Source organism: Sorex araneus, chromosome 8 (genome assembly GCF_027595985.1).
Source record: "Sorex araneus isolate mSorAra2 chromosome 8, mSorAra2.pri, whole genome shotgun sequence".
NCBI lineage: Eukaryota > Metazoa > Chordata > Mammalia > Eulipotyphla > Soricidae > Sorex > Sorex araneus.
The window spans coordinates 1,339,450-1,840,754 of record NC_073309.1 but is presented as its reverse complement, the minus strand read 5'-3'; the positions used below and the strand labels follow the sequence as shown (position 1 = coordinate 1,840,754).

General features: G+C 66.1%; 23 protein-coding genes, 1 long non-coding RNA gene and 1 other non-coding gene across 32 annotated transcripts in view; 15 read left to right on the top strand and 10 right to left on the bottom strand.

Moving 5' to 3' along the window:
• CDH13 (cadherin 13) overlaps window positions 1–101,882 on the top strand; it is a 700,004-nt gene extending 598,122 nt beyond the window's left edge. Inside the window, exons 7-14 of the mRNA XM_055146163.1 lie at window positions 13,528–13,706; window positions 51,869–52,009; window positions 69,493–69,675; window positions 71,348–71,601; window positions 87,845–87,987; window positions 95,585–95,818; window positions 97,025–97,249; window positions 101,308–101,882. Of these exons, the coding sequence (XP_055002138.1) occupies window positions 13,528–13,706; window positions 51,869–52,009; window positions 69,493–69,675; window positions 71,348–71,601; window positions 87,845–87,987; window positions 95,585–95,818; window positions 97,025–97,249; window positions 101,308–101,315 (1,367 nt within the window). The 3' untranslated portion in view covers window positions 101,316–101,882. The remainder of the gene's footprint in view (window positions 1–13,527; window positions 13,707–51,868; window positions 52,010–69,492; window positions 69,676–71,347; window positions 71,602–87,844; window positions 87,988–95,584; window positions 95,819–97,024; window positions 97,250–101,307) is intronic.
• Window positions 101,883–107,632: 5,750 nt separating this feature from the next.
• HSBP1 (heat shock factor binding protein 1) lies at window positions 107,633–110,831 on the top strand. Of its 2 annotated transcripts, none has more exons than XM_055145567.1 (4): window positions 107,633–107,788; window positions 108,498–108,564; window positions 108,894–109,014; window positions 109,668–110,831. In XM_055145567.1, the coding sequence occupies exons 1-3, from the start codon at window positions 107,744–107,746 to the stop codon at window positions 109,010–109,012; spliced, it is 231 nt and encodes a 76-aa protein (XP_055001542.1). In that variant the 5' UTR covers window positions 107,633–107,743; the 3' UTR covers window positions 109,013–109,014; window positions 109,668–110,831. The 2 variants fall into 2 exon arrangements, with proteins under 2 accessions (XP_055001542.1, XP_055001541.1); XM_055145566.1 differs by having other exon boundaries at window positions 109,665–110,831.
• A 3,283-nt stretch (window positions 110,832–114,114) lies between these two features.
• Window positions 114,115–118,208, top strand: LOC101552236 (charged multivesicular body protein 1a-like). Its single transcript, XM_004600846.2, has 4 exons — window positions 114,115–114,174; window positions 116,695–116,802; window positions 117,833–117,961; window positions 118,050–118,208. Exons 3-4 carry the CDS (start codon window positions 117,845–117,847, stop codon window positions 118,206–118,208), a joined length of 276 nt encoding a protein of 91 aa, XP_004600903.2. The 5' UTR covers window positions 114,115–114,174; window positions 116,695–116,802; window positions 117,833–117,844.
• Window positions 118,209–120,438: 2,230 nt separating this feature from the next.
• On the bottom strand, window positions 120,439–120,548 carry LOC129406959 (U6 spliceosomal RNA). The gene has a single exon (XR_008631366.1). It is a non-coding gene; the product is annotated as a U6 spliceosomal RNA (small nuclear RNA).
• Window positions 120,549–146,520: 25,972 nt separating this feature from the next.
• MLYCD (malonyl-CoA decarboxylase) lies at window positions 146,521–150,234 on the top strand. The gene is made up of 5 exons (XM_055145596.1): window positions 146,521–147,033; window positions 148,771–148,883; window positions 149,084–149,240; window positions 149,321–149,467; window positions 149,563–150,234. Exons 1-5 carry the CDS (start codon window positions 146,521–146,523, stop codon window positions 150,088–150,090), a joined length of 1,458 nt encoding a protein of 485 aa, XP_055001571.1. The 3' UTR covers window positions 150,091–150,234.
• Window positions 150,235–157,357: 7,123 nt separating this feature from the next.
• OSGIN1 (oxidative stress induced growth inhibitor 1) lies at window positions 157,358–160,576 on the top strand. The gene is made up of 5 exons (XM_004600844.2): window positions 157,358–157,632; window positions 157,973–158,109; window positions 158,566–158,757; window positions 158,835–158,926; window positions 159,346–160,576. Exons 1-5 carry the CDS (start codon window positions 157,566–157,568, stop codon window positions 160,283–160,285), a joined length of 1,428 nt encoding a protein of 475 aa, XP_004600901.2. The 5' UTR covers window positions 157,358–157,565; the 3' UTR covers window positions 160,286–160,576.
• A 686-nt stretch (window positions 160,577–161,262) lies between these two features.
• NECAB2 (N-terminal EF-hand calcium binding protein 2) lies at window positions 161,263–171,456 on the top strand. Its single transcript, XM_055145168.1, has 13 exons — window positions 161,263–161,506; window positions 161,746–161,770; window positions 163,463–163,571; window positions 163,969–163,994; window positions 164,067–164,164; window positions 168,250–168,386; window positions 169,145–169,263; window positions 169,389–169,468; window positions 170,116–170,169; window positions 170,252–170,364; window positions 170,613–170,690; window positions 171,014–171,105; window positions 171,176–171,456. The coding sequence occupies exons 1-13, from the start codon at window positions 161,300–161,302 to the stop codon at window positions 171,202–171,204; spliced, it is 1,167 nt and encodes a 388-aa protein (XP_055001143.1). The 5' UTR covers window positions 161,263–161,299; the 3' UTR covers window positions 171,205–171,456.
• Window positions 171,457–171,599: 143 nt separating this feature from the next.
• Window positions 171,600–177,857, bottom strand: SLC38A8 (solute carrier family 38 member 8). The gene is made up of 10 exons (XM_004600842.2): window positions 177,657–177,857; window positions 177,006–177,204; window positions 176,583–176,712; window positions 176,354–176,455; window positions 176,143–176,194; window positions 174,803–174,917; window positions 174,264–174,411; window positions 174,003–174,196; window positions 172,971–173,022; window positions 171,600–172,593 (listed from the first exon to the last, which is right to left on the bottom strand). The coding sequence occupies exons 1-10, from the start codon at window positions 177,855–177,857 to the stop codon at window positions 172,500–172,502; spliced, it is 1,287 nt and encodes a 428-aa protein (XP_004600899.2). The 3' UTR covers window positions 171,600–172,499.
• Window positions 177,858–178,762: 905 nt separating this feature from the next.
• On the bottom strand, window positions 178,763–199,447 carry MBTPS1 (membrane bound transcription factor peptidase, site 1). Its single transcript, XM_055145167.1, has 23 exons — window positions 199,292–199,447; window positions 195,117–195,591; window positions 193,462–193,719; window positions 191,506–191,709; window positions 191,180–191,290; window positions 190,982–191,091; window positions 189,893–190,009; window positions 189,556–189,623; window positions 188,006–188,108; window positions 187,189–187,340; window positions 186,955–187,116; window positions 186,692–186,836; window positions 184,814–185,002; window positions 184,150–184,322; window positions 183,791–183,906; window positions 183,422–183,578; window positions 182,364–182,488; window positions 181,780–181,857; window positions 181,073–181,213; window positions 180,769–180,900; window positions 180,397–180,523; window positions 179,791–179,921; window positions 178,763–179,347 (listed from the first exon to the last, which is right to left on the bottom strand). Exons 2-23 carry the CDS (start codon window positions 195,295–195,297, stop codon window positions 179,151–179,153), a joined length of 3,177 nt encoding a protein of 1,058 aa, XP_055001142.1. The 5' UTR covers window positions 195,298–195,591; window positions 199,292–199,447; the 3' UTR covers window positions 178,763–179,150.
• A 2,226-nt stretch (window positions 199,448–201,673) lies between these two features.
• HSDL1 (hydroxysteroid dehydrogenase like 1) lies at window positions 201,674–209,551 on the bottom strand. The gene is made up of 5 exons (XM_055145480.1): window positions 209,454–209,551; window positions 205,608–205,832; window positions 204,127–204,572; window positions 203,822–204,043; window positions 201,674–202,619 (listed from the first exon to the last, which is right to left on the bottom strand). Exons 2-5 carry the CDS (start codon window positions 205,825–205,827, stop codon window positions 202,521–202,523), a joined length of 987 nt encoding a protein of 328 aa, XP_055001455.1. The 5' UTR covers window positions 205,828–205,832; window positions 209,454–209,551; the 3' UTR covers window positions 201,674–202,520.
• A 90-nt stretch (window positions 209,552–209,641) lies between these two features.
• DNAAF1 (dynein axonemal assembly factor 1) lies at window positions 209,642–229,224 on the top strand. Of its 2 annotated transcripts, XM_055145671.1 has the most exons (12): window positions 209,642–209,858; window positions 212,155–212,278; window positions 212,581–212,672; window positions 214,028–214,249; window positions 214,335–214,501; window positions 215,075–215,196; window positions 225,879–226,051; window positions 226,352–226,693; window positions 227,179–227,285; window positions 228,018–228,074; window positions 228,381–228,738; window positions 229,008–229,224. In XM_055145671.1, exons 1-12 carry the CDS (start codon window positions 209,753–209,755, stop codon window positions 229,085–229,087), a joined length of 1,950 nt encoding a protein of 649 aa, XP_055001646.1. In that variant the 5' UTR covers window positions 209,642–209,752; the 3' UTR covers window positions 229,088–229,224. The 2 variants fall into 2 exon arrangements, with proteins under 2 accessions (XP_055001646.1, XP_055001647.1); XM_055145672.1 differs by lacking the exon at window positions 212,155–212,278 and having other exon boundaries at window positions 209,726–209,858.
• Window positions 229,225–229,359: 135 nt separating this feature from the next.
• TAF1C (TATA-box binding protein associated factor, RNA polymerase I subunit C) lies at window positions 229,360–234,373 on the bottom strand. Of its 3 annotated transcripts, XM_055146363.1 has the most exons (15): window positions 234,241–234,373; window positions 233,754–233,892; window positions 233,446–233,527; window positions 233,081–233,178; window positions 232,920–233,009; window positions 232,691–232,764; window positions 232,198–232,436; window positions 231,968–232,084; window positions 231,759–231,876; window positions 231,604–231,675; window positions 231,298–231,433; window positions 231,092–231,223; window positions 230,806–230,980; window positions 230,457–230,594; window positions 229,360–230,378 (listed from the first exon to the last, which is right to left on the bottom strand). In XM_055146363.1, exons 2-15 carry the CDS (start codon window positions 233,889–233,891, stop codon window positions 229,465–229,467), a joined length of 2,523 nt encoding a protein of 840 aa, XP_055002338.1. In that variant the 5' UTR covers window position 233,892; window positions 234,241–234,373; the 3' UTR covers window positions 229,360–229,464. The 3 variants fall into 3 exon arrangements, with proteins under 3 accessions (XP_055002338.1, XP_055002340.1, XP_055002339.1); XM_055146364.1 differs by lacking the exon at window positions 231,298–231,433 and having other exon boundaries at window positions 229,511–230,378; window positions 231,092–231,186; XM_055146365.1 differs by lacking the exons at window positions 231,298–231,433; window positions 231,968–232,084; window positions 232,198–232,436; ... (4 more) ...; window positions 233,754–233,892; window positions 234,241–234,373 and having other exon boundaries at window positions 231,092–231,186; window positions 231,759–231,812.
• A 111-nt stretch (window positions 234,374–234,484) lies between these two features.
• ADAD2 (adenosine deaminase domain containing 2) lies at window positions 234,485–240,054 on the top strand. The gene is made up of 10 exons (XM_055146366.1): window positions 234,485–236,785; window positions 237,064–237,204; window positions 237,305–237,352; window positions 237,446–237,571; window positions 237,664–237,814; window positions 238,033–238,200; window positions 238,277–238,482; window positions 238,576–238,819; window positions 238,966–239,086; window positions 239,432–240,054. The coding sequence occupies exons 1-10, from the start codon at window positions 236,365–236,367 to the stop codon at window positions 239,534–239,536; spliced, it is 1,731 nt and encodes a 576-aa protein (XP_055002341.1). The 5' UTR covers window positions 234,485–236,364; the 3' UTR covers window positions 239,537–240,054.
• Window positions 240,055–241,718: 1,664 nt separating this feature from the next.
• KCNG4 (potassium voltage-gated channel modifier subfamily G member 4) lies at window positions 241,719–253,442 on the bottom strand. The gene is given in 7 exon segments (XM_055146391.1): window positions 241,719–243,711; window positions 243,714–243,843; window positions 243,845–244,093; window positions 244,095–244,304; window positions 250,583–251,458; window positions 252,712–252,792; window positions 252,967–253,442. Coding segments are annotated over 5 exon segments (1,503 nt in total). The 5' UTR covers window positions 251,324–251,458; window positions 252,712–252,792; window positions 252,967–253,442; the 3' UTR covers window positions 241,719–243,538.
• On the top strand, window positions 253,191–259,283 carry LOC129406839 (uncharacterized). The gene is made up of 3 exons (XR_008631293.1): window positions 253,191–253,317; window positions 254,047–254,199; window positions 258,826–259,283. It is a non-coding gene; the product is annotated as an uncharacterized LOC129406839 (long non-coding RNA).
• Window positions 259,284–271,675: 12,392 nt separating this feature from the next.
• On the top strand, window positions 271,676–280,721 carry WFDC1 (WAP four-disulfide core domain 1). Of its 2 annotated transcripts, XM_055145811.1 has the most exons (7): window positions 272,116–272,446; window positions 276,312–276,474; window positions 277,577–277,660; window positions 278,141–278,278; window positions 278,585–278,614; window positions 279,846–279,919; window positions 280,464–280,721. In XM_055145811.1, exons 1-6 carry the CDS (start codon window positions 272,309–272,311, stop codon window positions 279,899–279,901), a joined length of 609 nt encoding a protein of 202 aa, XP_055001786.1. In that variant the 5' UTR covers window positions 272,116–272,308; the 3' UTR covers window positions 279,902–279,919; window positions 280,464–280,721. The 2 variants fall into 2 exon arrangements, with proteins under 2 accessions (XP_055001787.1, XP_055001786.1); XM_055145812.1 differs by lacking the exon at window positions 277,577–277,660 and having other exon boundaries at window positions 271,676–272,446.
• A 14,395-nt stretch (window positions 280,722–295,116) lies between these two features.
• ATP2C2 (ATPase secretory pathway Ca2+ transporting 2) lies at window positions 295,117–319,848 on the top strand. Its single transcript, XM_055145579.1, has 27 exons — window positions 295,117–295,173; window positions 295,303–295,413; window positions 297,226–297,342; window positions 299,452–299,541; window positions 300,158–300,193; window positions 300,278–300,339; window positions 300,666–300,774; window positions 304,242–304,382; window positions 304,454–304,522; window positions 305,206–305,281; window positions 307,099–307,165; window positions 310,500–310,624; window positions 310,708–310,805; window positions 311,200–311,301; window positions 311,808–311,897; window positions 312,360–312,461; window positions 314,034–314,190; window positions 314,510–314,680; window positions 315,084–315,181; window positions 315,293–315,343; window positions 315,982–316,148; window positions 317,771–317,839; window positions 317,914–318,030; window positions 318,540–318,687; window positions 319,259–319,357; window positions 319,429–319,570; window positions 319,684–319,848. The coding sequence occupies exons 1-27, from the start codon at window positions 295,117–295,119 to the stop codon at window positions 319,839–319,841; spliced, it is 2,829 nt and encodes a 942-aa protein (XP_055001554.1). The 3' UTR covers window positions 319,842–319,848.
• A 1,656-nt stretch (window positions 319,849–321,504) lies between these two features.
• Window positions 321,505–327,543, bottom strand: MEAK7 (MTOR associated protein, eak-7 homolog). The gene is made up of 8 exons (XM_055146126.1): window positions 327,434–327,543; window positions 325,463–325,638; window positions 325,140–325,355; window positions 324,801–324,945; window positions 323,273–323,668; window positions 322,486–322,604; window positions 321,884–322,063; window positions 321,505–321,732 (listed from the first exon to the last, which is right to left on the bottom strand). The coding sequence occupies exons 2-8, from the start codon at window positions 325,610–325,612 to the stop codon at window positions 321,616–321,618; spliced, it is 1,323 nt and encodes a 440-aa protein (XP_055002101.1). The 5' UTR covers window positions 325,613–325,638; window positions 327,434–327,543; the 3' UTR covers window positions 321,505–321,615.
• A 7,782-nt stretch (window positions 327,544–335,325) lies between these two features.
• COTL1 (coactosin like F-actin binding protein 1) lies at window positions 335,326–354,699 on the bottom strand. The gene is made up of 4 exons (XM_004600500.2): window positions 354,375–354,699; window positions 354,182–354,264; window positions 343,325–343,482; window positions 335,326–335,987 (listed from the first exon to the last, which is right to left on the bottom strand). Exons 1-4 carry the CDS (start codon window positions 354,449–354,451, stop codon window positions 335,877–335,879), a joined length of 429 nt encoding a protein of 142 aa, XP_004600557.1. The 5' UTR covers window positions 354,452–354,699; the 3' UTR covers window positions 335,326–335,876.
• Window positions 354,700–365,447: 10,748 nt separating this feature from the next.
• On the top strand, window positions 365,448–370,832 carry KLHL36 (kelch like family member 36). Its single transcript, XM_055145460.1, has 5 exons — window positions 365,448–365,568; window positions 366,258–366,335; window positions 366,701–367,774; window positions 368,930–369,087; window positions 370,228–370,832. Exons 2-5 carry the CDS (start codon window positions 366,276–366,278, stop codon window positions 370,775–370,777), a joined length of 1,842 nt encoding a protein of 613 aa, XP_055001435.1. The 5' UTR covers window positions 365,448–365,568; window positions 366,258–366,275; the 3' UTR covers window positions 370,778–370,832.
• A 5,338-nt stretch (window positions 370,833–376,170) lies between these two features.
• On the top strand, window positions 376,171–397,673 carry USP10 (ubiquitin specific peptidase 10). Its single transcript, XM_055146151.1, has 14 exons — window positions 376,171–376,320; window positions 387,501–387,569; window positions 389,610–389,670; window positions 391,010–391,951; window positions 392,816–392,907; window positions 393,011–393,120; window positions 393,226–393,281; window positions 393,393–393,496; window positions 393,812–393,911; window positions 394,331–394,496; window positions 395,452–395,617; window positions 395,686–395,830; window positions 396,535–396,600; window positions 397,040–397,673. Exons 1-14 carry the CDS (start codon window positions 376,300–376,302, stop codon window positions 397,225–397,227), a joined length of 2,286 nt encoding a protein of 761 aa, XP_055002126.1. The 5' UTR covers window positions 376,171–376,299; the 3' UTR covers window positions 397,228–397,673.
• Window positions 397,674–407,399: 9,726 nt separating this feature from the next.
• On the top strand, window positions 407,400–433,210 carry CRISPLD2 (cysteine rich secretory protein LCCL domain containing 2). Of its 2 annotated transcripts, none has more exons than XM_055145929.1 (15): window positions 407,400–407,514; window positions 414,829–415,115; window positions 416,461–416,579; window positions 418,281–418,413; window positions 418,898–419,013; window positions 420,471–420,571; window positions 423,198–423,335; window positions 424,525–424,585; window positions 424,954–425,020; window positions 425,267–425,397; window positions 425,863–425,906; window positions 426,806–426,878; window positions 427,696–427,771; window positions 431,395–431,528; window positions 432,308–433,210. In XM_055145929.1, exons 2-15 carry the CDS (start codon window positions 414,876–414,878, stop codon window positions 432,360–432,362), a joined length of 1,488 nt encoding a protein of 495 aa, XP_055001904.1. In that variant the 5' UTR covers window positions 407,400–407,514; window positions 414,829–414,875; the 3' UTR covers window positions 432,363–433,210. The 2 variants fall into 2 exon arrangements, with proteins under 2 accessions (XP_055001904.1, XP_055001903.1); XM_055145928.1 differs by lacking the exon at window positions 407,400–407,514 and adding an exon at window positions 407,671–407,794.
• A 13,899-nt stretch (window positions 433,211–447,109) lies between these two features.
• ZDHHC7 (zinc finger DHHC-type palmitoyltransferase 7) lies at window positions 447,110–452,410 on the bottom strand. Its single transcript, XM_055145470.1, has 7 exons — window positions 452,228–452,410; window positions 449,019–449,495; window positions 448,815–448,939; window positions 448,624–448,720; window positions 448,441–448,522; window positions 448,196–448,326; window positions 447,110–448,095 (listed from the first exon to the last, which is right to left on the bottom strand). Exons 2-7 carry the CDS (start codon window positions 449,337–449,339, stop codon window positions 447,919–447,921), a joined length of 933 nt encoding a protein of 310 aa, XP_055001445.1. The 5' UTR covers window positions 449,340–449,495; window positions 452,228–452,410; the 3' UTR covers window positions 447,110–447,918.
• A 3,103-nt stretch (window positions 452,411–455,513) lies between these two features.
• KIAA0513 (KIAA0513 ortholog) lies at window positions 455,514–472,617 on the top strand. Of its 2 annotated transcripts, XM_055146068.1 has the most exons (13): window positions 455,514–455,637; window positions 462,393–462,869; window positions 464,941–465,040; window positions 465,548–465,621; window positions 467,037–467,107; window positions 467,261–467,465; window positions 467,852–467,889; window positions 468,081–468,159; window positions 468,770–468,847; window positions 469,279–469,305; window positions 470,510–470,590; window positions 471,425–471,519; window positions 471,768–472,616. In XM_055146068.1, the coding sequence occupies exons 2-13, from the start codon at window positions 462,541–462,543 to the stop codon at window positions 471,815–471,817; spliced, it is 1,227 nt and encodes a 408-aa protein (XP_055002043.1). In that variant the 5' UTR covers window positions 455,514–455,637; window positions 462,393–462,540; the 3' UTR covers window positions 471,818–472,616. The 2 variants fall into 2 exon arrangements, with proteins under 2 accessions (XP_055002043.1, XP_055002044.1); XM_055146069.1 differs by lacking the exon at window positions 469,279–469,305 and having other exon boundaries at window positions 471,768–472,617.
• An 890-nt stretch (window positions 472,618–473,507) lies between these two features.
• CIBAR2 (CBY1 interacting BAR domain containing 2) lies at window positions 473,508–477,653 on the bottom strand. Its single transcript, XM_055146162.1, has 9 exons — window positions 477,559–477,653; window positions 476,975–477,209; window positions 476,830–476,898; window positions 476,626–476,727; window positions 476,527–476,532; window positions 475,918–476,022; window positions 474,415–474,528; window positions 473,847–473,972; window positions 473,508–473,692 (listed from the first exon to the last, which is right to left on the bottom strand). The coding sequence occupies exons 1-9, from the start codon at window positions 477,576–477,578 to the stop codon at window positions 473,576–473,578; spliced, it is 894 nt and encodes a 297-aa protein (XP_055002137.1). The 5' UTR covers window positions 477,579–477,653; the 3' UTR covers window positions 473,508–473,575.
• Between the last annotated feature and the right edge of the window lie 23,652 nt (window positions 477,654–501,305).

Here is a 501,305-nt window from a genome sequence, read left to right as displayed (position 1 = left end):
TGTGGGTGCGGGGTGTGGGTGTGGGTGTGGGTGTGGGTGTGGGTGCGGGTGTGGGTGCGGGTGTGGGTGCGGGTGTGGGTGCGGGGTGCGGGTGTGGGTGCGGGTGTGGGTGTGGGTGTGGGTGCGGGTGTGGGGTGCGGGTGCGGGTGCGGGTGCAGGTGTGGGTGCGGGTGTGGGTGAGGGGTGCGGGTGCGGGTGCAGGTGCGGGTGTGGGTGCGGGTGCGGGTGTGGGTGAGGTTGTGGGTGCAGGTGCGGGTGTGGGTGCAGGTGCGGGTGCGAGTGTGGGTGCAGGTGTGGGTGTGGGCGCTCAGGAAACACGGCTCTGTCGGCCACACGCGTGTCTCCCCCAAGCCACGGGTTGGTCTGCGCTAGTGGCGCGTGACTGCCACCTGGTGGCGGTGTACCTGCACTGCAGGGGCTCGGACGTCAGAATGATTCTTTCTCTCTAAAATTAAAATGTTATTAAAGCACCATGATTTGCAAAGTTCTTCACAGGAAATAAGTTTTAATCAGATCACCTCCTGGAACTGTCATTGTCTGTCACTGACATACCCCCCGAAAGATATATGAAACTGGCAGTGATTTGCGTCACAGGCTCCGTGGGAGAAGCAGGGAGTCCGGTTAGAGGCAGAACGTAGAAACGATGAGCACGGAGAGTCCTCGGGACGGGGAGGGCACCGTGAGGGCAGAGCCGTGGACAGCGGGGCCCCTTGAACCCAGGGAGCGGAGGGCGTGGGGGTGAGGGGGGCGCAGGTCAGAAGGAGGAGCCGGTGCTTCAAGCCCGTCATCCCCACTGTGCACCGGCTCCAGGGTCAGACCGGGCCAGCTGTGACGCTGAGTGCTCCCGCCCCAGTGCTCGCCCCGCATCCCTGCAGTGGCTGCCCTCTCCACCCCCGTCTGTCGGGGCCAGGAAGATACAGCCCTCGGCTCTGCTCTACTGAGCTGGTCCTGGGCAGGGGTCCCAGGCAGGGGGCTCCGACTGCGTGTCCGAGGGCAGTCACGGGCGCTCAAGTTAGGGGGGCCGGACCGTGGGGGAGTGGGGGCGGCCGTGCCCAGGAGACCGTGCCCAGCAGCGTCCTGGCCCCGGGAGCTGTGCCCTGCACCTGCCTCGGTGTCCCCACGCTCTGCTCCGTCCCGCTCCCTCCGAGAGAGCCCGCGGCGGCCCAGCTCAGTCAGGGGCGGTCAGGGCCAAGGCCCCCCGGGGAGGAACGAACTGGGGGGAGGAGCGAGGCCTTGAGGGAGGCCGGGGGCCCTGGGGACCCTCTGCGGGCTGCACCCCCGCCCCCGCGGCCCTCTGGCTGCCAGCCCAGCTGCCACTCGTCTCGGCAGGGCCGGCTGTCCTGGGCGCCGCGAGGCCGTCGGGCCCCCCTGACCCTCGGGACCTGAGGCGACAGGGTGGTCCGCAAGTGTAAAGCGGGGCTGGCGGGGGGCCTGGGGCCCACGGAGTGCCCGTCCCAGGCAGAGACGGGGCCGTGCCAGGCTGCAGCCGGCTGGACTCAGGCCTCGGGGGCCGTGGACTGGGCCGGGCCTGGCCCTCCGGGGACCGAGTGTCAGCACTCTCAGAGCCCCGGGAACCAGAGGAGTTTCCTGCTTTGTGGACTCTGTGTGTGTGTGTGTGTGTGTGTGTGTGTGTGTGTGTGTGTGTGTTTCGCTTTAGATAACTTTTACCTCCCACCTTGCCGAGGTGAGAAATAAGAAGTAATAAACAGATTTCTTGGTTTCCTGCAAAGACGAACAAGCTTGCAATTAAGTGTGATGTTTGGACGTCTAAAAATAGTCACAAGGCAGAGTAATGACACCGTGGAAAGTGCACGGTGGGGGGGCATGGGGGGGGCGCTGGGCCGGGCGCCTCACCCCACCCCCCCCACCCCCGCCCGCTGGCTCCCGGCCGCCGGCTCCCGCGGGGACGCTGGGGAAGCGCAGGCCGCGTGCCAGGCGCCCTCTCGGCTTCCAGCCCACCCAGGTCCCCCCTTCCTCCTCCCCCTGCACCCTCACCCCGGGGGCCTGGGTCTGCACAGCCCCCTCTGTCACCGCACGCCACACTGACCCTCCGTGGCCTCTGCGGAGCCTGAGCGAGTGGCCAGGAGCCGGCAGGGGAAGCACCTCGGCTCTCAGTCTGGCGCTCGGCACGGTCCGGGTTCCCACAGAGCCGGCCCCGGGTGCGGGTTCCGGGTGCAGGTTCCGGGTGCAGGTGGGTGCACGGTTCGTGTTCCCGCAGAGCCAGCCCCGGGTGCGGGTTCCGTGTGCAGGTGGGTGCACAGTCCATGTTCCCGCAGAGCCGGCCCCGGGTGCGAGTTCCATGCACAGGTGCAGGTGCCTGCGGGGTCCCTGGAGATCCAGCCGCGGCTGTCGGCTGTCCGTCCACTCACCCATCTTAGCTCCAAGGAAGCCTGTGCCGCTGGACCCCCGAGGCCCTGACCGCCTCCCTGCGGCTCTGTCCGTGCGTCTCACTTCTCCCCCGTCCACCTGTGCCCGAGATGACATTCTGGAACGTTCCTTTCTACTTAGCACACCCCCAGCACGTCCCACAGGCTACCCGGTCATCATAATTATCAGCTTTAATGACCCCGTAATGGCCCGTCAAGATGCTGCATCTAATTCATTTGGCCGTTTTCCAAAGATTGAACATCTAGGCCATTGATTTTCAGGCGGTTCTGGCGGCAGAAACTGTCTTCAGAACCCACGTGCAGACCCCGGTGTGTCCTATTGATTCCTGTGTGTGTGTGACTACCCAAAGTGGAGCATAATCACCTTCATAAAAACATCCCCGGCCCACAGCCACAAACGCCAGATCCCTCGAGCACGGTTGCGTCCACTTCCTGGCCCTGGACTGGAGGCCGTCTCTCTGTCGGCAGGTCTGTCCGTCTGTCTGTGTTTACCAAACAGACGTGTCTTCTGGAATCCGAGCGAGCGTGTCGTCTTGGAAGTCTCTGTCCTCTGGGCAGTTCCCGACGGTGCTCCCCGATGGTGCTCCCCTCCCTGCCTTTCCATCTGTCTTTCTCTTGACCACCGCGTACTATTCCACACAGCACATGTCCTTCCGGGGGCCAAGGAAGTTCATGGCTGTGCCGTGACACAGTGACCGTCGTGTCCTGGCCAGGACTCTCTGGCCGTAGCCCCCAGAGCCATTTGGAAACCCCCCATTCGGACTTTTCAGTTTTTACCTGGGAGGCTGGTTCCAGGGGCAGCTGAAGCACGTCATCATTTCCCCTCTGTATCGCTGGGGGGGCTGGGGGGGCTGGGGGTCTGGCTGGGCGTGGCTGGGGGCGTCTGGGGGGGTGGGGGTCTGCGGCACTTTGTGGCGCGGGAGCCGGTTTCCGAGCTCGCTCCCTCCCGGCTGACTCAGACCCGGGCTCTAGGCCCCAGCCCACCCTCTGCTTCCCCGCGTGCCTCTGGCTGTACTAGTTGGTCTCGGCTTCTCCTGCCACCACCCAGCGCACCTGGCACGGAAGCCGACGGTGGCGGAGCAGCGGCTCGTGCCGGCCGGACAGAGGCGCCTGCCAGCCCGGCCCCGGCTGACCTCCGCAAGGCCCCTCTGGGACAGGGTCCGACCCGGCCCCCAGCGGGAACAACACACTCAGGGAAGCCCCGGGCTGTCCAGGCCGCCAGCCAGGGGCAGGGGCAGCGCCACCAGCCGGCTGGCTCTTAGCGAGAGCATCACCGAGCGGGGTGGGACCAAGACCCCTGGGTCCCCCAGCCCTGCCCCTCTCCAGGGCAGCTGGACGTTCCATCCAGGCCGCTCTCCGAGTCCCGGAGCCAACACTGGTGCTGCGGGGTGGGGGCACATTCACAGCCGTCTCTTTGGCTTCCAGAAGAGTCTGCCTCCGGGTGGGAGTGAGTGCGTCTGCCCTTGGCATCTGTGCATTCCCGCGTGGGCGCGACAGCACTGCTCAGGGGACCCTCGGGGGTGCCACTCGGGGCGCCCACGGGCTCCCGCCCTGCGCGGCCTCGCGTGTGGGCCCAGCGAGTGTCCTTTCAGGCCTGGAGGTGGCCTGACCCGTGTGCAGGGAACAAGCCAACCAGACGAACCCCCACCCCACCCCGCGCGTTGGCGCACAAGTGGGCTTCGGCCGGCTGTGATCTGGTTTCCTGGAGAGAGGGGCGCAGGACGCCGGCCCCCACGCGCACGCCAGCGTGTTGCCATAGCAATGCCACCCCCTCCCGCCCCCTCCCTGACACTATCATTTATTGTTTCCTACTCCAGATTGCTTCCTATTGTTTTCCAAACCTGAAACACCCACTGCCGTGAGCGCCCCCGCCCCCTCGCCCACCTCTCCTCACGCTCCACTCAGCCCTTCCTGGGGGGAACCTCCTAAAAGGGGGGTCCTGACTCTCCCGCCCCTGCCTGGACCCCACACCTGCAGCCCCTCCGACCCAACTCCGCCCCCACCCTCCCTGCAGCCCAAGGCCAGCTAACGGCCAGAAGAGCATCCCAGGATGCAGCCGCCCCCCTGCAGGTGTGCCAGGCGCTCAGGGGCCGGGCCTCGCGCCTTGGCTGCCCATTGGCCGCCGCACCTGTCAGTCTGACGCATGAGCCTCGCGCCTTGGCTGCCCATTGGCCGCCGCACCTGTCAGTCTGACACATGAGCCTCGCGCCTTGGCTGCCCATTGGCCGCCGCACCTGTCAGTCCTGGCACACACGCTTGGCTCCTGCTCTAGGGTTGCCCTGGTCCCATCTCCATCCCGCAGCGCCGACGCAGCACCAACCTGTGTGCGTGGGGCAGGGCCGAGTTGGGGTCGCCCGTGGGGCAGGGCCGGGTTGGGGCCGCGCGTGGCCCGCGTCTCCACCCACGGGGCAGGGCGGGAGCATCTTCGTGCCTAACAGGACTCGCAGGATCTCCTGGCACGTGCCCCGTTGCGCCGTCGGACCCCCGGGGAGCGGGCAGGTGCGGGACGCCCACCTGCTCCGTCCGGTCCATCCCTTTGGGCCCACCTGCCCTTTCTTCTAGAAGCTTCCAGAGGGAGCGAGGGCGGACGGGGGTGGCGCGACCACATTATCAGGCGCCAACACACACAACTACACTTAATTGACTCCCTCTCGTGTTTCCTGAGCTTTAACCTCGCTCTTCAGAATATTTATTTCCTTTACTTCAAAATGTTTATTTACTTTTCTCCATTGACTTTAATTAATTTTTGCCTTTGGCTCATAAACAGGTGAAACTGGAAACTTTTTTATTTGCATTTTTATCTCGAAGCAAGCTAGCTAATTAAACTTTGCAATTTGGTTTCAGTGTGCTGGGCCGGTGCCAGGGAGAGGCTGGCGGGTCCCTGGGTCTGGGCCGTTTCTTCCAGCAGAAGGTGGGAAACGAGGATGATCAAGTAACGGAAACGCCAGAACCCTAAGGCCAAGTGCTCCGGGGAGATGTTTCCTGGCCCACCCAGCAGAGCCCGCCCTGACTCAGGGGTCTGAGTCTCTGGGGTGAGGGCGCTTCCCGGGGGTCAGCACCCTGAGGTCCAGGACCCGCACCTCCCGGGTGTCTGCGAACTGCGCCTGGGAAACGCTCCAGGCACCGCTGACCCGAGAGCAGAATTGAGGGGCCCCGGCAGTGGCCCCCAAAGGCTCTGGGGGGCTCTGTGTGTCCGTCCGGCTGGCCCCGCCGTCCTGCTCCTTCCGGGCTGGCCAGCTTGTGTCCAGCACAGACTGGGCTGTTCAGTGCTGGCCTCTCTCCGGGGGTGGGGTCCCCCAGCTCTGCCCTGTGGACACGGGGACTGGAATGGAGGCTGCGGGCTGGGGTCACTGGGCACCAGGCTGGTCCCTGGTCACCCTCAGAAGCCACTGGGTGCCCGGCTACCCGGCTAACGCGCCTTGCTGGTGTGCCCAGGGATTCTGGGGGAGGCCCCCAGCTCTGCGCCGGCCACAGCCCCTTAGGAACGAGGGGGAGAGGGCGCAGGGCCGAGCCCGGGATGCCCCTGTCACCCTCCCTCCTGCCTCCCCCCTCCCTGCCCTCCCCACCCGCTGATGTGGCCTGAGAAGTGACCGGGAGCAAGGGGCTGCCACAGGCCCTGCCCGGCCAGCTGTGCCTCCCCCCAAGCCCCCGCACCCCTGAGGCTCACAGGGCCCCTGCCCCAGCCCCCCCGCTTCATTCCGCTCTCTGCAGCCACACGGTTCCCGCGGAGAACCGTCTGCAAACTCGGAAGCATCGAGGCCCGCCCACGGCCGCCTCCACGCGCGCGCCTGTGCACGTCTGTCTGTCTGTCTGTGTGTCTGGGCGCTTCTGCCTGCGTCTGTCTGTGCGTCTGTGCGCGTCTGTCTGCCCATCTGTGTCTGTCTGCGTGTCTGTCTCTGCATCTGTGCATGTCTGGCTGCACGTCTGTGTGTCCGTGCGTGTCTGTCTGTGGGTGTCTGCGTGTCCGTCTGCGCCCCTTCTTTCCATCTCGATCCCGCGGGACCCCCGCCCTGTACCCCTCCCTGCACCCCCCCATGAGTCCTGGCACTCCAGCTGCATGTCTGAGGCCCCTACGGTCTGCCCTGCGCGGGGGCAGCTGTCCCCAGGGCCCCTACGGGGTCTCCGCTGGCCTGACAGGTTCTGGCGGGCCCAGGTAAGGGCTCTCCACCCACATGGAGAGTTCTGGAAAGGAACCCTTCCGCCGGGCAAGAATGAGACTGGTGATGTCTGTGTGGCCGAGGGCCGCTGGGGGGTGGAAGATGACCCTGCCGCCCCCCAACCCTCCCCACAGAGCGTGTCTGTCTGTGGGTGTCTGCGTGTCCGTCTGGGGGCTGAGACCCCCAGAATGTAAAACCACAGTCAGGGCTGTGGACGCTAAGCATATAAATACATATACAAGTACTATATGGCTAAATATATATTTATCCTACACGTGTAATTACACGTTCAGACAAGCCTCACGCATGAAGGAGCCGGCAGAGGAACCCAGGTGTGCGGGACCCGGGGCCAAGACCTCCAAGGCTGCTCAGATCGGGACTGGAACTCTTCCGCCCAGATCCCCCATTTTCCAGTAGCTGGGCAGTCACACCCAGAAACTGCCCTGGCGCCGTGTAATCCCATCAACGGCCAACATCCAGAGACTATAAAACCAAGCTCCCGGAAGCGTGCAGCCACGTTCTCCCTATTGGAGAACCTGGCAAGCCACCAAGAGGTTACTGCCCACACGGGAGAGCCTGGCAAGCCCTCCGTGGTGTATTCATATGCCAAATACAGTAACATGATGGGTCTCATTCCCCTGACCCTGAAGAGCCTCTTATGCGGCACTGTTGGGAAGGACGAGTAAAAAAGAGATTGCTAAAATCTCAGGGCTAGGATGAATGGAGACATTACTGGTGCCCGCACGAGCAAATCATTAACTAACAGAGTGACAGTGACACATATAATTACAGCATAATATAATATAACTATTATAATACAAATCATATAAACATATACTATTTATATATGGGCTGGAGTGATAGCACAGCAGGTAGGGCATTTGCCTTGCACACAGCTGACCTGGGTTCAGTTGCTCCTCTCAGAGAGCCCTGCAAGCTACCGAGAGTATCTCGCCTGCATGGCAGAGCCTGGCAAGCTCCCCATGGCGTATTCGATATGCCAAAAACAGTAACAACTTAACAACTAGTCTCACAATGGAGATATTACTAATGCCGCTCGAGGAAATTGATGAGCAATGGGATGACGGTGACAGTGACAGTGATTTATATACATCATGATAAATATATAATATACTGTACTATATAAATACACTGTTATAATAGACAGTTTAAATATATACATACATTATGATCACTGTATCACTGTATCACCTGTCATCCCATTGTTCATTGATTTGCTTGAGTGGGCGCCAGTAACATCTTCATTTGTCCCTGTCACGTGCTAGTGTAGCCCAGTGGCATCTGCTTGCTCCAGGAACACAAAAGAGCATGTTGCTGTTACTGTTTTTGGCGTATCAAATACGTCACAGGTAGCTTGCTCTCCATGTGGGGAAATAAATAAATATAAAACAAAAGGCCGTGTGCTCCAGGAAAAATTGTGTCACTCTCTTCCAGGAGCTTTGTTTTATAGTCTCTGGATGTTGGCCTTTGTTGGGATTACACGGAGCCGGGTGCAGTTTCTGGGTGTGGCTGCCAAGCTACTAGAAAACTGGGGATCTGGGTGGAGGAGGCCCAGTCCTGACCTGAGCCAGCTTGGAGGTCTCAGCCACGGGTCCCGCACACCTGGGTTCCTCTGCCGGTTCCTTCATGCGTGAGGCTCGTCCACGTGTGTGGCGAGGGGCCTTGAGCATGGGCTGTGGCTGGGTTCCGGAGGTTTTCGGCTGCAGGGGTCCTGCTTGGGGTGGGGAGGGAAACTCAACCCGCCCCCCTCCGAGGGGCCCCGCTGGAGACAGCCCGGCGCGGGGTCAGGAGGTTCTGTGTACATACACTGGTAAACTACAATAACTGAGCTTTTGTCATATGGCATACACATGTGCACACGCCACATGCTAAAATGATGGGGCAATGAGCCTGCGGTCCAGAATTCACCTGGGAGTGGAGAGTCTGTTCCCGCCAGCCGCGTGACCCCCATCTCCGCCCCCCCCCTGCCGCCCATCCTCACGTCAGTGCGAGAGCGGGAGCGAGAGGCACACCTGCTCCCTCCCTCGCCTTCCGCCCCTGCCCGCAGAGTGGAGAGTGGCCGCAACTCGCCCTGCTAGTGCATCGTCCTGCTCCGGGGAGGCGTGAGGGAGGCTCGCCCGCCCAGCAGGAAGCGGGAGCTGAGTGTCTGCCTGGCCCGGCCCAGGTGACAGACTGAAGCTGTCTCGGGCTGGAGAGAGTCCGGCAGGTAGGGCAGCTGCCTTGCCGGCTGGCCCAGGTTTGGTCCCCAGCACCCAGAGGGTCCCTGGAGCCTGCCAGGGGTGACCCCTGAGCACAACTGGGTGTGGCCCCCAAACAGAGCTGAGATACAGCGCAGACATGGGGAGCTCAGGGGAGCACTGGGATTACAGCCCTTTGGAAAGTGAGCTCTTCAGTTGGTTAAAGAAAACAGACGCCCGCAACTTCCAGTGGTTGTGGTGATGTTTTGTGGGGAACTGTGTTTGTGTTGAGGGTTCAGCTCCCGGTTCTTATTCAATGCGGAGATTTCCCTGTCACTGGGAAGGGCCCTTAAACTTGCTTTTTAGACATGTTTGAGGGAAGATCCTGCCTCCCATGGGCATGACCCTGTGCCCTTTTCCAAAGAGCTGCAGAGAAAAGAAGGTGGATCAAAATAATTAAGTGGCATTTCAATAGTCGGTGGAAAACACCGCCTTCAAATGCTGGATGAAATGAAGGAATCAGGGCAATAAAGTGAGTTAGGACAGGAGGAAACCCCGGTTCCAGCCATATGTTACCTCACATCCCAAAATGTTGTTTTCTTTCCTAAAAGCTGCTGCAATTTAATTAAACTGTAGCCTACCAGGAAAGTGGACAAAGATGCCGTGGAAACCCGACTGAGGAGGGGGCTCTGGGGGCTGAGATAGTCTGAAGGTGCATCTTTTGTCTCCATCCTCAACTTGGTATAAAAATAAACAGCCTTTGAAAGCAGATGGGGAAAAACATTGCTCCACTTGTCATAACTTATTACATTTGACTGTCAATTTGTACTTAAGAAACCAGCTAGCTCCAGGGAGGGAGGCAAAATTTGAGACAAGTCTAGTGCGCTTCAAATCAAGCCTGTGTAATTGCGGGCTTCACGAGGCACGAGTTAGCATCGTGCTAACGAGGAAGCAGTTAGCAGCGGCTGGTCTCAGAGAACGGCCGTCTCCCTGTCTGAAGGCACTGACTCGGGCAAACCCACCCTCGGAGCGAACGCTTGGGGCCATTTTCATTCAGAATCGTCCGCCCCTAAAAAAGTTTATTTTAGTTTGCATTCTTGAAAGACTCGGTGGCTGACACATGGCAACGGTCATTCGTAGCCCTCGTCCCACCATTTGGAAATAAATTGCATTTTACTCTCACCAACGTTCTGACTGCATCTGTTCCCTTTTTCCCCTGCCCCTCCTCCTCCTCCCCCTCCTCCTCCTCCTCCTCCTCCTCCCCCTCCTCCTCCCCCTCCTCCCCCTCCTCCTCCCCCTCCTCCCGCTCCTCCTCCCCCTCCTCCCCCTCCTCCCCCTCCTCCTTCTCCTCCCCCTCCTCCCCCTCCCCCTCCTCCCCCTCCCCCTCCTCCCCCTCCTCCCCCTCCTCCCCCTCGTCCTTCTCCTCCCCCTCCTCCCCCTCCTCCTCCCCCTCCTCCTCCTCCTCCTCCCCCTCCTCCTTCTCCTCCCCCTCCTCCCGCTCCTCCTCCCACTCCTCCTCCCCCTCCTCCTCCCCCTCCTCCTCTCCCTCCTCCTCCCCCTCCTCCTTCTCCCCCCCCTCCTCCTCCTCCTCCTCCTCCTCCTCCTCCTCCTCCTCCTCCTTTTTCTTTGCTTTTGGGTTCACTCCTTGAACATGTTTTGTCTTGTTCTGTGTCCCCGCAAGTTCCATCTGAAACATAAACTCGATTTCTCTCAACTGTGCCTACTTTCTAGCTTGTCAGTGAAGGTCACCCTCATTCCTTCGCTGGCATCTGTGCTGGACGATGGACCACGCCAAGGCCTAAAGCTTGTGCATGAGCAACCCCCTCCCCGGCCCCTGGTTCTGCAGGTCAGGGCACTTCTGCGGGTGACGGCTGCAGCGTCTCGCCTGAGCTCACTCAGTGCTCAGCCCCTCCTGGTCTCTGGTGCCCCCGTCTGCGTGTCCTGCGGCCAGAGGGGCCGGCCGGGGACTCAGCGCAGACAAGGCCGCGGCAGCAGGAGAGCGCAGGTCTCCGGCAGGGCGCCCGAGCTCTGAGGACGCGTGTCCTGGGGCCACAGGCGCCCACAGCCACGTGCATCAGCCGACCCTCTGGGCTGGCCCCTCTCCACGGAGGCCGCCGGGCGCCCACGGGGCTGTTGCTCAGGCTCCTTCCCCAGGGGCCGGCAGCGGTGCAGGAAGGCGCAGGCGTCTCCACCGTTCCGGCCCTCGGGGAGCCGGCCAGAGCAGAGGAGGCGTTTCCTGCCGGCGTCCCGAGGTCTGGGCCTGCCGGAGCCCGGGCGGGGAGGGGTCTGCGTGGTCACCCACCCCCCACCCCCAGGCCTTGGGCCCACATCTCCGACACACACAGGGCATCCCGCCCACAACTGGGCCCCGCGTGGGGGCAGCCAGTCGAAGAGAACGGAGCCTGGGGGCCACACTCTGCACGGGGACCGCGTGCCCCGCCCTGACGGGGGCAGGGGGGTGTTAAGGCCTCAGCGTCACCCGCCCTCAGCCCCCCGGGCCCGTCCCAGGAGGACATGGGGAGTCGGTGCTGGAAGGTGGTGCGCACCGTCAGGCGTGCGGGAGGCTGCGGGGGCGGGGGAGGGGGATGCTGACTGTCCCGCTCACACCCGGGCAGCCCGGGCAGGACGAGACGCCGTATGGACGGACGGAGGAAGCCGGCCTCCCGCCCGGTAGGGGCTCTCTCAAGGCTGCTCAGTGGCCAGCCTGCCCGCCCCCCCAGACGGCTCCTGTCCTGGCCTGGCCCGGCCGGTCCTGCTGGGGTCTGGGCGCTGGGCCTCCTCCCTGGCAGCGGGGACGGGCTGGGCGGCCGTGTGGCAGGAGGCAGCAGGTGGCCGGCAGGAGGCGGCGGACGGGCCCTGCCTGCGTCCCGGGACAGCGCCGCGGCAGCCGCGCCCACTCACCCGTCTGAGGGCATGGCCGCCCGGGTCCGTCTCTGAGAGCAGAGCGTCCACTCACTCACTCACTCACTGCCCGGCCGGCCCGTGCCCCACCGCGGGACTTGCCGGACAGTGCCCTGACTTTGTCCCCCGCAGGGCTGGTCAGGAGAAGCTGAATCCCAAACCGCGCCAGCCCGGCAGGTCCTGGGGGAGAGCGCACCGCGCAGGCTCGGCCGTGTCGGTCCTGGGAAGGGGAGTCTGGGGCGGGGGCAGGGGGCCGCACAGCCCTGGCCGCAGAGCTGGTTCTGACTGACCAGGAGAGCGGCAGTGACCGTGTGCCGCGTCCCTGCCCGCCTCTGTGCGTGACGGCCGGAGCAGGACGGACTGTGCCTCGTGGAGAGGCGGGTGGTCGCGGGGAGAGACTAAGCAAATCCATCCACCCTGGGTGCCCTCCCCCCTCCTCAGTCACGGCTGGTGACTGAGCGTCTGACTCCCACGGTGGGAGTGACCTGCCCCCGGCCCGGGGATGCTCGGACCAGGGACAGAGCCCCGCGGGGGGGGCACCCTCAGTCCCCCGCCCGAGCTGCCCTGCAGCTGGGCTGACCGACACGTCCACACGCGTGTGCAAGGGGCTTCCAGGTCTGTGCAGACGTCAGCCGCAGTGAGCACCCCAAGCCCTCCCCGCGCGCGCACTCACCCCTGCACAGTGAGCACCCCCAGCCCGCCCCGCACCCTCACCCCTGCACAGTGAGCACCCCCAGCCCGCCCCACACACTCACCCCTGCACAGTGAGCACCCCCAGCCCGCCCCACACACTCACCCCTGCACAGTGAGCACCCCCAGCCCGCCCCACACACTCACCCCTGCTCAGTGAGCACCCCCAGCCCGCCCCACGCACTCACCCCTGCACAGTGAGCACCCCCAGCCCGCCCCACACACTCACCCCTGCTCAGTGAGCACCCCCAGCCCGCCCCACGCACTCACCCCTGCACAGTGAGCACCCCCAGCCCGCCCCGCGCACTCACCCCTGCTCAGTGAGCACCCCCAGCCCGCCCCACACACTCGCCCCTGCTCAGTGAGCACCCCCAGCCCGCCCCACGCACTCACCCCTGCTCAGTGAGCACCCCCAGCCCGCCCCGCGCACTCACCCCTGCTCAGTGAGCACCCCCAGCCCGCCCCACACACTCACCCCTGCACAGTGAGCACCCCCAGCCCGCCCCACACACTCACCCCTGCTCAGTGAGCACCCCCAGCCCGCCCCACGTACTCACCCCTGCACAGTGAGCACCCCCAGCCCGCCCCGCGCACTCACCCCTGCACAGCCAGCCTCGCCGTGTAAACGCCGTGTAAATGCCGTCATCTCTGCTCACAAACGTCCCCCAAGCGTTGCAGGCTGGGGTGACGCTGACCCTCGCCCCAGCCCTCTCCGCCCCTGTGTGAGCTGTCCGGGTCCCCTGAGCCCTAGGCCTGCTGCTGCCTTCACACACCTGCAGGGGGGCTGGGCCTGCGACACACGCGGTTCAGTGTTCTGGAGTTTTCTATGCGCAAGGGCAAAGCTAGGCCACAGCTCCCTGGGGCCGCTCGCTCCTTCCCGGCCTCAGACCTCTCGTGGCCTATAGCCATGTTAGACCACACTGTGGGGGGGAAGACGGAGGGAGGGAGGGAGGAAGGGGGGAGGGAGGGAGGGACGGAGGGAGGGAGGGGGATGGGAGGGAGGAGGGAGGGACGGAGGGATAGAGGGAGGGAGGGGGAGGGAGGGGGAGGGGAGGGAGGGAAGGGGAGGGAGGGAGGGAGCAGAGGGACCGTCAGAGCTGGGAAAGTTGCTCTTTGGTTCCTTGCGGGGTGACCGGCCTGTGCTGGGGTCCCCACTGGCCACACTGACCCGTTCCCCCCTCTCCTGCCCCCTAGGGACCACGGTGATGCGGGTGACGGCCTTCGACGCGGACGACCCCGCGACCGACAACGCGCTCCTGCGGTACAACATCCGCCAGCAGAGCCCCGACCGGCCGTCCCCGAACATGTTCTACATCGACCCCGAGAAAGGGGACATCGTCACCGTGGTGTCACCGGCGCTGCTGGACCGAGAGGTGAGCGGAGGGCGGGTAGCGGAGCCGGGCAGACCCAGGGGGGCGGGGCAGTCTGCCCTGGTGGGCCCCGCAGCCGGGCTGGCCGGGCTGGTCACTGCGCTCAGCCAGGTGGCCGGGTGGGCTGAGTCTCGGGACCTCCGCGTGTGTCCCTCGTCCAGCCGAGGGGCCGGCTGTGCCTCGGCCTCGTCTCTCCCCGCCCCACGACCCGCCCGGCTCTCCCCACACCACCTCGCTGGCGGCCCCGGGGCCTTGGCACGCCTCGGCCACTCTGGTCTCCAGCTTCCCCTGGGACACTTGCCTCCCAGCTGGCCCCACCTGTGTGGGGGACAGGGCCCCGCCCAAGGCCTGTGTCCTCTGCGTGTTGTGTGGTTCGGCGTGTGTGCTGTGGGCATCCGGCCTCTCCCTCCACTCGACGGGGGATGGGTGAGGACAGACATGTCACACACGTGAACGGCGGCATGGACTGTGGCAGCATCGTGATTGGACGACATGGGAAAGGGGAGGGGGTCTCGGGCACCTGCTGGGCAGAGTGTCGAGGGCAGGGGCGGGCAGGGATGGACAGGGATGGACAGAGATGGACGGGGTGGGCAGGAGCGGGCAGGGATGGACAGGAGCGGGCAGGGATGGGCAGGGATGGACAGGGATGGACAAGGATGGACAGGGGCGGGCAGGGGCGGGCAGGGACGGGCAGGAGCAGGAAGGGGCGGGCAGGGGCGGGCAGGGGCGGGCAGGGGCCGGCAGGTGGGCAGGAGCCTGCGTCCGCCCCCGGGAGCCAGCCCTAAGCCTCGTCCTCATCGTCTGCTCCTCCCTCGGGCCCGCGCGGGCACAGGGCACCCCTGAGCAGCTCTCCCTGCCGAGTGCCCCGGGGCTGTCCTGGGAGTGTCCGTCTCCCTCCTGGGCAGCTGCGGGTCCTGGGAGAGTCCCTGACCCTTGGGGCCCATCCCCCGGCGATGCCTCTGACTGCTCCTCGCACGGCCACGCGCTGTCACCTTGCCGGGACACAAGCCCGTCCCCGCCCCGGCAGCACCGTCCATGGCCGGCCCCCAGCTCACGCCCGGGAGTGCCCGAGTCCCTCCTGGCCGGGCAGGCCTCGCCCCTGCCTCGCCACGCCCCTCCCTGCACCGAGCACTTGGCTTTCCTTGGGTGGCTGCTGGGCTGGGCTTGGCCACAATCCTCCAGTCCCCACGAGTGCTGGGAGTGGTGGCCCCAGGCCCCTGCCCGAGGGGAGCCCAGTGCCGGCAGAGGTCACGCGGCCCCTTGTCCAGCACGAGCCCGTCTGCTCATGGCTTCTCTGAGTCTGACCCAGTGGCCTTTGCCTCCGTCTTTGCCCGCGTTTGCGTGTCCGCCCCGTAGCTCCAGGTGGTGTCCAGGAGGGTCTGTTGAGCCTGGATGGGCTCTCGATGGACAAAGGTGGCCGGACGAGTGCACCGTGGCCAGTGGGTGGGCGGGAGACCCGTCTCCTGCGTGTGTGCCTGGGGCTGCGCCCACGGACGTCTCGGAAGCTCCTGCCAGTGGATCCAGAAACAGCGGAAATGGTTTTATTTTAACTGCGAGTTTGCTCTTGCCCTTGGGTAATCCCTCAGTCCCTTCATTTCTTCCCCTTCCCCCACCCTTGTCTTCGAACCGTGCTGGGCTCCAGAAAATAGCCCGGTGAGCAGGAGGCCGTGAGTGCGTCTGACCCCGGCTCAGATGCTTAGGGAAACATTTGGGAAAATACGAGCCATAGATTCTACTGAACAAAATTGGGTGCGTTTGGGGCACGGTTTTATTCTTCTCCATCACCGAGCTCGGCCCTCGCTCCGCAGCCCTGTCTGTGGGGGCGACGTGTGTCTGGCTGCAGAATAAAGCCAGATAAAGGTCGCTAGCGTTTGATAAATGGGTTATTTGCTTGATCATCTTGGCCACTAGACTGGAATTCATCTGCTGAATTCTGCCAATTTTTCTGAGCACAAACACAATTTCCAGCTACTCAGAGCAGCTAATGGTCAGTCTGGGGGATAATTTATTTATTTTGAAAATAGGAGCAGTTTCCAGGAGAAGTCCTTAAAAAAGCCATCTTAATATTTGCATCCGGCACATCGTCTTCTGGGGTGTGTGAGCTGAGCGTTTTCTGTTCTTACTTGAATTGGCCTTTAGCTTATTACGTATTATCTCGCAGATAATCTAAGCAAAGTGATAGCCCATAAAAAAAAAAGGTACATACAGTAAAAAGCATCGCGAGTGTGAACGCCATTTATTTTCTATTTTCAGCTGGTAAAAGGTTTTCCTGAAACTTTCTAAAGCCCCCAATTTTTAAGCCGATGTGAAAATAGAGAAATTTCCTCTCTTTCTCCCATGGCAAGCGACACAGAGGGGCTTATTTCGAGATTTATGTGCATTTTTCTGTTGTGGAACACTCAGGAGTCCTTGGATATGTCAGAGAAAACACCCGAAGGTTGGTGCCGAGGTCCCGTGCACGGGCCCCTGCGAGCGCGTGGTAGCTGCAAGCCGGGAGAGAACCCTGCTGACCGGGACGGGCCGGGACGGCACCGTCTTGTCTCACTGCTGCAGACGCACGGGGGCGGGGGGGGGGAGCGTGGAGGGACGATGAGCTCGGGACCAGCCGGCCGGGGAATCTCGCAGTCCCAGAGGCCGGCCTGGCCCGCGCTGCCGCGGAGCTCCGAGCGTCAGTCCTCGGGGCGTGAGTGTTCCCCGGCCGCTCGGACCTTGTCCCCGCAGCCCACTGAACACGCTGGCAGTGACCGCGCACGACTAGACTGTGCGTCAGGATCACCCTCCTTGGCTGCGGGGTGGGGCCACAGGTAGTTAGGCAGTTGCTTCGGGGTCATTTCCTCCTTTTCATTTTTTTTTCTTTTTGGGTCACACCCGGCGATGCACAGGGGTTACTCCTGGCTCTGCACTCAGGAATCACCCCTGGCAGTGCTCAGGGGACCCTATGGGATGCTGGGATTTGAACCCGGGTCGGCCGCGTGCAAGGCAAACGCCCTACCCGCTGTGCTATTGCTCCAGCCCCACCTCCTTTTCGTTTCTACTCCCCGGCTGCCGGGGAATCCAGGGCGGGATGTGAATAGACCGGGGAGACCCAGGGGTGCTACCTCCCCTCGTGCCCGACGGAGTCGCAGGACCAAGGGGCGCCAGGCGGGCTCTGAGACTCCGGGTCCCGCTCACGGTGCCGGGCGGAGGAGCGGGCGGGCGTCCCTTGGGGTCCTTCTCACTTCCCCGCTTGGGGTCCCTTCTAGCAGGGAACGCCCGGGGGTCTCTCTCGGACCCTCACCCTCCAGGCCTCCAAGGCTGGCCCAGCCGCGAGGGGGAGTCCGGGCTGGCCTTGTGTCCAGCCAAGGGCAGGGCCTGGCACAGACTCGCAGGCCCCTCGCTGGCCACCACCACGGCACCGTGAGGGCTGGGGCAGCTCCTTCACCACCTCTGCCTCAGTTTCCCTGTCTAGCACAAAGCGGCCGTGCAGAGCGCCTCTCTCCCTCTCCCTCTCTCCCCCCTCCTTCTCTCTCTCTCCCTCCCTCCCTCTCTCCCTCTCTTTCTCTCTCCCTCCATCCCTCTCCCTCTCTCTCTCCCTCCCTCTCTCCCTCTCTCTCTCCTCTCTCTCTCCTCTCCCTCCCCCTCTCCCCTCTCCTTCTCTCCCTCCCTCTCTCTCTCTCCCTCTCCTCCCTTCCCTTCTCTCTCCCTCTCTCTGTCCCTCTCTCTGTGTCCCTCTCTCTCTCCCTCTCTCTCCCCCTCTCTCTCCCTCTCTTTCTCCTTCTCTCTCCCTCTCTCTGTCCCTCTCTCTGTGTCCCTCTCTCTCTCCCTCTCTCTCTCCCTCTCCCTCCCTCTCTCTCTCTCTCCCTCTCTCTCTCCCTCTCTCTCTCCTGTCTTCCTGTGGTGAAAATAACCTCAGGTGCCGGGCGGTGACAAGTCCCAGCCCCCGCTGCTCCGTCATGTCAGAGCACTCGGCCTCCCATGCGTGAGGACCCTGAGTGGGGGGTCCCCCAGGGAGAGGGGGAGTGCTCGCTTCCTCCCAAGCCACCAGCTCTGAGTTGCAGACGGGGATTCGTGGTACCCCCCACCCGAGACCGTTTCCAGTTACACCGATGGGTGCTACTCTAAGTCCAGTGCTCTCGGTGGCCGTGCTCCCAGAGCTGTCCTCCTTGGGGGAGATTGTCCCGGTCAGGGGGTGGGGGAACCGTGCTCGGCCGTGCTGAGACCGACCAGGTGGGCGGAGGGCTTCCCGGCAGTGCCCACTGCAGGGGAGGGGGGAGGGGCCAGGTACACGCTGGACTCAGCTCCGGTGACGCGCCTGTGCCCTGGCTCCGACGCCCCTCGCGCCCGTGTGTGCGGGCCAGCCGGGGCCTTCCCGCCGTCGCGGGAGGGAGCCAGACCCGACCCTGGGGGGCTCGGGGCGTCTCACTGCCCTGCCAACCGACTCCCTGCAGCCCCAGGCACGGCCTCGCCCAGGGCCGCAGGGCCGGGCCGCCGGGTGCTGGGGCCCAGGCCCCGGGCCGTGTGGACGCCACTGCTGTGGCGATGCTTCAGGATGGGGCTTGCTCCTGGGGGACCCTGGGGCCGGCCTGTCGCCTGCGAGCTCAGAGCCTGGCTGTAAGGGGACACACAGAACCCACACGGCGACAGCCCAGAGAGACGAGGGCGGGGCAGGCAAGGGAGAGGCAGTGTGTGTGTGTGTGTGTGTGTGTGTGTGTGTGTGTGTGCGCGTGTGTGTGTGTCTGAGAGTGTGTGTGTGCATGTGTGCGTGTGTGTGTGTGTCTGAGAGTGTGTGTGTGCGTGTGTGTCTGAGAGTGTGTGCGCGTGTCCGTGTGCCTGTGTGTGTCTGGGGGCAGGGGGAGGAGGAGGGGTGTGTACTCTTTCTATGTTTTTTATTTTACCTTTCTTGCGGGGTCGGTTCCTGGCCCTCTCCTGGCGGTGCTCAGGCTGCCCGGGGGTCTCTCCCGACGGGGCTTCGCGGAACACCGTGCTTGTGCGTGCTGGGGGTCACCCAGCTCAGCCACGGGCAGCACAGCGCCCCCACAGCCATCCCCCCGCCCTGCCCTGGCGGCTGTTTCCCGGGGCAGGTTCAGGTGAATCTGGCCAAGCGCCCGCGTCGGACCCGCCTGAGTGTCGCGCGCTCGTCTCCGGGCGCTTCCCACCCTCACGCGGTGCCGCCGGGAGGCTGAACAGACGCGTCTGGCCTGCGTGTGCGCAGGAGACAACCAGGGGAGATGCAGTTCTCTGACCTTTGCAAAGAACAACTGCAGAGATGCCGCCCGAGAGCCGCGTCTCTGTTCCTGGGCGACGCCGACGCCGGCCCAGGTCCAGCTCCTCCCTGCCTGCTCCCCCTGCCCTCAGAACTGTTCCTCGCGGACGCGTTTCTCTCTGCAGAGCCCCCCGGGTCCCCGTGCTCGTGTTCTTGTGCTGTTGTTCTTTTGTTTGCCTCTCTGGTTTTGTCTGGGGGCCACACCCGGGGCTGCTCAGGACTGACCCGGCCCTGCACCAGGCGTCTCTCCTGGTGGGGCTCCGGGACCCCTGTGTGGCCCCAGGCTCGTGGCAGGCGCCGCCCACTGTGCCACCCTACCCCCCTTCCTCGCTGCCCGCCTCCGGGCCTTCGGGCGAGGGAAGAATGGATCAGAGAGCAGGTGTGAGGTCGTCCCCACAGCCCCGTTCCTCAGCCGGGCGTCAGACAGGCCTAGAGTCGTGCCCGTTTCTCTGAGGGGCCCCTGGCGCCCCCTTCTGGGAGCCGGGGAAGCGGCTCTGACCCAGAGCTGTGCCGCCGAGGGAAACGCCCTCCCGCCGGCGAAGGGGCCTTCTTGTTTATGAAGCTCCTGTCAAGGATTCCAGTGTCCTCAGCTCTGAGTCTTTTCGCCCCTTTGGGAAGTGTGACTCAGTTTCCCCCGGCTATCCCCTCAGACTCGGAGCAGGCGCTGACTACCGGGGTCTGCAGATGGGCCCCCGAGGGGCTCCCCCTGATCGCCTGGCGGCCCCGTGCACCATAAGGGACGTGGCAGGTGGTTTCCTCGGCTGGGGACTGAAAGGAGGAGCTGGCCCAGGGGTCCTCAGCCGTCGTCAGGGACGGGCCCCCGCCGTCCTGAGTGCAGGTCCTCCCGCAAAGAGCCCAAGGGCAGAAAGGGAGAGCAGGGGTGGGGGGAGGGGGCTGCTCCGGGCTGGGGCCCACTCCCTGGGGCCCTCGCGCAGGGCAGGCGGGCCCTGGAGCTCTCTCAGCCTCACCCCTGCTACGGCCCCACCAGGCGGGAGGAGACTCCCTCGCCAAGAGAGAAAAGATTGGCAGCAGGTATGATCCCCGTGCCCGATGGCATGGTGACCCGGCCCGCACGGTCACCGGAGGGCAGACAGCGCTGGCGAGGCCTGGTGGGGCGCCCCGAGGGGCAAGGGTGGAGAGGAGAAGGCTGGCGCTGAGAGGGGACGAGCCCGGGGAGGCAGGGAAGGCGCCTCTGTGCGGGCGGCAGGAACTGGAGTGTCCCCAAGCTCCCGCCCCCGGAGTAAAACCGTCCATGACAGGAGCCGACTGTTACCAAAGACCCAGAAGGAACCGGCTCTGGGCTAGGCCGACCCTCACCGGGAGTTACCACCTGGTTCTCGGCCGCAGCTGGGGGGCCTTGTTCTCTCTAGGGCTCACAGAGCAGACGGAGGTCAGAGGGGGAAGGTCGTCCGGGCCTCAGGCAGGGACACCAGGCCTGCACCACTCACTGCCCACCCCCGATGCCTCCCTAAGACTGTCTCTGCTCTGCTCCCCAGCTGGGGTTTGGTGTCCCGGCCGGCCCAGCAGCCTGTGTGGGACAGAGAGGAGTCGGGCGCTTCTCCCGGGGCTGTTTTGTAAGGAAGAGAAGGAGTGAGATATTTAAATTCTTCGGGGATATTGGTTTTGAAGAGATAAAGCAAGGAACATTTTTATTCATAGTAGAAGCCGTGGCTGGATGTGTACGAGCACTGTCCTCCGAGACGGAGCGGGAGCACAGCACCAGTCCTGGGACGCGGAGTATGAATTTAGATGACACTTTGAAGAAGCTGATAAACACCCCGCCCCCACCCCGCCGGACTCGGCTTGCGTGTGAAAATCCTCTGGCTGACCATACACGATTGAGTGGGGTTTGAAATTATAGAGATAAGTTGGCTGAGCCTCACGGACTATTAAAGATCCACAGCGCAGAGTGAGAGGGGCATTCTCTTTGGCAAGAGTTTCCATTTCTCAAATTTTATCAGGAAATTGGGGTATCTTGACAGCTGGCTGCAGCCCCTGGAATAAGGAAATGCTAATGAGGAGAGGCGGAGGGGTCCGGAACGCCCCCCCACCCGGGAGGGGAGCAGGCGGTATCTCCAAGGTTTGCTGGCGCAGAGAGCAAACGCTCTCCCTCGGGCCTGACGCCTTCCTCACTGTGGAGATGGAGATTTGGAAAGGGGTGTGCATGTGTGCGTGTGTGTGTGTGTCTGTGTGCATGTGCCTGTGTGTCTGTGTGTCTGTATGTCTGTGTCTGTGTGAACACGCGCACACACATATGTATGTGCTCTTGTAAAAGCCACACGGCAAGAACAGAGAGAACAGTGATATCCACGGGAGATCTTCCAGCCCTTCAATTCTCTGGGCCCACAGTCCCCAGAGTTTGAATTTCACAAACTTTTCCCCCTTGAAAACTTTGAGAATGACCAAAGGCCACCAACACCTGATTTCCCAAGGAAGGGGATTGCAGACCTTCTCAGGACAAAAGACGGCTGTTAATACACTCACGATCTCACACGCGCCTTATCTGAACTCCTATGTTCCACATCAGATGGGGCAGGTCAGGCTCTCGGAGGGAATAAAATAGAGTTTCTTTACCATGTGACAAATTTGTCATACTTATCTGGTCTTCGTGGAAAAGAATCCCGATAAGAGAAGTCACATGACAACGTAAGATACAAGGAAGAAGGAGAAAAGCAAAATTATCCTGGGAGACAGAGTCAAGTCCCAGACTAAAAGGGGGAGGTAGAATATTCTAGAATGTGGACACAGGACTGGCTGTTCAGCAGCCAATGAGCCCAGGCCAGCATCTACTGAGGCTCGGGGTCCATGCTCAGGCTCAGGGTCCCGCTGCCCCCTGCTCTGGCACTCGGCCGATCACCCTCCCAGGCCCCCCTGAAGCTCCCCAGTCCCTTCTCTGTGCCCGTCGACAGCGTGAGGCCCGGAACCACTTAGAAAAGGCTGATGCTCCGGGGGCCCAGGTTCCCCGGAACACTCTGAGTTTGCTCCGGACTGTTCCTTGGGGACATTTGGAGAAGCCGGTGCTCAGCCCCTCCGGCTGCCCCTGGAGCCGAGCCCTGGGCACCCCGCGCCTGCAGGCAACCCTGCACGCACAGTGGGCACTGCCCGGGCCGTCACCGCCACCCCCACCCCCAGCCAGGAAGGTGGCGGTCACCCACATCGGGAATACTCTGCTGTCCCCTGGGACGCTCGGGTCCCCTGCATGTGGAGGTGCTGAGGTCATCTGGTGCAGCCCTAGGGGTCTGCTAGGGGTCTGCTGGGGGCTGCGGGTCAGAAACGCTTCTGGGCTTCCTCAGAGAATAAGGGCCTGGCGCCCGGGGCCGTGTCTCAGCTGAGGGGCTGGACTGCTTGTCTGGGGTCGACGAGGCGTCCCCAAGCAAGGAGGGAGTCCAGGGGCTACTCTAAGCTTCTCGACCTGGCGAGACCATGGCGGGCTCAGGCCCCAACCAGGCTGGGGACACCAGGGCCGCCTAGCAGGACTCCAGACCCTCTGGGACTCCTCCCGCAGTGCTCAGGAGGTGACAGGGTTGTGGTCAGGTGACAGGGACCAGGACTGACCCCTGGGGCTGCACCAGATGACTTCTTATTTCTTTTTTTTCTTTTTGGTCACACCCAGCGATACGCCTAACTCTGCACTCAGGAATCACTCCTGGCAGTGCTCGGGGGACCATATAGGATGCCGACGGTCGAACCCGGGTCGGCTGCGTGCCAGGCAAACAGCTTCCCCGCTGTGCTGTCCCCAGCACCAGATGGCTTCCAAGGGTTCCCCGCCCCACCGCACAGCCTCCGGGGGCGGAACTCCGAGAGAGCAGAGGAGAGACTGTCGGTGTCTGTGTCCCAGGAACCCCAAAGGCGTTCGCCGCGTGACGTCAGGGCTGGGTCCCGCTCGAGGCCCAGCGGGTCCCGTCACCGAGGGATCCTGCGATCCAGGGAGGCTGGACTGTAGTTCCCCGGGGGCGAGCGAGGGAAAGGCACCAGTTTAGATTCCGCTGGGCTGAATGACGAGGAAATTGGCCCAACTGTCAAAGTTTCCTGAGCTGGAAAGAAGGTAGAATTTATCAAATGCTCTGAGTTTCCACGTGTCACAACAGAGATATTACCAAAATATGAGACGAGGGCTTTCAGCATGCCAGGGAAAATCACGCTCTTTCCTCTGGAAGCCACAATATTTGGGGGAGTGAGTGAGCGAATGAAAGGCAAGTAGCATTTTGTTTCAAAATAAATTAGGAAGTTGCTATCAATCAATTACCCAGCGATCTCCCATACCATGTATCTGGCGGACTGTGTTTGTACCAATAGCCAGAAATTCATTTTATCCCTTTCCGTATGTGAAAAGCAGGGAATAAACCGCGTGCATGTCTAAGTATATGGCAAACAGAAGAAATGGGAAGTTGCCGTGTGGGTGTCGCATACTCTGGTTATCCCTGGCTTGAAACCGGAGGCGTCGCTTCCATTTCTGCTCAGATCTAGAAAATCAATTCCAAAGTCGCTCTGAGCGGGTTATTAAGAAGCTCTGTCTCCCCAGACACATTCCAGGAACACGTGACTTGCCCCAGAAATGTGTCCTCTATCCCCCAAAGGATTCTCTGGGCCGGCTCCCAAGGGGCTGACCCAGCGGGCAGTCTGCACACACACACACTCACAGACTCACACACTCACACACTCACACACACATATACACACACTCATGCATGCACACACACATACACACTCACACACTCACACACTCACACACTCACACACAGACACACAAACACACATACACACACTCACATACACATACAGACACTCATGCATGCACACACATACACACTCATGCATGCACACATACATACACACTCACACACACTCACACACATACACACTCACACACACTCACACACACTCACACACATATACACACACTCATGCATGCACACACACATACACACTCACACACACTCATACTCAGACACACATACACACTCACATACACACACTCACACACACATACACACACTCATGCATGCACACATACATACACACTCATGCATGCGTACACACATACACACACACTCATACACAGACACACATACACACACTCACATACACACTCACACATACTCACACACAACTCACATACACACACTCACACATGCACACACACACTCATACACAGACACACATACACACACTCACATACACACTCACACATACTCACACACAACTCACATACACACACTCACACATGCACACACACACTCACACACACTCACACACACATACACACACTCATGCATGCACACACGCATGCCTGATAGCTGTTTTCATTCTCCAGCCCTCAGTGGCTATAAAAATCCTTCAGAATAGATTACTCTGACCAGGCTTGAACCCGTGAAGTGCTGACCCCCTGACCAAACACGGCCATCTCTCGATTCTTCTTGTGTTATCGTCAAATAAACCTGGCGTGGGGCGGGACATCCGCGTCTCCACACGCCCTGCGCCGAGACCGTTGTTATTTCTAGGTTACAGAGGAGGGGACTGGACCTAGGGGGAGTGACTGACCCGGCCCAGAGCTGTGGCCTGAGTTTGAATCCGTTGGTCTGGGGTCCCCGTGCCGCTACACTTTGCCCCCGTTGTGTACCAGGGGCTGGGCGGGGCGGGGCGGGTGACAGCGCCTGGCCTTACGGGACCCGTGACTGGAAGCCCAAGTCCCCACTTAGTCTCACGGCCTGGATTGCTCCCCGCCCGAGAGCCCAGCACAGCCAAGGGCCTCTCCAAGGCAATTTGCAACCTGTGGACACACGCCAGCCGCCAGCTCTGAGTCCCTGGAGAGGCGTTCCGCAGCCTCCGGAATGTTCCGGACACCCGGGAGAGCTAATGCTTCCAGAAAACAAACACGGGGAAATGAATTTCCTATCGCATTTGTCCGTCCCTCCACTGAAGGAGTGTCGGCGGGCAACCGAGAGAGGAGATCAGCCCCTTCCCCGTCAGACCTGAAAATTAGGCTCACCCAGTCGCGGGTTTCCAGCCCCTTTGATCAGGAGCCCAGAGACGTTGCCTAGGAAATGAATCCAACTGTTCCTGAAATGTCTGGAAAGACATTTACAGGAGCTTCGTGTGTGAAGCTTCAAAGTGTGCGGGCAAGAGAGTGGCCACGGAGCCGGTGCAGGGGTGCGGGCAGCGGAGACCCGGGCAGGCGGCGGAGTAGAGAAAAAGGCACCCAAGGAGTTGGGCTTTGTGGGGTCCGCAGAGCTCAAGGCAGAGGAGGTGGCGAAAATGGGTCAACGGGGGACATGGGGGAGGACAGACAGCGACGGGAGCAAGAGTCTGAGGTGCAGAGAGAGCCGCGGGACCTGGGCTCAGTGTCCACCCGGGCAAAGGACTGTCTCTACCCGGGGCCTCTGCGAGTGCCGCAGGCCACTATGGGGGGAAGTAGCCACGTGACCAAAATTCAAACAACCGTCAACACTGGGACCAGCAGTCCAGCCTCTGGCCGTGTCCCCAGAGAGAATCAAAGGCTCCTGTTGACCCTGCAGAAACAATGTCACTGGAATGGGTGACAAGTGACAGCAGACAGATGATGCATGGAGGGTGCATGGATCAATGTGTGTATGGATGGATGGGTGAGTGGGTGGATGGGTAGATGGTTGGATGGGTGGACGGATGGACGGATGGATGGGTGGATGGATAGGTGGGTCCATGGATCAATGGGTGGATGGATGGATGGATGGATGGATGGATGGATGGATGGATGGATGGATGGATGGATGGATGGATGAGTGGTTTGGTGAGTAGGTGGGTACATGAATGGATGGACAGGTATGTGGGTGCGTGGATCAATGAGAGGATGGATGGATGGGTGGGTGGGTAGATGCCTGGATCAATGAGTGGATGGATGGGTGGGTGGGTGCGTGTGTGGATAGATAAGTAACAGCTAGCTGATGGTGGCTGGGTAGACAGATGCTAGATAGTGGATGGGAGGACGGGCAGGCGATGGGTGGACAGGAAGGTGGCTAACAGATGAGAGTGACAGAGGAGAGAGCTACTGGGGTCAGCATCATGGGGAGGGTGGTCAGTGACCACTCGCTGCCCAGGCCGCCCGCTACGACTCAGACCCAGAGCCAGATCAGAGTCAGACTCGCTCTTGCGGCTGAAAGAACAGTCGAGAAACCGCCTACCCTCCAGTCCCCAGGGAAGCCCGTTGGCCTGCGGGGCCCAGCCTCAGTCTTGACCCCACCCCACCCCCAACGGCCTCCCGCCCGGGAGGACACCAGCACCGAGGGGAAGGGCAGAGCCAGGCCGGTGGTGCCCAGACAGAGCCCAGGTGCAGGCCCCTCCCGGGCAGCCCGTGTGTCCAGCGTCCCTCCCCACTGCCCCCTGCCCAGCGCCCTCGCCCAGGGGCTGCCCCTGACAGGCGCCACTTGTCCACCTCCGTGTCAGAGTTCGTGGCTTCCCCAAGTGTGCAGGACCCCCTGGAGGGCGGGTCCCCTCCAAACACACCCCGGCCCTGTGCCCAGCACGGCCATGCAGGGCAGTGGACAGACACCACCTTGGCGCTCCTCTCCACTCTGCTACGGAGCTGCCCGCTTGGCCGACCCGGGCCCCAGGCCTCTGCACTTTCCCCGACAGCTCCCCCCGAAGTGCTCCCCATGCAGGCCCACTGGCCGTCACAGCCCTACCTCGCCAACCCTGAGTCCCCTCCAGCGACAGCATTGCTTTGGTGCCAGTGGCTGAGGGCGCCCTGGTCAGCTGTCTGTGGCCAGCACTGGCTCGCAGAGTGGCCTCTGAGTCAAGTCCTTCATTGTGGGTCTCTGTCCACTCACTGGGAATCTGCTCTGGGCTGGAAACGAAAGAGCTTCCTGGTGACTTAGCCCAGGGGGTCCGACTGTGAGATCTGTCCTCACCAGCCCCCAACGGGACTCTTAATTACCAGCCTTCCCACACACCCAACACACGTGCACACGGCACAGACATACACATCTACACACACAAACACACATGTGCACACAGGCACAGACATACACACCTACACACAAACACACATGTGCACATATGCATGCACATACATACACAACTACACACACAAACACACATGCACACATGCACATATTTATGCCCATAAACACATACACATGTGCACACAGGCACATACATATACACACAAACACACATGCACATGTTTATGCACACAAACACACATACACACATGCACATAGGCACATACATACATATTTACACACACAAACACACATGCACACATCCGCAAATACACACATGTGCACACAGGCACATACATACACATTTACACACATGCACACATACACACATGTGCACACAGGCACTACATACAAATTCATGCACACACACATGTGCCTATGCACGCAGGCACATGCATACACATTCACTCACACACACATGCGCCACACCAAGCTCCGGCGATGTGCCCCAGGTACACTGACCCCTTAGTAACCCTGATAGCTGTGGTGACCAAACACGTTTCACTTGATCGCAGCTTCGTGGGGCCTGGTCCCCCGACTCTGCTGCTAGAGCGGCCGGAGGCCCCGCGGCAGCTTTTTGCCATCCCGAGGACGGGGAGAGTCTTGGCGAGTCACGTCTAGGGGCACAGTGTGTCCAGAAATTCTAAACTGCAAAACTTAAACTGCAGACGGGACTTTCCCATTAGCATCTTTTCCCGACTCATTTTCTTCTCCGGCATCTGCGCCAGGGAGGCTGGGGGGTCCCCGTGTGCGTGGCTGCCTCAGTCCCCGCGGCCAGGGGTCCCGTGCTGCTGACTCAGAACCGCTCAAAGACAGACTGGGCCGGCGACAGAGCAGGGAGGCGCTGCCTTGCACACAGCCGCCAGGGCCCCACCGGCGTCCCACCTGGTCCCCGAGCACGGCCAGGAGTGACCGCTGAGCCAGAGGCAGGAGGAAGCCCTGAGCATCGCCGGGTCGGCCCCCAAACAAAAAATAAAATAAAAGACTGCGCCCCTCTGGGGGACACACCTGCCCCCATGTGGTGCCACAGAGTCGCCCCAAGGGCTGTGGGCCGCCCCCTCAGGCCAGCTGTCCTGGGCACGGGAAGGTGACCGAGGCATTGCCGAGCCACCTCACGGTGCAGTGCTCCGAGCCGGGCCACGGGGCTGTCTGCGTCCCAGGAGCTCACCCCCCCCCCAGGACAGACTCGGGAACGCGAGTTCCAGGCGGCTCATGGCTCCTCCATGGTTGGGAACTGGACGCCGTCCTGTTATCCCATGAGACCCCCTGCCGGCTGTCCCGGAGCCGAGCCCTGAGCTGACCGCAGGAGGGGCAGCAGCTTCGTCTGGGTGGGGGGCCGTAATGCCCAAAGCCCCCCAGCCCTCCCCCTCGGCCCCAACACCCCCCCCCAGCCTCTCTTGAAAGTTCCGGTCCCTCCCGGGGCTCTGGGCAGACCCACGCAGCCCCGTCCTGTGCTTCTCTGGGCCGGGCTGTCCCGAGGGCAGTTCCCACCCTGCCGCCCAGGGAGTGAGACTCGCGCCCTGCCTGCCCTTTGCAAGCTGGTCCTGGGGCCGCTGGTATTAAACGACCCCCAGGCGCGGCCCGCAACCTGCCTTCCTGGACCGCTGCCCCTGATCAAGCAAACGCCACCGTGGGCGCAGATGGAGACGGATTGGCGGTTGGCGGGCGCCCCGTCAGACCACGGGGGCAGAAGAGGGAAGGGAAGGGAAGGTGGTCTCTCTCCAGAGCCTGCTGCGTCCCGTCTCTCCCACGGATAGTGTGGCTCTTAAAAGTAACCGGTCAGACCTCTGACTACTGGCCCAGAGCAGGCCTTCAGCGGGCGGAGAAACGGGGAGCTGCTTTTCTGCAGCGTGGAAACATCAGGCCCTCCCGCCAGGCTGGGGGTCACCTGGGGCGGGGAGGGGGCCCGGGGCCTCAGCACAGCTGCGGAGGGACCCCAAAACTAAGTAAGAAAAACAAACAGGTAAAAGGGGGCAATCCTGCTGGAATGCCGCCAGTGAAAATTCTGTCGATAGAGAAACCCAGGGAGGGGGAAGTGGGTATGCGTTTCCTTGGCCTCAAAGGGTGCAAAGCAATGCCGGCAAAGCAAACGTCATCTGATTAGGGTCGTGTCATGTAGGGAGCCATATTTCAATCCTGGCTCTTATCTTCAAGTAAGGCAGAGCCTGGCACTTCTCAAACAGGGGCCTAATTAAAATTCCTGTAACAAGGTTGCCGTTACTGACCTGACTGACCTTACCATTCCACTAGCCGATACCCGTGCCTGACTACTGCTTGTACGGGGTCCGGGCATACATACCATACCACTGCCCCCCAGCAGGCAAGTAAAAATGCTGTAGCTGCCAGTGAATAAAGCTCTCTCTCTCTCTCTCTTTCTCGCTCTCTCTCTCTCCTCTTTCTTGTTGCTTTCTGTCTCTGCGTCTGTTTATTCGGCCCTCCTCAGCCCCACAAAGGGTCCTACCTGCTGGCCAGGACGGACCCTCACAGTGTCACCCTCGTTTCTGTTCTCTTTCTATTATTTAAATATTTTATGTGTATTCAGGGAGGGCTGCAGCGATAGCACAGCAGGTAGGGTGTTCATCTTTCACACGGCCGACCTGTGTTCAGTTCCTCCGCCCCTCTCGGAGAGCCCGGCAAGCTACCGAGAATATCGCGCCCACACGGCAGAGCCTGGCAAGCTCCCCGTGGTGTATTGGATATGCCAAAAGCAGTAACAAATAAGTCTCACAATGAGAGACGTTACTGGTGCCCGCTCGAGCAAATCGATGAGCAACGGGATGACAGTGACAGAGACAGGGAAGGTCGCTAAAATCACCGGCGCCCTCGGGCACTGGCCCTGCCTGGCAGGCAGATGGTTCTGTTGAGCTGGTGACCAAGACAGACAAGGGGGCGTCTCTGTGGGTGGCTGAGGCGCCGGTCGGCAGCTCTAGGGCTGAGCGGGATCAGAGGGTGAATGGGGCAGGAGGCAAGGGCGGCGGTGGGTGCCCAGACAGGGCCTGAGCCGGGGGGGCAGGGCAGGGGGGACCCCGGGCATCGGTCCTGGCCCAGTGCCATGGTACATCCAGTTCACACGTCTCCTGAGCCCAAAGGGAAGGATGCGTTTCCTTATGAGCACTTTTGGCTTTTGTCTTTTGTTTTTGTTTGGGGCCCTGCCCTGCTCGGTGCTACCCCTGGCTCCACACTCCGGAACTCCTCCTGGCAGTGCTCAGGGAACCGCATGGGATGCCCAGGTCAAAGCCAGGCCAGGCCAGGCAAACGTGCAAGGCAGACGCCCCATCTGCCGTGCTACTGCTCCACTCCCTGTGATAGAACTCTTAGGACTTAGTCTCAACCACTCTCTTAGATGCCGTGCAGCAGATTAACTAAAGTCATCAGCTCCTTTTCAGAAAAAAAAAATATATATATATATATAATTCCTTTACAAAAAAAATTTAAAAAATAAAATTTAATATGTATATGTTTAATCACTGAGCCCCAAGAATCCAGCACCCAGGGCAGTCTGGCACACCTTGAGAAGCACTGAGCTAAAGCACAGGCTGTGTCCTCAGAAGGATGCGAGGCAGGGGCTCGTGCGGGAGTGCTCGGGGAGGACGGAGCACCCCTTGTGGAAACACCACACGCTGCCTCCCCGCCTGCACAGACACCGGGCCACGCCAGCACAGCTCCCCCGCCCCCCCAGAGCTGCCTCCACCAACACGCTTGTCCGACCCTCTGATGACGAAGGTGAGTCCTACACGTCAGTGGAAGCCTCAAGCCTGGACCTCGAGGGTCTTCAAACTCGGCCGGGGGAAGGGAGTCAGACGCGAGTACATCTTCCCTCCCGGTTCCGGGGCCGAAGTGTGGGCCCGCATGTCCTTGGGCCGTGTCCTTGCTGGTGGCTCCAGGGAGAGCCCTCCCCACCGCACCGGGGTCAGACGGCTGCCCTCCCTCCCCCTCGAGGCCCCGTCCCTGCCTCCTCCCGCCTCTGCCCCCCCACACGCCGTCTCTCTCTCTGTCTCTCTCTCTCTCTCTGTCTCTCTCTCTCTGTCTCTCTCTCTCTGTCTCTCCTCCTCGGGATTCATTCAGGGCAGACCCGGCCCCTCTGACTGCGACGTTCCCCTGGCTTCCCCCAAGAGAGACCCAAGTCCCCCAAGGTGACTGTCAGGCTCCAACAGGAGTTGGTCCCCAAGGAGAACCATCGCTTTGCCGGAAGCTTCTGGAAGCTTCCATCACCTTCCTCCGGGGGTCCAGGGGGAGGTGGGCCCCCAGTAGGTTTTCACCGCGGTAGCCTGATTCACCAACCCTTCAGCAGACACCTTGGCGTGCGTGAGACTCAGCCCTTCCCAGTGCTCCTGGCGACATACAGGGCACAGTCCCCAGAGCAGTGGATGGCGGGTGGGCGCACAGCACCGTCACTCCTCATTGAAAATGTCAAAGGATGGGGCTGGAGCGATAGCACAGAGGGTAGGGCGTTTGTCTTGCACGCGACCGACCCGGGTTCGAATCCCAGCATCCCATATGGTCCCCTGAGCATGGCCAGGGGTGGTTCCTGAGTGCAGAGCCAGGAGTAACCCCTGAGCATCACCAGGTGTGACCCAAAAAAGAAAAAAATAATGTCAAAGGAAACTTCCGGAGCCTCGCCCCCCTGACGGAGCCTCGGACAGGACGCGTGTGAAATGGCACGGCTCCCTGGTGGGGGTGGGCAGGCGGGGGCGCTGCCACGCTGATGGCCCGCCGTGGCCCCCGGGGAGTTGGTCTCCGTCCAGCGAGGCCGGGAGCCTTCAGGACGCAGGGGCTGTCGCGTCTTCGCAGCCCGGAGCCCCTCTAGCGCGGCCTGGGCGTCACGCGTCTCGGCTGTGGCGCTCACCCGGAGGGCCGCCCCGGGGGCAGCTGAGGGGCTGTTGGTCGTGGAGGTTAGGAGCTGGACGGCAGCACCTGGTGGCCGGGGCCGGGAGCTGCTGCCCGGCTGGAGCGTGACCCAGCAGCACTGCGCCCCTGAGTGGGGCGGAGGCGTGGCAGGCGGTGGGGAGTCGGGGCTGTCCCGGGGATAGGCTGGGCCAGTCGGCATTCCCACCAGCAGTGAAAGAGCGTCTTTCCCCCACATCCACACCAGTACTAGTTGTTCTTGTTCCTTTGGATGTGTGCCAGTCTCTGTGGTGTGAGATGGTATCTCATTGTTGTTTTGATTTGCATCTCCCTGATGACTAGTGATGTGGAGCATTTTTTCATGTGCCTCTTGGCCATTTGTATTTCTTTTTTGAGGAAGCTTCTGTTCTTTTCTTCTCCCATTTTTTTGATGGGGTTGAAGGGTTTTTTCTTGTAAAGTTCTACCAGTGTCTTGTACATCCTGGATATTAATCCCTTGTCAGATGGGTATTGGGTGAATATTCTCTCCCATTCTGTGGCTCTCTCTGTATTTTGGTCACTGTCTGAGTTTGATGCAGTCCCATTTGCTTATGTTTGTTCCACGTGCACGGTCAGTGCTGTTTCGTCCCTAAAGATGCTGTTATCGTCAATGTCACGGGAAGTTCCGCCTGCATCTTCCTCTACGCCCCTGATGGACTCAGGTCTGAGGCTGAGGTCTCTAATCCACTTTGACCGGCTCCTTGTCCTGACTGGACTCGCCTCCGGCCTCCGCTGCCTGCTCGCTGCTCGGGCCGGGTGGCATACGGGGGGGCCTTGGCAGTGCCAGCTCAGCCCCTCGGGCCGGCTCCCCCCGACCAGCCCCCGCGCTTGGGGCAGTGAAGAAAGCGGGACTTGCAGGGTTCCGTGTGCCTCTCCCCAGCCGGGACTCCCCAGACCAGCCAGGAGGCTCCACTTACTGAAAACACACTTAATGATGAAGCTTTTATTCTGCCCGCCTCCCTCGGGGAGTACTTAAAACCTAGCACGGACTCCTGTTAAGAGCCCATGTTCTTTGCCCAATTGGGACTTAATTAGTCCTGCAGCCTCTTAGCCGTCCTTCCGCTCGCCCAGTGCTCGGTCCCCGGTGCCCCCCCCACTCTCGGCACCACCCAGGACTCGGCAGTGAAGCGGGGGGGGGGGAGGGTTAAGGATTTTTGATGTCAAAGAAGAGGGTAGAAATTATTTTGAAGACGGCTGCATCAGATGCTTACAAATCAACCTGCTCTCCCCGGGGAAGCACTCGTTAATTTCCCCGGGACCCCTGTGGCAAGACTTGCAAGGTGGAGAACTGGCCCGTCTTTCCCCAGCTCGGTGGAGGCCCCAGGAAGGTGCAGCCGCACGTTCATCCCCAGCTGTGTCTCCTCTGCCACCCTCACGCCCCCCCCCGGCCCCCTCCTCACCCACCCACCCCTCGTCTGCCACGGGGCAGAATAAACAGAAGCTAGTAAGTTCCGAGGGTGATCGGGCGTGAGAGAGTGAGAGAGAGAGAGGCAGGCGGGCAGGTGGGCAGGGGTGTGGCTGGAGAGCAGAGAGCATGTCCATGAGTGAGGCCCAGGAGCTGTGGGGGGACGGGAGAGCCGCTGGCGCCCTGGGCCTCCTGCCGCCCCCCCACCCCCCGCTCCCACCTGCACTGACGCCCTGGCACCCGGCACCCAGCACCTGCCGGAGGACGGCTGCTCGGTCTCTGGCCCCCGCAGAGAGCGTCCCGGCCTCTCGCGCCCGTGACCCCCCTGCTGACCTGGCCACTGTGACCCCCCTGCTGACCTGGCCACTGTGACCCCCCTGCTGACCTGGCCACTGTGACCCCCCTGCTGACCCGGCCACCGGTTCTTTTCTCAATCAAGTGAGGAAACTGTGCTTCTGCCTTTGGCTCAGGACACTGTGGGATCACGCAGCAGGGGGATACAGAGCTCTTTGGGGGGGGCTGGAGCGATAGCACAGCGGGGAGGGCGTTTGCCTTGCACGCGGCCGACCCGGGTTCGAATCCCAGCATCCCATATGGTCCCCTGAGCACCGCCAGGAGTAATTCCTGAGTGAAGAGCCAGGAGTAACCCCTGAGCATCGCCGGGTGTGACCCAAAAACAAAAACAAAAAAACAAACAAACAAAAAAAAAACAGAGCTCTTTGGGGTCTCTTGGGGGATGTGGGATAATTTCCAGATAAACCACGGGGCCTGCTGCTTCTCTGCAGCAACATGGCCCGGGGTGACTGCATGTCCTTCTCCACCCCGGCCCCACCCCCGGGTCCCGCCAGGGAGACCAGCTCTGGCTTCCAGGGCAGGGGGCCAAGCCACGGAGGCGGGCCTGGGGCTTCTCTCCTGGGGGGTCACCTGCCCGGGGTCACTGCTCTGCCCCTCGCAAGGTCCTGAGAGCACGCGAGCGCGAGTGCGTGCGTGCGTGTGCGTGTGTGTGTGTGTGTGTGTGTGTGTGTGTGTGTGTGTGTGTGTGTGTGTGTGTGTGTGTGTGTGTGTGTGTGTGTGTGTGTGTGAAGCCGGCTGTGCTGGGGACACGGCGTCCTGGAGCTCTGGCCCTGGCAGAGACGGCGCTGAGCGGGGCCTCCTGCCCGGTGGGGATCAGAGGGTCTCCTGTGCCAGGAAGGCAGCCCCCTCCCCCTCGAATGCCCTTGACCCAGAAGAGCACCGCTAGGCCCCTGCTCCACCCTGCCCGCCGGAGCCACACCTGCGTTCCCGGACCCTGCCCGCCCACTTCACTTCCTCTCCCGTCCGCCTGCTGCCCCCGGCACCCTTGTCCACGTGTCCCAGCCACGCCCCCAAGGCGCAGAGGGCAGCGGAGGGGCCCAGCCTGCGTCTCCCGCCACTCCGCTCCTCCGGCTCTGCCCAGCACCGGTGCAGGTGGGCAAGAGGCCGGCAGCTCTGGCCTGGATTAGCCAGTCACGAAAGGGACCCCCACATAGGGGGGGAGCAAAGCTGGACGCTCTGAGCCCCCAGGCAGACCCCCCCGGCCCGTGGCCAAGATTCCCGCCCCTCCCCACCATGCTGGGACCCGGACGCCACTTCTCACAGCGTGTTCGTCCACACGCCAGAACCACGCACAAAAATTCCACACGGCCCGAGAATGCGATTTAATGAAATTGCCACCACATGGGCTTCCCTGTGAGGGAAAAGCGAGACCCGTCAGCTGGGGCTGGAGGCGGGAGGAGGGCGCCGGGCGACAGGAGAGCGTGCAGCTGTGAGGGGAGCGTCGGGACCCCGAGGGGCCCGGGGACGGGGCAGCATGAGGCTGGCGCAGTGGAGGGTCGGCACGGAGACGGGCAGGCGGGTGGGTGGTGCGTTTACGGGGGAAGGTGGGACCCGCCGTGATGAAATGGTGCATCAATTACGAGATTAACTGCGGTCGATCCCCGGCGCTCCTATGGCCCCCCACCCTCCCCCAGGAGAGCAGAGCCAGGGTGAGCCCTGAGCACTGCCAGGTGTGCCCGCCCCCGGGAGGCAGCTGGAGAATAATTCCAGAAACGCGGTGGCGAGAGGAGAGAGCCAGCAGGCAGCTCCCTCTCCGCCCTGCCGCCGGGAAGGCTGGGTCCCCTCTGGCACGGCGTGGCTCGGAGTTCTGGGGTCCTGGGTCCGGAGTTCAGCCAAAAGGGACTCACGGGGGCTGGAGCGATAGCACAGCGGGGAGGGCGTTTGCCTTGCACGTGGCCGACCCGGGTTCGATCCCCAGCATCCCATAGGGTCCCCTGAGCACTGCCAGGAGTGATTCCTGAGTGCAGAGCCAGGAGTCAGCCCTGTGACCCAAAAAGAAAAAAAAAAAAGGGACTCACGGAACCCAGTGGGGCCCGTTTCCATGGTCCCGAGGACTCCCTGGACCGTGGAGAAGGGTGGTTGGGAGGAGGAAGAGCAGAGCCCACAGAGGCCTCTCTGGGGGTCCCAGACGACGGGAAGTGAGTGGCCAGCCAAGTACCTCACGCGGCCACCGCAGGGGCTGCCATGCCGCGACGTCCAGTGGAGACGCACCAGCTACTCGGCTGCGATAAGCCCGTCCTCGGGGCCTCCCCCAGCGTCAGGCCGGCCGGGAGGGGGAGGTGCAAAGTGTTGGGCCTGCTGCAGAGACGGGAGAATCAGACTCAGAGAGCAAATTACTTCTGCACAGCAAAGGGAAAGTCACCTTACTCTCAGAGGCTGCCTAATTACCTGCAATTATGCCGAAAATAGCCAAGCTAGTTTGCTCGCCAATGGAGAAATCGCACCGTGAATGAATTTGTCACCAGCCGAAGACTGTTGGAACGTGGCAGGAGAGATTACCGCACACGCAGGGAAGGTGGGGACGGAGCACACGCCGGCTCCTTCCCGACAGCCCTGTGCTGTGTCCACACACCTGCCGAGGGAGCGTTTGTCACCGGTCCTCCACTTAGCATCGCCCCCCACGCCCGTCAGAGCACTCGCCACGCTCCGAGCCGCCCCCCTCCCGCAGTTCCAGCTTCCTGCCTGCGACGCTCTCGCCTGACTGGACCGGGAACGGTCCCTGCAGCCAAGGTTTCTTTTCTTCCTCTGAAATCAAGCGTCACCGTCGAGGTGGACTGTAAAACAGGCACAGCAGATGCAAAAGTTATGAAACTAATTGACCCGCAGTCGATTATCCAAAGAAAACTCTTATGAGATTGGGGGCTGGAGCAATAGCACAGCAGGGAGGGCATTTGCCTTGCACGTAGTCGACCCGGGTTCAATCCCCAGCATCCCATAAGGTCCCCTGAGCACCGCCAGGGGTAATTTCTGAGTGCAGAGCCAGGAGTAACCCCTGTGCATCGCCGGGTGTGACCCAAAGAGCAAAAAAAAAGAAAAAAGAAAAAAAAGAAAACTCTCATGAGATCTAGGCTGGGCCACGCCCACGGGGCTGGGGCCAGGGGATGGGATGGAGCAGGGACCAAACCCGGGGCCTGGCACCTGCTGGGCATGCCCCCCCCCCCGTAGGGCTGCCTCACTGCTGCTCCAGCACATTTTAGTTTTTAGTGGGGGTGTCACACCGGGTGATGCTGGGGTTACTCCTGGCTCTGCACTCAGGAATCACCCCTGGCGGTGCCCAGGGGACCAGGCGGGATGCCGGGGATCACACCCAGTCGGTCACGTGCCGGGCAGACGTCCTCCCGCTGTGCTACCCCCCGGCCCGTCCAGCACACGCTAGTGCCTGCAGCACCGTCCGTGTCCCTCGGGGTCCCTGTGTCCAACACTTCCCCTCCTTCTCCTCACCATTAGCCTCGTCCGTGGCCACAGAGACACTCAGGCGTGGCTGTGGGCCTGTCCACAAGGCACTGTGAGAGGGCTTGGGGCGGGCGGCCGAGACCCCACCACCCCGCTCGCGAGCACTGCTCCTGCCCAGTGCTCTCAATGCTGTAGCCCCGAGACACCGCACAGCCTCTGCCCGCGTCCCCCCGGCTTGCCCTGCACGACCGGCCTTGTGGGTCTTCTCCTAGGCAGGCCAGCCGAGGGCGGAGTGGCCAGGACAGCCCGATTCTTCCTTCTCCGGGGCGCTTGGCGCTGTTAGTCCGGAACGGGCGAAGCTCCTGGTGCTCCCCACCCACACCCGGACACACGCCAAATGCAGACTAGAAACAGCACCAACTTTTAAATTTTTTTTTTATTTTATAAGGTAGCACAGCAGTAGGGCGTTTGCCTTGCATGCAGCTGACCCGGGTTCGATTCCTCCGCCCCTCTCAGAGAGCCGGGCAAGCTACCGAGAGTATCCCGCCCGCACTGCAGAGCCTGGCAAGCTCCCCGTGGAGTATTCGATATGCCAGACACAGTAACAAGTCTCACAATGGAGACGTTACTGGTGCCCGCTCGAGCAAATCGATGGATGACAGTGCTACAGCGCTAAGGTAGTTCACCATGTATGATTACATTTAACATTCAAACACCAATCACACCACCATTACACCTTCCCACCACCATATTTGGGATGTTTCCATCCCAAGCCCCAAGCCCTGTCCCAAGGCAGAACTGAAATCATATAGTTTGTATTGTTTGTTATGAAAAACTTCTGAAACTGCTACAAAAAAGTATCCATAGAGGGGCCGGAGCGATAGCACAGCGGGTAGGGCGTTTGCCTTGCACGCGGCCGACCCGAGTTCGATCCCCGGCATCCCATATGGTCCCCCAAGCACTGCCAAGAGTAATTCCTGAGTGCAAAGCCAGGAGTAACCCCTGAGCATCGCTGGGTGTGACCCAAAAAGCAAAAAAAAAAAAAAGTATCCATAGAGGAAAGAGTGTGAAAATTGTTCTATTTTGACAGGGGCCATTAAGACCTTCTATAAGAGATCACTAACATGTTGTTAAAGGTTGAGCCTTGTGAATTTAAATATATATATTTAAGAGAGTCTCTTGCCCGAACGCCTGGCTGTCTTTCCCTGGACCCCTCAGAGGGGATGGGCTCCAGCTTCCCTCCCCACCCCAAGCAGAGCTCCCGGCGGCCAAAGACCACCTGAACCTAGCTACAGCCATGCTCAAGGCCCCTCTCCACACGTTCGGACAGGCCTCACGCATGAAGGTACCGGCAGAGGAACCCAGGTGTGTGTAATCCCATCAACAGCCAACATCCAGAGACTTAAAAGCAAACTCCCAGAAGTGATATCTTTAGCCTGCTTCTCCCTCTGGGAGAAACTGGCAAGCTTCTGAGAGTTTCCTGCCCCCATGGGACAGCCTTGCAAGCTTCCCATGGTGTATTCATATGCTAAATCCAGTAACAAGCTGGATCCCATTCCCCTGACCCTGAAGAGCCCCCAGTGCAACATCATTGGGAGGGCCAAGTTGAGAGAGACTTCTAAGATCTCAGGGAAGGGACGAATGAGAGGTTACTGAGCCCGCCCGAGAAATCGACAATTAACGAGATTTCGTTATTCGTGATTTTTCGTGAGATATATATATTTATTTATTTCCCTCTGTGATTGTTGCCCACTATTTGAACCCCATCAAGTGTGGTGCGGTTCTCTTGAAGTACGTGCAGGTGTGTCTTAGGAACGGCACCCGCTTCCCACCCCGCGTGGGTACCTGGCAGGGTCCTCCCCGGGCCCTGACACAGCAGCGGCCGAGGGCTGGGTCCCCGCAGCATGAGCTGTCGGCTCCTGTCTGCCTCGACCTCGACCGTGTGGCGCCACGTGGAAAACCGCATGAGCAGCAGCTCAGGGCGGGCAGCCGCCCGCGGCCGTGAGCCGGGCCCAGACGCCTCTGGGTGACGCGAATCGTCCTTTTGTCTTGGTGAAACTTGGTGGCGTTCCTGACGCCCGCGTGCTGACGCCCGCCGAGAGCCCTGCAGCTCGCAGTGACGAGAACAAAAGCGACACTGAGGGGACCAGATGTTAAAAGACGAACCATGTTTGCGCCCCACGAAGACGCCGCCGTGTGTCTGAGAGGCTGCGTTGGGAGAGTCGTGTGTGCGTGGAGGCTTGACTAGACTAAGTTTTCTGTTGTTGTTTTTTGTTTCTGGGTCACACCCGGCGATGCTCAGGGGTTACTCCTGGCTCTCCACTCAGGAATCACCCCTGGCAGTGCTCGGGGGACCCTATGGGATGCTGGGAATCGAACCCGGGTCGGTCGCGTGCAAGGCAAACGCCCTCCCCGCTGTGCTATCGCTCCAGCCCCGTGACTCGACTGTGAAATGCCAGAAGAAAGGACCCGAATTCTGCACTGGGCCTGTGGCTGCCAGGGGGAGCCCCCGGAGACGGGGCGGGTCTCGGGCTCTGCCCATTGCTCGGGTCTCCCCGTGCCCGACGTGCCGGAGAGCGGAGAGCGTGTGAGTGACCGTGGAGGGAGAGTGGACTGACTCCTGGGGGAGCTGAGGGTCTGGGAGGCGCAGGGCGCCCTGTGACGGCCAAGGGGTCTGAGCTCTCCGCCCCTCCTCCCGCTCCTCTGGGACCCTCCTTCACCGCGGGGCACTGAGGACTCGGGCGTTGCCGGGCTCAGCTGGGGGCTGGGCAGGGCAGGGCACCCGGGGGCAGGCCGTGTCGGGAGTGGGCTGGGCCTGGCCTGTGCCAGCGGGAGGGCGGTGGGTAAACGAGGAAGCGGAAGTCAGGGCTTGGCGTTGGCAGACGCCCACCGAGGAGTCTGAGGGGGCGAAGGAGGGCGCCCAGGGGCCACTCGGGGTCCTTTCGCTTGTTTGGGGGCCACACCCGGCGATACTCAGGGCTCACTCCTGGCGGTGCTTGGGGGACCATCCAGGGCTCCAGGAATCGAACCCGGGTCAGCCATGTGCCAGGCCCACTCCCTTCCTGCTGAATCATCCCTCTGCCCCCCCCCTCCGCCCGGGCGAGTCTTGACTGAGGAGGGGGGGAGGAGCCGTCTGAGGCGGCTGGGCCTGGTGGGGAACACGCGTGGGGAACACGCAGCAGGCCAGGAGGGGCCGGGGAGAGACGGGCCTGACGCACCAGCAGGGGCTCCCCTGCCCGGGGCTCAGACAGCTCAGCCACGGGGCCGCGGGGGCCCCGTCTGCCCGTCACCCGCCACTCCCGGGCCCCAAGCCAGCCTGCACCAGCCCGGCCCCCACCCGCCTGGGCTCTGCGACTGTCCCCAGCCCCCCCCCCCGGCCTGGGCCTCGGCTGCTTCTCAGGCCCCGGCAGTGCCTGGCTGAGGCTCCTGCTGGACTCGACGTCGTGACTCTCTCCAGCCCGGAACACGGGTGGGGGGGGCAGGGGGGAGAACAACCCCTCCCGGGGCACCATCTGCAGCCTAGACGCTGTCAGGATGAGAAATGAAGCCCGGAGTTTGGCCTTTCAAAATATTAATTTCTTGGAAAGGTGAAGGAGCGGGAGCGAGGGAGAGAGAATCCGCGTCCCCGGGGACGGGCAGCCCAGCGCCACCCTCCGCCCGGGGAGGGCGGCCCCCCGTCCGGGGACGCTGAGGAGGCAGGGGGCACATTCGCACCTGGCGAGAGCCCCCTGACCGCGAGTCCTGCCCCTCGTGTTGCCCATCAGGGGGCTCCGTGGGCTCTGCTCACACTGTGGGGCTCCGTGGGCTCTGCCCTCACTGTGGGGGCTGAGCAAACCGCCGGAAGCTAATCGGGCCAAGTTCTGACGGGGCGGGGGCGCAGGGGGCTGGGCGTGTCCTTACACAGGGTCTGGGCTGGAGGACCCTGGAGGGGGCTGCCTGCCCTCTGCTCAGGGAGGCTCCTCCCAACCTCCCGGCTGTGCTGGGCCGGGCCCTTGGCCACCAGGACCCCCTGCCTGCCACCCCCGACGCTGACGCAGCTCCCGGGTTCTGCCGGTCACCGGCCAGGGCGGGCCGGGGCCAGCGGAGAGGGCAGGGCCACCTCCCCGGCAGGAGGCAGTGGCTGTGGCCCCTGGTGGTGGCTGTCCTGCCAATGCCCGTCGGGAGTTGTTTGAAGGAACCAGCCTGGGGGGCAAACCTCCTTCTCTCGCTCTAGAAGCTTCCTGATCTCTCCAGTCCCGGGGAGACCCCCCACTCCCGCTCGGCTCCCAGCGACAGCAGGCTCAGTTCTCGGCTCAGAGCCCGGGGGTCTGCCTGTGCCCCACTCGCGGGGGCCGGGGGTGGGACCGAGAAGCTGCGTCTCTGAGCTGCGCGGCTGGAGTTTTCATGAAACGCGCCGTGATGCGTGGTGAGAGGCCGCGTGTGGCCAACATGCGTGTGAGGGTGGCGGGACAGGGGCACCGGGGCAGGCAGAGGTCTTGCCACGGGCTCTGAGTTCAGGCCCTCGCACTGAGAGGGTCCCTGAGCTCCCCAGGGGGGACCCCTGGGCACAGCCCGGCGTGGCCCAAACACCAACGGTAATAACAGGAAAGCAAGCAGTACCCGAGGCTGCGTGTGTCCACCGCGCCCGGCTGGCCTCCCGACCCAGGCCCCCGCGCCAGAGGCCGAGCTCCCACCGCAGCCCACTCGGGCCTGTCTCCTGCCGCCCGCCCTGCCCCACCCCTGCACGCCCCAGGGCCCCCTCCTCTCTGCCCTCGGTCCCGCCGGGGAGCAGCAAGCCCAGGAGGCCAAGTCCTGCCGGCCCCCCCCCCCCGCCCGGGGACACTGTGCGGGAGGGGCTGCCTGGCCTTTGTGAGGACGCAGACGGGGCGGCCAGACGCAGCCCTCTTGTGCTGCCCGGGCCGGGCCCCACACACGGGGGCTTGGGTGCAGAGAGGCCAACCCGCGCCTGGCAGTGCCACGGACGCCCGGACAGCTCGGAAGCTGGAGCTTCTGCCCCTGCAATGGGCACGCGGTGACTATCCAGGTCACAGGTGGCAGGGAGGGCCCCGGGGTCAGTGTCCAGAGCATCGGCCGCACCCGCCCAGCAGAGCGTCAGCGCCGTCAGCCTTCTCAGCCGTCAGCGCCGACTGCCCTGAGCCCACCTCCTCCACGGTCTCCGCTGAGCCAAGGTGTCACCCACGGCGTGGACACAGTCCCCACAGCTGACTGGCCTCGGAAGCACCAGGCCTGCCGCTCAGAGGGGCTCGGGACGATGTGGCTGATCTTGGTCGGCCTGGGGGCCACACCCAGGGTATCCTGGGGCCACTCCTGCTCTGTGCCCCTGGGTTACTCCCGGTGGTAATCAGGGGACCCTGCGGTACTGGGGAGTGACCCCGCTGGGAAGCCTCTGAGCCCCCTCCCCGGCCAGCCCTCAGGCAGCAGGTGTAGCCAGCCCTGCCCCGTCCGTCTCTGTGGGTTCTGACTTCCGGGCACGGGCGGGGGAAGGCCGTGGCAGCACCTCACAGCCACACACGCAGTCCTGGCCGGGGGGGTTTGCAACAGACCCAGAGCGGTGACGGAAACTCAATTCCTGCATTGCTTCTGCCGTAAATCCCGGTAATCATTTCTGTTTAGTTTGTTTTACGGATCTGATGCCTTTGAAGTTTAAATGTGGGCAAGTCGTGCCTTTTGCCTTGTTTTATTTCCTAGCGCCATGACCAATGAGGCAAAGAATCCAAACTCATTAAGTTTCCCACGGCAAGGATTGAAATGTATGCAGTGCTCAGCGGAAGCGCGGTCTGAGTGATGGCCCCGCTCCCCAGCCTCGAACATGTTGACACACGTGATATTCTTCATCCACGGGACGTACTCTGAGCGCCGTCTCGCACCACGTAGCATTAATATTATTTTTATGGCTGCAGAATGCAGCGACACACTGGGCTGCTGAGAAATTCACAGAACAGAACAGAACCCGCAAGACTGGGGTGCGGGGGAGCCTTGCGTCCGGGATTCGGAGAGGCAGAGAAGAGGGCGGGGCCGGGTCTCGCCGCTGCGTCCCAGGAGTCGGAGCAGAGGGGCTTGTTTCCGGGGCTCAGCTCGGCTGCTCGGGGCTGGGGGCTTGCACTAGCTCCGCCTCGGGCCAGGTCGGCCTCCCACTCAGCCACGGCCCAAGGACCCGCCCGGAGGAGGGGGAGGGAAGCGGTGGGGGAAGCGGCTCTCAGTCCCCGGGCAGGCGTCCCTGACCAGGGTGGGCCGTGCCCGAGCCCGGGGCGGCCGCCCAGCTGGTGTGACCCAGCTCCGTGCCTGACTCTGCCTAAGTAGGAAGCGCCCCGGGAGCCCTGAGGCCGGCCAGCCGCACCTTCCTCACCGGGACAGGTCAAGGCACCGCAGCTGAGCGGGAAGACGCGAGGCCAGGCGAGGCCCCCAGCGCCTCCTCCGTGGGCTCTGCTCACTCCCGCATTGTGAGGACCCACCGTGAACGGGTCACAGCCGGGTCACAGCCGTGCTGCTGGGGCGGGAGCCTGGCTCTGCAGGCGGAATTCTCCCTCCCGGTGACTTGCGCCCTTTGCTGTCCCCTTACTGCAGTTTCGCTTTCACCCTACGTATTAGGGAGAGTGTGTGTGTGTGTGTGTGTGTGTGTGTGTGTGTGAGTGTGTGCATGTGTGTGTGCATGTGTATGTGTGTGCGTGTGTGTGCATGTGTATGTGTGTGTGCGTGCGTGTGTGTGTGCATGTGTATGTGTGTGTATGTGTGTGTGCGTGTGTGTGTGTATGTGTGTGTGAGTGGGGGTGTGAGTGTAGGTCCTGACATCTACACACTTATAAATGAACAGCTGTCCTGAAATTTCACAGAACTACAAATCAATGATAGGTCGTGAGAGTAAAATATTTTCAAAAACTGTATTTTTTAGAAGTATATAAATTTTTTTCAAAATCGGTATCATGGATACTTCTGTGTGACACGTTTTAAACTTTACATGAAATAGGCAAATCCTATAAATGCAAATTTAGGAATAGTGAAGAGAATTCAGCAAAATAAGGGGAATATCTGACATAAAAGTATAAAAGTGTGTTTGATCTTTAAAAAAAGGGAATATTGGGTTTGTATTAGAAAATACTGTATTATAGTTACTTCTTAGGAGTCTGCATTAATAGGGGAAGGATTGTGATAAAAGTCTCTATGGATATGGGGAAAAGCCGCCGGATCAGACACAGGACATCCACTATACATGAGGTGCTAACTTGTATCGAAAATGCATGAAATCCCTTCTCGAGCTCGAAGTGAACAGGCCTCTCTGAGCTAACCCGCGGGAGTGACCCCGGGGCCTGCCTCGCGCGGGAAGCCTGGCCCGTCCTTTACAGCCGCTCCGTGGCCGATCCTGTCCCAGGCTGTGGCTTCCCCAGGCCGTTGCTGTCCATGACGCTCTGTGTGGATCCTCCGTCTCTGAGCAATGCTCTGGGGCTCCCTGGGCAGTGCTCCTCTCACTGGCCTTTGGTGCCACATCGCCCCATTGCTCCTGGAGCCCGTCCGGCAGCTGCGACTCTTCCCCAGGCTCCCCTGTGCAGCTCCTCTCCCGGCCTCGCCGCCTTGACCTTCTGGCTCTGGCTCTCGCGCCCCGAGCACCGTCCCAGATGTCCCGGGCTGAGTCTATTTTCGCAGGCACCCTCCGGCCTCGTGTGTTGGTCGTCTGCACCGTCAGCTCTGGGGGATTCCTACTGATGACTCCTTGAGTTACCGGTTCTTCGCCCTCTGCCTTCCTGCCCCCGGGCTGTGGGTGTGCCGTGACTCCCGGGCGGCCTCGGGAGCTCATCCCAGATTCTCCTGTGCTCTCCGTTTCTTTTCCGACTTTTCCCGTCTTCTGTTCTAGAGCTTTCCTCCGTCTCGTCTGGGGCTCCAGTTACTGGGCTGCCCAGACCTCCTCTGGGCTTCTCTGCCGTGCTCTTCACTCCCGACTGTCGTGCTCTCGCCTGGGGCTTGGCTGACCCCCCGCACCGCGGCGTCTTCGGGCTCACGAAACAGCCTCACTGCGGCGTCCCTAACGCCACCCTCTGAGGGGCTGGAGTTTGTTGGTGACGGGGGACACCTCGGTGCCGTTGTTCTTGCTCGCTGTACCTGGTGGGCTTCTGCCGGAAGTGCTGCCTTCCCGCCGGCGGCAGGTGGGCCGGAGACCGTCGGGACTGAGCTGGGGGTTTCTCCTCCTCCCTGCCCACTCTCACCCAGTGACATGCGACCACATGTGCGGCCACAGGTGCTCCAGGAGGATGGGGGCTCACCCTAAACACTGGCGGGGGGGTGGGCGTGGACCCAGACGGAAGGGAGGCCTGAGAAGGAAGGTCCGGGGGTCAGCCAGGAGTCAGCCTCACCGGGAGGGGCAGGGACGCCGGCCCCGGGCCCATTCGTCGGGCAGACCGGGCTTGCGGGCTGCCGGGACCTCGTCGCCCTTCTCTCTGATTGTGCTGAGAATCCCCCCATTTGCTGATCGCCAAATAAATTGTGTCTACTGCGAAATAGACAGAGAAACTGGGGAAAGAACACAATAGATCAAATAAAAATCACTTAAGCCCACCATTCAGAGATAATTGCCGTTAATATCTGGCTGCATATAATTCTCCCGCTCTATTTAAAATGAGCGTACATATAAATACATTTTTCACAAAAATGGGATCTCAGTGTTCATACAATTCTGTAACCTGCTTTTCCTCTCAACAGTGTAATAGAAACATTTTCCATGTCATTAAATATTCCCCGACTAAGCATTTATTCTTAATGTCGCCCCCGCTGCAGCCCTCGTCTCCGCGCCGCAGAAGCCGGGCCTGACGCATCCCGAAAGTTCATTTTTTTTTCTCTTAAGTCTCAGGAGGGGGGTTAAGTGGCATGTCTGTGGGACCCCGGGGCTGGGGGAGGCGCCTCCAGCCATCCTGGACTGGCTCGCACCCTTTCACCACCCACGGGCACTTTCCTGGGTGGTGGAATGTGCTGGAACTCTGGGTCTGGGGGCTGAGAGCAGCAGTGCGGGGCGGTTGATGGAGAACTCTGTTGAGGCTGGGAACATGGGCCCAGGCTCCCTCCGTCCCGGGGCCGGGCCGACCCTCCAGAGCCCGTGGCGGAGGGCTCTGAGCTGAGCTGTGTCTCGGGGGCCAGCGTCTGTCTGAGGCGGGTGTGTGTTGGGGACGGGTGGCTGGTCAGGGTCGTAGGGGGGAAGGACGTCGGGAGACCGGGAGACGCGCCGTGTGCAGAGGCCGGGGAGACGCCAGCTCCTGTCACACCCGCCCTTCCAGCGTGGTGAGGGGCTGCCCCGCCCGGCCCGCCCACCCGGCTCGCAGGGGCGCATCTCCCTGCGAGCCAGGCCAGCAAGCGGGATCAGGGCACTGGGCGTCTGCAGACACACACGCCAAAGCCGGTGGGAAACCGCCAGAGCCTTCCGGAAGAGTCCGCGGCCGGGTCGCCCGGCCCCTGCTCCGCCTTGGAACAGCGGCAGCCGGAAGCTGCCCTACACGGTTTCTCCCGGAATTATCTAGATTTTTTTATTATTTTTATTTTCAAAGACGCGCAGAGGCAGCGTCCGTGGAGTCTGGGTCCAGCCGGTGGACGCCCGGGGCAGCTCTGCTGGTGGGAGACGCTCGCGCCTCTCTGGAGGCCGGGCAGAGCCGCCTGCCTCCACGCCGTGCCGGGCACTGCCGAGTGCCCTGAGCACACAGGCGCCCCTGCCCCTCCCCCGGGGAAGACCAAAGCCTCCTGCAGCAGCCCAGGGACGGGACGCCAGGCCCACGTCCGCTCGCACAGACGCGCTGACTGGCGGGAAAGCGTCACACTTCCTCCTGATGAAGACCCTCCCCGGGGCGGGTGTGGTGACGGTCACTTCACCCGCACACAGCCCGGGCTCGGGGCGCCCCCGCAGGCCCTTTTCTGGGTGAACTGGGTCACTCTGGTCAAGCCGCTCAGATGGACGGCGGGGCCGTGAGCACACGTCGGGCCAGTACCCGGGTCTGGGGTGCAAGCGTTGGGAGTCTAATTTTAGAAGCATCTTCCGGCCCTCGCCGGGTCACGTGCTTTTGTCACTCAGAGTCTGTAGTTGAATTTTCTGGACGTTTTGGTCAATGTGGAACTTGGAGAAGCCGATCATGTAGCCGAGCGCGACTTTCCGTCTGACCTGGGAACGCTTCCCTCCCGCCATGTGACTGCCCACGTGCCGCGTGCGCCCCGCTCCAGGTGCACTGGGGGGCCGGGGGGGGGATGCTCACAGCCCACCTTGCTATTTATTCCACGTACCCTAGGAAGGTTCATTTAGATTCTGTGCAGACCATTTAATAACGGGTTTTGTAAAACCTTAACAGAAGGAGCCCGATGAGCCGCATTATCTTTTATGGCCCCGGCAGAGGACACGCTTCAGAAGGCGATAAATCGAAGCCAAGGAAAGCGACGTTTGCTCCCTGAGTGAGCCGGGCCCACGCGGGGCCACAGATGCAGGTCCCCGGGGGCATCTCGACTCAGCCCTCAGTCGGGCTTCTGGGAAACCCCTCGGCCGCTCTGCGGTGTGGAGGGTCGCTGCCCGGAGCCTCGCGGCTGTAGCCCTTCCAGTCCCCTTCCCAGTCCCGTTCCCCCTCCCGCCAGCAAAGCTCTGCCCCTCAGGAGTCGGGTGCTGATGTCTGGGTGCCGGGGTGGGGCGGGCCGCGGAGACGCCCACCCACCCATGGGGAAGGCCACCCAGGCCTAGGCGAGTGCCAGGTGCCCCCACTGTCTCAGGCCCCTGCCCATCCCCACGGGCATAGTGCTGACGAAGGTGCTCAGTGACCGCTTCTCTCCAACACCCAACTCTCACCCTGCCCCAGGCCATGGGTGGTCCCATCCCTTCGGGCCCCCTGTGGCCAGCTCTGTGGAGCATACTGGCTCCGTCTGCCTCAGTCTCCCCAGCCCTGAGCGGCTCCCTTGGAAACTCCGTGGCTGGGCTCCCAGTGCCCGTACAGAGGCCAAGGCTTCCACATGCTGGGAATGTTCCGGAAGCACCCGTCACCGCACTGTACACCAGTTGACAGTGTCGTCCCTCCACCCACTCTCCCCTTCGGCGGCCAGTCCAGTGCCCCTCCCCGCCCTGCTCCCTGGGGTTAGCAGCAGCCAGCAAACAGGGGCGGGGGGTCCTCCCGCCCCTCCCCGCCTCTGCCAGCTCCTGGGAGAGACAGGGCAGCGGCGGCGGCGTGCAGGACAGTGCGGGCTGAGCACCGACTCGGGGACCCAGTGACCGCTCTGTGGGACCCTCCTGGGTGTGGGCGCCTGGCCCCGGCTCGGGGGCTCCTGGTGAGCGTGGCCGTCACCCAGGAACAGGAACCGGGGGCGGGGGCAGGTGGACAGGCGTGAAGGAGGGATGCGGTCACGGGGGCGGGGGGGAGCCCAGCCCGCACTGACCGAGGAGGAGAGCAGGTGCAGGTGGACGGGGCTGGGGCAGAGCCTTCCCCCGAGTCACGCCATCCCTCTCCCCCTGCCCCACCTCCCTGCTCGCTCTCCCCCTGCCCCACCTCCCTGCTCGCTCGTTACTGGTGACAAATGTCCCGTCAAGTGCCAGCTCGCACGGCCGTGGTCGCCGGCGGGTTCCGTGTCTGTCAGGACGCGGCCTGATTCTTTCGGTTCCGCCATGAAGCATTTGGTTTTAAATCAGGTCCGTGAACCCGCCCCAGTCTGCAGGGCTGGCCCGAGCCTTCTCCTTGCCACACACTCTCCGCCCGTTTCCAGGAGCCGTATGACCCCCGGGAGAGCACGCGTGGTGGGTGTGTGGCTGCCGTCGGACCCAAGCAAGGGCGTGGCCTGGTGGCCTCTTACACGTCGGACAGCGGGAATAAAATCAGAGCTGACTCCCTTGTCCCCGCGCGACACGCGCATCTCTCAGTCGAGAGCGAAGCGTCGCTCCCCGGGCCAGAGCCCCCAGAGTGCATGCTGTTCCCGAGACAGTGACTCCGGCCTGGCAGTGCCACGGGGACGGGCAGACCCGAGCCGCAGAGACAGAAGTTAGCTCAGGGAAACGGTAAAACATCACCGTCATCAGTGACGAAAGGAAGTCACCCTTGGCGCTGAGTCCTGGTGGGCGGGCGGGGGCCGGCGAGGCGTCCTTGCCCTTGAGAACTCTGCCGGGGGGCTGGAGCGATAGCACAGCGGGCGGGCGTTTGCCTTGCACGCGGCTAACCAGGGTTCAACCCTCGGCATGCCATATGGTCCCCCAGGAAAAGAGAAGAAAAGGGAAGGGAAGGGGAGGGGAGGGGAGGGGAGGGGAGGGAAGGGAAGGGAAGGGAAGGGAACCTCTGCAGCGGCTCGAGACAGGGAGTGTGTGGCGGGGTGCGGCGGGGAGGGCAGGTGCCCCCCGGGCGCTGCAGGGTCCTCTGAGCCACCGTCATGCCCTCACGGCAGGCGGCGGGGGCGCGGGGGCCCTGAGGGTCCTTTGGGGGAGACAGGTGTGGACGCCGCGTGGCTGCCCAGGGCCCGGCCCGTCGCCTTGGCCAACCTCGCCCCGGGACACAGACACAGCAACGGGCGCCCCGTCTGCCCCGTGGCTGTCGCCCGCCTTCCCCGACGTCCCCAGACCAGCACGAAGCTGCCGCGGGGGGCGGGGCGTCCCAGGGTCGCGGGGAGAGTTGGAGTCGGGACTCGGCCTCCTTCCCGGGCAGCTCTGATGCTGGTCGCCCCCCCCCCGCACCCCGAGGGGCCCCTCCCCAGAGTCTGGGGGCTGGGGGGCAGAGGGCAGCACACAGACGCCCGGTGGCCTGTCCCCCGAGGAGGGCTCGGATGGCCAGAGGGTCGGGTCAATTCCTCTCGAACCCTGGTGACGGCAAAGGTCCCTCTCAGGCCCGGGGCAACGTGGTGTGGGGCTGGGGCTCCGTGTCACCTGGCCTGCACCTCCGCTCCCGGGGCCCGCCTGCACCTGGGGTTCCCGGGAATCAGGAGGCCAAGAAACACGACGTCCGGGGTCACTCCCCGAGGAAGGGGGCTGTGGGGAGCCCCTGTCCTGGGCAGCGCGGAAGGCCTGGAGAGCGGCCTGCCGTGCATGTGTGTGTGAGTGTGAGTGTGTGTGTGTGAGTGTGAGTGAGTGTGTGTGAGTGTGAGTGTGAGTGTGTCTGTGAGTGTGAAAGTGTGAGTGTGTGTGAGTATGAGAGTGTGAGAGTGTGAGTGTGAGTGTGTGTGTATCTGTGTGTGAGTGTGTGTGTGAGTATGAGAGTGTGAGTGTGAGTGTGTGTATCTGTGTGTGAGTGTGTGTGAGTGTGTGTGTGAGTATGAGAGTGAGTGTGTGTGAGTATGAGAGTGTGAGAGTGTGAGTGTGAGTGTGTGTGTATCTGTGTGTGAGTGTGTGAGTGTGTGTGTGAGTGTGAGAGTGTGTGTGAGTGTGAGTGTGTGTGAGTGTGTGTGTGAGTGTGAGAGTGTGTGAGTATGTGTGAGTGTGTGTGTAAGTGTGAGTGTGTGTGAGTGTGAGAGTGTGTGTGAGTGTGTGTGTGTATGTGTGAGTGTGTGTGAGTGTGAGAGTGTGTGAGTATGTGTGAGTGTGTGTGAGTGTAAATGTGAGTGTGTGTGAGTGTGAGAGTGTGAGTGTGTGTATCTGTGTGTGAGTGTGAGTGTGTGTGAGTGTGTGTGAGAGTGTGTGAGAGTGTGTGAGTGTATGTGAATTGTATGTATCTGTGTGTGAGTGTGTGTCTGTGAGTTTGTGTATGAGTGTGTGTGTGAGTGAGTGTGTGTCTGTGTGTGTGAGTATCTGTGTGTGAGTGTATGTGTGTCTGTGTGTGTGTCTGTGTGTGTGTCTGTGTGTGTCTGTGAGTGAGTGTGTGTGTCTGTGTGTGTGTGTGAGTATCTGTGTGTGAGTGTGTGTGTCTGTGTGTGTGCGCGCGGGAACAGGGGAGACTCGGTGTGAAGGGTGAGCCCTGAGTCGTGGGGTGCTGGACGGGGTCCCAGCTGGGCCCTGGCACGGGGCTCGGGACCGTTTCTCGGGGTCTCCCACGTCTCGGCGGTGATTCCATGGAGACCCCTAGGGAGCTACTGACGGCCAGTGGCTGTTTAGGGCTGCGTCACTGGGCAGCCGGGTCTCGCCCAGCAGTGCTCAGGGCTGGCTCCCGGCTCGGAGCCCAGGGTCCCTCCTGGTGGGCTGAGGGTCCGTGTGTGGTGTCTGGTGAGAGGCGCCTGGTGCCAGGATCCCGCCCTTCAGGCTCGAACTCCGGGGCGCCCTGGGAGAGGGGACCCCTCGCCCCGGCTACCCAGCAACAAACCACCCAGCGCCGCCAGGCTGCCCGGGGGTCAGCGCCTCCCTCAGCGGCCCCGTCATGGACGTCCCTCTGGTGCCGGCCCAGCTCTGGACGAGCTCCGCGGGTGGCGGGGAAGAGGCCTCTGTGGGTAAACATCAAACCTGCACGCGTGCCCGAGCTCGGGGTTCGAGCCAAAGTCCATCCCGAGACCAGTCCAGGTCCTTCCCGGGGAGAGTCCAGAAGCACCTCCATACTCCAGGGGCAAACCCAGCGTCTCGGGGCTGGAGCGAGAGCACAGCGGGAGGGCGTCTGCCTTGCACGCGGCCAACCCGGGTTCGATTCCAGCATCCCATAGGGCCCCCCCGAGCACCACCAGGGGTGATTCCTGAGTGCAGAGCCAGGAGCAACCCCTGTGCATCGCCGGGTGTGACCCCCCCCCAAAAAAATCCCAGCAGCCTCAGGGATAGAGCAGGGGACGGCGGGGGGGGGACCTGCCTTCCATGCAGCCGACCAGGTCCAAGCCCCAGAGCCCCTGGTGGCCCCCCAGCGCTGCCGGCAGCAGTTCCTGAGCCCAGAGTCAGGAGTGAGCCCTGAGACCCAAGGGGGAAGAAGAACAGCAGCAGGGGGCTGGTCGCAGGTGCCCGCCCTGGGGGTGGGGGCGCCGCGCGTGTCCGACCGCGGTGGCCGAGCACAGACCCCATGTCTCTGTTTCCGCTTCGCAGACGCTGGAGAACCCGAAGTACGAGCTGATCATCGAGGCCCAGGACATGGCGGGCATGGACGTGGGGCTGACGGGCACTGCCACCGCCACCATCCTCATCGATGACAAGAACGACCACTCACCGAAGTTCACCAAGAAAGAGGTAAGCCCGGCCGCCCGCCGCCTGGCGTCCCGCCCGCTCCGCTCCCTCCCTCTGTGGGGGAGGGGCGCCTGTCAGAGCTTCACACTCTCATCTCATTGGTTTTTTTTTAAGCTAAAAATATCAGCACAATGTGAGAACAAAAGCATGGGACCTAGTGGAGGTTCCTAAGAAAACAGTCTGTTGTGCCGTTCCCTCGTTCCCTCGTTCCCTCGTCTTACCCGGCGCCATTCCTGCGTCCTACAAACGGAGAATGGCGAGATTTTTCAGCCTCGCGGTGACTGTCCTTTCCAGCGAGTGTGGACGGAGAGGCCGGCAGGGACAGGCAGGGGGGAGCAGGGCCCTCGCCAAGACCCGCCCAGGAGCTCAGGGATCCACAGCCGTCTGGGCGTGGGGGGGCGGACGGCGGCTACTCCTGCTCCCCCCCCCCGTGCTCCTCCAATGATGGCCCGTGAGCGTGGGGCTCCCTGATTCTCAGGAGCACTGTTCAGGGGGGACTGTGTACACGAGATGATGCTCAGATGCTGAGTTCGCTGGGAAACCGGGAAAGGTCCTTTGCATTGAGCCTTGGGGGCAGCAGGCTCGGGCCGTGCCCGGGCTCAGGGGGGTCAGGGCGTGGCAAGGGCTGAAGACCCCACCCGAGCAGAGCCAGAGCCAGGAGGGAGGCCCAGTCTGGGCCCCGGCTTGACTCTGCTCACCCCACCTGTTCCCCCCACGCCCTCCCCCCACTCTTTAGCAGTGCGAGTGTTTTCCAAGCCTGAGAAGGCCGGTCACCGCCCCGGCTGGGGCCCTACAGGTTCCGGCGAGCTGTGGGCTCTGCCCTCTCGCCAGCTTTGGGGTTTGCCACCTGCTCGGGCATCCGAGGAGAGAGCCCGGGTGACCCCAGAGGGCGCAGAACAGCTGAGGCCCCGGAGACGCTCTAGGTCTCTGTCACGCTACATGGCTCTTGGGACGGGGTGAACATCTCACCCACCGTGTCCCCCGAAGGCCAGAGCTCAGGGTCCTTCCTTCCCCGGGCATCTTGCAGTCCCAGCAGAGGCGGGGCTAGGGGACACAGCTCAGTACCCCCAGGGGTCCCGGTGGGCCGGGAATGTCCTGGCACTCCAGGAAATTGCTTCCAGCGGATCCCATGTTGCCAGGCTGGAGGTGGAAGAGAAACACTGGGATCACACATATGTGATGGGTGCTGTGTTGAGTGCTTCTACGATAAGATTTCTCAGCCCCTGACAATGCCCCGGGTCTCCTGAGAGGTTTGACGATGGTCCAGTGGGTTTTCTTGGCCTTGTTTGGCCTGGGGATAATTTTCTCTGGCCTTCGTGTCTCCTAGAGTGGGTGGACATGGGATGTTTATTAGGGAGATGGGTTTGTCTGAGGGACTTCTTTGTTTGTTTGTTTTTGTTTGGGGGGTACCACATGGCTGTGCACAGGGCTTACTCTGGCCCTGAGCTCAGGGATCACTCAGGAAACCACACGGGGTACTGGGGACCAAGCCCTGTCGGCCACATGCCAGGCGAGCTCCCTGCCTGCTGTGCTGGGGCTCCAGCCCAGGGTGGTTTTGTTTTGTTTTGTTGCTTTTGGGGTCACACCCGGCGATGCACAGGGGCTCCTCCTGGCTCTGCACTCAGGATTACTCCTGGCGGTGCTCAGGGGACCCTATAGGATGCTGGGAATCAAACCTGGGTCGGCCTCCGGCAAGGCAAATGCCCTCCCCGCTGTGCTATCACCCCAGCCCCTCCCCCCATAGTGTTTTTTTAATTTATGTCAAAAGAACATTCAAGGCACATTCCAATATTCAGTATAGACATGATCATAAAAATAAAAATGAGATGACCCCAAGCTAAAATAAGATCTTTCTGTGTTACCAGGCGTGTGAGAGCAGCTATTGGCTGCAATGTAGCTCTAAGCTTAGTTCTGGGACTCAGGCACAGATAAAACGTGTGCCTCGTTCTGAACTAGATATTGTGAGTCAGAGACTTGTCGCTGCCAGTGGCACCAAATTCAAAGAAAAATTGCGTCTTGACCTTTCTCTCAAGTCCCATAGAACCTTCCGTGAGTTTCCCTGACAGCCCTCACACAGGGCGCCAGCTAGCCATGGCTTCCACGTTTCCTTTGTTGGGTATTTTGAAATGATCTTGGACAGAGCGATTCACCCCTCCCTCCTCCTGGTGTGGATTTTAAAGGTTTGTGCCTCAGACTTAGTTGACGCCGACTCAGATCGAGGAATCCCATTTGTCCGGAAAGCGGGTTGGGAAGAGTCATAAAACCTCTCTGAAACACTTAGAAGAATGTGCTGACAATTAATGACAGGATTTAAAAAAAAAAGTTCTCCCTTCTCGTAGCCAATCAATTAATTCCCTTTCCAAATTGTGCTTTAAAATAGTAGTTGGTAGTTTATAACGTGCACTTTGGGTCCAGTTTGATGCGTTGGCACTTGAGTTGCCCTGTCCCCACGCAGGAGCCAGGACGGCCTGCGTGGTGGGTGCATCCCGGCCGTGCGTCGGACCCTTGTCAAACACGCATTTGGCAAATGCCTCCCCTCAGACAGGTTCCCTCTTGGTTTCCGTGATGGTTTCTCCCAGTGTGCAGAAACTCCAGTTTGGCGTAGTCTCAGTTACTTATTTTATGTCTGTTTCTCTTGCCGTTCGTGCCAAATCCACAAGAGCTCACTGAGGCAGAGCACGAGTCGCTCATGGCCCGCGTCACTTTCTCCCTGGTTTGTGGCTTCTTGGTTTGTGGCTTCTTGGTTTGTGGTTTCGTGGTTTGTGGTTTTGTGGCTTGTGGCTTCGTGGTTTGTGGTTTCGCGGTTCGTGGCTCGGTGCCTCTCGGTGAGTCCGTCGCCGGGAGCGCCCCTGAGTGTGGCCGGGCAGCTGCTGGCCTCCAGCCGCTGCGAGTGAAGTTTCTCACACTGACTTTCCATAGCTGGACTCTGAGGTAATATTCCAGTTGTTTTTATCATCGTGCTGGGCGGCTCTGGGTGAGGTTTAGAAATGTGCTTTGGTGGGGGTGTCTTTCACGGAAAGTGAATCTATTCGCCCCTCCAGAATCTTGTGCCATAAATGCATGTATTAAATAAAGCTCCCCTCCTCCTGCAAGGGTCTGCCCCTGAGGAAAGCCCCCTGAGGTGCCCGTGTCTAAGCCTCCACGTGATCCATCAAGCCTGCCTGTCGCCAAAGGGCCGGGCCAGACAGCCAGCCGCGCGTCTCTCGGGGGCCCGGATCCTCCCGGCTCACTCTAGAGGGTGGGGCGCAGGACGCGTTGACAAGGGTGGTCACAGTCACCCCAAATAGCCCGTCATGCCCCAGGAAGCTCCCACAGCCACCAGCGGGAGACTCGAGACTGTTTCCTGCGATGCTGTGAAATTCCAAACCCGGCACTTGTCTCTGCTCCTGTCTGTTAACTGACACCAAACACGCCACCCGGATGCTCGCCTCACGCTCTGCGGAGACGGGGAACCCCCCGACATGCCAGAACGGAGCACTCAGAGGAGAAGGGGCTCAGAGCCAGGGACACAGACGGCAGCGTGACTGCCCACACGTCAGTCCTGGGTCACCACTGTGCACCACGCAGGCCACACACACACACATACACACACACACGTGCACACACACGCACACACATGTACACACTCACATACACACATAGATGCATGCGCTCACACATGCACACACAAATATACACACTTATACATACATGTGCACACACTCACATGCACACATACGCACACACATGCGCACACACACTCACATACACACTCACACACACGCATGCACACACACGTGCACACACACGCACACACATGCACACACTCACATACACACATAGATGCATGCACTCACACATGCACACACAAATATACACACTTATACATACATGTGCACACACTCACATGCACACATACGCACACACATGCGCACACACACTCACATACACACACTCACACACACGCATGCACACACGCGCACACATGCATACACATACACACATACACACACTCACACAAACACACACACACACCTGGCCCCATTCACAGACTCTCTGGATCTGTCTGTCACAAGCTGCGTGTCCAGCTTCCCGCCCTCTCATGAAGAGGGTTCAGAGCCACACGCCCCGTCACCTCCACTGGGAAGGGGTGAGTCATTGCTCGCGTCCCCAGAGCAAAACCAGAGGGAAGCCATTCGGAGGTGTGCAGCCTTGGTGCTGCGGTGCTCAGAGGAGGGAGGGAGGGAGGGGGGAGGGAGGGCTGGGGGGAGGGAGGGGGGAGCTCTGAGGTGTGGGGCGCAGCGGGCACCTGCCAGGCCAGGCACAGGGAAACCTAAGGGGGCGAGCCACGAGCCACCGAGGGGTTTGCAGGCGTCAGGAACAATGGGGGTGGGTGCGGGGGGCTGCTCTCTATGTTCCTCCTGAATTCTAAAGGGCTCCTGCTCTCAGCTTCCTCCACTGACTCCAAGCTGCCCGGCCTCTGTCTCTCTGTCTCTCTCCGTCTCTCTCCGTCTCTCTCTGTCTCTGTCTGTGGGGTCCCCCCTGCGGGCATCATCCTGTCCCGCAGGGAGGACCTTTCGTGGGGCTAAGGAGGGGACGTAACCGAATGAACAGACGCAGAGCCAGAAGGAGGAGGAGAGAGAGAGGAGGAGTTTATTCACAGCAGTTACAATACTTATACCTCTTGGTGGGAGGGGGTGGTATGCATGCTTAGACCCCCACAGGAACAATAGTAAAATGTTGATCAGGCATGGCCGTTGGCTAGTGAGACAAGTGGTGAAATGATAAGATCACAGGAATCCCAAGCAGCCTCCGCTTGACTAGACGACAAGAGCCAAGCTCTGTAAGATGGCTCCCTACATCTGTCTCTCTCTATCTCTGTCTCTCTCTGTCTGCTCTCCCTCTCTCTTTCCCTCTCTCTCTCCCTTTGTCCCTCCCTCTTCTCTCTCCCTCCTTCCTCTCTCTCTTTCTCTCTCTGTGTCTATCTCTCTGTCTGTGTGTATATATCTCTCTCTCTGTCTCTCTCTTTCTCACCAGATGGTCCCGCCCCTACCCCGTCCCCGGGTGGACCCCACGGAGTGGCCCCAGGGCAGACTCTGGTCCTTGCAGAGCCCTGGGCTCCTAACCCCAGGCCCAGGAAGGGGCCAGAGAGCACTGGCCTTGCAGGCGGCTGCCCAGGGTCCACCCCGGCACCACACAGGGACCCCCGTCGTGGGGGATCTCTCAGGACCCTCAGTGCAGAGCCAGGAGGAAGCCCTGAGCTCGGCCCCAAACCCCAAACCAGAACGGGCTTCGCAGGGAGCCTCGGGCACGCCCCCACTCGGCAGTGACCCCCGAGAATCTCACCTGAAACCCCCCCCAGGCCTCAGCATCCGGGGGGGTCCGCGCCTGGTCCCGCCTCCCACCTGTCCTTGGCCACGTGACCCGGAGACCACCGCGAGCTCCAGGAGCCACGGGCTGGCCCGGCCAGTCACCCGCCCCCCTCTGTGACTGGTGCGACCTTCCACAGTGCAGCGTTTCGCCTGCAGGCTCCCGGGGGCCAGAGCATGGCCCCTGCCCACTCGGCACCTCACCACAGGCTCCCGGGGGCGGCGAGACACCAGAGCAGCCCCCGGCTTACTGGGCCCTTACTCCCACCCAGAGAACCTGAGTGTGTGTTTGGTCTGTGAAATAGAACTGGAGTCACTTGCTTGGTCCGAAAGCTTCCCCCGGGCTCAGTACCTGCTTTTGAAGAAATTTTAATAATGTTTCTGGGTGTAAAAGCCGGCAGGAAACCTGTGATCAGCTGAGGCGGCTCCTTCCCGGCATCTAGCTTGGGGCCTCGTGTAATAAGAAACTCGATACTGTTTGTTGAACGAGTAAATTCTCATGGCAACGGGTAATTGTTGGTCTATAAAAGTTTTCTTCCTTATGTTTCTGCTGCGGAGCAAAAATGATTTTTGTATTTAGAACAACTTAGCCTCATTTCAAATGGAAATATTAATCTATAATTGTCCTTGCGCAGAAGTGCCAAGTTCAAGGCAGAAATAATAAAGCCAGTTAACCATCTGGCCCTACCTGCGCGATTTGCTGAAGCCGAGATTGCCCACAGAAGTTCTCTCAGCGCTCGGAAAACTTTATCTGAAGACGTAAAAACTTGATTTTTATGGTCAAGATGCCACAGAACTCTCTTAAGAAGAATTCCTGTCTGGCCGAGTTGGGGGAGGGGGAGAACACCTCTTCCCATTTATATTCCAAAGTCTGAACTACTTTATAAATGAATTTTCCCTCCAATTGAGAAACCATTGGCTACATTACAAATTTTAATGCTACTATTATAGGCCCATAATTTTAAAAACCCAGGGTTCTCGAGGGCTGCTCAGCCCGCCGTCTCCCCCACTTTATTAAAATGAATGAACAGATGTACAATTTATTTCTGCCGAGCTATCATCTAAATTCATAAGCCATTTCTCATGTGTCTGAAACCCACGTTGGTTTCCCATTTTCTTCGCCTTAGAAAAAAAAAAATTACACTCCCTCGTTTATCACTCCGGGGACACAGGCGGGAAGTCGACTCCACTTCATTCACTCTAGACGAATGTCCCTGCCGCAGTTTCGGTCCCGTCCCTCCAAGGCTACTCGGCCAGTGCGGGCAGAGGCAGACGCTGGCGCCCGGGCCCAGAGCCCGTGTCCAAGCCGTGTCGCTCGCGTGGGCACCTCGGCGGCGGGGAGGGGGCGGGGAAGGCCTGGACCATCCGAGCAAAGCCACAGGACCAGGGCGGGCTTCCGTCGCCAGGGACCGCCCCGGGCTGCCCACGGCATCCTGTGCTCTGGCTGCCAGTGCGGCCCCGAGCAAGCCCCGATCCCCCATGTGCGGCCCCGGGTCCCTGTGCCCCTTCTCTGGCGGTGGGACCTTGGCTCGGCCTCTGAGCACCCACTGATTCCTCAGGGAAAGAGACCGGGCGGACCCACCCGGGGATAGGGAGCGGGTGATGCCAGGCGCGCCCGCGGGGACCAACAGAAGGGCCTCAGTCCCATCCCCACGCCCTGCCCGATGACATCAGGCTGAGGTTTCAGGGCTCCCCCCTGCCAGGGTGCCGCTGGGTTCCGGGATGCTGGAGACAGGGGGGGTGTTGGCAGCCGGCGGGTACCGTGGGTGTGTGTGAGCCCCAGAGACGGCGGGGGGTCTCTCACGCCCCTCCCAAACAGACTCCAACCCCCCCAGCTGCTGGGGGTCTCTCACGCCCCCCTCCCAGACAGACTCTGCCCCCCAGGCTGCTGGGGGTCTCTCACGGCCCTCCCAGACAGACTCCAACCCCCCCAGCTGCTGGGGGGGTCTCTCACGCCCCCCTCCCAGACAGACTCTGCCCCCCCAGACTGCTGGGGCGTCTCTCACGCCCCTCCCAGACAGACTCTGCCCCCCATACTGCTGGGGGGTCCGAGTGGAGTTCTCCTGCCCTAGACAGGCAGCTCCGTTCCGGCCCCCCGAGGGCGAGCTTGTGGGTGGGCTCTGGTTTGCTTCTCTGCCCCCTCGGGGAAGCGCGGCCCGGACCCCCCCCCCCCCCGGGGCTGCCCTGCCACCGCTCTCCTTGGCTTTTCCTTCCTTCCCGTGGCCCTTGGAGGCGGGGGCGCCGAGCCGAGCGCGTGGATGGATGGAGCCCAGGCGGGCCCGGCCCCTCCCGCCGTCCGGGGGCGAAAGATGCCGACCGGCCTCCTTGTCGCTGCCCTGCCTCAGTGGGCCCTGGCACGGCAGGCCTGTCCCGGCCCTCAGCCACTCGCCCCTGCGGGCGGTGCCCCCAGCCGATAGCCTGACTCCCCGCTGAGTCCGCCCGCTCCCGGGCACCCAGTGTGGCAGCCCCGCTCGGGGCCGGGCGGGGTCCCTGGCTGCCCCCTCATCACCCCCAGCACAAAAACAACCCAGCAGCTTCCTCTCGGGCTCAGGACGGGATTCTGCAGGGCGAGCTGCTAGCCCACGGGGGAGCTTTCGGCATTTTAATTTCGTTTCATTTTTATGAAGTGGTTCATGATCATTTATTGCATTTGATATTCCAACACCAGACCCACCACCACCTTCCCACCCGACCCCCAAAGCAGAACCTAGGTAATTCATCCTGTGTGGCTTATCATGATATTCTACAAAAATGATCCTGAAAGCTCCCTGTGGAGGGACGTGTGGAGCTGGTCACCCCTCACCCTGCGGCCACCCGCCCCGTCCCGCACGTCCGTGTAGAGCATGGGATGCCACAACTCTGAAACCTCAAATACGGTGATGCAGCTGCTTAATTTAATTTTTTTTTAACTGGACGGTGACCTTGGGGCCCGGAGGCATCTCTGCGGCGTGTTCTCTCCCTTGCTCTCTCCCGAGAGACTTATTTGTGAGTCTCTGGATCTGGCCGCTAATGAGCTTAGATGGCGCCAGAGGCAGTTTCTGGGCGTGACTGCCAGGCTCCGGGCAGCCCAGGGAGATGGGGGGATGTAGAGGGGAGCTTTCAGCTGGTGCTTCCAAGCCATTTCTCTCAGGTGAGCAGAGACCTTCCCTTCTGTGCTCCTGAGCACTTTAAGATGAGCAAAGACCTTCCCATCTGCGTCTGTGAGCACTTTAAGATGAGCAAAGACCTTCCCATCTGTGTCTGTGAGCACTTTAAGATGAGCAAAGCTTTGTCATTAGTGTCCCTGAGCACAGCCCGTGTCTGAGCCTGTGCCCCCCTACTGGCAGCTCAGGGGCAGGTGGGGGGCTGAGCACTGCCCCTGAGAGCTTAGGGGGACCCCCAGGATGAGGCAGCAGTGGACCAGCTGGGATGGGGTGTAAGCGCGGGGAGGGTCTGATTTGCTCCCACTCTGGGGCCATGAGACCCCACCCAGGGCAGCGGCCCTGCCGACCCGGGGGCTGGGGCAGGGGCGGGGCTTCGGCTCCTCCCCACGCTGACCCCAGGCCTACAGGCCCCCCTTCCGGTTTGATTCCCCTCTGCCTGCCCGGCCCGGCCCCCCCAGCTCCCTCCGCTCCCAGGTGGGTCTGACGTCCTCTCTGGAGACCCCTTTCCTTTGTCACCAGAGACTGTGACTCACTGACCCCGGACAGCACAGGCTTGTCCCACCTGCGGGGGCCTGGGGGCAGGGCACCCCCGGGGGGCTCCCTTTCCTGGGCCCAGGGCGTGTCTGGCAGGCAGGAGCCCATCACTCTGGGGCAGAGGCTCCGTGTTCCCCCAGCCACCCGCGGGGCCCACCCGGGAGGGGGACACGCGCAGAGGACGGGCCGTGAGCCCGGAGTGTGGGAACGGCCCGGCCCGCCTGCCCGCGCCCAGGGGGTCCCGCCCCTCCTGCTGCTGCTGCTCAGGGTCTCGGCTCTTCGCCCCCCTCAGGCCTCAGCGGGCCTGGCACGGGCTGCCCTGCCCTCTCCTGCCCGAGAGAAGAGGCAGCGGGCCCTGCCCCTTCACCCGGCTGCCCCCGGCTCCCTTCTGCCCTGCTCTTCCCGGCCTGGACGGGCCCCTGGCCTCAGCGTCCCTCCCCGCGGGCTTCCCCCGCACTAACCTGCCTCCCACGCCAGCCTGCACACACTTACCTGCTGTCCGTGAACTTTGCTTCCTCTTCTACTCCTGCTACCATGGCAACGCTCCATGGCAACACTCCATGGCAACGCTCCTTAGTAACGCTCCCATAGCAATGGTGCGAGATGTTGGCTAGCCTTGGGAACGCCCTTTCCTGCAAAGGAAGTGTGTGTGCCTACGCGCCTGTGTGCATGTGTGTGTCTGTATGTGCATATGTGTGCCTGTGTGTACCTATGTGTACCTGTGTGTACCTGTGTGTACCTGTGTGCCTGTGTGTACTTGTATGTACCTGTGTGCCTGTGTGCCTGTGTGTGCCTGTACATGCAGTGTGTGTATGTGTGTGCATGTGCATGTGTGTGGCACCAGGTGACCCTGAGCTTCCTGGAAACCCAAACACCCAATTTTTCACTAAAAGTGTCACTAGCCTGAGAAGACAAACGTCTTCCCGGGGTCCTGATCCCCCCCTGGACAGCCCAGTGTGCCCCCTGCACCGCAACCAAAGCTGCCCCTCCGCGGGCACTCAGGCCTGCCTGTGGGCACCCTCCCGCCCCCTGAGGGGCTCCCCCGTCTGGTGGCCCCCCAGACCCTGTGACCCCGCGTCCACCCTGCTCCGGACCGGCCCTGAGCAGCCGCCTCCCGGGGCTGCCCGGAAGCTGGTTGGTTCCCAGACTCTCGGCTGCTCGCGGGACCCCCACGGGTGCTTCCCCTCAGGGCAGAAGGTGGGCTGGGGGGGGGCCCTGTCCCCTCAGAGGACAGCCCAGGCCGCAGAGGGACAGGCACCATCCGGGGCATCAGGCCCGTCCAGGCTCCTGCCGCGACACCGCCTGAGGCCGGACTCAGCCTCGGCCCGGGACCCGCCTCCTGGGGTGAGGGTCTCGGACCTCCTGTGCCCGGGCCAATGGCAAGGACTCCGTGTCCCCGGACACAGGTGCCCGAGGGACCAGCCGCTGTGACCCCTGGCTTTGCGGCTTCCCCCTGTTCGCTGGGGACCCTCTGGGACGCCCAAGGTGCAGCGGCCAGGCCTGCCCTGCCCAAGTCAGGGCCAGCCCGAGCCCCGCCCCCCTGCTCCCTGCCCCGCCCTCTCAGCTTTGCATCTTTTTCCCCTTTTCTTTATTTTGTTTTGGCTTTGAAACCACACCCAGCAGAGCTCAGGGCTGACTCCTGGCTCTGTGCTCAGGGCTGACTCCCGGCTCTGTGCTCTGGGCTGACTCCCGGCTCTGTGCTCAGGTCACTCCCGGTGGGGCTCAGGGGCCGTAGGTAGTCCCAGGACCTGGGTGAGCCCGTCCAAGTGCCCTTCGGCTGTTCTGTGCCTTGGCCCAGTCCTTTCCCTCTGTCCCATCTGGAACATTCCCTCCTTGTCTCTCCTGTGCCTGTGCCTCTCCGCCTCTCCCCGCACGGCCCCACCCAAGCTCTGTCCCTTCCACACGCCCTCCCTGCCCCCGGGAGGACTCCCACTGGCACGGAGGAATCTTCCGGAAGACTCACCTGCTTACAGTCGGGGTCCTGTTCTCCCCATCTTCCTTCTCATCTTCCTGCCCTCAACCAGTGACGCCCCCAGGGTCCCCCTCTTCCTGGGGTCTCATGCAAGACCCCCGTGATGCCCCCAGCCCCCCCCCGCCCTACCCCTCCTCCTCCCCCTGGGCCTCATGTGGGACCCCAGCACCTGCCCCATTTCAAGGCTCCTGACAGCGCCTTCGAGTAATTACGGTGATTCCTCCGCCAGTGCCCGACGTTGTCCCTTGATTGCTGGCGTGTTTACAGCCTCCAGCAGCTTTTGGAATATTTAATCGAGTTTAATCACTCGGTGGGGGCGCGGAAATGCAGGCCCTTCCTGTGGGGGCGGCCTTTGGGGCCTTTGAGCCGGGGTGTCTGGTGCCTGGGGGAGGGAGGGGGCTGGCCAGGGGGTGCAGGGGCAGGGGGGCGCGGATCCACCCCCACCCCCACCCCTCCCCCCTCAGAGCAGGGCAGCTGGGGGCCCCGCAGGCCTGGGCCCTGCCCGAGCCCGGCCCCAAGCAAGGGCAGAGGAGGGCGTGTGTGGGTCGGGGGGCCTGGCCGCTGCTGATGGACGGGGCAGTGCCGTGTCCAGGCTTCTGCAGCCGCCCCTGACCTGGCCCGCTTAGGCCCGGGATTCCCACTCGTGCACAGTCACACGCGGGTGAGCATGCATGTGTGCACACAGACACACGTGCACACATGCGCACACACACGCAATAGGCCTGCATGGCTGCACGCACAGACACGCAGGCAGGCATGCAGGCAGACCCACAGGCACACGGGTGCACACACTGGAGACACAGACACACGGGGATGCCCTGGGCACTGGGTGTCCCCGGGGACTCCCGACCAGCTGTGGGCGGAGGTGGGGGTGCGGGCAGAGACAATGGGTCTAGGGCGGCTCCTTCTGCCGGACGTTTGGGTTTTTTTTTTTTTTCTTTTTGGGCCACACTCCTGGCTCTGCACTCAGGAATCACTCCTGGCCGTGCTCAGGGAACCATATGGGATGCCGGGATTGAACCCGGGTCGGCCGCGTGCTAGGCAAACGCCCTCCCCGCTGTGCTATCGCTCCAGCCCCATGTTTGGGGTTTAAGTAGGAACCAGACGCAGTAAGACCGCGCGTGTGAGTCGGAGCAACACCGGGTAATGGAAGCAGCCCCGCGCGTCCTGACTGCACCGGGAGCGGGCGGCGGGCGGGGCCGACTCTGGCGCGTCCCCGGGAGGTAGGAGGTGAGACGTGGGGGGTCTGGTTGGAGGGGTGGCCGCTGGCCGGACTCCCGGGCCCGCGTGGCCGGGCTGCCCCAGGACCCTGCACACGGGGCAAAGGCCCTTCCGGAGGCTTCGCCGCCTCCTCCCCAGCCCTCCAGCCACACCGCGGGGACTCGGCCTCCACCCGCCACACGGCTCTCCCGTTGGGTGGACCAGCGGCTCCAGCTCGCCTGGACACCCTCGGTGTCACCCCGGGGTGGAGGCGGAGTCTGCCGGAAGTGCGGGCCTGGGGCTCCCAGGGGGCATCAGGAGTCCCACGTGGGGAGACCCAGGGCGGGTCCCTCCGCGGCGTCCGCGACCATCTTCCGTCCCTACACGTGCCTGACCCCCTTCCCAGAGCTGAGATGGCCCTGCTCAGGGCCCAGTGGCCGCCGGGTCGTGGGGGTCTCACACCGTCCCCCCGTCCCCGCCCCACATCCCCGGCCAGGCCCCACCCAGCTGCTCCCGCCTCACACTCTTCACTTCAGTGCTCTGTATGTCCCGTGTTCGCCTCTGAGTGCCAGTGCCCAGGCCAGACGGAGCCGGGGCCCCTGTTCCCTGAAGATGGGGAGGACTGACAGGCTGTCCTCCCCGTCGAGCCCCGGGCGCGGGGTGAGGCGGGGCCAGTGCTCAGTGTCCCTCCGAAAGTCTCTCCCGGGCCCTGCATGGACGTGAGGCTTCTCTGAAGCCACAAGGGGTCCCGGCAGACACGGGGGCCGCCTGAGCTGGGACTGTACAGCTGAGCTGTCCGGGCGGGTCCCAGACAGGCCTCTGCCCACCCAGCCCAGCAGGGGCCGAAGAGCCCCCCTGTAGCCTCCTGCGGGCCCCTGGGCAGCTGACCCGGCAGGCTGCGGGCAGGGAGCACTGGACAAGGGCCACTCTGCCGTCACACGCCTCGTCACCAGGAGAACCGAACAGAGAGCTCGGGCCGCTGGGGGCCGGGCGGGGCCTGGCAGCACTCGCCCCTGGATGGCCCCGGGGCCAGCTGTGGTCAGGCCAGAGCCCATCCCAGGGCCAGGAATCACCCCCCCACCACCACCACCACCAATTTCCTGCTAAGAGTTTCAGCGGTACCGAATTCAGTCCAGTTCTCCCCGCCGCTGAGTTCCGATCTCACACTCAGCGCCCGGAAGGCCCTTAAACACCCTGCCGGCTCCGCTGCCCCCCGCCCGACCCTCGGGCAGGCGCGACGCCTGTGGCCTAGAGCCGGGAGGAGACCCCCGAGTCTTGGCAGGCTCAGCTTCCCACGGTCCTTCTCCCTCGAGCTTCCGTCCTCACACAGGGAAATTCAGGTTTGGAGAAACTGGGCACCTCTCAGGGGGGCCGAGCCAGGGCCCAGGGAACTAAGGCCAGTGTTTCGGGCCCAGCGTCCACACTGCAGGGTTGGATCCCAGGAAGCTGGACCACCCCGGCTGCCCGGCGTGCTGCTGGCACCACCCTGGCCCCGCACCGTCTCGCGGCCCTCTCTCGCACGCTCCCGTGAGGCGCAGCCTTCCTGGGCACTGCGGGGCGGCCCTCCCAGCTGGCCAGGGGCAAGTCTTCGTGCAGACCTGCCAGGCTGTACCCGAGGGCCTGCCTTGCCAAGGAGCACAGCTCAGGTCTGGATTTGGAGGAGCGGATGGGCCTGGCCAACCTCCCCCCGGTCGTGTCCAAATACATCGTGTGCTTGATTTGCCACACGGTTTAACAGAAAAGTAACTTTATCTGGTTTTTTCCTAATTAAAGGAAGTAATGTTGCAATCAATAATCCGTCCTGCTCTCCCATGGAAAATGAATGTCTGTCTATTGTTTTTAAATCACCCAGTGAGCATTGCCACAGAAATGTAAAATGGTGCTATTTCATTTTAATCTATTTAATTTTCCATTCTTGGATTACATAATGGGGTTAAAACATTGAATAGAATTAATAGGATGAGTATTTAATTAAGCAATAATGAGTTTCTAAATGGATGCTCAAGGAAAGTGGCTTTATAGTTTATGCAAGAATCAGATAATGGCCTTAACAATGAATACAATAATTGTGTTGAATGTTTTCTTATATTTAAAGTTTTTTTCCTCCGAACTCCTTCAGGAGTAGACTTAGACATAATCTGGCCCCTTGATTAGACTCACTGTTGCTTCCAGGGTAAATCCAGAAACCTTCCCGCAGGTGAGGGCCACGGACCCGCCCTGGGTGGTGACGGGGAACAAGCCCCCCCCTGCACCCCAGCCACGAATCCACCAGTTCACAGTGTCTGGGGCATCCGTGTCAGCGCGACTTAGTGCCCATCTGACGCCTCTCTTCCCCACACCCCCCTGGCCACGGCCTCTGCGCCCGCCCTGCCGGATGTCAGGGGTGCTCTCTTCTCTTCGCCGGCTGAGTGCTCCTCTCAAGAGGAGCACCTTGCACTGTTCAAAGGGCCCGAGACCACCCACGAGCCTGACTCGTCCCTGGGAATCCGTCCCTGAGGCCTCGCCCCTCCCTGGGCAGGCACCGGCCCCTCCCATCCCTTCCCAGGCTGAAAGATCGTCAGTCGTTGTGCTGCTTCTCACCCAGCACCTGGTGTGTTTCTGTAACTGTACGTGTGTGTGTCTGTTTCATTTGTCAGTGTCTCCCTGGGACCTAGTACTGTGGAATGTCTGGCACAAGCACTCCCTGCGGAGGGCTGCGGAGGGCTGGCGGGGTCTGCGTGGAGGGGTGGGTGGATGGATGGAGTGAGGAAATTTTTCGTAGGTGAATGGATGATGCATGGATGGATGGGTGTGTGTGTGTGTGGGTGGGTGGGTGGGTGCATGAGTGGGTAGATGGGTATATGGATGGGTGGGTGGGTGCTGGGGAGAGGAGGAAGCTGGGTGGGTGAGCGGATGGAGTTAGAGGGAGGATGGTGGATGGATTGCGGGTAGAAGGGCGAGAGGGAGGGAGGAGTCGGAGTTGCGTGGGTGATAAACAAAAGCAACTGTGGGCACGTTACTGTCCCGAGGAACATTTCAGCCTCACAGGGCCCACTCGGGAGTTCCTAGAGCAAGGCCACTGCCTCATCCCCCTGGGATCAAACTGCTCGCGCGGATGGGCCGTCCCCCCAGCTGTGCCCCGTGTGTCCCCCAGCTGTGCCCCGTGTGTCCCCCAGCTGCACCCATGTGTCCCCTTCAGTCCAGGCATGAGAAAGTCTCGTGGGACGCTGCACAGGGGAGTTTGTCTCCCTAGACTCAGAGCATAGATGGACAGAGACATTCACTCAGCCCGACAGACAGACTTCTCTCTACCCATCCACCCAGCCGGCCACTCAGCCAGCCAGGCTCCATCCATCTCTCCAGCCAGCCACTGACCGAGCTGCCAGTCTTGTCTCTCTCTATCCATCTCTCCGTCCATCCGTCCACCCACCTCTCCAGCCCATCAGCTTCCTTCCACTCACTCATCCATCCAGCCAGTAACTCTCTACCCACTTCTCTACCCATCTCTCCGTCTCTCCAGCCGGCCCACCATCTATCATTCATCCCTCCCTCCCTCCCTCCCTCCCTCCCTCCAGAAACCGGCTTTTGAAGAAGAAGGAAATTTTAGGGTCAAGGAAAAGGCTCACATTTATCTCCACACCAAAATAAAATGGAAATTCTAGTGTCCGTGAAAATCTTCAGCAACACGAAGGGCCAGCAGGCTCAGACGGTCGCCCCTGGGAGCTGCAGCATTTGCCTCTGGAATGTCCCTGAAACCCAGTGGCATGGGGGTCAGTCCTGCCCACCTTGTCGGAACGTTCAAGAGAGCCAGCGTGACCGATGCCCACCTAGCCACACCCCTGTCTGTACTTCAGGTTCCTCATCTACTCACAAACATCTCCGCGTCTCTCTGCACGCATGGCCCTGCCTGGGGGCAGCGGACCCCCGCCTCCCCAGCCCAGCCTCTGTCCTTGGACACGGACGGTGCCACACTGCCCGCCTTGGTGGGGCTCCCGCCGGGCAGTGCTCAGCCAGGCTGGCCCGCCCCCCGCCCCGCCCAGCCTCACCCCAGCCTGAGGCCCACGCAGGACCCAGGAGCGCGTGCACCGGCCGTGAGCCAAGGCGTGTGGTCAGCAGGGACCGAAATCCAGCCGTCCAGTCCTGGGCCATCCCCAGGGGTGTGGCACGGGACAGAGGGCTGGGGAACTGCGATGCCCGAACCCAGGCGTCCAGGTCTGCCCCTCTCTCCCGGCTGTGGCCACTGCAGAGGAGGGGGCCAGGGGGCAGAGGGCTGGGAACGGGAGTGGCTGCGGTGCCGGAACCCAGGTGTCCAGGCTGTGGCCACTGCAGAGGAGGGGGCGGGGGGCTGGAAGCACAGCCATGGGGGCCTTTCCTGGAGCCGTGCAGGGCGACCCCGGCCCCCCTCACCCCTGCTCCTGCGGGAGGGAAGCAGGTGTGGGGTGCGAGGTTGTGAGACGAGCAAGCCTGGTGCCAGCCCACCCCCCGCCGTCAGGAGGGGGGCTGATGATTAATGATGTACAAGCCAATTAATCAGCCCCTGCTCCTGAAGACTCATTTGTCCGAGACTCCTCGGAGCAGAGGGACCATCCCGCCACCCGCTGTCTCCAGCCTCTCCGGCTCATCGGGATTCCAGGCGCTTCTTCTTCCTGTCAGCTTGCCGGGATTACTTGTTTGTAAACTGTTTGCAGACAGATTACTGCTCACCTGCAGGGTGTCCGCGGTAAACGCCGAACAAAGCTTCCTGCGCCCCGCCCAGAGTGAGAACAGCCCCGTCTCTCCCGGAAAGCCGATTTTTCACTTATTGATTTATTTTCACCACGCCCACCGGCAACAGGCGTTTGAGATGTTTCACAATTAGCACCCGTGGGTCCGACAAGCCTCCCAACAGTGATTTATCCGCTTCCTTGGAGGGGATTTTTCACACCGCGCCCGTGCGGCCAGGGCTGGGGAGGATGGGGCCTTGGTAAAGGTGGCACCCCCGGGCCTGGGCTCGGACCCCGCTGCTCCCGAGCACGTGCCTGGGGTCGGGGAGGCCGAGCGGGCACGCGTGCCAGCAGGAAGGCGGAAGGGCTGCTCGTGTGCACAGCTCCCTCCAGCAACCCGACGGGGCACAGGCTCGGGCAACCAGCCCCCGCGGGGGCACCTGGGACCTGGGTTCCATCCGCCCCCCTGCGCCCCACCCTGTCACGCGGGCTCGGTTCTGCGCAAACCCCGGAGCACGGGGAGGGGCGTCGGTTCCTGGGCACTCGGGTGCCGGCCCCGGGCAGGGTCCGGGCAGTTCCTGCACTGCTGAGGCCCGTCTCTTGGCAGTTCCAGGCCACCGTGGAGGAAGGGGCCGTGGGCGTGATCGTCAACCTGACGGTGGAGGACAAGGACGACCCCAGCACGGGCGCCTGGAGGGCCGCCTACACCATCATCAACGGGAACCCGGGCCAGAGCTTCGAGGTGCACACGAACCCACACACCAACGAGGGCATGCTCTCCGTGGTGAAGGTAGGCCGAGAGCCCCACGCCGGGGCCAGGCGCCCACTGCCCACGCCGGGCCCGAGGCCGCCTCCTCGCAGAGCGGGAACCGCCCCTCAGCCCTGCCCCTGTGCCCCCCACCCCGCCCCAATAACCCCGAGCTGGGGTGGGCTCACGGCCGGCCTCTCTCGGGCGAGGCCCTGGTTCCCGTCCCCCCCACCCCCCGCGCGGCCGGGTGAGGACCCTGTTTTCTAACAAACTATGTCAGAGATTCTGGATGCATCTGGCAGTGAATTTTGGAAGCGAGCTGGAGAAGTCAAAGGCTCCTCCCACCCGGGGCCAGCCAGGGCCACCGAGACTGACAGGCAGTGCGAGGCGACAGAGAGCCAGCAGGGGGCGCCTGGTGCCTTTCTCCTCGTGGACACAAGGGCTGCCAGAGTTCCGGGCATCACATCTCCCTACCACTCAGAGGAAGGCAGTCAGGGGAGGGGGAGCCTGATCTGGTGCCCCCCCCAGCCAGTCCCCCATGACGCTTGTTAGCCAGTTGGCAGATGGCCCCCTCCTCAGCCTTAGAGAGTGGACGGCCCTAGTCGGGCAGTGAGGGTGGGTGAGGGGGCACGGCAGGATTTCTGTCCTGCTCCCAAACAGGCACCGTGGGGTGGGGCCCGAACTGGTCTCGCAGAGGGGCGTCTGCGTCCCAGCAGGGCCACACAGCGGCTTGGGACATCCAGAGTGAACCTGTCTGCTCTGGCCCCCTGCCTCTCCTTCCTGCCCAGGCCTCTCCCTCCTCCCTCTGCAGGGACCCTGCCCAGGCGTCTCTCTCCTCCCCCTACAGGGACCATGCCCAGGCCTCTCCCTCCTCCCTCTGCAGGGACCAAGCCCAGGCCTCTCCCTCCTCCCCCTGCAGAGACCATGCCCAGGCCTCTCCCTCCTCCCCCTGCAGAGACCATGCCCAGGCCTCTCCCTCCTCCCCCTGCAGGGACTATGCCCAGGCCTCTCCCTCCTCCCCCTGCAGAGACCAAGCCCAGGCCTCTCCCTCCCTCCCCCTGCAGGGACCAAGCCCAGGCCTCTCCCTCCTCCCCCTGCAGGGACTATGCCCAGGCCTCTCCCTCCTCCCCCTGCAGAGACCATGCCCAGGCCTCTCACTCCTCCCCCTGCAGGCAGCCCAGGCCTCTCCCTCCTCCCCCTGCAGGCAGCCCAGGCCTCTCCCTCCTCCCCCTGCAGGGACTATGCCCAGGCCTCTCCCTCCTCCCCCTGCATGGACCATGCCCAGGCCTCTCCCTCCTCCCCCTGCAGGGACCATGCCCAGGCCTCTCCCTCCTCCCCCTGCGGCAGCTTTCCCAGCCAGAGGCCGTAGGGCCGAGGCCGTGCCCTCCCTCCCTGACACTCGATAAAGTATTAATGGAAATGCCGCCTGCCTCAGAAGCGTTTCCAATTTCCTGCCGCAGCCGGACACATCAGTAAGGGCCGCGCCCCGGACAGCAGGGCCAGGGCCCGGGCGGGCAGTGTGCAGAGACCGCGTCCCCAGCCGGGGGCAGGGGCGGGCAGGAGCCCCGCAGCCGGGACCATCAGGGCAGGGGTGCGGGGGGCTGAGCGCCGAGTCCGCCGTGACCCTCACCCCCGCGCCGAGGTGGTCCCGGCCAGGGCGCCTGTGTCCAGCGTCCCGCGGCCGGGCGCGCTGACCGCCGCGTCTCTGCCGCAGCCGCTGGACTACGAGATCTCGGCCTTCCACACGCTGCTCATCAAGGTGGAGAACGAGGACCCGCTGGTGCCCGACGTGGCCTACGGGCCCAGCTCCACGGCCACCGTGCACATCACCGTGCTGGACGTCAACGAGGGCCCCGTCTTCTACCCGGACCCCATGACGGTCACGCGGCGCGAGGACGTCTCGGTGGGCAGCGTCCTGCTCACGGTCAACGCCACGGACCCCGACTCCCTGCAGCACCAGACCATCAGGTGGGCGGCCTGCGGGAGGGGGCCGCGGGGGCGGGGCGGGGCGGGGCGGGGCGAGAGGGGGCGGGGCTCCGCTGGATGGGATGGGGCGGGGCGAGGGACGGGGCTCCACGGGGGCGGGGCTCTGCTGGCCGGGATGGGGCAGGGCGAGGGACGGGGCTCCGCTGAACTGGATGGGGCGGGGCTGGGGGCGGGGCTATAGGGGCGGGGCTATAGGGGGCGGGGCTCCGCTGGCCGGGGAGGGGCGGGGCGAGGGGCGGGGCTCCGCTGAACTGGATGGGGCGTGGCTGGGGCGGGGCTCCGCGGGGCGGGGCTCCGCGGGGCGGGGCTCCGCCCAGGGCCCAGGGGCTGTGATGACAGTGGCAGAGGGTCGCGCAGGGAGGACCCTGGACTAGCCCGGGCTGGGCAGGCGGAGGGTCCACGCAGACGGCCGGTGCGGAGGGGACACTAGCAGCCCCGGCCTGGCTTTCAGTGCCCACTCGCGGTCCATCGCGGCGCAGTGCCCGCGGCCGGTGGCACCGGGCTGGCTGTGCGAGCGCCCCAGCGGCCCCCGCACCATCGTCCCGCAGCAGGCCGACCCCAAGGAGTATTTGGGGGCTGCATGGTTTGGGGAGGCCAGGGAGGAAGGGAAGGGAAAGACCCCCCTACCCGGGGTGCCCGGCCACGGCCGCGCGGCCAGCTGCTCTGTCGCCGCGGAGGGGGGACAGTGGCTCCCCAGGAAGGTGGGGGTGCTGGGGGTCTGCAGAGCCGCGCCCACCAGGCGTGGGCCCAGGCTTCATCCCTGGGTCTGTCTGTGCTGGAGAGAAGGGTCCCCGCGGGCGCCCTGTCCCCACGTCCAGCTGGCCCGCATGCCCCGGCCCGTGCTCAGTCCCCAGGGCACGGCAGCAAACGTCCGTGGGCACGGGCACATCTGCCCACATTGTGCCTTTCTCTTGCAAAAGCAAGAGAAGCCCACGGCAGCTGGCCACAGGCTGACCCGGGTCCCTCCCGGGTCACGCTGTCCTGATCTGGCTCGCGGGGTCATCTCCGCCCCGCCCCCTCCCAGCGAGAACCTGCGTGGGCAGCTTCGTCTGCAGACTGGCCTGGGGGTGCCCAGTCCGGGGCGGGTGAGCCTTGGCGAGACATGAGAGGCCGTTAAGGCTGACGCGGGACCCTCCGCCCACCCCGCCCGGGCCTGGCTTCGAACCCTCCCGTCCAGCACCCCGAGACCAAGGTCAAGTGTGCAGGCACCTGTGCCGTCTCGGGCCCCAGCAGGGAGGTCCCGGGTTAGAGGCCCCCTCACTGGCAGGCCGGGTCCTCCCACTGGGTCACAGCCCCCTGCGTCACCGCTTCTGCCCACATGAAACGCCTCAGCTGGTGACTTGTGGTTTCTCCGTGTTAATAATTCAGAGAGACCGTGGAGGGAGCCTTCGATGAGGCGGGTAAAGAGGAAGGTTGCAGCGATAGTGCTGGGGGGGGGGGGCACGTGGGAGAGAAGGAAAGGAAAATAGGGGAGAGGGGAAGGAAGCGCCCCATAAGGCCCCCAGAACCCCGCCAGGGGTGACACTGAGCAGGAAGCCGCCGGGAACCCTGAATGCTGCGGATACAGGCAAGATATAACTAAACAGAAGATGATTCTTAAAACTCCACGACCCTCCCGCTGAGGAGTCCCCTTGCCCCCGCCCTGCCCCCCTCCCCCCGTGGGGGCGGCCGAGAGCCCAGCCCGAAGCCGGAGGCTCTTCTCTCCTCACCCCTGCCGGGCGTGTGTGCGGGACGCCCTCGTCCTTGTTGTGAATATTTAGATCGCTTCCAATCTCTGGCAGTTATTTTTGCCAAGGTCGGTGGCCGTGCTTGCGGCTGAGTTGTTTAACGCATCATTAGTCTTCCGCAGTGCTGGGAAGGCACTTGGCCCGGGCCCGCCGTGGCCGATGCCTGTTGCCGCGGAAAGAGCGGGTTGGTTTGCTCAGACTCCACCTGCCCCGTGACCCAGAGCTGACGCTCACGGGCACTGAACCCTCGTCTCAGGAACGCCGGAAGCACGTGAGCTCCCAGCCCCTCAGCCTGGGCTTGTAGCGACTTAGCACAGAGAGACTCAGCACTGAGGGGGCCAGCACCTCGGGATCCGGTGACCGTGGGTGGCGTGGGCAGCAAGGTGGCCTGGCAGAAATCCTTCCTTTGTGCGGTCAGGGCCCCCCTCCCCAGCAGGGTCGGCCCAGGCCCCGTTCCCGTGTGGAACCTTTTACAGACACAGCAGATAGACCAGCTGGGAAGAGGGGACGAGGGGACCCTGCAAGTGGCCGGTGCTCCGTAGCTGGGAGGCTAGGGCAGGGCAGGCTGGATGCGAGAGGGAGTCGGGGTGGCTCCGGGCAGCGGGGCGTGGCGCTCTGGGTGGGAGAGAGAGGAGGCTCCCGGCCACGCCCTCCCCATCACGCCCCAGGCAGCCTGGTCTGGGGTATGTAAGTCACGGCAGGTCCCGCCTCTTCTCTCTGCAAGTGGCCCCCGGTCTGCCCCGCTTTGGGGACCTACTTCAAGGCCCCCTTCCCTTGCCTTGGGACTCTTCCCGGGCTGGTTTTTAAGGCCCCTGGAGGCCCAGGCCTGTTGGGCCAGAACGCAGCACACAGCGACTGTCCCAGCCCCCAAAGATTTGTTTGTGACTGTTTCCAGGTGTCACTGGGGTTCGTCGGGCCCCTTCGCCTTCGCCTTGTCTGCCTGACACTCCAGGGCGTTGGCTCGAAGGAAGTCGCAACAGCAGGGTGGGGACGGAGGGCCACGGCCCCGGCTTCCCTAGCTCACGGTCCTGCATCTCCTAAGTTCTCCGAGGCCAAACCTGTTCCCCTGGTCGGGTGGGCGCTGTGTCGGCGTCAGCGCGGGCCCACGGGGGCTCAGAACACAGCTGGCTTAACGGTTACGGGAACTGGAGAGGGGAGGAGGGTCTCAGGTGCCTTTTAGAAACAAAAAATAATAATTTCCAGACCAGATTTAAGAATTTAATATGGGCCGACTCCCGCCTCTTAAATGTTAATCAGACGATAAAGGCCAAATAATAACATTTCTACCTGGGGAAATTACGAGAAGAGCTTCCATCTACTAAAATATATTATTAGCAGTTCATCTTAATTAAATGTGGTTCCTGACCTGAGTAATAGGATTTGGGGTGAGGTCAATTCTGGGTGTTTTTTTTTTCTTTTAATGAGATTTTTTTTTTCCTTGAGTCAACAAACCCGAGCTTCAGATGTAAATGAGTGGTTCACTGGGGCGCCTTTGTAATTTTTAATTAAAGCAATGTCCTTCCATTGGAGGGTTATGGCGGCGCTAGGATTTATCGCCAACTCTGCTATCCGCTGTTTAATTATTTATGCAAATATATTAGCGGAGCCGGCTCCGTTTCCGCGGTCAGAGTTTTCTGTTATGAAGATGCCAGTGGAGAAACGCAGCCTAATAAATTAAACAACAGAATTTTGAAAGATTGAACATCTTCCGTGGCCAAAATTAGGCTCCTGGCTCAGCCGCGCTCGGGCCCGAGAGGTTGTCAATATTAACCTCAATTAGAGGTGCCGGCTGCCCGCGGCTGGCCGGTGGGAAGCGGCTGGACGGTTGTTTCAGGAGCCAGCCCCCTCTCCCACATCCGTCCGCATGCGTTGCTGTGAATTAGCCACGGGCCAGACTTTCCTTAGGGAAAACGCGGTTTCAGCTGGGTTCTGGGAACGTGGAGAGGAGAATCGTCCTCGTCAGCCCAAGGACTGGATCCCCAGGCCCGTACAGGACACACGGACAGGTGTGGAGAGGAATCTCGGCCCGCTGTTTCCTAAGCTGTTGAATCTGGTTAGATTGTGGCTTTTCTTTTTTCCCTGTTTCGCCTTGGTAAAAGCATCTGGGATAGACACGTGTCTCCCAAGTGGCGGGGTGGGGGGAGGGGGGCATTGATTGGGAAAACCTGACGTTTGGGGCCGCGAGTCTCGAGCTCACACGTGTTCCCAGCGGGGCTTGGAGCACGGGTCTGACCACCCTCACCTGCCCCTGCCCTGTGGCCCGCCGCCGCGTGAACCGCCGAGCATAGGAACCTCGCAGGAAAGTGGGTCTCCGCAGAGCCGCCTGAGCGCCTGGGGGGTCGGCCACGCTCCGCCTCACAGACATTCCACAAGCTCCGACAGCCCCGGCCCTTCAGGACGCAGCCGCTCAACAGGGGGCCGGAGAGATAGCACAGTGGGTAGTGCACTCGCCTGCATACGGCCACCGCAGTTTCACCCCTGAGTTCCCATAGCACTGCCAGGAGTGGGCCTGAGAACCGCAGGTTGTAGCCCCCAAATAAAATAAAACGAGCTATCAGGGGGCTGGGACTGGGGCTCAGAGGCTGAGGCCGACACCCCAACATGCATATACACATGTATACGCGAATCACGGAGCTGCAACCCCCGTCTGGGTGTGGAGGGAGTGGGTGGAGGAAAAAACAAACAAACAAATTGGCACATAAGCCCGGGTGCTCAGGGGGGTGCAAAGGGAGAGGAGGTGGGGAGAAGGCAGAGCAGGCTGCGGGCTGAGTCCCGGGGCAGCACTTTCGTGCCTCCGTGCAAAGCCGGGGGGAGGGGGGTGTTGCCAGGGCCTGACCAGCATGTGGCGGGGGAGGGAGAGGGAAATCACTGCTCCTCCTGACCCGGGACACTCCCCCTTGGTCACCCGCGGCCACGTGAAGGGATGAAAGAAGAGGCCCCTCCCCCGCTCCCCAGAGCCCAGGCAGTCGCCCCAGGGTGCCCCGTGCTGGGCTGTGACTCCCCTGGAAAGTGGGGCCGTCAGTGCCGGAGACCCCAGTGGGACTCCGAATGTGAGGGGGCCGCAGGCTGAGCTCAGCGCTGATGGACACACGGACAGGACAGACCTGTCAAGGCTTCATTCACACGCCGAGAAACAGACGAGGACTCAGCTCGCGGGCCTGAGACCAGAACCTCCACAGCCCTGGGAGAGGTCTCCAGGCCTCTGCCCCCTGCCCGCGTGCCCGGGGCCGCCAGGGCACTCTCACGCCCTGAGCAGGACACCGGGGCAGAGACGCGAAACAGGGTCAACACCGTGTTACACTGAGTCGAACCATCCTGTTGCCTGTGCCAGGGGTCTGGGCGCTTGCACCCGAGCCGTGGGGTCCGGCACGTCTCCTCACCAGGCTGTAGGCTCCCGACCCTGAGCGTCCTGGCCACGGGCCTCTCAGGGCAGGTGGCCCCGAGCTTTGTCTTTCTCCCATGGGTGCTCCTTCCTCTGCCCCGTTCCTGTGGGAGCAGGAGTCAGCAAAGTGTATTCGTGACACCACACGTGAAACACAGGGTCGCAGTGTCATGGCTCACGTCTGCCTTTGTAATGCTGAGGCCCCCGTCCACCCACCGGCCTGCCATGTGCCAATAAAACTTTACTCGCATGCGCAGGCGGAGGGCCGAGTTTGCCCTGGGGCAGCATCTGCTGACTGCTGTGGCAGGGTCAAGTGCGTGTGTGTGTGTGTGTGTGTGTGTGCGTGCGTGTGCGCAGGGCAGTTTCACCTTTCTGAGGTGCTGCCCCGGGGACTGTCGGCTGTCCCTGGAGCACCAGCCCCCCTGCCGTTGTCCCCCGCAGCCCCAGGCGCCCCCATCTGCTGCTGTCGGAGGATGTGCGCGTTGACTTGGGTTTGGGTCCCAGCCAGCGATGCTCGGGGTCACTCCTGGCTCTGCACTCAGGAATCACTCCTGGTGGTGCTCGAGGGACCACGGTAGGTGCCGGCCGGGGGTCGAACCCAGGTGAGCTACATGCAGGGCGAGTGCCCTCCCGACCCTGTGGGAGGCCTGGACACGGACTCCTGAGCCCATGCTCCCCTGTCCCACCGTCAGCACGGTCTGAGGGTCTGTCCGCGTTCCTGCCCCCGAGAGCACACCCAGGGGCTTTGTCACAGCCACTCAGCGCCGCTGAGACAGAACCGTGGCCCAGCCCCGAGGGTCCCCTCTCTGCCCTTTGGGCCTGGGGGTCTGGCTCCGCCCGGCGACACCCACGTCGCTGTGTCTTTAAGAGCCACTGCCCTTGGTTGGCTCAGCAGCGAGTGGGCAAACGCCAGCCTCCGAGCTCCAGAGCTGCGCTGGGGACCCTCCTTGGGGCCCAGAGAGGAGCCAGGGGGGCGGGACCAGCCTCCTGGGGGCAGAAAGGGCCTGCGGGAGTGACCAGGAGGACGGCGGCGATCCCAGAGAGAACAGCCGGGGGACGAATGTCCAACTCACTGCCGGGGTGGTTCCGGAGCGGAGCCAGGCGTGGGGGAGGGACCCAGCCCCTTTCCTGTTTCGGACCTGAGCGGGCGTCCCGCCTCTCCTCTCAGTGATGAAAATGCTTCTCAGTGAGCAATATTTGCTCACGGTAGAGAAAAATTAATGAACACTGAAGAGAATAGAGAAGCAAATTAAAAATCGCCTTTAATCCCACCGCCCAGCTCTGGCCACCGTTATAGCCCACTCTGCTAATCCCGCAGGCGAGGGGCAGGGGGACGCATCTGCTTCATTCCGTGTAATTAAACGGCCGCGGGACGCACTCTCGGCTGCCGGGGGAGCTGAGCTGTGTTTATTTAAGAGCTACTAATTTTTGATTAACAAGGATGAGTGTAACACTAAAGAGGAATCTAATCACACCTCCTCCCCTCTCGACAAAACACCCCCTCCCCCCGGCCCCCCAAGGAAACGTGGAGCCGGGCCAGGAAGGGCGCCCTGAGCTGGGGAGGGCGCCCTGAGCTGGGGAGCTCTCGGGGCATTCTTCACGTCACTGTCCAGACGGCCAGTGAGGGACCGGCAGAGACGCGTCCCCAGCGGCAGCTGGGCTGGGCCGTGGCTCACTTTGGCCTCACACAGACCGGGCGGTCACCGCCGGGCGGGTGCGGCTGTGCCAAGGACCGGGGGCGCGGGGAGGGCACGGGCCGACCCCGTTAGCTCCTGAATGACATCTGTGTGTCTCGCGTGTCCCCCGTCTTGGGCGGATCCTGTGGGGGGTCCCAGGAGCAGGGCTGGACCTAGGCCAGCAGGACCCCCAGCCAGAGGCTTGGGCAGAACCGAGAGTCTCCAGGGCCCTGCCGGGGGCCCCTGCCCGGCATGACCTGTGCACTGCCCTGTGCTGGGCCCTGGCTGGAACCCCCCTTCCGCCTGCCCGCCCGCGGGCTGGCTCCACAGATGGCGATGGCCGCTGGCCAGCCCGGTGCGGGGTGGACGCTCCCTTGTGCCCGGCTGCTGGGGCTCAGCCCTCCTCCTCCTGCCGGCCCAGCCCGGCCCTGCCCTGCCCTGCCCCGGGAGAGGGGACGTCCGACCTATGCTGGCCTCGCTGGCCACAGGAAGGAGATACAGCTGAGAGTCCCTGGCAGACGGTCAGGGTTCGAGCTTCACACACTGACCCGGCAGCTCTCGGCACGGCGCTTGTTGGTTTGGGGGGTGGGGGTGGGGGTTGGGATTTTTGTCTGTTTGTGTTTGGCCGCACCCAGCAGTGCTTAGGGCTCACTGAGGCGGGCTCGGGGACCCTATGGGGTGCCGGCCACGGAACACGGGTCAGCCGGGTACGAGGCAAACGCCTCCCCGCCCTCCCCACCCCCGCACTGTCCCCAGCCCTCAGGGACAGCCCAGCACACACTGGCCGGTGCTGTTGGCCCTGGAAGCTTCCAGGCTTGCACCCCCCCCCCCCCGAGCCCTGGGGGCCGCGCTCAGCACAGCCTCTGACGTGCGGGTCCGGGGTCTTCACTGGGCTTTCCTGGCCCACCCGAGCACCCGTGGTCCCAGCACAGCCTGCGAGGAGCAGCAGTGCCCACCAGGCTGCCCTGCCCTCCCTGGGAAACGGGGCCTGGCGTCTCCTGCCCGTGCTCTCAGGGTTCGCGCAGCAGAGCCGCAGCAGGCTGCTGGTGCGATGGTTTGGGGCCAGGCCCGGTGGGGCTCAGGGGGTCCCGTGGGTGCTGGGAGTCGAGCCCCAGCCGGCCGCCCGGCCCGAGGAGGCGTCTCTGTGCGGCTCTGCGTGACTGGCCAGGGCAAGGCTGCCCCCCGCTGGCCACTCGCCTCTGCCCGGGCAGTGCCTCCTCCCACAGGCAGCCGGGGCTCTGTGCCACGGCTTCTCCCTCCCGAGAACCGCCCCTGCCTGGGCCCGGGCCCAGCCGTCTGCGGGCAGCGGCATGTGGTCACATGTCCCGGCACTTCCAGAGTCCCCTGGAGTGGGGGGGCTGTCATCCCAGGCTCAGAAGCGGGACCCCCCAAGATGAAGATGCGCCGGGGGGGGGGGGTGCAGCAGCCACGAGAGCCCCGAGCACGTGGCGGAGGGGGGCGGCCCCCACAGCGGCCTGCAGGAGTGTCCGGGATGGGGCAGGGCAGCCACAGTCGGGGGCTCTGGGGAGGGGCTGGCCAGGGCGCTGTGTCAGTTCCTTGGCAACCCCCCCCCTTGTCTGTCCCCACCCGCCCCCCCCCCGGAAGTCAGGACAGCTTCGTGCGGGACTCGGGTGCCGAGCAGAGCCCGGTGACCTTGTCAGAGCCGCGCCCGCCCACTGGCCACCATTGTCCCTCCGAGGTTGACAAATGTTCTGCGGCTCCCGGAAAGCTCTCGCCTGCCCAGAAAAGGGGCCTGCTGGCGGCCGCGATACCGTCTCCCATGTGGCCGGCTTCATCATCGCTCTAGGGAAAGGGCGGAGCTGGGCTGCCGCTCTTTCTCCTTCTTTGCTCTCAGCCTTTCTCTTTAGAGCAGTTTTACCGCCACGGCAGAACCAGGGAAGGTCCAGAAAGTCCCCCCAGTGCACCCCCACCCCCAGCGTCCCCTGCTCTGAGACCCCCCTAGGCGCCTCCCTGCCACATTATCTTACGGCGAAGGGGCCTCTCACCTTTTGTTTCTTATTCCCGGGGGCCACGGGGCTGGTAGGCACCTGGTTCCCTGCAGGGAGAAGGGAAAGCCCCCCGAGAGGGGCCCACTGGGTGCCCGTGTGGGGTCAGCCACCCCAGGGGCGGGTTCAGGAGCTGATCAGGCCACTGCCTGCAGGGGGGACCCCGGGCACCACTGGGCGGGCCACGAAGGGAGGGAGGGAGGAAGAGGGGAGGAAGGAAGGAAGGAAGGAAGGAAGGAAGGAAGGAAGGAAGGAAGGAAGGAAGGAAGGAAGGAAGGAAGGAAGGAAGGAAGGAAGGAAGGAAGGGAGGAAGGGAGGGAGGGAGGGAGGGAGGGAGGGAGGGAGGGAGGGAGGGAGGGAGGGAGGGAGGGAGGGGGTGTCCCTAGGGTGTTCCCAGGACAGTGCTCAGGCAGAGACGAGATTCCTGTCCAGACTCTGCTGGTCAGGGCTGGCCTCGTCCTCGTGGTCACTGCCCACGGCAGGCCCTGGCGAGCCCGCAGCTGCCCCCGCCAGCTTCCGCTCAGCGCCCTCCCGACGCTGCGGCCCCTAAGTCCCGAGCCTGACGGGCCCATGTTTCCGGCCCGTGCTGAGTGGTGACCGCCCGTCACCGAGGGCGCGTGAAGCGTCTTTAAAGGTGGAAGGGAAGAGACCAGACGGTGTGGCCGCCCAGACTGGCCCCGACCCACACTCGCCCACTCCGCCCGGCCCGGCTCTCCGGCTTTTCCTGGGCGGAGGGTTTTGAACAGCTGGACTCGGGAGCCCCTGCCCTGTGCCCAGGCCCAGCCACGCCCGGGGGGCTTTGGGGGCCCGTGTCCCTCCCGGGGGGCTTTGGGGGCCGTGTCCACGCGGGAGCAGAGGCCGGCAGAGAGCGCCTGGCTGGACACTGCCCACGCGGCCCGTGCGTGGCTGCAGCTCTGCACCGTTTCCCCCTGCCGTCTCCTTCCCACCACACGCTGCCCCCGACAGGCCCCACGTCCCCCCTCCACCCTGCCTGAGGGGGACTCTCGGGACACCCCAGACCCACACTCGCTTTCCCGCTGGGGTTTGTGTCCGCTCACGGCACCTCCCCTCCTGCTGTTCCGGGTGTGACACTCGGAAATGCGTCCGCACAGAGCAGCCATACAAAAGGGTGGGTGGTTGGATGGACAGATGGACGATGGATGGTGGACGGTAGGAGATGGAGGCGTGGACAGGGCGGGTAGGAGGTGGATGGATGATGGAGGGCAGCAGATGGAGGCGGGAATGGACCGTGAGACGGGCGGGCAGTAGATGGGCAGGTGGGTGACGGGTGGACGATGGATGGACAGATGGATGGACGATGGATGGGTGGGCAGGTAGATAGGTGGATAGACGGATGGATACTTGAGTGAATGGTTGGACAGGTGGGCGACAGATGGGCAAATGAAAGGATGGACAGACCAGCAACTGGATGGACGGACGGACAGAAGAGCGGGTGGGTGGGTGCATGGCTGGTGGGTGCATGGATGGGTGCAGCTGTGGAGGCACAGAGGGAGGACGGCCGGATGCTGGGCAGGCAGATGGACGGACACACAGACAAAACTGAGCAAACTCAGACTGACAGCGGGAGGCTCGCTCCAGCCCAAGCCCCCCGTGACGGGATGAGCCCAGCCCCGAAGGCCCCCGGAAGCCCCAGACCTGGGCGGGTCCTGAAGGAGCAAGAGGAGCAGAGAGGCAGGAAGCAGCTGCTGCGGAATGAGGCGCCCGGTGACCGGGGGCGCTGGCCGAGTCCCCTCTCTGCATCTTTCCGGCCAGCTTCCAGAATTCCCAAAGGTGACTCACCCGCCTCCGGACCCTGGGGACACGCGGGCCTGACTCCGCGACCTCGCGTCCGGAGGAAGAGCGAGAAGCAGTGACCGACGCTGCCAGCCCAGAGCTGTCATGAAAGAGACGTCCAGGGGCCGGAGCAGAAGCAGCCGGGGGCTGGGACTGGTGGTTCCCAGTAAAGGACAGCCAGGCCCGGCCACCGCGCCCTCCTGCGCCAGTGGGCAGGACCGGGAGGGGCCACTCCGGGCAGCAGCCCCGGGGGCACCCGGAGGACCAAGCCCTGAGGGCATCTGAGCAGAGCTCGGCCCCGAAACAACGAAAGCTCGCGTGGACGAGGGGAACAGAGAGAGGAGGCGGAGAGCGGGGCGGCCACCACGAGGACACAGACCAGAGCTGGACCAGAGGACGGGCAGTGCCGCGGCCAGCTGGGGGGGACGTCCCTGCTCCCGCCCCCTCCCCTAGAACTGCAGGCCTGGGGCTGGAGCAATAGCACAGCGGGGAGGGCGTTTGCTTGCACATGGCCGACCCGGGTTCGATTCCCAGCATCCCATAGGGTCCCCCGAGCACCACCAGGGGTAATCCCTGAGTGCAGAGCCAGGAGTGACCCCTGAGCATAGCTGGGTGTGACCCAAAAAGAAAAAGAACTGCAGATCTGCAGGCCTGCCTCCACCATCTCCCCATCCCCCTCTGGCGCAGGGGCCGGCAGGGGCGGGCGGGGGTGCGGGGAGTGCCAGGGCCTCCGTGACCCGCTGCTCCAGGGTCGCGCCTGGGGCCTGCCCTTGAACCCAGTGATTCCGCGGTGGCACGCTGGTCTCCACACCCCAAGGCCCCGACACAGTCCCGGGAGAGATGGGGCAGGGGTGCGGGGGGACGGGCAGCAGCGTCCGGCCTGCTCCGTCCCACGGGGCAGGCCATGGCTGCAGGGGGCGGGCCACCCAGACTGATGCTCCCCGGAGAAGCCCACCTGGAGGGCTCGGGCTGGCCGCTGCCTCCGCCCCCCTCCCCCCTCGAGGCCAGGGGGTGACCTCGGCCACCGCAGAGCCACGGGCTGGCCGGGTTCTGGAGAGGGGAGATGCTCGCTCTAACGAGGGTTTCCAAACACAAATTTTCCAGGGCCGGAATATCAGGTTGTGCTCGTTTATAAGCCGTCACCCGCGATGAGGCGGGGGTGGGTCTGCTCCCGCTGTCAGGCGCTCCTGCCCCTCAGAGAGCAGACGGGGGCGGGGGGTGGGGAGGGGGGGAGGGGGGAGGGGGCATCATCACGCCCCGGGCTGACAGCGCTCAGACAGAGCCGCGTTGCACTCGATCTGGGCCATAAATCTCCTCCTCATGATCTTGCCGTGAAAATCACCCCCTGCAGCCAGAGCGGCCATCGACCCGGGCTTCCTCCGCCTGTTTCTTTTCCCCGCCGCTAATGACTGCCTTTTCACTGCCCGCACTTACGCGGGATTGCGAAATGCCACACGTCCCGTGTTAAAAATGACCGCGACTCCAGGTCGAAAATGCCCACCGGGAGTAATTGTGTGACTTTCTGCTGGTCTGTGTGTCATGGTCACCTGGCAGAGACTGTCACCACTCACCCGAGCTACATTGCCTCCCGTGCCCTTGGGGGAGACTGAGGCACATCTGCGCAGTCCCTGAGGCCCAGGAAAGGGCAGGAGCAAAGACCAGGCCCTTGATGAGATGGGACACAGTGCCATGGCCCTCGTGAAAACCCAGGGACACTCCACCCATGGCTACGGGTAGTGTGACGGGGAAGGCAGGCACAGAGAACACGCCTGCTCAGTCATTAACCATTCATTCATCATTCATTCATTCTTCGTCTATTCGTCACTTACCGGGCGCTCAATCTCCATTCTCTCTCCATTCTTCATTCACTTATTTTTCATGCATCATTCACTCATCCTCCACCTAGTCATCATTCACTCAACATTCACTCATTCTTCATCATTCACTTATTCTTCACTTGTCATTCACTCATTCCTCACTCACTCGTTCTTCATTCTTGCTTCTTCCGTCTCTCGTTCTCCACGCGGCCGGCCATCACGGCTAGCGACCAGGACCCAGGGCTGAAGCACCGAGTCCCTGCTGGGTCGGCCCATGTCGGGCGGGCGGGCAGGAAGCGGGCGGGTGCCTGTGGCTGTCGTGGCCGTGGGTCAGAAGCAGAAGGCTCGGCCTGGCCTCGGCCCCTTCACCGCCTTGGTCCATCGCCTTGGAAACGGCGGAGAACTCGCCTCTGAGGAGGTTTTCCTCTTCTCGACCAATCCTGTTGAGACTGAGCTCACACACTCCACCCATGAGAACAGGCAGTTCCGAGGGTCTCAGGGCCCCCACGGGGTTGTGCCTCTGTCACCCCAAATGTCTTCACCCCCAAACTCTCACCCCCGTCACCATCACCTCCCCTCGGGCCCGCTGTCATCTCCCTCCTGTCTGGCCTTGCTCTCAGGACATGCCATGACCTGAGCCGAACTCGGGTGGCGTTTCCTGGTGTGGGTGACGTGTCCTGGTGTGGGTGACGTTTCCTGTGTTGGTGACATTTCCTGGCGTGGGTGACATTTCCTGGTGTGGGTGACATTTCCTGTGTCAGTGATGTTTCCTGTGTTGGTGACGTTTCCTGTGTGGGTGACATTTCCTGTGTCAGTGACGTTTCCTGGTGTGGGTGACGTTTCCTGTGTTGGTGACATTTCCTGGTGTGGGTGACGTTTCCTGTGTTGGTGACATTTCCTGGTGTGGGTGATGTTTCCTGGTGTGGGTGACGTTTCCTGTGTCAGTGATGTTTCCTGTGTCGGTGACATTTCCTGTGTCGATGGCATTTCCTGGAGTGGGTGACGTTTCCTGTGTTGGTGACGTTTCCTGGAGTGGGTGATGTTTCCTGTGTCGGTGGCGTTTCCTGGAGTGGGTGATGTTTCCTGTGTCGGTGACATTTCCTGGTGTGGGTGATGTTTCCTGTGTCAGTGGCGTTTCCTGGTGTGGGTGACGTTTCCTGTGTGGGTGACATTTCCTGTGTCAGTGACGTTTCCTGGTGTGGGTGACGTTTCCTGTGTTGGTGACATTTCCTGGTGTGGGTGATGTTTCCTGGTGTGGGTGACGTTTCCTGTGTCAGTGATGTTTCCTGTGTCGGTGACATTTCCTGTGTCGGTGGCATTTCCTGGAGTGGGTGACGTTTCCTGTGTTGGTGACGTTTCCTGGAGTGGGTGATGTTTCCTGTGTCGGTGGTGTTTCCTGGAGTGGGTGATGTTTCCTGTGTCGGTGACATTTCCTGGTGTGGGTGATGTTTCCTGTGTCAGTGGCGTTTCCTGGTGTGGGTGACGTTTCCTGTGTTGGTGACATTTCCTGTGTCGGTGGCGTTTCCTGGAGTGGGTGACGTTTCCTGGGTTGGTGACATTTCCTGTGTCGGTGACATTTCCTGTGTCGGTGGCGTTTCCTGGAGTGGGTGATGTTTCCTGCTCTGGGGTCCGCCCGGGGACTCCTGGTCCCTTAGTAAAGAGACACGTGTGGGAGCTAGTGCCGCAGTGTCTCAATAAGACAGACGTGTTTGTCTTTCTTTCTTTCCCTCGAGTCCATGCGTGTCCAGCCTGTGGCAGTGCCCAGAGACCCCACAGAGGCACCTCCCTACCCCCGACTCTGCCGGCGGCATGTCACCCCCTGCTGCCCCGTTACCCCCGTCACCCCCACGCTGACCCCTCGCCTGACCCACGCCCACCGTGTGTCACGCTCAAGTCTCATACGGAAGAGGGTCTGGGTGTCGCTGAGCCTTAGCTGGCACGTGGGAGTGACCCAGGACGTGGGCTGAGGGGACTGACCGGGACCAGCACTGCACAGCTCAGAGGTCCCGCAGGCAGTGAGCTGCCCCCACCTGCCCTGGCAGGGCCCACGTCTCAGGGGGCTGCAGCGTGGTTAGGAGCCCCCGGCCCCAGCTGCTGGACTGTCCCTGTTCTTCCCACCTGACCCCGCTGGCGGCACAGAGCCCGGGTGAGCCCACCCTCGTGTCACATCCCTTCCCTGGTAAGCAGCAAAGTGCACGTCACGGATAAGCTGCCTGGACCCCTTTTAATAAGGCCTGTGCGGGGCTGGAGCAATAGCACAGCGGGGAGGGCGTTTGCCTTGCACGCGGCTGACCCGGGCTCGATTCCCAACATCCCATATGGTCCCCTGAGCACCGCCAGGAGTGATTCCTGAGTGCAGAGCCAGGAGTAACCCCTGAGCATCGCCAGGTGTGACCCAAAAAGCAAAATAATAATAATAATAATAATAAGGCCCGTGCGCCTCGCAGTTCCTAGGCCGAGGGGCTGACCCGGAAGGCAGCTCTGGGAAGGTCGGGGCGGGCTGGCCACTGGGCGAGAGGGTGACCCTGGGCCGGGAGGGCAAGGGGGGCAGCGGGGTCCACAGCTCTGTCTGAGGAGCCTCCCCAGAGGTCGGGCGCCCGGGGTGAACAGCCCCAAGCCCTGCCCCCGCTGGCCTGACTGTGACCCCATAAAAGCTCGTGCCGCATCAGGGGCGTCCAGAGACACACACCCGGTCCCGAGCCAGAGGCAGCAGACAGAGCAAGGAAGGGGACCAGGAGGGACCGAGCACAGGGAAACCGCCCGGCTTGGTGGGCGGAGGGGCCACCGCCTGGCTGAGCGCACAGGGACCCCGCACGGACGCAGCTTTGAGCTGCCAGCTTGGCCCCGGAAGCGACTCCCCTGGGGCAGGAGCAGAGCCCACCCGCGGGGTTGGGGGAGGGCAGGTAAGGGGCTGGTCATCCCGGGCTAGGCCGAGCCGTCGGGGACAAAGCCCGGTCACTTCGCCTTTCCGCTGTTTCCAATCCCGGGTCCATTCCAGAATGTTCTCTCCCTACTGGGGTTCACACAAAATGTGGGTGTGTTAGGCAGGACCCCAGGGGCGGTGGCTGGAATGCAGTGAGCAAAGTGGACTGAGCCAGTGGGCAGAGTGAACTGGACACCGAGGGTGAATGGACAGAACCCTGTGGAGGAGTGGACGGGGCCCTGTGGAGGGCGGACAGGGCCCCACGTGAGTGGACGGGATCCCGGGCGAGTGAACAGAGCCCTGCAGACAGTGGACAGGACCCACGCGAGTGGACGGGGTCTCATGGTCAGCAGAGCGGACAGGAATCTGTGCTGAGTGGACCCGACCAGTGCGTGGGGTGAACTGGACCCCATGAGCGAGTGGACGGGCTGGTGGCCTGCAGGGGTGATGACCACGTCCAAGCTCTGGCCCCGACCGAAGCCACTCAGGGCCTCTGCCCAGCCCTCCACGTGCCCTGGCCCCGCCTGGCCCCAGTGCCCTCCCTCCGAGGGGCCCCATCCCGGAGGAGGGTGGACACTGTCCTGACTCGGTCTCCCCGTGTCTGCGTGGGAAGTTCCTCGGGGCTGATTTCCTGTCCCCGGGGCTGGACGCTCCTTCCTCCGGGGTCCCAGAGCAGGAAGGGCCATCAGGGGTCCGCGGTGGCCAGGGAGAGCCTGGGGGCCGCTCGGCCTGGCCTGGTCCTGTCTCTGCCTGGGGCCGGGTGGCCTGCTGAGGCCGACCCCGCAGAGCGGCCGGCACTGGCGGGCAGCAAGGCCGCGGTGGTCACGGGGCCTGGGCTGTCCTCATGGGCTCGGCGCCCAGCCGCGTTCCCAGAACCTTCTGGAACTCGTCCTCTTGCAGGTATGCCATGTACAAGGACCCGGCGGGCTGGCTGAACATCAACCCCATCAACGGGACAGTGGACACCACGGCCCTGCTGGACCGCGAGTCCCCGTTCGTGCGTGACAGCGTGTACAAGGCCCTGTTCCTGGCCATCGACAGCGGTGAGCACCCCCGGGGCAGGGACGGGGACGTCCCCGGGCGGGCAGCCGCACCCCGACCACACCTGGCCGAGGCTCTGAGACCCCCGTGTCCACCCCCGGAACGGCAGGCCACCCCGAGACCAGCCAGCTGGGCGTCCACCACGGGACTGACCCCTGCGTCCTGCTGCCCAGCTGACCCCTCAGACAGGCGGGAGGGCAGGAGGGCTCCTGGGTGGGCCTGGAGGGGCACTGACCCGTCCACGAGGCCCGCCCCCGGGAGCTCTCCCCCCTCCGGGGACATCCCTCCAGTGCAGTGGGGAGGGGTCACGAAGACACTCGGCGCTCAGTGCTCGGCCCCCCGCCCCCCTGGCCTGGCCGTGTCCTGTGTAGCTGCAGGGTAGTGGGTACCCCAGAGCTGCCCGGGCCAGGGAGGGCACTGTGTCTGCTGGCTGGCCGCGGCCAGGGCGGTGGGGCTGCGGCCTTCCCTCCTCCTCCCACACCTGCCCCCCCATCAGAAAATGCCCCCAGAGAGAAGAATGGCTCAGGGTCCTCGTGCTCTGGAACATTCTAGAATACCCTCCTCCCTCGGGCCTGTTTGCTGTTGGGGACCTCTGGACAGGGACGGCGCAGAGGGTCAGGGCAGGCTCGAACCCGGTCAGACACGGGGACAGGTCTAGGCTCTTTAGCGAGGGGGACACTGGGTCGTGCCAGGGCCACTCCCTTCTGACCCTGATGTGGTGGCCGCATTGGGGTGGCCGGGGGGAGAGGCGCCCGCCCCGGGGGAGGGCGAGAACCAGCACCCATCTACGCCAGCACCCATCCCCCACTCTGCTGTCAGACACTTAGGGCCTGTGGGTCCTGTCTGTTTGGAGGGAGCGACACCCAGCAGTGCTCGGGGGTTACTCCTGGCTCTGTGCTCAGGGATCACCCCTGGCGGTATTTGAGGGACCCTAGGGAGTGGCGGGGATTGAACCCAGGTGGTCTGTGGGGGGTCGAGCGCCCTCCCCGCTGTCCCGTTGCTCCGCTTCAGTGCTCGGCTCCAGCCGAGGTGCTCTGGTCTGGCCGCGCAGGTGCGGGAAGCCTTCGCCCATGCAGCTGCTTACGTGGCCGGGCGTCCTCTGCAGGGACGGGCGTCGCTGCCCGTCCTGGAACCCGGGGTCTCGGGAGGGCTGCGATGGCGTCTCCGGAGCCCAGGGAGCCTTGTCAGAGACGCCCACAGACTCCGGGTGCTGCTATCTCGGGAAAAAGGACCATTAAGGAAAATACCTCGGCGGAAAGGGAACATTCCAGAATGCGATAAGGCAGCCCCTTATCTCGGGGATTTGCCGGCAGCCCACACGGCTCGGGCAGTTGGCACCTCTCGTCCCGCCTGCCCAGGGGCTCGCCTGGGCCAGAAACGGCCTCTCACCACCTCGCCAGCGAGTCTGGAGTCCCCAGAGATGGTCAGGCCCAGGGTCAGGCTCCGGGCACCCCCCTCCTCCCGTGCTGACAGCGGGGGGTTATCGGGGGCTCCCTCCCTCCCCGGGGGAAGCTTGGGGGTCCCCAGAGGCTCCAGGCTTCCACCATTTGTTTCCGGAAGCCTGAAAGACTCTTGCTCCCCAGGCCGGAGCGATAGCGCAGCGGGGAGGGCGTTTGCCCTGCACGTGGCTGACCCGGGTTCGATTCCCAGCATCCCATAGGGTCCCTTGAGCACCGCCAGGGGTGATTCCTGAGTGCAGAGCCAGGAGTAACCCCTCTGCATTGCCGGGTGTGACCCAAAAACTTTTTTTAAATTAAAAAAGAAAAAGACTGGGGCCGGAGCGATAGCACAGCGGGTAGGGCGTTTGCCTTGCACGCGGCCGACCCGGGTTCGATCCCCGGCATCCCATATGGTCCCCCAAGCACTGCCAGGAGTAATTCCTGAGTGCAGAGCCAGGAGTAACCCCTGAGCATCGCTGGGTGTGACCCAAAAAGAAAAAAAAAAAAAAAAAGACTCTTGCTCCCCACACCCAGCCCTGCTGCAAGCTCGACCTGTCCCTGGTCCGAGCTCTTGGTGTCTGCTGCTCACGCGGCCCCTGTAAGGCGGCGGAGGGTCAGGAGACTGAGGCGCAGCACTGGCCTCGGGCTGGACACAGCAGAACGTCTCCATGGGCACAGCTTGCGTGAGGCGTGTGTGTGTGCATGTGTGTGCACATGTGGGCGCGTGTGTGCATGTATGTGCGTATGTGTGCATGGTGTATGCATGTTATGCACGTGTGTGCGTGTGTCTGTGTGTGGCAAATGCCCTGTGAGTCCCCAAGAAGCACCCACAGACCCAGAACCACGCCTGGCCCCTGCGAGACCCCAGTGGCAGCGACACCGGGGAGGGGCCCAGAACGGTGCTTCCGGCACCTTCTCCCCACCGGGAGCTCGGCTCATCCCAGGTTGAAATATTGCACAGACTGATGCACGGGACAGGGCTACCGTCCAGCCTCTGGTGCCGTGACGGCTGACCATCTGAATGACCACCCCGTCCAGACTGGGCCGTGGAGGCCCCGTCCTGACTGACCCAGGAGTGACCCCTGTGCATCGCCGGGTGTGACCCAAAAAGAAAAAAAAAATAGATTAAATCTCCCGAGGAGACGCTAGTTCGGATAAAATCCAGCCATCGGTTGTGGTGGCGACCGATCGAGCCAGTTTCAGGCCCTCATGTCTGCGGCGAGCACGGCCGTCACTCGCAGTCAGGCTCCGCGAAGCAGCCGCCACGTGAACACGTGATGGAGGCAGAGACGCCCGGAAGGCCCCGCGCTGTGGCTCACCCCACCCACGGGGCTCGGCCACGCCTCAGTCTCCCCCCCCTGCCTCGGGGGCTCCAAGACCAGAGTCCAGGAAGACAAAACCCCAGGGCCGAGGCGGGAGCGTCTGGGCTGGGGCCTAGCCTCAGTCCGGGTCGGGACGCGCCACTCCCCCCACCCCCCCCGCCCCGCCTCAGCTGGCGCCCAGCACTCGCTGTCTGCAGGGGGTCTCTCCACGGTCAGGCCCGGGCGCTCCCCTGTGTCTCCGGAGGGTCCTTCGTGCCCCCAAGTGCCCAGCTGGGGGACAGGCTCCCGGCCCCCGAGCCCAAGCCAGACCTGGCTCCCTGGCCCTCCCGGTGCCCCCGAGGCTGAGACCCCAGGGAGCCCCCAGCCCCTCTGAGCCAGCTCAGACCTTCTCCTCCCCTCTCCCCCCACAAGCCCCTGCTGGCCCCAGCCAGGCCACTCCAGACCGTCTGTTCCCAGCTCCCTGGAGCACCCACATGCGCGTTCCCCCGGAGATCTCTCCTGCCCGAGGAGAGACAACAGTGGAAAGCGCTCCTAATTAGGTGGATTCTGTGAGGGTCCCGACCTGAAATAAGACTAGTGAGGTTAGTAAACAGGGGGCCCAAGACGACACATGCCGATCAAGGGCAACTTTATTAACTGCCACGCTGGTTTTATACCCTTCTTAGCAGGGGGTTGGTACATGAGTTGTCAATCATCAGGGAAGTGTCTTCTCAGACCAAATAAGGAAAGGTTCGGGGCGTACTTTGGTGGTCTTACAACATTCCCCAAGAGTAGGTTGAGAAATAGTGGGGAGGGGAAGGCAAGGGTTTATCTGGCAGGAGCACCTGTCAGGAGGAATGCACAAGGCTTTTAGTGTAGAGGAAGGCACTCTACTCTACGGGCTTTTTGGGGTCTCGTGGTTACCTGCCCTGGGCTACTTTTACTTCTTGAGTTTAGCTATTTCCTTTGTCACAAGGGCACCTGTGCCTCAGGTTATGCAAAGCTGGTAATGGAATTTTCTGGTTTGTCCAGGGTAAAGGTTTCGGGGTCCTCTTTTGTTCAGGGTCCTGAGCAGTCCACAACACCCACGAGTCGCCCCAGGCGGTGAATTCGCAGGGTCACAAGCCCCCACGCCGTCTCCTCCTGTTCCCCTCAGTCCCGAGTGTTTCCAGGGCGACCCCCAGGACCCCAGGAGCCCACCCCCCTCAGACGTAGCCGTGACCCAGGAAGGGACCGTGGCGGACGCGGGATGTTGGTGCCTAAACACGGCCCAGCCCGGCCCCTCCCCAGTTTCCTTTGCTAGAGCCTGGAAAAACAAACACCAGGAAGACGGGGAAGAAAGCCAAAGCCGCGAGTCTGGACCTTGTTCAGAGACTCCCGCGTGTCAGATCTTTAAAGGCTCGAGCCCCGCTTCTGAGAGGACGGCCCGTCTCCGCATCCAGCTCCCAGCCGTCTGGCAGATCTGTTTCCCGCCAGGCCTTTGTCGGCTCCTTATTAGTTTCCCACCTAGAAGATGAGGCTGGCAAGATCCCAGCAGCCAGCGGGGAAGGAAAGCTCATGGACCAAAACGCAGCGAGTCTCGGCCCGGCGCCAGCGGAGGGCGGTCGGTGAGCGTGGAAGCTGTTTGCGCCCCACAGCCGCCCGGCCTCACCGGAGAACACGGGGGTCAGGGCAGCCGAGAGCTTCCCACGGAAATCCAGGCTCTGGCCTCAGAGTTCACGGCACTGGCTGGAGGTTTAAGATACCCAGAACCGGGGCCAGAGTGATAGCACAGCGGGGAGGGCGTTTGCCTTGCACGCGGCCGACCCGGGTTCGATTCCCGGCACCCCATATGGTTCCCCGAGCACTGCCGGGAGTAATTCCTGAGTGCAGAGTTAGGAGTAACCCCTGAGCATTGCTGGGTGTGACCCAAAAAGAAAAACAAACCAAGATATCCAGAACCCCGAGGGACCCCGAGGGGCCTGGGGCAACTGTGGGGAGGGACGCCCCCACCGGGCAGCTCACCCAGCAGACAAGCTTCCGGAGATGTCACTCAGCCTGCTGGGGTACCTGCCCCGAGCCCCCCTCCCCGGGCCCAGTGCCACGCCCAGAGGGGCTGAGAAGGGGCCAGGGTCGTCCAGGGTCCCGGCCGGGGCAGCCCAGATGCCCGCTGAGAACGGGCAGAAATGGCCCCTTTGCCGCCCCTCGGGAAACTAGCTCCTGACAGTAAGAATGGCAGCCGTGAGCCCGGCTGACAGGAGCCACGGGAGTGGGCACAAGGAGTGGACACTGACAGCGGGCAGGGTGTTGCCTTGCACGTGGCCCACTCGGGTTCGAGCCCCAGCACCCCACGTGGTCCCCCGAGCACCGCCAGGAGTGAGCCCTGAGCACTGCCGGGTGCTGAAAGTGAAAGAGCAACAGGGGCTGAGATGTCCGGCCCGACTGCGCCCCCGGCCCCTCTGGGGGACACAGCCCAGCCGCCCTGGCCTGCCCAAGCCCACAGCTGCCCACGGGGTCCCCTCGTGTCTCCCGGCGGGCAGGGGTGGCTCCCCATGGCTCCGCCCCTCGGACACACACGGATGCCAGCCTGGAGGAGGTGCTGTGTGGGTCCCCCGGCCCCGTGCCCTCCCCTCCGGGCGGTTCCCTTGGAACAGAATCCCAGGGAGCAGGGGGTGGGGGGCGCAGGCTGGGGCTTGATCCCTGACCTGCGTCTGAGACCAACAGCCCGAGCACCCCAGAAACTCCCCAAAAACGAAAAGAGGGAAGCGTAACACTCTCCCAGCTGGAAGGAGGCACCGCGGCGCTGAGGGCGGGGGCTGGCGGGAGGGGACGGGTGCAGGGCGGGCCAGGCGTGGGCCACTTCTGTCTGCATCCGGAGCGGGGGCTGGAGACACCCCCCAGCCTGCTCCAAGCCTAGAGGACCCTCACCCTGAGCACTGTGGGGGTCCCCTCTTGACCAGCCTTTGACCTGCCTTCAGAGAAAGACTTGGGGGTGGGGATGATAGCAGCGTGAGGAGGGCGTTTGCCTTGCAATCAAATGACCCGGGTTCGATCCCCGGCGTCCCATAGGGTCCCCCAAGCACTGCCAGGATAGTGCCTGAGGCAGAGCCAGGAGTAACCACTGAGCACCGCCGGGTGTGACCAAGAGACGCCAAAAAAGAAAAGAAAAAGGCATGGCCAAAGAATAACGCCCAGAGAATTGGGCAGTCGGACAATCAAGCTCACGAAAGGCCGCGTCCCGGCCCGTGTTTCAGAGCCCACACGCCTCCCCCTCCGTCTGGCCGAGTGACTCGGTTTCATAATACGTTCAGTTTCATAATGGATTCCTCCGAGATGTCCAATTAGTCCAATAAGAGAGAAAAATAATTTTTCAATAAAGAAATCCAACCGAACGACCCCAGCTGACGATGGGAAACCAACTCCAAAGCGATGACGCTCTTCCGAGTCCTGCGGGAACCAAGTCCCCCCAGCACCCCCCTGCTCCCCGCCCCCCCCCGAACGGCCGCCCCCTGGAGGCTGAGCCCCTCTTAGCAGAGACTTATTGGGGTGTCTGTCCTGCAGCGGTAGTCAGACTGGCACCCCGAGTGTCTGCCCTGGGCCCCCTCCGTCCCCGGGGCAGAGCCTCTCCAGAGACGCCCAGCGCCCGTCCTGCCCCGCCCTGGCTGGGCTCCTGTGGGGCTCGGGGCACGCGGCCTGCACAGGCGCGGTCCTGGTGTCCGCGTGGCACCAAGGAATAAACACGGCCCCAGGGACTCCAACCCCCAGCTAGCCCTCCCCGCCCGCTCGCTGCTCGTAGCCTCCACCCCTGCTAGCTTCCCCCCCCCCACCGCCCGCTCCCTGCTCGTGGCCTCCACCCCTGCTAGCTTCCCCCCCCCCGCCCACCCCCCGCTCGTGGCCTCCACCCCTGCGCTCTTCTTCCCAGTTTGCTGCCCCGTCCTCAGCCGCCTCTGGTCCAGCCCCGGGAGAGCTCAGCCCCGCCCCTCTCTAAGGGCTGCTGGACCCAGTGGCCCTGAGCGCTTTGTCCTCGATCAGGCGGCCAGGAGGGGGCACTGCTTCCCTGTGCGTGGACGCGGCCAGCCCCTGGCGCCGGGGCCCCAAGCTGCCCGCCACCGGGCACTTCTAGAAGAAGCCAGCAGAGGGCGCTGCAGACGGCACCGTGGCGTTTGGGGAGAACCGGGCAGAAGCTGGTGTGGTGGAGTCGGCTGGAGGAGGGTCCGAGCCCTGCCAGACCTCGTCTCCTCCCCCTCTACCCTGCACACACGCGCACACACACACACACACACACACACACGCGCGCGCGCGCACGCACACAGACTCAAGCAGGCACACGTGCACACATACCCACGTGTGTACAGACACGCACACGTGTGCTGGGGCCTGTCTTTGTCGCACCGTCCAGGAGGGTGGTGTCCCCCTGAGTGCTGTGACCCCCTCCCCAAAACTGGGCCGCAGGAGGCCGGGGCCGGCTTCCCTCTGGTCTCCCTGGGCCCCGGAGGCAGTCAGAGGACACTGTCACCCCCGCGGGGGCCGGGTGCGGGCCAGGCCTCCCCCTGCAGCTGGACACTGCCCCCTCGGCCCCCCCCAGGGCGCTCTGTCCTGGCCCACTGGCCTTCCTGACCCTGCCCAGAAGGCGGCGTGCCCCCGCGGGGAGCTCCTGCAGCCCCCTCGCCCCCCCCCCCAGGGCGCTCTGCCCCGGCCCGCTGGCCTTCCTGCCCTGACCAGAAGGCGGCATGCCCCCGCGGGCCTCCGGCCAGGGTCCCCGAGCACAGAGCTAGGAGCAAGCCCTGAGCCCCGTCTTGTGTGACCAAGACGTGCCCCCCAGAGTCCCCGAGGGTCGCGCGTGGGAGCCGGGATGCCCGCCTTACCCGTCCCGCCCACAGGCAACCCGCCCGCCACGGGCACGGGCACGCTGCTGGTCACCCTGGAGGACGTGAACGACAACGCCCCCGTCATCCACCCCACGGTGGCCGAGGTCTGCGACGACGCCAAGAACCTCAGCGTCGTGGTCCTGGGGGCCTCGGACAGGGACCTGCACCCCAACACGGAGCCCTTCCGGTTCGAGATCCACAAGCAGGCCGCGGCCGACAGGGTCTGGAAGGTCTCCAGGATCAACAGTGAGTGACCGCGGGAGCCTTGGGCCTCCCCCCACCCCCCAGACCCCGTCCTGCCCCCCACTGACCCCCCAGACCCCGTCCTGCCCCCCGCTGACCCCCAGGGCCAGGCCCTGCCACCCGCTGACCCCTCAGGCCCCGTCCTGCCCCCCACTGACCCCCAGGGCCAGGCCCTGCCCCCGCTGACCCCTCAGACCCCGTCCTGCCCCCCGCTGACCCCCAGGGCCAGGCCCTGCCCCCGCTGACCCCTCAGACCCCGTCCTGCCCCCCGCTGACCCCTCAGGACCAAGCCCTGCCCTGTGCCCCAGCTGACCCCGAGGGCCAGGTCCTGTCCTGTCCCCCGCTGACCCCCAGGGCCAGGCCCTGCCCCCGCTGACCCCTCAGGACCAAGCCCTGCCCTGTGCCCCAGCTGACCCCGAGGGCCAGGTCCTGTCCTGTCCCCCGCTGACCTCTCCGGGCTGCTTCCTTCCTCCCCCGACTCTCTTGTGGTCCATCAGCTCACAGGGTCCACGTGCAAACGCGGTCAGAAAGCTGAGCCCTGGTTTCCTCTCCCCCTCCCCACCCGCCACAGACCACACGCCCCGAGGAGACCCCACTGCCCCCAAGGGGGCGTGCACACGCCAGGGGCACAGCCCCGCCCACACTGCCCCAGGCTGAGCAGCTGCAGACACATGCCCTGAGGCGCCCCCCCCTTCCCGCCCCGTGACCCCGTGACTGTGCAGCCTCTGTGACCACCCCCCTCCTGCAGCCTCTGCTCGCTACGCCCCCGTGGCGCACAGTGAATGCACAGACGCCCGCACCGGCCTGTCCACGCCTCTCCTCTGTGCCCGGGCGGGGGCCTCCATCCCTCCACCCCGCGCCCCTCTGGCTGTCCCAGCTCTAACCACCTGCCGCCCCGGGGTGCACGTCACCGTCCCTCTGCCGACCGCAGTGACGCGCAGGGCTCTCGGGACGGCTGGTGCTCAGCCGTCCCCACCGGGGCCCGTGGAGCGGTGGTCGCCCCTCCCTGCCCGCGGGTGGGGACGCTTCTCCCAGCCCTGCCGGGACGAGCCGCTCTCCCCCAGACGCGGCCTGTGGCCCTTGCTCCTGCGTGGCATGGCCGGTGACCCAGCATGGTGGCCGCCCACGGGCCTGTGCTCAAGGCCTGGCCAGGCCGTCCTGCCCAGAGAGGCCTGTCCACTGTCCCAAGGCCTCCCTCTGTGCCCGCAGATACGCACGCGCTGGTCAGCCTCCTCCAGAACCTGAACAAAGCCAACTACCACCTGCCCATCATGGTGACCGATTCAGGGAAGCCGCCCATGACGAACGTCACGGACCTCAGGGTGCACGTGTGCTCCTGCAAGAATTCCAAAGTGGACTGCAACGCCGCGGGGTCCCTGCGCCCAGGCGCCTCCGCGCTCCTGCTCCTCGGCCTCTCGCTGACCAGCCGCCTGTGTGAGTCACCGAGCCCCTCCAGTCTGCCCACCGGGGGGTCCTGGGCCCCAGCGTCTACCCCACAGTGCCCACCCGGTGCTTCCGGCCCTGTCCCCTGCTGACCCCTCAGGGCAGGAGCTGTGCCAAGCCTCGTCCTCCCCCCACCTCCCCAGGACAGGAAAATTCCCTGTAGACGCGCTGAACTGTGGGAGCGGGGGATGGGGGGCTGGTGGGAGCCTCGAGTCCCACCCCCAGCCCCAGGGAAGGGCCTGGCCCCCAGCCCAGAAATGGCCCCGGAATTTTTAAAATCATTGTCCCCAGGGGTCAGAGCCATAATACAGCAGATAAGGTACTGGCCTTGCACGAAGCCCACCTGGGTTCGGTCCCCGACACCCCACAGTGTCCCCTGAACCCCACTGGGAGTGACCCCTGGGTGCCGAGCCAGGAGCCAGCTCTCAGTACTGCGGGTATAGCCCAAACAAACCAAAAAATACTCAGATGCGGACCGAGAGATAATGTGGACCAAGAGATCGTCCAGGAGGTGGGTGCTGGCCTGGCGTGCAGCCAACCCGGGTCCAAGTTCCCCGAGCACCACGGTCCTCTCCTGAGCACAGAGCCAGGAGCACCCCCTAAGCACCACCGGGCGGGGCCCAAAAGGCCTGATTCAATTTCGTGCTTTTTAATGTGCCCAGGCCAGTTACGGGTCCTCCGGCGGGCCGTGTCCCCGGGCGCTGAGCCCAGGCTAGAGCTGGTGCCGTCTCCTGAGAACCGTTGCTAGGACCCCCGGCCGGTGGGTACTCGGGGCAGAAAGAGCAAAACGCCTGCGCCTGGTCCGTCCCCTCACAGCAATGATTCTGACATGACTAAACAGCATCTAAGCAGACTGTCCTGCCAAGGGATGGCCACTGGGCGCGAAAGGGGCAGGCCGCGAGCACTGCGTGGGGAGGGCTCGCCCCTGCTCCCCAGGGCCAGGCCCCGCCCCCAGGGCCAGGCCCCGCCCCCAGGGCCAGGCCCCGCCCCCAGGGCCAGGCCCCGCCCCGGCCGGCCGGCCGGCACAGGGCCTGCAGGAAGGGGGACTCTGGGTGTCCAGGCCTGGCGCACGGATGCCCCGGGGCCAGCGGGGGCTGAGCCGTTGCCAGCCAGTCCCACGCAGGGAGGAGCCGAGTCACCGTCCCCGTTTGACCCCAGGACGCGCCTCAGCGCGGCCCAGCGTAAGCGTCTCTGGACAGTTGGTCTGGACGGTGGCGATGCCGTCGATGGGCTCGGGCTCGGGCGCCTGGCCCAAGGTCTCCCTCCTCCCGGCCCCCAGGGGCGCCCAGCAGGCCCGGAGAAGCTGGGGTAGAGCCGGGAGGAGGGACGAGCTCGGGCCTGCCCGGGACGGGCTGAAGCAGGCACCTGAGCCCTGTGACTCGGACTCCGGCAAGAGGCTGCGAGGAAACGGTCTGTCGCACTGAGGCGGGACGACGGCACGCCAGGCCGGAGACGCCCCCAACCCAGCCGCTGTCCGGAGGAGAACTGGGGAGGGAGGCTCCGAGTGGTACTGGACGTCGCCGTGTTACCTGCGGGGCCGCAGAGGCAGGGACGGTCGGAAGCTGGAACGGCGGAGAGCTGACCCCTCCTGGGAATCAGCAGCCGACTCCGCTGACCTCGTCCTCCGGAGACCCCCACGCTGTCCCTGCGCCACGCAGAACGGGAGACGTGGCCTTATGCTCAGGAACTATCCAGAACTTTCCAGAACCGGCGGCCAGCCCCCCCCCCCCCACCCGCCCCCTGCCCTGTCGTGCTGGGTTCTGAGGCTCCCCTCTGCGCCTCCCCCACTTCATGGAAGAGGAAGCGGGGCTCCAGGGGTGCTGGGGCGAGCCCCCGAAGCCGGCAGCCCGCCAGGTGGACGGCAGGGACGGTCCCCTCGGGCCAGCTCCCGGGGCTGCTCTGCGGCCGGGCCGGGGTCCTGGGCGGACAGAGCTGTGCCCCCCCCAACAGCCCCCATAAAGGAAATGAAACAAACGGCAAAGCAGGAAGAGGAAGGTGAGTGAAACTATGTTTCACTGCCTCCTTGGACAGGAGGCCTGACTCACCCCAGCCTCCCCGATGCAGGGGGCGTCGCCCTGGGCAGCATCCCTGCGCCCTTCGAGCCCGCGGGGAGTAACTCAGGAGCAAACACCGTCCTAGGCCGTCGGACGCTGCTTTCGGGTCAGCGGCAAAGCGCCACCAAAGGCCAGAGCGCGGGCTGGAGCCACAGCACAGCGGGAGGGCGTGGGCCTTCACGCGGCAAGGGGTCTGATCCCGGCATCCCACAGGGGCCCCGAGCACCGCCAGGAGCGAGCAGCTACAAAGGCCAGGGCCCGGCGGCACCCACGGGGCAGCGCCGGGGGGCCGGGCGGGCACCGGCACCGCACGGCTCTCGCGGCCAGGCCTCGTGTGTGGGAGGCCTGGGGCAGGGTCCCAGCTCCGCAGGGGGCCCCGAGCGCCCGGGCGTAACCCGCTGGCGCCAGCACTGCCGCCCCCCCCCCCCCAGCATGGCCCTGTGAAATGAAATTCTCACCTGAGGGGACCAGAGCTAGAACAGACGTGGCTTTGAGCCCGGAACCACACGGACCCTCGCGTGTGGCCGCGCAGCCCTGGGGACCCCCGAGCACTGCAGGGCCTGACCCACAGCGCACCCTCGGGCCTGGCACTGACCTGCGGGGGCTCCCTGCAGTGCTCAGGGGGTGTCTGGGCCACTCCTGACAGTACCCGGCCAGCCAGGCCGAGAGCTCAGTGCTCAGCGTACAGTGCTCCCTGGGCCCGGGGCATTCAGGGTCCCCCTGGTGCTGAGGTTTGAACTTAGATCCTGCCGTGTGCCAGGCATGCGCATGCACCCCTGACCACTGAGCTGTCTCCCAGGAGCACGGGGTACTGGGGGGCTCCCCCCGGCCCTGGCTCAGGGGCCACTCCCGGAGGTGCACGGGAACCAGGAACAGGAGGGAATGAGGCCAGTGGTGCCTCTGAAATGTCTTTTCGTGTCCTTCAAACACGGGTGGATGGTCCGGCTCTCCTGGTGCCCAGGGGTTCAAGGTCCCGAGGCAAGAGCGACGAGAAGTCGCGTGAATGTCAAACTGAAGCCCAGAGACCGCCAGCAGCAAAGGATCCACCTGCTCAGCAAACAACAGAACCCAAAATGCTGGTGTAGAAAATAACCAAAATCTCATCCGGGCCCGAAGTCCTGAGGCGCCTCCTCGCCCCCGGGCCCCCCTGGTTCCACCCAAATGGCGCATTGCAAAGACTCTTTAGTCCAGAATTCTGAGACGCTCTTCTGCCTATTTTGAACAACTAGCCCCTGAGCGCAGTGGGGCGGGACCCTCGCCCTCAGCTCTGCAGGCCAGGGAGGGACCCCCAAGTGGACGTGTAGCAAGAGGAACTGTCCAGAGCCAGCACGCAGCTAGCCTGTCCACGTCTTTTTTATTTTCTTTTTGGTCAGCGATGCTCAGGGGTCACTCCTGACTCTGCACTCAGGAATCACCCCTGGTGGTGCTCAGGGGACCATATGGGATGCTGGGAATCGAACCCGGGTTGGCCACGTGCAAGGCAAACGCCCTCCCCGCTGTGCTACTGCTCCAGCCCCCGTCCAGGTCTCTCTGTCACCATCACCTGGCGTGCGAGTCCCAGGAAGGTAGAAGTCGGGACTGAGCTGGCCTGAGGCGGGAGCCACGCCACGGCCGGGAGGGTGCGCGCCTCGCCGGCGGCAGGCCCAGCTCGGGTCCCAGCACCCGTGGGGTCCCAGCACCTCGCAGGAGAGACCTTGGGCCGGGAGGACGCCCGTGCACTGCTAGGGGTGGCCCCAAAGAAAGGTCGGGGGGGGGGGACGGGAGTGCTCCCCCTCTGCCCGGCCACGCCCACGCTGGCCACAGATCCGAGCTGCTGCTCGGAGCCCCCGGCCCCTGGCCGCTTCCCACAGTGGCCGCAGGACGCTGGCCTGAGCCCCAGCTCTCCTGAGACTCGAACCCAGAGAACCGCTGGCCCCACCGTCCACCGTCAGCACCAGCAAAACTGCCCGGGCGGAGGGGACACGCCCTGACCTAACGCTGTCTGTGTCCCCCCAGGTCTGTGAGGACTCGGACAGCCGGAAGCTCCAGGGCCGCGGGACCCCCCGCTGGAGGACGGCAGCTGAGAGCCCCCCCGCAGAGCCGCACGGCACCTCCCTTTCTTGCTCTGAGGGGAGCCCGGAACCCCTCGCCCCGCCCCCACCCCAGTGTTTAATGACCACGGCATAAAGCTCGACTCTCCGGGAGCAGGGACCCTTGCCAGCCCCACCCCCGCTCGGTGGCAGGTTCCCGTGTCTGTGTGAGTGTCTGCGTGTGTGTGGCGGCTGTGGCCGGGGGTCCCTGCCGCAGGGACAACAGGAAGGGGCCTGTGGCCTTCTCCAGCTCTCGCCCTGCCGGCGCCACGGACACGGGCCGCGGCCGCCGTTCTTTCCCCTTGGCGTCGGGGCCGCGGGCTCTCCCGGGCGCGAGCGGGAGGACCCGCCCCACGCGCCCCTGTACAGACACAGCCCTGCGCGCCGTTTCCTGTACCCACGCATACACTAGAGTAAATGCAGGTAGTTTTCAAGGTTCCCTTTTGTGTGACTCGACTACCGTTGTTTGCAAACCTGAAAATAAAGGAGGTTCACTACGTACGGCAGACGCCAGCTTCTTTCCCGGCACGCGCCCGCGCCCCGCGTCTCTCCTCCCCGAAATGTCACGGGCCGTCACAGTCACGGCTCACTTTTCCCGCAGGTAAAGGTCGTGGTGGCCAGTGCCCTCGTCACAGGGCCGGCCAGTGTTTCAGTGTATCGGGAGACAAGGCACGCTGACACGCGCTTAGCCCCCGCCCGGCTCCCTCCCCGCACCACCCGCTGGAGGAGGAGGAGGAGGAGGAGGAGGAGGAGGAGGAGGAGGGAAGAGGAGGAGGAGGAGGAGGGAACAGGAGGAGGAGGAGGAGGAGGAGGGAAGAGGAGGAGGAGGAGGGAAGAGGAAGAGGAGGAGGAGGAGGAGAAAGAGGAGGAGGAGGAGGAGGAGGAAAAGGAGGAGGGGAAGAGGGGGGCAGCTTCTCTCTGGGCCCCTGAGGCCGGGCCTGGCCTGCGGCAGCCCTGTGCTTTCGATGGCCCTTGGGGTGCCCTGCTGGTCTCCGACTCACAGTGGGGTCAGCCTCGTCTGGCCCCCAGCACACGCGGTTTTGGGCCCGGGGGCCTCAGCGACGCTGTGCTACCCTGGGCTGGTGACAGCCGTCCCCCGTGACCCCCTCCTCTGACTTGGGGCTTTCTCTGGAACAAGCGCCCGGCGGGACATGCTGCCCCAAAGGGCCTGAGCGTTGTCCAGGGACACGAGAGCAGACCCCGGGGCGGGCCTGAGCGTTGTCCAGGGACACGGTGCAGGCGCTCTCACCCCCTTAGGGAGCACGCTCGCTCCTTCCTGCCCCCAGCCTGTCCCTCCAGGCCAGGGGACCACCAGGAGGAGCACGAGGGGCCTGGCCCCGAGTCTCCAGGAAGCCCAGCCTGCCTGCAGGCACCGTGTCGGGGCCCTTCGCCAAGGCAAGGAGAACCAGGCCCTCCGTCCGGCGGGGGCGAGGGAACCGGCTGCCCAGAGCAGCGCAGGACATGAATTCGGGGTGAAGGCCCCCGTGACCAGCCAGCTGCTCCTGTCCCTTACTGGGGCCCGTGGCCTCTCTCCAGGCAGGACACGCTCTGCCCACCTGCCGGTCTCTCTAGTCCTGCAAACAGACCAATGTTTTGGGATTTTTTTTTTTTTTTTTTTTTTGCTTTTCAGGTCACACCCGGCGATGCACAGGGGGGTCACTCCTGGCTCTGCACTCAGGAATCACCCCTGGCGGTGCTCAGGGGACCATATGGGATGCTGGGAATCGAACCCAGGTCGGCCGCGTGCAAGGCAAACGCCCTCCCTGCTGTGCTATTGCTCCAGCCCCCAGACCGATGTTTTAATGCATTTCCTGAAGCACAGTATATTTTTTTTTTTTTTGCTTTTTTTGGGTCACACCCAGCATTGCACAGGGGTTACTCCTGGCTCTGCACTCAGGATTTACCCCTGGCAGTGCTCAGTGGATCATATGGGATGCTGGGTATCGAACCTGGGTCAGTCGCATGCAAGGCCCTACCTCTGTGCTATTGCTCCGGCCCCCCAGTATGTTTTTTGACTACTAAACTACACTTACTTTTATTTACTGAAAGCAAAAAGTGGAATCAAAATACCTGTTCATTATTACCAATGCATTTTCTTGTAGCCCAGATTGCAAACAGGGGGAGGTCAAATGGGCCCCAGAAACCGTCTTTCCAAGCAGAAGACCCAGCAGAAGACCCCGGGAGGGACAGATGTATCGCCCCCTTCACACCAGCACCTCACTTGGTTAAAAATAACACTGGGGGCCGAGAGATAGGACAGCAAGCAGGGCGCTTGCCTTGCATGCAAATGACCCGGGTTCAATTCCCAGCACTGCACTCATGGTCCTCTGAGTCCTGCAGGAGTGACCCCCTGAACACCGCCAGGTGTGACCCAAAAAACAGATCCAAAAATAACATGTTCTCCATTTTCTATACACTAAATTAACGACTTTGGCCATTTAAGAAAGCATGCACGCCTTTGCTAATCGATCGAAACTTCCCTTTGATTCCTTCCGTTTTCCCCGACAGACGCTGTGGTCAGGGCTGAGATGCTCACCCTGCAGAGGCAGGAGCCAGGTAGCGCAGCTCCCCTTCCTGGCAGGTATCAAACAAGACTTGGATTCTTAGAGAGGGTTAGAATTTTAGTAACTTGACACGGGTTTTCAAAGTGCCGTTTCAAACAGTCATACTCAGAAGAACCATCTGCCACTCGGCTCTTGAAGATCAGATTGTATTTTACACAGAATAAATGAATTGGGTCTTGAGCCTAAGGTGCCAGAACTGAAGAGTCGCTGGCAAGGCTGAGTGATATTCTGAGTCACCAACGCACATTCTGTGGTTTTTTTCTTTTTTTGGGGGGGGGTCACACCTGTCAATGCACAGGGGTCACTCCTGGCTCTGCACTCAGGAATTACCCCTGACGGTGCTCAGGGGACCATATGGGATGCTGGGAATCGAACCCGGGTCGGCGCGTGCAAGGCAAACACCCTCCCCGCTGTGCTATCGCTCCAGCCCCACATTCTGTGTTTTTAAGGGCTTTTTTTTTTTTGCAGGGGCGGGGAAAGGGGGCCATTGGTTTGGGGGGACACACCCATAGTCTGCAAGCAGATTCCAACTTCCTAAATGTCACACAAAGGTGAGGTAAGCACAAATTAACGACTAAATCACACCCAGGAAGGGAAAGGTCACCCCAAGAACAGGTGAGGACTGACAATGGGCTGCCCAGGGCCGGAGCGATAGTACAGCATAGAGGACATTTGCCTTGCACACAGCTGACCCGGGTTCGGTCCCCGGTATCCCATACAGTCCCCTGAGCGCTGCCAGGAGTGATTCCTGAGTGCAGAGCCAGGAGTAACCCCTGAGCATCGCTGGATATGATCCAACCCCAAAATTGACTAATTAATTAAAATACAAATTTTTTTTTAAAAAAAGAAGAAGGGGGGCTGGAGTGATAGCACAGTGGGTAAGGCATTTGCCTTGCACGCAGCCGACCCGGGTTCAATTCCCAGCATCCCATATGGTCCCCTGAGCACCGCCAGGGGTGATTCCTGAGTGCAGAGCCAGAAGTAACCCCTGTGCATCGCCAGGTGTGACCCAAAAAGAAAATAAATTAAATAAATAAATAAATAAATAAATAAATAAATAAATAAGAAGAGGAAGAGTAATGAGGAGGAGGAGCTGGCCACCTTTTCTCTCTCGTTACTCAAGACCCATCACACCCAGTGTCCTGGCTGTGTGCTCCCCACTTCATTGGCTTTTGAGATGTGGGGCTTCCGCTGGTCTGACTGGGCGATGTCTCATTATTGCCCATCGCGTGTGATTAACCACCCTCCCTCCATGCCGGGTCCCCCCTTTCTCTCTCTTTCCACTCTGCCGGGGCTCAGCCTGCTCCTGAGCAAACACCGTTTCCTCCACTCACATCAGAGCACAGGCAAGGTGTGTGGAGACGGGAGGGGCCACTCGGGGGAGGAGGCGGGTGCGAACAAGGTGTCGGATCAGAACCTGAACAAGGTGTCGGATCAGAACCTCCATGAAGGACGCGTCAGTCTCTACCTTCCACAGCAATCACTCAGAGCGGGACCCCCCCCACGGGCAGAAAGGCCTTGCCTGCTGCTCCGGCTACCGATTCACCATCATCCCGGCGGGCCATGGGCTTTCACAGCCCTTGAACCCGGTGTCTGGCCCCGAGTGTTAGCTGGGCGGAGGGAGAAGACCACCGGGGGCGATAGGATGCCCCCTGAGAAAGCCACTCAGGGCCACCCGCAGGCACGCCCGACTTTGTTAGTGAAAGAAGCCTCTTTAGGAAGGAAGGGGCTTTTTTTTTTTTGCTTTTTGGGTCACACCCGACGATGCTCAGGGGTTACTCCTGGCAGTGCTCGGGGACCATATGGGATGCTGGGAATCCAACCCGGGTTGGCCATGTGCAAGGCAAACACCCTCCCCGATGTGCTATCGCTCCAGCACATTTGACAGTAAACTCGGGTCTGCTGATTAAAGAGTTGAGAACAATTGGCGACTTGAGAATTAAACCTGGGGAGTCATATCAAGGCCTGACATCAAATATTAACTTCCCCCAAGATAGAGCTTGTCAGAAACTTCCAGTGGCCTCTCCTCGTCAACGCCCTAAGAGGGTAAAGGTTTGCTCCTGTGTTGCTCACTTTTGTCCTGTTGTGAGGCTGCACTCAGGGCCGCCTCCCGGGGTCACCCCTAACGCGCTCGGGGGGCCCTCTGTGGTGCAGGGGGACCCAGCGTGGCCGACACCCTCCCCACTGCACTCTAGTATGGCGGCAGAGGCCTGGCGACAGGCCGAGGTTTCTCGCTCTCCAGCTCCCACTCGCTCACACGCGGGCTCCCTCCAGGGCAGGAGGCTGTGGACCTCGCGCGGGTCCCAGGCTGTGAGGCTGGGAGAAGGGTGTGACTTCTTGGTCTCACTGGAGTGAAGAGTGGGGTTTGCTGTGCGCTGGCTCAGCCCCCCAGTGCCGGCCGGGAGCAGCCAGTGGACTCGCCGTGGGGGTTAAAGGCCGGGATCTGCTCATTCACCCCTTCCTTCGCCTTTGGCTAAAAAAAAAAAAAAAAAAACTCTGCTTGGAAAAACAGATATTGTCTTTTATTTTTATTTTTTTATTAATTTATTTTTTAATTAGTGAATCACCGTGAGGGTACAGTTACAGATTTATACATTTTCATGCTCATGTTTCCCCCATACAAAGTTCGAGAACCCATCCCTCCACCAGTGCCCATTTTCCACCACCAGTAAACCCAGCGTCCCTCCCCCCCTCCCCAGCCCCATCCCCCCACCCCACCCTGCCACTGGGGCAGGGTCTTCCCTTCTGTTCTCTCTCTGATTAGGTGTTGTGGTTTGCAGTGGGGGTGTTGAGTGGCCACTGTGTTCAGTCTCTACATTCGGCCCGAGTCACCCCTCCCCAGCGAGGCCTCCGACCAGTTTACTTGGTGTCCCCTTCTCTATCTGAGCTGCCCTCTCCCCAGACTGTGAGGCTTGTTTGGAAAACAGGTAAATGATAAACAGGTCTCAGAGATGGCCGAGGGGAGCGGGAGCAGGTCAGCTCTGTGAGACCCCAAGGGAACAGGGGCGGGAAGTCACACTCGCTCCGGGCCCCGACAGCAGAGCTACAGCCTGTGCGTCCGTGCACACGGCTGGGCGCCAACAGATGGCAGGTCCACAGGCATGTCGCGGCAGCCGGGCTCCCCCCGCCCACGTGTGACCGGGACAGATCCACAGTAAGGGGTGGGCAAGGCCGGGGCCTGCAGGCTCACAAGTCAGAGTGCAGGGGCCCACTTCCTCCCTGCCTGCGGCCGCTCGGGAGTTGCTGGCTCTGGGCCATAAGGAGGCTGCTGGTTCCTCGGCAGCCCCGGGAACGTGCCCACCGCCCCGCAGCCCACCCAGGCCTGCAGCCTCGTACTGAGTCCTCAGTTTCCCTCCAGGAACCAGGGCCCTCCCGGGAAGCGTGTGTCTGGCAGGGTCTGGCTTGGGGGGGTCACATCCAGCGGTGCTCAGGGGTCACTCCTGGCTCTGCACTCAGCAGTGACTCCACATTGGGTGCGGGGATCGAACCCGCTGCACCGCGGCAGAGAACGCGCCGCCCGGCTGGCGGGGGGCGGGGCCGCGAGGGGCGTGGTCTCCACGAGCCGGGCGGGGCGGGCGCGGAGGGGCGGGGCGAGCGCGGAGGGGCGGGGCCGCGCCCGTAGCCGGAAGTCCTGGACCTCGCGAAGGCGCTTCCGGCTCGCGCCGCCGACTACAACTCCCACAAGGCGCTGCGGTCCGTGGCCGCGCTCCGGTCTCGCGAGAAGCAGCCGCTGGGGGCGTCAGCGCGGAAGTGTAGGTGACGGTCTGAGACATCACCGCCAAGCTGGGCACCGGGGAGATGGCCGAGACGGACCCCAAGACCGTGCAGGACCTGAGCTCGGTGGTGAGGGCCGGCGGGGCGGGCGGGGCCGCGACCCCGTGTGTCCCCGCGTCCGGCGACCCCCGCGCGCCCCGCCCGGGCCTTCCGGGGGCTCCGGGGGCCGGGGGGCTCCTGGGCCGGGGCCTGGGGGCTCTGGGGGTCCTGGTTCGGGGAGTCCGGGGATCCCAGGGGCGCAGAGGGTCCTGGGTCTGGGGTTCCGGGGGCCCGGATGCTCCGGGGGCCCTGGGTTGGGCGCTCCGCGGCCTGGGTCGGGGGCTCCGGGGTCCTGGGTCTCGGGTCTCGGAGGTGCCGGGGTCCTGGGTCGGGGGCTCCGGGGCTCCCGGGGGTCCCGGGGGTCCTGGGTCGGGGGTCTCGGGGGTCCCGGGGTCCTGGGCCGGGGGCTGGGGGGGTCTCGGGGGTCCTGAGCCGGGGGCTGCGGGTGTCCCGGGGTCCTGGGTCGGGGGCTGCGGGGGTCCCGGGGTCCTGGGTCGGGGGTCTCGGGGGTCCCGGGGTCCTGGGTCGGGGGTCTCGGGGGTCCCGGGGTCCTGGGTCGGGGGTCTCGGAGGTCCTGGGTCGGGGGTCCCGGGGTCCTGGGCCGGGGGCTGCGGGGGTCTCGGGGGTCCTGGGCCGGGGGCTCCGCGGCCCGGCGGCCGGGCCAAGCCCCAGGACCCCCGCGGCGCCGCCCGGCCCCTCCCCTCCCCGCGGGGCCCAGCGGCGTCCGTTGCGTTCCCAGGTGCAGACGCTCCTGCAGCAGATGCAGGACAAGTTCCAGACCATGTCGGACCAGATCATCGGGAGGAATATCCTTGCGGCCGCCTCGGCCCTCGCGGGCCTGCTCCTCCCCCGCCCCGCCTCAGTCTCTCGAAATGGGTGGGTGCGGCGGGGGACCCCCGAGCTGGCCGGGCTGGGCCAGTGCGGTGGGCTGCCGCGGGACCCCCGCCGTTGCCGGGTCTCTCCCCTCTGGCGCCCCCAGACCCCTGTACCGCCCGTTCCCGGGTGGGGACCCCCGTGTTGCAGGGCGGTCTACTGGGGGGGTGGGGGCCCTCGGTGCCCGTCGGCTGGGCAGGTGGCCAGTGACCGTGGGGGCCCCGGGCGCCCGGCCTGGCGAGGTGGCCCTTGACCAGCCCACTTGACGAGATGAGCAACCGCATCGACGACCTGGAGAAGAACATCGCGGACCTCATGACGCAGGCGGGCGTGGAGGAGCTGGAGGCGGAGAACAAGCTGCCCGCCGCGCAGAAGAGCTGAAGGTGAGGGAGGGGCCGCGCCCCCTCGGCGGCTGCTCTGAGCAGGAGTGAGCCCTGAGCACCGCCAGACTCTCCGGGAGTGAAATCCATTCTTGCAGCGTTTCCTCTCTAGCGTCGTGAGTCCTGGGGAAACTCAGTCTGCAGAGTTTCTCGGTAACCCGAGTATCGAGCACTAGACAGGGAGGTAGCCAGAACCCCGGAGTGGGTGGACAGGCCCGCCCGGGCCAGTGATGAGCCCCCGGAAGCTCGGGCCGCTTGGAAGACAGGACGATCGGAGCATTTGGGGCGAGCGAGCCCAGTGTGCCACTGTCTTCACCCGGACTGGGCTCCTGCCCTGCGGGGCAGCCCTGGTGTGGCCTCGAGCTGGGCTCCCAGAGGGAACTCGGGCACCAGCCGCCGCCCCCCCAGCCCACCTCGGGGGAGGCAGACTCCGGGGAGAATTCCCGCGTTGCCGTGTAAGTCAGGGCAAGGGAAACGGGCTCAGGCCTTTCATAAGACTTTCCAGCTAAACCACTCGCTGCCTTGCTGGATTGTTGGGCACAGAAATTAAGTTTGTCCAGTAGAAGCTTCTGAACTTCTTTGATAATTTCATCTCTCTTTCTCTCTTCGTCTTCATCAGATACAGAACACGTTGATGGCGTTTTCTTTCCCAGCAGGTTGCTGAGTGACGTGGAGACCGGGAGCGCCGTTTTCTCGAGCCCAGAGAACACCTGGCCCTAGTGGCTCGCCGCTGCCGGCCGGCCGGGCTGCTGTTCCGAGGCCCTTCCACGTGCTGTCTAGTTCGTTTATAGAATGAATTGTCCCCTCCATTCCCCGTGGTGACGTCACATCTTGGACCTTGGTCGGTTGTGCTATTAAATATTAAACACTAAAATGTTGGTTGGTTCCTGCATAGTTGTCAAAATTCTTAGTGTGTTTTTGTGAAGCCGTTGTTTCCTGCCATTCTTTTTGTAGTGGTTGCTATTTGAGAAAGTAACTGATTTTTTTTTTTTTTTTTTTTTTTTACTTAGACGCCTAGTGAAGCCTTTGGTGATACTGAGCTTTGTGGAGTGAGACCTTCCTCACGTGCCCTTGCTCTTTGATTGAATTCACATCAGTTAGCATGTTGGTGATGCTTTTCAAATGGTTGAAATGGTTGAGACATTGAGTAGTTACTCAACCGTGATTTTGTCTTAGGCCCTGAAGTTGGCTTTAGAGAGTAATCACTGCCATTTCGTGTCGTGGAATTTTTAAATACGGGCATGGCCTGATCAAATGGGGCATTAATCAGTGTTGCATGCCGCGGTGTGCGTCTGCAGACTCCGCACTGTTTGTGTACAGTAGTTAGCGTAGAACATAGGGCAAGATTCACAACTGAATTCCCCTGCCTCGAGCTTCCAGTGGGGAAGGGAAGCCAGAAGGGCCGTGGCGTGAGCGCGGGAAGGCTGGGCCAGCTCCGGCAGGGCACGAGCCCAGCACATGACTTTACTGGTGGCGAGTTCCCTCCCTGCAGAAGGCGGTAGTCAGCGTGTCGTTCCAAAAGGCCCTGCTGAGGAGGAAGAGACGAACGACACGAACGACAAGGATGAATCGTCGAGGCTGACCTCCTGCATACGAAGACGGGGCCGGACTCTATTCCTTATTTTTAATCGTGAAAGGATGTGATACTCCGTTTGCATCATGGAGACCACAGTGTGTTTTCCCTTTACTAGAACATTTATTTATCTGTATGTTGAACCCCCCCCCTCCTTGCATTCTGGAAATGAATTCCCTTGGTCGTGGAGGGAAAAAGAAAATAACGAGCAAATGACCTGTAGTAAACTCAAGTTTCTGAGACAGTATTTGAACTCTTTCTAGCTGAATGCTTGCCGAGTAACGGGTGGGTGAGGGGTCGATGACACGGGGTGGGTGGGTGCCGACTCGTGTGCTTCTGTCTGGGTGTAGCCCCGGCTGCCCGCAGGGTCTTGGGGGCCCCTCCAGGACAGGCTGACCACACACTGCTGCAGACTTGAGAGATTCTTTATTGTGGGTCCACAGTGTGCCCCTGGGGAGCAGTGAGGGAAGCCCTGCACATCACAGCAGAGACAGGCCGAGCAGGAGGGACACGAGAGAGGCCAGCAGGGCCCCTGCCGGGCGGTGGAAACAAGGCGCAGCTGAGTAGCCGTAGTTGGTCCTGCAGGAAGCCTCCAGCTGTCCCAGGGCGATGGGCTCCTCCTCGGGGGGCTGCGAGTGGTTGCTTGCCTGTGGGCCAGGAGAGGGTGGGGTAGCTGCCTGTGGGGGCGGGTGGGGGCGGTGGGTGCTGCTGTTCTCACCTTCTCTACAGCAGCGAAGACCCTGAGAAAGTTCTCTGCCAGGGCACCCTGGACCTCTGCTTCCGTCCACTGTCTCCGGAGCAGCTCAGCGATCAGGTCTGGGTACTTGGACACGTCCTCAAGGCCCAAGGGCAGCCTGAGATGGGGCAGGGGGCTGAGGGCCCACCCAAGGGCCCAGAACCCTCACCCAAGGCACCAGACAGGGGGGCCCCGACCCTGCCAGCCCTGCCCCTTACCTGGAAACCCCGTCAAAGTCCCCACCGAAGCCCCCAGCCCAGGCTCCAGCCACGTTCTTGATGTGGCCCGGGGGGTCTGTGGGAGCAGCCGCGTGGGCGGCCCCTTGGAGTCCCTGCACGGCGTCAGAGCCGTGGTTCTTGGCTCTCTATAGAGTGACCAGTTGGGGGCACAGAGATGAGCCAGGCGTGTGGAGTGCTGGGAAGCAGAGGGCTGAAGCGCACTCGGCCAGTTAGGGCTGACTGGCTTTCGCAGCCCCTTTTTATTGGGTTAACGATGAAAACATCCTGCAACATCAGAGTACAGGAGATCAAAACACACAAGACCACAACACCTCAGTACATGATGACAATTTGTAGCACGATGACACACACAGTTCCTGGTGAAGCCCGTGAGACACCTCGTACATCTCTACATCCCACATACTCCACGTCAACATGATGCACGCCCGCAGGATAACCCCACAGGCACCTGTTGCTCTTTCACCCAACCAGAGCACAGTTCATCTAACAGAGCGGCTGCACCGGGACATGCCGACCCCAGCCCAGCTCACTCAGGGGTCCTAGCTAGCTGCTTGCAGCTACGACACGGCCTTGTTTGCAGGGAGCACGTTCCGGAACTTCCTCATGACTCCAGTCAGGCTCTGACACAGGCTGATGTCTTTCTCGATGAAGATACCCCGGGCAGGGCGGGCGAGGCTTGTGCAAGATCACACACGGGGATTGGCCAAGCTCCCCTGGCCCAGGCACACGTGCGGCCCCCACGGGTCGCGGCCGTCAGGTGGCAATCAATGCAAGACTCAACAAGGCCTCGGCAAACTGTCACGAGATACTTGACCCAAGGCAGTTGACTGCGGGGCTGACGCAAGAATCCACGGGGTGGGGTTCTTGCCTTGCAGCAGCTCCACGACGGCCCCCCAAGCCCAGCCAGGCGAGAGCCAGAGAGGGGTCCCTGAGAGAGCCAGAAGTAAGCCCTGAGCACCGCTGCAGGTGGCCCCCAAACCAAAGCAAACATACAGGACCGTGGGCTGCAGCGGTGCGGGTTAATACTTAAACGGCGATTGCCAGTGAGGAGCACAGGGCGCCCTCGGCCGCCGGGAGCTGAGGAAACGGTGCCCACCGCCAGCCACGCAGGACTGAAGGGTCCGACCCCGAGTGTGCCGGGCACTGCTCAGCCCCACTTCCTTTACCCCGGCGGGCAGCTCGGAGCCTGTGTCCTGAGGGTCTGGGCTGCCCCTCCCCCTCCCCCCAACAGGGCCTCACACCTCTGCCGGGGCAACAGCCCGTGGGGACTCAGCCCTCCCAGCCTCGGCCCCTGCACGGGGTCCAGTCTCCAACTGGGTCCAGGACGCCAATTCCCTGTTGCTCCTGAGCCATGGCCGGCTGCGCTGACGGTGGACAGGACCCCGGCCTCCACGAGCCAGCTCGCTCTTGGCCCCTCCGGCCCCGTGTGCTGACGGACAGTCCCCAGGGCACCCCGCTGGGCACGGCCTCGCTCCCCTGTGGGGAGCCCACGGCCGCTGCGGTGCTGGGGCCCCTGGGTCGGGAGTAGGGGCCCCAGCCTAGACACTCGACGGGCCTCTGCTCTGGGGTCAGTACTGGGGCTGGCCCGCGCCGGCCTGGCCTCGGGCTTGCTCCGGCCTAGCCCCGGGCTTGCTCCGGCCTAGCCCCGTCGGCCCGGCGGAGACTCAGACGCGTCTCCATGGCGACACACCCCGCCCTCCAGTCTCAGAGCAGCCAAGCCCGACACCGGCCCACCCGCCGCCCGCAGACCCCCAGCCATGGAGGATAAAAGGCCACGACCTGACCCTCGTCCCAGGCCTTCCCACCGCCCGCCGCCCTGGACTGTCCACTGCCCGCCGCCCACTGACCATGGACGGTAAGAGCAACGGCCCGACCCCACCCCGGGCCTCGCCTGGACTGTCTGGCGCTCAAGAGCACCCAGGCTCTGGGCACCGGTGCTGGCCGGCCCGGCTGCCCCGACTCTGCCCTGCCCTGCCCTGCCCTGCCCGCTGCCCACTGCCCTGCCCTGCCTCGGAGCTTCTGTTGGCCGTCCTGGCCTCCATCCCTGCGGTCATCCTGGGCAGCGGGGCAGCCCTGGGGGATGTGCCCAACCCACAGGCAGATCAGCTGAGGACTCTGGGGCGAGCAGCGAGCCCGGCCTGGCCACTGGCCACGCCTGCGGGGACAGAGCCGGCTGCTCCTGTCCGTTGGGTTCTCTGTGGGCCACACCCGGCGGGTCATGGCCCGCCCGGACCAGTGGTGCTCTGGGCCCCCCTTGCAATGCCGGGGTCGAACTCTGCGCTCTGCCCCGGGTCGGCCAGCGGGAGGGAGTCTAGGGGTGGCCCGACCATAGCTCTCCTGGACAGGGCAGTGCTCACTGGGACCACGGTGGCCCGAATACTGGCCCCTTACGGTCAGCGGTCATCCCCTGGCCTGTGAGAAGTGGGCTTCAGAGGACGCGGCGGTTCCTGGGGGCCAGAGTGCGTCTCCCGGGCCCAGCAGGGGTGAAGGGCTCCGCGCAGGGCCAGAGCTACAGCTCTGAGAGCCTCTCCTCAGGTGTTCTGGGCAGGCACCAGCTGCAGTCACGCTTCTGACTCTCACCATCTCTCTTTGCAGACACCCTGTTCCAGCTGAAGGTATGTCCCCAAAGTGGCCCTCCCGGCCCTGCCGCTGCCCTGGGGAACAGTGCTGTCAGGCCTCGATGCCTGCCAGGCTCTCCTCGTCTGCTGAGCCCGAGTGGTCACTCAGCTCCGGGGGGAACACACGTGTCACTGGAAGGGACAGCCTGGCACTAGCCTCGCCCCCTCTGGACCAGGGGCCTCTGTCAGGCCTGCAGTGCTGGCCCGGGGTTCCTGAGTGAGCTGGCCTCGAGCACTGCCAGAGAGGCCCCTAAAAAATAAGATTAGAGGGGGCCGGAGCGATAGCACAGCGGGTAGGGCGTTTGCCTTGCACGCGGCCGACCCGGGTTCGATCCCCGGCATCCCATATGGTCCCCCAAGCACCGCCAGGAGTGATTCCTGAGTGCAAAGCCAGGAGTAACCCCTGAGCATCGCCGGGTGTGACCCAAAAAGCAAAAAAAAAAAATAAAATAAGATTAGAGGGGCTGACGAGATAACACAGCGGGTATGAAGCTTGCCTTGCACACAGCCAACCCGGGTTCGATTCCCAGTATCTCATATGGAGGCACCACCAGGAGTAATTCCTGAGTGCCCAGCCAGGAGTGACCCCTGTGCATTGCAGGGTGTGACCCAAAAAGCAAAATAATGCACTGGAGCACTGTCTTCCTGTTGTTCATCAATTTGCTTGAGTGGGCACCAGTGACGTCTCCACTGTGAGACTTGTTGTTACTGTTTTTGGCATATCGAATATGCCACGGGGAGCTTGCCAGGCTCGGCCATGCAGGTGGGATACTCTCGGTAGCTTGCCGGGCTCTCCGAGAGGGACGGAGGAATCGAACCCTGGTCGGCGGCCCACTGTGCTATTGCTATTTGAAATGAAACAAATTAATATATACAAAAATGTACTTCAGTAACCACAGTTCATTATTAATCTGAATTTTTTTCTAAAAGTGGTTCTCAGGAAAGCTTGCTATGTTAACACCTGGGGATGTCAGTGAGAGACAATGAATACAGAAACTTTCAAAGACAGGTGATAAGACTTGAAGATTTTTCCCAAAATGGGTGCGACTGTCTCCCACCGCCAGGGGCTGGTACCCGTCCAGAGGGAGGTGGAGAGACTGGGATGGTAGCCGCCTGAGGCGCAGCTGCTCGTTTCCTGAAAGACAGTAGATTTCTAGAAGGGTTTTTTTTTTTTTTGGTTCTGAAAAGGTGGCAATAGGCCAAAATACTTGGAAGCTTCTATCTGAGATACCGAACTTCACTGCACCTTTTATTGGAATCTCTCCCTGCCATGCCACCTCAAGTTAATTTTAACTAGAAATTCAAAGGAAATGATTTGGAATAAAAGAGTCAGGTATAGACATTGCCTTTTTAATTCCCTACATCTCACTGCAAGCTCAAGCAGTCAATTCTTACTCAGAGCATAAATCTGTGCATGAGTTTTACGGCGATATGGTAGCCCACATTATTTTTAGAATTTCATCTTCGAATGCTTCATTTTCAGAAAATTGCATCTACTTTTGGCTTTTCAAAGAGAATATATCTCTTTCTATATTATATATATATATGTATATATATATATGCACTATAGCACTGTCGTCCCATTGTTCATCAGTTTGCTCGAGCGGGCACCAGTAACGTCTCCATTGTGAGACTTGTTATTGTTTTTGGCATATCGAATATGCCACAAGTAGCTTGCCAGGCTCTGCCGTGCTGGTGAGATACTCTCGGTAGCTTGCCGGGTTCTCCAAGAGGGACGGAGGAATCAAACCTGGGTCAGCCGCGTGCAAGGTAAATGCCCTAGCCATACATACATACATATACATGTATATATATATATATATAAAGGTTGGTTCTTAAACATGGTATGAGCCAAACCTGACTGACTCATATGTATTGAAATTCTAACTTCTGCTGCTGCTAAAATATTTTTTGTCTCATCAAATTCAATGCTAATGTTTCTTTCCTCCCCTTAAACTGTTCACTTCTAGTCTGGTTTCCAGTTGACACCTCTGAGATCAATAATAATAATAATAATAATAATAATAAGATTAGAGTGATAGTCCGAACTAAGTTTGATCCCCCCACCCATCTGGCCCCCCGAGCCTGCCGGGAGGGATCCCTGAGGGCAGAGTGAGAAGTAAACCCTGAGCACGGCCGGGAGTGACCCCAAAACCAAAACGAAATGATTAAAATCACAGAACAACTTGCTGGCAGCTCAGCCCCCTCCCTGGTGTGTGTGTGTGTGGGGGGGGGTTGCCCTGGAGTGCTCGTCCCCCCTGTGGGGGCAGCTGGTGGGGAGGGACCAGGTGTCCAGCACCCCGGGACCCCGTTCCCAGTGCAGACCCCCTCCTAGTGTCTCAGCAGCCGCCCAGGGGTCACTAGGTGGCCTTTCCCGAGGGAGGGTTCTGAGCAGGGGTCTGGGAAAGGACAGACGCGAGAGAAAACCCGTCCTGGCCACCGCCTGGCCTGACAGCGCCACCGCGTCTGCTTGGGCGGGGGCCAGGCTCTGCTCGCCTCACCTGTGCCTCTCCCCAGTGCATAGCGGAGCAGCTGAGGGCGCTGGCCGACAGGGCGGGGCAGCTGGAGAGGCTGGCCGAGAAGGCGCAGGAGGACTTCAAGGCTAAGAAGGCCAAAGCGGAGCAGGTGAGCTGCTGCGGGGTCAAGGCCGCTGGGGACACGCCCTGGTTGGTGTCCAGCCCACCCTGGGGGCGTGGCTGCTGTTAGGACAGGCCTGCCTGGCCGTCCCACACTCCCTGGGACACTGACCCTGCCCATGCAGGACCAACTCCCGTCCTGTGTTTCCTTGTTCTTTGTGGGCGGGATGCCCACTGAGCCTTCCAGCCCTTCCTCACTTCACCATGGTGCCTGAGGGCCACCTCTGGGTGGAGACCGGAGATGGATGCTCAAGGCTGTGGTCACCCGGCTGATGGCGCAGCTCCAAGAGGGGATGGGACGGACCAGGGGTGCCAGGCGGACCCTGGGCAATCTTCAAACGCAAAGGGTAGGGCTCGTCCGCTGGGTCCCTGGTGTGGCTCCGTGGAGTGACGGGACGGGGTATCGGGCGGCTGACCTAGGTTCCGCCTGGGGCTGAGGGGGTCTCCAAGCCCCACGAGGGGTCCTCCCTGAGCACGGCCGGGTATGTCTCAGAAAACAAAACAGACAAAATCCAGACGCTGAGGCCCGGGGCCTCAGGTGAGCCCCCCACCAACCCCCCTTGGATTTCCTGTCGGACCCCTCGTGGTCTGGGCCCTGGGTGCAGGCTCGGGGCTGGGCGTGTCTGTAACACTGGAGTTGGTGGGGGGCAGCTGCCCCTCACGCGCAGACAGCCCCAGGAAGGGCCAGGTCCCACTCGGCAGGACCTCGGCCGCCCTCCCCGCCCCACCCCGCCCCGGCCCTGGAGGAGTAGAAGGTGAGTTTGCACGCGTGTGTGCCGGAGGACGAGCGGTGGAACTGGCTCCACATGGCATCCCCGGCGCGTGCTGCGGTCTCCAGGGCGCAAACAGGCGAAGTCATGCAGGGCTGGGTGCCCACCGCGGGGTCCGCGGGACCCTTCGCCTGAGGCGTTGTGTTCCTGCCAGCTCCTGACCCAGACCTTGGCGGGGACGCTTCCCCGTCCGTGAAGCCTCTGCCTGGGGGACGCCTGGCCCCGGGGCGTCACTGAGGTGTTTTGCAGGAGTCCGAGAATATGCGAGAGTTGGCCCTGCACCTGGACACGGCCGGGAGTGCCCGGGACCTGCAGAGTATCTCTGCGGAGATGGAGAGTTTGGAACAGCTGCTGCGGAACCTGGATGTGGACCCTTCGGTATGTCCACTGCAGAGCCAGGACGGGGGGAGGGGAGGGGCCGGGCCCCCACGGCCGGGCACGGCTGCTCAGCCCGGGTCTTGCACAGGCGATGGAAGACTTCATGAGCCTGGCCAGCACGCTGACCGCACACCAGGAGCGCGTGGCCAGGTTCCTCCGGGAGCTCACTGAGGAGACGGGACTCGAGGGGGGTCGAGACCAGCTGCCCGAGGCTCCGTCCACCGGCGTCGGGCAGGACGAGCTGTGAGGAGGCCCGCGCGGAGGGCCGGCTGCGGGGCCGAGGGGGGCCTTGCAGGCTGCTCGCGTGCTGTCCGTCCACACTGCGCCTCTGCCCAGGGGGGAGGGGAGAGGGGCTGTCTCGGGCTGGCCAGCACGTGACTCGGGGGCCTCGGTCCAGCCCTTCCCTGACGGGCTCTGTGGCACCCTGCAGGCTGGTCGCCGTCCACCGGGAGGGAGGGGGGCCGCCCTGCCTTTCTGCTGACGTGGCCTCGCTGCTCCCCGCCCCCTGCCCGCCCGGAGCCCTGCCTGTGCCCGCCGTGGGCGCCGTCTCTGCCGCTACACAGACTCCTGACGTCTCTGGGCGGTTCCCAGGGCAGGAGCAATAAACGATTATCCCTGAGGACTTGCGTCTGTGCTGTGCTGCTTTGGGGACGGGTGTGAGGGGAGAGACACCCCCAAGCCGGACTCGAGTCCCAGGGGCATTCAAATGGGTTCCAAGTTCAGAGGCACAGCGCCTGTCCCCGGGACTCTGACCCTCTGGGCAGTGCTCCCTGCCCGCGTGCCGAGGCCCGGGGTCTGGTGGTGCAGTGCCGCTGTGTCTGCGCCGTGTGCTCACCGGGCCTGTTGCCGGCCACACACCTGTGACCCTCCGTACCCTGCAGTGGGCACCGCTGCTGGGTCACCGACACACCTGCTTCCGCACTCACAGCCTGGGCCCTTACCAGGACCCGCACCCGCACGACTGTGTGTGTGTGAGTGTCTGTGTGTGTGTGTCTGTGTGTGTACATACCAGGACCCGCACCCGTAGGACTGTGTGTGTGTGTGTGTTCCCACGCTGGGACCCACACCTGTATGATCTGTGTGTGTACATACCAGGACCTGCACCCATACGACTGTGTCTGTGTGTCTGTGTGTCTGTGTGTCTGTGTGTGCCTGTGTGTGTGTCTGTGTGTGTGTGTTCCCACGCCGGGAACACACCTGTATGATCTGTGTGTGTCCACGCCAGGACCCCGCTGTACGACCTGTGTGTGAATCCGTTCAGCCCCGTGTCGTCTCAAGGAAACCCTGTAACAAAGCCAGAGGCGCCACCAGCACCGCACACGGGGCCCTGCCAGCCGCCAAGGGGCTGTGAGAAGAGGCACAGTTCGTCTAACAGAGCGGCTGCACCGGGACATGCCGACCCCAGCCCAGCTCACTCAGGGGTCCTAGCTAGCTGCTTGCAGCTACGACACCGCCTTGTTTGCAAGGCAGCACATTCCAGAAACTCCACGTGACTCTGGTCAGGTTCCACACGCGCTGATGTCTTTTTCGATGAAGATACTCAGGGCAGGGCGGGCGAGGCTTGTGCAAGATCACACACGGGGATTGGCCAAGCTCCCATGGCCAGGGCACGCGTGCAGCCCCCACGGGTCGCGGCCGTCAGGATGCATTTACATAATATTCAACAAGGCCTCAGCAAACTGTCTGTCAACTGACACCACTTGACCGAAGCAGTTGATCACAGGGCCGATGCAGTGACCCCCTGGGTAGGGTCCTTGCTCTGCAGCGGCTCCGCGGATGGACGCAAGCCCCGCCATGTAGGTTCCCCGAGCAGGGGCAGAAGGGAGCCCTGAGCACCCTACAGGTAGCCCCCAGACCAAAGCAACAACAAAAAGTAGTTCATTGCAGTCCGTTGTGTGGTCTTGTACTTAAACGGCGATCGCCATGAAGAGCACAGGGTGCCCCTGGACCGCCAGGAGCTGAGGAAACGGTGTCCATCGCCAGCCACGCAGGAATCAGGGGTCCGACCCTGAGTGCGCTGTGCCCTGCTCAGCACCGGGCAGCTCGGAGCCTGTGTCCTGAGGGTCTGGGCTGCCCCAAACACCAGTTCATTCGAGGCTGTTCATATATATCTCCCGAACCCTGTTCTAGCGGCAGCCAAGCAACATGTTGCCCGTATGATGAAGGAATATGGCAGACGTCAATATTTCTCTTCGTCTTTCTAAAGGCTAGTTTACAAAATATTGACACGTTGTACGGCTATGCATCACTCCTTGAAGCTGTATCGTCCAATGGTGTCTTTTACTGGACTTCCAGTACTTAGGGAGGGAACGGTAAAAGCAAATTCTGGCATATCATCAGGTCGTAAGGGATGGTGTAAAAACAATCCTTAAGATCAATAATTATTATCCTCCACTGCCGAGGAGTTAGAGGCAAATTAGGGAGGCTGGGTTGTAACGGGCCCATTAGTTCCATACATTCATTAACTTTTTTTTTTTTTTAATGTGCAATGCTTCACAAATTTGCGTGTCATCCTTGCGCGGGGCCATGCTAATCTTCTCTGTATCGTTCCGGTTTTAGTATATATATGTGCTGCCGAAGTGAGCACCATCATTAACTTTCGGGTGTTAGTTGTCTTTAAGTAATTCACGCAAGGCGACCAGTTTTCCTCTTTAAGAGCCGCTGCTCAGCCCAGACAGGGCCTCCTTTTGTCCATGTAATGGGGAGAGCGGCTCAGGGTGAAGTTTTGTTTTGTATTTTTGTTGTCTTTTATCTTTTTGAGTCACAACCAGCAATGCTCAGTGGTTTCTCCTGGCTCACGCACTCAGGAATTACTCCTAGCAGTGCTCAGGGGACCCTATGGGATGCTGGGAATCGAACCCGAGTTGGCCACGTGCAAGACAAATGCCCTCCCCGCTGTGCTCTCGCTCCAGTCCCCTGGGGTGAAGATTTTTTACAAGCAGTGGCCCCTATCCAAGAGAGATTTCTCTGGGTATTTTAATTCCCCATTGTTGTAGTAAATCCCCACGCCACCGGGTGGTAGCAATGTCTGCAATACATGGCTGTAAATTAGCCATGGCGTCATCCAGGCCAGTACAGGTTAAAACATTAACACTTCGTTGTACATCAGTTAACACACCTAAGCCTGTAAAGGTGGCATTTACAGAGCGTTTTTCCATTCCTGGGGCCAATGAAGGGAGGCAGTAATTGATACATACACTTACCTTCCACCATGTCCACTTCTTCCCTTCCAGTGGACTGCATTTTGTATTTATTTATTTAATTTTCTTTAAATGACTCACACGAATCACGAATCAAGAAATCCCGTTGATCGTCGAATTTCCCAAGTGGTCTCAGTAATGTCTCCATTCATGCTATCCCTGAGATTTTAGAAGCCCCTCTCCACTCGGCCTTCCCAACGATGCCGCATTGGAGGCTCTTTCAGGGTCAGGGGAATGAGATCCAGCTGGTGACTGGCTTTGGCATATGGATACACCATGGGAAGCTTGCGAGGCTGTCCCATGTGGGCAGGAAACTCTCAGTACTTTGCTAGTTTCTCCCAGAGGGAGAAGTAGGTTATAAAATATTGGACTATAAGATATTATAAGGTTATAAGGTTATAAGATATCGCTTCTGGGAGCTTGCTTTTAAGTCTCTGGATGTTGGATGGGATTACACACACCTGGGTTCCTCTGCCAGTACCTTCATACGTGAAGCTTGTCCGAACGTGTGGAGAGGGGCCTTGAGCATGGCTGTGGCTAGGTTCCGGAGGTCTTCAGCCACCAGGAGCTCTGTTCGGGGCGGGGAGGGAAGCTGGAGCCCATCCCCTCCGAGGGGCCCTGGGGAAGACAGCCAGGCGTGTGGGCAAGAGACTCTCAAATGACTCTAACCTCAATTTTTATTTTCTCTCCAATATACAACTCAAATAGTCATAAATGCAATTTAGGCTTATATTTTAAACAATCCTTGAAAATCACATGATATAGGAAAAGGGAATAAAATTTCAGATTGTCCTACACCTCAAAAGAAACAGTGACCAAAATACAAAGACAATCTACAGAATGGGAAAGGATATTTACGCAGTACCCATCCAATAAAGGGTTGATATCAAGGATATACAATGCACTGGTTGAACTCCACAAGAAGAAAACTGCCAACCCGATCAAAAAATGGGGTATGAAATGAACAGAAACTTTCCCAAAGAAGAAATCCGAATGGCTGAGAGGCACATGAGAAAATGTTCGACATCACTAATCATCAGGGAGATGCAGATCAAAACAACAATGAGATATCATCTCACACCACAGAGACTGGCCCACATCCCAAAAAACAAAGCAACCAGTGTTGGCATGGATGTAGGGAGAAAGGGACTCTCCTTCACTGCTGGTGGGAATGCCGACTGGTTCAGCCCTTTTGGAAAACAATATGGACGATTCTCAAAAAACTAGAGGTTGAGCTCCCATTTGACCCAGCAATACCACTGCTGGGAATATATCCCAGAAAAGCCAAAAAGTATAGTCGAAGTGACATCTGCACTTATATGTTCACCGCAGCACTGTTTACAATAGCCAGAATCTGGAAAAAACCCGAGTGCCCTAGAACAGATGACTGGTTGAAGAAACTCTGGTACATCTACACAGTGGAATACTATGCAGCTGTCAGAAAAGATGAAATCATGAAATTTGCATATAAGTGGATCAACATGGAAAGTATCATGTTGAGTGAAATGAGTCAGAAAGAAAGAAACAGACATAGAAAGATTGCACTCATATGTGGAATATAACGTAGCAGAGAGGTACGAGCTTGCAATGATGCAATTTCTGGCAGAAATTTCTCTGGACTTAGTTACTAAAATACTAAAATACAGAAATCCAAAACCATTGCGGCTGCTATTGTGGCCACTCATCCTCATATATCTTCATTCTCAGCAATGGAAAACAAATTATCAAATGCTTCCTTTCCAGCAGGTCCGACTTTTCGGGGAGAAACTCCAAACAATACTAGCGAGTTTTTTGTTGAAATCACTTGTATCACTTGTCGTCCCATGGATCCTCGATTTGCTCGAGCGGGCGCCAGTCATGTCTCCATTTGTCCCTGTTGCAAGCTAGTGCAGCCCAGTGATATCTGATTGCTCCAGGAACAAGAAGAGCCTCAAATCGTTCATTCAGGGATTTGACGAAGAAATCTGACCATCTAGTTGGTGGGCGGCCACGAGGCCTTCTGACGTCCCGTGGAATCCAGTCGGTAACAGCTCTAGTCCAGCGGTCGTCTCTGAATCACATTTCATGACCAGCCCATCTGCCCCGGGAGCCCCCCTGCTCTCTAGACATTCCTGGACAAGATGCTCAGTTGGATGAGCTCAACGTTGGGGGTCTCTCCGCACCACAGGCCCGCCAGGAGACTGAGTCTGGCGCCTCAGGGAGCAGCCTCGGCCCCGCCCGCTGCTCCGCCCGCCTGTGGCTCTGGGCTCTGAGACCCGGTGGCGTCTGGCCGACCCAGTGACACTCGTCTCCCTCCTCCTGCTCTTCCTGTCTTGGTCTGGGAATAGATGCGTCTGCCACGGGCCTCACACTCGGTGCCAGCGCGTCCCACGGCGGCTCGGGCCGGGTTGCGGCTGACGGGGCGGAAGGCGCGGTTCTGGTGCCCGCGTGCCGGACAGAGGCAGCCGGACACCGCGCCCGCCCCGGACAGATTTCCAGGCCACGTGGCCCAGCCTCGGTGGAGACGGGCCTGAGGCGTCCGGTCACTCGGGAGGGACAGGCGAGCAGGAAGCAGCTTCCCGCCAGCCCCCCAGGCCGTCCCCTCCACCTGCCCCTCCCTCCCCGGGACAGCTCGGCCCCCCACTGCGGCCATGCTTGGGCGGGTGAAGGTAATTGACAAGGGATCGATGCCTCGTTAATTACACAGAACACCTGGTGCAGGCCGGGCCCTCCCAGGACCCCGTGAGCTGAGGCGCTAAGCCGGAGAGCCCCTCCCCAGGACGCCAGCCCCTTTCCATCAATTTGCCACTTATTAAAACACACTCTGTTTTTTTAATAAACCGTTTCCAGCCGGGCGCCCCGCGAGCCTCCAGACCGCCGGGGGTCCCGCAGTGTTTCGGCTGATTAAAACGGTTTCTGAAGAGCACGGTAGAGGTTTCTCCAGAAGGACGAGTCACTCAACGAGGAGATTATCTATTAAAAAGGACTGTTTATTAGTTCCTTTATCTTTATTTTCACGGAAGTGCGCCCTTAAATCTGGAAACGCTTCCACCCCGCCCGCTCCACAGCCGGGGAAGCAGCGACCCCGTCACGCGTGTTGGGATGGAATCTAACCCGTGACAGGGACAAGCCTTCACTAATAACAAGCCGGACATCTGTAAAGTCACATTTTGAAAGAATTTCCGGAGAGTTTTGATCCTCCTCGCGTGCCCGTGACAGACAAGGGGACCTTTGTCCCTCTCTCCCCGTCTCTGTCCTGCAGGTCGGCGTCAGACTCCGCCTGGCTCTCCTGCCTCCTAGTTGGTGGGAAGGAGAGTGTCCGTGCTGAGGCCCCCAGCCCAGGCTCCAGTGCTCAGGCCAAGAGGCAGGACAGGCCCGGGGCGGGGGGAGCACAGAGCCTGACCGTCTTGTCTCTCCTGGGGGCCACCCGCGTGTGCTCAGGGACCTCTCCTGGCGGGGCTTGGGGCCACAGGTGATGCCGGGGATTGAACAGGGACCCCCTGAAAGGCAGGACGAAGACTCGGAGCGGGCAGATGCACGTGCGTCAGCCTGAGTCCAGACGGCCCCTCGCCCTCTCCTGCCCGTCCCCTCAGCACCAGCCGGAGGGCCCCCGGCCGGCCGCCCCGCAGGTCTGCCCAGAGCGTGTCGTGCACATGTGTGCCGGGGCCCAGCCTACGCCCCCTGGCCTGTACCGGCCACACGTGCAGAGCCCCCACTTCCCAAGCCAGGGGGGCTGGATGCAGGGACTCGGTCCAGCCAGAGCACTGTGCCTCAGTGTCCCCCGGCTGTGAGATGTCGGGTGTGGAGGGCCCGGCCCTGGCCCTGGTGCTGGGCTCGGGCAATTATTGGGGTGGGGGCTGACGAGGGGCCTTCTGCGAGCGTCGGGCATCTCTGAAGGCTTCCCGAGGCCCCCGGGCCCGTGGACACGTGCCCACCTCCTGCCGGCCTACAGCGTCCACTCCGTGCTGGCCTCTCCCGGCTGCCCACAGCGTGGCCCCACCGTGACCGGGAGCCCCGGCTCGCTTGTGGGGGCGGGGCCTCGCCCCTTCACCAGACACGCCCGCCCCGGTGTGGCCGGTGTGGCCGCAGCTCTGTGTTGGGGCCGGACCCCCTTTCTTCCCGCCGGCCCCTCCCCGGGCCCCCTGGGGCTGCCCCAGGTCCTCGAAGCTTCATAACAAGAAATCAACAGGGTTTCCTGGGTTGATTTGGTTTGGAGAAATTAAGATTATTTTTTAACATGCAAGTAAATTGGGAATTAATTAGGCCTGGAATTCCTCGGCGCCCCCGACAGCGTGTTTGGGGGAAGCGATCGCTCGGGCTGGCGACGCTGGCAGCCAGAGAGAAGCAGAGAGGCTTCGCGGGAGAGGCCGAGTTCCGCCTCCCCTGCGTCCTGCCGGGAATGTCTTCCCGCTGTGCAGCCAACTGAAGGCGCTTCCCCGGAGCGCACCCGCACGCTAACTACCGCCCCACACTGCCCGCGTGGGCCTTGCGCATGGCCCGTGCTCGCCTGACAGACCCCAGGGGGCGTGGTGCGCGGGAAGCCACTGGGCTGCAGGCCCAGCTCTGGACGCTGCTTCCAGGGCCACCAGGAGGCGGGGGGGGGGGGGGGGCCAGGGACAGGACGTCCGGCCCCCGAGCACCGCTGGGGGCGGCCAAAGCCTGCTCAGTCTCCCGGCGGTGACAGCGTCGGAAGGCGGCGGTGGGGCTGCGGGGGCCCACGCCGGGGGCACCGGGGTCCACTCTGAGCCTGGGGGACACCTGCAAAGTACCGCAGGCAGACCCCAGCCAGGGCCACAGCCCGCCCAGAGTGAGGGGCGACCCCTCCTCCGGCTCAGGAGAGGGAGCTGCGGCCGTCGGGGCTGCCCCGGCTGCTGTTGGCCGGGGCTCGGGCGGGCAGGGCGGGGCCAGTGGGTCCACGCCTGACTCTCGGGACAGCAGCCAGCGGTGCCCGCCACAGCAGAGGGGCTGGAGGGGCCCCTCCCCCCGGCCCAGCGCCTGCCGAGCCCGGGAGGAGGACGTGTGTGACCGGGGCCCGCTGGCCGAGCAGAGCCAGAGGCGTTTTTTTTTTTTTTTGATATTTTTTTTTTTTTTAATTTTTAATTAGAGAATCACCGTGAGGGTACAGTTACAGATTTATACACTTTTGTGCTTATACTTCCCTCATACAAAGTTCGGGAACCCGTGCCTTCACCAGTGCCCATTCTCCACCACCCGTAAACCCAGCCTCCCTCCCATCCTCCCCAATCCCATCTCCCCCCCACCCCACCCTGCCACTGTGGCAAGGCATTCCCTTCTGTTTTCTCTCTCTAATTAGCTGTTGTGGTTTGCAATAAAGGTGTTGAGTGGCCGCTGTGCTCAGTCTCTAGCCCTCATTCAGCCCCAACTCCCTTCCCCCACATGGCCTTCAACTACAATGTAGTTGGTGATCGCTTCTCTGAGTTGCCCTTTCCCCGGAACGTGAGGCCAGCCTCGAAGCCATGGAGTCAACCTCCTGGTACTTATTTCTACAGTTCTTGGGTGTTAGTCTCCCACTCTGTTATTCTATATACCATAGATGAGTGCAATCTTTCTATGTCTGTCTCTCTCTTTCTGACTCATTTCGCTCAGCATGAAACTTTTCATGCCCATCCACTTAACTACAAAATTCTTGACCTCCTTTTTTCTAACAGCTGCATAGTATTCCATTGTATAGATGTACCAAAGTTTCCTCAACCAGTCATCCGTTCTGGGGCATTCGGGTTTTTTCCAGATTCTGAGCCAGAGGCGTTTTTAAATGCGTTTGTGAGGGCTGGAGAGAGAGCACGGTGGGGAGGATTCACCTTGCACGGGTTAACCCCGTGCGACCCCCAGCACCCCACACGGTCCCCGATGCCTGAGCCAGAGCCAGGAGTTAGCCCTGAGCACTGCGGGTATAGCCGAAACCCGACAGTGAAACACACCTTTGTTGCTGAACAGGAGTCGACTGCTCCTCCCTTGCTGGTCCAGGGTGTCCCTGTGGTGTTCTGGCTCTCAGGCCAGGAGCAACCGAAGATGCGTGAAATCATCCCAGCCCGTGCCCTTAGCAGGAGACTAGGGTGACGCGGGGAAGAGACAGAGGAGGCAAGTCCTCCCACCCCAGGGCCTTTGCACATACCGTTTCTTCCTTCAGAAAGGCTGAACTTCACACACACACCCGCCTCCGCCCCCTGCCTTGGCTGGCCCCTACCCACGCTTCCACCTCAGCCAAACATCGCCTCCTCAGGTGACCTGCAGCCCTGCCAGGGCTCCTGGTCGTCACTGTCATCACCCCGTCCGCCTGGCCAGAGCCTCTGCCTGGGGTGGACACGGGGCGGCCGGGCCTCTGGCCAGGCTCGGTCTCTGGCCCTCAGCTCCAGGACGCAGGGCCTGTCTGCGCTGTTCACCGCCCTCTGAGGGGCCTGGCCGGGGTGGGGAGCGGGTCTGGCTCGCTCCCCGGGGGCCTTGCTGGGGGCCCTGGGCCCTGTCCCGGCACCCGAGGGTGCTTCCTCCCTCCCTGGACCCGGGTCCCTCCAGACAGGCGTTTCCAGGCCGGCGCAGGCGTCTCTGCAGTCGGGAAAGGCGGGGGCTCAGGGGTCTGGGTGGGTCCTGCTGTGGGATGGCGCCGTGGGGGGGGTCAGACGGGGAGGCCCCTTCTGGCCCCCAGCTCGAGGAGGGGGCCGGAGTCCAGAGCACGGAGAGGAGCAGCCTGAGGGGTGACCCCTGATTCCTGGGCCCCGGCCCCTCACCGCGTGGGGAAGGAAGCCGGGCCCCAGGACCCTCTGTCCGGGCGCCTCTCCCCTGCAGCACAGCTGCCCCACCCCTGCCACGGACATGGGGACAGGGAGAGGGATCTCACCCCACTTCCATTCTGAGGGACAGGCCCACCCCCGCCCCTGCGTGTGTGCGGAACCAAGAGTTAGCACGGGGGCAGCAGGAGGGGCAGACTCTGGGCCCGGCGGTCTGTGGCGGCCCGTGGGGGTCCCTGGTGGTCCGTGGTGCTCTGTGGGAAGACGCAGGCCAGAGCCTGGACCACCCTCATGGCCTGAGCTTGTCCCCTCCTTCCCTTGGGGCTCCGCCCCCAGTCCAGGCTTCCCCTCCTTCTGGCTCATTCCTGGCCCTCCTGTACCCGGTTCCACCCACCCCCAAGTGACCCGGCAGGCTCTGACCCTGGGCTGACGCTGCCCTCCTGGACCCGAGCCTGGAGGGGGCAGTGGCCGGACAGGACCGTCTAATCTCGAGCAATGTTCCACATCCTTTCTGCTAAGGAACGTCCAAATTTTAGATCCAGGTCCCCTGGATCTGACGACTGAATCACCCCCATTTCCTTTGTCTTTGGGGTCACACCCGGAGATGCTCAGGGGTCACTCCTGGCTCTGCACTCAGGAATCACCCCTGGCGCTGCTCAGGGGACCCTATGGGATGCTGGGAATCGAACCCCAGTTGGCCGTGTGCAAGGCAAACGCCCTCCCCGCTGTGCTCTCGCTCCAGCCCCTCGGATGACCCCTGAGCCCAGTCCTGGGGAAGCCCCTCAGACTGGACTGTCACCAGAGAGCTCGAGGTTTGTTCCCTCCCCGCGGCAACCGGACCCTCTTGTCAGGGTAACAGAAACCTCCATTTTCCGCCTGTCTCCAGACTCCTGGGGCCAAACCAGGCCAGACTCCTCAGCCCGGCAGACAGGCCCCGGAAGCCGGTCAGTCCACGGGAGGCTCGGCCCACCCAGCCGGGCTCAGGGCTCACTCCCGGCTCTGTGCTCGGGTCGCCCTGATAGTGTGCAGGGACCGCGAGTGGAGTGGACCTGAGGCCAGCGCCTCTCCGCTGTCCCGTCAGGCTGGCCCCGATTCAGCCCAGCTGAGCGTGAGGACAGACGGGCGACAGGGCCCGCCGGAAACCTGGTGTCCTCATTTAGAGAGTCTCTGGGGCTGGTGCGACTAGGAAGGAAAAGCAGAAAAGCCAACAGGCCCTCGGGAGAGTTGGGGTGTCGGGTCACAGCCCACAGGGCCCTCGGGAGAGTTGGGGTGTCGGGTCACAGCCCACAGGGCCCTCGGGAGAGTTGGGGTGTCGGGTCACAGCACACTGGCCCTCTCTGAGCCCTAGAAGAGCTGAGTCCTTTGTCTACACTGTGTAGGTGGGTGCGGGGTCGTGGGCCCCCAGGAGCGAGTGCTCAGAGCGTGGGGCATGCGGCGTGCACTGTCGGACTTATGACGTCTGAGGGGCTCGAGGCACAGGCCTGGCCGTGGGGACTGACCGCACAGCGGGAGGGCGAGTGGGCGGAGGCCACTCTCCTGGGGACTAACTCAGGGAGACTCGTCTCCCAGGGCCAGCTGCAGTGCTCTCCTCTTTCCCTTAAGCTGTGCATATTAAACAGCTAAGTTCACTTCTTGTTATTTGGGTAAACTCGGTGAGAGACAGAGATTCCAGCACTTAGTTCCCTGGGCTCTGACAGCCAGCAGGGCCCTACCGTAAATCCCAGACTAAGTCCTCAGGCCAGTTCAGCCTGTCCTTCCCCGGGGGGCCTGTCTCTTAAGTCATAGCAGCTTGCATCAAGAACATGCATTTACGGGGCTGGAGCGAGAGCACAGCGGGGAGGGCGTTTGCCTTACATGCGGCCGACCCGGGTTCAAATCCCAGCATCCCATATGGTCCCCTGAGCACCGCCAGGGGTGATTCCTGAGTGAAGAGCCAGGAGTGACCCCTGAGCATCGCCAGGTGTGACCCAAAAAGCAAAAAAAAACAAAAAACAAAAAAAAAAAACCATGCATTGATGCTTTCTAGACTGTCCCATTTTGAGGGCCGGGGTAGCTTGGCCACTCGCCCTGGGTCCATCCCAGTCCCACGGGGGGCCTCCCTTTTGGGGCGCTAGGAACTACAGCAACCACAGCCTGAGCCAGGTAAGGGTGACGGTGCCCCAGGAGCAGCTGTATTCAGAGCCAGTCTACTCCCAAATACTAGGAGCATTAATGGTCTTTCTGTGTTCAAGCAAAGAACTCGCCCTAGAGAAATACACTGAAAGGCTGTAGGGGAACTGGGAAAGCAAGAAACGCAGTATAAATGTAAAGTCCAGAGTTGCTGCAAGTTTGGGCTAATGAGTAAAAGACTGACTCGGGGAACTGTGACAGGGAGGGGGGAACACAGAGGAACGTCAAGGGCAAACTCAGGGGGCTGGGGTGCTCGCAGAGCACTGTCAGCTCTCCGTGGGGAGGAAAAGGGGCAATTCGCCTGAAGCACTGAGGGTCAGTAGCCGCCCCAGGCCCTCTTCACGCTCCCGTCCTCAGACCTGTCTTCAGCTTTCTCAGACGCGTTCCCACTGCGAGGGCGCAGAAGGGCTCGGCCAACGAGAGGAGCAGGAGGGGGACAGAGGCGGCCCCTGGCCCAGGACCCCTCCCGGCTCTCGCCAGCCAGCCGCTGAGCCCGGGCAGCTGCCCGAGTCCAGAAAGGCTTCTAGGAAACTTCCCGGGAGCAGACAGAGAGCATCACGGGCACAGAACTGGGGGGCCAAGATGGGTGGGGAGGGGGGAGGGGTGGGGAGGCTGGGGAGGGTGGGAGGGGCCGGGAGGGGTGTGGAGGGCGGGAGGGGCGGGCCTCTCTCCCCTCCCCTCGTTCCCAAGAGAGCGGGTAGATGCTGTTTGAACTGAGACCTCCAGGAAATGGAGACGCCAGCCTCAGAGCACAGGGACCCCCAGGGCGGGTGGCCCGCTGGCATCCCTGCAGGGCATGGCACGGCCCGTGAATACAGACACACACACACACACACACACACACACACACACACACACAGAATCTGCTGGATTTCCTACTTCAGGCAGAGTCCTTGTCGGAGGCAGAAACCGTCGGCCCTGGATTTCCAGCGCTGGGAAGACGCCGGCTCCTTCCTGACGGTTTCTCCGTCCCTCACCACTGCCCTGCCCAGCCGTACGCCTCTCTGGTCGGGCGACTTTCCCTGGCGGCTTATGCCGGTCGGCAAAGTGTCACCAGAGTCTCCTGCGTCCACCATTGCGATGCCATTGAGCTGCACTATGCTTCAGAGGGCTTGTTTAGACCGTTCTAGAGCATTCCATTCCAAGGGGGGCCCTAATTCCATTCCAAGGGGGCCCCTAATTCCATTCCAAGGGGCCCCTAATTCCATTCCAAGGGGGCCCCTAATTCCATTCCAAGGGGGCCCTAATTCCATTCCAAGGGGGCCCCTAATTCCATTCCAAGGGGGCCCCTAATTCCATTCCAAGGGGGCCCTAATTCCATTCCAAGGGGCCCCTAATTCCATTCCAAGGGGGCCCCTAATCTAAATTTCTGAGATTGAATATTAGAGAAGCTTCTGGCTTGAGAGTTTCCGTCCCTCCCAGCTCTGCGCCTCCCAGTCCCCATCCCTCAGTCTCCTGTGCACTTCAACATACAATGTGCACACACAGCACACACCTAGTACCACAACAATGATGTCACACGCATCTCACAGGTATACAGACGTGATACCCGTGCCCCACGTGCATATGCACATACATCCACACACCTCACCAATGTGTAGCCCACGTCACACGTATCCCACAGGTCCTGTGTCACACACGCCTCTCACGCCACCCGGGCCCACAGGCCCCCACAGGCTTTGCCCGAGGCCCAGCACCAACTTCAGAGTCACTTAGAGGAAGTTTCACACCGCGGCCACCAGCCGTTTCCAGGCCTGGGACGGCGGCGATGAAGCGCCGGACCCGTTAGTGACGGCCTCGCTGGCAGGCCCGGGCCCAGGGAGGCTCGGGGTGGGCGCCGGGCCGGGAAGCGGCTCTAGCCGGACCCTCAGCCTCAGCAGCGCGCGCTGACTCCAAAAGGTCAAGGGCCTCCCCGTGCCCACACGGGCCTCACGTCCTGCGCCCGCGGGGTGGGCTCTTCCTCTCCCTTTTGGTAATCAGGAGAAAAACTGGTTACTGAAATTATAATTAAGGGGCTGGGGCGACAGCACAGTGAGGAGGGCGTTTGCCTTGCACACGGCAGACCCGGGTTCAATTCCCGGCATCCCGTATGGTCCCCCAAGCACGGCCAGGAGTGATTCCTGAGTGCAGAGCCAGGAGCAACCCCTGAGCCTCGCCGGGTGTGACCCAAAAAGAAAGAAAAAAGGGGGAGACTCAAGAAATATAACGCTGTAGCCTGGCAAGCTACCGAGAGTATCCCGCCCGCCCGCACGGCAGAGCCTGGCAAGCTCCCCCTGGCGCATCTCCGTCACTGTCCTCCTGTTGCTCATGGATTTGCTCGAGCGGGCACCAGTAACGTCTCCATTGTGAGACTCGTTGTTACTATTTTGGGCATATCGAATACACCACGGGGGGCTTGCCAGGCTCTGCCGTGCGGGCGGGATACTCTCGGTAGCTTGCCGGGCTCTCCGAGAGGGATGGAGGAATCGAACCCGGGTCAGCAAAAGAAAATGAAAGTTGGGCCGAGAGGGGGCAACAGGGAAGGTCTGGCCTGGCCCAGGTACTGGTCCATCCGGCACCACAGAGGCCCCTGAGCGCTCCCAGGAGGGGCCCCTGGCACAGAGGCCCCCGAGCGCTCCCAGGAGTGGCCCCTGGCACAGAGGCCCCCGAGCGCTCCCAGGAGGGGCCCCTGGCACAGAGGCCCCCGAGCGCTCCCAGGAGGGGCCCCTGGCACAGAGGCAGGACTCAGCCTGGGCCCCGCCGGGTGCAGCAGACAGAAGCCCACGTGCTCGAGGCCAGCTGGAGAAACTGTCGCGGTCGGGCCGGGCTCACACACAGCTTCTCCAGGTGGGACCCGGCCCCCTCGGGTCCCCAGCACCCCCAGGGCTCCGCCCGGGTGCCAGAAACCCGGGGGCAGAGGCGCAGTGTCAGGACACAGCCCGCGAGCGTCTTCCTGTTCTCCGGACAGAGGAGACTGGGCCCTCCGACTCCCAAAGGACGAAGGGACAGGAGGGCGCAGGAAAATGCTTGGTGACGCCCCAGAGCGAGAGGGGGAGGGGGAGAGGGAGGGAGAGGGGGCGGGGGAGGGAGAGAGACAGAGAGAGAGAGAGGGAGAGAGACGGAGGGAGGGAAGGAGGGAGGCGGAGGGAGGGCGGGCCTCCAGCGACCAGGTGGCAGAGCCGGTCTCCTAAGGGCTCCCTAACGGCTCCCCAGGCCAGCGGCTCCTGGGCCGTGTGCAAAGTTGCTATTAAGTTGCTCGGCCCGTCTCAGGTTTCCGCCGGAGACTTTATTTAGAAAGGCGGCTGCAGGCCAGAGCGGCAAATGTCGGTGTGTGTTGGGGGCAGGTGCGGTGACAGCTGTCACGTGCCTCCTGGGTCCGGGCCGGGCCTCAGAGGAAGCCAGCGCGTCTGCTGGCCCTGTGAGAACCCGCGTCACCTGGGACACCCACGACAACGTGTTTTTACGGACCCCGGAAGCTGCCTCTCCGCCCTGCCAGGGGCCTGTGTCTCGGCTGAGTCGCTGGCCTTCGGGGTCCTCCTGGCCACTGCGCCCTGGGCCAGCAGGGGAGCCTGGGGGGTCCCTGGAGGAGCTGGTGAGGAGGCGGCCCCCGGCTCCATGGTCCGGCTGGGAAAGCATCGGCTGTTTCTGCGGGAGAGTGGCCGAAGGTGTGTCCAGCTCTGTCCAGGGACCGGTCCCCCAGGGCTGCGCAGAGAGCCCCTGGCCACAAGCCGGCAGGCTGGGTGATGGGCCGGGTCACGCCTCCGAATCAGCATCCTGTCTGCAAGGGCACGGGAAGGGCGTTTGCGAGAGGTGGCCCGGGATGAGCCCTCCTGCGCGGGGTGGGCCCACAGCGCGGCCAACCTAGCAGAGAGGGACACGCCGGAAGCCACGGGGGCCGCTGTCCCGTGGCCAGGCGCTGCAGAGGGACAGTGGTCCGGGACTAGAGTGTGCAGGAATTTGCTCTTTTTTGTTTTTTCCTTTTTGGGTCACACCCGGCGATGCACAGGGGTTGCTCCTGGCTCTGCACTCAGGAATCACCCCTGGCGGTGCTCAGGGGACCATATGGGATGCTGGGAATCGAACCCGGGTCGGCCACGTGCAAGGCAAACGCCCTCCCCGCTGTGCTATTGCTCCAGCCCCCCAGGAATTTGCTCTTTCTGGTCCCTCGGGCTGTTCCGAGAACACCCAGCACCCGGGGCTGATGGTGGGATGGAGCCAGGGGGTCGTTTCTCCCCGTAGAAGGAGCAGCTTCAGGGCCAGAGAGACGAGATGGGGGGGCACTAGCCTTGCACACGGCCGACCCCTCTTCAACCCCATTTGGTCCCCCGAGCACCATCGGGAATGATCCCTGAGCACAGAGCCAGGAGTAATCGCTGAGCACTGCCAGGTGCAGCCCAAAAAGCCAAAATGAGAAAAAAAAAAGTCCTGAATATGCAAAAGTCTCTGAAGATTTCTTAACAAAAGGCAAAAAAAAAAAGAGCCAGTGCCACTGGAGGAAAAGCTGCTTCTGCTGCAGCAAAATGGGTAAAGTACTAGAAGGGAAAATGGGGACAGGAAGAGCCGGCTCTCGGCAGCCTCGCCGCGGGGAAAGGCGGGGAGGGCGCGGGACGAGCCAGGAGTAGAACGAGCACGTTGAGTGGGTGGTTTCTGTGTGATTGGAGCAGAGGACGATTTTCATTATTTTTTTCAAAGCACTTCATGGCTAATGGTATTTGCTCAGATTTTGTTTCAATAAATACACAAAAGGCCACTTTTTCATGAGCCATTAAATGGAAGCTGTACTCGAGAATATGTATTCTCAGAAGTACATCCTTCTATCCTTCTTCAATAGAATGACGGCAGAGGGGAAAGTTGTGTAGGTTTAGCAATGAAACAGCGAATTCAGGCCCGGTGAGTGTGTGTGCGTGTGTTTGAACTGTAAGAATTTAATATAAAACAAAAGTAGCACCACAAATTAACAGATAAAAGGTAAATTGCTTAGCAGATGATGAAAAAAAGACTCAGACAATATCCCCCTGTAACCCTTTCCGCGAAAGAGGCCTCCTAGGAATTAGAGTTAAAAGCTGCAGCTATAAAGCCAATCGAAGAAATTTAGGAGAATGTCTTTCTGAGCCAAAGGGTAAAATTCCCAAAAGACATTTTAAAGCATAAACCATCAGGCAAAATCAATAAATTTGATTTTGTCAAAAGGAAAGTTTCTCAAAACCGAAGGCCACCGGGAGTAGGATGCCGCCTCTCCCTAGGAGACGAGGTGTTTAAAGCGGACGAGAACTTCACAGGTGGGCCGGAGCTTTTTCACTTAGAAGTATAATGGGAAGCACATAACAATTTTAATTTTCTGGTGACCACAAGAAACGCCGGTGCGGGCTGGAGCGATAGCACAGCGGGGAGGGCGTTTGCCTTGCACGCGGCCGACCTGGGTTCGATTCCCAGCATCCCATAGGGTCCCCCAAGCACCGCCAGGAGTGATTCCTGAGTGCAGAGCCAGGAGTGACCCAAAAAGCAAAAAAAAAAAGAAAAGAAAAGAAACGCCGGTGCACAGTCGCCCAGGGGAGGTGACGCCGAGGCTGGTGCGGCCAGGACGGAGCGTCTGTGCGGCAGCTGAGGAGACAGCGGGGGCCCCTCACGGCGGGTCCTGATCTGAGCACATCCGACACAACACTCACTGTGGGCCAGACACTTCTCTTTGTTGGGGGGGCGTGGGGGGTCCCGAGCAGGGGCCTGAGAGCGGCACCGGCAGCCCTTGTCCAGCTAGGCCGGCTACTTGGAGGGAAGAAGGAGGGAGGGAGAGAAGGAGAGGGAGAGAGGGGGGGAGAGAGAGGGAAAGAGAAAGGGAGAGAGAGAGGAAGAGAGAGGAGGAGAGGAGAGAGACAGGGAGAAAGAGAAGGAAAGGGAGAGAGAGGGAGAGAAGGAGGGAGAGGGAGGGAGAGAGGGAGAGAGGGAGAGAGAGAGGGAGAGGGGGGGAGAGAGAGAGAGGGAGAGAGAAGGAAGGAGGGAGAGAGGGGGAGAGAGAGGGAGGGAGGGAGAGCTGGGGGGGGGCATATGCAGCAGTGACCCCTGGGGCCAGAGGGACGGGCCGCCCCAGACACTCGCCCTGCAGCGTCAGCCCCAGTTCCCGCACCACAAAGGGCCCCTGAGCACTGAGTCAGGAGCAGTCACTGAGCACTCCGGTGTGACCCAGAAAACTGAACCCAGACAGCTGGCAGGGACCCGGCGTGAGCCCCTGTTCCCGGAGACAGAGCCAGTGAGTAAGGAGGCGGGAGGGCTGCGGGGACCGCCGGGACCCCCCAAGGTCTCGGGCTCGGCGGCACTCGGGCGGGAGCCCCTTGGGGGGCCACTGCGTGCACACGTGGCGTCCAGCAGGCGTGGGAGGCCCCCAGCCGCCCCCTCCCTGCCTGCGGGGGACCCCCCCTGCTCCTCCCTGCTCCTCGCCCGCGCCCGCCGGCTTTCCTGCGGCAACACCCCCCTCTGCTGGCCTGGCCGCGCTGCTGCTGCCTCACTCACCCCTGCCTCACTCCCGCCCCGCGCTAGCACCCTTGCGGAGGGTGAGCGCCTCCGGGGCTGCTTGGTGGAGGGGCCTTGAGAGGTGGCCGGCCCGGCCTTCCCCACCCCGGCCGAGCACAGGGCCAGGAGTGAGCCCCGAGCACCCCCCACACCCACACGACCAAGGCTTTTTTTTTTTTTAATTTTTGGGGCCGCTCAGGGATGGCTCCCGGCTCTGTGCTCAGGGATGGCTCCTGGGCGGGGCAGGGCTCAGGGATGGCTCCCGGCTCTGTGCTCAGGGACCACACAGCGTGCCCGGGACCAGCCCACCGCGCCCTCTGCGGCCACTTCAAAAAAATAGAAATAAAACACTTCTAATTGTTGTCTCCTTTCTGAGTTTCTCCCTCTCCGCCACCCGCCCTCTTCCTTGGTGGCTTCCCCCCTGCGAGGCCCACAGCCGCTCGGCAGGACCCAGGGTGCCCGGGAGCTGACCCCCCTCCAGTCCTGCCATTGTCCCTCTCTGTCTCTCTCGCTCTCTCTGTCTCTGTTTCTGTTTCTCCCTCTATCTCTCTGTCACTCTCTATTTCTGTCTCTCTGTCTCTGTCTGCCTTCTGCCTATGTCTCTGTCTCTCTTAGTCTCTGTCTCTGTCTGTCTGTCTGTCTGTCTGTCTCTCTGCCAGTGACAGGGAATCCAGCAGTGAGACACGGCTCCTGCCTGCGGGCAGCTCGGGGGTGGGCGGGGGGCGCTGACCTGAGAACAGTCCCGTGGTCACTCTGCCCAGGCGTCTGCCCCCACACCCCGCCCCCCCCCCCGGCAATGCCCCCACCGAGACTCTGCTCTCACAGTCCCTGGGCCCCGGGCGGGGAGGGGCTCGAGGGACCGAGCACTGGCAGGCGTGTCCCAGCACCCCAGGCTCTGCGGGGGCGGCCCCTATACAACCCTCCCCCCGCCATGGCCCCAGGCTGGCCCCGCGGGGACGCTGCTGGCCACTGACAGCCCAGCACTGCCCCGTGGCTCCCGGGAAGCCACTCGGCGCCCGGCTGCTGGGACCGGCCGGTGGACTGAGGAGACTGGGAGAAGCAGAGCCGCGTCCCGGTCACACCCTGACTGACAGCCTGGGGAGGGGGGACACGGCCACAGACGCCCGCTCGCTGTGCTGCCTGCCCGTGCCGTGTGCCGGGGCCTCCCGGGGCCGCCTCTGGGAGGCAGCAGAGGCGACAGCAGCACGGCCCCTGTGAGGCGGCTCCCCAGGGAGCCAAGGGCCCGTGGCCCCTCCGCCCGCCTCCCTCCTCGGCCAGCCCCACCTGCCCTGCGAGGAGGAACCGTGCGTGCGTGTCTGCAAGCGCGAGAGTCTGCATGTCTGTGTGCCTGCCTGCACGTATGTCTGCATGCGTGCATATCTACATGTGTGTCTGCGTGCATGTCTGCATGAGTACGTGTGTGTCTGCATATCTGTGTGCTTGTATGTCTGCACGTGTGTCTGTGTGCATGTGTGTCTGCGTGCATGTCTGCATGCATGTCTGCATGAGTGTGTGTCTGTATGTATATGTGTGTGCATGCCCGTAGGGTGTCTGTGTGCCTGTATGTCTATGGGTGTGTCTGTGCATGCATGCATGCATGTGTATGCATGTGTGTGCGTGTATGCATGTGTGCCTGCATGTCTGTGTTTTTGTGTCTGCATGTGTGTGCATGTATGCATGTGTGCCTGCATGTCTGTGTTTGCGTGTCTGCATGTGTGCATGCATGCGTGTGCCTACATGTATCCATGCCTGTATGTGTGCATGTATGTGCCTGCCTGCATGTGTGCCTCTGTGTGCATGAGTCTGTGTGCCCATGCATGCATGTCCTTGTGCATGTGTGCCTGCATGTCTGTGCATGCATGCCTGCATGTGTGTGTGCACGTGTCCTCACTCCAGGAGTGGGACGCACATGTGTGCATGCTCCAGGAGCGGGGCTGTGTCTCAGTCCCAGAGCGCCATAGCCACAGACGCGCCCGAACACGACCAGAGCTGAGAAGGTCTTGGTCCGTCTCAGGCTGGGGGACGAGGCCGGCCTGGGAGTCTGCCAGGGCTCTGGGTGAATTTGGCATTTCATAAGATTTTTTTTTTTAGTTCATTTGGTCTTTTGAAGTAACTCGGCCAACTCCAGCAGAGAAAAACAAATCAATATGCATGAAAGTGTTTCCCGCTGTACGACACACACATGAGGAAAAAATAGAAATTATGTAAATATCCAGAAATGGAAAAGTGATTAAGAGATTACGGTAGATCAACTCAATTGAATGTTATGCAGCCATTAAAAAGGATGATTACGAAGGTGATTCAGAGGCCTGGGAAATATTTGTGATGTGCCGGGAAGTGAAAAGAAGAGGAAATAAACAGCACAAACACAGTGATTGCAACGCGGGAAAAATCCTGTCGGCCTGTGGACGGCTCCTGGGAGATTCACAGAAATAAAATCTTGTAATTAAGACGTTCGCATTATGGTGGTTTCTATTCCCCCGAGCTTCCCTGTAATGAAATTTCTTATATTTGAACATCTTGAGGCCATCCCAGCCCCCGAGCCCGACCCTCGTGCCCGAGCCCGGACACCGAGGCCTGACTCCCCTGGTGAGACACTGCAGTGCGGGTCCCTGGGGACCGTCACCGTCCGTGCTGGGGTTTTTGGTTGTTTTTCTGTTTTTGTTTTTGTCTTTGAGATCAACTCAACAGTACACGAAGATTCACCACTTGGTTTACTCTCGCGCGTGTGACTCGAGGCCTTGGGCGTAGCCACTCGCGCCCCTTGCTGGCTGGGGCCGAGGGCTCCATCCCCAGCAGAGAGTAGCCCAGGCTGGACTGTCCTCCCTGCCCCGCCACACCCAGCGGCCGTGACTCTACTTGCTGCCCCTTCCTGGACGGGCAAAGGGAACCCTGGAGCCTGGTGTGACCTTGTCCCTTTCAGATGCCACCGGGAGCGTGGACGAGCTCCGGGCTCTAGGCCCAGGGACAGGACAGTGGGGAGGGCACTTGCCTTGCGTGCGGCTGACCTGGGCTCGATCCCCGGAACCACATGCCGTCCCCAGGCCCCTCCAGGAGAGATCCCTGAGTGCAGAGTCACCCCTGCGCATCACCAGGTGTGACCCAAAAAGCAAAAAAAAAAAAAAAAGGTGCAGTGTCTCAGCCTCCCCGCTACAGACGACTTTGTCTGCTCGGAAGGGGCTTGGGGGAGGCAGCTGTCAGGCAGGGCGTGCGTCCAGCCCCGGCCTCTGACAAAGGGCCGCGACTGTCAGCGGCCCCCTGGCTCAGCAGGCTGAACTGATGGCCAGCGGCCAGTGATTTGGTCGACCCCACCTGTGTATGAAACCTCCACAGAAGCCCGACACGGGGGGGGGGGGGCATCCAGCTTAGTGACCGCCCAGGGTGGCCAGCTCCCGCCTCGCCCCAGACCTGCCCACGCTCGGCTCTGCCCAGCGCAGCAAGGGAGACGCTTCCTGGGTCCTGCGAGCGTCCGAGCAAACCCACCCGGCCCGGGGGGCCAGGAACAGCCGGGGCTTCTGCCTGACTTTTGACCCCTGGGGGTGGGAGGAACCTGCCCCCGCGCCCCGGCCCGGTTGGGTGGCCTCGTGAGGCTGACGCGTAGGCACCACCAGCTGGCGCTCGGAGCATCACGCGTGGCTACATGTGCTGGGGCTGCCCTGAGCAGCCGCGGCCGTGGGCTGAGATGGACGGGAGGGAAGGTGCCGAGGGGGGACCTCCTCTGGGCCCCCCGCCCCGCCCCGTCTCTCCTCAGCACTGAGCACTGTGGGTATGGCCCAAACCACCTCCCAAACTAATACCCCTCTGGGGCTGGAGCCATAGCACAGCAGGGAGGGCGTTTGCCTTGCACGCGGCCGGCCCGGGTTCAATTTCCAGCATCCCACAGGGTCCCCTGAGCACCGCCAGGGGTCATTCCTGAGTGCAGAAGGGTCCTTAGCAGATTATCTGATTTGCAAATATTTCTCCACTCCTGTGCAGATGGGATTTTTCTTGACAGTGTCCTGAAACGCATAAATGTTTCATTCAGGGTGCGGGGGGGGGGGGGCACACCCAGCCATGCTCAGTGCTCAGGGACCACTCCTGGCCATGCACTGGGGCACGACGGGGGGTTCCAGAAGTTGAGCCCCGCTTGGCCACATGCAGAGCTAGCACCTACCAGCTTGGTCACATGAGAGCTGCTGTACGCGCTCTCCGGCTAAGCTCTGACTTTGAGAAAGTTCAGTTCATTGAGTTTTCTTCTGTTGTTATTGTTTAGTGTCATCGTTGAGAAATCAATGTCCAGGGGCTGGAGCGACAGCACAGCGGGGAGGGCGTTTGCCTTGCACACGGCTGACCCGGGTTCGATTCTCAGCATCCCATAAGGTTCCCTGAGCACCGCCAGGGGTAATTCCTGAGTGCAGAGCCAGGAGTGACCCCTGTGCATCGCCGGGGTTGACCCCCCCCAAAAAAAAAAAGAAACCAATGTCCAATCCCTAGTTTTGCACTTACTGTTTTAGCTTTGATTGACCTTAGCCTGTCCCGGTCTGTCACCCTCCGAGTGGGGTCTTTGACATGGCATGAGTGCCGGGGGTGGGGGGTGGTCCAGACTCCTGCCCTGCCTCTTCGTTCTTCAGTTGCTCCAGCGCCAGGTGCCGAAAGGTCTGTCCTTGGCTGCATTGACGGGTCTGAGGCCTTGTTGAAAATCACAGGTCAGGGCTGGGGCCATGGCACAGCGGGGAGGGCGTTTGCCTCGCACGTGGCCAACCCGGGTTCGATTCCCAACATCCCATAGGGTCCCCCGAGCACCGCCAGGAGTAACCCCTGTCCATCGCCGGGTATGACCCAAAAGGCAAAAACAAAAAAAATAAAAATAGTTGCTGTATATTCACTGTATCACTGTCATCCCGTTGCTCACCGATTTGCTCGAGTGGGCACCAATAAGTCCCCATTGTGAATTTTGTTGTTACTGTTTTTGGCATGTCAAATACGCCACGGGGAGCTTGCCAGGCTCTGCCGTGCAGGGCTGTACATTAATTAAGGAAAAAAGCACGGGTCCAACGCTGTCATAGCATACCAAGCAGGGCGTTTGCCCGGCATGAAGCTGGCCAGGGTTCGATCCCCGGCACCCCACAAGGCTGCCCGAGCACCGCCAGGGGTGAGTCCTGAGCCAGGAGTCAGCTGATGCAGCCCTAAAGCAAAATCACAATTATGGGTCCCGGCCTGGAGCGATAGCATAGCCGAGACTTGCCCGCGCTGACCCAGGCTCAATCCCCAGCACCCCACGTGGCCCCCCAGACCACCGGAAGTGATCCCTGAGCACAGAGCCAGGAGTCTGCCTGAGCACAGCCAGTGGAGCCCAAAAACAAACAAAACAAATCACGGGCTTGCCTCGCCCTTGCCTGACCCAGGCTCAGCCCAGCAGGGTGACCCTAGAGCACAGAGCGGGGAGGAGCCCTGAGCACACCCGGAAACAAAAGTGGCAGCGGGGGCGGGGGGAGAGATTTCTCGGCCTTTGCGTCTTTCCGTTGCCGCGTCTCTCTGCCGCCCACAGAGCTGGGGTGACTGTTGCTTCAGGCACGTTGTGAAACCCAGAGCCTGGCCCGCCCACGCCCTCTGGCCCGCCCGCGCCCTCTGGCCCGCTTACGGAGCGTCTTACTCCCCGTCCTGGCCCCGGAGCTCGTGCCCCTTTCTCCACGTCTGCCAGTGACGTTTCTGCAGGAGGGGCCAGCGATAGCACAGCGGGGAGGGCGTTTGCCTGGCACGCAGACGCCCCGGGTTCGATCCCCGCATCCCACATGGTCCCCAAAGCACCGCCAGGAGTGATTCCTGAGTGCGGAGCCAGGAGCAACCCCTGGGCGTTTCCTGTGTGACCCAAAGACCAAATAAATAAAGGAATGAACTTCTGCAGGAACTGCGCTGACGCTGCGGCCCACGGGGGGGGGGTCTGCCGCCCACTCCACAGCCATCTCGGTGCTCCCCTCCTGGGCACCCCCAGACAGCGTGCAGTTCCCGCTGTGCACGTCCCGAGGCTTGTGGGTGGGCTTGTTCCTGACCGACACCGCTCCGTGTCTGCAGTTCACTGTTGCGTCAGGGTGGTCTTCGGGCCCCGGCCAGGGGCAGAGAGAAGCGGGGACGGGCTGTTGGCACCTGGGGGAAAGACCAGTCCCCCCAAAGCAGGGGCGAGCCAGGGTGAGAAAGGAGGGGCGGGAGGGCCTGGGGCGTCCTGGCGGCAGAGCAGGTGGACGCGGCCCTGTGGGCCAGCGGGAGGGCCCCCACCATCCCCGCCACGGCCCATCCCGGGAGGCCCCTGCGGCCCTGCCTTGGCCACAGGAGCCAGTTCCTCCTGCCCGTGCAGGCCAGAGGGCCCGGCCCGGCCGCCCAGAGCGTCACACTGCCAGGCTCAGGCCGGAGATGGGGGCCCTGCGGTGAGCCCGGGAATGCCCCGCCTCTCTGCCCATCCCCCCGTGGGCATCGGGCTGTGGGGAGCACAGCAGTGCCCTTCCACCAAGCCGGCTGCCGAGCGGAGAGGGTGGGCGGGCTTGGCCGGAGCCGCGGCAGCGTCACAGACACCCTGGGGGACTCGGAGGGACGCCAGTGCCCACCCGTCACCACTCTGAGGGGCTCGACCCACTGACCCGCCCCCTGGGCACCCCCACACAAGGCAGTTCCTGCCCTCAGCGCCTCTCAACTGCCCGTCCTGCCCCCTGGGCTCTCAGCCGCCTCGCGCCCTCCCTGCCCCCTCCCTGGAGCCTGGGCGAGGTTTATCCTGGGGCTGAGTCACCCTGCAGTGCTCAGGCTCACTCCTGGCTCTGTGCTCAGGGCTCACTCCTGGCTCTGTGCTCAGGACTGACTCCTGGCTCTGTGCTCAGAGATGATTCCTGGCCCTGTGCTCAGGGCTCACACTCCTGGCTCTGTGCTCAGGGCTGACTCCTGGCTCTGTGCTCAAGGCTCACTCTTGACTCTGTGCTCAGGGCTCACTCCTGGCTTTGTGCTCAGGACTCATTCCTGACTCTGTGCTCAGGGCTCACTCCTGGCTTTGTGCTCAGGACTCATTCCTGACTCTGTGCTCAGGGCTCACTCCTGCCTCTGTGCTCAGGGCTCACCCCCGGCTCTGTGTCAGGGTCACTCCCGGTTCTATGCTCAGAGCTGACTCCCAGCTCTGTGCTCAAGGCTCACTCTTTTTTTATTTTTTTATTTTATAAGTTACTTCATAATATTTGATTACATTTACTACTCAAACACCAATCCCACCACCATTACACCTTCCCACCACCAAATGCTGGATGTTTCCATCCCAAGCCCCAATCCCTGACCCAAAACACAAATGAAAGTATATATTTTGTATTGTCTGTTATGAAGAACTACTGAACATGCTTACAAAAAACTGTTCATATAGGAAACAGCATGAAGACTTTCTATTTTGGCAGGAGCCATTAAGACATTATTCTATAGGATAATAGTTTAAGTTTGGGTGATGTGAGCTTTGGTATCTGTGTCTGAAAATGTGTATATATGCATATATATATATTTCCCCCTATGATCTGTTGCCTACTGCCTGAACCCCATCAGAGGTGGTGTGGTACTTACGGAGAATGGGGGAGTGTCTTACAATGTTTCACGGCCGTGAGAGCCGTCCAGTTATATGTTCACTCGTATGTGAAGCTCGGCCTGAGCATGTGGGAAGGCCTGGCGCGTGGCGGTGGTTGGGTTGTGGGCGCCGGCTGCTGGGCCTGGTCCCCTGGTGTGGGAGGGCTCTCACCCGCCCCCCTCTGGGGCGCCCCAAGTGAAAATAGTCAAGGCTCACTCTTGACTCTGTGCTCAGGGCTCACTCCCGGCTCTGTGCTCAGGGCTCGCTTCTGTCAGTGCTTAGGAGATTATACATGGTGCTAAGGATAAGAACAGGGGCCTGCTGCATGCAAGGCAGGCGCTTCCCCACTGCACTATCTATTCACACACACGCGCGCGCGCACACACGCGCACATACACACACACACACACACACACACACACACACACACACGCCTGTTTTTCTTTTCTTTTGGGGGTCACATGCAGCAGTGCTCAGGGCTTACTCCTGGCCTGAGCTCAGACGTTATTCCCGGCAGAGCTCGGGGGGACCATACAGACACGGGACTCAGACCCAGGTCGGCCGTGTGCAAGGCCAGCGCCCTTCCCGCCGTGCTGTCACTCGGGCCGACGCCCTCTCCTCTGAAGGACACCCGAGGCTCCCAGCTGGGCGTTCTCTGGGATGCCACTGAAAGTGTCTCAGGCCCTGCCAGCCCCCCCCCCCCAGCCTCTCACAGGACCCTCCCTGCGGGGGCAAGCTTCCAGGAGCCTGTGAACAGCTTTCCTGCCACCCTCAGCGGCACGACCCCCAGCCTCCGCTCCCGGCCCATCCGGAGCACACACCCCAAGCCCGAGTTCTCGGGAAGGACCCCGAAACCTGTGAGCCTGGTGGGGCCTGCTGGTCGTAGAGCATGGGAAGGGCTGCGGGGGGCTGGGAGGCGCCCGCCCGGGGTCCTGGCTGAGCGGGTGAGTCCAGAAATACTTCAGAGTCCACAGACCGCTGAGGCGGAGACGGGCTGGGTGTGAGGCAGCCTGAGACCGGCCGGGCGGAGGGGTCGGACCAAAGGCAGGGCTCGGAAAGGGGCTTCTGGATCTGACATCACCCCAGGCCCTTAACAAGCTTCGAGTCTCAGCTTACATGTCCCTCCTCGGCTGAAGGGCTACTGGTCAGCGGGCCAGTGGGGCGTCCACTCCAGCCTGCCCTAGTCCACACTGACCTCACAAACACGTCATCACACTCTGGTTCTCGCTGGGTGGGCAGGTGGGCACTGTCTGGGCCACCGTTTCACTCTGTTCCTAGCAGGGACCTGCACCCGGGAGGGGGCTGCTGGGATTAAAGAGCACGGAAGGGCCAGGGAGGGGGGCGGGTTGGCAAGAAGGCCCCAGGGAGCCCCGTGTGGACTGTGAAAGTCCTGGGCATGCTGGGACGGGCACGGCTGCAGTGCCTGGAGTCTCCTAACACACTTTATGCCTTTCACTCCCTCAGGAAAAAAGGAGGGTGGTGGGTGAAGAGATACGACGGCAGGTAAGGCAGAGCCAGGGTCAGTCCGCGAGGGCCCCCCACCCCACATCCCTCAAACCCCCAGGAGTGATCCCTGAGCACAGAGTCAGGAGTAAGCCCTGAGCACCGGCTGGATGTGACCTAAAAGCAAAAGCAAGAAAGAGGGTACAGGCATTAATTATGTGAAGCCTTGTGGGGGCGGAAATTGGCTCCCCCCTAAAGATGAAATCATTGACAAAACCATTTTGGTGCGAGTGTCAGATGCACAGAATAATGTGAATGCGCTTAGGCTGCGGCTGAAACAGGTGGTGAGGACACTCTGCAGACAGACGGATGGATGGACAGAGAGACGGACAGACAAACAGACGGACAGATGGACGAACAAACTGACGGACAGACAGATGGACAGACGAACGGATAGACAAACGGACAGACAGATGGATGGGCAGACAGACGGACAAATGGACGGACAAAGACGAACAGACAGACAGACAAACGAACGAATGGACAAACGGACAGACGAACGGATGGACAGACAGATGGACAGACGGACAAACGGACGGACGGAGAGACAGACGGACAAACAGACGGACGGACGGACAGACCGACAAGACGGACAGACGAGCAGAAAGACGGAGGGACAGACGAACAGACAGACGGCCGGACGAACAGACAAACAAACGGACGGGCAGGGCGCCCGCCGCAGGCCCCTCGGGGCGCGCTCTCCGGGCTCCGAGCCCGGCGCGGTGACTTTGGCCGCGCCGGAGTCCCCGCGCCGACCTTTGCCGGCACTTGGCCGCGGGCCACGCCCCGCCGCGCCCCGCCCCCGCCGCTCGGGCGCCGGATTGGCCGCCGGCCGCGGGGCTGGGCCAATGGGCGCGGCGCGCGCCGGCCGCCGGAAGCCGGAAGGCGGAAGCGCGGCGGGGCCGGCGGCCGAGCGGGATGCGCGGCCTCGGGCGCTGGCGGCGCGTCCTCCCGCCGCGGCTCGCGCCGCCGCCGCCGCCGCCCCGGGCCCGCAGCGCGCGGGCGGCCCCCGAGCGCGCCATGGACGAGCTGCTGCGCCGCGCCGTGCCCGCCGCGCCCGCCTACGAGCTGCGCGAGCGCACGGCCGCGCCCGCCGAGGGCCAGTGCGCCGACTTCGTGAGCTTCTACGGCGGCCTGGCGCGCGCGGCCGAGCGGGCGCAGCTGCTGGGCCGCCTGGCGCGCGGCTTCGGCGTGGACCACGGGCAGGTGGCCGAGCACTGCGCCGGGCTGCTGCAGCTGCGCGCGCGCCCGCGGGAGGACGCCGCGCTGCTGCTGGCCGAGGACCGGCTGCGCCACGCGCTCGTGCCGCGCTACCGCGGCCTCTTCCAGCACATCGGCAAGCTGGACGGCGGCGTGCGCTTCCTGGTGCGGCTGCGCGCGGACCTGCTCGAGGCGCAGGCCCGCAAGCTGCTGGACGGGCCGCACGTGCGGGTAAGGCCCCGGCCGGGCGCCGACAGGTGGCACACGCACACGCACGCACACGCGCATCGCAAGTGGGCAGAGCTCCACTCTTGCAGGAAGGGGGCGGGGAGACCACCCCCGTCTTCTGGTCCTTCTCAGCGCTTCGGGGCTAAACCACGGCCCTGAGGTTCCCGGGGGGCGGGCGGGGAGACCGGGCGCGGGAGCTCACGGTAGCCCCCGACTCGGGACCGCGACCTTAACAGTGCTCTGGGAGTCTCGGACACCCCAGACTTTGCAGGGTGCAGCGTTTTAAGACAGCACCTGCTGAGCGGCCCTGCCAGAGTCATCTAAGGCCTCGACAGCGGGACCCTTGCTGGTCCCCGCCCTGCCTGGGGAAGAGACCCGGGTCCTCCCCACCGCGGTGCTCAGCCGCTTCCCCGCTCCCGCCCGCGCGCACCTGCTCCTCAGGCTGTGGGTCAGGTTTGCCGGCCAAGCAGGTGGTGGCTTTGCCCTGAGCCCGGCGGGCGATTGTGTCCTGTGTGCTGGCGCTGGCGGTCACCCCAGAGGTGCCGGCCAGCGGGGGTGTCCCTGCAGTGGGGGGACAGGGCTGGATGGGTGAAGCCACGGCACCTGGCGGGAGGCTGAGATAGTCGGGCGTGCTGGCCCGCCAGAGCAGGGAGTCACTACACACACACGCACACACACACACACACACACGTCCACCCGAGCAGGGAGTCACTACACACACACACGCACACAAACACACACGTTCACCCAAGCAGGGAGCCACTACATACACACACACACACGTCCACCTGAGCAGGGAGTCACCACACACACAGACACACACACACAAAAGTCCACGAGAGCAGGGAGTCACTACATACACACACACACACACACACACACACACACACACACCTCTGGGTGATGGACTCGGAAGCGGTGCCCAGTGGCGCCTGTGGGACACTTTCGGGGGCGGGGCAGGGGCATCCTTAGACCCAGAGCAGTGGGGCATGGCTTGTGCACGTATGACCACGTGTGCGCCCGGTACTGTGTGGCGTGTGGGATGTGAGACCTTCCCCTGCACAGCCCAGAGGAACCCGGGAGTGCGGGTCGGGGGCTGTGGTGCTGGCGTCCGGCACGCAGGGACCGTGTGGACCCACGTGGCCGCCCCCCCGGGCATTTGCCCCTCGTCAGTCCGTGTGCTGGCCTGCTGTGGGGGTCGGGCCTGAGTGTGGGGGCGGGGGCGGTTGGCCAGGAGTCCCCGGGACCCCGCCCCAGCCACCCGCCTGCAGTGGGAGGGATGAGGGAAGGGACAGGAAGGTCGCCCGTGTCGCACCCCTGCGCCGCAGTGTGGCTGGAGCCCAGCGCCTGGACAGGCCCGCTGGGTCTCGCGTGTGGCTGAGACCTGGGGGGAAGGTGGCCGGCCCCCTGGGGGGCCTCCCGCGCCCGTGCCTCCCCCACTCCCCACCCCCACCCGTCTCTGTTCTTGCCTCGGGGCGGGCTTGAGCCACACCCGGCACTGCTCAGGGCTCACCCCTGCCGGCTGGGGGACCCCCGGGTCAGCCGCAAGCAGGGCAGGCGCCGAACGGCCCCCGCAGGCCACCCTGGCCCCGGGAATCCCTCACCCTCATCGGCGCGTCCTGGGGAGGCAGAGCACGGGGCGCTGACCCCCGGGGGGTCTGTCGCACCCAGGGCCGTGCAGGGGCCCCTTGGGGGCGGGGTGGGGCCGGGGCGGTCCTGGACGCGGCTGCCCCTCCCCAGGAGATGAACGGGGTGCTGCGGGCGCTGCTGTCCGAGTGGTTCTCCCAGGGCTTCCTCTGCCTCGAGCGCCTCACCTGGCACTCGCCCTGCGAGGTCCTGCAGAAGATCAGCGAGTGAGTAGGCGCCCGCCCGGCCCGCCCCCTGCCCTGCGCCCTCCTCCCCGCCCCCTGCCCGCCTCGCCGTGCCTCCTCCCTGACCCTCCTCCCCGCCCCTCCCGCCCTCCCCTCCCCCCTCTCCCCCTGTTTGCCTGGCAGTCGCGGGGCGGCCTGCAGGGGGCGCTGCGTGTGCCGGGGTGCTGACGCCCGTGCCGCAGGTCGGAGGCCGTGCACCCGGTCAAGGACTGGATGGACATGAAGCAGCGCGTGGGCCCCTACCGGAGGTGCTACTTCTTCTCCCACTGCACCAGCCCCGAGGACCCGCTGGTGGTGCTGTACGTGGCTCTGACCCGGGACATCTCCAGCGCCATCCAGGTACCGGCCCCCCTGGGCGCCCTGGCCACGGGGGTGGGGGGAGACGGGGACCCTCACCCCCCCACCCCGCGGCCTTGCAGGAGATCGTGGAGGCGCCGCCCGCGGAGGCGGAGCAGCCGGGCCGCGTGCAGGCCGCCGTGTTCTACTCCATCAGCCTCACGCAGCCGGGCCTGAAGGGCGTGGAGCTGGGCTCCTTCCTCATCAAGCGCGTGGTGAAGGAGCTGCAGGTGGGGCCCGGCCTCCCGGGGCGGGCGGCGGGGGCGGGGGGGGTGGGTGCGGGGCCGCCCGTGACGCCCGCTGTGCCCGCTGTGCCCCTGTGCAGAGGGAGTTCCCGCAGCTGGGCGCCTTCTCCAGCCTGTCGCCCATCCCCGGCTTCACCAAGTGGCTGCTGGGCCGGCTGGGCACGCGGGACCCGGGCGCCGGCGAGCTCTTCTCGGACTCGGAGCGGCAGGAGCTGCAGGCGCTGGCCGGGGGCCCGCTGCCCGACGCGCTGCGGCGCCTGCTGGCCGGCGGCGACTGGGTGCAGTCGGCGGAGCTGGCGCGGGCGCTGCGCGGGCCCCTGCTGCGGCTCTGCGCCTGGTACCTGTACGGCGAGAAGCACCGCGGCTACGCCCTCGACCCCGTGGCCAACTTCCACCTGCAGAACGGCGCGGTGCTCTGGCGCCTCAACTGGCTGGCGGACACCAGCGCGCGGGGGCTGGCGGGCTCCTGCGGGCTCATGGCCAACTACCGCTACTTCCTGGAGGAGACGGCCGCCAACAGCACGGCCTACCTGGGCGCCAAGAGCATCCCGGCGTCGGAGCAGGTGCTGGGGCTGGTGGCCCAGTTCCAGAAGCACAGCAAGCTGTAGGGCCGCCACCGCCGGGACCCCGCCCCCGGCACGGCCCCCGCCCTCGGGACTTTGGCGCGCACCGGGGGTGCCGCCGCTCAGGGCTCCTCGCGGTGACTCGGACCCGGCTCGGAGGACGGGGCAGTAAAAGACGGGCGTGTCGCAGAGCGTGCAGTGTCTCTGGGGGCGCGTCCGCCTCCGTCCAGCCCCGGGGGAGAGCGGGTGTGCCCACGGTGGACGGGGGCGTGTGTTGTGTGTGGGTGTGTCAGGTCACACGCGGGGATGCGCCCGGGTGGGTGTGTTTGCACACGTGTGGGTGTGTGTCCTGCGCCTGTAGGCGCCTCTGCGGGTGTGTGTGTGTGGGGTGTGGGGTGTGAGTGCGGGGTGTGGATGTGCAGGGGTGAGTTTGCGTGTGCCCATGCAGGCGTGTCTGTGCCCACCGTGCCCAGTGGACGGTGCGTCCCTTCTGGCCCTCCCATGTCCGCTGTTCTCGGTGGCTCTGCCTGTGCCGGGCCCCTCGCCCCCTCGGCCCCCTCGGCTGTGGGTGCAGCGCCCTGACGGACACCATCTCCCCGCGGCCCCGTGAGGGGACTCCCAGACACGGTGCTCAAACCACGCACAGCCCCCGGTGCCCGTCCCCCCGAGCCACACTGAGGGGCTGCTGGGCCCAGGCAGACCCTCCTGGCCTGCGGGCGGGTGTTTCCTTGCAGGGCAAGGGGCTGGCTAGGGGTGGGAGGACAGGTCACCCCTGGGGTCCTGGGGCCAGACCCCCCCCCCCCCCGCGAGGCCCTGGTCTGTGAGCTGCTTCCTTCAGCCCCTGGCGGGAGGCGGCTGATAGCTGGGCCCCCCCCAGCAGCCCGTGATCCCGCCCAACTGGGTCAGGGCAGCACCAGCAGTGAGAGGCACAGGTGTGGGCTGGGCTTGACGCCCACCCACCGGCTTCCAGCGGCTTCTCTCAGGGCGATGCACGTGGGCAGCCGCACGCCCTGTGCCCACCTCTGCCGGTGGCAGTGGCGAGGTTAGCTGTGGTGGGCCTGGTGCGTGCCGTAGTTTTCCGTGGGGGGGGTCACATCTACAAATGTACACACGTGCACACAGGTGGGGCTGCACTCGTGCACACAGGTGGGCTCTGCCCCCCTGGGGCCCTGCCCAGACACCACCCCTGGCTCTGAGGGTGGCCAGCCTCCGCCCCTCTGCCACCGTCCGGCTGAGGCCCCTTCCCAGAGCTGGCCTCGGTCCTGGGTGCAGAGCGGCTGAGGCCCGGCAGACACGGCTGCCTTCCTCACAGGCGCCACCGAGCCGGGACCCGCTGCACAGAGGCCTTATGACCTCATCGGCTTGCGTGGACAGAGCACTGTTGGTGGACTCCAGGCTCCGGTCACCGTTCCTCTACGTTCCTCCCCCGTCACCCCCCGGGAGGCCCCTGCCACACCTCGGCCCCTCCTCCCGCCTCTGCATGTGCCTCTGGTCTGCGGGTCTCCTGGACGCCCCCCACCCCCTCACCCACACACGAGCCTTCCCGGGCCCGCTAGTCAGGGACCCGCCCTGTGGGCACACGCGTGAGTGCATGTGTGTGTGTGTACACGTGTGCATCACAAGTGGGAGACTGGGTGTGTGCATGCATGTGTGTGATCACACATGTATCAGGAGTGTGTGGGTTCGTGTGCGTGTGTGCACGTGTGTGTACAGATCTCAATGCCAAGGCACTCCCACGGGCCCTGGCCTGGACCTCGCTCGTCCCCAGGCAGGGTTTTTTTCCCCGCCCCCAGGAGTGGGGGTCCCAGGAGTCTTGGAGGCCGCTTGTTGGGGGCCAGCCTGGCCCTGAGGCCCGGGACTCGCAGGCGCTCCCGCTGGCCACCAGAGGGCGCCCTTCCCCTGCCTTTCCGCGCACCTGCCCGGCGCTGCTCCCCCCCCACCCCCCACCCCGGGCTGCCTTCTGGGGATTCCTCCGGGCCTTGGGGGAGGGTGAGCCCAGGCCGGGTGACTCAGTCGTCCCTGCGGGGGGCGGGGGGGAGACCTCAGGTCCCGGGAATCAGGGCGCTGCCCTCCCCCCCCCCCCGCCTCAGTGTGGGGCTCAAGACTGCACGCATGTCCTGCTCGGCCCAGGAGAAGCCGTGGGCAGAAGCCCCGCCGGGACCAGACTCAGGCCCTGGACCCTGGACCTAGGGCCCCTGGGGCAGCCGGGGAGGGGGCGCCAGGGTGACCCTCCGTGTATAGGCCCAGACTCTGGTCCCACCCCCGGGCAGCCTGGGGAAGGGACTGACGGGCAGGATGCCGCCCTGGCGTGACTCAGCAATCTCAGCGGGGCTGGAGCCCGCACACCCGCGCCCCCCCCAGACCCAGACCCCAGACCCAGACCCAAAACCAGAACCCAGAACCCAGACCCCAGACCCCAGACCCAGACCCAGACCCCACACCTCACACCCCACACCCCACACCCCAGACCCAGACCCAGACCCCAGACCCTGCCCACGGCAGGGCCTCTTCCTCTCGGCCGGCTGAAGGTCAGGAACGAAACCTCAGCACTTGGACCCTGAGCTGCAGCTGCCAGCAAAACCGGGGCCTCAGGACCTGGGGGGTCACACATGCTTACACACCACACGTGTGCACACATGCCACATGTGTGTCAATAGCGTGTGTGCGTGTATACATCCATGGCACACGATACACTCAGCTGCCTGATTGTCCCAGAGCCCCCCCAGCCTCTGCGTGTCCCGGCACCCCACTGCAGAGCAGAGGCTGCCCGGGGGGGGGGCTCGGGTTCCAGGGGACGGACAGGCCGGGGCTTCCCCGGTGCAGCGAGTGGCTGGGGTGAGGCGTGACTGCCAGGGTCTCGCAGCCCTTTCGCACCCGAGGCTGGGAGAGGAGCAGTCCTGGCCCGAGACTGGGGACGCGCGGACCCCCGGGCGCTGCCTCCCCGGGGGACAGGCCACAGTCCCACTTCTCCTTTCCGCTGCTTCCAGAACGTTCCAGCAAGCAGGACACCGCCCCTTCCTGTCAAGGGGTTGGCGCCCTGCCCGCAGCCTGGACTCCCGCTGAGTCCTGCCCGGGCTCACCTGCCAACCCCCTCACCCCTCACTCCTCCACGGCCCTGCCCGGGCTCCCGGACGCTGTGCCCCCGGGGGCGGCCGGGTGGGTCCCTGGGTCCTCACGGACTGTGATGCCACAAACAGTCCAGCCTGGCCCTTGTCCCCGACCCCTGTGGCCACACCTGGGGGGTCCCCAGGGGGAGGACCGGCTCCCGCCCTTCCTGGCCAGGAGGTAGGAGGGGAGGGCAGCCAGGAGGCGGCGGGCAGCCTGCAGCCCGGGCCCCGCTGGCCTCAGCCCCGCTCCCCGCCCGCCGCAGCCTCCCAGGCCCTGCTGGCCTGGGGGCCGCAGACAGCTGACCCCTGTCGACCACTGTCCCCGTCTCCGCCCAGCTGGCGGGGTCAGCCCAGGGCCGCGGGGCCACCCTGCCCGGGCCGGGCGCCCTCTGGGCTTCTCGGGCCCTTGGTCCCTGCACAGGGCGGTCAGCGGGTGGCCAGGGGAGCCCCCGGAGGCCGTGGGGGGGCCTGACGCTGGGAGGGCCCCGTGGGGAGGGGAGGGCGGGGGGAGCCCAGTGGCCAGCCGGGCCAGAGGCAGGCAGTGTGGGCGGGGCCTGCGGCAGTCAGTGGGGGGTGCTGACCCGGTGCCCGCCAGGAGCCGCCCTGGTCCCTCCCTCCCCGCCCTGCGCCCAGGGCCCCAGGGCAGCCCGAGGGAATCTCAGGAGCCCCGAGTCAGGGACACAGGATGGGGGGGGCTCCTCCAACTGCAGGCGCTGGGGGGAGCCGGGTCCCGGCCAGCAATGCCCCTTGGCGGGATGAGGGCGGGGAGCAGGGTCACCCGCCACCCCCTTCTCCCCAGGGCCCCCTCTGGGGAGTCACCCACAGCCCTCCCCACAGGGCTCCTCCCATGGCTCTCCACCCGGGTTCCAGCTGCAGGGTGGGGGCTCCTTCCAGCACCCATGGGGCCGTCCCGACTGTCCCCTGCACTGGGCGGCTCCGAGGGCCAGGCTGGCCCAAGCACCTGGCCTGCGGGCCCACCCAGCCCTGCACAGGCCCCCCGGGAGCCGGGCCCGCTGCGGGGTCCCGTGCTCCAGCCTGTGCCCTCGCCCGAGTGGACAGTCCCTCTGGGACGTCCCAGCGGCACCTGGCCACGTCTGGGACCTCAAGTGCAGAGAAGACAGGTCTCCCAGCCCCCTCCCCTCTTCTTCCCTCTACTCTCCCCCTGCCCTCTCCCCCCCACCCCCCCCCCGTCACCGTCATGCTCTCGGGGCTGGCCTGGCTTCGGCCCTTCTCTCCGGGCAGTGACCTGGCGCTGACCCAGGAGCCCAGGGCCAGGCCAGGGCGTCGCTGAGCTGCTCCTGGGGTCACCCCAGGAGGCCCGCGGCGGGGGGGGGGGGAGCCGGGAAGGGCCACCGGGCTGCGGGCTGGGAGGGGTCACTGGCGCAGGGAGGGGAGGGACAGGGGACACTGCTCCCAGAGCAGTCACACTGCTGGGTGCCGGGGACGGCTGGGGGCCGGGGGTGTGCGGCCAGCCTGCCCGAGAGTGGGTGCACAGGACACCCTGTGGGCCCGGCGTGGTCTGACCCCGCCTCTGCCCGGGGGCACCAGGCCAAGGCTGGCTGGTTCCCACCTGCGCGTGTTTGCTCGCCGGCTCGTCAATATTAGCCCTGCCGGCCCGCCCGCCCCTGCCCCTGCCCCTGCCCCGCGGGCTGAGCCAGGAACCGCACGGCCCACTGGGGGCACGGCCCAGGGCTCCTGCTATGGGCCAAGCGGTGACCCTTTGGGGTGGACCGGCGGGACCCCCCCCAGGGCACCCCAACCCCTGGGCCATTCCCTTGAGAGCTGGGGGGCGCTGAGCCCCAGCCTGCCCGCGCCTCACTGGCTCCCGGCACCAGGCGGGCACCTGCTGGCATTAGCACAGGCATAACAGGGGGCCTCAGCCTTGCATCTGACCCGGGTTCGATCCCCGCATCCCGTATGGTCCCCTGGGCCCTGAGCACCGCCAGGAATCACTCCTGAGTGCAAAGCCAGGAGTAATCCCTGAGCATTGCCAGGTGTGACCCCCAAAAAAAACCCAAGGGCATAATGGGGAAACTGAGGCTGAGCAGGGCAGTGCCCAGCAGTGTGATGTCCAGGGCTGCCCCCCGAAGGGGCCTGAGACACACAGAGCAGCTGTCTGGGCCTGCAGCCTCCTGGGGACGGGAGTGAGGGCGGGGGCGGGGAGCAGGGGAGGGGGAGGGGCACTGTGGGAGGCGCCCCCCCCTTGCTCCAGGCTCCTGCTGCAGCCGCCCCCTCCCACCATCCCAGCCCACCATCCCCCCAACACGTGGAAACTGGTCCAGGCCACACGCTGATGTCTTGGTGTTTTGAAGGAGCGTGTGTGTGTGTGTGTGTGTGTGTGTGTGTGAGAGAGAGAGAGAGAGAGAGAGACAGAGAGAGAGAGAGAGAGGGGGGAGGACAGGGAGAGGAAGAGAAAGAGGGAGGGAGAAAGGGAGAGGGAGAAAGGGGGGAGAGAGGGAGGGAGGGCGGGAGGGCGGGGAGACTCTTGCTCGGGCTGGGGATGACACAGGCCGCCCCGTTTCGAATCCGCCGAGCCTGTGCTTTGGCCCCCCAGGCCCGCGAGGCTCCGTCCACGCTGGAAATTTCTCCGCTCCTCTGAGACCGTTCCTGGGGGGCGGGGGGGCGCTGCTTCCCTTTGGGGCCACACCCAGCAGCGCTGAGGCCGGGCGGGAGTCACGCCTCTCCCCTGCAGCCTGACTCAGGGGCCTGGACGCGGGGTCCCGGGTCCGCTGGGGGGCCGGCCAGCCTGCCCGGACTGCTGCCCCTCCTCCCCTGACCAGGCACACGTTCGCCTGACTCGCAGGAGTGGAGCTTCCTGCAGCCCCCGGCCACGCGCCGTGGGGTCTGCTCGGCCGCAGGGTGGGGGCAGCGCGGGCCAGCGGGGAGGGGGACAGGCCCTGTGTGGTGCAGGGGGGACGCCCGGGCCCTGCACAACACGCTCATGCTCTGCACGCCGCACACGTGTGTCCCAGCGTGTCTGTGCTCTGCACGGGGCGTGCGCCATGCTCCCGCACATGTGTGTGCATGTTGCGTGGTCACCGAGTGTTGGGCTCGGTCCCGCCCAGGCCCAGCCCGGCGGCCGGCCCAGGTGCGCCGAGGCCCCGCCCGCGCCGCGTGTCCAGGTGACTCACGCCGCGCGCGCGCGCATTACCAGGCCTCCCGCGCCGGCCCCGGGCGAGTGACCAGGCCCGGGCGAGTGACCGCCCAGGTGAGTGACCCGGCGGGAGGGTCGCGCGCCCGCCCCGCCCCGAGGGAGGCGCCGGCGGGTGGCCGCGGCGGGGCGGGCCGGGGGCGGGGCCAGCGGGACCCTCCCCTCCCCGCGGCTGTGATGAAACCGGGAGGGGGCGGCGGGTCCAGGGAGCAGAGGCCAGCGAGGCGCGGGGCAGTGACTGGCGCCCTGCCAGCAGGCCGGGCCTGGCTGCGCCCTGGCACTTGCCGTGGGTCACCGGGCAGCCTGAGCTCGGGCAGCGACACCGGGACACTGTGCGCTGGCGCTGGCCCGTGTCCTCCCATCAGGAAGTGACCCCTGGGCCCCAGGCAGTGAACTCTTGTGGCCCGTGCACAGACTTCCGGAACGGAGCACTGGACGCTGAGTTCAGTCGGGCAGCGAGGTTCCAGGAGCCCCCACTTGCCTGAGCCCCCCCGACCGCCGGCAAGTACCCCGTCCGGGCACGCTCTGGGCGCTCTCTGGGGGTCAGGTGCCTGCCCCGCTGGGATCACGCCCGGGGGGCCGTCGGGGTCCGCAGGTGCTGGTGTCGGAGGCCGTGTCACTCCGGCTGGACTTTGGCCCGAAGGCGGGCTGGCCGCTCAGGCCTGTGGCCCTGGGCGGGGGTGCCTGCGTCTCCGGGCTCAGACCCGGGGCCAAGTGTGACCCCGGGCAGAGGGGAGCAGGGGCTTCATGTGTCCCGGGGGCAGGAGAGGCCCGAGAGGGACCCGGGACCCTCAGCCAGCTGGGTGGGGGGCTCTGCAGGCCGCAGGGACCCAGGTGGCTGCAGCCAAGGGCAACCTGTGGCCACTGGGCTCTGCCTGGAGACCCCCATGTGGATGCTCCAGAGAAATCCAGGCGCCTGCCTGGAGGAGGCTGAGGCCGGGGCCTCCCTGGGGCTCTCACCTGTGTGTGTGTGTGTTGGGGGGGGGGTCTGTGGGGAGCTCTGGGCCCCCGGGGCGGGTGGGGCTGTGGACAGGCCGGGTCAGGCCCGCGGAGCCGCGGGGCACCTGGAGCGTGACTCGGCCTGGCCAGCAGGGGGCCCGCGAGAGCTACGGAGGCCGGGTCTTCCCGGCCCCTGGGGCGGGGGCAGTGGACCCCAGAGAACAGGGGCCGGGAGGGGCCGCGGGCAGAGGGGCGAGACCCACCCGGCCCTGCTCAGCTGCCCGGCCCCGTCCCCGCAGGCCGCCTGCTCCCGCCGCCCAGCCATGAGTCTCCGCGGGAACGGCCCCCTCCGTGCGGGCAGCGCCGAGCCCCTGGCCGCGGTGGTCATCGGTGAGAGCCGCGGGGCTCCCGTGGGTGTCGCGGGGCCCCAGGGCCGCGGGGGCGGGCGGCCTCCCCCACCCCGAGGCCCCGGGATGCTGTCTCTGCCCGAGCAGCGGAACCCCAGGGCTCGGCGCCTCCTGGCATTTGGCAGATCCAGCGAGACGGAGGGGAGAGGCGGGAGGGAAATGCCACACGCTCCGCTGCCCACGGCGCGCGGGCGGGCGGGCGGCCCCTGGGGAGCCAGGACAACCCCCCCCCAGCTCTCCCTGCCCCTCCCGCGCCCACCCCTGCCCGAGGCGCACAGCCTGGCGCAGCCCCCAGGGTGGTCGCTGAGCCGCCTCTCCCCCAGGCAACGGCCCCTCGGGCATCTGCCTGTCCTACCTGCTCTCGGGCTACGCCCCCTACGTGGAGCCGGACGCCGCCCACCCGCACCCCCTTCTGCAGAGGAAGCTGGCCGAGGCCCCGGGGGTCTCCATCCTGGACCAGGTCAGCGGCCCGGGCCTGACCCGGCTTTCCCCCGGGGGAGACGCGTGTGTGGGCGGGGCACAGTGGGCGGCACCTTCACCCGGCACGCAGCCCACCCGGGTTCCATCCCCAGCGTGCCATGTGGCCCCCCCGAGCACTGGCAGGAGTAACTCCTGAGTGCAGAGCCAGGAGGAGCCCAGAAAAACAAAAACAAACAAGTCAGTGGGCGGCCAGAGGTGGGGGCTGCCCTGTGCACCCTCCCCCTCCTCCCCACCCGGGGACACCTGGCAAGCCCACCCTGCCCCCCACATGTGCATCCCTCCACAGTGCCCCTCTGCAGGGGTGAGGCTCCATCCCAGTCCCCCTCCCCCCAGCCTCTGCAGGACTTGTCAGAGCCTTGACCCCTGCAGTCCACCTTCCCCGGTTCCCTGGGCCCGTGGGGGCCGGGGGCAGCTCTGACCTGCACCCCTCCCCCAGGACCTGGCCTACCTGTCCGAGGGCCTGGAGGGCCGCTGCCAGAGCCCCGTGGCCCTGCTCTTCGACGCCCTCCTGTGGCCCGACACGGACGCTGGGGGGGACCTGGACTCCGTGCTCACCTGGAGGCGGCAGCCGGAGCGGGCCGTGCCCCACGTGGTCCTGGGCCGGGGCCTGCCGGGGGGCGCCTGGCACGTGAGTGGCCCCGGGGCTGCGGGGGCTCGGGGAGCGGGAGAGGCCGGCGGGGTCTGAGCCAGGCGTCCCTCCCGCAGTCCATCGAGGGCTCCATGGTGACCCTGAGCCAGGGGCAGTGGATGGGGCTCCCGGACCTGCACGTCAGGGACTGGCTGGGCCGCAGACGCAGGTGAGCCACCCGGGCCGGACCCCGCGGGGGGACAGTGGCCGGCCTCTCGGACCCCGGCGGGGGCACAGTGGGCCGGCCTCTCGGACAAGTGGGACAGGCGCCTGCAGGGGGCCGGGCATCCCCCTGGGGAAGCCACCCACCGGCCCCTGGAGCCAGAGCACAGCCCGCGGGGACGCCGCTGTCGGAGGCCCACCCCGGTGGTCTCCGAGCCCCCCAGCACCGCGCAGGCGGGCGAGGGCAGGCGGGGGAGCCAGCTGGCCCGTCGTGAAAGAGCCGCGTCACTGTCGGCCTTGGCCCCGGGGAAACCGGCGCCGAGCCCGGGGTCCGCCTCTGCCCGCTCCCCCGCAGGGCCGGTGGAGGGGCCAGCGACCCCGAGCCCCGCGCTGTGCCGCCCCCTCACCCTCCGCAACCCTCCCCAGGGGGCTGCGGAACAGCCGCGCCACGGCGGGCGACATCGCGCGCTACTACACGGACTACGTGGCCAAGAAGGGCCTGGGCCCCAACTTCGTGTCGGGCGCCGTGGTCACGGCCGTGGAGTGGGGCCCGCCTGAGCCCGGGGCGCGCGAGGACGCCGGGACCCCCTTCCGGGTGCGCGGCTTCCTGACGGCCGCCGGCCGCCGCGAGCCCTTCTCCCTGCGCGCCCGGAACGTGGTGCTGGCCACGGGCACGGCGGACAGCCCGGCCCGCCTGGGCATCCCCGGGGAGGCGCTGCCCTTCGTGCACCACCGGCTGGGCGCGCTGGAGGCCGCGTGGCGCGCGGGCGCCGTGGGCCCCGGCTCGGACCCGGTGCTGGTGGTGGGCGCGGGGCTGTCGGCCGCCGACGCGGTGCTCTTCGCGCGCCACGCCGACATCCCGGTGCTGCACGCCTTCCGCCGGCGCGTGGACGACCCCGGCCTGGTCTTCAACCAGCTGCCCCCGGGGCTGTACCCCGAGTACCACAAGGTGCACCAGATGATGCGGGAGCAGCCCGCGGGCTCCCCCGGGCCCTACCCCGGCTACCGCAGCCTCCCCGAGCACCGGCTCGTGTGCTGCCGCGACGACCGCCAGGTGCTGTTCCAGGGCCCGCGCGGGCCGCGCAAGGGCTTTGCGGTGTCGCTGGTGCTGGTGCTCATCGGCTCGCGCCCCGACCTGTCCTTCCTGCCGGGCGCGGGCGCCGACCTGGCCGCGGACCCCCGGCAGCCCCTGAGCGCCAAGAGGAACCCCATCGACGTGGACCCCTTCACCTACCAGAGCACGCGCCGCGAGGGCCTGTACGCGCTGGGGCCGCTGGCCGGGGACAACTTCGTGCGCTTCGTGCAGGGCGGCGCGCTGGCCGCGGCCAGCTCCCTGCTGAGGAAGGAGGCCCCGCGGCCGCCCTAGCCGGGCGGGGGGCGCCGACCGCGGCCGGGGGGCGCAGACCGGGCCGGGGGGCGCAGACCACGGCCGGAGGGCACTGACCGCGGCCGGAGGGCGCAGACCGGGCCGGGGGGCGCCGACCGCAGCCGGAGGGCACCGACCGCGGCCGGAGGGCGCCGACCACGGCCGGAGGGCGCGGACCACGGCGGGAGCGCGCAGACCACGACCCGAGGGCGCAGACCACGACCCGAGGCGCCCACCCTGGCCGGGGGCGCAGACGGGGCCGGCACAGCAGCGGGAGCGCGGGGACGCGGGGTCCTCCCGGGCGGCGGGCGCGAGCGGGGGGCGGGGCCAGCAGGTGCTGCGGACTCGGTCCTTCCAGAACCAGGTCCGGAATAAAGCCACGCCTGCCCGACCCAGTCCAGTCTGCCGGTTCTGTGGGGGCCGTCGGGGCCTGGGGGGTGCGCGGAGGGGCTCGGCCTGGGCAGACCCCTCTGGCCGGCCCGCACCGTCTCCGGGGCCCTCCCCGCGCCGCTCCGCAGCCCCCTCCGCGGCCCTGGACAGTCCAGCCCCGCCGGCCGCCGCCTCCCAGAGCCCGCGCGTGGGCGCGAGCCGCAGCGGCCAGCGGAGGGCGCAGCGCGGACACCCTGCGGCGGCGCGGGGGCGGGAGCGCGGGGGGCGTCAGGGGGGCCCAAGGGGGCGCCGGGGGGGGGCCCGGGGCGGGGCGCCCGGAGGGGGTGGGGCCGCGGGGGGGTGCCTGGCGGGGCTGGGGGGACGGGCCCCGGGGGAGGGGTGGGAGCGCCGGGGGGCGCGCCTGGGGGAGGCCGGGGGACCCGGGAGCGGGAGCGCCTGCGGGGACCCCGGGGGCGGCGGCCCGGCTCGGCCACGTGCGCGGGCCCGCGCGGGGTGGGCGCGACGGGGGCGGGGCCGGCGCGGGGCGGGCCGGCGCGGGCGGGCGGGCGGGCGGGCGGGGGTCGGCGGGCTTCCGGGCGGCGGCGGCGGGCGGGGCCCGGCGGGCTTCCGGGCGGCGGCGGCGCGATGTGCGAGCGGGCGGCGCGCCTGTGCAGGGCCGGCGCGCACAGGCTGCTCCGGGAGCCGCCGCCGCAGGGCCGCGCGCTGGGCGGGCTGCTGCGCTGGGTGGGCGCCAGGATGGGCGAGCCCCGCGCCCCCGCCGCCGCGCCCGCCGGGCCCCGGCCCGGACCCCCGCCCGCCGCGCCCCCGGGCGGCACCGCCGTCATCCTGGACGTGAGTACGCGACCCCCGCCCGCTCGGGTCGCGACCCCGCCGTGCTGCCGCGGGGGGCGGGGGCGGGGGGCCGGAGGGGCGCTGTCGGGGTCCCCCGGACGCGGGGGAGGGCCCGGCGGGGCTGCCCCATTGACCCCCGGGGCCCCGCGCGCCGCGGGGGGCGCAGAGGGGGCGTCCACGCCGCGGGGAGGGCCGGGGCGGGTGTCGGGGACCCGGGCCGACGCCGCTCCCCTTTGCAGATCTTCCGCCGGGCGGACAAAAACGGTGAGTTTCCCGGACCCTGCGCCCGGCAGCTCAGAGTTTGTCTCCCGGGCCTCAGTCTCCCCTCTGTGTGGCTGGAGGACGCGGAGACCCTCCCCGGGAGTGCGGGATGCTGGGGGCCAGGGCGAACCTCGGGGCCCCCACCCCTCGCGTCCGTCCTGCGACAGCCCCGTCCAGCCCCGTGTGACCCGCCCCTCCCGGCTGGGCACAGCTGCCCGCACCCGGCCACGTGTGGGGGAGCAGAGGGCCCGCAGGAGGAAGGCCTGCCACACACGACACACGCCTGCCACACGCTGCCACACACCTGTCACGCCTGCCACACGCTGCCACACGCCTGTCGTGCCTGCCACACGTGCCACACGCCTGTCACACCTGCCACACCTACACAGACCTGTCATGTGCCTGCCACACACCTAACATGGCTGCTACATGCTTGTCTCATGCCTGCCACATGCCTATCACATGTCCTGCCTGACACGCCCCCAGCCAGCACCGGGCACTGCCCAGCTGGGATGCGCCCCTGGGGGGCAGGTGGGGGCTGGTGGTCACTGAGCGCAGGGTCTGAAACACCAGCCTGTGGGGTCTCTGAAGCTCCTGTGTGTGTACACGTGTGCCTGTGTGTGCACCTGCATGCGTACATGCGTGTGATGCGCCTGTTCGCGTCCTGGCTGTGCGTGCCTGTGCCTGGAGGCTGCCCCGTCCTCCTCTCCCTGCCAGGCGCCCGCAGATACGGCTGCAGGGGACCCGGTGGGGCCCCTCCTCCGGGGCCTTCCCGAGGGTCCCCACCAGCGGGCCCCGGGGGCACGTCTGGTCCCGCCTACCCCAGCTCTGCCACCTGGAAGTCAGAGCGGTGCGGTGGGCGTGCGGTGTAGACGGGGACGCCCAGAGCAGCCCAGGCCGGGGGGAGCCGGGCTCAGCGGGGCGGGGGCGGGGGCGCTTTGAAGGCCGAGCATCAGGGGCGCCGCCGCGGGGGGCCATTAGGACTGGCCGCGCTTTGAAGGTAAATGTCAGCCGCGGCTCTGGCCGTTTCCCCGCAGCGCGGCCGCCCGCGGGAGGGGCAGTGCCCGGCCGGCGGTCACCCCTGCTGCCCACGCAGGGATCCGGCCGGCGGTCACCCCTGCTGCCCACGCAGGGACCCGGCCGGCGGTCACCCCTGCTGCCCACGCAGGGACCCGGCCAGCTGCTCGCCCGGAGCCGGCCGGGCACTCGGCCTGCCCCTCTGCCGGGCCCCTCCCGCACTGACCCTGCTGGGCTTTGCCAGCTCGCGCGTGTGCGTGTGTGCATGCCTGTGTGTGCACACGCGTGTGTGCATGTGTGTGCGCGCGCACGCGTGCGGGGGGCGCGGCTGGCTGGCTTTCTGGGCAGAGTAGCACGTCTGAACTTGGTAAATACCTTCGCTGACAGCAGATGCTGGCGGCAGCCTCCGCCCGCACCCCCACGCGCGCGCACACACACGCACACACACACACGCGCACACACACACGCACACGCACACATGCACGTGTTCAGGCCTCCCTCCCACGCCGGAGCAGGCAGGGAGAAGCCCGGGTAGGTGGGTGCCCGCGCCTGCCTCCCGCCCCTGTCCGAGGACACACCGGGGGGCCCCCCCCCCCCCGCCCCGGGCCGCCCCCTCCGGGAAGCGGGGGCCTGCAGGGAGGGGGCTCCGGCGCCCTGCCCAGCGGCCTCCCCCCGCAGACGACGGCAAGCTGTCCCTGGAGGAGTTCCAGCTGTTCTTCTCGGACGGCGTGCTCAGCGAGCAGGAGCTCGAGGGCCTGTTCCACGCCATCGACGCCGACAACACCAAGTGAGGCCCGCGCCCGCCCACGCCCGCCCACACCCGCCACACCCTCCCGCGGGGGCGGGGCTGGGGGCCGCGAGGCTGGGCTGTTCCTGTTCGGGGCATGCGGAGTTTCGTCCTGCAGCCCGGGCCCCTCCCCGCCCGTCCCGGGCGCCCCTGCGCAGGCTCTTGGCCCCGGGACACGCCTGTGCCCCCCACCTTCCTGGGGGCCGGGGCGGGGGGCTTCTTCCAGAGGGGCCGTGGCCTGCCCCCCACGCGCTGCCCAGCCCCTGGACACAGGCCCCAGGGTCAGGCCCTGTCACCCACTGGGGCATCAGCTGGGCTGCAGGGGTCTGGGGGGGGGCTCCCGCCTGGGGGGGGTCTGCCCGGACAGTGTCCCTGAGGCGCCCCCCCCTCCCTGCAGCCATGTGGACACCCAGGAGCTGTGTGGTAAGAACCCACCGAGCTGGGGGCGTGGGGGGTCAGCTCTGGCCCCTGACCCCTGACCCCAAGCCCTCTCAGATTACTTTGTGGACCACATGGGGGACTACGAGGACGTCCTGGCCTCCCTGGAGGCCCTGAACCACTCGGTGCTGAAGGCCATGGGCTACACCAAGAAGGTGAGGGCCGGGGCGGCCGTGAGGCCTGGGGGAGCTGTTTCCGGGCAGCAGGGACTCCCCCGGGGTCACCCCAGGCCTGTGTCCGGCGGGCCTCAGCTTCCTGTATGCGGGCGGCAGCCGGGACCCCGAGGACACCCTGGCGGCCCTTGGTCCTTGGCGCTGGGCCAGCTCCAGGGAATAGACCCAGGGGGCAACAGGCGCAGGGTGCAGGGTGTGGGGAGCTGCAGGGGTGCGGGGTGTGGGGGGGTGCAGGGTATGGGGAGCTGCAGGGGTTCAGGGGGTGGGGGGCGCAGGGTGCAGTGTGGGGAGCTGCGGGGGTGGGGGGCGCGGGGGCTCGGGGTGCAGGGTGGGGAGCTGCAGGGGTGCGGGGGGTGGGGGGCCGCGGGGGCACGCCCCTTTTCTCTCGTGTCTTTCCTGGCGGGCGGGGCGGGTGGAGGCCGCCCCGTGTTCGGTTTATCCGTGTTTTGTTCCGGGGCCACCTTGGTGGTGCCCGGGGGGCTGTTGGCTCGAGCAGGGGTGGAGTGGGGCCGGCCTCACCCCTGCCCGGTCTCTGGGCCCTGTGGGCTTCTCTTGCTCTGCAGACCCGAGGACAGTGCTCGCCTGTGCCCCCCGGCCTGGCCGGAGTGTCCCCGTGGAGCCGTCCTTCCCCGCCCCTCCCTCGGGGGCTGCGTGTCTCCAGATGCTTTTGGTGTTTCACAGCCGTGTCGGGTGGTTCTATTCTTAGTGTCTCCCCGGAACAGCCCCCCGGGCCGGGCCCTGAGGGACGGCGGCTCCCCGCTGGGGGCCAGGCAGGGGGCCTCGTCTGTGTCTGGGCCCCGTGCTACTCCGGGCCAGAGGCTGCAGGGTGGCGAGAAGGCTTGGGGGGTCCCGGGTCACGGCCCGCCACTGCACGGTCCCCATCACCACTCAAAAAAAAGAGGCAGAACGTCATCAAAAACGTTATTTTTTTCCCTTTAGTTTCGGGCCACACGATGATGCTCCGAGCCAGTCTGGCTCTGCACTGGGGAATCACCTCCGGGGGGATGCCGGGGATCGAACCCGGGTCAGACTCAGGCAAGGCAGAGCCTTCCTCACTAGACCATCTCTTTGGTCCTGTTGGGTCACACCTGGCAGTGCTCAGGGCTGACTCCCAGCTCAGTGCTCAGGGATCTAACCCAGGTCTTCCTCATCAAGGCTTTCACCATGGTGCTAACTCTCTGGCTCCCAGAATTTCTTTTGTTTTGTTTTTTTGCTTTTTGGGTCACACCCGGCGATGCTCAGGGGTTACTCCTGGCTCTGAACACTCAGGAATTACTCCTGGCAGTGCTCGGGGGACCCTATGGGATGCTGGGAATTGAACCCAGGTCGGCCGCGTGCAAGGCAAACGCCCTCCCCGCTGTGCTATTCCTCCAGCCCCCTCGTTATGTTTCTCAAATGTAGAACAAAGATGTTTTAAATTCCTGATTTGTTTTTCCATTTTGGGGCCACATGCAGAGGTGCTCAGGACTTGCTCCTGGCTCTGCATTCAGATCTCTCCCGGCAGTGCTCAGGGATCGAACCCGGTGGCCCGTGTACAAGGCCAGCGCCCTCCCCCATGCTGTGGCTCCGGCCCCAGATACATATTTTAAATAACGTAGAACAAACAGACGGAAGATTAGATTTCTGCTCCCGTGTCAGAGGTTGGCGACGGGAACAGGCTCTGCCTCCCGGTAGGAAGCCGAGTGCGGCCGCTCTGGAGTAGCTCAGGCCGCGGGCACAGCAGTGGGATTCGGGAGACGACGGCGGCCCCAGCGGGTCACCCCGACGGGCGTGGTCACTGCCCAGAGCCCCCCCCACACACCCCCGCCGCCAGCACTGACCGCGGCTGCAGGCCAAGTCCTGTTGGCCAGAGACCCTCGCGCAGCTCCGGCCCGCTCAGCCTGTTCAGCAGTGGCCCCGGGCCCTTGGCTGTCGCTGCAGCTGGGCGTCGTGACCCCGAGCCGCCGCAGTGCTCGGGGCCTTGGAGCCGCCCCCAGTGCTCCAGTCTTGGAGCCGCCCCCGGTGCTCGGGCCCGCGACGCCGGGTGGAGGACGTGCCGTCCCCTCGTCAGTCGCTGGCCTGTAATTATTTCTGTTTTTGTGTCTTTATCTGCAGCCAGCGTGGTGCTGGCCTCGTGGATGCGCCAGGCGCTGCCTGCCGGTGCCCGGCGGCGAGGAGGGGCCTGTGCGCGCTGGGCGCTGGGGCCCCGGGACACCTCGGGGCGTGCGGGGCGGGGGCGGGGGTCTCGGGTCCGTCTCCGTCTCTGGGCTTTGCTGAACCCGCTTGTCAAGGTGGAAATTCATTCGTCCGCTGTGCCCGGGGCGCCCAGGGCAGGGCGGGGGGTGCAGCCCCTTCTCGGGGGCCCGGGGGACCCCGTGCCGTCGTGCCGAGGCAGCCTGGGACTTGACTTCCGCTTTGTTTGGGGGCCACCCCTGGTGGTCGCAGGTCACTCCTGGGGGCCGGGCTGGCCTCACTCGAGGCAGGTGCCCTTGCGCGGTGCCGCCCGCTGGCCCGGGGGCACCTCTGTCCACCTGTGTCCTGCCAGCGGGTCACCGCCCGGGGTCGCCGTGTCCATGGAAACCCCAGCCCGGCGCCACCGTCTCCCCGTGTCCTCGGGACGCAGGCGCCCCTGACTCCACACTGTCCCGGGGGCCTGTGCCCAGGCGGGTCAGCCGGCGCCCGGACATGGCAGCACCCCCCCCCCCTCGGGTCCCGGGCAAGGCTGCCGTCTGCCAGCCGGGCGTGCGCTCCGTCTCATGTCCTGTTCTCTCTCTCGTACCCGTGACTCTCGGTTCCCTGTGAAGAAGCTGCCGCCGGGCTCCCGAGACCCCCGCAGGCCCGACGCTCGGGCTCAGCGTGAGGGAGCCGGGTCGTTTCTCCGTCCTGTGTCGTTTCCTGCACGTGGGGCCGTGGGTTTCTCTGTGCCGGTTTTGGTGCCTGACGTTACTGTGCATGTTACTCCCAGGAGCTTTTCTCTGGGGTTTCCGGGCTCGTGTCCCGTGGCCTGCGGGTGGCGAAGGTCTGGACTGCCTGGCTAGTCCCCGTTCCCCGAGTCTCTCGTTCTTTCCCCGCTGCTGCGGCGAGTACGGAGGGGTGCGAGGGGCAGCCCGGCCCCTGCCCGGCCTTCGGGAAGCCGGTTAGCTTCTCCCTCTGTCTGTCTGAGGGAATGTGACTGTCTGTCGGGGACGCTCCCCCTGCCCCGTGTATCGAGTTTCTCACGCCGGGCTTGGTCTTGCCCACGGCTTTCTCTGCATTCGGTGGGCAGATTCTCTGGCAGATTCTGACGGCGGCTCTTCAGGGCTGTGGGTGTGAGTTTCCCGGGGGGTCAGGGGGGCCCCTCTGCCTCCCAGCCAGGGTCACGCCGCTCCTGGGGCTCGGGCCCCTCCTGCCTGCGTTGCTGACCACTGGACCGCACGTGGGTTCCCCTCGCTGCCCCGGGACAGTGGCAGACGATGCGTGAAGCTCTCTGGGGCCGCCTGAGCTGGGGGGACTCTGCCCCTCCCTCCCCCGCCCCCCGTCTGTGGCTTCCCTCACTCCGGCTCGGGGATGGATGGTCTGACCCGTCCCTGGCCAGGCCTGGGCTTGTTTCATGGGAGGGTTCGGTGGCCCCAACCCCGGTGCTGTCCAGCTGGCCCTGAGTGAGCACTGTGCCTCGGGAACGCCCGGAGCCTCTGAACCTTCCCACGGCTGGGAGCCCCCAAAGCCCTGCAGGGGAGAGGAGGGCGGGAGCGTGAGGGCTTCCTCCCTACACGCCATCCCTGAAACCCCATCAGCAGCGCCACCACCGCCACCGTCATTATCAGTGTTCACCGTCACCGCCCTGGGCTCTGTTGCCGCCAGCCTTGGTTGCCGTGTCACAGCTGCGCCCCCCCCCCCCCTCGCTGCCCCGGGCACAGCCGCCCTCGTTCCCGCCACGGCCAGTGTCGCCCTCCTGCCCGCCATGGCGGCTCCCGCTTTCCCGGGCCGGGCGCTGCGTGTCTGTCACTCTCGCACTCGGACCCTGGGCGGCGCGGAGCCCGGGGCGGGAGCGGGCCTGGTGGGTGGGGGAGTCCCACAGCCCCCCAGCGGACGCCCGCCGCTCCCCGCAGGTGTACGAGGGCGGGAGCAGCGTGGACCAGTTCGTGACGCGCTTCCTGCTGCGGGAGACGGCCAGCCAGGTGCGCTCGCTGCTGAGCTCCGTGGAGAGCGCCGTGGAGGCCATCGAGGAGCAGACCAGCCGCATCCGGTGCGTGGGCCGCGCTGGGGGGCCCGTGGGCGCGTCCGTGGGGGCCAGGCGAGCTGCGGGGCCGGCCCAGGCCTCCGTCTGTGTCTGACCCTCGTGCAGTCCTGGGGCTCCCGAGCCTTGGCTCGCGGGGTCTGTGCCGCGCCTGCACCCGCACGGGGCCCCCCAGCGGCCAGTCCCCCTGCAGCCTGGTCCCCCACGCAGCCGGACCCCGGCCTCCCCCGTCCCTGGGGGCGCGTGTCCCCCACCACCCCGACGGTGGCTGGCTGGGGTCCAGGACATGCCCCGGGCGGGGAGAGCACCTGGCCGCTGAGTCCCAGCCTCCGGGCACGCAGGGGGTGCCATGGAGTCCCGACGTGTCCCGAAGCAGGTGCACAGGACAGGGGTGTGGACACGGGCCCTGGCCGACGTCCCCTTGCGAGCATGCAGCCTCGTCCCACGGGTGGCGCCCCACGCAGCGTGGCTCCGGGAGGGCTTCCGTGCTCTCCAGCACGGTTGACCCTAAGGAGCATGAGGACTGCTTCCACGCACGGGCCAGAGCAGTAGCACAGCGGGAGGGCGTCTGCCTTGCAGGCACTTGACCCGGGTTCGATCCCCGGCATCCCGTATGGTCCCCCCGAGCACTGCCAGGACTGATTCCTGAGCACTGAGCCAGGAGTCACCCTGAGCATCACCTGGTGTGAGCAAAAAAAAAAACCCTGGCTAAAGCCCGAGGTGGGGCTCGAGGCCCCCTCCCACCTAGCGTGCGCCCCCACCCGCAGGCAGAATCACAACCTCCCCAGCTGCGGCGTGGTGGAGACCTGGCCCGCGGGCGCCCCCCACCCCTACACCCCCAACCACAAACTCGTGACCGCAGAACCCGGAAAGAGCCTTCTGCCCGGTGAGCACACACGCGGGGCGGGGGCGGGGGGGGGCACTGACCGGCCCTTGACCCTTGACGGCGCGGGTCACTGACCCTGGGGTGCCCGGGAGTCGCCGCTGCCCGTCAGGTGTCCTCTCTCCCAGGCACGCGGGACCCCACGGAGGGCGGCCTGGAGGCCCAAGTCAGCCGCCTGGCGGAGCTCATCGGGCGGCTGGAGAACAAGGTGAGCCCCGCGCAGGCCCCGCGTGGCCGTGGCCAGCACTGTGGCCAGCACTGTGGCCAGCTGTCCCGGCACTGCCCGGTGGGCTGCGGGGAGGGCAGCCACCTTGGACCCCCCAAGTGGCACATGTTTCCTTTCGGATTTTCTTTTTTTCCTGTTTGGGGCACAGCTGGCAGTGCCCGGGCACCCACACGGGCAGCGGGGGGTCAGCCCGGTGGGCTGCAGGGCGGCGCCCCCCCTGCCCCGGCGCCCCCAGACGGCTTTTCTCTTCAGCTCATATTTTCCACCTGGTTTGCAAAAGGGCAAACAGATGGGCACTTGGGTGGCAAACGGCGAGCGTGGGTGGGGCCTCCCCGCGGGAGGCTGAGCTGCAGGGGGCGGGGGGCCCGGGCCGGACCCCCACCCCTCGCAAGGACTCGGCCCCGGACCCTGGGACCGACCGTTGTCATAGCAACTCGAGGGCGCCGGCCGCAGCGCTTTGAGTTTATTTTTAGCGTCACAGTCACCCTGACAACCGAGCGCCGGGCGGGGCTTCCCCCGGGCCTCTGCTTGGCTCCGGCTGGGGGTCTGGGCCACGCCCCCCGCCCCGGGCGGTGGTCCCGGAGGCCTGCGGGGAGGAGCTGCAGCATCTCCGTGGCGTGTCGTTGCAGGCCCTCTGGTTCGACCTGCAGCAGCGCCTCTCGGACGAGGAGGGCAGCGACATGGTGAGGCCGGGGCCGGCGGCGCCCGGGGGCGGGCAGGGGCGGGCGGCGGGCCCGCAGCCCTGCTCACCGCGCGGGGGTCCAGCACCTGCAGCTGGTCCGGCAGGAGATGGCCGTGTGCCCCGAGCAGCTGAGCGACTTCCTGGAGTCCCTGCGCCAGTACCTGCGCGCCACGGCGGGCGCGGGCGCCTGCTTCCAGTGAGGGCGGGGCCGGGGCGGGGCCTGCTGCCGGGAGGGCGGGGTCTGCGGGCGCCTGCTTCCAGTGAGGGCGGGGCCTGCTGTCTGGAGGGCGGAGCCGGGGCGGGGCCTAATGCCGGGAGGGTGGGGTCTGTGGGGCCTGCTTCCAGGGAGGGCGGGTCGGGGGCGGGGCCCGGGCTGTGGGGCGGGGCCTGCGGGAGAATCCCTGGGCTCCGAGGCCCCCCACTTTCCCAGCCTGTCCCCTGCAGCGTCGCCGCCGTGAGACTGTCCGATGGTTTCACCTTCGTCGTCTATGAGTTCTGGGAGACCGAGGCCGAGTGGAAGAGGTGGGTGACGCCCCCAGAGTGCGGCCTGTGCACCCCGCGCCTCACCCATCAGGTCTGCCCGGGCCCCCTCCTCCAGGGAGCCCTCTTGATTTCCTCTCTGGGCCTGCCACCGCGTGGCCCAGTTAACACGAAGGGCTGCTCAGGCCTGGCCCGGGCATCCTCATGGCCAGCCGGTCTTCCCGAGAAGGCCACCCCCAGGAAGACTTCCAGAAGGGGGACAGGACACAGGCTCAGGGAGCAGTGCTCCCCCCAGCCCAGGGCCCCACCTCCGGCCTTTGCACCCTGACCCCGGGTGGCCGCGCCTGACTGCCCGCGCCCCTCAGGCACCTGCAGAGCCCCGTGTGCAAGGCCTTCCGGCACACGAAGGTGGACACGCTGAGCCAGCCCGAGGCGCTGTCCCGGATCTCCGTGCCAGGTGTGCAGGAGGGCCCGGCCGGGGCGGGGCGGGCGGCCCCCCCACGCCTCCTCACACTCGCCCCCCACAGCCGTCTGGTGCACGGTGGGCCGCGAGTGACCGGCTGCCGCGGCCGCCCAGCAGCTGCCCCGAGGACCCGCTTTTTCTAGAACTTTGGTATCGAGCATCTTGGTGGACGCAGCCCCTCCTGGCCGCCCTGCGCGGGGAGCGGCCGGCGGTGATGGGGCCCTGGAGCCGGCCCCCCGCCCACCGTGCATGCCCCCCACCCCCGGTAGGAGCCCGACTCCCCGCGTGCTGGCCGTGCCGAGCCGCCTGGACGGCCACACGGGCCAATAAACTCAGCTGGCCACAGCCGTGTCCTGCCTCTGTCCACGGCAGCCGAGGGGGCGGGGGCCGGGCCGCGTGCCCCCCGCAGGGCGGAGTCCCCAAAGCGTGGGCTCGGGGTCCTGTTGACGCTGGCGCAGGGAGTGGACAGGGTCCCCCGACGGAGGGTCAGCAGCTGGTGTCCGGGGGCTTGGCTGTGGGCGGTCAGGCTGGAGCAGGTGGCTGGGACCCCGGTGAAGGCGTCGGGTGAGCAGTGGGCCGACTCCTGTGACTCCTGCCAGGTGTGCCCTTGTGCCCCCGGCCTCAGTTTCCCTTCTGGGAGGTGGATAAGCTCCTCTCTGGAGGCCGAGCGCCCCCTGGTGGCAGTAGGAGGAGCTGCCCGGAGGGCCGAGGCAGTGACGCCAGGAACCCTCCTGACCCCAACAGCGGGCGGCGCCCCCAGGTCTGCTCCCTCCGGTCCAGAGCAGGCACAGAGAGGGCAGCAAGGTGCCAGAGGTCACACAGCAAGCGGGCATCCCTGCCGCCTCCTGAACCCAGAGCCCGGAGAGGGTGCAGGGGACCCAGTGCCACCCCCAGTGATGTGAAGACTCGGGGCCACCCCGTTGGGCGCCCCCAGTGCCCCTTGCTGGGGGGAAGGACAGCAGCAAGGCCTCGGGTGAGCAGGGAGGCCCTCGGGGCCGGCCTGGTGCCCAGCCTGAGCTGTCCGCCACGCCCGCACCTGCCAGCTCAGCGGGGCGGGGGTTCCAGGAGCGGGTGAAAGCAGCTGTGTCGGGGCACACGGGCACGGCCCGGCCCGGGACGGGAGAGGGAGCCGAGGGCGGTCAGCTCAGGCACCCCTGCTGTGGGGCCCGGCGGGCAGCGGCCTGACAGTGTGGGTGCTCCCAGCCCTGGCCAATTCCCTGCGTCCTCGCGCTGCCCTGGCCACTGCTGGGCACGGGCCCCGACGCGGGTCCTGCCGCCTTCCTGCCTCCTTGCCTGCTGGCATGTGCTCAGGCTCCCGGGAGGGTCTTGGGCGCGGGGGGGTCCCAGGGAGGGTCTGCTGTCCCCCGTGGCTGGGGCGTCCGTCCCCCTCAGACGAGCTCCAGCACCGCCGCGGCCGTGCTCTGCCCGAAGATGAAGGCCCCGGCCAGCACCGACACGGCCCCCCAGGCCTCCAGGCCGCGCCTGCAACCAGCGGCCGAGTCCGCCAGGGGCTCAGTGCCCACCCGCCTGCCCGTTCCCGGGGACGGGGCCCCGAGCTGCCGACCCCTTTCTGCCCCTTTCCCATATTGGGGGTGTGGGCAGCCCCCCAGGGAGAAGATACTGGAGACCCCCAAAGGCAACAGCGGGGCAGGACCTGGCCGAGTCCCGCCTCCCCAGCCCACACGCCCTGCGGCCCCCGGGACCCTCAACCAGAGGGACCGACCCCTGGGGGTTGGCCACGCCCGGGCAGGAAGGACAGGGGCCCCCGGGGACCCCTGCACAGAAGGGAGGGAGGAGGGAGGAGGGCGGGTGGGCCCCGCCCGGCTCCCGCACCCCTGCAGAGGCCCGCAGAGACTCACCGGGCTCCTGGTCCAATGGGCTCGTGGCCCACGGCACAGATGAGGCACAGACCTGTGGGGGGGGGAGGTCACCCCGCAGCCCCAGGGCCACGCGCCCGCCACTGCCCCTGGGTGGGTGGGGGCCGGCCGCACCCGCCATGCCCCGGAGCCCCGCCACCTGCGCCTGCTCTCGGGAACGCTGCTGGGAGCGGGCCGGGGCGCCCCGGGCCTGGAGCACTGTTTCTGCCCCGCCCGGGGGGCGCCGTGAGGCCTCTCGGCCCACAGCCCGCCAGCGGGCAGCTGCTTCCCTCGTGGGGGTGAGGACGGGCCCCCAAGCTCAGTGTGTGCTCACACTGCCCTCAAGACGGCTCGCGGAGAGCTCATACAGCACTGGCAGAGCACCTACTACGTGCACAGCACCTGCTGCGTAGACACCTACTGTGTGGCCAGCACAGCACCTCCTGTATACACATCTACTACTGCACACACCTACTGTGTGCACGGCACCTGCTACATACACATCTACTGCTGCACACACCTACTGTGCGCACGGCACCTGCTACATACACATCTACCATTGCACACACCTACTGTGCACAGCACCCACTATGAGCACGGCACCTACTGTATACACATCTATTGCACACATCTGTGCACAGCACCTACTGTGTGCACGGCACCTACTGTATGCGGGACCCCAGTGGGGGCAAAGCAGTACGCAATGCAGCTGCTGTGTATATAGCACTAGGTGTGCTTGCTGTGTACAGACCCTACTGTGCGCTTGTCACCCTCTGCACACACCGTGCTTCTGTGTGCACAGGGGTCTACTGTGTGCAGGCACCCCACCACAGATCTGAGCTCCCACCCACGCTGCTCTGAGCGCCCGTCTCTGCCTCCCGCTGGCCGACATCCCGGGCTCACCCCTGCCCTGCAGTGAGGCCGGGCGGGCCGGCGGCACCCAGAGGCTCAGTGCTCCCCCCTGGAGCCTGGAGGCGGCACCCAGAGGCTCAGTGCTCCCCCCCGGAGCCGGGAGAGGCGGCCAGGCCCGCTCACCTGGGAAGATGAAAATGAAGAAGGCACTGAGGCCCCCGATGACGCCGATGATGTCGCCGAGGTCGGGCAGGAGCAGGGCCGCGGCCAGCGTCACGGCCACCCACAGGGCGGTCAGGAGCACCCGGCCGGCGGTGCTCAGGGGGTCAGCCAGGGCCCGGCAGCGGCTCCTCCCCCACAAGTCCTGCAGCACCGACCTGGGGCCGCGGTGGGCTGGCGGGGGCCCCCCCCTCCCCGCAGGCAGCACCCCACAGCCGCACTCACCTCCCCAGGAAGAGCACGATGGGGTACACGGTGACCACGGAGGCCGCAAAGAGGACGCGGGCCGCGAGCACGGCCGGGTCACTGGCCGGGTAGCTCAGCAGGATGTCGGCCGAGGCCTCGGCCCCGAACGTCAGGAAGCCGAACACCCCTGTGGGCGAGAAGGTCCAGGCCCTCTCGCACCCTGCTGCCCGACCAAAGCTTCTGGAAGCTTCTGCCCCAGTGGTCCTGAGTTGCCTCCTGTCGAAGGGCAGGAGCTGTGGGAGCCTCAGAACCGGGAGGTCCCGGCTCCCCTCGCCCTGTACCGGCAGGCATCACGGAGCAAACGGCCCCTGCCCCAGCGCCAGACAGCCTTCCACGCCCACCCCTCCCTGGCCACCCAGGATAAGCCCATTGTCCAGGCGGGGAAAACTGAGGCCCACAGCACCAATGACTGGCCCCAACTGCCGGGCGAGCTGGGAGCCCGGGAACCCAGAGCCCAGTGTCCTCCTCTTTCTGGGGGGCTTTCCCGGCCTCTGTGCAGCTCCCGGGGACCCCCACACCTGTCAGGGAGTAGATGAGGCAGCAAGCCAGCAGGGACAGCCCCGAGACCAGGGCCCAGTGGCGCAGGTCACGGCGGCGCATGCTGCTGTACACGGACACGGCGGCCTCGTGGCACTGGAAGACACGGACCGGGGGTCAGCCTGGGAGGTGGCGGCGGTCCTGGGCGAGGCTGTGCGGGAGGCCCCGGGCTCGGGTCAGAGGCCGCGCAGGCAGGGCGGGCGGTGGCGAGGCGAGACCCCTGCCCGGGGAGCCCGCACGGAGAGGAGGGGAGGCGTGTCGTCACGCAGCTGTGCTCCTGCGCGGGGCTGCTGAGGCTGTGGGGGGCTCGGCGAGGGCCTCGCCCCCGCTCTCTGCGGGGCCCTGGGGTACCGCCGCCCCTCGGCCCGCCCCCGGCCCGCCCCTCGGACCGCCCCGCCCCAGACACGCCCCCTCGATCCGCCCCCGGCCCGCCCCTTAGCCCGCCCTCGGCACGCCCCGCCCCCAGGCACGCCCCTCGATCCGCCCCTCGGACCGCCCCCGGCAGCCCCGGCCCGCCCATAGCCCCGCCCCTGCCCGCCTCGCCCCGCCCCCAGGCACGCCCCGCTCCCAGCCCGGCCCAGATCGCCCCGCCCCCGCCCCGCCCCCGCCCCGCCCCCGCCCCGCCCCCCGTCCCGTCCCCGCCCCTGGCCCGCCCAGGCCCGTCCCTCGGCCCTGGCCGCCGGGTCGCGCCGCAGCCTTGTGTGGGCACCGGGCCCGGGCCGGGCAGGGCAGAGGCGCCAGCTGCGGCGGCAGAAGGGCGCGGGGAGGGCTCCAGGCGCCCCGTCCAGGACCCCCGGCCGGGCAGGGCGGGCTGGGGCCCCACGCAGCCAGTTAGGAGCCCGCAGCTGCAGCCCCGCACGCACACGTGACCCCCGCGGGGCGGGGTGGGGTCTCGCCAGCCAAGCCTGGGGGCGGGCAGTGGGCAATGAGGGGGGCACCTCCCCGCCTCCCCCTGCGACCCCCACGCCCGCCAGCGCCCCGGAAAGAGGCCGCAGCGCCAGATGGGGGCGGGGCGGGTCCAGAGCCGCTGCCCCTCCAGGTGCGGGCGGAGGCGGGGCCGAGGGCGGGCGCGTGCCAAAGGCTGGCCCGGCAGGGGGGCAGCGGGCGGCTCCCGATACCCCCGATACAGGCCAGGCCCCGCGTTCCGCCTCAGGGACCCTCCGCTGGGGGCCCGGCCGGGCCCAGCGCGCAGAAGCTCCGCCCGGGCTGCAGCGGGGCCGGCACGCAGGGCTCGGTGCCCCCACCCCTACCCGGCACGGGCGCTCCCCTCCGGGGCGGGGGCGGGGGCGGGGGCGGGGCCCACCCCGCCAGCCCACCTCACCTGGAAGCCGAAACAGATGGTGGGGAAGACGGCGAGGGCCGAGACGCCGGGGCTGCAGGGAGGAGCCGGGTCAGGCTCGCGCCCCCCACCCCACCCCCGGCCCGGGCTCCGAGCCCCCAACCTCCCCGGGAACCCGCATCCTGCGGGCCGCCTGCTGCCCCCGGGTGTGTCAGGACAGACCACAGGGCACCCCCGCCACCCCGAAACTCACCTGGGCGGGGGGCGGGGCTGCGGGAGGGCCCGCGGGGGCCCCAGGTAGTACTGGGCCACGGTGAGCAGCGCCAGGTAGCAGGCGGCCAGGGTGCCTAGGAGGCTGAGCAGGGGACCAGAGGCTGCCCAGGGCTGGACAGGGCTGGACAGGACCCCCAATACCCGGTGTCAGGGAGCCCAGTCGCGCCCGGACCGGGTCCCGTGGGTGGCCGGGCCCCGCGTGGCCGCACCTGCTGAGCGTGTGTCCCCGGATGTGGCGCGGGGCGGACAGTGGCAGGAGCAGCAGGGCCACGAGGCCCAGGGAGAAGCGCTGGTCCAGGTACCAGGGCCGCGGGGCGCCGGGCAGCAGGGCGCCGTACACTGCGGGGACAGGGACAGGGACCCCGGGGCCTTGGCTGCAGCTGTGGGCCCGGCAGGTGGGGAAAGGGCCCTGCGGGTGCCGAGGAGCTGGCGACCCCAGACAGCCGCTGTGTGCGCAGGGCGGGGCTGAGGTGGGCACAGCCGGAGGGACTGACCCGTCCCCCCGGGAAGGAGCCCCCACAGGGAAGGTCCCTGCAGCCCCGATGTCCAGTGATGGAGACGGACGCGGCGAGGCGCCCGGGGGGCGGGACACGGCCCCGGCGCGGCTGAACGGGGTGGGGGGCGGGACTCACGCTTCTCCAGCTGGTCGCCCACGACCCTGAGGAGGGCGGCGGCGATGAGGAGCAGGTTGCCCGTGAAGCAGCCCTCGCACAGCCGGCCCGCGGCCCGGCCACACAGCGCGGCCACCACGCCCTGGTAGGTGGTCTGGCCGCTGACGGCCGCCGCGTAGCCCAGGGTGAGCAGCCCGCTGGCCAGGAAGACCAGGGACACCTGCGGGCGGGGCGGGGCGGTGGGCAGGGCCTGACCGCAGAGCGGAGGACGGCGGGGCACCCTCGGGCCGGCGCAGCCGCCCTCCCGCAGCCCGGCCCGGCCTCTCCCCTGCCTCTCGGGCGCCCGAGGCCGTGCGGGCTGGGTGGGGCCGGCCCCAGGGCTGCTGCTCTGCCCTCACGCGGCGCCAGTGAGCAGACGGCGCGTCCCGAGCACAGAGCGGGGGTGAAGCCCCAGCCCCCGGGTGTGGCCCCCAAACCCAAACCAGCGACGACCCGAGGGGACGCCCCGCCAGGGCCGGGCTCGCAGCAGCCACCGCACCTGAGCCCGGAGGGGACGCCCCGGGGTCAGCGCAGGCGCCTGCCCGAGTGACCGGCTTCCCCCCGCCCCCAGCAGCGACGAGGGGGGGCCCAGCGGGCGGGGCCCGAGTCCTGCCCGAGCCCGCGGGCGCTCACCAGCTCCAGCAGGAGTGCGGGCAGCAGCCCGCCGGCCCTCTGGAAGGCCCAGGGGAAGGCCAGCAGGCCGGCGCCCAGCGCGGACTTGAGCAGGATGAAGGCGGCGCCCGCCGAGGACAGGCGGGCAGCGGGGGGCGGCTCCCCGACCAGGCCGCCGCTGCCCGGGGTCCGCGCCCCCGTGGCCGCCAGGGCAGGGGTCATCGCCCGCCCTCCCGGCTCACTCCCAGCTGGGCCCATGGGCCCGCCCCCCTCTCCCCGTCCTCCCCACCGACGGGCCGGGCCGGCCGGCGACTCAGACTCGCTCCGGGCCCGGGAGGGGACAGTGCAGCGCTGCAGAGGGGTCACTCCCGACCCTGCGCCCGGGGCGGAGGAGTCCTGACTGCCCCTGGCCGGGGGAGTGGGGACAGGCCACTGCTGTGGGCGGGGCCCGGGGAGGCGTGGAGAGAGGCCGGGCCTCAGCTCCACAGATTCCTCTCAGGCCCCGTGGGAAAAGCTTAGAGCCAAAGGGGCCCCGCCTCCCCAGGGGCCACCCAGGACCCCAGCCCCCACCCGCCTTCTCTCCGCCCGGGCAGGACACCTGCACCTGTCACTGGTGACTCAGCTGCCCGAGGGCGGCCAGTCCCGCAGGCCGGCTGCGGGGCCCCTCTGGACTCGGGGAGGGGTCTAGCGGGTGCTTTCAGATGGCCGGGGACCCCCTGCAGCCCACCTCCCCGGGGAGATCACATGGCCCCACAGCCCCCGGGCAGGGGTCCCCCCCGCCCCCGAACCAACCTCCTCCTGACCCTCCAAATCTGCCTGAGCCGGGCGGGAGGTCAGGAGTCCCACTGGGCTCGGGGCGGCTTTGTGCCACTAATCTGGTGGCGGTGCCGGCTGCCCTCGGACCCTCGTTAGCCGCATCAGCACGCATGAGCGGAGTCCAGCCGCTGACCTTTCAGCGCCAGGCACCCCGTGGGGCTGCCTGCTGGCGGGAAGGGGGGCCGCGGGGGCGATGCCGTGCAAGACAGCCCCTGGCAGGGAGGCTGTGGGCACCCGGGCACACGCCGAGACGCTGGGCTGCGCGTCCGAGAGGCAAGGGGAGGGAGCACGGGGCACCGGCCTTTGCTTCAGACGGGTAATGCACGTTTATTGAGAATTCTCTTCACCGACAACGGTGAAACCCGACCCCAATTACAAAACAGGATGGCAGGTGATGCTTAGAAAAATAAAGCCGAGGTCTCTGTCACGGACGCGCGGTGGCCGGGCCCGCGCCAGCCCTCAGGAGTGAGTAAAAAACCGCATTCCACTGACGAAAAAATAGCTTCGCTTCCTTCAAGTCTTTAAAGTGACTTTCCACAATAAATAGAGAAAACGGCCCCAAGGGGCAGGGCACCCCCAGGCCCCGTCCCGGGGGCAGCAGGTGGCGGAGGGTCGCCCGGCAGCCCGCTCAGAGGGGGCGACCCCCGCCCGCCCACGACCCCCAGGCTCTTTGGCTCTCCCGGTCAGGCCCTCTGAGGGTCACACCGAGGGGGTCCTAGGGGGGTGGCCCTGCTGGGCCAGCTGTGGGCGCTTCACCCGGGGCTTCCTCCGCTTGGGCCGGCTCTTGGCCTTGTTGATCTGCACCACGAAGAAGGCCAGGACCACCATGGCCCCCAGGAAGGCGAAGACAGGGATGGTCTGGCCCACCTCCTGGTTGTAGCGGCCGGGCATGATCCCTGCGGGACGGTTGGGGGTGGTCAGGAGGCGGGGGGCGCAGGGGACGCAAACCGAGCAGGCTCAGACTGACCACTGCCTTGCGCGCATGCGTGTGTGTGCGTGCGTGCGTGCGCGCGCGCGCGCAAACATGGCAGGGCTCACACTGACCACTGCCTCCTATGTCTGTGTGAGAGGACACTGCGGGGTCTCAGACTGACCTCACTTCCTCATGCGTGTGCACACGTGTGGGGCCCAGACGGCCCCGTGTCCGCGTGCCCTGCCCTGCAGAGCCCCAGCCTGGCTTGTGTGTGGCCCCGGTGCCCCTCGGGCACAGGCGTGGAGCAGACCGGTCGGGCCGCGGACGCCCGCCTGCTGCGGAGGGCTCTCGGGCTCCTCTGGCCTGGGCGGGGTGCAGGAGGCGCCGGGAGGGTCTGGCGCTTGAGCCACGCGTCCGGGGACTGACCTCCAGGCATGTCCCAGGCGCTGCTCTCCCCGGGAGACAGGGGCCGCACTTGCGGGCGACTGGACCGGAAGTTGGGCAGCGCCACTTTGTCCAGGTCGATGGACAGCAGCTTCTGGTGCTTCCACAGGTTGCTGCGGGGCAGAGGCAGCGCCAGCCCGGACTGAGCCCCAGGACTCGGGCAGCGGCGGACGCCCGGCCCGCAGGCAGAGCCTCGCCTCCCTCCGGTCCTGCCCGGCGGACCCCAAGGGCAGGCCCCCTCTCAGAGCGGCAGGGGCGCGCCAGGCCCCGCCTCAGGACACAGACCCGCCACACGGCGCCCTCCGCGGACAGAGCCCCCCTGCTGGGCGCTGTGGGGACTGGAGCCCATGCCGAGTGGCCCCGCTGCAGCCGTGGCGGGTCACGACAGAGGTCGAGACCCCCTCACAGGGTCAGACCCCCTTCACAGGACAGGCCTCTCTCTCAGGGCAGGAGGCAGGAGGGCGGACAAGTGGGGAGAGGGGAGTGAGGCGAGGGGGGTGGAGTGCAGGAAGAGCCGACACCCCTCGCGGGCCTCGGTGGGCCCAGGGGAGCGGGGGCCGGGCCCGGAGACTGGGCGCGGTCACTCACCTGGGCGCCGTCTCGTTTAAAGGCTGTGGCTTGGCCCAGGACAGGTGTGGACAGGCGGGCAGGGCGCGCGGCCCGGGGCCTCCCAGGCGGGCCTCGAGGACTTTGGAGTAGCGGTGCAGGTGGTTCCCTGGGGGGAGACGGCGCCCGCGGGCGTCTCACCGTGCGACTCTCGGGCAGAGACTCGCCGGAAACTCGTGCTTCTCCCCAGCTCTCCCGCTGGCGCACACCGGAGTGCCGGGACCTGACCAGCAGCACTCGGGCGCGACAGCCGGTGACTCAGACCAGCACCCCGGGGCTCCCGGGGGAAGCTGCTCCCGCGCGGGCATGGACAGGACCCCAGGGTGGCTGGGCGGGGCAGGAGGCGGGGCTCACCCTCCATCCGCTCTGGAGCCGCCACGCCGGCGCCGCTGGGGGGCTGCTGGCGGCTGCCCGAGTGGCTCAGGCTGGGCGGCGTCACACCGTAGGCCGTGAACTGCAGCAGCGCGTCCAGGAGCCAGAAGCAGTCTGGGGGGACAGCGGGGTGTCAGGGGCTGAGGCCACGACGGGCCTGCCCCCCTCAACAGGCAGGCCCACTCGGGAGCCAGAGAGGCAGGAGGACGGGGCGCTGGGAAGCTGCCCCGAGCCGTGCCGGGAGCCTGCGCCTGGGGGCAGGAACTGTGCTCCGCCGGGCGCTCACCCTTCTGCCGGTGACTGTCGTCCAGGCAATTGGAGTCTCCGTACAGCACGATGCGGCCGCCACCCTCCGCCGGCGTCTGGTACAGTCCCAGAATGGGGACATTCTCCACCACTGCCGTTTCCTGCTTCAGCACCTCCAGCCCTGGAAGGCAGCGAGAGGGGCGGGGAGGAACGCGCCTCCCCCCGGCCACCCTGCCCACACCTCGCCAGGGCAGCCAGCCCAGCCCCAGGACCCCCTGTGGGCCTGTAAGCAACGGGGGCCGGGGTGGCGGGGGCGGTGGTGTGCGGCTGGCAAGGCTGGGGACCACGAGGGCCACACCCTGCAGTGCATGGACACGCCGAGCTCGGAACCCCACCCCGGAGCTGTCCCCGGAGACCCAGAATTCATGTCACGTCCCCACAGTTATAGTCAGGACACGGAGCCGGAGCGATGACCAGCAGGGCGGGTGCCGGCCTGCACACAGCGGTCCCGGCTCCATCCCCGTGTTCCATGACTCTCTGAGCATCCCCAGGAGTGATGCCGAGTGCAGAGCCGAAGTAAGCCCTGAGCACCAGCAGGTGAAACCACCAAAGGGGCCCAGAGCCACAGCACAGAGAGCCCTGCCCACGAGACCCAGGACTGAGCCCTGAGTACCCCGAGTGTGACCCAGAAACCAAAACTGAAAACAAACCACAACGCCCCCTAGCGGGCGTGAGCATATCCCTCACCTTGGTCCTTGAAGGTCTGCGTTATCACGACGCCCTCTTCTGGAAACTTGGCGATGCTGCACCCGGACGCGTAGTACACTGCAACAGGGCAGCAGGTTAGCCAGGCCGGGCACAGCAGCACTCCCCAGGTGTTTCTGAAAGCAGCCTTTCGTCTTCAGAGACAGCCGCTACCACGGCCTGCCCACACGGTGCAGTTACCTCCACACCCCGGTTTAAAGAAGGTTCCTGCACAGATCTCAGGAGCCCGTGCTGCCGGACTTGAGCTAGTGGTAACGCTAAGATGCTCCAGAAACTCGGCCCGACCGGAATCCCGGGGCCGTGGCAGGACGGGGCGTGCAACGTGGCGACACACACGAGCATGTCGCCAGCAGAAACCGTAGCGGGGGCCCAGAGGGAAGAGCACGCCGAGTGACGCCTCGGACACGGGTGCAGAGGCGCCCAGAGGCGGTCGGGGCTCTGAGACCTAGCTGGCCGGGAACAACGCCATTCCCACCGCCTCGGTGCTCACGCAGGAGCCGGCCCTAACAGCCAGGCCGGGCTGAGAGCACAGCGGGGAGAGGCCCCAAGCCCCCGCCCCAGCTTACTCTCGTGGTTGGCCAGGGTGAAGTCCCCCTCATACAGGCCGTCGCCGAATCCCATGTTCCACACGGACAGGAGCTCGTTGAGAGCTGGGATGTTGGCGCCCCCCGTGTCCGGCATCCACCACTGCCTGCAGAGACGGGGCGTCACCACACGCGCCTGCATCTGGGGGACCCGCCACCAGCGTGTGGAGCGGACAGTTGTCTTGTGACGCGCTTGGCACGCAGCCGCTGGGCACAGACCTGGAGAAGGCCGGCAAGGAGCAGGGCGGGAGGAGCCCAGGGCAGGGGTGTGACAGGCCCCACTGGAGCGTAACAGCAGCAGAAACAGAGGCCCTGAAGCCTGGCGTTTCGTTCTATTCTGGGGCCACACTTGGGGATGTTGAGGGCTCCTCCTGGCTCAGTGCTCGGGAAACCGTCTGGGGTGCTGGGCATTGAACCCAAGTCAGCCACATGCAAGGCAAACACCCTCCCTGCAGTACTACCGCTCCGCCCCCAGCCTTTCGTTTCTTTTTTTTTTGTCTTTTGGGTCACATCCGGCGATGCTCAGGGGTGACTCCTGGCTCTGCACTCAGGAATCACGCCCTGGCAGTGCTCAGGGGACCATATGGGGTGCTGGGAATCGAACCTGGGTCGGCTGCGTGCAAGGCAAACGCCCTCCCTGCTGTGCTATGCTCCAGCCCCCCAGCCTTTCATTTCTAAGAAACCCCCAATCTGGGGCTGGAACGATAGCACAGTGGGGAGGCACCTGCCTTGCACACGCCTAACCCGGGTTCAATCCCTGGCCCCCCCACAGTGCCCTGAGCCCCGCCTGGACTGATTCCTGAGTGCAAGCCAGGAGTTAGGCCTGAGCACGGCCAGTGCCGCCAAGAAACCCAACGAGCCCCAAGTGCAGCAGAACGCGGGCTCCCCGGGCCGGCAGCGGGCAGGATCCGAGGAAGGCGTCTGGACGCTCCTCTCAGGCGCGGGGGAGATGCAGACACGGAGCCGGGGTCCAGCAGCTGGGCACAGGGCCAGCCCCCCGCCCACCTGGCCACGCGGCCCTGGCCCCGGTGCCACAGTACCTTGTGTTCTCGTCGTAGAACTTCACCTTCCTCATGACGGACGTGTTGTACCAGTCGCTGAACACGATGAGCGAGAGGCCGTTGGCCACATCCCGCCGCAGCTTGGCCACCTCCTCGGGGAAGTACTCCTCCTCGCTGTCCACCAGGAGCAGCGTGCCTGCGGGCGCCCGCGGGTCAGGCTCCGAGAGGGGCGGGAGGCCCCCCACGGAAGGGGAGTGTGAGGCCCACAGTGGACTCAGGCCGGGAGTGCTCCCCCCGGGGGAGCCCGAGCGCATCCTCAGTCCCCCGTACCACTCAGGAGACCCCCAGTGAGACCGAGACCAACAGGCCCCAGCCCACACGCCTGCGACCCCTCAGCCCGCTCCTCACCGTACTGACTGGCGTCAAAGCAGGTGAACGGGGACCCCAGCACCTCGACGAAGTACCCCATGCTCCGGAGGTGCTGGTACATGTCCCTGAAGTTGGTGTGGACGTGGTCGCCGTTCCTGAAAGACAGGCCGGCACAGCAAAGCTCCCACGGGCCCGCCAGGGTCACGGCACAGGTGGCCCTGCCCCGAGCAACCCCGTCGGCCCCACGGGGTTGGAGGGAAGGGGTGGGGAGAGCAGGGCGGCCCACCCGACTCTCCCACCTCCCCAGCACAACTGGGCCCAGGCACTGCTCCAGTCGGGCCCTCCGCTGCCGGCCCCCGGCTGCTCTCCAGCCCCGCCCCGCCGAGCTCGCGGCTCACCAGTCGAGCGGGTCGTTCTTCATGCGCAGGTTGTCCCGCGGGAAGTAGCCGGGCGGGTAGCGCAGGTTGTGGTACTGGTCCCACAGCACGCGCTTGCTCCGTGGCGGGGCCGGGATGATCTTCACCTTCACCGGCAGCTTCACGGTCGACGTCTGCTCTGCGCCGTGCTCTGACTGAAAGCACCAGTTCCCTCTGCCCAGCACGCCCGGGCAGAAGAGGCGCCTCTCGCCCGCAGCCCGGAAGTGCCAGCACGAGCGTTTGGAGCACCCCCCAGCAGCAGGAAGGCTCTTTCGCCGTTCACACTCTCTCCTGCTCAGAGCCCGAGTCTCGGACAACACCCGAGGCGGCAGAGGGCGCCTGAACCCAGCCCGGGCCTCGCACGAACCTCCCAGTCAGAAAACATGGCGCAGGGGCCAGGCTTCACCCCCCACATCCTGTACCGTCCCTGAGCACCACCAGGAGTGATCCGAGTGCAAAGCCAGAGTGACCTCTGAGCATGGCCGAGTGTGACCCCAAGCCAAACTAAAGTGGCCAGATAGGCCTGCCGGGGCCGCTCAGCACGGCACGGGAGGCTCGCCAGGGCAGGCAGGCTCAAGGCTGCAGCACCCGCACCCGGGCCTCCGGGCTCTGAGCCTGCTGGCCGTAGCCCACCCAGGGACCGTACCTCCATCTCGGCAGGGGACGCCACGGTGACCATGACGTGGCCCTGGGCAATGCCCTCCCAGGAGGCCGCCTTCTTGGTGACGGAGATGGAGATGGCCAGGTAGCCTGACCACGGCCAGAGCACGGGGGAGTAGGAGAAGGCCACTTCAATGTTGTCCCCATTCTGGGGCAGGTAGGGCTGCCAGTCGGGCTGCAGGAGAGGGGACACAGACGGAGGACCTGAAACAACCTCCAGAGCGAGGACTCTGCACTGACCCCCCGGCCCCAGCGAGCCCAAGCGGCTCCACACAGCTGAGGGGGGAGGGGACCTCGGTCCTCTGACGTCTTCTGCAGTCATGAGGCCGCACCTGGCAGAGCCCAGGGCCACCAGGGCCACCTGCAGATGCACTGGGGAGCGGCAGGGTCACAGATGTGGGACGGGACTCCCTGTCCCTGCCACACAGCTGCCCGCCCTGGTCCTGGAAGGGGGTTTTTACTTTCAGATTTACTTCCTACAGTGATGACATAGGTTTATGTTTACTGGATAGAAACATCTAAGTTATATCTGAATACCAAATGAGAAATATTTGATTTTCATCCGATTCATCAAATATTTCTCATTTACTATTTGCTGTACAGTTACAGCAAATTAACATGAAAATGTAAAGGCTTGGGGCTGGAGCAATAGCACAGCGGGTAGGGCGTTTGCTTGCATGAGGCCAACCCAAGTTCGATTCCCAGCATCCCATAGGGTCCCCTGAGCACCGCCAGGAGTGATTCCTGAGTGCAGAGCCAGAAGTAACCCCTGTGCATCGCCGGGTGTGACCCAAAAAACAAAATACAAAAAACAAAAAACAAAAATGTAAACATTTAACAAGCATAAGAGGAACAAAAGAAATAAACCAGTTTTTAAATAAACCAGTAAAAGTGACTGAAATTTTTTTGTATTTAGGGAAGCAATTTTTTCCTAAAATTTTAAATAAAAATTTTTTAAAAAATCAACTACATAGAAACAAAACTTACAAAGCTTAAACCACGATTCCCATGACAGGTCTTAAGTGAACGGGGACCCTGTGCAGCCGGCAGAGGCCCCAGTCCAAACGGACGCGCCTTGTCCACCCGGCACGGCCCTGCTGCCCTTCACTGAGGCCACACGAGAAGCTCCTGGTGCTCGGCCTGACGCCCCCTGCTGCCGGGAGGGGGGAGAGGGGCAGGCGGCCCAGGCCACACAGAGCCCCGGCAGGAGCGAGGCTGGCACGGGCAAGGCACGGGCAAGGGAGCAAGGTCTGTCAGGAGCCGGCAGGGCCCGCTGCAGGGGCCAAGGCCCGGGCGGCTCCACTCCAGGCCTCACGGGACCACACAGAAGAGGCTGGGCCCCACGGCGGGCAGCACCGCGAGAGTGCGCTGGCCTGACACTGACCACAGCCTCTGAGCCCGGGTCCGAGGGGGAGTCGCCGTGACCCAGAATCCCGAGAAAGGAAAGCCATACGTGCCAAGACTTCAGCACGTGGTCTAGAGCTGAGAAAGCGCCAGGTCACTCGAGCAAGCCAGGAGGGCAACAGTCCCACGGAGCAGGGGCCCGTCACCAAGAGCAGGGCACCAGGAGGCCCCAGCAGAGAAGACTGGACGCCCGCCGCTCCACAGCAGGGCTGGGGAACCATGGCGAGACCAGGGTGCCGGGCAGCTTCTCCCCATGGTGCTGTTTACACGGCATCAAAATTTAAGACAAAACTCAGGCACGGGCCGGGCTGCTGTCCGTAAATCCAGAGGCCCATCTGCGCGTGTCAGTAACACAGGCGCGGGCGTGGCCCGCAGCACGGGCCGGAGAGGGGAGGCAGAATCCAATGTGGCCAGTCGGGAGGGGCCCCAAGAGGAGGCCCTCGGGGGGCGGGGGCTTCACCTTGTCCACGACTCTGCCTGTGACGCCCATGCCGTTAAGGATGGTGACGTTGACGATGGTCGGCATGCCCCCGTAGTAGAGGGGCTGCGAGCAGTAGGGCCACATGTAGGGACACTCGGTCAGGTCGATGTAGCTGGGGCTCAGGCTGGAAGAGAGGCGCGTCAGGCGGCGGGAGGGCCAGCAGCCGCCCCCCACCCCGCCTCCTGCCGTGGGGCCGCACTGCGCCCTCCCACCCGGGGAGCAGGAGGGGCTGCGGCGAACACCTGGCCTGGGGCTTGTAGCTGCTGAGGACCTGGTAGGCGCGCAGCAGGTCCAGCTTGCCGTGGCCCTGCTCGAACATGTTGGCGCCGGGAAGCCTGCGGGCCGACGCGGTCAGGGCCTGCTTCATGCTGGCCGGGTTCACCAGCTCCCGCTTCCGCACCGTGCTGGGGGGAGCACGCGTGTTCTCAGCATGTCCTTCGCTGCCCGCCCCCACCCCGCCGCCGAGCGACACTCACCTCACGAGCAAGGTGACGGCACCGGCGACAACTGGCGAGGCCACGCTGGTCCCCGAGAGGGCGCGGCAGCCCCCCTTCACGCCGGAGCCCCTCACCCCCGCGCCGTAGGTGACGATGTCCGGTTTCACACGGCCATAGCCTCCCGGGAGCTCCTGGGGACAGAAGCGCCCGGCTCTACCTGCAGCTCCTGCGGCCGTGCAGGGCACAGGGGTGAGACGCAGGGTGGACACCGGGCACCCAGACGCCACACTCGCCCGGGAAGGGGCACGATGGCCTCGGGTGTGCCTGATACCAAAGGCAATGGTGCCACCCCGTCTGCCTACAGCGAGAACAGCCGGGCACACTCCAAGGGCAGGCGTGCAGCTCTGCACGAGGGCCACAGGCTCAGCTGGGACTGGCTGTAGGACCGATCCCCTGACCACTGCCCTTGGGGCTGGCAAACCAAACAGAAGTCAGGACAGCTCAGAAACGAGATTAAAATGGGGAACAGGACTCGCGCCGCCAGGCCCCGGCTCCCGGGACACAGCGGGGCCCAGAGTCGGGCGGGTCTCCAGCACCGCACCGCGAGCGCGGCTCTCGGAGGCCTCTGCAGGGCAGCCGGCCCTCGGAGGGAGGGTCTGCGCCCGCCTCGGGAGGCCCCGGCCCCGAGGGCAATGGGGTGAAGCAGCTGCAGGGCGAGCCCGCGGCGGGGCTGACGGACCCCGGGCAGGACTCGGCTTTGCCTGCCCCCCGGGCCTTGCAGGGCTGACGGAGCCCCACCCCCAGGGCCAGCCCGCGGGGAGCATGCCCAGAAACAGGCGAGGAAGGGGGCGCCTACCCAGGTGGTCATTCCCCTCGAGGAGAAGCGCGCGATGTTGTCCTCAAAGTCGATGCCGCCGACGCCGATCACGTCCATCTGGTCAGCGGGGTTGTTCAGCGTGCTGGGCGGCACAGGGGGGCTCTGAGCAGCGCCGTCAGAGTGGGGCCCGGCCACCCGACCCACTGCCACCAGCAGCGACCTGCCCGCAGCGCCGCGAGTGGCTGAGAAGCTCGGACCCGTCTCCCCAAGATGCGGGCAGCATCTTCCCTCCAGGGGCCGGGCGCTGAGAAGGGCAGTGTCGGGCGCGGCCCCGGGACAGCTGAGCAGGGAGGAGCCCGCGGGGAGGGCCTGTCCTCAGCACGGCCCACACCTGCCCACGAGGGCGGGAGTGGAGGGACAGGACGGGGGCGGCACCCCCCCACAGACCCACAGCTGCCCCGGCCTGAGGCCGCTGGGCAGGGCCCAAGACACACGAGGCCCAGAGCTGGTCTGAGTCGTCTCTAGGCCAGCCACGTCTGGCGGGAAAATGGAGCCTTCAAGAAAACTCCGGTGTCTGGAGATGAAAACTGCGAGCACACGAAAGTGAGCATCAGCGAGAAAGGAGCGGGGCAAAAGCTGAGCTCAGAGGCCGAGGGGCTGCAGGCCCACTGGCCGCCTCGGCCGTCCTCCTGCAGTGCTCGGAGCCAGGGAGACACGAGGTGGGGAGGGAGCAGGCAGGCCCTGGTGGGTCGCCCACTTTCACCCCACGGGCACCAGGGACTCCTGACACCCGGCAGACAGACACCCGCCGAGCAAGCACACGGGGCCCAGAACCGCCGGGCCGGGCCGGGCCGGGCCAGGGGCACCGTCTCCTACAGGTCAAGACCGCTGCTCACCTGCTCCCACATGGACACATCAGGGGGCCCCCACACCCACAGGCACCCAGGGACCCCACACACAAGCGAGAGCACGCAGGCTCCGCTCCGGTACGACTGAGGCACGCCGAGGACAGACGCCACCTTCTCCATCCTTGGTGGGGGCCGCAGAGCTCCTGTCAGAGGGCCACAGTGCCCCCAGCCCCCCGGAAGGCCTGCAAAGGCGCTTCCACACCGGGAATGGCACCCTGCAGTCTCGAGAGGAGGGAGAGGCGGGAGCTCCGGGCAGGCACCCCCAGAATCTGTCGGGGCGGGGGCGCGCACCTGATGATGCTCAGGGGCTACTCCCAGCTCTGCACTCAATGGTCACGGTACGGGGTTCCAGGGATTGACCCCGGCTGCTGCGTTCAAGGCCGACGCCCTCCCCACGGCTCTGGCTCCGTGCCGTCGGGCTGGGGGCCAGCACCAGTCTGCACACCCGCCCCACAGTGCCCCGCGCTGACTCCCGCACTCGCCCCCCGCCCGCCCGCCCGAGGGCCCTCAGTCAGAACTGCTGCACCCTGCGTTCCTCGTGCTGACTCCGGGACCCGGGGCACATGAGGCGAGGGACATGCCTGGGACGGGCGGCACAACACCTGCGCCCAGCAGAGGGCCACGCCAGGCCCAGACAGACAGCCTGACAGAGAGTGCCCTGCGGGCATGCCCCACACTCACCCGTACAGGGGCCCGTCGTTGCCGATCGCAGACACCATGATCACGTTGTTGGCCGTCAGCTCCCACACCTGCACGACAAGCACACGGCTCCTTGCGAGGCCGTCCCGCTCACGAGCCCCAGGGACAGCACCGGCAGACGCTATGCAGCGTCGGGCCGGCCTGGCGTGCGTGCTGCAGCGGGCACGGCTCCCCCCTCGGGCGCCTACTCGAGTCACAGGAGCACACGGCAGCGCCATCTGCTGTCAGGAACTCTCAGCACGCTGGCGTCGAGCGCCCGAGTCCCTCCCTCCGGGGGTGGGGGGCCAGGGTGACCGCCCCCACGTACAAGGCGACAGACCTTGTCGACAAAGGGGTGGTCCATGAAGTCGGGGCCGCCGATGCTGAGGTTGAGCACATCGATCTTCTTCAGGATGGCGTAGTTGAAGGCGTCCAGGAACCAGGACGTGTAGGATACCTGGGGACACACACCGGCCGGGAGGGGCTCGGTGACCATCGCAGGGACAATCGCAAGGCTGCGTCTGTATGAAACACAGCTGCCTGGCAGCAAAGCGTTGCCTGACACTCCAGAAGGAGTGGCCGGAGAGACGGTACAGCAGTGCCGCTTGCCGTGCGAGGGGCTGACCCGGCTTGAGCCCCGGCATCCCAGATGGACCCCCAGCACCGCCGGGTATGGTCCAAGACAAAAATCCAAACCCTTCAGAAATCAAACCCAGGGACAACCAGTTCTCTGAAGAGAATACTCCGCGAGGCCATGGACGCCCGGGAGCTAGACGGGGGAGGGCTGTGTCCCCTGGCCCCAGGGGCCCTCACCATTACTGGCTTCCATCACTCATCTCCGCCACTGATCTGCGTACTATTAACAACAGAAAGCCCAGCCAACAAGGAGATGCTAGGAGAAATGAAGAAAAGGTCCCCAAGGATGCGCAGCAAAGTAGGTGATCAGCAGCCGGCAGAGACAGGGCGGAGGCTGGGGGGCCCCCATCTCCAGGGGCCCCTGGGCAGGGCGGGAGCTGGGGGACCCCCATCTCCAGGGGCCCCTGGGCAGGGGCAGGGGCTGGGGAGCCCCCATCTCCGGGGGCCCCTGGGCAGGGAGTGGGCTGGGGGACCCCCATCTCCGGGGGCCCCTGGGCAGGGCGGGGGCTGGGGGACCCCCATCCCCGGGGGCCCCTGGGCAGGGGCAGCTCCTGCACAAAAACCCCATGTGCAGAGAAGGTGCTGGGTGCTGGGAGAGGGGCCTGCAGGGGCCCCGCCAGGCCGACAAGCACACAGAGAAGCAGAGATCAGGAGCCCGAGCTGTCCAGAGCGCAGCCTGGCAGCGACCCGGTTTCCGAGAGAAGGGCAGCGCCACTGAGCAGGGACAGTGCCCGAGCGGCAGCCACAGCCTGGCCGAGGACCCAGGCAGAGCTCAGCGCCCGGCGCGGCCCACCTGGCTGTTGGTGAAGACCCTGAAGATGTGGAGTTCTGCATCTGGAGCGAATCCCTGGCACTCCCTCATGCTGGCGATCACGCCCGCCACGAACGTGCCATGGCCCAGCCCTGCTGACACCAGAAAAGAGGAGTCAGGACACATCTGCTGACCCCGAGGCGCACCGCCACCCCCCACCGCCCGCCCGGCCCCGCCCACCGTCGTCCAGCGTGCGCTCGTTGGTCCAGTTGGTTCTCTCCTTGACGTTCTTGAAGTGCGGGTGCTTCTCGCTCAGCCCAGTGTCAAAGACGGCGACCTTGACGTTAGCGCCTGCGTCCAGAGCACACAGCCAGGTCCCATGTCTGGCCTGTCTCTCCTGGGACCCCAGAGGGCAGCACGACCCACGGTGCAGGGCACGGGCGGTGCCCAGAGCCAACAGAACAGTCTCTGAGCCCCCGAGACAGCCCACCAGAAGGCGAGACCCAGAAGGCAAACGGCCGAGGCCACAACAGCCCAGGGGAGGGGAGCAGGGTCCGGGCACACACCTGTGTACCCCATCTGCCACAGCACGTCTGCCTGCAGCGTCTGGGCCACCTGGCGCGGGATGGCTCTGAGCAGCCGCCGGCTGGAGTGCCTCCCGGTGGCGTGCCAGAACCCGGAGCCCAGGGAGAGGCTGGCCCGGCGCAGGGGGCGAGACGACGGCCACTTCTGGCTCCAGCGGGTCTCATTACAGGGTGCTCCCGAGTCAGCTAGAGCACAGACGAGAAGGTTAGAGGGACCCGAGCCTGCCGGAGTGAAGGCAGCTATACTCACAGGATGCATTTGTCTGGAACTTTCTAGCCCACGTCAGGCAGAGGAGAAAGGATCAAACCAGTCTGTGACGCTAACACAGAACATTCACTCTTTCTCATCAACAACCTGTGCTCACTGAGCAGGCAGAGGAAAGGCGGTGCGAGGTACATGCACGCACGCGTGGCTGGGGACAGTGGCAGCCGCACTGCTGTCTGGCCCTTCTGCAGCTGTGCGCTCAGCGCCCACAGCCCATCTGCGAGGGCTTGGCCTTGGCCCAGCGGAACTGCACACATCTGTGACACTGAGCAAGGTCATGTTCTGATCTTGCTGGCAGAAACCCAACCGTGCTGCATAAAATCTGTCACACTGAGCACTGAAAAACATCAATTTTACTATCCGTAAATACCCCCCTTTTTTTTTTTGCTTTTTGGGTCACACCCAGCGAGGCACAGGGGTTACTCCTGGCTTTGCACTCAGGAATCACTCCTGGCAGTGCTCGGGGGGACCATATGGGATGCTGGGAATCGAACTCGGGGCGGCCGAGTGCAAGGCAAACGCCCTCCCCACTGTGCTATCGCTCCAGCCCCTACCCCTTCTTTTAAGGAAGGAGAAAAAGAAATAACAAAGCTTTTCCTTTCCACCGGTCCAAGACTAAATTATACTAAGAAAAACCGATTCCAGTCAGTGTTGAGGGGCGAGCTGGAGCGGAGGCCTGCAGGAGCCCCACCCAGCCCTGCAGAGCCCCCAAGCACTGCTGGGGGTAGCCCCCAACAAGATAAACAGTAAAAGTAAAAAAAAAAAAAAAGCAAACCTGCAGTAACAAGGAAGATTTGCTGGGGAAACTGAGCCACAGCAGAGGTGCTCAGGGATCACGCCTGGCGGTACTCAGGAGGCCAGACCTGGTGCTGGGGACCGCGCCCGGGTCGGCGGCGGGCACAGCCACACCCACGCAAAGTAACGAGACACGGAAAACAGAGTGGGTGGACTCCGCCGGGCAGTGTCTGCAGGGGCCACGCGAGTTCCCGTGTTGCTCCTGCTCTTTAAGTGACCGTCCACGGCAGCTCTGGGAGCTCTTAGGAGAAACAGTATTTAGAAGCAGGGTGGGGGCGGTGCGCTGTTCCACCCGGCCCGAGCAGCCCAGGACATCCGAAGCAGGGGTCCAACCGGGCTTCCCCAGGAAACGCCACCCCGAGAGAGACGCGTACCCAGAGGAAAGCCAGGCCCCCGTGAGGAGAAGCAGACGTGAAGTCCGTCAGGACAGGTTCAAAGCCAGCGGGAATGCCCCAGGCACTCCGAGTGAGGCGGAAGGAATCAGCGGCTGGCAGGAATCTGCCCGAAGGCTCCGTGCATTTCCATCTGAACAGCTGGAAACCTCTTTCCAGAACCATTCCTACAGGGTCTGAGCAACAGCACAGGGGCGGGGCACGTTCCCTGCACTCAGCCCGGGCGCAAGGCCTGAGCCCCGCCAGAGTCATTCCCGAGCACAGAGAGAGGAGGAAGCCCTGAGCACTTCCAGGTGTGGCCCAAATAACAAAAAAAGGAAAAAAAAGAAAAAACCACACAGGTTTCTGCCAAGAAAACATTCCCAGCCGATGAGACAGAGGACAGGCACGGTCTCACCGCAGCGCCCAGCTGCCGCCTGCAGGGACTCCAGGACGCCCCCGGGACCCGAGCCGGGGAGCGGGGCGGGAACCGCCAGGCCTACTCACGCTCAGCAAACTTGAGGGAGCGCAGGACCTTCCGCTGGGGCGTCACCCGCTTGATGTTCGGGTGGCCCTCGAGCGTCAGCAGCCCCACCTTCTGCTTCTCTTTGATCTGAATCACCTCAAAGTCGCTCGGGTAGTCACTGGACGGGTTGTTCCGAGGTAGGATTCTCCAATTGTCTATCTCACTGCTCTTCAGGGCACTTGAAATAAAGGAATTTCTAGCTTTGGCTGTAAAGTATCCATTGAAAGCCACGATATATTCTGAAATCAACAACCACAAAGAAGTCAGGACTGACGCACGTGTACGGAAGATTCCATCTTCTCTAGAATTTTTCTAGTGAAAAAACAATGCTGTGATCTTGAACCTCCTGTAGCGCTCAGGAAGCAGGAAGCGCGCCGAGACGCCGGCCTCCCTCTCGGCAGCGACAGCGACAGCTCCAAACCGGGCCCTGGGCCGCTCTCCAAATGCTAATGTCAACACGAGTTCCACTGTCCGGCAAAGAAACCAATCTTTCAAGTGGGGAAACTCTTCAGATACACAAAGGGTCCATCGGTCACGGCCACACAGTGCCAGAGCGGCCTCTCGGGGCAGGAGGGCGGCAGGAAGGCAGCAGGGTGGTGGCACGAGACCCGCCAGGAGCACTACCAGAGAGTGCCGGGCACAGAGGCAGGAGGGGCAGGAGGGGCACTGGGCGCCGGGTGGAGGAAGTGCCACTGAGGCAGGGACCGGTATCGGAACACTGTATGCCTGAAACCCAGTCACGGATAACTTTGTAAATCACAGTGCGTTGAAAAAGAAACACAGAAAAAAAGACTCCGCGGGCCCGTGAGTGGCAAGGCTACGCCCTCCCGAGTCCTGGCCCAGGCGCAGGGCGCTCACGGAGAACGTGGCACCCTGCTCCTCACAGGCAAGCCTCCAGGCGCCACGAGACCGGCATCACAGCAGGACGAGATGCCTCTGCAGAAGCTACTGGAAATCCGTGGCCCCTGAGGCCAGAGAGTCCGGCCCTGTATGCAGCCAACCCAGGTACACTCCCCAGCACCACACGGGCCCCCAGACACAGCCAGGTGACGGGGAAGCCCAGTACCACCAGGCCCTTCTACTGAATCAACAGCCTACTTGGCCAAGGATCACCTGGAGGAACCTCCAGGTCCCCTGAGCTTGGGGGGGCTCTGCAAATACACAAAATTAAATTTGGGGTCCTAGACACGGAAAATATCATAGCCCAGAGGACTAGCACCAGAGCACAGAGCTCCTGCTGTGCAAGCATCTGGTCCTGAGTTCAAACCCTGGTCCCCCACATACGGCTGCCACCTCTGACCCCCCAGCACTGCAAGCAACTGCCAGCAGCACCCCAGGGAAGTGTGGGAATGCAGCACAAGAAAGGGGGTGACCACGAGCAAGCCCTGCCCTGGCAGGCCTGACCAGTGCAACTTCCCTGCCCAGCAGAGGGCAGCCTTGGAGAGAGGGACACAAGGCACCACAGCTAGGGGGCATCACACTCCCCGAGGCCATGGCCAGACAAATGGGGGTCAGCGGCACACGCTCCGCCAACAGATGCGATCACGGGGCCTGTGCGCAGCCTCCAGCCGTGGCCCTGGCGCCTCCGACAACGACGAAGGGGCGGGAGAGAGAACGGCAAGCAGCAGGTCATTACCGTATTCCACGACCGTTGAGGAGAAGCCCACCTTCAAGGTGAGGTGGGAGCAGCCGGGACACGAGGCCTTCTCGAAAGCGGTCTTCCCCAGCCTGTCACCCAGGTGCTCCTTCCCCCAGAGCAAAACCACTAGCAAAAGCAGCCAGATGTTGACGAGCTTCATGGCGGTGACTGTGGTCATGAAACTGCATAAATCCAAATCACACTGTTTCCTCCCTTGATTAGTTCATTGTCGCTTCAGCTGGAAGCTGAGGCATCACTGACAAGCCGCTGACAGTCCGTCCGACCCCAGTGAGAGCGAGACGTCGCGGCCTCCCGTGGCCGGGCCCGAGAAGAGGCTTTCATTTCTTTCTTCGTTTCCTCTCCATCTTGGACGTCCGGCATGCCTCACTCCGGGCCACACCAAGGAGTCCTTCGAGCCATCGGCGCCACAGAATGTCGTCCCCGGGGCGGAGCAGCCACACTGCGAGCCGACCTGCGAGACAAATCAGGGCGTGGACAGGGCGTCAGCGCGCCCAGGCTGGGCCGAGGCACCCAGCCTCTGACAGCGCGCACGGGCGGGACGGCCGGGGGCGTCCAGTGCTCCATGTCCACCTGGTCACTCCTCACCTCTTGCAGGGACAAAGACCAGTAAGGCAAATGAGGAGAGCGGAGAAGGGGCAGGGAACAGCAGCCCCCGCGTCCTGGCAGCAAACAGCAGGAGAAGCCGGGACCCCTCCCTTCGTCTCGGCTCCGTTATCCGAAACTCCTGCTCCCCTGGACCTTTCCCCAGACACGGCTCATAAGCTTCACCGCTCCTCAGGCAAGGGCATGGTGGCACCCAACGCTTTTTACTATAAAATACTTAACTTAAATCAAATTCCACACACATAGGTAACACTCCACAGGAAACACGGCATTAACATCCCTCCAGCAGGGGCCGGAGCAATGGTACAGTGAGGGGAGCACTCGCCGGCCTGGGTTTCTCCCCGGCATCCCGCGTGGTCCCCAAGTGAGCCAGGAGTCCCTCCTGAGCACCGCCGGGTGTGGCCCCAACACCAAAAATAAAGTCAAATCCCAGCCGTCCCACGAGGCTGGGGAGGCAGCTTACAGGGCCGGACAGGGAGTCCAGCGAGTCCAGACCCAGCACCACGCCAGGCCTCGTCCCTGGCACCATCAGCCCAGAGCCACAGCAACGAGAGCCTCCAACGACACCTTCCCAGATTCTGAAATACAGTCCGGCAAGTCCATGGAAAGTTTAAATACTTGCCATTAATTTTTTTTTTTTTGGTTTTTAGGTCACACCCGGCGATGCACAGGGGTTACTCCTGGTTCTTAACTCAGGAATTACCCCTGGCGGTGCTCAGGGGACCATATGGGATGCTGGGATTAGAACCCAGGTCGGCCACGTGCAAGGCAAACCCCCTACCTGCTGTGCTATCGATCCAGCCCCATTGCCATTAATTTTTATCAGAAGCCTCAAACAAGAAATCTGAGCTCTGCACGTTGTGGAATCAGACCGTCTGGAAGGGCTAGGCCACGCGGCGTGAGGAAGCGGGCTGGTGCGTGTCCACTGCGCAGGCAGGCGAGGAACTTCGCGCCCCCACAGTCACGCCGGAACCCAGCGGGGCAGCACGACGCGGAGGCCTGGCACTGACTCCTCAGCCACCTGGTGACTCCGGGCACCACGAGCTGCTCAGACTCCTCCGTGCTCGCCTGCCTCCCGGAGCAGGAAAACACTGATAAAACAGCGCCCGCGGGCAGAATGTCTAACAGATTCGAAACTGTTTACGACCAGGGCTTGTGTTTCACAAGGAATACCAAAAAGCCCCAGAATTATTTAAAACTCTGTAGTGACCGTGGACCTCCATCCTCCCCGTCCCTTCTCTGTCACAGCGTCCACACTCAGGGTTTTGGCGTGTCCCCAGTACCTGCGCACTCCCGCGCCCTCGGTACATGCTGTCCACCTCGCTCTCGAGGTCAGCGCCCTGCCACCGTTCCTACTGCCTGGCTCCTGGCTTTGCTCAAGACATCTCAGATGCGTGGGATCCTGGTGTTTGTCATTTTCCCTCTGGTTATTTCACTGTTCCACCCCTCCAGCTTCACCCACGTGGCAGCAAGATGCATCTCACCTTTTCCTACAGCTGCGTGGGATCCCACTGTGTTCCTACCTCAGTCCCTTGACCCATTCACCTGTCACTGGACGTCTGGGTTGTTCCGTGTCCTGTCCACTGCGCAAAGCTCGGCAACACCCAGGGATGGGCATGGATCTTGTCGGACTAGTGACCTGAGAGTTGACGCCAAGCGGACTCACTCGGTCACATAAATGCCCGACCCTCACTTTCCCACTGTACCCCACCCACACGGGCCGTGCCCATGTTCTTGAAACAGGCCTTTTCCCGCTGCACGTCATCTCACGGTTGCCCTGCGCTTCTGGTAAGAACAGCACCTCTTCTTGCCTCACACCTGACCTTAGGTCCTCTGTGGGGGAGAGTTCGTTCATGCTCTTCCCCATTTTCTGACGGGGCCGTTTCTGCCTTCACGCGAGGCTTCATGAATATGCTACGTATTCTGGGCATTAGCCCCCCTTTTTTTTTTTTTTTTGGCTTTTTGGGTCACACCCGGCAGTGCTCAGGGGATACTCCTGGCTCTGCACTCAGGAATCACTCCTAGCAGTGCTCAGGGGACCATATGGGATGCTGGGAATCGAACCCGGGTCAGCCTCCCCACTGTGCTAAGACCCTCGGTGGAGTCTCATTTATTTATGTTTTTGTTCTCTTGCCTAGGGCTGGAGTGGGGAGGGCACAGTGGGGAGGGCGTTTGCCTTGCAGGTGTTCAATTCCTCCGTCCCTCTCGGAGAGCCCGACAAGCTACCGAGAGTATCCCGCCCCCATGGCAGAGCCTGGCAAGCTACCTGTGGTGTACCGATATGCCAAAAACAGTAACAAGTCTCACAATGGAGACGGAACTGGTGCCCGCTGGAGCAAATCGATGAGCAACGGGAAGACAGTGAGGCAGGGCCTACGGAATCCAAACCATTGAGGACACCTTTGAGGTCCGTACCCCGAAACGTTTTACTGCACTTTTTCTCACGTAGTAGGAGCTCTTTAAATCCCCAGGTCTTCCCTTCACGGAGCTCCTTTTGTGAACAGCTGGGGCTGTGCCTGCAGGTGCGCCCTGGCACTGTGCTGCACGGGGTCCCGGGGCCCCACCTGCAGTGCACGCAGCCAACCCGGGTTCGATTCCCAGCACCCCATGGGGTCCCCTGAGCACCGCCGGGAGGAATTCCTGAGTGTACGGCCAGGAGTGACCCCTGGGCATCGGCAAATGTGACCCAAAAGCAAAAAAAAAAAAAAAAAAAACAGTGACCTTAGTGAGTTGTGTGAGACGAACGAGCTGCGGTTCGGGGCAGGCCCGTCCCTGCGTCACGGCCCCGGCTCTGCACACGCCGCCGGGACCGGGGGCTCCGCCGCTGGACACGGCCGCGGCCGCAGCACACGCCCACCTCCCGGGGCGCGCCCACGAGGGCGAGGGTCGCCCTGCCCCCGAGCGAGGGGCCCCGTCGGAGGGGCAGCTCAGCGCCGGGCCCTGCACGGACGGAGCCTGCACCCCGCCGCCAGGGCACTGGGGCCGGCGGAGCGCGGCCGCGCAGGGGCACGGCGCGTCCCTGGCACAGAGCGCCCGTGACGCCGCGCCCACGCGTGCCCGGCCCCGGAGCCGAGGGCTGCCACCCCGCGCGCGCGGCGGGCCGGGTTCGAGCCCGGCCTCCCATATGGCCCGCGGGGCCGGCGCGAGCCCCGGCCTGGGGCCGGCGGGCACGGCCCAGGGGCCCCGCGCGGAGGGGGGCGGGTGGGCGCGCGGCGGGCGGGGCGCGGGGCCCGGGTGGGCCGCCCGCAGGGGGCGCCGCGGGCCGGGGCCGCGTCCACGCCGGGCGCGGGGCAGCGCGGGGCCGCCGGGCACGACGCGGAGACGCAGGTCGGGCTCCCGCGGCCTCTCCGGGCGGGGAGTCGGGCCCGGGGTCGCGCGCGGGGTCGGGGGTCGGGGGTCGGGGGTCGTGGGGCCGCCCCGCCCGCCCGCCCGCCGCCCGCGCGGCCTCCGAACGCCGAGCCCCGCGCGCCCGCCCGGCCCGGGGGTCGCCCCGCGGGGGCCCGGCCCCGCCCCCGGGTGGGCGCGCGGCGCGGCGGGGCCTGACGTACCGGCAGCGGCCTCAGGCCCGGGGCCGGCGCGCCCGGAGCGACGGCGCCTCGGCGGCGAACACGCCTCGCGTCTCCATTCGGGGCTGTTTACTCCCAAGTCTCGCGAGACCCGGCGGGCGGGCGGGCGCGACCCGGGAGCGCCGGCGCCGCCGGCCCTGCGTGCCCTGCGCGCGCGCCCCCGACGCGGCCGGGGCCGGGGCCGGGGCCCGGAGGAGGTCTCGCGACACCTGCCGGCGCCCGGGCAAGTCTCGCGACAGCTGCAGCCGGGCCCGGAGAAGTCTCGCGATACCTGCGGCTCGGGGCGCGGTTTCGCCGCCTGGTTCCGAGCCGGCCGGTGCGAGCCTCGGCCGCCGCCCCCCGGTCCCCTCCGGAGCCTTCGGGGCCGGGGCGGGGCCGTCACCGGGCGCGGGGAGGCAGTCGCAGGCCCAGCCGCGCCCACGGCCCTCGCGCCCTGCCGACCCTCGCGCCCTGCCGACCCGGGGTGGGGCGCTGGGCCGTGGGCTCGGCGGGCTCCGACCCGGGGCGCGTGGGCGTGTCCGCTCAGCCCGCGGTCAGGTCAGGCCCGCAGACGCGCGTCACGCGGGGCCGGGGCTAGGGGGGCGCAGGCCTCGCAGGGTCAGGCCCCCGCACCCACGCGGTCCTCCGAGCGCGCCAGGAGCGATGCCTAAGCGCAGGTGGGGGTCCCCGGACACGGACGCACGCGCCGGGCGCCCCGGGCTTCCGGGAAGGGGCGGCAGGGCAGCCCGCAGGAGAGGATGAGGGTCTGAGCGCGCTGGTTTCCCACCACGGTGGGGTCGTGCTTAGTGTCCGAGGAAGCGCAGGCAAGGGACTCGAGGGTAAGACAGCAGCCTGGCCCGGCCACACCCAGCCCACACCCAGGCCACACCCAGGCCACCCTTTGGTCCCCGTAGGGTTAAGAAATTAAAGCTAAAGAACATTCTCAAGGTTTCCCTCCCCTGACTCAGTCTCCCTTTTCCTTCCTACTTCCCTGACCCCTGTTACGGCGCGCCCTGTGTCCTCGCCGCTGGGGGGTGCAGCCAGCCCAGGGCTGGGGTTAGACCCCCTCCAACAAGGCACAGGAAGAACAAGGCCAGGTACTCAAATAGCTGTTCCCAGGCCTGCTACACGTGGCCGTGTACGATCAGTCTTCTTGCTGACTTAGTTTTCAGTCAATTACTACCACGCCCCACAGATTAATTTTGTTATGAATTTCCAAATAATTATTTCTAGGGGGGAGGGGGAATAATGTACCTCTCATTACAAACCACCAATTCACAAACAGAAACAGCAGCTTCTCTCGGTTGGCTTGGGGTTCAGACTGTTTCAAAGGCTTGTTCCCACATTCTTGAGAAGGAATTGCATTTGTCCTGAGACCCAGTCATGACTCTTGAATGAGCACTAGGAGAAAGGATTTTGTGCGAGGGAAAAAATAAGGAAAGCTGGGGCTGGAGTGATAGCACAGCGGATAGGGTATTTGCCTTGCACGCGGCCGACCCAGGTTCGATTCCCAGCATCCCACATGGTCCCCTGAGCATGGCCAGGAGTAATTCCTGAGTGCAGAGCCAAGAGTAACCCCTGGCATTGCCGGATGTGACCCAAACCCCAACCCCCCAAAAAAAGGAAAGTTGTGAGTTCTGAGCTTTCCCGACCTCAGCAGCTTTGCACTGCCTGGCGTCCTGCCAGCAGGGGATCTTACACCACGACACTGTCTCATTCCACTGCAGAGCGATGACTCGGCCTCTATAACAGCAGCAAACAGCGCTACCACATAACAGAGTCACCGCCGGCTGCTGCTGACGTGCCAAGGTCCGAGCCAATGTGGCATGTCAAACATTTTGGTCTTAGCAGCCATTACAAATTGCTGGGAGATGAAAACCACCAACAAAGGCTTCTGCGCCCTCAGAACTAGGCGAGGGTCCCTGCGCCTGCCTTCCTCGTCCAAGGCCTCCCCAGGGAGCAGGGAGACCCCTGCAGACCTCAGTCCCAGTCGGTCCCCTGTCCGCCACTGAGGCAGAGCAGCGCGCTCTTGCCTGCCCAGAGGGGAGCGGCAGAAGAAACCGCCGGGCAGAGGCTGACATGAGCCTGCCCACAAGTGCCTGCAGCTCACACCCGAGGCCTCCGGTGTCACCAACTGTGGAAGGATCCCGAGCTGGCTGTCTAGGGCCGGAGCCCCATGTGCCACAGCCGCATTTCTGATGCCCATCCGTGGGGGGGGGGGGGTTGCACAAAACTATCTTCATACTGCTGAAAGGCGTCGCGAGAACGCAGCATCACCACACGAACCAAAGCCGGGCTGCACTTACTCAACAGACACATAAAATCACACACATGATTTGTACATATTTAACTATTCTATAAATACTTGATGTTTTACACCAATAATACCATCAGAATTGGATTTATTACATAGAATATTATGTGAGACCTAAATACCACAGGTTCTAGTGGGTTAAATTTCAGTAGTACAAATGGGTTGCAGCTTGAGAGATCAATACTTACCACAAAAACTATAAATCAAGAGATGACAAGTCTCAATTTAGGAATGAATTCCGTGGCAGATTTTTTTTCTTTTAAATGAGGGCATAGTAATCTTATAGATAGCAAATCAATAGCCCCAAACTCACTAGGTCGATTAGCAGGAAAAGGACTAATGTAGAATTTTAATGCCTCATAAGGTTCCACGTTAAGCCACGTTGACAAGAAATCTATGTTAAAGTCACTTACCCATAAAGAAAGTTGTCCAGAATACACACAACACTGTCTAGATTCGGTCCCTAACCGTGTCACATGAGGAGCAGCATTTTCATAGGGTGAGAGACCCAGAGCTACAGAGTCAGGATCTTCCTGTGAACAGCAGCAGCAACCTTACTCAGAAAGTCCCTTCTGGACAGTTTCCTGACGAGCACTTGAAACCAACACTGTGCGGTGCAGGTGCCGAGACAGGTCACTCGCCACAAGAGCGACAGATATTACACTTGGGACCAGCTTGCTGAGCTCCGAGACACCAATCACACGATTTCCGAACACTTGGGGAGAAAGATCACCGTGTAGGTTGCCCCCTGGGTTCTGCCAAGCCCAGCGTGGCCCCCGCAAGCCCCGAGGGTCAGCCAGGGCATTCGCCGAAAGCGCCGTTTGCTTCGCAAGTGGTGGGGCAGCCGCACGCCCCCTCCCCCGTCATCCGGGAGGGCACAGGAGGTCAACCTCCGCGTCCCTCGGGGTCCGCCCGGCTTCAGGCTGCGCAGGACAGGGCCTCCGGACGCAACGAGCGATGCAGAAAGTTGGCTCCCCACACCCAGAGCCACTCGGGCATGTACTGTGCGAAAAGGAACTGAAAGCGAGAGAGGCCGAGTGGTTAGAGCCCCGCTCGGCAGCCCGGGCATCCCACCCGCCTGGGAGCCAAGCCCCCCTCAGCACCAAAGCCCTTCGCGGGACCCTGCTGGACGCGGCCACGGGCATCCCCGCAGCGATGCCAGTCCCTGTCCCTGAACCAGGCCCGCGTGCTGCAGAAGGGACAGTGCCCTGGCGCAGACACGGGGCAGCGTGCTGGGAGGGCAGGGGACGGAGGGGCTGCCCTGCTCGGGACGACCACCCAAGAACGGTGTCACCACTGGGGGGGGCGCGGGCGGCTGTGCCACATCCTGTACCTCACGGGCCCCACAGGCCCTGGGCTGTCCTGTCACCCCATCCTGTGCCCCATCCCCTCACCCTCCCCATGGCCTTGGCTGCCCCCTCCCTTACATCCCAGAGCCGCTGCTTCGTGGAGCACCAGACGAGACGCCCTGCTCGCCCCCGGCCCGCGCCCCCGGCCTCTCCGCCAGCAGCCTGGGCGGTGTGCTCATTGCTCTCAGGGACCCCCCTGCAGCCCACCCGCCCTACAGGCGCCCGACCTCAGCAGAGGCCCCCACTCTCTCTCCCAGGCCCCTCCTCACGGGCCCAGCTGTGGGCACAGTTACCGGCACTGGCCCCCGAGGACACCAGACTCTCCAACCTCTAGACCCAAGAGCCAGGCCAGGCGGCCGTCCCGCACCTCCGGCCCTGCACCATCTCCCCCACCCCTGGACACCTGAGCACGGGGACTTTCCCTCCCTACCCCCGGAGTGCCGGCCCCGGGAAGCCTTCCCTCTGGCCAGGCCTGTCCCCGACCCTTCCCGGGAGCCCCGTCGGCCTGAGCAAACCTTGTCATTTCTCCCAGACCCGCCCCCTCCTCGCACCACCCCGGCACTGGCCTCACTGAGCTCCTGAGCCTGCACTGGGGCACAGTTGGCTACTTCCTGCCCTGCCGGCGCCCTTTCCCTTCTCCTGCCAAGAATCAAATAGGTGCCATCATGCTTACTTCATGCCTCATGTGCCTCGCATGCAGCCGGGCTTGACACCCAGCACTGCAGCCCGTGCCCCCCCCTCCCCCGGGAGCAACTCCGAGCACAGAGCCGGGAGTCAGCCCTGGGCACCGCCAGTGTGGCCTGGCGCCCCCCACCCGTGGCCCGAGGGAAAACCCCACCAGGCAGTCCTGCTCTGAGGGCGCCGCGTTACCTGGATGGAGTGGGACCAGTAGCCTGTGGTCCGCTTCGAGATGCCCAGGGTGGAGACCGCGTGGTGGGCGTAGACCTTGGGCGAAGGCGCCAGCCACGGGCACTTGTGCAGGAAGCTGCTGGTGGGGCCGGTGGCCACGCAGAAGGGGATCAGGCTCTGCACGAAGATGCCTTTGGAGGCGTATTCGTACTGCAGCGCCCGGCTGAAGTGGTCCAGGTACGCCTGCCGGACAGAGCGGGGGACACGCGTCACAGGGGGCGGGGATGCCGGCGGCCACCCGCAGGTGGACGAGGCAACGGCGGTACCTTGGACGCCGAGTACGCGGCCAGCTGGGGCGTGGGCTTGCAGCAGCAGCCGGAGGAGACGGTGACCACCGCGCCCCTGCGCCGGGCCACCATGCCGGGCAGCACCATGTGCACCAGCAGGCTGGCCGCCGCCACGTTCACGTTGATGATGTCCCAGAGCGTGACCTCGGGCAGCTGCGTGAACGGCTGCGGGTAGGGGTAGAACACGCCGACGTTGTTCACCAGGATGCCCACGTCCCTGTCCTTCAGGGCCTCCCGGATCGGGTGGTAGATCTCGCGGCCCCCGCTGAAGTCGGCGACGATGACGTCGGTCTCCACGCGGTAGGTGTCGGCTATGTCCCGGGCCACCGCCTGCAGCTTCTCTCTGTCCCGGCTGACGAGCACGACGCTGAGCCCGCGGCTGGCCAGCTCCTCCGCGTAGGCCCTTCCGATGCCGTCGGTGGCACCTGCGGACCCAGCCCGGACAGTGAGCACACGGGCCCCGAGGGTGACCCCCGCGCGGGCCCCGGAGACGCCTCCGCAGACGCGCGCAGACCCCTCGCGCCGGTCAGCCAGGCGAAGGTCAGAACCCCGCAGGCAGGCCAGGCGGGTCTCACTGCGGGAGGGGCGGGAGGCCTCCCAGGGACACGGGGACGTTGACGCGACAAAAACAAGGGCCGTGTTGGGGCCAGTGAGATGGCTCAGTGGGCAGGGCTCCAGCCGGGCACGTGGCCATCCAGGTTTGATTCCTGGCACCCCACAGGCTTCCCTGAGCCCCGCCAGCCAGAAGTGACCCCTGAGTGCAGAGCCAGGGGGTAAGCCCGGGCCCCCAGAAATAAAAATAAGGGAAACGTTTCTGAAAGCGGTGGCACCTCCTAAAGGCAATTTTTTTTTTTTTTTTTTTTTTGCTTTTCAGGTCACACCCGGCGATGCTCAGGGGTTACTCCTGGCTCTGCACTGAGGAATGACTCCTGGCGGTTCTGGGGGACCCTATGGGATGCTGGGAATCGAACTCGGGTCGACCGCGTGCCAGGCAAACGCCCCACCCGCTGTGCTGTCGCTCCAGCCCCTCCTAAAGACAATTTTTAAAGGACGATAAGGAAAAGGAGGTCGTGGCGCGGTAGACTGGGGGGGCCTGGGATCGGGAAAGAGCGGGACACGGCGGGCGACAGCCGGGGAAAACGCTTCCTGACACAGAGGCAGACAGCACAGTTCCCAAGAGAGCACCAAGGCGCTGGTCTTCCTCGCGGCAGGCCCAGCCTCAGGCCCTGGCCCAGGAGTGTTCCCCGAGCACAGACCCAGGATCAGCCCTGAGCAGCCGGGCACGGCCCTAGAGCAAGACGAGCTTGTTTCTAAACTCGTTTAGGAAGGAGCCAACGCGAGCATCCTTCTGACGGCGCCCTGAGCCTGGGGACGGTCCCCGCCCCGTCCTCCTTTCCTCGCAGCCTGCTCCGAGGACATCTCCACAAACGTGTCCGCTCCCGCAGTGGCCTCTCGCTCACCACTCACGACGGCCCAGCGCCCGTACTGCTTGGCCAGGTCAGCCCTGCTGACCAGCCGGGGGATGAAGTGCAGCCTGACCAGGCTGTAGAAGTCGCAGACGACAGCGATGCTTTTCCTGGCCGTGTACCAGGCCCCGACCAAGGCCAGGGCTTCCATGTAGCAGCTGCACGACCTGGCGATCTCCCTGTACAAGAGACAGAAGCTGTCCACAGCGGCCATGGCACCTGTGGGAAAGGGGGAGACAGGGTGTCCCCCGCTTAGTACGGGCAAAGGAGCAGCCTGGGGGAGGAGCCGAGGGTGGGCGGCAGCCCCGGACCGGCTGGGCAGAACGCGGGGTGGGGGTGAGTGCCGGGACCCCACCCGGGGCTGCCGCTGCCACTCGAGCTCTCTCCCAGCCCAGGGAGAAGTTTGCAGTGAAATATCAAACACCGCTTCAGGCCGCTCCCGCAGAGACCGACGGCCCCACGCGCTTGGGACACCTTCAGCCCAGGGTCCCCCCGACACCCGACTCCTGTTTCTCCCTGAGTGTGCGCGTCTGTGACAGAGACTCAGAGAACTGCGCCTTCTCTCGGGGGCAGACCCCGACAGGACGCAGCCTTGCCAGGGACGCGCATCACGGCCCTGCCAGCCCTGAGAGGACCTGGGCGGGCCGGGCACAGGAGGTGGCTGACAACATCCCTCGAAGCACAGTGACGCCAAGGAAGGACCAACAGCCTCCGGGGACAGGTCCTGTGTGTGCAGAGCCCAGGCCCGGTGTGACAGGACCCCGGGCGGGGCGAGGAGGACCATCCTGGGGGGTCACGGGGTCACCGTGTTCCCGAGGGGAGGACAGGCCCAGCGACAGGGAAACGCAGAGCGCAGCAGGGATGGGGGGGGCATTTGCTGGGCGCAGCTGGGCGCAGTGACTGTAGCCGGAGACAGCCCGTCTGGGGAGCACAGTCCCCCGGAAGCCGCAGCCACGCCAGGACGACGCCCGCTCCCCACTCTGACGCGACAGGGGGCGGGGCACTGCAGAGTGAGGCTGCAGCCGGGCACGAGCAGGGCTGCACTCAGGGAAGCCCCGGGGGAGGGAAGCACAGCCCGCCAGCCGCTGGCCGCGCCAGGATGTCGCCTCTGCCCTAAACACGGCTACAGGGAGCTTCTGCCCCTCCTGCGCTCAGCCTTCCCCTGCAGGCCTGAACCGACTGCCCCGCACACACGTCTGTAGTCGAGGCTGACAAACACAGGAGCACGCAGAGCGCATGGCGCACAGTCCGAGCGAGAGAGAAGTGCGGGCCGCGGCCTAAGGAAGGGGCCGGGTGGCCGCCCCACTGCCCCCAGACACTGCCCAGGCTCTCGTGGTCAGGCTGGGGGATGGGCGGGTCCCTCCCATGCCGCGGAGCCCCGCGCCTGTGCTGTGGCTATGGCGCCTTCACCCGGAAGCTTCCTTTATTTCTTGACTTGGGACCACACCTGGCAGTGCTCATGGCTCCTCCTGAGGTCATCAGGGGGGTGATCGCCCCAGCCGACTCCTGGGGGACCGTACTACGTGCTGGGGACGGCGCCTGGGTCGTTGTGTGCGAGGCAGGCGCCCCCCACCCCGCCCCCGGCCGTGGTGTCTGGCCCAGACTCTGCATTTCAGTGCAGCCTCATGGGACCTCCCCTGGCCGCCGTGTGTCGTGCCTTGCGTCAGGAAGTGTGAGCTCTGCCTGTTTCATCCAGAGTCCTGGCCGCTGCGTTGCCCACGCCTGCCCAGGCGGGGCACACAGGATTCGTCCAGGAAACAGGACACAACGCTGCTCTGTCATCAAACACGACGTCCACTCCCGAGGGAAGAAGGAATGACGTGACGTCCCCAAGTACGCTGGAGCACTGTGGGCAGGTCACGATGGGCACCACCGTCGCAGCCGAGCGAGAGCTCGCACAATGCCCTGCCCAAGGCTGGAGGAGCAGCACCCCGCCAACCCCGTTTCGCCATGGGAGGGAAACGGGCCAACAGAATCAGGTCTGTCCACAGACGGCCGCCAGCCCACGCGAGCTGCCCGCTTCACGGCAGAGCCGGACACGAGGTGCAGAATGGCCCCCCGAAAGGTCCACATGGGCAGTGCTGGCAGTAGGGGGGCGGGGACGGCAGAGTGGCACTGCCCACAAGGGACGGATTCCTCTACCCATGGCGGGAATGTTCTGGAATGGAACAGCTCATCACCTAATTTTACTGTATTCTGGGCGAGCACAGCACCAGGGCCCACGCTGGGCACCCACGGACAGTGCTCTCCCCCGAGGCCCCCTGGCCGGCCCTCACAGCTTCAGGCAGCCTCGCACTAAAGCCACACCCCGAACAGCCCAGGGTACCCCAGCGCCAGGGGTCAAACCTGGCCCCCCACATACCCAGCCTGGGCTCCAGCCCTCTGCACCGTCTCCCACGCCCCGTCAGTGAGTTGCAGACCCCTGTGCCCAGGGCTGGGACTGCCATGACCGAAACCCACACCCGGAGCCTGAGAGCACATGGGCTCACCAGGGTCTGCGCCCTTAAGCACTGTCGGTGTGGCCCAAAAACCAAAACTAAAAATTAAAGGGGCCGGCACGACAGTACATCAGGAAGGGTGCCCGCCTCGCACGCAGCCATCGGATTCTCTCTCCGGCATCCCACGGGATCCCCCAGCATCACCAGGAGTGATCCCTGAGCACAGAGCCAGGAGTAACCCCTGAGCATCGCCGGGGGCGGGGGGGCCTCAAAACCAAAAACAAAATTTAAAAATCAGAAAGAAACAAAAATGAAGCGCACAGACTCTGGGGCTCAAACGGAAGCACAAGGCCAGCCAACCTGAAGTCCCGGCAGACACAGGAGCCCCAGAGCTACTCGGGGTGGGACTCCCACAAACTACAGGAAACCCCAAACTCCCTGAATTCTACACACCTCCACTCAGAGGCGGCCTTAGAAGCGGGTCAGGCGCCTCCACCGCTAATTTCCCCGGAGCCACCTGGAAACGCGGGATAAAAGCTCCTGCTGATCCCTGGGGCTGGAGAGGGGGCGGCGGGGAGGGGGCTTGCGCACGTGGCTGACCTGAGCTCCTTTCGCTACCCCGTAGGGTCCCCTGAGCATCACCTCCAGGAGTGATCCCCGAGCACCGCGGTGTAACCCTCCCCCCCACAAGAAGAGGGAAGAAACAGTCTCGGTACTTATGTCTACCCTCCTGCCAGTCACAGGACCTCATCTGATGCCCCCACCCCGGCTGGCAGTTTCCGGCCAGGACTAAGGGACAGAAGTGTCAGCAGGAATAAGGGTCAAGGTCAAGGTGCCGAGGCCAGGCCGGTGCTCCCACCCAGACCCTCGCCCAGCTTAGCATGCCATGGGGGAGACCCATGCGGGGGCCCGGGGGGTCCTGGCCGGCTGCACGCACGCCCCTCGCCCGGGCGCAGGGACACTCGCGTCCATCCCGCCATCCCTTGGCCGCTGGCCGGGCCGGTCATCAGCGGCGGCCAGCGCCCCGGGGACCGCGGCCCGGCGGCGCCGCACTCGGGCACAGGGCACGGAGGGCGCGTCCCGCCTGCAGCGGGGCCCGGGACGTGCCCCCGGGAGGTGCCCGGCGGGGACCCGGGACGTGCCCCGGGAGGTGCCCGGCGGGGACCCGGGACGTGCCCCGGGAGGTGCCCGGCGGGGCCCGCGAGGTGCCCGGGGAGGTGCCCGGCGGGGCCCGCGAGGTGCCCGGGGAGGTGCCCGGGGAGGTGCCCGGCGGGGCCCGCGAGGTGCCCGGGGAGGTGCCCGCGCGGGGGGCCGGGTGGGAGGGGCAGGGGCGGGGCGCGGGCCGGAGGGGCGGGGCGGGCGGGGGGCGGGGGTGGCCCGGGCGCGCCGGGGGCCGCGGTACCTGCAGACGCCGCGCAGTCCCCGGAGCTGCTCCCGCCGGACCCGCGTGGCCGCCGCCCCCGCCGCCGCCGCCGCCGCCGCCGCCGCCGCCGCCGCCGAGCCGCGCCCCCACGTGACCCGCGCGCGCGCCGGGGGCGGAGCCGTTGCAGGCCCCGCCCCGCGCCGCCGAGTGCGCGTGCGCCGCCGTTGCCGCGGCGACCGGGAGGCGTTGGGCGGCCAACGACGCGGCGGGCTGTGGCTGGGCGACTCGGCGGACGCGGTGCCCGCCCGGCGGCCGGCGCTGGCGCTCCGGGACGAGACATGCACCCCGACGGGCCGGAGCCCGAGCGGGAGCGCGAGCAGGACCCGGGCCTGGAGGAGTCGGCGGGCGACCACCCGAAGGCAGGCCCCGGGGGCCGCAAGGAAGGTGCGCACCCGCGGGACCCCCGGGACCCCGCCGCGCCGTCAGCTCTGCGCACGCCTGCGCCCACCCCCACCCGCCCGCCGGTCCCGCCGAGCCCGGGCGGCCACTGGCCCCCTGCAGCGTCGCCGCCGCCCGCTCGCCCGGCCCGGCCCGGCCCGGCCCGCCCAGGTTCGCTCCGCCTCGGGCAGGGCAGCGCGGGCCGGCGGCGGAGCTGCTGGTTCTCACCGAATCTTCCCAAATGGGCCTAGGAAAGTAGTGGCGGGCCCCGAGGACGTACGGCGTAGGGGGCTGCCCTGCACGCGCCCGCCGACCCGGGCTCAACGCCGGCACCCCACAGGGTCCCCAGCACCGCCAGGAGTGACCCCTGAGCACCGCGGGTGTGACCCAAAAAGCAAAAAAAAAAAGAAGAAGAAGAAAAAAGAGAAAAGAAAAATAGTGTCCAGGACCGGGAAGTCGGGGACTAGGGACAGCTGGAGCCCCAGGTTTGACCCCTGGCCCCTGTCCCTGCACACTGACCATTGCTGGGTCCCAGCGCTGCCAGCTCTCCCCAGAGAAAGGAAAAAGCAGGACCCAGCCCCTGCTCTCAGCTTGAAGGCCTCAGGGGGCCTTTGAAGGCCAGAGGGGAGCAGGCCAGGCCGCTGGGTGGGCAGTGCAGCCGACCCCTGCGGGCCAGACCAGACCATCGCTAGAGGGAAGCTCTGGTTGGTATAAAAGCAGCTACACAGGGTACGAGCACCTGCTATTCATTCCACAGGCACCTGGTGCCTCCTGTGAGCTCACCGTCCGGGGTGGGCGGGAGAGGCTGTGCCCACAGTGTTTAGTCCGGTCGGAAGGCTGGGGTGCAGGCGTGGATCTCAGAAGGGCCTTTGCCTCTTGTATAAAGCCCTGGGTTCGGTCCCAGCACTTAGCCAAAGTAAAGGGGGAAAACAGAAATAGAAACATCAGAAAACCACCGCCAACGGGGACTGGAGGGACAGTGTAGTGGGGAGGACATTTGCATGGGGCCACCTGGGCCCAACCCAGCATCCGTCTGGGTTCCCGAGCCTGCCAGGAGGAACCTGAATATCACTGGGTATAGCACAAAAAGCAAAAAGAAAACCAGAAAAATAGATAAGAAAGAAGAAGAAAGGAAGGAAGGAAGAAAGGAAGGAACCACAGAAGGAACTACCAGAAGCCCTTAGATATGCTGCATTTGAATCCTTGGTTTTGATCTATCTTTAAAAAATAAGTGTTGGGGCTGGAGCAATAGCACAGTGGGTAGGGCGTTTGCCTTGCACACGGCCGACCTGGGTTCAATTCCAGCATCCCATATGGTCCCCTGAGCACCGCCAGGGGTAATTCCTGAGTGCAGAGCCAGGAGTAACCCCTGTGCATTGCCAGGTGTGACCCAAAAAGCAAAATAATAATAATAAGAATAATAATTGCATCTGTGTGTCTCACTTGATTTTCACCAAGTATGTTTCCATCCTCTTCCTTCTCCCTGTCCCCACTGGGAAGCTTTAAACAGAACAGAGAACATTGTAGCTAATACCCACTTCTTGAGGCCAAAATTTTTTTCCCAAACTTGGAAATGACCCACACTTTTACCAGGCTGAAAGCTCTTTTGATTAAATATATTTTTAGATAAAGTGGATGTTCCGTTTGCTGCCCACACCCCAGAATTTTGTTCAGCTGCTCAAATGCTTCTCTCAATAGAAAATAAATGGGTTTGCCTGCTAGTTGACTGCTCCCAACTCAGTGCTCAGGGGTCATTCCCAGAGCTCTCGGGGTCCATGCAGTGCCAGGAAAGGAATGCAGGGCTCCTGCACACGAAGCACAGACCCCGGCCTCGGGGCTCCCGGCCCAGTGCCCCGGGGCAGCCCTGGCCTCTCAAGCCTGCCCTCGGCCAGCCAGCCACCTCCACACCGCTGTGTCTTCCTTTCTTAAACCGATGCCCTGTGCTTGTAAAGAGGCCACACACACACACACACACACACACACACACACGTCCGTTGGGGCATCGGCTACTGATGACGGGAGCTCCGGTACATCCTGTCCGAGGCAGAGGAACAACCCCCTGTTTGATGGAACCAACCTCTCTGGTGGCTGAGGGTGGCGAACGCGTCGGGCTCTCAGGAACGACAGAAACGGGACATCTCTGCCCGAGTGAGCCTGCCGCGGCGCCTGCTCAGAGGATCAGAGGTGGCGCTGGCAGTGCCTCTGGGGTCCGCGTGCAGCAGCGGACACCTGGGAACGGGGCAGAGACGGGAGGGGCCCTCTTCTCGCTCAGCTTCGCAGAAGCTGCCCCTCTGCCCGACAGGAATGAGCGACTGTGCCAGTCCTGGGGACACGCCAGGCCAGAGCGGGCACAGGCAGGGAGGGGACAGCAAGCCGGACGCTCCCGCATCCTCCCAGTGGGATGACAAGGAGGACCGGGTCCCCAGGTAGGAGGGCAGGCGGTCGCCCCTGGGTGCAGAGGGACGCGGGGCGCCCGCAGAGCCGGGCCGGCGCTGAGCGGGGCGTAGGACCGCGAGTGACCCTGCCCGAGCCGGAGAGGAGGGCCCGCCAGGGCTCCTCGCCAGCCGGGAAGGATGAACTCAAGATAGTCTGAGGCCTGGGGGACCGTCCTGGGACTTGGGGGAGGGAGGGAGGGAGGGAGGGGAGAGGGAGGGTGGGGCAGGGCGGGACGTATCTTACGCCGACACACGGAAATGAGTTTCTTGGCCGTACTTTCTCATCTGAACAGAATGACTAAAAGTTTCTTGAAGAAATTCTGCAAACAACACAAGCTGTACCTCACACCTTCGCTGAACGATACTCTGTACCTGCACTTTAAGGGTAAGACGGCTCAGGCCAGACCCGGGGATGCAGAGACCCTCCCAGGCCTCGCCCCGAGCCTCCAAATCATCCTGAAGCGGAGACTTCAGAGTGTAGCGGAGACGGATGGAAACACAGCGCCATCGTCTCTGAAGGAAAGCCCTCCTGTTTACTCGGGGCGACACCCAGCGGGTGCTCAGAATCACTCCTGCTCTGCTCCAGGCCGAGGGGCAGCTGGGGACGACCCCGGGGCCCCGCATGCGAGGCGGGCGCCTGCCCTGCGCCTCTCTGGCCCCCGCGGCTCAGTAAAGGGGCTGCAGGAAGCTCTTTGCTTCCTATCTTTGCCGCCCGAGAGCGGGTGTGTGGCTCCGAGCAGGAAGCCCTGGCGGCTGCTCGGCCGGGCCTGTGGGTCCTTAGTTACCTGCGTCCGCCCGTGACCCGGCAACCATCGCGGATACTTGCAAGCTGCAATGGAGAGGAAGGAAAGAGGAAAAGTTAGATCATTTGGGGGGGCGTAGTCGTGGGGACTGTCGTTGGACTTGGGGGCCACACCCTACAGTACCACGGCCCGAACCCAGTCTCCCACACGCGAGCCACGTCCTCAGCCTTTCGCGCCGTTACTCCAGCCCGGGACGGGTAAACTTTGATTCTGCACAACAGTGAACAGGCTCTTACATGCGAACTCCAGAGCACTGGGGCGGGCGCAGGGCTGGACCGGCTTTGCACACAGGAGACACACACGCAAGCCCACCAGCAGCCTCCCTCCCTCCCCCCCACAGATGGGGGCTGCAGCTCCTCGGCTCTACTGGTGTGGCCCCCAGCATGCACACACAAACACACGCATGCACACACGCACACACACGTGCACATGCACACGTACACATAGGCACTTGAACACAGACACATGCACACGCACACGTACACATAGGCACTTGACACAGACACATGCACACACGCGCACACACACACACACGGATGCACACACTTTTCCAAACAAAATGACGTTCTGTAAGTGTTGGTTCTAGACGATTCTTAAACTACAGGCTGCTGGGAGACGAGGGAGAAGGCAGACGTTTGCCTTCCCGACTCAGTGGCTCAGGTTCATCACACCGAGTCAAAAGCTGAAGCCAGCCCGCCGTGTGCCTAGCTACACACGGGGGCGGGGGCAGGCTTCCCCGTGCCTGTCGCTGACCGGGTCACGCTGATGCCAGGCGGAGAGCACTGCCCGCCTTGTGGCCCGGACCGGCAGCCCCCTGGGTGATCCGGGCTGGGTCCTCCTGGGTCGAGCCCCCGAGGGACGCAGGGTCCGAGCGCGGGTGGGGTGTCCCCCCAGGGAAAGGGGCGGCGGGAGCCCAGGAAGCCGTGTGGCCCCGCAGGCTTCGACCGCATCGAGAACCTGGAGGAGTACACGGGGCTGCGCTGCCTGTGGCTGGAGTGCAACCGCATCCGCAGCATCGAGAACCTGGGCGCGCAGACGGAGCTGCGCTGCCTCTTCCTGCAGACCAACCTGCTGCACAGGATCGAGAACCTGGAGCCGCTGCAGAAGCTGGACACGCTCAACCTCAGCAACAACTACATCAAGACCATCGAGAACCTGGGTCAGCGCGGCCCCGGGCTGGCCTCTCCCGGGGGCGGGGCGCCCCCCCACTCCTGGTCACAGTCCCGTGCCCACTCCCCCGGCAGCCTGCCTGCCCGTCCTGGACACGCTCCAGATGGCCCACAACCACCTGGAGACGGTGGAGGACATCCAGCACCTGCAGCACTGCGCGAAGCTCTGCGTGCTGGACCTGTCGCACAACCGGCTCAGCGACCCCGGCATCCTGAGCGTGCTCGAGCTCGTGCCCGGCCTGGTAACGGGGCCGGGGCCGGGGCCGGGGCGGGCGTGCCGCACAGAGCGCGGGCACGCTGGCTGGCGCTCGGCAGGGAGGGGCTCCGTCCCCAACCGTCCCCGCTGTCCGACCGGCGTCCCCCAAGCCCACCGGCACGCAGCGCGGTGTGGGAGGGCCACGTCCCCCACTGTCCCCGCGTTCCCCCCACCCCCGAACCCGGAGCCTGCCTCTGGGGGGCGCCCTCGCCCACACCCGGGACAGCTGCCCCCGGGACAGCTGCCCCCGGGACTGCTGCCTGACTGGGTCTGTCCCCGACACCCTCACGGGCGCAGGAGGCTGGGCCGCCGGTTCCTGGGGAGCTGACGGGCAGGAGGCACCAGGGGCTGGTCCCCTCTGTCCCCTCCTGAGGCTGTCCCGGGGGACAGAGACCTGGGAGCCGGGGGGGTCAGGCCCTGGCCCCTCTTCGCTGCAGGCCACCTCCTCCCCGTGGGCCCTGGTCTGGGTGGGGGCTCGTGGGCCCTGGCCCCTGGTGTCCGGGCGGTGTGGAGGGGCGCGAGGGCTGGTCCTGGGGTCAGCTCGGCCGCTTGCCTCCAGCGGGTGCTGAACCTGATGGGGAACCCCGTGACCCGCCACATCCCCTCCTACCGCAAGACGGTGACGGTGCGTCTGCGACAGCTCACCTACCTGGACGACAGGCCCGTCTTCCCCAAGGACAGGTGAGGAGGCCTCGGGCTCCCCAGCCTCCCTCCGGGGCCTGTCGCGCCTCCCGGCTGCCCTTCGTAGTGGCCTCGCTGTGCCCTGGTGTCCGGGGCACCAAGGTCTCTGCACCGCAGCGTGGACCCAGGGCAAACGCGCCCCGAGGCCCCTCACGCACCCCGCCCCACCCCGCCCCTGCCCCGGGCGCCCCGTAGGACCTGCCTGTTGCCTGAAGACGGAGCTTACGCGCGGGCACACCATGTTTCTGACCTGTGTCCGGAACGTTCCTGCCCACTGAGAACTCTGGGGGTCGTGATCCTGTAGGGGAAACCGTGCAGCTCGCCGACACGCGTGCATCTGGCTGCGGGCAGGGCCAGACCCTGGTCTGCCAATGGGACAGTTTTCCTCCCTCAAGAGTGTCCAGCTGGGGCCGGAGCAATAGTACAGCAGGGAGCACCCAGCCGACCTGGGTTCGATTCCCAACGTCCCATACGGTCCTCTGAGCGCCACCAGGAGTAACCTCTGAGCATCGCCGGGTGTGGCCCAAAAAGGAGAAAAAAGGAAGAGTGCCCAGCTGTGCTTGTGGCCCGTCTGCCTTTCGGAGGGCCGGGGGTGGGTGCTCCTGTGTGCTCACGGCTTAGTCCTGGCTCTGCACTCAGGAATTTCTCCTAACGCCCTCGGGGGCCCTTATGGGATGCCGGGGATCAAACCCCAGTCGGCCGTGTGCAAGGCAGCGCCCTCCCTGCTGTGCTGCCGCCCCGGCCCCATCTGCCTTAGCAGGACCGCCCCCCCCCCCCCGGGTTTGGCGTTGCTGTCCCTAGAGGGCCCGGCCCAGGAGGCCTGCAGCCGCACCCTGGTCTCTGTCGGGAGGCCGAGGGGCTTTCCAGGGGCTGCTCGGGCAGATTCCAGCCATTAGCGAGGTCCCGGGACCCGGGGCTGCTTGGACCTGCAGTGCCAGCTGACCCGGGCACAGCTTTGATCTGGATTTTTTTTTTTTTTTTGGTTTTTGGGTCACACCCGGCGATGCACACCTGGCTCTGCACTCAGGAGTCACCCCTGGCGGTGCTCAGGGGACCATATGGAATGCTGGGAATTGAACCCAGGTCGGCCGCGTGCGAGGCAAACGCCCTACCCGCTGTGCTATCGCTCCAGCCCCTGATCTGGATTTTTAATTTGCCTCTTAATGAGGTCGTGTCTGTTCAGTCTAGTCTGGTGAAAGCCCCAGCGAAGCGGATTGAATGGTTGAAGTGTGCGCATGCGTGCATGCGCGTGTGTCTGTGTGTCTGTGTGTGTTTCCTATGTGGCACCAAGAATTGCACTGTGGGGCAATTCTTGGTACATCCCATATTGTGTAAAAACACAAAAGATAAGAGGGGGCCCAGCGGGGCTCTATCTCTCCCGCTGCCCGCGTTCGGTAGTCTCACGCCGCTTCCCCACCCTGGGGGAGGTTGATGGCGATGATGAGGCAGGCAAAGGAAGGAAGAAGGCCAAACTGGTTGCTCGATCAGTTTATTTCGTTCTCTCTCTTTGCTTCTCTCCTGGTTCTTGATCTCTCTCTGGATCTTCATCTGTGCCTGTCCCTCTGCGCCTGTCCCTCTGCGCCTGTCCCTCTGCGCCTGTCTCTCTGCACCTGTCCCTCTGCGCCTGTCCCTCTGCGCCTGTCTCTCTGCGCCTGTCCCTCTGCGCCTGTCCCTCTGCTCCTGTCTCTCTGCGCCTGTCTCTCTCTCTGCGTCTGTCTCTCTGCTCCTGTCCCTCTGCGCCTGTCCCTCTGCGCCTGTCCCTCTGCGCCTGTCTCTCTGCGCCTGTCCCTCTGCGCCTGTCCCTCTGCGCCTGTCCCTCTGCGCCTGTCCCTCTGCGCCTGTCTCTCTGCTCCTGTCTCTCTGCGCCTGTCTCTCTCTCTGCGCCTGTCTCTCTCTCTGCGTCTGTCTCTCTGCTCCTGTCCCTCTGCGCCTGTCCCTCTGCGCCTGTCCCTCTGCGCCTGTCTCTCTGCGCCTGTCCCTCTGCGTCTGTCTCTCTGTGCCTGTCTCTCTGCGCCTGTCTCTCTGCGCCTGTCTCTCTGTGCCTGTCTCTCTGCGTCTGTCTCTCTGCGCCTGTCTCTCTGCGTCTGTCTCTCTGCGTCTGTCTCTCTGCGCCTGTCTCTCTGCTCCTGTCTCTCTGCTCCTGTCTCTCTGCGTCTGTCTCTCTGCGCCTGTCTCTCTGCGCCTGTCCCTCTGCGTCTGTCTCTCTGTGCCTGTCTCTCTGTGCCTGTCTCTCTGTGCCTGTCTCTCTGTGCCTGTCTCTCTGCGTCTGTCTCTCTGCTCCTGTCTCTCTGCTCCTGTCTCTCTGCGCCTGTCTCTCTGCTCCTGTCTCTCTGCGTCTGTCTCTCTTCTGCCTGTCTCTCTGCTCCTGTCTCTCTGCTCCTGTCTCTCTGCGCCTGTCTCTCTGCTCCTGTCTCTCTGCGTCTGTCTCTCTTCTGCCTGTCTCTCTGCTCCTGTCTCTCTGCGTCTGTCTCTCTGCGTCTGTCTCTCTGCGTCTGTCTCTCTGCGCCTGTCTCTCTGCTCCTGTCTCTCTGCTCCTGTCTCTCTGTGCCTGTCTCTCTGCTCCTGTCTCTCTGCGCCTGTCTCTCTGCGTCTGTCTCTCTGCTCCTGTCTCTCTGTGCCTGTCTCTCTGCGCCTGTCTCTCTGCGCCTGTCTCTCTGCGCCTGTCTCTCTGCGTCTGTCTCTCTGCTCCTGTCTCTCTGCTCCTGTCTCTCTGCGTCTGTCTCTCTGCGTCTGTCTCTCTGCGCCTGTCTCTCTGCGCCTGTCTCTCTGCTCCTGTCTCTCTGCTCCTGTCTCTCTGCGTCTGTCTCTCTGCGTCTGTCTCTCTGCGACTGTCTCTCTGCTCCTGTCTCTCTGCGCCTGTCTCTCTGCGCCTGTCTCTCTGCTCCTGTCTCTCTGCGTCTGTCTCTCTGCGCCTGTCTCTCTGCTCCTGTCTCTCTGCGCCTGTCTCTCTGCTCCTGTCTCTCTGCTCCTGTCTCTCTGCGCCTGTCTCTCTGCGCCTGTCTCTCTGCGTCTGTCTCTCTGCGCCTGTCTCTCTGCTCCTGTCTCTCTGCTCCTGTCTCTCTGCGCCTGTCTCTCTGCTCCTGTCTCTCTGCGCCTGTCTCTCTGTGCCTGTCTCTCTGCGCCTGTCTCTCTGCGCCTGTCTCTCTGTGTCTGTCTCTCTGCGTCTGTCTCTCTGCTCCTGTCTCTCTGCGTCTGTCTCTCTGCGTCTGTCTCTCTGCTCCTGTCTCTCTGCGCCTGTCTCTCTGCTCCTGTCTCTCTGTGCCTGTCTCTCTGCTCCTGTCTCTCTGCGCCTGTCTCTCTGCTCCTGTCTCTCTGCGCCTGTCTCTCTGCTCCTGTCTCTCTGTGTCTGTCTCTCTTCTGCTTGTCTCTCTGCTCCTGTCTCTCTGCGCCAGTCTCTCTGCTCCTGTCTCTCTGCGTCTGTCTCTCTGCGCCTGTCTCTCTTCTGCCTGTCTCTCTGCTCCTGTCTCTCTGCGTCTGTCTCTCTGTGCCTGTCTCTCTGTGCCTGTCTCTCTGCTCCTGTCTCTCTGCTCCTGTCTCTCTGCGTCTGTCTCTCTGCGCCTGTCTCTCTGCTCCTGTCTCTCTGCTCCTGTCTCTCTGCGCCTGTCTCTCTGCGCCTGTCTCTCTGCGCCTGTCTCTCTGCGCCTGTCCTTCTGCGTCTGTCTCTCTGTGCCTGTCTCTCTGCGCCTGTCTCTCTGCGCCTGTCTCTCTGTGCCTGTCTCTCTGCGTCTGTCTCTCTGCTCCTGTCTCTCTGCTCCTGTCTCTCTGCGCCTGTCTCTCTGCGCCTGTCCCTCTGCGTCTGTCTCTCTGTGCCTGTCTCTCTGCGCCTGTCTCTCTGCGCCTGTCTCTCTGCTCCTGTCTCTCTGCTCCTGTCTCTCTGCGCCTGTCTCTCTGCTCCTGTCTCTCTGCGTCTGTCTCTCTTCTGCCTGTCTCTCTGCTCCTGTCTCTCTGCTCCTGTCTCTCTGCGCCTGTCTCTCTGCTCCTGTCTCTCTGCGTCTGTCTCTCTTCTGCCTGTCTCTCTGCTCCTGTCTCTCTGCGTCTGTCTCTCTGCGTCTGTCTCTCTGCGTCTGTCTCTCTGCGCCTGTCTCTCTGCTCCTGTCTCTCTGCTCCTGTCTCTCTGTGCCTGTCTCTCTGCGCCTGTCTCTCTGCTCCTGTCTCTCTGCGCCTGTCTCTCTGTGTCTGTCTCTCTGCTCCTGTCTCTCTGTGCCTGTCTCTCTGCGCCTGTCTCTCTGCGCCTGTCTCTCTGTGCCTGTCTCTCTGCGTCTGTCTCTCTGCTCCTGTCTCTCTGCTCCTGTCTCTCTGCGTCTGTCTCTCTGCGTCTGTCTCTCTGCGCCTGTCTCTCTGCGCCTGTCTCTCTGCTCCTGTCTCTCTGCTCCTGTCTCTCTGCGTCTGTCTCTCTGCGTCTGTCTCTCTGCGACTGTCTCTCTGCGTCTGTCTCTCTGTGCCTGTCTCTCTGTGCCTGTCTCTCTGCTCCTGTCTCTCTGCGTCTGTCTCTCTGCGCCTGTCTCTCTGCGCCTGTCTCTCTGCGCCTGTCTCTCTGCTCCTGTCTCTCTGCTCCTGTCTCTCTGCGCCTGTCTCTCTGCTCCTGTCTCTCTGCGTCTGTCTCTCTGCGCCTGTCTCTCTGCGCCTGTCTCTCTGCGTCTGTCTCTCTGCGCCTGTCTCTCTGCTCCTGTCTCTCTGCTCCTGTCCCTCTGCGCCTGTCTCTCTGCGTCTGTCTCTCTGCGCCTGTCTCTCTGCGCCTGTCTCTCTGCGTCTGTCTCTCTGTGCCTGTCTCTCTGCTCCTGTCTCTCTGTGCCTGTCTCTCTGCTCCTGTCTCTCTGCGCCTGTCTCTCTGCGCCTGTCTCTCTGCTCCTGTCTCTCTGCTCCTGTCTCTCTGCGTCTGTCTCTCTGCGCCTGTCTCTCTGCGTCTGTCTCTCTGCGCCTGTCTCTCTGCTCCTGTCTCTCTGCGTCTGTCTCTCTGTGCCTGTCTCTCTGCTCCTGTCTCTCTGCGCCTGTCTCTCTGCTCCTGTCTCTCTGCGTCTGTCTCTCTGCGCCTGTCTCTCTGCTCCTGTCTCTCTGCGCCTGTCTCTCTGCTCCTGTCTCTCTGCGCCTGTCTCTCTGCTCCTGTCTCTCTGCGTCTGTCTCTCTGCGCCTGTCTCTCTGCTCCTGTCTCTCTGCGCCTGTCTCTCTGCTCCTGTCTCTCTGCGCCTGTCTCTCTGCTCCTGTCTCTCTGCGTCTGTCTCTCTGCGCCTGTCTCTCTGCTCCTGTCTCTCTGCTCCTGTCTCTCTGCTCCTGTCTCTCTGCGTCTGTCTCTCTGCTCCTGTCTCTCTGCGTCTGTCTCTCTGCGTCTGTCTCTCTGCTCCTGTCTCTCTGCGCCTGTCTCTCTGCGCCTGTCTCTCTGCGCCTGTCTCTCTGCGCCTGTCTCTCTGCGCCTGTCTCTCTGCGCCTGTCTCTCTGCGCCTGTCTCTCTGCTCCTGTCTCTCTGCGCCTGTCTCTCTGCGCCTGTCTCTCTGCTCCTGTCTCTCTGCGCCTGTCTCTCTGCTCCTGTCTCTCTGTGCCTGTCTCTCTGTGTCTGTCTCTCTTCTGCCTGTCTCTCTGCTCCTGTCTCTCTGCGCCTGTCTCTCTGCGCCTGTCTCTCTGCGCCTGTCTCTCTGCGCCAGTCTCTCTGCTCCTGTCTCTCTGCTCCTGTCTCTCTGCGCCTGTCTCTCTGCTCCTGTCCCTCTGCGTCTGTCTCTCTGTGCCTGTCTCTCTGTGCCTGTCTCTCTGTGCCTGTCTCTCTGCGCCTGTCTCTCTGCTCCTGTCTCTCTGCGCCTGTCTCTCTGTGTCTGTCTCTCTGCGTCTGTCTCTCTGCGCCTGTCCCTCTGCGTCTGTCTCTCTGCGTCTGTCTCTCTGCTCCTGTCTCTCTGCGTCTGTCTCTCTGCTCCTGTCTCTCTGCTCCTGTCTCTCTGTGCCTGTCTCTCTGTGTCTGTCTCTCTTCTGCCTGTCTCTCTGCTCCTGTCTCTCTGCGCCTGTCTCTCTGCGCCTGTCTCTCTGCGCCAGTCTCTCTGCTCCTGTCTCTCTGCTCCTGTCTCTCTGCGCCTGTCTCTCTGCGTCTGTCTCTCTGCGCCTGTCCCTCTGCGTCTGTCTCTCTGTGCCTGTCTCTCTGCGTCTGTCTCTCTGCGCCTGTCTCTCTGCTCCTGTCTCTCTGCGCCTGTCTCTCTGCGTCTGTCTCTCTGCGTCTGTCTCTCTGCTCCTGTCTCTCTGCGCCTGTCTCTCTGCGTCTGTCTCTCTGCGCCTGTCTCTCTGCTCCTGTCTCTCTGCTCCTGTCTCTCTGCGCCTGTCTCTCTGCGCCTGTCTCTCTGCTCCTGTCTCTCTGCTCCTGTCTCTCTGCGTCTGTCTCTCTGCTCCTGTCTCTCTGCGTCTGTCTCTCTGCGTCTGTCTCTCTGCTCCTGTCTCTCTGCGCCTGTCTCTCTGCTCCTGTCTCTCTGTGCCTGTCTCTCTGCTCCTGTCTCTCTGCGCCTGTCTCTCTGCTCCTGTCTCTCTGCGCCTGTCTCTCTGCTCCTGTCTCTCTGTGTCTGTCTCTCTTCTGCCTGTCTCTCTGCTCCTGTCTCTCTGCGTCTGTCTCTCTGCTCCTGTCTCTCTGCGCCAGTCTCTCTGCTCCTGTCTCTCTGCGTCTGTCTCTCTGCGCCTGTCTCTCTTCTGCCTGTCTCTCTGCTCCTGTCTCTCTGCGTCTGTCTCTCTGTGCCTGTCTCTCTGTGCCTGTCTCTCTGCGCCTGTCTCTCTGCGTCTGTCTCTCTGTGCCTGTCTCTCTGTGCCTGTCTCTCTGCGCCTGTCTCTCTGCGTCTGTCTCTCTGTGCCTGTCTCTCTGCGTCTGTCTCTCTGCGCCTGTCTCTCTGCTCCTGTCTCTCTGTGCCTGTCTCTCTGCTCCTGTCTCTCTGCTCCTGTCTCTCTGCGTCTGTCTCTCTGCGCCTGTCTCTCTGCGTCTGTCTCTCTGCGCCTGTCTCTCTGCGCCTGTCTCTCTGCGTCTGTCTCTCTGTGCCTGTCTCTCTGCTCCTGTCTCTCTGCGCCTGTCTCTCTGCTCCTGTCTCTCTGCGTCTGTCTCTCTGCGCCTGTCTCTCTGCTCCTGTCTCTCTGCGCCTGTCTCTCTGCTCCTGTCTCTCTGCGCCTGTCTCTCTGCTCCTGTCTCTCTGCGTCTGTCTCTCTGCGCCTGTCTCTCTGCTCCTGTCTCTCTGCGCCTGTCTCTCTGCTCCTGTCTCTCTGCGCCTGTCTCTCTGCTCCTGTCTCTCTGCGTCTGTCTCTCTGCGCCTGTCTCTCTGCTCCTGTCTCTCTGCTCCTGTCTCTCTGCTCCTGTCTCTCTGCGTCTGTCTCTCTGCTCCTGTCTCTCTGCGTCTGTCTCTCTGCGTCTGTCTCTCTGCTCCTGTCTCTCTGCTCCTGTCTCTCTGCGCCTGTCTCTCTGCGCCTGTCTCTCTGCGCCTGTCTCTCTGCGCCTGTCTCTCTGCGCCTGTCTCTCTGCGCCTGTCTCTCTGCGCCTGTCTCTCTGCGCCTGTCTCTCTGCTCCTGTCTCTCTGCGCCTGTCTCTCTGCTCCTGTCTCTCTGTGCCTGTCTCTCTGTGTCTGTCTCTCTTCTGCCTGTCTCTCTGCTCCTGTCTCTCTGCGCCTGTCTCTCTGCGCCTGTCTCTCTGCGCCTGTCTCTCTGCGCCAGTCTCTCTGCTCCTGTCTCTCTGCTCCTGTCTCTCTGCGCCTGTCTCTCTGCTCCTGTCCCTCTGCGTCTGTCTCTCTGTGCCTGTCTCTCTGCGTCTGTCTCTCTGCGCCTGTCTCTCTGCGCCTGTCTCTCTGCTCCTGTCTCTCTGCGCCTGTCTCTCTGTGTCTGTCTCTCTGCGTCTGTCTCTCTGCGCCTGTCCCTCTGCGTCTGTCTCTCTGCGTCTGTCTCTCTGCTCCTGTCTCTCTGCGTCTGTCTCTCTGCTCCTGTCTCTCTGCTCCTGTCTCTCTGTGCCTGTCTCTCTGTGTCTGTCTCTCTTCTGCCTGTCTCTCTGCTCCTGTCTCTCTGCGCCTGTCTCTCTGCGCCTGTCTCTCTGCGCCAGTCTCTCTGCTCCTGTCTCTCTGCTCCTGTCTCTCTGCGCCTGTCTCTCTGCGTCTGTCTCTCTGCGCCTGTCCCTCTGCGTCTGTCTCTCTGTGCCTGTCTCTCTGCGTCTGTCTCTCTGCGCCTGTCTCTCTGCTCCTGTCTCTCTGCGCCTGTCTCTCTGCGTCTGTCTCTCTGCGTCTGTCTCTCTGCTCCTGTCTCTCTGCGCCTGTCTCTCTGCGTCTGTCTCTCTGCGCCTGTCTCTCTGCTCCTGTCTCTCTGCTCCTGTCTCTCTGCGCCTGTCTCTCTGCGCCTGTCTCTCTGCTCCTGTCTCTCTGCTCCTGTCTCTCTGCGTCTGTCTCTCTGCTCCTGTCTCTCTGCGTCTGTCTCTCTGCGTCTGTCTCTCTGCTCCTGTCTCTCTGCGCCTGTCTCTCTGCTCCTGTCTCTCTGTGCCTGTCTCTCTGCTCCTGTCTCTCTGCGCCTGTCTCTCTGCTCCTGTCTCTCTGCGCCTGTCTCTCTGCTCCTGTCTCTCTGTGTCTGTCTCTCTTCTGCCTGTCTCTCTGCTCCTGTCTCTCTGCGTCTGTCTCTCTGCTCCTGTCTCTCTGCGCCAGTCTCTCTGCTCCTGTCTCTCTGCGTCTGTCTCTCTGCGCCTGTCTCTCTTCTGCCTGTCTCTCTGCTCCTGTCTCTCTGCGTCTGTCTCTCTGTGCCTGTCTCTCTGTGCCTGTCTCTCTGCGCCTGTCTCTCTGCGTCTGTCTCTCTGTGCCTGTCTCTCTGTGCCTGTCTCTCTGCGCCTGTCTCTCTGCGTCTGTCTCTCTGTGCCTGTCTCTCTGCGTCTGTCTCTCTGTGCCTGTCTCTCTGCGTCTGTCTCTCTGTGCCTGTCTCTCTGCGCCTGTCTCTCTGCGTCTGTCTCTCTGTGCCTGTCTCTCTGCGTCTGTCTCTCTGCGCCTGTCTCTCTGCGCCTGTCTCTCTGTGCCTGTCTCTCTGCGCCTGTCTCTCTGCATCTTCTTCCTCTGTCTTCTTCTTCTGCCTCTCTGTCTCTTCTAGCTCTCTGTATTCTTCATCTGTCTCCCTCTTCTGTCCCTTCTTCCCCTGTCTCCCTTGTCTTCTTTTCTCTCATCCCCGTCTCTTCTATCTCCCTCAGTGCCCCACAGTCTTAGTTTATATAGCAAATTACATAGGGTGGTGACACAAAGGTGGGTTTAACATCAACAAATCAACAAAGAAGGGTAAGACCATTTCTCGAGGAGATTAACAAAATCTCATCTAAGGAAATCTCATCTAAGGAGATCCACTCAAGAGTGTGATTCCAAACAAGGGTGTGTCAGGGTGTGAGGTAGTAATCTACTTAAATAGTTATAGTAAATCTACTTCTAATATTTCTAGCAAAGTCATTCTGTATGAGCACAGTAAGAGATATAAAGTTCGGTTTTTCCTGAGGACATCTCCAGACCACAGTCCTCAGGCCAGGTTAGTCTTCCTAACCCCAGCAGGATCCTAGTCTCGTCGTTACCTTTGGATCATGACAGCACTGTCCATGATCATGCCCTCAACTTATAGTTGAGTATTGTGGCGCTTTGGCCTGGCCCATTTCGATGCCAGGGTAGCACATAACTCACCGCTTGCCCTGGATCCATCCTGTCCCTCGTCGGGACCTTGTTTTTGGGGTGTTAGGAATTAAGGGCAACTGAGCTGAGAAAGCAGATGCTCAGGAGTAAATATTATTAGAGTCAATCAACTCCCAAGTTACAAGCACAATATTGTCTTCCTGTGTCCATACAGAAAGGACATTGCTTTAAGGTAAACTATGTTCCCTGAGGCAAGGCTAAAAGGACAAACCCCATGTTATCCTACACATATGACACCCCTGAGCACCGCCAGGAGTAATTCCTGAGTGCAGAGCCAGGAGTGACCCCTGTGCATCGTCAGGTGTGACCCAAAAAGAAAAAAAAAAGAAAGAAAAAAAAAAAAGAATTGAAATAACTACACTGTATTTTTGAATCCTCAAATTGAAATCAGACCAACAAATACTCCAGTCAGCTCTCTCGGACCCCTTCCCTTCCTTTTTTTTTTTTTGCTTTTTTTGGGTCACACCCGGCGGTGCACAGGGGTTACTCCTGGCTCTGCACTCAGGAATTACTCCTGGCGGTGCTCAGGGGACCCTATGGGATGCTGGGAATTGAACCCGGGTAGGCCGTGTGCAAGGCAAACGCCCTCCCTGTGCTATCGCTCCAGCCCACCCCTTCCTTTTGATGGGGTTCAACTCCCGCACCATTGTTTTGGGGCCTCGAGCCCCACCCCTGGGCCCATCCCCTCCCAACTGCCTCTGCTGGGGGCACCCAGGCGGCCTTTGCACACGACTGGACGCACGAGTCTGCGCGAGTCTGCCTCTCCCGCCTGCGCCCCGCGTGACTTGGGCCGGCCTGTCTTCACGGGGGGAGTGCGCCAGTCTGGGAGCAGACTCTGCTCTCGGTGTCCCTGGTCCCGTGGGAAGGGGGCGCCCTTCACACACAGACACTCAAACACACAGTCGTGGTCTCTCACACACACACGCACACACGCACACTCACACTCATACTCACGCACACACGCACACTCAGACATACTACACACAAGCACACACGCATGCACACGCACTCCCCCCAACAAGCGCTGTCCCACCCCGCCCGCAGGGCGTGTGCCGAAGCCTGGGCCCGGGGCGGCCTGGAGGCGGAGCGGGAGGAGCGGCAGCAGTGGGAGCACCGGGAGCGCCAGAAGATCACGGACAGCATCGAGGCCCTGGCCCTGATCAAGCGGCGCGCGGAGGAGCGCCGGAGGCAGAAGGCGCAGCAGGAGGCCGGGCTCGGTGGGCCGGGGCGAGTTCCGGGCTCTGTGGGGGGGAGGGGTGGGGGGCGGCAGGGCCTTTCTTGGGGGGGACACCTGGCTCACAGCCCCTCCTCTCTGCGGGACGGGGGGCTTCCAGGGGCCGCCGGCCTCTCTCCCCTCCTTCACGGCAGCGGAGAGCCGTGTCGTGGCCATGGCCGTGGCCCCCAGGGCCAGGAGCTCCTGCCTGTGGCCGCACACGGGAAGGCCCCTGCCGGGCGGGGGGCAGCATCTGTAACTGGGCCCCCCAGGAGTTAGTGCTCACTCGGGCTTCTCTCCTCAGACCAGGGACAGGAGGGCACGGGGGCCGCCACAGCCTCTGCCCAGGAGGAGGAGGAGGAGGAGGAGGACCATGATGATGATGATGATGATGACGACGATGATGACGACGATGACGAGGAGGAGGGAGAGGAAGAGGAGGAGGGGGAGGACGCAGAGCGGCGGCAGAAGATGGAGCGTTTCGTGCGGGAGAGCTTTGAGGCCAAGGACGAGCTCTTCCCGGAAGAGCCCGGCAGGGCCGGGGGGCTGCCGCCGGCTGTCCAGGGGGGCACCGAGGACGAGGAGCTCGGGGAGGCGCCGCCCAGCGAAGCCCAACGCCCGGCCCCTCCTGGCGCCGCCTGGCAGGGTAAGGAAGTGCCCGAGGGGGCCCCTGAGGTCAGTCTGCGTCCAGGGGCCTGGCTGAGACGAGGGCACAGTCCTGTGGCCCCAGCCGCACTCCCTGGGACACAGGGCCCAAGGACGCAGCCCTGGGGCTCCCGGGAAGCCGGTCACCCCCCGACTCCTCCTCCTGGGCCGCCGGTGTCCCTGGCCTCAGACTGGCCAGTGGCGAGGGTGCAGGGGGAGAGCGTGGGGCCACCGTCCATCTCTGCAGTGGCCCCATGCTAGCCACCCCCCCCACCCGGCAGCGTCTGCTGTCCCGATCCTGATCCCCATCGTGTCCCCCCCACCCCCCCCCCAGCCCGCCCGTCCTTCATGGGCTGCCCCTCGGCCCCGGGCCGCCCCGCCTGCAGACTGGGACACTGTCCCCGCTCTGCACCAGGGTCCACACCTGCTCCCCGCGTGGGAAGGGCCTGACCGGCCACCAATCCCTGTTGGCCACTGTCGTTCCAGACCCCGCATGTCTGAGCGTGGCCCCCGGGGCGGCGCTGGGGCCGCGACCCCACGGAGCCGCCGCCGCAGAGCCGGCCGGGTGGGCGGCCGAGAAGCTCGTCATCGCGGTACGTGTGTTGGGAGCGCGAGTGGGCGCGTGTGGCGGACGGTGGCTGTGCCGGGCCCGCGGAGTGGCGGCTTCAGACCCTCGGACCCTCCGCGCCCCGAGCCTGGCGGGGCTGCGCGGCTCGGGGGGGTCCAGGCACTCGCCCACCAGCCCCCACTGAGGCCCCTGGATGCCCGCCTGGCGCGCCGAGGGCTGCCCATCTCCCTTGCGTCTGAAGCTGGCCTCGCACCTGTCGGTCCAAGTCCATCCCAACGCAGTGGGCGCCCCTGCTGGCATTGCCCGCTTCCTCCCTAAACCCCGCCCCCTGGTTCCCGGCGGCGCGCAGGCGCCCTGGGGAAGAGGTGGGCGCTCAGCCCACTCGGGACACACCCCCGACACCACACACCGGCCACGCCGGCTCGTGCCACTCTGCCTGGCCTACGCCGCCGAAGTCACCGTCCTGGCTGGCCTGGACCCCGGGGTCTCCCATCTCCCATGGGGACGCAGAGAAACGGGCAGAGCTGCCCAGCGGGGGCACCCCGGGCAGGAGCACCCCTGCAAGTCCTCGCCAGGACCCTCGCACCCCAAGCGGGCGACCCAGACACAGTTCTGTGCCCAGAGCAAAGCCAGGCAGAGCAGGAAGCCGGGTGGCCGCACGTGTGCGCCAGGGGCCATGTGGTGTGCTCACGTGCACGCGTGTGCTCGTCTGTGTGTCCTGCCTGTGCCCTGGGTCACTCGGCTCTCTGGCTTGCAGGACCTCCCTGACCTGGAGGACACGGGTGTGGACAGCTGCCTGAAAGCCCAGGACCAGGTGACACCTCCCAGGGCTGCGTCTGCTCGGCTGCTGGCCGGGCCCCCTGTTGCCCGCTACGGTGCTCAGCGCCAGGCCCTCACCGGAGCCCAGTCGTGGGCCTGAGGGAGGGAACCTCGGTGGGGATGGCCAGCAGCGGGTGGGGGGAGGGGCAGGGCGTGGCTCCGAGCTGGAGTTGGGGGGTCTGCATCCTGGAGGTGCCCGGTGGCCGGGGCCCCCACATGCGGCCCGGCAGAGTGCAGGGTCAAGGGGCACCTGGAGGGGCCCTGCCCAGAGGTGCTTGGACATGCTGTCTGTTCCCTTAAGGCCCCGTGCCCCCCAAAGATCGTGGTCCTCCGTAGCCTGAGTGAGGACAGCGATGCCGAGCTGGACGCCGCCCCCCAGGGCCACGCGCCTGTGGACGCGCCGTGCGGGATATTTGCAGCGCCCAAGACTCCGGGGAGGCCGCCCGACACGCCCTTTGCAAACCTGCTCGCAGACAGCTCCGGGCCGGGGGAGGCGGGAGCCCCAGGAGCCCCCCGGCCCCCACGGCCGCTGACCCAGGAGCTGGATGGAGCGTCCCGGCGGCCCCTGATCGAGGAGCTGGACAGCGACAGGCCTGGGGGCGCCCCGCCCACACCCCCCAGCTGCCTTAGCGACAGAGCAGCCCCGGCCAGTCCCCCAGGTAAGGCGCGGCAGGAGGCGGAGGGCGAAAGGGAGCAGGGGGTGCCATGGGGCCCTGTCTGCAGCGCCCCTCGCTCTCGGCAGGGGTCCTGGGCTCTGCTGCTCGAGGCTGCCCCCTCTCTGGACACACCTGAGGGAGCCCATTCCCACGCCCAGGCTTCCGGGGCGGAGGGACCCCCGCAAGCACAGCTGGGAAAGAGGCGTCCAGGGAGTTCTCTGCAGCCAGCAGGTGGGGGCGGCGGGCGACCCCGTTTCTCTGCTCCCCCGCAGGGCCGGACTCGGAGGAGCAGCTGCGGAGAGGCCAGGGGCCCCGACAGGCCGCGGAAGACATTGAGTTTGCCTTGGACTAACCCCAGACAGCCCCCAGCCTCGGGCACCCGCGGGGCACAGCGCGGCCGCGGCCCCTCCGTGCACGGGCTGTGGCCAGGAAGCCGCCAGCCCGGCCGGGCCCCGCGGGCCGCGGGGTCCCCTCTGCACACATTACATTTGTCCCAGCACCTGCCGAGTCCCGTGTGTCCCTGCGGGTCCTCGCCTGCGCGACCCTGTGCCTGGACAAGCCCCCGGGGCGGGTCCCCGCGGAGCGCGCAGTGACACCCACTCGTCACATTCGGCCACACGTTTATTCCACTCTTGCTCCGTGGGCCCACAGCACGTGGCCAGCGGGGGTCCGGGCGCCCACTGACGCGGGGGCGTCTCATCAGTCCGGCGCACAGGTTGGGCCCCGCGCTCAGAAGCCCATGCGCGCGCGCTTGCGGGGCCTGGGGGTGGCCGGGGTGGCGGGCGCGGAGGCCTGGGAGGGGGGCGCGGCTCTGCGCGGCGGTGGGCGGGGGCTGGCCCCGAGGCTGGGGGTCTGCGAGGGCGGCGTGGGCGTGGGCGCGGGCGCGTGCAGCGGCAGCTCGGCCATGTAGTCACGCAGGGTCCGCTGGCGCTCCGAGGGGATGCGGCGCACCCAGGGCTCGGCGCTGGGCTCCGGGGCAGGCGGGGTGGCGGGGGGCCGCGGCCGGGGGCTGGGGGCGTCGGGGGCCGCGAGGCCCGGGCTGCGTGGGGGGCTGGGGAGGTCCGAGCGGCCGCTGAGGGACGAGAAGGTGCTGGACAGCGTGGCGCGGCGCTTGGTCCTCCGCGGCCGCGCCCCGGGCTCCGCGCCCCCGCCCAGGCGCCGCTGCCACCAGGCGTCCGCGCGGCCATCCCAGGCCGCCTCCAGGCGCTCGGCCAGCTCGTCGTCGGGGCTCGGCTCGGCGGCCGGCGGCGGCTCGGCGGCCGGCGGCGGGCCCAGGTCCCCCCGCCGCAGCAGCCGACCCCCGGCCATGGCGGCCTGGAGACCCTCGGGCACCCGCCCGGCCGGTCCCCGCAGCTCGGCGCAGCGCAGCGGGCAGCGGGGCGAGAAGGTGGGCGCGGCCCAGGCGGGGGGCGGCGCGGGCACCCGGAGCAGGGCCTGGAGCCAGCGGCTGCAGCAGGCCGTGGCCACGGGGCCCCAGGAGGCGGCGGGGGCGCGGGGGCCGGGCTCCGCGTCCTCCTCGCGAGGCCGGGGGTCTGTCCGGAGGCGGAGGCGCTGGTGGAAGATGTCCCCCGCGGCGGAGAGCTGCAGCAGCAGCAGGGCCGGCGAGGTCGTGCCGGTGGAGGGCGGCACGACGGCGGTCAGACCTGGGGGGCAGCGGCGTGACCCGGGGCCCGGAGGCGGGGTGGGGCGGGGCGGGGCGGGCGGCCCATGGCCCAGCTCACCTATGGTCGGGGCGCTCAGCCGCTCCTGCAGCCTCCGGTGGCTGCCGGGCTCCAGCAGGGGGAAGGCCGAGAGCGAGTCGCTCCTGCAGGGCAGGGACTGGGGCGGCCCCGCCAGGCGGGGGGCAGAGGCGCAGTCTCCTGGAAGGACAGAGGAACAGCAGTCCGGTAAGGTCCGGCCCCGCCCCCGCCAGGCCCCGCCCACAGCCCCGCCCCTACAACCAAACCCCGCCCTATTAGGCCCCGCCCAACAACCAGACCCGCCCATAGGCCCCGCCCCTACAGCCAGGCCCCGCCCGCAGCCCCGCCCTACCGCCAGACCCCGCCCGCCCGCCCGCAGCCCCGCCCTCACCGGTGACGGACAGGAGCTGCACCTGCCCGCCCTGGCCCCCCAGGAGCAGCGGGTGCGGGAGGCCCGGAGCGGGCGCCGGCAGCAGATGGGCCAGCAGGGGCGCCGAGGGGAGGCCGTGGTTCCACTTGAGCATGGGCACCAGGGGCAGGCGCTCGTCCATCAGGTACAGGGAGAACTGCGGCAGGAAAACCAGGCCCTCGGCCCCAGCCCCATGGCCACCAGGCCTCCCCACACGCGTGCCCCGCCCCCGTCCTGCCCCGCACCCCGGTCAGGGCCAGGCGCTCACCTGGGTGCAGACGAGGTGGAGTGTGGGGTGCAGAGGCTCCCCCAGGTGCTTGACCAAGAGGACGCGCTCCCCTTTCTGGCACGAGGCCTCTGCGCCTGCGCGGAAGAGCAGCAGGCCGCAGCCCGGGGGGCCCTGGGGAGACCAGGAGGGTCTCAGCGCACCCCTGGCCGCGCCCCGCCGCTGCCAGGCCCTGCACCGCCCCTCACCTGTGTGTCAATGATCTTCACCCCGGTGCGGTCAGCGATGGTCAGCACCCGAGGGTGGGCAGAGAAGTCTGACCAGCGCCAGGGGGAGGGGTCTCGGAACACCAGGGTCTGGGGGTCCTTGTACACCTGCCGCAGGCTGGGGAGACGGGGCCAGGCCCAGGGGCTGGGGCTGTGTGGGGGCTCACGGGGAGGGGCGGGCCCAGGGGCAGGGGCTGGGGGGGCTATGTGGGGCCCACGGGAGGGACGGAGCCATCCTGGGGGGACGAGGCCAGGCCCGGGGTCGTGGGGCTCGCGGGAGGGACGTACCCATCCTGGGGCCCCCAGAGACAGACGGCTCCTGATCGGCTGCAGATGGCCAGTTCCCCAGGCAGGTGAGGGCTACGGGACAGGAGGGCCTGCTGAGCCCCTGCCCGCTCCCTGGAGACCCCCCCACCCCTCCCAGGAGGCCGCAGGGCCCTGACCTGAGGCTGACGCCAGTAGCACCCTTTGTGACCTGCAGCACCTGCACGGCGGCTGGCCGCCCCCGCCTGTCCAGCTTCCACAGGCCGCAGTGGTAGTCGGAGCGGACGGCCAGCAGGGCTAGGGGGACGCGGAGGGTCAGAGCCGCAGGGGGCGGGGGCAAGGGGCCGGGCAGGGCAGGGCAGAGCAGGGCAGGGCGCCAGGTCCCTACCTTCTCCCTGGACGGTTCGGGTCACCACCTGCCGGACGGGCCCCCGGAGCTGGATGCGGCTGGGCTCCCCGAGGACCTGGGGTTCCCCTTCCGTGCTCACACGGAGCTCAAGCAGATCTGGGCCTCTCATTAAGGAGGAGCACCGGAGTGGGAGCACCGCATGCCCCGCCCTGCCCTGTCCCCCCCGCCCCGCCCCTCCCCGGGGACTGGCCGGCCACCCGCAAGGATACGCAGCTGGTCCAGGGCGCCGCCGGCGGGGCAGACCAGCTGCCCGGCGTGGGGCAGGGGGCCGGGCGCCCAGGCCAGGGCGCCCCCCGTGACCGCCTCGTCCAGCAGTAGCTGCTGCCAGCGCAGCGCCAGCTCCTCCTGCAGCAGCCCTGCCAGGAGCGTGGCCACCGAGCGCCCCAGCACCGGGCCCCCCAGGATGGAGAAGCGGCGCTGCCGGTGACTCAGGTGGGCCCAGGGGCAGCTGCGGGCGGGAGAGAGGGAGAGCAGGGGGGCGGCTGGGACCCGGCTGGGCGCAGCGGGCTTCCCCCGCCCCGGGGCTGTCTGGGGACCCCAGGCTACCGGCAGGGACTCGGGCCAGCCGGGCCTGACGACACAAGTCGGCGCCCAGACGAGCCGGGCTGCACCCGGGGCTCGCCTCCCCTTCCCCTCGGCGGGCAGAACCAGAGCTCCAGGGGGCCCCCGGCCAGCCCGCCCGGCCCGTCACTGGCCACTTGCCCCCAGGGCTGGTATCCGCCGAGGTCCCGCAGAAGCCTCTCCACGCTGACCACCGTCTTCCTCTTTGAGCGGCTCTGCAGGGAGAAGGCCTTGTCAGCCCCGGGGGTGGGCACTCCCCGGCCCTCCAGCAGTGCTTGATCACCCAGTGCTCTCCTGGCAGTGCTCACTCACCCGGTGCCCTCCCGGCAGTGCTCGCTCACCCGGTGCCCTCCCAGCAGTGCTCGCTCACCCGGGCGCCCTCCAATTTGAAGTTCTCCAGCATCAGCTTCCCCAGCGGGGCAAACGCCACGTCACCATGGTCCCACATGAAGCGGCTGAGCTGGGGGTGGGGGGGACAGGTCACGAGGGGCACCCCTGCCCTCCCTGCCCAGGCGCAGCGGGGCCACTTACCTGTTCCGTGGCATCCAACACGACACGGGGCGCCCTCATGAACGGGCGGCTTCCACGGAAGAGCAGGTCCACGGCCACCACCCCAGGGTCCCAGGGCTCTGAGGGGGGAGCAGCCCACAGAGGGCCATGGTGGAACCAGGGTCCCTGTGCAGGCACGAGGGCGGGGGCGGGGAGCAGCCGCTGGGGGAGAAACCGAGACCCTTACCCAGCCCAGGGGCAGGGGGGTGGCGGGGACCCAGACCCTTACCCAGCAGGGGGGTAGGCGGAGACTGAGACCCTTACCCAGCCCAGGGGCAGGCGGGGGCGGGGACTGAGACCCTTACCCAGCCCAGGGGCAGGGGTGTGGCGGGGACCAAGACCCTTACCGGGGCCGGGAGGCAGCAGGGGAAGGGGCCCAGGGGTCTCCGGCTCCCAGAGCAGACTCTTTGCTGAGGGTGATGGCCCGGTCTGAGGAAGGGCAAGGTGGGGCAGTGTGAGCCTGTCCACCTCACTGCCCGGCACCGACCGCCATCCCCAGTGGGACCAGAGGCCCAGCAAGCGCGCAGGGAGCCCTGTCCCCCTCTGTGTGCGGTGCGTGTCTTCGTGGGCGTGTGTATGTGTGTGTGTGTGTGTGTGTGTGTCCTGCGCGAGGGTGCAGGGGGCCGTGGCCGGTCGGCGCCTGCCCCCTTCCCACCTTGGGGCTCTGCGGCAGTGCCTCGGGCAGGCTCAGCGCGTCTTTCCAGCTGCTGGTGACGGGGAGGCTGGGGGCGTCGCTCAGGCCCAGGGGGCCGGCTGTGAACAGCGCGGGGCGCAGCGTGCTGGGAAAGTCCATCCTGGAACCGAGAACACACGCGCGGCCTGGAGGGGGCTGGGGTCCCGAGCCCCGGGGCCAGCGCGCTCTCGGGGGGCTCGACCCCGTCCTCCCTGCGGCGGGGGCCAGGCCGGCACACCAGGACCCAGTGAGGGTCCCAGGGGGCCTGGGGTGGTGGGGACACCCAGGTGAGGCCGCGGAGCTCGGGCTGGGGCGGCCGGTCCTCTCTCCGGACCCCGCTGGACTGTCCCTCCCCGGGGACCCCCGCGGGCGCCAGGACCTCAGTCCGCGCCGCCGCGCCCCGGGCTGCCGAGGGACACGCGCCCCCGCGGCTCCGCCCCCGCGCGCGCCGCTCCTCTGGGAAACGGACCTTCGCGGGGCGCCCGCGGGGGCTTGTGCCACGAGGGAGCCACGAGGGAGCCACGAGGGAGACCCGGGGCCGCCCCCGGCTCCGCCACCCGACACGGGACGGGACGGGACGGGACGGGACAGGTGCTCGCAGCAGCCACCAACGGTCTTCCGGGTTCGACCGGAAGTGCGCTCCCAGAGACAGGAAGTCCCGCCCCGCAGCCCGGTCTCTGGGCCGCTCGGGATCGCCACCTCCCGGGCAGAGGGGGAATGGCCGTGGAGGCGGCTCCGTGCAGTTCAAATCCCACCTCTGCTTAAACAATGTACTGCTTCGTGGGATGGTTGCGGGAGAGAAATCAACTGAGTTAACAAACGCTCAGCGTCTGCTACAAATCAGGCGCTGTGTTCGCAGCCTCTTCATTGTTCTCAGAGCCTCCCAAGCTGGCTTACCTAGTAGGTGCTTACCTGTCCGTCGGTGCCCCCGGGAGAGTGGGAGACCTCACCTTGGGTGGGGGGGTCTTGGATTCTGTCCTCTTCAGCCTCTCCAGTCTCCCCTGGATACCAACCGCACAGCTACTTCGATGAAAGGGCCTGAGAAAGCAGTTTCGAGGACCCTGGTGCATGCATGGGCCACCCCAACTCTGGCTCTCAGCTTAGTGCCCCCCAGGCTGCACACACTGGTGCCTGGGGAACCAGCCGTGCCGGGTATCAGACTGGGACTGGTTCCACGCAAGGCAGGCGCTGTGCCGCTGTGCTACCTCTGTCATCCTCTATTTTTTTCTTTTTTTAGAGACTCACATTGAAGTAGTATAACACACCCACAGATCATTAGATGACTTTATTTTTCTTTCCTTTTTCTTACCGAATCACCATGAGATACAGTTAAAGCTTTTGCGTTTGCGCTTCACTCATACACTGATGGAACACCTCTCCCTTGGGTGACTTCCACACACTGGGCGCACCGTGAACCACACACACAAGAAAAGCGTCTGCTTCCCGACGGCCCCTCCGTATGCGCCCAGAAAACGGTGCTGAGACGCCGCAAACCTCCGGAGCAGCCCACCCGCCCCTGCAGCAGGGACACGGGGCTTGTGCGGCTTGAACCACGTTCCAGCGCGTCTGGCGGGTGCGCGGGAGTCAGCGTGCCCAGTGGAGGGGGCGGGAAGAGGCTGCTCCGGCAGGGGGGGACACGGGGACACGGGACAGGGCTTTCCACAGACGGAATGAACCCCGTCACCGTGGCTGGGGCTGGCGGTCGTCAGAACTGCACCTCTGGCAACTTTGAACCTGTGAGTGTAGTTTTGTGTGATCCTCTAAGGACTCAGGGGACATTCCTTTCCCATCGTCACAAATGACCGCGAGCTTTAAGGACCTTAAGTGCTTTTAGGACCCCCAAGCAGGGTGGGGGTCGGCGCTGCACCAGGTGGGCCTCCCCGGTGCAGTCAGGGCCACGGACCCTTCTGGAGGCCCCGGGGCACAGGTTTTCCCACTTTGGGGCTCTTTCAACGCCCCCAGGGCTTTCTAACTGCTACTCCCGTGGTTGAGGCCCGGCGGCTGCGACCCAAGTCTGTCCTGCGACCCTCGGGAAGCATCTGGGTGCCCAGACCTTGGCTCCTGGCCCCCCTCCAAAGCTAGGCATGGGCTCTTGGGGCTTTCCTGTGTCGTGCCACACGCCGCGGTGTGGAACCTCGGCCCGAGCAATGCAGGCCAGCACGTTAACCCCTGCGCTCCCCGTCCACTCCCAGCTGTGCTTCAGACCCCTTCTAAAGGGCGGGGAGGCCCAGGCTGCTGCGTTCCCAGGGACGCCGCGGTGGGCACCTTCCCGGCAGGTGGGCGCCGTCCCGAGGGGCCGGGACGGGGTGCGGCACTACCGCGGGGTCCACACTGCGCGGACCGCCCCTCCCGGCCCGTGCCGCCGCCCGCCGCCCGCAGCGCCGCCAAGCCCCGCCCCGGAAGCGGATGATGCTCCTCGATCCTCCAATCCAGCAGCGGGGGCCGAGAACTGACCCTTCCCATTGGCGGGCGGCGCGGCCCGCCCGGCTCCGAGGCCTCTCATTGGCCTGCGTTCAGGACGGGTGGTGCCCGCGTGGTCGCGGCCACGTGCTCCCGTCGTGGCGCGCACCGGCCGCCCGGCTCCTGCTCGGCCATGGCCTCGGCTGGCGGCGGGCCCAGGAAGCCCCGGCTGGCGGCCTCGCTGCCCGTGAGCCCCCGGCGGCCCCCCGCGGGCCTGGGCCACGGCATCTGGGGGCCTGCGCCCGGCGTGGATGCGGATGACCCGGAGGCCGGCGGGCAGCCGCTGGCCCTGACGGCAGGGGACAGTTGGTCCCGGATGGGGGCCAGCGTCGGGGACCTGGGTGCAGCCTGGGCGCGGGGAGACATCGGGGGACCGACGGGGAGGGCCCCGAGGGTCTCCGTGCCGCCCACAGGGTCCATGGGGGACATCCCGAAGGCGGCCGGACTCCTGGGCCTGCAGCTGCAGGACGAGTCCCCGCAGGCCACCAGCTTGTTTGCCCAGTACGCGGCCAGCCTGGGCGTTTCGCTGACGTTCCACGAGGACCAGCTAGCAGGTGAGGCCCCCGCGGCCGGCTGGGGGCCACCCGAGGACTGCCCGACCCGAGCCAGGCCCTGGGCTGTGTCTCCTGGTCACCGTGCCGGCTGAGCTGCCGCCTTGCCCACCCGTGGGCAGGACTTTCCTCTCCGGCCACTGCCAGCCTTGGGTCGCCGCAGAGAAATGGGGTCTGGGAACCGGGGCCAAGGGGTCCATGAGCACTCCCTGTCTGGGGCAGCACCCTCGGGCCGTGACGGCTGCCAGGCAGGGGACACGGCTCAGCCCTTCCTTCCGCAGACCCCGGCTTCCCCTTCTCCATGCCCTCGGCCCTGGGTGGGGTGGTCTGCCCGGCGGACCCCGGCCGCAGCAAGGCGGAGACGGAGCAGCAGGAGGCCCTGGCGGGCGCTGGCTATGCACGCAGACTGCCCGAGAGCCCAGGTGAGGCGGGCGGGGCTGCCGTGGGGGCCGGGGGAGGTGGGAGCCCCCCACGCCTCAGCTCCCCCACGCTCCTGGCCAGCTGCTTCCTCTCCTCTTCCAGGACCCCCGCAGGCCCCCCGCAGGCCTCCCCAGCCCGCCCTGAGCGTAGGTACGCAGGTGTTGGCTGCCCCGGGCGCAGGGTGGGCCCAGCCCAGGGAAGCCCGCCCCCCTCACCCCTCCCCGCCCGCCCCGTGGCGTGCAGAGAGCATCGTGACCCACGAGCAGCGCTGCGCGGCGGTGGTCAGCGCTGCCTTTGACCGCCTGGTGGCCGCCGCCTCGCCGTACCAGGCCTGCAAGGGGACCGTGGCCGCCGTGATCCTGGAGAGAGGTAGGGTGGCGCTGGCCCCTGGGGGTGGGGCGGTGGGCAGGGGGCAGCCTGGGCCTGGGCTCAGCCCTGCCCACCCCGCCTCTGGCTCGCAGAGGTCCCGGGCGCCAGGGCCCACGCCAAGGAGACGTACGAGCTGGTGGCGCTGGGCACGGGCGGTGGCAGCTGCAGCGGCTGGCTGGAGTTCTCGGGCCGGCAGCTCCACGACAGCCACGGGCTGGTGGTGGCCCGCCGGGCCCTGCTGAGGTGAGGCGGGCGGGGCGGGCGGGGCGGGGCGAGGGGCGGGGCGGGCCCTGCTGAGGTGAGGCGGGTGGGGCGGGCGGGGCGGGGCGAGGGGCGGGGCGGGCCCTGCTGAGGTGAGGCGGGCGGGGCGGGCGGGCGGGGCGAGGTGGGCGGGGCGGGGCGGGGCGGGGCGGGCCCCCGTAACTGCAGGAGTGCCCCTCGCATCTCCCCCTGCGTCCCAGGTTCTTGTACCGGCAGCTGCTGCTGGCGACGCACGGGGGGCCCAAGGGCAAGGAGCGGTCAGTGCTGGCCCCGCAGCCGGGCCCGGGGCCCCCCTTCGTGCTCAAGCCTCGCATCTTCCTGCACCTCTACACCAGCAGCACCCCCCAGGGGGCGGCCCACGACATCTGGTGGGTGGCCCACCCCCCCGGGGGAGGGCCGGGCGGGGGGGGGCCGTGGGCGCCCCTGACCGCCCTCCCCCCCCAGCCTGCCGCACGGCCCCGCCCTGCGCCTGCAGGCCCACGTGCGCGGGGAGCTGCGGCCCGTGTGCTACCTGGCGCCCGCGCTGCGCGACACCCACGTGGGCTGCCTGTCGGCCAGCGACAAGCTGGCCCGCTGGGCGGTGCTGGGGCTGGGCGGCGCCCTGCTGGCCCACTTCCTGCCGCCGCTCTACGCCACCAGCCTGGTTCTGGGTGAGGATGAGGGGAAGGGGGGGGGTAGGGGGCGCAGCGGAGGGGGCGGGGGGAGGCAGAGGACCGAGGTGACGTGGCGCCTGTGCCCTGCAGCCGACCCCTGCCACGACGCCCCCACGCTGGACAGGGCCATCCACAGCCGGCCCTGCCTGGACGGGGCGCTGGGCCCGAGCCTGCCGCCCCCTTACACCCGCACCACGCTGCACCTCTTTGCCGGGCCCCCCGTGGCCCCCTCCGAGCCCGCACCCATCGGCTGCCAAGATTTGAGCCTCAACTGGAGCCTGGGGGACCCCGACGTGGAGGTCGTGGACGTGAGCACTGGCCGCGTGAAGGCCAAGTGAGGAGCCGCCCCTGCCTGCGGGGGGAGGGGGTCTGTCCATCACCTCCTCTGCAGCGCTGTGGTGCCCCACCCCGGGCCCCTCGGGGAGGGGGGGCCCGGGGCTCCTGTTCCCGCTGGCCCCTGAGCCTTGGCTCTTCGCTCAGTGGGGCGCTGGGGCCCCCGTCCCGCCTCTGCAAGGCGGCCTTCCTCCACGCCTTCCGCCAGACGGCCCGCGCCCTGGGCAGGCCGCACCTGCTCTCCCTGAAGACCTACGAGGCAGCCAAGGTCTGTGCGCTCGCCGCACCCACTCCCCCCTGCGCCCACCCACTCCCCCTGCGCCCTCCCGCCCCGCGCCCACCCACTCCCCCCTGCGCCCTCCCGCCCAGCGCCCTCCCGCCCTGCACCCACCCACTCTCCCCCCTGCGCCCTCCCACCCTGCACCCACCCAATCCCCCCAACGCCCTCCGCCCTGCACCCACCCCCCCACGCCCTCCCGCCCTGCACCCACCCACTCCCCCGTGCCCTCCCACCCCACGCCCACCCAGGCCCCCCGCGCCCTTCCACCCTGCGCCCTCCCGCCCCGCGCCCACCCGGGCCCGCGCGCCCTCTCCAGCCCTGCCTCTGCCCTAGGCGGGGCCCTACCAGGAGGCGCGCCGGCAGCTGTCTCTGCTCCTGGACCAGCAGGGCCTGGGCTCCTGGATGCCGAAGCCGCTGGTGGGCAGATTCAGGAGCTGACGTGGAGGGGCCTGAGGGGGCCTGTGGGGGCGGCTCTGAGGCCGCTTCAATAAAGCAGCTCTTCTGGTGCTTCTGTGTCGGCTTTGGAGGGTCCGAGCAGCTCTGGAAGGTGCTGGGGATTGAACCCGGGCGGCCGAGCGCCAGGCAGGCACCTTGGGCCCGGCGGGGGGCAGCTGGCGGGGCGGGGCGCCGAGCTCCTCGACCGGCAGGACCAGCAGCGTGTTCACTGCTCCGTGGGTGCCTCCCCCTTTTATTAAATAAAAATTTCTCAGACCAGCTTTGAAGTAATAGTTTCCCTGGGTGGCATCTCTCAGAACGCAGGAGCTGATTAGCCTATCTGTTACCCGCCGTTTCCCCGGAGATCACGGAGGCTGATTCACTGTCTGCTGCACGCACACTCGGGTCTGGGCCAGCATCACCGCCAGTCCCGGCTGCGGCGTGCAGTGAGCCCGTTGGTGTCCATTAGTCACGTAATCACTGGGTAAACGTGTTGCTGAGGCGGGCACTGCTGCCCGGGGCACCGCCCCTGCCCTGAGCCCCACAGCCCCGCCCAGAGTCCCCCAGCCCCCTGCCCTGAGCCCCCCCGCCCCCGCCCTGAGGCCCGGCTCGGCACCAAGTCAGCCCCATGCCGGCGCTGTTTGCTGCTGTGCCAACTCGGCCTTTGCAGCCGCATCCCTCCTGGCTTGCCCCCTGGAGCACTGGACTCGCTAAAGCTGCTTCCTCCAGGCGGCCCTCCTTGTGGCCCTCCGCCCCAGGGAGCCCTGTGTACCCCCCCCCCGTGTGCTTTCACCGGAGCTGAAGCTCAGTGGGGCAGAGCTCGGAAGGGCAGGAGCTTGCCCTGCACGTGGCCCGTCCAGGCTTGGCCGTGCGACCCCCGAGCACGGGCCCAGGAGGAGGGGGCCTTGAGCGCCGCCCAATCAGAAGCATGAGTTTGACTCCTTCCCTTCCCACACCTCAGTTTCCCTGGCTGGCACTGAGCCCGTTGGTGTGGCCCGCAGGGCTCGGGGGCCGGGCTGGAGGCAGGCGCCCGTCCGGCCGCGCTGACCCCTGGCATGTTTGGGACACCATACGGTCAAGTCCCCAGCATCCAGCCTGGCCCGCCAGGACCGACCCGCGCCCCCTGCTTCAGCCCGCCCCTAGAGACGTCCATGCTTGCCGCATTTTCGTGAGACCCCCACACAGCCGGGGTCAGTGCCTGTGCAGGGGCTTCCAAAGAGCGTAAGCAGAAGCCGGGGCTGAGCCTTCGGGTTGTTCACTGGACCCCCTGCCTCAGTTTCTTTGGTCTGTAAAATGGGGTCTCGGCCCCCTCCTGAGAAAGGGCGGTGTGGACCCGGGAGGCCTGAGAGTGGCGGGGGGGACAGCGGCCAGCTCTGTCAGAACGTTCCCCATCTCCCAGAAACCCGGCGCCTCCCTCTGCCCTGCTCACGGACACCCTCTGTGGAGCCCTGCAGCGCCTGGCCCCCGAGAGCCCACCAGAACCCCTCCCGGGCTGGGTGCCGGCGGCCCAGGCTTCTGGCAGCAGTGGGCGGGACGGGTGCAGTGCGGGTGGGCCTGCTCGGGGCTCTGAGGACGGGTGCTGCTGAGAGCCTGAGCTCGGCCACACCCGACTCCCGCTGGGCGTCAGTGCCAGGAGTGGCCGGTCTCTGTGGGGCGGAGCCTGGAGAGGGTTTCTCACCCCGGGAAGGTTCTAGGAAGCACTAGAGGGTCCCTAATGGGTCTGTGGCGGGGGCGGGGATGAGAGTGAAGGTGACTGCACGTGAAGCTCAGGGTACCTTCCCCGCCCCCTCCTCACCCCCCACTGTCTGCTGGGAGCCCCCATCACCGATCGCCTGCTTGGAGCCGAGGCCTTGGGCCCAGCTTCCGATGACCCCAAAGGCCGGGACACAAGGTACTGGACCCCAGACGCCCCGAACCCGTGCCCCGCGCCCCGAGCTGCCTTCCCGTGACTGTTCGTCTCCTCCCGAGCCCCATCGGGCGTCCCCCTGTGCCCAGGCCCACAGCCCTGCCGGCCCTGGGCCCGCCTGTGCCTGGCGAGGGACACAGATGCTGCCCCAAACCAGCACGGCCCCTAAGTGCTCAGGAGTGACCTCTGGTCCCCGCCACCCCGCCCAGGGGACCCTCCCCCACCTCCTCCCTCTGCGCCATGGCAGGACCTACCCCACGATGCCAGGGAAGCCACAGGGTCACTTCAAACTGTTTAATGGCGGGGCCGGAGTGCTAGCACAGCGGGGAGGGTGTTTGCCTTGCGCGCGGCTGACCCGGGTTTGATTCCCAGCGTCCCACAGGGTCCCCCAAGTCCCGCAAGGAGTAACCCCTGAGCATTGTCGGGTGCGGCCAAGCCCACCCACCCCCAGCCAAAAGACCCATAATATCTTCCTTGGGGTTGCAGGGGGACCCCGAAGCGTCGCTGAGCCCAGGGCAACATGAGCCTTTGGACAGAGCCGCAGCACATCTCGGCTCAGGGGCCACACTGTCCCCTCTGCTTCCCCCTCGCAGGGAAGGGGGCTTCAGAGGGTCACCAGGCAGGGCTCGGCCTGCCGCCCCGCGTGGGGGCAGCGCTGCGGGCACGGGACAGGGCGTCCCAGCTCGGGTGTCTCCCATGCTCTGACCCTCACCTTGGGCCCCTCCTGGGCCTCTGTGTCTGCTGCTGCTGCAGGTGGGCACAGAGGGGCTCGCCCTCCTCCTGTTGGCGAGGGGACTAGCCCCGCGTCTCACGGAATCCGCGGCCCCCGGCTCCCTCTCCAGCTCCTCTCCCGGCTCGTGCCCGGCTCTGTGGCTCACCTCCCCGAGACCGGCCCAAGGGACCGAGCGTGTCTGAGCAAGCTGGGGTGCCTCTGTCCGGGGCGGGGCGCTCTTCCCTGGTGCCAAGCTGCAGGTGCCAGGCGCGAGGCCAAACCCAGGTGCGCGCGCGCCTGGGCCCTGGCCCCCTTCCTGGGTGGGGGCTTCCTTGAGACATGGGTTAGGCCCTGTGCCATGCCGAGGGGCGCTGGGCCCTCTCCAAAGCTGTGAAGAGCACACTGCCTGGAGGTCTGCAGAGGACCCCCCCATGCCCGGCCTCCCCCCTCAGACTGTCTTCTGAGCTGCCTGGCGGTTTCCGAGCACTGAAATTTGACGTCTTCAGAGTGTCATCAGGAGAGTCTCTGTGTTGAGCCCGGTGACCCCGACTTGGAGAATCCCCCGCATCTCCACGTCACTTCCGGGGAGAACGTTTCCCTCCAGACTCACTCGCGGGCTTCTCCTGGGTCCCGTTAGGGCAAAGGGTCCGGGAAACCTCCAGGCTCCTTTCAGCCAATGGGGACGAAGAAGTCGCCTAGCAACCAGCGAGTCATCGCCGCAGCAGCCAATCAGCATGCGGGAAGGAGGCGGAGCTCACACCGTTGAGACCTATCGCTGGGGCTCAGCCGGGAGCCGCCCCGCCCCGTCTCTGCGGGTCCCGCCTCTCTCGGTGCGGAGGGCGGCCGGGCAAAGGGCCGGGGTCGGGCGGGCCAACGGTCAGCTCCCGTCCTGGCGGAGGGATTTCCGCGTCCACATCGAGTCTGGGCTGGGGCCGCTGCCCTGGCTCGCCTGCGGGCCAGGCTGAGTGGGGGGTAGGGTGAGGCCCCCAGGGGTGCTGCCCGCGACCCCCCACCCCCCCGCTGCGGGAAAGCGCTGCAGCAGCAAAGAGTGCTCCTGACGGTGGCCCAGCAGGCCCAGGACCGAGGGGCCGGGCCCGGGTCACGGCTGAGGTTTCTGGGGAGCAGCTGCATTCAGAGGTGCGGCTGGGGACAGCGAGTGAGCGCCGAGACGGGCGCCCGGGGGGCAGGAAGCCCACCGAGGAAGGAGTGGAAGCCGGGGCGCGGCTGAGTGGTGGGCGCCTCTGCGCGGAGGCCGAGCGACCCCGCAGGACCGCCCACGTGGGCCGGGGGCGTGGCGCGCCCAGGAGCATCTCGGGTCCGCCTGCGGTCTGGGCCGGTCTGGGCCTGGCCCTCCGGGCGCCCGGGACCCCCCTGCGCGCCGGGCCGGCTAGTCCCCGGCGGGGGAGGCGGGTCCGGCCAGGCCGCCGTCCGCGGAGGCCACCCGCTCGCGCTCCCCGGCCGCCGCGGCCGACTGCAGGTGGCGCAGGCGCGCCTGCAGCTGCTCCTGCGCCTGCTTGAGCTCCAGGTAGGCGTGGGAGAAGGTGTGGAAGATGGAGGTGGCGGGAAGGCCATGATGAGGATGCCGCTGAGGATGCTGCTGAGCGCCACCACCTGGCCCGGCACGCTGCGCGGCACCATGTCCCCGTAGCCCACCGTGGTCATGGAGATGACGGCCCACCAGTAGGACGCGGGGGATGCTGGTGAACTCCAGCACGCGGCCCGACTCGTTCTCGGCCACGTAGACCAGCGGGGAGAAGAGCGTGACGGCCACGCAGAGGAAGAGCAGCAGCAGCCCGAACTCGCGCGCGCAGCGCCGCACCGTGAGCCCCAGCGTCTGCAGCCCCAGCGAGTGGCGCGCCAGGCGCATGACGTACAGGATGCGCAGCGCGCGCAGCACGCGCAGCACCAGCCCCACCTTCTCCAGGTACAGGCTGCCGCCCGCAGCGCTCGCCGCCCGCCGCGCGCTCCTCCGACACCGCCAGCGACACGTAGTAGGGCGAGATGGCCAGGATGTCGATGATGTTCAGCGGGCCCTGGAAGAACTGGCACTTGTTGCGCGCCTGGACAAAGCGCAGGCAGAACTCCAGGGAGAACCAGGCCACGCAGACGGTCTCCACGATGAAGATGTAGTAGCACTTCTGAGAGCATTCACCCTGGAAGGAAGCGCACAGCGCGCTGGGCCGGCGCGCCGCAGGGCGCGGGAGGGGGCCCCGACTGCCGTGGGCAGCGTTCCCTGCAGGGGGCACTGGTCTCTGTCCTCTGTGCGTTACCTGTCACCCACTGTCCACCCTCCCATTTGCCCGTCTATCCACTACTCATTCGTCCATTCACCATCCACCCACCCACCCTCCCATTCACCACCCACCACCCTCCCATCCACCCACCCTCCCATTCACCACCCACCACCCTCCCATCCACCCTCCCATCCTTCCACCCACCCTCCCATTCACCACCCACCACCCTCCCATCCACCCTCCCATCCTTCCACCCACCCTCCCATTCACCACCCACCACCCTCCCATCCACCCTCCCATCCTTCCACCCACCTCCCATTCACCACCCACCACCCTCCCATCCACCCTCCCATCCTTCCACCCACCCTCCCATTCACCACCCACCACCCTCCCATCCTTCCACCACCCAGCCACCCTCCGTCCGCTCCCCACCATCCATCAGTATTCGATTCACTAGGTACAGGGGTTGTCTTGGAAATCCTCCATCCAGCCCGGGGCCCCAAGATCCTGATTTAATTGATGCAAACTTGAGCCCATGACCTGGAATTCTCCAGAATCCACTACGTTAATTCCCCCAGAGAGTGGAGAGCTGGCTCTAACTACTGCACGGCGGCGTGTCTGTGTCTGTGCGCGGACAGTCTCCACACGCGTCCATGCACAGAGCGCAGCGTGACACGCGTGCCCGTGTGGCAGCCGAGCGCGCGGAGAGCGAGATGCAGACACTGCGGCTTTCTCTGCATTAAGACGCTCTGAAGTAGAAAAATAAATTACTTCTGGTGACTGGGCCCCAGATCACAAGGTCCTTCCTGTCTGGCCGCTGCAGTGAGAAAGCCGTGGCCACACGCATCTCTGCTGCCCAGGGCCAGCGGGTGCCCCACCCACTGGGAGGGCTTGGGGGCGTGAGGGGGGCCAGGCAGTCTAGAGTGTCTGTGGCCAAGTTCAGACCCCACTTGTCTGCGGTGTCCAGCAGCTCTTCCCTGGTCCCTCTCCTGGGCTGCTAACAAGTGGCCAGAGGTCTAAGACCCCTGTACCCGGGAGTGGGTGCTGCCCCCTGCAGGCTGGAGCCCGCCGGAGCGTCTGGGGCGCTCAGCTGCAGCTGCGCCCCCCCCCACCAGGCTGTTGCAGGAACTGAGGCGTGTCCTGCGGCTCAGAGCTCTTGGCTGCGACTGCCCGGGGCCTGCAGGGCGTGGGAGTGTGGGAGCTGCGCTCTGCAGCCCTGCAGTCTGAGCAGGGGCCCCGGGGTCAGCACCCCGCTCTGTGTCCAGGCAGCATTTCTCAAAGCGGATCCAGAAACCCCCACTGCAGGCCTCCGCCTGGGACCTGCCCAGGATTCTTGCGCATTGGGCCCCAGGCCAGAGCCCTGGAGCGGGGCCCGGGGACCCGCATTCCGGGGGCTCCTCCGTGGGGCTCGGAAGCTCTCCAGACCCCGGCCACCTTCTCCTTCCCGTTCTGGGACTCTGCACCTCCGGCAGCCTGGGAGAACCTTCCCAAAGCATGACTCAGGCTTCGGAAGGTGACTGGGGACGGGAAGGCTGTTGGCCCCCCCAGCACCACGCTTGGCCATTCAGAGCATGTCCCGCACTCGGCGGCCGGGCCGCCTGCCACGGCGCTCACTGCAGGAGCCCCGCCGCCCACCTGCAGCTGCTCCTCGCCCCCCCCCCCCCGCGCTGGGCAGCCTGGGTCCTGGGGACCTTCTGGGACACGCAGAGAAGGAGCGCGCAGAGCCGCCGGCACTAAGGAACACCGGAGAGGAAGGGGGGGAAAGGCACCCGCGCCCCCCAGGGCTGCAGGCAGGGCCGCGCCTCCCGCCCTGTGCAGAACGTCCAGGGCCTTGCGCCCACTAGGCAAACTGGCTTGTGGGTCGCGTCCTGGCCAGCCTGTCCCGTGAGGGGTGCGCGCAGGTGGCCTTGTGCCCGGAAGCATGAGAGCAGCCTGGAAACCCATCACGGTCCCTGGAGCCCAGAGGTCTGTCAGGGCCGGCCCCCCGCCCAAGGTCTGCCCAGGCCAGCCCCCCGCCCAAGGTCTGCCCAGGGCCAGCCCCCCGCCCAAGGTCTGCCCAGGCCAGCCCCCCGCCCAAGGTCTGCCCAGGGCCAGCCCCCCGCCCAAGGTCTGCCCAGGGCTGCCCACCCGCCCAAGGCTGCCCACCCGCCCAAGGTCTGCCCAGGGCTGGCCCCCCGCCCAAGGTCTGCCCCAGAGCCGCCCACCCGCCCAAGGTCTGCCCCACTTTGCCGGCGTTCAGGGACACAGAGCCCCCTCATGGCAAACCAAGTCACTGAGGAAAGGGGCTTTCCAGAGAGGGGGCATCTGCACCAGCAGGGCTGTGGGTTACAGGGACCCACCGACTAAGCGGGGCAGCACTGAGGGAGAGGCAGGCGTGTGGACGTGAGCCACAGGACGGGGGCGCAGCGGCAGGGCTGAGGCAGCCCCGGGAAGGGGCGTCGGGGAGGCCCGGAGCGCAGAGCCGCGCTTGCCCGCTGTTGCTGAGTCACGGCGCTGGGGAGCGCATTACATTATTCTGCGGATGTTGTAAATGCCCGAAATTTTCCATCATGAAAAGCTTAAAAAAAAAAAAAAAAACAAGCACCCAGCCCAAGTCAGGGCCACCGCACACCGCGGGGACAGGCAGGACGGACAGGCACCGGTGTTGGCACGGGTGCGAGATGCGAGATCCCAGATCACAGCCCGGGAAGGGAACACCGGGACTGCGCGCTCCTCAGGAACTGCCCCGGCTGTCGCTGCGCCCGGCACGACCAGAGCCACGGCAGTGCGGACCCCCGCCCACAGCAGGACGCAGTCGTCCAGAGAGAGAGAGAGAGAGGAAGGGGGCGCGGAGCATCACGCCCCGGACACGCCACAGCGCACCCTCCACACGCTACACGGCACTGTCACACGGGCCGTGCTGGAACACCGCTGCGGGGGAGCTGCAGTACACGCTCACACGTTAACATTCCAAACACGGCCCAGCACGTGCCGTCACACTCACAGCCGCGTCTGGCGGAGTCCGGGGCAGGGGGGCTGTGGAGGGGCTTTGGGGGTGCAGCTGCACCGCAGCCCGTGGGCACAGTGGGCAGGACGGCCACGTGTGTGGGTTGGGTGCGTGGGAAGGAGGCGGAGGGGAGCCCCGGGCCCTCTTCCCCCGCCCCCTCCGGGGTCAGAGGTTGGAACTTGGTGGGACCCTCAGCAGCTGCCCTGAGGCTGTGACCCACAGCCCCGTGTCCCGGCGCCCCCTGCAGGCAGGACAGTGTGGTGCCAGGAAGGTCCCAGGGACCGAGCGGCCACGCGGGTGACCGCCGGGAGCCACTCCAGCACCAGAGCGGGCGAGGCCTCCAGGAAGGCCTCCGGGAAGGCCCGGTGACGGCAGCGGGGAGGGACAAGGCTGGAGGCTGGGCGGGCACGTGCCCTGGACCCGGGCTCTGCCTCTACGCCCGCGCGGCTGTCTGCCCGGGGCTCACTGGGGGGGTCGGAGGTCACTCTGGCTGGCGTGCCCGCCCAGCCCCCGGGCATTACGGCCCAGCCCCAGGGAAAGGCCGCGGGGGACGGGCCGCCCCCAGAGGGACCGCGCGCGGGTCACTAGCATGGCCTGGCGTGAGGGTCTCGAGAGCTCTGCCTGCTCCCCCTCAGGAGGGGGCTCGCGCAGGCCTGCGGGAAACCCACCTCCCTCAGGGCCCGGTCTGGGGCCAGGGCGGGCGAGCTCAGGAGCGACCCAGGTGTGCCCTCAGCTGTGTCTGGGTAACACGGGTGCCATGCCAACAGCCCCTTCTGTCTGCCAATGCAGCCTCATGAGGGGCGCTAATGGGCATGAGCCCCCGAGAAATCCAGCAAAGTCTGGAAGCTTCTGGAAGCTTCTTCCAGAGCCGGAGTCATTGGCTTGCCTCTGGCCCCTCCCTCGTTCCTGTCAGGCAGACCCACAGGCCACCTGACTGGGCGCCTCCTCAGGCCTACGGGGGAGGGAAAAGAGCAAAGGAGCGGCGGCTTCTCCCTTCAAGCCCCCACCGCAGCCCCCCCCAGCCGAGACTGATGGGGAAATCCAGGCCTCCCGCAGCCCCTGGGGTGGGGGTTGGTCCATCCAAGCGGGATGCCTGGGCCCAGCGGTGGCCCCCAGAAGCCCCGCCCCGCCCCAGCCATCAGGGCCACAGGGGACGGGGCCAGATGACACTGTCCCGGGAGAAAGGGCAGCCCTGGGGCAGGGGTGCGGGGGGGGGGTGCTGTGTGTCCTGCCCCTCCCGCCCTTCCCGTGTGGGCTTCCTGGGCACCCTGAAGCCGAGCCCCGGCTCGTGCCCCCCGTCACTCCCAGGGCGCCAGGCTCGGAAAAGGCCAAGTCCCCACCATCTCCTGAGGGGTCCCGGAGGCCCCCAGGGGAACCGCCCGCGCGGCCATCAGGCGCCCTGGGCTAGTGGGACACGGGCCCCTCCACTTTCTCCGGGCCTTTACTGCAGTCTCACACATAAATATTTCCATGAAAGGCAGGCTGACATCACATGGTTTTGTGCTAAAGAATAAAACAAATGCCTCTGAGTCCTGGCACAAACTGTCCCCGAAGGTTGCGAATTAAGAGTGAAAGTTTAACTGAATTAAGAGACGCTGCAGTGAAGCCGTGTCCTCTGCAGGGGAAAGGCTGGTTTGGAGCCCGAATGTTTTGCTCAATTTGCTCCGTGACAAAACATTTACAGGCTGGACAAGGTCTGTTTTATTCACAGATGTTCGTTTTATTTGGAGGCCACACCTGGCAGTGCTCAGAGCGCCCAGTGCTCTGCACTCGGAACTCGGTCCCTGCCGTGCTGGGGGCCTGTGCAGTGCCGGAATGGACCAAGACCTCCCGGGGGACGCCCGCCCTTCCTAACACCTCCGCATGGGACGAGGAGGGCTTCTTTCTCAGGGTCTTTCTTCTTTGGGTGGGGGCGGGTGTTGGTCTCACCCGGCAGTGCTCAGGGTGACTCCTGGCTCTGCACTCAGGAATCACTCCTGGGGGAGCTCGGGGCACTGTAAGGGGAGCCGAGGATTGAGCCCAGGCCAGCCACGTGCCAGTAGAGTGCTCTACCTTGCTCCTACCACGTGGCCCAGGCTATTTTGGGGGGGGGTGGCATTTGGGCCGTGCCCAGCGATGTGTGCAGCTACTCCCAGCTCTGTGCTCAGGACTCACTCCAGGCAGTGCTCGGGGGCAGTGCTGGGCATGGAACCAGGGGGGAGGCTACGAGGCAGTGCCTGGCCCCTGTCCTGGCTCCGAGCCCCTGGAAGGGGCAGAGGCAGGCGCTGAGGCACACTCGGGCACTCGGCCCACTCTGTCCGCCAGTACACACACTGCGGAATCAGCCGGGGGGAGGAGGTGGCCATAGGAACGGGGACACTCAGCCATTCTCAGTGCAAGGGCCTTGTCACCTGCTCTGTCACCTGCCCGGTGACGCGGCACATTCTTATCACTCGTCAGACTGTCAGGCCCCCTGACGGGCCCGGGGTCGCCCCCCAGACCTCACACACCTTCTGCTCCGAGGGCGCCGCTCACCTGCGACTGTGCCAGTCCTGAGTCCGCAGAGTCTCACGCAGGAGGCAACCCACAGGGAAACTGAGGCCCAAGCACCCTTGCTCTGTAACTTGGGGGAAGCCTGGTGCCTTGTGCCTCAGTTTCTCTAACTGAAATTGTAAAACTGAGTGATGCACCAGATGAGGCTGACTCGGCCCCTAGTACACACCCCCCAGTGAAAATGAGGAGGAGGAGGAGGAGGAGGGGGAGACGGGGAGCGAGAGAGAACAAGGAAAAGGAGGAGAGAGAAAAGGAGAAAGGAGGAGGACGAAGAGGAGGAGGGAGAGCAGCAGGAGGAGGAGACGCGGTGGAGGGCCCAGACGGGGGCACGGGGACTGGCACGGAGGAGCCCGCTGCCTGGCACGTGTCCTTCCCCCACACAGCGGAGGAGACCAAGGCTGCGAGAGGCCATGTGCCCGCGGTCCCGAGCAGAGAGCGGAGGGTACACCCGCAGGACCCCGGAGAGCGGCGTGCGCCCGGCCTGCCGCTCTCAGGGGTCTCCCGCTTGAGGGCCAGGCCCGGCCATGGCTCTCGGGGTCCCGACCACGTCTTCTTCCAACCCCAGGGACACACAGGCGCCCGCCCTGCGGCCGGACAGAGGAGGCAGGCCCAGGCGCTGGACTGCCCGGGCAGCGCTTGCCGGAAAAGACCTTGGGGCGGGGGGGTGGCGGCCACTCACCTTGTCCTCCTCGGCCCGCAGGTCGGGCATGGTGCTGACGCACAGGCTGACGGCCGTGGTGGCCACGAAGAGGATGGACAGGCACGCGAAGACCTTCCCGGGCAGGCCGGACTGCGGGTTCTCCACCATCTCCCGCAGGCGGCTCATGCAGCGGCCCCAGCGCGAGGGGGGCGCGGGGGTCCCGCCGGGCTCGGCCCGGGCCCGCAGCGCGTCGGCGCGCCCCAGCTCGGCCAGCTCGTCCAGCTTGGCGCGCAGCCGGCGGCGGCAGCAGCCGTCCAGGAGCGCGGGCTCCAGGCCCCAGTAGGCCAGCTCGTCGCGCAGGGACAGCGCGCACGCGTCCTGCAGCAGGGCCAGCCGGCCGGCCGCCAGGAAGCTGACCACCATGCCGAAGGCGCCGGGGCTGCGGTCGAAGAAGAACTCGCCCGTGCGCTCGTCGAAGTCGTCGCAGAGGCGCGCGCGCTCGGCCGGGCTGCGGCAGCCGCGGAGCCGGGCCAGGCGGCAGCGCGGGGCGGCGTCCAGCGCGCTCCAGGGCAGCAGGTAGCGGCGGCCGCCCACGTTGACCAGCAGCTCCTCCCGCGGGTCGGCGCGGGCGTCGGGGCCGCTCACGCGCCGCGCGCGCCGGTAGTAGCGGCCCTTGGGGGGCGGCTCCGGGGCGCGCGGGGCCGGCGCGCGGGGCGGGCTGCGGGCGCGCGGGCGCGGGGAGCGCGGGCGCGGGACACCGTCCCCGGGAGGCGCCGGCATGGCCGGGCGAGCGAGGCGCGCGGGGGGCTCACGCTCTCCAGCCTCCGTCCGGCCGCCCGCGCGCCTGGACTCATCAGAGACGCTGGACGCGGGTCCCCCGGCGGCCGTCAGGGCTCCAGAGCTCCGCGCGACCCCCTGGCAGAGAATGACACACCGATGGCACTGGCGGGGCGGCACCCCCGCACGGCTCAGGCCCTGCGTCCTCCCCACCTAGAGGCCGGGGGTCCCCGCTGGACACTGCCCACGGTGGTCCTGTCGCCTCTCTGCAGCGCGGCAGTGTGTGGGCCGTCCAGGGGACACCAGGGTTACATGCACCCACACGTGGCAACTATGTATCTGGAAGCTTCTGGCGGGCTGGGTACCCTCTGGTGTACTCCACAATTAATTCCAGGAGGCAGACAAGCCATCTCCACGACACGGTGGGGAAACTGAGGCACAGGCAGGCCAAAGACGGCCTGGACTCAGCAAGCGCCTGGCCTGTGGAAGCTCAGGGGCGGCCAGTTGTGAGAGTGGGGGAGAGTGGCCTTGTCCGCTGTCCGGAGAGGCCCCCCTGTCTCTCGTCCCCCCTGCCTGCCTTTCTGGGGGGGTGTGGGTGGATGGGATTGGCTGTCAAAGACAGCGCAGCTCTGCTGCCCTCGCTGCTGTGTGACCTTGAGCCAGTTACTCCCCGTCTCTGGGCCTGGACCACATCATGGTGTGCAGAGTGAAGGGGCTTCTCCTGCAGCGTCTGTTCTGAACTTGCTGGAGTTAGACTCAGGTTCCCGAGCAGGTTGGGCTCTTCCGGACACACTAGGGCTTCAGATTCCTCCCACGCAATAAATTAAAAAACACAAACAAGCAAACCAAAAACCCGTCTCTCTCTATTTGCCCCGCCAGCGTCCCGCCGCTGGGTCCCGGGGCACCTACAGCCTCACAGCCCAAGGCCACTCCCGCCAGTGGGAAAACCCGGCACGGAGGAGGGATAAAAGTTCGCCTGAGTCTGGAGCGAGCTGGGCTCCGGCAGACGGAGACGGAGCGTGTCGGCCGGCGACCCCTCGCTCCACTCACCGGGTGCCTGTCCAGGGCAGAGGCCCCGCGCCGGGCCAGCGCCCTGCAGAGAGAAGGACACCCCGGGAACGGCCGCCCTGCCCACGCCGCCTCCTCTGGCAGGTGCAGCCCCGCAGCCCGGGGGCAGAGCGCCCGTCCAGCTGGGTCTGGGACGCCGCAGCCCGGGGGCCACCGGGCTGCAGCAGCCCCGTCTGCCTGCCTTCCTGCAGGAAACCTCCCTTTGCAACCTGCTGCCGGCCTCCCCCAGCCCCCCAGACAGTGCCCCCAAAAGCACCCGGCCGGAGTGCGGGTCCGAGCTCCCAGGCTGCGTGTTCCTAACTTCCTCCCCAAGTTGAACTCACCCGTCTGTCTGACTCAGGGCCCCCGCAGCTGTGTCTGAGCCGGATCAGGAGCGCGTCCGTCCGTCTGTCCGTCCGGGCGCCCTGGGAGGAGACAGGTTTGCAGGGAGATGAGCGGGAGGGGGAGTCGGCCGCTCCGGGCGTCACCTCCCACCTTCCCCGCTCGCCTCCCCCCACCCGCTCACTCCGCAGCGCTTTCTCCCGGCCGGCCGGGCGCGGCGCCCCCGGGGAGCGGGGTGGGGCTCTAAAAGGACCCACCTTCCTCCCGGACGGAGGAGGGTCTGAAGGGGCCGTGCCCTGAGCCGGCCGGACAGCTGTCCTGCAGCAGCCACCAGCCCCGGGCTCTGCTGAGTCCCCGGGGACGGCCGGTGTGGTCCTGCCAGGCGGGGGAGGGGACGGCTTAGGCGTAATCTTTCCATCAGCCAGACTGCAGGCGGGAGCAGCCGCTGGCAGCAGCAGCTCCGCGGGCGCCCGGAGGGGAGCGGCCGGCCCCCCTCCGAGGGGCCGGGACAGGCAGCTCCGCCTGGGGCTCCCTCCAGGCCAGGGCAGCGACTGGGGTCCTGCGCCCAGGGGGCTGCTGGGCCGGGCTGAGTCCCCGGAGCTGCCCAGGTAGAGTGGCCGCAGGGAGAGCTGGAGCGGCTTGGAGCCAGCCCCGGGCTCCAGACAGGTGCTGACCAAGGAGAAGCCCTGTCTGCAGCCAGGAGGACATCCTGGAGGCGGCAGCTGGGATTGCCCTCCCCCCGGGATCCCTGGCTGAGGGTGAGGGCAGGCGACTGAGGGCCTCTGAGCCTCAGTTTCCTTGTTTGTGAAATCTGGGAGAAGCCAGGGAGCTGGCAGGCCCCTTCCTCGAGGCGGCCGCGGCCCTGGCCACCTTGCTGTGTGTCCTTGGCCGGCCAGCTGCCCTTCTGGCGTCGCCATCCCAGTGGCCGGCCGAGGGCACCGGTGCTCCTTCTGCCTCCTCTGGCTCGTCTCTGAAGAGGTTTGGAGTCTCGGCTCCCAGAGGGGACGGCACTGGCCCTGTCCCTGGCGGCTGGCGTGGGCGCCCCCAGGCCCTGACTCGATGCAGCCAGGTGTGGGCCCGGGGCTTCCACCCCTGCGGGGGCGCTGCCTGCCCCCCAGTGGCGGGGGCTTTGGCGGGATCACCTGAGGTGCAGGTGGGGGCGGGGCCCGTCTCAGGCCCTCGGGGACCGCGGCTGTCCGGTGCTTCTCCTGGGCCAGGCCCCGCGCGTCCTTGGGCCCCCCCAAGCCGCCTTCTCCAGCTGTCCTCATCTGTCCTGGTCTGACCTTCTGCCTAATCTCCCCGACTCTCCCCACACCCGCCTCTCCGTTCCCTTTAAGTCCGGCCAGGGCAGGAGTCTGCTGCGTGCCCAGGACTGAGGAACCGCAGGAGCAAGCCCTGAGCACTGATCCAGGAGTAGTCCCCACACCTGGGTGGGTGCGGCCCTGCCTCGCTCCCGTCCCCTGGGAAAACCTCGAGAGCGCCCTCCTGAGGTGAGTGCCGGGCACATCCGCTCACCCTGGGGCGAGGGGGGGCCAGTGAGCGGTCCCGGGGGCACCTGCCGAGATGGTGCCCGTGGAGAGACCTCGGAGGCCAGTTTGTCGGCACCTACTGCGGTCAACAGCAGCTTCTGCCGAGGCCCGTTGGGAGGTGCCGATGCCGCCCACATCCCTCTGAGCTCGGAGCAGATCCGAGGCCCAGAGAGAGGAGACGGGTGGGTGATTGTTCCTGACCCGTCGCAGGCAGGTCAGGCTGGTGTGGACTCGCAGTCCAGTGCTCTTCCTGCCGTAGTTTGTGATAAAGGGTTGCGACAGGTAGGAGCACATGTGCACTCATGTACATGCACACATCCTCAGGTACACACAGGTATACACACATGTGCACACACCCACACGTGTCTCAGCACAGCACATGTCCCTGGGCAGGTCTCTGGGCTGGAGCTGAGCGACGGGCCTGCTCAGTGGCCTGGGGGAGAACCATTTCCAGGTCCCGGGGCTGCCACACGGGACTTCTGGCCTCTTCCTCTGGCTTCTGAGTCCTCCCTCCTGGCCCCAGGGCTCTCCCTCTCTATGAGGCCCCCAGTGCTCGGGCCCCCTGGAGAGCCAGGATTATCTCGGAGGCACGAGGCCCCAGGCCTGACCCCCGGCCCTGCACCCCCAAACCCACAGCCTCCCCTGCGTGGTGGGTGCGGGCCGTAGGCGTGGGAGGTGAGGGCTGGCCCAGGCAGCCGGCAGCAGGCCCTGCCGTGACCTTGAGGGTGACCTTTCCCCGGGACCTCGGGCGGGGGCGATTCTGGACTGAACGAGTCCAGGCCCGACTCAGGGAGAGGAGCTTGGGGAACATGCACAAAGAAACTGTTTTTGTTTTTTTTTTTGCTTTTTGGGTCACACCCGGCGATGCACAGGGGTTACTCCTGGCTCATGCACTCAGGAATCACTCCCGGCAGTGCTCGGGGGACCCTGTGGGATGCTGGGAATTGAACCCGGGTCAGCCGCGTGTGAGGCAAACGCCCTCCCCGCTGTGCCATCACTCCAGCCCACAAAGCAGCTCTTTAATTGAGGTATAACTGGCAGTGAGCAGCGTCCTGAGTGGAGGCGGGGCTGGCGAGGGAGGCCCGTGGCGGAGACGCCCGCCTGCTCCGGCTGCTCCAGGCGCACCTAGTGAGTCCACTCTGCGTCCGCTGCCCAGCGAGCCTGCCCGGCCGGCCCGGAGGCTGTTTCCGGGAAGCGGTGTCCGAGGCAGGTCTCTGGGCTTTCAGACAGGCGGCCCCCGGCAGTGACGGCCACAGGGGCCCCGGGCAGTGAGGGCCACAGAGGCCCCGGGCAGTGAGGGCCGCACAGGGGCCCCGGGCAGTGAGGGCCACAGAGGCCCCGGGCAGTGACGGCCGCAGGGGCCCCGGGCAGTGACGGCCACAGAGGCCCCGGGCAGTGACGGCCACAGGGGCCCCAGGCAGTGACGGCCGCACAGGGGCCCGGGCAGTGATGGCCGCACAGGGGCCCGGGCAAACCCCTCTGGCGGCGGCAGCTTGTGCCTCGGGCCCCTCCAGCCAGCCGCCCCCTTAGTGCATTACTGCTGACCCCTCCGCGGTTGGTCACTGTGATTCATGATGACCACAGACCAAGGGCTCGGGTCAGGGCCCGGGAGGAGCTGGGGTCAGCGGGTGCTGAGCTGAGGACACCCGGCCCTTTGCGGGGGCGACCTGGCTTGGCGTCCCGCGAGTGCGGTGTGGACCCTCGGCCCGCCGGTGCCGCCCCGGGCGTGGTGTCCGCTGGGAGCCTGCTGACGCCCCCGTGCTCTGCCCGAGCCGCCCTGCGCTGGCCGTGAGCAGGGCCGTCTGCACGTCTCTCCGGGGCGCGGGCTGTGGCTCTGCAGGGCCGGGGGCGGTGGCGGCTAAGGAAGTGTTTCCCACCCGACACTCTAGGGCTGCCCTGAGCCTCTCAGCCTAGACGGTTGGGCCAGGCCCGACGCCACTGGCTTTGCAGTTCCCAGGGCGGGGTCTTCCTGCCAGGGGCTGGCGGGAGGCGGGCAGCGAGGGTGTCCGGGAACAATGGCAGGGCGGCTCCCTGGCCCGAGACGGGCCAGGTCAAGCCGGCACTTGGGCCACCGCAGCCATGCAGACGCCCTCGGCCTGCGCGTGGACGGGGCCGCCCGGGCCCATCTCTGCAGCCTGGCCGGCGAGTGGCCAGAGCATCCCTAGCCTGGGGCTGGCTTGGCGGGCGGTGTCGGGAGGAGAGAGGCCGGTGCTGCTGGTGGAAGGAGTGGGGACCGGAGGCTCCCAGCGCAGGGCTGTGTGCAAGCAGACCAGGAGCCCCGGTGCGCGTGTGCGTGCGCGTGCGTGTGCGTGTGTGTGCGCGTGTGCAGGAGACTGGCTTCTGCAAATGGAGAGCACCTGGACCGAGAGCACTTCTGGAGAGGGCGTCCCACGGTGTGGAGACGAGCCCGCAGGGAAATGTCTGTTCCTCACTTCCCAGGTGGCACTGATGGTGCCGGAACCTTCTTTGAAAGGTTCAGTTAAGAGGCATCTGGGTACCCGTGGGGGGGCGCCGGGCTGGCAGAAGGAGATCATTCATCAAACCTGGCCGGGGGAGAGGACGTGGGTAGGAGGCAGTGGCTGTGGGGTTGGGGGGGGGGAGCGACGAGGAGACAGAGGAAGCAGGAACCACACGGAAGGTTCTGGAAGGGGCTGGAAGATGTTAGAAGAGAACGGAGGACTAGCCCGTGGCCCTTAATGTCAGCTGATTTCACCCCAACTGCGATATCTCATTTTCACTAATGGCCAAGTCACAGAGCGCCCTGGACTCACCCACTTAGAATGACCTCATTGGGGAAACTGAGGCAGCTCCAGGATTACAGTGAAAGCCTCTTTGGCTGACTTGGGCCGAGAGTGCCGGGGCGGGGGGTGGGTGCGGTGTGTGCTTGGGTGCACGGGGTCGGTGCGGCTGCCCCCCTGGGTCTCACAGCAGGCCTCTGCCGTCTGCGTGCGGGGTGACCTGAGCTGAGGGGCCTGTGACAGCTCCGGGTGCAGCTGGCGGTGGGGGGTGAGGGTGGGGCTCGCTGTGTCAGACCGTTAGAGTGGTCTGCGTTTGGTTTCTTTTTTTAATGTTTGCCGTGCGTGTGTGTGTGTGTGTGTGTGCGTGCGTGCATGCATGCATATGTGTGTGTGCATGCGTGTGTATGAGCGTGGTGACTGAAATCCAGCGTCTCACCTCACATGATCAGTGACGGGGCCTCAGCCTCCCCTTCGTGGCTGAGATCAGACCCCAGCCCCAAAGGCTGGCAGGACCCCAGCCCCCGCTCAGGTGACGGCCCGTGCTAACTCCGTTTCCTAACTCTTTCTCGAGGAGGGGGCTCCCGAGACAGGGGCCCTGGGGGCCATTCCCAGCTCTGGGCGTCTGCTTGGGCCCCGCAGTGCTGGGGACCCCCAGGTCAGAGGCTGTGGTGCTCCGGGACCTTTAGGCCAGCGACGTTTACCACTCAGCCATGTCGGGGGCCGCCTGGTTCCTGGGATCCAATCTGGGTGGGGCAATGCAAGGCCCGTGCCCAGTCCTGGACCACCTGCCCGGCCCCTCTGCCCCTCCAGCCCCTTCCCTTCACCCTGAGCACTGCCCCCCGAGTCCTTCCTCATTGCTCTGACAGGCTCTCGCACTTCCGCTTGGAGCTGGTCCACACCGGGTTGTGGGCCGAGGGTGCCACTGACGGGCGCGGTCAGGGCCAGTGCTGGGTCCAGCTGCAGCCTCGTGCCTGTGAAGGGTGGGCCCGGCCTGACCTTGTCCAGGGCCAGCCTCACCGCGCTGTCCACCCTCCATCCTTCCAGGTGGGCCGTTGCCCCCTCGGCCTCCCCGCTGCATTCCCAGTAACGCTGCCCATCGTGGACACCCACAGCCCTGCGCACTCCCCCCACTGCAGAAAGGAGCTGGAGACAGTGAGCGGGCGCAGGGGGGGTCCTCAGGCAGACCCTGGCCCTGCCCGGCGATGCCCCCCAGCTGGACGCCTGTCCTCTGCATGGACGGGAGAATCTCTATTTGCCCTCGGCCTGGATGCATCTTTCTCGTCTTTAGCTCTGCAGGCTGAGTCAGACAGCCCGGGCTCAGACCTCTAGCCGGGAAGCCGGGGAGAGTTCCTTGGACGCTGAGACTCAGTTTTCCCATCTGCAACATGGGACAAGTAGTAGGTTGACAGTAACGGGCGCTCACAGGCAGGGCAGCTGTGAGGAAGGAGGGCGGGCACGCTTGAGTGTGCAGGAAAGTCTGCTTCATAAGGCGAGGGGGACGTGGAGAGGGGAACTCTCAGCGGGATGAGCAGTAACGCCTTGAAAGGTAACTGAGGGGCCGGAGCAATAGCACAGCGGGGAGGGCATTTGCCTTGCATGCAGCTGACCTGGGTTCGATCCTGATCCCTGGCATCCCATATGGTCCCCCGAGCACCGCCAAAAGTAAGTCCTGAGTGCAGAGCCAGGAGTAACTCCTGAGCATCACTGGGTGTGACCAAAAAACAAAGGTGACTGCGTGCGCAGTTCCTAACAGCTGAGGCTGAGTGCTGCGAGTGCGCTGGTTCTAGCAGGAGCGTGAACCCGGTAGGATCCAGGGAAATCTCACCACTTGCCCTCACACCTTTCAAAGCTGTCTGCTCCCAAAGTCGCCTCTGTGAGGAGCCGGAAGAATCCAGGGCAGGGATTTTCCTTGGAGGCAAGAAGGTCACCGGGAGACGGCCTGCGGGGAGGCGCCTCCATCTCCTGCCGGCGGGCGTCAGAGGAGCCCGGAGAGACAGAAGCACGGTCGCCCACAAGGAACGGTCTGCCTCGTTTCGCCGCGTGCAGAGATTTGGCTCTTGCACCCAACACCCTGTCCTGCCAAACTGGATGGACAGAAGGACTCTTGGTTCCAAAGACAGGGCAAGTCGGGGCCAGCAGGTGGGGAGGAGTGCTGGGCTCTCACCTTGGCAAGGGCGGCCCTCTGGGCCCTGGCGGGAGCAGGGGGGCCTGGCCCTGAGGAGGGGGCTCAGGTGAAGGTCTCCCCAGGGGAGATTGGACTAGAGCGAGAAGTCTGTCAGCTGCACTGCTGATTGACAAGAATGTAAGGGCTGGCACAGATGGATGGAGGGATGGAGGGATGACAGATGGATGATGGATGGATGATGGATGAGTAAATGAGCGGATGGTGGGAGGACAGTCGAATGAACGTCTGGATGGAGGGAGGGACAGTCGGACATTCCAGCGGATGGGCCTAGCTCTTTAAACTACCCTGACTGCTTGGAGATCTTGAGTGTTGAATGTCTTTGTGAGCTACAATGGCCTGGTTTGGACACTTTTTTTGTTAACTGATGTAACTGAATATAATCCTGATATATGATAAACGAGACAAAACATCACTGGAGTAACAAGGTGGAATCTGCTGACTACATGCACGGAATCCACAATTCACCATTTGTTTGGGTTTAAAAACAACATATTCGTGGTAAACGTGCAATGGGTCAGGCACTTCCCTTGCGTGCCGGGCCTGGGTTCGATCCCGGACACTGCATGGGGGTAATGCTGCGGCTGTCCCCCGGGTGAGGTGGCAGATCCCTTGGGGTCCAGAGAGTCCCCAAAGGGAAGCAAACTGTTCTCACTCCCTCTGTGTCACTCGGACCTCAGTGCTCCTGGGGCTGGGGGCCGGGACAGTGGTGACCCCAGCCACCCCTGGTTCCCAGCAGGGCGGGCAGGGACGAGTCACCCCTGGCGGTGCTGGCCGTTGCTTCTTGGCCCTGTGTGCAGACGGCAATGGGGCAGCGCCCACGGTAATGCCCAGAGGGTCCCCGGGAGGGAAAGGAACCCCGAGACTCTGAGGTGGGCAGAAGCCTCTCAGGACCGGGGAGCAGCTTGGGGTCCCCTCCGGGATACTGCGGTCTCCACCAGGCTCTCGGGCCCCCTCCGGGCTCTCCCCAGCCCGAGCAGCCTGGCACCGGCTCGGGAGTTGCCGGGAGCGGGCGAGGGCGGGCACTGCCGCGGGCAGGGGCTCGTGCAGGGTGCTGGAGCTCGCCAGTGCCGGGCTGAGACGGTTTGTCTCTGCTGATCAGCCGGCTCCGAGGCACGGCTCTCTCGGGACACCACACACCCTGCCACCCGCCCTCGGCCTTACTCGGGCAGAGGCGGCTCTGACCAAAGCCTTTGAGCCTGGCCAGATGCTGCGTCCCGCCGTCCCGCCGTGCACTGCCCCCAGGCCCCGTCCCCCCCCCATGCCCAGGCTCAAGCCCCTCTCTGAGCTCCTTCCTTCCCGACCCTCTCCTGGAGGGAGGCCTGTCTCCCCAGGGGCCCGGGGCCGGGGCTGGGCTGGTGTCTGCCCCTCCTGCTCGGACTAAGTTCTAGTGGGGTCGAGTGGGGGGTCCCAGGGGACGGGAGCAGCGAGAAGGCCTGAAGGTCCGTGACACCCACCTAGTCGTGCCCAGGCAGACTCTGAGGATGGGGAAATGGCCACAGAGGCAGGAAGAGACAGAGGGGAGGGGGCAGAGGCTCCTTGCAGGGGGGAGGGGAGCAGGGCAGAGGCTCCTTGCAGGGGGGAGGGGAGCAGGGCAGAGGCTCCTCGAAGGAAGGCGTGGCATTCTTGGCTCTGTGCAGTGATTTCCGGAGGGGTCTGCTGGAGTGGGGGCATGTTTGTGATCCCCGAGCTCTTGGGGACTGTCTAAAGGAGAGGTGACCCCAGTCCCTTTGTCTGCGCCCTTGTCCTCACAGGACGTGCTGGCCGTGCTGAGGACGCAGTGAGTCCGGTTTACTCCTGGTCCCCCCCGCCCCCTGTCCTTGGAACTTCTTTCCCAGGGTCCGGGCGTATTTCAGCACCTCCTGCCCCGTTCCCCACGAGGGGAGGGGAGGATTTAAATCCGCAGCCGTAGGAATTTAATTACTTTCCATGCTACCACCGCATCCCAACTGGCGTCAAGGGCTCTGAAGATTAAAGCGTGAAGCGCAATTAATTATTTAAGGAAAAGCATCTGAACTCAGGCGGATTAAGCTAGATTAAAAGCCGGGAGCTCCAATTGGCCAGCCCCGCGGCCAGTTGCTGACCCGTGGCTGCAGCTGTGTCCCGCAGACGTGTGGGGCGCATCCTGGTTCCCACATCTGCACCATTCGTGTGCCAGGACTCAGCTCTGGCAGAGGCGTGCCCGAGAAGGATGGCAGAGCCCGGGAGGGCAAGCACCCGGCCGGGTCACAGAGCAGCAAGAGACCAGAGTGGGGAATTTGGGGCCAGATTCCAAGGCTCTTGTTTCTGGAGCCCCGGATTATGGATTCGCTGCCTCGGGGGCATCAGGGAGCTCTCCCGGCTCTCCCCGACTCCCGCCTTTCGTATCTGTGATGAACTGGCTGGAGGCCGGGAAGCGACCATTTGCAAATGCATTTAGAAAGCGAGAGAAATCCCACGATACCAACGGGGACGCCCGAGCGTTCGGAAATTACCCCGAAGACTGGCGCGGGCTCTGGGCGGAACACGGACCGTTAGTTATGGCAGCAATTGGTCGTGACGTGCTGTAATGAGGCAGCGGGACAGGGCAGCCCGTCCCTCCAGCCCGCACCTGACGCAGCCCATCACGGCTGACTGTCTTCCCGGCTGCAATTATTAACCGCCAGGGCTACTGGGCCGTGCGGGAGGGCGGCCCGACTGGGCTGGGATCTGAAATTGTGGTTAAGCATCGGGTGACTGCCCAGTCCCACCCCAGACCCCAGCTCAGCCTCCTCTGGGGTGGGGGAGGCTCACGCAGGCGACTTCCCCATCCCGCTCACCCCACAGGATGAATGACCGGGTCCCCAGCAGGCCAGTTTCTGGGGGCGGAGGTTGGAGTCCTATCAAATGGCCCCCTTGCTCAGGGGGAGGGCGGCGGGTGCCTGGTGCGGCCACGGGTATAACTCAAGGCCGGGAGCACCCTAGAAATTCGGAACAGGACCCCAGAGACCTGATTTCTCTCCCAGCCGTTGATGACTGAAAGCCTTGGCAGGTATGGTGTGAGCTTTTAACCCGCCGGGTCTCAGTCTTCCCATTTGTAAAATGGGCTTCATTGGATTGTCATTTTCTGCCTAGTGAAAGCATCTTTTTATTTTTTTAGGTTTGGGGGCACACCCAGCAAGGCTCTGGGGTCACCCCTGCTCTGCGCTCAGGAGTTACTCCTGGCAAGCTCAGGGGACCATATGGGGTGCTGGGGATGGAGCCCGTGCAGGCGCAGGCAAGGCAAGTCCCCTCCCCCCCCCCGTACATCTCCAGCCGGGGGAGGGCGTTCTTAAAGCCTACAGCTCAGTTTGACATAGGACTGGCAGCCTCAGAGCCCTGAGGGGTCTTACTGTTTCGAGGTCCGAGAGGTGGTGCGGAGGGGAGGGTGCTGGCCTTGCACGCGCGCAACCTGTGTCTGGCCTCCGGCACCACACCTGGGCCCCCAAACCCTGCCAGGGTGACCCATGAGCACAGAGCCAGGAGTAGGTCCTGAGCACAGAGAGGTGCCCCCCTAAATAAAAGAAAAAAATAAATGATGTAACTTAAGAAATGCTTCTGTGTTGGGCTGGGGAGGTGATGCGGGTGGCCCAGAGACCCTGCAGGCCTGGCACCAGCTGCCCCGAGAACCCGGGCCAAGTTCCACTGAGCTCAGTGAGCGCGCAGAGCCGGCCCTCCGCGCCCGGGGCCCAGGGGGGCTCGCCGATCGTCCCGGGGGGCGCGCATTTCTCAGGCAGTCCCGGGGGGGGGGCGAGACTCCCCAGTGCAGCCATCTGGGCAGGGGCACTCCGGACCACCCCCGACGACACCCAGCGCACCAGGCTGGGCCGTTCAAGGCGCCCCCAGCTCACAGCCGGGGGTGCTCGGGGACCCTGCAGTGCGGGGGCTGAACTCGGGGCGCGGGCGTCCACGGCGGCAGGGGCCTTTCCTGAGCGGTTTCCCGCCACGCCCAGGCACAACCCCCGGCCCCCACGAACGAAGGGCTCTGGGCTCCCCTGGCACAGCCACCGCCTGGCCCCGGGCGCACGAGGAGCCCTGCCACCGCCCCGGAGAGCCACCGCGAGGCGAGCCCGGGGGCCACCGGGGCCCCAGGCCCGCCTGGGCGGCGGAGGGGCCCGTGCGCCTCGTCCTCGCTGGCACCAGCGTCCCCCGCGCCCGAGTCACGAGGCTGCCCGAGAGGACAGTGCGGGTCTAGAACATTCCCCCGGCAGGAGCTTCCCTCGGCCAGGGCTGCCGCGGCGCTCACCAAGTGCAGGGGCGCAAACCCGCCTGCGCCCACGTGGGCGCGGGGCCCGGGAGACTGGGGGGGGGGGGGCGGGGTCAGCAGGGCTGGGACCGCACCGCGGGCAGGCTCCGTCCCGGTGGTCCCCGAGCTCAGCCCCTCCCCGCCCTGAAAGCCGCCTCCGCTCCTGTCCCGGGCCCTCGGCGGATATTCTGGCCGAGCGGTTTTATTAAATGGAATGGACCAGATGCTCCAAGGATTATATCACCCTCGTGGCCCGGTGACTCGGACAGCTTTCGGCCTTAATCAGTTTTCCGGCTGCCGCAGGCCCGAGAGATTTCATGACCTCACGCACCCAGTTCTTTTCCACGGAATATACACGGCCCCGAGGCAGGGCCGCGCGCGGGGCACGAAGACTACACTTCCCAGCCGCCCCTGCGGCAGGGCGCCGCCACGTGACGAGCCCCGGCCAATGGGAAGCCCCTGAGGCGCCGACGCGGCGGCATCAAGGTACCCGGAGAGCCACAGTCCTGGCGGTGCTCGCGGCAGCCCTGGCCGAGGGAATCGAACCGGGTCGGCCGCATGCAAGGCAAACACCCTACCCGCTGTGCTACTGCTCCAGCCCCCTGCCCCGGCTCCTAGTCCTGCCCACCTGCCGCCGCCTCCCGGTTCGGGCTCCAGAGCGACCCTCGTGCCACATGGGGAGAGGATGGGGTGCTCCGAACGCAGTCACCTCACCTGTTGGGGTGGACGGAGCTGCTGAGGCCCCCGGCTGTTGCTTCGGGTCCCTGTTATTCGGGGTTTCTGATATTTGGTTCTCTGTTATTGGGGTCTCTGTCGCAGCAGGCTAGCCTGGTTCCCCTTGATGAAGCAGGATGGACGGCGGCGAGTATGTACCCGCCCTGTCTATGAGCTGTTACTCCACCCTCCCACCCCCTACCAAAAAAAAAACCTAATAAACCAGGACTTGACAATCAGGGTGGCGATTTTTTCCTCCAAGGACGGGGCATTTGGCAACGTTTGGAGACCCTTACTGTGTCCTGATCCAGGAGTGAAGCGTGCACGGCCCTCTGGGTCAGGGCTGGGGGCCGTGTCTGCAGCGTGCACGTGCTCTCTGGGTGGGGGGGGGGGGCGTGTCTGCAGCCTGCACGTGCTCTCTGGGTGGGGGGCGTGTCTGCGGCGTGCACGTGCTCTCTGGGTGGGGGGGTGTCTGCAGCGTGCACGTGCTCTCTGGGTGGGTGGGGGGGGCGTGTCTGCAGCCTGCACGTGCTCTCTGGGTGGGGGGGCCGTGTCTGCAGCGTGCACGTGCTCTCTGGGTGAGGGGGGGGTGTCTGTAGCGTGCACGTGCTCTCTGGGTGGGGGCGTGTCTGGCGTGCACGTGTCCTCTGGGTCGGGCCGTGTCTGCAGCATGCACGTGCTCTCTGGGGGGGCGTGTCTGCAGCGTGCAAGTGCTCTCTGGGGTTGGGGGCGTGTGCATCATGCACGTGCTCTCTGGGGGGGCGTGTCTGCAGCGTGCCCTTGCTCTCTGGGGGGGGCATGTCTGCAGCATGCACGTGCTCTCTGGGTGGGGGGCGTGTCTGCAGCCTGCACGTGCTCTCTGGGGTTGGGGGCGTGTCTGCAGCCTGCACTGGTTCTCTGGGTGGGGGGCGCCCGGTCTGCAGCGTGCGCTCCCCTAGGCAGAGGCACTGTGGGGCAGGGTGTGGGCTGGGTTTTGTTTCTCTGGTACCAGTGAGGGAACTCGGCAGAGCGCACCTGCCAGGGTCAAGCCAGGGGGGTCTCGTGAAGGGGGGCCGTGATCATTCTGTCCCCCAGCACCCTGCAGCCCCTCCCCTCCAGCGTCCAGCAGTTTCTCTGCGCCCTGTGGCCATCCGCTCCGGGTGGGGGGCACTGGAGCCCCCCACGTTCCCGGGAGGAGCATTCGGGCCCAGCCGTGGGCTCAGCCTGGAGCGCTGGGGGTGCAGGGGAGCCGCAGGGAGAGGCGGGAGGGTGGAAGGGGCGGGGCGGCCTAGCCAGGACAGGACGGTCCCAAGCTGCCAGCGGCCGGCCTGGCCCTTCCGGAGGCTGCGGGCCTGGTGCAGGCGGGACAGCCCGGATGCCAAGGCTCACCCGGGCCGTTTCCTGTAGCCTCCGGCCTCCCTGCTGGGGAGCGGCCCAGAGGACAGGTCTGCGCCCCGGGTCCCCAAACACCCTCAGCACAGAGCCAGCTGTCGCCCCCGGCACTGCCAGGGTCCCCCTATTGCCACAACCAAGAAAGGGCCAGGATAGGGGGGAAGATGGTTGCGCCCATGGGCCGCCCGAGCCGGGCGCTTGGCTGGTCTGTAGCTCCAGCCCCACTTCCGACCCAGGACACGGCGTACTCTGCCTCAGTTTACACAAGAGGCAATGCAGGTGCAGAGCCCCTCCCCCATCGGGATCTGCAGCAGTGCGTGAATTTGGTGTGTGTTCCACACCTTCCCCCCCAGGCCAGCGGCTTCCTGCGCCCTCCTCCTGCCGCCCCAGCCCCCTTCACACCGCCTGCCTGGTGCTGGCCGCAGCCCCTGCCCGGCTCACCCCAGCCCTCCCACCCTCCCGCCGCCCCCCAGCCCTGGCCCTCGGTTGGACCAGGGACAGCTCCCAGCCCCGAGTCCTCATTAGGTGCTGGAACAATTGAGTGTTTTTATTGCACTGTGCTGGGCCCGGTGGTTTCTCTTCCAGGCCATTTGAAGCCCAGCTGCAGGCCATCGCGTTCAATCAGAGACAAAGGCGTCCCCGGAGGCCACTTGACAGGGGACATGAAGCTTAACCTTCTCCACAGCCCTGAAAACGGCTTCAAAGGACACTGGCTCTCATCTTCTCATCTCAGGCCAGGCCACTCCGGGGCGCGGAGGGGGGGCAGCCCCTATAAATCGACTGCAGGAAACAGAAAGGCTCTTTTTCTTTCTTTTTTCTTTTTCTTTTTGCTTTTCGGGCCCCACCCTGCGATGCTCCTGACTCTGCACTCAGGAATCGCTCCTGGTGGTGCTCAGGGGACCATACGGGTGCGGGTCTCGGCATCCCTCCCTGGCCCTCGTGCTGTGATCGGCCCGGAAGGCTCTCAAGACTTTTTCCTTTCCTGTAAGTTGTAAGTATTCGGGTTGCAGTTGCTCTCTAACTGTTCACCGGCCTGAATGTTATTAGAGTTTTGGACGTAAGATTCAGGAGGGTGCAGACAGGAGGCCCCACTCTGCATGTGGCCGCCCGCAGGAGGGACCCCTGAGCACCACCAGGTCTGGCCCCCAAAACAAACCAACGGCAACAAAGTTCAGAAAGCAGTTTGGGAGCCAGAGAGACAGATGAGGGCTCTGCCAGCTGTGCCGTGACGACTCTAGTTTAACCCTGGTAACGCAGAGTTTCCCTCCAGGTACTGGCCAGTGTGACTGAAGGGGTCCCCATCCCGCAGGGTCTGAGCACTCCTGCATCCTCGGGGGTCTGCAGGGCCCCACAATGACCCTCCACCACAGTGGTCCAAGAGGCCACATGGGAAGGACAGACTCAGGGGCTGGAGGCCGTCTTTATCTCCGACGGGGCGCAGAGCCCCCTCCCCGGTGCTGGTACACGTGACGGACCCCGTGCTGGAGCCTGGCCACCACGTCTGCGAACAAGCTGCTAAGTCAGGGTCGGGCTGGACGGTGGCTCGGGCCTCCGCGGGGTCATTAGCTAGGGCTGCTCGGGTGAGCTACAGCCCACCGGGAGGCCAGAGGCCGGGCGTGAAGGGCCTGTCGCTTGGCAACAAAAGTTCCTCTACAGAAGCCAGACAGCCGGCCCCGCCCACAGTGACCCGCCCTCACAACAGGCCCCGCCCATAGTGATACGCCCTCACGACAGGCCCCGCCCATGGTGACCCGCCCTCAGGAAGGCCCCGCCCACAGTGACACGCCCTCACGGAAGGCCCCGCCCAGTGACCCGCCCTCACAGCCAGCCCCGCCCACGGTGACCTGCCCTCAGGCCGGCCCCGCCCACGGTGACCCGCCCACGGTGACCCGCCCTCACAGACGGCCCCGCCCATGGTGACCCGCCCTCACAGCCAGGCCCGCCCACGGTGACCCGCCCTCACAGCCAGGCCCGCCCACGGTGACCGCCCTCACGGCCGGCCCCGCCCACGGTGACCCGCCCTCCTCAGCCGTCGTAAGGCCACTCTGTCGCCCGCTTGCTCTCACCCGTCCAGCCCACCCTCCCGCTCCGTCCTGCACCTGGCGCGTCGCCTCCTGCCTGACCCTCCTCACTCCTTCCACCGCCCGTCCCGCCGGCCACCATCCCCTCCCCGCAGCCTCACCCACACACCCGCCCCGTCCGTCCTTCCGTCCGTCCACCCCCGCGGACAGCTGAGCCCGGGTCACTCAGCTGCCGGCTGCTCGCCCGCCTCTCCTGGGCCTCCGTTTTGCTTCCTTTGCTCCCTCCCACCCCTGCCCGCTCCCCAGGCTGCGCCCCTGCTTCCCGTCCCCGGGGCGATCTCCCCCTTCACCCCCCCCCCCCGCCCCGCGGACCCCAGGCCGCCGCTCCCTCGGCCCCGTCTCCCTCGCTCAGGCGGGCGCTGGCCCTTTTCCTCCCCACCCAACACTCGGGCCTTTGCACAGCCGAGCGAGCAGAGGAATGAAAGCTGGGGGGCAGCGGGCGGGGTCTTGCTGTGACCCGCAAGGGGTGGGCCGCTCCGGGCACCCGGGTGCGGTGGTCCTGCCCCTCTCTGCAGACGCCTGCCGGCCGCGGCCTGCCCCAAGGTGCCGGGGTCCTGGTCTCTGGACCAAGAGGCCTGGCGCCCGCAGGGAGGAAGGGCGGGAGGAGGAGGAGGGTCCCTGGGGGGCTGCCCCGCAGAGCGCTTCAGGCCGGATGCCCGCCTCGCCCAGCACTGCCTCCGTTTCCCCTCCTGGGAAGTGCGGCTGAGACCCGGCCCCCAGTGTTGGAGTGGGGGCTTAGGAGACCCCCCAGTGCGGCCCGGCAGGGAGAGGGGCCGGCCGGTGCATCTCCTGCCCCCCAGGGAGAAGCCACCAAGCCGGACGTGAGTGTGGTGCAGGGGTGTGACCAGTCGCACAGGCTCCGGCCCGCGGCTCAGCCCCCAGAAAGGGCCCGCACCGCGGCCTCCCGGACACACGGACACGCGCTGACGGTGGTCTGGGCGGGCCCTGGCCGCGGGTGGCGCCCCCTGCAGGCCGGCCGGCGCCCCCGTGGGTTTCCATCCCTCCGTCCTGCCGCGGGCACGCAGATGTGCAGTGTTGCAACAATGTTGCAGTAAGGTTTACTAGACCGAGGCATTTAAGACATGCCCGCGAAAGAAATACACGTTTTCTGGGAGGATCACGTAACTGTCCGGAGTTGCTGTGCTGTGCCTGCCCAAGAGCAGCCTGTGCAGCCCCTTTTATTAACCAGGTGATGTTCCAACCAGTGATACTCAGCCAATAGGCAGAATATGCAAATTAACCTAGTCAGCGGAAACAGTATCAGGGTCAGGTGCACAGCGTCAGGAAAGCCCTTTGAAGTAACAGCAACAGGAAAACGATATTTACAGCCAAGCCTAGCTAGGCCTGAGGTTACGGGACGTTGTACATAACATGCAGGACAAAGCACAGCAGGGGCTGGACACAGGCGCCCTCTGAGAAGGGCCTGGCCCTGGGCGGGAAGTACCGCAGGGCCTTGGTGGGGCCGCTCGGCGATGCTCGTCAGTGAGGCTGTGACCCAGCGTGGCTGAGGTTTTGTTTGAACTGGCGACCTGCGATCAGTTCCCTGGGGGGCCCTACGGACGCGGCCCCTTGGCCACAGGAGAGCCCAGCCTGGGGGGCCTCCCGCGCTCCTGTGGGGTCCCTCAGGGTGGGGAGGGTGGGGTGAGGGCAGGTCCCCTGAGCCCCTGAACCCCTCTGTATGCTTTATTTTTAATTGACTCACCCTGAGATACAGTTACGAAGCTGTTCATGATGGGGTGTCAGTCAAACAGTGTTCCAACACCCGTCCCTCCACCAGGGCTCGAGTCTGCCACCATGTCCCCAGGGTCCCCCGACACCCACCACCCAGCCTGTCTCCATAGCAGGCAGGCACTTGCCTTCTCTGTCTCTCTGTCTCTGTCTCTCTGTCTCTGTCTCTCTGTGTCTCTGTCTGTCTCTGTGTCTCTGTCTCTGTTTCTGTCTCTATGTCTGTGTCTCTTTGTCTCTGTCTCTGTGTCTCTGTCTCTGTCTCTCTCCATCTCTGTCTCTCTGTCTTTGTCTCTCTCTCTGTCTCTTTATGTCTCTGTGTCTCTGTCTGTCTTTGTCTCTCTGTCTCTATCTCTGTCTCTCTGTCTCTGTCTCTGTCTCTCTGTCTCTGTCTCTCTGTCTCTGTCTCTGTCTGTCTCTGTGTCTCTGTCTCTCTGTCTGTCTCTCTGTCTCTGTGTCTCTGTCTGTCTCTGTCTCTCTGTCTCTGTCTCTCTGTCTTGTCTCTGTGTGTGTGTCTCTCTCTTCCCCCTTTCGGGCGCGATGGTCTGCAGTACGGGTACTGAGAGGCTGCCACGCCAGTTCCTTTACCCCTTTCAGCACTCGGTTCTTACCCAGAGTGACCATCCCCGGCTACCGCTGTCACAGTGGCCCGTCTCCGTCCCAGCCGCCTCTCCCCAGCCCCGGAGGCAGCTTCCTCCTGGCGCCTGTTTCCACTGTCCTTGGGTGTTATTCTCATACAATGTTTTTTTATTATCCCCAGATGAACGCAGCCGTCCTGTGTCGCCCCTCCCCCTGACTCTCGGGGTGGGGGCGGCGGACGGGGAGGCCACCCCCAGGCCACGGCAGCCAAGTTCCTGGGAAGTGGCAGTCCTGGGGGTGCAAAGCCAGCCTTGTGGAGAGCAGGCACTAAGGCCTGGTAAGACCCTCACCTGGCCAGCAGCAGACCCAGAGAAGCCCCCGCAGAAAGGAAAGGCCAGGAAAGGAATCCCAAAGACCACCCGAGCCAACCTCAGCAGCCGCGGGCTGTTACTGATAGAAGCCCGGCTGAGCACTGCTGAGTGTGGCCCGGAGACAGTCCAAAGTCCCGGACCCTGCGATTAGCGGAGAGGCTGAGGGAGGGCGGGGCGGCCCGTGGCTGGGGGTGAGGGGGCGCTGGGGACGGGGCCTGTGGCTGGGGGTGGCTATGGGCAGAAGTGGGGGCACTCGGGAGAGGGAAGAAGAGCATCTCAGCATTTGGGGGGGTTGGGGGGGGACTAGGGAGCCGGTGGGGAGGATTCTGTTCCTGGGCTCTGAGCCCCAAGTGCTCCTGCAGTCACAACTGATCCCCAGAACAGACCTAGGGGGCAGTGTCCAGCTTCGTGACCCATCGACAGATAAGGAAACTGAGGCACAGGCAGGCCACATGGCCTGTGTGCGGCACGGCCTGTGGCTGAGTGGCCTGAAAGACAAGGAGAAGGCAGTGGCACATCCAGGACCCTCCACAAGGGGGCGCGATTATTCCCCCCCAGAAAGGAAGAGAACGCAGGCTCTAGAACGTTCCAGAACGCAGGCTCAGGTCAGCAGCAGGCTGGACCTGGTTGAGGCCATGAGAATCCTAGGACAGTGGCTTTCAGGGACCTGCTCTGCAGGTCCTTCGGCCTGTCCCCCACCTCCGGCTGTACGTGGTTCTCAGCACCCACTTCTCGGTGGGGGGTACAGGGCACAGGCAGACAGGCCTGCAGCCCCTGGGCCCCAGCACGGCACAGGAGGGCCCCCTCGAGCTGAGGAGATGAGGGGCGGGGGCACCTTTGCGAGAGGGGGTCCCCCTGTGCAGTGAATGGCAGCACCACCCCTCACCCCTGCAGGCCTTCCGTGGATCTGCACGCGGCGGGGGGGGAGGGGGGGCTGAGGAGTGTGGGTGAGCCATGGGGAGTGGGTGGGGCCGGGTTGTGGGTGGGGCCAGGGTTGTGGGTGAGCCATGGGGAGTGGGTGGGCCCGGGCTGTGGGTGGGGCTGGGGGGTGCAGGCCCAAAGCGCTGAGGCGCGGGCTCACAGGCCCTGCACGCAGGCCAGGGCTCGGTCCCTGGACACTGCCGGGGAGCGTCCCAGGCACCAGGTGACGATAGTGCACAGGGAAGTGTGGCCACCCAAGCAGCAACACAGGACCCCCCCCTGCAAAAACCAAACAACGAAACAAAAGCCCATTGTGACCGACCAGGGTTCGACCCTCAGTACCGCCCATGGTCTCTGAGCACCCCAGGGGTTAGGGGGTTAGGGTTAGGGTTAGGGTTAGGGTTAGGGTCACAGCCAAAGCAGGATAGAGGCTGCGCAGGCAGCTGCCCGGGGCGGGCGGCGGCAGGGGACTGGGGTCCCATCACGTCATCTGCTCCGTGACTGCCCGAGCTGGACACGGGCCCTCTGTTCCCGCCGTGAAACGGGCATTAGAACGAGGGTGTCAGGGCGTAAAATCAGTAGAAGACAGGGGCTGGAGCCATAGCACAGCGGTAGGGCGTTTGCCTTGCACGCAGCCGACCCAGGTTCGAATCCCAGCATCCCATATGGTCCTCTGAGCACCGCCAGGGGTAATTCCTGAGTGCAGAGCCAGGAGTAACCCCTGTGCATTGCCGGGTGTGACCCAAAAAGAAAAAAAAAAATCAGTAGAAGACAGAAGCCCTGGCCAGACACGCTGGAGCTCCGGGCCCTGGCAGGGAGTGCCCAGTAGGGCGGGCACTGGCCAGCCCCGCTCCAAACAAGGCTGCGGCGGCAGGGAGCCCCCAGAGGCCCAGCCCCCGCAGCCCGCACCCTGGGGAGGGGACCCAGCCGTGAGGAAGTGCGCCTCATCCGGCCACGTCTCCCAGCCAGCGGGGCCCCCTCCCTCCGGCTGGACGTCTGGGTGAGAGCTCCGGGCCAGCTGTCACTGGCCGGCCACCCCCAGCCCAGCACTGACACCTGAAACCCAGGCCTGGCTGAGTGGCCAGGAGCCTAGCGGGGGCCGTGTCCACGTCTCGAGGGACCCCTCGCCCTGGGGCAGCGCGGAGATGTCTCTGTCCAGCCGTGTGCCCGGCCGCCGGCCAGTCCTCCGGACCCTGGGCTTCCTGCTGCTTCTCCTCCAAGCTGCTGCTGCCAGAAGTTTCTGGAAACAGGCGCTGCGTGAGGGACGGGCAGAGGAGTCCCACGTGAGTGCCCGAGTGGGCGCGCGGGGGGGGGGGGCCGGCCCAGTGAGAGGGTCTGTCCCCCTGAAGAGCAGGCGGGCAGGTCCCTCCGCGGCCCGGCACAAGGCTGTGGGCGGGTCCTGCATCTGCTCCTGCCAGCGCAGACTCGGGGTCCGGGGTGACCCAGGCCACAGCATGGGGCTGTTATTCCCCCAGGAGCCCGAGCAGCAGGGCTGGCTGTGGGCCCTGAGCCCAGCCCTCAGGGCCGCAGGGTCACGTTGGGGCGACAGCGAGGCCATGGACGCGCATGTGGGACCTGCGGGTAGCTGCATGGAAGGTGCTGGCCCTGCACCCACGTGGTCCCCGAGCCCGGCCGGGAGTGATGATTCAGCGCAGGGCCAGGAGCAAGCCCTGAACACCGCCAGGTCTGCGAAATAATAAACTCATGTCCGAGCCAGCACTGGGTCTGAGTCCAGACTCCCCCGCTGTGTGCCCTTGGGCAAGTTGCTTGACCTCTCTGAGCACTGGTGCTGGAGAAGGGCAGGGATTCTCCAGCAGTCATTGTTCACCCTGGTAGATGACACCAACCAAGAGTGGGGGGAGGGGCTGTAGGCGGAGCCCCGTGGGGAGGGTGCTTGCCCTGCAGACCCGGGCCCAGTCCTCAGCACCCCATGGGGACCCCGAGCCCCGAGTGATTCCTGCGACAGAGCCGACAGAGCCGGGAGCCAGCCTGAGCGTCGCCGGGTCGCGGGGTGCGGCCCCGAGCAAGGATGAGGAGAGCCCAGCGCTGGGGCGGGCGGCGGGAGGGGCAGTGCTGGGGACAGGGGGTCCTGGGAGGGGGCGCAGACACCATCCCTGCGCGCCGGGCACGGCCGGGCGTCCTGTGAGTGCCCCCTGGACGCAGGCTCTGAACCAGCTCTGGGGTCAGTAGAGCCAGGTCTGGGGGTCCCCAAACGCCCACCGACCCCGAGGCCTGACCACGCCCCCAGCCGCGCAGCCCCGCCCACGGCCGCCCTCAGCCGCTGGTCCCTCCCTGCAGGTGCCTCTGGGCTCCCGGATCCCGGCGCCCTTGAGGAAGGGGCTGCCGGCCGGCCAGGTCAGGGGCCTCCCTGCCTCTCGGAGAGGAGATGGTTTGTTTAGGGGGCCTGACAGTGCTCGGGGGCACTCCTGGAGGGGCCGTTGGTTGGGTGCGGGCGAGTGCCCCGCTGTGCCCTGCGCCAGCCCCACTGAGTGATGTGCAGGGAAACCAGCGGGAGATGGCGTCCTGGGGGTCGCCCGCCCCTTGGGGGCTCCCGTTCATCGTGGCTGTGCTGGGGGCCGAGCCCTCTGGCCTGTCCGGTGGGCAGCGGGGGGACGCAGGGCTGTCCTGGCACGGCCGGCCTGGGGACCGTGCAGGGCCGCAGGGTCAGAGAATTAGTGGTGCTGAGCCTTGCAGGTAGTAGCAGAAAGCATGGAAAGTTCTAGAAGACCCAGAATGCACAGCAGTGGTGTGGGAGGCCCGCGGGCGGGAGGAGCCGTGGGCGCAGGCTCTGGGCAGGCCCTGAGGTGGGGGCCCAGCCGCGGCCTCTGTCCACGTCCCAGGATGCCCTGTGCCTCGGCACAGCGCTGGCTCCACACCGGAAGGCCGGCTGGGGGCTTTATTGGTCTGGCGGTGAAGCCTCTGGAACATTCCAGAGAAGGCCGGAATCTTCCTTCTCCTTTCATGGCCAGGTCTCTGGCGGAAAGGATGTTTACGGGCGGAAAGGCGGAGCGCGGGGCCCTTCCAGGAAGCCTCGGCCCCTCCTGTCTAACGCACTCACTCCCCGAGCGAGACGCCGCGCCCGGCCCCGGGGACCCAGCTATGCGCCCGCCCTGTCCAGGCTGAGACTGTGGCCGCAGCTCCGCGCGCCTGCCGGGGGCTTCTACCTGGCCCGGGTTGGGCCCTGGGCCCTGTGCCTCAGTGGACCAAGCCAGACTTGCCCACAAGCACCCCGCACGGGTTCTCTTCCCACAGTGCTCCCAGGGCCCTGCAGGGCGGAGCCCAGAGCTGACCACAGTGTGTGCGGTCCCTGTGGGCTGGGAGGGGCCTGTCCAGTGAGGCGGGGTGCGGGGGCCACGCTAGTACTCCTCGTCGGGGAGGAAGAGAGAAGGTGGCTCCTTGGGCTCTGGGGCCCCGGAGGGTGTGGCCATGCAGTGGCGGGGGACCCTCCCCTGCATGTCCACTCGGGCTCGGGGCTGGCTGGAGGCGCGGGGGAGGGGCAGGAGGTGTATGTGGGGGGAGGCGGCCGTGGCCTGAGTTGGGGCTGACCCCCACTTCCCCAGGCTGGGGAGAAGCCGCAGGACCGGGCTGGAGGGCAGGACTGGGCAGGTCCAGGCCTCAGTGTCCGCCCGCAAAGCTGTGACCGCAGCACAGACCCTGGCTTGTGTGGCCCAGGGTCCCCGAGGCCAGGCTGGCCGGCAGGGCAGGGCGGTGAGAGAGGGGCGGGGGTGCGGGCCAGCGCTGGCCTGGCCGCAGGCAGGGCTGACTGTGGGCCTTGAGCCATCCAGGGAGGCTGCCCGGGTTATTTGCTTCCTGTCCGGCCGTCCTGTCTCAGACCCAGGGCGCACCCGGACCTCCGGGGCCTCTGGCTCTCTGCAAACTGCAGGTGGGACGCGGGCCCTGTCCACAGCGAGGCCGCCTCCTCGGGGCCCGGGCCCCCACGCTCCTCTGCCCACGGGACAGTACCAGAGTCCCGCCAGCGCCCGCGGGGCTCCCTCCGCTCATCCCGAGGAAACCAACTAAGAGCTTCAGGCAAGACGAGGGCTCCTGGGCATGGCCAGCGGGCGTCGCGCTCAGGCTGGCGGGGAGAGTCCCCGTCTGCCTGCCGGGGCAGATGACCCAAGTGAGTCTTGAGGACCGTCCCCGACCGGCTGGGGGACAGCTCAGCCACCTGTGGGCCCCGGCTCTGAGCACGGCCACGAGTAAACCCTGAGCACCGCTGGGTGTGGCTGGACAGCCCCAAGATGGAGTTTTCTGGGAAGATCAGGTGGGGGCCACACTCGCCAGACCGGCCCTCCCTCCACTCCGCGCTGGACCCGGCACCCCATGGCCGTTCTCAGGGGCCTGGCGCCACCTGCAGGGCGCCATGAGCAGTGCATGCACCAGCCCTCCTGGGCAGCGCGGGGGTCTTGGCTTGCACTTGGAAGTGACCTTACACGTCACAGAAGTAGTTCCTGTGCTGGGGACCCCCTTGGGCCATTCTCTGCCCAGCAGTGCTGTGCTGTCTGGCTGTGGTGCCCGGGGGTCCACCAGGCCTCTAGCCAGCGGGGCTCGGGGTGGTGTCGGGGGGGGTCCTGCTCCCCAGATTCTGGCTGCCTGGCTGTGAGCTAGAGGCGCCCGTGCACCCTGCTGTGTCCTCCAGGCACTGCCTCCCCACTGCTGCGCTGACGAGGCGCCCATGAGATGGGGGACTTCTGGGCACACGCACAAGTCACGCGTGGGCAGGAGCACATGCAGATTGAGGCGTGTGTGCATGTGTAGGTCACGCGTGGGCAGGAGCACATGCAGATGGAGGCGTGTGTGCATGTGTAGGTCACGCATGGGCAGGAGCACATGCAGAGAGAGGTGTGTGTGTGTGCAGGTAACAAGAGGAGCACGTGCAGATAAGAGGTGAGCGTGCATGTGTAGGTCACGTGTGGGTAGGAGCATGTGCAGATAAGAGTCTTGTGTGTGTAGGTCATGCATGGACAGGAGAGCATGCAGAGAGGCGTGTGTGCGCGTGTGCAGCGGGACACTCAGCTGTCCAGGACAGCCCCAAGGCCCCACCCCTCCAGGCCCCGGGGCTCTCTCGGCTGGGCTGTCCCGAGAGAAACAGCATCTGTGGGAGCCCAGGACGGGGCCACTGAGTCCAGCGCTGCCCTGCGCCCACAGGACGAGCCTCACGCTGACCAGTGCCCGCCACCCCCGCAGTCCCTGCCCGAGGGCGCCTGCCAGGCCGAGCGCTGTCAGGCGGATGCCGAGTGCCCCCGGCCCCAAGGCTGCTGCTACAACGGCTGTGTCTTCACCTGCCTGGAGACCGTGCCGGACCCCCCAGGTGGGCCCCAGGGCAGGGGATGGGTGGGTACGGGAAGGGCCCAGCCTGCCCTTGAACCCAGCGGGCATCCGGGATGTTCTGCGCCTGCTGGGGGTGCTCTGCCTCTGAGGGTGGGGGTCTGGGTGACTTCCCTCCCCCCAAAGTGCCCTCTCCAAGAGGCAGTGGGGGAGTCTGGGGAATTTCTCACTAACCCCCCACAGCTTTGTTTGTTTCCCCCGAAACGCTGGAGCTGGGGGCTGGCCCACATACCTCATTTAATGCTCACAGGCTCCAGGGGGTCACCTGGCAGTGCTGAAGGTCCACCCCACTCTGTGCTCTGGGGCCACTCCGGGAGTGCTCAGGGCACACGGGCTTCCCACCTGCAAAGCAGCCCCCAGCCCTGCTTCTGAGCTGAGCCGCCGCCCAGGGTCACACACAGCTGGAGTGTGGAGAACTGTCCGCTGCCTTTGCCCCCCGTGCAGGGAGGCCCCCTGGGGGTCTCCCAACGCCAAACAGCTCGCAGCCCGGCGCCTCCAGAGAGGAAAGAGCCCCCGATAGATGCGGGGACCCAACGGAGCTGGGTGAAGACCCCGCCCCGCCTGCCGCTTCCAGAACACTTCCGGGGCCCGTCCTCAGCCCCTCGGGGTCCTCCAGGGCGGCCCTGACCGGCGGGGCCCGGGTCCGAGGGCGGGTGCTGAGCTGCGGGCGGGCCCGGCCACCTTCCCGCGCGTCCCGAGCAGCAGAGCCAGGACCGCCCCGGGCGCCGGGTGCGGCCCCAAACCTCAACAGACAAGAGTGAGTGTCGCGAAGTCTCACTCCAGCCACGACAACAGACGCCCACAGGGCCAGGGCGGCGGCGTCCCGGGCCGCAGGACGCAGGTGCCCGGCCGGCAACTCCACCTGCCCGAGGGAGCCGGTGGGGGCGGGCCGGAAGCGCGTCCCACCTGTCCTCGCGCCCATTGGCCAGAGCAGGTCACGTGGCCACACTGGCTGCAAGGGAGTCTGGGAGTTGTAGTCTCCCGTTGGGTCGCCCAGCGCCCTGCTGGGAGGGGTGACCCAGGCAGGAGCCCCTCACACCCCTGAGACCCGTGAGGTGGGCCTCGACTTACCCTGTGCTCGTTAGTCATAGACTGGCTGGTGCAGCCGAAACCTCGATTTCCCGGCGGGAACGGCTGGCTGGTGGATGGGCCGGAGGTGGCACTGCCAGGTACGGCGGCCCCTCCTCAGTCCCTGGGCAAGAGAGGCCCGGACCCAGCCCGGGGAGCCCCCAGACCCGCCCAGGGGGGCCTGGTGTGAGGGACGGGGCTCCCTCCCGGGCTGGGCTTCGCGGCCCCAGCGGGGCGGCCTGCGGTGCAGGTGTGCGCTGACCACTGGGCTCACCACGATGGCCATGGGGTGCAGCAGTGAAGGGGTGGGGGGCTACAGGCGTGAGGATGCGCATGGTGCGTGCATGTGTGTGCTTGTAGGTGTGTGTCTGGGAGGGAGGTGTGCACGTGCGTGTAGCTGTAGGCACGTGCGGCCGTGGGGGGGCGGGGGGGCACGGGGTATGTGCTTGCATGTCCAGCGTGTGGACCTGTGTGCTGGGGTGTGTGGCCTGACCCTCGCATGCCTGCGCTGGCGTGGCCTTGGGTTGCGTGTGTGAGCGTGTGCACCCACGGACACATGCAGAGGGGCCGTGTCCCCACAGTCTTGGTCTGCAGCACCACGGAGGACGGGGACGAGCCGCTGCGCTGCCCCTCGGGCTACGAGTGCCACATCCTGAGCCCCGGCGATGCGGCCCAGGGGGTCCCCAACCGCGGGCAGTGCGTGCAGCAGCAGCAGCCAGGTGAGCGCCCCGCCTCGCGGGGAGAAGCCCCGCCCCCTCCTCCCGGAAGCCCCGCCCCCGCCTCAAGGAGAGAGACGCCCCCTCCCCCCAGTTGCTTCAAATCCCCCAGCGGCTACTTTGTGGTGCTCTGGGGTCAAATAATATTTTAAATCAGCCACAGTATCACATGCCACAGAGCTAGTCCCTAGAAAACTCTACCCATGCTCGGGAGAGGACAGGAACAATGCAGATGTCTCCTTGGCCCCTGGGGGTCGCTGGTGGCCTGACCCTCTCCCTGGGGGCTCTTCCCTCCCACTTGTCTTCCAGATGCTGGTGAGCAGTCCTGGGAGACCCTGGGTAAGAGGCGAAGGCCCGAGGCAGAGGAGAGGACACCCCCAGGGCGGTCCCGCTGTGAATGGCCCTGGTCCTGGCGCCCAAGGCGGCAGGAATGTGTGCAGAGGACAAGGGGGGCAGAGGCCCACTGAGGGTGGAGGGCGGGGGCGGGGGCTGAGAAGGCAGAGGCAGCGCCTGGCAAGGCTCTGAGCCTGCTCCGTGCCCTGCGTCACTCAGGGGACGGAAACACAGCAGACACCCCGTCCCAGCTGGACTGCTGCCGTCACACCATCCATCTTCCCGTGCACGCGTGTCCCCCATCCATCTTCCCGTGCACGCGTGTCCCCCCCATCCATCTTCCCGTGCACGCGTGTCCCCCATCCATCTTCCCGTGCACGCGTGTCCCCCCATCCATCTTCCCGTGCACGCGTGTCCCCCCATCCATCTTCCCGTGCACGCGTGTCCCCCCCAGTCTCCGTCCGTCATTGGTGCATACATTCCTCTCTGTCCCCCAGCTCGCTGTCCATCTGGCATCCGTGCATACAGGCATCTCTGCCCCCTGTGTCCACGCATCGTCCGTCCATCCATTCATCCGCGCACTTTCCTCTCTGTCCGCCCACCTCACCCCTGCATGGCCCTACACGGGGAGCCGGCAGAGCAGGGCCCGGAGCCGTGACAGCGGGAGGGGCTGGCCTTGCGGGGCGGGCCTGGGTCTGATCCCGGCATCCCTAGGGCTCCCCAAGCACCTCCTGGGGAATCCCTGAGCACAGAGCTGGGAGTAACACTGAGCACTCCGGTGCCGCCCTGACAGTGAAAGTGTCAGAACCTCTGGATCAGCCTATTGACCACACATTGCTGTGAGTCACACACAGCTGTCGGTCACAACAGCTGTCGACCACACGGCTATTGACCACACAGCTGTCGGTCACACACGGCTGTCGGTCACGCACAGCCCTTTCCTCTGTGCTGGCAGGTGCGCGTGGCCCGGCCAGTACCGCCCACGCCTGACATCAGGCTGGATATTCAGGGCTCAGGAGCCCCCGTGGACTGCAGTGGCCATCGGAGCCACTCGCAGGAGGGGGTCTTGAAGCCCACCGGGAAGGAACAGAGAGGGCAGAGGAGCAGCTGGAGGCACAGGGGTGGGGGCGGGGTGGGCCCAGGCCCCAGGGTGCCCTTGCTGGCCGCATCTGTTGGCTGAGGTGGCCATGCGCACGGGCCGGGCGGGTGCCTGGCCCTGACCGGCAGTTTCCTGCAGACCGCGCCCCCGAGGATGTGTCAGACAGGGCCCGGGGCCCCCGGGGGCCCACCTAAGGACGCCACGGCTGGCAGGTAGGTGGGCAGCTGCAGCCACTGCGCCAGGGGGCCCGGGAGCTGGAAGCACCAGCCAGGAGCGGGAGGGGGCCGGGCTCTCCCGCGGGGCCTTCAGCCCCTTGTTGCCCCAGAAGGACGTATGGGGGCGGTGCTGCCCGCTCAGCATCTGAGGAGCTGGCATGCCCGTGGGGGCCCAGGCGGGACCCCCGAGCCCCTCAGGGTGCTGTGTGCTGGCCGGCCCGGCAGGCCCAGACTCGGGAGCCAGAGCCTGAGTCGCCAGGAGAGTGGGGAACGTGCGCTGGTGCCCGCCCCTCTCACCTGCTGGGCGGCGGCTGGGGGACCCCGGGACTGGGCAGAGCTGCCCGCACCCTGTCCACCCGGCATCCCGGCCAGTGACTTCCACCGGCCAGACTGTTTCTTCGTCCAGCACATGGGAGGGGGTGGGAAGGAGCAAAATCCACAGCCTGGACCCGAGGGCGAGGGGTGCCCCCTGGGGCCTGGCAGCTGGGGCTCCTGGGGGGCCTCCCGCCTCCTTTCACCCCTCTTGGCTTCCTTCCCTCAGCACCCGGAGCAGCCAGTGAGGGGACGGACCCAGGACCCGGAGGACGGGGCAAGCAGCGTCTGGCCCTGCAGCCCGGGGCCTCCCCCCAGCTGGCCTCGCCCCTCCCCCCAGGACGCAGATACCCCCTCCCCCAGCAGGGGGGTGGGAGGGGGAGGGGGCCACATGCCCCCAAGGCCAGGGCCCCGCCCAGCCGCGGCTCAGCCCTGCAGCGGCCTCCCCCACTCCGTGCATCCACAATAAATCTCACGCGGAGCTGGACCTGCGTGTCCCTGCTCACGTGTCCTCACCAACGCCCTGCGCCCACCACGGACCCCCTGGCACACCTGGTGGGGGGTGTGGGTTGCTGGGACGGAGCCTGGGCGGGAGGAGGGAAGTGGGCGGGTGGGAAGTCGGGGGGGGGGGGGGGCCCCCCCCTGCAGTCTGCCCGGTTGGTGTCCGAGGCTGCCAGGACTGGGACAGCTGCGTGTCCTTCTGCTACTGCCCCCCGTGGCCACGGCTCACAGGCGAGGGGCCGCATAAGGGCCCCCGCCCCCCACGTAAGGGGACAAGGGCTGCCCTGAGTGAGGGACGGCGCCAAGCCCAGGGCACCCCCCCTCCAGCCCCGCCCCCACCCCCACGTGCACAGGGAGAGTCAGGCAAGCAACTGGGCCCAATCGAAACTGAGGACAGTGAAGGGGCAGTCACAGAAGGGCTTCCTGGAGGCGGTGATGCAATATCTGCTCAGTCCGGGGAAGGTTTGCGTGTAAGGGAGCGCTCCGGGTGAGGCCGCGCCTGAAACTTGGCACCGTTCGCACTCATGCCGTGTGGGCGGCTGCCCTGCCTGGAGCTGTAAGACACCGCGTCACCCACGGGGTCCAGGAATGTCAGTGCCACCACCTCCCCCGCGCCTGAGAACCAGCACCGGCTCCAGACGCGGCCCAGCCCCCACTGGGCATTCCCTGCGGCCCCAGCAGACCCCGCGGTCCCCCTGACTCAGTGCTCCCTTCCCGGCAGCCCCGGCCCCGCAGGGTCCCGAGGTTGGAGGGGGCGGGGTCTGGGTCACCGCTCTGCCCGGCACGGTGCGCCTTGGGGAGGTCGCGACGGTGGAAGCTTCCAGCACGAGCAGACGCCCGCCTCCGGGGAACCCCCGAGTCACCGCACCCCGGGGACGCGGCCGAGCCGGGGAAAGCCTGGAGACAGGCCGAGCCCGGGTCCGAGCGGGAAGGCGGCTGGGGGCAGCGGAGCGCACGGCGGGCGCGGGGCGGGAGGCGGTCGCGGCGCGCTCCGCAGGGCCCGCAGCGCGGGAAGAAGGTGCAGGTGGCCGTGTGCCCGGACCCGGGCGGCCCGGGAGAAGGGGGAGCGGCCCGGGGGGGGGGAGGGGGACCCGGAGGGGGAGGAAGGGGGGGACCCGGAGGGGTCCCGGCGGGGACGGGGCGGGGGAGGGGTGCGGGCGAGAGCGGGCGCGGAGCGTGCTCAGGGCTCCCTCTCTGACGCTCCTTAGCGACCCGCCTCGGTTTCCCCTCTGCGCACGGAGACTCGCGATCAGGGTCAGGAGCAAAGGCGCGTGCGCGGCTGGCGGGTTCCCGCACAGCCGCGGCTGCTTCTGTCTGACCCGGGCAGGGCCTAAGGGAGGGCACTGGGGCCCCTGGAGCAGCAGCTGCGGCCCCCTCCCCTCCGGGGCTGCGGCCCGCGCCCCTCCCGGCGCCGTAGTGGTCCCTGAGGCTGGGACCGGGAGGACGGAGCAGAGCGGGTGGGCGCCCGGAGAATGCCGGGGGGTGCAGTCTCCAGAGACTGCAGGGGTCAGCCAAGGCCTTAGGCCTCAGGACAATGCTGCCCTGAGGTGCCCAGCTGGTCTGCGGGGTGGGGGAGGGAGTCCCGTGTTCCAGAACCTTCCCTGCCTGGCCTCCGTGAGCCCTTTGTAAACAAACAGCACCTCCCGAGAGCCAGGCGTGTGGGACACCCACTTGGCAGCCAGGGAAACCGAGGCAGAGCCGTGCAGGCCCAGCCGGGCACAGGGGCCTCACGGGCAGGGAACTGGCCTGGAACCCCGAGCAGTCTGAGCCAGGACCCCGCGCCCAGCCCGGGATGGCAGCGAGCGGGCACGGCCCCCGCTGGCCAGGGCTGTCCTGGGCGCGGAGGCAGTGCCTTACACGGGAGCCTGAGTGTCCAGTTTCCCAGCAGCTGCCCGGAGCGTGACCCGGAAGTGGGGTGGACACACATTACTCTCACATAAACCCTCGCGGGCTGCTGGGGCACTCGGACACGAGTGGGCACGGGTGCCGGCCCCCGGGAGAGGCTGAGGGGCACGGGTGCCTTTGCAGGGGCGGGAAGACATTCTGATCTGAATTTGGTTTGGGGACCACACCCAGCGTTGGGGCCTGTCCCCGCTCTGCACTCGGGACTCTCCCGCCCGTGCCGAGGGACACACGGGGTGCTGGGATCACACCCGGCCAGCTGCCTGCAGGAAGCGCCCTGCCCGCTGTCCTGTCTCGCCTCCCCAGAGAGGGCGGTGGCAGGCACGGGGTCTCCGGCAGGGCAGGAAAGGGCCGTACCCGGGCCCCGGGCCGGCCGCTGCCAGCAGGGTTGCTCCTGGCACCCCGGTCTGGATCTCAGGATCTTCCGAGCACTGTTCTCTGGGCACTGAGCTCATGGGAAAGTGCCCACAGGGCCCACATCGCCGGGGGGAGCACCCTGCCGCTGCATCCTGCTGCCCTGGGACCCCGGCCGGGCTCCAGCAGCTCTGGGTTTAGTTCAGAGATCTGCCCCTGACCCGTCAGGGCATGACCCGGCTCTCACTCTCTAGGCTGGAGTGGTGGGTGCGTGCGGGAGCAGAGGGAGCACTGGCAGGGAGCAGAGGGAGCACTGGCAGGGAGCAGAGGGAGCACTGGCAGGGAGCAGAGGGAGCACTGGCAGGGAGCAGCCCTTCTCCGCGGCAGGGCTGTGTGGGCTTAGGGCTCTCATGCCCACGGGGGGGGGGGCGTGTGCTCTACGTGTGCCCTCGAGTGCCAGAGCTGAAGCGTGTCTGGGTCCCCGTGTCCCCGTGGAGATGGCGTGGGGACGGGCGACGCTCTAGCTCCTGGGGTGAAGGTCAGGGGTCGGAGGCTCCGTGGGGGCTGGCGTGCAGGGAGCGGGGTGGCGGGAGGGAGGCAGCCGCCCTCCCAGGCTGGAGGGAGGCGTTCACGTTGCCGGGCGACCGGCTCCCCAGCGAGAGCCGCGGCCTCCAGGCCTCCAGAGGGTGTTCCCTGCGGCCTGGGGGAGGCAGGGGCAGGGCTGAGGGGGGAGGGGTGCAGGGCCAGGTGGAGGGGGGAGGGGTGGGTGGGGTGGGCTGGGGAGGGAGGGAGGGGTGGGGGCTGGAGGGCTGGCTCGAGTGGGAGTGGACCTTCCGTACTGCCCCTTCCAGCAGCGCCAGCCCCGCCCCCGCCCCTTGGGGCGGTCCCGAGGCCACCCCGCTGTGGGCGAGGGAGAGCCTTACCCGCTGTGACAGCAAGGGCGACCCTGGGACGGCACCAGGCTGGGTCCCTCAGCTGCCCGGACGGGGGCTTCCTCCCTTCCCGTCCTCCTGCTGCAGGGTCCCGGGCGGGGCGGGGCTGCCTCATCTCTGCTACTGTCCCCTGTGTCCCCTCTGTCCCTCAGGAGGACTGTGGTTGGACAGGGCCAGTCTAGCTCCTTCACAGCTTCCCAGTCGGGTGCGGCCACGGGCTGAGGGGCCGCGCCTCAGGCCTCCCTCCTGCCTCGGAGAGACACAGACAGGCACAGAGACAGAGGCAGAGAGAAACAGAGAGGGACAGAGAGGGACGGAGGAACACAGAGATGTAAAGTCTCTTTTTTGCCCCAGCCTGCCGGGCCGGGCGGCTACTCTCCTGCCCGGAGAGCGAGGGGATTACACGTTAACAGACGTCCGCGGGCTCTCCGGGCGGCTCTCTCTCCTCTCTCTCGCCGCCCGCATTCAGTGCTCTCGAGCCGCTTCTCACCCGGGAAGGCTGTTGCCTTGGGCGGATGGAGGAAGATCGAGGGCCAGGCTGGTTGCTGATTAGTTGTGTTTGTTCGATCTCTCCTCTCTCCCCCCTGCCCCCGCCCTGTCTGTCCCTAACCCTGCGATTCCTTCTTCCCGCTGTATCCGTCTCCTCTCTCCCTCCCTCTCCCTCTCTTCTCTCCGGCTCCTTCAGTCCCCCTTCTCCCCGCAGCTGCTCTTTCTATCCTCCCCCACGCCTCCCACGGGAAGTGGGATCAAAAATGTTTTTCCAGGGACTGGCACGATAGCACAGCGGGGAGGGCGTTTGCCTTGCACGCAGCCGACCTGGGTTCAATTCCCAGCATCCCATGTGGCCCCCTGAGCACTGCCAGGAGTAATTCCTGAGCACAGAGGCAGGAGCAACCCCTGTGCATCGCTGGGTGTGACCCAAAAATTAAAAAAAAAAAGTTTTTCCAGACTTCCTGACCACCTGTAGCCCAGGAGAGCAGAACAGCCCTTAAGGTGTGTTTCTCCTCTCCTTAGACCAGCAACTTAATGAGCATCTTTACTTCTCCTTCCTAATACTTACCATTCTGTATGGACAAAGTAATAGACACTTTTAGGCTTGTAGGATGACTCTTCTGGGGACATCCCACCACAGACTCAGACTACAGTGCTCAAGCTGAATCAATCATTCCTAACCCCAGTGGAGACCAAATCTAGTTATTACTTTTGGATCATGACAGAATTTGCCCATGGCCAAGTTCTTAATTTGAAGTTAAGCATTAGGGCACTTTAGCCAGGCCCATTTCGATGCCAAGGTAGCTCATAGCTCACCGCTTGCCCTGAGTCCAGTCCCTCGTAGGGACCCTGCTTTGGGGACCTAGGGAGTAAGGGCAACTGAGGCTTAACTCGAGAGAGCAGATGTCCAGGAGGTAAATTATCTGGAGTCAATCAACTCCCAGGCCACAGGCTTGTCTTTTCACTGTCTTCCTGGATCCATGCAAAGAGCAATTCTGGGGTGGAGCGAGAGCACAGCAGGGAGGGCGTTTGCCTTGCACTTGGCCGACCCGGTTCGATTCCCCGCATCCCATATGGTCCCCTGAGCATGGCCAGGGGTAATTCCTGAGTGCAGAGCCAGAAGTAACCCCTACCGGGTGTGACCCGAAAGCAAAAAAAAAATTGCTGTGAAATAACTAACCATGGAAAGGACAGTAAGGAGAGGAGGAGACAAAGATACTTGATAGGTTGGGGAGCAATCAACAAACACAAGCTCCCAGTGGCCAGGGAGGAAGGGCAAGCCAACGTTACCCTACACAGAGAGATGTAGGGAGAGACAGAGACAGAGAGTCAAAGAGACAGAGAGAGACAGAGACAGAGAGAGACAGAGAGGGAGAGAGACACAGAGACAGAGAGACACAGAGGCAGAGAGCCGGGATCCCAGCCGGCACAGGCCGAGTTGCTGTGTCTGGCGGCTCCTGTCCAGGACCGCGTGCCACACCCTACACTCACGGCCGCGGGAGCCGCCCCGCTGGGCACGGCCGTGCAGCCTGGAAGGAGCCAGGCGTGGGGGCCCACGGCCGCCCACCTCTCAGTGTGGCTCATTAGCGAGCAGAGTGCGAGCGGCCAGGCTCCCGGCAGCGGGCGAGCAGGGCAGCCGGCGCGGGCGTGACCGCCCTGTCGGGGCACCCGAGCAGACATTTCCAGAAAGGCTGGATGCCAGGCCGAGGCCCGCCCCAGCTCCCCGCGTCTGCCAGAGCACAGGATTCCTCGGCCGCATCCAGCCAATGGCCGTCTGCCCTGATCTGAGAGTGGACCCTGGGAGGGGGCCGGAGGGGAGGGTGGGCCGTCCCTGGCTCTGTGCTCAAGGGCGCCCCCTGGCCGTGCTGGGGGTCCTAGGCTGTGCAGGATCAGCACTCTGGGCCCTCCCCTGACCCAGCCAGGGGAGCCTGGAGGAGGAGCACTGGAGCCAGAGGGGCTGAGGGAGACAGGCACCCGCGCAGCACGCTTTCGGAGAGATCCCGGGAGGGGCCGGAGCGACAGCACAGCGGGGAGGGCGTGTGCCTTGCACGCGGCAGGCAGGCCTGAGTTCAATTCCCGCATCCCATAGGGCCCCCCGAGCACTGCCAGGAGTAACCCCTGAGCAACGCTGGGTGTGACCCAAAAATAAAGTAAATAAAATAAAATAAAAAGCCAGAGAGGTTTATTTATTAAGAAAAGAAAAAAAAGATCCTGTAAGGAGTCCCAGGGGGGTGATTCCAGGAGGTGTGTCCTGAGCGGAGTAAGACGCGACGGCAGACAGCAGGGTGGGGACCGCTGAGGGCCAGAGCTCTGCTCACCGGGTCCGGGCAGACTGGCGCCGAGGGGCCGGCCCACAGCAGAGCACGGGCCCGGGAAGGAGCTGCATCAGGCCAGCCGGCCGGAGCCGGTGGAGACTCGGTCTCCGGTGGCACGGCATCTCGGGCTGAGGCGGAGCGAAGGCAGCGCTTGGTGGGCCGGGGACACGGACGCCCCTTCCCAGGGAGGGGCTGGCGGAGCCCCCCACAAACAGCACAGCAGGGGGGGCGCTGGCCTCACACGCGGTCAGAGGGTCCCCGGAGCCCTGCCAGAAGTGACCCCCGAGCACAGTCAGGAGCAGCCCGGGCACTGCTGGGTGTGACCCCAAACGGAAACACAACAGAAACAAGCCCCCCAAAAGCAGGATGGCCTGTCCCCGGCACGGGCGTAGGAGGACGCGCGGCCACGAGAAAGCGTGGACAGTCCATCCTGCGGGCCGAGGGGCAGGGTCGGCGTGGACGCCCCTCAGTGGCGCCTGCCGAGGGTCCCAGGCTGTCCCTGACCTCCCCAGGGAAGCAGCCGGGCTGGGAAATGGCCACTTTCCCGTCCTCCTGCAGCTGGACGGGCAGCTGACGGCAGCGACAGACAAGCTCTCGGGAGAGGCGCCGCTGAAACACGGATGCAGTTAGAGGCGCCACAGGGGCGGGGGGCTGGGCAGAGGGCAGAGGACGCAGAGGATGTCTCAGGCTGTCCGGCGGCGGCCACTTGCCCGGGAACCAGAAACTCGGACTCGCAGGACCGAGCCTGCTGGGCCGGGGCTCGGGTTTGGCTGGCGGGGCCACGCGCCGGTGCTCAGGGCTTGTTCCCGGCTCTGCACGCAGGAGCCACTCCCGGCGGGGTCTGGAGGAACGAACAGAATGCCGGGGCTCGAACCCCGGTCAGCTACATGCCAGGCAAGTGCGTCCCGCGGTGCTGCGGGGTTTCGCCCAGATTCAGACCCCAGCCGGGACATTTCCGAGGGGCTCGAGAGCACTGGCCTCTGCTCACTTCCGCCCACCGGCCAGCAGCGCCCGGGACCGCCCCGCAGGACGAGGCTCTGCGCTGGCCGCCGGCCCTCCGGTCAGGGAGGGACTGGGGTAACGCGCTGGGCCCCAGCAGCTCGGACCCTGCGATGGGGCCTGGCGGTCAGTCCGGCCCCTCTGCCACCTCAGCCGCCCTCCCCGCCGCCTGCTCCCAGGTGTGGCCGCGGAGCCGCCCGTTCACGCTGTCCCGGCCTGCCCTGGGAGGCATCTGGCCACACGGCGGGGGAGGGGCGCACAGTGCAGCAGGGCCTGGAGGTCACCGAGGGCCCCGCCCCGGCCCCGGCTTTCTCCACCACACCTGTGTCCTGGCTGGGACGGGGGAGTGAGCGTGTCACAGCCTCGAGCCCTTCGGCTGGGGGCCGGGGGGCAGGGCCGGGGTCCACGCGGGGCTCCCAGCTCTCGGGCACAGCCTGGCAGAGTTTGCCCCCTGGGGCAGCCCGGGTGAGTGCGCTGGACAGACCAGAGGGCCGGGCGAGCGGCGGGGCCGCCTGATTAGGGTCCTGTTCCTTCTGATGGAGCTGGAGCCCGTGGGTGTCAGGGTCTACACTGCACCCCCCTCACACACTCGGCTTTCTCTCGGGGGTCACGTGTGCTTGAGTGACGCGTGGGGGAGCTCTGAGAACTGAGTCGGGGTCAGCAGGTGCAGGTCCAGGGCGGGCGGGGTCATCTCTGCGGGCCCCCTGGCTGCAGCCCACATCTCCCTGTGCCGGTGACAGTGATGGTGACCCTGGTGTCCCCCTTGCCTGCTGCCCACCCTGTCGGCGCAGGAGTGTTCTGGATCTCCTCAGGAAGCCCTGCCCTTGGGCAGCCCGGTGACCCCAAGGCTGAGAACACCCCCGAAGCCCGCCCAGGTGCCCCAGGAGGGGCTTAGCAGGTGGGGTTCGTGCGGCCCGGGCGCGGGCACTGCCGCTGGCGGGTGAGCTCCTTCCAGGTGCTCCTTCCGTGGGACGCGGACCCCTCCCGGCCGTGATTCACCCGCCCGGGAAGGCGCGTCGGGAGCGGCGTGGGCGCGGGGCGCTCGGAGCGGCTCCTGCGCAGGGCCCGCGGGGCGGGCGCCCAGGTGCGGCGGGCGCGGCCCCACCCCGGGGCGGGGCGTCACCTGGGCGGGCAGGTAGGCGGCCCCGGGGCTCCTGGGCCGGGCCCGGCCTGGCCGGCGACGGGCACTGCGCGGCCCCGGCCTCACCATGGTGGAGAGGCGCCTCTCCGGGCTCCTGCGGGCTCTGCGCTGCCCGCGCGCCGCGGCGCGCCGCTACCAGCCGCTGGAGCGCGGCGAGCTGGACACGCTGGTGAGTCGGGGCGCGCGGGGCCACCAGCGCCAGCGGCGGCGGTCGGGGGCCCACCCGCCCCGGCCGGGGTTCCGGCCCCGGGCGAGCCCCCCGGGTGGCCCCCCCGGGGCGGCTGCGGGGTTCTGGGCCCCCGGCCTGAGCCCCCCTGCGCTCCCCCTTCCGCCCGCTGGTGATGCCCAAGGCGGCCTCGGGGATCCCGTCCGGCGCCGCGCCGAGAAGGGAGACCCCCGAGGGAACTGCACCCGCGACCCTCGAGGCCGCCGGAGCGGCCGAGAAACAGACGCGGGGCCACGCTGGCCTGTCCCGCCCCGAGGCATCGCGGTGACCGGCGCTGGCTGCGCGCGCGGGTGTGCGTGTGCGAGTGTGCGCGCGCGTGTGTGGGCGTGTGCGCGCACGCGTGGGCACACATGCGCCCGTGGTGTGGAGTTTGCCTGTGCGAGTGTGCATGTATGTGGGTGTCCAAGCAAGGGACTGTCTCCGTGTGTGAAAGTGTGTGAGTGCGTGGGGGAGTGTGAGGGGCGTGTAAGCACGTGTGAGCAGGTGTGTGAATGTGTGAGTGTGTAGCCAGGATTGACTAGACACTTTGGCTTGGTTTGGGGTCACACCTCGCGGTGCTCAGGGGTTCCTCCAGGCTCTGCACTCAGGGACCACTCCTGGCGGTGCTCGGACCCTGGGGGATGCAGGGATTGAACTGCTGCCTGCCCGGCCAGCGCCTCCGTGCCAGCCCCGCCCCAGCGCCCGTGTGTCCTGCTGGGAGTTTGAGTCCGTCCTGACGGGACTCTCCCTGTTCCCACAGCTTTGAGGGACGTTGTCCCCCTCACTCACTCCTGCTGCCAGTCAGATCCAGGTGTGCTGGCGCGGGGCCAGCTGCTGGGTCAGAGGGACGGGGCGCCCCCGGGCTGCTGGGGGAGGTCTCTGGTCCCCTGGGGCCTCAGTAGGGGGCAGGCGCTCAGGTCCAGCTGCTGGAACCCCAGAACAGGAAGAGTCTCTTTGGAGGGCGCCCCTGCCCTCGTTGGCTCAGGGAGCCGGGCCAGGTGAGCACGGCTGGCTGGGAGGTGCTGCTCGGTGCAGGTGCACGCCCGCCCCTCCCCCTCGTCTTCCGGGGGGCTGGGGCTGCCCCGGGAGGGAAGCTCCCCCTCTCGGGCACCGCACCCCTTGCCTACTTGTCTGAGCGCTTGTGCATCCCGGGCCCCCGAGCAGTGGCCTCTGTCCTGCACGGTCCACTCATCTGCCCTCCTGTGCCGGCCAGGAGGCGCCGGCACACACACCCACCCCCTTGGCTTCACTCACACAGAGGGTCAGTGTCCACACACAGCCACGCCTGGGCTCCCGGGGTCCATCTGTTTTCTTTTTTTTTTTTTGTCACACCCGACGATGCTCAGGGGTTACTCCTGGCTCTGCACTCAGGAATCACCCCTGGCGGTGCTCGGGGGACCATATGGGATGCTGGGAATCGAACCCGGGTCAGCCGCGTGCAAGGCAAACGCCCTACCCACTGTGCTATCGCTCCAGCCCCGGGTCCATCTGTTTTCTGAAGGTGGTGGCAGTGCCCAGCTGGGCTGGACGGGAGGCCCCTTGCGGGGAGGCCCCTGAGGCCAGCGGCCGCCAGCACAGGCCTGGGCGACAGGTGGCAGCCACCGGCCGCTCAGTGCTGGCAGGAAGCGGCTAGACTGGGCTCTCCAGCCCGGTCACCTTCCCCTGACCGCCCTGGAGGGAGCCCAGCCCAGCAGAGTGCGCGGTGCCGGGCTGGACCTGCAGAGCCGGCTGGACTTGGGGTCCGTGCCCCAGGCTGGCCGTGGAAGCCCCCCTTGGATGTGCGGGGAGGGCTGGCCAGGCTGAAGGGGGGCAGGGCAGGAGGGGAGGTCGCTGGGAAGTTGCCTTCGGAGCAGGAAGCGTGGCCTCGGGCCTGGGGCGGGTACCCCTGGCCCTCGCCCCACCGCAGACGCCCAGCTGAAGGGCCAAGTGCTCCTCGTGGCACTCAGGGAAAGTCTCTGTCCAGTGTCTGCTGTCCCTCCAGGAAGCCTTCCGGATTGCACCCGTAGCCTGCCACCCCGCGGCTGTCTCCAGCTCAGGTCGGGCCCTGCCCCGAGCTTCCCCTTTGCTCCCACGGCTTTTTGCAGAGATGCCGCCACTCTCGGCACAGAAGGAAAACCGAGTCAGAGGGGCTGTGCGTGAGGTGCTGCCACCAGCACAGTCTGGGAAGGCTTCCTGGACGAGGTGGCATTGGCTTGGCAAACCGGCCTCAGGTCTTCTGCATTTGTCCTTGAGATGTTTGTGTCAGTGGCAGTGTGTGTGTGTGTGTGTGTGTGTGTGTCCTGGGGCACGGCCCGGGGCAGGCCCCCGGCCTCCCTCCCACCCGCCCTACAGGGCGTTCTGCCTGTCTCTCCCCTCGCTCCCCAAACACCAGCCACTGCCGGTGCCCGTGGGTCACTGACCCGTGCTGCCGCACCCCCGTCTCTGGCAGTTTCCTCAGGAGGGGACGTTCCGGTTGTTCCAACGGCTCGATTGTTCTCTGGCACAGCAAGAATGTGCGGCTGTGCCCCTGCTCTCTGCCACGGAGGCGGGGCCGGGCGACGGGGCAAGGGGGGCAAGGGGTCCTGTCCCTCCCGGCACCTTCCAGAGACGCCCAGAGCCACCCACAGAGCCTGAGCCGGGTGAGGGGCCCGTCCGGCCGCACCATCACAGCTGGGGTTCCTGCCGGGCGGGGGTCTGTCCAGACCCCGACCCCTCCCGCTGAACAGCCAGGCGCCTCCTCTTTGTAATTTTTCCCTTTTGTTTTGGGGCCTGGCAAGGCTGGGAGGGCTACTCCCAGCTCTGTGCTCAGGGTTGCTCCCAGCCCTATGCTCAGGGTTGCTCCCAGCCCTGTGCTCAGGGTTGCTCCCAGCCCTGTGCTCAGGGGTTACTCCCAGCCCTGTGCTCAGGTTGCTCCCAGTCCTGTGCTCAGGGTTGCTCCCAGTCCTGTGCTCGGGGGTTACTCCCAGCCCTGTGCTCAGGGTTGCTCCCAATCCTGTGCTCGGGGGTTACTCCCAGCCCTGTGCTCAGGGTTGCTCCCAGCCCTGTGCTCAGGTTGCTCCCAGCCCTGTGCTCAGGGTTGCTCCCATCCCTGTGCTCAGGGTTGCTCCCGGCCCTGTGCTCAGGATTGCTCCCAGCCCTGTACTCAGGGTTGCTCCCGGCCCTGTGCTCAGGATTGCTCCCAGCCCTGTGCTCAGGGTTGCTCCCGGCCCTGTGCTCAGGCACCGTGGGAAGGGAAGGGAGGGTGCTGTGTGTGCGGCGTGTGTCCAGCAGGCGGCTCCCTCCTCCATCAGTGCTCCTGGGGGCTCTGTGTGCTCGGAGCCTCGCCAAGGCCCTGCAGAGTCCCGGGGGATGCGCCTGGGCCGTCCCTCGGGCCCGGGTCTAGCTGGCGTCTCTGCTCCACCGGCTCCTCCCCCCGTGACTGGGGAGTGCTCCAGGGCCCGGTCAGGCGCTCGCTGAGGGCCGCCCCCGCATGGCTGCAGCCTGTGGTGGTTCTCCTCCCTCCCGGGCAGGGACCGCTGTCCCCCCACGCATCCCGCCGTGTGCAGACAGGGGTCTCCACGCCTGGACTTGGATGCTCGGCCGCTGCCCGCGGCTCAGAAGGCCCCCCGGCCAGCGGGAAGTTCCGGGGGCCCTTCCCGGGCCTCCTCGCTCCCCTGCAGACACGCTGGGGCCCAACGGCTGTGGGGCTCCCGCAGAGGGCAGTGTGCAGTGCCTGTGTGCCTGTCTGCGTGCACACGTGTGGGAAGTGTGTACATGTGTGTGGAAGCCGGTGTGTGTGCACAGAAGCCCATGTACCTGTCTGCGTGCACACGTGTGGGAAGTGTGTACATGTGCGTGGAAGCCGGTGTGTGTGCACGGAAGGCCATGTGCCTGTCTGCATGCACACGTGTGGGAAGTGTGTACATGTGCGTGGAAGCCGGTGTGTGTGCACGGAAGCCCATGTGCCTGTCTGCGTGCACACGTGTGGGAAGTGTGTACATGTGCATGGAAGCCAGTGTGCTTGCACGATGCATGTGTGTGTGCACGGAAGCCCATGTATCTGTATGCGTGCACACGTGTGTGCGGTGTATACATGTGTGTGATGCACACGTAGCGGAGGTGTGTGTGCATGCTCAGACCCAAACTTCACTTTCTCCCCGCGTGCACAGTCCTGGGTTCCCGTCAGAGCGACACCCACGCGTCCACGGGGCTCTGGGCGGCGCCTTGGGCTGCGCTGGGTGAGGGAACCCGGGAGGCCTCTCCCCTCCCCCGGGATAGGCGGGGGCGTTCCCTGCCGCGGTGGCTGTGCCGTCGCTGAGTCTGCGGGAGCCGGGCGCATGGGTGCCGTCCCACTCGGCACCAAGCCAGGAGAGCCCCCTGAGCCCACCGGTGTGTCCCCGAAACAAAAAAGCAGAACTGAAAGGACCGTGTTGCCCTTCCCTCTGCTCCCCGCACCCCTGCGGGCCAGCACCCCATGGTCTGTCCCCGCCTGGGCCGCCTGCTCGTCCCCCACCAGCCTGCGGGAGAGTTCCCTCCTGCCTGTCCCCGCGTGTCACTGTCATGAGGATAAAAATTGCATCGCGGGGCTGGAGCGACAGCACAGCGGGGAGGGCGTTTGCCTTGCATGCAGCTGGCCCGGGTTCGATTCCCAGAATCCCATATGGTCCCCCGAGCACTGCCAGGAGTAATTCCTGAGTGCAGCGCCAGGAGGAACCCCTGTACATCGCCGGGTGTGACCCAAAAGACAAACAAAAAAAAAATTGATGACTCTAGGCCAACCAGGCCAGCAATGGACTTCCAGGCCCGGGGGGTGCAGTGCTGCTCAGCCCGGCAGTGCTCAGGGCCTCAGAGCCCCCCTGGCTTTGTCTGTACCCCTGGATTATCCCCCCAGCCCATAGCTGGGGACAGAGGAGCCCCTCGGGCCCTGTCTCCGGGGCCTGAGAGATCGACCTTTGGCAGATGTCTGAGCACCCAAACCAGACCGGGGTTCTTTTTTTTTTTTTTTTTTTTTGCTTTTTGGGTCACACCCGGCGATGCACAGGGGTTACTCCTGGCTCTGCACTCAGGAATTACCCCTGGCCGTGCTCAGGGGACCATATGGGATGCTGGGATTTGAACCCGGGTCGGCCGCGTGCAAGGCAAACGCCCTACCCGCTGTGCTATCGCTCCAGCCCCCAGACCAGGGTTCAAGCAGAAAGATGGGATGAGGTAGGGCCTTGGGGCAGCCTCATTGGAGAAAGTGGGGTGCTAGCCAGACTCAGCCACCATGCACCCCGAGTGAGGCAGCGTGCAGAGAAGGCGAGAGGGAGTCAGATGGCGGGGGGAGAGGGGAGAGGGGAGTGGGGTGTGGCCTTGGCCAGGAAGCAGGCGACCAGGCTGGAGAGATCCCAGGGTGAGAGGGGTGAGTGAGCAGGGGTGGGGCAGGAGGGTGTGAGCAGGGGTGGGGCAGGAGGGTGAGAACAGGGTGGGGGGAGAGTGTGAGCAGGGGTGGGGCAGGAGGGTGAGAAGAGGGGGTGGGTTGGCGAAGGTGTGAGCAGGGGTGGGGAAGGGGAGGGGGAGGGCAGGAGTGGAGGGGAGCAGGGCGACCAGCTGGCGCGTGGGGAGGGCTGTGGGTCTCTGCAGGCGGGGCAGGGGCGGGGCGGGAGGAGGAACTGGCATCGCTCTCAGCGCTTCCTCCTTCCCAGAACCCCCCTCCCCCCCAAGAAAAGATCCTTATCACAGCTGCGGACGGAATACCAGGAAGGAGGGTGCAACAGGACCCCGTGCTTCCCCGATTCCCGCTCTCCCCGTGCTGACGCCCCCTCCGCGGTGCTGACCCCCCACTCCATGGCCCCTGGCCCCAGACCTGGGCTGGCCTCCCCTTGCAAACGGCTGGTGGACTAGGCTGTAGTACCAGGGACCGCCAGCGGGGGCGCTCTGCAGCACTGCGCCCCCTTGTCGGGCGCTGCGAAGACCCGGGGCGCGGGGCTCTGGCGGGGAGAGCGGGCGCGTGCCCCAGAGCTCTGTGCTCCAAGCCCCAGGAAGCCGCTCCCAGAGGCCCGAGTCATAACCAGACCCGTGGGCTACATGCCGTCGTTGGGAGGATGGAGGAGGCAGGACGTGGCGAGTCCCTGGGGGACGTGGGGTGCGAGGTGCCATTCGTACCGTTGCCCACTGGGTCCAAGCTAAGGTGGTCTCTCCTTCAGGGAGGGGGGCTCGAGGGAGCCCGTGGGGAGGGGGCTGCCCGCACCCCACATGCCGTGCTTGACCCCGTCCCGCCTGCCTTGCAGATCGGCGACCAGTGCGAGCTGAAGGCCGTTGAGGGGGAGCGGCTGGTGGCGGGCCTGGCCCCCCGGGAGGCGAGCAGATGCCAGCGAGAGGACCTGGCCAAAGCACTCTGCGTGAGCACCGCGTTCGAGTTGGGGTCTGGAAGCCAGAGCCGGGGGGCCCCCAGCCGAGGGGCCCGGGCAGGCCTGGAGCCCCTCCCCTCGCTGCACCGTCCTGCCCCGTCCCTCCAGGGCACGTCCGCCCCTGCCCCCAGAGCCAGACGCGACCAGAGACGGCCCAGCCCCGGGAACGCGCCCCCGAGGCTGGGGCACTTGGTTTGTTTCTGACCATCTTCACCCAGGAAACGAGCAAACACTCGTGTGTGCCCGGCCGCGCACTTGGCCAACAAAAGCTCTTTCATCCAGGGCCGTCGCCTCCTTGAAGCTCTTCCCTGAGAGTCTCGGGTGCTGGTTCCGGCCCGGCCCGGCCCTTAGCAGTGGGGGGAATGACCGTTCCTTTCCTCTTGCTGGACACGAGCGTGAGGGTCTCTTTCTCGCTAAAGAACCTAGACATTGGGGGCGGGGAGATGGCTCAGAGGTCTGAGCACTGGGCAGGAGTAGCCCCCACGCCACGAGGCCTGCTGTTGCCCTTCAGACAGTTTAGATCCCGGGTGGACAGATGGTGAGCAGGCAGGCGCCTGTCTCAGCCCGCCCGGAACCCTGTGTGGTCCCCAGGCCACAGGAATGACCCCCGAGGGCTGCACTGTCCTTCACGCGCCTTTCCACGGTCCCCGCTGTGGGACCCTGGCCCGCCCTGCGCCATGTCCACGCTGAGACACTGGCCGGGAGCTCGGCCTGGAGCGCTTCAGCCCGGCACGACCTGCTCCGTCCAGGCCCTGCAAAAGGGAAGCCCCGCACCCCAGCCAGGCCCGGGGGTCCCCGTGCACCCCACCCCATCCCCGCGGGGCCCTGTGCACCCCACCCTATCCCCGCGGGGGCCCTGTGCACCCCACCCCATCCCTGCGGGGCCCCGTGCACCCCACCCTGCTCAGGGTCCTGCTCTGGATCCCCCTGTGTAGCTATCCCTGATGGGCAGTTTCAGCCCTGGCCGCTGGGGGCGCTCCTGTGGCCCTGGGTGGGAGGGCGGGTGCCCGGGGCCTGCTGGGCGCCCCCTTTCCAGGCCTCTCAAAGGTCTCCCCCGGAGCTACATCGGGGCGTGCTCGCAGCGCCTCCTTAAAATGGACATGTTTGGGGTCTGAAGCAGCGGGACAGCGGGGAGGGCACTTGCCGAGCGTGCGGCCGGAGGCCCACGCCCAGCATCCCGCCACCTGCGGTGGTCCCGCAGTGCTCCCGCAGTGCTCCCTGGACGTCGCTGGGTGGCTCCCAAACAAAAGCAAACAGAAAGAAACTGGGTTTGAAGTCTTGGTCTTGGGGCCGCACCTGTGGTGCTCAGGGCTTACTCCTGGCGCTGCTCTCCGCGGTCACTCCTGGCGGGTGCTGGGGACCAAGCCAGGGTCGTTGCGTCAAAGCCAGGCCTTACCCCTGTGCCATCTCCCGCCAAGGCTGTGTTAGAGGAAGGAGACACACGGCCCTGAGTCCCTGGAGCCCCGTGCTCCCCTGGCCGTGCTCCCCTCGGTGCTCCCTGGCCGTGCTCCCCTCACTGCTCCCCTCGCTGTGCTCCCCTCACTGCTCCCCTGGCCGTGCTCCCCTTGCTGTGCTCCCCTGGCTGTACTCCCCTGGCCGTGCTCCCCTGCAGGGAGGGCGGAGCCGCTCTGGGCAGGTGGGGGCGGGGTGGGGGCAGGGCGCTCAGGTCTCTGTGCTTCTCGCGCTGCCTGGGGGTCCCTGAGGAAACCCCCTCTGCTGCGGGGCAGTTTTCCACCACCGGCTGCGTGACGCGCCCCCCTGGTCCTCGGGGCCGAGGCTGACCTCGGCCTTCACTGCCCCCAGGTGGACCTCCAGGCCGGGCTGTCCGAGTTCTCGGTGGCCCAGCGCAGGAAGGCGCACGGCTGGAACGAGCTCGTGGCGGGCCACGCGGAGCCCATGTGGAAGAAGTACCTGGACCAGGTGCGGGGCGGGCGGCCGCTCCTTCAATATTGATCCAGGGCGTCCCCGCCGCGCCCGGGCACAGCAGGGGGGGGAGGCGGGGGGGGGGGGCGGGGGGGAGGGGGGGACCCAGCCCGGCCCGGGGGAGGCGGTGTGGGGGGACCCGGCCTGGCCCGGGGGAGGCGGGGGGGGGGGGACCCGGCCTGGCCCGGGGGTGGCGGGGGGGAGGGGGGGACCCGGCTGGCCCGGCTGAGTGCGGCCGCGGCGCGGGTCCCCCGAGGCAGGGCTGGGCTCGTGGTGTCCGGCCGAAGGGCCCGGCCCGGCCTCCGGCACTGCCCTGGGCTGCCAGGCAGATGCCCAGACCACGGGCAGAGGCGACACGGCCCCGGACACGCGGCCCTGGGTCCCCGTCTAGCGGCCAGGTCCCCGCTGCCCCCGGCCGCAGCCCAGAAGCCCCCTCCAGCCCCGCCGGTCCCTAGGTATCTTGAGTGGCCCGTGCGGGGGCCAATCACAGAGCTCCGGGCGGCAACACTCCCGCCCTCGCTGCAGGCCCCGCCCACTCAGGCCCCCCTGAGTTTGGCAGCAGCGGTGGCTGCGCGGCCCAGAAGCTTCTTGGAAGCCCCATGCGGGAGGGGGTGGGGGGAGGAGGAGGAGGGAGTTCCTGGGAGCTGGAGTCTCAGGAAGGCGGCGGCCCTCTGCCCCGGGGGACCCCTCCTCCCGCAGGGCCCTGCCCCCTTCACCCGCTCCCCTCTCGGAAGCTCGCCCCTCCGGGCCCCGCTCTGTGGGTGGGCCGTGCGCCCCTCCTGTCCTGGCCCGCAGGGGCACGACCCCTCCGCACCCGCACCTCCCCACGACCCCCGCCCCGCCGACCCCTCCGCACCCGCACCTCCCCGCGACCCCCGCCCTGACCACCCCTCCACACCTGCACCTCCCCACGACCCCCGCTCCAACGACCCCTCCACACCCGTACCTCCCCACGACCTCCGCCCCAACGACCCCTCCGCACCCGCACCTCCCCGCGACCCCTGCCCGCATGTGGCGGCTGGAGACAGCCCCTTCTCCCCTGTGCGCCCTCAGCCTTCCCATGCAGACCCGGCACAGGAGGAGGCTTGGTGCCAGGGTGAGAGCCAGTGGGCGGGAGAGGCCCCCATGGGCGTCTGAGCAGGGGGCACAGCCCCCCCACTGCACGGTGCCCCGCCTGGGTCCCCCTGGGTGCGGCCGGCCTTGGTCTCCACCTGCCTCCCCGTGGGTCCTTCCTCAGCCTTCCTGCCGCTGCTCACTGGCCTCTTTGGGGGCCGGGGCGCCCCTGGTTTTGTGCTGAGGGATCACCACGGCGATGTTTGGGGGAGCCTCTGGGGTGCTGGGGACCAAGCCCGGGTCAGCCGGGGCGCGGCCAGCGCCCTCCCCTCCCGCCGCCCTGCGCCCTGCGTGTGCCCGGGGTTGCTCCCTGCCGCAGGGCTGTTTCTGCGCCTGGGCCTGGGGCTGTTGGGAGGAGGCGGTGAAGTCGCGCAGAAATCTTCATGCCGCTCGTGACAAGGCAGCCAGACCCTGGACACCCGCTGCCCGCTTCCCTTGGTGCCAGCCCAGGGGCAAACCGCGCCTGGGCGGGGCGGGACTGGGGGCAGGGGGCTCCCGGGGGCTGTTCGGGAGGCTTGGGGGGCTCCGCGCTCTGGGGCAGGGTCCGCAGAGGCCACATTGGGGAGGCCCGAGCCCGCAGGAACTGAGCCTGGCCGGCCTCTCCCGGCCCCACCGCCCAGCAGGCAGCAGGCTGTCGCCCGCCCTGATCTCGGGCCGTGCTCTCAGTGCAGTGCTCGCCCCGCCCGCCACAGCAGCTGCTGCAGGCGTCAAAGAGGCGAGGGCGGCAGGCGAAGACAAGCAGGGGCCCTGGAGCGTCTGGAAGCTGTCTCGGGGGGCTGCGGGGAGCCCCAGGCAGGGGCCGGCTGCTGCCAGCAGGACACAGAGATGGGGGGCAGGTGTGGCGAGAGGGGCCCCGTCCTTGCCAGAGCTGCAGCACCTCGCGGGCAGAGCGGCACTGTGAGGCCTGGGCTGCTGGGAGCCAGGAGCGGGGCGGGGCGGGGGCTCGGGTGGGGGCCGGGGCCGAGAGGGCAGCCGCACCGCCCTGCCTTCCAGTTTAAGAACCCGCTGATCCTGCTGCTGCTGGCGTCGGCCCTGGTGAGCGTGCTCACGGAGGAGTACGAGGACGCCGTCAGCATCGCCATGGTGAGCGCCCGGCCCCTGGGGGGGTCGCCGGCTGCCCTGGCTGGACCCCTGGGTGGGCACCAGGACGCCCCTCACCCAGACCCCAGGGGCCTCCTGCCTCCCGGCCGTGTGCGGTGCGGAGGACGCTTCACCTGCCCCCGGGCCCGGCACCTTTCAGAATGGCCTTGACGGGGGCGGGGAGGTGGGCGAGGGCCGGGCACAGGCTCTGTGTGCGGGAGAGAGCACCCGCTCCGGAGCACCGCCGTGCGGCCGCCCACTCGTACTCTCCTGACTGAGACGGTCCCATGCGCCCGGCCTGGGTGCAGGTTCCAGGTCCGCAGGGGCCCCGACGCTGAGACCCCGGCACGCAGGCTGGGCCTGGCTGCCCCCGAACAGTAGCACAGGGACAGCGTGTTGTGGAGTGAAAAGGCAGCTCAGGGGAATGAGGGCCACTGCAGGACCCTGCAGAACATTCTAGAAGGCTTCCCCACTCACAGTGGCGGAGTCGGGGCGGGGTTTTCTGCTCTCTGGGACGAGGCCTGCTGGTCCCTGCACCCCTGCACAGCACACTCGCTCCCCCCGTCAGCAGCTCGGGCGCTCACGTGCTGAGCCCTGACGCCCCCGCCGTCCCCTCTAGGCCGTGCTGATCGTGGTCACCGTAGCCTTCGTCCAGGTGTGTATCTGTCCCCAAGGTCCCCGACTGGGGTGGCGGCAGCCTCAGTGGGGTCTCACCTCGGTGTTGGTGTGGTCCCGGCAGGAGTACAGGTCGGAGAAGTCTCTGGAAGAGCTGACCAAGCTGGTGCCTCCCGAATGTAATTGGTAAGCTGGACACTCATGCATACTCACACGCATGCATGGTGCACGTCACACACACGCACACATGTATGCGTGCACGCATGCACATACATGCACGCATACACATGCACACGTGCACATGCAATGCACACACATGCACACATGTGCATGCACATATGCACACACATGCATATACATGCATGCACGCACAAATACATGTGCACACACATCGCACACAGAGGCTAGGCCCGGGTTCCCCAGCAACCTCACACCTCCCCAAGTGCCGGGGGTCAGGGGGCGTCGTTCCCCTGAAGCCGGTGGTTCCCAGCGGGCACCCATGTCCGATGCAGCATCAGAGACGGGAAACTCCAGCACATGCTGGCTCGAGAACTGGTTCCCGGAGACGTCGTGTCCCTGGCCATCGGAGACCGTGTCCCCGCCGACATCCGGCTCACCGAGGTGAGTGTCCCTGCCTGGCTGGGGGCCGGCTCTCCCTCCCCTCTCCGCTCGCCTCTCTCTTCCCTCTCTCCTGTTTCTCTCCCCCTTTTGAGGGTCCACACGCAGGACTGGCGCATGGTTCTACACTCACTCCTGGTGGGGCTCAGGGGACGCTGCAGTGCCGGGGACCAAACACAGTTAGACACGTGCAGGACAGTCTGCCGCCCCCTCCCCCTCTCTCTCCCTCCCTGTCTCCCTCCTCCTCTCTCCCTCCTCCTCTCTCCCTCCCTCTCTCTCCCTCCCTGTCTCCCTCCTCCTCTCTCCCTCCCTCTCTCTCCCTCCCCCTCTCTCTCCCTCCTCTCCTTCCCTCTGTCTCCCTTCCTGTCTCCCTCCTTCTCTCTCCCTCCCTCCCTCCCTCCATCTCTCTCTCCCCCCATACACACCCCCGGAGTGACGGAGCAGCCGTGAGTACAGCCATATTCCATCAGTGAACCTCACGGCAAACTCCGCCCAGTGTGGGGAGGGGGGGAGAGGTGCTTCTGGGGCAGACGCTGCAGAGCTGAGGGCCCAGGCCGCCCGAGACTCAGATGCTGGGGGCAGACCCTGGAAAGGGCCCAGCGTTCTGGGTCAGATGGGGCGTCAGTTCATCAGCGCTTCCCAGAAGCGCTCCCTGGCCTGGGTGCCCAGCGCCTGCCCTGCCCTTAGCTCTCCCGGGAGCTCCCGGCCTCACCCCTCGCAGGGGCGCAGCCTCTAACAGACACGCCTCCCTCGGAGCAAACAGGCTCCTCCTCTGACGTGGGGGTCCCAGCTCCAGAGTGGAGCCTGGGTGCGGGCAGTCAGTGGGCCTGAGTCACGGTGGCCCTAGGGCAGCCCTTCATGCACGGTGTGACCCGGGGCCTCCAACCCCTCAGCTCTGTCCGAGCGGCTGCCTTGCCCACGCCTGCTCCTGACCTGCTGTGGGGGTCTGCTCTCGGGGATCTGCTCTCGGGGATCTGCTCTGTCAGGGATCTGCTCTCCGGGATCTGCTCTGTCAGGGATCTGCTCTCCGGGATCTGCTCTCCGGGATCTGCTCTCGGGGATCTGCTCTGGGGGATCTGCTCTGTCAGGGATCTGCTCTCGGGGATCTGCTCTGTCAGGGATCTGCTCTCGGGGATCTGCTCTCCGGGATCTGCTCTCGGGGATCTGCTCTCCGGGATCTGCTCTCGGGGATCTGCTGTCGGGATCTGTTCTCTGGGGATCTGCTCTGTCAGGGATCTGCTTCCCGGGGACCTGCACTGTCATCGATCGACTCTGTCAGGATCTGCTCTCTGGGGATCTGCTCTGTCGGGGATCTGCTCTCCGGGGGATCTGCTCTGTTGGGGATCTGGAATCAGGGATCTGCTGTCGGGATCTGTTCTCTGGGGATCTGCTCTGTCAGGGATCTGCTTCCCGAGGACCTGCACTGTCATCGATCGACTCTGTCAGGATCTGCTCTCTGGGGATCTGCTCTGTCGGGGATCTGCTCTCCGGGGGATCTGCTCTGTTGGGGATCTGGAATCAGGGACCTGCTCTGTCAGGGATCGGCTCTCTGGGGATCTGCTGTCAGGGATCGGCTCTCTGGGGACCTGCTCTGTCAGGGATCTGCTCTCTGGGGGATCTGCTCTGTTGGGGATCTGGAATCAGGGACCTGCTATGTTGGGGATCTGCTCTCTGGGGGATCTGCTCTGTCGGGGATCTGCTATCAGGGATCTGCTCTGTCGGGGCTCTGCTCTGTCAGGGGAGGGCCGCATTTCCCCTCACTGTCCTGGTGAGCAGTTGTGCAGCCTAAGGCAGCTTCAGAAGGCGGCTCTGAGGGTCCCTGCAGGTTCCCACTTCTTTGGAACCATGTTTGGACCAAACCCCTCTCCCTGTCCTTCACCCACTTCCCTGAGCGTCCCCGCAGAGGGCGGAGGGAGGATTTGCCATAAGCCTGGGGTGTTTAGCTCCCGGCTGCACAATCAGCAGCTTTGTTCATTCAGGGGATAGTTCAGCGATTACGGCCCAGCTCAGGGGACTTAGAGACACAGAAAAGCCTTTGGCTCCGGAAAGGAGGCTCAGGAAAGGCTTTCAATAAATCCTCTCACACACTCGCGCGCGCGCGCGCGCACACACACACACACACACACGCACGCACGCACACACACACATTCACACACTTACACATTCACACACACTTGCGCACACTCAGACATATGCACATTCTCTCACACACACAAACATGCACATTCACTTTCACACATTCACACACACAAGCGCACACACACGCCCTGGTTCCTTCTGTCAGAATCCCCCACGGTCTGCCTCCCCTTTTCCCTGGAGGAGTCACGGGGACTCAGGCAGCACCTGGCTGGAGCAGCGCAGAGGGCGCAGCCCTGGTCGGTGCAGCGGCAGGGGCGGGCGGAGCGGCAGGACCGCGCGGGGAGCCTGCCCACGGAGCCCAGGGCCAGGGCCAGGGAGGCCGCCCTTCCCTTTAAACTCACAAGGCAGCTTCAGCCCTGCACGGCCCCTTCCGGGCGCCAGCTCAGCCCCCACCGCCCTCTGGCTCTTTCCGGCCACTCCCCGCGGCCCCCCGTCGGGCTGAAGTGTGTCCCCAGCTCGGGCAGGCCCTGTGTCCTGGGGCGGCGTCCTGGCTCTGCCCTCCCCACCCTCTCAGGAGTGCTCCCAGGTGCGGGGCACTCTCCCTCTGTGGCTCAGCCCCCGGGGCAGTGCCCACCTCTGCCCACTCCCAAGTGGCCAGGGCGCTGCAGCCCCTCCCTCTCTCCCCCTGCCCTTCCAGCCCCTCTCTCCCTGCCAGAAGCCGCTGGGAACGGGGCAGGGAGGCAGCTCAGCAGCTTACCCTCAGCCAAGCTGGGGCCGAAGAGATAGCACAATGGGTAGGGCGCGTGCCTTGCGCACAGCTCACCTGGGTTCAATCCCCAGCACCTCATAGGGTCCCCCAAGCCCACCAGGAGTGATCCCTGGGCACAGAGCCAGGAGAAAGCCCTGAGCACAGCTGAGAGTAAGCAAAATTTCTGTATCACTGTCATCCCATTGTTCATCGACTTACTCAAGTGGGCACCAGTAACGTCTCTATTCCTCCCAGCCCAGAGGTTTCAGCAGCCTCTCCTCACTCGTCTTTCCCGACTGGAGGCTCTTTCAGGGTCAGAATGAGACCTGTCGTTACTGCTTTTGGCAAAATATGAAAGAAAAAAAAAACACCCAAAACCAACAGCCCTCAGCCAGCCTGCAGCCCCCTGCCAGGCCTGACCCGTTACTTTTATCAGTGTTACTGGGGAGGCCACACCCCGCTGTGCCCAGGGGTCACTCTGGGGCGAGGTCCCACTTGAGACCTTCCCCGTTCATGGTCCCCGGAGGCGCCTCGACGTCCCCTGACGCTTCCCTGTGTGGGTGGGCCCTGATGGCATCCCGTTGCCAGGCAACATGGTGGCAGCCGGCCCGCCGGGCCCATGGTCTCGCCCTCGGCTCCCCAGGTCACGGACCTCCTGGTGGACGAGTCCAGCTTTACCGGGGAAGCCGAGCCCTGCGGGAAGACCGACGCCCCGCTGCCCGGCGAGGGCGCCCTCAGCAACATCGTCTTCATGGGGACCCTGGTGCAGTGCGGGAAGGGGCAGGTGAGCCGGGCTGGGCCTCCCCCACCCCGCCCGCGGCACCTGCCCGCCTCACCCTCCCTCTCTCACGCCAGGGGGTCGTGATCTGCACCGGGGAGAGGTCTCAGTTCGGAGAAGTGTTCAGGATGATGCAGGCGGAAGAGGTGGGTGCCCGGGCCCTTGTTTGCCCATGAGCTGGGGGTGGGGTCCTTCTAGATCCTTCCGGGCTGGCGATACCAGCATCCTGGTGCGAGGCCCCTGGGGCCCATGGGAGAGTGCACACAAATGTTTTGTTTCAAAGATTACGCAGGAATTTTCTTCTTCTTCTCCTTCTCCTTCTCCTCCTCCTCCTCCTCCTCCTCCTCTTCTTCTTCTTCTTCTTCTTCTTCTTCTTCTTCTTCTTCTTCTTCTTCTTCTTCTTCTTCTTCTTCTCCTCCTTCTTCTCCTCCTTCTCCTTCTCCTCCTCCTCCTCCTCCTCCTCCTCCTCCTCCTCCTCCTCCTCCTCCTCCTCCTCCTCCTCTCACCTGGCAATGCTCAGGGGTCACTCCTGGCTCTGCACTCAGGAGTTACTCCTGGCAGAGCTCTGGGACCATATGGGATACCAGGAATCGAACCTGGGTCAGCCCCGTGCAAGGCAACTGCCCTCCCCGCTGTGCTATTGCTCCGGCCCCTCACGTGGGAATTTTTGGTTCATCTCGCACCCAAGAGCACGTGGGCGAATCTTGAGCACGGAGGGCAGTGAATTCTCACACGCATGTACCATGTAGCTGTCACTCGCTCAAGTAGGAGCAAGGCAGGCGACCCTGGGGGCTCTGCGGGCCTGTCCTCACCCCCGTTCTCCTCCCAGACCCCCAAGACCCCCCTACAGAAGAGCATGGACAAGCTGGGGAAGCAGCTGACGCTCTTCTCGTTCGGCATCATCGGTGCGTGCAGGGGCGAGGCTGGGGCGGGAAGCGGGCGAGACTGGGCAGTGCGGGAAGGGGCCCCTTCACGGTCACCCGCGCCCCCGTGGTGCCCGGCTCTGCGCGGGGAGCATTCTAGCGGTTGGCACGGACAAAGGCTCTCTCCTGCCCCGCCCCTGTCCTCGGCTCCGTTCCTGATCCCTGGCACCTCCACATGCAGCTGGCAGGGCCCCTCCTGTGTCTCTCCCGGCCCCCAGTGAAGGCAGAGACCAGAAAGGCTTGGAGGGGGACTTTCAGGGGCTGACCAGGAGGTGATTGGCTCTTGATTGGTCGTGACGAGTCACGTGGTCAGGCTGCAAAGGAGACTGGGAAATGTAGTTCAACGACACGCCCCCGCCGCGTGTGGCTGCTCGGCCTTTTGGCAGTCTGTGCCTGGGGCTAATGCCTCTGGGCGCTGACCCCACACCAGCCAGTGCCCGCCTGATGCTGCAGACGTGAGCCAAGGTCTCCCGGCGTGGCCGGGCCTCCACGTGTCCCTTCCTCCCGTCTGCAGCCCTGGCTTCCCTCTCTGCCCTTCACCCCCAGGGCTCTCTGGAGAAGGCCAGTGACCCACTGCCCAGGGCACACGGAGGGCAGGCGGCACCGGTGGGCCGGGCAGACGGCGGGGCAGGGAGAGTTCTCGTGTGCCAACCACCAGGTCGTGAATTATTGAGTGTTCCAGACAGATCAGAGCCTGGGTTAGGTGCTGGGATCCCCACGTGCGTCAAACACAGCTTCTCCCCTTCGAGGGGCTGCAGGGAAGCGGGAGACACCAGAACACACGTGACACGTGAAGGGCACAGTTCACGGTGCTTGAGAGGGTTGACAGGCTCCCAGGAGGAGGTGACATTGACATGGGTCTTCAGGAAGAGTAGGAGTCTCTGAGGAGGGCGGGGTTCCTCTCCAGGCCTTGCCAGCTTGGCAGGGTTGGCCAGTGGTTCCGGTGCTGTGCCCGGGAGCGCAGGGGCATGCTGGGCACAGACGGTGCCTCCCTCCTGGCCGCCCCTTCCCACGTCCAGCTTCTCCTCTGCTTTCTGAATGCCCGCCCGGCAGCCGGCCCTGCCCCAGGCCGCTTGCTCGCGAGGGTCCCGGTCTGCTGCTCTCTGGCCTTCCCTTTGTCTTTTTCTCTATGGGCCACACCCCATGGTGCTCAGCGCTGACCCTGGGCACTGTGCTCAGGATCACTCCTGGCTGTACTTGGGGCACCGTCTGCAGTGCGGGTATCGACTGCGGTGTGCAGGACACGTGCCCAGACCCTGTGCTCTCTCCCAGGAGGGGGGTCTTGTCCCCACCTCCACATCTCCAGGCCACACTGAACCGTGGCTTCTCAGCCCCTTCCTGGGAAAACTGAGGCATCGTGGGGGTGGCACACAGCAGCGGGAGGGCACCACTGACCTCTGCCAGTCTTGGGGTCGCCCGGTGGCTGGGCCCCTCTGCAGCCCCGGGTACCCACGTGGTCCACACGCCTGAGCTGTGGCCGCTTAGAGCAGTGGGTGGAGCCACGGGGTCCTGGGCCCCCCTCGTCTGCCGCGGCTCCGCATGGCTCGTGGGCAAAGAGGTGTTTCTCTGCCAGTGATCAGGCTTAGAGGCCGAGAGAGGGGCTGGAGCGAGCGCGGCAGGAGTGCGTGTGCCCTGCAGCAGCGGCCGGCTTCCGTCCCGGCATCCCCGAATCCCACTGGGCGTGGATCTTGAGCACAGAGCCAGGAGCCAGCCCTGAGCACCGCCACACGTGGCCCAGGAACAAGCCCCGAACCAGACCCCAGGGAAGAACGTCACATGCTCTCGGCGTCTCTCCGCAGGCCTCATCGTGCTCGTCGGCTGGCTGCGGGGGAAGCCGCTGCTCAGCATGTTCACCGTCGGGGTCAGGTAGGGGCAGGACCCTCCCGCGGGCTGGGGGCGGCCCGGGAGGCGGGGTCCCAGCCTCACGGACAGCAGAGGCCTGGGGCGCGTCCGCGGGCTCCACCCTCTGGGCCGCCATGGAGGGACGCGGTGCATGCAGGGGGAGGGGAGGGCGAGGGGGGCCTGTGTGTCTGCCTCCCGCCCCCACCCCGTCACCAGCACGAGACCCCGCCAGCCCACCTCGTCCCGGGGTGGCAGGGGAGGAGGAGGCGCGTCACGGGGCCCCACGGCACGGGCAGGTCTGGGAGCCACGTGGCTTTGAGGCCCGCGGCCACTCAGGGTGGCCTGAGCAGTGGCCTCTGCGGGGCCAGGCGCCTGGGACGGCACAGCTGGTTCACAACCACCTCAGCCCAGGGCTCTCACCGGGAACGGCGGGCAGGGTGCAGGACGCGGCCTGGACAGTGGCCCCTGGCCGTGACGTGTGACACCAACGTCCGTCCACTCACATAGGCGCGTGGCCCCCACACAGCAGGCCCAGGATGCGTGCAAACCACTGCCCGGAGGCAGGACAGAGCCAGACCTGGGGCATCTGGCAGGCGGGGATCCAGGGACGTGGCACAGGGACATGCTGCAGCCTGGCAGCCCTCGGGCACTGCCGAGAGCAGGAAGTCAGGCAGAGGTGGCCACGTGGCCCACGGGACGCCCGAGGGGCAGATCCGTGCCAGCAGAGCCGGGGCCACAGGGCAGTGGGGACTCACCTCACAGCCTTGGCTGGACAGACGCTGTCACGGCCACAAGCCCCCACACACGGCCACTACACCCCCCCCATGCACAGCCACAAGCCCCCACGCACGGGCAGTGCAGCCACAGGTGGGAGAGGGGCCCTGGAGCTCGGGGGAGGCGGAGACCGGCTGGCCCGCCGCTGTGAGGAGGGGGCTCCTCCCCGGGGAGCAGGCGGGCTCGGGACCACACCCCCCTCCAGCAGGGCTGAGGACGCGCGAGCGGGTGTGTGTGGCTGATGATACTGTGGGAATGTGTGCGAGTGAGTGTGAATACACGGTCACACGTGTGCCAGTCAACTGTAAGTGTGTATTAGTGCACACGTGCGCACATTTATGTGCATGTGCGTGCATGTAAATGTGTACATAGCACATGCGTGTGCATACATGTATCCATGTCCTGTGTGTGCCTTGTGTGCAGACCTGCATGTAAATCTGTGTGCATGTGTGTTTCCGTGCCCATGTGCATGCGAGCATAGGCGTGTAAATGTGTGTTGTGTGCTGTCCGTGCAGCTCCCTGGCCCCGAGGACAGGCAAGGGCAGGGGCAGAGCTGGACACCGCAGCCCCCTAATCCCAGACAGCCTCAAACCCGCCGCCCTCCAGGGCCGCCTGAACACTGACAGGCCGTGTCCCCTGTGACCGCGCGGGGGGCGCACGGCGGCTCAGGCACCCTGAGGAAGGGCAGGCGGGGGCCCCCACCCCCAGTTCTCCCTCCGGCTGGCCGTCACGCTGCGGTGGGGGCTCACAGCTGCAGAAACCCGGCCCCCAGATAGTTCCCGCTCCCCGGGCAGGGTGGGGACCTCACCTAGCTATTGAGGCCACAGACCACCAGGGGGCCTGGGGCGCCACCGAGCAGGTGCAGAGAAGGTTCCAGAGTCTCCCAGGAACCCGAGGTGTGTGGGACGGGGAGGGGAGCAGTGTGACCCCTCCTTTACCTCAGGGCAGTGAAGGCGGGCACGTGTGGTCCCTGGAGGGGTGAGCACAGCGCCCCCCACCCACGGAGCACCCTTGGAGCTCCCAGGAAGCCGGGTGGCACCTGTCTGCACCCCTGCAGGGCCCAGTGGCCAGGGGTCCTGAGGGTCCGGGGGTCCATCTGGCACATGGGCGCCCTCCCTGGGGTGGAGCATGACCCGCGCCTCACGCCAACGGAGCTGGGACCCCCGGGGAGGGCCTGGGGGCCGGAGCTTGACAGGCCGCAAGGACGAGCGCGCCCCGGCCCTGAGCCCTGGAGCCTGTTTCCAGCAAGGGCCCCGCACCCTAGCCCCGCCCAGCCCCGGGATAGGGCCCCGCTGGGGGCCTGGGCGCTCCTCCGTGCTCCCTCACGGCGCCAGCCAGGAGAGCGGCTCCAAAACCAACACGGGGAGCGCCCGGTGTTGGGATGGCAGGTGTGCCGCCCGTCCTTTCTGATCTTTATTGGTGTGCGGCTTAACTTTTTATGGCTGTGAAAACAGCCCGGTGGCAGCCTCACTCGCCCGCGCCCGCCTGTGGGTGGGGACCCTCTGCCGTGTTTGCCCGGGAGCCGCCCGCGGCTTGCGACACTCGCCCTGAATGGCCCATTGTCCGGCCGCCCTTGCAGGCTGCGTGTCTTTGACCCCAGACAAGGGCTTCGTCCTGTTTTTATTTTGGTGTGTGGCCCCACCGCAGGGCCCGGGCCGGGCGGTGCTGCCCTGGCACCCTGGACCGGGCTGCATGCGAGCTGCTGCTCCCCTGAGCTGGCCCTCCCGCGTGTCGTGGGCGGAGGGAAGTGGCACGTCCCTCACCAGGCGGACCACCCGCGGCACCGGGGCCGGGAGACGCGGCTTCTGGGGATGGCCCGAGTGGGCAGGGGCTGGCCGGGGCCAGGCGCTCACTGCTGCCCGTCTGCACAGTGCAGGTGGGCACGAGAGCCCACAGCTGCTGCCCTGTGCCCGCACCTGGCACCCCCACAGCACCCGGCGTGCCCCGAACCGTCCCCCGCCTCGGCACCTCCCCGTCAGCATGCGGGCTGGGCAGAGCTGCGGGGCCGGGCGGGAGTGGGAGGGGGCTCGAGGCGGAGAGGGTCCTTCGGTGTCTCCTCGGGAAGCCCGAGGTGGGGCCAACCGGGCTCAGAGTGGGGCAGACGAGCTCGGGCACACCTGCTCCCGCCTTGCTTCCCTTTCCCCTCCTGGTCTGGCCCCAGAAGCTTCTACACCACCGGGCCCTGAGCGCTGGGGTCGGGCTTGAGGCTGTGCGGGAGGGAGGGTCTCGCCTTGTGTGCAGCCGACCCCCCACCTGGATCCCGGGACCCTGGGTCCCACCCCCAGGAGGGACCGGGGAGCACAGCCCGGTGACCCCAAAACCAAACAGCCACACCCAGAGGATGGCGGGGGGAGGCCTGCAGCGGCCCCCAGGGCCCCCAGCGGGGTGCGGGCGAGGGCTGGCCAGGCCTGCTGGGAGCAGGACAGAGACTGCCCAGCGGCACTTCGGGTCCCCGCCGGCTGCCCTGCTCACGTGTGCGTGGCCGAGGGGGGCATGCAGGGCACTGACTGTGGGCACGGACGCGAGCCCAGAGGCCAGACTCACCGCCCGGAGCGGCTGGCAGGACTCTGCCCTCTCTGTCCAGCCTGGCGGTGGCCGCCATCCCCGAGGGCCTGCCCATCGTCGTCATGGTGACGCTGGTGCTGGGCGTGCTGCGGATGGCCAAGAAGAGGGTCATCGTGAAGAAGCTGCCCATCGTGGAGACGCTGGGTGAGGCGCCGGCGGGTCCCTGGAATCGGTCCCGAGGGTGTGTGTGGGGGGGTTGGGGGTCACTTCCTCTCGTCACCAACCAGGGTGCTGCAACGTCATCTGCTCCGACAAGACGGGGACGCTGACCGCCAACAAGATGACCGTCACCCAGCTGGTGACGTCAGACGGGCTCCATGCTGAGGTGAGTCGTGTGGATCCCACAGTTCTGAGGCCACAGCTGCCCCCCATCCGCACCCCTTCCCTCGGTGCGAGCACGTGGAATCTTCTAGAAAGCAATTAGGAAGAGAGGCCAGAGCAATAGTATAGCAGGGAGGGCATTTGCCTTACGCACAGCCGGCCCGGGGTTCGATCCCCGCCACCCATCTGCCTCCCCAAGCCCGCCAGGAGTGATTCCTGAGCACAGAGTCAGGAGTCAGCCCTGAGCCCTGAGACGAGGCCCCTGGGGCACCCCGGGCACGTGGCCAGGGAGCACGCCCGCCCCTTTGCCCTGTGCTGGCGTCCATCTCCAGGCTGTGGCAGAGCGGTGCCCGCGGTGCCCGCGGCCAGGGCAGGCTGCCACGTCGCTGCTTCTGCAGGTCAGCGGCGTGGGCTACAGTGGCACGGGTGCTGTGTGTCTCCTGCCCACCTTCGAGGTCCTCAAGGCCTTCGCCAACGTGTCGGTGGGGAAGCTGGTGGAGGTGAGTCGGGAGCCCACACGTGCCGGGGTGGGGGGTGGGAGAGCCGCACCCTGCCCAGCCCCCGATGCTACGCGCCCCCCAGAGCCACCGTGGGCGCAGCGCGGCGCTGCAGAGACCCTTGGGGACGAGGCTGCCCTCCGGCCGGGCCGAGCCCTTGACCCACACAGGAAAGAGCAGCGGCTTGCCCGGGGCAGCCTGGCGCGGGTGTGTGGGCGCGTGGCGGGCAGCGGGAGCCACGCGTGTGCTGAGCTTGTGTGGGCTGCCCGGCTGGCATGTGGGTGCAGAGGCCTCGCCCTGAGGCCCAGGCTGGCGAGCTGCCGGCTCTCTCCGAACTGTCCCCGGGGCAGCCCCCAGGAGGTGCCGGGCCGCTCCCCCGGGCCCAGCGCCGAGCCCTGGAGAAACCCGTGTCCTTCGGGCCACTCCACCTTGATGCCCGCAGCGGCAGCGCCCACGTGCAGGCCAGCCCTGCCCCCCCGCCTGCCGTCCTGACGTCCGTCCCCTTCCAGGCCGGCTGCATGGCCAACAACGCCGCCATCAGCCAGGACACGGTGCTGGGCCAGCCCACCGAGGGCGCCCTCCTGGCGCTGGCCATGAAGGTGGGTCCGGGCTGTCGGCTCTGGAGGCTCGAGGGCTCGAGGGCTGGTAGCTCTAGAAAGTTCTGCAGGCTCCCCCCACCCCGGAGCCAGCGGGAGCACGGGAGAGAGACGGGGCGAATCCCCGCAGTGTACCCCAACAGCCCGGCCCCCGGGCCCACGCCTGTGTGGGGGGCAGGGCAGTGGTCACAACCCACCCAGCCCCACCCGCCACTCTGTGGCCCTGGGTCCCTCCCTCACGACAGCCACTCAGGACGTCCTCCCTGCGTCCCCCCTGGCCCCGTCTGGCACCTGACCCTCAGCACCCCAAAGGCCCCTGGGCCCTCCAGGTGTGGCCCCAACACACGGAAATGTAGGTGCCCCTTCTGTGCGAGCAGGATGCCGGGTGGGCCGGGGTAGCACTGAGCCCCGGGGTGGGGGCGCGGGCACCGCCAGCTCACTGTGCCCCTCTCGCCCTCACCCCAGATGGACTTGGGTGACGTCAGAGAGTCCTACGTGAGGAAGAAGGAGATTCCGTTCAGCTCAGAGCAGAAGTGGATGGCGGTGCTGTGCAGCCCCCGGAGAGAGGTGAGCCGGTCCCGGGGCCAGGGGCCACGCGTCTCGGGCGGGGGACGGCGTGGCGGGGAGGGAGCCACCAGCCGCCCCTCAGCCTCCACCCCATCCCCCGCCCCCTCGGCCACGGCGGGGCTCAGACGGGCCTGTGTGCTCCGTGCCCGCCGGGAGCGGGGGCGGACAGAGCTGGGGCTCGCTCTTCTCTTTCTCAGTGCTCTGGGCCTCTCCACTTTTCTACAGTGCAGGGGGAGAAGCAGAACTAGTTTTTCAAGCATTTTTCCAATCTGTGACTTGCCACGCCCGAGAGGTCGCTCCCTCGGGGTCTGAGTGTCCCAGGGCTCGGCCCGAGCGTTCTGCGCGTCCCAGCCCTTAGAGAGAAGTAGGATGTTCTCCCCAAGACCCCTCAGTGTCTGTCGCGGGCACAGGAGGGAGGCAGCCCTGCGGGGCGGCTCTGCCGTCCACCTGCGGGACCCTCGGCCTTCCCGGGAGCGTCCGTGGAAATCAGCTTCCCAGACAGGTCTGAAGGGGAAGCCTCGCCAGTCCAGACCTTGCCCCAGACGCCCCCGCACGGACCTGGGCAGTCTGGAGCTGCCGCAGGCCCGGGTCTGGGCACAGCAGGGAGGGGGCTTTCCCTGAGCTCAGAGGCAGGGGTAACCCCTGAGCACTGCCAGGTGTGACCCCAGAACAAGCAAGTGAGGGGTTCTCTGTGCCCCGTGCTCTGCCTCTCCATCCCCCTCCTCAATAAAACTATTCCTCCGCACTGTCGTCTCCTCCTGAAGTTCTTCTCTGCCAGGGTGCTGACCGCCCCGGGCAGCGGCCGGGGACCGGGCTCCTTTCCTGCAGTGACCCCGCGCTGCGCAGGGCCACAGCCCCCAGCCTCGGCGATGCCCGGCTCTGTGCCCCGCGGGTAAAGCAGAGCTCAGCTCAGTGCAGGGACCCAGCGCCCGGGCGGCCAGGAGGGGGGACCCCGCCGGCACTTCGCGGGGAGACTCAGCCGGGCCACAGCGCGGCCAGCACCCTCGGCTGCTGTCCCCCCACGCTCCCCGCAGACTCGGGGGCCGCCAGTTTGTGCCCCAGGGATTTCACCCGGCTGGGAGGAAGGAGCACAGGGTGCTCCCTGGACAGCAAGGCGGGGCGCGTGGCCGGAGCCTGCTTTGAGCCCAGGCTGGGGGCGTGTCCCGGGCGAGGCTCCGAGCCATGGCTGGGGGCGTGGCTGGGCGTGGCTTCCAATCGTGTAAGGCGTGGCTGAGCTGGGGCTGGGCGTGGCTTTCAGCCCATGTGGGGGAGTGTCGGCACAGCTGAGTCCGGACTGGGGCGTGGTCAAGGGCGTGGCTCTGAGCCCGTGTAGGGCGTGTCTGGGCGTAGTTTCGGGTCTGTCAGGGGCGTGGTCATGAGCCATGTAGGGCGTGTCTGGGCGTGGTTTCGTATCTGGGCGGGGCGTGGTCAGGGCGTGGCTCTGAGGCCCGCAGCCTCCTTCCGCAGCCCTGAGGGCCCCCACCAGCCCCGGGAGCGTCTCACCTGTCCCGAGGGGGCGGACGACGTGGCCCCCTTGGACCGCTCCTCGGTGACGTGACCGCGTGTCGGCAGGAGCTGGAGGACGTGTACTTCATGAAGGGCGCCCTGGAGGAGGTGATGCGCTGCTGCACCACGTACAACCACGGGGGCCTCCCGCTGCCGCTGACCCCCCAGCAGCGCGCCGGCTGCCTGCAGGAGGAGAGACGGATGGGCTCGCTGGGCCTGCGCGGTCAGTGCGAGCCGGGCGGCGCGGCCCCCACGCCGAGGGCCCCGAGTCTGGGGGCAGCCGGCGGTGGGAGGGATGAGGCAGAGCTGGGCGGGCGGGGTGGATACAGTGCAGCGGGTAGGGGTGGACGCAGCCCAGCAGGTGGGAAGAATCGGCACAGAGCCCAGGTGGGGGTGGACCCCAGTGGATCAGGGGTGGACACGGAGCCCAGCGGGTGGAGGGGCTTCGCTGGCTGTCCTGAGTCAGAGAACCAGCCGAGCCTCCCCCCAGTAGCTGGGAGGAGCCCAGGGGTCAGGCCGGAGAACCCCATCTCTCTCCCCAGTGCTGGCGCTGGCCTCGGGGCCCGAGCTGGGCAGACTGACCTTCCTGGGACTCGTGGGCATCATCGACCCCCCACGGGCGGGTGTCCAGGAGGCTGTGCAGGTGCTCACTGAGTCCGGGGTGGCCGTGAAGATGATCACGGGGGACGCCCTGGAGACAGCCTTGGCCATAGGTGGGCAGTGGATGAGCTGGGGGCGGGCAGGGGGCAAAGAGGGGCAAGCAGGGGTGGGGGGGTGAGCAGGGGTGAGCAGGGGGCAGGCAGGGGGCGAGGAAGGGGTGTCCACGAGTCATGGGCCCTCGGCCCTTCTCTGCTGACCACCTCCTGCCTCCCGCTATGTCCTTGAGGGGCGCTGCCTCCTGTCTGTGCCCCACTCTGGGGGAAGGAGGGAGGGGAGGAGGGGAGGAGGGGAGGAGGGGAGGAGGGCGGCAGGAGGGAGGCAGGCCAGCCGGAATGCCCGGGTTCCCGGTAAGAGGCGGTCAGAACTGGTCACCGGGCTCTGCGCCTGCACTGCCCTGGAGCCAGCAGGCGGGCACGGTCAGGCCTGGCGCGGCCCTCAGCGGGTTCTCTGGCCCAGGGAGGACCATCGGCCTGTGCTCTGGGCAGCTGAACGCACTGTCGGGGGAGGAGGTGGAGAACATGGAGAAGCAGCACCTGGCGGAGCGCGTGGGGAAGGCGAGTCCTCGGCCGCTGGCGGGGGGGCGGGAAGGCCCCGGGGGCAGGCGGGGGCAGGCGGGGCAGGAGGGCGCTCGGCCCTGCACTGCCCGACACGCTCCGCGTCTCCAGGTGTCCGTGTTCTACAGGACCAGCCCCAAGCACAAGCTCAAGATCATCAAGGTGAGGACTCACGAGGCCCGAGTGCTCAGGGACCAGCTGACCCAGGGCCGGACCCCGCCACTCACCAAGCCGCCTCCCGGCCCCCCTCGCCGAGAGCGTGTCCCGGCCCCTGCTTGCTTTTCAACTTTTGGCTCTTTGGGTCCCACGTGGCAATGCTCAGGGGTTCCTCCTGGCTCTGCCCTCGGGAATTACTTACTCCTGGCAGTGCTCCGGGGACCCTATGGAATGCTGGGAATCGAACCCAGGCCAGCCGTATGCAAGGCAAACGCCCTACCCGCTATGCCATTGCTCCAGCCTCTGCTCATTTCTCAGAGGTGGTGGGACCTTGCCTGGGGCCCGGGTCCCACCTGGGTTACGGTCTTACATGTCCGTGAGGTACCGGGGCTCGATCCCGGAGCCACATGCACTCAGCGCCTGTTCACGGGAGCTGGCCCCGTGGGCCATGCAGGCCTGAGCGGTCAGTGCTGGGGCCAGAGGTCAAGGTGGGGCCTGGCCCGCGCTCCTGCCTCAGTCCAGGCCGCACGGCGTCCCCAGGGAGGTGGAGCAGGGACGCGGCCAGTGCCCACACAGGCAGGGCTGTCCCGTCCCCAGCCGCCCGGGGTGGGCTGCAGACCCCACCCGCGCCTCTCCCCACACAGGCCCTGCAGGAGTCGGGCGCCGTCGTGGCCATGACGGGGGACGGGGTGAACGACGCCGTGGCCCTGAAGTCGGCCGATATCGGCATTGCCATGGGGCAGACGGGCACGGACGTGAGCAAGGAGGCGGCCAGCGTGGTCCTGGTGGAGGACGACTTCTCGGCCATCCTGTACGCTGCCCACTGCACTCTCCTCCAGGGCTGGTACCGAGGGGCTCAGCGGCTGCTCCGGGCAGCGCTGGGCAGTGGCGAGGCCGTCCCGGGTCGCTGCTGAGAGAGGCGGCGTGCTCTCGGGACGCCTGTCTGAGGGAGCGGGGCACGGCGTGTTGGCCGCTCCAGCTCCCGGAGGCCACGTCCACTGCAGCAGGACCCAGACAGTCCTGAGAGCTTCCGGCTTGTGAGCTGGGGCCATGCCCAGCCTTTCTGGGGCCCAGCAGCAGGCCCCGAGCCACGTCCAGCTGCTCAAGCCGTGGCCGTGGGTGGGGAAGGGCCAAGCGGCCATGTTGGAGTTCTGCACTCAGCTGAGCCAGGCAAGGGAGGGGGTGGGGCGGCTGGGTCACCCCGCGCTTCGTTCCTAGAGAGACCCCAGGCTATCCCAGGGTGACCTCGGGGGCTGGAGACAGCACGGCAGGCCGGGCGCGGTACGGGTGCGATCTCCAGCATCCCACGGGGCCCCCAGCCTCGCCCGGGGTGGTCCCTGAGCTGGGTGTGGGCCCAAACACAAAGAAGAAAAGGCATTTTCCTGGCCCGAGAGAGGCTCCACCGCTGCGAATAGGCTTGTCCGGGTTTGGTCCCAGACAGCACCGGGGTGGCCCAAATACGAGGTTTGTATTGTTGCTTGTTGCCATAAGAATGTGCCTTTCCTGGGGCCCACGAGATGGCACAGTGGACGAGGCACTGGCCTTCCACGCGGCCAGCCTGGGTCCCCTCCCTGGCACCCCGCGGGCCCCCCCCCCCCCCCCCCCCCGGCCCCACCGGGAGTGGTCCCAGAGCACAGCCGGGAGGAAGCCCTGAGCATGACGGGGTGTGGCCCAACCATCCCGCCAAGGCCCCTCCCTCTCTGAGTCTTCACCCGGGGCCTGACCGCCAAGCGGCCTCACAAGCTGTGGGAGGGTCCCAAGCCGGAACGTGACAGCAACGTCAAGTGCTTCGACTTTCCCGAGGGGCCTCACCCTCAGAGCCCAAATACCTTCCCCAAAAACATGAGTTAATATCCAACCGCAGCTTCCATTCGCTTGTTGGTAAAATGTTTGCATTAAAAGCAGGGACGAGGGGCTGGAGCGATAGCACAGCGGGGAGGGCGTTTGCCTTGCACACAGCTGACCTGGGTTCAATTCCCAGCATCCCATATGGTCCCCTGAGCACCGCTAGGGGTGATTCCTGAATGCAGAGCCAGGAGTAACCCCTGAGCATTGCTGGTGTGACCCAAAAGGAAAAAAAAAATGCAGGGACGAAACCATTTTCTCTGACAATCAGCACCGCTAGGTCAGGCTTTCCTGAGATGTTGGCAGAGGCTCTGAAAGACCACTGATGTCCCCCTCCCACACGCCCCCGCCCTGCCCCATCAGACCCGTCCTGGCGACAGAGATCAGGAGTGCTGGACGCTGGCCCCGGGGCGCGCCCCTCAGGCCCTCAGTAGGCTGATGGTCCTGCGGGCTCAGGCTGGGGGGTGGGTGGCTGCAGAGAGCAGCGGAGACCGGGGGTCTGGGGAGGCGCATCACAGGCGGCCCCCTGGAGGGGACAGGCTGGGCCTCGCCGTGGCCACTCGGGGACCAGGGTTCTCTCCCTCGCAGGAATGCCGTGGAGGAGGGCAAAGGGATTTTCCATAACATCAAGAACTTCGTGCGTTTCCAGCTCAGCACGTAAGTAGAGGTGGGACCCCCCCCCCCCCGCCAATGGTGACGCCCCCACGCGGGGTGACGGCCGTGTCTCCCAGGAGCATCGCGGCCCTGAGCCTCGTCACGCTGTCCACCATGTGCGACCTGCCCAGCCCCCTCAACGCCATGCAGATTCTCTGGGTCAACATCATCATGGACGGCCCGCCTGCACAGAGGTCAGCGCCCCGCGGGGGTCCCCGAGGGCGGGCCCTGGGGCTGTGGGCGGGGCAGGAGGGCGGGCCCCGGGGCTGTGGGGGGGCAGGAGGGCGGGCCCCGGGGCTGTGGGGGGTGCAGGAGGGCGGGCCCTGGAGCTGTGGGGGGGCAGGAGGGCGGACCCCGGGGCTGTGGGTGGGGGCAGGAGGGCGGGCCCCGGGGCTGTGGGGGGGCAGGAGGGCGGGCCCCGGAGCTGTGGGGGGGCAGGAGGGCGGGCCCTGGGGCTGTGGGGGGCAGGAGGGCGGGCCCTGGGGCTGTGGGTGGGGGCCGGAGGGCGGGCCCCGGGGCTGTGGGGGGGCAGGAGGGCGGGCCCCGGGCTGTGGGGGGGCAGGAGGGCGGGCCCCGGGCTGTGGGGGGGCAGGAAGGCGGGCCCCGGGGCTGTGGGGGGGCAGGAGGCACCGGGCACGCCGGCTCCCCGCGCCAGGGCAGCTGGGGCAGGCCAAGGTCCCAGTGGTGTCCGCCTGCCCGGCAGCCTCGGGGTGGAGCCTGTGGACAAGGACACGCTGCGGCAGCCGCCACGCAGTGCCGGGGACGCCATCCTGGGCCGCGGACTCCTGCTGCGGGTGCTCCTGTCGGCCGCCGTCATCCTCAGCGGGACCCTCTTCATCTTCTGGAAGGAGGTGAGGGTCCAACACCCCCGGGTTGCGCTGGACGGAGAAGACCCCATGCACAGAGCCGGTGTCATGTGCACAGAGCCGGGGTCACGCGCAGAGAGTCGGGGTCACGTGCAGAGACGGGGTCACGTGCAGAGCCCGGTCACGCGCAGAGCCGGGTCATGCGCAGAGAGTCGGGGTCACGTGCAGAGCCGGGTCACGCGCAGAGATGGGTCACGCGCAGAGACGGGTCACGCGCAGAGAGTCGGGGTCACGCGCAGAGACGGGTCACGTGCAGAGCCGGGGTCACGCACAGAGCCAGGGTCACGCGCAGAGCCGGGGTCACGCGCAGAGCCGGGGTCACGCACAGAGACGGGTCACGTGCAGAGCCAGGGTCACGCACAGAGCCAGGGTCACGCGCAGAGCCGGGGTCACGCGCAGAGCCGGGGTCACGCACAGAGACGGGGTCAGGCGCAGAGACGGGGTCAGGCGCAGAGACGGGGTCACATGCAGAGCCGGGTCACGCGCAGAGCCGGGTCACGCGCAGACTGGGGGCCTATGGAGACTGGGCCGTCCCCTCCCCGCGCCCCGTCCCCAGATCCCGGTGGACAGGTCCAGCAGCCCGCGCACCACGACCATGACCTTCACCTGCTTCGTCTTCTTCGACCTCTTCAACGCCCTGACCTGCCGCTCTCAGGTGGGCCCTGCGGTCCCGGGGGGCTCTCCCCGCCAGGCCGGGCGGCTGGCCCCTGACCCCTGACCCCGCAGACCAAGCTGATCGTGGAGCTCGGCTTCCTGCGGAACCGCATGTTCCTGTTCTCGGTGCTGGGCTCCGTGCTGGGCCAGCTGGCCGTCATCTACGCGCCGCCCCTGCAGAGGGTCTTCCAGACGGAGAGCCTGGGGGCGCTGGGTGAGCGGGACCCCCGGCCCTCACACGGCCCGCGCCGCCCCCGTCACGGGCCAGGCAGCAAGCACTGGCCCTGGAGGCGGACGCCACGCTGACCCCTCTCGCCCTTGCTGCAGATTTGCTGCTGCTGACCGGCTTGGCCTCGTCTGTGTTCGTCATGTCTGAGCTCCTCAAAGTGTGCGAAAGATTCTGCTCCGGCCCCAGGGGGGGCCCGACTCAGCCGCCCGCAGCCGTCCCGAGCCCGCCGGGCCTGGGGGGGCCTCCGCAGAGCTGAACCAGCTCTGGAACGCCTATTTATTAAAGCCCCAATGTTTATTACCCTGGGTGCCCATGCCCTGGTGCCCAGTGCCCGTGGGGCGGCCACTCCTGCAGGCGAGGGGGAGTCCGGGGACCCCGGCAGTCCCCACTTCCCGCCCGGAGCTCCCGCACAGCAGGGACCCCGCCTGCGCCCGCTGCGGCCACAGCCGGGGTGCCAGGGTGCCCAGGGTGCAGAAGCCCCACCCAAGGCCTTGGCCCCAGGGCCGTGCTCTGTCCAGGCCCAGGTGCCCGCTTCTCCCCTGCAGCTGGCAGACACCCAGAGCCCGACCCCACCGGACTTGCAGTGTGTCGGGTCCCGGGAAGTGGGCGCCGGGCGGGAGGCAGGTCCCGTCCGTGCCCTGGAGCCCAGCCGAGGAGAGACGGGGGCACCGACCCCGCCTGGTTCTGGGTCTCGGGGGCACAGGCCAGAGCAGGCAGGAGGGTCAGCGAGGGCCTGTGGGTATCGGAGCCAGCCCAGGCGCCCCTGACACTCGCCCCACCCCACCGGGGCTGAGCGGGAGGGAAGCACCCACTTCCCACGGCCTGGGGCCGGGCGCCTCTGGGGCTGGGGTCCCCACAGGGCCACGCTGTGCGCGGCCAGACAGCGGGGGCCCCGCACCAGACCCAAGCCCGGAAACACGCTTCCTAAAAGAAGAAGCACCAGGCAGGCCCTGGGGCCGCGGGGAGGCACTCGCCTGGCAGCAGCTGGCCCAGGTTCCCGCCAGCGCCCCACGCGGCCCCGGGCACCGCCGGGGTGAGTCCGGCAGCCGGGTGCGACCCCGGAACAAATAAATGAGAATTGAAGCCACCAGCGCGCACGGTGCCTGCGGCACGACCCTGCCCCGCTCTGCGTCTCCGAACCCTCCCCAGCACCTGCCCCCACGCGTGAGCGCACGCCCCTCCCCCTGTGCTGTCCCGTGCTGGAAGCATCGTGGCTGGAGCAGCGCTGACCCTGCGAGTGTCCCGTTGTGTTCTGTGCATGAGCTTCCTGCCTAGCGCAGTGTCCGTGGCTGCGGGGTGGGGTCCCCTTGTGGGTGCTCCTGGCGGCCCGTGCAGAGCCCATCACAGGGCGAGCCCCATCCTGGGGCGAGTCTGCTGCCCGCCTGCCAAGGCCCTGTGGTCAGTGAGTGCCTGAAGGCAGCGGGCAGGGCCGGGCCTGGGGAGTGGGGGCCCTTGTCTAGGTGGGGGCGGTGTGGCCTCCCGGTGTCTCGGGGCCGCGTGGGGCATGGAAGCACACAGCCCCACGCGCCTGTGCCCGCCTGCCCCACAGCCGGGCCGTGTCCCTGCGTGCATCTTCCGTGGCCTTTTGGGGGGCCCAGGGCCCCTCGGCAGCTTGGTGCGAGCGTGGTGCTGGGCCCTCCACGCTGCACCCGCAGCGCCAGCCCCGCGCCCAGTCCGTCCACTCTCATGGGAGCACTGTGCCCAGATGGGGCTCACACCCACGCCACTGCCGCCTGGGTGGGAGCCCCAGCCACGACCCCCCACGCACCGCCCCAACCGCCGCCTGCCCCACAGAGATCACGCCATCACAGACACGTGCACGCATGCACACACAGCACACAGCAGGAACATGCGACCCCCGACCCCCGTGCCAACCCCAGCAGAGGTCAGTGGGCATAAAATGAACCAAGAGTCGGGTGCTGGTTTGAGACTCGAGTTTCTGGGTCCACAGGGCGAGCAGCCCCCCAGGGCTGTCCGAGGTGAGGGGGGGGCGTGGGGGCTGCAGGCCGCACTCCGGCCCAGGGCTCCCCTCACGCGTCTTCGGGGGCCTCCCGCACCCCCCGGCTGTGGAAGCTCCGGCCGCTGACCTCCAGCAGGGCCTGGGCCTCGGGGTCCTTGTCCAGGATGCTCTGGCCGCCCCTGCTCGGCTGGAACGGGGCAGGACGTCAGGTGACCAGGGCCTGAGCCGGCCCGCGCACCCGCGCCCCCTCGCCGCCCCCAGGCAGCGCCAAGCCTGCCCGAGGCCCTTCCCGGGCTGGGGGGCTCCATCCCCCAAGCCCCTCCCAGAGCCCCGCTCACCGCCTGCGTGCTGGGGCTGTCGCCCACCGCCCACACCTCCATCTGCTCGAACCGGAAGTCCTCCTGGGCCGACAGCTGCGGGCTGCTGTAGGTGGTGCAGGTGGGCTTGGCCTTGCTGTGGCCCTTCCCGAAGTCCACGTCGATCCACAGCCCGAAGTAGTGGTGCTGGCCCCCCATGCCCTGCGGGGGGCAGCGTCAGCCCCCAGCCTGCACAGGGCTGGGGGGCAGGGGCTCGTCCTCGCTCCCGCAGGAAGCACCGGGTGGGCCCCGCTTCCAGCCTGCGCGCCAGACCGCTCCCTCCACGCTGCCCACTGGGCACGGCCCCCTGCTGCACCCCGCCCCCGCCCCCATCCCCGCCCCCGCCCTCACCAGCCAGTTGGGGATGGTCTGCTGCCCACTGGGCACGGCCCCCTGCTACGCCCCGCCCCCGCCCCGCCCCCGCCCCCGCCCTCAGCAGCCCGTTGGGGATGGTCTGCTGCCCACTGGGCACGGCCCCCTGCTGCGCCCCGCCCCCGCCCCCATCCCCGCCCCCGCCCTCACCAGCCCCTTGGGGATGGTCTGCTGCCCACTGGGCACGGCCCCCTGCTGCGCCCCGCCCTCACCAGCCCGTTGGGGATGGTCTGCTGCCCGTGGTTCAGGTACATGTAGTGGTCGTTGTAGCCGGTGCAGGGGTACACGGCCATGGTGGGCAAGAGGGAGAACAGGAAGCAGCTGCTGTCCCCTGCCCGGGAGGGACACACAGCGACGGGTCACCCCGGCCGGGAGGAGAGCGGGAGGGGCCTGGCTCAGAGGGTCAGGAGGGTCAGGTGGGCCAGCGGGCGTGTCCCTGCGTGGGGGGGGGACACAGCCGGGAAGGACGGTCCCGGTGACAGTGGCCGTGCACCCCTGTCACGGGGAGAGGGGCAAGGTCTGGGCGAGGCAGCCACGCGCCGAGGACCCCTCGGCTGACGCTTGACCCTTCCTGGGGGCGCGGTGAGGCCAGGAGGGCAGATGGCCCGGCGCTGGCAGGGGTGGGGGAGGGAGGCTGTACCCCCCACAGAGCCTTGACCGGGTGACACTAGGCCCCACGCCCAGGATGGGGGCTGCTGGGGCGGAGCATCAGCGTCTCTGACCGGGGAAGGACCCCCAGAGCTGCTCCAGGGAGGCAGGGCCGGGGCCGGCGTGTTGGACGGAGCCAGGGCGCCCCCTGCTGGCGTGGGGGCTCCGGGGCACAGATCCTGCTGGGGCCCAAGCGCAGAGCCCGGGGTGGGCGGGGCGGGTCCGGGCGGGGCGGTGGGCGGAGCCGGGAGGGGCGGGGCGGTGGGCGGTGGGCGGAGCCGGGGCGGGTGCCGGCGGTGGGCGGGGCGGGTGCCGGGCCGGGCCGGGCCGGGCTGGGGGGGCGGGGCTGACCTTGGAACTGCGGCTTGACCTCCCAGGAGCGGGAGGCGAAGCCCCCGAAGACGTGCCCCTGCAGGTCGCGCAGCAGCAGCAGGCAGGGCCCGCGGTGGGCGACGCGCCCGCACAGCTGCGCGAAGCTGCGCCCGTGGCGCTCGGAGGCGAAGAGCAGGCGCCAGCGGTGCCGCCACTCGGGGGGCAGGTGGGCGCTGAGGTACGCGACGGACAGCGCGTCCAGCAGGCTGCAGAAGCCCGGGCCCGGCTCCACCTGCCGTTCCGGCAGCAGCGGGCCCGGCCCGGGCGCCCAGCGCCGCCCCAGGAGGCCCCCGTGGGCCAGCAGGCTCAGGAAGGTGCCCACGAGCGGCGCGCGGCACAGCCAGGCCTCCAGCGCTGCCCGGTCACAGCGGCCGTCTGCGGGGGGGGGGGGGGGGGGGGGGGGAACAGCAGCTATTGACACCTGCAGGGGGGGCAGGCACAGGGCAGCGGGGACTGGCCAGCCCTCCGGATTCCCACAGTTCCCGGTTTCCAAAGACCGACAGCCTGGGTTCGACTGTGGGTTTGGGGCCACTCCCAGCTCAGTACTGGGGTCACGCCAACGTCACGGGGACCGGGGCTCCTGCACGCCCACGCCCTGCCTCTCGCTGGGACCTGGCCATTTCCCATGGGGGCCAGAGGATGGGCCTGGCCTGGGCCACCCACTGCCATGGCTCCCGCCCTCGCCCACGCCGGGCCCTGGCCCTCCTGGGGGTACCCCCTCAGCTGCCCCATCCCCGCGGGCCCACCTGGGCAGGGCAGACTCGGCCGCTCAGCCAGGCCTGCTGCTCTCACCTACAGTCCCCGCAACAAGGCACGGGGTCCCGCAGCAAAGAAGGGGCTGGGGAGAGGCCAAGCGGCCACGCCAGGTCCACTCCCTGCCCCGCCGGGAGTACGCCCTGGGCAGTATGTGGGGCCCGGGGCCAGAATACGTGTGTGGGACGTTCACGCGCAAGTTTCAGACCCCCTAACATCCGAAAGCACCTGCTGTCTTATACCACCGCTAAGACCCCAACTTCCTTCCCCGGGACCAGCAACCAGCACCCACGTCCAGCGAGAGGCGTCTGCTGGGCTCACACCCGCGCGCTGGAACCAGCCCCGTGCCCGAGCGGGCGCGCGGACAGCGGGTCACGGGGAGAGAGGGACGGGCACTAACAACGCCCGGGCTGGCCATGGGGGAGGCCGAGCGGCCCGGGGCTCTGCAGTGACACAGGAGCCGGAACGTTCCTGCCACCTGTGCTGTCGATCCCAAACTCAAGAGTCACAGCATCACGCGAGGGCCCGGACGCCACTGAGCGGGGAGACGGCCCTCCCAGGGGCCCCCAGACGCTGTCAGACCGGGCTGCCCTGGGCCACCACGAGGGCCGCACCCCCGGGCGCCCTCCGGCCCCTGCTGCCCACAGACTGGCTCCAGACAGCCCTTGGGCCTGACCAAGGCAGAGACGCGAGAGGGGGGCCCTACCGGGTCCGAGCGGCCAGCCTCGGAGCTGGCACGCGGGGGGACACTTGCCTTGGAGTTCCAGCTCCGACAGCAGCTGCCGCGCCAGCGCCGGGGCCCTGGGCGTGGAGTCTGGGCCCTCCGCCTGTGTCCAGCCCCGCAGCTCCTGCTGGTGCCCGAGCACCCGGGCCACGGCGCCCACCAGCTCCTCTGCAAACTAGACGGGGAGCCATGGGCCTGCGGCGCCTCCCAGCCGCAGTGCTCGCTGGGTGGGTGGTTCTGGCCTGAGCTGAGGCCACGTGGCTGCGGGGACGGGACCTCGGTCCTCGAGGATCCAGCCTGGCCTCTGCCGGCCAGCGCTCTGGCTTCCTGGGGGACACCCCACGCCCCTGGGGAGACCCGGCCACCCACCTTCTGGGCCTCGGCGGCGCTGACGGGGCCGGGGCTGTCGGAGAGCATCCCCAGCAGGACGCAGGCCCGCTCCTCGGCGCTGCCCCTCAGCAGGCGGGCCAGGAAGGCCAGGAGCTGCTCCCGGGAGACGCCGTCGGGGGGGCCCGGCTCGGCCCTCCGCATGCCGTCGTACAGCCGCCTGACCATCTCGGGGGGCAGCGCCTCCCCAACGTGGCCCTGGAGGGGGGCACGTGGACCCGGGCTCAGCTGCTGAACGTGGGTGGGCGCGCCCCGCCCCTGCAGAGCGGCCCCCTGCCCCCCCCCGCCCCCCCGCACGTCCTTGCCTCAAGGGCCTTCAGGGAGAAGGTCCGGCCGGCGGCATCCGAGCTCCGTGGGGCCGCGAGGAGGTCGAACAGCCTGCTGACCTCGGCCTGCTGCTCGGGGGGCAGCTGCGGGCCCACGGGCGGCCCCGGCCGGCTCCTGCTGTTCCCCATCCTCCTCCTCCCGCCGAGAAGGCCAGCTGTAAGGGAGCCGCCGCGTCACACGGGAGGGACAGTGGGTCGGGTCCGGCCCCCCACGGGAACACAGCCACGGAGACCCGCCGCGTCCTGCACGGCCTCGTGGGGCCCCGTCCCGGGCGAGGGGGAACCCCTTTCTCTAAAGCCTCGCTCGGCAGTGTCCGGGAGACCCCGGGGCGTGGCCAGCCAGGAGAGTGTGGGATGGAGGGAAGCGCCAGGGCCCATAGAGCCTGTGTCCCTGGGAGCGAGCTGACCTGACGGAGCCTTCGGCCGGCACTGCAAGGCCCGGCTCCTCCCAGAAAGGTTTAACGAGACAAAGATTCACAAACCTGCCTCTTTTTTTTTTTTTTTTTGGCTTTTTGGGTCACACCCGGCGATGCACAGGGGTGACTCCTGGCTCTGCACTCAGGAGTCACTCCTGGCGGTGCTCGGAGACCATACGGGATTCTGCGGATCAAATCCGGGTTGGCTGTGTGCAGGCAAACGCCCTCCCCACTGTGCTGTTGCTCTGCCCCCCTGGATACTTGGGGGCTCAAAAAATACCCAAGGCCAAGGAGTGGCACTACTTGAGCCAAGTCATGGCCTCACACAGAAGCAGGAGCCCAGCTCGGGGGACAGGTCCGAGCAGCCCCAGGGGCACGGGGGAGGGGTCCGTTACCACCCCGGCCCTGTGCTGAGGAGACCCCGGAGAGGCTCGCAGAGAAGCTCGCGTGTCCTGGGGTCCCTGACTCAACCACAGAGGCCCAGTCCCGGGGGACACTGGTGCCGCACACGCGGCCGACCGGGTTCTACCCCCGGCACCCCATAGGGAGTGATCCCTGAGCACAGAGCCAGGAGTCAGCCTTGAGCACCGCTGGGTGTGGCTTAAAAAATGAAACAAAGCAAAGGTGAGTCTGGGCCGGCCATGGTGTGGCGCTCAGGGCCCTGCAGGACCAACCCCAGGCCTCCGGGTCTGCTTCTTCCAGGACACGCTCTGGGGGTCGGGAGCAAAGAGCCGGTACGGGGGCGCAAGGGGACCCGCCGCCCTCTCCGTGGGTCCCGGCGGCACTGTGCGCCCACACGTGCAGCAGCGCCCGAGTCCCTGCTCAGTGATCGGGACAGACGGGGCAGCTGGGGGCCAGGAGAGGGGCGGGGGGCGGGCTGTCTCCCGCAGCCGGGTGCAGGGGCCCGGGAGTCCCCCTGGTGCTCGGGCACGGGCTGCCGTGGGGGGAGACGTGAGCTCAGGACACGCGCCCCCGGCTCCGGGGGACGGGAAGGCGGCCCAGACCCGGCGGGAGGGACCGAGCGCAGCCCACGGCATGGCCTTCTGGACACGCAGGGCCTGGGGCCCTCCCACGGCCTCCTCGGCCGGCCACCAGCACCGTCAGCTCCCGGACCCGCAGCCTGCCCGTGTGGCCGGAGGTGGCCTCCGCGTCCACGCTGGCTTCACCCCTCACACTAGGAGCACTGTCCAGGGCCCCGAACAGGAGTAGCCGCGCGGGGCCTGGGTGCACGCTCAGGTCCCGCCCTGGCCGCTCTCTCCGGTCAGCGGGCAGAGGCCTGCCCGGCGGGGTGACGGCTGCGGCCCTCGGGGTCTCCGCACGGCAGGGGGCACGTGCGGCGGTGCCCGGGGGGGGGGCGTCGCGCCCAGACCCCGGCGCGGGGTCCCCGCCCTGCTGGGGAAGCGGGGGCGGCTGAGGGCAGGGTCAGGCCCGCGCCGGGCACGATCCACACACGCTGGACCAAGGCCACGACCCCGCCGCCCACCCGAGCCGGGCCGTGCCGGCCCCGGGCACCCCCGCCGGCCGCTCGGCTCACCGTGACCCGCGGCCCCGCGCTAGACCCTCTTCCGGCCCCGCCGCCCGCGGGAGGCGTCCTTCCCCATCGCCCGGACAGCGCTGACGGGCGACTGCTTGCTCCAATCGCCGACGCGGACACGGAGGGGGCGGGGACTAGGAGAGGAATCAACCAATGAAAATGAAGCTGGTGGGAAGGGGGCCGGGCGAGCAGGTGGGGGCGGGGCTTATGGGCGGAGTTAGACGGGGGCGGGGTCGAGGCCGGAAGTCGCGGGAAGAGCCCCGCGCAGGGAGGGGATGCACGAGCTGGGGGACGGGAGGCACCGAGGGGTGTCCGGGCCGGGGTCACGGGGGGCACCGAGGGGTGTCCGGGCCGGGGTCACGGGGGGCACCGAGGGGTGTCCGGGCCGGGGGACGGGAGGCACCGAGGGGTGTCCGGGCCGGGGGACACGGGGGGCACCGAGGGGTGTCCGGGCCGGGGGACGGGAGGCACCGAGGGGTGTCCGGGCCGGGGGACACGGGGGGCACCGAGGGGTGTCCGGGCCGGGGGACACGGGGGGCACCGAGCGGTGTCCGGGTCGGGGGGCACGGGGGACGCCGAGGGGTGTCCGGGCCGGGGTGCAGGAGGCCGGGGGACACGGGGGGCGGCACGAAGAAGGGGCCCCTCGGGAGACAGTGAGCCGGGCGGGTGCCGAGGCCCTCTGACGACCAGACGCTGCCCCCTCTGCTGACCCCAGCCCCCGGCCCTCTCTGGCCTCCAGGTTGGGGTCACCCCAAAGGGACAGCGCCTTGCTGGCCGAGTGGCTCCCTCCAGCCTGTCCCTGCTGACCCAGAGCCTTCGTACACGACCGGGCTCTGCCCCGCCCCCGAGGCTGGCGCGGCTGAGGGGCACCTTGAACTGCCAACGGAGGGTGGACAGAGCCGCAGTGCTTCGGAGCAGGCACCGCTCCCCTCCCTCCTCCTCCCTCCCTCCTCCCTCTGGGCCCGGAGTGCTCACAGGTAGGAAACGAGAGAGGGATTCCCAGTTATTCAAATCTCGGATAAGCAACGAGCCGTTTTCACGTAAACTGCCCCGAAAGCTGCGCTGGTGTCCCCGGGCCCCACTAGGGGCACTGTCCTGGGCCCCAAGCCTGAACACAGTGGCCACCGGCTGACCACCCCCCCACCCCCGTGTCTGCAGCCCCGGGGAGGCAGAGCGCCTGCCCGCGGCAGCCCCGAGACCACTGTCTGATGGGGACAGGCGTTCAGCGAGGGCTGCCCCCTCGCCCCGTGTCCATGCGCGGGCCCTGCAGGACCGGGAGGCGAGGGACGGGCAGACAGTCTGCGCCTTGGCGCTCTCCGGTCCGCAGCCTCTGCTGCCACTTGGCCCTGGGGTCCGTCCCGGCGACCGCCGCTGTGTAGCCGCGTGCCCACCAGGTGGCGCTCGCACCACTGCAAAGCCCCTGCCGAGGGCCCGGACGGGGCCGAGCAAGGGTAGCTGGCCAGGGGTCTGTCTGCGGCCGCAGCCCTGCCAGGGACCAGCCTGAGCGTCGCTGCGTGAGCTTCAGCACCGCCACCACGAGCAAGGGTTCCAACACCCGCGCCCGGCGGGGCCGGCTGCCCTCGGTGGGAGCATCCCACCCGGAACGAGCCCAGCTTCCTCCGCCAGGGGCAGGCTGGGAAACGACGGGGCGGCCCCAGGCCGAGCCCCAGCCCTGGGGCCTGTGGGGGGGAGGGAAGGTGAGTTCCTGCAGCAGGAAGCTGCTTCCGCCCCGCTGCTGAGCCAGCCGCCCGGGCGGGCTGACACTGCACCAAAGGTCACTGCGGTCAGCCCCTGCGCTCACACGCCCGCCCCAGCTTCTGCTTTTGGGGACTCCCGCCTGGCTCGTGTGACCATAAAAGGCGCTGCAGCCGGCTGGGGCTGGTCTGTGGAGCCTGTGTGTCCCCGTCAGGGTCCCGCCTTGCTGCCCGAGGGGGGTGGGCAGCCCTGCAGGGGCTCCTGACCTCTGTGGGGATGATGACCAGGGGCCAGAGGCACGTCCAGCCCCTCCTCCCACGTCACAAACAGGAAGCTTGGCCAGGCCCTGCGGGGGGCGGGCGGGCGGCACCAGCATCAGGAAAGGTGGCACTGGGGGCTCAGAGGTGCCACAGGACAGGTGCCAGCTGCCAGGGCAGCCCTGTGACCCCTGAGAGGCTGGACACCACGGCAGGCCGCGAGGAATTCTTAGTCCCAGTTCACAGACGGGGAGGTGGCCTGGAGGGGCAGAGCGACTTGTTGGAGTTAAGAAGGTGACCCGAGGCCAGGGGGCAAGGGGGCAGGGAGGGCACCTGCCCTGCATGTGGCCAAGCTGGGCTCTACCCTCTGCACCACAGACTGTCCCCTGAGCACCCGGGGGGGTGACCCCCGGCAAAACAATATAAAGGCCCTCCTGCGGGGACTGACTCAGGGCTGCAGCTCAGCCTGGCGTTGGGAGCCCAGGGGTGATTCCCCAGACACATGGGCCCCGAGCACTGAGCAGGGAGCAGCCCCCAGCCCTGAGGGGGTATAGTCCCCAAAGCATCAAAAGTGTAAAGATTAAAGAAAACAATCTCCGTCATTCTGTCCGGACCGGAGTGAGCTGGAGGGGGAGGCGCGGGCAGCTGGGGCAACCCTGAGCTGGGCCCGTCCACTTCACTGAGAGCGAGCCGAGGGCTGCACGCCCCCGCCCAGCGCCCGGGCTGCCCCCGAGCACAGGGGCAGGGTCCCCAAAACAGAAATAACGACGATATCTCCAGTGTGACACCGTGTGGCCCCCTCCCTCGGCGGCCTGGGGGCAGGAGCCCCTCACAGCCCGAGCCCCCCACTGGCGGGACAGACGAGGACTGGACCAGGCCCCGGTGCTGGGCGTGAGCTCCCGCCCGTCCACGCAGGCCCCGCCGTGACTCCGCTTACCCCTCGCGAGGCCCCGTGACGAGAAGTGGCTGCCGGCTGCTCGTCCGTGGGCACCGCCAGGAGCCCGGACACAGCCAGGGCGGCTCGAAACCCAAGCAAGGAGAGGCTGGAGGCACCGGCCTGGCACGCGGCCGGCCCGGGTTCGATCCCCGGCACCCATACTTCCCGAGCACCGCCAGGAGTAATTCCTGGTGCAGAGCCCGGAGTCACCCCTGAGCATCGCCGAGTGTGGTCCAAGAAGCCAAAAAAAGGAAAAGAAAAGCAAGAGCCAGTCCTGGGCTGGGGCGAGGGCGCGGAGGGTCTCCACGGCAGGGACCAGCGGGCACCCCCCCCCGCCCCCGAGCCAGGCACGGCCCCCCCACGCCCCGGGGGAAGGAAAGGAAGAAAAGGGAAGGAGATCGCTCCTCCTCGAACAGACATGTTCTAGCACTTGGGAGATTCCGAAACGGCACAGACACCAGAAGGCTGCTGGCGTGTGTGAGAACTTGTTCCAGAATGTTCTCGGCAGCAGGCCCCAGGGCCCCGCACCGGAAGCTCCCAGGTGCTGCGTTTCTGGGCGGGGGAAGGGCGGAAGGCCTGGGCAGACCCAAGGCTGCAGGCACCCCGAGGGTCTCGGACCTGGACCTGCAGGGCTCACCCCCCGAGCCTCACAGCAATGGGGGCCGTTTCCCCATCAAGCAAACAGGCTGGCCCAGGCGACCGCAGGGCGTGGCTTAGCCACAGGGCTGCCCCCCCCCCCCCCCCGCCCGCCCCACACGCCCCTTTCCGCACACCTCCGAGGCAGCCTCAGCCCTTGTTCCCGGAGAGACCCCCTCCTGCTGCCCTTGCAGACAGAATGAGAACTCTAAAATAGGGGGCGGGTCTGGAGCAATAGCACAGCGGGGAGGGCGTTTGCCTTGCACGGGGCCGACCCGGGTTCGATTCCCAGCATCCCATATGGTGCCCTGAGCACCGCCAGGGGTGATTCCTGAGTGCAGAGCCAGGAGTGACCCCTGAGCATCGCCGGGTGTGACCCAAAAAAAGAAAAAAAAAAAGCTGAGGGGCTGAGTGTCACCTCAGACCCCCACGGCCCGCAGGGGCGTCCCAGGCAGAGCTGGGAGCCTCGGGCTCCAGGCTCTGGCGTTGCGGTCAGAGTTCTGCGGTTCAGCCCAGCGTTAGACCCAGACCCACCCCGGCCTTGGGGAGAAACCTGTTCCCGGGGTCTCGGCCAGGACAGAGGGCAGCCCAGGTGCCCCAGCTGCCCCGGCCAGAACGCCAGCCCACGCCAGCTGGGGGCCTTGGCTGGACCTTCTCCCGGGGCCCCTGGCGGTGCAGGTGTGGGGGCCCCTCTGGGCCCCGGGGCCTCACTCGCACTCAGGCAGGGCCCTGAGTCCCCCAAGGCAATTCCCAAGGTGCCAAGGAACAAAGTGCCCGTCACGGAGGGGCCTGGGGACTCAGTGCCCCCCCAGGGCCCAGAGTGGTTTGCCACTGTGGGGTCCCACGGCTCCTCTGGGCTTTGTGACTGCCCCGTGGACAGGTCTGGGGGGCCTTGCAGCGGAGACTGGGCTGAACAGCCGGGCGGGGCGGGGCAGGGCAGGGCCCGCAGAGGGGGTGGGGCTGCCCCCGACCCTCTCCTGAGCCCACCGCACCTGGGGCGGGGCGTTTTCTGGTTCCGTTTGGGGACACCTGCTGGGCCCGGGCTCGGGCACACACAGGCCCGACGTGACCTGCAGCCCTGCAGCCAGCGAGGCCCGAGACCCCCCTCCAGCCCTGGTCTCCCCCCAGGCCCCGCCAGAGCCCCCAGCCCAGACTCCGCTGGGGAGGATCCACCAGCCAGGGCTCAGGGCCCAGGGGACAGACTCGGCAGGGCCACAGAAACAGCCACTGGCAGAAGAGAACGTTCTAGAATTGTCCAGAGGGCGGCTGCATCTAGCTGGGGCCCGGCCCACCCTTGCAGCTCGACAGCCATGGGGCGGGAGGAGGGTCCTGCCGACAGCCCACGGGTGACCTCGTGTGCGGAGCCTGGAGGCTCCTGGGCCGAGCCCAGGGGCCCGAGGAAGGCGGGGACAGCGGGCAGCACCTGCTCAGCCGCCCACCCGCGGGGCACAGCAAGCAAACGCCACGGCGAGGCCCACGGCGGCCCCGGAGTGTGGGTGCGAGAGTGTTGCGAGCTGCGTGTCGCGTGTCGCGTGAGCCCACACACAGGTTTGCCGGGACAGGTGCGAGGGAGCTCGGCAAAGGCGGGGCTGCGGGAAGGGCCTCACACCGCGACCCACCCCCCCACGCAGGTCCCCGAGGGCAAACCACAAGCCCCAGCCAGAGGCTCCTCCCCCAGGGAGACAGACCGACGCCCATCTGGCGCCTGCCCCCGGCCCTGACCTGTCCCTGGGACGCCGGCCGGCAGCTCTGCTGGGTGGGGGGGACGCAGGGGACTGACGTCAGCTCAGCCCCTTGGACCTCAGGGCCTTCCCTTCCCGTGCCCCTCGCAGGTAGGGAGCCTGCCCCGCGCGAGGACAGACGGGCTCCTGGCCCAGGTGCCCCTCCTGGGGCCCAGAGTGCCCTGGGGGCCCGCCCGCGCTGCGGGGAGCAGGTGGGAAGTGGGGCCCCTCCCACCCGCGGGGTCCTCTGCTTCCTGGGGGAAGACTCTGATTTCCCCAAAGCCAGCCAGGATACCATCCCGGTTGCCATGGCAACCGGCATCTGGGCTCAGCTCCTGTCGCCAGGGTCCCGCCCACCCTCGGGGCCTTGAAGATTCTCTTTATTCACTCAACAAATATGGGGGCAGGGGCGGGCCAGCGGGGGCTGGGGACCGTCCGCGCCCCCCGGACTCGGCCTGGCCTCCCCGCGGGCTTGGCCCTTGGCCGTGGGTGGGCTTAGGGGAACTCTTCCCTCCTTAGACGCTGGGGGTCCCCAGTGCTGAGGGGGCAGCTGAGCTGCCTGTGCGGAGCCCTACGGGGAGGGTGTCCCGGCCTTGCCGCCGCCCTGAGGCCCGGCAGACTCACGGACAGGGGACAGCTCCCGGCTCTGAGCAGGGGGGGGCTGGGGCCGGATCCTTTCCGGTCCACCCAGGGTGCAGGGGTCCACCCAGGAAGGCCCAAGGCAGGTGCCCTCCGCGGTGCTGTGGCTCCCTGTCAGGGAACATGGCCGAGATGGCGCCTTCCCCCGCCGCGGGGGAACCTGCTTGTTCTCCAAGAAGGGAGGAAACAGCTATCGCCAGTCCTGGGGGTCTGCACCCCACGGTGGGTGCAGCTTCCAGCCCAGGGTGGCTGCTTCAGAGTCGGGCCGGGGCCAGGCCTGGAACTGGCCCCTGGTGATGTGGGTGGGGGATGGGACCCCCAGTGAGGGCCCTTGTGGTGGGCCTGGGGCTGCTGGGGGTTTGAGAACGCTGGGAGCCCGTTTCAGCAAGCACAGTGGGCTCGCCGCGTGTGGCGGGGCCCCTGCAGCCCCCTCATGCCACAAGCCCACAAGGCGCCTGTCCGTACAGACCCGGTGCTGGGCGTGGCCGGGCGGGGTCGGGCCCAGCCCTGCCCGCAAAGCAAGACCCACCTGTGGGGCGTCTCTTCCCGAAGGCCAGCGAGGGGTGGGGGCCTGGGCAGTGAGCCCCCCTGTGCTCGGCTCTGGAGACGGGGCGCGGGGGTCTGCACACACCCTGTCCGTTGCTCAGACCCGCGTTTGCTTCCCCGGGACGCCAGCTGCACGCGGTTGGTGACCCCTGGAGGCTCGGGGACCCTAGATGGGGCCGGGTGCCAACCTGGCTGGGGCTTGTGCAAGGCCCCCTCCCTGCTGTCCCGTCTGCCCGCCCGGCCGCACCTCTGCAGGAACTGAGCCTTCAGCCACCGTCCAGGGGGCCCGGCGGGGGCAGGAAGGTCTCTGTTCCCACGGGCCACGCCTTGGGACTCCAGTTCCCGAGAGAGGGCAGGGTCCCCCTCCCGCCCTGAAGGCCGGGGGGCTCAGCCCACCCCTCTCCCAAAGTCGAGCTGGGCTTTGTCCCGGGGCCTCACTGCTCTGCCCCAGCCGCTGGGCCACCCCCAGCCTGGCCTGCCCGAGTCCCCGGGGTCATCGTGCCTTAGTCCCCGCCCCTGCCTGGGGGACTCTGCACGCCCCCGCCCCTGCCCCTGCCCGAAGACCCCACAGCTGCCCTCCTGCGCCTGTTGGTATCAGCAGGACCCTCCCGGCCCCCACATGCGGGTGGAGTCACACAGGCCCGGACTCTCCTGTCCCGAACGCCAGGTGGTCCGAGGCCTCCAAGGCAGGACGGAGGGGGAGCCCCGCAGGACAGGCCGGGACCCCTGGAGAGCCGGACAGACGCTGACCGGTGGGTGCCCGAGGCCTGCACTGCTCCTGCATTCCGTGGGCTCATTCATTCATTCATTCCTGTGGATTCATTCGTTCCCAGGGGCTCATGCAGAGGTGGTTGGGCTCAAGCCCTGGCTCGGACCTCGTGAGAGGAGGGGGCGACCCCACCCCTGCCCACACAGCCACACGCCGTCCTGCCCCCCCGGCCCAGCCCTGGCTGAGCCACAGAAGCCGGCACAGAGCAGGGGGTCACGGCCCCTCGGGGGTGGGCCGGAGTCACCGGGCCCCAGAGGTGGCCCCGGCCCAGCAGGCGCCTCCCCTCGCCCCACGCCAGCCCCCTCTCGGCTCTCCCTGTCCTTCTCAGGGCTGGCAGCCGGGACAGAGGCGAGGGGCGCCACCCGGGACCCAAAAAGGAGGCCCGGGGGCACTCGGCCGAGGGCAGAGGGCTGCCGCCACCCCTCACCTCTGCAGCCCAGAGCCCAGAGCCGAGCTGGCCGGCACCTCCCCCCCGGCCCCTGCCCCCAGTGCTGCCTGGGCCTCGGGCCCACACCACCCTCAGCGGCCGGGTGGCCGAGAAGGCGCTTCCCGCTGTCCCCAGGAGAGCAGGGGGCTGAGGCTACGCCAAGGCCCACTCCCCGCCCGGCGAGTCACAGCTGCGTCCTGCGGGGCAGACCCGGGCCCCTAGGGCCGCCCACCCAGCTGCCCACCCAGCAGACAGCGGCGTCCTCTGAAAAACACAGACCGTTTATTTCTGTAAACTGACAGATGCTCCCAGCCCGACAGCCCGGGGCCCTGAGGGAGGGACGGAGAAAGGGTCCGGGAAGCTGCTCGAATGAAACCGTTTCGTCTCCCTCCCAAGAAGGAACTCGAACCTGAGGATCGGGCGGGCGGCTCGGGGGTCCCACGACAGCCTCCCCTCGGGGCAGCCCCGTCCCGGCCCTCGGGGGACCCTGCGCTGCCCAGCGAGTTTAAGGCAAATTTCCGAGCCAGGCCTGAGCCGCCTCCGCTGAACCCCGCGGGCGGGCCGGGGCTCAGGCGGCTCTGGGCGGGGGCGGGGGGCGAGGGGGATCTTCCCGGGCCGGGCCTGATGACGGGGCGGGCGTGCTCCAGCTGCCGCGCGGGCCCAAAGCTTGGGGCCGGGTGGGTGTTGGGGAGGCTAGGGGCGGAGGGGGTCCCGGGAGGGGGTCCCAGCTCTGGCGCCCAGCAGGCCCTCGAGGACAGGACGGGGAGCGGGAGGAGGGGGGAAGCTGCTCGCGGGGCGGGCGCCGTCCGGGCCGGGCTACTCCGTCTGCGCATCGTAGTTGGCGCCGCCCGCCTTCTTGAGCTCGTCCCTGATGGCCGCTTCCTCCAGCTCCTTCCGGTCACTGATGACAAACTCCTTGGCGAAGTTCTGCGGGAACAGAGGTCGGGGGCGTCAGGGGCGCCAGGGGTGGAGCCGAGGGCCCTGAGAAGCACCCTGGTGTCAGACTGGACTCCGCCTCACATGCCACCCCCCCACCCCCTGTGCCTCAGTTTCCTGCATTCAGCCCTCCTGTCGGGCAGATAACGGGGCTGGGTGCAGACAGGCTGGGAAAGGGTTAACATCAGGCTGCCACAAACACTCAGAGGAGAGGGGGTTGGCCTGAGCTGTGCCTCAGTCCCCAGGGCTCAGGGACCCCCAGGGGAGGCCCAGGTCGGGGTCACCAACTGGCAGCGAATTTGACCCTCACGCGGGGGGAGGGGGCTGCACAACCAGCTGCCACGTGAGGCAGGGCGGGACGGACACACACACACACACACACACACACACACGCGCGCGCGCGCGTGTGCGCGCGCGGCCCGTCCCCGCCAGGGCCTGGCACCTGGCACACAGCAACAAACAGGCGAGCAGCTCCTCAGGGCGGTCAAGGGCGTCCGTGAGGGCCAGAGGGAGTGGCCACCGCGGCAAGGAAGGCGAGAAAGCGAGAATGTGGCCGTCCCGGGAACACTCCGGGGCGGAGTGGCCGTGAGGCCGAGCCCCGTGACCGTGGGCCACCCAAGGAAGGACGGGCGGACGCCCGGCCCGAGGCCCCTCTGTGCTGGCCGCACCTGCCGGCTGGTGGGACACTCGAACCCTTCGCCGCACCCCTTGCTCTCTGGACACTCCCACGTTCTCTTTCGAATTTGGGTCATTCCCTCAATAAAACTGTTTTAACTTTAAAATATTCGAGAGGGGCTGGAGTGACAGCACAGCAGGTAGGGCGTTTGCCTTGCACGCGGCCAACCCGGGTTCGATTCCCAGCATCCCATAGGGTCCCCTGAGCACTGCCAGGGGTGATTCCTGAGTGCAGAGCCGGGAGTGACCCCTCTGCATTGCCGGTGTGACCCCCCAAAAAAATATTCTCGAGGGCGGGCGGCGCGAGCATCCCTGCTTGCTGGGGGCCGGCCCGGGGAGGCACCGCGGCCCCTGCAGGGGGCTGTCCCTTCCCCGGCTTGTGGTGCACACCAGGGCCTGTCCGCCCACGGGGCCGTGCTGGGCTCGGCAGGCGCCTCAGGGGCGTCCGGCCCCGCCGCCCGGCTCTCGTGCAGCCGTGCCCCGGCCTTTCACCGACCAGCCCGCGGCAAGGCCAGGGTGTCGCCGTGGCTGAGACCGGAAGGAGCGAGAGAGAACGCTGGGATGGAGGGAGCCGGAGCCGCCAGCTGCTGGGACCCGCGGGGGCTGGCAAAGGGGGACCCCCAGGCCGGGACACAGCTCACGGGGGGGGGGGGCTGACACAGCACTGCACAGCTCCCAGGCCCCACGCACCGCTGGGTGTAGCCCCGAGCCCCACAAAAAATGGAGGGGGAGGGAGGGAGAGAGAGAGAGAGACTCTGCACTCAGGAATCACTCCTGGCAGTGCTCGGGGGACCCTATGGGATGCTGGGAATCGAACCCGGGTCGGCCGCGTGAAGGCGAATGCCCTCCCCGCTGTGCCGTCGCAGAAAGGAGAACTGACTTTCACTCACATTCACCTTTTTCTCAACCCTGAGGCCGGCAGGAAGCGGCGAGGGGAAGCCCCGAGGCTCTACAAGGCCAGTGGCTCAGGGCCCCCCCTGCTGCCCCCTCCCTCAGGGCCGCCCTGGGCGTGGACAGGTCCTACACCACCAGCACCGCCACCCGCTGAGAGACCCAGCCCCACCGAGGAGGCCACAGGTGACCCGCACCCGGCAGTCACGTGCAGGGACCAGCAGGGCCACTGGGAGGAGGGAGGGGCGGGGGCACCGGGCTCTGCAGGGAGGCGGGTGCGAGGCTTCTGGGAACCGGGGTCATGCTGGTCCCACCCCCAGCAGCGCCCAGACCCCACTGACCCCCTTGTGCTCCCCAAAGCGGGGAGGTGAGAGCCGTCCCCCCGGCTGTGGCCTTGTGGGGGCGACTTCCAGCTCCCGGGGGGCCCAGGCTGAGGGCGCCAAAGGAGCAGCTCTGAAGCGCAGGCCTGCCTCGAGACAGGCCCAGAGAGGGCCAGCGAGCCTCCCGGGACACACAGCGGCCTCCAGCAGGCCCTGGGCGCGCGTCTCTCCTGGACTGGGCGGTCAGCCCACCGGGGCCACCCCTGCCCCAGACCATCCCGGCCCGGGGCCAACTCAGCCACGGCAAAGGGCCCGACCACCTGTGCTTCTAGAAAGGTCTGGCATGGGCCTAAGAGCACTGAATCCCTGGCGGCCAGCCCCAGGGGAGGGGTGGGAGGGGGCTGGAGGGGGCAGGAGGGGCGGGAGGGGGGAGGGGGCGCTCACACCCGTTTCTGCCACTGCCAGGGAGGAGGCCGCAGGCAGCTCACCAACCCCACAGGCCGCTTTGTCCGGGCTCAGGCCCACTCGGGCCCGCTCGCAGCTTCCTCTGCCCCGCCAGGCCGCCCGCCTCACCCACCCAGCACGGCTCCTCCTGGCTGCAGCCCACACACACCCAGGGGTGCTCGGGGCTGACTCCTGGCTCCGTGCTCAGGGGCCACTGCTGGTGGGACCCGGGGATGGGCCCCGTCAGCCCCGGCCGGGCCTTAAAGGCTCCTGGGTCACCTTCCCGTCCACGGCGGAAGGGGTCTCAGAAACAGCCCGGGGCCTCCCGCTCTGCTTCTCTGCCCTTTGCTTGTCCTTCCCACTTTTCTTTTTTTTTTTGGGGGGGGTCACTCCCGGCGATGCACAGAGGTGACTCCTGACTCTGCACCAGGAATCACTCCTGGCAGTGCTCGGGGACATAGGGGATGCTGGGAATCAAACCCGGGTCGGCCACATGCAAGGCAAACGCCCTCCCCCGCTGGGCTAGCGCTCTGACCCCCCTTCCCACTCTTATTCCCAGGCCACACCAGGGCAGTGTGGGGCAGTGGTCAGGCCTAGGGCCGTGTGGGCATGGCCAGTGCCCCAGGTTGGGACGGCCCTGCCCCTCACTCACTGCTTGTCTGCAGCACGGGAGCACAGGGGCAGTGGGGGTCTGCTGCCCGGGGACAGCTGGGCGCGGGCTGGGGACAGACTTGGGCGCGCCTGGGCAGAGCGGTGCCCGCCCCGGCCCAGATCGGGAGCATGGCCGCAGTCGCGGGTCTGTGGCATCAGCAGTGCGCGGCCAGTGGGCAGGGGTCCCCGCAGGCCCCTGCGGCCCCGACAGACATGCCCCCCCGATACCCCCATTCCACGCCAGTCCCCTCAGCGCTGGCCGGGCAACCCCCCGCAGGGGCCCTGAGCACCGCCAGCCGCGTGAGGGGCTACACAGAGGCTCCCCCGCCCGGCCCACCCACCCAGTGGGGCCCCCACATCTCTGGAACACGGGCAGTCCCACTCGAGGGGACCTGCGGGGACCTCGGAAAAGGGCTCGGGAGACTCGACTCGGGCCGCAGTCCTCGCAGAGTGCAACACGGGCACTGCGTCCCGTCACGGACACCGCGTCCTGCCGGGACACGGGCAGCTGCGTCCTGTCGGGACAGACACGGGCACTGCGTCCTGCCGGGACAGACACGGGCACTGCGTCCTGTCGGGACAGACACGGGCACTGCGTCCTGTCACAGGCACCGCGTCCTGCCGGGACACGGGCAGCTGCGTCCTGCCGGGACAGACACGGGCACTGCGTCTTGTCGGGACAGACACGGGCACTGCACCCTGCCGCGCGTTCTCATTCAGTGGGGCCCCACCCCCATGTTCTCTGCGGGGGCAGGGGCGGGGGCTCCCGCGGGCCACACAACACAGCTGCCCGCCCGGGAGGACGGAGCATAAAGCCAGGACCCCGGAGAGCGGGGGCGGGCACCCAGGCTGGGGCGGCGACAATGCACCCCCCCCGCGCCCGCCGGGACCCCCCACCTGCCCGCCTACACTGTTCCAGAGCCCTTCAAAGGCCGGCCTGAAATGCCCAGCGAGGTGCCCCTTACCCACAGGGCACGTTCTCCTGGCGGGCCGGGCCGAGCCGTCAGCAGAGGGGACAGCAAAGCAGAGCCAGGTCGAGGCGCCCCCAGGCACAGGGGCTGTCCGGGGGGTCCAACCCCAATAGGTGACTTGTGCACAGACCCTGCGCCTGACTGGCGGGTGAGGGCTGAGCACTGTGCCGTGAGGCCTGGTTGGCCAGGTACGGTGCGGGGGGGGGCCCAGGACCCAGGCCCTGCTCAGGAGCCCATCCCATCCCTTGGAAGGGCGAGTTTCTAACGGAAAATGATTATTTGTGGGGGGGTGAAGAGACAGCAGGGGGGGCCGACACCCCACGGGCCCCTGAGCACCCTGGGCGGGACCCCCAGGGTCTGGGCCACCCCCCAGCCCGGCCAGAGCTGAGCTGTCTGACCGCGTTTCCAGTTTCACCCGGCCCCACGCGGGGTCACGCCTCTGTCCTCAGATCATGACGGGAGCTGGAGAAAAAAATGGTTTTGTCCTTATTTGGGATTATTTCTTTACAATAAATTCTCAAGAGCAGGAAAAATAAGGGTTTTTTTAATGCCTAACTTCTCTTCTCACTCAGCCACACCCAAATCAGGGTATTTTTCCCCTAAAGTAACTCGACAGAACTTTGGAGAAGTTGCAACACACGAACTCGCAGCCGGTCTGCAAGCGTGAGCGGGAGGCAGGTCAGCAGGGCCACGTCCCCAGGTGCGCCACCTCCCTGGGTGCTGCGGGAGGGAGCACCGAGGTCGAGCACTGCGGCTGCTCCAGCCCACACTCCCCTCCCGCCAATTCTGTCATGAATGAAGCCTCCAGACACACAGGCACACTGGGGAGGACACTTCACCGGCCACAAAGCCACAGTTCACTTTATCTCCACCGTAGTAGACACAGAAAAAAATCTATTCGAACTGAAGTGCCAGAAAGTGGGTCAAGTGCTGGGGCTTTGAAGGATGAACAGGAGTTCACCTCCCACCAACTCGAAAAACCTTTCCCCGCGTTGCTTTTCTTCAGCCCTTCCAACAGCGCTGTGAAATTTGACCTTATTTGCAGGCGAGAACAGAGGCCAGAGATAAGGCCCCCGGCCCACCGTCCCCAAGCAGGAAACGCTGGAGCTGGAAGGGCAGCCAGACTCATTCCCAAGCCCGAGTCCTCCCCACTGGACGTGGCCAGTTCTGTGGGTTTGTTATTACTGTTTGGGGGCCACACCCGGCTGTGCTCAGGGTTTTACTCCTGCTCTGGGCCCAGGGTCAGTCCTGGCAGGGATCGAACCCGGGTGCACAGGGAGCAACAATGTCCAGGGTCTAAAACACAAAGTCCCGTGACCAGGAGGGCCGGAGCCCCAGCCAGTGGCCGCCGCGAGCTTCCTGCCCGCGCTCGTGCCGCCTCCAGAGCCAAGTTTATCAAGTTCCCGGGAGGCCCGCGACCTCAGGGTGGATGTTTGTCCTGGTTGGGGGGGGCCCAAAGGCCTGGGGCGGGGGGCGGGGCCACCTGGGCCTGGACAGGGCCCCTCGGGCACAGGGGAGGGGCCGCCCCAGCCTTTAAGGCCAAGCAGGAGCAGCCCCTGGGCTGGGGGGTCGGCCGAGCCCCGGCCAGAGCCTCCCTCGGGCACCGCCCATGACGTAAGAGCTGGGCGGAAGGTCCCGGGCGCAGATCCTGCTCCCGCACCCGGGGCCCGGACAAAGGGCCGGGTGTTTGCCCTTGGCAGCAGCCCGGCAGACTTGGTGGGGCAGAGGCCCCGCCCCGCCCATGCCAATGCCCTCTGCACCCCACCTGCGCCCCGGGAGCTGCCTGAGGTCACACGGCTGCAGCGGGCGCTCCCCGGGCCACCTGCAGGGCACCTCGGACCCACGTGGGCGCGGGGACCCCTAGCTGGGAGGGCGCGGCCGGGGAGGGGGCACCCAGCAGCGGGGGGGGGGGGGGGGCGGGGGCCGACCGCAGGGGCGGCCCTTCAGCTCAAACCCGAGGGAAAGGCGGAGCGAGAAGCTGCCCCCGGGTCCGGCCCTCCTCCTCCGCAGCCCGAGAGGCGGAGGCTCCGGTGCCCCCTGTTCGTGCTCACGGAGCCCTCCGGAGGCCCAGAGAGGGGGAGCGACAGGGAGGGCACACGGGAAGGGCGGGCTGGGCTGGGGGCAGACCACTGCACCACACTGTCCCTCCAGGCCAGGCGGGCGGTGTCAGCGCGGCCCCGTGCGGCCTCCCTCCGCGGAAACACGCCAGGAGGCTCCGGGGACTGCGGCCCCGGGGGAGCCGGCCCCGCCCGCCCCGGGCACCTTCTCCGGGACCCCAGGGGACGCGCGCAGGGCGCAGGCCGGCCCCAGACCCGGGCGCCCTCCCGGGCATCGCTGACCGCGGCAGGATGACCCGAATCCTCACGACTACGCCAGCCGCCGTTAAAAGCAGAGGGGATGGTCAGAGCACTGGCCAGGGGCGGGGGCGACAGGACAGAGGGAAGGCATCTGCCGGGCACACGGCCAGCCCGGGGCATCCCCGCACCCCATAGGCCCCCTGAGCACTGCCGGGAGTCAGCCCTGAGCACTGAGCTGGGAATGCACCCTGAGCACAGAGCCGGGAGTCAGCCCTGAGCACAGAGTCGGGAGTCAGCCCTGAGCACTGAGCCGGGAATGCGCCCTGAGCACAGAGCCGGGAGTGACCCAAAAGCAGAAACCGCACTGGCCCAAACCCCCTAACCCCAGCCGCCCCCTCCAGGACACGCCCTGAAGGCGCCAGCGTGGGTGTGCCAGTTTTGCCTACAGAGTCGCCAATCACGAGGCCCCGCCTCCCACGGCACGTGACCCAACACCGAGCCAATCAGGACCCTGGGGGGCATGATTGGCACGAAGTGGGCGCCTCCTGGACTTGGGAATCCAGACCGAGCGGGGCCAAGTCTCCAGCGGGCGGACACCGCTCTGGCCGGGCCGGACACACCCAGGCGGGCAAAGCCGCACTTCCCCTTCGGGAGCTCGGGCAAGCTCCCTTGGAATGAGACTTGCCTCGTGCTCCCGAGACCCCCCACGAGAACGCACAGCCGGCGTGGACACGGGGCGGGCGGACGCGGGGCGGGGGCGGACAGTGGCGGGGAGGGCCGACAGTGGCAAGGGCGGACAGTGGCGGGGGCGCACAGTGGCGGGGGCGCGGGGCGGGGGGAGCGCACAGTGGCGGGGGGCGCGGGGCGGGGGCGCACAGTGGCAGGGGGGACGCATAGTGGCGGGGGCGGACGCGGGGCGCGCGGACAGTGGCGGGGGCGCACAGTGGCGGGGGGCGCACAGTGGCGGGGGGCGTGGGGCGGGGGGGGCGCACAGTGGCGGGGGCGCGGGGCGGGGGCGCACAGTGCCGGGGGAGGGGGCGCACAGTGGCGGGGGGCGCGTCCCGGGGGCCCGGCCCTACCTGCACCACCTCCTTGACCAGGCTCTTGTCGGTGCCCGTCTTGGCGCGCTGCAGCCCGCCGACGCCCTCGCCGATCCAGGTGATGAGCGCGAACTTGGAGCGCTTGCTCATGGCGTCGCCCGTGGTGAAGCGCACGAAGGCGAAGAGCCGGATGTCGTCTGCGGGAGGGGCGGCCGTGAGACCCCGCACTCCCGCCCCCGCCCCCTGCCCAGGCCCCGATCTGGGCCGCGCCGAGGGTCCGGCGCTGGGGTGCTGCGGGCTCTGCGCCCGGACTCACTCCTGGCGGTGCAGGGGGACCCCCGGGTGCCCCCAGGCCGGGGTTCAGGGGAAGCGCCCCCCTCACCCCGGTCTTTAGGAGGCACATTCCCCTCTCCGCAGCCGTCCACCCATCCTCTGCTGGGCGCGGGAGGCCACACAGTGGGGTGCAGAGGAAGTGACCCCCTTGCCCGCCGTGGGGTGGAGCTGACCCTGCTGAGCCGGTGACACTGGGGGCGGGATCCCAAGACCCCAAGGACCTCGGCAAAATCCGGGCAAGAGCGATGGCACCACGGGTGGGTGGTGCCTGGTGCTGGGCGCCCCCAGGGAGTGGGGCTGGGGGCGGGCGCCTGGTAGGCCAGCCGTGCCACCCTCTCCGTGCCCTCTCCAGGCAGGGTCCCGAGTCACCTTCCCCGGCTCAGCACACACTTCCGGGTTCTCAGCCCCGCGTCTCCCCTCCCCGGGGTCTCCCCTCCCCGGGGTCTCCCTCCCCGGGGTCTCCCCTCCCAGGGGTCTCCCTCCCTGGGGTCTCCCCTCCCAGGGGTCTCCCCTCCCCGGGTCTCCCCTCCCCAGGGTCTCCCCTCCCTGCGGGCTCCCCTCCCTGCCACTAGCAGTCCCTGGCCCTGCGGCCAGGAGAAGCCGTGTCCTTCCGTATGGTTCTAGGGCTCCAGCCTGGGGGTGGGCAGCTCTTAGCACTGTTCGAGGGTAACCCCTGACCCACCTCGGCCTCCTGACCAGCTGGGCCTCCCCTGGACCCCCGCCTCACTGCCCAGCCGCAAGAACCGCTCCCCGGCGCCTGTCGGGGGCCTCTGGGACCCGCTGAGCTGGGGCTGGTCCTCAAAGGAGGGTCCTTGGGGGCCGTGGAACCAGCCGGGGGCGGGGGCCTTAGAAAAGCGAGTCCCGAGGCTGCAGGGACACTGCCCCCCAGCCCTGTCCCCCCGGACAGCGACAGACAGTGGGCCGGGCAGCACACTCCTGGCTCAGGGCAGACCCGGGAGGGCGAGGGCATGGGCCAGAGCACAGGGCTCGCCTCTCAGCACCCCCAAACCTGGGTGCGTGTCCTCGGGGCCGCTGAGCGTACACTCGAGCCCCTCCCACACCTGCCCCACTTGGGGGGGGGGCGGCAGTGCCCGCCAGCGTCGGGCACGGAGCCACAGGCCTCTGGGAGGGCTCAGTAGGACGCTGCTGCCTGACTCCCCGCACTGGCCCGGGCAGGACAGCGGGAGGGCGTGGGGACACCAGCAGGGCAGGGGCGAGGGCTGCAGGTCCACCCAGAGCCCCTCCCGGCAGGGCACCTTCTCAGAGCGACTCTTGATGGAAACAAGAACCATCCCTGTGTCCCTCTCAAACATTCTTAGAGGGGCTGGAGCGAGAGCACAGCGGGGAAGGCATTTGCACACGGCCGACCAGGGTTCGATTCCCAGCATCTCGTAGGGTCCCCTGAGCACTGCCAGGGGTAATTCCTGAGTGCAGAGCCAGGAGTGACCCCTGAGCATTGCCAGGTGTGACCCAAAAAGAAAAAAAAGAAAAATTCTTAGAAACTGGGGCCGGAGAGACCATCCAGCGGGGAGGGCACTGGCCTTGCACGTGGCCACCTGTGGCTCTGGTCCCAGGCCCCACACGTGGTCTCCTGAGCCCACCAGGAGGGACCCCTGAGCACAGGGCCAGGAGTAAGCCCTGAGCACTGCCGGGTGTGGCCCCAGAACACAAACAAACAAACAAAACTTCTTAGACACGAAAGGAAGGGAGAGCAGTGGTGACCACAGCCCTGGCCAGCCGATCCTGCCACAGCGGGTGGGCGAGCCGTGCCCTTTGACACCGTCCTTCCTGGCTGGGGGGAGGGGGTGGGACAGGAGGCGGCAGAAGGCGGCAGCAGAAGGCGGCGGGTGACTTTTACTTCCTTAAAAGGAAGCCAGAGGGATAGAGTCCCGCCCCGGGCCGGGTCAGGGCACCTGCCCTGAGGCCCCCTCCAGCCCACACTTCTGGGGTGACCTCATGCCTCACAGCCCCCAAACTCGCCCACACGTCGAGGGGCAGCGGGATCCTGGTGCTCCTCTCTGGCCCCCCAGGTGCCCGAGGTGGCGTCCCCCCTTCCAGAGTCTCGGGTGACGGCTGGAAGACGCGGGGGACGGCTCCAGGGGGCACTGTGGAGGGCGGGGCCGGAGGTGAGCCCCCCAGACACAGGCAGAGCTAGCACTAGCCACAGAGGGGCCACAGAAAACCCACAGGCCACCTAGGAGGGCCCCTGGCTGGGGACACTGATCCCCCGCCCCCCAGGCTCAGGGCGTCCCTGCTGAGCTTCCTGCACCCCCAGGGCCCAGCCCGAGTCCTGCTCCCGTCTGTTCTCCCACATGAAGGAACCACTCACAGCCTAACCCGGAACCCCGTTTCCACTAGAACATTCTGCCGGCCCCAGGGGCACCTGGAGACAGACACTGGCGGTCACAGCCCGGCGGGGCTCCCCTCTCTCAGCGCCGGCCCGTCCTGCCGGCGTCCCTGTGGCCGGAGGGACAGAGCCCTCACCCGCCGGGGACGCGCACGGCTGGCGCTCGGCCTCTGGGCGCATGAAGGAGCAAGTGGGGTGCGGGTCAGAGGGCGACTCTGCCCAGTCCCTGCACCCCCACAAGGGCGTGGCCGTGGCTCGTGTCTCCCCTGGCACAGCAGCAGACCTTCGGGGCTCACATCGCAGGGGTGAGGCCCTGCCCCCGCTGCCCCCTGCCCACCCGCCCACCTGCTGGCAGGAAGGCAGGCTGGGGTCCCAGCACTCGCCCCTGTCTGCGCTGGTCCAGCAACAGACAAGCAGCCCCCACGTGCTCGGACACGCCCAGGGGGCAGGGGTCACCTGCCCTGCCCACGCGTCCCTCCTCAGAGACTGCGGCCAGCTGCTTCCCACTGGGGTGCTCCCTGTGACACCCCCCCACGCACGCGCACATACACACACGTGCACACAGACACATACGAGTGCACACACATACACACACATACACACATGCACACACATAGCCCTTGGTTGCGCCCCTCGCTCTGCGCCTGCGGGGGGCTCCGGCAGCGGTTGTCAGCCCAGGTGGTCGCTGCCTCGAGAGGGGCAGCGGCACACAGGCCTCCTCTGTCAGGCAGGGCCCGGGGGCTCCCGGCAGCCCTCCTCTGAACCCCCAGCGTGGGGGTGGGGCGCCCCCCGCAGCCACTTCCTGCGGGTGCGGGCGCGAACAATGTGGCCCCTCTTCTGGCTGTGCAGAGTCAGAGCCAAAAAAGGAAGAAAAGTCGTGCGGGTCAGTGGGATGACCCGGCGGGCAGGGGGACGCGGGCCGGGCCAGGGAAGGGCGGACAAAGAAGGGCTGTAAGGGTCAGCGCGGCCAGAGGCAGGAGGGACGGCAGGCACGCTGAGGACACAGCTCGGCCGCCGGACACCACCGATGGGGACACCCAGCCGTGGGGGTCGGGGGTCAGTGAAGTGACATGTGTGGAGGTGGCAGGACATGCCCAGCAGAGACCCCGAGGGCCTCCTGGTCCTACTCTGCGGGGCTCGGCCGCGTCCAGCCAGACGCCCTGGTCCCGCATGGGGGGAGGGGACGGGGTTATCCCCAGGGTCCTTAACAGGGACATGGGGGTCGTGATGCAGAAACAGACACACAGCCTCCCTCCGCCTCGGAGCGGGAGGAAGGGGCCAGGGGCCAAGGGGTGCGGGCACTCTGGGCCGGGAAGGCTGAGCTGCAGACCCGGGGACTCTGCTCTCCAGAAGTTTCCAGCAACCGCCACAGCACTCGAAGGTGCTTAAAGAGCTGTGCAAGGGGGGTCCCCAGTGCCGAGCTGGGTTTTGCACCCAGCACTGCAGGTGAACCCCTGGACACTGGCTTCACCACTGAGCCTGAGCCTCACGGGCCGGGGTGGCGGGTGACGTCTCCACAGTGGCTGTCCAGGTGCCCGTGGGGGCACAGTGGGCCCCAGTAAGGGCTGCTCAGTGGCGGTGACACCGGGCCAGAGAAAGCTGCTTGGCCTGGGGCGAGGTGGCCAGGGCAGGCTCAGAGCCCCCCCCATTCCAGGCTTGGCCTCACGGCCTGGGGGTCCCTCTTCTCCACCTGCCAGGCTCCACCTCTTCAGTCCTACGGGACACCCCGTGTTCCAGGCATCCCTGTGGGCACAGCTACCCCAATGAGGCACAGCAAGGACAGGAGCCACACGTGTGTCGGGCGTCTGAACCACTGAGCTGGCGCCACATGCAGGGAGCCGCGGGGTACAATGGGCGCCAGAGGCTGCACCTGCTGGGTAAGGTGCCGGGAGTGGGCATGAGGGCAGGGCAACAGAGGTGGTACAGTGACCTCGTTTACCGGCTGCTGGCATCCGGCAAGGTAGCTTGGTACCCAGGAGACGCCCCACAAATGTCCCAGAGAAGGCATGGCCACGCTCAGGGGCACAGTCTCCCCACCCCCCCACCCCCACCACTTCCGGGACAGAAAAGGGGAAGCGAGGAAAGGGGAGGAGGAAGTGAGGATGGTGACCATAAAAGGAAGCAGCAGTGTAGAAGCAGAGGAAAGGGATGTCGTGTGCTAGGGAGGAGTGGCCAACGCCAGGGAGGAACACAGACAACGCAGTGAATGCCCTCCGCGGGGCTGGTGGGCCCGCCCTCGGGAGCAGACGCAGCAGGAGGAGGCTGGAGAGACCACCGTGGGGAGCGTCACCCCCAGCAGCGCAGGGCAGGCACCTGGGGCTCTAGCCTGGGCAGCACAGTCCAGCCCTTTAACCCAGCTCCCCTCCCCCTCAGTCCTGGTCTTCTGCGCCTGTGCTGGGCCACCACCACCTTCCCCAGGACAGTCCCACGGCCGGCTCGCTTGTGTCCTCGCGGAGGCCCTGCCTGCAGGGTTCGGCTCCCAGGCGGTGCCCAGCTGCCTGCGCTGGGCCTGCGGCCAGGCCTCTTTTGGAAGGCTGCGCTAGAGAACTCACTCAAGCTGGCTGCAAGAACAACGCGAAATGAAGCATTTGGGGGAAGGCTCCAGGTAGCTGGGCCCGGGCCTAGACGCCGCACATGTTCCCGCCCCCTTCCTGGCGCTGTCCCTGCGTTCCCAGACGCCAGATTCTCCCCACAAGGGGCAGACGAGCCCCACAGGCTCCAGGCGTCCCTGGGCTCACCCCTCCGCATCCCAGGCGCATCCCAGGCGCGAGGGCTCCTCTAAGCATCCCGAACAATTTCTCGGGAAGAAATCTGATTGGCTCGGCTCGAGTCACGTGGGCGTAACCCAGCGCCAATCCGGTGACGGAGAGACTGGCTTGCCCTGATTGGTCAGGTCTGGGTCCTGTGCTACCCAGCGGGCTGGGCAAGGAGCCAGTACCCGGCCGAGGTGGAGCAGGGTCTCAGGAGGGCAGCGCCGGCCCCCAGGGGACGCGGTGCGCGATCCCAGCTCCCCGGGGCTGATGCCGAGCGCAAGCCGCGGGGCTCACGGGCACCTCACGGGAACATTCTCCGCACCGGAGCACCAGCCACGCAGCGCTACGGGGATGATATTCCAAACCAGGCCCGCAGTGCTGGGTTTGAGCAGATCGGTCCTTCTCCTCACCTTGCCACCAGCTTGCGTGGACCTCACCTGTGCGTAAAGGCACTCTCCCTTCCCAGGAGGGGTCTGACGCAGCCTCGCAACACCAACGCCGACTAGACCCACCGTCAGACAGGTTACACGGTCCTGAGCTTGGGGGTGGGGGGGCATCATCCCAGTGGCAGGGGAACAGACACCCTGGGGGCTTGCTCAAGGTTACACACACAAAAAAAGCGACAAGTCAGACCCAGACACCGCCCACCCCTGGCTCCACCACTAGATCCGCTTAACCAACTGGCTCAAAAAGCGGCGCCAACAGACAGCTGGATTCATTCCAGGATGCCTGGGTTCTTTCCAAAATAAAACTGCTGGCAATCAAGCACTGTAGGGTGCTTGGTGAAGAGTCAGTTAAACAATGTTACACTTACAAGAAGACTTTTGATTTGGCTTAGCTGATTTACTCCTCTGCTCCCTCTTTCTGGTGCTGAGGCCATTACTCAGGCTTGCAGGACACCAGTTCCCTTTGATTCCAAAGGGCAGTACCACCAGGAGCGTGGTCAGGCCAGATGGATGGATGGATGGAAAGATGAATGGAAGATGAGGGATATATGGAGGACAGATGGATGGCAGATGAATGATGGATGAAAGTGATGGATATATGGATGATGTCTGGGTGGAGGGATGGATGGATGGTTAGATGGATGTGGATATGTGGTAGGGGATGGGTGGATAGTGGGTAGATGGTGGGTGCTGGATGGATGGAGGGTGGGTGGATGGATGGAAGATGATGGATGGTGTGGATGGATGTACATGAGGGGTAGATGGATGGATAATGAAGGAATGGGGTAGATAGATGGATGCTGATGGACGGAGGGACAGATGGATGGCTAGGTAAATGATGGGTGAGTGGAGGAACGGGAGGGTGGGAAGATGGGTAGATGTGCGGTAGGTGGATGGATGGATGGACGGGAGGTGACAGACGGGTGGGATGGGGGTAGGTGGTAGATGGGTGGATGTTGGTAAGTGGGTGGATGATGGCAGGAAGGTGGAGGGGTAGATAGAGAAATAGACAAGAGAATGGATGAATGAATGAATGAGCAAGCAGATGAATGAATGAATTCTAAGTGGTACAACAAAATCTAAACTCTGATAGGGCTTTTGGGGGTTGTTTTTGTCGTTGTTTGTTGCACACCTGGTGGTGCTCAGGGTCCCTCCTGGCTCTGCACTCAGGAATCACTCCTGGGGGTGCTGGGGGGGACCACATGGGGTGCAGGGGTCGAACCCAGGTTGGCCACATGCAAGGCAAACACCCTCCCCACCGGGCCATCGCTCGGGCCTCTGCACTCTGGTTTTCCCTGCCCTGCCTCCTTCCCTGAATACCCAACAGGAAACGCCAACTAGGAGGTCCGTGACATCAGGTGATTTCTGAGCCAGGGCCTTCAGGGGCAGAGGCCCCCATGCTGCTATCAGAGGGTCCACGTATCAGCCAGCCTGGCCACAGCTCCCTACCCGGGCCCAGGCCCCTGACCATGCCCAGAAGAGCCACTCAGTGGCCGAGTCCATCATCCCTCACCTCGCACCCGGCCACTGCCTGAGTCGGTTCTGCCAAGGAGGTGCCGTGCCATTCCCCAGCACAGAGGCCTGGTCACGTGACCCTCCACCCCCTGCAGACCCGCGGAGACAGTCACGAGACAGGAGGGACTCGGGCCTCTGACTGAAGGTCAGGGCAGGCCCCAGCTCTCATGCTGGGCGCCGGGGGTCGAGTGCATGCCCACGGGGACGCTCGCCCGAGCGTCTGAGGTAAAGGGCCTCGGGGCTCCCTGAAGCGGAGTCCCCCTGTGTGTAAGCCGGCGGCGGGCCGGGTCCCAGTCCCAGAGCAGGTCACCACTGAACAGAGGACAGAAGACTAGCCACTGCGGGGGCTGGAGCGATAGCACAGCAGGGAGGGCGTTTGCCTTGCACACAGATGACCCGGGTTCGATTCCCAGAATCCCATATGGTCCCCCAAGCACCGCCAGGAGTAATCTCTGAGTGCAAAGCCAGGAGCAACCCTTGAGCATTGCCAGGTGTGACCCAGGGGGAAAAAAAAAAAGACTAGCCACTTCCACGGACGCGTGCAGGGGCCCCGCTGTCCGCGAGCCCGGCTACTGGACTTCCTGCTTCTGGAGCAGATCACGCCCAGCAGACACGGGGAATCCTGGCAGGTCACATGGCAAGTGCTGGGGACCCTGAGTTTGAGGGTTCTGGGGTCCTGGATAGCGAGTGGGGGAGGCGCTCCCAGGGGTACCCCCAAAGGGCCCAGGGTGGGGTGTCCACAGCACCAGGCTGCTGGCGCAGTGTCGGGGGGCCACTGGGCAGGCTTGGGGGGCCTGGGACGTGAGGGACGCCTGATCGTGAGGGGCTCTGGGTAGAGCGATGCCAGCATCGGGGTTTGGGGGGCAGGGGGTGAGAGAACATCCCCTGGGTCACGGTAAAGGGGCCCCCTGCCCCCGGGTTGGGGTGCTCAGTGGCCGTCCATGCTGACCCTGACGTCTGTTCTCTGCCCCCAGGCAGGGCGGGAAGGAGGGCTGGAGTGACAGGACGGGGGTGGGGCGGGCGCTCCGCCCCCGCTCGGTCCCTGAGCCCAAGCCAGAGCCAGCAGCAGGCCCAGCACTGCCGGGCGGGCCTGACCGGGACACGAAAAGGGCGAGAAGGTGATAAGGGGGTGGGGGTGGGGTGGGTGCCTGGACTCCCCAGCGGGGAACCACAGGGGACTTTCCACTCAGGTTAATCTGCCCCCCCCATCGTAGTCGCAGACCTGAGCGTGACACAGGGCGCCACCCCAGCAGCCTGCAGGCCAGCGGGTGCGAGAGGGGCTGCCCCATGTTCGAAAAAATCAGGGTGTGGAAAGACGGGAGGGGGGAAGTTCAGGGGGCCCCACCCGCACCCTGGCACCAGGTTCCAAGTCCAGGGCGCACCTCTGGGGAGAGGTTTGGCAGGAGGAAGCCAGGGCCAGCCGGGGACCTTGGAATGGGGCCTGCGGAGCACCCTCTTAACAGCACAGGCCCCACAGGCCCGCGGCCCTGGCCGGTACCTGCTGGCCCCGAACACACAGCCTGGCTCAGAGCACAGAAACCACTTCCCTGTTCAGAGGCCCGCGCCCCTTGCTCCCAGGCTGTGTGATCTCAGGCAGGAGGAGCAACCTCTCTGGGCCTCACGCACAAGGGCATCCCGAACGAACGAGGCCAGCAGAGGGGCCGGCCGGGTTGGCCGGTCAGGGCCGTGTCTGGACAGATGGCGGGGCGGGAAGGCAGGCTTCCCAGCCCATTCACAGCCCAACAGGCCGCTGCCAGGCACCCACCGCCAGCCGAGGAGGGGAGGAGCAGAGAACCGAGGAAGGAAGTCTCTGCGCATCTCTGCGGGACGCACCTACCCAGGGTCACCTTCCCTGGGGGAGAACAATAGCTTCAGAGGCTGACCGGCCTGGGGCAGCGGCCAGCAGGAGGAAAGAAAGTGGCCGCACAGGAAGGAGGGAAGCTGGCCCGGGCCAGAGCCCCCCTGGGAGCCGACGGGGCAAAAATCCTGCTGAATCTTCGCGGGCCACACAGCGGCCAGGCCGGGTTTGCACTTTCCTCAGCTTGCAAGGGCACTGCTGGCCCCCGGCCAAAGGGCAGGGGGGGCGGTGACAGGGCCCAGGTCTGACCCTGCCCCACCGCCCCAGGAAGGGCTCTGGGGGTGCTCGGAGCACTTTCTGCACGGCTGTTTCGGACCAATGCTTTCCGAGCACCGGGAATCCAGAGGCAGCTCCGGAAAAGGCCTTTCCGTGGGCGAACACTATTCCCCTGCCCCCAGGGCACCTCGGGAGAGACTCTGAATTAAACTCAGTACAGGAGCAGTGGGGAGGCTCAGAGGCACAGTGCTCAGCTTCGTGTGCAGGAGTACAGGCTCAACCCCCAGCTCGGCTGGGTCCCGCCCGGAGAAAGCCCTCAGCATCACGGCCGATACAAATTTAAATGCTCTTTTCTTTTCCTTTTTTGAAAAATTTCTAGACCACACCCAGCCATGCTCAGGGCTGACTCCTGGCTCTGCACTCGGGACTCGCTCCTAAGGTGCTCAGGGGACCGTGTGGGATGCCAGGAATCGAGCCGGGGCTGGCGGGGGGCAGGGCAAGCCCTGTCCTATTGCTTCGGCTCAATTTTTTTAATGAACGGAACGCAAGGTTGCCTTTGATTCAGACGCCCTAGGAAGGAACCATGCGGCCCTTGGCAGGACTTGGGACGCTCTTTATTCCACAAATGACCTCGAGCTGGAACTGCACGGTCCAGCGCACTCGGCACAGACTCGATTCTCCAGGACGGCTGGGAGGAAACTGAGGCCGGCAGTTTCTGCTCCCCCAGCCCCGCCCTGGCCCCCTGGGGCGCTGCCTTTGTCTGAATGAATCAGTATCCAAGAGAGACCAGGCGGGTCCCTGCTTCAATCTCAGCTTGAGAGGCTGAGCCGGGGCCTCAGTACGGGGTCTGGGAGGTGCACCCACACCTCCTCTCCCGCCCAGGCCAGTGCCCCTGCGCTGACCACAGCCCCCACGCTGCCGGCCACCTCCCACACCTGGGCAACCCCCTTGGGCATCCAAACCTGGGCCATTTCTAATCCCCGGTCACCTGGAGTCCTCCAGCCCGGACGGTGGCCGGGCAGGGTCCTTCCTCATCACCGGTCAGTCTTGCCTGTTCTACAACTTTCTACAAACCAGGCCTCTTTCCCCTCTTCAGACAAAACCCACCAAGACCCCACACTGGCTGCGGACACGGGCCAGGGAGAGCCACGTCTGCCCAGTCCCTCCGGAAATAAGCCCCACTTGGCTTCCTGGGGGCTCATGAGCCCTCCTGGACACCGCCTGGCCGCGGGCTGCCCATAGGGACCCCGTGACCCTGCGGCGGTCACCTGGGGTGGCTCGTAAGTCTAAGGACTAAGAGGCTTTGCAAGGGCTCGAGTCTGATTGTCCCGACCTGCAGCCGCGCCACGGAGCTGCAGGGGAGACGGCTCTTCCCGGGCAGTGGACGAAGGTCCCCAAGGGTCAGGCGCCCGGCAGGCGTCTCCCTACCTGTGCACTGCTGGATGAAGTCCTGGTAGTCGGCCCCCTGCTCCCCGGGGACGATGGTGGAGCCGTCGTATTTAAAAGTCACCCTTTGGATGGGAGGAAGAAAACACAGACATCAGCGCGGCTTGCAGCTGGCCGGCGGGCGCTGCCCCTCGCCCGCCCGGGAGCGGGCCGGACAGCCCGGAAGGGCCCTCACCAGATGACGTCCGAGCCGTCGTCGCGCACCAGGTTGTACGCCGTCCGGCAGGCTTCTTTGTCGATCTTGGTGGCCATGGCTGCGGGGCCGCAGGGGGACAGCCTGTCCGCGGCGACCGAGTGTCCCCGGCGGGGCTTGGGAGCGGAGCGCGGGGGGGTGCGCCGAGCGCGGCGGGCTCGGGCGGCGGCGGGGGGCGCGGGACGCGGGGCGCGGGGTGCGGGATGCGGGACGCGGGATGCGGGACGCGGGATGCAGGATGCGGAATGCGGGACGCGAGCTGCGAGCTGCGAGCGCGCCGACTGCTCCTGGGCTCAGCGAGCGCGCGCGGGGACCCGGCCGCGCCGCCCCGCCCCCGGCGCCCGATTGGCTGTTCTCGGCTCTGGCCGCCACGCCCCCTACACCCATTGGTCTGCAGAACTCGGGGCGGGGCGCCTTCTCCCGCCGGCAGCCAATCCCCAGGCGGGCGGGTTGCGCAATTTGGCCGAGGGGGCTGGAGAAAGGGGCTTTCCTCCCCCTCTCGCCCCTTCCCTGCTCGCCTCCCTCGGGTTGGCTTCTCTCTACTCCCTCTCGGCCTCCACTCCCAACCCCCTCCGGGTGCTCCCGCTTCCTTAGCCCCCTCCCCCCCTTCCCCTTTCTGCTCCCCTCCCCCGTGTCTCTCTTCTCCACCCTCCAAGTCCTTCCTTCTCTCGACTACCCCGCCTTTGCTTCTCCCCTTGCATCTTCCTCTTCCTCTTCTCCCCACCTTTATTACACTGCCCTTCTCGGGCTGCACCCCCAGGGCTCCCCAGTTGTGCAGGGGGACCCATGTATATTTTACACAGTCGGACTACGGTAGACGCCCCCTCCCCACACACAGACGCCTGGGTCTCTAGAGGCCGCGTGGGGAAGATGCAAGCTGGCTTCCAGGGCTACTGATGGGTCACTGATTCTTTTGTATTCTGATTATTTGTCTTATCTTCCCCTCTAAGCTCCTGAGAGCTCTAACTGACCCACCCACCCTCGTGCAGACCCGCAGACCCTTCATTTCCTCCTCCCGCCATCCATAAGGGCCTGGGGCAGGCCCCTGAGCTTCCTACAACACCAGAGTCTCTGACGACTCTGGGTCTAACTAACCCAAAAAGCTCCCTGAGATTGATTTTCTCCTCATAGAATGATAAACAGTACGACATCCTGGATTTATGATTCCATAAAAGTATGTATACAAATATCATTAGACATGCGATAAGAGGTCCTAAGATAGAATGTTGTTGTTGTTTTTTCTTTTTGGATCACACCCAGAGATGCACAAGGGTTACTTCTGGCTCATGCACTCAGGAATTACTCCTGGTGGTGCTCTGGGGACCATATGGGATGCTGGGAATCGAACCCGGGTCAGCCACGTGTAAGGCAAATGCCCTACCTGCTGTGCTATCTCTGCAGCCCCTAGAAAGTTGTTTTTTTAAGAATTTAAATCCGGGGCTGGGGCTGGAGTTCTAGTGGTGTAAATCTCTATCTTGCATGAGACCCGGATTCAGCTCCCAGCACCACAATCAATGGATTAATAAAATCCCAACTAGAAACCCAAGTGGTAAGGATCAGTACCCTATAAATAATTTTAAAAAATCTCCCTTTGGACCCTGCTGCGGAGCGAGCATGATGGAAGAGCCCAAGGAAGCGCTCTTGGACTCCAAACAGCCCACTGAACTAATTCCGGCATGGGACCAGAGACCCCACGGTGCGCTGAAACAGTGGGAGCCGGGCATCCCCCAATTCTTTTAACCTCTCTCTCTCTCCACACCTCCCCCCTGAGCACAGCGCAGGATCCGAGGTTTTCCTGAGCGCAAAATGGAGACGCCGAGCCTCTCTCTAGGCTTCTCCATCTTATGAGCACCATAAAAGGGTAAAAGTTTGTAGTGATATTTCTGGTTGTACTTTTCCTGGACTTTATACTGAAACCCAAAACCGCGCGGCCGCTGCTGCGGCCGCGCGACCTAATGTCATCTTAGCATCAGCAATATGTAATATGTCCCTTTTTAATGGGTCGGACTTTTGTGGGAGATCCTAACAAGAATAGTAAGTCTGTTGCTGAAATATTGAAGGCAATCAAAGTGGTAGCCATCTCTCTAGACTGAACTAAGCTATATCCCCACGCCGGCTGAGAAGAAATATCCTTCTTTCTCGGGAAGAAACGCGGCGTGGTGTCAAACATAGTGTGATGTCCATTAAGCAAACAGACCTGGTGGCGTGGGAATGGGATATAAGGGGAAAAATTATGTACATGGAACAGTGGGACGCTGGTGGAATCTCGAGCCGGAGCCGATACCAGCGCAAGCCCTTCGGTTCCAGAAACTGCTTGCAGAAACTCTACTAGTCTATCAACTAAGCCAGAGCCCCACGCCTGCCGATGACGGGAAATAACCATCCTTTTCGGTTTTTTTTTCCCTTGTCAGGCAGCGTGGCGATTACCAAACAGGCGTGAACTCGGTGGCGCGGGGCAAGGGGGAAAAAGAAAAGTTATGTAACAAACAGCGGGACTTAATATCTCTATATTCTTAGCAGTGGAGAACTATCAAATGCCTCCTTGGCAATAGGACTGCTTTCCTTTTTTGGGGGAAACCCCAACAACGGTAGTGAGTTGTGTGTTGAAACATGGAATGTAATCGAGATAAGGCATAAACGAAGTGGAACTTATCATGTACAAGGGTGGGGACTGGGGAGGTGGGAGGGGGTGGCAGGTATACTGGGGGGGTTGGTGATGGGAGATGGGCACTGGTAAAGGGAAGGGTGTTTGAGAATTGTATAACCGACATAATCCTGAGAACTATGTAACCCTCCACATGGTGATTCAATAAAATTATTTAAAAAAAAAAAATAAAAAAAATAAAATAAAATAAAAAATCTCAGTGAAAATCAATAACATCAATGCCTGGATGGATCACTGGGTGAGCGGGTGGGACCACCTCTCCAGAAAAGTAGGGGCAGGTGCTACTACAGATCAAAACACAGAGGGATCTTGGGTTGCTAGCGGTAACCCACGCCTGGCTTCCCCTTCCTCCCTGCAAGGAAAGCAGAGAGGGTTCAAGCCTCTCCTCACACCTCTGATCAAGGCAAATTCCAAAGGGTCAAAGAAGGTGTCAGTCCCGGAGCCCGGAGCCCGGGGGTCCCAGAGCCTGAGAGTCCCCTCCCTCCCCTGTGGTCTCTACCAGACCCACACACACCCCAGCCTACCCACCGTCTCACACAAAGCCAAACACGGGCCTGAGAGCACGGCGCTGAAGCCTTAGTCCTGCACGTGGCTGGCCCAGGCTTAACCCCCAGCGCCCCACATGGTGCCCCGAGCCCCGCCAGGAGTGATCCCTAAGCACAGAGTCTTGAGCACCACCAGATATGGCCCAAAAACCAGAAAAAGCAAGCCCCCCTGACTAGGATTCTCTGATTCATTGCTGCTGGCGCCCTCTACCGGAGAAGAAAGGTAAAGGCTCAGTTTTAGAAAGCCCTGGTTTGGAGCCTGCCCAGGCACCTGGGGCCCTGAGAGTGGTCCCCAGCTGGTGCAGAAAAAGCACGAAAAGCACGTGCATATCAAATATACAGACAGGGGCTGGAGAGATAGCACAGCGGGTAGGGCGTTTGCCTTGCACGCAGTCGACCCAGGTTCGATTCCCAGCATCCCATATGGTCCCCTGAGCACCGCCAGGAGTAATTCCTGAGTGCAGAGCCAGGAGTAGCCCCTGTGCATCGCCAGTTGTGACCCAAAAAGCAAAAATAAATAAATAAATAAATAAATAAATAAATAATAAAATATATAGACAAAGTCAAAATATTTGCCTGCATTGCGGTTCACACAACATAAGGATTGGACAAAATAAAATCCACCCATCTTTAGAAGAGCACTCAAATAAGAAGTGATTTGACACTGCTGTGTCAAAAACTGGGGAATGGGCATTCATCCATCCTGGACTGAGTTGTTCTGTGTCCAAGAGGGGCTGGGGGCCACCGCCTGGCGTCCTGTAGGGGCAGGCATGCGATGACAAGGATGCAGCCTCTCGGGAAAGTATTTCTGCAACAGGTGACTCACGTGTAGTGCCGACAGAGGGGCCTCAAAAAAGGCCTGTCGTGGGCCGAGACAGGGCAGGAGCTACAGCAGCTAAGCCCTGGGCGTTACTGGGAAGGCCCCGCAGAGAAAACTAGACGAAGAGATAGCACAGAGGGGAGGGCCCTGCCTTGCGCACGGCCGACCCGGGGCCAATCCCTGCCCCACGTATGAGCACTGCCAGGAGAAGCCCCTGAGCACCACCAGATGTGGCTCAATCACCCCCTCCCCCATGGAAACCTTCACCTACCTACACATCTGTACGGACGGGCTCTTACTGGGCAGGTCCCAACTGTCCCAAGTGACGGCCTGAGTGTGCCGCCCTGACAGCGCGTGGACCCAGCGCGGCGGGGTTCAGCCTCAGAGTTGGGAGGACGGGGGGGGGGGGGGGGGGGACAGTCAGCTCCAGGTCTGGGGTTAGCGGGCGACGAGATCCACACAACTCGTGAGTATGCAAGACTCAGAAAACAGGCCCCTTTAAAAACACCTGGCCACGGTCAGGGCAGGACCCCGGGACCCTCTGTGGTGCTGGGGTCCAAGCAGCGCCCGCCATGTGCAGGACAGACGAGCCTCTTCCCCAAGTCTGTCTCTCTGGCCTCAGACACATATCCTTTGTTTTTGTTCCGATTTTGGTTTTGCTCTGGGGCCACGCCCGGCAGTGCTCAGGGATCATTCCTGGAGGGCTCAGGGGAGCATAGGGGGTGCCGGGACCGAACTCTGGTCAGCCACACGCAAGGTCAGCGCCCTCCGCGCTGTGGACCGCTCCAGGCCCCAGATACACTTTTTTGGGGGAGTCACACCGAGCAATGCTCAGGGCTGACTCCCGGCTCTGCACCTGGCGGTGCTCGGAAGACCCTATGGAATGCCGGGAATCGAACCCGCGTGGGCCGTGTGCAAGGCAAACGCCCTCCCCGCTGCGCTGCTATCCCTGGGCCCCCCCAGATGCACTTTGAAGTTTGCGGGGCTGCGGGCGGGACGAGCCAGGCACCAGGGCGCTTCCGGCTGTGGCCAGTAGGGGGCGGGCCCGCGCCGGCCCGTCCGTCTCGGCCCGCGGGACCGCACCGCGCGGGCACGTGTCCCCGCTCCCGAACCCGGGCCGGCTGCGCACCCTCCTGCGGGCCGGAGGGGGCCGTGTCCGGCGCGGCCGGGGCGCGGGTCACGCCCGCGGCGCGAGACAGGGCGGAACGTCACCCCCAAACGTCACCCCCAAACTCGCGGCTCCGGGCGGGCGAGGTGCTGGGCGCGGGGAGGCAGGTGCCCGCGCGGGGTATTTATAGCCGGGGTATTTATAGCCGGGCTGAGCTCGCCGGGCTGATCACGGGCTGCAGAGGTGCCGCCGTGGGGTCCCTCCGGCTCCGAGGGGCTGCCCAGGACTTGGCCCCTGGGCCAGAAACCCAGCAGGAAGACTGGGGGGGGGGTGGCGTGCTGCCCAGAATAAGGAGCAGAGGGGACCCAGCCAAGGGCACAGACGTTGGGGGGCTAATGGGCGTGCTCCCCCACCCCAGATGGGGGGTGGCTGGGCACCGCCTGGGGCCTCACCCCTGACCGCATCCCTGCAGGTGCTCCCGCCCCAACCTGCACTTGCCCCAGCAGGTATGGACCTCACGAGGGCGGGGCGCCGGTGCTGGGCAAAGAGGGGTCCGTGGGGCAGAAGGGGACCCTCGGAGGGGGCATCAACACCCCGGCCCTGGGGGCTGAGAGGAGGCGCCCGCATGCCTTGCAGGCAGCGACCAGTTCCATGCGGACCCTTAGCTAGGCACAGTGACCTACAGTGGACCTGGGGCCTGCAGGGAACCCGAGCACCCCCCAGCGCTGACTCGAGAGCAGCCCCTGGGCCAGCAGGTGCGGCCCCCAAACTGAGAAGACAAGAGAATGAAACGGGCCCCTCCTGCCCCCGCCGCCTGTCTGGGCCTGCGTCCCTCCCCTCTGCACCTTCGTCTGCCCTGTGGCCGGGCGGGTTCCGGGGTGCCCTGAGGCTCGCTGCCTCCTGGGTCACGGCTCAGCTCTGCTCCCAGAGACCTCCACAGGCCACTCTGGGAAATGGCCGAGCCAGAGACCAAGAGGGCCAGTGTCCACCCAGGTACAAAGGCCTCCCTGGAGCCTAGGGTGGGAATTTGTACAACCCTGTCTACCTCCGCCCTCCCAAATGGGCACCCCGAGGCCTGTGGTCCCGAGTCCCCCAACCTGGCTGGGTCTGGGTCTCTCCCTCCCTTCCCCCCCACCCCCCCATCCGTGCTGGGGAATCCCAGCTGGAACTTGCACCCTCATGGGGCATGGGGCAGGTGCGTCCCTTTATGGGGTAGGTTGGAAACCAACCCTGCGGCTCCAGGCCCGAGACCGCCAGGCCTAGCCTGAGTCACAGGTCTGAGACTCTGAGAGCTGAGGGCACCTAGATGGCGGGAGGGGGGGGGGGCGGAGGGCGGGGTCGTGTATCTTGGGAGCTTCACCTCATTGTCATTCCAGAAGGAGCTGTGCATGGGGCATGGGACCCTCCCACCCACTTCTGGGGACGAGGCTGGACCCTTTGGAGCATGGAAGGCAGTGAAAGGCTTTTCTGCAGGGCTGCAGGAACTTGTTGTTATCTTTTTGGCGGTGATGCTGGGGTTACTCCTGGGGGGTCCTGGGGACCCTTCATGGTGCCTGGGATCAAGCCTGGGCCGGCCACGTGCAAGGCAAATGCCCACCTGCTGAATATTCATTCCAGCTCTGCTGCAGAAACTTTTTCTGTTTGTTTGGTTTTACTTTTTGGGTCACACCTGGCGATGCTCAGGGGTTCCTCCTGGCTCTGCACTTAGGAATTACTCCTGGTGGTGCTCAGGGGACCATGTGGGATGCCGGAATTGAACCCGGGTCGGCCGCGTGCAAAGGCAAACGCCCGATTCCTTGTGCTATCGCTCCAGCTCCAGCAGGAACTTTTGACACGGAGAAAAATATTTGTTGAGGGACTAGAGGGACCGTACGGGGGAGGGAGCTGGCCCTGCACGCGGCTGACCAGTTTCAGCCTCGCAAGAGGGATCCCTGAGCACAGAGCCAGGAGAAAGTCCTGAGCACTGCCAGGTGGGGCACCGCAAAATACGAATATGTCTGTAGTGTGACAAAGAGAAGAACTGGGCGCAGGAGCTGCCCCTCCCACACAGACTATGTTTGTGGACTCGCCCCCGCCCCTGTGCCCGGAGTCCTGTGTCCCCAGCTCAGCCAGCGGGTGTGTGTCCTGGTGGGTTCACTGTCTCCCCTGCTCATCTCATGCCCCCAAGTCCCTGCAGCTGGCAGGGCCCCCAGGACCCCAATTCCACATAATTTCATTCAGGTCTTTGAAGAAGTGGCTTCTGTTTCCCCTCGAGTCCTCATTTAAACTTCCAAGCCCCCCGCGCGCCCACCAGCAGGCAGGATGATCTCAGCCACGTCCACCCACTGAAGCGCTTGAGAAAAAAGTCATCAATGAAATGTGCTTTGCCAGCGGTGTCAAAAAAAAAAAAAAAAAGAGTAACGTGGGCCAGGGAGAGCTGAGCGCGGGCCACAGGGGTTGGGGGGCGCTGGGAGCCTCGGCTCTGGCGGGGCGGGGGCAGGCAGAGGGGTCCACAAAACGACCAAGAAGACCGTGTTCTCTGTGGGGCCGGAGAGATCGCAGGCTCCGCATCTGGTGCCCTGAGCACTGCCAGGAGCAACCTCTGAGCACCAGAGTGTGGCTCAAAAGCAAAAGAGAAAAGAGGGCCGGAGCGATAGCACAGCGGGTAGGGCGTTCGCCTTGCACGTGGCCGACCCGGGTTCGATCCCCGGCATCCCATATGGTCCCCCAAGCACTGCCAGGAGCAATTCCTGAGTGCAAAGCCAGGAGAAACCCCTGAGCATCGCCGGGTGTGACCCAAAAAGCAAAAAAAAAAAAAAAAAAAAAAACCCAAAAGAGAAAAGAGCAGTTTCCGGTGCAGGTGGTGTGCCCAGGGGGCCGGCTCAGGTGCCCGACTCACCAGGGCCTCCCTGTGGCCCTCCGTGTGCCCTGCCCGGGCCCCTTCACGGGAGGACTCCAGACTCAGAGGGGCTCAGGGCTGCACAGCTGCCCATGGCAGATGCAAGGGTCAACTTCTGTTTGTTTGGCTGGACCTGGAGGTGCTCAGGGCTCACACCTGGTGGGCAGGGACCAAGGGGTGCCGGGGGTCAAACCCGGGTTGGCCGCGTGCAAGGTCAGCATCCTCCCATGTCCTGTCGCTTTCACCGAGGACGTGGAATTCTAGGCTGTGTTCCCCCGCTTGTGAGGGGACTCTGGGGTCACTGCTCTTTCTCCTGGGGTCTCCACCTCCTTGTCATACCAGAGTGTAATGTCACGCTCCTGCGCCCATCTTTCCCGCGTTCCGTGGAGAGCGAGGCCAGTTCCCGCGGAACCCTAGCGAGGCGCTGGCCGGACCCCAGTGCCGGCAGGAGGGCAGAGCTGAGCCGTGGCTCCATCTGCTCTTTCCTGCGGCGCAGAGGGCCTGGGCCCGGGGTCTGTGCGGCCACTGCACAAAAGGTCCCCCCTGGGACTGGGTGGGGGCGGGGTGGGGCAGCTCCCTGGGGAAACAGCCATCTGGGGGTGCTCCCTGGCGTGCTGTTTGACCGTCGTGTGGGTCTGGGGGGGCAGGTGTGCCCCTGCCAGCCTGGCCCAGGGCGAGGGGAGCGGTTGGTCCGAGGAACAACAGCAGCTCGCTCGCTTCTGCTTGACTCGGCCAGCTGGACACAGGCGAAACCTCTACTCCCTCCCGCTCCGCCGGGACTAACCCTCGGGGCCAGCGCTGCCCGGTTCCTCCTGTCTCGGGCCACATCTGCAGTACTCAGGCTCCTCCTGGCTGTGTGCAGTGCTCAGGGCTCCTCCTGGCTGTGTGCAGTGCTCAGGGCTCCCTCCTGGCTGTGTGCAGTGCTCAGGGCTCCCTCCTGTCTGTGTGCAGTGCTCAGGGCTCCCTCCTGGCTGTGTACAGTGCTCAGGGCTCCTCCTGGCTGTGTGCAGTGCTCAGGGCTCCTCCTGGCTGTGTGCAGTGCTCAGGGCTCCTCCTGGCTGTGTGCAGTGCTCAGGGCTCCTCCTGGCTGTGTGCAGTGCTCAGGGCTCCTCCTGGCTGTGTGCAGTGTGGGCATCGGCCCCTCGTCAGCCTTGTGCAAGGCAAGCGGCAAGCGCCCTCCCCGCTGTCCATCCTCAGAGGCTGGGAGATTCTCATCGCTCTGCTCTTTGTGGCGGGGGAGTCTGGAGTCAGGCCCGGGCCTCCCGCAGGTGAGGTATGTCTCTGCCACCCAGCTGCGTCCCCAGCCGGCCCCGCACGGGCGGTCCTGCAGGAGCCTGAGCAGCCCTTCAGAGTTGCTGCCACTGATGATGTTCACACCCATTTCGCAGATGAAAAAATGAGGCCCCAGGGGGTTAATGCAGCAAGTCACACAGCCCCTCGGCGTGGCCCTAGGAGAGCTTGTCCCTGGGCAGAGACGGGGGAAGGTTCTGTGTTGACTGCCCGACACAGCCACCGTGGGTGCAGGCAGCACTGGGGTATTGCAGGGGCACCGTTTGGGGAGATGGCCAGGAGGAGTCCATTCTGCTCTCCACCCAGAGCATGGGGGGGGCTCCGGGGGGGGAAGCCTGGGTGCCCGCTACGGCGGCACGGCCTCTGATGCTGCAGCGGGCACGGCGCTTCTTCTTTGAAGTTTTTATTAGTGAGTCACCGTGAGTAGTTACAGACTTACAAACTTGCGTTTCAGTCATACAGTTGTCGAGTGCCCAGCCCTCCACCAGTGCCCATTCTCCGCCACCAATGGTCCCAGCAACCCTCCCCCCCCCACACCATCCCCCCCCACACCCATCCCTCTCCCGTGGCAGGGCATTCCCTTTGCCCTCTCTCCTTCCGGGCGTTGGGGTTTGCAGCAGAGGGAGGCGCTTATTGTTCTCACACACTCCTGGGAGGGAAGCCCAGCAGCTCGCCCGGCCCGGCTCTGCTCCCGAGGGTCTGTGCAGGGGCGCCTCACTGGGGCTTTCCTAGGTTCCTCAGCCTGGAGGAGGGGAGGCGGGCTGGGGAACAACCTGGGTATGGAGAGCCGGCCCCGCCCTTACTGGAATGACCTGCTGTCCCCCCACGCCCCTGCACGCAGGCTGGCAGAGGCCTCCGGGGGCCCTTCAGCCGCAGGTTCCAGCAGGGCCCGTGCAGGGCCTGTCACTCCTCCTGCTTCCCCACTGAGCAGCCACCAGCTCGGGCCTCCTGGCAGGTGTCACGGAGCACCTGCTGCGCCGCGGCCCTGGGGCTGTGATGAAACCGAGAAGCCCGGCCTGGAAACCAGATGGAGAGAGAGTGACCGGAACAGTGATTAGAGCCGTGGGCCGGTGGAGAGGGGCAAGGCGCGTTACTCGGAAGGACACGCCCGCCGCGCTACAACCAGGGCAGTCCCGGGGGGCCAGGCGAGGGGTGCGCGCTCACGGCCCGATTCGGGACCCGCACACCTGCCCGCCCGTCCCGTCCCCCTGGGCTCGCGCCCGGGACTGTGGGTGAGAGCAGACACGCTGACGGCGAGCCACAGTGGGGCGGACGCCCACGGAAGAGAGCGAGTCCCAGACCTGAGCATGCCGCGGTCCAGGACCCCCGGCCCCGCCTCCCACGCAGGCCCCGCCCCCGAACCGCCCCGTGAGCCCCCGCCTCCCATACAGGCCCGCCACGCCCCGGTGAGGCCACGCCCTCAAGTCCCCGCCTCCCGCGCGTGGCCACGCCTCCTCACACTCGGCCTCGCCTCTTCGCACCCGACCCCGCCTCTTGGCACCCGACCCCGCCTTTTTGCATTCGGGCCCCGCCTCCCCGGGAGCGTCCTCACCTCTTCTCACCCGGCCCCGCCTCTTCTCATCGGCCCCGCCTCCTCGCACCTGGCCCCGCCTCCTCGCGTCCGGCCTCGCCTTTCCTCCCTCGCGGCCCCGCCCCCGCGCTCCCGGCCCCGCCTCCCGTGCGCGGCCCCGGCGCGCGCGCGTCCGGCCCGCGCGGCCCCGCCTCTGCGCCGCCGCCATTGGCCGCGCGGCCGCCGCTCCCCGAGCCATGGCCGCGGCCCGCGCCCATCCCGCGCCCCCCGCCCCGCCGCCGGGGCTCCGCGCGGCGCGCCCGTGACCGCTCCGGGGCGGCGGGGCCGGCGGGGCCCCAGGTGAGTGGGCGCCGCTCGGCGGGGGGGCGCGGGCCGGGGGCGCCGCCCGCCTGACGGCTCCCGCGGCGCCCGGGGGTCGCGGCGCCCGGTGGCCGCCCCCGGCCCGAGACGGCCGCGCGCCCGCGGTGACCTTGGGGGCGGCGAGGCCCCGGCCCTGCGCGTCCGGCCGGGCAGGCCCGTCGCCCCGTCTTCGGGTAACGGTGACGGGTCCGAGCCGTGGGGGCGGCCCGGGGCAGCCGGGAGGGGCGGGGGGCGGGGGGCGGGGGCCGGGGGGCAGGGGGGCCGCGAGCTTGTTGCAGGCGCCCTGGCGCCCTCCCTCCCTGTCTCCTCGCCCCGTCTTCTCGGTCTCTGTCTCTCAGTCTCTGTCTCTCTGTCTCTGTCTCTCCCCATCCCGTCCTCCCTCCCGGCTCCCCTCTCCCTGCCCGTCTAGTGCTCTGGCTGCCCCAGCGCCCTGCCCGGGGTCCCCGTCCCCTGCCACCTATGCAGAGGGGCATCCCCAGGCCTGGGCCGGGCCGGGCGGGCCAGCCCGGAGCCCTTGCCCCAGGTGTTCCCCGGCTGGGTGCGGAGCCAGTTGGTCTGCGGGGTCTGCGGGGTCTGCGGGCTTAGGGACCCGCCCCTGCACCCACCGCCCCTCTGCCCTCCGCGGGCTCCCGCCACTGACCCCGCCGCCCGCTGCTCATCTGTCCTAGGGCCAGTGCTCGGTGGCGATGGACGAGGCCCAGCAGCCGCGGGTCTCTCGGCCCCACAAGATCAGCCAGTCCTCCAAGGTGGGTCCACGCGCAGCCCCGCCCCGCCCCGCCGTGCTCGGTGCCACGGGAGGCCGGGTCGGACCTGGTGCTGTCGGCCTGGCGCGCGCTCTGGGCCCCCCGCCCCTCGCAAAGTTCCTTCTTCCTCCTGGGGGAGGTGGGACCCTCTGACGGTGGCCCGGCCGGTGAGAGGCTTCCCGCTTGGTGACCATCTGGCTGCGGGCCACGGTCAGCCCCCACAGGACCGGGACTACCTGGCACCTGCCCCCGACCTCTGAGGCGGAAGCGGGGCGGGGGGCTCACCCCTGCAGGGCCCTGCTGGACGGGGGCGTGTCAGACGCGCGTCTGGGCCCTCCGGGCCGCGCTGACCGTGGCCGTGCCCGCAGGTGTACCGCTGGGCCGAGCACGCGGGCACGGTGCTGCAGCGGCTCAACGAGCAGCGCCTGCGCGGCCTCTTCTGCGACGTGGTGCTGGTGGCGGGGGAGCAGCGCGTGCCGGCCCACCGCAGCCTGCTGGCCGTGTGCAGCGACTACTTCAACTCCATGTTCACGCTGGGCATGCGCGAGGCCTTCCAGCGGGAGGTGGAGCTGGTGGGCGCCTCGCCCCTGGGGCTGGCGGCCGTGGTGGACTTCCTGTACGGCGGGGAGCTGGCGCTGGACGGCGGCAACATCGACTACGTGCTGGAGACGGCGCACCTGCTGCAGGTGTGGCCGGCCGTGGACTTCTGCTGCGAGTACCTGGAGCAGGAGGTCAGCGAGGACAACTACCTGTACCTGCAGCAGCTGGCCGCCACCTACAGCCTCAAGCGGCTGGACGCCTTCATCGACAGCTTCATCCTGCGCCGCTTCGGCACGCTGTCCTTCACGCCCGACTTCCTGCAGAGCGTGTCCCTGCAGAAGCTGTGCGCCTACCTGGGCAGCTCCGAGGTGCAGCGCGAGTGCGAGCACGACCTGCTGCAGGCCGCGCTGCAGTGGCTGACGCAGCAGCCGGGCCGCGAGGCGCACGCCCGCCGCGTGCTGGAGAACATCCACTTCCCGCTCATCCCCGAGAGCGACCTGCTGCAGCGCGTGCGGCCGGCCGTGAGCGCGCTGCTGCCGCGCGAGGCGGGCTGCCAGGGCTTCATCGAGGAGGCCGTGCGCTACCACCACAGCCTGGCGGCGCAGCCCGTGCTGCAGACGCGCCGCTCGGCGCTGCGCACCACGCAGGAGCGCCTGCTCTTCGTGGGCGGCGAGGTCTCGGGCCGCTGCCTGGAGCTCAGCGACGACACCTGCTACCTGGACGCGCAGAGCCAGCGCTGGGTGCCCGAGACGCCCATGCCCGCGCGGCGCAGCCACCACTGCGTGGCCGTGCTCGGGGGCTTCGTCTTCATCGCGGGGGGCAGCTTCTCGCGGGACAACGGCGGGGACGCGGCGTCCAACCTCCTCTATAGGTATGACCCCCGCTGTAAACAGTGGATCAAGGTGAGAGTGACGCCCGCTTCTTTCTCTTCTCGCGCTCCGGCCCGGCCCCGCCCCCGGCCCCGCCCAGGTCCCGCCCCGCCCCGCCCCCAGGGCCCCCCTGGAGCGTCTCTGCTGCGCCCCTGGCCGAGGACCTGCATCTGCCGGTCGTGGATGGAGCCGGAGTCAGTGCCGCGCCCGGGGTGCCCACCCTCCGGGGCTGGGCCTCTGTCCTGATGTCCTGAGGTGACGCCTGCCCCCGAAGCCCCCAGCCCCTACCGTGCCCCCTCCACTGACCGGCGGCTCCTCAGCTTGAGAGGGGGTGGTACCCCGCAGCCCTGGCACTCACACCCGCTCAGAATGCAGAGGTCAGGCTGCGGGCCCAGGCCTCACCCTCAGAAATCTGACCCCGCACCCAGAGGTGCCGGGCCGTGGCGAGCGGGGAGGGTGTTGGCCCCGCGCGCGGCCGCCTGGGTTCCGTTCTCAGCAGCCCGCGGTCCCCAAGCTCCGCTAGGGACGATCCCGAGTGGAGAGCCAGGAGTGACCCCAGAGCCAAGCTGACCTGGGCCAGAGGGGGGTGCAGCCCCGCCCCGCCCAGGTGCCCACCCTGAGCACCATGGGTGTGGCTCAGAACCACGTCTGGACTGGCTCAGGGCCGGGTGCGCAGACAGACGCCGCCGCAAGAGCCCCGGGTTCCGTCCCCGAACACTCTCAGGAGTGACTCCGGGGACTGTCTCTGGGCACCGCTGGCTGGTGGCCTCACGCTGGCCGGGAATGTGGCCAGGCGCCTGCCTCGCCCGGCAGTGTCCGGCCCCGCCCCAACACGCCCGAGAGACGCTGCGGCCGGAATCTGCTCGCCAGTAAGGCCTGGCCTGGGGCCCGGGGCCGCTGACGGTTCAGGAAGTCGGGCACCCTGGGGCTTGGGCGACCCCGGGGCCCCGCACGGCCCCTCCGAGCACACTGGGAGCCCCCGAGCTCCACGCCTGGTGCAGCCCCCAGGCCCGGAGTGACCCAAACGCAAGAGCGAGTCCCCAGGGGCATCACGCGCAGGAGAGTCGGGCTGCTCCCCTTCCTCTCGGGGGAGGGGCCCCGTGACGTCCTGTCAGCAGCGTGGCCTCACCCCTGCACCAGGTGGGGGCCAGTGCGGGGGAAGGTCCAGGCCTCTCGCCCCCTCTCTAGGTGGCCTCCATGAACCAGCGCCGCGTGGACTTCTACCTGGCCTCCATCGGGGACATGCTGGTGGCCGTGGGCGGCCGGAACGAGAACGGGGCACTGTCTTCCGTGGAGACGTACAGCCCCCGGACCGACTCCTGGGCCTACGTGGCCAGCTTGCCCAGGTGACGGGTGCGGGCACCGTCGGGGCCCCTGGGGAAGGCCAGCGTTGGGAGACCGTCCCCAGAGAAGGGGCGGGGAGGGCCGCCCTCTGCCCCCAGAAGCCAGCTGGACAGGCGTCTGACCAGCCCCTCCAGGCTGAGCGTGCCTGGGGCTGCCACTGCACCCCCGTCCTGTGCCCCCTCACTGACCTGCTGTCCCCCGTACCCCGCCCCACTGACCCTCTGTACCCCCGTACCCCGCCCCACTGACCCTCTGTACCCCGTACCCCACCCCACTGACCCTCTGTACCCCGTACCCCGTCCCACTGACCCTCTGTACCCCCGTACCCCGCCCCACTGACCCTCTGTACCCCCGTACCCCGCCCCACTGACCCTCTGTACCCCCGTACCCCACTCCACTGACCCTCTGTACCCCCGTACCCCACTCCACTGACCCTCTGTACCCCCGTACCCCGCCCCACTGACCCTCTGTACCCCCGTACCCCGCCCCACTGACCCTCTGTACCCCCGTACCCTGCCCCACTGACCCTCTGTACCCCCTTACCCCGCCCCACTGACCCACTGTATCCCTTAGTGCCCCGCCTCACTGACCTGCTGTACCCCCGTACCCCGCCCCACTGACCCTCTGTACCCCCGTACCCCGCCCCACTGACCCTCTGTACCCCCGTACCCCGCCCCACTGACCCTCTGTACCCCCGTACCCTGCCCCACTGATCCACTGTATCCCTCAGTGCCCCGCCCCACTGACCTGCTGTACCCCCGTACCCCGCCCCACTGATCCACTGTATCCCTCAGTGCCCTGCCCCACTGACCCTCTGTACCCCCGTACCCCGCCCCACTGACCCTCTGTACCCCGTACCCCACCCCACTGACCCTCTGTACCCCCGTACCCCACCCCACTGACCTGCTGTCCCCCATACCCCACCCCACTGACCCTCTGTACCCCCGTACCCCACCCCACTGACCTGCTGTCCCCCATACCCCACCCCACTGACCTCTGTATCCCTCAGTGTCCCGCCCCACTGACCTCTGTACACCCCCGTACCCCGCCCCACTGACCTCTCTATCCCCCGGTACCCCGCCCCACTGACCCGCTGTGCCCCCCGGTGCCCGCCTCACGGAGCCACCGCCCTCTGCGCGCAGGTTCACCTACGGCCACGCGGGCACCATCTACAAGGACTTCGTGTACATCTCGGGCGGCCACGACTACCAGATTGGGCCGTACCGCAAGAACCTGCTCAGCTACGACGTGCGCGCGGACGTGTGGGAGGAGCGGCGGCCCATGGGCACGGCGCGGGGCTGGCACAGCATGTGCACGCTGGGCGAGCGCATCTACAGCATCGGCGGCAGCGACGACAGCGTGGAGTCCCTGGAGCGCTTCGACGTGCTGGGCGTGGAGGCCTACAGCCCGCTCTGCGACCAGTGGAGCCGCGTGGCGCCGCTGCTGCAGGCCAACAGCGAGGCGGGCGTGGCCGTGTGGCAGGGCCGCATCTACGTGCTGGGCGGCTACAGCTGGGAGCGCACCGCCTTCTCGCGCGCCGTGCAGGTCTACGACCAGCAGGCCGACCGCTGGACCCGCGCCCCCGACCTGCCCAAGGCCATCGCCGGCGTGTCCGCCTGCGTGTGCGCCCTGCGGCCGCCGCTGGAGGAGAAGAAGAAGAAGGGCCGGCGCCCGCAGGAGGGCGGCCAGTAGCGCTGCCCGAGCCCTTTTGTACTCCCCGCCTTGTATTTCTATCTCACGCAACTGATTAACGACTCTGGTCTCGCTTTACGGGTGCGCCTGAGTGACCAGCCCGGCCCGCCCCTCCTGCACGTCCCTGGGGCCCACTCCGGGGGCACACGCTTGTGGTGGGCCCGGGGCGGGGGGACTGTAGCTCCCCAAACCTGCAGTTTTTCCAAGCCGCACCCCAGGCCGGCCCTCTCAGCCTTGTGGGCGGGGGCGTAGGCGGGCAGTCTGACATGATGGGTGGGCCGGACGAGGACCCCCTCTCTGGGGTCTTCCAGGGGCCCCTCCCCGTGACAGTAGTCTCAGAATTACCCCATCTTTCCCGGCTGATGGTCTTCCCAAGTTCTAGAAGGTTCTCAGAGAAGCAGGCCCCGGAGAGAGAGTGCAGGGATTTTGGCGCAGAGGTAGCCCAAGGCTTTGTCCTTGTGTGCAGCAGACCCAGATTTGACCCCCAGCGCCACATGGGGTCCCTGAAGCTCCGGCGTGGGCTGGGGGCAGCTTGAGGGGCAGGGGGTGAGCACTGAACTCCGGGCACCGGACTCTGCCGTGCCCGCCTCCCGGCCACGCCCACCCCAGCCTGGTTCAGCCATCCTCGCCCTTCCTGCTGTAGCCCTGCAGCTTCCCCTGGGGCTTGGGGGTGTCAGACGCGGGGCTCCCCTCGGCACCCCACAGCCATGGTCTCCTCTCAGTGCTGAGTCACGCCCAGGCTGGCGTCCCCAGGGCGCTCTGCAGACACCTGGGGGTCCCACTCCCGAAATCATCGCAGAGGTGCCTGCTGGGGGCGGGTCAGAAGGGGGGGGACGGTGCCCTCGGGAGGCCCAGCACTGTGGGGGCAGGGCAGGCAGGGGCGAGGAGGGGACGCCACCCTGGGCCCGTGTGACGTGGCAGCGGGGCCTCCTCTGTGGGGCCATCATGTAAAGGCCTTTCCCGAGCAGCAGCACAGCACGGCACGTGTGTCTGGGCACTGGCCTGGCACCCAGCGGCCGGGCTCCGACCCGCGCCACGCACCACCACGAAAGTACAGACATTTGCCTCACACAGCCGACCCGGTTCAGTCCCTGGCACCTAGATGGCCCCTGAGCACTGCCGGAGTGAGCCAGGAGTTAGCCCTGAGCACTGCAGCGTGTGGCCCCCAAAACCAAACAAAAAGAAGCTTCAGTTGGGGGTGGGTGTCCCTCTCAGCCCAGTGCAGGGTCGCGGCTCCCCTCGGCCAGGCGGTGGCCGGCTGGGGCCATCAGGCCTGGTGGGGCCTCGCAGCAGTGACGCCGCCACCCGGCTCTGGCGCTGCCCTGGTTGTCGTGTTGCTGTCTGAGGGCCTCCGGGGCCCTGCTGCTCCCTGCCCGCCACGGGGCTGGGGCTGGGCGGGGCCTGGCGGCTCGCAGGCTCCCCCCCCCCAGCGCTCGGCCGCCTCTGCTCCCTGGGCACCCGAGACCGCAGCCCCCGCACCCTGGGCTCCAAGAGCAGCCTGACCCGGAGACCTGAACGCTCGCCCCAGCCACCGTGAGCGGGAGCGAGTCTGTGGCTCATCCCCGCGGCCGCCGCTAGGGGGCACCGCCGAGCACCGCCTTGGGCCCCGGTCAGCACTGCAGGGTTACATGCCCCCCCCACCCCCACGCCTGCCCAGATCTGGGGGGTGGGCGGTGAGGGGGACCCATGTGTGCTCTCTCGGGAGTCCTTCGAGCAAGTCCAACACACCAGGCATGCTCAGATGGTTCTACCTAGAAGGTTCTAGACTGTGCTAGATGGTTCTCTGTCCACAAACCCACCTTCCCTGTGAAGCTGGACCTGGACCGACTAAACCAGGGGCTCCCCTCTGGCCGTAGGCAGCCAGCCCGGGAAGCCGGATGTAATCCCCTCCCCCAGCCTCCAGCCTTGTCCGTCCAGGGTCCCCAACTTCCCACTGACGCCAGCAGGAAGCCCAGAGCAGCCAGGACCTTTGAACAGCCTCCAGCAGCGAGCGAGCTTCCTGAGCCACCCGGGACCCGCCCCTCTGCTCTCGGGAGGTAGGAGGCCCCGGCGCCTCCGGGGGGTCTGGGCCTTCCTCCGGGTCCAGGCTGGGAGGCTGCAGGCTGGACTCGCGCCCCGGCTCTGAAGGCTCGCCGGGGGCCAGGCTCCCGCTTTGCAAGGGCACCGCTGGCATCCGGGCACAGTGCAGGGACGCTCATGGAGGACTCTGCTCCACCGCCAGCAAGGACGATGCCCGAAGCCTCCCAGGGGCCGAGCGGGGCGATGCCGTCCGGGCAAGGGGAGACCTGCGGTGCAGGAGCCCAACCCGACAGCCCCAGGGGCACCCCTGGCCCGGTGGTGCTGGAAGCTCAGGAGGGGCTGTGCCGGCCCTTGAGAGTGCCAGCCCAGCCGCCTGGGCAGGGACAGAGTGCAGTGACAGCACCACAGCCCCCAGCGCGTGTCGGGGGTTGGTGGCGGTTTCCACTCCTGGCAGTGCTCTGGAGCCCCGGGCCCCACACGCGAAGCCAGTGCTCCAGCCCCCTGAGGAGAACTTCTCAGCACTGCAGTCTTTTGTGAAAATTATTTTTTGTGGGCCAGAGTGATAGCACAGCGGGGAGGCCGTTTGCCTTGCGTGCAGCTGACCCAGGTTTGATCTCCGGCATCCCATTTGGTCCCCCTGAGCACCACCAGGAGTAATTCCTGAGTGCAGAGCCAGGAGGAACCCCTGAGCATCACCAGGTGTGACCCAAAAAGAGAAAAAAAAAAAAAAAACAAGAACCAGAGTGATAGGACAATAGGAAGGACATTTGCCTTGCACGTGGACGACCCAGGTTTGTCTCTGGCATCCCATACAGTCACTGAGCCTGCAAGGAGTGATTCCTGAGCACAGAGCCAGGAGTATCACTGGGTGTGGCCCCAAACCCAAAAATGAATGAATAAGTACAAATACAGCTATAAAACATTATTTTTGCAATACGATATATGAAACAGAAAAATCTGAAAACCCAAAGAGCAGAGAAGAAATTTATAAATTACTCCAAATCCCAATACCCAGGGTAAACATCATTTTTTATTTGTATTTATTTTTGGTTTGGGGTCCAGTCCTGGCAGTGCTCAGGAGACCCTACTCAGAGCCAGGGATGAACCCAGCTTGGCCACACGAAAAGCAAGTGCCCTACCCACTGGATTCTCTCTCTTGCAAAGGTTTTTTTTATTTTATTTTTTAAATTTTTGGCTCACACCTAGCGATGCACAGCGGCCATTCCTGGCTCTGCACTCAGGAATTACTCCTGGCGGTGTTTGGGGGACCATATAGGATGCTGGGAATCGAACCCAGGTTGGCTCTGTGCAAGGCAAATGCCCTATCCGCTGTGCTATCGTTCCAGTCCCATCTCTTGCAAGAGGCTTGACGTTGTACTTTTTACCCTCTCAAAGTGGCCCCCTGAAATGTCTTTTTCGGTGGGGGGGGGGTGTCCCAAGCAGCGCTCAGAGGCCTGGGGGCCGGGCTGGGGTGTTCTGTGCGGATAAGGCACTTCTCAGGCCCGGGGCACTTGGGACACGGGTGTTTGAAGTGAGGACTGCAATGGAAACCCTGGCATGTAGAAGGACACGTGTCAAGATGGTCATGACCACAGTGAGCGGCGAGAGCCATTCTGACACAGGAAGCCGCACCGGAGAGAACGTCACAAACCACAGAGAGCAGCATTTAGGGATTTCTCCCCTTCTAATAATAGGAAAACACTTGCATTAATGTCACAGGAACCTCAAATACAAAGCGCAGAGCCGTGGTCTGAGAGATGCCCGTGTCCCCCCCACCCCTGGACGGCACGGGGGGATGTGGCCAGTCCTGCTGGGTCCCCAGCAACGCTGAGGGCCTCTGAGCACAGGGCTCCGGGCGTCTGGTTGGGGGGACGACCCTGTGTCCGTCCTTCCTTCCTCCCTGTGTGTTGTTGGGGGTCAGCCGGGCCACAAGTGCAGGGCAGGTACCGTATTCCTGTGAGGCCCAGTTCGGGTTTGACCTGCTTTTTTGCTTGGAATATTTTTGAGCCAAACCATCACTAATTATCACTTCCTGACTGATTTCTCATGGCCTAATCACTGGGCGGCCACCCATTTCAGCCCCATAGCTAAGCTTTCGTCGTTCTAAATGTAGAATCCTGCGGAGCTTGTGGTTTGAGGCTTGGGGGCAACACCCTGGGTGCTGGGGACTTCTCCGGAGTCGACACCTGGATGCCTTTCAGGAGGAGGTGACATACAATTCCTCCCGAAGCTGTCTTTCCCCTGACCTCTCTGGTTATGTCAGTCTGGATGAGCCCAGGAGATCAGACCCGGGCTGGCCACGTGCAAGGAGGCACAATCCCTGCCCACCACAGTCGCTCCGGTCCCTCTTCTCAAGTTTTGTTATTTCCTAAAAAAACTCATTTATGACTACACCCCTCTGGCCTGCCCTCCCCTGTCTGCAACAGCCTTACTTCCAGTTCTATCGCTAGGCCCCACTGCTCTTGTTTGGGGGCCACACCCACGGATGCTCAGCAATCACTCCTGGCCCTGCTCAGGGCCGTATGGGAGGCGGAAACCGAACCCGGGTCGTGGGCTTGCAAACGCCCTACCCACTGTCCTACCTCTCTGGCCCCTTTGTTTTCTTTTATTTCTTAGTATCCTCCAGCACCAGGACTGAGGCTGAAGTAGGGCGAGGCTCTACAGGTGCGAGGCTCTGGGCTCCTCCCCGCACTGCGCGCACCCCCACGCGGCCGTCGGGAACGGCCCCGGCTCGGAGGACCCCCAGCATCGCCAAACTCTGCACCCAAGGGGCTGGAGCGATAGCACAGCGGGGAGGGTGTTTGCCTTGCACGCGGCCGACCCGGGTTCTAATCCCAGCATCCCATATGGTCCCCTGAGCACCGCCAGGGTAATTCCTGAGTGAAGAGCCAGGAGTGACGCCTGTGCATCGCCGGGTGTGACCCAAAAAACAAAACAAAAAAAAACCAAACTCTGCACCCAAGATTCTCCAACTCTGCAAAGAGCGTGGCACAGAGCAGTGCGGGCTCCAGCGCGCACCTCCCAGCAGCTGGCGGACGTCCCGCGTCCAGCTGGGCCCCCCAGGTGTCCTCCCCCGCGGCTGAGAGGCCCCGGCCGCCCGGCGACGGGGGCGTGGTCGCCGAAGCCCGGTTCCCCAGCAGGCCTGGGGGAGGCAGCGGGCAGCGCCCGAGGCGCTGAGTCCAGCCCGGCCGGTCCGTCCGCGCGCGCGCGCCCAGCCGCCGCTCGCGCAGGCGCACTGCGCGCCCCGCTGCCTCCGGCCGCGCGCGCCCACCTGCCGGCCGCGCAGGCGCACCGCGCGCCCGGCGCCGGCTCCCGCCGGGCACGCCCACCTGTCGGCCGCGCAGGCGCACTGCGCGCCCGGCCGGCCCGCGCCCCGCGGCGCGCGCCCCGTGCGCAGGCGCGGCGGCCGCGGCGAGCGTGGACGTGCGGGCGAGAAGATGGCGGCGGCGGGGGCAGCAGCGTGAGCAGCCGGGCCGCGCCGGGGCTCCCCGAGACGGGCCGCCATGGCCCTCCGCGAGCCGCAGGTGGGCGCGGGCGCGGCCCGGGGCGCGGCCGGGCGGCGGGGCGGGGCGGGCGGGGCGGCGGCGCCGGGACGCGCCGGGACACGCCGCCGGGACTAGGCCCCGCGCCCGCCCCGCGCCCGGCCGGACCCGCGCGGGCGCCGAGCGAGGGGGCGGGGGCCGGGACCCCTGGGCCGCGGGGGTCTCGGGCGGCCGGTGGGCTCCCGGGGGCTGACCCCGCCCGGCCCGCGGCGCCTCGTGCGCCCGCGAGGCGGCCGGGCCGGGCCGGGCCGGGCGGGGGCCGGGGGCCGGGGCCGGGGCCGGGGGGCGGGGGGCGGGCCGGGGGCGGGGGCCGGCCGGGGTTGGGGTCGGGGGCGGGGGCCGGGCCGCCCCGCCGCTGACCTCCCGGCCACTCGTGCAAGGACTTGTTAAGGAGTTTCTCGGCCTGTGCCGCCGCGGTGCTTCCCTGGGGGCTCGGGGCGCGCCGGGGCTGCAGCCGCGCCGTGGGGGCGCGTTTCCCGCGGTACTTCCCTGGGGGGCTCGGGGCGCGCCGTGGGGGCGCGTTTCCCGCGGGACGTGTTCTCCCCTTTCCCAGCATTAATGTTTAACAGCCACGCCGCCGCGGCCGCCGCAGGTGCAAGGTTCAGCGTGGGCCGCGTGGACCGTAGTGATTTGGAGCCGGAGGAAGCGTGTCCGGGCACGGTCCCTGCCCTCCGCAGGGAAACGTCAGTGGCGACAACGCGCCCTGCGGCTGTTACTTCATCCCCGTTCAGTCCCGGGGTGTCGATCAGGCGGCGGCGTCGCCTACACTCGCAGTTAGAGAATCCGAGTGACAGGAGTCAGGGAAGTGCCGACACTGGTTGATAGAGACCCTCTGGGTTTCGTAGTTTAAAATGCGACCTAAATGCCGTGGCGTTCCAGAGCGGGGACAGTCGCACGGGCACCGGCTGCCTTTGTTGTGAGTTTCTTCTTGAAAGGGGAGAGCTGAGCCTCAGCGATGAGGTGACGGTGCTCGCGTTTAGTGCTCGGTGGCGCAGAGGGTCTCAGCCCTCCTCGCCCTGCCTGACTCGGTGCTCCCGGGACCACAGTCTGGAGGAAGGTGCTAGCCGGGGGCCCGCAGGTCACAGCCCAGGGGGGGCGGGGCGATGACTCAGGGCTGAGGCTGAGCACGTGCTGCAGGTCAGGTCCGGCCGGCGGAGTGGCCCCCAGGTGGGGCAGGAGGTGGCGGGTGCGAGCCTGGCCGGCCCGGTGGACTCGTGTAGGAGGGGGAGTGCTCGTGGCCGGGAACGAGGAAGTGCCCGGGACGGTTCATTCCAACCGTACCTTCTGCCTTGAGCCACAGAGGGGCTTCGTGGTGGACCCCCCCAGCCCCGCTCTGGGGCCCAGGTGTTGCGTGCCGGCCACTCACTGGGCCCTGAACAGCCTGACCATGGAGCACCACGTCTCCCCGTGGGATTTCTGGGGTCCGAGGTCGCTGCCTGCTGCCTGTTACACAGGACTGCCCAGTGGGTGGCTGGATCCAGCTCTCGGGTCAGCAGAGGGACTCCAGGCACCCACCGCCCTTTGCCTGGTCGCTGCCGGTGTGGACAGAGATGTCCCTGCCCGGAAGCTCCTGTTGGTGGGTCTGGGTGTTGCCTGGGCTAGACCCCCGGGGTCACCTGTGCTGGAATGGCAGTGACAGCCAGTGCACCCACTTCCTGAACCCGCTGAAGCCAGGCTGACCACTCGGGGCTGTGAGGCTGCCTTTAGGTAGGGAAGGAGTCGCTAGGGGGATAATTTCTGAGAGGAGCAGTTACTGTAGCCTTCAGCTGAGAACACTTGTATCCTTTCTGCCTGAGTTAGCCACACAGGGTTGTAACTGGGGGATGGGCTCTGCACCGGGATTACTTCTGGGGGTCGGGGGTCGGGTGGCACGTGGCAGGGTCACTGCTCGTCTGCTGGAGCCTGAGAAAGAGCAGGAAGGCCTTTTTGAATCCCATGCAGGACTCACTGGCACCAAACCCTTCAGCCACTGCGGTGGACTGGCCCCGGCCGGGGGACACTGTCCTTTGTCCCTTGGTGCTGTTTCGGCAGAGTAGACGCTGCCTACCAGCTTTCGTGTCACCGTCCCTCTGTCCCGACCCAAGGCCCCTGGGCCAGATCAGGGAGCCCATGCCCAGGGCGTCCTCTTGGGCAGTGGGGCCGAGTGCGTGGGCAAGCACCGCGCCTGCTGTCTCCTTCTGTGGCCCCGGGAGCCTGGGGAGGAGCCAGGCGTGGGAACCCCAAGAAACAGCCCAGTCCCTGTGTGTGGCGTGGTGGCTGTGCTAGCCGGCCCGGCCTGCAGAGGTGGGGCGTGGGGAGGGGCAGGCTCACCTGGGACCCACCCTGTCTCCTGCCCTGCCCTCAGCTCCTCCGGGTCTGCTTTTGGGCCACACTCACGGCAGCTCAGGGGACCGTGTGGTGCGGCTGGCCCTTTGGCCACGGCAGCCGGGTGCTGACTGGCTCTGCTCGGGCCTCCTGGGTGCAGGCGGATGCCTTAATCCCGAGCTGGCCCTGGCCCTGCAGCTGCTGCGTGATCCTTGCCCCCCTGCTGCTCCGCTGAGGCGGCCTCTGCCCCTCACCACCCTCCCCTACCTCTTCTCCCCCCTGCCACCCCTGTTGGTGTGAACTTGGCTCGTTTTTCAGTTTCTGAAAGACGCACCTTCCCTGTGAAAACAGGTTCTCTTCCAGTTTCCGGAGAGTCTGCCCTCCCTATTTGGTTTTGGGGGTCGCACCTGGTGGTGCTCGGGGCCCGTATGGGATGCTGGGGATTGAACCCAGGCTGGCTGTGTGCAAGGCAAATGCCGCCCCCCCTCTCGCTCCAGCCCCTGTTTTTCTCCTTTTGATGGGGCGTGTTTGAGCTTTGAAGGAAACAGAAGAGAACTAGAAGTTGGAGGTTGATCTGATCTGATCTGAGTGTGCAGATTCCCAGCCAGAGCTGTGACGTCCTCCCCGAAATCTCTAGTAAGAAAGTCTCGGAGGCTGCCAGGGGGCCCTGCTTGCTTGGAGTTGGCCTTTGGGCACATCTGATACGGCAGGGGCGAGGCAGATGCTTGCTGGGGAGCTCGGAGCAGGACAGGCCCCTCCGATGGAGAAGGGGCGCAGTGTCTCCGGCGGGCTGATGTCGCTGTCTGCTGCCTTATCTACCTCTCGCAGGAGAGAGGCCGGCCCGGCCCGGGCGCTGCTGGTGTGTGATGGGGCTCGCTGCAGCGCCTCTCACTCGCGTGCTTGGCCGCACCGCTGTTCTAGAGGGACCGATAAGGCTCGTCCGCCCCCGCGCGCCGGTGTGTCGAGGGCCGGATGGATGATACGGCGGCGTCTCGTCCCCGCCCCGATGGGTGCAGTGAAGGGCTCGTTGTCTGGAGGCAGTGGGCTAGAGCCCTGGCACAGGGGGCGGTGCTGGCTGCCCTGGCTGGACCCCCGGCATCCCACACGGCCCCCTGAGCATCACCAGGTGTCACCCCCCCACACACACACACACACGAGGGGTAGTCACAGGTGCTAAGCAGTGACCAGACCCCATGCGTGTGCCCAGCTGTGTTGGAGGCGAGGGGCAGGTCGCTGGGCACTGAGGGGACTGCCCGGGCCGGGCTCACCGGAGTGGTTGCCCGGTTCCCTTGTGCGGGCTGCGTCCCGCTGTGCGAGGGGCACCCGCTCCTGCGGGAGTCAGAGGCCCACCCCTGTGGGGGCCCGGCCCTGGGAGCCATCTTTCAGCCCTGTAGGGGCATTTTTAGGGTATTTTAGGGGGTGGGGGCACGTCATGCCCGGCAGTGCTCGGGGGACCAAATGGGATGCGCGGGGTGGAGCCTGGGTCAGCGGGTTGCAAGGCAAGCTCGCTCCCCCCTGCTGCGCTGTCTGCTGGGACAGGGTGGTGTGGCCACAGGCTGATTTTAGTCTTAAATACAAAGTAAATGCACGAGAGAGCCCAGTGAAGGGGAACCAGGTTTACTCCCCGCGTGGTCAGCCGCTCCCCCACTGAAAAAGACACACTGTCTCTGACACGTGGAAACAGTGTAGAAACATCTACAGTGAAGAGGAAAAGCCATTCTCGTCTCCGTTTCTATTCTCTGTTGGAAGAACCGTTCTTGGGCATTGTTTTCTTGCATTGTGTCAGAATAGCTTTTCCAGCCAGATGCGGTCACTCACCTTTTTGTTAATCTTTAAAATATTGCTGCAGATAAGTCTATTTAAATACAATAAGCTTAGGATTTTTTAACTAGCTTTGCCAGGTAATGGAGTTAGTTCAAGTGGCTCATTGAGATACGGTGAGGTGTACCGGGCAGTTTGTGGGCTCCCGGGCCCTGTGCTCGGGGACCCTGTGGCGGTGGACCTGGGCTGGCCGCAGCCGCGCCAGGGCCTTCCCTGCTGCCCTCCTGCTGTGGCAGTGCTGTGGGGGCCGGGGCCTCTGCATGCAGATGCCCGGCGGCCCCGAGAGGACAGCCGTCTCTTCAGACAGGGTGGCCGGCCACCGCCCCAGCCTCGGCCCGGCAGGGGGAGAGGGAGAGCGGGGTCCTGGAGGAAGACCCCAGGGGCGCAGAGCCAGGGCCACGCCTGATCCCTCAGCCTGGCAGCTGGCAGAGGGGCGCGGCCCCGGTGGGCACCCCACACTTGGAGCACGTGTGACGGCTGCGAGGTGGGTGCTGTGTCCGCCCTCCTGCTGGGCCGTGGGCCGGTGCTGGGTTCCTGAACCGTGCGGATGAGGGGGAGTTTCTGGGCCCCGGCGAAGTCTCTGCTTGAGAAGACCCCTGAGGGGGGGAGGGGGAGAGGGGTGTGGGGGACCCCGCTCCCAGGACAGACAGACGGATGTCTGTTCATTCCTTCCACCCGAGACCGAGGGGCCTGTGGCTGGAGGGGCTCGCGGGGGACCCTTCGCTGCCCCGCCATGTGGCCGGCAAGCACAGGTGGGTCCGGCTGTCCCCGAGGCTTTCCCGCTCTCGCCGATCCTGGGGTGCGGTGGCCGCCTGGGGGGGTGCTGGGGCTCCCTTCCCTGGGGCTCCTGTCGCCCGCCTCCCCGCGGGGCCTCCCAGGGCTCACCCTGCTGGGCTCTCCCCGCCCCTGCGGCTTGAGTTACAGCTCGGCACTCGCGGCCCTGAACAGGACGAACAGGCCCGTTTGGGACCCTTCTGACCCGTGCTCTGGGCCAGCGCCTGCAGGCCCGCGGGGAGCCGGTCAGCGGTTCCTGCCATGAGAACTCTGGGGGGTTTGGGCCCAGCTGGGGCTGCCCGGGGCTGCCTGCCAGTGCTCAGGGGAGCTGAGCCGGGTGGGCCGCCTGCGCTGTGCTCCGCGGCTGTGAAGGGCCCGCGTGGGCTCAGGGCCCAGCGGTTCCTTCACTCGGCCACGTGTCATAGCAAGGCTCCGTGCGGCCAGTCCTAGCTGGGCATTCCCCGTCGTGCTCGGGCTCCCCGGGACACCCGTGGTCGACCCTGGGGGTGCTGCAGCCTTCACCCACGCATGCCGGGGCGAGTCCTGCGCCCTGCATGTCGGCCGGGGTGTTTGGGGATTCTGCCTCTTCTCGCACGTGCGGGGCGTGTGGGTGCGTCTCGGGAGGGCCCTCTGGGAGCCTGTGGCTGCCCCTGCGGCCGCCCCTGGCCCCAGAACTGCCCCTTGGGCCTGCTGTGTGGTCTCTGCCCGCGGTCTGTTCACCCAGTGGGTCAGCCTTGCTCTTCCCTGTTCTCTCTGTCGGTGTTTTATTCCGATGTAGTTCCCCTTGTTTATTTTTCTTTGGTTTTGGGACCACACACAGCAGTGCTCAGGGCTTACTCCTGTCTCGGAGCGCAGAGATCACTCCTGGGCGTGCTGGGGACCATCGGGGTGCCAGAGAAGGACACGCCTCCCGCCATACTGTCTGCCCAGCCCCTTCTAGCCTCGGGTTGAGGATCAGGAGCGTTGGGGATTCTTACCTGGAGTTTTTCACAAGCTGGTACCGAAGTAATGACCCCTTGCTTGGCTTCCCGTGTGGCGATCACTTGGTGTGAGGTGAGTGTCGGGCGTGTGTTCTCCGCAGTGGCGGGCGTTCTCGGGAGGAAGAGGTGAGATCAGCTATAAAAAACCCAGGAACTCGGGCGGAGAGAGGACACGAGGTCAGGTGCCTGCGGTGCGGGGAGTCAGTGGGCCGCCCAGCCCCCCGCAGAACAGCAGGCCCTGGGGCCGCTGTGTGGGCGCCAGTCCAAAGCCGAGCCGGGACTTGCCCGCCGGCCGGCCGCGGCCTGGGAGCGCAGAGCCGCGGGGCCTTGTTCCTTGGCTCTCGGCGTGGCACTCCGGGCCCTGCCCAGCGGGTGCTCGGGTCACTCGCGGTGGTGCTGTCTGGCCCCCGAGCAAGCGGGATTCAGTGTCGGGGGACACACTAGGTGCAGGGGTGGGGGCTGATGGGAGAGGCTGGCCTGGGGACAGGGGCATCCCCTAGTGCCCACTGCCGGCCGCCGTGAGCCCGGGCCGGCCCTGTGTGCCAGCTCACTAGCTGTCCCGCTCGTGTCCTGGGTCCTGGCACTCCCGGCGCACTGGGTCCAGCAGCCCGTGCCCCCAGGCCTGTGAGCCCCGCGGCCCCCCCCCCTCAGCTGCTCTGTGCACTCCCTGGAGCACTGCCCCATGGGTGAGCTGACCCCGAGTTGGGTGTGGGCAGCGAGGCCCTTCCTGGGTGCTGACGGGGCCCAGTGGGAGGCGCCCTGTGGGGCCGTGACTCAGCAGGTCTGCAGGGAGAGCTGTGTGCCGGGCTGGGTGGCCTGCAGGACAGGCTCTCTGGGCCCGGCCATGTCGTGTGGAGCCCACACGTTCAGGGCGCGTTTCCCACCGTCCGGCCGTTTCCGGCACCATTCGCCCCTCAGGGTGGGGGCTGTGCCTCGGTGGTGGGGGGAGCCGGGGCTGCCCTGTGGGTCTGGTGGGCTGTGCGCAGGCCTGCTGCGGTTTGGGATGGAACCTGGGGGCCGGGCTCACGGCGGGGCCGGGATACGGAGCTCACTGGAGCCCTTGAAACCTTCTCCTGCCCCCTTGGAGCTTTGGGTCCATGTTCTTGGGGTTCAAGTGGACAGACCAGTGTTTTCTGTGGCAGCTGATACCGCCCCCAGAGAGCACTGTTGGACAGGCAGGGGGACACCCCCTGTGCGGGGGTTTTGTGTCAGTGAAAGAAGGGAGATTTTCAGGGAGACACTGAGTTTTTTTCCCGAAAAAGGAGTCTCTGGGGAAGGTGATGGTCAGTCGGGGCGGTTCCAGAGCCCACAGGAGACGGTGGGGGGCGGTGGGCCCTAGGGTGGGCAGTCACGCTGCTGACACCCTCCTCCCCCCGGGGTGAGAGCACTGCAGGGAGGGAGTTTGCCTGCACACAGCCGACCCGGGTTTTGTCCCTGGCATCGCACATGGTCCCCTGGGCACCGCTGGGTGTGGTCCCAAAACAACCAGCAGTGCCACCCCCACAGAGAGAGAGAGAGAGTGTGTGTGTGTGTGTGTGTGTGTGTGTGTGTGTGTGTGTGTCTGTGTGTCTGTGTCTGCGTCTCAGAATCCTGAGCTCGTCGGCCGACCCTGCAGCTGAAAGACCGTTTCAGTACCCCGCGGTACTGAAAGACCCGTTCCCCGCGGTACTGAAAGACCGTTCCCCGCGGTACTGAAAGACCGTTCCCTGCGTACTGGCTGTTCCTGTCCGTCCTTCTCAGGCCCTTCTTTGTAGCCGTCCATCAGTTGCTCGGTTCAGAGGCCAAAGGGACCCAGAGTCACCATCCCCTTCCCGGCTGACCTGCGTTTCCTTCCCGTCTTCCACAGCTGGGGTCCGGCAGGGTGGGTTCACCGGGGGCTGAACGGCCTGCACGGCCCTGTCCATGTTCCGAGTTGCAGACCCCTGTGTCCAAGGAGAGACAGCGAGTCAGCACGAGGGGCTGGTTGTCCCCTTCCCGTGCCGACCCGGGTTCCATCCCAGAGTCCCGCCTGCGGCCCAGGCCCGAGTGTGGCTGTGCCGTTCTCTCCTTTTTCAGTACAGCTGCCCAGGAAGCAGACAGTGTGCCGGGTGCCAGCCCTGCGCCCGCACCCCCCTCCCACCCACCCTTTGGAGCCCAAGTTGAGGCGTGGGGGGCCCCGTGAGCGGTCACTGTGGGGAGGCGGCCCTGGGCTGCTCCTGACTCACCGAATCCCGCGTGCGTGGCCCAGGCAGGCGCTCAGGTGCCGCCCTCTCGCTGGTGCCAGCAGCTGCCCGCCTGCTGCTGAGTGCGGCCCAGTGGGCACAGAGGGGGGTGCGTCCCTGCGAGCACTGACCCCGTCAGAGAGTCCGGCACATGCTCCTTTCTGGGCCTCCTCAGGGGAGGAGGCGGCCACGTCCACTCTGCGTCCCGCTGGCAGGGCCCCTCCTGAGTCCGTCCCGCCGGGCCGTCCCTGTCCAGGAGCCGCTTCCTTGCGGGGGGGGCACGGCCAGGCCGCCTGGTGCCAGGCTCCCCGTGGCACCAGGGGAGCCTGCTCGGGCTCGTGCGGCCTGCAGGGCGCCAGGCCCTTTCCTGGACTCTCCCACGGCCCTGCCGTGACCCTGTGGGGCTCACGCCCCCCTGACCCTCCTTCAGGGGCGCCCCAGGGACGCCCACTTGGCCTGTGCTCCAGCCCCGCAGCACCTGTGTCCACTCTCCCGTCCCTGTCTTCTCTGGGCCAGGCCCCGGGAGGGTGCTTCCTGCACTCCCCGCCCGGGGCCGGCAGCTCCGTCCGTCTGTCCGTCTCAGAGCAGCCATGCTTTGGCGCTGAGGTGGGACGCGCCCGGCCGGCCTTGCTTCCCTTGGAGTCTTTGCTTCCTGCCATCTGGAACTTTCTCAGAGCCTTTCATAGCGTTGGCTGTTCGGTGGGGCAGCAGTTGGCGGCCACACCTGGCAGTGCTCAAGGGTCACTCCTGGGGTTGTCTGGGGCCGGGCCGGGCTTGGCGCGTGTCAGCAGACACCTGAGCCCTGGCTTCCTTTCTCGCCACCTGCTGTGCCCTGGGTTCCTGCCCCACCTCTGAATCCGGTGGCTCCCGTCCAAGCACCGCGTGACCCTGTGAGCACTGTCAGCCGGGGTCCCCGGGGCTCGGGAGGGCTTCCTGGCCCCTGCTCTCGGCAGATCTTGCGAGGTCTCCATGGCCGTCCTGGGCTCGCGTGGCCGTGGGTGTGTATTTTCCGGCACGCACCCATGGGGCTGGATTTCTGGTCACGGGGCACACACCCTGGGGTGCTTGTGGGGCCCCGTTTTGCAGACACGTGCACGCAGGTGTGGCGCTGGAGTCGGCCGCCGTGTGAGGGGCTGCTCGACCTGTGCTCGCAGGTGGGTTTTGAACACAGGATCTTGTTTCTGCGTGTTTGGGGACCACGGCTGGTGGTGCCCAGAGGCTTTTCCGGCCTCTGCCCTGCGGCCCGGGGCCCTGGAGCTGGCGCTGGGGCCTGGACAGTGAGCAGGGCAGCTGCCCCTCTGCAGAGATCACAGGTTGCCTGAAGGGCCCTTCCTGCCCCCACCCCCCCCCCCCCCCCCCCGCACTGAACTCTATCCCTCCCTCCCCCCCCCCCCCCCCAGGATTCCTGGAGCCCAGCCGAGCTGTCACTCATGTCACTCAGTCTCGGAGGCTCTGCAGAATCCCAGGGTTTCCCTTAGGTGGCGCCAAACCGCCCCGGGAGCCGCCCAGTGCTGCGGGAGAGGCGGCCGCTCTGGCCCCTCACTGGCGGGGACTCCCCTCCCACCAGTGCTCTGGAGCTTACTGCTGGCTCTGCTCAGGGATCTTTCCTGGCGGGGTTTCGGGGGACCCCACGGGGTGCTGACCAGGTCAGCCGTGTGCCTGACGCTGTCCTGCACGCTCTGTGGCCTTGGGCACTTACGGAAGGTGGGTTTGGTTCTGGTCAGTGTTTGTGGCTTCGGGAGCAGCTGTCGGGGCCTCCAAAGGTGGGTGCGGCCTCCGCGGGCCTGAGCTCGGGGCCGGCACGTTGCTTCTGAGCCAGTAGCTATTTGTGTGGTAGAACTTGGTGCTCATTTCTTGTCACTGGAAGAGGACCCACAGCTGTGGGCCCTCGGGGGAGGGCCGACCACACCCAGCAGTGCTGGGGGGATTGCTGGCCTCGTCTTCCACGTGTGTGGGGTGGGGGTCTCCCTCTCGCAGGCCCCAGGGGACCCGAGCCTCCCCACACGGAGCCTGTCCTCCTCGGCCTTGTCACCGAGCTGCAGGACTTCACTCCAGACGCCCTGGGGTCACCTGAGCTGACGGGCGCAAATGGAATCACTCCAGTGCGCTTGGACTAGTGTGTTTTTTAAAAAAAAAAAAGTCTCATACTTAGGATTCTGTTGAGATGAAGGTTTGCAACTAGGCTTTTGCCTGTCACATAAGTGTTCCGATGCACTTTTTTAAATTTAAATTTCTTTATCTTCCACAACATAACGTACACATAGTAATGCAAAAGATTATCTTGGTGGGGGGTTGCTAATTTACTGTAACAGTTTATGAATTTTAGGAGTATTTCTATGGAGTGCTTGATGTTTCTATGTACTGAATTCCATCATCTGTTAGTAGTGCTAGATTAACGTCTGTCTGTCTACTTGCATCAGTTGGGACTTTCCGTGTGATACTTACTGAGTGAGAGCTCCAAGTGCACCTGTTGCTTGTCCGTGATATAAAAAGATACAGATACAGGTTTTCTCATTTCAGGATGTTCTAAGTTTGTTTATATCTTGTATTTATAATTTTGACATAATTTCCATGCTTCCCACTTAGTTAAGGACATTTGCCTTGCATGCAGCAGACCTGGGTTCGATTCCTCCATCCCTCTCGGAGAGCCCGGCAAGCTACCGAGAGTATCCCGCCCGCACGGCAGAGCCTGGCAAGCTCCCCGTGGCGTATTCGATATGCCAAAACCAGGAGCAAGTCTCACAATGGAGTTGTTACTGGTGCCCGCTCGAGCAAATCGATGAAAAACGGGACGACAGTGCTGCTGTGCTATTTTCTCCTTGTCCTTTATATAAACGCTGCGGTTTACAGAATTGTTGGTGATGGTCAGTCCCACCACCATCTCCAGTGCGTTTTAAAGATAAAGTCAACACAGTTACAGGCTGTTCGTGGGGTCATTGCTACTTCCCCTCCTAATACGCCTCCCTGTTTGAACTCTCTGCAGCCAGAGAGGATGGATCCCGGGGCGGGCACGGGGGCGGGCACCGTGCAGGGACCCTCTGTCTGTGGTACGTGACAGGTGACTCTTGTTTTTATTTTCCAGTACATTTTTGGAGATTTTAGCCCAGATGAATTCAATCAGTTCTTTGTGACTCCTCGTTCTTCAGTTGAGGTAAGACTGGGTCTGTGTGGAGGCGTCAGTGCTTAGGCTTTGGGTTGGGCTTCCTGGTTGGTGCTTTCTGGCTCGCAGAAGAGCGCAGACCAGTAAGAGCGCTGCCTGGACCCACCAGCCGGGCTCGGCCAAGGCTGTGTTTTGCTCTACTTGTAGGCAATAGAGCATTAGAGACACCGGGGGCATCAGTGTGCCCCCGCCCCCGGGTGGCCCAGGGCGGCCGGGCCCCTGGCCGCGTCCCATATGCCTCCGGGGGCCGTTCGGGTGGTTCTGGGGCACGTGTGCTGGTGCCCCATCAGCTTTGGCGATGCGGATGCGTCTCTGTTCTCACTGCTTAGGTTCCGTCTGTTCATTGCTACAGTTCATGCATACGTATACTTTTTCCTAGTTGACTTGTTGGTTTTCCTTGTTGGGGGCCCCCGTCCCGGGGTTCAGGGGCTGCTTCTAGCCCTGGGCCTGTCAGTGCAGGGTCCCCCCAAGCCCGAGACGGGACCCCCACTGCTGCACACACGGGGCCTGTTTCCAGCCATACCCCGTGGTGGTTCTCGGCTGACTTTCTCCTGGTCAGCGGTGTGCGAGGCAAACCCCTCCCTCCCTCCCCCCTCCCCTCCCCCCTCCCTCCCTCCCTCCTCCCTTCTCCCCCCCTCTGCTGTCCTTCCTCGCACCTCATGTTCTGCAGCTGAGGCACCTTTGGGCTCTGCGGGGGACTGTCGGCTTCTCAGGGCTGGGGGCCTCGTGATGACCAAGGGAGGGCGGTGCATGCTTTGCTTTCGGGGTGGACGCAAAGACTTTGAGCTGCCCTTCAGTTCAGGGGAGCAGATGTGGCCAGGGCATGGGCTGGGGGTGTCCAGCACCTCACCTGTCTGCGCAGGTGGACAAAAAAACATCTCTATTGCCCACAGACACAGTGAAACACTCGAATCTGGGCAGTGTAGGAAACAACGGCAAGACTCTGTTTGAGACCCGCCAGTGACAGCCCTGCACTGCAGAGCAGTGGCTGGCGCTGCTCCCGGCAGCACTCCCCGCCTGGCACGTGCCGGGGCCACAGAGAGCCCGCCTCAGTGATGCGCTCACTTAGGGCCGGAGTGCTGGGACGGGGTGGGCGCTGGCCTTGCACACGACCCGGGTTTGATCCCCACCACCCCGTGTGGTCCCCCGAGCTTCACCGGGAGTGATCCCTGAGCACTGCTGAGTGTGGCCCAGAAACTGGGAAAAAGGAAAAACACCCCAAATAGTGCCAAAGCCCTGCGCCCTGGTGACGATCATTCCCGTCCTTGGTGCTGTCTGCGCGGGCAGCGAGGCAGCGCGTGGTGTGTGCACGCACACGTGTGGCAGCAAGCTGCACGGGTGTGCACGGAGCTGACGGCCCAGCCTGCCCTCCCACACCTGGGTAGACTGAGGCGCCCTTGGGTGCAAGCAAGACAAGGGACCCACACGTCACCCGCCTGTCCTGCACCAGGCTCAGGTCCAGCCCTCGAGGGCCCTGGGATCGCCAGGCCTGTTGGAAAGGTCAAAACAAGTGTCTGAGCAAACATGCCCGGAAGACAGCAGTGGCAGCCTGGGGCCTGCGGGGCGGCCTGTGCCCAGCCTGCCCGGATCCCCCCACTGTATTCCCCCCCCCCAGGTCATTCTGTGGAAATGAAGCCCTGCTAAGGCACTGCAGCCCTCCCCGGCGGCCACCAGGGGGCGCCCTTGCACCACCCAGCGTGGGCAGCTGTGCCTGAAGCTGGTGCTGCCCTGGTGGCTTCCCTGGTGGCTTCCAAGGGTGCCTGGCACGTGCCTATTCCACGGGGGGGGGGGGGGGGGCTTCTCAGTGGCCCCAGGCCGAGTCCAGCCACCCGTGGGTGTGTGCTGGGTGCCAGGGGACGGCTCTGGGCGCGTGGTGGCGAGTGTCCTGGCCTCGGGCCCCTCCTGCGGGCTGCCGTGTGGGCTGAGGCAGCATCTGGCCCGGGTGCTGGCGGGGCTGCGTCCTGCGTCTCCGCGCGTGTGCCGCGTGCCTGGCTGTGTGCCCTTGCTAAGGCCCGTCTCCTTCCTCCGCAGCTGCCTCCGTTCAGCGGGGTGGTCCTGGATGGCCCGCTGGCGGCGGAGGACCCGCCCGAGGGTAAGCTGCTCCCCGGGGCGTGTGTCCACTGACGCGGTGAAGGCGAGGGCGGGAGGCAGGGACAGTCCCCCAGCTCGGTCCTCGGGGCCTGAGCCCGCCCAGACGCTCCGGGCCCGTGGCCGTGGCCGTTCCCCGTGGGATGGGCGCTGTCTGGGCGCCAGGGCGGCTGTTGGTGGGGCTGCGGGCCCCTCCCGGGGCAGCACACGGAGAGCCGAGCCTCCCGGGCCGGCTGGCTTCTCTTTGTGTTGGATAAAAAGAAACAAAACTGGAGCTCGGTGGCCACAGGCTGTGAAGGTCACTGTTGGCTCCGCGTGCCCACCCCCGGAGACGCTGCTGCGTCTGCTCAGAAGTTCCCGTCTCGGCAGGAGCCCCCGGTTGATCCCCAGCACCAGATGGGCCCCCCGTGTGTGTGATTGTGTGTGCAGCCTATGAGAGTGTGGGTGTGTGTCTTTGTTCTGGGCCCCACAGAGGGGCTTCCGGCTGCTCCTGGTTGGGGTGGCCGGGGGCCACCGCCTCGGCTGTTCCCCCTCCTCCCTCCCGGCCTCACTGAGCGCTCGTGCGCTGCCCCTGAGTCAGCTGTCCGCCTGCTCGGGTTTCGAGATTAGTTGTCCAGTTCGGGCCCTTGTCCCGCCCAGGGAGCTCCGAGGCCCTCAGGGCGTGCTGGGACGTGGACTTCCTGTTGAGTTCCCGCTTTCAGGCTCCGGCCTGGTGCTCAGGGCTCCCTCTGGTGCCTCCAGCCAGTGCCCAGCTCCCAGGAGTGGACAGATGTTATTTTATTTTGGTTCTTTACTTTTTGGGCTCCTCATAAAAACTTCCTTCCTGGGGGCTGGGGCGATAGCACAGCGGGGAGGGCGTTTGCCTTGCACGCGCCTGACCCAGGTTCTAATCCCAGCATCCCATATGGTCCCCTGAGCATCGCCAGGGGTAATTCCTGAGTGCAGAGCCAGGAGTAACCCCTGTGCATCACCGGGTGTGACCCAAAAAACCAAAAAAAACAAAAAGACTTCCTTCCTGGACCAGAGGGGTCGCCCAGTGGGAGGCCCCCGCGGCCCGCTGGGAGGGACCCGAGCACAGCCCCCACCCCCCCGCCCCACCGAAGCCCTTTCCGAAAAGCTGCCCTGGCTGTGGGGGAAGACGGCGGGGTGGGCTGCGTCCCTGTCCCCGTCGGGCGTTCGCACATCGTCTCTGCGCGATGCCTCCAGCTCCCGGCGTGGCGCGGCCTCGTGGGTGGGGGAGGCTCCGGAGGGCTCCGTGCCAGGGACAGACGGACCAGCCGATCCCCTGCGGTCTGTTCGTCCGTGTCGGGACTGACGGTGTGTCCCCTCCCTCTCCCCGCCAGGCCCAGAGAGCCTGGAGTGCCAGAGGCCCGAGCCCGGCGGCCAGGAGGGGACGGGGCACAGAGCCGCGGGGCCGGCCCCCGGCCGCAGCCTCTCCAGCACGCTGAACCCCCAGGCCCCAGAGTTCATTCTGGGCTGCACAGCGTCCAGGACAAATGCCGAGGACAGAGACAGAGACGTGACCTCCAGCCCCGTGGACTGGCAGGACCCCGACGCGGGCCCGGCCTTGGACAGCCCCGGCGGCGCGGAGGATGAGGGCCCGGAGGGGGGGCTGGGGCAGAGGGAGCGGAGGAGGAAAAAGAAGCGGCCCCCCGGCTACTACAGCTACTTGAAGGACGGCGGCCAGGACGCCGCTTCCCCCGGAGCCCTGGTCAACGGCCACGGCCCCGACGACGCCGAGCTGGTGACTGGGGGGGTCCTGACCCCGTCCCCGTCCCCGAGGACTTGTAGGAGCCCTCAGGAGCCCTCGGACTTGTGCGGCGGGCCTTTCCCCGAGGCCCTGGAGGGCAGGACTGCGGGGCGGCTCGAGGGCTGCCCCGGGGCTGCCCCGGCACTGGCCTGCCTCCCCGAGCACGGCCCGCCCAGGACCGCGGGGGCCCAGACTACTGAGGAGCTCACCGAGCTCACCGTCGCAGACGGACAGATACTTGAACCCTCGGGCGGGGCCGTGGCCACCAACGGCCTGACCTTCCACGCGGCCGAGAGCACGGACTCGGAGCCCGCCGGCGCCCGCGCCCCCTCTGCCGCCGACGGGCAGGCCTGTGTGCCCGGCGGCCAGCCCAAGTCGTGGGCCAGCCTCTTCCACGGCGCCGCGCCCTCTGCCCTGCCCGCGCCCCCCGTGGACCTCAAGCACTCCCCCCCTGCCGCGCCCTCCGAGAAGCAGGTGGGCCTGAAGGAGGGGCTAGTGCCCGTCTGCGAGGACCCCGTCGCCCTGGAGATGGCAGGTACGCACGTCAGAGCCCCGGGTGGTCTGCAGGCACCCCTGGCGCTGGGCAGCTGGGGGGCGCTGTGCCGAGACTCAGCACCGGCCTTCCGGCCCCCTGCTCCACCGGGGTCAAGCCCAGGTGGCCGTGTGCAAGGCAGGTGCCCTTTACGCTGCCAGGAAGCCGTGGGGCTTCTCTGTGGCTGTGGTTTTGGGTTAAGGACGTGGGTTTTACTGCGTCTGGGCCCAGGGCTTATGTCCCAAATGCTCCGGCCCCAACATCCGCAAGCTCGGCCGCTGCTGCGGCTCTGACGCCCGCCGGGGGCAGTGCTGGGGGTGCAGGCGCAGTGCGGCCGAGACCCCCCTTCCTGCAGACCCCGCTAAGGGCCGGGACGGGGAGGGGCGCCCCCCGAACCGCCCCCTCCTCGGGGTGAAGGAGCCCCTGGGCACAGGGCGCAGCACGGTGGGGTCGGAGGGCGAGGCGCCCGGGAGAGTGGCCGGGCTGGGCCCGGGCCGCCCTCGCCGCTGCGTGTGGTCCGTGTCCAGTGCTGGCCTGGGTCGCTCTCACTGGGACAGGGGTCGCGTGAGGCGGCCCCTCCCCAGGCACACCTGGCAGTGCCCAGGGACTCTGCTCTGTGCCCAGTTGTGGCCCCTGGCGGTACGCAGGGATCTCGTGTGCGGCCAGGACCCGGCCAGGGTCGTTGGTGTGCGCGGCAGGAGAGGGCGGGACACCAGCTTCCTCCGGTTGTGGGGAGGGGCGCGGGTCTGGCTCTGTTGTCTGTGCCCCTCCCTGGCCGGGCAGCGGGGGCAGGTAGGACCCTCGGCCCTGTCCACGCTGTGCCTCGGGCGGCCTCCCCGCGCTGCCCTCACCCGCGCTTCCCTGCAGAGCTGCTGGAGAACGTGACCCTGGTGCACAAGCCCGTGTCGCTGCAGCCGCGCGGGCTCATCAACAGGGGCAACTGGTGCTACATCAACGCCGTATCCTGCCACTGCCTCCCTCACCCCCCACCCCCAGCCCCTGGGGCGCGCGGGCCGGGCTCGTCCGTTCCTTTCCTTCACGCTTCCTTCCTGCCGCCGTCAGACCCTGCAGGCCCTGGTCGCCTGCCCGCCCATGTACCACCTGATGAAGGTCATTCCCCTCTACTCCCAGGCCCAGCGGCCCTGCACGTCCACGCCCATGATCGACAGCTTGTGAGTGGGGCGGCCTGGGGCCTGCGCCCCGCGTACCTCGTGGGGGGGTCTGCAGCCCAGCCAGCCTCGCCCGGGGACGTCTGACGTTTCTGTCCTTGTGTCCAGTGTCCGGCTGATGAACGAGTTCACCAACATGCCGGTGCCCCCGAAGCCCAGACAAGGTGAGTGCGGTCGGGGCAGGTGGCCGCTCCCTGCCGAGCGAGCAGGCCGAGTGGGCAGACGGGCCCGAGTCTCTCTGCCGCCTACAGCCGGGCCCGGGGCTCTTCCCACAGCTCTCGGGGACAGAGCCGTGCGGGAGATCCGGCCCGGAGCCGCCTTCGAGCCCACCTACATCTACCGCCTGCTCACCGTCATCAAGTCCAGCCTGTCGGAAAAGGTGCGTGAGCTTGGTGGGCTCAGTCCCCCGCCTGGCGCTGCCCACCGCGGGCCCTGCGGGGTCGGGGAAAGTTGCAGCAAACTCCGTGCGTGCGCAGCCCAGGGCCTGCACAGGGCGTGTGGCCGACCAGGCTGAGGGGCTCTCTGGCCGCCCGGGCCTGTGTGGGGACGACCCAGAACAGAACCACCGCTGGTGTCTGTCCCCTGTTTCTCCACAAAACGCCTTCCCTGACGTCTTGCCGGAAGGAGTGAGCGGAGGGTTGGTCGCAGGCCCTGCGCCGAGGCGGCGGCACCGACAGCCGTCTGTTCTCCGCAGGGGCGGCAGGAGGACGCCGAGGAGTACCTGGGCTTCATCCTGAACGGCCTCCACGAGGAGATGCTGGCCCTGAAGAAGCTGCTCTCGCCCGACAGCGAAAGTAGGTCAGAGTGTGTTTGCACCCGCCACGGTGCCCGGCCGCCCTCCCGCAGGCCCCCAGCTGGCTGAGGGCTCAGACCCGGCAGGCCTGTCGGGGCAGGCCTGGGGCTACACAGCCCGCACCCCCGGGAGCCGCACGCTCACACGGGCACGTACACAGACACACAGATGCACTCACGTGTGTCCTCAGACACACACAACTCACAGAGACACAGAGACACAGGCATACGTTCAGGGACACGCACCCCCGCTTCCTGGGTGACCCCACTGCTTCCCCTAAGGGGGGTGTCCGGCCTGCCCCCGGGCTGAGTCCTCTGGCCGGCGCTGCCCAGGCCCGGCCTGCCCGAGTTGCTGCCGCGGGCGCCGGGGCCTGGATTCCGTCTCCCGTGTGTCCGCCTGAGCGGGCCGTTTGCTTTCCAGAACCCACTGTGTCCAACGGGCCCGGGAGGCACTCGGCGGCCGAGGAGCTGGGCGAGGGGAGTGAGGACGAGTGGGAGCAGGTGGGCCCCCGCCACAGGACGGCCGTCACTCGGCAGGCGGACTTCGTGCAGACCCCGATCACCGGCATCTTCGGGGGACACATCAGGTCTCGCTTCCCCGGAGTGATTAGCATCTGCCCCTCCCCAGGCCCAGGGGAGGGTGGGGTCCCGCCGGGCACAGCACAGGCGTCTGCCCGTTTCCTCTGGGACCCCAGAGCTGTGGCCGCCCACCCAGCGAGACCGAGGTCCCCCAGAAAGACCCGCTCAGACACGCTCGGGGGCCAGCAGGTGGGAGAAGCCGGCTGCGCCCCGGCTGGACGCCCCTGGGGGCACAGGCGCAGACAGCCCTGGGGTTCGAGGAAAGGCCGTGCCCTGTGTTTCTCGCTAACAGGCCGAGAGCAGTGATGAGTTGGTCCCTTTCTGGGGGGAGCTGGAGCCGGGCTTGGCGGGGGCCGACAGCGTGAGTGCATCCTACAGCGCCCGCCCTGCCCAGCCCGAGCTCGAGCCCAGTTAGGGGGGCCACGCTCACGGTGCCCAGGCCTCGCGCTCATTTTTAAAGGAAGTAAATTTTATTGGCACTTCGCCTAGGAAGACGTGAGGGAGAGTCAGGGTGTGCGTTGGAGGGAAAGCAGGCGAGCAGGGGCGGGTGTGTCCCGCTGCAGGCTCAGGCTGACTGGGCTCCTGGCGACGCCCGGCCGCGTGCAGGGCGGACTGCACTGCGCAGCTCTGGCCACCGCTGCCTGTACGCCAGCGTCCTCGGGACTCAGGGACGCAGCAAGGGGAGCAGCGTCTTTAAGCAAGACTCCCCAGCAGAAAACCTTGAAGGCTTTCTTCTAGAATCCTCGGGGCGAGGCGTCAGTTTCCCCAGACCTTCCTCCACCCACCTGCCTCAGGCCTCCTTTACTCGAATCTGTGGACGCCCCTGGGGTCAGGGGCCCCGGAGTCTCGGGCTCCCGCCCCTCCCTGCGCCCTGGGAAGGGCTCTGCCTGGGGTGCCCCTCCCTCCCCTCCGTGCTCCCTCCTCCTTGGGCGGGCAGGGGCTCTGACCTCGCCGTCCCCGCAGGTCGGTGGTGTACCAGCAGAGCTCCCGGGACTCGGCCACGCTGCAGCCCTTCTTCACGCTGCAGCTGGACATCCAGTCCGACAGGATCCACACGGTGCAGGACGCGCTCGAGAGCCTGGTGGCGCGGGAGGCCGTGCAGGGCTACACCACCAAGACCAAGCAGGAGGTGAGCGCCGGGTCCGGGGTGGGGGGGCGGGGCAGGGAGGGACGCGCGGTCACGCGGGCTGTCTGCAGGTGGAGGTGAGCCGCAGGGTGACCCTGGAGAAGCTGCCGCCCGTGCTGGTGCTGCACCTGAAGCGCTTCGTGTACGAGAAGAGCGGCGGCTGCCAGAAGCTCGTCAAGAACATCGACTACCCCGTGGACCTGGAGATCAGCAGGGGTGAGGCCGAGAGGGCTGGCCCCGCCCGCCTGGGGGTTCTGCGCTGGGAAACGCCTTTCTCTCCACACGTGTGGGACGGCGAGTCTTTCTCATGTCCACCGACGGTGCGGGACGGGCCCGCGGCCCCGAGTCTGTCAGGGTGCCGAGGCCCGAGACCTGGCGAGCCCGAACCACGGGGCGCGTCTCGGCGGGACCGTCTGACGGAACAGGCCTTGGGGGCTGGGCGCGGGAGAGACCCCCGTCAGTCCTCGGCTGGGGCCCGAGGGGGCGCTTGGGTGGTGGAGACCAGAGGGGCCAGAATTGGTCCAGACAGTCCACGTGCTGGTGTCCCTCGTGTCCGTCCCCTGGGGTCGGTGTGAAAGGACCTTCCTCCGACGGTGCCAGTGGGACGGGCTGTCCTGTGTGTCCTCTCCATGCGCCTTTTTTTTTTTTTTTTCTTTTTGGGTCACACCCGGCGATGCTCAGGGGTTACTCCTGGCTCTGGGATGCTGGGAATCGAACCCGGGTCAGCCGCATGCCAGGCAAACGCCCTTCCTGCTGTGCCGTCGCTCCGGCCCCCATGCGCCCATTCTCGGGTTGGCAGTTGCAGTGTCACCACCCACGCAGCTTTGTCGCCGTGTGGTAGGGCTGGCTGAGGGCTGCAGACAGGACCCTGGGTCTCCCTCGGTGGGCTCAGGGCCTTAGTGTTGACTTTGATTTTCCAGAACTACTTTCTCCAGGGGTCAAAAATAAGAACCTCAAATGCCACCGGACGTACCGGCTCTTTGCAGGTAAGTGACTTTCTGGTTAGTTCACTCCTTCACACGGCGAGCAGGGGCCCGTGCTAGGCAGGAAACAATCTCCCTGGGTCCCTGCATCCTGTCCGTCCACCGGGGTCGCGTCCACGGGTCCCTGTGCCCCGTCCTCCCGGGCGCCCGTCATACAGAGACACCGTGACTGACGTCTCTGTGACATGGGCTGTCGGGTCAGTGTGGGCTGCGACTCCTGGCGGGGGGTGGCCCCAGCTGTGGGGGCCCTTCCTGCCGCCCTGAAGCCCTCCGCTGCCTCTTCCTGCCCACGCCCGGCCTTGGCAGTTGTTGGATCCGTGTTTTATCCCGTGAGATGGAAGTGGCGTGTTTGCCGAGGGAGCCTCGTTGGGAACCGAGACCCCGCCGGGGCGAGAGTGCCTGGGGGTGGCGCGGGCGGGCACCCACTCCGTATCTCTTGCAGTGGTCTACCACCACGGCAGCAGCGCCACCGGGGGCCACTACACCACTGACGTCTTCCAGATCGGCCTCAGCGGCTGGCTTCGCATCGACGACCAGACGGTGCGGGTGGTGAGCCAGTACCAGGTGGTGAAGCCGGCGGCCGGCCGCACAGCCTACCTCCTCTACTACCGCCGCGCCGACCTGCTCTAGCCGCGGGCCGGGGCCAGGCCGCCGGGCCGGAGCAGACTCGCTGGATCAAGGGGACACGCAGAACCCGGCAGAGGATGGTTCCGAGCCCGGAGGGAGCGTGCCGCGGCCCCCGGCCCGTCGCTCCGGGGACGCCCTGCACCAGCAACACTTGCAAACTTGTGGAAATGAATTTTATCTTTCCTGGAAAATAAATTTTTTAACCCATCACTCTTTCCCCCCTACCCTCTAGCTTTTGATAAATGATTTTAAAAAATTGAGCCACTTCCCAGAGAAGAAACAGTTCTTGAGAAGAAAGCGACGGTAGTTGCTGGTTCCTGCTGGAGAGCCGCGCGTTTGTGGTCACACGGGGAAACCGCTTCCGTCCACGCGGCGAGCAGAGCCCGGCGTGGGGCTCGTCCCACAGACGGTGATTGGAACGTTGTTACCATTAAAAGATTTCAAATCGGTCTGTGCTTCCGTGTCCGCACTGAGGCGGCGAGCCGGGCGCTTCGGCAGTGATTTGGCGGCAGATTCACCGAGCGCCGGTCCCCCCCCCCCCCGCCTCGGGGAGACACCCGGGTCATTGGGGTGCCGTGGGGCAGCTGTCACCCCTCTCAAGTACCGCCTCCAGGCCTGGACTGCGGCCCCGACCCTGGCTGTGCCCCCTCACCCGGGAGAAACCGGGAGGTGGGCGGGGGGCGCGGGGCTCCAGGGCACGAAGGGCATAGACCCCAGAGCCCCCAGGACACGCTCTGCTCCCCATGGGTGGGCTGTGCAGATGCGTCCACGAGGGGCGCTGCCCGCTGCTAAGCCCTGGTCAGGGGGACACGGGAGTCGGGGCCCCGTCCTGCGCCCGTGGAGCACCGGGCTGTCACGGGCCTGCACTCGGGAGCACTGCGCTCTCGCGAGCCTTGTAGGTCACTGCTGGCGGCAGTCCGCACCTCTCATGCCCGCTGGCCTTGGGCTGGGTGCAGATGGGGCCATTTCCTTAGCACCCAGTGGGGTTTTGCTACTTCTCATTTGTTTGGGGGAGGGGCGCACCCAGCGACAGGACAACTCCTGGCTCTGCTCGGTGCCCTCACCTGGCAGGGCCGGGGCGTGCGGGGACCCAACCCAGGTTGGCCGCTATAGGCTCGAGTCTGTCCGTCTCAGCCCCGCCGCTGCTTCGCGGGCAGTGCGGGTGTTGGAGCCCAGGGCCCACTGGGAGGCTCCGGCCAGAGAGACCCCACCAAGGAGGTGTGGTGACCTGGGGCTGGGCGTGTGTGCCGGGGCTGGGCTCGGCGCGGCATCGAAAGCAGCTGGCGGGTCTCACTGGCCGATGGCCGCAGCTCCTCGCAGCCCAGCCCTGTCGGGGAGATGGCCGGAGGGGCCACCTCTGCACCTCTCGGCGCTGTCTCAGCCCCGTGGGCGGGCGGCGAGCGTGCGCTTTCTTGTCGCCCGTCTGTGTCTGGTGCCCGGGCTCTCGGGCCCCTTGCTCCGGGCGAGGCCGCCTGCTTCAAAGCCAGGATTGCCGCGGAGAATGTCTTTGAACTAAACATGTTTGTCCGCCCGTCAGCTGACCGGCCTGAGCCACAGCTGGGCAAGGCGGAGCAGCGCTGGTCTAGATGCCCTGGACAGTGTCCTCAGGAGACTCAGACCCAAAACACGGCTCCTCCCTGGCTCTGTGGCCCGCGAGGTGACGGTGACATCAGCATCCTGAGGTGACGGCTGTGGAGAAGCCAGACCGTGTCTCAGCCAGCCGGGCCTGCAGCTGTGTGGTGCCGGCCACGCGCAGGGCTTTGTCCTCGCACCCACTCTGGGCTCGTGATGGCCCACGTGGACACTCCTGAGGCGGCCTTCCCTCCCAGTGGTCTTTGTGCTTTAGATTTTGAGGCCACGCCGTGAGGCGCGCAGGACGATGGTTCTACGCTGGGGACCCAAACCAGGTCACCCACATGCAAAGCAGGTGCTTGGCGCGTTGTGAAACAGGAAAAGGGGACGTGTTCCGAGAGCAGGGCAGCAGAAACACGGGGACCACAGGCGGGCCACGTGTTCAGGGACAGCCGCACGCGGGGAGCTGGCCCCCTTTTGCTCTGTTTGGCAATGCTCGGGTTGCAGTGCTCAGGACCACGTGGGATGGCGGCGCCAAGCCCGGGCGGGCCGTGTGCAAGGTCCCCTGTGCCGTGACCCTGGCCCCTGCTGCTCGGCTCTCTCCATGGGTGCAGGCCCTCAGCGAGCACTTTGGGGTGCCTCTGGGAGCCCAGGTGGAGGGAAGATCCTGTTTGTGAAGGCTGGGGCTCCCCTGTCCTCTCCTCACCGGCTGGGCACCGGGCACTGAGCATGTCCTGCTGCATCTGCGTCTGCGGCCTCCCCAGGGGCTCGGGAGCACCAAGTCTTGGCAGTTCTCGTGGGAATAGAAGCCAGAGCTCGCGGCTCCGCGGAATCTGCTTTGGGCTTTTCCTTTCCCTTTTAAGTGGAACAAGTTTACTGGGAAGTGAAGGGGGAGGCGAGGGTGGGGGTGCGGTGCTCAGCCCCACACGTGCGTGAGAGCAATTTCTATGACTTCTGAGGGGTCGGCACACGGTGCTTGGGGACCCTGCGTCCCGCGGCCCCACCTGGCTCCCCTCCTGCCCCTGGGGTGCTGGGCGCGGTCGGGGAACCCCAAGACCTTGCACCCCGCCTCCAAGGGCCAAGAACTTCTTCCTGCACTCGGTGTGGGGTGTCGGGCTCGAGAGGGTCAGTCACTGTCCTGCGCGTCACCCCCGGCGGGGGCCGGGACCTGAGTGCCACCCCACCCCAAACAAGGCGTCGAAGGGCACGGGCTGGGGAGTCTCTGGGTTCGAGCCTCGGCACGCGGAGAGCTGGGACCATCTGTATTGGCATCCTGGCCTGGCCCTGCCCCGCTGTTCCCTGCTGGCCGCTGCACTGGGCACGGAGGCTGGTGCTCGCCACGGCACGGGGGCGCAGCCGGCGCCGGACAGGTAGGAGCCGCGGGGTGCGGAGCAGCCCTCCAGCACCTCCCTCCCTCGCTCTCCTTACTCCGGTTTGGGGGCCACAGCGGGCAGTGCTCAAGGCTTCCTCCAGGCGCCGGCACCTACGCCCCGTCCTCCCCTCGCCCGGCCAGGCCTTCGGGGGCGAGGAGCCCAGCCGAGAGCCTCGCCCTGACGTGCCTCCAGCTCCCAGCCCCCTGGAGCACTGTTGGACGAGGCCTGGCTACGGGGTGGGGGCTGGTTCGGCTCGGACGGAGCATCCGGGAAGCCAGACCGCTGCTCTGCCCCGGCCTGGCTCCTGCCGAGGGGGCAGAACCACGTCACCGGGGGCCCTCCTGACCCTGGGGACGGCCCCTCGGGGCTGACTCAGCCGACTGCGGCCTCTCCGCGGAGCTGCAGGGAGGGGCCGCCGCTGCCCAGCTCCCCCGGGCCCCTCGTCTCAGCTCCGTTCCCACGAGACTGGGCCCAGCGGCCGGGCCCAGCGGCCTGGACTCTGTCACCGCTGCCCTCGGCCTGGGCTCCCGGCAGGGACATACGCGGCGGCTGACGCGGCCACTGTCCCCAGGGCCTCGCTGCCCGCGGGTCCTCCTCCTCCCTCACGCCCGCAGCCTGCCCATGGACGTGGCCCTGTGTGCGGGCGCCTGCTGGGGTGGCCGGTGGTGGTCACTGCTGGCGTCTGTTTTTATTTGGGGTCACTTCCGGCTTCCCTGGGGTACCGGCTCCAAGGCCCCTCCTGGCGGGCTCCCGGGCCTGCCCCGCCTCCCGGGGCCTCGGTCCTTCTCTCCTCAAACTGGGCCTTTTTATTTTTTTATTTGCTTTTTGGGTCACACCTGGCGATGCACAGGGGTCACTCCTGGCTCTGCACTCAGGAATTACCCCTGGCCGTGCTCAGGGGACCATATGGGATGCTGGGAATCGAACCCGGGTCGGCCGAGTGCAAGGCAAACGCCCTCCCCGCTGTGCTATTGCTCCAGCCCCCAAACTGGGTCTTCCCCTTTGTCTCCCGCTGGGAGTCTTGGTCCAGCTGCGCTTTGCAGAGGCTCGTGGGGACCGTGGAGGCCCCAGGGGAGGAGCGTCACACCCAGGGCCCGAGCACGGAGCGTGGCCGGGAAACTCGCGACGTGCAAATGATGAAGCTCTAGTTTGTCTTGGTTTTATTTGGGGCCACACCTGGCGGTGCTCAGGGCTTGTTCCTGGCCCTGTCTCAGGCGTCACTGCCGGGGGTCTTGGGGCGCTGGGGATGAACTGGGGTCGGCCACGTGTGAGGCAAGTGCTTTGCCCGCTCCATTACTGCTCCAGCCCCTCTGTCTCTTTTCAGCCCTCTGTCCTGGTGGTGGATTCGGACCCCTGCCACATGGACGTGCACTGTGGGGGCGGGGCTGAGTCACTGCTCCCCCCCCCCCCCCCGACAAAGCTGGGCGCGGTGCTGAGGTGGCGGGGACGGCCCTGCAGTGATGCAGTGATGGCGGGTGTGGGTGTGCGGGCCTGGCTAGAATCTCCCCGCCCAGGCCTGAGGGGCCCAGGAGCACTTGCTAGTGAATCACCCTGAGATACACAGTTACAAAGTTGCCCACGATGAGGTTTCAGTCATACAATGTTCCAACTCGGTCCCTCCACCAGCTGTGTTTCCCCCACCAATGTCCTCCCTCAGTGTCCCCCACACACACCCCCGCCACCCTCCCCCCTCCCTCCTCTCTCCCTCTCCCCCTCCCGTCTCTCCTCTCCCCCCCACTTCCCCCCCCGCGGTTTGCAATAGTTACTGGAAGGTTCTCCTGTGTCCCGTCCCTCCCTTCAGGCTCAGTTCCTGTCCAGAGTGACTGTTCCCAGCGGTCACTGTCACAGGGCCCTTCTCTGGCCTCAGGGAGCACGTGCTGACGCTCGGACCTGCCCCGGCCAGAGGCGCTCTGGCTGTCGGCCAGTGGTGGGACAGTGCCCAGTGCGTGCCGGTCGGGCCGGGGCAGCGGCTCTGGGGGTGTCCGGCGAAGGGCGGGGGAGTGGGTCTGGGGGCGTGTCCGGCGAGGGGCAGCGGGTCTGGGGCATGTCCGGAGAGGCGGGGCAGCGGATCTGGGGGGCATGTCCAGTGAGGGGCAGGGGGTTTGGGGGCGTGTCCGGAGAGGGGCGTGTCCGGAGGGCGGGGCAGGGGTCTGGGGGCGTGTCCGGCGAGGGGCAGGGGTCTGGGGCCGTGTCCAGCGAGGGCCCTCGGGTCTGAGTGCGGGTCTGGGGCCGAGGGCAGAGGGCGCGGAGCAGACCAAGGACTCCTGTTCCGTGAGGGGACCCTGGGCCTGGGGTTCGGCCCGACACGGGTCACCGCGAGCAGCTCCAGGCGCGACCCCACCCCGAGCTCGCAGGCGCGGGGGTCGGGCGGGGGTCGGGCGGGGGCTGCGGCTGCCGCACCTGGACGGTGCTAGTTACTTGGTTTCCACAGAAGGACTCGGGTAACGCGCTCGAGCGGGCGCCGGCAGCCGCGGGTCAGGGCGCGGCTGGGTGGTCCCGACCTGCACGCGGCCTGGGCACCGCGTGGCCAGCTCCCGGGCTGTCCAGTGGGCTGTGCGCGGCCACACCAGGGCGGCGCGACCCCTGCCACAGACGCGGGCAGACCCCCGGCGGCCCCCACCACTGAGGGCATCTGCCCCTGACCTCTGACCTCTGACCTCCTTCCTTGCTCGCCTCAGGACCCCGGTGAACGTGGCACCGAGGAGCCGGAGTCCCGTGTCTGGCCCTGGGCGATAGGGGGTCCGGCCGTGAGAGCCCCCAGACTCCCCACGCTCTGCTGTCCTGGGGGCCCTGCGGCAGAGGCAGGGGCCACTGGGGGATCCTGGGCCCCGGGCCTGGCCCTGCCTGTCTCCCGGGCAGGTGTGGGGCTGAGGGCAGACGCGGGGTCCAGAGAACAGGGTGGAGCACAGCCAGCGAGTCCCGGGGTGGGGGTCCGGCCTGTGTCTTCAGCCCCAAGGCTGTCCTGTCCTGTGCTCAGGACTCCAGTCACACACAGGGTCAGGGCACCCGCCAGCATCCCGACCGCGGCCTTCTGAGGTTCCCGCTCGTGAGGTGGGAGGGGGGGATTGGGGGGTCGGAGTGGCTGGTGCAGACGCTCGCACACGCCAGGGGGCGCCCTGCGTGGGAGCCGCACACGGAGGCTAGCTTCCTTCCGGACAGAATCTTCCAGAAAAGCCCCACCCCGCCCCACCCCCGGCGGACACCTCTTTGGGAGGGGTCTGATTGCCTGATTGAGCCTCGGGAGAAATTCACCGCCAGGTCCCAGGGCAGGTGAGGCCAGTCCAGGTGAGCGATGACCACAGGCAGCTCAGGCCAGCAAGGGCTGACGCTGACCGCGGTGCTTCCCCTGGGGCCGGGGTCGCCAAGAGTTTCCCTCCCCCCAGGAATGAAAAGGTGCGGTGAATGATTCAAAGAGAAAGCAGGGCTGGAGAGATAGCACAGCGGGTAGGGCGTTTGCCTTGCACGGCCGACCCGGGTTCAAATCCCAGCATCCCATATGGTCCCCTGAGCATGGCCAGGGGTAATTCCTGAGTGCAGAGCCAGGAATGACCCCTGTGCATCGTCGGGTGTGACCCAAAAAGCAAAAAAAAAAAAAAAAAAAAGAAGAAAGCAAGGAACAAAATTAATTAAAAATCAGAAGAGATTATACTGAGAGTAGCCGCTGGCCATGCACGCGGCCGACCCAGGTTCCATCCCTGGTGCCCCTGAGCACCGCCAGGAGTGACCCCTGAGCACAGAGCCAGGAGTCAGCCCCGAGCACTGCCACATGTGGCCCTCAAACGGAACAAATCAGGAAGCTGCCTGGGCTTGCGGGAAGGGATCAGCTGACCGTGTTCGGCTCGGGGCCAGCGGGCAGCGTACAGAGCCGTCCGGGTGGAGGCGGGGCTGCCAGCCTGGCCGCTGAGCACTGCCGTGGCGTTGTTTGCGCCCCCAAGGCCGCAGCGTTTTCACCAACGTTCAGTCACCGTCTTACCCAAGAGCTCCCGGGACCCGCTTCCGACACCGCATTGCCCCACAGGAAGCCAGCGCCGCCTTGCCTCACCGGAAGGACAGGGAACTCGGGGCCCGAGAAGAGTGTGTGTGCATGTGTGCACGTGTGTGCGTGTGTGAGACGGGAGAGTGGAGGGGACACCCGCATTCGAGGGTGTGGGGGCCCGAGCACGGGAGGAGGCGTCCCAGGAGGCCCAACACGCCGGCCAGGATGCGGTGCTGGGCTGAGGAGGAGACTGGCCACCCCCAAACTTCCATTCCAGTGGCGCCCACGGCCTCCCCCCGCCCCCAGGGGCTGCTGCAGACCCCTGCCCCGGGGCTGTGCTGCCCGCGGCTGGCACCGTAGCTGCATCTGGTCGGCACCTGCAAACAGCTCCCGAGATGGGTGCTGGGCTCTGGGGGCTCAGGCGGGAGGGGGGGTGCTGCGGACTTGGAGAGGGAGACTCGGGGTACTGCACCCCTGCTCGGCAGGTCAAGGCAGGGGTGAGCCTGTCTGTCTGGGAGGCGCGCCAGAGCCCGCGCAGGGAGGCAGGTTCCAACCGGGGCGCTGCGTGGTGTCGCCTGAGGCAGCACGTGAGGCTGGGGGCGGGGTGGCATGGCCAGGTGGGGCGCGGGGCAGGTGCCTGGGCTTCCGTCTCCCAAGTGTGGCTTCATGGGACATACGAGCCTGTGGGGTCGCAGTGCCGGTCGGGGGAGCAGTGGTGGGGTCTGGGCCGCCCAGGAGGAGGGCGAGGTGAGGGGAGCAGAGGGAGCACCACCCTCCCCTCCCAGGGATGAGCCCCTTCTCCCGCCTCGGTCCTTCCTGCTTGCATCTCAGGCGCTTTCTCTCCTCTTGGGAGGCTCTCGCTGTCCTTAGCACAGAGGGTGCATTGACCATTCACCCTCCTGGGGCCCCGTCCACCGCCTGGTCTCGTCTGCCTGATTCATCCTTTTTCCAGAAGGGCCGGATCAAAGCAGTCCCCGCGGTGTCTCCCAGGACTCGGAGGAAGCCTGGCGCGCGCGTGTTCTGGAAATCTCTGTTTACCTGACAGCGTGGCATGGCATCAGCCGAGTTGGCGCTCTCTGGCGCTGGGGAGCTTCAGGGCTGCCGAGGGCTGCCCCAGGCCTGGCCGGCGCGGCTGGAGGGTGCTGGGCACAGCCGTGCCCACGGGTGTCCGTGACACAGCGCTGGCCGCACTGGCCTTTCATTCCTTGTTCAATCGTAGAGCCCTCTGTTTATTTTTTGTTTGTTTGTTTTTTGTTTTTGTTTGTTTTTTGGGTCAACCTGGCGATGCTCAGGGTCACTGCCGATGCTCAGGGTCACTGCGGGCCCTGCACTCAGGAACCACTCCTGCCGCAGCCTGGGGACCGTCTCATGGCAGGGGCCAGACCCGGGTCACCGGCACGCATGGCGAGTGCCTTCACCCTTGTCCTTCTCTCTACCTGATGATTTTATTTAAGTTTTGGATTTTTGGTTCTTGGGCCACCCCGGTGGTGCTCAGGGATCACTCCTGGTAGGCTCGGGGGACCCTGTGTGTGGGGGTGGAACTCGGGCTGGCTGCATGCGAGCAGACGCCTCCCGCCTGTACTGCCACTCTGGCCCTGCCAGCTCATGATTTCATCTCATCTTATTTTATGGCGGTGCCAGGGCTCAAACCCAGGGCCTCACACACGTGTAACGTCACCCCTCAGCGCCACGCCCAGCCCTGTCTCGCCCATTTTATAATCAGTTTGAAACATGTCTGCGGGCTCCTTGGTGTGTGCCCACAGAGGGGGGAGGGAGCCCCCCTCTCGCACCCGGGGCAGCTCGCTGCCCCCAAATGTCACAACCTGATCTGGACCTGCCACCTGGCCCTCCTGGGACCCAGCCGGGGGTGGGGGAGGTGCTCCAGGAGCCTGCAGCCCACCCCTGAGCCCCCGGAGACCCCGAAGCAGGAAGTGGCCCCACCCAGTCCTGCCGCCTCCCTGACGGGAGTGTCACCAGTGGTGCTGGGTCAGTGTCGGAGCTCCTGCACTGCGCGTGGGAGGCAGGGCCTGGGCACCGGCCTGGGCACGGAGGGGGTCCTCACGACGGCCCCCACGCGTGCGCGAGCCCAGGGCTGGGCTCCACGGCCACACTGCCGAGGCCAGCGCTCTGTGCCACACCTCAGTTTCCCCCTTTAAAAGCCAGGCCAGACCCTTCCCTCGGATCGAGGGGGCTGTGGGTGCCTGCTGGAAGCCGGGTGCCAAGCATGGGGTGGGGGGTGAGGGGCAGAGCGGGCGGTCTGGAAGGTTCTTGGCAGCAGGCTGGGAGCGGCTGCCGCCCTCCAGGGCCCCCAGTGCCTCCTCTGCAGCCCCCAGCCCTGCTGCAGGCCCAGGTGACTCTACTTCCGGTCACTCGGGCTTAGGGGCACCCGGAGAGCTGGCAGACAGGACAGCGGGGAGGGGAGGGGAGGGGAGGGGAGAGGAGGGCGCCTGCCCTGTGTGCAGCTGGCCCAGGTTCGACCCCCGGCACCCCATATGGTTCCCGAGGCACCAGGAGTGAGCACAGCGCCAGGAGTAACCCTGGAGCACTGCTGGGTGTGACCCCCCATGGGATACACTCCGTGTGAGCTCACACCCCGGCCTCTCCCGGGAACTGCAGGGCTCCGTCTCTGCCACTTCCGAGTCAGGCTTCCTCCTCAGAGCCATGCTGGGGGGTCCCCGTCCTTCCCTGACCCTGACTATGAAAGTCCTGGGGGTCGGCCACAGACCTGGGGGCCTCCCTCCTGCCTTGGCCCCACCCAGCAGGCCCTGTCGTTCCTCCAGCCTCCGTCTCTCCACCTGCCCACAGGGGCCTGGGGTTACCTGTCAGAGATGCTGTTGGCTTGATTCTCCAGGAGCCAAATGCAGTGAGAGCAGTTTGACCCCTAGCAACCACGCTCCAGCCACAATGGGGGCCTCAACATTCTGCTCTGTGAAATGGGACGTTTTCTGTTCTTTTAGGCTTCCTGGCACACTTTGGGGATCCTTCAGCCTGCACCCATCAGGCCTGCCAGCCGTGCAGCTGGGAGCCCGCGTGGGTGCTGCGCTCCTCCCCGCGTGCGGACGGAGGGAACGCACTTGGCGCCGCGTGTCGGCGCCTCCGCCCACAGCCCCTCGCGATTCGTTTGCAGGCAAGCCACGAGGTCGCCTGTCTCACCCCATTTTCCAGCTGAGCCACAGAGACGGGATTTGGTAGGTTTGCAAACCCCGGTGGAAAGTGCTTGGCGCCTCGCCGGGCTCCTAGTAAGAGCTCAATGAAAACGAGACTTTTATGGTCAGACTGAGCGCGTCCTCGGCCCTGGCCAACTCCTCAGGACGCCAGCGCCCCGGCCCTCCGGCCGGCAGACCCGCCACCCGGGCGCGCCTCCCCCAGGTCTGCGGGGCTCGCGGGGCCCCCGGCGGGCCTGGAGCGGGGCCCGCGGGCGGGGGGGTGGGGGCGGGGCGGGGGCGGGGCCCGGGCGCTGCGGCCCTATCAGCGCCCCAGCCGCTGGGAGGGGCGGGGCCGGCCCGCTCCGGGCCGCCCGTAAAAGGCGCAGCGCGGGGTCCGGCTGCAGGACTGGGGTCCCCCGACCTGGTCCTGCGCGGAGCCGCGTGCCTGCTGCCGCCTCCCGACGCGGGGCTCGCCGAGCGGACGGAGACGGGAGCCCGCGGAGGTAAGTGCGGCGGCGGTGGTCTCCTCCCGCGCCCTCCCGGAGCGGTGCCGCGCGGACGCCGGGCAGAGCGCGCCACCTGCCCACGGACACGCCGGGACGAGGCCTCGCATCCGGGCGCGAGGGGGCCGGGCTGGGGGCGCGGCGGGTCTGCGCGGCCGTCGCTGCCCCTGCCCGCCGGGCCGCCCCCCCACCCTGGGCAGCGCGGCCGCGCCTGTTGCGCTCCCGCGGCGGTGCAGGAGTTTGCGGTGCGCAGGACCAGGGAGATGCTAAGGCGCGCGGCCGGCCCGCGCCTGTCCAGCGCCACGCCCCTCGGAGCTCTCCAGAGGGGCCTCCGCGTCCCGGAGGTCAGGCGGAGGCAGAGGCTCCGGGCTGAACTGGGGCTGGCGGTGGGGTCGCGGCCCCGTCTGCTTCCAAAGCTCCAGATGGACTTGCCCACGCAGGGCACATGTGCGTGCAGGTTTGGGGACTCGGCCAGATGTGTGGTCCAGGGCTTGGCTCCGTGGCCCTGGAGCCCTCTCCTGCCGTAGCGGACAAGACCCAGAGCGTGTCCTGCCTGGCCAGCACCGCTCCCCCTGCATGTCCGAGTTGGCCGCTGATGCTGCTCCACCTGACGGGCAGCGCGGGTCTGCACCTCACTGTGGCTTTCTTTGTGCTTCCTGCCTGGAGCCTCTGGGCGCCCGAGAGGGTCGGCGAGGGTCTGTGGAACAGGGGAGCAGCCCGCCCTCCCCAGGGGGCAGAGCCACTTCCAGGCGCTGGGTCACACCACCACCTGCCTTCCTGCATGTGCGGGGGCCAGTGCGGGGCCAGTGGGGCCCGGCCGTCCGCTCCATCTCGCCATCACATCTGCAGCATGAACCCCTGGGCGGCAGGGTTGGGCTGGGGATCACCATGGCGATGCCAGCAGGGTTGGGGTTCCACTCGGGCACTCAGGCTCCCTCCTGCCTGGCAGGAACCCCCTGATTCCCATTTCAGAGGAGGAAACGGGCTCACAGAGGAGCCCTGTCCCATCATCTTGCCGGGGGACCCCCTCGTGCCCCAGCAGGGCACCAGACTCTCCTCGCTCTTGTTCTTTCCTGCAGGAAGATGGGAGATTGACCTGCCCCCCCCCCCATTCTGCTCCCCAGAAGAGTGCTCCTGGCTTGCAGTTCCTTCAGATGGGATAAGGGTGGTGTTGAGGGTCACACCAGCAGCTGACGTGGGGGTGGGGGTGCCCAGGGGCGAAGGCGTATACTGGTGGGGGGACTGCCAGGGCAGAGGCGGCCTCTGGAGAGCACCTGGAGAAAGGGGCGCTGGGGGTCTGGGGGCCACGGGTGGAGCTGCCGCCAATGGAACCTGCCCTGTTGGGGATGAGCTTGGGAGAGGGAGCGGGGGGCACCGAGGGGGTCAGGGCTCCTCTCTGCTGGTTCTCTCGGGAAGGAGGTCCCGCCTGCAGGCATCTGCCTCCAGACGCTGGTCTGGCTCCGGGAAAAGCCCTTCCGCCCCGCCAGACCCCCGTTGGAGAGCTGAGAGCCTGCTGGGGCCGACCCCCCGCGCTGCTCCTGGGACGGGGGGGAGCTGGCGGGCTTTGCTCTCTGTCACTGTCTGTCTGCCTGCTCCAGACCCAGGCGGAGAGGGTTTTTTTTTTTTTGCACACTCACTGGTTTTTGATCAGTCCCAGATGTTTAGACCAGCTCCGCCGAGCGGGGCGAACGGGTTGTCAAGGAAGGGAAATGCAGTCCAGGCCATCCCGTTCCTTTCCGTCCTGTCTTCCTGGGCTGGGCGGCTGCGGCTGGCACGGCGGCGTGGGCAGGAGCGCTCTGCGAGGCCGCACGGGCGCGCTCCTTCCCCGCACAGGACGGGGTGGGAGCGGGGTGTTAGGCCTTTTTCCTTTTTTCTTTTCCCCTGGGAAGTTTTTTCTTTATTGTGGTGCAGTGGGCCTAAGCATAAACGTATTTTTCTCATATTAAAGATACAGTCCGGTGGCGGTTTAGGACGTTGGAAATGTGCTAACTTTGACCTCGTTCTGGGAGCTTCTACCTACTCTACAAAGACCCGGGGCTGACGCGGGTGCTCGCCCGGCCCGACTCCGCCCGGCCCCGCCCCCGGCTCGGCCCCGCCCAGGCCCCGCCCCCGGCTCGGCCCCGCCCCGCGCAGGCCCCGCCCCGCCGCGCCGCGGCCGCCCGCCGTCCCGGGTCAGCGTGTTCCAGCGGCTCCAGCTGCGGTTTCCCAATGTTTCGCGCCTGGCGTCTCTCCCTCCGCAGGGCGTGCTCAGGGCTTATCCGCGCACGTCCTTTTAGTGGCTGAGTCGTACTCCGGCCCCGGCGTGCTGGCGGGCCTGGGTTCCGCCGAGGGTTCGGGCTGCGCCTCCGCGCTCTGTCCTGCATCCCGTGTGTGCGTGTGTGTGTGTGTGTGTGTGCGTGTGCACGTGCGCGTGCCTGTGCGTGTGTGTGTGTGCGTGCATGTGCGTGCGTGTGTGCATGTGCGTGCGTGTGCGTGTGTGTGTGCGTGTGCACGTGCGCGTGCCTGTGCGTGTGCGCGTGTGTGCATGTGCGTGCGTGTGCGTGTGCGTGTGTGCGTGCGCGCGGGGGAGCGGCACACCTGCGGAGCTCAGGGCTGCCCCTGGCAGTTCTTGGGGCGCATGCCAGGAGAGGAACCAGGCCCCACACGCCGAGCAGGGGCGCTGCCCTTTGCGCCTCTCCCCAGGCCGCCTCCTTCAGTCGTGTGCAGGCGCCGCCGGCAGCCGCAGAGCGTTGGGGGCTGCTCTGTCCCGGATGCGCGCAGCGGTGGCCACACCCCCCTTGCAGGTCCAGAACATTTTCTCCAGTTCCAGCTGGAAGGACATTTATCTTCTCTGCTTGTCCCAAGTGCCGTCCCAGCTCCGACGAAACCCACAGCTTTGTCTCGGGGCGGAAGTGGGGGCTGGCCCGCGGAGGGTTATGCAAGTCGGGACCATCCCTTCAAAAATACCATAAATTACGAAATCCCACATTTTCACTCCAGATTTCTGGAGAGTGTCCCGCCAAGTGCTGAAGGACGGCCGCATCCCAGAGGCACAGCTCGAGCCCCCTTTCCCGCAGCGAGCAGGTGGGGGGGCTCGGGGAACCTGCCAGTTCTGGGGTGTGGGGGGCAGCCCTCTGCCGGGAGAGATGGGGGTGGAGACGCGGTGCCCAGGTGCCCAGAGGGAGAATCAGGGGTGCAAGTCTCAGGGGAGGTCGGGCAAGGGGTGCTCTGGAGACCGGCCGCCAGCTGGGCGTGGCTGGACTCTCGGCAGCTGCGGGCCGGGCCAGGCCGGGGACAGTGCTGCGCCCGTGAGGGCTTTGTGCCTAGGGAACCCTTTGGGGCGCCTGAAAGAGGTCCCCTGGGGCACACGTGGGGACCCCACCCCTGCCATCCCCAAGGGTCCGAGTGCGCTCTGTGCCCTGAGACGGCCACGTCTGCAGTGCCCGGCCCCTCCCCCTCCCTGTGCCACAAACACGCCTTTGGTGGCCGTCTGTGCCCAGGAGCCATACTCGGGGCTGCTCCAGGCTCTGTGCTTGGGGGACCACGTGGGGGACCCCCTTGGGCGCCAGGTGCTGCCGTGTCATGGCCGCCCTCGGGCCGCTCTGCGGGGTTTCTGCTCCCCCTCCTCGCCTGGGAAGAGCTCCGGGCCTGGCAGGCTCTTGGGGCACCCAAGGCTGCCCCCGCCCCGCCCCACCCCGCCCCATCTCTGCACATGAGGCTCTGACTGGGACCGCCCAGCTGTGCTCTGCGCGGCCTCTGACCTACTGACCCCCAGGGCTCCCCTCTGGCGCAGAGCCGCGGGCGGCCTCTCTCAGGGACTGGCGGCGCAGCGCCCAGCAGTGGCCGCACCCTCAACGGGGCGCAGGGTTCTGGCTCAGGGGACGGACGCCTGGTGGCCGCCGGGGTCGCGGGGTGCCCGGGTCAGCTGGCGGGCACGTTCCTCCCCGTCCCGCGGGACCTCTGGGGCCAAGTGTGGCCAGCCCCGGGTGCGATGAGCGGCCCCTGTGCATGTGGGCCAGCCCTGCCCGGCCAGCCATGGCCCCTCGGGGGGCTTCTGGTGGTCGGCGGGCCTGACTCACACCTACCCAGGGGCCTCGCCCACCTGACCAAGCAGTGGCCGGCGCCCCAGGGGACCTGCTGGGCCTTCGGTGGGCGCTGTGGGGTGCAGCCAGGGCTGGTGCGGACGGTGACGTGGGCACGGCCCTGCCGGTCTCTCCCTAGTCTGAGCCTTGGTTTCCTGTTGGCATCGCGCTGGCAGGGAGGAGAGCCGGCAGGACGCGGGCCGGGCACAGCGACAGCGACGCAGCCTGCCGAGACCGGCGCTCCCGGCTGAGGACTCGGCTCCCCCGCCCCTCTCTGTGCTGCCGTGACTGTGTCGCGGGCCTGGCCCCGGGGTCACGGGCTCTGACTCTGCCGGCTGCGTGTGGCACAGGCCCGTCCTGACTGGTGCTGTTCTCCCCGCTCTCAGCCTCACTGGCGTGGGAGCTGGGCCACAGGACAGTGTGCTACCGTGAGCTCTTTCTAGAAGCTTCTGCTGTTGTTTCCAGCAGAGTCCGAGGCTGCTGAGATGGGCTCCGTAGGAGGGTGGATGCCATGGGCAGTGGACACGAGAAACCAGTCCAGGCTGTAGTTTAAGACACATGGCAGGGGCTGGAGCGATAGCACAGCGGGGAGGGTGCTTGCCTTGCACGCGGCTGACCCGGGTTCAATTCCCAGCATCCCGTATGGTCCCTGAGCACTGCCAGGAGTAATTCCTGAGTGCAGAGCCAGGAGGAACCCCTGTGCATCGCCAGGTGTGACCCAAAAAGCAAAAAAAAAAAAAAAAAAAAGACACATGGCAGATGACAGATAGATCCCGGGCTACCCACCCTGTACTACCCACCCAGTACTGAGCCCTGGAAGGCTTCCTGGCAGTGGTGGCTCCTACCAGGTCATTGTCCTCCGTGAGGGTGACCGTGGGCTATTCCCAGGAGTGGTTTCCAGCCAGATCCCTGCTCGCGTGCTCAGCCCGGGGGCCAGGCACCTCGTTTGTTTTGTAATTTAACATGTTAAGGAAATTTTCCTTTTGGTTCACACTTGGTGGTGCTCAGGGCTCACTCATTTCTGTCTCTGCTCTCAGGGGTCACTCTGACAGTGCTCGGGGAGGGGGGTCACATGGGTGCCAGGGATCGAACCGGATTGAGTGTGTGTGAGGTGAGCGCCGCCCCGCTGGACTTTCACTGGCCCGGGCACCCTGGACCAGTGCCCTGGGTCACACTCAGAGGCAGCCCCAGGCCCCGAGCTTTGGGGGGAAGGTCCCCACTGCAGGCACCACCCACGGAGGCGGGTTTGTTCCCTGCTCAGAGACTGGCCTACCCTGGGGTCTGCCACTGTGCGGGCGGAGCTGGCTTCCACCTCGCGACTCACCCTTGACCCCAGCTGCCAGATTCCCGCTTCAGCTGGGGGGGGGGGCAGGGGGCGGGGCGCACTGCTTCCCGGAAGGTTCCTCGCCCTTCCCTGCCGGTGTTCCGTGGGACGTGTTCAGGGCTGAGCCCTGCTCTGACTAAGCCCTGACCCTCCGTGTCCCGGCTGCCGACCTGACCGCTCACCCCCCAAGTATGCACCTGGTGTCCCAAGGACGTGCAGCCCCAGACAGGCCCCGGGTGAGCGAGAGCTGAGTGCGAACCCCGCAGGGCCGGGAGGGCTGAGCATCTCCCTCACCCGGGACACGGGGTCGGGCGCCCTCGAGAGGCGGAGACAAGGAGACCGGGGGCGCCCAGCCCCACAGTGGAACCCGGGAGAGGCCGGAGCTGCGGCGAGCAGGGAGTCACGAAGGCTGGGTGACCCCACAGGCCCGGCCGCATCCCTGGCCCCGTGTTATCCGCCATGAGGGGGCTGGGGGTGCCGGGAAGCCCTGGGCACGCGCCCCACAAGGCCCCTCAGCGTGCCCGGCTCTGCCCCGCAGGCTGTGTCCACGGGCCCCGCACGCTCTTAGTGTGGGTCTGACGGTGGCCGCGGAGTCCTGTGTGCCGGGTCTCCAGCTCTGGGGGTCCCCGGGAGGGCCGGGGGCAGCCGTGCCCACCTGCGGGGCCCTCTCTCCGCCCTACACTGCAGGCCCACCTTGGTGACCGGGACGGCGTGAGCCGGGAGGTGGACAGCGCTGCCCAGCCCTTCTCTGTCCTCTCGTGGCGGTGCTGGGAAGGCCCCGGGCACCTGCCACCACGACTGCACGTGCACACAGCTGTCACACGCACCCACACGGGCATGTCCCCCAGCGACTGTGCGAGCGTGTGGGATCCCTCCGGCTGGGCCCTGCGCTGTGCTGTCCCTCCCACGGCTGCTGTTCCGGGTCCTCTGTTAGGCGGCTGCCGGCCAGCCGGCGTGTCTGTGGCTATTTCATGGACGCTCCAGGCCACGGAGTGCGCCGCTGTCCGCCGGGGATCCCCTTCCTGGCGCATTCAGACAGACCGGCTGAGTCATAGGTGCTGTGCACACGCAGGCCTCGGGGGTGCCCTGCCCCCGGCCACGTCAGTCAGGACCCCGAGCTCTCCCCCTGCTGTGTCCACTGCCTGGACGCCTCCCCGAGTCCAACGTCACTGCTGGGCTCCCCGGGGGCCGGGGAGTGCCCACAGGCCCTGGTACTCCCCCCGCCCCCGCCCCGCCAGGGGTATTTATATCTGGGCTGTGGCTTGGCCAGGCCCCACGGCCTTCCAGAGCTGCAGTGGGAACTGCCCGCGGTTCCCAGAGGCCTCCGGGCTGGCCAGGGAGCGCCCCAGGGGCGCGGTGGGGCGATGGTCAGGGAGGCCCGGAGCTCTGGGGGTCCTGAGGGGCTCCCAGGAGTGGTCCAAGTGCATTTTGGACCGTGGGGCCAGGGCTTGCCTGGAAGGGGGCCTCAGAGGCCCGGCCCAGGGTCCTGGGGCAGGAGGCCGCAAGTCCTTGCTGAGCCGAGGGGGAGGGGCCTCGAGCCCCTGTGGCCCTCCCTGTGCACAGGCCGTCCTCGGCCACACGTCTGCCGGAGGGCGATGCGGACGCAGCCCTTTGCCCCTCACCGCCCACCTCCCTCTGCTTCCTTCCAGAACCTTCCTTCCCTTGCCCTCAGCACGCCCTCTGCCGCCACCGAGCCATGCACCGGGTCCCCCAGGGCGCCGTGCCGCTGGGGCTGGCGCTGCTGGTCTGCGGGGCCCACGGCTTCTTCCTGGCCAACGTGACGCAGCTGGAGCGGCTGCTGGGCAGGTACCAGGGGCCTGAGCCGCACGCCCGCGCGCGCCGCGCCATCCCCCACGCGGACCGCGAGGAGATTCTCCTGCTGCACAACAAACTGCGCGGCCAGGTGTACCCCCCCGCCTCCAACATGGAGTACATGGTGAGCCGCCCGGAGCACTGTGACCGGAGTCTCCACACGGAGATCTGGGAACCCCCGTGAGGGACATGTGGGCCTGTGTCCCGAGTGGGGACGTCCCCCTGTCCCCACCTCATTCCCCTCTACCTCCGCCGTCCCCTGGCCTCTTCTGCCCATGAATCTGGGACGCCATTAGTGGGGGTCCACGGGGGCCCGAGGTGGGACGCCTGTGACACTGGCCCTGCTCCCTGACGCCACCCCCACCCCCAGGTGCCCGCAGGGCGCAGGTGTGAGCACAGTTTGCCGAGTGCGGCCACGCTCAGCCCGGGGGCTCCACTGGGCACGCCCTACCTTCCCTGGCCTCCCCTCCCCTGCAGCTGGGGTGACCAAGCCCCTTCCTGGAGGGGCCCCAGCTGGCACAGGACAGTCCCCGCCGGCAGTGCTGCCCTGCCTCCCTCAGTGACCGGGCTTTCGCTTTGGCCGGCAGCACGCCAGGGTCCTTCTGGGGGTGACCCAGGGCTGGGGGTGCCGGAGCCCCTTTGAAACGGCCCAGAGGCAAATCGATTCCTCCGTGGGCCGCCGGGCAGGAAGGACGAACCTCGGCCCCACACCCAGTGTCCTGGCGGAGCTCCCAGCTGGGCTGCCCCCACCCCAGCATGGGCCATGGATGCATTTAATCGGAAACTGAGTCACAACAAGGGGCGCCCCCTCCCCTGACCCAACCTGCCAGGTTCTGCTCGCCCCCGCAGGCCGTCACCAGCACTGCTCTGCCCCACCCCAGAGGGCAGAGGGTCCGAGGGTCTTCCCTTCAGGGAGCCCGCCTTGCTGGGGGCCTACTGAGCAGCGGGCGTGGGGGCGTGGGGGCATGTGGGGGCACGGGGGGGCACGGGGGGAGGCAAGGCCTCCTGCTGACGCCTCATCGTGTTCCTGTGCATCACTCGGGCATGCCTGCATTACTCACACATGCATCGCCCATGCATGACCCACACACGTGCCTCCGTGGGCCGTGGCTCCTCCTTTACCCACGCGTCATTCCAGCGGCCTGTGCTCACGCTTGGGGCTGCGCCCGCTGCGTCCTTTCACCTCTGCTGGGCCCAGGGTGGGGCGCGAGGTGCTCGTGCCAGTGAGACGCGGTGGGCGAGGCAGCCACGCGGGAGGGCAGGGCTGGGTCCCCGCCTCCCCTCACGGTCTCTGAGCCCCTCTTCTTCTCCCCCAGGGCGGGTGGGGGGAGCCGGCCGAGGGGGGCGGGCAGTGAGGCCGGGCGCCGGGCCCGCCCGGCCCACACCTGGGCAGCCGCCCCCTGCGCGGGTCGGACCCCAGAGGGGCACGAGCTTCTGTGCCTGACTCGGACCCACCCGCCTCCCCGCAGACCTGGGACGAAGAGCTGGAGCGGTCGGCGGCCGCCTGGGCCAGCGAGTGCCTGTGGGAGCATGGACCCACCCACCTGCTCGTGTCCATCGGGCAGAACCTGGCCGTGCACTGGGGCAGGTGAGTCCCAGGTGGGTGGTGCTGGCACCCTGGCTCCTGGCTGGCTCTGCCGCTTCTCGGCCCGTTCACCCTCGGCGGAGACACCCCAGACGCTCTGGGGAAGTCCCCCCCGTCCAACCTCAGCAGGGCTGGGTGCCCCCGCAGTGCTCCCCAGGGAGGCTGCAAGTGAGGAGGGTGGTTCCCTGAGGTGTGGGCGCAGGGCATGGTGAGACTCCACTAACAGTGCTCACATAGCCCCTCAGGGGCAGGGGAGCTCTGGGCGGGGTGAAGCTTGGTTGTTGGGACCCAGGTTCTAACCTCTGAACACCACTGGCTGGTTCAGGGCCCCCAGCCTCCACCGCTGGGTGTGGCCCTGGCTGGTGACGCCTCTGGCCGGGAGCGGCCCCACAGCCTCGGCAGGGGCCCCAGCCCCCGAGCCCTGGGAAGTCTCCCTGGAACAGCACGTAGAGCCTCGGGACGGCGGCCCGCAGGGTGGGCGCCAGCAGCCACACTTGTCTGGGTTTGAGCCCTGACACCCCATGCGGTCCCCAGGGCCCCCCAGGAGAAACCCCTGAGTGCAGGGCCAGGACTGACCCCTGAGCACTGCTCCGGGCCTGACCCCAAAATCAAAACTAAATCTTCTCTCAAGCACAGCTCGAGAGGGGCCTGCACCCCCAGACTCACTCTGGAGGGGCCTGCACCCCCAGACTCGCTCTGGAGGGGCCTGCACCCCCAGACTCGCTCTGGAGGGGCCTGCACCCCCAGACTCACTCGGGAGGGGCCTGCACCCCCAGACTCACTCGGGAGGGGCCTGCACCCCCAGACTCGGGCTCAGGAGCTGAGGGTCGCCCGGAGGAGCCGCGGTGACCTGAGTCAGCTCGGCCGGGGTCCCACTGGGGTCCCCCTGTGTCCAAAGGTGTCCCCCAAGTGTCTCCCAGTGTCCCGCAGGGGTCCTGCAGATGTCCCCTAAGTGTCTCTCAGGTGTCCCCCAGGTGTCCCGCAGGGGTCCCCCAGGTGTCCGGCAGGGGTCCCCCAGGGGTCCTCCAGTTGTCCTACACAACACAGCTGCCCTGTTTTGCCCGAGGCAGTTCTCAGATGCCCCCTCAGGACGCCCTGAAAGGACATTGGGGGATTCCTGCGCCTTGGGAGGCCCCCACAGCAGGCGGGAGGCCCCTAGCCATGGCTGGCTGCGTTGGCCGGTCAGAGCACACGGCCACCCGCCTTTGTGACCACCTCCCGCTCCTGCAGGCAGCGCTGAGGCCCTGGCTGGGCACGGGGCACTCTGCACATTCTTGTAGGATCCTTCAGGACCCCCAGGGGTGGCCCTGATGCATCGTCCGCTCCGGGGCAGAGATCCCCGCTTCCGGACGGAAATCACCAAGAAACTTTCCCCTCACTCCCTGGCCTGACCCTGTGACCCGCCAGCCTGGCCTGCAGCTCCTGGACCCTGGGGCGCGGGGGACCCTGCGGCCTCGTAGCTTACGGACCGTTAGGGCAGCGTGGGGGGGCTGTACCCCAGACTCCCGCACAGGGGCTCTGCCCCTCCTCTCGGCGGAAGCCCCTCCTTGTGTCTTTTGGGGGCAGCCTCAGAGGCCCCGAGTCCGTGCCCGAGGCTCTCAGGAGCACCGGCAAAGCCTGGATGCCCGCCAGCTCCGGGCCAGGGCCGGCCGGCGCCCAGCAGGCTGTGTCCCGGGGTCTCCTCACGGGGGCTGCACCCTCTAGGTACCGCTCTCCCGGCTTCCACGTGCAGTCCTGGTACGACGAGGTCAAGGACTACACCTACCCCGCCCCGCACGAGTGCAACCCCTGGTGCCCGGAGCGCTGCTCGGGGGCCATGTGCACCCACTACACACAGGTGAGCCCCGCTCCTCCCCCGCCTCGCCACGCACTCCCCTTCCCTTCAAGGGGGCGAGCCGCTAGCAAGCAGCTTGCTGGTATGGAAAGTGGAGAAGGTGGGGCTGGAGCCATAGCACAGCAGGGAGGGCGTTTGCCTTGCACGCGGCCGACCCGGGTTCGAATCCCAGCATCCCATATGATCCCCCGAGCACCGCCAGGAGTAATTCCTGAGTGCATGAGCCAGGAGTAACCCCTGTGCATCGCCGGGTGTGACCCAAAAAAAAGCAAAAGAAAAAAAAGTGGAGAAGGTGCTGGAAGGTTCCAGGACAGTCCCACATCCCGGCATTCCCCAGGTCACAGTGCTTTGTTTTGTTGCCTTGGTTTGTGTCTTGTTTTGTCCTTGAAACAACTGTAGGGTGTGTCCACGACCCGCAGGCCTGGTCCCTTAGCCTTGGTCCCTGCAGCCCCAGCCCGCCCCCTGATGCCCGGTGTCTTTGCCCTAGATTGTCTGGGCCACCACTACCAAGATCGGCTGTGCCGTGCACACCTGCCCGCGGATGGACGTGTGGGGAGACGTTTGGGAGAATGCCGTGTACCTGGTCTGCAACTACTCCCCCAAGTAAGAACCAGCCTCGAGGCCCGGTGCAGCCCCGGCCGCTGACCTCTGGGCGCGGGGAGGTCCCTGAGCACACAGGCGCGAGCTTCCTGGCGCAGCGCGGGGGGCGCATCCAGCACCAAGGAGCACGGCGGGGAGGGCTCTGTGCTTCCCGCCTTTGTCCCCAGCGCCCCTGTCCCTCATGCACCTGGCCAGGGCTCAATCCCGCAGGGACAGGACACGAACTCCCAGGGGCTTCACCGCTGAACTCGCCCCTGAGGTTCCCGCCAATGGGATCGCCCCAATGATTCCCGCCAATGGGATCGCCCCAAAGACTCCCGCCAATGGGATCTCCCCAAAGACTCCCGCCAATGAAATCGCCCCAACGGCTCCCGCCAATGGGATCGCCCCAACGGCTCCCGCCAATGGGATCGCCCCAACGGCTCCCGCCAATGGGATCGCCCCAAAGGCTCCCGCCAATGGGATCACCCCAACGGCTCCCGCCAATGGGATCGCCCCAATGGCTCCCGCCAATGGGATCGCCCCAACGGCTCCCGCCAATGGGATCGCCCCAAAGGCTCCCGCCAGTGAAATCGCCCCAAAGGCTCCCGCCACTGGGGTCGCCCCCGTGCACTGGCTGGACGACTTGGCTGCGTCCGCCGTTGCCGTTTTACGTTTTCTCTCGGGTGGGGGTTCCCAGGAAGCAGCTCAGCGAGCCGGCGTGTGTCCTCGGCCGTTCACGGCCTTCCCGGCCCGGCTCCCCGCGGCCCGAGCCCGCCAGGTGACCCCGTCTCCGTGCCTGCGCGGGGAACGGCCTCGTGTGCCGGCCTGGGCCCGAGCACTGTAGCACTGAGCACTGCGGGAGGAGGCCCGGCTGCCCGGGTCGCCCGCTAGTCAGCTAGAGGCCCCACGGAAACCACCCTCCCCTTCGTCATCATTATCTGTCTTCATTATCTCCAGGCCACTCAGGGCTTGCTCTGCTCCAGGGAGCACTCCTGCCGGGGAGCACTCCTGCCGGGGAGCACTCCTGCCGGGGAGCACTCCGGGCCGGCCCCGCCCACTCTCACTCCCGCCTCCTCTTCCCTGGGGGAGCGTGCCGGGGTCCTGCTGCCGCCAGTGCCGTCCCACCCCGTGGTCGCACGCCCCGACACCCCCGTGACTTAGCCCCAGCCTCTGAAGCAGAGTGAGCACAAAGCACCCCAGAGCCTGGGGTCAACGAGGCCCGCGGCTCCCGCGCTGGGTGACCTCAGGCCCCTCGAACAGCCTCTCTGGGCCTCGTTTGCTCCTCAGCTGCAGGCCTGACTCCGCTTGTCCCTCCCCGGGTGCTGGGTGGATGGGGTCACCAGGGCTGGGTGTGTGGCGGGAACTCCCGGGAAGTGCTCCCTGCGCCCACACCTGCAGGACCAGGGGCTCCGTCTGGGGGGGGGGGCGGGAAGCATGTGCTGAATCCTCCACCCCCCTCGCCCCCGCTCTGTCTCCAGGGGGAACTGGATCGGAGAAGCCCCCTACAAGAGCGGCCCGCCCTGCTCCGAGTGCCCCCCCAGCTACGGAGGCGGCTGTAGGAACAACCTGTGCTACCGAGGTAGGACTCGCCGGCGGGCGCCCCCTGCAGGCCAGGCTGGGCGCGGGCTCTGCCGGGTCCTTGTCTCTCCGCGGGAGCATCTCCGGCCCGGGGGTCCTTGCGGCGGCCCTGCCCAGCGGCTGCCCAGGTGGATGCAGAGGCCGGGCGGCGCCTGCTCGGGCCTCAGGCAGCTCTCGAGGGGGCGTCTTAGGGCGAGCACAGGCTTTGTGTCTGGAGCCCGGGTTCCGCCGGCCCTGCGCGGGGCTCCCACCCCCCGCCCTGCGCGGCCCCCCAGCACTGCTGGGTGCAGCCAAAAGCTTTGAAAAACAAAAAAGGGGGGGCTGGAGTGATGGCACAGCGGGTAGGGCGTTTGCCTTGCATGCGGCCGACCCGGGTTCAAATCCCAGCATCCCATATAGTCCCCTGAGCACCGCCAGGGGTGATTCCTGAGTGCAGAGCCAGGAGTGACCTCTGTGCATCGCCAGGTGTGACCAAAAAAGCCAAAAAAAAAAAAAAAAAAGGGAAATTGGGGGCCAGCGTGTGGCCAGTGACCTGACCTGGCCTGTGTGAGGCTGTGGGTTTGAGCCCGGGCCCTCCCCCTGGCTGGGCTGTCTCTGTAAGGGGCGCTCCTGCCCGAGGCCCTTCTCAGTCGGGGGCTCCATGGGGGGCCCGGGGGTGGAGCCGGGGCTGCTGGTCCTGCTTCAGCGCGGACCTCGGCCGCGGGGAGGCTCCTGCACCCTGGGCCTTGGCGGGAACCGTGTCTGGGGAGCAGGGGAGCGCGGGTGAGAGCATGTGCCGGGGCCCTGCACTCGGGGAGGTCGGGGGGCCGTGCCCCCCCGGGCGGCTGAGCCTGAGGAGGAAGCGTGCCCGGTGCGGCTCAGGGAACAGTGTTTCAGAAGGGGACAGAGGGGGGGTCTGCACACCCCACCCACACCCGAGCCTCAGTTTCCCCACCTGGGAGTGAGGGGAGCAGACTTCCCTCGAGCCCTGGCCTGCAGGGTGAACGTCAGCTGGTGCTGAGGGTCCTTCCTGCTCAGTCCTTGTCAGCCCTGGGAGGAACAGGGGACCTTCCTGCCTGCCCCAAAGGCCCTCGCGGCTCCCCTTGTGGCCTCGTCTCTCTCGGACCCTGGCGGACAAATGCCTTCTTCTCTAGTCAGTGCTATGCCTCTTCCAGGGAGGCCTCCCTGATTCACACGGGCCAGGCACCTGCCTCCCTGCCCTGTGGTTTCAGCTGTGCGCCTCTCGGGCCGCCAGGACGCGGGGCAGAGGTGCTGTGCGTGGATATCCGTGCAGTGCCCGTGCAGCCACAGCTCAGAGGCGCACTTCCAAGGAGCCAACACCGCAGAGATACTTGAGAAGCCGCTAAGCCGCCCCCAGGCGCCCTGTCTCTGCTGCTTTATTTTTGATGGAAAATTCCCAACTGCCCTTGGCAGGGGCGCAGAGAGCCTGGCCACGCTGAAGTTCCTGCAAAGCAGCTTATCTGCATAAGCTCCTTAATGGGGGCGCTGGGCCGTGACCTCTGGCCGGGCCCCTGCAGCCCTGGGGCCTTTCCCTGGCGGAGTCCCCGGGAAGATTCTCCAGGGCGGCCAGGAGTGGCGGGACCTGAGTCGGCCCTGCGGCCGCTGCCCAGGTGCTGGTCAGGCCTCCTGAGGGCGTCAGAGTGAGCCCCAGGGGACAGTGCTCGCTTTGGGTGCTCACAGCCCTGCAGCCGGGCTCTGCACAACATCCGTGTGGGCTGGCTGGGGCCGGAGCCGCTGCCGTGACCCAGGCGTGGAATTTCCCCAGGCCCGGTGGCCCCAGGATGCATCCCCTCGGCCTTTCATGTGTGGGAGGCAGGACTGTCCGCCCGTGTTCTGAAATAGCCCGGCTAGACTGTCGGGGCCCGAGGAAGCCACGAGTCTGGGCTGCGGGTCCCGCGGCCGGGGAAAGAACACTGCAGCTTCCAGAGCGCGGCCGAGCCTCCGGTCTGAAAGGGCGCATTGTTGCCTGCGGGGCTTCTCCGACCCCAGAAGCTCGGGGCCCAGGGGGCGTCCGACACTCCGTGCCTGGAGACTTGGAGCTCTCCATCCCGACACGTCTTCCCAGAAGAACGCCAAGGCAGAGTTCTCTGGGGAGCCCAACTACCGTCCTCCCTGCAGTTTCACTGAGCAGCTACTGTGGGCTCTGAGGCAGCTGGGTCACGTGGAGTGACAGACCAAGTGACCCTGGGGGTGGGGGCCGGGCGTGGGGGCCAGTCATGGAACTGGGGTGCTGAGACGGGGCTGAGCATCCTGATGGCGAGAGTCCTGAGGGCACAGGCGGGTATTAGGGGGTGCAGCGGGGGCTCCAAGCAGCCTGATGAAGCGAAGGCCCCGCCGAGGGGAAACTGCAGCTTGGGGGCAGGTCTCAAAGCCACTCCTGGGCCCCCGGCCGCCGTGGGCAGGAGGAGTGGACAGGAGCCACTGAGTGTCCAGGTGTGGGTGCGAGGCCTCCAGGCCCAGTTAACCGCTGCCCTGGGGCCGGGCCAGTGCGTGGACGCGGCCACTGACCGGCTGGTAGATTTCCACTGAGCCCGGCCCTCTGGGTGCGGCCCCAGACGGCCCCTCCCACGCCCCCAGGTGCGTTTTGGCGGCTCCCAAACCGTCTCTCCCCCTCTGCCCTCTGCCAGAAGGGGCTCACCCCGCAAAGCCAGAGCCGGAGGAGGCGAACGAGGTGGAGACGACGCCCCTGGGGACGCAGGACTGGGCCCCGCCCCGCGCTGCCCGGCCCCGGAAGCCAGAGAAAGCCTCGGCCGTGAGCTACATGGGTGAGTGCCGCCTGCCCACACCCGCAGGTGGGGAGGGAGTTGGCGTGGGCCCTGGTGCCGGGACAGGTCTCCGGGCTGACGGATGGTGTGGACGGGGCGGGCACCGCCTGGAGGGCACGCGCTCGGGGCATGTTCAGCCCTGAGGCTGGCGGGGCCGAGTCGGGGCCCTCCGGGCTCCCAGGAGAGCTGGCCCCAGGGACCCAGCGTCCACCCGCTCTTCCACAAAGTGGGGGCCCCGGCGCCCCATGGATGAGCACTCGGCAGTCCTGCCCAGGTCAGTGGCCCTCGGGGCCGGGACCCCTCAGGGGACCCTTGACTGTGCCCCAAGAGGCTGCTGGGGACGGGCCCTCATCCCAGGCTTCCCTCAGCACCCTGGGGTGCCTCGACTGTCCAGGGCCCCTTTCCTGCACGCTTTGTTGACTCCGTTGGGGCTGGATGGGGGTCCCCACTGTCCAGCCCTGGCCTCCGTGTCCCATCCATCAGGGAGAAGCCGGCCGTCCTGCCTCGTGGCCCCCTCTGGCCCTGCTCCCGGGACCCCCCCCTGGCCTGCCATCCTTCCGTCCATTTGTCCATCTGTCCACCTGTAGTTTTCGTTGGCCAAGGGCTGGGCAGTGGGCATCTCTCAGGAAGGGGGTCCGGTGAGGCAACACGCAGCTATGATCTAACATGGCTGGTGGCCGGAGCAACAGGCCAGGGGGGAGGGCATGCGCCTCGCACGCAGCCAGTCTGGGCCCCGAGTCTCCAGGAGGTCCCCGAGCACAGCTGGCTGGCCCAGACCAAACCAGAACAAGACAAAACACATATCTTCGTCCAACCACAGCGCTTGTCCACGCGTCGGATAATTCTCCGTGAAATTTACAGAATCAGGAAGCTGAGCCCAGCCAGCTGGCCACGGGGGGGACGCCGTGGGCAGGCTGGGACCCCCCACCTCGTGAGCCCAGCCCCGGGCCCCCCTGGAGACCACAGCAGTCCTTTGGCAGCTGGGAACAGGGGTGCTGCATCCCCCCCCTTTGTCTCTCGGCCCGAGGAACCCCGAAGGCCCAGGGGCCACCGCTCTGTAAGACAGCCTGGGCCCACTCTCACGGATTCCAGAATGTTCCAAACAGTTCTTCCTAGTGGGGCCAGGGGACAATTTGTTTTGCACCTTCCCTCCGCCCACTGTGACCTGCATTTCTGCTTCTGTCCCTAGCCCAGACAGTCAGCTGTGACACCAAGCTCAAGGACAAGTGCAAAGGGTCCACGTGCAACAGGTAGGGTGTGGGGGGGCCTCAGAGCCCGCGTGCGCCCCGCCCCCTCGGGCCCGCCCCGCCCCCTCAAAGATGTCCCCGCCCCTCGGACCGCCTCACCCCCCCTCGGGGCCGCCTCACCCCGCCCCTCAGAGATGACCCCGCCCCCCAGGCCGCCCCTCCCCCTCAGGGCCCACTCGCCCCGCCCCCTCGGTCCCACCCCGCCCCCTCAGAGATGGCCACGCCTCCTCGGGACGCCCCGCCCCTCAGGCCCGCTCGCCCCGCCCCTCGGGCCGCCCCGCCCCCAGGGCCCCACTGCACCCACCTGCCCCCAGGGGCGGGAGCCTGAGGGAAGGGGCCTTGTGCCCACCCGACCAGAGTCCTGCCCGCAGGTACCGCTGCCCCGCGGGCTGCGCGCGCAGCAAGGCCAAGCTCTTCGGGACCCTGTTCTACGAGAGCGTACGTGAGCCGAGCGGGGCGCGGGGCGCGGGGCGCGGGGCGCGGGGCGCGGGGCGCGGGCGGGCCTCGTGCTCCCCCCCCGCGGGGCTAATCTGCTAATCTGGGGCGCGGGCGGGCCCGGAGGCTCGCGGGAAGCGGGGATTGCGGGATAAGCCGCGGGCGGACAAGGGCGCCTTGTGGGGCGGGGCGGGGCGGGGTCGGGCCGCGGGGCCTCGCCGGACCCCGCGGACTCGCGCGTCCCCCCAGTCCTCCAGCATCTGCCGCGCGGCCATCCACTACGGCGTCCTGGACGACGCGGGCGGGCTGGTGGACGTCACCCGGAGCGGGAGGGTCCCCTTCTTCGTGAAGTCGGCCCGGAACGGCGTGCAGTCCCTGAGGTGGGCGGGGCGGGGGCGGGGGGCCGGGAGGGACGCACGGGGGGGGGCCGGGGGCGGGCAGACCCTCGTCCCGGCGCGCCCCCCGCTCGGCCCTGCCCGCGCCTCTGCTGGGCGCTCTGTCCAGGGCGCGGGGATTCCCGCCTGGAGCAGGGCCTCGGCCCCCTGGACCCCGAGCAGGGGGCGGGCCTGGGGCCAGCCCTCCCCCACCCCGCGGTACCGGCCGGCCCGGACACACAGCGGGAGAGGTTTGCCTTGCACACGGCTGACCCGGGTTCGGTCCCCTGAGCCTGCTTGGAGTGCTCCCGGGAGTGCCAGGCCTGGGGTAGGCCCTGAGCACCCCGGGTGTGACCCCCAAACAAAAGAAGCACCCAGTGGCTCTGAGCAGGGTCCCGCGCTCGGCCCCAGGGCGCCCCACGCCTTTCCGGAGGCTTCCGTCCACGCTCCCCTCGTGTCTGTTTCCTGCAGCAAATACAAGGCCTCCAGCGCGTTCACGGTGTCCAAGGTGAAAGGTAAGTCGGGGTGGGGGCCTGCTTTTTCCGGCCCCGCCACCCTTTCTCCACGCACTGGCGGCTGTGCAGAGGGGTGGCTTTGGGGTGGGGCCTCTCGGCCACACCGCACCCCTGCCCTCCGCCCGTGGAATGCCTTTGACTGCTGAAGCCCCTGATTCAGTGCCGCTGCCCGCTCCTGTCTCCGGGGGCCGGGACTGAGGGGCGGGGGGCTGGGAGGGGGCACGGGGTGTCTCTGCCCCGGCTCACCCTCCCCTAGCAGGAGGGCCCGCGGCTGGGGTGGGCGCTTTCCTGGCACAGGCCAGGCCGAGCCTCTGTCAGACGCTCCGGGGAGAGCAGTCGGACCCCGCGGGCTCTCACCGGGGGGAGGGGGCTGTGCGGCCCCCTGGCTGGGACAGAGAGGCAGGGGCGGTCTGAAGGCACCCCCCCATCCCGGCCGCTCTGAAGATCAGTTTGGTTTGGTTTTGGGGGGGCTTTTTGGGCCACACCGGGTGGTGCTCAAGGGCTCCCCCTGGCTCTGCACTCGGGAATCACTCCTGGCGGGTCGGGGACCCTACGGGATGCGGGGGACCGAACTGGGGTCAGCCATGTGCAAGGCAAATGTCCTCCCCGCTGTGCTGTCGCTCCGGCCCCATGAAGATCAGTTTTCTTGGCACCGGGGGTCCGGGCTGGGGGTCCCCACCGCGCAGGCCGAGAGCCGCCTTCAGGGCCGAGCCAGCGACCAGGAGGGCGTCGGTGGCCCTGGCGGGCTGTGTGGTGCCACAGCATCAGGGTGCCCCGGGGGCTCGGCCCCCACACCCCAGTTCCCTCTTCTGCGCAGTGGACACGGGGAGCGGGTGGAGGGAGGGCGGGACCCCGAGGGCCCCCAGCCCTGAGAGTGATGGCCGCCGTGCCCTTGGCAGTGCAGGACGTGGACTGCTACGTGACCGTGTCCCAGCTCTGCCCCTTTGAGAAGCCGGGCACCCACTGCCCGCGGTAAGACCCCCGGGCACGCCAGGGCGGGGCCGGGCCGGGTCTCCCCAGGCACGTCTCGACGTGGCCCTGAGTGTGTGTCCCCGAAGCCAGCTGCCGTGTGCCACGCCCAGCCTGTCGGGACCAGCCCAGGGGGTTGGGGGGGCCACGGGCCTGAGGGCAGAGCTGCTGCTTCTCAGTCAGAGGCGCCTGGACCGACACACTCACACAGCCACACAGTCACAACTCACACACACACAGACACGCTCAGACACACACAACTCACAGTCACACAGACACACTCAGACACACACAACTCACAGTCACACAACTCACAGACACACTCAGACACACACAACTCACAGTCACACAGATACACACTCAGTCACAATTCACACAACTCACATAGTCACACAGACACACAGCTCACAACTCAGTCACACACACAACTCACAGTCACACTCACAGATTCACAACTTACACAGTCACAACTTACACAGTCACACAACCCACATAGTCACCGAGGTAAACACTAGAACACAGTCGCACACACTCACTCACACAGACACACACAAACGCTCATATACTCTCATAGGTCCACTTACCTACACTCACATACACACACACACACACACACACACACTCACCAGGCTTGCCCCCGCCCCCGCCCCCAGCCCCCGCCGTCGCGTCCCCTCCCTCCCGGAGCCACTCGAGTCGCTCTGTCCTCCGCCCGGCCGGGGTCACCTGGGCTGCGGGTCACTCCGGGCAGGGGGGCTGCCCTTCGCCCGGGCGGGGGCGGGTGTGGGGCGCGGGGGCCCTGCTGGACACTCCCGCCTTCCAGGGTCCGCTGCCCGGCAGACTGCGGGGACCATCCGGCCCCCTGGGCTCCCGTGGTCGGAACCAACATCTACGCGGACGTGAGTATGCTGGACCTCCCCTGGGGTGGGCTCCCCCCCCCCGCCCTTCCTCCTCCCCGCCCCCCACGCCCCCCTGCGGCCTCCCGCGGCCCACGTCTGCTCCAGTGCCTCAGTCTCCCCACTGGCCGCGGCAAAGTGTGGGCGCTCCTCTGCCAACTGGGCCTCGTTCTTGCAGCCCCTCGTGCCCGCGGCTCAGGGCCGCTCTGCCCGCCTCCCCGCCCCCCTGCACGCCACAGCTGCCACTGACAGTGCTCTGAGGAAAGTGCTCGGGGCGCCCCTCACTGCGGCCGGCGGCCTCTCGCACGCTGCCTCTGCCCGTCCGCCTCTCCTTGGAAGGAGCCGGTCAGCGCCAGCCTCATTCTCCCTGGGGACAGGGCGGCGTACCTGGGGTCACGGACAGTTCCTGCCAAGGGTGGACCCTGGGCCCCTGAGTGCAGGCTTAGCTCTGAGTCCCCGCCTCAGCCCTACACTGTGCCTCCCCTCCCACCTACCTGCCTGCTCCCTCCCTCCTCCCTCCCCCTCCCTCCCCCTCCCTCCCTCCTCCCTCCCTCCTCCCTCCCTCCTTCCTCACTCCCTCCCTCCTCCCTCCCTCCTCCCTCCCTCCTCCCTCCCTCCCTCCTTCCTCACTCCTTCCCTCCTCCCTCCCTCCTCCCTCCCTCCCTCCTTCCTCACTTCCTCCCTCCTCCTTCCCTCCTCCCTCCCTCCTTCCTCCCTTCCTTCCTCCCTTCCTCCCTCCTCCCTCCCACCTACCTGCCTGCTCCCTCCCTCCCTCCCTCCCTTCCTTCCTTCCTTCCTCCCTCCCTCCTCCCTCCCTCCCTTCCTCCCTCCTTTCCTTCCTTCCTTCCTTTCTTCCTCCCTCCATTCCTCCCTCCCTCTCTCCTCCCTCCCTCCCTCCTCCCTCCCTCCCTTCCTCCCTCCTTTCCTTCCTTCCTTCCTTTCTTCCACCCTCCATTCCTCCCTCCCTCTCTCCTCCCTCCCTCCTCCCTCCCTCCCTTCCTCCCTCCCTTCCTCCCTCCTTTCCTTCCTTCCTTTCTTCCTCCCTCCATTCCTCCCTCCCTCTCTCCTCCCTCCCTCCCTCCTCCCTCCCTCCCTTCCTCCCTCCTTTCCTTCCTTTCTCCCTCCCTCCCCCCTCCCTCCCTCCCCCTCCCTCCTCTCTCTCCCTCCCTCCCTCCCACCTACCTGCCTGCTTCCTCCCTCCCTCCCCCTCCCTCCTCCCTCCCTCCCACCTACCTGCCTGCTTCCTCCCTCCCTCCCTCCTTCCTCCCTCCCTCCCTCCTCCTTCCCTCCCTCCCTCCCTCCTCCCTTCCTCCCTCCTTTCCTTCCTTCCTTCCTTTCTTCCTCCCTCCATCCCTCCCTCTCTCTCTCCTCCCTCTTCCCTCCCTCCCTCCCTCCCACCTGCCTGCTTCCTCCCTCCCTCCTCCTTCCCTCCCTCCCTCCCTTCCTCCCTCCCTCCCTCCCTCCCTCCTTCCCTACACCCCATGATGTCCAGGGCCTATTCCCGGCTCTGCTCAGGGGTGAGTGACCCCTGGCAGTCCTCGGGGACCGTGTGGGGTGCTGGGAGTTGGACCGGGCTCTGACGAGCTGCGTGAGGGGCGGGCGCTTGCCCTGTGCTATCTGTGACCTGGGTTTTCCTAGAAATGTTCCAGAACAGTCTGTCCACGCCAGCTGCCCGGGGCTTAGGGACGGGCTGGGCCTCAGCTGTGCAGCTTATCCTGACCGGCTCTGTCATCTCCTGCCGGGACACTTACCGCCGGGGGCGGAGCCAGCTGGGGTCCCGCAGGCCAGGGCGTCTCCAGGGACTGTATTCCCCAGCTGGGTCCCCAGGGTGGTCCGGGGGCCCCAAGGATAATCATGTAAATGGGGAGGTCATGGCTTGAGACAGGTGGCCAGCCAGTATGACGGGGCCCTGGAAGGAGGCCAGGTGGGGGAAGGCGGAGTACTCCCTCCCACAGTGCTCCCAGTTCCGTGCACCCCACCTGCCCCGCTTCTGCTCCGGGTTCTGTGTTCCTGTGACCGGGGGTCGCTCGGGCCCAGACAGAGCAGTGAGCCCCCAGCCCCTCTCTCCTCCCCCCCGAAGCATCTCCTGAAAAACCGCCAGGCAGAACCGACTTTAGCACAAGGGCCGTGCGTCAGCTGCCACGCGCCATGTTTTACCTGCAGAGTTTGGGGCGTCAGGTGTGTGCCCCTCGTGCACCCCACCTGGTCCCGTCCCCATGTGACAGGGTCCCTGAGCACCCTGTGCCGAGCATCCCCGCATCCCCGGCCCTGAACCATGGGCTGCTGTGGCCACCGGAGCGCAGAGGGGCCTGATCTTGGATCGATCCTTGGCCATGCCCGGCTGTGCTCAGGGGCCCCTGTGGGTGCTGGGGGCCCCGCGGGGCGTGCTGCGGGCTGGGCGACCGCCCCGCCTGCCGCCTTGGCTGTGGTGACGCAGTGGGGGCGGGGCGGCTCCTCTGCTTCTGGGAAGTGCCGAGGCGCCGAGCAGCTGTCGGGCCGCGAGGTTTCTGTGGAGAGTTGCCCGGCCTGGAAGGGCTGCGCCCGCCTCCTGCACAGCCAGGCCCCGGGCCGAGGGCAGGGGGTGCCAGGGGCAGCTGGGGCCCCAGCTGTGCCGTTCACCGGGGACACTTCGGGGTCAGCCAGGGGCCGCAGCAGGGGCGCGTGTGGCAGGGCTGCCCGGGGCCAAGGGGCTCTGGGCGGGCGCGACCCCCACTGAGGTGCCGAGGCACAGGCCAGGCGGCTCGGGCAGCAGGGGACTGGACAGGGGGCAGAGGTCTCCGGTGCTGGACGGCATCTGGAATGTTCTAGAAACTGTGGCAGGCTCGGGGCACTGCCGTCCGTCTCTGCGGGCAGCTCCGAGGAAACCGGCTTCAAAAGCTCCAAAAATTGGGGCTGGAGTGATAGCACAGCGGGGAGGGCGTTTGCCTTGCATGCGGCCGACCCGGGTTCAAATCCCAGCATCCCATATGGTCCCCTGAGCACGGCCAGGGGTGACTCCTGAGTGCAGAGCCAGGAGGAACCCCTGTGCATCGCCGGGTGTGACCCCCCCCAAAAAAAAAAGCTCCAAAAATTCCATTTCCAGCCTGGAGGGTGGAGGAGCTTCAGAGCAGGTGGCTCTGTGTGTGTGTGTGTGTGTGTGTGTGTGTGTGTGTGTGTGTGTGTGTGTGTGTGTGTGTGTCCCTAGACCCCACCCTGTGACGGGGCCCTGCCGTGGCCGGGGGCTGGCAGGGCGCCCCCTCCTTTGCTAGTCCCTTAACCTGTGGGTGTCGGCCCCAGCCTGGCGGTGCTGACCGCGGTGTCCAGCCTCTGCGTGGCCCGGCCCCAGGACAGCCTCGGGGCGTTGCTCTGCAGTCCCCCGCCGCCCCGGGTCTGCAGCTGCAGAGGGGGCCACTGGCCACGGAGCCGCCCACACCGTCCCCGACAGCCTCGAGGCCTCTAGGCGAACCGCACCCGAGTGTCCGCAGGGCTGGGGCCTGCGGGTGTGAGACCCCCGCCCTGTCCTGGAACCTGGTCGCCTTCCTCCATGTGGGGGGGCAACGGTGGCTCCTTGTCGGGCCTCCGAGGGCTGGTCTCGGGGGCGGCGAGGGGTCTGCGGGCCCCTCCCACACCCGCCCTCCCTGCCGCAGACCTCGAGCATCTGCAGGACGGCCGTGCACGCGGGGGTCCTGCGCGCGGGCAGCGGCGGGCTCGTGGACCTCATGCCCGTGGACAGGAAGAAGGCCTACGTGGGCTCGCTCAGGAACGGGGTGCAGTCGGAGAGGTAGGGCGGGGCGGTGGGGGCTCGGGGAGAAGCGGGGTCCACTGGGGCTGCCCCGGGCCACCCCAGGGCCGGGCTGAGGCTGATCCCTCACGGCACAGGGCCCACGAGACGCTGGGGACCCCCCCACAGGCCGGGCGGGGGCAGCAGCAGGGAATTCTGGGAATCATTTGACTTGGGCCCAGCAGCCTCGGGCTCACTCGGGCTCTGCGCTCGGGGCCCCGGGGGGTGCCGGGGGCCGGCCCGGGGCCCCTTCCCCACTGTTGTCCTCTAGGCCTGGCTGTGTCCAGTTTGCCGCCTGCACTTGGCGAGCAGGGCCCGCACCCTGGGCTTGGGGCTCTGCGCATGCTGGAGCACTGGGGAGGGAGCCCCGCGGGGAGGGGGCGCTGCTGGGCGGCGGCCAGAGAGGGGCCCGGCGCGGGGCGCAGGCAGCAGGTGGCTCCTGGCTGCCTTCCCGGGCAGCTGCACCCACTGGCTGCCCCGGAGCTGAACCCTGGGAAGGAGCAGGGAGAGGCGGGAGGGGCCGGCCTCGATGGACGCAGCAGCGCCTGGGGCCGGCGGGGGAGCCCAGCCAGGTTCCGGGGTTCCGGGGCCGGCACGGGTCCATCCCTGGCACCCGGTGGCCCCCGCATCCTCCCGGGAGTGACCCCTGCGCTGAGGCGCTGCCCTGTGCGCCCCCCGCCCCCGGCACACGCGGCGGGTGGGCGGAGGGAGCGGTTTGTGGCGGGCGCCTCTCCCTGCCCGCATGCCCCCGCCCTGGTGACGTGCCTCTCTGCCCCCAGCCTGCGGACCCCCCGGGACGGAAAGGCCTTCAGGATCTTCGCGGTCAGGCCGTGAGCCCGGCGCGGGAGAAGGGCCCGCCGAGGGCTTCGGGCTGCGCCTGGGACCGGCCCCCTCAGACTCGTGACTCGCCCCTCGTGCTGCCTGTTGTCCGGCCCACTCTGCAGCCCCCGGGAGGGCCCGGATCCTCGACGTGATGGGCCAGGAGCCCCACCGAGGGGATGGGCTCAGGCACACGGGGTTTTCTGGCCCGGCCTCGAAGGGCGTTATTTAAGCCACATGGTACGATTCGAACCCAGGGAAGCCCGTGCTTCATGTTTGCTGGTCAGACAATGGGCCGGGTGTGCGGGTCTGCGCCTGCGCTCGTGCCCCCCACACCAAGAAGGTTCACTTGGGGGTCCACGGCAGCTCCAGGCCCGCGCCCGTGGCCTTGCGGAGACCCACGCCTCCTCGCTCCCTCTCGGCCGTCCTGTGCCCGTCAGCCCGTCCCTGGAGCCCGCCTGGCAGGGCGGTGCCCGGGCGCTGGGCAAATGCTGCCGGGCCGGCCCTTCTCGGGGGAGGACGGCTGTCTGGAACATTCCTCGCCGAGGTTAGCGGCTCTGGGGAGGGCGAGCCTGTGGCCCACGGCCCTTCCTGCCGCTCACGCCGACGAACCGACTTCCTGCCTGTGCCACTTGGCCCCTGCCAAGTGTTCCCGAGGCTCCGAGGGTGCTCTCGGGCCTCCGCGAGCCCAGACCCCAAACCCACACGAAATTAAACAGTCACCCCCCCTTTTTGTAAATAGCTTTTCTTTGCAGAAGGTAAAATTCCATCCTCCACGGCCATCGGGCTGCCCATACATCACGTTGGCAAATGCCAGCTTCCCATTGGACCTCAGGACACGCCGTCAGAATATTGCAAGGCCAAGGAACTAGCCAGAAATAAACAAATGAAACAAGCGGGCCACGATCTGGACACGACATTCTGTGGTGGTCTGGGGTGCTGCTGAGGGGGGCTGTTACTGTGGGCGGCAAGGAGCCCCCGGGGAGGCGGCACCCGGCTCCCACCCGCAAACATCCCATCTGACCCCCACATGGCAGGGCTGTGTCCGGCCATCGGTCACGGCCACGGCTCAGCCCCAGATGTCAGCCCAAAGCATGGTCAGCTGTCCACTTGCTGTCCACGTCGGCTCTTGTTGCTGCTGGCACTCTGCAGACGCCACGCTGTGCCATCCTGCTCTGTGGCTCTGCCACGGCCTCCCACCCTGGGCGGCCTGCGGTAGGGCGGCGTGGCTCGTCACTCCGCAGCCGTCTGGGGACATCCCGGTCAGCCCGGAGGCAGCAGTGTCCAGGGGTGTTTGACGTCTGGAAATGAGACGCTCAGCCGTGTGTGGGCAGGACACCGCCCACAGCCCAGGCCCGCTGCCCCCCACGGGCATCGCTTCTCTCGCAGTCCGGAAAGCAGACGGCACGGGGGCCCTTGTCACGGCGACGTCCTGGGGCACGTCCTGTGGGTGGCCTCCTGTGTGTGCCCCTGTGCAGGCTCCACAGCTCACGTGTATGTTGTTGTTTTTTTCTTTTTGGGTCACACCCGGTGATACTCAGGGGTCACTCCTGGCTCTGCACTCAGGAATTACTCCTGGCGGTGCTCAGGGGACCCTATGGGATGCTGGGATTTGAACCCGGGTCGGCCGCGTGCAAGGCAAACGCACTCCCCGCTGTGCTATCACTCCAGCCCCACGTGTATGCTTTTTCCTATGAAAAATGACAGAAAACTCTCCTGCTTCCTCCGTCCTGAAGTCTGTGAGTCCGAGTGTGCGCGTGAGCGGGCCCTTCCCTGGCCACGCCAGAGAACCGGACTCCTGTCAGACGCCCCCACGGTGTGTTTTCTGGGCAGGTCAGGACCGCCCTACCCCCACACTCCCCTGTGGATGCCCAGAGTCCCGGGAGCCGTGACCTGTCTCCCCAGGACACAGGGAGAGGCGGGCCTGTGGTCACCGGTAGTTAGGATGCAGAATTTGGCCCCGGTGCTCTGGGGATTGAAACACCAAAATTTAGGGTGGAGCAAAAGCACAGCAGGAGTGTGTTTGCCTTGCATGCGGCTGACCCAGGTTCGGTCCCCGGCACCCCATATGGTCCCCCAGGTATCAGCAGGAGTGATCCCTGAGCACTGAGCTAGGAGTAAGCCCTAGCACCACTAGGTGTGGCCCCTAAAAATTTTAAATAAGCAAGGTTTTATTTTATTATTATTATTTTTTTTGCTTTTTGGGTCACACCCAGCGATGCTCAGGGGTTTCTCCTGGCTCATGCACTCAGGAATTACTCCTGGCGGTGCTCGGGGGACCATATGGGGTGCCGGGGATCGAACCCGGGTCGGCCACATGCAAGGCAAACGCCCTCCCCGCTGTGCTATCGCTCCGGCCCCTAAATAAGCAAGGTCATCTGTGCTGGCTCCCGGGACCCCCGGCTGTAAGGGGGTGTTGGGTGCAGCCGGTGGACTCTGCTCTCGGAGGGGCCCCCAGCCTGTGGCCAGCCCCCACTTTCAGGGCCGCGCCTCCCAGGTGGGGCCTGGGCAGGGTGGGTGCTGGACGCGGCTCCTCCCTCCCCCTCCAGCGTCCGGGCACCAGCCCAGCCGGTCTGCACAGAGGGAGCAGCTGTTGCCCTGGCGACTGGCCGGAGCCGATGGATGGGTCAGAGGCGCAGAGACAGCTGGGGGCCAGGGCTCAGGTCCCCAACCGGGGCCCCACGGGGTCTGAAGGCCACTCAGAGCCTGAGTCAGGCGAGGACTTGGGGCCCCACGTGTGTGAAAGTCTGGGTGTGCGGTAGAGAGACCACACGTGCCTGGGATCCCACGGCCGAGCACTCAGCACAGGCAGCGGAGGTGCGGGCAGGAGAACTTAGTACCCGGAGCCAGCAAGTGGACAGGGCGGCCGCCCAGTGTGTCCAGGCCACCGCGTCCAGCGGGCTGCATGCAAGCGAGAGAGGCTTGGCGGGTGTGCTGGGTCCCCAAGACAGTCACCGGGGCCCACAGGAAGGGCAGCTGGGGAGAGGCGCGGGCCCCCCTCCCTCCGCGGCCCGTGTCCACGGCTTCCAGCCTAGATGTGTCCCTGAGTGCAGGAGGGACCCCCGCACCTCTGGGGAGCAGCGTCCTGCAGCACGGCCTGGCCCCCACGCCAGAGCAAGAGGCCTGTGGGCAGCTGCTCCAGGGACTCGGGGTCGGGGTGCCGGGATGGACGCCCGGCCTGGCCGTGTGCAGACGCCCACCAGCAGCCCCCAGCTCCACCCTGAGTCGACAGTGCCCCCCCCCCATTCTGGCACTCACTGGAGGGGCCAGCTCACACCATCCGAGCTAAAGGGACCCTCGGGTTTCTCCGAGGGCAGAGGAGAGGCAGGAGGGCCCAGGGCTGGCAGAGCCCAGGCGCGGGGCAGGGGTGCTGGGGCATTCTCGCGCTGTGCTTGTGGCTGTTCCGCACGTCTCAGCGACGTCCGGCTAGAAAGGCACCACCTGCGCCACAGGCATCGGCCCGCGGCGTCTGGGAGCCAGCACGCGCCCTTCAGCTGCCGCTCTGTGCCACGTCTCCCTGGCCTCGAGACACACTGTCACAGCACAGTGGGGCGGCGTGTCCCACACCGGTGGGGACAGAGGAAGAGGGGCCGGCGCCCACGGGTGGCTGGAAGAGGGCTGGGAGCCGAGGCAGCCGGCACAGGAGCGACCGCAGCGCCACCCCACACCAGGGCCGAGACAGCGCAAGGGACACCCGGGATCCCGGGAAGAGGCTCCCCGAGACAAAAGCACCCCGAAACCGCCGTGGTCTGTGCTGGCGCCATCCTTCCGGACATAGGACATTGACCTTTTACCCTCAAAAGAGTACACAGAGCACACACAAGTCAGCACACAAAGAACCACACACACACACAACCCTAACCCTAACCCTAACCGTAACCCTAACCCTAACCCTAACCCACACACACACAATTACACAGTCACATATGCATGCACAACTTAGACATGCACACAATCACACATACAGACATGCACAATCATACATTCATGTACACAATGATACACGTGCACCCACATCATACATGCATCATACATGCATATGCATAACAGTCCCAGACCAGGTGGGGCTGGTGGCAGTGACCCCCGCCCCCCAGCCTTCTGGGAGGCTGAAGAAACACCTAGAAGCCGGGGGCTCCTGGGCGTCTGTCCGTGAGGGGCTTGGGTGGGCTCCAAACTGCTCCTGCCCTGCCCCCACGGACCGCCCACGCCCTGAGGGGCTCACTGAGGCGGCAGCGGCCGGCTGGGCACCGGCCCTGAATGGGGGGTGCTGCCTCCCTGCTCTCAGCCCCCAGACCCCCCAGGAGTGCCTGTGTGTCAGCCCTAGCAGTGACCAGACAACACCGACACACACACACATGCCCACACACACGCGTGCCGACATACACTTGCACATAGGTGCCCATACGCCCGCCTGCATGTGCCCAGCGTGAGGGTGAAGGACTCGGCTTGTTCTTGGCCCCCGAGCTAATCCCTCATCGGAACTTCCCCTCGGAACCAGTTATGTAAGTGTCCTCTGAGGTCTGGAAACTTCCAGATGGCCACACGGCCACCAGCTGCTCCCGGACCTCAGCCCTGTGGCCACACAGAGAGCCTGACCTGGCCTCTCAGCCGGAGCAGCAGTGCTGACCCCACATCTGGACCCCCTGCATACAGCCTGTCTCCAGGCGCCCCTGAGGGCGGGAGGGGGCAGGGGCGCATCCCCCCAGCTGCCCCCACGGCCCCTCAAGGTCCCCCCAAAGCACATCCGCGCCTGGCTGTAAACCCCTGAAGGCGTTTTTTGGCCACGCTTGGTGGGGCTCAGGGGCCGTGTGGGGGTGCTGGGAATGGACTGGGGCTGGCGCTATGCGGTGAATACCCCACCTGCTATACGCCTCTCTGGCCGCACACGCTTCACTTCGGACAAGTGCCAGGTTCCCGGGACCCGCACTCAGAGACCAGGCACGGTGCTCTCACCCTCCTGCGACAGTGGCCAGGCCAAGGGAGCTGCTATTCCGGGGACGGGGTGGACACAGCACAGACGTGAGCAGACACAGACACAGCCAGAGACAGAAGCAGACGCAAGGAGATGCGGAGAGAAGCGTGAATGAGCCACAGGGCTAGACTACAGGCAGAGAGAGGGAGAGGGAGGGGGAGAGAGGGAGAGGGAGAGGGAGGGAGAGGGAGAGAGAGGGAGAGAGAAAGAAAGGGAGAGGGAAGGAGGGAGAGGGAGAGGGAGGAAGAGTGAGGAGAGAGAGAGAGAGGAAGAGAGAGGGTAAGAGAGAAAGAAAGGGAGAGGGAGGGAGGGAGAGAGAGGGAGGGAGAGTGAGGAGAGAGAGGGAGAGAGAGAGTGAGAGAGAAAGAAAGGGAGAGGGAGGGAGGGAGAGGGAGGGAGGGAGAGGGAGAGGGAGGGAGGGTGAGGAGGAGGGAGAGGGAGCAGTGGGTAAGGTGTTGCCTTGCGTGAGGCCAACACGGTTCAATCCCCGGCACCTCGTAAGGCCGCGTGAGCACTGCCAGGAGTGGTCCCTGTGTGCAGAGCCAGAAGCACGCCCTGCGCACCACCAACTGGAAATACATGTATGTGGAGGAAGAAAGGAGAGCAGAGAAACAGCTCCCCTGGCAGCTGCCGTCGGGGGGAGAGCGGCCAACAGGCGTCCTGGCCGTGCCCACAGTTGTCGGACAGATGGCCACTGGCCAGCGGTCAGCACAACACAGGTGAGGGGTGGGGCCAGGCCACCTGAGGGCCTCCTGCCACTCCGGTGTCCGTGCCCACCCCATGGCCCAGGGTGACACGCTGGGCTCCGGCCTGCACCCCAGCCACCAAGGTCGCAGGGCCCGAGACTGGCGCCCTTCCCGCCTTGACGCTGTCCTGGGGCCACGCCCGGCAGTGGCCAGGGGCAACTCCTGGTTCTGGGCTTGGGTGTGACCAGCCGCCCTGGTGGCCGCAGGGCCTGGGACGGGGCAGCGGTGCCCTCCGCCAGCCCGGGGCAGTCTGTCCCCGACCAGTGACTCGGCCTGAATGTGCTCGCGTCCAGCACGTGCCGGTCGGCTGTCCCCGGGATGAGCAAGGAGGAGGAGGCGGGACTTGGGGTTCTGCCAGGCGCCCCCACCCCACCCCCACCCCCGCCTCAGTCCTGGGGGCGCCTCCCTGGGGGGCAGTGCAGACGCCCCACCACCAGGGGGCAGCGCGCCCGAGATGAACCCACCCCGGCCTCATCGCAGGGTCCCCATGCAGCCTCCCACCTTCCTCGCACCCTCTCCTGTCCCCTGCTCCCCCGGGCCCCCCAGGGCACCGGATGGGGACCCAGAGGCCCCCCACGAGCCAGACCCTCTTTCCTCACGGCGGCTCTGCCAAGCACAGCCGGTCAAGCGCGAGGCAGGCCGGGCCGGGCGCGGTCACCGCAGAGCCTCGGCCCGGCCGGCTCACAGGCGGGGCGGCACTCTGGGTGTTTCCGGGGAGGGGGTCCCCTTCTGAGAAACCCCAAACACCCTCCCAGCTAACGGGGAGAGGGAAAGCTTTCCCTCCACGTCCTCAGGTTCCGGAGGGGCCGAGCCCCGGCACGCCGAGCAGGGCCCAGCGGGGCGCGGGCGGCGGGACCCGCGTCCTGTCCACTCGGGCTCGGGCGCGGCAGCGGCTGGCAGAGCGGATTCGCTGGAGGCTAAGCCGGGGCTCAGGCCTTAGGCTTATCACCAGAACATTCCAGCGTCTGCAGCCTGGGCCCCAACCGCAGGGGCCGCCTTATCTGGCAGGACGGCCAGGAGAGGCCAGGAGCCGCCCGCCCCGGGACAGCCGCTCCCGCCCCTCACCCTGCCACGCCGCCCTCCCGCCCTCCTGCCCCGGCTCTCCTGGCCGTGCAGGTCCCGCCTGTCGCCCGAGCAGGCTCCCTGGGGCTCCTGCCTCTCTGGGGCGGGCTGGCGAGGGCCCCCAGCCCCGCTCAGGCTGCCCGGGGCCGGATGGCGGGCACGGGACTCGGGTGGGCAGAGCAGGCAGGCGCCCTCCCCGCTGCGCGATTGCTCCGGGCCTAGAGTGGTTTCGAGGGGAGAAACTGAGGCACGCCCTCCTCAGCTGTGCTGGGCTCTCCGTGGCAGTGGAGCGGGGTGCGGCCAGGGTGCAGAGCCCCTCGGGAAGCTCAGCTCCTGGACCGAGTGCTCGGGGCACAACCCCCTGTCCGGAGAGGACTAGGGTCCCTTCCTTTGACCCGAGAGCGGCTTCCAGGGCTGAGTCACCGCCTTGGCCCCGGCTCCCCACATCCATCTCCCTGGCAGGGCCGGAGCGCCAAGGCCTGAGGAGGCCGGAGTCGCGGGAGGACACGGTCTGTGCCAGGCCCTCGGGGTTGCCGCGGGGGCACCGGGGCCAGTGCTCCCCTCAGCGGGTCCCCTGCGAAGTCACGTAGCCGGGAAGTGGTGGGCACAGGCGGGGCCTCACCAGACAGCCCAGCCTGGGCGCTGGAGGGAGGGGCTGCTGACGAGAGGGCGGGGGCCAGGGCTCCCCCAGCACACCGGGCCCCGCTCACACGCGCCTCCGGGCTTGGGGGACCACCCTCGGGGGCTGCAGCGAAAGGGCCCTTTGAGTCCCTGGAAAGTAGGTCGATGAGTCAAGTCCGGCCTCCGAGAGTCGAACCAAGTGAGTCAGGAGGCGGGTGGGGGCGGGGAGGGCTTGTTTGTTCCCGGGAATGGCAGGCCTGCTGCTTACATTTGCTCCTCCGCTGACGCACTCAGTGCTTCAAGCTCAGCGTGCCTCGCAGTGGACGTCTGCTGCCAGCACCAGGCACTCACTCAGCACTCAGCACCGCACCCAGCACTCAGCTGTGAACAGCGCAGTCCAGGCCTGGCCAAGCTGTGCACAGCACCACGAGCAAGAACCTGGGTCCTGGCCTCCCCCGGAGACCCGACGCCACTTTCACCCCTTGGCTCTCAGCCCGCTCCCGGGCCCGCTCGTCCTGCCTCACCCCTGGCCACTCTGATGGCCCCCGCCATGTGCCCCAGCAGTGCCCCTCCCAGGGCTGGGCTTCATCACGTCACAGTCCCGGTTCTGGGGGCTGGGGAGCACACCCCCGGGCGCCACACTCCGACCCTGCCGCCTCTGCCCAAGAGCACTGTCCGGGGATCATTCCTGCAAAGTGCAACCGCCTGCTGCCCCTCCTGAGGGCTGCCGGGCCCCTCCCCATCCTCTCTTTTTTTAAATTTTATTGACTCACCGTGAGACAGTTACAAGCTCTCATGTTTGGGTTACAGTCTCACAATGATCACACACCCATCCCCCCACCAGGGCACATTCCCCACCACCAATATCCCGGGCATACACCCCCTTTCCCACCCTCCCCCTGCCTCCATGGCAGACAATATTCCCCGTACTCTCTCTCTACTTTGGGGCATCATGGCTTGCAGCACAGACACTGAGAGGTCGTCATGTTTGGTCCATTATCTACTTTCGGCATGCATCTCCCATCCCAACTGGTTCCTCCAGCCATCATTTTCTCAGTGATCCCTTCTCTATTCCATCTGCCCTCTCCCCTCCGCTCATGAAGCAGGCTTCCAGCTATGGGGCAATCCCCCTGGCCCTAGTATCTACCGTCCTTGGGTGTCAGCCTCATGTGATGCTACCCTACACTCCACAAATGAGTGCAGTCCCTCTATGTCTGTCCCTCTCTTTCTGACTCATCTCACTTAGCATGATACTCTCATGTCTATCCATTTATCAGCAAATTTCATGACTTCATCTCTCCTAACAGCTGCATAGTGTTCCATTGTGCAGATATACTAAAGTTTCTTTTTTTTTCTTTTTTTTTTTTTTTTTTGCTTTTTTGGGTCACACCTGGTGATGCACAGGGGTTATTCCTGGCTCTGCACTCAGGAATTACCCCTGGCCGTGCTCAGGGGACCATATGGGATGCTGGGATTTGAACCTGGGTCGGCCGCGTGCAAGGCAAACGCCCTACCCGCTGTGCTATCTCTCCAGCCCCAGTTTCTTTTTTTTATAATTTATTTATTTTTGATTAGTGAATCACCGTGAGGGTACAGTTACAGATTTATACATTTTGTGCTCATGTTTCCTTCATACAAAGTTCGAGAACCCATCCCTCCACCAGTGCCCATTCTCCACCACCAGTAAACCCAGCGTCCCTCCCACCCCCCAATCCCATCCCCCCCTTTTGTTCTCTCTCTGATTAGGTGCTGTGGTTTGCAGTAGGGGTGTTGAGTGGCCACTGTGTTCAGTCTCTACATTCAGCACGCATCACCCTTCCCCCGCGTGGCCTCCGACCACAGTTTACTGGGTGATCCCTTCTCTGAGCTGCCCTCTCCCCAGACTGTGAGGCCGCCTCCAAGCCATGGGGTCAACCTCCTGGTACTTATTTCTACTATTGTTCCCCATCCTCTCTTGAGGAATGCTCGTCAGCACCTTCCTCACCTGAGGGTGCCCGGCCCCGCCCCTACCTGGCCTGAGGGTGCCCGGCCCCGCCGCTCCTGGCCTGAGCGTCGCCCAGGTTGCACCCGGCAGCTGCTCATTGCCCAGCCGCACGCTGAGCGGGGATTCCGGTGCTGAGCCCACCGTGGAGCGCCGCTGCTCGCTGTGTCCTTACGAACAGTGGGCTTCGGGGACCAGAGTGATAGTGCAGAGGGAGGGCGCTGGCCTTGCACGTAGCCGAGCCCGGTTCAACCCCTGGGACCACATATGGTGCCCTGAGCCCTGCCAGGAGTGATCCCCGAGTGCAGAGTTAGGAAACCTCTGAGCACCTCCCGGGTAGGGGCCACGAAAGGCTTGGGGGCTGGGGAATTGGCTTAGTGGTAAGAGTGCATGACTCGTATGCATGAGACCTCAGCCCCTCAACCTTTTTCTCATTCCCGCGAGCCAGGATGTAGATGCGATGGCAAGAGCTGCAGCAACCATTCTGGATCCAGAGATTAAAAATCCCTTTGTTGAAAGTAGCAAAGCTGCCCCTGGCCCTTGGAGTCAGGATGCCACGTGAGACGAATAGAGGCCCAGTGTCGAGAAGACAGGCATCCTTTCTCTCACACCAGAGGGGAGCGGCCCAAGGATAGTAAGCCGCCTCTGCTCACAGGCTGGTCCCCAGAGGGCCTCGGCCACCTCCCCTAAACCTCAAGTCTGCTGAGCCTGTGGAAAGTGCAGGCGCCATGATCCGCTGCTTCCTGGCTCGGGCAGAGGCGTTCCCGGCAGGCAGCAGGGCAAGGGCCTGGAGCTCGTTAGCATAGCCTGGGCCCTCCACCGAGCGTTCCCGGGCTCTGACTCAGCAGGGAGAGCCTGACTCGGCTCCTCCCAGCTCTGCAGCCCCCCAGCCCTCTGGAGTCGAGCTGGGCCCCCAAACCTCAGGGTGTCTCTGGGTGCCCCGGAAGGGAAGAGGGAACGAGAGGGTCAACACTCCCCCGCCCTGCCTTTGTTTGGAGGGGAGCTTCCACCCAGCGGTGCTCAGGGGTCACTCCTGGCAGGGCTCGGGGGACCCGATGGGAGGCCAGGACAGCACGGCCAGCCGCCTCGCCGCCCTGCTCGCCACCCCCATCTGCTTGCCTTACAAATGTTTTTTTTTTCCTTTTTGGGTCACTCCCGGCGATGCTCAGGGGTCACTCCTGGCTCTGCACTCAGGAATTACCCCTGGCGGTGCTCAGGGGACCACATGGGATGCTGGGAATTGAACCCGGATGGGCCGTGTGCAAGGCAAACGCCCTCCCCGCTGTGCTATGGCTCCGGCCCCACTTTACAAATGTTTTATGTGCCGCACCTGGGAGTGCTCGGGGCCAGCCTGGGCTCTGTCAGGAGGGATCCCCCTGGTGCCTGGGGCCCGGGCCAGGCCAGGTAAACACCTGCCGTAGGGTAAGTGGGCTTTCGTCTGACCGGGACAGTCTCCGCAGAGGAAAGAGCCGGGACACTTGCTGATGGCCGCGGGGGTCTCCGAAGGCAGAAGCCGGAGGACGGGCTGTAGAGGACGGACAGACACCCTCCCGCACAGCCCCCCCACCCAGGCCGTTTCCTCTGGGTGATGAAAGTTTGGTCTTGGAGCTGGAGCCAGAGCACAGCGGGGAGGGCGTTTCCCTTGCACGCGGCCCAGCCGGGTTCGATTCCCAGCATCCCATCTGGTCCCCTGAGCACCGCCAGGGGTGATTCCTGAGTGCAGAGCCAGGAGTAACCCCTGAGCATCGCCGGGTGTGACCCAAAAAGCTAAAAGAAAAAAGAAAGTCTGGTCTCTTCCCCACACGCACCTGGGACCCTTGTTCCTCCTGGTCTGCTTCCTGGCCTGGAACAGGCTCTGCTGTGCTTCTGGCCCGCGCTTGGGAGGGAATCACTCTGGCAGGGCGTGGGGAACCGTCTAGGCCGGGCATGGAACCTGGGTCGGCCGCGTGCAAGGCCAGTGCCTTACCCTCTGGGCTATCTCTTTGGCCCGACTTGGTGTTTTAAACTCCGTTTTGTTTCTTTTTTTGAGTGGATAAATGTCTGCTGGGCCCTGGGTGTCCACGTTGTCCATCCCCCTCAGGCTTCCTCCTACCCCTTTCCCTGTCCACAGTGAAGAGAGGCTGCAGGCAGAAGCCCCGGCAGTGCAAAGGCCCTGGGGCCAGAGTCAGGCAGAGATGCCAGATGGCAGCTAGTTAGTGCCCGTCGTCAGACGCTTAGGTGATCCCAGCCACCATCCCTGCTCCCCAGAGGGAGGCCGCCCTGGGCAGACTGAGAGGGGGTCGCTGTGTGTGGTCCCGCTGGACCCTGGGCCGGGGCGGCTCCCTCCTGCTACTGGGTCCTGTGCTGACTGTGCTGCCCTGCTGGCCCGTGCTGCTGTGACTGGACCGCAGCGACCCGCTGGCCGGACCTGCTCCCACTTGGCCCCACCAGTGCTGACCTCGAGCCTCTGCACTGGCCGCCAGCCCCTGGCCTCTCCTCCTCTCTGCCACGGGTGCCCAGACACGCTGATGGGTTTAGCAGGGCCGCGGCAGGCCCACCTGGACTCTGACCCGTGTGCGCCTGGCCAGCGGGAGGGCGCCCCCAGCCCTCTGATGCCAGCCCAGCGCCCAGAAAACCTGCTCCTCCCATTTCCGGGCTGAACTTTCCAGAAGGCCCTTCCCTGACCCGGGGGGGGGGGGGGCTCAGTGCCTCTGCATCTGGCCTCAGGCCCACGGCTTCCTGCCAGAGCCCCTCTGGCACAATCTGGCCCTGAGTCCATGGAATCGGCTCAGAGAGGCCAAGTGATCGGCAGCAGGACACACAGCGGACCCAGGCTGGGTCCCTCCCGGAGCGACTCCGCGGGCCGAAGGGCCCTTGGACTGGCAGCTCCCGCCTTTGCTTTCCCAAATTGAAAGCAGCTGTTTGAGATCAGCCCATCGCCCCAGCGGGCCACGGCTTTCGCGAAGGGACTGTTTGCTCTAGGGCCGCGGCTCTCGCGGGAAACCAATCAGAAGCATCTAGAATATCGCTGGGGAAGCTGAAATGAATCCGTGCGGGCGGCACGGCTGAGCCCCTAAATTGGTTCCAGTCTTCGCGCGCGCGCCTGTCCCCGTTTGGGGCGTCCTTCCCGGTGCCTGCAGGCGGTTCCCAGGGCTGCTTCCTGCCAGGCCACGTGACCCCTGCCCGGGACTCCAGACGGGCAGCCACCAGGCAGGGCGGACAGAGGAGACCAGAGCCCCTCCTTGTCACCAGCCCAGCTCTCTCGAACCCGCTGCTGCTGCAGGAGACAGGGTCCACCAGCCCCTGGCAGTGACGGTGCCCCAGGAAACAGGCAGAGCATGCCATGGCATGCGGGCATGCGGGCGCTCAATGGCTAGTGCTCCCGCCCTCGGGCGCCTGCATTCCACGCCCCGCCAGGACACCCGGGCATCCCTGCGCTCCTGCCACAAGCACGTGGGTGTGTAGGCGTAGGCGGGGCCCTCTGCACGGGAGAGATGTTTAGACATCGGTGTGGACATGACTGTGTAGACTAGATGTGTGGACACAGGCACATATGCACAGGTGTGTGGCCAGGCACAGAGATGGACGAATATATGGAGGTGGACAGATGAACGCAGACGTGGACGGGAACATGTAGACACAGGCAGGTCATGTGAACATGATGTACAGTGCTAAGACATGGACAAAGACATGGTCACACACAAGTGACACAGCACATGGACACCCCCATGGGCATGGATGTGAGAATGTAGACACCAGCATGAACATATATGTGTGGATATGGACACACGACAAGGTGATGGACACGACATTCGATGGGCAAAGGTGCTGGCCCCGGAGTGTGGCAAAGGTCTCTGGCGGCGGGCACCAGAGGCCGGAAATGAACACAGTGCTCGGGCTCAGGGAGGCCCGGGCCGGCCCCGCCCACCGTTCCGGGCCCGCCCACAGTCACGCCCCTCTCCAGGCCCCGCCCACACCACGCCTTCCCTCGGCCCCGCCCCGTGCTCTCTGGCACCTGCCCCTCCCTCCTGCTTCCTTTTTTTTTTTCTCTCTTTTTGGGTCACCTGGCGATGCTCAGGGGTCACTCCTGGCTCTGCGCTCAGGATTTACTCCTGGCGTTGCCGGGGGACCCTATGGGATGCTGGGAATCGAACCCGGGCCAGCCGCGTGCAAGGCAAACGCCCTCCCCGCTGTGCTATCGCTCCGGCCCCATCCTGCGTTCTCCTTTGCAGGGCGCAAGTGCCCCCACAGGCACGTCTCACGCGGGGCTCCCGGGGCTCAGGGCCGCAGGAGCCGGGAAGCAGGCTCGGCCGTTTCACACGTCTCTGGCCAACCGGGGAGAGGGCGGGAGTTTCAGGGCCTAGGAGAGTGGGTTCAGGCCAAGGACAGAGCCGTGGCAGGGCAGGAGGGTGCCGAGTGCGGCGGCATGGGGGGGGGGGGCGCTGAGGGGCCCTGGGTCCCCAGCATAGACCATGAAGTGTCCTCCCGGGGCCTGTGGACTCTCCCGCCAGTGCTCTCTGAGGCTCAGCCCCGCATACATGGCGCCCGGAACGGAGGGTGGAGGCCGAGGGACTGCGGGAGCGGGCACCCAGTGCTGGCCACAGGAGACGCACAGGGACGCATCTGGGCTACCCGGTGCCTCTGCCCCGGGGGCGGGGATGGCGCCCGGCCAGCCCAGGAGGCGGAGTGGGCGGTGCCCCCCGGGGCTGGAGCCCCGGGGCGCGGAGCCTCTGTCCAGCGAGGCCAGGCGCGCAGTGCCGGCACGGTGGCCTTCCGGGGGCGCCCGGCGTGCCGCGCCCCAGGAGCGCCGACGGGACGGGACGGGCAGGGTCCGCGCCGGGGGAGAGGCTGCCGCAGGCACGTGCCCGACAGTGCTCACGGGGGCAGGGCGACCCCCCACTGGCCCTGGCGGGTCCCCGCCGGTCCCAACCCGCAATCCGCAGTGCCCTGGGTGCCGGTCACTGGAGAGCAGGGGCCCGGGGCTCCGGCCAGGTTCTCTCATCCGATACCCGGGCCCGCGTCCACTGGGCACTGCGCTGTCTCACGGCGCCCCCTGGCGGACACGGTGGAAGAGACGGGTCAGCGCGGCGCCCCCCCCCCCCCCCCCCCCCCCCGCGCGCACTGGCACAAATGAAACCTACGTATATAATTCTGGGTTTTGGACCTCGCCCGGCGATGCCCAAGGCTTACTCCTGACTCTGCTCAGGGGTCAGGCAGGGCTCGGTGGTGCCAGGGATTAGACCGGGGGTGGCGGTGTGCACGGTAAGCGCTGGTGTCGCTCCGGCCCCAAGGAAGGAATATTTCAGAAGCCCACACTGCCAGGGAAGCCGGGCACCGCGTGGAGGTGCCCAAGCTGCGGCTGGCAGCTCGCGGCGCAAGAGACGAGCCGCCGGGGACCGGGTGGCTTGAGAAACCGTCAGCCGGTGACTTTTATTTCTTAGAAAAGTGACATGGAAAGAGGCTGGCGAGGGGGACTGCGCGCGCACGTGCTGCCGAGAGCCCGGGGCCGGCACTCGTCGTTTACTGATGAACAGGATTTCCGTGTCGGACCCTCCTGTCGGGCCCGCCGCCCCCCGCGCACACCCCGCACGGGCCCAGCAGGCAAGTTTAAGGCGAGTGCCCAGGAAGGGGCTGTTTGCTCTGCGCCGGGCCCGCGCCCGCTGCTGCCCGCGCCCGGGTGCCCTGCACGGTCTGCGCGGACACAGGAGGCTGCTCTTTGGATCCACATTCCCGGAGGCCCTGGCCCAGCTCCCCCTCCCTGAAGCGCCGGAGCGACAATACAGCTCGGCAGCCGACTGGGCATTGCTGGCGTCGCTGCGCACCGCAGGCTGGACGCACGAGCCCGCCTGCCCAGAGCGCGCGCGCATACGCGCACACGCGCACGGGCCTGGCCGCGGCCTCTCGGCGCGGTGCCGCAGACTCAGTGCAAAGTGTCCGAGCTCCTCGGGGCCCGCTCCCCGCCGCTGACCGCCCGTGGAGTGGCTCCTTCATGAGGGAGGCGGTAGCCCGGGCGGTGCCCACGAGGGCGCAGAGACCAGAGTCCCCCCGCGGCCCCGCTGGGCGGTCTCTGCCTGCGCCCCAGAGCCGGGGAGTGGCGTCCAGTTCCGGCCGGAAACCGACCTCGGGGCCCCACTGCAGGCAACTGGGTGCACCGCGGCTGCCCCGGGCCCGGGGGTCAAGTCTGTCGGCAAGTGCCCGCTCGGGGCGGCCTCACACGGAGAACTCGGGGCCCCCTCGGCGCAGCCGCGGCTGCAGCTGCCTGAACCGGAAGCCGACGAAGGGGTTCATCCAGAGCAGCGAGGGGGGCCCCCCAAAGACAGACTTCATCCCCTCCCACCGCAGCCTCCGCTCCCACGTGGGCTTCTCGCTCTTCAGCCTCTCGATCTCCTGGAGGAGCAAAGTGCGGAGCGCTGAGGTCGGCGCGGCCCCCTCCCTCCTGCCCCCTGGCCCCGGGCCCCAGCACCCCCCGCCCCGCGCGGGGCCGCACCGTCTCGTCGTTGCAGATGGAGTGGATCTGGGTGCCGAACATGACGGCCGTGAAGGTGAAGAACAGGAGCCCCTCCAGGCACAGGAAGACCAGCAGGATCACCGTGACGGGCGGGGAGAAGTCACTGCACTCTGCGGGCGGGGGGCGGGCTGCAGTGCGCACCACCCCGCCCCCCCCACCCCGCCCCCCGACTCCCGCCGGGCTCCGCGGGGTCACTCGACAGGGACAGGAGACCCCCGGCTCACCTGTCCACTGCCCGCGCACACAGGAGAGGAACTGCAGCCCGCAGAGGATCAGGGCGTGCACCGAGGACAGCGCGATGTACATCTGCAACGCGGGCCACGCGGGCCGTCAGCTCAGCCCCACGGCGCGGACCCCGCCCCCACGGGCTCCCCCCCGCCGCAGAGGGGCTGGCGTGGCGCCCTCACCGTGAAAAGCACGAAGAAGCGCTGGTTCTTCTCCCCCACGCAGTTGTTCACCCACGGGCAGTGGTGATCCATTTTCCGGATGCATCTCTTGCAAATACTGCGGGAGAGAGGGCGGCGGGGCGCTGAGGGGGGGGTGGGCACTGGGGGCGGGGCGAGCGGGACGGGGTGGGGCGGGGCGGGGCGGGCGGCACCTGCAGTGGTGGGCGCGCTCGGGCTTGATGCAGCAGCACTTGGGGCACTTGTACAGGACCTCGCCGGGCTTGAGCTGCAGCCGCTCCAGGTGCTCCTTCGTGGCGTTGCCCTTGGGCACGGCCCCCTGGGGACGGCAGCCGTCGGCAGCGGCCCAGCACTGGGTGCGAGGGCCCCGCGCGCGCGCGCGCCCGCCGGGCACTCACCGGGTCGGTGAGCATGGTGCGCAGGTGCGAGCACAGGGCCAGCGCGGCCAGGCAGTTGAAGAGCACGCCGTTGAGCACGGAGTACCAGAAGTCGCGGGAGGGCAGCAGCATGACGAAGGTCACCACGAAGTCGGCGTAGACCACCAGCAGCCAGGTCAGCACGGCGCACACCATGCCGCAGCCGTCCCGGATGAACCACACGCGCTCGGCCACGTCCGCCTCGGCCGCGGACGACGCCGACGACGACGAGTCGTAGCTGTCGGCCTCGGCCAGGAGCGGGTGGTGCTCGACGTCGCGGAGCCGGTGCCCCGACGACGGCATGGTGCCCCGCCGGCTGCGGGCCGCGGGTCAGCGTCCCGGCACGCCCGGGCCCACCCCCGCCAGGCGGGGACACTCACCTCGCACCCGCGCGATCTCACTGGGACATCCTGCACCTCCGCTCCAGGGTGTCCAGACACACGTCCCGGGCGCCAGGGCCTGGGGGGGGGGCGGGTGAAAGGCCGCCGCTGACACCCCGGCCCCCACCCCCGCAGAGCACCCCTCACTCCCCCGCCCCCGCCCAGGACAGCCAGGAGCGCGGTCAGCGACCATGGACAGGGCAGCCCAGACCCCAGCTGTGGCCGCCCCCCAGAGCACCCGGGGGCTCAGGAAAAAGGTCTAAAACTGCCGAGACGCGCAGGAGGAATAGCACCACAAGGAAAAGACTCGCCGGGCCCCCACGGCTGGGCCCGCTGCCCCGCACAGGGCAGGGAGGGACTCAGAGGGGCGCCCGAGAGCCCGGGACCCCCATGCACTGACAGCATGCACTGGGGTCTCCTCACAGCGGGCTGAGTGACCCCACACCCGGTCAGTGTCACTGTGAGTGGCCCCAGCCTCCCGAGCACTGTCCAGGCGCCCCCTCTAGTCCGGCGGGCCTAAAGTGGTCGAGCGCCCACATCAAGCCAGCACCTGGGCCACGGGCGCCTGGCTCACGAGCCCCCCAAGGCAGAATCGCCCCAAAGAGCCACCACCGGGAAGAGCTGCGTCCTGACACAGGTCACCGGTCAGTGTCCGCGGGGAGAGGGCGCCGAGGGACAGGAGCCCGCACGGAGCCCCCCACGGGCACTGCTCAGGGGAGAGGGGGCGCACCCCCAAGCCACGTGTGGGACAAGGCGGGGAGCCGCCCAGGCCCAGCTCACGCCTTCCAGAAACCCCTCGGCGCCTGAAGTGCCCGCGCCAGGGCTCGGGCGCTCCCGCACGGAAGGCCAGCCAGAGGCCGCTTCTCTGCCACCGCACCCGGCCCCACGCAGAGACGCGTCACCCCCCAACTGGGACCCCATCGCGGAGCAGAATGCCAAGAGGTCAGCACAAGGCATGAGCCTCCCGGCCGGGAACGCCCAGAGCAGACCCCGCCCCCGCGGCGGGCGCAGAGCAGGGCGGGAAGTGTGAGCCCCAGCTAGAAGGCGCGAGGAGAGGGTGCGAGGACGCGGGGGAGGGGGGAGGGGTGGGGTGCAGGCACCAGAGCAGGTGCTGCCGAGGCTTCCCGCGGCCGGGACCCAGCTCGGAGCCTGCGAACTGCAGCCCCCAGAACCCGCACTGGGGCCCTTGCGGCCCCGCCGGCTCCAGCCCTGGGCTGACCTCCAGCCGCCGGGCGCAGAGGGGCGCAGAGCCGGCCAGGTGCGCACCCCGCCCCCGCGGAGAAGCAAGCAGCTGGAGCGCGGCTGGGCAGGCTGGACTCCTGGCGCCGCCGGTGTTTGCACACGGTCAGGTGCCACCGGTGCACCCAGAACAGGAAGCGACAGTGGTGGGGCAACCTGGGGTCCTCACAGGTGGGCTGGGGCCGGAGGCCGAGCTGACACTCTGGGAGGCGAGTGGGCGAGGCCGCCTCTCCCCGGCCATGTGGCCACCGGCCGTCGGGGAGGGCCCGCGCCCTGCCCAGGCTTAGGGTGCGGCTGCCCCTCCCCTGGGCCTGCCCTGCTCTAGACTGGCCGGTGCCTGCACAGGGGCCTGTCACCCCCGAGCTGTGCGGGAGGGCTCCTCTCCACGCGGCTGGCGGGCAGAGAGGTTCTGGAACCATCCAGACTTTATTTCCGCTCTCGTTTTCTCAGTGTAAGAAAGGGCATATGATTCCTTTCGCCAGTGCCCTGGACCGGCAGGGACAATTTCAGGAAGGACAGAGGCTGCCCTCAGCTGTGGTGCGGCCTCCGGGCAACAGGGGAACAAGCAGCAAGGGGTGGGGGCACAGCACAGCGGGAACCGCGCTTGCCCGCGCAGAGCCCACCTGGGTCCAGTTCCCAGCACCGCGAGGGCGCCCGCGCACTGCCAGGCATGACCCGAGTGTGGCCACTCAGGCTGGAGTTCAGCTGCCCCGATTCCTCTACAAAGTTTCCTTCAGTCTGAGAACACGCCCCCTCCTGCACCACCTGACCTTCTAGAAGGCTCCCTGGTCTCGGAGTGGACTGCCCGCAGCCGGCTGAGGTCCGAGTATCGTCCTAGAACCTGACGCTGGGTTCCCCAGGCGTGTCCGGAGGAGACCGGTCCACAGCCGCGCGAAGGGCTGTGGGGCACCGAGCCCGCCTTGGGGCGGGGAGCAGGCGGGATGCCTGGACCCCCAAGGGCCAGCAGCACCTCCAGGGAGGGGGGATCCCGGGCGCCCCAGGGCTACCGGCTCCGGGGGGGAGCGTGGGGTCGCGCAGACGGGAACCGACGGGCAGGGGAAGGAAATCAGCGCCCCAAGAGGAAGCGCCCGGCCGGGGGTCCCGCGCTCGTCCCCCTCCCGGCGCCCAAGCCGCGACGCGCCCACCTGACCCCCGGAGGCCGCTCGGGCTGCCCGAAGCCCCCGCGCCCGGCCCGCACCGCGCCCACGAGCCTTTCGCTGGCCCCGAGTCCTGACTTCCGGGCAGGAGGGGGACTTTGTGCCGGTGGCCGCGGCCCGCGACCGTGATCGGTGCAGCAAACGGCCAGCGCCGGGGCGGGAGGCCCGGACTGACCCGCAGCGGCCGGCGCGGGTGCCCGGCCCACACCCGCGCCCCGCCCGGCTCGTAAAGCGCGAGCGCCGGGCACCGAGGGCAGCGGGCAGCGGCACCCCGGGGCGGGGCGGGGCGGGCGGGGCGCGGGCGGCGGGACCCCGGGCGGGGCGGGGGGCGCGCGGCGGGCGGCGCCAAGGTCAGGCCGGCGCCCGCGGAGGGGCGTCCGGGCGGGCGGGTGTCCGGGCGCGCGGCCGCACTCACCCGAGGCCCGGGGGTCGCCGGGCGCGGCGGCTCCTCCCGGCCCGCGGCGGCGGGGGCGCATCATGCGGCCGCGCGCATGGCCCGGCCGAGGGCTCGGTCCCGCCGGGCACGGGCGACCACGGCGGCCGGCGGCGGACACGGGAAGCCGGAGCCCTGCCCGGAGACCCGGGCGGCGCGACCCGGAAGTGCACCGCGGGGTCAGCGGCGCCCGCCTGACGCACTTCCGGCCGCGCCGCCCGGCCCGGGAAGGCGCGTCGCGGGGGTCCCGGGCCCGGCCGGCTCGGCAGAGGGGCCCCGGCACGGCCGGAACGGGTGGCCCCGCGGACAGCAGGTCAGGGGTCGTGGGCAGCCTGGCCGGCGCTGCCCGCCCGGAGGAAAGCGCAGGTGCCCGCTTGGGCCGCGCCCGGACTTCGGGGGCCCCTGCGCAGGGACGCTTGCGCAAGCGGTGTCAAGGGTTACCTTATTTATTGATTTTTTCTCTTTTTTGGGTCACACCCGGCGATGCACAGGGGTTACTCCTGGCTCTGCACTCAGGAATCACCCCTGGCGGTGCTCAGGGGACCCTATGGGATGCTGGGAATCGAACCCGGGTCGGCCGCGTGCAAGGCAAACGCCCTCCCCGCTGTGCTGTCACTCCAGCCTCAAGGGTTACCTTATTTGGGGGCGCGGGGGGCTGCCAGGCAGTGCTCAGGGAGCCCGAGGGCCGCTCCAGAGGTACTTGGTAACCCAGACACGCAGACTGGCTCTGCCGGGCGCTGCGTCCTGCAGCTCCTGCCCAGCCCCGGGGTGCTCAGGGGGTCACGACGTGCAGCGATGGCATTTGGGGCCTGGAGCACAGTAGGGCGTGTGTCCCCGACTAAGGGGCTGTCTCCTGGCTGCCGTTAAAGGAATATCTTGTTTTTGGGCCACCCCAGCGGTGCTCAGGAGTTACTCCTGGCCCCAGGCTCACCCTCCTGGCAGGGCCGGGTGTCCAGATGGGGAGCTGGGCTTGAACCCGGCGGGGCCGCATGCAGGGCAAGAACCCTGCACCCTATTTCCTGCCTGACTGCTCCTGCCCCTCTTCTTAACACTTTATTATTTCCCAAGAAACAGTAAAAACTGGGCTCTTTACCTGGGAGAGGGAAGCCAGTCCCTGGGGCCACTGTTTTGTGTCCGTATGGAAGGGCAGGAGTCATTGAAGTCGCTCTCGCCCCGAAGCTGTCCCAGGCTGCAGGAAGAGACCCCGCCTAGCAGACCACACCTGCTTTTTCCTTAGTGACACCCCAAATCGACCTTATCCAGTTCAAAGAGCAAAAAGCAAAGGGTGCTGGGGTTCTCCCCTGCTTTCTCCTTGGTCCTCACGTTTGTGGGTGTTGCCCGTTTTTAATTACTGGCAGGGCTTGTTTATTGCCACTTTCAAATTGCACCTTTGCTAAAAGGAAAGAGCACAATAAAAAAGTCACCCGCTGCGCGCGCCCTCGAGCGGCTTCATCTCTGTCCCAGCACCACAGCCTCGGGGCCTTCTGCAAGTCACTTCCCCTCTCCCCACCTCAGAGATTATTTTCTAACCTCTAGACTAGATTAGACTTGATTTCGACCGTTTCTTCCTGTTTTAACACTGGGCGAGAGCAGGTTTTTGCCTCTCCCTGATTTCGAGGCTGCTGACACATGAAGCTTGCACCCGAGGCTCAGGCAGGGACAGACTCATCTCTTAGTTCTCCATTCCCGCGGGAGCTACTGGCCAGCTCCCCCCCACCAGCCACTCCCCCCCCCCAACCCTCCAAGGGAGTTTATTTACATATGTGGAGAGACTCCTTCCCACTGAGAGGGGCAGATGCAAATCCACAGCCACCCGTGGGCAGGAAAAGCTTGGGGAGGCTGCCTGGGCACTGCCAGGGCAGGGTGCATACCCTGGGGCCAGGCCTGCCTCTTCAGGATGCCTGGGACAGACACACCCAGGGCATCACTGCCCGTCTGCAGCAGCTCAGCCCTGGCACTGCCCGGCCGGTGCTCCCAGTGGGAGCCCGCCCTGCAGCTGTAGGAGGAGAATGAAGAATGAACCCCTAGCTCGGTGATCAGAGCAATGATGTCCGAGGGGGAAGCCGTGTGCACAGACATGAACAGGGAGAGCTGTGGAGCACTGCAGCAGGTGTGCATGCTGAAGGCCGAGAGCCACCCCCCCCACCACATACTACATGCTCCGGGCACTACCCGGCACAGCCAGCCTGTTACTAAACAGGCCACCAAGCGTGGCCCCAGGAACTCTAAGGCCTGCCAGGGAGTCCCCACAACAAGGAAGGGAGGAAGGACGTGTACCCACACGCGGGTAGGCCTCCAGGAAGAGCTAGGCCGATGTGTCGCAACTTCAGAATTGTTTACTGTCTGTCCTGTTCTGGGTTTGGGCCATACCCAGTGAAGCTCAGGGGCTGCCCTGCTGGGTGCTCTTCCTGCCGTGCCTGAGAATGCGGTCAGCCCTGGGCACGGTCCGCGCGCGGCCTCCCCTATGTCCCTGCGACTCCTTGGTCAGCCCCAGAACGTTCCCGCTTTGCGAGCCAATACAGTCCCTCTCTGAAGCAAGCCAGGAGCTGGGGTGCACGCTGGCGCGCGGGAGCCCCGACTCGGATTCCTGGCACCGCCCAGGCCCCTCAGCACTGCTGCACCGTGGGCCTGAGCACCAAAGCAGACAGCTGGCACAGCTGGCTGAAGTCTCGCCCCCCCAAATAAAACGAAACGAAAAGGCTTGAGTACTGTTGTGTATTAACTGCAACGATCCCGGTAAGCGCGTCACAGGCCGAGCTTGCTGACCCAGCAGGCCTTGCTCGCCTTCCCCGGGCCTCCTCGTCCCGCGGCCCCTTAGGTTCCCCCCGAGTCATCATTCCCCAGTGTCCCCATGTCCCGTCCACGGCCCGCGGGGTGCAGAGCTCGACTCTTCCTCCTTTTCAGAGGCCTCACCTCTGCCTCGCCCCGCGGGACGGGGTCAGTCTGTCCTGCACACGGGGGGCAGCGCCCGCGGGGCTGCGCTGCCTCGCGCTCCCTCCTGCGTCCACAGCAGGCTCCCAGCCGCGGGCGCGGCTCCTGACACGCGTGGGGCCACGGGAGGGTCGCACCGGCCGGGCAGGCGAGGCCAGGAGCCGGGGCGAGTGCGGCGGGGCTGCCGCGCCGGGACCTGCGCCTCCCCCAGGCCGGCCCGTCCCTCCGGGGCCGCCGACCCTCGACCCTCGGAGACGCGGGCCCGGCCGTGCTTCGCGGCGGCGCCGCCCGCAGCCCGGTCACGTGGGCCCGCCGGCCCCGCCCCGTCACGTGCCGCGGCCGGGCGCGCCTGCGCAGGTGCCGGGGGCGGGGCGCCGCGCTGACTGACAGGCGGCCGCGGGGACCGAGCAGGTCCGGGCAGGCGCAGGGGCCGCTGCATCTGCCGGCGCCGCGCGGCCGCGGTGAGCGGGGCTGCGGGGGTCCGCGGGGTCCGCGCGTGCGGGGCTGGGAGGAGGATGCGGCGCGGGACCCGCGGTGGCAGCCGTGTCGCCGAGTGGCCCCGCGCGGGGCCGGCGCGGGGTGGGGAGGAGGAGCCCCCCGCGCGGCCGCCGTCCGGGGGCGCTGCCCGTGCCTCGGGGTCCCCCGCGCCGGGCCCCACTCGGGCCGCGCGGTGCGGGGCGCGCGGCGGCAGCCCCGGGCTGGCACCGGCCGCGCTGACCAGGACGCTGCCCCGCGGTGAGTCACCGGCACGGCCGGGCCGCCTTCCAGGCCACTGTCACTCTGGCCACGTTTCCCATTAAGGCACCCCCCCCCCCCCGCAGCCTGGAGCGGCAGGGCCGGGCCGAGAGAGGAGGGGGCTGCACGGTGGGGAGCCCCTTCCTCCCCTGCATCGCCTGGCAGCCCCGTGTCCCATTGTTCGGCTGTCACCGGGCTCATTTCCACCTTTTCCACAAAGGGGACAGCTGTCATGTCCCTTCCCCCCTGTAGCTGTTGTGTGGTGACCCCGGGTCACACTGGGGTCCCGAGCTAGCAAGGGCAGCTCCCCCAGCCCCGCCCCCCGGTGCTCGCGGTGAGGGCTGGTCGTGTCCTACACGGCTGGTGGCGCAGCGGGGTCCCGTACGGCAGCCCCCCTGGGACCGAGCTGGGCGCCTGAGGTCCAGCTGCAAGCCTGGTGCCTGGAAGGAGATGCGCGACCCTGACCCGCCCTGCCCGCCTCTGCACACGGGGACGGACTCGCGAGGCGGAGCGAGGCGGACTCGGCGAGAGGAAGTTGGCTCAGGACCTGTTTGTTTTCCACGAGAGAAACGGGATGGCCCGGGGGCCGGGGGTGCGAGCTGGGGGTTCCCACTGGTGCGCGCTGCTCCCGGCTGCGTCTCTGCTTCTGTGGCGTGTGCCCGTACCACTGCTGCCTCGGGCTGGGTAGCCCCGTGAGAGGGTCTCTGCGCCCGGAGAGAACCAGCCCCCAGTGACTCGCCTGCACTGCCAGGAAAGGGGGGTTCGTGCCTGCAGCTTTCGGGCCGGGCCACAGAGCCGCCCGCGCCGGGCTCCTCGCTGAGGGCCATGGGCTCTCCGGGCGGCAGGCCGTGTGGGCGGCGAGCCAGGCTCTGTGGCCTCTCAGTGCTCCCCAGCCCCCCCCCCCCAGATGGGGGCCACAAGCCAGCCCCAGGCAGGGGACTAGGGACCCGAGCCCCGTGTCCCCACGCCGCATGTGAGGACAGAGTCAGCGATGGACACAGGTCCCTGAGCAATGCCAGGGGCCCTCAGCTGCGTGTCGTGGCTTCCAGCCCCGGGGGTGCGCCTGCCCTCGCCCGGTCGCCGGCGTGGAGCTCAGATTTGTCTGTCCAGACACCGAGCAGGAAGCAGGGTGCAGGCGGCTTGCTCAAGCGTCCCTCGAATTTCCACAGAGCCCGGGTGTGCTCAGCCCCGCGGTGAGGCAAGAGCGGGTGGTTCTGCAGAGCCCGCGTGGCTCCCCGGTGCCCCCGCAGTGAACCCCGTGGGACTGGCCCTGCACCCTGGCGCTGGGGCCCGGCCCTTGGTACGTGCCGCTGCTGGGCGGCCGGCACGTATTTGGAAACCAGTCACGGCCTTTCCTGTGGGGCGAGAGAAAGACACGGCGTGCGCCCCCCCCCCCCACGGGGTCTCCGGTGCTCGCCCCCAGGCCCCCGAGGTCAGGAGTAAACCCCTCGCACTGCCGCGTGCACCTCCCCCCAGTGAAATGCAAGCAACAAGATAATCCTGCCGTTCCCTACGCGGCTCAGGCCCCGCACAGCCTCACAGAGCCCTCTGGGGCTGTTGGCATCCTGTGTTGGTCCACAGCAGCGAGCTCGCGCCACTCCTGGCCCTGCTCTCGGAGTCACTCCCGGCGGGGCGCGGGGGACCCTATGGCACGGCTGCATGCAAGACCAGCGCCCCCCCCCCCCCGCTGTGCTGTCCTGGGGGGCCCCAGGCAGGGAGTGGCAGGAGTGAGTCAGGCCAGAGCGGGTGGAGGGTGGAGGGCGGGACCGGAGCACAGGGGAGCCTCTCACTCAGCGGGACCCGGAAGCGGCCGGCAGGATGGCTGGACCGGAATCCCGGGAGTCGCCTTTGACTTCCGCCGAGCCCTGAGGTGCCGGGAACCAAGGAGCTAAAGCGACCTGATTTAAGTTCAGAGCTCTGTATAGAATTTGGAGGGTTTTGGGGTGGAGGTCACACCCAGCAGTGCTCCGGCTCTGCACTCAGAAATCACTCCTGGCAGTGCTCGGGGGACCACATGGGATGCTGGGAATCGAACCCGGGTTGGCCGTGTGCAAGGCAGACGCCCTCCCCGCTGTGCTATCGCTCCGGCCCCTAAAAGTTTGGTTTTGTTTTGGCAGTACTTGCAGCTGACTCCGGCTCTGTGCTCAAGGATGACTCCTGGTGGGACTTGGGGGAGCCTGTGGGGTGCAGGGATCGAACCCAGGTCAGCCACACGCAAGGCAAACACCCTCCCTGCGCTGCTGTCCTCTAGCCCTCATTTTTTTTCTTGAACCAGAGTGTTCCTCAAAAAGCTGTGAGGGGCTGCGCCCCCCAGCACAGCGTGACCCAGCCATGCCCACGCCCATCCAGTTCCGACTCAGCACCACGCTGGCCTGCTCCCCTCCCTGCACTCTGCCCCAGGACCTTTGCATGAGCGGGTCCTTCCTTTGTAGTGGCTGCTCCCCGACTTTCAGCTCACGGCCTCAGTCCGCTTTCCCTGACAGCCCTCTTCTCCCGATCCCCAGCCCGCTCTGCTCTTGGGGGTCCAGGCGGCTCCGGGAGGAGCACTCACCTCGCGCGTGGGAGCAGCTGGGCTCCAGCTTGGCCTGGCAGAAGCAACCACGTGGGCGGCCCACTGCCCGACCAGGGTCTCACAGAGTCCAGATTACTGATTTTTGTTTGTTTGGGGGCCACACCTGGCGGTACTTAGGGCTGACTCCTAGCTCTGTGCTCAGGGACTGACTCGGGCTACAGTGCTCGGTGCAGGGGATTGAAGCGTGCCCAGCTGCGTGCCAGGCAGGTGCCCTCCCCACTGTGCTGTTCCGGGTCAAAGGAGCTTTCTGGGATCAGAACCTTTGGGTCCGCGCCCAGGGGATGCGTCGATGGCTGTGCGCCTGTGAGCAGCCGACGCCGCTGAGCTGGACGCCCAGAATTGGGGAGCTGCAGGGTGGGGGCTGTGGGGTCCCATGAGACCCCTCGGCTGTGCCCAGGCCCCCCTGCCTGTATGTGTGTCCCCACTGCTCCCTGGCTGCGCCCCCACTGCTCTGCAGATGCCCCCTCTGGCGCCCCGGGCCCTGGGGGTCGGGACAGTGTTGTTTTCAGGAGACCCCTCCATGCCTTGTGCCGTTTTCATTGGTGCCTTCTGCTGCTTTTCAGCTTGGGGCTCCATCTGCCAGACCCGGTGGCCACTCTTGGGGCAGCTGCTGGGGGTTGCTCCCTGTAGTTGGGGGAGGAGGCAGTGTTGGGGGTCGGACCCGGGCCTCCCCGTGAAAGCCATCTCAGCGTTCTCCCACCCTCAGAGGGTGGGCCCGGCCGGAGACACGATGGCACTGCCCTTCTGGTGCCCGTGGGGAGGTCACCCCCCCCCCCCGGTCTGGGACCTGGGAGTGCTGTGGAGAGCAGCCCTCCTTCCAGCTCGAATGGGGTGTCCGTGGGGGGCCGGGTAAAGGGGTGGGGGTGGAGTAGGGGGTGAGAGGGGCGTGGGGTGGGGGTGGGAAGGGGTGTGAGTAGCACGTGGCTGGCGGGGGGGGCTACAGGTGGGGCACCTCCTGGGGCTTCTAGAAGTCTCCCTCCCCTGCTGGCCGCTGGCCTCTGTGCAGCTGACCGGGGCCAGGGAGGCAGGTGGGCAGGAGGGGAGAGCGAGGGACCCCGCTGGGGACGCGTGTGGGCGAGCTGACTCAGCCGATGACTCAGCAGAGCAGAGGGGACCCCGGGGACAGGAGGGGTGGGCTGGAGGGAGGCGCCGAGGAAGAGGCAGGGGGGTTGTGGGGGGGCCTCCTCCACACCCTGAGCTGGGAATACGAAGCAGGACCCCCAGCAGGGAGCAGGGTGGGTCAGTGCTCAGGCCTGCTCCTGGCCGGCTCAGCAGCCACGCGGGGCACAGCGCCCCCCGCGGTCTCCCCTCCCCTCCTGGTGCTGTCCAGCCCCGGGGCTGCGTTTCTCGCGGGAGAAGCACTTGACACCCGTTTATTTAAGCGAGTCACTTTGTGCCTTTGTTGGTCTCTCCAGAGCGCTGGCCCTGAGTGGCCACGCCGGGCTGCCCACGTAGGGGTCAGCGGGTTCCTGGCCATGTCCACTCAGCGAGTGGCTGTGGGGGGCAGGAAGGAGCTCAAGGGCCGGATGTTCGCAGCGCCCCTGCTGGGCCCCGAGGCAGCCGTGATGGGGCTTCTGGCCCAGGGGGTGACCAGGGGCAGCCGTCTAGCGGGGCTGAGGGTCCCGCACTGGCTCTGTGTCTGCGTGGCCCCAGGGCTGGCCTTGCCTCTCCAGCCTCGGGCCCGGAGCCCGGCTTGGAGGAGTGAACGCCAACCTGCGGCCCAGGGTGGGCCCGGCTCCGGGCTCAGTGGCTGCCCCGCCAAGTACTCAGCCAGGCCAGTGGAAATGGGGGTGGGCACTGGCCCTGGGGGGAAACTGCCCTTCACGCTAGGCCCAGCTCCCCAAAGCCTGAGTTCTGGTCCCGGGGAAGCCACCGTCCACTCCAGCGGAACCCGAGACCGACCTCGTGGTTCCTCCCGGGAGCTCCCCTGACTCAGGCCGGGAGCTGGGGAGGGGGCGCGGGGCCCTACTCCTTCCATGTGGTGCCTGGTTCACCCCGGTCCTGCGGGGGTCTGGGGCCTGCTGGGCCGGGGGTTGGGCTGGATCTGCTGTGAGGGTTCCCTCTCTCCTTTCGGGGGGGTGCTAACTGGTTCTTGGGGCGCGTGGGAAGCCCAGCAGCTTGGGGCGGGGGGGGGGGGGTGGCGCTGGCGGCTGAAAGCCGACCTGCCAGCCCCGGGCCAGGCACCAGCCTTGGGGAATCAGAGTTTGTGCAAAGTAGGGGTGTGGCTTGCCCAGGCAATCTCTTTCCTTCCTCCTGCCAGGCCGCAGGGCGGGAGAGCCGGGTGAGGTGGGGTGCAGGCCCCGCCCCTAAGGCCTTTTCTTGCCTCCGGGTCTCCCAAACAGTGCTGGGGGGCGACAGGGTAGGGTGGCCGGGAGCCAGGTCGCAGCACCTGGCTCAGGGTGAGGGTGCAGAATTGAGGTACTGGGGTCCCTCCTGCAGTACTGGGGGCCCCGGGCTGCACCTCTGTTGCGCAGGGCGCCAGACAGGACCAGGGATCAAAGTGTCTCGGCCCTCATGCCCCCGCCAAGCTCCCTGTCCCAATGGGCTGGGACCCAGATCCTTCCTTCACCCCTCGCCCCTGCCCCTGTGCCCCGTCACCTGCTGTGTAGGGCAAGGGGGAGTCGGGGTGCGGCCCACAGCAGTGAAGGGTTTGAAGAGAAATGCGGATGGTTCCGGGCAGGGGAGTACCCAGCTCTGACCCGCGCACACGACCTTGGTCTCGGGTCTCTGCCATGGCCCAGGAGGAGGTCTGGGGGGGGGCGGTCAGGCCCCTGCTCCGTCACCCCTCCTCCGGAGAGAGGGTGGCGCACGCCCTCCCCCTGGAGCCGAGGCTGGGGCCCACCAGCTGCAGGCTTCAGTCTCCTTCCCGCGACCTTGAACCTCTTTGCTCTTGGCTGGAAAATAGATGCAGGGGTGGGGGTGGTGGCAGATGTGTCAGACTCGGCTCCTCTCCCTCCCTCCCTCCCTCCCTCCCTCCGAGGCTTTATTTCTCACCACCTGCAAGTCAGGGTGAGAAGCCCTGGATGGCAGGGCCGCGTGCCTCTGTCTCTCCCACTCGCTCTCGCCGCTGCCTCCCCCAAAGTGCCGGGGCCCAGGAATCCCAGCAGCACCCAGCGTCCAGGCCAGAGGGTTCCTTCGGGGCCCGGGTGTGGGGCCCCGGGGGCCATGAGGTGCTGCAGAGACAACAGCAGGGAGGCCCGGGTGTGGGGCCCCGGGGGCCATGAGGTGCTGCAGAGACAACAGCAGGGAAAGCGCGGGCCTCGCACGCAGCTCACCTGGGCTTGACCCCAGCCCCCAGGAGGTGAGCCCTGAGCACTTCCGGGGGGCCCAGACCAGAAAACTACAACTTCCGTACCGGCGCAGGATGCCCCACCTGGCAGCTGAGGGTGCCGGCGCCTCCTTGGGCCATGGCAGAGCCTCCCCTCGCACTCGGGCTGCACAGGCCCACGAGGCCTGGTCGCTCAGGGGCACGTCTCCCGGGGGTTCACAGAAGTGCTGGCCAGAGAGAAAGGCACCGCATGGTCCCCTGAGCACCACCGGGTCTCGCTTCTGGACAGGACCAGGGGTGGCCGGAAACAAGGTGCAGCACAGTGGACTCACGTCCACCCACCTCCCCATGGCCCTGGTGGCTGGTGCCCGGGTCTGCCGGGGGCAGGTGGACAGCCGTGGGGGTCTCAGCCCAGCCGCCCTGCTGCGTGCCCCACCCACGGCCTCGGGGATGCGTGGGGGGACAGGGCAGCAGCCCCGCCCCCCTCTGAAAGCCATGACCGGGCCTGGGAGAGCCCGGCTGTGGCTGTGGCTTCCTGCAGGTGTGTGGGCACGGCTCCGCAGTCAGCAGAACCTGTGCTGTGTCCCGGAGGCCCGGGTGACCTGCTGCTCCTAACACCAGCTCTGTGCCTGTCCTTCCAGATGCCTTAGCCCCGGAGCGCCCTGCCAAGGCCCGTGACTGTGGGCCCCCTGTATGGGCCGGGCCCCTGGCACCTTCTGACCCCGGGGAGCCACCTCCAGCCGCCCTGCCATCCTCCTCGTCCTCCTCGGCGGACACCTGGCGCCAGCCATGGAGGCTCCCGAGGTGCCCGTGGGCTCCCTGATCGACCTGGGCTCCGAGTCGCCGGCCACCTCGCCCGGGGACACGCCGCGGCCCAAGCTGCAGGACGAGGAGGGCTCTCAGGGCGATGGCGCATCCGAGAGCGAGGCCACCGAGTCGGCGGACAGCGAGAACGACATGGGCGAGTCGCCCTCGCACCCGTCCTGGGACCAGTACCACCGCTCACCCTCCGACGACTCCTTCTCCTCCAACCAGAGCACCGAGTCGGCCAAGGACGAGGATGCGCTGGAGCTCCGGGAGTTCATGCGCAGCTACGTGGAGAAGATCTTCTCGGGAGGGTGAGCCCGGCCCCGCCCAGTCACCGCCGGCCCCGCCCTCGCCGGCTCGGCCCCGCCCAATCACCGCCGGCCCCGCCCTCGCCGGCTGGCCCCGCCCACTCACCGCAGGCCCCGCCCTCGCTAGCCGGCCCCGCCCAGTTACCACCGGCCCCGCCCTCGCTAGCTGGCCCCGCCCACTCACCGCCAGCCCCGCCCTCGCCGGCTCGGCCCCGCCCCGTCACCTCCGGCCCCGCCCCTTCTACGTTTTGCCCCGCCCTCTCCTCTGGGCCTGGCCCCGCCCCCTCCAGGCACGCGCCTGGCCCCACCCCCAGCAGTGTCCGGGTCTCTCCTGGGCAAAGCCCCGCCTTCTCCAAGACCTGGCCCTGACCCGTTTTCCTGGCCCCTGTCCAGCTCCTGCCTGGACTCTCCCTGCATCCGGCTGTCTGAGTGCTCCCGTGCCCTGCTGGCTGTCTGGGAGGCCTTCCAGATGATACCCTGCAGCTAGAACCATCCGGGGGATTTCTGCCACCTCTTCCTGTATTCTGATACCCTGGGGGCTTCTCCTTGGCACACCAGGTCAGGGTTAGACCTGGCCAGGGGCCCGCAGCTATGAGCAGCATTAAATCTCGGGCCATGGAGCAGAGAAGGTGACCCGCGCTCCCACACTCTGGGGGTTCAGCGGTTTCTGGGGTGACACCTGGGATGCACCCCCGTCTGGAGTTGCTTTGGGTCTGGCAGGGGTCGGGGAGAGGCATGGGGACCGGAGCAGCAAGAGAGAAGCGGGGTCGGGGTGTTCAGTGAGCAGGGCCTGCGAAGGAGCTCTAGCTCCCTGGCCTCCTCGGGGCTCCCCCCAGCATGGGCAGGTTGGCCCAGGGGGCTGAGCACTGACCCGTCCTGCACAGCCAGACTGAGTGTGACTGTTTCTGTGCTCCGAGCGCTGTCTGGGGCCCTCCGAATACCTCGTGTGAGGATAAAGGGAGAACCAGAAACAAGCGTAGGAGGGTCAGGCCCAGTCCTGGCTATCAGTATGTTAAACGCCCCTTGGCTGGTGGAGCCCGCCCCTCCCCGCCCTCCACCCCCACCCTTACTCTGAACCTGGGGCTTGCAGTGCATGCACCTGCCTCTAGAGGGCGCGTCTCCAAGTGAGTTGCCTGGGCTGAGGGTCCTTCTGAGTTAGGACCTGAGGCGGGTCCTAACTTGTGGGTACCCCCTGTCCCCAGTAGAACCAGTAGGTTTGTCCTGAGCTCACTGAGGAACCAGTATGCACCCCGTTCTCTGGGGTGCTGTCTGCACGCCTTCCTGGGCGTGAGGCACCACCAGTTTCCTGGAGGCCAGTTGATTGCCCCCCCCCTCCGTGCGCCGTGTTTGACGCAAGGGCAGCCTGGCGGCCCCTATGCTGGGACGGTCAGTCCTCCTCCCCGAGCCAGCACTGAGAGGGCCGGAGATAGGGGGAAGGCACTTGCCTTGCACGCAGCCAGCCCAGGTGAAACCCTGAACCCACCAGGAGTGACCCCTGAGCACCACCAGGCGTGGCCCCCAGACCCACATCCGTGCAGAGGGGAGGCAGTGGACGCGGGCGTCCCCGGGGCGTGGGATACACGAGGCCCAGGTGTTCCTCGCCAAGCCCTCAGGGAGGGGCCACGCCGCCGCCGCCACCCTCCGTGCTCCTTCGTCTTCAGCCTGCGTGGGTGCTGGTCCCCGCCCCCAGCAAGAGTGCCAGGAAGTTGTTTTTTCACTTGGGGTCACCCCGACTGTGCCAGGGCTTCCTCCTGGCTCTGCCCAGGGACCACTCCCTGATGGAACCTGGGCCAGCCACTCGCAGGGCCAGTCCCGCCCTGACCCCAGTTTGCATTTTATTTTTTGGAGGGGAGGAGCTGGAGGAGAGCGCCCCCTGGAGGCAGCCTGGAGAGGCGCATGCGCCAACCTTCCCCCCCACCCCTGCACCCCAGTCTGTGGGCCTTTGAAATCACACCTTCTCCTGGGGGATCGCGGGAGTCTGAGTGGGTGGGGTGTGTGAGTTCCTTGGCCTGGGCCCCCTGCGGCCTCTGTGCTCGGTGACTCACTGCTGTCTTCTCCCCCCCGCACCGTCCAGGGAGGACCTGGACCAGGAGGACAAGGCCAAGTTCGGGGAGTTCTGCAGCAGCGAGGACGGCAGAGGCCGCGAGTGGTTCGCTCGCTTCGTCAGCGCCCAGGTGGGCGGGGGACGGGGGGCGGAGCCCGTGGGGGGGCGGGCAGAGCGCCCAGGTGGGTGAGGGGGAGGTGGTTCCCTTCCAGCCCCACCTTCATACACCCTGGAAGTACCTGGCTCGGCAGAGGGGAACTGTGCCACTTCCCTGAGCACTTTGTTTTGGGTCCTTTTGGGGGGCCACACTGGCAGTGCTCAAGGCTTCCTCCTGGCTCCGTGCTCCGGGACCCTCCGGGCTGAGCTGGGCCAGGCGGCCCCACCTGCTGTCTTTTCTCTCTGGCCCCTCTTGTTCCGTTCTCGTCTGTTTTTTCCTGAGCCTTTGGGAAGCGCCCGAGGAGGTGGCCATGGAGGGTCCCCGTCAGCAGGTGTCAGAGACACTGGAGGGGGCTGGGCCAGGTGCCCCCGGTCCGTGGCTGTGTGCCAGGCCCCGTCCTGCTCCCGCCTGGCCTCTCGGGCCCCCGCGGGGGCGGCCCTGGCCTCTCCAGCCCTGCAGCCCCTGACGTGTCGCCCGCAGCGCTGTAACTCCAAGTGCGTGTCCGAGGCCACCTTCTACCGCCTGGTGCAGTCCTTTGCCGTGGTCCTGTTCGAGTGAGTACCGCTGCCACCGGGCCCTGCTCTGGGCCAGGCTCACCCTGTCCCAGTGGGTGTGAGCAGGTGCCTACGAGGGTCCTAGGACAGTGACTCAGGGGACCCACATGCCCTCCCCGCCCAGTCTGGAGTTTGCCCCATCGCCGTGTCCCCGGACGCCCTCGGCACGCGCGGGCCTTGCTGGAGCCTTGAATCAGGGAAGACAGAGATGCTGCGGTCCCCGATGCTCCTGCCTACGACCCTCGTACTGCACTGTGGGGGACTGAGGATGGGGTACACTGTGTGTGGGGCCCAGGGCCGCCCTTCCTCCTCTGGAGAGCAGCCTTGGTGGTAGACACGCCCAACTGGCCGAGTTTCCTCCTTCTGTGGCTTAATTGAAGCCCTGTAAGGAGCATATTATCCTATTAGCCCATTAGTGCAACAAAGGAACCATCAAAGGCAACAATGTTGCCAACCAGTGCAACAATGTAGCTACCGAGGGCACCAGTGTCTCAGCTCCTGCCACCTGTGTATATATTGCAACAATGTAGCATCTAGTGGCAAACAAAAAATTTAAAAAAACAATGTAGCATCCGGTGGCACCGTGGAGAGCTGATGGCAGTGATGCGGGCACTGCTTGTCACCCCAGTGGGGTCACCGAACACAGCAGCTCAGTGGCCGAGGTAGCCGGGCCCTGGTGACCTGCTCTGTGGCCAGGGGGCCGCAGCAGCTCTCCTGCTGGAACCATTCAGCAGTTTCCCCGCGGGGGCGATGTCCCCGGCTGGGGGCTAGAGTGATGCAGGAAGGGACAGTCGGTGCCCATGGGTGGGGGCGGCGCTTTCTCTGCCTGGAGAAGGAGGTTTCCTTTACTTGGAGAGGCGAGAGCTCGGGCCGCCCGGCGGTGCAGGACTCCTGACCGTGCTCAGGAATGACTCCTCGTGGGCCTTGGGGACCCTGTGGGGTACCAGGGATCGAGCCTTGGGTTGGTTGCCCGCAAGGCCTGTGCCGTTCTCACAGACTAGCGAAGGTAGACTCCCGGGGCGCTGAGGGCGGGTCCTGCGAGCTGCTCGGCCCCCGACGGGGCCGCACACACTGCCTGGCTATGGCGTGGGTGGCTCAGCGGGGACTGGGACTGGCCCTGGGCAGGGACGCACTGCCCCCTGGGGCCTGGGGCAGGGTGGGCATGGGGCGACCCCACGGTGCCGCTGGCCCGGCCTGAGCAGCGCCAGAACCAGGCTGTGGGGCAGCTGCCGCGTGTGTGGCGTGAGCCCCCACTCCAGCCCGGCCGGCTCCGGGGGCAGCACCTCCCTGAGGGGGAGGCGGGGCCTGGAGCCTCTCTCTGGCCTGTTCCCGCCTCCCCATGGCATCCCGGGGTTTGCACCGTGCACACGTCCAGGCTCGCCCTGGGGGCCTCACAGTGCCCCCGCCCCCCGCAGGTGCCACCAGCTGGATGACTTCGGCCCGGCCAAGAACCTCATGACGATGTGCTTCACCTACTACCACATAGGTGAGGCCGGCCGCTCCAGGGCAGCCCCAGCCTCATCCGCACCCCAGCGCCCTCCTGGCCTCGTGCACAGGGGTGGGGCCTTTGGGGGCTTGGGGGTCTCCCCGCCAGACTGAGTGGCAAAGCCCCGCCGGGCTCACGGAGACCCCCCCCCAGGGAAGCCGCACCTGCTCCCCGGGGAGGCACGGGAGAAGCCGGGGGGCACCATCGACTCCTACCTGAAGTCGGCCAACAGCTGGCTGGCCGGCACCAAGGACATGGCGGGGCGGCTGCTGAGGAGCACGGCCAGGCCCGAGAACGCCCGGGGCTTCTTCGCGGGGCTGGAGACCAAGCTGAAGGGCCCGCTGGGCAGGAGAGACGAGTAAGAGACCCGGGGCCTCTCCCGCTGCGCCCGAGTCCCCGCAGGCTTGGGGATGCGGAGGGGAAACTGGCCTGGTACAGTCCCGCTGGCCGGGCCCTCGCGGGGGGGGGGGGGGGACGGGAGGTGAGGCCGGAGCCCCCGGAGGCGACAGTCCACTCGGGTTGGGGCCCAGGACGGGGACGCCAGCGGCCCCCCTGCTGGCGCCGCTGCTCTCCGGGCCCAGTGCCCGAGGGGCCCAGTGCCATCCGGGTCAGGGCAGCGGCGCCTGTGGGCCCCATTTCGTAGTACACGGGCTCGGGACCCCCTCCCAGGCCTGGTGAGGGCTTCTCTGGGCACGACCGAGGGGCCTCCTGGTAACAGCTGTCTCTCTCTCTCTCTGCCCGAAGGGAGGAGGACAAGCCCCCCGGGAGGCCCCAGCGGGCAGGTGAGTGTGGCGCCTGGACCCCCAGGCGGGCGTGCCCAGTCGCCAGCCCCCGAGGAGCTGGTTGGCTCAGCCTTACTTTCTGCTGCTTTTGTGGGGGGAGCGGGTGTGCCAAGAGGGTGCGGCCGCCCCGGCCCAGTTAGGGAAGCTTCTGGAGCGGCCGCAGCCCTGATCCCCCTCCCCCCCTCCCGCAGGGAGTGTGGGCAGCCCCGAGGAGGAGAGGAAGGGGGAGAAGATCTACCTGTACTCGCACCTGAAGCAGCAGCCCATCTGGTAAGCCCGGGGGTCAGGTGCAGAGCTGCGGGGTCCGCACACCTTCACACCTTCACAGCAGCCCAATGCGGGGGTCACCCTGCTGGTGGTCCCCGCACACGCACATGCCAAGTTATTGCCAGGGCGCACGGAGGCGGCTCCGCGCAGCGCCACGTGCCGGGGGGAGAGGCGGGCTGGGGGGGTCCCCGCAGGCAACACAGTGGGTGGGAGCCCGCCCTTAGGTGACGCGTGGCCTCTAGCCGCCCGGGCAGACCCCTCGGGCCCAGAAGGGAATGGAGCCCCCACTCGCCTCCCTGCTGAGCCGCCCTAGCGGCAGCTACTGGGCTGTGGTTCTTTACGTGGTTCCGGAACCTTCCGGGCCCCACCCTTGGGCACAGGCTGCAGAGCCGAAGTGCCTCGCAGGGAGCAGGTGTGAGGAGTTCAGGCCCCACGTCCGCCCCCAGCCCCTCAGGCAGGGGGAGGTGGGCAGGGCTGGGCAGCTGCTCTGCCCTGGGCGGGAGGCGCTGTCCCTCCCTCCGGGCTGCGTCCTGAGCTTCGGAGCCTGGCCGAGGGGCAGGGGGGGGGGCTGGGCCGGTGCCCCCCTGCCCGCCGCTCACGGCCCGCCCCCTAGGCACACGCTGAGGTTCTGGAACGCGGCCTTCTTCGACGCCGTCCACTGCGAGAGGAGGAAGCGCTCGCCCACCACCAGGTACGGGGTGCCGCGCGCCGGCCGCATGCCTTGCTTCCTGCCGCCCCCGGCCTGGGCGCGGGCGCTGTGAGGCCCCCGCCCGCCCACCCCGCCCTTCCTCCGGCAGTAGCCCCAGCCCTGGCTTCCCGGGGGCCCGGCTCCAGGCCGCGGGGTCTCCGCTGGGGTCTGTGCCGGTGGCCGGGCGCTGGGAGCCGCTGCTGTCTCTGGGCACGGCCCACGGCCCGGTGGCCCCGTGGGGGTGTCAGCCTGCTGGGGCGGGCTGTGCAGGGGTTGCTCGGGGCCGGCTCCGCTCTCGGGGGAGTGCTGGGACCCTGTGTCTGAGGGCCCCAGAGTCGTCCACGCTAGAGGCAGCCTGGTCCCCACCGCCCGCGTGGCCCCCCCGCCCCCGCGTGCCTTTGACCTGTTCCTCTGTTTGCTGTTTCTGCTGCCAGAGGGGAAGCTGGAGAGAAGGAGCCGAGGTGTGTGCCCCCGTTATTCCTGCCGTGCGGCCCCTGCGCCGGGGGGCTGGCGCCGGGCAGCCCCCACAGAGGGCCCGAGGGCTGAGGGCCGGGATTGTCAGGGCTCGGCCCCTCCCAGCAGCGCCCCTGCAGACTGCACGTGCTGCTTCAGGCAGCTGTGTGTGCACGTATGTGACCTGTGTGTGCGTGCGTGTGTTTCTGTGTGACTGCGTGCCTGTGTGTGCACACGTGTTTCTGTGTGTACATGTCTGTGAGTGTGCGTGTGTGCGTGTGAGTGTGTGCCCCGCCAGGCCCCTGGGGAGAAGGCCGCGCCGTCTGGGCTGGGCTGGGCTGGTGGGTGCGTTGCTCCATTCCTCAGCCTGGGGGGCCCAGCGGCCCGACACAGGGGCACTGTCCACCTGCTGCCCCTCCTCAGAGCGCCCAGGGCCCTTCCAGAAGGGTGGGCTCGGCCCCACCCGCAGCCCCTGTGCAGGGCGGGGGGATGCAGCCGCAGTGCTCGCTGGCGGGAGGGGCTCCCTGCTCAGTGCTCGGATGCTCCCGAGCGGCCCATCGCTGGCAGCCCCGGACGCCCCAGGGGCCCCATGGGACCCCCTACGGCCCTGGCTGCAGCAGAAACAAGCCCCTCAGTCTGCTGGCCGCTCGGCCCTGTGCCGGGGGCTGTGAGGCTGGACTGCCTGGGCGAGGAGGGTGGGCCGTGACCTGGGGATCCAGGTGGGGGTCCCGTGCCCTGCCCACTCTGGGCTCCTCCCCGCCCTTCTCCCATCTGGCCTTGGGTCCAGCCGGACCCTGTGCCCACACGCGCCTCCGGCCCTTTCTCTGGCTCTTTCCGCCCAGTGGCCATGGGGGGATGGCTGGCCTGGGCTTCTGCCCTGTGTCTGCGTCCGCCCCGTGGACACTCCGGGGCCCGAGGACGAGGACCCCGCGAGGGGAGAGGCTCTGCCCGACCCCAGCGGAGCCCGAGGCCTTGCCTTGGGGCGAGTCGGGCGCTCAGAGCCCCCTCGCAGGCCACGGGCAGGCCGGCTACTCCCTCAGACTCGCCGAGAGGCACCTTCCCTGGCCGGGGCCTCGGGCACCCCCAGAGCCGGGCGGGAGACCCTCTCCAGCCTCCTGCAGGCCCGGGCGGGCAGGAGGACGCGTGCCGCCGTCCTGGCTCGGGAGCCGGCAGCCGCGAGCGGGCGCCTCTGAGCCCGGCCTGTGCTTGCAGGGAGAAGTGGGGCCACATGACGCAGGAGGAGAGGGACGACAGTCGGCGCCTCCACGAGAACATCACCTTCGGGCAGCTGGGGTGAGCGCGGGCGCCGGGCACAGGCCGAGGGCGCTGGGGAGGACCCCCAGGTTGGCAAGCCGTGCCTCACCTCTCGGGGGCACGCAGCGACCCTGCACTGGCTCAGCTGCAGTGCTCAGAGGCCACAGTGGGCAGCGTGCACCCTGCCTCTGCACACGGCACCCTGCACACGGCACACGGCACACGGCACACGGCACCCTGCCTCTGCACACGGCACACGGCACCCTGCACACGGCACCCTGCACACGGCACCCTGCCTCTGCACACGGCACCCTGCACACGGCACCCTGCACACGGCACCCTGCCTCTGCACACGGCACCCTGTACACGGCACACGGCACCTGCACCCTGCACATGGCACCCTGCACACGGCACCCTGCCTCTGCACACGGCAGCCTGCACATGGTGCATGGCACACGGCACCTGGCACCCTGCCTCTGCACACGGCACATGGCACCCTGCACCCTGCACCCTACTGCTGCACACTGCACTTTGCCTCTGCACACCACACTGTTCTCCCTCTCCGCTCCCATGTCCGCACTGCACACACCGCAGCTCGGGGTTCCTGGGCGCTCGCCCTGCTGGCGGGGCTGGGCGTCGGTGTGGGTGCCCCACCCTGGCAGGCAGGTGTGCGCGGTGTTTTAAGCTTATTCCCGATACAGCCGCCCCCTCCCTACCCCCCCCCGTGCCGGGCCGCCGGGCCCTACCCAGGCACTGGGCTGGCCAGTGCCCGCCACACCCTGTTCTCTGCCTTTGCCGGGGCCGCCCAGCCCCTCCCCGCAGCCTGGACGGACAGACCGCCCAGGCCTGACCCCGGCCCCTGTGTCCCCGCAGCACGTTCACGCACAACATGCTGGCATTCGGGCTCAGCAGGAAGCTGTGTGGCGACTTCCTGAAGAAGCAGGCGGTCATCGGCAACCTGGACGAAGGTGCGGGCCCGAGGGAGGGTTTCCTGTCCAGCTGCACTGACCACTGGGGCGGCGGGGGAGTGTCCGGCTCTGGCGTTTCTGGAACCGCCCGGCATGGCCGCAGAGCTGACGCCACCTCCTGGGTCCCGTCTGCCCACTTGGGGTCCGGTGGGCCGGGCCGCTCCCCGGGTGGCCCCCAGCAAAAAGTAGTGGGGGGCCCGGAGGCTCTGTGGGGCGGGGCGGGGGGCACCACCGGCTCTCTCTTCCAGAGCAGTACAAGCTCCTGCTGGAGCACATCGACCAGATGGCCTCGGAGTAGCCGCCCGCCGCCCGCACGTCCCCGTAGCCGCGCCAGGAGCCAGCACCCCCGCCTGTGTCTGCCCCAGCCACGTGCCAAAGTGTCCCCTGAGACTCTGGGGCTAGAACCGAGTGACGTCTGGACCCCCGTGTGTCAGCGTGTGTGACATGGGGCTGCCTGGGCCGAGGGGGCACCAGCCACACCAGGCGGGGGGCAGGACCCTTCCTGCCGGCCGGGCCCTCAGGATGGCCCCAGGCACCGCCCCTCCCCGTCCCCCGTCCTCCCCCTGCCCCAGGCCGTGGGTGGGGTCTGCCCCCCTCCCTGCAACAGTGCTCAGTGCCCCTCCCCTGCCTCCTCACTGCTGCCTGCTCCAGCCCAGCCCCGACAGCCTCTCAGCCAGCCCCTGCCCTGGATTCTGTCTGGAACGTTCCAGAGAAGCCTGCATTGGCCAAGCCCCGGCAGAGTGAAGCCTGGGCGACGAGAGCATGTCGGGGTGAAAGGTGCCCCCAGAAGGGCCAGGACGCCCCCAAACAGCCCGTCTTGGAAGCTGGCCCCACCCGTGGGTCGTGCCGTTTGAACCGAACATTCCTGAAAAGCAGCGTACTTGGCTCGTGGGCCCCTCCCCCACCTCCTTGGATGCCCCTGTGGGGACTCATCCCTGTGTCCAGTCCAGAGTGGGGGTGTCCAGGGCCCCGGGCCAGCTCTGCCTCTTCTTTCAGACTGGGTCTGGGGGGGCTCCCTGGGTCCCGGTGGAGCTTGGGCGAGGGGACCCTAGCGGGGTGGGGGGAGTCGGCAGACTGTTGGGGCCCGCAGCCCGGCTGAATAAACGCCCCTTCCCCAAGGCGCCTGCTGCTGCGTGCGGGCCGAGGGCCCCGTGCTCGGGACTGTGGGCGAGGCCGTGCCTTGGGGCTCACGCAGAGGCCAGAGGGGGGTCTCCAGCGGGAGCTCCGTGCTCTGAGCCCACCGCCCCTCCTGGCCACGGCCTGTGCCCCACGCAGGGCGGGCTGCCTGGCCCTGGTGCGTGTGTCGGGGGCCTTCTCAGCCCTACCTCTGCCCACGCCGGTCACAGGCCAGGGCTGGGTGCAGAGAGGCCCGACCTGGGGGTGGGGACCCCCTCCGTGACCCCGCCCCCAGCGGCAGCAACCCGGCCAACTCCAGCCGGGCACCAAGCCCTGTGCCAGCGCCTCTCCGGGCGAGTCAGCACTGGGGCCGGGGCTGGGCAGCCCCCCAGGGAGTGGGGGAGTGTCTAGAGCCCAGCCCCGGGGGGTGTCCAGGGAGGGAAACGGGGCACTGAGTGAGGGCTGGCTGGGATGCGGGCGTTACAGGGAGCCCAGCTCCAGGCCTGGACTACGGGCTCCCACAGGCCCTCCCCGGGGTGGCCCCCAAAGGACACAGGAAGAAGCAGATTCCCGAGGGACCCAGACTCAGCACCGTCTCCGCCGGAATCTTCTAGAGAACAGGGCTCCGTGCAGGCTGACAGGCGCCAGGCCAGTCCCGGTGGCGAGGAGCCGGCCGGCCGGAGGATGGCCCCCCTCAGCCTCCTGGGACCCCCAATTCAGTGCCCCATCTTCAGCATCGTTTGAAGGTGCAGCCCCCTCCGCGCGAGCTGGGGCAGGAGGAAGCCCGCCCTGGCCGCCTTTCCCCCTTACAGAGCTGAGTTGGCCTGGCCAGCACCTGCATTTATTGAGCACCAGATGCGGGGGGGGGGGGGGGCTGGGCGGGGCGACAGCCGAAGGTCATGGGGAGGTCACGGGCCTCAGTTGCTGGGCTGCCCGGTGCTCAGGCTCCTGGCCGCTGTGGCCTCAGGTCCTGCACGGGGTCCTCCTCGGCGCCGTCCCCCTCGCTGGCCGCCTCGTCCTCCCGTGGGCTCCTCGTGGGGCTCGGGCCGGCCTGGGGCTGACGCACGCGGGGGAAGGTGGCGATGGGACGGCCACGGCCGGCCGTATCAGAAGCAGCACGTGGCCTCGTGGCCAGGCCGCAGCTCAGGGGCGGGCGCGGGCGCGTCTGCAGGAGCGGGCGAGGGGCCCGGGTGGGCCGCTGGGGTGCTCACCTGCTTGACCAGGAACCAGGGGGCGGCCGGGGAGGAGGCTGCGGGCGGCAGGGAGCGGGCGGCGTCTGGAGGGGGCCGGGCAGTGTCGTAATGGCCGTAGGTTCCCCGGATCTTGGCCCTGAAGTCCTGCGGGCAGCGTCCAGGCTGGGTCCCAGGAAGCAGACGCGTGGCTGTGCCCTGCGCCCGGGGCAGTCCGGCCTGTCCGCCCACCCGGCCACCGCTGCCTTTGGGGGACACTGAGGCACAGGCTGGTCACCCAGGAAACGAGCATCCCCTTCCCTCCAGGAGCCCCGGGAGGAGAGATGCCAGGGTGGTGCCCGCCGTCCACGGAGCCCCGCAGGGCTCTGCCCGGCTCTTGCCCGCCTGAGAACTCGGCCTCGCCGCGTGCAGGGCAGCTCCTGCCGGCCCGGTGGGCACGTGGCCCGAGGCCCCCATGGCACGTGACGTCTGTGGCCTGGAGCCCGGCCATCGGAGAGGCCAGCACGCAGTGGCGTGGGGCGGCGCTGGCCCGAGGGCCGGCCACGAGGGCCGAGAGGCGTGGGGGACCCGAGCCAGAGCAGGGACCCACCTCCAGGTCTCGCTCCGGGTCGTAGGCGTCCAGGGCCCGGAAGGCGCCCGAGTAGACCTCCACGGCCTTGGCGTGGAACACCAGCTCCACAGTCACGAAGTCCGAGAAGATCTTCTGGGGAGACCAGGGGACGTGGGGGGGCCGCCTGCAGCCCGCTCCTGCGCTGCCTCTGGGGGCCCAGCTGGACACGGGGTCCTCCTGGCCCTGTGCTCAGGGGCCACCCAGGGACACGGAGGCACAGTCCACAGCCCTCTTGGCCCGCTGGTCTCAGCACTCTGGAGGGATTTGGGGGCGCCCGGGCGTGCCCCTCGGGACGGGGCCCACCTTTGTGGAACAGGGGGCTGCTGAAGGAGGGAACCCAGGGGCGGGAGCGACCTTCTGTGGTTTCTGGGTGCACTGCGGGGCCTGCACTGCGGGACCCCAGCAGGCCGGCACACGGCCATTCCCGGGGCCCGGTCCGAGTCTGCCGCGATGGCGTCGGCCTCAGACGGACAGGGAGGCAGCGGGCGGGTGCTGGGCTAGCCAGGGTCCTGGGAGCACATGTGCACGGGGTCACGTGAACACATGAAACGTGCTTTGCACATGTGTTCATAGACACGAGACATGCAGGTGGATTCACATGGCACAGGCACAGCACCACCTGTGTGGCACAGACTGACAGCACACACATGCGTGAACACGGCATACTGGGCTCAAACAGGCATGAACATCACACACGGAGTAGGTACACATGCAGGCAGGAACACACAACACACCGCACATGCATGAATACACGTGAACACGCACACAGACACGGGCACTGCAGCCTACATGGATGTGTGCACATACAGACACACGGCTGCAGTCAGACAATGCATCCCTGCACAGGACATGTGTGTGCACATGGACATACATGGAAACACATGGATGCACTGCATGGGGTGGGGCCGGCCCGGGTCATCCACACACCCCATGCAGGGGGCAAGTGGGAGCTTCCTCGGTCACTCCCAGCTCACTTGTCTCACCCGTGTCTGGACACCAGCCCAACACCAGGCCGTGTGCGGACTCCTGGAGGTTAGAAGCTCTGTGAGAGCCCCTCATCAGCACACACGTGTGCAGACATGCACACAGCTGGCCCTCTCACCAGCACACAGGTGCACACACATATGCACACACACGGCTGGCACCTCTCACCAGCACACATACATGCACACACATAGCTGGTCCCTCTCACAGCACACATACATGCACACATACATGCACACACAGCTGGCCCCTCTCACAGCACACATACATGCACACATACATGCACACACAGCTGGCCCCTCTCATCAGCACAACAGACACACACATGCACACAGCTGGCTTCTCTCACCAGAACACGTGCACACAATCATAGACACGTGCATGCACAGGTACAAGCTGGCCTCTCTCACCAGCACATGCACGCATGCGCACCGCCGGCTCCTCCAGCACACACATGCACAGTTACACTCACGCACACGGCTGGCCCTGCCCACCCACCTGCAGGTCCTTGAGCTTCTGCCTCTGGAAGGCGTCCACCGTCTGCTCCAGCTGCTGTGTGGTGCGGCTGGCGTCCACCGAGGCCCTCTGCACGTTGCTCTCCGCCTGACCCCGGGCACGCGGGAGGGAGAATCGAGAAGGGACGCTCTGCTGGCCCTCCCCTCCTCTGCCCGGCCGTCTGGGCCACGGACCCACTGACCAGTCCGAGCCTGGCCCCACGGAGGCCGGCCCCCGCCTGCTTCCTAGCTGTGTGGCCGTGGGCAGGCCCTGAGTCTCGTCCCCTGCCCGGGACCCTGGGTTTGACCAGACTCTCCTCCCAGCTCAGTTCCCCTCCCTGCTAGGAGAGCTTCCTTCACATGAACACTGCTAGGAGAGGTGGCGGCCGGGGGAAGGGAGGGATCGTGCATGTGTGTGTGAATGCGTGTGCGCGGAGAGGGACCCGTGGTGTGCATGTGACCTTTGGTATAGTCTGTTGGGACGGGGACAGCCGAGATGCCCAGTTCCATCCGTCCGCCCTCGCTGTTTCCGCCACTGGACATAGTCTGGCTGTTCCACAAGCTCCTGCATTACCTGCAGGGCCCTGCTTAACCCGTCCCGGGCGACGCTCACCTGGGACTGTGAAGGGGTCGCTAAGGAACCAGCTCGGTTCTGGCACGAGACCCCACCCTTTGCCACATAGCCCAGGGCCCACGCCGGGCAGAAGGATACGATCATTTGACGGTCAGAAGGCGACTTCTGCCTCAGTTTCTCCAGCTTCTCCAGTTGTTTGATCTCATTGTTCCGGGCGCGTTTGAACTTCTTGACCTCGGCCTAAAGGCAGGAGGAGGCTGGCTGAGTCCTGGGCCCAGCCCCCTGCGGCCGCCCCCCCGCGCGTTCCAGGGACCCCGTGCCCGCCCTGCGCGGCCCCCTCACCCGCGTCTGCTTGATCTGCGCACCGTAGAGCTTCAGGGGGCCAAGCACCTTGTCCTCCAGCCTCTCCACCTGGGCAGGGACAGGGCCGTGGGCGTGCCGGGGGCCCTGCAGCGTGGCCCCGCGGGGGACTGGGGCGCGGGCTCACCTCGGCCTGCCGGTAGTCCTGCACCTTGGCCAGGTCCTCGGCGAGGCTCTTCATGGCCGCGCGCATGTCGGGGTTCTCGGTGTTGGCGAAGTCCAGGAGCCGCTTGACCAGCTGGTCGCCCGTGTCCCGCAGCCGGGCCGTCTTGCGGGTGTAGGCGGCCAGCAGGGAGCAGAAGTGCCCGAAGTAGGTCTCGGCGTGGTTCACCATGTCCTCCATCGCCCGCACTTGGCTGTCCCTGGGGGCAGGGTCGGGCCCGGGCAGAGTGGGGGGCCCAAGCCAGGGCCTGGGGCCCGAGTTTGCTCCCACTTCCTTCCCCGGGGCGGGGCCGGTCCCCCAGGCCCCCTGCAGTGGGCGCCAAACCGTGAAGGTTCCCAGCACCTTCTCCAGCCGCGTCACACGAGTGGTGCTCAGGGACCTGAAAGGGTCAGGACCTGTACCCCCCCCCCCGAGCCCTGGGCAGTGACCGGCCAGATGCTGGATGCTCGGGGGGGGGGGCCCCCAGCCCCGTCCACCCCACCCCCACCCCTCCCCTCTAGTCCAGCTGTGCCTCTCGAACCCTGTGCCCCGGCCCGGCTGCCACTTACCTGGAGAGAACCACGTTCATTGTGCCCAGAGAGGGGGCGGCCCCAGGGGTCTGGAGCAGGCTGCTAGGCACAGAGGGGGCCCCCAGGCACCACTTGGTCGCCGGGCAACGCGGCCACAAGCTGTGCCCTGGTAGGAGCGGCTTGTTGCCCGGCAACCGCTGCCCCGCCTGCCATGCGCCCAGCCCCGCCCTGGCCAGGCCCACTGGGTCCCCTGGGAGGCAGCAGGGCTGGCCAGAAACTGGGTGACTTGGGCGGGGTGGGGCGGGGTGTGAGGACGCCCAGGGCACACTGGGGGTAGGGCCTGAGGGCGGGCAGCTAAGGAGGGGCCGGGTGCGGCCCGAAGGCACGTTCGGACCCCAGGGCCTCTCGGGAGAGGAAGAAATGGGCTGGACTGGCCGGACAGCGGGGAGGGCCTCGCCACACACGTGGCCAACTGGGGCTGGATCCCCGGGGTCCTGTGTGGCCCCCCAAGCCCCGCCAGGAGCCGTCCCTGAGCACAGCCGGGAGGAAACCCTGAGCCCTGCTGGGTGTGGCCCCCAAACAAAACAGAAACAAAGAAAGGGACGAAAAGCTGCACCAGGGTGCTGACGAGGCCGGGGCAGTCCCGGTCACCTCACTGACCGCTCTCAGGGGCAGCGCTGACGGGCCCGGGGCAGTCCCGGTCACCTCACTGACTGCCCTCAGGGGCAGCACTGACAAGCCCGGCGCAGTCCCGTCACCTCACTGACCACTCTCAGGGGCAGCGCTGACGAGCCCGAGGCAGTCCCGGTCACCTCACTGACCGCTCTCAGGGGCAGCGCTGACGAGCCCGGGGCAGTCCCGGTCACCTCACTGACCGCTCTCAGGGGCAGCGCTGACGAGCCCGGGGCAGTCCCGGTCACCTCACTGACCACTCTCAGGGGCAGCGCTGACGGGCCCGGGCAGTCCCGGTCACCTCACTGACCACTCTCAGGGGCAGCGCTGACGGGCCCGGGGCAGTCCCGGTCACCTCACTGACCGCTCTCAGGGGCAGCGCTGACGGGCCCGGGGCAGTCCCGGTCACCTCACTGACCGCTCTCAGGGGCAGCGCTGACGGGCCCGGGCAGTCCCGGTCACCTCACTGACCACTCTCAGGGGCAGCGCTGACGGGCCCGGGGCAGTCCCGGTCACCTCACTGACTGCTCTCAGGGGCAGCGCTGACAAGCCCAGGGCAGTCCCGGTCACCTCACTGACCGCTCTCAGGGGCAGCGCTGACGGGCCCGGGGCAGTCCCGGTCACCTCACTGACCGCTCTCAGGGGCAGCGCTGACAGGCCCGGGCAGTCCCGGTCACCTCACTGACCACTCTCAGGGGCAGCGCTGACGGGCCCGGGGCAGTCCCGGTCACCTCACTGACCGCTCTCAGGGGCAGCGCTGGCGGGCCCGGGCAGTCCCGGTCACCTCACTGACCGCTCTCAGGGGCAGCGCTGACGGGCCCGGGGCAGTCCCGGTCACCTCACTGACCGCTCTCAGGGGCAGCGCTGACGGGCCCGGGCAGTCCCGGTCACCTCACTGACCACTCTCAGGGGCAGCGCTGGCGGGCCCGGGCAGTCCCGTCACCTCACTGACCGCTCTCAGGGGCAGCGCTGACGAGCCCGGGGCAGTCCCGTCACCTCACTGACCGCTCTCAGGGGCAGCGCTGACGGGCCCGGGGCAGTCCCGTCACCTCACTGACCGCTCTCAGGGGCAGCGCTGACGGGCCCGGGGCAGTCCCGTCACCTCACTGACCGCTCTCAGGGGCAGCGCTGACGGGCCCGGGGCAGTCCCGTCACCTCACTGACCGCTCTCAGGGGCAGCGCTGACGGGCCCGGGCAGTCCCGGTCACCTCACTGACCACTCTCAGGGGCAGCGCTGACGGGCCCGGGGCAGTCCCGGTCACCTCACTGACTGCTCTCAGGGGCAGCGCTGACAAGCCCAGGGCAGTCCCGGTCACCTCACTGACCGCTCTCAGGGGCAGCGCTGACGGGCCCGGGGCAGTCCCGGTCACCTCACTGACCGCTCTCAGGGGCAGCGCTGACGGGCCCGGGCAGTCCCGGTCACCTCACTGACCACTCTCAGGGGCAGCGCTGACGGGCCCGGGGCAGTCCCGGTCACCTCACTGACCGCTCTCAGGGGCAGCGCTGGCGGGCCCGGGCAGTCCCGGTCACCTCACTGACCGCTCTCAGGGGCAGCGCTGACGGGCCCGGGGCAGTCCCGGTCACCTCACTGACCGCTCTCAGGGGCAGCGCTGACGGGCCCGGGCAGTCCCGGTCACCTCACTGACCACTCTCAGGGGCAGTGCTGGCGGGCCCGGGCAGTCCCGTCACCTCACTGACCGCTCTCAGGGGCAGCGCTGACGGGCCCGGGGCAGTCCCGGTCACCTCACTGACCGCTCTCAGGGGCAGCGCTGACGAGCCCGGGGCAGTCCCGTCACCTCACTGACCGCTCTCAGGGGCAGCACTGACGGGCCCGGGGCAGTCCCGGTCACCTCACTGACCGCTCTCAGGCGTGGGGGGGCTGCACCTGTCAGGGCCGTGTGGCCTGGCCACTGTCCTCTGTGACAGTGGCTGCTGCTCCCTCTGCACAGTGGCCTGCGGCCTGTCCCCTCTGTCCACTCTGGCCTCCTGCTTACACTGCTCCCGCCAGCCCACAGCGTTTCTTTTCTTTCTTTTTTTCCTTTTTGGGCCACACCGTCGATGCTCAGGGGTCACTCCTGGCTCTGCACTCAGGAATTACTCCTGGCAGTGCTCGGGGACCATAGGGGATGTCGGATGGAGCCCGAGCTGACCGTGTTGCAAGGCAAACGCCCTCCCCGCTGTGCTACCACTCTGGGCCCCGCACCCTTTCTGGCCTAGATTCGAGGTTCCCTTGTCCAGCCCGCTGTGCCGGTCAGCGCTGCCTCCCGGGCCAGCATGAGTCCGAAGGAACCGGAGGATGTGCACGCAAGGGCGCAGCCCCCCACGGCCCTTGTGTCCTGCCTCTGTATTTCGGACTCGAGGGTCCCTACAGCCTCCTGAGTGACGGGCGTCTTGGGTATTGGACGGTTCCCACGCTGGACGCTCTGTGTAGGGAAGGGCCACTAGGGGGCAGCAGAGACCAGCCACAGGGATCGTGTGGGACGGGGAGGGGAGTGAGCCCCCCCCACGCCCACCGGAGGAAGCCCGCGGGGAGCCGGGGCTGGGCGGGGGAGGGCACCGCAGGGCCTCCTCACTGCGTGGACTGGGAAGGACCGAGAAGACCAACAGCGCCCCCTGGTGGCGCCGCGGGCTGCGGTGGAGGGGCGGGTCTTGCCCCCACCTCCCATGGCTCTGAGCAGCTGTGAGCCACTCAGTCACCTCGCCCCAAAGAACACGTCCCTGAAATCTGTACACACGCACGCACACATGCACACGCATGCACATGCACACACACAGACTCTCACACTTATACGCACACACATACTTTGCATGCACATGTATGTGCACATACACATGCACATTCATACACACGCACACAGACACAGAAGACACATGCATGCACACACGCACGCACACACATGCACGGACACACACACGTGCATGTGCATGCACATGTATGTGCACACACACATACACATTCATACACACACAGACACACATGTACACACATGCACACACACACGCTGCTTATAAACTCTGTAAGTAGCATTTTATTTGTTGCGGGGGCTGGGCCCAGTGCTGCACAGGGATCACTCCTGGTGGGACTTGGGGGTGCTTCAGGGCTGCCAGGGATTGAACCAAGTTTCCGTGGAGAAGCGACCAGGAGCCACGAGGGGCCACGCCAAGGCCACGCCCCGCACCAGGAGGCTGAGCAAGAAGATGGACAGGCCCTCGCGTGGGCTGGCGGCAGGGTGAGGCCCATCCTGAACCCCACTGACCACCGCAGATAGATGCCGAGCCCCCCGGGCACCCCTGGGTCCCCAGCACCCAGTCTCAGCCTCCGAGTCCAGTGGCTGCCCGTGGAACAGCCAGGGGTGGGGAGGCGCTATGGGTCCCCTGGATGAGGCAGCAGTGAGAGTCGCGCTCCTGGTGTGATCAAAGTCGGAGCCCTCAGCCAGAGCCTTCCAGAGCACTTGGAAAGACTGAGCGGAGGGAGACTCCCTCCCGGCCTGTCCCCAGGCCCCGAGAGAGCTGTGGTTGCGCCTCTGCGCCCTGTCAGGTGCTCAGGCCCAGGAGATGGGCCTTCCACTGAGGGAGCAGGGAGGGGTCCAGGTCTGGTCGTGCAGGTTTCCCCACCGTGACGGACCCTGCCAGTCTCCTCACTGCCAGCGCCACTTGCTCATGCCCCAGTGCCACTGCACACGCGGGCAGGAACCCCCACGGCGCCCCTTCGGTCCCTCCACCTCGGAGCCAGCCTGGGCTGGTGCAGCACCCGCAGACAGCAAGGAGCAGGGGGAGTGAAGGAGACAGTGCGGGAACGCATGGCTGAGGGAATGGTGTGGGGAGGGCTGAGGGGATGGTGTGGGGATGCTGAGGGGAAGGGTGAGGGGATGCTGAGGGAATGGGTAAGGATGGGGGAGGGGATGGTGACGGGATTGGTGAGGGGATGGTGAGGGGATGGCTGAGGGGATGGTGAGGGAATGGTGAGGGGATGGCTGAGGGATGGCTGAGAGGATGGCTGAGGGGATGGTGAGGGAATGGTGAGGGGATGGCTGAGGGATGGCTGAGAGGATGGCTGAGGGGATGGTGAAGGGATGGGTGAGGGGATGGGTGAGTGATGGGTGAGAGCATGGGTGAGGGGGATGGCTGAGGGGATGGTGAGGGGATGACTGAAGGGATGGGTGAGAGGGATGGCCGAGGGGGATGGGTGTGGGGACGATGGGGGATGGCTGAGGGGATGAGTGAGGAATGAGTGAGGGGATGGCTGAGGGGATGGCTGAGGGATGGCTGAGGGGGATGGCTGAGGAGATGGGTGAAGGGGGTGGCTGAGGGGGATGGCTGAGGGGGATGGCTGAGGGGATGGCTGAGGGGGATGGCTGAGGGGATGGGTGAAGAGAGGGTGAGGGGATGGGTGAGGGATGGGTGAAGGATGGCTAAGGGGATGGCTGAGGGAGATGGCTGAGGAGATGGGTGAGGGGGGTGGCTGAGTGGGATGGCTGAGAGGATGGCTGAGGGGATAACTGAGGAGATGGGTGAGGGGATGGCAGAGGGGATGGGTGAGGGGGATGGGTGAGGGGATGGGTGAGGAGAGGGTGAGGGGATGGGTGAGGGGAATGGGTGAGGAGAGGGTGAGGAGATGGGTGAGGGGATGGCTGAGGGGATGGCAGAGGGGATGGGTGAGGGGGATGGGTGAGGAGAGGGTGAGGAGATGGGTGAGGGGATGGCTGAGGGGATGGCAGAGGGGATGGGTGAGGGGGATGGGTGAGGGGATGGGTGAGGAGAGGGTGAGGGGATGGGTGAGGGGAATGGGTGAGGAGAGGGTGAGGAGATGGGTGAGGGGATGGCTGAGGGGATGGCAGAGGGGATGGGTGAGGGGGATGGGTGAGGAGAGGGTGAGGAGATGGGTGAGGGGATGGCTGAGGGGATGGCAGAGGGGATGGGTGAGGGGGATGGGTGAGGGGGATGGGTGAGGAGAGGGCGAGGAGATGGGTGAGGGGATGGCTGAGGGGATGGCAGAGGGGATAGGTGAGGGGATGGATGAGGGGGATGGCTGAAGGGATGGCTGAGGGGATGGCTGAGGGGATGGCAGAGGGGATAGGTGAGGGGATGGATGAGGGGGATGGCTGAAGGGATGGCTGAGGGGATGGCTGAGGGGATGGTTGAGGGGATGGATGAAGGGATGGTGAAGGGATGGCTGAAGGGATGGTGAGGGAATTGTGAGGGGATGGGTGAGGTGATTGGTGAGGGATGGGTGAGAGGATGGGTGAGGGGGATGGCTGAGGCGGATGGCTAAGGGATGGATGAGAGGATGGTTGAGGGGGATGGCTGAGGGGATGGTGAGGGGATGACTGAGGGGATGGGTGAAAGGGATGGTTGAGGGGATGGGTGAGAGAGGGTGAGGGGATGGGTGAGGAGAGGGTAAGGAGATGGGTGAGGGGATGGGTGAGGGGATGGTTGAGGGGATGGATGAAGGGATGGTGAAGGGATGGCTGAGGGGATGGTGAGGGAATTGTGAGGGGATGGGTGAGGGGATGGATGAGGGGGATGGCTAGGGGATGGCTGAGGGGATGGCTAAGGGATGGGTGAGAGGATGGTTGAGGGGGATGGCTGAGGGGATGGTGAGGGGATGACTGAGGGGATGGGTGAGGGGGATGGCCGAGCGGGATGGGTGTGGGGACGATGGGGGATGGCTGAGGGGATGAGTGAGGGTTGAGTGAGGGGATGGGTGAGGGGATGGCTGAGGGATGGCTGAGGGATGGCTGAGGGGATGGCTGAGGGGGATGGCTGAGGGAATGACTGAGGGGATGGGTGAAAGGGATGGTTGAGGGGATGGGTGAGAAGAGGGTGAGGAGATGGGTGAGGGGATGGGTGAGGGGATGGGTGAGAGAGGGTGAGGGGATGGGTGAGGAGAGGGTGAGGAGATGGGTGAGGGGATGGCTGAGGGGATGGCTGAGGGGATGGATGAGGGGGATGGGTGAGGGGATGGGTGAGATGGGTGAGGGGATGGCTGAGGGGATGGGTGAGGGGATGGGTGAGGGGATGGATGAGGGGGATGGCTAGGGGATGGCTGAGGGGATGGCTAAGGGATGGGTGAGAGGATGGTTGAGGGGGATGGCTGAGGGGATGGTGAGGGGATGACTGAGGGGATGGGTGAGGGGGATGGCTGAGGGGGATGGGTGTGGGGACGATGGGGGATGGCTGAGGGGATGAGTGAGGGTTGAGTGAGGGGATGGGTGAGGGGATGGCTGAGGGATGGCTGAGGGATGGCTGAGGGGATGGCTGAGGGGGATGGCTGAGGGAATGACTGAGGGGATGGGTGAAAGGGATGGTTGAGGGGATGGGTGAGAAGAGGGTGAGGAGATGGGTGAGGGGATGGGTGAGGGGATGGGTGAGATGGGTGAGGGGATGGCTGAGGGGATGGCTGAGGGGATGGGTGAGGGGATGGGTGAGGGGATGGATGAGGGGGATGGCTGAGGGGATGGCTGAGGGGATGGCTAAGGGATGGGTGAGAGGATGGTTGAGGGGGATGGCTGAGGGGATGGTGAGGGGATGACTGAGGGGATGGGTGAGGGGGATGGCCGAGCGGGATGGGTGTGGGGACGATGGGGGATGGCTGAGGGGATGAGTGAGGGTTGAGTGAGGGGATGGGTGAGGGGATGGCTGAGGGATGGCTGAGGGATGGCTGAGGGGATGGCTGAGGGGGATGGGTGTGGGGACGATGGGGGATGGCTGAGGGGATGAGTGAGGGTTGAGTGAGGGGATGGGTGAGGGGATGGTGAGGGGATGACTGAGGGGATGGGTGAGGGGGATGGCCGAGCGGGATGGGTGTGGGGACGATGGGGGATGGCTGAGGGGATGAGTGAGGGTTGAGTGAGGGGATGGGTGAGGGGATGGCTGAGGGATGGCTGAGGGATGGCTGAGGGGATGGCTGAGGGGGATGGGTGTGGGGACGATGGGGGATGGCTGAGGGGATGAGTGAGAGTTGAGTGAGGGGATGGGTGAGGGGATGGCTGAGGGATGGCTGAGGGATGGCTGAGGGGATGGCTGAGGGGGGATGACTGAGGGGATGGGTGAAAGGGATGGTTGAGGGGATGGGTGAGAGAGGGTGAGGGGATGGGTAAGGAGAGGGTGAGAAGATGGGTGAGGGGATGGGTGAGGGGATGGGTGAGGGGATGGGTGAGGGGATGGCTGAGGGGATGGCTGAGGGGATGGTTGAGGGGATGTGTGAGAGAGGGTGAGGATATGGGTGAGGGGATGGCTGAGGAGAAGGTGAGGAGATGGCTGAGGGGATGGCTGAGGGGATGGCTGAGGAGTGGGCGATAGACACGGAGCCCTGAGCTTCAGGCGCCGTTAGCCGCAGCCGGCAGCCCCTGTCTTGGCCTCTGCACGGCCCCCCCTCAGCCCCCCTCCACTGCCTGACTGGGCCAGGGGGGCCTGGTGGGGGTGGGGCGGCACCCGGCTGTCCCCTCGACCGGGTGGCGCCGGCCCTTCCCCACCTGGCCCCGTTCGTCTCCCGCCGGCTGCCCGCGGGGCCTTTCCTCTGCCCCGAGCCACATTCCATTCACAAAAACAATTTCCATCTTCAGCCGCGCGCCGGTTCGCAGGCGGAGCGGGAGGTGGAAAAATGTGGTCAGCGCGCGAGGGGCTGAGGGCAGGAGGCGCCGCCCACCCAGCTGTGCCCAGGCCAGCCCGAGGCCCCGGCCAGGTGTCCGGGCTGCCCCTGGCGCGTTTCTCACGCGTTAGTGGCTCTCACCCGGGCTCCTGTCCCGCCAGCTCCCGAGGGGCCGCTGGCCCTGCCCGCGCCGCCCGCCCCCCCCCCCGCCCAGCGAAGGGCAGTGACCCCCGTTTCCAGACACGGGGCCACTCGCAGACCCACGGGGGGCTGGGCAGGGCGGGCCCCGCGCCCCGGGCCGGAGGGGGCCTGAGGGGGCCTGAGGGGGGCGGGCGGCCCAGGCTTCCCCGCTCGGGCTTCCCCGCCGCATCTGTCAGTGTCATAAATACTCTCGTGGAGGCAGAAACCTCCAGACTCTGCGTCAACACAAACAGGCCTAATTGGGGCTGGAGCCTCATAATTCCCGGACTGTCTCGCTATCTGGAAGGTGCAGCTCCGGGGGGCGCCCCTGGGCGCTCTCTTCTGCCTGTCCAAGTCTCACTTATCACTTTCTGGGGGCTGGGGAAGGCATGAATATTTAATTATTCCGCTGCCAGGAGGGCAGGCCCGAGCCGCCGCCCCTGCTGCCCCCCCACGGTCCGCTCGGGCGGGCGCCCCGCTTGGCGCCCGGGCCGCGGGTGTCTGGCTGACTCCCAGCCGTCCCGGACGCCGCGGCCGAGCCAGAGGAGGAAAGGTGGGGCGGGGGGGGGGGCCAGAGCGGACAGGGCAGGGGTCAGCTGGCCGAGCAGCAGGGGCGGGCGTGGGCGGAGCCACAGGGAGCCGGGAGGCCGGAGCCGCCCCAGGGGACTCAGGAGCGCCCGCCCCCGCGAGGAAGAGGATTTCCTCTGGGCCCCCAGCAGGGCCCCTCCCCAGGCCAGCGTGGAGGAGGGGGACAGGCAGGGGACGGGTGTCTGGCACCGCCAAATTTGGAGACGCTCAGGGCAGGGAGCACAGGCCTGGCAGAGCCAGCGTCCCAGGAGGAACCCAGTCTCCTCCCTGAAGGGAAACTGAGGCAGGGCCGCCCTCTGGCAGGGCCCTTCAGGTCACAATGGCCACTTCCTGTGGTCCTGGCCTTCAGCTCACTGGCTGGGGCCTCAGACACCCTGACCAGCGACAGGTCCCTTGGTGACTGGGCAGGGAAGGAGACTGAGTCTCAGAGGCAGGACTGTCCCAAAGAGCTGGGCAGGGAGGGGTGCAGAGGGCAGAGCACTGTGTGTGTGTGTGTGTGTGTGTGTGTGTGTGTGTGTGTGTGTGTGTGTGTGTGTGTGTGTGTGTGTGTGTGTGTGTGGTGCAGGGGGCCAGGTCAATTCCAGAGACTCTGCAGGATCTCTCAAGCCCTGCCCAGAGAGCAACCCTGAGCACTGCCTGGAGAGCAGCCCCGAGCACTGCCCGGACACCCACGATGTCGCCATGTGTGTGTCCCCCTCCCCACCCAGAAAGTAAAGAGCCGCCTCTTGCGTACTCAGTACTTCAGGTTCTTTGCTTTGTTATATTTTGCTCTTTGTTTTGATCCCACCAGTGCTCAGGTGCTTCTCCTGGCTCTGCACTCGGGGGTCACTCCTGGTGGGCTCAAGGGACCAGTTGGGATTCCAGGGATCGAAACTGGGTCAGCCACGTGCAAGGCAAACGCCCTCCCCACTGTGCTGTCACTCTGACCCAAGGTTGTCCTGCACCCACCGGTGCCCCCATCAGACACACACCATCAGACACACACCATTGGACATACAACTGTCAGACACACACAATCAGACACACACCATCAGACACACACTGTCAGACACACACAATCAGACACACACAATCAGACACACGCCATCAGACACACACCGTCAGACACATAGCATTAGACATACCTTCAGACACAGTCAGACACACACACCATCAGACACACACTGTTAGACACACACCATCAATCACACACCATCAGACACACACCACTGGACATACAACTGTCTGACAGATACCATCAGCACACACTGGACACACACCGTCAGACACACCATCAGCCACCATCAGACACACTGCCAGACACACACCATCAACCACATATACCACCGGACACACACCGTTGGGCACACACCTGTCGGACAGACACCGTTGGATACACACTCAGCACACTGTCAGACACACACCGTCAGACACCGTCAGACACACACTGTTGGACACATGCTACCTTTCACCCTCGCCTCTGTCGCCACCGGGCAGGAGTCCCAGGTAGGGGAGGAGCAGGGGCTCCCCGGGGCCATCTGTGAGGAGGGCGCGGGCCGACTGAGGCTCAAGCACTCGCCTGCTTGCGGTCAGCCCAGTTCCTTGTGGCCCCTCCGGAGTGACCCCTGAGCACTGACCAGTGGGAGCTCCTGAGGACTGGGGGTTCGGTGCAGACCAAGCCTGTCCCCAGTGTGTGCCGACACTCGCTCTGAGAGGGTGGGCGCCCCCCGTGGAGCGGCCCTGGGGTCGAGGAGCCTCTCCCGGGCGGGCGTCAGGGGCTGGGGCGGTGCCTGAAGGGGGAGCAGGAGGCGGCTGTGTCTGAGGGGCCCTGGGCTCGGAGTGGGGACGCGAGGCCGGGGAGCCGGTTCCCACGGCCGGGGACAATGTCCCCAAGGACGTGTCCGGCCAAGAGGGCTGGCACTCTGCCCCAGGGGCTGCAGCCCGGGCGCGGCCCACCTGCAGACTCCCTGCACCGCCCCGCCCCTCCCCCTCCCCTGTGGTGGGCGGGCGGCTGCGCCCTGGCTACGGGCTGGAGAGAAGCTTCCAGGGCCTGGAGCGTCCAGCCCGGCTCTGCCCGGCACCCCCAAATCAGATCCTCACTGCGCAGATGCGGAAACTGAGGCCCAGCCCCGGTGCCCCTGCACCTGTGGGGACCCCAGGCCCAAGGGACACTCCTCCCTAACCCTGTCCCTGTTCTGGCCCAAAAACACCGTGGCCAGTCAGAGGAGACTGGGCGGCTCCCGAGGGGACCCCTCGGTCCTGTCACTTCCTTCTCCAGGGCAGCCCCCGGTGTGGCCGCATTCATGCATGTCCACATGCCTCCATGTGTGTGGGTGACATGCAGGTTTGTGTTTGTGTATGCTGCCTCTGTGTTTGCATGTGTGTATGTGTCCATATACATGTATGTACATGTATGAGCATACATGTGGGTGCACGTGTGTACACATCTGTATAGGTGTGCATGTATGTGCATCTGCACTTGCACGTGTGTCCATGCCTGTCTATGCATATGTGTCTGCATGTCCTTGTGTGCATCTGTGTATAGCTTTGTGTACCTATGTGTATATATGTGTGTGCATGTGTAATCTATGCATGTTTGCCTGTCTGTGTGTGCATGTACACACGTGTGCATCTGTATATGTGTATATTTGTGTACATGTATATGTCTGTGTATGCATGTGTGTATATCTGTGCTTGTGGTATACCCATGTAGATTGTGTATATGTCTGTGTGTATGTATGCGCATATCTGTGTGTCCATGTCTGTGTCTCTGTGTGTATGTCTATGTGTGAATGACTGTGTGTGCACACCTGTGTGTGCTGTGTGAGTGTGTGTGCAAACCTACATGCCTGTGTGTGTGTGCATGTTGGCACCCTTGCAGGGGGGCGGTGGTCCTCCCAGGTTGGAGAGAGACTGAAGTCTCGAGGGAGGAGCCCCCAGGGGCCCACGCTGGGGGGGGGAAATGGGGGCCGGGCTGCTGGGAGGGGTTCCGGCAGCTTCGGTTCTGGCCCACAGGGTCTTATCTGGAAGGGCGTGCCCCCGGCTGTGGTGCCCGGAACCAGGCGGAACCAGGCGGAACCAGGCGGCCCGTCCCTGTCCTCAGAGCTAAGGAAGAAGGTCCGCCTGGCGGGAAGGGGAAAGGTCAGCCCGAGGGCTGAGGGAAAGAATCCCGCGTCCCCTCTGGGGCCAGACCTCCCCTGGCCCTGCTTCCGGTCTGTCCCGGCCCACTGGGCCGCCCTGGTTAACCCTTCCCTGCCCGCGGGGTGGAGTGAACTTCGTGCCCCCCCCCGCCCAGTTAAAGCAACACCGGGAGGGCCGGGCGGAGAGTCCAGCAGGCCGCAGGGGCCCGCAGCAGCGCGGGGGACACTCCCCGAGCACAGACCAGGGGGAACTTCTGGGCTGGCGGTGCCCCCGCAGCCCCCAGGAGCTGGGGGTGGGGTCAGTGTAGGGCCCGGGCCTGCCCTCGAGGCCCGGGATGGATCTGGGCCACAGAGACGCCCCAGCAGGAGGCGGGCAGGCGGGTCCCGGCCAGCTGTCCACCCGCGGCGCCCAGCTGCCTGGGTTCCGGTCAGGGCTGCCCCTCCTGCGCCCTGGCCAGGGGACCGGCCAGCGTCGGGCCACCCCTTGGCCCTCACCAGCACCGTCCAGTGTGTGGTCACTGGGACACGGGGCATCCCGGTGACCCCAAACATCCTCCCGCACCTTCCCTTCCACGAGGGCCCCCCAACTCTGCCCCCTAGAAAATCTCAAGGAAGGACTCCGATTGGTCAGTTCTGGGGGGGTCACATGCCCGTCCTGCCCCAATCCCCGAGCCCGGGAGGATGGGAACCTGTGATTGGCCGGGGCCGGGTCACGTGCCGCCCCTGTTGCCATGGGCCTCGGGGCAGATGCTCTGGCCCGGGTCCTGGAACCTCAGGGTTCCCCAAGGTCGGGGTGCGGGGCCGGCTGCGGGGCGCGGGGTGGGGGAGGGTGGCGGGGGCTGGGGGCCTCCTGTCCCGGGGGCCGCCGCGCCCCGCCCGCGCCCACGTTGCTGGGGTCGCCCTCCCGGGGCTTCCTGCCGCTGACAGGAACCAGCCCTGTCTTCCCTGCCCCACATCTGGGAACACTCTCGGGCAGGGGCTGAGTCCCCGCCAGGCTGATGGGGGCAGGGGGCAGCGCGGCGGCGACAGCGGGCCTGGGAGGCCGCCCCGCCCGCTGCCCATGTGACCTGGCCGCCCGCCACCGCTTGTGTAACCGGCCGGCCGGGAGGGGGGCGGCCGGGCAGGGTGGGGTCCCTGCAGCGCGCTGCCAAGTCCAGAGAGGGGCCCTCGGGACACGGTGGGGGGCGGCGGGCAGCTGGGAATGTGAGTCCCGCCTCCCCCTCCTCCCGCCTCTCCCCCTCCTGCCGCTCTCCCCTGCTCCTTCCCCTCCCTCTCCTCTTCCCCTTTCTCCTCTCCTTCTCCCTCTTCCCACCGGCTTTGCGGTCCTCTCCTTTTCCTCTACAGCTTCTTACACGCCCACCCTCCCCCTCCGCCTGGACCGGCGCGGGGCCCCAGCCTGGGGGGCCACAGGCTGATCTCTGGGGGACCCTCCCACTCTGGCCCTGGACTCCAGACCAGCACTCCTGGGGGCCTGGTTGCAGCTCCTGGGACTCAGCCAACAGCACCCCAGGGCCCTGGGCGCCGGCCTAGCCCCGCTCACTGCCTGTCACTCCCCCCCAGAATCTGGCCCGGCTTGTGCAGGTTGGTCCAGACTGCCGGGGGGAGAGGCTGCCGGGCACAGCCAGCACCCGCTCCAGCAGCGAGACCCCCGAGGGGCTGGGGACGATTCACTCTCATCCTCAGTGGCCGAGTCCTGGGGTCCGGGCAGGGCCACAGCTTAGCACTGAGCAGAGCTGACTCCAGGGGCGCCCAGCAGGTGCTTGTTCTGGAAAGGTCTGGAAGGCTCTGGGGTGGATCATGGGAAGCGGGTGGTGGGGAGCCCGGCAGGGCCCCAGCCAGGCGGGGCTGTGCGCTGAGAGCGTGGGAGGCGGGTCCAGGTGGGCAGCCCAGGGCAGCGGGTCTGGGCGTGAGGGAAACAGGGAGGATCTATATTTGCCATCCAGAGTAAAGAAAGAAAAATCTCAAACAGCAGCTCCACCCTGGGGCCTCCTGAGTCCCTAACGAGGGACACCCAGCCAGCCTTGGAATAATCAGGCAGACTTCCTGGAGGAGGAGACATTTGGGCTGGCCGTGGAAAGATGAGTCAGAGCCAGGAGCAAGGGGGCTGGAGGGCAGGAAGGCCGCGTTCTCGGCTGCAGGAACAACCTGTTCAGGAGGAGATGGTGCGTGTGCAGGGCCGACAGCTCCGGGGTCAGGGGTGAAGCGTGCGGCTGGGACCCGGGAGGGCCGGGTGTGGCCGGCGGAGGGCGTGGAGGTGGACGCTGGTTCTGCCCCGGGGAGAGTGGTCTGGGAGAGCCCTGCGGCTCACAGGCAGAGTGACACGGAGAGGGCGCCTCTGACTGCGCCTCTTCTCCGTGGGCACCGGTCCGGCCCGCCAGGACGCTCAGCTCAGGGGGCCGCTCCCCTCCCTGGGCGGGTCCGGGGGCTCTGGGCCGGCGGGCAGCGCCCTGGGAAGGCTGTAGAACCTCTCCCTGGCGGAAGGCGGCCTCGCGGTCGGGGAGGGGGGCCGTGTCTGCCGCGTGCAGAGCCGGCTTCTAGAGGGCCCGAGAGTGGTTCAGACGGCTGAGCTGTCCCTGGCGGGAGGGGCGCCTGGCTCCGGGGGAGAGGCCAACTCGGGCTGTGGGCTGCGGGCCCCTGGGAGAGTCCGGAAGGGGCCCCACGCCTCACCACTGCCCCATCGCGACCGCGGGGTGGGAATGGGCGCCTGCAGGGGCCAGTGAGCAGCAGCCCCCAGAGCCGGGCAAGGGGCAGATCCAAGGCCACAGCTCGCTCGCACCCGCGGCGCGCACGCACCCGCAGTACACACCTGAGGCAGGCACCCACCAGTGGTACACACGCACCCGCAGCATGCAGCACGCACGCACCTGCAGTACGCACCCGAGGCAGGCATGCACCCGCGGCACGCACCCGCGACATGCCTCCACCGGTGGTACACATGCACCCGCAGCACTCAGTGCGCACGCACTCGCAGTACGCACCCACAGTGAGCACGCACCCGCGACTCGCACCCACCAGTGGCACGCACGCACCCGAGCCGTCACTCTCCAAACAGCGTCTGCCGCCCTCCCGCGCCCTGTGCACGCTGTCGGCCCGTCTGCCCCTCCGGGGTCTCGGCACGCGGACGCCCCACTCCCGTTTCCCCGTCGCTCACTGAAGAAACGGGGCGTCGGGCGAGTGACAGGTGAGCGCGACTACCAGCAGAGCTCGGGCGGGGCCTCGGCCTCTCCGGGGACCTCCTGCCCGCTCCTGCGCCCCCACTCCTGTGTGTGCCGCCCCCCCGCAGGGACGCATAGCTGGGTCGGTCCCCAGTTCCTCCTGCCCCTGAACCCTGGTTCGATGCCGCCTCAGCCGTGCAGCCGCGGGTTGGACCCGGATCTGCCCCGCATGCTCAGGGCAGCTGCACCCGGAATCCCGGTGCCTCCAGCCAGCCCGGGCATCCGCCCCAGCCAAGGGGTGGGAAAGAAGGCGCCCACGTTCGCTTTGACAGGAAGGGGGCGGTGGGGGGCGGCCCCTTGACTCCGGGGCCCAGGCAGGAAGCACCCCACGAGGCAGAGGGCGAGCAGGGACCCGGCCAGGAGGGGCAGCGGTGGCCACGTGACCCTGGGGCCCTCCCCCACAGTGCGCCAACCGGGCCGGCCTGAGTGGGGGCAGGGCCGGAGAGGGTCTGGCAGGGAAGCTGCCAGGCTGGCACGTGGCTGACCCAGGTACGATGGCCAGTGCCGCCAGGAGTGAGGCCCCCAGAGAGGCCAGAGCCCCACCCTCGGTGACCAGCACTGGGGCAGGGTCAGCAGTGGGGCCTGAAAGCTGCCCAGTGCCTTGTCCTGCAGGTCTGGGGCCCTACAGGGTTGTGGCCGGGCTGGCCTGGCAGATGCCAGCGGGCTCTGGCCTTGCTGGCCCACGGGAGGAGGTGGGCGGCAGTGTCCCTGGCGGACCCGTGTGGACAGTGGGAGCTGGGGGGACCAGGCTGGGCCCGGGCCTGGCGGGGGAGCACAGCGAGTGTGGAGGGCCGAGCTCCTGGCCCCGGGGTGGAGAGTGGGGAGGGGTGCAGAGGGCCCCTCAGACAGGCCCCTCCTCCCCGCCCCGCCCCACCCTGAGTCCCCGCCCTCCTGGGGCCCACAGGGCCAGTGCCCGAGCTGCGGCTGTCTGCTGGGCTGGGCCTCCCTGCAGTGGCCCAAGCACGGTGTGTGAGTGTGTGTGTCTCTGTGTGTCTGTGGGTGTCTATGTGTATGCGTCTGTATTTGTGTATGTGAGTGTGTATGCATGTGTGCGTGTCTGTATGTGTGTGCCCATGTGTGTGAATGTGTGTGTCTGTGAGTGTGTGTGAATATGTGTATCTGCAGGTATGCATGTGAGTGTGAGTGTGTGTGTGTGTGCGCGCGCGCGTGCACGTGCTGGGCACTGGGCCTTTGGGGCTGGGCTTCCCCTTCCGGCCAGCTGTGCCATGGTCACCCTCAGCTGCCCCTGCTCCTGTCTCTGCATTCAAAGCCCTCGGGACTCCCTGCCCCTCCCCCTCCCTTGACCCCCGCCCGCCCTGAGCACTTGGGGGGGGTCCGCCGAGCCCCCACCCACTCCCAGGACGGCCCCTCTTGTCACCGCTGACCTCCAAGGGCCCCTGGCAGCAGCAGGGACACGCGGGCCAGAACGGAACTCTGCTCAGACAAAGAGTGTCCGCGGGCGCAGCGGGCGGCGGGCTGGGTGAGTGGGCGTGGGCTGGGGAGACATCCTGCCCCCCGACCTGTGGCCCAAGGTCACGGTACCCAGGGCGGCCGCCTGGCCGTGGTGGCCACGCAGCACTTCCTGGCATTGAAGCCCAAGGCCGCCAGATTGTTCAGGTGGAGGACGCGGGGCGGCGGGAGGCTGTTCCGTGGGACCCTGAGCACGGCCAGCCCCTGCCCGGCCCCTCCTGTCTGTGGCGGTGCCCGTCGGCTCTCCTGCTGCCCAGGCAGGTGGGCACTGAGCTCGCCCAGGCCCCCCGGGAAGGACAGTGGGACAGTCCGGGCAGGCGGGAGCTGAGTTCCGGAAACATTCCCTGCGCGCTGGCCTCACTAAGGGGCAGCCCGCACCTTCCCACGCTCCATGCAGGGGCGGGGACACCTGTGTCCACCTTCCTGAGGCCGCGTGGGCAGCCCGCCGCTCCCGGAGCTCCAGAGAGGAGAGAGCCGAGCTGTGCCGCAGGCGAGACGCCCAGGGCAATCAGAGAGCACTTCTTGGAAGAGGTGGCCTTCTCAGCTCGGCCCTGCTGACCCGGAAAAGCCCTGGGAGTGCGGGAGTGCGGAGACAGCCGGCCCCAGGCCCAGGGAGAGGACCCGCGTGGGCGCCGCAGAGGCCAGAGCTGGGTTTCCTGCCTGTGAGGAAATTCCAATTAGGCTTGAGGTGAGATGTCCAGGAGTGATAAAGTGACGAACAATGGCCGGCAGGGGACGGCTGGTCGGGGCCCTGCCTGGGCGGGCAGGGCGGGGGGGGCACCATGTGTGACCCCCGCCAGGAGGGGGGCGTGGAGGACACACAGGCTGTTCCCCCGGCTCGAAACCCCCAGGCTCCTCTTGGAGCTTCTCATCAGAAGGCCTCGGGGCTCTGAGGACCGTCCGGGTGTCTGCTGTGCTGCTTCCTGTCAGGAGCTGGGGGAGCCCACGTCCTCGCCTCTGGACCTCTCGAGGAGCTGCATTCCGTGGCTCGTGGGGACACCCACATTCAGTGGCTTGTGGGGACACACCTGCATTCTGTGGCTCATGGGAATGCCCACATTCCGTGGCTTGTGGGAACACCTACATTCCGTGGCTCGTGGGGACGCCCACATTCCGTGGCTCGTGGGGACACACCTGCATTCCATGGCTCGTGGGGTCGCCCACATTCCATGGCTCGTGGGGACGCCCACATTCTGTGGCTCGTGGGGCACCTGCGTTCCATGGCTTGTGGGGGCTCCTACTTTCTGTGGCTTGCAGGGTGTCAGCATTCCATGGCTTGTGGGTTTGCCTGCATCCCGTGGCTCCTAGGGGCGGCTACACTCTGTGCCTGCTGGGGGCGCCTCATTCCGTGGCTCGTGAGGACGCCCACATTCCGTGGCTCATGGGGCACCTGCGTTCCTCATCCCGTGGCTTGTGGGGACTTCTGTAGCTCATGGAAGCACCTGCATTTGTGGTCTCTGGGGGTCCCTGTGTTTGTGGCTTGTGGCCCCTCCCCCCCTGCCATGTTCTGTGGTCATGCCTCTGTCCTCCGCCCCTCTGTCGGAGGGAGGCTCTGACCATGAGCCCGGAGCCCCCAGGTGCCCCAGAGCCCTGCTTCATCCGCTGGCGGAGTCCTGGTGCCCCCTAGAGTCACATGCTCCCAGCCTGGGATTCGTGGACCCCTGGACCTTTCTGAGTCGGGAAGCCAGGCCTGGGCTGCTACCCCGGGAGGAGGGGCTGCCGGTCCCCCACTGTGAGGGGCTTGGCTGCCGCGGTGTCGTCTGCGGGGAGCGAGGGGCTCAGCTCGCCAGGGTGCCTGTGAGGATGTTTGTGGCGGGCCCCCGGGCCGCGCTGTGTCAGGCTGGGCCCACGACCACCAAGGGGGGCAGTGGTGGGTACGGGGTGGACGCTGATGGGAGTGATGGGTGCTCCTGTCTCGCCCAGGCCCAGGCCTCCACGGGGTCGCAGTGGGCGCGGGCGCGGTGCTCCTGGGCCCGTCACCCCAGGCTTCAGAGGCAGGGCAGCTGCAGACCGTGGGGCCCCGGCCTGTGGTCACCAGGAGGCTGAATGGCCACACGCACCCCCTCGGCCCACAGCTGCGGCTCCGTGTGCGCGCAGGGTGGGGGCCTGCGCCAGGAGCAGCCGGAGCGAGTGCAGCGTCTCGGTAGCGAGGACGTTGGGGCGCGGCGGCCCCGCTGCCCGCTCTGCCCGCCCGTGCCCCCTCCCCTCCCCTCCCGGCTGGGAGTCGGGGGCGGGCGAGGCAGACAAGGTCCGGGTCCACTTGGGCTGCCCCTCAGCTCTGCAGATTTGGATGTGTGCATGTGTGAGCACACGTGTATGTTCACAGTGCACACACATGCATCTAGGGCTGTACGCGTGAGTGTCTACATGTGTGCACACGTCATGTGTGTACAGTGCACATGTGCTCTTGTACTCGTGCCTATGCATATGCATTATGTGTTTGGGTGTGTGCACACCTGTGTACATGTGTGGTTTTCAACGTGTGTGTTCATGTGTGTGCGCACGTGTGCATATGTATATGTGCACGTGTGTATATGTGTGTGCACACCTGTGTATATGTGTGTGCATGTGTCCATGTGTGTGCGTGTGTGTAAATGTACGTGTGCGTCCATCTCAGATCTCTGTGTCTCTCTCTGTCTCTGGGGTCAGGACTGTCTCTCCCATCTCAGCCTGTGGTGGCCCCTCCGGCTTCTCTGCTCTGCTGGGCCTCCGCCCGGCCCGGGGCTGCAGACGGGCCTTCCCTCGTGGAGACCCTCAGCGCTGAGGGCTGGGCAGTGGTCAGCACCCGCGGGCAGAGCCCCAGAGCCGATGGGCGTCCAGCGGGGGCCGGGGTGGGCGTGACTCTGGGAGCCCTGAGGCCCGCCTTGGGTGAGGCCAGCCGAGGGTGTGCGCGTGGCCCGTCTCCCTGTGCCTCCGACGGCCCCCTGAGCCTCGAGGAGCCACGTGCAGTGCTCAGCTGTCGCGGCCCAGCTCCTGAGATGCCCCGGGGGCAGACGGGCGCGGCCGGGCCTGTGGAAGCCACTCTCCCCCCCACACACACACGTGTGGTGTCTAGGCTGCGCAGGGGAGGTGCCTGTCACGGCAGGAAAGCTAGGCTGGCTTCCTGGAGGAGGGGGCATGCTGAGGGCAGGGTGAGGGAGGATGCAGAAGGCTGGAGCCGTGCCCCTGTCCTGCCTCCGCCCCCTCAGGTGAGCAGAGCTGGAGTGTCTCCTGGCCGCAGCCTGCAGGCTGACCAGGACACCAGACACCAGCGTGCAGGGGCCCTGAGGAGTGACAGCCGGGCTGGCCCGGACAGGCCCCAGCACGCTCCGGCCCAGAGCCCCAGGGCGGGGCCCGAGGGGCCGAGGGGGCGCGCTCGCCTCAGAGCCCTGCGGACACAGCCAGTGCTGCTGGGAGGGCAGCCCGCAGGGGCCCGGGAGCACTGGCAGAGGGGCCGGGCAGGGCCGGGGGCACTGGGCAGAGGGGGCCGGGCAGGGCCGGGGGCACTGGGCAGAGGGGGGCCGGGCAGGGCCGGGGGTCACTGGGCAGAGGGGGGACCCCAGGCCCAGGCCTGCACCCCTGGGGCCACTGTGGTGGGAGTGTCTGGGCTCCCCCTGCCCGCCGGCCTGTCCACACCCCCCGTGGAGGGGCCCAGTAGCCCCCAGCTCTTCAGCCAGGCCCCCCAAGTGCCGTGGCAAGTGGTGGGACTCCGGGCCGAGGGCGGGGACCGCCAAGGCCACCAGCCGTCTTTCCCGGTCCCTGGGGCCAGTGACCCACGCCCTGTCCACCGCCCAGTCTGCCGCTCACAGCGGGGCCCGGCCCAGTGGGACCCGAGTGCAGCCGTGTGGTGCAGTGAGCGGCGCTCCCGCCCCTCGGGGCGCCCCTGCTGTCCCCGCTGCCCCCCGCCCTTTCTGCCTGGGGCTCACTCCGGGCAGGGCTGGGGCCCCTATGGGCCACTGAGGGTCGAGCCTGAGCAGCCACATGCACGGCAAGTGTCCAGCCCGCCCTGGGGTGGCTCTTGTCCCGGCCGAGCCCCTGGCACACGCTTCCTGCCCCGCGGGGACAGCCCCAGGCCAGGAACAGGGCGTGGCAGGACCCCTGAGAGTCTGTCAGAGGAGGGGTGGGCCCTCGGCCAGAGCAAGCGGGACCACAGGGTGGGGGGCACCTGGGGCCAGCGACCGCCCCAGCCACCAGGTGGCCACATTCCAGACGGCACTTTGAGACTCTGACCACCCAAGACAAAAGCCTGGGAGGGTCTGCTCTGGGGGGGTGCTGGGGGCAGGGTCTGCTCTGAGGGGGTGCTGGGGGGGAGGGTCTGCTGGGAGGGGTGCTGGGGGGGAGGGTCTGCTGGGGGGGTGCTGGGGGTAGGGTCTGCTCTGGGGGTTGCTGGGGGGAGGGTCTGCTCTGGGGGGGTGCTGGGGGGAGGGTCTGCTCTGAGGGGGGTGCTGGGGGAAGGGTTTGCTCTGGGGGGGCTGCTGGGGGGAGGGTCTGCTCTGGGGGGCTGCTGGGGGGGAGGGTCTGCTCTGGGGGGGTACTGGGGGGAGGGTCTGCTCTGGGGGGGTGCTGAGGGGAGGGTCTGCTCTGGGGGGAGGAGCGGGGGGGCGGGGGCTCCGCTGCTGTGTGGTCAGTAGTGGCCCCGCCAGGGCAGCCCCCGGCCTGGTGTGTGGGTCGGTCCCGGCTGCCGAGTGGAAACGGGGTGAGACTCGGTTTCCGGGGCGTGCGCAGCCCCAAGGCCAGAGGGTGGAACGCGGGAGCGGGAGGCCGGTGCCCACGGGAGCACTGTGTCCCGGGGGCCGGAGGAGCGGCGTAGGGCCCAGTGCCCGCTCCGGCAGCTGGAATGTTCTAAGTCATCTCGGACCCGGGCAGATTGCTTCTGTCCTGTGAAAGGCGCAGAGTTTCTGAGCGGCCGGGGGCAGGCGTGGGCCGGCAGTGGGCAGCCACACCCGGGGGGCCTGGGACCCCCCAGGGACGCCGTGGCCTGGACTCGACACCTCAGCACCCCAGGGCCGCCCGTCCACTGATCCTGCCGCGGGTCAGAGTCCCGGTGAGCGACGCTCGTGCTGGCCCCGAGGCACCGAAGTCGGGTGGGAACCGGGGACACGGCACAAGGCCAGAGACAGAGCTGGGCCGGGCTGCCCAGGCCGGGTTGGCCAGGGTGGCTGAGGGGAGTGGACACGCTCTGCAGTGGACGGCGCCGTGTGGATGGTCTCAGAGGAACCGTGGGAAGGACACTGGCCCGGAAGGCAGGACCCCGGGTCTCTGGGCCGCCCTCGGGAGGGGCCCGGGGTCTCTGGGCTGCGCGCGGGAAGGGCCCCGGGTCTCTGGGCCGCGCGGTGGCGGTGTCCTCTGGGCTGCTCGCGCCCCCGCGCTCACACCTGCGTGTCGCTCCTTCCGGCGCTGCTTGCGGGTCCCAGGCAGCACCTGCCCTGTGCTGGGAGGCGGCTCTTCAATCAAAGGTATTTTTGACAACACGGCACCCCGGGGTGCCAGACAGGCGCTCTGTCCCCCCCGCGCCTTCGCCTGGAGCCCGCACACACCCGCCCACCGGCCTCGTGACTGGGGGGGCCCGGCCGGGGGGGCGGCAGCAACTGGGAAGCAGCTGGAGGGAAGCCGGCCGCTGCCCCAGAGCCTGGGGCCCCTCGGCAGGGGCCAGGCCGGCCCGGGGGTGGTCAGCGGCCAGCGGCTCTGCCCCTGGACAGGCCGCCTTTATGTGGGGGAAGCTGGGAGCAGGGCCGGGCCGGACTGCCAGGACTGACCCCCCAGGGCACGCCCCAACTCTGGGGCCGGCCGGGCTCTGCAGACACGGCTCTGGGCCTGCGTCTCTCGGGGACGGGGGTCCGGGCGCTCCCGGCGGAGACTCTCTGGGGGCACCTTGGGCTGATGGGCAGGGCCGCCCGTCACCCACCCCCAGGTTCTGGCCCCAGAGGAGGGAGGGGCGCTGGGTCTGGGGCGGGGGTGGGGAGGCGGCGGTGAGAACGGAGGCCACACCCTGCAGTGCCCAGGGCCCGCTCCTGGCCCAGCACTCACCCCTGCTGTCTCCTGGTGCTGGGCCTGAGCTGGTGCCGGCCACTCAGAGCTGGCCACTCCACGGCCATTCTGGGCCGCAGAGCAGGATGCTTTGGAGGGGACACACTTGACAGTGCTCAGGGTTTACTCCCGGCTCTGTGCTCAGGGATCACTCCCGGCTCTGTGCTCAGGGATCACTCCCGGCTCTGTGCTCAGGGATCACTCCCGGCTCTGTGCTCAGGGATCACTCCCGGCTCTGTGCTCGGGTCTGGCTCCCGGCTCTGTGCTCGGGTCTGACTCCCGGCTCTGTGCTCGGGGCTGGCTCCCGGCTCTGTGCTCGGGGCTGGCTCCCAGCTCTGTGCTCGGGTCTGACTCCCGGCTCTGTGCTCAGGGCTGACTCCCGGCTCTGTGCTCAGGGCTGACTCCCGGCTCTGTGCTCGGGGCTGACTCCCGGCTCTGTGCTCAGGCATCTCTCCCGGCTCTGTGCTCGGGGCTGGCTCCTGGCTCTGTGCTCAGGGCTGACTCCCGGCTCTGTGCTCGGCGCTGGCTCCCGGCTCTGTGCTCGGGTCTGACTCCCGGCTCTGTGCTCGGGGCTGACTCCCGGCTCTGTGCTCAGGGCTGACTCCCGGCTCTGTGCTCGGGGCTGACTCCCGGCTCTGTGCTCAGGGATCACTCCCGGCTCTGTGCTCGGGGCTGGCTCCCGGCTCTGTGCTCGGGGCTGACTCCCGGCTCTGTGCTCGGGGCTGACTCCCGGCTCTGTGTTCGGGGCTGACTCCCGGCTCTGTGCTCAGGCATCTCTCCCGGAGAGCTTGGGAGCTCTGGGTGGTGCTGGGGACCAGGCCTGGGCCGGCCACGTGTAGGGCGACCCCCCACCCCACTGCCCTGTCTTGCTGGCCCCAATCTGGCTCTTGAATAAGCACTTGGCAGCCGGCAGCGGCTCCTGTGGGCTCTCAGCCCCCGAGGCAG

Excerpts from the sequence above, each read along its gene's own strand:
- HSBP1 (XM_055145567.1), top strand. The coding sequence starts at position 107,744 with ATGGCCGAGACGGACCCCAAGACCGTGCAGGACCTGAGCTCGGTG. Across the intron at positions 107,789-108,497 it reads TGCAGGACCTGAGCTCGGTG|GTGCAGACGCTCCTGCAGCA; the intron begins GTGAGGGCCGGC and ends TTGCGTTCCCAG. Across the intron at positions 108,565-108,893 it reads GGACCAGATCATCGGGAGGA|TTGACGAGATGAGCAACCGC; the intron begins ATATCCTTGCGG and ends TGACCAGCCCAC.
- LOC101552236 (XM_004600846.2), top strand. The coding sequence starts at position 117,845 with ATGCGAGAGTTGGCCCTGCACCTGGACACGGCCGGGAGTGCCCGGGAC. Across the intron at positions 117,962-118,049 it reads ACCTGGATGTGGACCCTTCG|GCGATGGAAGACTTCATGAG; the intron begins GTATGTCCACTG and ends GGTCTTGCACAG.
- MLYCD (XM_055145596.1), top strand. The coding sequence starts at position 146,521 with ATGCGCGGCCTCGGGCGCTGGCGGCGCGTCCTCCCGCCGCGGCTCGCG. Across the intron at positions 147,034-148,770 it reads TGGACGGGCCGCACGTGCGG|GAGATGAACGGGGTGCTGCG; the intron begins GTAAGGCCCCGG and ends GCCCCTCCCCAG. Across the intron at positions 149,241-149,320 it reads ACATCTCCAGCGCCATCCAG|GAGATCGTGGAGGCGCCGCC; the intron begins GTACCGGCCCCC and ends GCGGCCTTGCAG.
- OSGIN1 (XM_004600844.2), top strand. The coding sequence starts at position 157,566 with ATGAGTCTCCGCGGGAACGGCCCCCTCCGTGCGGGCAGCGCCGAGCCC. Across the intron at positions 158,110-158,565 it reads GGGTCTCCATCCTGGACCAG|GACCTGGCCTACCTGTCCGA; the intron begins GTCAGCGGCCCG and ends CCCCTCCCCCAG. Across the intron at positions 158,927-159,345 it reads TGGCTGGGCCGCAGACGCAG|GGGGCTGCGGAACAGCCGCG; the intron begins GTGAGCCACCCG and ends AACCCTCCCCAG.
- NECAB2 (XM_055145168.1), top strand. The coding sequence starts at position 161,300 with ATGTGCGAGCGGGCGGCGCGCCTGTGCAGGGCCGGCGCGCACAGGCTG. Across the intron at positions 163,572-163,968 it reads ATCGACGCCGACAACACCAA|CCATGTGGACACCCAGGAGC; the intron begins GTGAGGCCCGCG and ends CCCTCCCTGCAG. Across the intron at positions 168,387-169,144 it reads GAGCAGACCAGCCGCATCCG|GCAGAATCACAACCTCCCCA; the intron begins GTGCGTGGGCCG and ends CCCCACCCGCAG.
- SLC38A8 (XM_004600842.2), bottom strand. The coding sequence starts at position 177,857 with ATGACCCCTGCCCTGGCGGCCACGGGGGCGCGGACCCCGGGCAGCGGC. Across the intron at positions 174,412-174,802 it reads CCTCATCTACTCCCTGACAG|GGGTGTTCGGCTTCCTGACG; the intron begins GTGTGGGGGTCC and ends TCTCGCCCACAG. Across the intron at positions 173,023-174,002 it reads CTTCATTTTCATCTTCCCAG|GTCTGTGCCTCATCTGTGCC; the intron begins GTGAGCGGGCCT and ends CCCCCCCCACAG.
- MBTPS1 (XM_055145167.1), bottom strand. The coding sequence starts at position 195,297 with ATGACCACAGTCACCGCCATGAAGCTCGTCAACATCTGGCTGCTTTTG. Across the intron at positions 188,109-189,555 it reads AACGACGGGCCCCTGTACGG|CACGCTGAACAACCCCGCTG; the intron begins GTGAGTGTGGGG and ends TGTGCCGCCCAG. Across the intron at positions 179,348-179,790 it reads CGCCTGGGACATGCCTGGAG|GGATCATGCCCGGCCGCTAC; the intron begins GTCAGTCCCCGG and ends ACCGTCCCGCAG.
- HSDL1 (XM_055145480.1), bottom strand. The coding sequence starts at position 205,827 with ATGGCCGCTGTGGACAGCTTCTGTCTCTTGTACAGGGAGATCGCCAGG. Across the intron at positions 204,573-205,607 it reads GCGCTGGGCCGTCGTGAGTG|GTGCCACCGACGGCATCGGA; the intron begins GTGAGCGAGAGG and ends CTGGGTCCGCAG. Across the intron at positions 204,044-204,126 it reads CCGCGTACTCGGCGTCCAAG|GCGTACCTGGACCACTTCAG; the intron begins GTACCGCCGTTG and ends TCTGTCCGGCAG.
- DNAAF1 (XM_055145671.1), top strand. The coding sequence starts at position 209,753 with ATGCACCCCGACGGGCCGGAGCCCGAGCGGGAGCGCGAGCAGGACCCG. Across the intron at positions 212,673-214,027 it reads TCTGTACCTGCACTTTAAGG|GCTTCGACCGCATCGAGAAC; the intron begins GTAAGACGGCTC and ends GTGGCCCCGCAG. Across the intron at positions 214,250-214,334 it reads CAAGACCATCGAGAACCTGG|CCTGCCTGCCCGTCCTGGAC; the intron begins GTCAGCGCGGCC and ends CTCCCCCGGCAG.
- TAF1C (XM_055146363.1), bottom strand. The coding sequence starts at position 233,891 with ATGGACTTTCCCAGCACGCTGCGCCCCGCGCTGTTCACAGCCGGCCCC. Across the intron at positions 230,981-231,091 it reads TCCACCTCGTCTGCACCCAG|TTCTCCCTGTACCTGATGGA; the intron begins GTGAGCGCCTGG and ends TTCCTGCCGCAG. Across the intron at positions 230,379-230,456 it reads GCTGAGCGCCCCGACCATAG|GTCTGACCGCCGTCGTGCCG; the intron begins GTGAGCTGGGCC and ends GCTGCCCCCCAG.
- ADAD2 (XM_055146366.1), top strand. The coding sequence starts at position 236,365 with ATGGCCTCGGCTGGCGGCGGGCCCAGGAAGCCCCGGCTGGCGGCCTCG. Across the intron at positions 237,572-237,663 it reads CGCCGTGATCCTGGAGAGAG|AGGTCCCGGGCGCCAGGGCC; the intron begins GTAGGGTGGCGC and ends TCTGGCTCGCAG. Across the intron at positions 237,815-238,032 it reads GCCCGCCGGGCCCTGCTGAG|GTTCTTGTACCGGCAGCTGC; the intron begins GTGAGGCGGGCG and ends CCTGCGTCCCAG.
- WFDC1 (XM_055145811.1), top strand. The coding sequence starts at position 272,309 with ATGTCTCTGTCCAGCCGTGTGCCCGGCCGCCGGCCAGTCCTCCGGACC. Across the intron at positions 276,475-277,576 it reads GACCGTGCCGGACCCCCCAG|TCATAGACTGGCTGGTGCAG; the intron begins GTGGGCCCCAGG and ends TGTGCTCGTTAG. Across the intron at positions 277,661-278,140 it reads GCCGGAGGTGGCACTGCCAG|TCTTGGTCTGCAGCACCACG; the intron begins GTACGGCGGCCC and ends GTGTCCCCACAG.
- ATP2C2 (XM_055145579.1), top strand. The coding sequence starts at position 295,117 with ATGGAGGAGGCAGGACGTGGCGAGTCCCTGGGGGACGTGGGGTGCGAG. Across the intron at positions 310,806-311,199 it reads CAGACGGGCTCCATGCTGAG|GTCAGCGGCGTGGGCTACAG; the intron begins GTGAGTCGTGTG and ends CTGCTTCTGCAG. Across the intron at positions 311,302-311,807 it reads CGGTGGGGAAGCTGGTGGAG|GCCGGCTGCATGGCCAACAA; the intron begins GTGAGTCGGGAG and ends GTCCCCTTCCAG.
- MEAK7 (XM_055146126.1), bottom strand. The coding sequence starts at position 325,612 with ATGGGGAACAGCAGGAGCCGGCCGGGGCCGCCCGTGGGCCCGCAGCTG. Across the intron at positions 323,669-324,800 it reads GTCGGAGCTGGAACTCCAAG|ACGGCCGCTGTGACCGGGCA; the intron begins GCAAGTGTCCCC and ends CCCCCCCCGCAG. Across the intron at positions 321,733-321,883 it reads ACAGCCCCAGCACGCAGGCG|CCGAGCAGGGGCGGCCAGAG; the intron begins GTGAGCGGGGCT and ends GCCCCGTTCCAG.
- COTL1 (XM_004600500.2), bottom strand. The coding sequence starts at position 354,451 with ATGGCCACCAAGATCGACAAAGAAGCCTGCCGGACGGCGTACAACCTG. Across the intron at positions 354,265-354,374 it reads GACGGCTCGGACGTCATCTG|GGTGACTTTTAAATACGACG; the intron begins GTGAGGGCCCTT and ends TCCCATCCAAAG. Across the intron at positions 343,483-354,181 it reads CTTCATCCAGCAGTGCACAG|ACGACATCCGGCTCTTCGCC; the intron begins GTAGGGAGACGC and ends CCCCTCCCGCAG.
- KLHL36 (XM_055145460.1), top strand. The coding sequence starts at position 366,276 with ATGGACGAGGCCCAGCAGCCGCGGGTCTCTCGGCCCCACAAGATCAGC. Across the intron at positions 366,336-366,700 it reads AGATCAGCCAGTCCTCCAAG|GTGTACCGCTGGGCCGAGCA; the intron begins GTGGGTCCACGC and ends CCGTGCCCGCAG. Across the intron at positions 369,088-370,227 it reads TACGTGGCCAGCTTGCCCAG|GTTCACCTACGGCCACGCGG; the intron begins GTGACGGGTGCG and ends CTCTGCGCGCAG.
- USP10 (XM_055146151.1), top strand. The coding sequence starts at position 376,300 with ATGGCCCTCCGCGAGCCGCAG. Across the intron at positions 393,497-393,811 it reads AGTCCAGCCTGTCGGAAAAG|GGGCGGCAGGAGGACGCCGA; the intron begins GTGCGTGAGCTT and ends TGTTCTCCGCAG. Across the intron at positions 393,912-394,330 it reads GCTCTCGCCCGACAGCGAAA|AACCCACTGTGTCCAACGGG; the intron begins GTAGGTCAGAGT and ends TTTGCTTTCCAG.
- CRISPLD2 (XM_055145929.1), top strand. The coding sequence starts at position 414,876 with ATGCACCGGGTCCCCCAGGGCGCCGTGCCGCTGGGGCTGGCGCTGCTG. Across the intron at positions 424,586-424,953 it reads AAAGGGTCCACGTGCAACAG|GTACCGCTGCCCCGCGGGCT; the intron begins GTAGGGTGTGGG and ends TCCTGCCCGCAG. Across the intron at positions 425,907-426,805 it reads CACGGTGTCCAAGGTGAAAG|TGCAGGACGTGGACTGCTAC; the intron begins GTAAGTCGGGGT and ends TGCCCTTGGCAG.
- ZDHHC7 (XM_055145470.1), bottom strand. The coding sequence starts at position 449,339 with ATGCCGTCGTCGGGGCACCGGCTCCGCGACGTCGAGCACCACCCGCTC. Across the intron at positions 448,940-449,018 it reads GCACCATGCTCACCGACCCG|GGGGCCGTGCCCAAGGGCAA; the intron begins GTGAGTGCCCGG and ends TGCCGTCCCCAG. Across the intron at positions 448,721-448,814 it reads GAGCGCGCCCACCACTGCAG|TATTTGCAAGAGATGCATCC; the intron begins GTGCCGCCCGCC and ends TCTCTCCCGCAG.
- KIAA0513 (XM_055146068.1), top strand. The coding sequence starts at position 462,541 with ATGGAGGCTCCCGAGGTGCCCGTGGGCTCCCTGATCGACCTGGGCTCC. Across the intron at positions 468,848-469,278 it reads AAGCGCTCGCCCACCACCAG|AGGGGAAGCTGGAGAGAAGG; the intron begins GTACGGGGTGCC and ends TTCTGCTGCCAG. Across the intron at positions 470,591-471,424 it reads ATCACCTTCGGGCAGCTGGG|CACGTTCACGCACAACATGC; the intron begins GTGAGCGCGGGC and ends GTGTCCCCGCAG.
- CIBAR2 (XM_055146162.1), bottom strand. The coding sequence starts at position 477,578 with ATGAACGTGGTTCTCTCCAG. Across the intron at positions 476,728-476,829 it reads CGCAGATCAAGCAGACGCGG|GCCGAGGTCAAGAAGTTCAA; the intron begins GTGAGGGGGCCG and ends TCCTGCCTTTAG. Across the intron at positions 474,529-475,917 it reads AGAAGCTCAAGGACCTGCAG|AAGATCTTCTCGGACTTCGT; the intron begins GTGGGTGGGCAG and ends TGGTCTCCCCAG.